The sequence below is a fragment of the Podarcis cretensis genome (genome assembly GCF_951804945.1).
Source record: "Podarcis cretensis genome assembly, chromosome: 14".
NCBI classification, from domain to species: domain Eukaryota; kingdom Metazoa; phylum Chordata; class Lepidosauria; order Squamata; family Lacertidae; genus Podarcis; species Podarcis cretensis.
The window spans coordinates 26,075,418-26,619,247 of NC_137183.1; the positions used below are offsets into that span (position 1 = coordinate 26,075,418).

At 45.3% G+C, this 543,830-nt stretch overlaps 14 protein-coding genes and 2 long non-coding RNA genes across 31 annotated transcripts; 8 read left to right on the plus strand and 8 right to left on the minus strand.

Moving 5' to 3' along the window:
• Positions 1-58,285: 58,285 nt before the first annotated feature.
• Positions 58,286-130,015, minus strand: SV2B (synaptic vesicle glycoprotein 2B). Its single transcript, XM_079954263.1, has 13 exons — positions 129,703-130,015; positions 94,415-95,296; positions 74,606-74,786; positions 73,166-73,317; positions 71,432-71,565; positions 70,040-70,129; positions 68,826-68,936; positions 67,705-67,793; positions 65,843-66,007; positions 63,484-63,617; positions 62,171-62,371; positions 60,396-60,555; positions 58,286-59,311 (listed from the first exon to the last, which is right to left on the minus strand). Exons 2-13 carry the CDS (start codon positions 94,905-94,907, stop codon positions 59,128-59,130), a joined length of 2,094 nt encoding a protein of 697 aa, XP_079810389.1. The 5' UTR covers positions 94,908-95,296; positions 129,703-130,015; the 3' UTR covers positions 58,286-59,127.
• An 18,825-nt stretch (positions 130,016-148,840) lies between these two features.
• On the plus strand, positions 148,841-172,521 carry ANKDD1A (ankyrin repeat and death domain containing 1A). Of its 5 annotated transcripts, XM_079954289.1 has the most exons (16): positions 148,841-149,165; positions 151,894-152,060; positions 153,939-154,042; positions 156,230-156,328; positions 157,927-158,025; positions 159,741-159,845; positions 160,068-160,166; positions 160,346-160,444; positions 161,797-161,895; positions 162,064-162,162; positions 164,061-164,159; positions 164,316-164,414; positions 166,144-166,239; positions 167,539-167,740; positions 171,107-171,238; positions 171,694-172,521. In XM_079954289.1, the coding sequence occupies exons 2-16, from the start codon at positions 151,982-151,984 to the stop codon at positions 171,753-171,755; spliced, it is 1,572 nt and encodes a 523-aa protein (XP_079810415.1). In that variant the 5' UTR covers positions 148,841-149,165; positions 151,894-151,981; the 3' UTR covers positions 171,756-172,521. The 5 variants fall into 5 exon arrangements, with proteins under 5 accessions (XP_079810415.1, XP_079810416.1, XP_079810418.1 ...); XM_079954290.1 differs by lacking the exon at positions 151,894-152,060 and having other exon boundaries at positions 148,850-149,165; XM_079954292.1 differs by lacking the exons at positions 148,841-149,165; positions 151,894-152,060 and having other exon boundaries at positions 156,234-156,328; positions 157,886-158,025.
• Positions 172,522-173,688: 1,167 nt separating this feature from the next.
• Positions 173,689-194,442, minus strand: SPG21 (SPG21 abhydrolase domain containing, maspardin). 4 transcript variants are annotated; one of them, XM_079953569.1, is made up of 9 exons: positions 194,128-194,442; positions 188,598-188,690; positions 181,154-181,315; positions 179,543-179,623; positions 178,188-178,333; positions 177,666-177,774; positions 177,254-177,361; positions 176,330-176,470; positions 173,689-175,394 (listed from the first exon to the last, which is right to left on the minus strand). In XM_079953569.1, exons 1-9 carry the CDS (start codon positions 194,143-194,145, stop codon positions 175,260-175,262), a joined length of 993 nt encoding a protein of 330 aa, XP_079809695.1. In that variant the 5' UTR covers positions 194,146-194,442; the 3' UTR covers positions 173,689-175,259. The 4 variants fall into 4 exon arrangements, with proteins under 4 accessions (XP_079809695.1, XP_079809697.1, XP_079809696.1 ...); XM_079953571.1 differs by having other exon boundaries at positions 194,191-194,440; XM_079953570.1 differs by having other exon boundaries at positions 194,085-194,200.
• On the plus strand, positions 181,323-186,911 carry LOC307203079. Its single transcript, XR_013833127.1, has 2 exons — positions 181,323-186,239; positions 186,773-186,911. It is a non-coding gene; the product is annotated as an uncharacterized lncRNA (long non-coding RNA).
• Positions 194,443-197,436: 2,994 nt separating the features above from the next.
• On the plus strand, positions 197,437-227,423 carry CLPX (caseinolytic mitochondrial matrix peptidase chaperone subunit X). Of its 3 annotated transcripts, none has more exons than XM_079954272.1 (14): positions 197,437-197,650; positions 200,698-200,822; positions 202,039-202,156; positions 209,564-209,718; positions 210,482-210,641; positions 212,357-212,398; positions 213,746-213,922; positions 214,825-214,989; positions 215,219-215,307; positions 216,076-216,240; positions 217,955-218,254; positions 218,531-218,623; positions 221,948-222,054; positions 227,303-227,423. In XM_079954272.1, the coding sequence occupies exons 1-14, from the start codon at positions 197,581-197,583 to the stop codon at positions 227,391-227,393; spliced, it is 1,857 nt and encodes a 618-aa protein (XP_079810398.1). In that variant the 5' UTR covers positions 197,437-197,580; the 3' UTR covers positions 227,394-227,423. The 3 variants fall into 3 exon arrangements, with proteins under 3 accessions (XP_079810398.1, XP_079810399.1, XP_079810397.1); XM_079954271.1 differs by having other exon boundaries at positions 197,438-197,650; positions 200,662-200,822; XM_079954273.1 differs by lacking the exon at positions 212,357-212,398 and having other exon boundaries at positions 200,662-200,822.
• A 1,321-nt stretch (positions 227,424-228,744) lies between these two features.
• On the minus strand, positions 228,745-230,192 carry LOC307203540. The gene is made up of 2 exons (XR_013833272.1): positions 230,056-230,192; positions 228,745-229,702 (listed from the first exon to the last, which is right to left on the minus strand). It is a non-coding gene; the product is annotated as an uncharacterized lncRNA (long non-coding RNA).
• A 75-nt stretch (positions 230,193-230,267) lies between these two features.
• On the plus strand, positions 230,268-239,230 carry PDCD7 (programmed cell death 7). Of its 2 annotated transcripts, none has more exons than XM_079954321.1 (5): positions 230,268-231,183; positions 232,874-233,012; positions 234,138-234,374; positions 235,213-235,300; positions 238,011-239,230. In XM_079954321.1, the coding sequence occupies exons 1-5, from the start codon at positions 230,269-230,271 to the stop codon at positions 238,126-238,128; spliced, it is 1,497 nt and encodes a 498-aa protein (XP_079810447.1). In that variant the 5' UTR covers position 230,268; the 3' UTR covers positions 238,129-239,230. The 2 variants fall into 2 exon arrangements, with proteins under 2 accessions (XP_079810447.1, XP_079810448.1); XM_079954322.1 differs by lacking the exon at positions 238,011-239,230 and adding an exon at positions 237,537-238,000 and having other exon boundaries at positions 235,213-235,321.
• Positions 239,231-240,443: 1,213 nt separating this feature from the next.
• Positions 240,444-258,797, plus strand: UBAP1L (ubiquitin associated protein 1 like). Its single transcript, XM_079954331.1, has 6 exons — positions 240,444-240,508; positions 244,383-244,537; positions 247,386-248,177; positions 251,623-251,832; positions 256,435-256,533; positions 257,292-258,797. Exons 2-6 carry the CDS (start codon positions 244,406-244,408, stop codon positions 257,424-257,426), a joined length of 1,368 nt encoding a protein of 455 aa, XP_079810457.1. The 5' UTR covers positions 240,444-240,508; positions 244,383-244,405; the 3' UTR covers positions 257,427-258,797.
• KBTBD13 (kelch repeat and BTB domain containing 13) lies at positions 248,103-264,541 on the minus strand. Of its 3 annotated transcripts, none has more exons than XM_079954334.1 (2): positions 261,113-264,541; positions 248,103-248,148 (listed from the first exon to the last, which is right to left on the minus strand). In XM_079954334.1, exon 1 carries the CDS (start codon positions 264,095-264,097, stop codon positions 262,736-262,738), a length of 1,362 nt encoding a protein of 453 aa, XP_079810460.1. In that variant the 5' UTR covers positions 264,098-264,541; the 3' UTR covers positions 248,103-248,148; positions 261,113-262,735. The 3 variants fall into 3 exon arrangements, with proteins under 3 accessions (XP_079810460.1, XP_079810459.1, XP_079810458.1); XM_079954333.1 differs by lacking the exon at positions 248,103-248,148 and adding an exon at positions 256,563-256,667; XM_079954332.1 differs by lacking the exon at positions 248,103-248,148 and adding an exon at positions 259,194-259,498 and having other exon boundaries at positions 261,113-264,227.
• A 6,743-nt stretch (positions 264,542-271,284) lies between these two features.
• Positions 271,285-287,692, plus strand: RASL12 (RAS like family 12). Its single transcript, XM_079954397.1, has 6 exons — positions 271,285-271,762; positions 276,138-276,262; positions 276,974-277,030; positions 284,507-284,580; positions 286,131-286,321; positions 287,096-287,692. Exons 2-6 carry the CDS (start codon positions 276,145-276,147, stop codon positions 287,478-287,480), a joined length of 825 nt encoding a protein of 274 aa, XP_079810523.1. The 5' UTR covers positions 271,285-271,762; positions 276,138-276,144; the 3' UTR covers positions 287,481-287,692.
• A 3,878-nt stretch (positions 287,693-291,570) lies between these two features.
• Positions 291,571-300,956, minus strand: SLC51B (SLC51 subunit beta). Of its 2 annotated transcripts, none has more exons than XM_079954423.1 (5): positions 300,739-300,956; positions 298,644-298,734; positions 293,997-294,143; positions 293,186-293,276; positions 291,571-292,117 (listed from the first exon to the last, which is right to left on the minus strand). In XM_079954423.1, exons 2-5 carry the CDS (start codon positions 298,681-298,683, stop codon positions 291,895-291,897), a joined length of 501 nt encoding a protein of 166 aa, XP_079810549.1. In that variant the 5' UTR covers positions 298,684-298,734; positions 300,739-300,956; the 3' UTR covers positions 291,571-291,894. The 2 variants fall into 2 exon arrangements, with proteins under 2 accessions (XP_079810549.1, XP_079810548.1); XM_079954422.1 differs by having other exon boundaries at positions 293,997-294,146; positions 300,739-300,951.
• Positions 300,957-304,311: 3,355 nt separating this feature from the next.
• Positions 304,312-312,744, plus strand: MTFMT (mitochondrial methionyl-tRNA formyltransferase). The gene is made up of 9 exons (XM_079954357.1): positions 304,312-304,497; positions 305,491-305,703; positions 306,873-306,995; positions 307,828-307,930; positions 308,178-308,253; positions 309,010-309,101; positions 309,752-309,833; positions 310,953-311,035; positions 312,116-312,744. Exons 1-9 carry the CDS (start codon positions 304,331-304,333, stop codon positions 312,308-312,310), a joined length of 1,134 nt encoding a protein of 377 aa, XP_079810483.1. The 5' UTR covers positions 304,312-304,330; the 3' UTR covers positions 312,311-312,744.
• An 897-nt stretch (positions 312,745-313,641) lies between these two features.
• CILP (cartilage intermediate layer protein) lies at positions 313,642-336,729 on the minus strand. Its single transcript, XM_079954198.1, has 9 exons — positions 336,682-336,729; positions 332,041-332,217; positions 326,644-326,727; positions 324,194-324,463; positions 323,163-323,348; positions 321,251-321,565; positions 320,886-320,994; positions 318,987-319,144; positions 313,642-316,880 (listed from the first exon to the last, which is right to left on the minus strand). Exons 2-9 carry the CDS (start codon positions 332,102-332,104, stop codon positions 314,533-314,535), a joined length of 3,534 nt encoding a protein of 1,177 aa, XP_079810324.1. The 5' UTR covers positions 332,105-332,217; positions 336,682-336,729; the 3' UTR covers positions 313,642-314,532.
• Positions 336,730-360,617: 23,888 nt separating this feature from the next.
• LOC307203484 (gonadotropin-releasing hormone II receptor-like) lies at positions 360,618-371,550 on the plus strand. The gene is made up of 4 exons (XM_079954369.1): positions 360,618-361,030; positions 364,480-364,998; positions 366,554-366,755; positions 368,801-371,550. Exons 2-4 carry the CDS (start codon positions 364,483-364,485, stop codon positions 369,205-369,207), a joined length of 1,125 nt encoding a protein of 374 aa, XP_079810495.1. The 5' UTR covers positions 360,618-361,030; positions 364,480-364,482; the 3' UTR covers positions 369,208-371,550.
• PARP16 (poly(ADP-ribose) polymerase family member 16) lies at positions 370,228-385,136 on the minus strand. 3 transcript variants are annotated; one of them, XM_079954374.1, is made up of 8 exons: positions 384,987-385,136; positions 384,398-384,492; positions 383,835-384,041; positions 382,317-382,454; positions 381,071-381,277; positions 380,447-380,618; positions 372,855-372,996; positions 370,228-372,115 (listed from the first exon to the last, which is right to left on the minus strand). In XM_079954374.1, the coding sequence occupies exons 2-8, from the start codon at positions 384,398-384,400 to the stop codon at positions 371,974-371,976; spliced, it is 1,011 nt and encodes a 336-aa protein (XP_079810500.1). In that variant the 5' UTR covers positions 384,401-384,492; positions 384,987-385,136; the 3' UTR covers positions 370,228-371,973. The 3 variants fall into 3 exon arrangements, with proteins under 3 accessions (XP_079810500.1, XP_079810501.1, XP_079810502.1); XM_079954375.1 differs by lacking the exon at positions 384,987-385,136 and adding an exon at positions 384,854-384,985; XM_079954376.1 differs by lacking the exon at positions 384,398-384,492 and having other exon boundaries at positions 384,987-385,086.
• A 29,321-nt stretch (positions 385,137-414,457) lies between these two features.
• IGDCC3 (immunoglobulin superfamily DCC subclass member 3) lies at positions 414,458-535,238 on the minus strand. The gene is made up of 14 exons (XM_079954249.1): positions 534,967-535,238; positions 508,942-509,247; positions 453,605-453,749; positions 450,261-450,391; positions 447,359-447,496; positions 445,119-445,277; positions 438,510-438,675; positions 427,417-427,664; positions 424,580-424,744; positions 421,113-421,301; positions 419,473-419,577; positions 417,535-417,673; positions 416,322-416,532; positions 414,458-415,089 (listed from the first exon to the last, which is right to left on the minus strand). The coding sequence occupies exons 1-14, from the start codon at positions 535,040-535,042 to the stop codon at positions 414,898-414,900; spliced, it is 2,370 nt and encodes a 789-aa protein (XP_079810375.1). The 5' UTR covers positions 535,043-535,238; the 3' UTR covers positions 414,458-414,897.
• Positions 535,239-543,830: the final 8,592 nt, after the last annotated feature.

Consider the following 543,830-nt stretch of genomic DNA (forward strand, 5'->3'; position numbering starts at 1 on the left):
GTTGCCTAACTTGGTAGGATTTAGCCCTGGTTGCCCTTATAGACTCTAATCCACTGACTTTAATCAAGGAGTAGGGAAAATGAAAAGCAGAAACAACACAACCAACTAAAATACCAGAATTCAATAATGCCACATTTCAAAGGTATTTTCTCAGTTAACAATGCATACTGATATCTTGGGGGGCCCTCAGCTACACAGGGCCCTAATTCTGTACATCTTGCACATGACTATAAATTCACCACTGATGCAGTAATGACTTCTGCCTATGATTGAGTGTTCTGGATGTTGACCCGGAGGGAATTTCCAGGGGTAATTTATGTAGATGGATGGTTGCTATGAGCTGCGAGGTGTTTTGTATGGGGAATTTCGGAGTGGAAATCCAAACCTATAGCAGCCCTGGCTCTGAAGCACGCTGCATGCTGCTGTAAGGCACTTTTTCTCAGCCACCGGAGGGTCCCCAGCTTCAGTCTGTGGACATAAGCTTGTGTTGACATTAGCATTTGCAGGGGGAATATTAAATGTTTAGGATTCCACACAATTGTGAGCATGTCTCTGGATGATGGGAGGGATGGTAGTGAAGAGGGGAGAAAGAAGAGAGGAAATTAGCTTGCTGTAGCCCCTAAGTACCTGGGTTAGGATTTTTTTGTGGGGGGGGGGATGCATCATGAGGTTAAAACAAGAACTGTGTGGGGAAACCAGATTGGGTCCAGTTTATTTGTGGGAACACCTTGCTCCATAAATGCCTGCTCAACCATATTGATCTGTGGAATTGGCACTGTTTCAGTTGCCACATAATAATACTCCTTCTGCACTTATAATAAATCAATCTTGTAGTGTGGCAGCAGTTCTCTTTCAACACCAGCTTAAAACATTTTTGTTACATGCAGAAGTTAGATGACTTTTATTTCTTTTTGTTTACAGTTGATTTTAACCATCTTTTGAATATTTTAAAATGCTCATTTTTAACTGTTTTTAGTCAATCATTTCAATGTTTTCATTTATAGTTTTGTAAACCAGTTAGAGGGTTTTTTTTACAATCAAGCTGTATATGCATTTTGGGTCAATGAGATTAACAAACAAATAAAACATTCTACTCTTCTTGCTCTGGCCTGCACTGAAAATTCAGAATGTTGAACTTTTGGCCAACTTAAAAGAGGTGTTGGGGGTCAAAACTACCTGCCTTCTCTTAGATTTTTGAGGTTGGGGACAAGGCAAACGGTAAGCACCCATCAGAGGTGAGTGAGGAGTCAAGCCAGGAAGTATTTTGATGTGCAGCCCAAACAGGAAGCCTTTTATGTCTCTTCCCATCCGAGAGGACCCAAATGGCAACTTGGATGCACAGAGCCAATGCAGAGCCTAAGTACTGGGGGCTAGGAAATGCTCCAAGTTGCAATGTCAGTATTTTGCCACAAGGGGCAGCTGCACATTGAGGCAAAGGTTCATATTTCTAAAGTCAGCACCTCCTGGTTCTGGAGATGAGGTGGCAGAAATTGCGGGGGTTCTTGGCCTTAAGCTGCCATTTTATTTACTCTAGAAGGCTGCAGAATGAAACTAGGTCAATATGAGATTAGCCGTCTATGAGAACTGCCTGTCCTCTATAACTGGCTTTCCTTGATTCAGGCAATTGTCCCCACCTTATATATCAAACAGCAGTGTGAATCCTCTGGCCTGGTTGGGGGCCAAATGTGGCCCTCAGGTTCTCCCAGTCTGGCCCCCGTGATGCACTTCAGCCTGCATTGCTCAAATTCTTCTTGAGTGAATGAAATATGTCATTGAATTCTGATCATGTTTCTTTCTTGTCTAGAAGGAGGGTGGGGAGTATTTGTAAAACTACCATATTACACAAGGGTAAAATTGGCATTTCTCAGCTGGAAGAGCATGAGACTCTTAATCTCAGGGTCGTGGGTTAAGATTCCTGCATTGCAAGGAATTGGATTAGATGATCCTAGTGGTCCGTTCCAACTCTGCAATTCTATGATTCTATGATTTGTTGCTCTGTCCACGTTTGCCTCTGGCCCTGCACACCACTGGCATGTGGCTCCTGGAAGGTTACACAGACAGGAATGTGGCCCTTGGTCTGAAAAAGTTGGTTCCCATCTCCACCATCTAGAGTTTGGGATGGAGAAAGATGCTGTTACGGGAAAGATGCAATTGTCAGAGCAAAATGCCTGCAGTAGGTCTTTCAGGGCTGGCAATGCAACACACCGTCTCCTCCATGCAGCTCTGAGAAGAACCAGCTTGCGCAGTAATAAGCAAGACATCTCCTTTCTTGTCAAGCGGTTACATTTCCCACCGCTCGTTTTAAAAACCACCGTGCCATGAGCCAGCCCTCTCTTTCCTTTGTTGTTGTTATTAAATATATGAGAAGTGTCACTTGCTCAAACATTCATTGCCTGGGGGAATGGAAGGAATATCCAGATTTAATTTTCTTACCTGCTCCTTGTCAGGTGTGGGTGATTAATGTGTTTTTCATTACAAACAATAGCCAAGAATCAGGCTTCCATTTCAGTAAGGAAGATTTGTCTACTCAGAGAAACTAGTGTGGAAGGAAATAACCAGGTAGAGCTACTGAAATAAATAGATGTGGTGAACTTAGGTCCATTAATTTCAATGGTTCTACTTCGAGTAGGACATAGTTGGCCAGAACCCATTTGTCTCTGTTACAAGTACACTGGTAAAGACACTGTTTAGGTTATGCTTATGCTTTTTAAAACATGTTATTGTCCATTTTAATTGTTGATTTTTAAAATGTTTTGATGAATACATTACCATGTGTTTTAATGACATGCTTTTATATTTCTTGCAATTGAACTACAACTCCCATAAGCCCTCAGCCACCCTGTGTTGACTTAGGGGATCACTAAAACATGGACTAATGAACTAATCCAGCCATTGAAGGAGCAATCTCAGTGCTCATTGCCTTTCACTGCAGGGGAGGGATGCCTCTGTGTTGTTGTCGTTTCATTTGCTAGTGCTGGAGATATTATTGAAAAGGATGGTAGAGGCACTTAAAATGATACACCATAAAGAGGTTTGGCTGTCATCTGTGCCTCTGAACCCTGCCAGTTTATGAATATAGATAGACTGATTTCCATAATTTTAGATGCATTTCCCCCCCCTTCAGCAGCTGCTTCTGTGCCAGGAAGTCTTTTTATATATATAGAGGAAATGATGTACAAATTGCTTTGCTAGCTATCTGGTCCAGGATTCTGGCACCAGTCAGGTGCTTCTGGGAGCTCAATGGGGCATGAAGGTGAAGGCTGTCTTTCATTCTTTATCTCCAACATCCTGCAAACACAGAGATCCTGAATTTGCTAATGAAGGTATCATGGTCAGGTGGGAATTTGAAATGTGGTCTCCAAGGTCCTTGTCTGACACTCTAGCCCAGTAACAGGCAATCTCGGTCCTCTAGTTGTTTTGAGACTACAGTTCCCATGATCCCTAGCTAACAGGACCAGTGGTGAGGGATGATGGAAATAGTAGTCCCAAAACATCTGGAGGGCCAAGGTTGCCTATGCCTGCTCTAGCCACTATACCACCCTGGCTCTCGCCAACCAGATGCTTCTGGGAAGCTTTCAAACAAGACCTGAGTGAATCAGAACTCTTCCTATTTGTCATTCCCAACAACTCCAACCGTGGCATCAGACACAGTAGAAGTTAGTTCCTACAGAACCAGCTCCCCATACACTTTCACTCCATTCCAAAACCAGTTTTGCAGCCTTGCAATGTCCAAAAAAGGAGCCCTCAAGCCTAGAAACAGTTCATAAGACTGAAGAGGTGTTTCCCACTCTGGATAATGGATTCCATTGCCGAGAGATGCACAGAGGATTTATTCTTTGTGTCAGCTATCCAGACAGCCATTGTTGGGAAGAGGTAGTTTATCTCTCCCTGTTTTAGTACATTTTCAAGACATGAATGTCAATGTAATTAAGTTCCAGGGAGGACACAGAGAGGGATCATGGTGGGTGGTGGTAAGGAGGGTCATTCTTAACAATGGAAATGTGAGTAGATGAATAGAGCCATTGCTTCAGAACCTATGAGCATTTGTCCTGCAGAGAGAATCTCCCTTTGTCAATTCCACTTGTTACATCCTTTGATTTGCAGGAGGCAGAGTGTGTGGCACAGGTGAGGAAAGATGTGAGGTTTTCATTCAAAGCTTCCAAAAAGAAATAAGCATTAAGGAACTGGGTCTTTGCAATAATTCACCAGCAGTCAATGTTCATTAAACCATGTGGCAGATGCTAGATTGGGCTGGGTTCCAGACCATGGGGGTGTGGGGAGACAGACCACATGTATTAAGTAGTCCCCCCCCCCCAGCCAGTTCCCACCCACAGACAGCATGGGGTCACTGCAGGATGCAATGGTTGGGGCACAGCCAGCCTGCATGATCCCACTGTGTCTCCCCATACAAACTGAATCATGTGGAAACTAGATCCAATGTGTGAAATTTAGAGACTTTTTAAATGTTACTGCAGTTCTACTGATTGTATAAACCAGGGCCAATTGTCTCTTCTATCTCATCTGCTAGAGCAGCCTTTCTCAACCTTGGGTCCCCAGATGTTTTGGGACTACAACTCCCATCATCCCTGACGACTGGTCCTGTGAGCTAGGGATCATGGGAGTTGTAGGCCAAAAACATCTGGGGACCCAAGGTTAAGAACCACTGTGCTAGAGCTTACTGTTTGCCAGGGAAGTGGTGGCAGTTGCTGGAGTCTTTTCAAGGAAAGGCACATTAGCACCCTGGACAGCTCCCTGTGGGCCCTGATGGCTGAGCTATGGAATATGGTGTCTCAGCAAAGGAGCAGAATCATCTGGAGGCTTACGAAAGCTAGCCCAGCTTACCTGTCCATTGACTCTGCTCCCCTACCTGCTCTCCTGGCCTGAGAGCTGCCTGCAGTCTTTAAAAGGAGGAGAAATGGGCACTAAAATAAATATGTTTTTCAAGTGGATTTTCTCCCCCTACCTGGGGTGGCTGCCTCACGCTGCCTAATGATAGAGGTGGCCCTGCATCACCTGAGATCCAGTATGTGCTACACTCCATCAGCCTGGGTGGCTCTTTGCTGGAGAAAGCTGCTGTGCTGTCCCCCTTTGCCTGTCTTTGAGGAGAGTCCTGAATCTTTTGTGTTGAGGCTCTGGCTCTCCTGTTCTTCTCTCTCTCTCTCTCTCTCTCTCTCTCTCTTTTAATTCTCTTATTTATTTTAATTAATTTTTAAATTATTTTTAATTTTTTTTAAAAAAAATTAATTTAATTTTAAACTGTGAAGTGCTGTGTTGATGGGACTCCCCTCCACTTCCCTGAGGCAAATGGATGGCCATCTGTCATGGATGCTTTTGTTTAGATTCCTGCCTTGCAGGGGGATGGACTAGATGACTCCTTGAGATCCCTTCCAACTCTACAATTCTCTTGTTCTATGAAATCTTCATGGCCGAGTTAGCCTGGGCAGCAGGATAACTATCATGGTGCCTCCAGGTGCTGTTAGACTACAACTCCCACATCATCTACCATTGGCTAGCACTGGTGGGGAAAGTAGACCAGCATCATCCAGAGGGGGAACCACATTGGCTACATCTCAGTTACAGTTTAGTGGGGATTTTCCTCCCTCTCTGGAAATTTGCCTAAAATGTCTGCCTGTCTATAAATGTGTGTGCACATTTTGTGCAAATTTGTGTCATGAGTCTGTGCCCCACCTGATCCTTCCTGACCTTCCAGGACTGAGAATGGCCACTGAAATATATTCGTTCCATCCGAATGGTCCTAGGAATGCCTTGCATTTCTGAATGACCATTAGGAATGCATTAAAGCCCAGAAGATTGGTTGTTTACATCACTGGTATACAACTCCCCACTTTCTTTGATAGAGGAACTCTGAAACGTCCTGTGCAAGCCCCTCTCCACCCCTCACCACAAAGTAAAGGAAAATAGTAAAAGCAGGAAATGAGTAATTTACAAAGGAGTATGCTCGGCGCTACCAGCAACATGCAACCGCCTTGTTACCTAATGGTGATTACTGCAAAGCAAATGTAAACTTGAAAGAACCTTAGCAGCTAATCATTTATTGCTCCCAAAATTTATTGCCCTCTTGGTGCTGTGAAATGTAAAATGCAGTAAAACGCTGTCCAGCCAGAGAGAGGCTCTGCTAGCAGAAAGTGCTGACTTAAATCTTGGAAGGGCTGCCAGGATGCTATTAAGCCGGACCATCACAAATCTCACGCTTGGTCATGATTAATGGCCTGCTGGGGTTTGTTCCCTGGGCTGCCCAGCACAGCCCTGCAAAAATGGTGAGCTCCGAAGGTCATCCCAAAATGCTCCATCAGCTGCCTTGGGCACAGGGCAGGAGTATGTGCTAAGACAACTACAGGTGGCTGCTTCTACTTCGAGCTTTGAAGAAGGCGTTTTGATGAGCCTCAACTATGGATGGGGGAGAAATTCGATTCAGTTCACATTTGAAGGTGAATCTCCCCTAATTTGCACTTTCCACAATGATAGATGAACCAACCAATCCTCCTAAATTTACACTTTCCCATATTTTTCAATGCACTTCTCCAGCCAAATGTTGTGTATTTGAACACATATACTAGGATAAAGCATGTATAAAAATCACACAGATTCATCCACACACACAAAAAGATACAAAAAGGAATCATGGCTTTGTAAAAATGTGTACCTTAGGCAAAATTGCATAGAAAATGTGGGAGAAATTGTCACAAAAATGATGGTGAATTTTTGTGAGGCCTTTAAAAAGTGAAAACATATGTGGAAATTCAGAGAACTGAAGACTGGAAAAACAAGAAACAAAGAGAAACAGAAATGGACAGATTCATCCATCTCTGCACTGGCATCACTGCAGCTTACCGTATTTTTTCACACCATAAGACGCACCTGACTATAAGATGCACCTAGTTTTTAGAGGTACCTAACATAAGGATATAAGTAGAGCCCTTCTGGATCAGGCCAATGGCCCATCTAGTCCAGCATCCTGGTCTCAGAGTGGCCAAGCAGCTGCCCTTATGGGAAACCCACATGAAGGATCTAAGGACAAGAGCAATCTCTCTGCTATGGTTCCCAAGCAACTGGTGTTCAGAAGCATTACAGACTGAAACCGTGGAGACAGAGCTTAGCCATCAATAGCCTCTTCCTGCCCAGATGGTGCTCGGATGGGGCATAGTGGCAGCAAAGTTGGGGCTGGGTGGTTAATCTGTCACCTTCCAACTAGTCCAGCTGGAAACTAGAAATACTCCCAAGGTTTTTGCAATGGTGTGACCCACGTGGGTGAGTAATGCCATTGTTCCTGCTGCCTCTCAGGGAAATGAGTGCTGCCTACCTATTCCCCTGATTCAACGTGATATGACGCTTCCACCACTTTTGTGTCTGAGCTTCTGCTCACAACAGTTATTATCCTTGCTGAAGCGAGGACAGAGAAAAAGACAGAGCAGCGCTGTCAAGCAGTTAGCAAAAAATCTTTCAAGGAACCAGAGATAAGCTTTTGCCTGCCTTTCTGAAGAGAATATCAAAGGCAGCAGTCCCCCCCAAAAGAGCTCTTCCCTCCACACCTCTTTTTAAAAGGTGACTGATTCCATCTCTTAGCAGTAAAGGCAGGTTTTCAAGTAACCCAGTGTAGTCACCTACATTCACAATTACAAAAATGATGGGTCAAATCTAAAGGTTCTGACAGCTGAGTAGTATACTGGAATCCACAGTGTCTTCACTCTCCCTGCTATGCAAGTCAATCACAGTTGCTTCAAGGAGTTTTTTTGATCTCAGCTTCACTTCACATCTGAAAATCCTACAAACCTCATATCAAGATGCAGCTGTGAGAAAAAGACAAATGGGCAGCACTTTCAAAACAGATGAGAAAACTTGATGGGTTCTGGCCAATTTTATAGTTTCCCTCTTCTCCTTTGGCATTCCGTGTACCCAGATTTGCTTCACAATGTTCTTCATGCCAAGGTACCTGGCACCTTGCTTCAAATACTGTGTCACCAGCACTTTTTCTCTGCCAGAGCACAGTTCTGGCACCTCTCAGGTGGGTGCCATTGCAAGCCGATGCTCCCCCCGCCCTGTTCTTGCCTTTATGTACTTCTGAGAAGCCCAAAATGAGCCATTGTCATGTCAAAATGGAAACTGGCCAGTGTGTGCAAGTCTACACATTTTTTTAGATCTATAACTCCACCTAGCTCCTAGGTAACCTGAGTGCCCTGTCACCTGGCTGATTCCTCCTTTCCCCCTTCCCCATGAGTACTTTCCAGGTGACAAAGGGGAGCTTGCAGTTTCCTGCCCCCAGAGGGAAGGGCTAATCATTGTCCTTTGCTGAATCCACTCCCATATGCAAGTTCTTTGTGATCTTGATGGTTTTCTGTCTAGGACCATCAGGGTTGGCATAGCAACTGGGCAGGGCTCCTGTGTATGTGCTGGTATGCTCAGGGGATTATGGCTGCCCTGTATCAAACCTTCCCCATTTTGTAGACCTTCCTTCATGGAGTAAAATAAAAGTGGAACCCAGTGCAGTTCTGATGTGTGGTTGATTTTCTATGAATTTATAACAGAAGCATAGCATATGTAGTGTGTGAGTATGAGTGTGTGTGTGTGTGTGTGTGTGTGTGTGTGTGTGTGTGTATGAAGTTTGTACAAACTGAATGATTTGTACAAGTTTGTACAAACTGAATGATTGGGGGGGGGGGGGTTCCTGCGACAACATTTATTTGACCTGCACCAGAACCAAGACCTGCACCAAACCAACTATGGAGACAGCTTGCAGTAGTTTTCAGCACCTTCATGGGCAGTGAACACGACTGTTGCCAAACCAGCATCTGTTCAGGGCTGCCCAGTGATTTACTGTAACGACTTCATGGTGAGTTCCAGCACCTATTTTTGGGGGGGAGGGGGGCAGAAGCACTGTGCATCACAGACTGATTTTGAGAAATGTGTAGTCAGCAGTTCCGTTTAGGCAACAAACAATCTGAAGCCCATGCTGCAGTATGAAATTGATCAAAACATATTACAGTGGTACCTCGGGTTACAGATGCTTCAGGTTACAGACTCCACTAACCCAGAAATAGTACCTCGGGTTAAGAACTTTGCTTCAGGATGAGAACAGAAATTGCGCAGCGATGTCGCGGCGGCAGCGGGAGGCCCCATTAGCTAAAGTGGTACCTCAGGTTAAGAACAGTTTCAGGTTAAGAACGGACCTCCAGAACAAATCAAGTTCTTAACCCGAGGTACCACTGTAGTGGAAGCTATGAGTTGGAGGGTTTAGCATCAGAGCCTGTTCCTTACCAAACAGGAGATGTCTCCATCATCTTTTCTACGAGCCTTTTGGGTGGAGGTTTTTATTTCTTTTTATGCGTGAAATTGTTTTAGTTGCTTTAATGCATGGAATTGTTTTTAATTCTGTACATATGGAATTGGTCTTAGGTATGGAAACCATTTTTAATTGTTGTTTTTACTGCAGAATTGCTTTGAGATGTTTTATGTGAAGTGATTCCTAAATGGAATTTTCATTTAAATCATTTAAATTAAGCAGGGGTGGTCATCTACCAGCCTGAAGGCCAAATTTGGCCTGTCATCCCCTTGACCTAAAATTTACTAGCAGTGGTCTTGGCAGTAGCACTAAACAGCCAACCACTTTCTTCCAGATAAAATTAAGAACAGGATATATCACTGCACCCTCAGTTCAGTCCTCCTTCCATTGCGATATGAAGGTGGAACCTGGACCAAGAGTCATGAAAACTCACATCTATTTGGGTCCTTACTGCTTACCTTTTCGAGAGGCTCCATCTAAAGGTGGGAAGTGCCATCATGGAGAATCTTGGAGTCTGATTGGCTGAGACACAGTGCTTTTTTCTGGGGGTACGCAGGGGTACTAAACATTTTGTGAATCTAAGTTTGGCCTCATTGAGGGGCAGTATTTCAATATGAGTAGGAGAATGATAGTACCCTTAAACATTTTTTTAGGAAAAAAAGCACTGCTGAGACCCATCAACACCTGGAGGTCTACAGATTAGTCACCTCTAGCGACAGGGGAGAAATTCCATTTTGTTTACCTTTCAGTGAGACGCTACCTGATCCACTTTTTGAACCAATACACAAACCAAAACACTGTTGAAATTGCAGTGTCCCAAGCACAGCGGAATGATGAGGAGTACGTGCCACATACTCTATATTACTTTATTTACACTTCAAAGCTGGTAGATTACAGAGAAACATCTTGCCTCTGCCGGAGCAGAGAAAGCATCCTCTCTCCTCTGAAGCACGGAGAGAACTGTGAGAACAGTGAAAAACAGGAAACCAGTGTACGTCACATCCAGTCTCCTTTCCCGTGAGAAACTCCAACAGCACAGACTGTGGAATGTAAACACCTGTCTTGTGACAAGCACTTCGCTGCACAGTGAAGAGAGCAGAAACCAACAAACACAGCCCCCCCAATTTTTTTTGTTCTTCTCTGAATTTTGCAGTGCAGTCCTCCAACCAAGGACTGCCAACAAAAATGTATATACACTAAGGTAAAGTGTGTGTTAAAATGCATATGTTAGTGAAAATAACATTAAAATACATCATATCTGGTAAAAGTGCTTTTCAAAAATGTGTATATTAAGAGAAATTCTGCTGATGAGCTTTCATGAGGACTTTAGAAAGAAAATCACACATGGATGTGTATAACTGAACATAAGATTGGAAAAATGAGAAAATGAAAGAAATGGGTAGATATAGCCATCTGTATCTGGTGCACAGTTTTGCATCCACCATATTAGGCAACCCACCACACCTGAGGCCCTCCCTAAACAAATGGCAGGATGTTTGCTGAGAGCTTTCAGTGATGCTGGCCCTGCAGCTGGTGGCAAACAAGCAAAAGCTCCTCGATAAACACGGTTTGTTTGTAGACCAAACACTGTGTAATTACTCCCCAGCCATTAACATCATACTGTTTATCTGAGGCATTATTCTGGATCAGCAAGAAAGCCATACTACAGAGAGCAGGAAGCTGTTACATACACCTGGTCCACGAGGGATGCTCATCTGGCTTGGATGAAGAATCTAGGCCTGAATGCCTTAATAAAAAGAGCCGTTTCCAGGTGGAGGGGTTGCCAAATGGCTCAGCCAGGCTTCTCCAACCTGCTGCCCTTCAGATGTCCCCTCCCTCCTGCTTAAATATTTTTGTTGATTTGCTGCACACACAAAGACGAGTGAGAGGTGACATGAGAGAAGTTTATAAAATTATGCATGGCATGAAGAAAGTGGAGAGAGTAAAGTGTTTCTCCCTCTCTTATAACACCAGAACTCAGGGACATCCAAGGAATGTAAACAAAAATGGCCCTTTTCCCTTATGGGGTATCCAAGAGACCGTATAGAGTCCTTACATAGGTTCCCTATTGGTAGGAGAAGATAACAGAGGCCAACCAGAGAATATTGAGAGGCAAAGCAGCTAGTAAGCTTGATCTTTATTGATCTGTTGCAGGAGAGGAGGAGGAACCCAGAACAATGGCTCACAAGGCCTTATAAAGACTTTTGAAATTATCACCCTGTAGATCAAGACCACCCCCAGAAACATCATACATCCATCACAGAAGGGGTGTAACCTAAGACCACCCCCCAGATACATCATACCTACATCACAAAAAAGGCGGTCTAAAACAGGAATTTGAATGTTGTTTTTCTCCTGTCGTTGTTTATCTCCTGTCTGGCAGGTTACTTGATTGGATTTCCTGGGGAGTCTGGCCAATCTTTTGTAATGATAAATACTTAGTTCCTGGGCCAGGTCACAGGCTCACACCCTATTCATATCTTAAATGTGCCCTTAAGACAGGATTTGTGAGGAAAGAGACAATGGGAGGTTTCCCACTTTGACCTTGCAGAGAAAACATTGGCTCAGTTTAGGAATCAAAATAGTTCCAGGTCGGTCTTCCTGTGTTGATCTATGTACGTGCTTGGTTGGTATGCTTATGAACATTACCATATATCTAAGCCCTCAAAATTCCTATCACAAAGCTGAATGTTGGAAGATTCAGGATAAAAGAAAGGACGTCTTCATGCAACTCCTTCCCATAGGAGTGATGGCCACTAACTTGGATGGCTTTTTAAAAGGCTAGACGACGTCATGGAACATATGGCTGTTAGTGGCCACCAGCCACAATGCTATGCTCTGCCTCCACCACCAAAGGCAGCAGATATTATTTTCTGGAAGCCACTAGAGGGGAGAGTGCTGTTGTGCTCCTGTCTTGCACGGGGGCTTCCCATAGACATCTGCTTGGCCACTGTGAGAACAAGTTGCTGAACTAGATGGGCCATTGGCCTGATCCAGCAGGCTCTTCTCGCTTTCTTATGTTGTACTACAACTCCCATCATCCCTGACTGTTAACCATGCTTTCTGGGTGAATGAGAGCTGGAGCCCGAAATCAACAGGAGGGCCAAAGGTTTCCCACTCATAGGCTATTATAGCGCTAACAATATCCTAAATGGAAATGCTGAATCTTGCCGAAATGTCAATGGTGGTTTTATTAATAGCTAGTGGCCATTAAATACACCTGAGATTCATGGCTGAGGGAAGAAAATCAGCCCTGAGTGCTCACTGGAAGGACAGATCCTGAAGTTGAGGCTCCAATACTTTGGCCACCTCATGAGAAGAGAAGACCCCCTGGAAAAGACCCTGATGTTGGGAAAGATTGAGGGCACAAGGAGAAAGGGATGACAGAGGACGAGATGGTTGGACAGTGTCCTCAAAGCTACAAACATGAGTTTGACCAAATTGTGGGAGGCAGTGGAAGACAGGAGTGCCTGGCATGCTCTGGTCCATGGGATCACGAAGAGTCGGACACAACTAAATGACTAAACAACAACAGGAATTTGAACCTGAGTGTCTCAGGTCTCAACTTAACACTCTAACCACTACACCCTACTGGTTCCCTCTTTAATAAAAGTTCAGATTTTTCCTTCTCATTATGTGCAAACCTGGGAACACTCCCATGCCAGATGAAGTAAGTGCATCCGTCAGAGTTTTGTCATTTCCTGGCTAATGCTGCTGTCTAAACTATGTCTGCTCAGAAGCAAGGCCTGTTGAATTCAGTGGAACTTACTCTCAGGTTAGGGGGAGCTTATGAAACTGAACTATAAATGCAGAAACCACACTGGTTCTCTGAGAGACCACCTGCTTCAAATCTGGCCTTTAACCCAGAGCTCTGTAGGCAATCTCAGCCCAATATGGAGATGGTCATATAATATTTCCGGGTAGGAATTGATGAGATCATTCACCTTCTAAAACACTACAGCTTGTCAACAACAAGAGCTGCATATACGCCATACATTTAAAGTGCATGACTTAGCTCCAAAAGTCTTGGGGACTGTAGTTTACCTTTCACAGAGCTGCAATCCCCAAAACTCTTAACAAGTAAAATGACCAGGATTCTTTTGGGACAAATCTTGTGCATTAATTATGCTTTAAATGTATGGTGTGTGTATGACATCCAAAAACATAATCCGCATAGATGCACTGAAATCATTGGGGCTAATTTAAGCTCATTGATTTCAATGAGTGAATATGACTCAGTCAAATGTAAAGGTAAACGTAAAGGGACCCCTGACCATTAGGTCCAGTCGCAGACTACTCTGGGGTTGAGGCACTCATCTCGCTTTATTGGCCGAGGGAGCCGGCATACATGTGGCCAGCATGGCAAACCAGAGCAGTGCATGGAAACGCTGTTTACCTTCCCGCCGGAGCGGTACCTATTTATCTATTTGCACTTTGACGTGCTTTCAAACTGCTAGGTTGGCAGGAGCAGGGACCAAGCAACGGGTGCTCACCCTGTCACGGGGATTTGAACCGCCGACCTTCTGATTGGCAAGTCCTAGGCTCTGTGGTTTAACCCACAGTGTCACCCACGTCCTTCAGTCAAATGTAATTCTGGGTAAATGCTGACTATTATCATTGCCTTACTTATAGCATAGTAGTTGTATGTAAATGCACTATCAGAACCAAACAATGTCAGGCAGGTGACCAGCTTTTAATTATTTCAGCTAGACTTTGTGATCTCTTGTCTAGGACCCTGCCCCACCCGCACATAAACACACACAAAAAATCCTTCTCTTGACCGCAATGTGAGAATCTTGAGAATAATTTCTGGGCTTCTCCATCAAATGTTCACACTAAGACTCCCTACCCTGCACAGTCTTCCAAAACAACTCTGCCAATATAATTTTGCAAGCCGAAGGAGGAATTGCTGGGGATTTGGAGAAGTTAAAATGAGGTGTCAGCTAGATTGTATCCATTGTCCCTTCTTTTTTTTGCCCAAAAGATGCAAATAAAGATATATTCAGCTACATTACAAGCACAATTCCCTGCCTGCCCTCTCATTCTCTCTCCAAGCTTCATCTGCCTGCAGTGAGCGAAATGAGCTTTTGCAGCTTCTTGGCTCTCGGGGATGGAAGGAAGCCACGCAGCCCATTCAATTTGATCCACCAGCTTGCACAAGCTATGAATGAAGCAGAAGCCAAGTCAACATTATTGGCTCAGATGCTGTTTTATTTCATTAGCTAGTTATTTAAAACCCTCTCCAAAGAGCTCAGAATCAGTCACAAGTGAGTGTCAGGTTCAGCCACCAGAGGATTTTCTTTTTTTAAAAAAAATCTTTAAAAACAAATTTGGTTTACTGAAAACTTCATTTTTTATTTATTTGATTTAAAATGGTAAATCTACCTTAAAGAGGTAAAGGTAAAGATACCCCTGCCCGTACGGGCCAGTCTTGACAGACTCTGGGGTTGTGCGCCCATCTCACTTAAGAGGCCAGGGGCCAGCGCTGTCCGGAGACACTTCCGGGTCACGTGGCCAGCGTGACATCGCTGCTCTGGCCAGAGCCAGAGCCAGAGCCAGAGCCGCACACGGAAACGCCGTTTACCTTCCCGCTGGTAAGCGGTCCCTATTTATCTACTTGCACCCGGAGGTGCTTTCGAACTGCTAGGTTGGCAGGCGCTGGGACCGAGCAGCAGGAGCGCACCCCGCCGCAGGGATTCGAACCGCCGACCTTTCGATCGGCAAGCCCTAGGCGCTGAGGCTTTAACCCACAGCGCCACCTGCGTCCCATAAAAATCTACCTTACCACTGGTTAAAAATGGTTAAAAATAAAATAAGGGCATTAAAAGAAGTAATAAAAATGCAATAAAACTTTTTTTAAAAAACAAAAACCAACATCTTAAATCCATTAAATATAGTAAGCTGGGACAAACAAAAAGGTTTTAGTTTGCTACCAGGAACTCAGAAAACTCAGGGAAGAGCCCAGGGCAACAAAACAAAACAAAACAAAACAAAACAAAACAAAACAAAACAAAACAAAACAAAACAAAACAAAACAAAACAAAACACAAAACTTGTACACAAAAGCACAACAGCTGTAAGCAAACTGCAGTTGTGTGAATGGCTTTCTTGCATTACACAAGACATCTGATCGCCAACTTTCCTTTTCCCACCCAAGAGAACACAGACAAGCCAGTCAAGCTGCACGACTGTTTTATCCCCCTGTCTGTGCTTTCTTCAGTATTTTGTCTCAGTGTGAGATGAGTACAGCATTTATTTGCCTGAATCTCTCCTGGCTTTGCCCTTGGGAACATAGCGAGTCCATTTTACAGAAGGAACGCTCTGGGCCCCCAAATAGCTCAGCCAGACTCTTCATCTCAGGGTTGTGGGTTCGACTGATCTATATGACCAAATCCTGCAGAGAGTTTTGGCCACTGTTAGTTGTAGCTTGGGACCCCACCCACAGTTATCCTTGATGTGACGGTGTGCTTCCTAATGGATTGATTTTAATCATCACCCTGCTTTTCAGTCCCAATAAGTACCCCCAGGAGATCTGGGGCAGTAAAATCCCAAAGAACATAAAAGCAGAGAGTATTCGGCCCTGGCCCCGGCCTGGTGGAACGCTCTGTCACAAGAGACCAGGGCCCTGCAGGATTTGACAGAGCCTGCAAGACGGAGCTGTTCCGCCAGGTCTTTGGTTGGGGCCCAGTCTGACCCCCCTTTTTTTCTTTGTTCTTTTTAATAAGACCCTGTATGTAAGTGGCCTCCCTCACCCTTTCCACCAGATCATATAAGACTAGCACAAACAGTTGGGCCTGCTGAGCACTCAATGTTCCCAACCCCTATAGTTATTATCCGTGGGTTGCCATCTGATTTTATTCTGCTCCAAATTTGATTTTTAAGCTGTATTTTAATTGATTGTTTGATTTATGTTTTTAATGTATCATATACTTTGATGTTAGCCGACCTGAACCCAGTCCTGGTTGGGGAGTGCGGGGTATAAATAAAATTTATTATTATTATTATTATTATTATTATTATTATTATTGATTTGCTCTGCTGACAGAACTTTATCTCCCAGAAGGAAAATGATGTCTCTGCTCTTCCAGGTCAACAAACTCTGAGATTATTTCCTTGGAAGAGAGAGATCTACCCCATTCCTGCCTTCTACCGTCTCTGTTTCCTTCCTGCTTTCCTCCCAGCCAGAGCAATATTTTCAGTTTTATTTCCCTCCTGGGAGGGGAGGGCTTCAGACTATGCCTGTGTTGAATTGCACCAGACAGCCATGGAGTTTTGACTGCTCCCACCCTCCCTGAACAGCAACTATATTTAGAGCCTAACTAGACAAGATGACAAAGACTCTTGGCTTTAAAATGTCTATATGTGCGAGCTTTAACAGGGCATGGATGAACTTCACGGGGCAATTTGCTTTAGGCAAATCATGCTGGGCAAAAGGATTGTGTTTATTGGGCTCCTCTCCTAGGGCTCAGAGGCCAAATCCAAACTGAGTGCTTGCTTAACACAGTCTTCCCCAACCTGGTGCTATCCAGGTGGACTCAAACTCCCACCAGTCCCAGCTAGCCCAAAACATCTTGAGGGTATCAGGTTGGAGGCAGCAGGTTAAATTAAATGAGACAGGGCCTTTCGCCATGGAGCTCTCTTGTAGTTTGGCTCTTAATTCAGGGGAAGGTAGAAGTCAAAAACTGGGTACAAAAGCACCAGTCAATTAATTACCTTGTTAGCGTACAATTAACTTCTGTGCTATAAGTGCTGCTAATCCTTGCTATTACCTAATCAAATACAGCTACATATGCAAACTCAATCTTCGCAAATAGGCTTAATACTCCCTTGATTCCCCAAGGCCTAAAGAACTCCCCCTGTGTGAACACACAAGGGTTTGCATGCACACTCAAACAGCTGTAGCCTCCCCACAAGGACAAGGTTCAGGGTGCTTCCTCCAGAACAGAACCACCAGTATCTTACTCTGGACTCTTCTGACCAGAGGACTCAGGCCTGCCACAATCCTCTGACTCAGGGGATGTATCCGCTGCAGTACTTTTGTCTCCCCAGCCTTTCAGAAACCAAGGGCTACAAAATAAGGGAAGGGCAGCTTGTAACTACCCAGGCAGCTCCTCCAGGTAGGCAGAGCCTTCCACACTTCAGGTTTGGTCAGACTTATGTAAGGGTTGGCTTGGCACTAGCTTCCTGAGCAAGATAATGCTTAGCCAAGAGCAAGGAGCTGGCCACGGTCCTGATCTTGCCTGCCATCTGCTTGGACCAGATACTGCCTGCTTCGGTTGATTCAAGGTCCCTGTTGAAACCACATCTTTTGTGTCAGCATGGATAATACTGAGCTAGATGGATTGGTCTGACCCAATCCAAGGCAGCTTGCAATATTTCTAGGAGGAAGGGTCACAGCTCAGGGTCAGAGCTTTGCTCGCAGAAGCTCCAAGTTTTTGATCCCTGACGTGACATAAGAATAAACTGCTAGATCAGGCCAGAGGCCTATCAAGGCCAGCTTCCTGTTCTCAAAGTGGCTGACCTGTGGGAAGCTTGCAAGATGGACATGAGCGCAACAGCACTCTGCCTGCCAGCAGTTCCCTGCAAGTGGAATTTAGAAATGTAATACCTCCGACCATGAAGGTAGAACTGTGGAAGTATCTCCACATAAAACTGGGGAAGAATAGGAGACCATCCATGTTGCCAATGCTGAGTTAGTGTGAATATAAGCAGCCTCCTACATGGGAAGCAGAAAACATTTCCTCTTACTCTCACTGCTAATACTAGCCTGTCTCCCTGGCCCCCAACTGCTGCTTAATGAGGCAAGGCAAACAGGTTGTTATCAGAAAGCCAACGCCTTAAGGTAAAGGTAAAGGTACCCCTGCCCGTACGGGCCAGTCTTGCCAGACTCTGGGGTTGTGCGCCCATCTCACTTAAGAGGCCAGGGGCCAGCGCTGTCCGGAGACACTTCCGGGTCACGTGGCCAGCGTGACATCGCTGCTCTGGCGAGCCAGAGCCGCACACGGAAACGCCGTTTACCTTCCCGCTGGTAAGCGGTCCCTATTTATCTACTTGCACCCGGAGGTGCTTTCGAACTGCTAGGTTGGCAGGCGCTGGGACCGAGCAGCGGGAGCGCACCCCGCCGCAGGGATTCGAACCGCCGACCTTTCGATCGGCAAGTCCTAGGCGCTGAGGCTTTAACCCACAGCGCCACCTGCGTCCCAACGCCTTAGGGACCCCTTAACCCCCTTCTATCCCAGCTCCATCACTGAGATCATTTCCAGGAGCATCGTTGGTCATGCCCCAAGTTGGTGAGGCTCCTTTGACAGACACATGAAACCAAGCTGGTGGAAGGGGCGCAGATGTTTGGCAAGACGCCTTCAGAAACTTCAACCAGCCTCAGACTCCTCATGCTGTTCTTGAACTCCCAAGCCATACCTTGTTCAATCTGTACCCATAGCCTGACGGTTGAAAGCCTCAAATCAAGCTTTCTTTCTAACTCAGTGCAGGAACCTCTGTCACAGCATTTGGGATGGGAGCCAAGACAGCAACAGTTAGCTACCGATCTCTGGTTTTAACATTTTTATTGCTTTAAGTTGTGTGTGTGTGTGTGTGTGTGTGTGTGTGTGCATTCACATGCCCTTTTGTTGTAAACCCCTTTGATATTTTTCTATAAAATTGTGGCACATATTTCTATAAATAAATAAGATGCGCTTCCTTCAAGAAATGGGTGAGTGAGGGGCTCTGGTTGGGAGGTAAGAACACTTAAACTTGCCAGTATATGCAGTTTTCCATGTGAGCTGTGAGCTATTAGTTCATCCCTGTTAGAACCAAGGATGTTACATAACAAAGGAGGCAAGTGAGGGAGGAGTGAGAGTCATTTCTGTTGCAGCACACAGGTACAGCAGGAGCTCTGTGCTGAGAGTTGCTAGCCCTCTTCCGAATCCCATGTTTGGATGGCGATTTTTTAAAATTTTGGTATCCCGCTTTATCACTACCCGAAGGAGTCTCAAAGCGGCTAACAATCTCATTTCCCTTCCTCCCCCACAACAAACACTCTGTGAGGTGAGTGGGGCTGAGAGACTTCAGAGAAGTGTGACTAGCCCAAGGTCACCCAGGAGCTTCATGTGGAGGAGTGGGGAAGTGAACCCAGTTCCCCAGATTATGAGTCCACTGTTCTTAACCACTACACCACACTGGGTCTTGCCAGAATGCATTTAATTAAGCCCTTGCTCTGCTAACCCAGCAGCCATTTACAAGACCCCACGCTAAGCAATCACTCTTGAAAGTAGAATTCTGTACAGGAGACTGGGGAGGAGCTCATCCTGCCTCTCAGCATCATGCTGAAAGACCATGGAACAAGTTCTTGGAGGTTCCCCATGAATTATGCTCCTCCTGAATGCAGCTACGAATCTTCAGCCCTGATCAGTAGTTGGCTTCACTGGTGAGCCACTTTTAGAAGGGTGTGTGTGTGGCAGTGACACCCACCAACTTGGAAGGATTTAAAAGGGGCTTGGGACCCAGCTACACTGGTAAAGAAAAAACGATTTGTATGTGTTAAAACACTGTGACACCAGATGGCGCTGTGGAATCCCGTCTTTCGCCAATGTGATTTCCCTTTATGAAGTTTACAGTGCATTTAACTGATACGCTTCTTTATGTGTCTAGATCCAGGCTTGGACCAATTCATGGAGGACAAGATTATCCACGTCTACTAGTCACAGTGGATATGCTCTGCTTCCACAGTCAGAAGCAGCAATGCTTCTGAATACCAATTGCTGGAAACGGCAGGAGCGTGCTGTTGTGTTTGGGTCCTGCATTTAGGTTTCTCATAATGCGCATCTGCTTGGCCACTGTGAGAACAGGATACTGGATTAGATGAGCCTGGAGAAGAGGCAGAAACAAAGATATTGGAGATATTCTTCAGAGGTCCAGACTATGGGGAGCCCGGAAAAATTAATAATTAACAATTTGGACTGTCATTTGGTCGTTTTTCAATTTTAGTTTATTGTTTTTAATTGGATTATGATGTGGATATGTTGATTGGCTGTTTTTATTGGAAAACCAATAAAAATGATTAAATAAAAAATGAGCCACTGGCCTGATCCATAAGGTTCTTCTTATGTTCTTATCTCTTCCTGTTCCTGGGAAGGAAAACCCTCATGGAAAATAACCAAGGTTTCCACTGGTAAAATATATCTTTGGAAATATTTCCCTGCATTTATTTCCCAACAAGGTTTTTGAAAACAAAATGCCCTTGAGACGCCACAGGTTACGAGAAATGTTGTCTTTGGTGCTCAGCAAGCGACTAGAGGGATACTAATGCTGGCCTGTCACCCCAAATACAGTTTCTTCTCCCTGATATCTCTAGCTCTTGCCTTTTAAAACATAAAGCTTTAGAACACTCTAACGAGGCAAGCAAAACAGCTTAAGCATATCAGACAGCACAACAACATCAAAGAAAGCAACAGCAGGAATAGTTTCTCCCCCTTTCAACGGAGCTTAAGAGAGTGAAACTAAGGAACAAATGTTCAGTGTGCTAAAATAGCAAGTGTTGTTCTTGCTATTATTACCACCATCTATGCTGTGATCCGTCACCACAGAGGGTTGGACTAGATGATCCCTTGTGTCCCTTCCAACTCTACAATTCTATGCTCATCAGTTACAGGAGTCTTAATTGTGACTGCCTAAACACAGCAGTGTCCTCTGACTGAAATCCTGGAGAGCCGCTGCCCGTCTGTGTAGACAATACTGAGCTAGATGGAGCACGTTCTGACTCAGGCGCCATTCACACGACAGTTTCTTCCATTTCCCTGACATTTCTCTACTGTAACTGTTAATTTCTGCATCATATTTACATGATGTAAAAAAACACTTCTGGAAAATTATTAGAATACAGTGTATGTTTAGCATTTGTTTCCATGATGTCTGATTCCAGACATCCAAATAATTTTTTTGTTAACTTTGCTCTACTAAATGTGCATTCTGCAGTTGACCTCCTCTGTAGTGGTTTTTTTAAAAAAGAAAAGAAAAGGAGAAGTTTAGGATAATATTTTAGTTTCCTGTTAATTGTGTTTGAATGGATGTTAATTGTATTTAAATGTATACTTTATATTTGACTTTCTTCAGTAAGGTTTTATTCTGGATTATTTGTTGTTTTAATGTAGGTTCTAAACTGTTTTGAGATCCCCCCCCCAAAATATAGAAATGAAATGAATAATAATAATAATTCTTCCCCAAAGAGCCCAGGGCAGCAAGCACTTTTTTTAAAAAAAAAAAAATTATTAGAAACATTCTAATAACAATTAAAAACATTGTATTAACAGTGTAATGGTTCTTTCAGCCAGTGATCTCAGAGTTGCCAGGAATAGTGTCTTTCAACCATCAAATGCTTTGGTAAACTGGAAAGTTTTTACATTCATCCTTAATTATGCAAGAGACAGGCTCACCTCACTACAAATGTTTGCTTTCCAAAAATGGGACATTGTCACTGAAAAGAACCCAGTTCTGTGCCAACCAGGCAGCCCCCAGTGGTGGCACCATCAACCAGGCCTCTCCTGCAAATTGTAGATAGTTGATGCTGGTTGTTATGTACTGAGTTGAATAGGATCCAAAATGCAGCAGTCTGATTGGTCCTAGAACAATAGGATTCACAATGCAGCAGTATGATTGGTCCTAGAACAATGCAGCAGTATGATTGGTCTGCAGGAGCCACCCAATCCAGCTCCAGAGGGAAGTGAATCCACAACCTGATTGGCCTACAGGAGAATCCCGGAATTAGCCAATCACATGCAGCCCACTGTGTAAATAATGTATATAAAGCAGATACTTTGGGGGAACTTTCATTCCTCCTCACCACTATGAGCTGAATAAAGAACATGAAATCCACTCTTGACTCCGAGTTTATTTCACTGGTCAAAGCACTCTTTTAGGTATCTAGGCCACAAGTCATTTAGGGCTTTATATGCCAGTACTAACTCCTTGAATTGGGACCAGTGCAGCACTTTCCGCTTGCTCACCTTACCAGCCTAGCAGCTGCATTCTACACAAACTACAGCCTCTGGGCCATCTTCAAGGGCAGCCCCACATAGAGTGCATTACAGTAGCCCAGACAGTAGGTCACAAGGACATGGACAACTGCAGACCATGCTGAGTTGGATGGACCAATGGTCTGGCTCAATATAAGGCAGCTTTCTAGGTTCCTGTAAGATAGCCATGGTTTCCCGAGGCAAATGAAAAAAGATGGGGCACAGCCTGCACTCTGGAATGTTCCAGTACATCATACTAATTAGCTCTTAATGTGTTAAATGGTGTTTTACATATAAACTTACAGATATAACTTGTCTACCTCTCACGGGGGGGGGGGGGATACATAAGTTGGTCAGAGGACTGGTAAGCATATTTATCCTTCCTTGCTATTTTGGGAGCCAAACTTTAAGCAAGCGGAAGGTGATAAACGGCTCCCTTCAGAGTCATTACCTTTCGCCTTGGTAGGGCTGGAGGAAACACCTGAGGTTGAATTCTTGCTGCGATTAAGAAAAGGAGAGGCATATAAATCATCGTGAGATGCAGAGCATAGAACGATGGATGAACCTTGCACAGGTCTCTTGCCGCTCGACAGACCTGGGAGGCAATCTTTTCTCACCCATTGCCTTCCAAATGTTTAGGATTACAACTCCCATCAACCCCAGCTGTCCCGGCTGAGGCTGATGGGAGTTGTAGTCTAAAACATCTGGAGTGTACTAGGTTGGCAAAGGTTGCTGTCAGATCACTTAGATCATCCATTTAAATTCTGCTCGTGGAACCACGCCCTAGAGAGTATCCTAGGGCAGTGATCCCAAAATTTGTGCCTTCTACTATCATGCCTCTCCTTCTGCCACACATGAAGCATCAACTCTCTATGGTTTCAGATGTCTTGTAAAGATCTATCACTTTCTCAGGTTTCAGTGACTCATTAGATCAGACTTTTTATTTGAATCCCCTTGATTCCCATTTTTCTTTGTTCTACTGGTATACTGCCGTTCTACTGGTTTTTTATATTCTGTCTTTTTAAAATAATAATAATATTTTGTTTATTGTTTTTATGTTGTACATCACTTTGAGATGAATAAAATAAATGGGATGATTCAGTGGCACTGAGACTCTAGCACAGACGTAAAAAGGAGAGAGGGTAACTATGACTAACAATCATTAAAATATGCAGTCAGATGATGCTGTCAATTCCCATCCCCCATCCCCCCCCCCCCACTTACCAGGAGTTGTGTTCACAGCCTGGGGGTGGGCTCCACTCCTGGCAGTTCTTATGGCTGTGGTGGAGCCAGGGAAAATCCACAAGGACCCAGGTGCCAATTGGCATCCAAGCCAGGCTTCTGAAGGGTGGGACTTCAGGGCGGACTTGGGTGAAGACTTCACCTCTCCAGGTCTGCTCTGAGGGAATATAAGGAGGTGAAAGGTGCTTTCAGGCACCCCAGTCTTTTTCAGACTTTCCCTCCCACCCACCTATCTTGTACCTGAGGTACAGTGGTACCTCAGGTTAAGAACTTAATTCTTTCGGGAGGTCTGTTCTTAACCTGAAACTGTTCTTAACCTGAGGTACCACTTTAGCTAATGGGGCCTCCCGCTGCCGCCACGCAGCCGCTGCACAATTTCTGTTCTCATCCTGAAGCAAAGTTCTTAACCCGAGGTACTATTCCTGGGTTAGCGGAGTCTGTAACCTGAAGCGTCTGTAACCCGAGGTACCACTGTATTCAAGGGAAATGAGTCGATTCTCCTCACATACCTTGCTATGGAAATCTGTTGGTCACTGTTTTCAGGACCAGGGAGGAAGTTTCCTGCAAACTGGTTTCCTACAGAGTTGGCACATTTTGTCCACTTCAGAGGAACTGTCACAGCTTTAGGGCGGAAGAGGTCTTGGGCTGCATCTTTAGTGAGAGTGGGTGGGGTAAGGTGCCCCCATCACATGTCATAGGAGTATCCTCCTAAGTGTTTTTTGGGGGGTGGGAGGTTGGTGACATAGGAGACAAGAGGCCAAGGTCCCTTCAGCTTCCCCAGTAAAATACTGAAGGGGGCTGCCCCATCAAGTTGCTGTGCATTGCTATTCAAATGGTGTGTGTGTGTTGTGCCTCGTAATTGATTATGGAGCTTACCTGCCCCCCCATATTTTATTCAAATTGGCACCCCTGAAGGTGGTACTTCCTGTTCACACACCTAGCTTCAGGGCTCAGGGCCACAATGCCCCCCACCAGTGACAAGTCAGGGTTCACCAGATGCAGTTCACACCATCAGCAGACCCTAATATTGGTCATCCCCAGATGGGCTGGTTGATCACTGCATCCGCACCCAATGCCTATATCAAACCTGTTTTCAGCTGCAATCAATAAAGTTGTGTCCTGTTTTGAAACTAATACATACCTCCTTGAATTTGCCAGCTGCACACCCCATCACTGCATCTGGGCCTGCAAATACATTACACTGGGGACATTTAAACCATCAGTTGTCCTCCAGATGTTTTGGATACCAACTCCCATCACCCATCCAAGGCGCTGAGTCACCATCCAGCTCAGTGTTGTCTACACTGACCGGCAGCAGTTCTCCAAGATTTCAGGTGGGAGACATGCCCAGCTGAACCCAGAACTTTTTGCATGTAACACAGGTGCTCTACCCCCAAATATGATCCCTGCAAGTTTCAAAGAAATAGAACACTCCCCTCAAAACAAGCTCAGAGCTGGCTAAGTCATTTCAGCTCAGCTGAAGTGTTTCCTCCTCACACAAGGATTATCTCTATGTGGGAAAATTGCAATGTGTGAAACAACCCACCCTCCCCAATTAAATCCGTATCTGCCCTGCAAATGGAGGTTAATTTAGGTGGCTAAAAGTGCGCCTCAGCTGGAATACTGTCAGCTGTTTTTAGATCCCTGTCTTGAAATAAATTTAGTCCCTGAATTCCCAGAGCGAGGAAGAGGGTTGCCATGGTAACCGCAGCCTACCATATTGCTGCCATATAATCTCCCCCCGTGAAGCTCTGTAAGGGAGGGATCAGTCAGTTTTAGCATAATGGGAACCATAATGGGAACGTGTCACTTTCAAGGGATAAAGAAAAATGAAACGAAACATTTTTGCACTGGCAGAACATTTTATTAAACGTATTAGCCCACTCGTCTCTAAAGGTCCCAAGCAGACCCCTTCTCTCCCTCTGATCATTTTGACTCTGGAGCATCAGAAAGAAGAGAGATGACTTAACAGGGGATCCGCACACTTGCAAGAGACAAAAAAAGTGAAAGGATCAGTGCCTTAGATATTGAGAATTATAAAAATCGGAGACCGCAGCTAATAAGTTACAAGATCTGTAGGTTTATTAAAGTGGATTAGGGGAATGTTCCAGTGTAAGATCCTGCACTGGTCTAGAACAGGGCCTCTTCCAGGTGAGAGATGGAAGAGAGGGGTGTTAGTGCTTCACAGATGGGTATAGTATCTTAAATGTGTGGACTTGGCAGTTACTCTTTGCATGTGGGGTGTATTGTTGGAACTGAGTGGTTGGTTGAAAAAGATAATGTATGGTTAATGATTGACCTGGTTGGGTGGAAAGGATGGAGAGAGTGAGAATTGGTGACCCTGAATAGCTGCCATTAGGTGCCATTTTATTTACAGTGGTGCCTTGGGTTACATACGCATCAGGTTACAGACTCCGCTAAGCCAGAAATATTACCTCGGGTTAAGAACTTTGCTTCAGGATGAGAACAGAAATCATGCTCTGGTGGTGCAGCGGCAACAGGAGGCCCCATTAGCTAAAGTGGTGCTTCGGGTTAAGGAGAGTTTCAGGTTAAGAACAGAACAAATTAATTCCAGAATGAATTAACTACTTAACCCGAGGTACCACTGTATTTCCATAACTTTCATCCAAGGAACTCAAAGAAGTGTGCATGATTCTTACTCTCCCCTGTTTTATCCCCACAGCAACCCTATGAGGATGATTAGGCTCAAAGTGAGCTCTCATAGTGAGTGGGAATTTGAACCTGGGTCCTCCAACCCTCTAACCACTAGACCACACTGACTCCATTCTGCTTATATCCAAAGAAACCCGCCCCCCACTTCTATCTAACTTGCTTGCATTTTGGATTAAAAGCTTAAAGTGAGTAACTGACGGGAGGTTTGCCGCAGCTCCCTGAAGCAGTTCATAAAGCCAAAATATCATAAAGCCAAGTAAATAACTCAACAAAAGGGCAAAATGGAAAAGTAAGCATGTTTCTCTCCCCCCCCCCACTCCAATAGTCCTGAACAAAACATAATTATTTTGCACAGATACTCAGATTTCAAAGAAAAGCTGTATGCCTCTCTTGCAAGCTCTTCATAAGAGGGACAGAAGCTGCAGTCACTCAGCTGGAGATTAGGAGCAGATTTACTCTGTGGAAATTTGAGCATTCTTCCCTCCTGCTTGGATTTAGCAGTGTGCAGATAATCACTGAGAAATTTGGAAGCTTATGCAAAACTTGTCTAAACAAACTGCTTTAAAAAAAACACACACACACAAATAGCATACTGCTTTGGTCTTCATATTCTGAGCTAGATATAACCTGGTTTGCTCATTTTTGCTACCATCTTTACAGAGGACAGTTCTATAGCTGAAGAACTGCCCATTCATCTTGCCTGAAACCCTGGTAAGCTGCTGCCAGCCGCAGTAGTCAGTACTGACCTAGATGGACCAATGGTCTGACTTAGCATAAGGCAGTTTCCCATGCTCTGCTAAAGGACTGGGTGGGACACGGGTGGCGCTGTGGGTTAAACCACAGAGCCTAGGATTTGCTGATCAGAAGTCGGCTGTTCGAATCCCTGTGACGGGGTGAGCTCCTGTTGCACAGTCCCTGCTCCTGCCAACCTAGCAGTTTGAAAGCACCCCAAAAAGTGCAAGTAGATAAATAGGTACCGCTCCGGCAGGAAGGTAAACGGCGTTTCCGTGTGCTGCTCTGGTTCGCCAGAAGTGGCTTAGTCATGCTGGCCACATGACCCGGAAGCTGTACGCTGGCTCCCTTGGCCAATAAAGTGAGATGAACGCTGCAACCCCAAAGTCGGTCATGACTGGACCTAATGGTCAGGGATCCCTTTACCTTTACTTACTAAAGGACTGACTGGTCCAAGTTGGGTTTGGACATACGGTGGTACCTCAGGTTATATACGCTTCAGGTTGCAGACTCCGCTAACCCAGAAATAGCACCTCGGGTTAAGAACTTTGCTTCAGGATGAGAACAGAAATCGTGCGGTGGTGGCACAACAGCAGCGGGAGGCCCCATTAGCTAAAGTGGTGCTTCAGGTTAAGAAAAGTTTCAGTTTAAGAACGGACCTCTGGAATGAGTTAAGTACGTAACCAGAGGTACCACTGTACAGCACCATAACAAGGAAGAACAGGAGGGACATGTGAAAACCTATTCTGCAGACCGAGTCATTTTTTTCCTTTCCCTTCTATCTGGTGTTACAAAATTTTGGGGTGCACACACACACATAGCAGACACACACAACACTGAAAACCAATCCTTCACCCTTCAGAATTTAGGAAGTATTCCCAGAGAAAATACCGAGGTTAAAAATTTGCATTTGGGATGCCACATGAAAGCAAGGTGGGCGAGGTCATGCAATGATTCGTAAATATTTGCTTGGAACTGTCAAGTTCTTATGCGTGAACTGTAAGGCAATGAATGATTCATTTGTTAAATTCAATCATTTATACCTTGTTCTCTCTACACACACCCTTAAACCACGTCTGCCACCATCCATAATTGGAAATATTATTTTAAAAAATGTACCTCATGTACATACATTCAAAATTTCAGCAAGCAGCTTCATAGTTTTAATATTTTAATGTTTCAATATTTTAATGTTGTATTTTAATTTTGTTTTTAAGTTGTAATCATTCAACTTGTTTTTATTATTGCTTGTAAGCCATTCTGAGCCCGGCCTTGGCTGGGGAGGGCGGGGTATAAATAAAAATTATTATTATTGTTGTTGTTGTTGTTGTTTTGTTTCATCTTTATTTCCCCTCAGCATTCTCTCTCTCTCTCTCTCTGTGTGTGTGTGTGTCTGTCTCTTTTTTATACTTCTGGCTACTACTCCACATGGCTACACATAGAAAAAATAAATATGAGATGAGGATTAATGAAAAGTCAAATGAGGATTAATGAAAAGTCAAATGGCAAAAGCAATTGCAGCTCTTGCTAATCCTTTTTCTTTTCCTCCTCCAGGCCCACATCCCTCCTGCCCCCCACCCCAGAATTCCACCTGCCTCTGTGGGGTTCAGGGCTGAGCACTGCTTTCCGTCACAGCAAGGCATTTTTATCTTCTCAGTTTCAGAATAGTACTTGCTGATTCTTAATAATCTGCTTCCTCGAGATAAAACCGCAAGTCCTCCGCCTCTTGGAAATAACAGAATGCATAACTCTTAACCTACTGCCATTATTCTACTCTCACTTGGCAGAGACCCCTAGAGAGGAGATGGCATTGGAACAGGTAGAAACACTTAACTTCCAAGGAAGATTGCCCTGAATTTCTTTATCATAAAGAATTTCTCTCTCTCTCTCTCTGTTTCAATTCTGCTTTATCCACCTAGCATGGGAACTAAATGGGCACAGTATTAGTTAAGAATTTAACAGTGGAGGAGGAGGAGAGACAATATGCTGGAGAAGACCTATCTCCTGCCATGTCAACAAATAAATGGGTGATCGATTTAGTCATTGCGCAGATAAATAAGTGGCAACAGGCAATACTGCAGGCACTTTTACTGCTAACCTGGGACGCACCACTAGTTGATTCTCAAGAAGATGCCTGGGGCTCTTTGAATGGTGAATCCGTAAAGAACCTTCCTTTCTGAAGAGAACACTGCCGCCATCAAACCAGAAGCAGACTTTGGTCTGTCAATGTTCAGCGGCGCCCTGTGTGCAGCCAAAATTCAGTGCCCCCTGCCTCTCACCTTCTGTTCTGTTCAATATGACTACATCATAGTTGTGATGCCTTGTGGCACCCCCTAGGCTCAGCGCCTAGTACAGTGGAACCAGTTGCACTTTCCATACTTAATTTCAGTCCTCTTCATTTGCAATTTTTAAAGAACTGTTCTCTTTTTAAAAAATATGATTTTTATTAAGTTTTCCATATTTGATTACATTTCCATATCAAAAATAAAAAATCCATAACTTAAAACATTGCTTAAATAAAGCATCGACCTCCTTCCCTCCCTCTATCTGACTTCCACACAATTTTACCAATTTCTTCACATTCCTATAATCACTTTTTTACCTTGTGTCAATCTTTCAGCATTCACCTTCTTGTGAATCATCTCCTTATTTTCCCATTACCAAACATTTCAACTCAAACCTACAAACATTTTCAACTGTTTACAATTTTCTTTTATATAGAGTATAAATTTGCTCCAGTCCTTTTGAAACAATTCATTACGCCGATTCCGGATCTTCCCCGTCAGCTTTGCCAGCTCCACGTATTCAACCATTTTTATCTGCCAGTCTTCCAATGTGGGGAGTTCTTTAAAGAACAGTTCTCATGAAAATTTGCCAGCCTTTCAGTGTGCCTTTTCTCCTAATAGATACATTTTTAATGCAAGCTTTACCACAGTCGATGCATTTCTGTACACGTTAATTGGCTGGAGAACTTCACTGCAAAATTGGGGAAAGTGTGGGTTTTCAAGAAGGGCTGTGTTTTGGTTCTCGTGCTGTTTAAGGAAGCACAGATTAGATAGGTTTGCCTTTAGATGCAAACCAAATAGCATTTCTCCCCAACCACTACCTCTGAGTACCAGTTATTAGACACAAGCCATAGGGAAAGACCATCACTCTTGTGTGCTGCTTGCAAGCTTCCCAGGCACAACAGGACATTCACAGTTTGAAACTGGACTCTCTCCCTGTCCTCAGGCTGACTCAGCACCAGCAGGGTTTTTCACCCATCCTTATTCTCACACCTGTCAAACTTCACCTCACCTGACAGCCGCTGAGCTGACAGCAGCAACACTGCCACCAGCCTTTCCCCGAATCCGGCAGCTGTGCTGGCCCTGCTTATGAATGTTTCAGGATAACTAACCTCTTTCTCATTGGAAATTTCTCTGGGCCTCTTAGCCTGCTCATGTGGAATTGGGTTATTCCATTGCGCTGGCTTTCAAAAGCGCTAGCAGCGCACAGCGATGTGTCCACATGAACACAGGAGGCCTGTTGTGGGTAATCAAGCGGAAGGACATACAGTGACCCTCTTTCGGTGGCTTCCGCTCGGAACCTGAAGAAATGGAATATTCACAGTCTTTGTGGTTGCTTGGCAGGCTTCTCACAGAGTTATGGTTTCGGCCTGCAACCAGAATCCTGTGTGGGCAAGAAGGAGGGACAAGGTCACTCCCTCAAATTCTGAATGTCACAGTCACACCATGCATTTAAACAGAGCAACAATTTCCAGAGGGACGCGGGTGGCACTGTGGGTTAAACCACAGAGCCTAGGACTTGCCAATCAGAGGTTGACGGTTCGAATCCCCGCGACGGGGTGAGCTCCCGTTGCTCAGTCCCTGCTCTTGCCAACCTAGCAGTTTGAAAGCACATCAAAAAGCAAGTAGATAAATAGGTACCGCTCTAGCAGGAAGGTAAACGGCATTTCTGTGCGCTGCTCTGGTTCGCCAGAAGCGGCTTAGTCATGCTGGCCACATGACCCGGAAACTGTACGCTGGCTCCCTCAGCCAATAAAGTGAGATGAGCGCCGCAACCCCAGAGTCGGCCACGACCGGAGCTAATGGTCAGGGGTCCCTTTACCTTTACCTTACAATTTCCAGAAGAGGTCAAACCCCTCTGAGAATTGTAGCTCTGTGAGGGGAATGGGGGTCTCCTAACAATTCTCAGCACCCTTAACAAATTACAGCTCCCAGAATTCTTTGGGAGTCTGGGGGAGTCTCAGGGGCCAGATAGGGGCTCCTGGGGGTTGCAATTGACTTCTGGGGAAGAGGTTTCCTATACCACACATGAGGTAACTTTTTTGTGTTCTGTCTTTGCATTTGAAAAAAGCAGAGGAGGGGCCTCAGTTTAGCAGAGGAAGTATTGATCACATCTTAAGAAGCCACCAGGGACAGTGAAACAAAATGGGCTTGTCTTTCAACAGATCAATACAGTGCAGTGTTGCTGATAAGTAGCAGTCATTTTGGAATTAGTTACCTGCATGTTAAAATACCATCTGCTAGGTGTCTTTGTTTTTGAATCTAATATTTTGGGAATGTAGAATAGGATTTGACTCTTTCTTCACAACCAAGAAAAGAAAGTGAATTGCCTTCTTCTTTTTAAAGTAGGGCTTTTCCCCAAAGAGTTATTCCACACTATCCATGGGCATAAAAGCACTGCCTTTATATGCATTAAATTAATGATTGCACATATTGATCTGTCACAAAGCAAAGTTAATAGACACATTAAAAAAATAAGATCATGTGGCATCAGCATATAGATATACATACCTACATACATACTAGCCTATGAACAGCCTGGGCAGTAGACTCTGATAGGGACCTAGGAAGCTGCCCCACTCTGAGTAAGACCAATGGGTCATCTAGCTCAATACTGCCCACACTGGATGGCAGTATCTCACCGGGCTTTCAGACAGGGCACACTCCCAGGTCTACCTAAAGATGCCACGGATTGAACCACTACAGAACCACTACAGAAAGAGCAACAACATCCGCAGGATGATCCACCATTGATTCCCCTGTGCGATGGTTCCTGGTGCCTTTTAATATGACAGTATTATTTGTTGTGCTTTTAAAATATGTCATTGAACATCACGTGTAAGCTGCCGAAGTGGGATATATACATCATCACAAAGTGTAATAATAATAAATAATTGCAGCAACAGCAGCAGCAGCAATAATAATAAAATAACAGTTTTATTTATGATATATGTTTTTGCTGTGTTTTCATCTAGTTTATAGGAAATGCTGCTGAATGTTATTGAGATAATTTAACTGCAAACTGCTTAGAGCTGATTATTACATTAAGTGGTATTAAAACTTTATAAGGGAAAGCATGGAAAGCATGCAGAGCCAAGCTGCATGAACTGTCCCTTTCCCTACTACCTGCCGCTCTTTTGAGAACAAAAGTCATACATTAGGTCATTTCAGCACAACAGCTTCTGAATGCTAGATAGATAGATGATAGATAGATAGATGATAGATAGATAGATAGATGATAGATAGATAGATGATAGATAGATAGATAGATAGATAGATAGATAGATAGATGATAGATAGATAGATAGATAGATAGATAGATAGATAGATAGATAGATGATAGATGATAGATGATATAGATAGATAGATATTTGTTTGTTTGTTTGCATGCACTTGCATTAAACTGTCAACTGAACAAGAGCCAAACTGGTTTGTTCTGTAAAGGAACAAACGTGGACTGGAATTCATTCCTTTGGGGACATGTTGAACCTGAGCCCATTCCTTTTTCAAAAAATGAACTTTTCAAGATCTGATTCCACCTGCATGAATTGTCTCTAGTTGTTTGTTTTCATCTTGGAAGCTGCCCTGAGATGACTTTTGCCCTCAAAGCATATCTAAATACATAAACAGCAGCACTGCCTTCCCCAAACTAACTGTTTTCACCCCCTTCCCCTTCATCTGAAAATGTCTTCAAGAAACTCTCTTGACTCTGTTGACTCCAACTCCCATCATCCTTGACCAAGGACCTTGCTGGTTAGGGCTGGTGGGAGTTGGAGTCCATTCCAGTTGGAGTACCACAGGTTGAGTGCCCCTGCTCTAAAGGAACAAACAGCCAGCCAATCTTTGTGGCTGGGCTTCAGCTAACTACAGAAAACCTCCTTCCCACATATGGAGATATCTCCAGCCTTTGCCAGAATAATGAACTGCGCTTGAGCCAGCACTGGGCAGGCTGGGGGTAATTGTTATGATTCGTTTTTCCTGGTACAGTACAAATGCCTTGGTTAATCTTTTCTGAATTTTAATCAGCAGGGAGAGGAAGACTTAATTAAAGGGTTCTTTGTCCTGTTTTATAGCAATTGCCATCTGCGAGCGTTTCAACTCGCTGTCTTATCTCCACCTCACAGCTTTGCCTTTGTAGGATTCGGGGAGGCAAAAAGATCTCTCCACTTCTCCCTCAACCTTCACACACACACACACACACCTCACAAATTGATAGTTTTGGAGAATGGAGAAACCAACATTCTAGGGGTTACACACTACAGGAGGGATTGCAGCTTGGTGGGAGAGCGTTCACTCTAATAACAACAACAATAATTTTATTATTTATATTCCGCCCATCTGGATGGGTTGCCCCAGCCACTCTGGGAAGCTTCCAACACATATAAAAACATATTGAAATGTCAAACATTAAAAATTTCCTGATACAGAAGTTTGTCAGGCCCTGAACAACCTGGGTCCAGGAGACCTTAGGAACTCTACCTGTAGAAGGTCTGAAATCAGTGGGGGCTGGTCCATTTCAACCAATGGGGAACTGCCCCCACTGGTCTCAGTTTACTTGCAGCCAGCCCTCACTTGCCTGCCTTCTTACCTACACCAGAGATTGGTACTGGCTGTCAACTTCCTCCTCCTTGGCCTTAGAGCGCATTCAGACATACAGAATATTGAGTTGGTTTCCCTAATTATCGCACTGGAGCGTCCATCTTGTTTTATAATGTTCCTTCACCCGTTGCACCGTTGTGTTCTGGGACTGTGACCTTTGGACTGATACACCAGCCTGTTGTGCCAAATTTTATTCATATCACTGAGCATGATGAGGCACAGCAATGAACATCATTGAATGATGTTGCTACTCTCCCATCTTCTCCACCTTTGTGTGCGTTTCTTCCCCCAGGATTTCCCCATGAAAACACCCCTCCTCGTTCTCTGGGTTAAGAGGGCTACAAAACATCTCTTTCCCTGGAATCAAATTAGATGGAAATGAGAGTTTTACATGCACTATATTCCATTAGTTTTCTTAAAGTGGCTTCTACATTGTGTGGAAGCTCAAACATAATGAGGAAATTAACAGCTAGGGAAATGTCAGGGAAACAAAATAAATTACTGTGTGCATGCAGCCTTTGTGTTGTCCAGGTGGATCTCAGCAGGAAGGAGGATGGGGACAAATCTAAAACTGGTTGGTTCTGTCACTAGCTCTGGTGCCACCTACTGTTAGCCTCCCTGCATCTCTGTCCTGTCAGTCCCAATTGGCATCAACCACAATTCCAGGTTCAATCCCTGACCTCTCTACTTACAGTAGGAAATTTACATTCAACCTTTCCTTGTGGTCCTGCAGGTCCTTGTTCAATGCTCTAGCCACCACACTGGCTGAAAAGATCACAAAAAGCAGATTCGTGTTTCCTGCTTCTGCCATGGCTCCATTTTGTTAGGAAGTTCATTGGTTCCACCTGAACCTGCTTGTCTGTAAATGCTTTGGGGTTGGTCCAAACAAGTTGCAGCCAATGTGATGCCTTTCCACAGTTGTTGGACTACAGATCCCATCAGCCCCAGCCAACATAGCCAATGACCAAGGATGGTGGGAGTTGTATCTAACAACATCCAAGAGGCCCACAGATTTCACATCCCTGCTTTCTAGGCCCTAGACTGAGTCCCTTGTGTCACCTGATCCTTGCTGATTTGGCAGCTGGAATTCATATGCAATGGTGGTGCATCAGCACAGCAGAGTTCAGGCTAGCAGCAATTCCACACACAAACTGCAGCAAGCTGCCACAGGGACTTAGAGAGTAAGGTATTTGACTCCATCGACTAGCACCTCCACTTCAAAACCTCTGGCAATTTGCACCAGCCCTGCATTGCACAGATTCTTGTGTGCAATCAAGTTGTACCTTCCAGACTCTTAAAAAGTGATTTGTTTTGTGCAGGCCTCTTTCAAGCCATCAGGCATGAGCAAAGGTCAGAAGATGCAACTCCCTTCTCTCTAACCAAGAATAAAATGGCACTGCAATGCAACCTCACTGCATGAAAATTCTACCTATCGCTGGTCATGGACTTTCCTTGGAGCAAGAGCTAACCCATTCATTTTTTCTTTGTGAATCCAGGCCTTGCATCCTGGTGTCAGCATCTGTTCAGGGCAGCAGTACCAAAGTCAGCTCATTATAGAAGTATGTGCCCAGGGCCAGAGAGAGTCTCTGAAAAGCCAGGTAAGGAGATTGATTAATTCACAAATGTGACCTGAAAACATGGCCTGAATAACAGAACACATTGCAACACACACCAGCCCTTATCCATCAAAGGAACCTGGACATGGGACTGATTCCCCCAACCTCCCATCTTTCCCCCCTTTTGTTTGCTTGGTTGAAATCATCAGGAAAACAACTCACTGAACTATTTCAGGGACTCCATTTGACTGCTGCTAGAATTTCAGTCTTATTATCACATTGTCATACAGATTCATGTCATTGGCCCATCTGCCTTGATGTGGTCTACATCAAATGACAGCAGCAGCTCTCCAAGATTTCCTGCAGGCAACATTTTCAGTCCTACCTGGAAAGGCCAGGGAACAAACCTGAGACCTTTTGCATGCAAAACCTCTAGCTCAGTTTAGCTTTGAGAAACAGCCGTTCTTCAGGATTTCAGACAGGATTTCTCTCTCCATGCCATACCTGGAGATGGTAGAAAGTGAACCTGGAACCTTCTACATGCAGAGCAAGTGATCTATGACTGAGCTACAGCCCTTGCCCAAAAGCACTTCTGCTCTCAGAAAATTAGAAAATTAGAAATTGCTGTGACTCAGGTTTATCAGATGGGCAGCTAATTCAATAAACCAGCATTATCTGTAGACTTACGTCTTTATTAGGGCAGGGATGTCTCCATGGAACTACATCTAAACATTCACAACCAGCTCTATGAACAGTGTTGTGCTGTGTGTCTGTTTTTGTAGGGTGGTGGCATATTTTTTCCCCACAGACAGAAGCTCGGGATCATTTTTGTTCCCTTTAAAAATAAATTTGAGGAGACAGACAGGTCTTGCTCTGTTTGTCATCCTTTGAGGAAAGCCAGAGAAATCTCTTGAGAAACATGGAGAGTGACATACAACGAAACGGCGCCCAATAAGACCCAAGTCTAGGGGGTGAGACAGACAGAGATAACAACAACAACTCTGTACACCACTGATGATGTGTTTACTCTTTCCTTTCATAACTTTGAATGCTGTTTCTTTTCACTTTAATTGATGGAGAATGGTGTTTTGTTTTTTTCAAGCAGAGGTAACTTTCAGTATAGCACTAATTAATCACTATCTATTAATCACTCTAAGGTCCCAGGGCAGGTTACAACACTTAAGGATCACCTGCTCCAAGTCAAAGCAAAGGACTTCTTAATGCAGCACAGAATTCCAACCTTTGAAATTTGCTCCCACACGACAGAGTAATGGCCGCCAACTTGGATTAGACAATCTGATGGAGGATAAGGCTAATGACAGCCACCAGCTACAGTTGCTAGCTTCTACATCCTCTGTTGGAGGCAGTATGCCTCTGAAGATCACTTGCTGGGAAGAGTGCTATGGTGCTGGGGTCCTGCTTATGGGTTTCCCATTGGGGGATCTGACTGGCCACAGAATGCTGGACTAGATGAGCCATGGGCCTGAGTTAGTGTTACACTCCAGCGGATACCCTCAGAGGCTAGGGTCCAAGGATTGGTACAAGCCTCTCATCAAATACCCACCAACCCAGGCTGGGTTGCTGGTGCAGCACAGTCCAAACGGACCAAGGTCAAGCATAAGGAATCAGTCCAGATTCCAAATGTGGTCCTGAAGTAAGGACAGGAAGCAGTCCAAGGACTCAGCTACATCAGTCAAAAAAAGCGTTTTAAATGTGTTATAACACTGCGACGCTAAATGGCCCTGTAGAGCTCGATCCTTTGGCAATGTGATTTCTCATTATGAGCTTTACAATGCATTTTTAAAATATGCCTTGATCCAGCCCTAGGTCAATATCATAGGGTGTTTAGCAAGGTACAGGACATGAAGCCAGGGGACCGAGATGCGAGCACATGCCAACAAGGAATCAAATACCTATGTTGTTTCCAGTGACTAGAAGGTTCAAGAGGGAGACCTTATGTACTTTTGCTTCTTGAACAGGGCCAGCCCACGCATGAGGCAAACTGAGGCAGCTGCCTTGGGTGGCAGAATCCCAAGGGGTGGCGCACTCAGAAGCACCCCACCTACCTCTGCTGCTGCTGCTGCTGCTGCTGGAGAAGCAAGGAGGAGTGATGGTGGATTCTGGCAAGATCCTGTGATATCTCATGAAGCTCTCATGAGATCTTACTGCTGCTGCCACCATTTCTCCTCAATTCTCCAGAGCTGATCCTGTAAGGCAAGGCTTTGGTGAGGAGCGGGCAGCAGCTTTCCATCTCACCTCAAATGGTGAAACAGGACTGGCCTGGTTCTTGCACCATGCCCTGATCACAATTGCTGGTCATAAAGGAGTTTCATGGTGTGTCTACTCACAAGTAGATCCGTACTCGCAAATAGCACAGCAACTCTGAGCCTTTTGACATATGCTATAGTGTCACTCTTTGGCAGGGATCCAGCCCTTTTGGTGATGGCATTTTTGAGGACCGAGGAGTAGTTTCACCCCCTCCTCTGACAGCTCCAGAGGTTCTCTATGCCCTAATCCTGTCTGGTTGACTTCTTATGTTGCTATGTTCTCATTGAAGCCAGCCTGGATGGTGACTATATTTTGGGAGGCCCACCACTGAATGTCTTTGCGGGATGGTTCCTGGCAAGAAAGAAAAATTTCAGTGATGGCACCTTCTTTCCCTGTGATAGAAACCTTTCATTTTTCTTTACCAGGTGAAGGCTCTTTAAATCTGTTGATCCCTGCTAGAAAAAAATGACTTAAAAAAAAAGCCAGCCACATTTTTATACCTGAAAACAATGAAGTTCACGCTACTCCAACAATAAGTCTCTTTTATTTTAAAAAATAGCAACTCTTGAGCTGGAGACTTTTGCCTTTACCTTTTCACCATTGTAAATCTGTCAGCCAGGCTGTTTCTTCCCATTTATAATTCACCAGCAGTTTTCATCAAGCCAAATTGTGGCTCCTGCTCTGCTCAAATAAAAGATGCCTGAGTCCCTGCAGATGCTTCCTTTTAGCCTGCGTGTCAAATCCATTTTTGAAACAGCTGTAAATCCCAGACTCCCTTTGAGTCTCCAAAAGATAGAATATTGTTAATTAATTCTAATGAACATCAGGAAGCGGACTACTCTTTTGCACAGCTTTAGGAACAAGGCCTGTGCATATATCAAAACAGATCAGTAAATTAACAATTCCCAACTCCATCCATGACCATACACAGGGCATACCCTTAGTTGCATGTAAGGACCAGGTGATTAAACTAAGAATGGCAAGGTTTGGAATTTTGAGAAAGTGCCACAGGCGCCAGTTACAAAATGGCTGGTGTGGGGACATGGCATAACACAAAATGGCTGCCACATTCAAATGAGCACAAAAAAGAGAGATGTCATGGACTGGGTGGACACAGAGGAATGGTGGGAGGGATCAGCGGGGGAACTGCCAAGGGAAGAAGACTCAGAGCCCTGGGATTGGATGACAATGAGTGGTCAGAGGGAGATGAGGAAGAAGATTGGGAGGAGGAGGTGTCAGAAGCTGAAGAGGTAACAGGGTTTAGTGAGAAGGGAGAGTCGGTGGCAGAGAGAAGTCCAGTATCAGAGGCAGGAGAGGAGGGAGAGGAAGGAGGCCCAGAGGCAGGGATGAGTCAGGCAGGTGAAGAAGCCAGGGTGACAAACTCACCTCCTGCTGTGACAAACTCACCTCCTGGTCTCTCAGGACCAGGAGACCCATGAAGTGGGAGGAGCAAAGGCCAGCAGGCCAGCATAGTCTCAGATTGCTTGAAAAAGACTGGAGAGAGGAGGAAGCTTATACAGCTGCCTCATAGGGGGAAGACATATCAAAGAAGTTGTTATGTACTGAAGTTCTGACCCTGGGCCAGCAGGGGGATACTGTAGATAGTTATGCAAATGAAGGATCGAAAAGTGATGTTCAGTGATTGGATAGTTTTGTATGCAAAATACAAAAGCAGCTTACAAAATAAAGAGCTGCTTTGGAGAAATCGCTGTGTCGTCTGCTATGTCAACCCACAACTTAACAGAAGTGTTGCTGTGTTCAATAGGCTTGGCACTCCTGAGCAGATCCTGTTTCTTCTAATCAAGTGTTAACTTCACTTACTCCATGTGATTTATTGCTGGCTCTCTCCTGACAGCAGACCACAAAATGCCCTACCAACACCCCATGAAAGGGGGAAAAGGCTGTTTACACCTTTCTTTCTTCACAGTGGAAGGGGGGCTAGGTGTCCAGTAATGGCATCCAATGAAATGTAGTCATGTTTCAATGCTCGATGTAAGAGTAAGTGCAGACAGTAAAAACAGGAACTGGGCAAGAAGATCAAGCAGGCTCTTGTGCGATGTGGATTATTGTGTGAATATATAATAAAGACTTTTGTGGGTGCCCATTTCGTTTTCCATTCAGACCACATTCCCCCCACGTGCAGACAACTGACCCCAAAGCAAAATGAGATCAGTTTACAAGATGCAGAGTTTAAAAGGTGGGCATGTCTGTTTTAATTAGCTGTTGAGATGAAGCAGCACAAATGCACTTGGCATTTCTGCCTAGGAAATAAGGCTTAGTAACAAATTGTTCTTTGGCTGCTGAAATGGAACAGATTACTGGCTGATCACAGAAAGAAAAATAACCCAACACAAGAATATAAGAAGAAGAGCCTGATAGATCAGGCCAATGGTCCATATACTCCAGCATCATGTTCTCACAGTGGCCAACCAGAAGCCCGTGGGTTCACTGCAAGTGGGACATGAGGGCAACAGCCATCTCCCCTCCTGTGTAACTGGTATTCAGAAGCGTCACTGCCTGGAGAAAAAAGCCAACCTGGCTAGTAGCCCCCAAAAGCCTTATTTTCCACGAATTGGTCCAATTTTCCAAGTTGGTAGCCATCACCACCTCCCATGGGAGCAAATTTTTCACTGACATCCAATCAGGGGCGAACGAAGGCGGGGCGTCGCTATGTAGAGCTCATCTGTGGCGTCGCTACGTACAACGCATGTGCCGTAGGTTGTGATGCCACACATGCGCTGTACATAGCGGTTTGCTGGCGCTGCTGCTCCAGCGCCGTACGGACGGTACCAGGATCCTCTGCTCGCGGCTGCAGCCACAAATGGAGGATCCTCTACATGTGGCTGTAGTGGCGAAAGAGGGATCCCACTGCCATCTGTATGGTGCTGGAGTGCCGCCGGCGGCAAACCGCTATGTACAGAGCATGTGCAGCATTCCTATGTACAGCACATGCATGTGACACCGCACATGAACTGTACATAGTGGTTTGCCGCCAGCTCTGGGATCCTCTGCTTGCTCTGGGATCCTCCACAAGTGGCTGCGGCGGTGTGAGCCCCTGCGGGGTGCCTTCTTGTCACCCCCCAGACATGGCACCCAGGGTGCACCGCCCCCCCCCCTTGCCCCCTGTTGCGACACCACTACATCCAATGACCCTTTAAAATGTGGGGGGTTTTTTTGGGGGGGTGTTATTGGGTTCCTTTTATCTTTCTTTATTATGTATTTTATGTTGTAACCACCTTGAGATCTGTGAGAATAATAATAATAATAATAATAATAATAATAATAATAATACAGTGAAACCTCGGGTTAAGTACTTAATTCATTCCGGAGGTCCGTTCTTAACCTGAAACTGTTCTTAACCTGAAGCACCACTTTAGCTAATGGGGCCTCCTGCTGCCGGAGCCCAATTTCTGTTCTTATCGTGAAGCAAAGTTCTTAACCTGAAGCACTATTTCTAGGTTAGCGGAGTGTGTAACCTGAAGCGTATGTAACCTGAAGCGTATGGAACCTCAGGTACCATTGTAATAACAACAATAATTCCATAGTTTGGAGGGAGCTGAACATCACACCCTGTCGGCGACTGGAAGGGGTCTGCCTGGGACCCTTTACAAGCGAGCTCTTAGTTTTAAGCAAGCTTTTAAAGTCTCTCCCTGGAGTCGGGAGCAGAAGAGCTACTTAGCCTTCCACATTTTTCATTCAAAGCTCTGCTGAGCACTTCCAGCAGGTGTCCTTAAAACGCACCAGAAGGCGACCGCAAGGTGCAAGCCAGATAGGTTAATCGCACACTGGTGAGGTCCCCCCCCCCAACCGCATTTCTTATCGCACTAAATTCAATCTTCAAGCTCACAGAAGTGGCACTGAACTGAAAAATTGAGACTGAACTCTGGAAATGGAGCCCCAGGAAGGCAAGAAATCAGCCAGCCATGGAGGAAAAGAAAATAACATTTTAAATATTGTTCTCTTTGGCATTTTCTCTTTAAAGACAGTTATCCCATGACAGTGCCATTGAAATGAAGTGGAGCTGTCCAAAACAGGCTTTCAAAAGGTGGCAATAAGAAAATACAATATTGTGCAAAATGTGTCGGGTTGTTTTTTAAAAAATGTAGCAATATTAAACTATGAAATACAAATTACAGATTCTGGGCAAATTTGTTTTGTGAGATTCTCGGAGACCTTATATGATGGGACTAGGAGCGAGGGGAGTTTTTTTTTTTTTTAATAAACTTTATTGGAAAAAATTAAAACAATTACCAAACACAAAGTGCTGTCTTCCAAGACAGATACACATGTGCACTTGTCAAGTCTAACATTCGGTCATCCACATGGCATCAAAACAAACCTGGAAAATTCAGTTTGCATGTAAAAGTGAATCTACCTAGCAGTGCTTTCCAAAGCCATATGCAAACAGAAACACAGCTCTCCTTCAAAATCTGAATGCTCTGAATGTTGCAGCACACTTCTCCAGCCAAGGGATGTGAATAAAAATGCGTACCGTACAGTAAAGTATGCATAATATCACTATTTTAATTTTTTTTACTTTTCTTTGTATGATCTTGTTTATTGAGTTTTACACTGCATATTTTAATTCAAACATTAAACATCACCATCAGCATTTAGGATTATCTGAATTCTTAGACTCCCCTCCACCCTTCCATGGTTATCATCTTCAATCTTTTTCAACTGCCTCACATATTTTCTCTATTTTTAAAAAATTTCAATCTTTATTAGTTTATAAACAATACATACAGAAAACATAAAAAATAACTCATAAAAAAAGAAAATAAGTACAACACCAAAACACAAAAATATTACAAACTGACTACTGTCTCTCTATTTTTCTTAAATAGTCCAATTTTTACCTTATTTTTTTAGTATATTACAAGCGTTACTCAAATCCTTCCAAAGTTTTCAGTTGTTTACAGTGTTCTCTTAAGTACATTTCCCCCATTCCTTATTAAAGTTCCTCTCTTCTTGGTTTCTGATTTTCTTGGCCATTTTTGCCCTTTTGGCATAGTCCATCATCTTCATCAGCCATTCGTCTCTGGTTGGGAATTTATTTTCTTTCCATCTCTAGGCCAGTAGTAACCATGCTTCTGTCATCCAGTGCTGGATTTACATAAAAGCTAAACAAGCTGGCCCCCCAAAAAAATGAAAGGGAAAAAACTGGATGCACATTTCCAAAACATAAGATAAAAAACAAATAAAACACAACCTACATACAGCAACAGTGTTTTGTGTTGTTTAGGCTCCTATGATGTAAGTAATGGGCCCTGCCTGCTAGCCTGCTCCCTAAAATATCACCGGTTTCCTCATTTCTATATATAGGGTGCCTACATTCTGCATGGACTGGGTGCAGTTGAATACAGGTCAAGCTGTTGTACCTGTTATCTAATATTAAAGAGCACTTGTAGACTGATGATCAGTCAGCACAGACTAAGGGTATGAGCATATATTCAACACAAAAAAACAGCGACAATCTGTTGTTGACAAAGCCTCTCCTCTTCCCAGAGGGTTGTGAGGGGAGGTGTTGTGAGCAGGAAACATTCCCGTGTCAGCAGGAGGGCATGTTCGGCCCCCTGCGTCATCTCCCGGCTGCTGCGCTGCCCCCAGCAGGCCAGCCGATAGGGTTGGCCTGGGGGCGGGCTTTAGCTGCATTCAAGCAGCCGCGGCAGCCCCTGCACCTCATTCTGCCCTCGGAAGACGTCGGATCACCCTAGGCTAGGTTTATGCTCTTGACCTTGCTATGGACTTTGGTTGGTCGCCCTGGTTGTCCAGGGGGCCTGACAGGAGTTTTTATCCATTTGACTACTGTATTTTTCGCTTTATAAGACGCAATTTTCCTCTCCTAAAAAGTAAGGAGAAATGTGTGTGCGTCTTATGGAGCGAATGCAAGCTGCACAGCGCTCCCTCTTGCTGTTCTAGCTTCTGGAGAAGCCTCCACAGGGGAGCGGGGAGCCTTCATTCCGCTACCCTGTGGAGACTTCGCGCAGCTATCCCTGGCTTTTGCGGGAGGCGGGGAAAGGGACAGAGCGCATGGCTCTGTCTCTTCCCCCACCTCCCAGAAAAGCCCCCAAGAGCCACGCTCCCTTTAAAGAACTTCAAATGACCCCCCGCTGTGTGGGTGGGGTCATATATAGGTTGTTTGATCCAATGCCTAAGCCAATACCACTCACATGCTGTAATCAATAAAAGTTGTGGCTTTTTTCAGCCCATTAACCTAAAATACTTGTGTCCTTGTCTCTTATTCACCACCACGCAGGTTCGGGTCCTCGACTCACGAAGGACAGCTGGACATATAAAGGGCCCCATTACCTTTAGTAGCTTAGGGCCTCATATAACCTAAATCCGGCCCTGCTGTTGTCACATACATAATTGTTTCTGCTTTGGTATCTATATTTTAGTGTGGCGGCACCGTTCCTCTGGCAGTCCCTGCTTTTGACATAGGATCATAGAATTGTAGAGTTGGAAGGGACCCACAAGGGTCATCTAATCCAGCCCCCTGTAAGCCAGGAATCACAGCTAAAGAATCACTGACAGTTGGGCAACAGGCACTGCAATCTTTTTGATGCCTGCCAAAAACATGTTTCTTTAGGCAAGCCTTACCAGATATGTAGAATGTTGGCATGTACTATAATCTGGTTTAAAGCTCATCCTTGGTTTTAATTACATTTTGAACGTTTGAAACAGTTGTTGTTCGGGGGTTTTTTAAACGGGTAATTTCATTGTTTGATTCTTCTTGTAAATCACATTTGGGGTTTTTTTTTGGGGGGGGATTGTTTCATTTTTAACAACCAAGCAGTATATAAATAGCATGAAATAAACAGATTAATGAAGATAACAAGACACACGTGCATTACATTAGGGAACGTCGTTCCGCAAAAATGTGTAGATAAGGAGCAATTGCAGACAAATTGCTCATATGTGTATGAGGAGAAATTTGCACTCACATACTGACAAACTTTTATGAGGACATTTTTTTTACAAAAAATAATATTGCAAACTGATGTGGAAATGTGGAGAAACGAACTGAAGACTGGAATAATGAGAAACCGAGAGAGACTAAAATTGATAGGTTCACTATATGGGACAGTGTGCTGGTCCCGTGGGTTAACCGTGAGGCGAGGTCCGTGTCCAGTCTGAAGTCGAGGGTGCAGTATGGAGGCAGTCCGTCAAAGCTGAAGCTGGCTCCAAGGCAGGGAGTTGGGTGAGGTCAGGAGCTCAGGCAGGAACTGGCTACCAACAATGTTGCTCCTGCAACTTGGGACTGGGGCTGGCCGGCTTTTATCTGCCCTGAGGCATAGGGCGGCCCCAGTCCACAGGTGACTCACCTCTCCTGGCCTGGAGGTGAGCACTCCTCCTGCGGGAACTTAGTTGCCTCCGCCTCTCTGCCCTGAGCCTCTGCAGCTCAGGATCTCCTGGCTGGAGGGTTACCGGACCCAGAGGCAACCTCAGCTTCCCCTGACGGGGCTGAGAGTGGAGCACCTGCAGGCAATGGGTCCTCCATCACCTCAGGAGCCAGAGCAGACTCAGTTGGTGCCTGCACCTGAGGATCCAGCACAGGTGAGGACCCTTCAGGCTCAAGTCCCAGCCCCGGCTCAGCTGGTTCTGGAGGCGGGGAATCCTGTGCAGGCTGGGATTCCTCAGGTTCAGCCTCCGAGTCCGAATCCCAGGCCATCACAGACCGTCATAAAATTGGTTTCATATGTTTTTTGTTACTAGTCCATATTTGTTGATTGGTTCTTCAGTGGACTAGAATATGGTTTCCTGAGAAAATGCTGCATTTGTCCAGTTTAGGAGAAGGAGGCAGATATAAGGGTTGTGTGTGAAAAACAGCTTTCATATATTTGTGTGCACTTATAATTGTGCAATATATGGCAGAGCCTTTGTCAGGTCCATACATTCCTGCTAATCAAAGAACGAAAAGCCTTATTATCCAGGATGAGGGGGTGTTCTTTTTTTTCTTGGGATCTACTGATTTTCACTGGTGTTCTCAGGTAGGAAAGGGGGATAAATAGCAGCACGGCAGCAGCAATCATCCCTTCCTCCCATCCTAAACCGGGTCTGACAACTTGAGAAAGCACCTTCTTCCTCCCTCACTTGCCCAGCTTCTGCTTCAAGGCTCAGTCAGCATTTCCAATTTTATGTGCAATATCTTTTAACCATAAAGATGCAGTTGGTCATAAATCCAGATATTAAAAGAGAGAGAGAGGGAGCCCTTTTTCTGGGAGACACATTTTAATTAATTAACCAAATGGTTGTGCTGTGTTTTTAAGAGCTACTTGGTATGGTAAGGTCTAAGTAATGATCATGGCATTGATAATAATAGAGTGGTTTTTGTTTTTTTATTTAAAGAAAAATTCTTCCCAGGAAAGAGTCCAGAAAATGCATGCCCAGAATGTCAAGGGATGACTAAGAGAGCCCTAAGCATTCCAGCATCTTTAACAAAGGTAATGAGAATGTTTAAAGGTAAAGGTAAAGGGACCCCTGACAGTTAAGTCCAGTCGCAAATGACTCTGGGGTTGCGGTGCTCATCTTGCTTTACAGGCCGTTGGTCTGCTCTGCAGACAGTTTTTCCGGGTCATGTGGCCAGCATGACTAAGCCGATTCTGGCGCAATGGAACACTGACACCAGAGCAGCGCACAGAAACACCTTTTACCTTCCCGCCGGAGTGGTACCTATTAATCTACTTGAACTTTTGGTGTGCTTTCAAACTGCTAGGTTGGCAGGAGCTGGGACTGAGCAACGGGAGCTCACCTCATTGCAGGGATTCAAACCACCGACCTTTTGATCGGCAAGCCCAAGGCTCAGTGGTTTAGACCACAGCGCCACCCGCTTCCCATTAATGAGAGAGTTTAAATACCTTAAAGCAGCGATGTCCAATGTGGTACATACAAATGTCAGAGTTCAGCTCCCATCAGCCCCAGCTGGCATAGCCAGTGGTCAAGATTGATGGGAGTTGTAGTCAGACAACATCTAGAAGACACCATGTAGGCTATCCCTGCCTTGGAGGAGTTTTCACACCTGTGGAGATCTGGGTTTGAAATGAAATCAGTGGCTTGGTTCGGAGGGACAGTTTTTTTTAAAAAATGTAATTGACAGCAGCCAGGAAGGATGGAATCCCCCTGCAAATCGTCCCCACACCCACAAATATAAGTTTCCCTCTTACCCAGGAATCTGAAATCCCTGAGATCCATGGGTTGTAGAGTGAGCTACCATAGTCTGGACCAGCAGTGGGCAGACATGAGGCTTGTTGGCTCTCTCTTGATTTTTACTAGAACCCAAAAAACTATGAACCTGAGCCTGATGCAAAAGCCATACACTTAGAACGAACAAATCATGAGTGCACAAATTTATGCACGGTGCCAGAACGTAATAGAACTAGCTGTCCTTTCAGAGAAAAGTTGCTGCTGATTACTCCAAGCTTGTTTCATCTCAGTAGCAGAATGCAGGAATGGGGTGTGTATATAGGTTCTGCCACTGCTAAGCACTTGGGAGTCAGAAATCCTTGCCAATCACCTAGATCTTCCTTCTGCCCACCCTGGTCTGGAACTACAAACAAGAACTATAGATTCACCAAGGGATTGCAAGGGAATTGTTTGTGGTGAAACACCCCAGGAGCCCTTTCTGTTTCGTAACCACAGCATTGTAACTCATGTTGGGAAATGGATAGTTCTGTGTGACTGTGGGTGTTGGGGTGCTGAGATCACGAGTGCATTTGTTCTCCCAAGAATGCTTTTAATTATAATGATTTCAAGACCAGATTATACAATCAGCACACTTGTGTAATAAAGCTTTCCCTAGGCTAGACCTCCCTTCAGTAAATCACTACTGGATGTACTGTACGGAAGTGAGAGCTGGACCATAAAGAAGGCTGGTCGCTGAAGAATTGATGCTTTTGAATTATGGTGCTGGAGGAGACTCTTGAGAGTCCCATGGACTGCAAGAAGATCAAACATGTCCATTCTTAAGGAAATCAGCCCTGAGTGCTCACTGGAAGGACAGATCCTGAAGCTGAGACTCCAATACTTTGGCCACCTCATGAGAAGAGAAGACTCCCTGGAAAAGACCCTGATGTTGGGAAAGATGGAGGGCACATGGAGAAGGGGATGACAGAGGACGAGATGGCTGGATAGTGTTCTCGAAGCTACCAACATGAGTTTGACTAAACTGAGGGAGGCGGTGGAAGACAGGAGTGCCTGGCGTGCTCTGGTCCATGGGGTCACGAAGAGTCAGACACGACTCAACGACTAAACAATAACAACAAAACAGGCTAGACCACTTAAGGCTGCACATTCCATGTTTCCTGCCATTAAAAAAATAAAAATAAATGCTGGTCATGTAAAAAACTAACTTCTCAAGAAAAGGCCAGGCTGGGCCATTCTCCTTGATTAGCTAGTTTTCTATGTTGTGACAGTTGGTTCAAGGAAAAATAGGTATATATAGAAAGGAGAATTCCTGGATGCCAAGATCCAAGCACTCTTTGGTGGGATAACCACAGCAGAGATTTAAAATAAAAAAACATAGAGCAAAGTAAAGCATGGAAATACAGGCTGTTAGACCTTTTAAAATATGCCCTTCCAAGTTTCTTCTAAAGTCTCCCTCTTCTCCTGGTATAGAAAAAGGCGCACATTTGGTAAGTTACAAACTGGTTTACTTACAAACTCTCCAAAGGTCAGATTCATGTGCTTCAGAAAGTTACACAGGCAGTAAAACTAGGCTTAGTTTCAAAGTGGTGAAAGTTCCTAAATTACTGGTATAGGGACTCAAAAGTGATTTGCGAAAGTCATGCGGTCTAAGCTCAGAGCAGCCAGATCAGACCTCCTGACACACTGAGGTTCTCAGATAGACTGGGGTTTGAACAATAGGCTTGATTACTAATTTCCTCCCAAGGCAAAGGGGAGTGACCTCGCTAAGCCTGGCAGGGCAGCTTACTCTATAGCACTATGGTATTCTATGGTACCTTTGTGTACTAATTAGATGAAAGTATCTTGATTATATGAAGCTGATTGTCCCACAGTGGCTGGGCATTTTATTCCCTGGGATCAGCATGCAAGTCCCACTCAGCCTCCAGGCTGAAGTGATTCAGTCCAATAAACACTTGGCAGTTTGATTCTGCAGCATCAGCTCCAGAGGTGCAAAGCTTGAATTTCCTTCTGTTCATTATGCTGAGTGCATACAGTGGTACCTCAGGTTACAGACACTTCAGGTTCCAGATGCTTCAGGTTACAGACTCCACTAACCCAGAAATTGTACCTCGGGTTAAGAACTTTGCTTCAGGATGAGAACAGAAATCGTGCAGCAGCGGCACCACGGCAATGGGAGGCCCCATTAGCTAAAGTAGTACCTCAGGTTAAGAACAGTTTCAGGTTAAGAATGGACCTCCAGAATGAATTAAGTTCTTAATCCTGGGTATCACTGTACATGGAATAAGATGGGGAGGAAATTAAGGCTGGAGGCTCATACTCTGCTACATATACATTTCAGCTAGAGATGGGAGAATTGGTCAATTTACGTTACTCAGTTCTCCACATTTGTATATCAGTTTGAATTTGTTGTTGTTTTTAAGTCCTCATGAAATTCATCAACAATTGACTGTGGCTTTCTCCTAATAAGCACACTTTTGTATATAATCTTGTCCAATATGCACTTTTTTGTAAAGCGATTTCCCAGAATATAGTGTATTTTTGAGAGTTATTTTCATCATTATATGTATTCCTATGCACACTTTACCCCGGTATATGCAAAACTCAGAGGAATGCAAATTTAAAAGGTTCCTGCGTTCATGTATTCTTTCAGAAAAAAAGCAAATTAGGCAGCTTCACCTTTAAATGTTAAGTGAATCATACTGCTTTCCCATTCCTAGTCGAAACTCTAGGGACTGGCGTTGGGGGCATCTGTCAAGCAGCAAGGGGGAGCCGATGGAATAACTGAGGAGCAGCAGAAGGAGTAATGTAAGCGAGCGTTTAACACATTCTGCATCAATTGAAAGGTCAACCACTGGCCCCGAGCAAAACTCTTTGCAGCCTGGAAATTGCAAGCAATGCGTGAGAAGCGAGTAAAGTTCGTGACAAGGGGTGGGGTGGGGGGAAAGGAAATGGTTTTCCTTATGCATCTTTACGGGGAAGAATGTCTATCTCCTGCTTAGTATCAACCTGAACAGATTAGGAGAATAACAGAGGGCCAGTCCCTTTGGCGTGCGCCTATTGGAGTCATTTAAATATGTGGCAATTATTCTTCTCTCATCACTTGCACAATCTAGCCCTTGAGGGAAAACATTTATTTGCAAAGCTTCATGGGGCCTTTTGTGATCAAGTCACAGAACAGAGAGAAGAAAGATCAAAGACCCATTGATGAGCTTGATGTCCAAAGAGTCAAAGCTTAGGGGGGTGCTCTTCTGCCTCCCTGAAAGATTCCCCAAGACTAATTTCCAGCTCATTTGCTCAGATGCAGATTGAGAGAAGCAGCTTCCATATTTTTTCCACTCAGCTGCTCCAAGCTGGCTGGGAGCTCTTATGATGCTCGTTTCAGAATGTCATGGTTTCTAGAACTGTAAGGCTGGAAATAAGTCCAGAGTTTCCTTACAACAACAACAACAACAACAACAACAACAACAACAACAACAACAACAACAACTTTATTATTTATACCCTGCCCATGTGGCTGGGGTGGCCCAGCCACTCTAGGCAGCTTCCAACACATATACACTCACCTGATTTCCAAAACACTAGGCCCAGCTGCAAGACTAGGGAAAGTGGTGACTTGATGGATTTGCTTTTACAAGCCTAAAGTCTTCAAATGTTGCTACGACTGGACATTTATTTATTTTTTTGTTTATTTCTCATGTTTAAAAAAATGGTGCTCTTAAGCCTCGGAAGATGGTGAACTCTCCTTCTTTGGAGGTTTTCAAGCAGATGGTGGATGGTCAGCCATCTGTCATGGATACTTTTAGTTGAGATTCTTGTATTTCAGAGGCTGGACTACATAACTCTCAGGTTCCCTTCCAACTCTACAGTTCTATTATTCTAAGTACTTAGCATAGTGACCAGGGTCTGTTTTCTGACATGATGTTAATAAAGCTATATTGGACAGAGAGCCAAGCCAGGATATTATGGTCCTCTCTGTGTGCTTGCAATTTAAATTAAAGTCTGCTGTGATTTAAGAGAGCCTCTGTTATTTGAAGGTCCTTGCTGTTTCTACAGAGAGGAAGAATTATTCCCATCTGTAACTCAGGTAAGAATGCTCAATGGCAGGTAATTAGTGGTGTATCATAGTATGGCCATTTTACTTCCTCTTGTTTGAAAGATACCCACTGTATTTTCACTGGGATGACCTTGGGCTGCAGCCTGCAGTGACAAGCGCCTTCTCTGCCAGAACTGTTTTTCTGAGTCTCTGGCCCATTTCCTTCAATGCTGGCTACAGTGGTGTCAAAGAATTCAAAAAATCTTGTTCGTTGAATATGTAGGTGGGGGCAGAATAAAACCGTGTCTCTCTCTTCAGAATGCTCCAAAGTTGCCTTAGCTCAGTGGCAGAGCATCTGTCCTGCATGCAAAAAGCCCCACATTTTCTCCCCAACACCTCCTGGTAAGTCTGGGAATGAAATCCCAGGAGTGTGGCTGCCAGTCAGTGTAAGCAATACTAGGCTAGATGGACCAATGTTCTGAATCAGTATAAGGCAGCTTTCTATGACTTTGGGGAAAGGCTATAGCTCATGTCTTGCAGGCACAAGGTCTGAGATTCAATCCTCAGTATCTTGAGGTACGGCTGGGAGAGTTTCCCTGCCTGAAAACCCGGAGAGCTGCACAATAGGAAAAGAAATGTTTCTGAACTTTTCGAGACAGGTTCCTCCCTACTTTACTTAACCTTGCTGCAGGAGGCAGGCAGCAATAGCCAGGATTTTGGCAGAGTGGTTAAAACGTTTGCCACCACCATCTTGCTCTGCTCCCTGCTGAAGAGAGAGAAGAGGTGCTAGACCATCCCTGGGGGGACCCTGGACCCACACCCACCCCGATTTTCAGCAACTGGCCTTATGCTGGACATCTGGGTGAGTGGGGACATAAAGGGATTGTTGTGTTAATGGGAATGGTTTGGGGGTTAGGGTTAGGGATGGGGCCTGAGTTTTTGTTTCTCTGCTAGCTGATGGTTGGGAATATTGCTTTGTTCATTGTTTGCAGTGTGTTGTTTTTGCTGTTCTGTGTGATGTATGGAACATTGATGTGATATATGACTTCCCCCTTTCCCCTAGGGTATAATGCATTTGCATTCTTTTTATTTAATGTAAGTCCCTTGGAGCCCTTTGGGTGACAAGCAGCTGATAAGGTCAAATAAATAAATAAGGGTGCCAAGGATTTTCTGCTCTCCTCCTACCCTTTTAGAACAAACTCTTACAGGCCTTTCTTGCCAGCTGCCCTTTGTGGGTTGCTCTGGGAGCAATGCTGCATTGTCTCTGCATCATCATGTCACTCTCGAGGTGCTCTGGGAAGAGGCGCTGGCGGGAAGTGGAGCAGAGTTCTCACTCGCCACCCCGGCTGTGCTTCCTGGGACAGCCCAGTAAAGTCAGTAGCAATCCCACTCCAGAAACTTCGAAGGAATGTTTTCCCCTTGTCAAGAAAGCATCGCAAAATCACACACCCCTAGTTCCATTGGGGAATAATGCTTTTAGGAAAGAAGTTGCCATGGTGGTGATTTCAGCCACAGCTGAACTGCTCTTACTGTCAGGAAGTCCCCCCCCCCCCAAAAAAAAATGTTTAGTCGGAATCTCCTTTCTTGTAACTTGAAGCCATTGGTTTGAGTCCTACCCTCCAGTCTTGTTTGTTTCTCGTTGCATTCCAAATGACACCAGAGAAAACCATGCGTGTAACCAGAGTTTCTCGGATGGATTTAAAAGAGGATTCTACAAATTTACAGAGGTGAAGGTTACAACTTCTAGCCATGATGATGACTATGTTCTACCTCCACTTTTGGAGACAGTATGCATGCCAGTCACTGGGAATTGCAAGTGAAGAGAGCTGTGGTCCTGCGTTTAGGCTTCCCATGAGGACACCTTACTTTTTTGTGTGGCAACCAGAACTGCACACAGCAACCCATAGATTTGTTTGGCTGCATTGTGATGCATCTCTTCCTCTGCTGCAAGCTTTGCAGAGGCACCTGCCTGGCTTCCATCAGAAAGGGAACTCTAGAGTCACCCTCCGTTGGGTCCAGCAGCCCCACACTTCCATTCTGAAAGCCTTCAATCAAACACCCTTCCTCGTTCTCATAGAGAAGAGAATATCCATCCCTTGTCGCTTCTTCTCTGAGCAGTGCTTGCATCAAACCCGGGACTTGCAGCATTGTTTTGTGTGAAACTGATGCCCCCTTGTGGCTGTCGAGGCCAATGGGGCCAAGTGAAATCCCATGCAGCACACAAATACTTGAAAGCACCTTACTGCTTTCAAGTTAGGCATGTAAGGAGCTGCCTTGTGTTGAGTCACATTACTCAGTCCCATCAAGCTCAGGAATGCCTGCACTGACTGGCAGCAGATACCTTGAGATGCTGGAGACTGAGCCTGGGACCTTCTGTATACAAGGCATGTACTCATTGAACTTGACCTCCACCTAAGGGAATCAAAAACGGGGCCAACCCTACCATTAGGCAGAGGAAGGCAGTTGCCTCAGGCAGCAGATGCAGGGACTTTAAGGTCTCCAGGAGAGGTTGTGGTCATGGTCCCACCAAGGGAAATAGCCCATTTGGCCAGGTCTTCTTTGTGGCGCCCCCTCAAAACTCCCAGAGAGCTGTGTTAGGCCCCACACTAGCATTATTTTGCTGCCAGCTAAAAGACACACAGGATGGGGAAGCTCAGGTCTGGGAGCTTGATGCATCCTACAGGAGCTCTCTCCAGACTATGCACATCCTCCCAACAACACACCCTCTTCCCAGGGTACCTCCTTGACCAGCCCTGATTTGCCTCCTCTTTGAGTGTTTTTGCCTGGCTAGACTGTGACCTTGAATTCTGATCACACCTGGATGAGCAGCAGAGAGAAGTGTGTATATAAAAACAGTAGCCTACTATATAAAGACAAAAGTCACATTCTTTGCCCATTTTTGCTTCTGGACCCATCCAGCTCTTGCATGTTGTCCCCCACCGTTCTACCCAGACACTGAGGTCCAGCGCCGAGAGCCTTCTGGTAGTTCCCTCACTGCGAGAAGCCAAGTTACAGGGAACCAGGCAGAGGGCCTTCTCAGTAGTGGCACCCGCCCTGTGGAACACCCTCCCACTAGATGTCAAAAAGAACAACAACCAGACTTTTAGAAGACATCTGAAGGCAGCCCTGCTTAGGGAAGCTTTTAATGTTTGATGCATTACTGTATTTTAATATTTTGTTGAAAGCCGCCCAGAGTGGCTGGGGAAGCCCAGCCAGATGGGAGGGGTATAAATAATAAATAAATCATCATCATCATCATCATCCCTGGTCCAAAACTTCAGGGAAGGGTGATCAGATCTGATGTTTTATTATCTCTGCTTCCTGAGAAGCTGTTGCTCTACCATAGCAGTTACATAAAGGTTTTTAATGTTTAATTTTGCTATTAGATTGGATTGCATGCATGCCTCCTTGACTTTAGCAAGGCTGCTTTCCCTGTGCTTTCCCTGTAAATCTGGCTTCTTGCAGTTTCTTATTAACCAGGTTGTGACACTTTGTTATCCCAACAAGAAGCTGTTAGCTCTGTATGTAAGCAGACACCCCACTGATCAGTTCAGAAGAGATTCTGGCTGCTGGGGTCTTCTCCAAAGCAATTGCTTTGTTTTAATAAACAGAGTCTTGGACAGATCTTTGCCCTAATCACAGCGTGAAGGCTCGTTTTTCTTCCACGCTGGGCTCCTTTGAAGGAAGGGCTAGACAAAAAAATTATAGCAAACCAATAAATAAAATTGAAACCCTCCAGTGGATTTCACAGCCATATATTTGTACATACAGAAGGTGCCCTCCCTTGCCCCACAACATTTAATCTTACAGATTGAAGAATGGTTCCATTTTCCAGGGACAATTAGACAAGGCTGAAGAAGAAAGCAAAGCAAAACCTTAAGAAAACAAAGTAAAGGAAATAAAATGAAACCATTTCATTCATACCAAACCCCTTCTAAAGAGTGCCTAAATGAAAAATTCTCTCAAAGACACTATGCTGGTTATTATTGAGGATGGTAAGAAGGCACCATCTTACATTCCATTCTGTAGCTGTTACATGCAGCAGTGTCTCTTTTCTGCTGCAGTTTGCTTTCTACCAAAAGCAATGTTATTCGTCTCACCATCCACTGTGGTGAAGTTACATCATTTGCACAGTTTATGTAATTAATTATATAAGTTAGGTAAATTCCATTGTCGGTATGTTGCCATTTTAATGCCTTCTGGTCCTTTGCCTCGGGAAGCAAAATGTCTTGGGCTAGTGACCTACTCTATTCTGACTGGTGATATCTCTCTAAGACCTCACCCAACACTTCTTCCCAAGATCCTTTGACTGGAGATAGGCAGAGATTACACTTGAGGTGTTCTGTATGCAAGCTACAACCTTCTGCCCAGCGAGTTCTCGGCAGAAGATCCATTCCTGTAAACGCTACCATGGACAGCAGCCTTCCTCAACCGGGGACTCAGCTATACAGCTGCAAATAGGTTTTAAGTGTGTTTTAAGTGCATTATACAAATGTAACACTAGATGGCAATGGTTAGCTAATGGCAAATTCAATAAATACTTTAAAACGTGTGGGGTTTTTTTTAAAAAAAAAATTTACAGCGCTTTTTACATAAGTCTATATTCAGCCCTGGTTTCCTCCAGATGTTTTGGACTATACAGTGGAACCTCGGGTTACATACGCTTCAGGTTACAGACTCTGCTAACCCAGAAATAGTACCTCGGGTTAAGAACTTTGCTTCAAAGTTCTTGAGAACAGAAATCGTGCTGTGGCAGCATGGCAGCAGTGGGAGGTCCCATTAGCTAAAGTGGTGCTTCAGGTTAAGAACAGTTTCAGGTTAAGAACGGACCTCCAGAACAAATTAAGTACCAGAGGTACCACTGTAACTCCCACCAGCCATAACAGAACTAAAGTTTCCAGAGTGGTTTGACAATCAATCCCTCTTCCCAGGGAACTTTGGGAATTGTAGTTTCTCGGCACATTTGACATGCTGCAGTTCCCAGGGTGTTCTGGGGTGAAAGTCATGGCTGTTTAGCTTGCGAAGATTTATCATTTGCCCAATAACAAATGTTGGAAATGTAAAGAGACTGAAGGTACCTTTTTCCACCTTTGGTGGACCTGCCCAAAGATTAAGGCCTTCTGGGAAATGATTTATAATGAAATTAAGAAAGTGCTTAAGTGCACCTTTAACAAGAAACCAGAGGCATTTCTCTTGGGTATGGTCGGCCAGCTGGTGCCGAAGAAGGATAAGAATTTCTTCTTGCACGCTACTACGGCAGCAAGGATTCTCCTAGCAAAGTATTGGAAGACACAAGAGCTACCCACGCTGGAGGAATGGCAGGCGAAAGTGATTGATTTTATGGGACTGGCAGAAATGACCGGCAGAATCCGCGACCAAGAGAAAGAGACTGTGGAAGAAGATTGGAAGAAGTTTAAAATATATCTCAAGAGTTACTATAAAATTGAGGAGTGCTAAAATGCTGAGGGAGAGGAAGACGTAGAATTGCAGCGGTAAATGGTGTTAAGTTTAGGGTGAAATTGAAAAGGAGAATGAATTTATATTTAATTGGCTAAGAAGGGTTGCTGAACAATTGTTTAAAATAAAGGATGCAAAAAGGGGAAGGTATGGGGAAGTCCGGGAAAAGAGGCTTATGGAAATGAGGTAAAGAAAGTATGACTTTTTATGTTTGTTTTTATGTTGTTTTTTGTGTTTGTTAAAAATTTGGAAACTAATAAAAATTTTATTAAAAAAAAAAAAAGAAAGTCATGGCTGTTTAAAGTGGTATGATACTGCTTTAAATGTGCAGTGCAGATGGGGTCTTGATTTGGGGCTCTCCCCCTCCCCCTTATTCCCCCCCCCTTATTATTTTGGTGGGGGAGAGGAGGACACAAACCTGTTTCAGCACAGCCAGAATTACTTGTGAATATGGCTTAAGAAAACTACAGATAAATTTAACCTTCAAATACACCACGTTTGGTTTACATTTATTGCAATTTCATTGCATGACATGAATTTCTTCAAAGTAGTGGACACATTCAGTGGAGGTTGACAAAGGATTACAAAACAGCGTTTTCATGACAATTGATCCTTCCCCCCACCCCCACCCCCCAAAAAAAGAATTTTATAATGCAGGTTCCTGGATGGTGACAACATCTATTGAATACATGTCTTCTGTACATATTATGCTATAGCCCCAGATCCCACAGCTATCAGGAGGAAGTGTCAACACAGATATGAAGGCGTCCATATAGATGCAGAGTCAGAAGAGGAAAACAAAAGAAATGCAGGTCTGCATTTGGAATCAGCCCTGTCCTTTTTTTCTCTAAGGTTGGAAAAGACAATATGGCTTTTTCTTTTTCTTTTTAACGCCAGGAAGGAAGCAACCAGGGCTTTAAAGCTCATTGAGTAGAACGAAGAAGAAAATGTGGTCCATGCAATCTGAGAATGTGCATAAATCAGCTGATTTTCAACTCTGTCTATGCCCAGAGAAGAGTTATTATGTAATGAGAGGCTAGTTTGCACTGCAGCTCTCTGAGGATGGCTCATTTTTCCTGATTATTATTATTTATTTTTAAAACACTATCATCTCCAACGAAGGAAATCCTTCGTAGCAAAGCCTCCATCCATATTAGATGAATTAGTATAGAAGCAAAGCCTTTGTTGGGGAGAGTCTTTGGCTCCCTGTTGGGAACGGACATTTCATAAAAGCATCAAGGTGCATCGTATCTTCCATCATTTCTTCCTCAGAGTCCTCATGGCCTCATCAACAACAGCTCAAAGCAGTGCTCAGCATCCTTTGGTCTACCATCCAGCCATTCTTGATGCCAGATGCCAGTGATGTTGCTCTCTGCTTTTGCCACAAAACACGGTCCGTTCCATTCTGCAGCCAAGCTCGGATCTCTTGAGTATAAGACAGTCCTGAAACCTGAAGGTTTTTTTGATTCTTTTTTTTTCTTTCAACCTTGACTGAAGGGGCAGATCCAGCCATGCCATATGACAACTTTCTGTCAAGTGCAAATCTCCAAAAAACAATTTAAATGGCTACTCCCCAAACTGTGCTTTAGAGTGTTCCAGTAAGATGGCAGTCTACATATAAGTAACTCAGACATTTATCATTTGTTAATATGGCTATAATACTGGTAAATTCCTGCAGATACCGTACTCTATACTTGATCAAATATCCCCCTCCCCTCAGAAAGCGCTCTATTTACACTGCAGGATATGTACATATTTGGTTTCAGGAATCATAAGATGCTCAAGGAACAGAACATGAATGAAACTAAATCAAAACCAACAACAATTTATACTCTTTTAATATAGTGATGCCCCCAAACTCAACGCATTTGAAATACTGACTGGTGGCTTAAACTTGTGTTAGCCTTCCTCTCTCACAAGATCCAGTTAAAATTATTGTGGACAGTTGGAATATCTCTGTGGTTGTTGTTTGTTTTGTTTTTTTGTTCTTTTGAAAACTACTTGATGAGAATGAAATGGAAAGTGTGTGTGCAGAATCTCCTACAGATTCACTTGCATACCTATGAGAGAGAGGTGGTGATGGTTGCTTTAGACAACTTGGAGGTCCAATGTGTGAAAGGATCAGCAGCTTTCCTTGAGGAAACACAACAAGCTATGTTGGGCGTCTCAGTTTTGGTTCTCGAAATATGAGGCCGCCCTCCGCAAAATGTAAGTCAATGGCTGTTGACTCCCCAAAAGGGTAGTCTTGCCCCTGAATAAACCATCTGGTTTGTGATCTCTCTTGAGGACCAGCTACCATTGGTGAATGGGCTTCAGTTTTAAAACTATATTCATCCCCCCCCCTTTTCTTTTTGCTAATTGCCTGGAAAGCTATAGAAATGTAGACATCAAGCCATTCAGCTGAGCTCTGAGAGGGTCACTTGTGTGAGGAATGGCTCACTTCCCAGTGCCACCCGTCACAATGCACACATCTAGACAAACATGCACGATCACGAGGCAGCTTCTTCTTCTGTTACTGGTTTAGTGCCTGAGATGTTCACACACATTCAGAGGGGAAATGGGGCTTCACCCCCTAACAAGTGATAGCTTTGAAGCAATGAGCAAAGCTCAGGGTGTGCGCGTGCGCGTGCAGCCCTAGACAGGCGGGCTCCATCACCACTTCACAACAGTCCTAGAACTAAGGGGTTAACGTTATCTCAGTGGGGTGCCTCTTCCTCCCCCTCCCTCCTCAGATCTGAGGTATCGGCAGAGAAATATTGACAGGCTTTTCCCCGATTTTCTTCTAAATGCATCTTGTCTGTTAACGTTTCCTTTGTCCCTTGTGGGCCGCTCACATCAGGACTTGGTCGCGAGTCTCTGGCAGCCTCAGGGCAAGGAGGCCTCCTGCCACCAGAGCGGAGGATGCCAGGAGGATGGGGACCACTTTGGTTATCCCAACAAAGGAGGCAAAGATAGCATTCCCGAAGATGGCCCCAATTTTGCAGAGCCCGTTGAGGATGCCAAAGGCTGTGGCTCTGTGGAGAAGGGAGAGAAAGCAAAGGGAGTTTAAAATGGGAACGGTCTAAGAGGCAGTGGTCCAGTGGTACATTTGTGAAGGGAAGGACCTCTTCATATTAACCTCCAAAGCAACACAGCCACCTAAGAAGGTTAGAAGAGTCCTGGTGGATTGGGCCAAAGGTCCATCTAGCCCAGCGTCCCATTCTCACTGTGGTCAGCCATATGCCCCAACAGGAAGCCTGCAGGGAGGACCTGAGAGCATCTCTCCCCACTGGTGACTCCCAGCAACATGCATTCAGAGGCATCCTGCCTCCATTAGTGGAGGTAGAACATAGCCATCATGGCTAGTAGCTATTGATAGCCTTCTCCTCCAAGAATTGGCCTCTTTTATAGTCAGCCAAGTCAGCTGTAGGGATGGGCAGATGTGTCAATTTTGGCTTCTGATCAGGCTCTTATTTTCCCAATCTTAACTTCAGTTCACCACATTGGTGCATCCTTGGTTTAAATATATATACAGTGGTACCTTGGGTTACATACGCTTCAGGTTACAGACTCCGCTAACCTAGAAATAGTACCTCGGGTTAAGAACTTTGCTTCAGGACAGAAATTGCGCAGCGGCGGTGCAATAGCAGCGGGAGGCCCCATTAGCTAAAGTGGTGCTTCAGGTTAAGAACAGTTTCAGGTTAAGAACGGACCTCCAGAACGAATTAAGCTCTTAATCTGAGGTACCACTGTATTTGCTTTCAAGTGGTTTTTATGATTTTTTTTTGCCTGGTTTTATATTGATATGGTTTGCAGACCAGCACAGTGAATTCTTTTTGCTGAGAAAGGGCTTTTTAAAAACAATTTGGCATGCAGGAGATTAGCAAACAGAGCGCCAGATAATAACGTCCTCTCCTGGGCTGTGAAATAAGCAGTAGTGCTTCACCCCAAACCTACTTCCGTCCCCCCAACAATGCCACTGCCAACAGCTCCAGATTTACACTGGTTTGTTCTCAAATTGTGAAGGGCCATGCTGAAAAGCTTCAGCCCCTGGAAATCTCCCTGTGTTTGTCTCCACCCTCCTTCCTCACCCCAAAGGAGGTTGCTGGGAAGAGTCACCTTTTATGTGTGGGGTACAGCTCCACAGTGATCACATCCAGCGCATTCCAAGCAGCAATGCTGGTACCACAAAATAGGCACTGCCAGCCAATCATGGCCGACTCACTGTTGCCAAAAAACAGGAAGAAGCAGCACACGGCAGAGATCAGCATGGAACCCCCTGCAAGAAAGAACAAAAGAGGAGGCAGGGAGAGATAAGACAAGGTTAATTAATTAATTAATTTTTCAGTAAAAAAACCAGAGGCATTCCTTTTAGGTATAATCACAAACAATATTCCTGACAATCAAAGGAAAGTATTCCTTTATGCAACAACAGCTATCAGGATGCTTATAGCAAAAAATTGGAAAGGGAGAAAAATTCCATCAATGAAGGAATGGCAAATTAAATTTTGTGAATATATAAATCTCACAGCACTCATAAGGGGACAATCGGACCAGAAATTATTAAAAGAATGGGGGTGTGCTAAAGAGTATATAAAAAAACATTGTTCTGGAGTAAGCATATCGGTATGTAATGAATGATGCTTTACAGGGTAAAAAAAAAAGAAAAATGGAGTAAAAAAAGTATAAAGATAGAAGTAATCTACATTAGACACAACAATTTAGAAAGAGTAATTTTTTTGAGGTCTTAGAACAAAGGAAGGAAGTCAATATGTGTATATGTATGCAATGACTAGATTAGAATGAAGATATGGTTTTATTTGTAGATGTGTGCTTTTTCTTTTGTTTTTTGTTTTCTTTTTTGTGTGTTCTGTTTTTCTTTCTTGTTTGTATAGTATTATTTTGGATTCAATGTTTGTAATTTTTGTTGTAACTCTGCATTGAAAATAATAATAATAATAATAATAATAATAATAATAATAATAATAATAAATAAAAAAGACAAGGTTAATTATGTATGCCACTACTGCAGCCCATGTTTTGTTAGCCCCAAAATGGAAAACGAGTGAGGTTCCAACCAAAGAAAAATGGCAACTTAAACTGATGCAATATGCGCAGCTTGTGGACCTAACACACCGAATAAGAGAACAAGAAGAACATACGTTTAAAGAAGATTGGAAAATGTTTATTGAATATATGGGGGTGGGATTTTGTACACTTGAAAACATTGGCAGCATTAAGATAAATTCAACAGTGTAAATAAGTTTAGATGGATGTCATAATGGAATACTGAATGGTTTAGTTTATATAAAATATGCAGGGATTTATGTTATGCAAAATGAACCATGGAAAGAGAAGAAGGGGAATTTTTGATACTTTAAGGTTGTTTAAATGAATCTTCTAAATTGTAAAACAGAAAATTTAATAAAAAAATTATAAAAAAGAGAAATAAGACAAGCTCAAATGTGAAGGAATAACACTTGATATAGGGGATGACCCTGGCTGTCAGCTTCCTCCTCCTCAGTCTCAGTGTTGACCCTTGCAGCACTCAGCAGGGAGGAGGAGGGGTGAGCTTCTTGGCTCTGCCTGCCATTGGCTATGGCGCCACCTACTGTTGGGCTCCCTGCCTTCTGCCCTATCAGTGCCAATGGGCACCAGCCTCCACCACCCTTGGCAAACCTTGCAATGGGATGGTAAGCTCAAGTTCCTGTGCTGACACAGATTCTAAAGTGCCCTGAGGGCAAGGCACAATAAGTGAAAACCTCCTTCACAATGAAGGAAGAGTTTTGAGAAATTGGAAAGAAGATTTTTGGCATGAGACCAACTAAACCACATTGGGGGGGGGACCTTGCTGACCACTCCCACATTGACATATGCCATCCCTCCCCACTCACCAATCATCTTGATCCGACCTATTTTGTCCATCAGCAGAGCTGAGATAATGTTGCCTGGCAAGACCGAGAGGCTGCCTAAGAAGCCGACGAGGTAAACCAGGAAGTCGTTGTCCCTCTCAAAATCCATGTGGCAGCCCTTCTTCTGCTCCAAGAAGGTGGCATTCACAAACTTGCATTCAACAAATTTATGCTTGTAGAGGTCTAAGGGGGGGGGGGGAGAGAGAAAGATGGATGGATGGAACTCATACTGAATTCAAACATGGGGGTTACTGTGTTACTTTTCCTCGTTATAATGCTAGCGGCTCTGTCTTGGTTCCTTTTACTTTTTAAAAAAATATTTTTTATTGAATTTTACAAGAAAAGAAAAAGAAAGAGAAGGAGAAACAAAGAACAATACATAACGCTGTAAGCACATTTATATTCATGTTTTCCAAAATGCAAACTAAAGAAAGAGAGAGAGAGAGAAGACAAAAGGGGGAAAAATACTTTTCATAACCAATAATATTACCAAATTCATGCTTCAAACATTAAAATATATAAATCCTAGTTAAAATATTATAAAAGACTTCCACCACATTCACCGCACGTCTCTTAGTTATCTTGCTCGCCTTTATATCGGTTCCTTTTACAATACATTATGGAAGCGTGACTTTTTGATGGATAGACTGCCACATCATGGCAAATTTCATTTGCGAACGTCATTGGACAACGTTGCTACACCCCTACCCTTTCCACATAAGCAGGCTTCTGTTCTCCCATGATTCACCCATAAAAAGGCAGGAAAGTATGCCGGAATAAAGTACATAATTTTGTCACATGGTGTGACGCACACTGACATGGCTGTGTCCCCTATTAGACTTTGGAGCAGATGTCTAGTGCACCATTCAGAACAATGCACAGCAGGGCCCCCAAACAGCATGTGGGATTTTTTTTTAAAGTAAAGTGACTTGCATTATCATTTACAGAGGGAGGCCCTTAAGATATAACACATGCCCATCTAACTTCGCAAGACCAAAGGAAGTATCTGAAATCTGAAGAATGGAAAGCCTAGTCACGCTTACTAACTTGTTCAGAAAATATTCCTCAAAGGCAGCAGCAGGACCAGATACCAAAAATCTGTTACCATTCCTGATAAACAGGGAACAATGGTGCTTAAGTTATTGTGTACTGCAAAAACAGACCAGATCAAAGTTATTATGATTTCTTCCCAGTCTTATCTCTTCACTTCATTCCACTTTTCTATAAATGAAAACACAGACAGAAGCCAGCAGATGAACTTTGCCAACACAGAAACACACACTCTCCCGCGTTACCTGTGTTAAAGAAGACAGTTTTTATAATGGTGCAGTTCTTGAAAAAGGTCTCGCTCGATGTCACATCTTCGAAGTAGCATTCCTCAAACACAGAGTCCTCAAAAGTCACATCTCGGAACTTCATTTTGATGAACCTGAAACATAGAAAATAACTCACCATCATCTTCATTTGAAGTGGGAAAATAAAATAAAAAATAAACACACACAATTTAAGATACCAGCAGAAGCCAAGACAGTGAGTTTGATGCAATCTAATTCAGCTTTGTTTCATATGCAAACACTTTAACTTCACTCCAAAACCATTAACAACCCATGGCTCATTAGGGGGAGGATATTTTCAGTGACCAAACTGCGTATGTTGAAAGAAAGACTCCATTTAGTATCTCTCTATACCTCTGTGTGATTTCCCTCTTATTGATTATTGATTTGAGTTCCAACAGATGCCAGGATAGCTGAAACTCAAAGTCTGCCAAGAATGTAAGGCCTAACAAACTCCTCAATTGCCTTGCTGACAATTTCATTTCCCACAAGGTTGTAAGAAGCGACAAGGGGATTGACTATCTTGCACCTGATTCTTACCAACAGGGAAGAACTTGTCAATGAGGTGGAAGTTTACTTGCTTGTACTATGAAAAATAAGAATAAAAAACATTATTTTAAAAAAGATGGACAACTGATGCAACCAAATATAGCCAAGATAGAGAATGTGATATTCTTTTGTTACTGCAATTAGTGAACATGGACAGAGCCTTCTTATGTGGACAGTTGCAATTTTTTATAAGAAGAAGAATGTGCGAATTTTTTTTTGTCCAAGCAATTCCTCCACAATAGAATACATTTTCCTATGCTCTCTTCACTAAATATGCACATCTTTGCATGCACTTTTCATTAATATATGCATTTTGTCTGCATCCTTTGGTTGGCAAACTAGATTGCAAAGTTCAGAGTAGTGCAACTTTCAAAAGAGTGCTGTGTTTTGGTTTGCATATGGGTTTGGGAATTTCCACTCTGATTGATTCTCATAAAAAAATGAGAATCAAGCAAATTTCTGCACCCCTGGTTTCAGCTGCAATATATGCCTTAATATGATATTTCAGAAAAAAAGTAATGTGGGAACTGGCCCTCGATGTGCCTTTCCTTACATGACCACTGGATGTCAGTATGTCCAAAGGTGATTTAAAAATAATTATGGCTCCTTGAAGCCCAAAGCACAAAAGTTTATCAGCATGTGTAACTTAATTCATTTAGATCATAACAGATATCCAAGTTGATTTCCCAGTATAGATGTTGAATTAGCAAAAATAGTATTTTCATCAGTTGCTGCTGTTATTATGCTTATGGGTCACTCTTTATCTCATACAAGGACAAAAGCTTAAGGGCCATATTCTCTCCTACAGAACCCTTCCAGGGGCCACAGATTATCGACTGGCAGAGCCAAAGGCAAACATGGATAGCCAAGAGGCAAAAGGAGGCACAGCAATGGATATGACTCTTTCAGCAAGTGCCACTGGAGGCTAAGCCACTTGGCCAAAAAGAAGCACTATCCCCCCAACCTGTGCCTACTCCCACCTGCCAGCCTTCTTATGTACAACCAGCCCAGGGTAGCACTGACTATCAGCTTCCTCCTGCGAAGTCTCAGTGTTACCCCTGTAGAATTCAGCAGGGAGGAGGGGGAAACTAGACTTAGTGGGCTCTGCACACCATTTGCTCTGGCTCCATCTATTGCTGGGCTCACTGCCTTCCACCCTACCCGTCCCAATCAGCACCAGCCACCATTACCTGGCAGCAAACCTTCTGGTCACTCCTCTCACCTGTCCCCTGGAGAGATCTCTCTCTCTCTCTCTCTCTTACAAACTCTCTCTCTCTCTCTCTCTCTCTCTCTCTCTCTCTCTCACACACACACACACACACACACAAACAAACAAACACAGAGAGAGGGGGGGTAGACAAAAAGTATGAATATACAAACCCCTTTCCCAAAGGATCTGGGCCTTGAAAAGCACATACAGCTGAAAGAGGAAGTGGGAAAGTATGTCCTCTTCCTCACTTCCTCCTTCAGCTCTCTACATTTTTCCAGGGAGATAAAGTAGCCCCACACTCTGCCTCGTGACTAAAGGGGCAATAAGAGGCTCAGAGTCTCTGTGGGCACCAGAGAAAAACCTCAAGGGTGCTCAAGGGAGCTCAAGGGCACCACACTGGTAATCTCTCACTGATCTCCATCATGAAGCGACTTCCATCATCTCTGGTTGTTCCAAGGTGCTGCCACAGCCAGGATCGGTGGGATAGCAGCTCCGACAGGACACGGCACATATAAGCAAACATTTGAATCTGTTTTGGTGAGGTGGGGTGTGATGGCTCACTTGTCATTGAAATATGTCCCATTCCGGTGGATTTGATTTTCCAAGGTGAAGTTGAAGGTGATATCCTTCACTGATTCCCCATTAAAGACTTTCTCGCGGGACTTATATGCTTCTTCTTGGTAGTACCGTATCATGTCAGGGAACCAGACGATAAGGCCATAGTAACTGCAAGAGGAAGAAGAGAACTGTGACACAGAGAACTGCCAACTGTTACCCATGCTTTGATAACCTCAAGGCTAGATTGCTTCAATGCGCTGTTTGTGGGGCTGCGCTTGGACCTGGCTCTGAAGCTCCAGCTGGTGCAGATTGTGGTGGCCAGATTGCTGATGGAGGCATCTGGCCAAGAATAGGTGACACCATTGTTAAAGCATCTGCACTGGGAAACCTTCTGTTTCAACTTTTAAATGCCTGCTGATTTTTTTTCCATTCTAGGGCTGGGTTTCTGCCTGAACCCCTGGAGAACCACTGCCAGTCTGTGTAGACAGTACTGGACAAGACAGACCAAGGGTCTGACATGATATAAGGCAGATTTCTATGTTCCTAGGTCTTTGGGTCTAAGCCTAGGTCTTCACTGAAGAATTGATGCTTTTGAATTATGGTGCTGGAGGAGACTCTTGAGAGTCCCATGGAGTGCAAGAAGATCAAACCTATCCATTCTTAAGGATATCAGCCCTGAGTGCTCACTGGAAGGACAGGTCCTGAAGCTGAGGCTCCAGTACTTTGGCCACCCCATGAGAAGAGAAGACTCCCTGGAAAAGACCCTGATGTTGGGAAAGATTGAGGGCAGAAGGAGAAGGGGACGACAGAGGACGAGATGGTTGGACAGTGTTCTCAAAGCTACCAACATGAGTTTGGCCAAACTGCGGAAGGCAGTGGAAGACAGGAGTGCCTGGCGTGCTCTGGTCCATGGGGTCACGAAGAGTCGGACATGACTCAACGACTAAACAACAACAACAAGGTCTTTGGGGGAAAGGCTGCAGTTCAGTAGTGTGGAATATGCCCTGAATACAGAAGGTCCCAGGTTCAGTCCAGGTTCATCTTCTGGTAGGGCTCTCCTGAAACCCAGGAGAGGCACTGCCAATCAATACTCAGTATATGGCAGCTTCCTAAGTTCCTAACCTTCCCAAAAGATAATGGTGGGAAAATATAGTTTATCTCTGAAATGTTCAGGACAGGTTCCTGCTGCTTTTATTTAGCCTTGCAAAGGTTACAAGGCAGCTTCCTGTATTTCTAATTTGAATGTTTGTTACCCTGAGGAAACAGGCAAAGTCTATCAAAAGGAACAAATATTTGTTTTGCTAAGACTGGCTAAATGTCTCAGGCAGACTTTACCCACAGGAAACTAGGCAGTTGCCTTATACCAAGTCAAACCATTGGTACTTCAAGCTCAGTATTGCCTAGACTGGCTGCTAGTGGCTTTCTAGGGTTTCAGACAGGAGTCTTTTTCAGCCTTACTAGGAGATGCTGGAGAACCTGGGAGCCTCTGCTTGTGGGATAAGCTGCAGCTTAGTGGTAGAACACCTGGTCGGTTTGCAGACGGCCCAAGTTCAATCATATCCATCTCCAGGGAGGGGTGGAAAAGAGTCATCTCTAAAAATCGGAAGAACCACTGCCAGCCAGTGTAGACAATATTGAGCTAGAGGGACCCATGGTACGATTCGCCATCAGGTAGCTTCCTTTGTATCAATAGTAGAACAGACTGCCTTGGAAAGTGGTGGGTCCTCGTTGATTTCAGGTTTTTAGCACATGCTGGATAGCCAGCTATGAGGGATGCTGTACTAAGAGATTTCTTGCCAGGGTTGGACTGGATGATCTTCCAACTCTCTGGTTAATAACAGGTTTGTGAATTCCAAGGCACATACCTTAAGGCCATTGAGAACCACACAATTGCCAGGAACAGTGTATTCATTCTGTACTGGGCTGTCAAACAGTATAATACATTGTCCATAACCTAAAAGAAAAGGATTGTCCAAAGAATCAGTTACAGAAAAAGTCCTAAGAAAGCTAACTTCTAACTTCTTATATCCCCTCCAAAAATGAAAAACAAATACCTGTTTGTTTGTGGAAATGGCGAATAATTTATTATGAGTATTTTCATTCAGTGTTTTTACATTGTAGCTAGCTGGCTAGAATCAGTGAAGCAAGATTTATTTATCTCAGATCCTACATTTGCTATGACATAAATCAACTGAAGCTTGGTTGATTAATCTATGGGGCAATTTAAATAATTTAAAATTGAGGTCACTGTCAGAGGCAATTAAATTCTGGTGTATCACTGGAATAGGGAACCAAAAAATAAAATATGAAAGGTACTTTGCCTTAAATATGGTATTAAAGATCTTCCAACAAATATAGTCCCATCCCCCCACTTAACAACAAGTGACAGTGTTAATTCTTAATTCCAATGTACACTTACACTGCCAACCTAGCAGTTCGAAAGCACGTCAAAGTGCAAGTAGATAAATATGTACCTCTCTGGCAGGAAGGTAAACGGCGTTTTCATGTGCTGCTCTGGTTCGCCAGAAGCGGCTTAGTCATGCTGGCCACATGACCCGGAAGCTGTACGCCGGCTCCCTCAGCCAATAAAGTGAGATGAGTGCCACAACCCCAGAGTCGGCCACGACTGGACCTAATGTTCAGGGGTCCTTTTACCTTTACACTTACACTTATTTCAGTAGGTCAGGGAGACACCTTTACTGAAGCTGATAATATAACATAATCTATATACAATTAATCGCTTGGTAAAAACGCAGGTGGTTGAGCCACTTAAAAATCTCTGTTTAGTTGAGAGCCCTACATGAAACCAAATATTTGTTGATTAATAGGTTGGGTGGTCAAAGTACTGCACCCAGATGTAATCAGGAAAGGTTGCAATCCCATGACCTGTTCATTGTGTGGGCAAGTAGCACAATGACAGATCTAGGCAATCAATCATTACTGGTTGTTGTGTGCATTCAGGTGCCACCACCATCCCCCCCCATACCTGTTTGAGGGTTGTTGTCACTCTAACAAAAGAACGCTGGTACCACGTCCCTGTAGAACACTGTATTTCAATGAATTCGTCTATCTGCTTCGGAGTTTTTATGTTGGCTACCTGAATAAACAAGAAAAAACAAGCCGAAATATTTAGCCCTTGACTTCACAGCGACCACACTAAACTTGGTTCTTGTAAGCAATTGCGCGGAAGCAACACAACAAGAGGGTTGTGTCAACCGCCACCTGAATAAACACCTCTGCATTCCATTCCTGAATACGTTTAGTGGAAGGAAGTCCCACAGTGTACAAGGAGGCTTATTCCCAAATAATTGTACATGGGGAAGGGGCATAGCTCAGGGGTGGAGTGATTGCTTTGCATGCAGAAGGTTCAAGGTTCAGTTTCTGGCATCTCTAAGTAGGCAAGGAAGGCCTTCTCTCAGAGACCCTGGAGAGGCACTGTCATTCAGTGCAGATTATGCTGAGCTAGATGAACCAATGTTCTGACTTGGGATGAAACATCTCCAGGTGTTTTGAACCCAGCAGTGACTGGGTTTAGGGATGAGGGAGAAATCTGATTCAGTTTACATTTAAAGGCAGATCTCTCTAATTCTCATTTTCTGAAAGAAACACACAAACTGAAAGAGCCATCTTTTGAAATTTGCACATATCTGAATTTTGCAATGCAGTTTGCTAGCCAAGTAACATGTACAAAAATGCACATCTTTGTGAAAGCAACATACACAAATGCATTATATTGGGGGAAATTGCTTTACAGAAATGTGTATATTGGGCAGAAATGCATGGGGGAAAATGTATGCATTAGGAGAAATTTGCACTAAAATGCTGGTGAATTTTCACATCATCTTTTTAAAAAAATATATGCAAGGATGATGTGGAAATGTGGCAAAATGTGGAACATAGGACTGGAGAAATGAGAAGCCAAAATTGGCAGATTTGCCCATCCCTAGCTGGAGCTGATAGGAGTTGGAGCCCCAAACATCTGGGTAGGGGAGAACAGGATCTTCTTGCCTGGATGGCAACCATGTTTGCCAATTGGAAAATAACCTTGAATTAGAATCTGCATACTGAATCTTTGGGAGAAGAAAGAGGTGGATTGTGGGCTTTATGCAATGTATATAAAAAACCCAATTAGGTTTAGAATCTTTGACCAAAGTCTCCTATTGAGGGGGAAGTGCATTCCTAGGAAGAAAGCATGCTTACCGTAAACACCCTTTCTGGCTCGCCTTTGGCCCTCATGTTGGTGTCATGGACTTGCTTGAGGATCATCCAGGCTTCGTCGTGCTTGCCTATCTGGAAAGGCCAAAGCAAAGGATGTCAGAAAGAGCACTTCCTTCAGAAAATGTTTTTAAGATCCCAGGCTCTTTCTCTCCAGTTATGCTATGGCTCCATCGGAAGTCACATGGGTTTAACCACGGTGGGATGATGTCCTAGCCAAGGGCAGACGTTCTGGATTCTGCCGGAGAATACCTGTACAATGTGAGTGGGGACCCTCTGGCTCAGGGGTTGAATGTGGCCCCACAGACCTCTCCATGTGGCCCCTTAAACTCTCCCTAAGCCACACACCCTCTTCCCACACCCTGAGCATTTTTGCCAGCTGGAACCGGTCCTTGAAATCCAATAATGCCTCTTGCTTACCTGAGTGGAGAGGGGTTTGTGAGTGTGTACAGAAACCATCTGACTGTAGAAAGGTAAAAATAACATTCGCTTGTACCTCTGGCCCTGCCCACCAGTGTCATGTGGCCCTCAGAAGGTTAACCAGAATGGAATGTTGCCCTTGGGCTGTAGAGGAGCTCCCCAGCGCTGCTGTTCAACATTGAGCATGTTGTTTTATAACGTAAAGGACAGCAGAGTTGCTGCCTTCTGGATGGTTTCACACCTGGACCTTTAGCATCAACACAAAATGCATAGCAGGCAAAACTTGGCAGGGAGATAAAGTGATGATGCAGAAAGTTTCCCCTGATTTATGCCACATAATGTGAGAAGGGGTCCCTGTTCTCATCTTAGCCACAGAGTGCAGCATCCTGAGAAACTCTATGCAAGTTTCTAGGCCTTATTTTTTTTATTTAAAAAATGCAATTACACAATTAACAGTGCGATCTAAAGGATATGTACTCAAAAACAAGTCCTATTGAGTTCCGTGGGGCCTACTGCTGGCTGCCTTGCAATGATATAGTTACAGGTAGCTGTGTCTGTCTGCCGTAGTCGAAACAAAATAAAAAAACTCCTTCCAGTAGCACCTTAGAGACCAACTAAGTTTGTTATTGATATGAGCTTTCGTGTGCAAGCATGTATCTGAAGAAGTGTGCATATGCACAAAAGCTCATACCAATAACAAACTTAGTTGGTCTCTAAGGTGCTACTGGAAGGAATTTTTTTATTTTGCAATGATATGGTAAGCTCAAAATCCTGTACTGACCAATATTCCAAAGGGCCCTGAGAATGAGCCACTGCTCCCAGACCCGAGCAAATGCATTAGGTGTTGCAGCCTATGTCAAACAAATCCCAGTCCTTTTGGTTTCTATTGCTTATGGCATATCCTCTAGAAGAATCTACACAATACAAAGGTCTGTTTTCTCAGACATGTGTTCTTACCTCCAGCAAAAACCGTGGGCTTTCTGGCATGAACTTCAGGGCAACCAGAGATGCGATGCAGGGCAGAGAGCAGACAACCACGAAAACTCTCCAGCTGTGGAAGTGGTAGTTGGTCCCCATACTGAAGCCCCATCCTATAAGCAAGGGAAAGGGGCTACAGCAATGGATGGAAGACGGCATTGTTTCCCTTTCCACCCTGAATTTGTCCCATGCAGTCATGTTTCCGTTCTACTGCGGTTTGTCTTCCCCCATCAACTGCATTATTTGTCTTGCTGCCCACTGTGGCAGATTTATGCGACTTAAGTGATTTGTGTAATTAATTACGTAAATTACCTGGCCATGCCACAATTCCACCACATTCATTTAAATGCAAGGGAAACACAATGCAAATTTGGGGGGGCAGTATAATCAGTTGCAGATCATTTGCAGATCAGTTGCAGATCATTTGCAACCAATTGACAGTAAATACCAATGGGTCAATTTGCATTCTGGAATCCTGGACACGGGGTCAAATATGCAAACACCAACAATGTCCTCTTTTTTTCCTGTTTTCATCAGAATTCTCCAATATTCCCAGATGGCAGAGCACATCTGATGTTCCAGGTAGTGAAGGTGCCTCAACAGGGATGCTGGAGGGATGCAAATTCCTGTGAGAAGTCAAGTTACAGGGAACCAGGCAGAGGGCCTTCTTGGTAGTGGCGCCCCCCCTGTGGAACACCCTCCCACCAGATGTCAAAGAGAACAACTACCGGACTTTTAGAAGACATCTGAAGGCAGCCCTGTTTAGGGAAGCCTTTAATGTTTGACCCATTACTGTATTTTAATATTTTGTTGGAAGCCACCCAGAGTGGCTGGGGAAGCCCAGCCAGATGGGTGGGGTATAAATCATCATCATCATCATTACTATACAAAATGTCATGATCTGCAACTCCTGGACTAATGTTCAAAACGGAACTTAGGTATCCAGGGATTTGAATTTGAGGGATTTGACCTTTTGAATTCCTGTACCAAATGACTTCACCTCATGGACTAATGTGTGAAGTTAGCTATCTAGAAATTCAGCCTTTGCAAATGCAAAGGATTCCTCCTTGATAAGATACCAAATGGCCTAATCTGCCCTTCTCAGGGAAATAGTTGCCTTCCAAATTCTGCACTTCCCCAAACATAGTGACCCCATTCTTAATAGTCTTTGTGTGCCAAAACAGGTGCTTCGATGCAACTGTTTTGGAGAACATGCCCATGTAAAAATATATGAAAGCACATCGTTAAATATGTACATTGAGGGAAATCTGGTTTTAAGAATGCAGATTAACACAGAAAAGGAATGGAATTGTGGGTTTTAAAAAAATAACAATGCAAAAGTAAGGTTGACTGGAAATAGATAGACCTGGTCATTCCTTATCCTTGGTATCTTCAGTGAAGAGCACCTCAGGGAGTAGGGCTAGGGATGACCCCTGATTGAGACCCTGGACAGCAGCTGCCAGTCAGAGCAGGCAGTATTGGGCTAGATCAGGCCTTGTGGTGTTCATGAGGTGTCATTGGCTTAACTCCCATCAGCCAATGATCTGACTCAGTATAAGCATTCCTAGACCTAGGCCTTGCTAAGTCTGGCCCCACCTCCCAGTCCTACCAGGAGTAAGGGAGCATCGCTGTATAGACAGCCAGCAAATCCACAGCCTGAATGCCACACATGGATAAAGGCCAGGGGTGCCGTCTGAATCCAGAGGTGATTACCGTAATGCGGGATGATGCTCCAGGCCATGATGGAGGCGTAGAGGGCTCCAATCATCCAGAACATGCAGAGCCAGCTCAGATGCTCCCCTCTCTTCTCACGAGACAGGAATTCGGAGAAATAGGCAAAGACAATGGGGAGAGTCCCTCCAATTCTGAGGAAGCAGGTGAGGTGGGAGAACAGGCAGGAAGAATGAAAACCAGGCCAAAGTGTTGCTCTTAATACATTCAGCCCTGAATAGCTTCAGATCAGTTTACCTAGGGCTTCCATATGCCCGGAATTTCCTGGACACAGCCAGGCTGAAACCTTGGAGTCCAGATTTTCACTTTTTGAAATATGGCAACTCTAGTTCACCTGTGTGGTTATATTACCTTATATATGCCCACTTGACAGCTGGGACTGGCCTTGTTAGAAGTTCCATGTAATACTCACTCTACATTTGCAAGAAATTGTGGCAGCACCTACCCTTCGGAACCCCCCACCTAGAATGATTAATATATAACACAGTCAGTATAGCACGAGACTCTGAATCTCAGGGTTGTGGGTTTGAGTCCCACGCTTGGCAAAAGATTCCTGAATTACAGGGGGTTGTACTAGATGACCCTCAGGGTCCCTTCCGACTCTACAGTTCTGTGATTCTATTGATGTCAGACAGGTGCCTTCATTGTACTCTTTATGTGGCCAGCTAAAAACATTTTTGGTTAGGCAAGCCTATCCTGGTGGGTATAATGTTCTTGGTCTACAAAAATTGGGAAGGAGGGGACCACTTGCAAGAAAGCTGGAACATAAAGGTATTAATAGATACATACATTGTGCAAGTGTGTGTGTGTATGTGTGTGTGTGTGTGTAATGTAGTAATAAATTCATACAAACATAAATGCAGGACTAGCATTGGAGCCTAGACCCCAGATGCTGTTTTGTTGGGGCTGGGAATTCAATCCCATACCAGCAAATTCAAGTTGCACAATTAAAGATGGTTTGTGCCACTTCCATGAATAAAAAAATCAGGAAGTGATATGGAAATGTCCTGGAAAGTGTGAGACGACAATGGCTTAATGCCGCCTAGCCTTCTCACAAGCAAATCAGAATGAGTGATCAATAAATGGCTTGTCTGGACCAGCAGGTGAGGGAGGATTCAATTCTGCTGGCTGCAGTGATCTGCTTCTCTCCTTCTTGAGTCTGTCTGCCCAGTGCATTCCCTGTGGGAAATGCTCCACCATTGCCTGCCTCTTTCCAGCCCAATGGCCCACCCATTGACAGCCCCAGATTGCTCCAGGAAGCCTGACCCAGGGCGATCAAAGGCTATTGCCTCCCAACCCAGCCAATATCCAAAGGCCACCAAATGGGCCTGATTCAGTTTTGAGATTCAGGCCTATCTGATACAGAGACCAATTTGTTAATGCAAGCTGGCCCTTTCCCAAGCTGAGCACTGCGTAACTTACCCGAAACCAGAGATAAGGCGACAGAAGAGGAAGAATCCATATCCCTGTACAAACGAGGACAGGAACGCAAAAGATGCATTGATGGAGAGAGACAGGATGAGGCATTTCTTCCGGCCCAGTTTGTCTGCTAGGCCACCCCACATAATAGCCCCCAGCATCATGCCCAGGTAGACAATCAGTCCTGTGGGAGAAACAAAGACAAAGGGGAGGTTTAAAAAAAGAGAAGAAATGAACCTACTTCATTCCAGACAAAGCAAAGCAAAACAAGACAAAAATCAGATATATGTAGCCATGTTGGTCCAGAAAATGGATAAAGGAGACATTTATTTGTTGGCACGTTATTGGAAAATGACTTAATATGCATATAGAATAAGAGAACAAGAAGGAGATACCTTTAAAGAAGATTGGAAAATGCTTATTGAATATATGGGGGGGGGGTTGTGTACACTTGAAAACGTTGACAGCATTAAGATAAATTCAACAGTGTAAACAAGTTTTGATGGATATAATAATGGAATACTGAATGGTTTAGTTTATGTAAAATATGCAGAGATTTATGATATGAAAAATGAACCATGGAAGGAGAAGAAAGGAAGTCACTGATACTTTAAGGTTGTTTAAATGAATATTTTAAATTGTAAAACAGAAAATTTAATAAAAATTATACACACAAAAGATGAAAATGACTTAATTTGTATCTAACCAAAGCAATATAGGTATCTCTTGAAATTCTGGAGTTTGCAAGGTAGTCCTCCAATTCCCCAAACTGCATGCAAAATAGTTCATGTTAGGGGGAGATGCACAGCAGTGTATTAGTGATAAGGGTGTTGCATAAATATTAGGGGAAATTGCTTGCAAAAATGCAAATATATTGTGCAAATGAAAAATTTGCATGAAAATGCACACTTAAAAAAAATAATAAGTAAAGCAATGCAGAAAAGGTGCAAACTGAATTTAAGACTGGGGAAAAAGAGAAACTGAAAGAAGCCAAAATAGTCAGAGCAGGGAAGGGAGAAAATGGACTGGGTGGTGGTGGTGCCAGCTAGGGCAGAGTGTTTGTGTGTGTTGTGGGCAAGCATGAATCTGCCCCTTGAGGGGAAATTTTGATGGTTGGAGGGTATGCATCACTGCTCCACCCCCTTTTGCCTCTGCCCCCACCTATCACTGACATGTTGCCTACCTGGGAAGTTGCCTACCAGGGGAAGTGGCCCTCATGCTGAAAACATCTTCCTGTCCCTGCTTTGCATGCAGAAGTCCCCAGAATATGGGAATCCTGGGTAAAAAGGACGTTAGATTGCAAGACTCTGCACCCAAGACTGCCATGAGGTGTTGTGAACTGCAAAAAATAGAAGTGCCACATTTATTGGGCAAATGGACTTGAACAATATAAGGAGGCTTCACGTGTTTATAAGGGACTGGACTTCCAGACTGATGAAGCATTCAGGGTAACCTGAGAATTCCTGCAAAAAGCCCAGTGAGATGTGTGTATGACTAGGAGTGGGCCTGTGTATGTCCTAGTGACTGTAGTGGGGCCCAAGGCTCACATAGGGATGGATGGATCAGTCAGTTTCAATTATCTCCATTTCTGCAGCCATTTGCGTTTTCCCTTCTGAATTCTTACAAAAATTCATCACGCTTCAATTTCTCCTCATATGCCTCTTCATATGCATTTTAGCTAATGTGCCCTGATATGCCCATTTTTACAAGCAATTTCCCCTAAAATGATGCATTTGGGTATGTTATTTTTCACAGATATCCCACGCTATGTGCATTTTTGTACACACTGGCTGGAGAACAGCATTCCCAAACACAGAGAGGTGCTAATTTCAAAGGACGGCTGTGTTTCAGTCTGTGTACTGGTTTGAGAAGTGTGAATGCAAACAAAATCACATTTCTCCTTCAGCCCAAGTGTTAACTGCATAGAATTTCAGCCTGAGTTCATCTCAGCTCTGAGTGAGATTATGTGCCCACAAGAGGGCGCTGCGAGCTGAGTCATCAGCGACGCCAGTGCCTGACTAGTTGTTGCTACACTCAGAGAGATCAGAAATGTCGTGAGCCTCAGGCGGCCTAAGCAGCTTAAGGGCGCACGTGTCCTCTGTATGTGCCACCAGTGACGGGGGCAGGTGTTTGGCATCTTAGCCCTGCTAACTCATCCCAGTGCAACTGCTGCTGCAGGAAGAACAGCAGGGGAAGAGAGTTCAGTTGTGTTGAAAAACAGGAAGTGGGAGTTTAAAAATGGATGTTAATATGTCTCTTTGATTCTGTGATTGGATGGCAAGCAATAATTTTGGGTGTTTCTGATGGATCCTGGAGAGGGGAGAAAATGTTAATGTTGAATGAGTTGCTTGGAAAGATTACCAAGTTCCTTCTTTCAACACTTCCCTATTAAATCCTGGATTTTGGAAAGAGTGCTAAGGGGGGGGGGGGAGAGAGAGACTGTAGGAATGGGTGCAAAATTCAACTTCCCAGCAATCACATCTTCTTTCCTTCTTTCTTTTACTGCAAGCAGCTAGTCCTCAGGTCTATAAAGATACCCATGAATGTGAAATGGGTGAGCAATTCCCGGTGGGCCAAATCCTGATCTCCTCCAGCCTGGTGGTCCAGCATTGACAGGTGGGCAAGAACACTCGTCTGCCAATCATTTGACATTATAATGATGTCAGGTGATTGATCGGTAGCTTGATCCCACCCTTTCAACATTGGTCCTGGGTGATGAGGTTCAGGCAACCCTCCCCCCCTCCATTTACACTCGTTTAAGATGTGTGTGACTGCACACATGCACATCGTACAAAAAATGGAAGTGACCCGAATATGTCACAAAAAGGGTAGAAACAGGTGGCGGCGAAACTGGGTGTTTGCAGGTGGTTTCAGACCCCTCGGCTCTCACTTGTGGGGTGCCTCAGGGTTCTGTCCTCTCCCCCATGCTTTTTAACATGTAGATGAAGTGGCTGGGACAGATCATCAGGGGGTTTGGGCTGGGTGTTCATCAGTATGCGGATGATACCCAACTCTACCTCTATTTCAAATCAGAACCAGTGAAGGTGGTGAAGGTTCTGTGTGAGTGTCTGGAGGCGGTTGGAGGATGGATGGCAGCTAACAGATTAAGGTTGAATCCTGACAAGACAGAAGTACTGTTTTGGGGTGACAGGAGGTGGGCAGATGTGGAGGACTCCCTGGTCCTGAATGGGGTAACTGTGCCCCTGAAGGGGTGCACAGCCTGGGAGTCATTTTGGACTCGCAGCTATCCATGGAGGCGCAGGTCAATACTGTGTCCAGGGCAGCTGTTTACCAGCTCCATCTGGTATGCAGGCTAAGACCCTACCTGCCCATGGACTGCCTCGCCAGAGTGGTGCATGCTCTAGTTATCTCCTGCTTGGACTACTGCAATGTACTCTATGTGGGGCTACCTTTGAAGGTGACCTGGAAACTACAAATAATCCAGAATGCACAGCTAGACTGGTGACTGAGACCACATAACACCGGTCTTGAAAGACCTACATTGGCTCCCAGTAGGCTCTCCATATGTTTCCAAGCACAGTTCCAAGTGTTGGTGCTGACCTTTAAAGCTCTAAACAGCCTCGGTCCAGTATACCTGAAGGAGCGTCTCCACCCCCATTGTTCAGCCCAGACACTGAGGTTCAGCGCCGAGGGCCTTCTGGTGGTTCCCTCACTGCGAGAAGCCAAGTTACAGGGAACCAGGCAGGGGGCCTTCTCGGTAGTGGCACCCGCCCTGTGGAACGCCCTCCCACCAGATGTCAAAGGAAAAAACAACTACCAGACTTTTAGGAGACATTTGAAGGCAGCCCTGTTTAGAGAAGTTTTAATATCTGAAGGACAATTGTATTTTAATATTTTGTTGGAAGCCACTCAGATGGGTGGGGTATAAATAAATATATTATTATTATTATTATTATTATTATTATTATTATTATTATTATTATTCAGTGGTGTTTCAAATATACACGTGATTTCAGTTAAAGGCACCCCTGTTTGGGGAAGTTTTAATGTTTGATGTTTTATTGTGTTTTTAATATTCTATTAGGAGCTGCCCAGATGGGTGGGGTATGTATGCATGCATGCATGTATAAATAAATAAATAAGCAAACAAGCATGCAGTGCCTTGGAACGTAACCCCTGCATAAATGAGGGATTGCCTATACTGCACAAGCTGCATTGAACTCCCCATGGATCAGCTGCCATTCCAGCCTGATTTCTGCAGAGTGTGGGTATGCCTGGCAGCTCCCAGCAGGAATTGGCTGGTGTGCCCAAACCAAGCAGGATTGAACTAGGGTTACCAGATGTCCCCGTTTCCCGAGGACAGTCTCTGGATTTGCAAATAATTCCCCGGACAAACTCCATCCCCTGAATGTCCCCGGATTTCATCTAATGTCCCCGGGAAACGTAGCAGTGGCAGTCTCAGCAGCCCGGAGCAGTTAGCTCTGGCTGGTTTCAGGAGCTGCTCAGAAGTCCCCATATGATGGCGGTGCAGGGGCTCTAAGATGCAGCTTCCAGGCTGCCTCCACCTTCCCTGACCCCAGCAACTAAGCTGTGAAGGGAGGCTTCATGCTGCCTATCAGAGCAGCCTCCCAATTCCTACTTGTGTGCAAGCAGGAGCCGGGCAGGGATCTCTCAACTGTGAAGGGAAGCTTCACAGGAGGGGGCAGGGATCTCTCAGTTAGGCAACAGGAAGCCTCCCTTCCCAGCTGAGGGATCCCTGCCCCCTTCTGCTTGCATGAAAGTAGGAATGGGATTGGGGCTGCTCCAATGGGAAGGGAGGTATCGTGCTGCCCAAGCCTCACCACCGCCACTGCCGCTCTCAGCCCTCCTTCTCCATCTTCCATGCCTGACCCACCGCGCACCACCTCCCCGCCACCACTGAAGAATCAACAACTCAGGGGCTGCCCAGGCTCATGGAGAAAGGCCGCCCCTCTGCCACCGCCATTGCTGCAGCATCAACACCCCGAACATGTTTTGTTTTGTTTTGTTTTGTTTATTTATTTATTTATTGTGTCCCCAGATTCATTGAAAAAAATCTGGTAACCTTAGACTGAACTCCCTGCATACCTGCTGATTTGCAGCAGGTGGGATGGGACAACGTTGTTTTCATCAGCATTCATACATGCCAGCCAGTTTCCAGCAGGAGCTTGCTGGTGCACCCAAACGGAACAGGAATGAACAGCCTGTGCATCAGGTAATGCGTGGGGTGGAGGTGAGGAGTTCAATCATGTTTTCTGCAGCCACATTGCTACCCTCTCCACATCTGATGTTTCCTGATACATCATGGGCCAATGGAGGGTCAGGTTTGGCTGGATGTGTTGCCCACCCTTACTCTGCATCAACTGCTGCTTTTGGAATGAATTCAGTTGTCCTGACTAGTCAAAAATTCAACCCCAAAACGCTTTGCTAAATTAAAAAGCAATGCAGCACAACAATAATAATATATAAGAGAAACAGTGGATGATTTCATAACAAAAGCCTTTAAAGCTCATGGTAATCAGACCTTGGAGGAATCCATAAATACTGTAATTTCTCCTAATAAGAATGTAAGCAAATCCTTTCATAGTGAATCACACAGTATTTAAGCTTTTCGGGATTTTGGCAGCAAGCCAGCTGCTGTTCCCTTTCATTTATTCATTGTTCCACTTTTTTTTCCAAGGGGATTGTTAGTCAATGGATTGATCATGCATGCAACTATAGACGACACACAAGCAAACACATCCATTACAGAGTGTACTCTGCAATGAGATCTTGAAACCCAATTCGCAGCTGGTTTGTAAGCTGTATGCATAAAAGGATCCTGATCACTGTATGGATTATTGGACCCTGAGGATTGGCAATCGGCAACCCTCAAGCTAAATTCAGCCCTTGGAGAGATGCCATCTGCCACTTGTCTCTCTCTCTATTGAAGTGGCCAGCCGTCTTTGCCGTTTGGTGCTTCTTGAATGTCTTTTTGAGACAGGGGTGGGCAGAAGTCAAGTTGGGATGTCCTAGTAGAAGTCTGCAAGATATACAACAAACTGGCTTCCAACACCAGTTGTTTAGCAACAGTAACATCAAAGGGGCTTTCTTCCTGGGACTGTTGGGATAGCTCAGCCGTTAGCGCATGAGACTCTTAACCTCAAGGTCATGGCTTTGAGACCCACATTGGGTGAAAGATTCCTGCATTGCAAGGGCTTGGGCTACATGACCCTCAGGATCCCTTCCAACTCTTCAGTTCTATGATTCTAGGATTCCCCCATAAATTAGGCTGCTAAAATGATAAAAGATAGCCAGGAGAGGCCTTTTCTGTGACCTCAGTTCTGTTCTGGTAGACAATGCAGAGCTTGTCAGTACAATGGGTCAGCATCCTGTTCTCACAGTGGCCAACCGAATGCATGTGAGAAGTCCACAAGCCACATCAATGGATCAGTGGTCTGACTTGGTGTGAGATTCATGGGGGATGAAGCTATCAAAGGCTACTAGCCATCAGAGCTGTGTTCTCTCCTCGTTTTCAGAAGCAGCGTGCCTCTCATTATCAGCTGCTTGGAACTGCATGGGGATAATTCAGGTTTGGGTCCTGGTTGCAGGCTTCCCATTCAGGCATCTGGTTGGCCACTGTGAAAACAGGATGCTAGATTAGATGGGCCTTTGCTCTGATCCAGCAGCCAGGCTCTTCTCATGTTTATTTGCTAAAGCTCCATTGCTCAACCTCTGACCCAACCCCTCTCCAATACAGGGATAGTGGCCCACTGGTCAGGGCTGTTATACTGTTTACTGGGTGGGTGGGGACACTGGTGTCCTCCAGATGTTGAACTCCAGATGGCATAGCCCCAGACAATTAACCATCCTGACTGGGGCTGATGGTAGTTGGGATCCAACAACCTCTGGAAGTCCAGAGGTTTGTCTCCCTTGGTTTGTTGCAGTTTGCTTTGTGTGATGCCTCTGGCTTAACCCCTTAGGCTTTCCGCCTACACATACAACATGAAACTAAACCAAACTTTGCAGAATTCAGCCCTTGTTACTCATCCTTTCCCCTCCTTCTTCTCCCTCCCCAACTGTTGAAAAATAAAATTTAAGTTCCTTGGGGCAGAGGCAAACACAACACCTATTGCTTGTGCTACTCTGTCAAGCGCTGTCAACAGTGAACTGCCTTGCACAAAGTATTATGTGAAGCACCTTTTTCAGTTAAGACAGCTGCTGGGAGCTGCTGCCCAAAGTATCTGGAGGGCACCAGATTGGGGAAGAGCTGTACAGAAGCATCACCTGATGCCATCAAGGAAGTTCATGCATTCTGCCTGAGTTCACGCTCTTGTTCCCAGATTAAAAACTGAACGGCCAGGCTGGATAAATTGCTTTCTGCAGAGAAAATCCAACTTCCCAGCTGTTCATCCTAAGCTCCTTAAAAATGGAAGAACACACAAACGTATCTGATCCAGTGAGCCAACCCATCCATTTTGCTTTTAACAAAAGAACACGTTCTCATTCGAACACGTGTGCTTCCCTGGCAGTCTATGCAGATACTGTCCAGGGTTGTTGTCAGGGAATAGTCTAGGGAGCCTGGGTCTTTTGTGCAATCTCCAGCCCCTTCCCCTACTTGTGGGCTTCCCACAGCCACTTGGTGATTATAGGATGCATGAATAGATGGGTCTTTGGTTTGATCCATCATGGCTCTTCTTATGTTCTTGAAGTCCCAGGTTCAAGTCCTGACACCTCCAAATAGGGCTGGCAGAGGTCGCTGTCTGAAACCCTGGAAAGCCCCTGCCACTGGGAGGGTCACCAACATCTGGTGCTCTCCAGATGTTGGGCTTCCAACTGCCATCAGCTCTAGCCAGCATGGCTAATGCTAAGGGATGCTTGGAACTGGTGTGCCACAACATTCGGCTAGCATCATGTTGACTATTCCTAGTTGGACCAGTGATCCAATTCAGTGGAAGTATGTTCCTAAAAGGAGGGTGGTTCTTCTATGATTCAGCACATGCTTTGCATGCAGAAAGGGAAGGGGTCCTCTTGTCCTGTTTATTGGTTTCCCAAATGCATCTGGATGGTTAAATGGGCCTTTGGTCTGATCTGCCAATGCTGCCAACGCTCTTCTAATGATCTCAGAGGTCAGCAACTGGAAAGTCTTCAGCTTCACATGGTCCCATGAGTGACCCTATTTGGCACTCTGATCTCCCTCTGCTCTTATTATTTTTCCTGGTAGACATGCGGGTGAATGGAGAAGAAAACCTTCCTTCCTCTCACTAACATCCCTCGGTCTCCTCTCATCCCCTCTCTCATTTACATCATGAGCATGATGGATACATTTCAAAACAAGCTTGCCTCCCTCACATTACATGCATTTTTGCATGAACACCAGGACTTCCTAGAGCACGGATTCCCAAACTTGGGTCTCCAACTGTTTTCATCATCCCTGACCACTGGTCCTGCTAGCTAGGGATGATGGGAGTTGTAGTCCAAAAACAGATGGAGACCCAAGTTTAGGAAACTCTGCTTTAGAGGTATCTATATTTGGGGGGTAGGGGCTGGGGGCCTCAAAAGCATGGAGCCAAAGAGTGGATTCGAATGCAGCATGCCTCCAGCAGCTGGCTCCTTCTCCTTCTCCTTCTGCCATGGAGGGAAAGGAGGGTCGGAACACCCTCTTGCTGGTGGTAGCACCAAGAGAAGGTGGAAGAGGAGCTGCAGGCAACTGAGCCATGTGGCTGCTGCATTTGGCTCTGCCCCCAACTCCTCCAGATGTCCTGACCTCATGCATGTGACGTCGGGACATTGGTATGTCACAAACACGAGAAGAGCAAGATAAAAATGATTCACATAAATAAATTGGAATACATGCAAACATACATAGCCCCTAGCATACTGACTATCAGCTCTACAAATAGATTTGGGTTAGTTATATGCCCTTGAGGCCAGGTTCAGGACCCATTCTGTTATTTATTCAAAATCCTGCCATATATATACTTTGTATCGACACCGAGCAGTAATGAAAAATCTCCCTAGCCAGGCATAGTCTAAAACACTTGCGTCATTTAAAATTTCAAGGTGGGTGGGAACAGAACAGGGCAGATTTCTGGAGGAATGTTATTTCTACAATCCAAGTTTTCTCCCCCACTCATGCTGTGCAGTAGTCCAGGCACATTGAAATGACTAATTATTCTAACTAAGCCTGGGTTCATTCTTCATCATTTTATTCTGTGCAAGAAGCCTGGATGGAGGGAGGGCAGCTGCCTCTTGCAAAATGCAGAGGAACTTCTTCCAAACTGGCTGAGAACAACATCTATGCTTAAACCAGCCACTTAAGCCACTTTAAATCCAATATAAATTAATAGGGATGGGCTATCCTGAATCTGCTCTTGCCTGCTCTGTTTTTTTCCAGAAATGCTATGCTGAAAATCCCTCCTCCATCCCTCCTTCCCCAACCATTCTCCATCAATTAATGGAACAGGAAATGGCAATCATACATTATCAAAGGGGAAGAGAAAAAAATGGTGAAATTCTCAATGGTGGGGTTTGATGTTTCATGGTATTTATCTTATATTTGAGGTGGCCAAATGGTGCTTGTGAATGTCCTTTCTTTATCCTGCAACTCATCTCATAAGACCTGTTGGATCAAGCCAATGGCCCCTCTAATCCAGTTCCTGTTCTCAAAGTGGCCAACTAGATGCCCTAATGGGAAACCCACAAGCAGGACCCAAGCACAAGTACACCTTCTGCGGCTTCCAGCAACTGGTATTCGGAATTATTATCGCATCCAACCATGGAGGCAAAGCATGGTGGCCTTAAAGGTAAAGGTAAAGGTACCCCTGCCCATACGGGCCAGTCTTGACAGACTCTAGGGTTGTGTGCTCAACTCACTCTAGAGGCCGGGAGCCAGCGCTGTCTGCAGACACTTCCAGGTCACGTGGCCAGCGTGACAAGCTGCATCTGGCGAGCCAGCACAGCATACGGAACGCCATTTACCTTCCTGCTGGTAAGCGGTCCCTATTTATCTACTTGCACCTGGGGGTGCTTTCGAACTGCTAGGTTGACAGGCGCTGGGACCGAACGATGGGAGCGCACCCCGCCACGGGGATTTGAACCGCCGACTGTGCGATCAGCAAGTCCTAGGCGCTGAGGTTTTACCCACAGCGCCACCCGCGTCCCTGGATGGTGGCCTTAACCTCCATCAATTTGTCCAATCCTCTTGTAAAGCCATCCAAGCCAGTGGCCATTGCTGCCTTCTGTGGGAGTGAATCCCATAGTTTAACTATGTGTTGTGTGAATAAATACATCCTTTTATCTGTCCTGAATCTCCCAACATTCAGTTTCCTTGGATGTCCATGAGATCTAGTGTTATGAGGGAGGGAGATGATAGATGATAGATAGATATAGATAGATAGATGATAGATAGATAGATAGATAGATAGATAGATAGATAGATAGATTAGATAGATAGATGATAGATAGATAGATAGATAGATAGATAGATAGATAGATGATAGATAGATAGATAGATAGATATAGAGATAGATAGATATAGAGATAGATAGATATAGAGATAGATAGATAGATGATAGATAGATAGATAGATAGATAGATGATAGATAGATAGATAGATAGATAGATAGATAGATAGATAGATAGATGATAGATAGATGATAGATAGATAGATAGATAGATGATAGATGATAGATAGATAGATAGATGATAGATAGATAGATAGATAGATAGATAGATAGATAGATAGATAGATATGATAGATGATAGATGATAGATGATAGATAGATAGATGACACTGGGCAACAATTTTTTACTTTTTGAATGTTGTCTAGATTTCTACAACTGATTTAGGGTATTTTTGCACTGCTGAATCAGGAAATGACATCCGTTTCTCTCCATCAGGTCAGGTTTTTGTGTTATGTTGATTTGAAAAAAAATCAGATCTTGTGACAAAATCGATTACATTTTTGTGGCATTATCAGCTGATTTTTGTCAACACATATCATCCTAAATATGTTTTTAAGAGAATTTTTTTTCCCAACAACATATATTAATTACCTGATAGAAACAACGATTACTGTAAACTGAATGGTGGGCATTGATAAAGGTAAGTACACGTAAATTGCATGTTGCTTCACCATTTTTCAAACTTCAGGGCTTGAACTTCCATTTCTTGGAACTCCTGGAATGCTCAGCGGCAGGGAGGTCTCTCTTCAGAGTCCAACAGTAGTCAGCCATCATGACTGCGTCCCAGCAACCCTGATACCTGGTCTCCATCTCTTTCATGTCCTGATGGAATCTCTCCCCCTGCTTGTCACTCATTGAACCCAGGTTCTCAGGAAACCGGTCCATATGTGAAAATAGGTAGGGCATGTTGACACTCATGTTGCAGCCCAGGTTTCTGAAAGAAGTCAGCATGTTGTTGACAAGTTCTGCGTAGTTTCTGGCCTTATTGTTGCCAAGAAAGTTCTTCACTACCAGAACAAATGCCTTCCACGCTTCCAGTTCCACTTCGTTCATTGAGTTTCTGAACTCTGGATCTCTGATGAGCTGACGGATCTGAGGACAGTCAAAGATGCCAGCTTTCAACTTCTCCATGGTCAATCCTGGAAAAGCCTGGCACAAGTAAGTGAAGCAGTCACCATCCTTGTCCAGAGCCTTGGTGAACTGCTTGATTAAGCCGAGCTTGATGTGCAGCGGTGGGAAGAGTATTCTGTCTCTGTCCACCAGAGGGTCGCTGATGACGTTCCTTTCTTTGCAAGGCACCAATTCCTCCCGCACAGGCCAGTCCTTCTTCATGTAATGCTGAGCACGGTCCCTACTATCCCCACATGCACAGAAAACATGGGTACTTGGTGAAGCCAGACTGTTGTCCCAACAAAAAGTTCACCATCTTCAGGTCATCACAAATAAACCACTTATGCTGATCATAACCAATTTTCTCCAGCACATACTTCACCGCTTTATAGTTCTCCTTCAGTGTAGTCGAGTGAGCCAGGGGTATAGAGGCAAACTGGTTGCTGTTGTGTAGCAGAACACATTTCAGTGATCGCTTCCTGCTGTCAATGAACAGTCTCCAATCTCTGGGTTCGTATTGTGGCACTCCAAGATTGAACAGAAGCTGCGCAATATCTGCACAGTACACCAAGTCCTTCTCTTCCGAGAAAAAACAGAGGTACTCTTGATGCCTGTTGCGGAAGAAGCTGATGCGAGCACTGTCAGAGAGGAGGTTTTTTTCCTTCAATCTGGATGCCAACAGTTCGACAGAGTCCTTTGACAAGCTGAGGTCGCGAACTAGATCATTCAACTCCTTTTGGGAAAATGGATGTGGAGCATCACCTTCAAGAAACACATCTTCTTCATGTCCTTCAACACTGGAGGCATCTTCATCACTAATGTCAGGAAGTTCTCCGAAGATAGACACTGGAATTTCATCACAATGAGCTACAGAAAGACGTGCTGATTGAAGATCAGGATACTTTAGGCTGCTCTGGTTCTTTCTGTTGATCCCAGTCACATCAACAGTGCAGAAGTAGCAGTCAATGACATGGTTTATCGGCTCCCTCCAAACCATGGGAATTCCAAAGTTCAGGCTCCTCTTGCCATTGGTCCACCCACGTAGAGTCTCGGTGCATGCCTTGCACACCATGTGTGGCGCCCAAGCTTTATCCTGGTCACCAAGTTTAATACCAAAATAAGCATGGTAAGCACGCCTTATGAGTTTCCTATACACTTCGTGGGGCGGCTGCCCCATTAACTTAGTTTTTACCCCCCAACTTTATGCTTTGCCGCACCAATTTATGGAAGATTTTGAGGTTTTATGACTTCAAACTGATCCCTTTTCGACATAATCACCCAGAACTATTGGACCTGAATACTTCTTGTCATTAAAATAATCATTTCCAATCAAAACAATTATTCGACATGGCATTTTACCCCCACCAACTTCTTCTAAAATGCCCCACACAAGCGTACATGTGAACAAAAATGTAAAAAAATGACATGTGGCCATAACTCAAAAGCTTGATCTGATTGAGCAAAACCAATGTGATTTTTGGATTCAGCGCATTAGATTCGTCCTAAATCAACTGAAAAAACGCAGACAACAAATTTGTTGTTGACCAGTGTGATAGGTAGATAGATGATAGATGATAGATGATAGATAGATAGATAGATGATAGATAGATAGATAGATGATAGATAGATACATAGATAGATAGATGATGATAGATAGATGATGATAGATAGATGATAGATAGATAGATAGATAGATAGATAGATAGATGATAGATAGATAGATAGATAGATAGATAGATAGATAGATGATAGATGATAGATAGATGATAGATAGATAGATATAGATAGATAGATAGATAGATAGATAGATAGATAGATGATAGATAGATGATAGATACTTTCTCCATGCCGTGCCTAATTTGATAAACTTCTATTATGTCACCTATCCTTTGCATTTTCTTTAAACTAAAAAGTCTGAAATTCTGCAACCTTTCCTCGTAGGGGAGTTGCTCCATCCCCTTCATCTTTTTGCTTGACTTTTTCTGAACCTTGTCCTCGTCTACAAGATCCTTTATAAAGTGAGGTGACCAGACTAGTACAGGAATTCCTTTCCTAATGATGGCTCTAGTGCTCTACACTCTGAAGTGCTCTACACACTACACACCTCCACCGCACAATTTCTATTCTCATCCTGAAGCAAAGTACTATTTCTGGGTTAGCGGAGTCTGTAACCTGAAGCGTCTGTAACCCAAGGTACCACTGTAATTTGCAGCCAGCGCAGGATCGGTGTAATATGCTCAAACCGTCTTGCCCCAGTGAGAATCCTGGCTGCCAGATTCTTCACCAGGCTGAGGTTTCTGAACCATCTTCAGAGGCAGCCTCACGTATAACACATAACATTAGGCTACCCTGTGCAGATAGAGGGCCACCAGCCAAAGTTGATGGAAGGCACTCCATACCACTGCGGCTTACCTGAACCTCAAGCGACAACAAAGGATCCAGAAGTACCCCGAAGCTACACAGCTGCTCCTTCAGAGGAGGTGTAACCCCATCAAGAGCAGGCAACCTCCCATCTATCCAGTTTAGCGAACAACCCACCAAAAGAGCCTCAAGTCTTATCCCGACTGAGCTTCAATTTGTTAACTCTCATGCAGACCATTACCAAGGGAAGACATCCATTGCCCCACCTGGAAAAGTAAAGCTATGTATCATCCTATGCCCTTTTAAAATGTGGTTTTTTTGCGGGGGGGGGGCTATTGGGATGTTGCTTTTATTTTTATTATGTATTTTGTGGTTTTTACATCTTGATTTTATTCTGTGAACTGTCCTGAGACCCCCGGGTATAGGGCGGTATATAAATTCAATAAATCATCAGCAGCAGCAGCGTACTGCTGACAACATACTCCAAAACTCTAGATCACCCCACTCAGTGGTTTCATGTAGATGTTAAACAGCATGGGGGATGAAATCAAACCTTGAGGAACATTGAAGGCTCTAATGGGCCGAAGAGCACTCCCCTCTTGTTCATTTCAAGTTGGTAAGCAAAAAATAAACCCTTTTTTAAAAATGTAAGAATAGCATTGGGTTGATTAGACTGGGACTTTGCATACATCTGAGCTTTAATGTAAGTATTACTGTCTTTACCCTGTGTGTTTCCCTCTGATTTCACTACTTTCACTCCACACACACAATGCATGAACCTGCTAGCTCAGGATAATACTTTGTGCCTCTGATTCAGATGCATCTGACCTAATCCACAAAAGCTTATGCCATAATGAAATCTGTTCGTCTTTAAGGTGCCACAACACTCTGTTTTTCAGGCAGAACATGGAAAGTGGCACCAACTTCTGGTAGAACACTTTGCTGGTTTGCAGTAGACCAGAGACGGTTTCTTATTCCTTATTATTTAACAATAGCAGCAAAACAACTTTCTACATCTAAACTAGAATACTGAAACAAAGAAAACTCCAGGAGTGGACTTGTGCAGGAAAAGGCCATAAGTTCAGTTCAGTTCTGATGTCAAAAAACCTAATACCTGGGCTCAGAATGTGTTCAGGGACACAGCGGTCTTTCATTCTAACTCTCTGTTTTTTGTACCCAAATTTGGAGTTCTGGTAAAAACTATAAAGTAGGTCTGACAGATCTGAAGTCTTTTCCCTAATCAGCTAACCTAACAATGGTTTCTAGTCTTCTCTACAAAGCTCTTCTCCACCACCACCTATCTATCTGTCTGTCTGTCTGTCTGTCTGTCTGTCTGTCTGTCTGTCTATCATCTCTCTTCATTTTCTCCACTGCCTCAGTTCAGCCTTGGATGGAGATTCTTTTTCATACTCACAGCCTGATCAGTGCAATCCTGCCAGGGCCACACATAAAACAATGCTGGGCAGACTGTTCTCTTAGCATTGGGCCGAAGGAGACAGTGACATCTGGCAGATTGGAACACAAATAATCCCAGCAGGGACAAGCAAGCTGGGCTGAATCGCCCCTGCCAGGTGCGGAAATATCCGACTGATTTATGAGACTCTGAAAGGGAGAGCATAAAAATAGAAAGGCCTTGGATTCGCTAGCATTTCTTTGTTTGAATAAACAGAGCTGGACGCAAACTTAAAGACCTGCTGCAACCTAGGTAAAAGAAGAAAATGAAGTAGTGCAACCTGAAATCATATGTTTGTGGTGCAAGGTGCAATTCGGGGGGGGGGAGGATTCAATTCACTTTGCATTTAAAGGCAAACTGACCTAATTCACACTTTCCAAAACAATACAAAAATGAAACACAGTCACCATATGGTCCACCTTTCAAAATTCACACTTCTCTGAATTTTGCACTACACTTCTCCAACCTTGCAACTTTTACAAAAATGCATATATTGGGGGAAGGCATGCATTGGGGGGAAATAGTGAAAGTAAATTTCGAAAGTGTTATATTTGGGGAAACTGCTTGCCAAAAATATATGTGTAAATGACTCAAAACTGAATACAGAAATGTGTTTACCAGGGGGGAAATGCACTAAAATGCAGACCAATTTTCATTTACAAATTGCTACAGGAACTCTTTTTGGGGGAAGCCATGGCTGTTTTAAAGTGGCATGATGCTGCTTCAGCTGTATAGTGCAGATGTGGTAAGACAGAAAGATATAGAGGGGTATCCAACAAAATTATACTCATAGTAGACCTACTGAAATTTATGGACCCAAGTCCACTTATTTCAATGGGTCTATTCTATGACTTAGTTGGATACATACAAACACGCACACACACAAACACAAACACAAACACCTCTATCTATCTATCATCTATCTATGTATATCTATTGTTACTTTTAATTGTAGCAATTACATTGTGATGGTAAATCATCTCCATCAGTAAAGGATTGATTAAGATGTAGTCTAAAAAGAAACAGATCCCTTTAATTATGCTTGCTTCTTCTTTTTTAAGAGAAGACCTTTTCTAACATTCCATTGTTCCTACTTCTAACAAAGATCCATTGCAATCTTTCCCTCTTTCCCTCTTCTCTCCCCACACTCACCGCCCATCTTAAGTTACTCACTTTGTCTTTCTTCTCATGTCCCCCTCCTTAAAGGTCTGGGCAAAGAGAGGTCCTTCTCATGCATTAACATGAGGACAAAGCCAGAAGGCTGACTCCTCTCCAGCTGGAACGGAACCAGTCCTGCCTCCTAATCAAAAATATGGCTTGAAAGGGAGCCAGGGGAGAGTATTAGCCCAAATGAACTCCCGGGTGTGAAAAAGAGGTACGGAATAAGAAGCCATGCACGTCTAGCACTGAGATGCAACAGTTATTCAAACACAGTAATGGAGAAAGGGTGCAAACTGATCTTAAGGTATGGAGATTGAGTAACGGAGAGAAACTAAAATGGACAGATCTGACTATCTCTTGCTGCAACGGGCGAGGGAATCCAAAATCCACTGTAAGGCAATACTGAAGACTCTTTGACGTTGGGGGTGGGAAATCAAAATGCAGAAGCTTTTGTTGTTGTTTAGTCATTTAGTCATGTCCGACTCTTCGTGACCCCATGGACCAGAGCACACCAGGCCCTCCGGTCTTTCACTGCCTCCCGCAGTTTGGTCAAACTCATGCTGGTAGCTTCAAGAACACTGTCCAACCATCTCGTCCTCAGTCATCCCCTTCTCCTTGTGCCCTCCATCTTTCCCAACATCAGGGTCTTTTTCAGGGAGTCTTCTCTTCTCATGAGTATTGGAGCCTCAGCTTCATGATCTGTCCTTCCAGTGAGCACTCAAGGCTGCAGAAGCTATATATATGCATTTTGCAGGGTTGGGCCTTGGCTGTGGCAGCCTCTCCTCTCCCTTGCCTGTTCTCCAGCAGCCACTGTGAGCTGCCCAAGGGAGGAAGCTGGCAGCGGCAGCCATGGAGAGGCAACAGGGGAGCACATTCACAGTCACCACTGCCACCCCTGATGCTTAGGACAAGCACTGGCTCATCCACCTCCCTGGTGGCAATGGCACTGGTGGGGAAAACAGGGACATTCTGGGATCAGATCAGAAGCCATTTTGTAATTCCGGGATTGACCCTAGAAAACAGGGACACTTTGAGGGTATGGATCATAGCCATCATGGCCGAATCCTCGTGAAGACAGAGAACTGGGCCAGATGGTTCCCCGTTTCATCTGATCAAGCAAGGCTCTTCTTTTCTTTCTTTCTTTTTTTAAAAAAATATTTTTTAAAATGTTCATTAGTTTGTGGAACAGCATCTTCAATCTACAAACATTATTTGAACTCATCAAACTTGCCATGTTTGGAAATTGGAAGAGGGAAGATGGGGCATACCTATTTTCACACATTACTAAATATGTAATATTTTGCCATGGAGAAAAAGATCTGCAGTTTGGACCTGTGTGCCATGAAAAAAATGCAAAATGTTCACTGTGAGATATGCAGTTTATCTCTCCCCACCCCCCACCCCCAGGAGAGAGTGAGAAAGAGTGGGGAAAATCTGTTTATAATATCAGGCCATCTGCTTTCTTGTTTAGTCAACTCCCTGGTGTGTTTGTGTACGTCTTGTTGGCATGATGGACAATCTAGCATATACATTGTGTGGATTGTTGGAAGCGCAGCAGCAGGGATCCTTAGATGTGTGACTTAAGGGTTAATTCTGTTACTGTTAAAGTCAGCTAGCCAAGAGGAGGATGAGTGAAAGTGTTGCTTAGCAACCAGAAAGAATGGCAAGATCTTCACACCGAGGTAGCACACACCCCATTGGCTATGTAGTTCTGAGGGAGATTTTCCTATGTGTGTTTGGCTGAATGTCTTCTTGCTATGTGCAAGGCTTGAACTAAGAAAGTTCCACACACGCTCACATACCTCTCTCTATCCTCCATCCAGACAACTAACAAACATTTTCAGACTTCAAGGATATATTTCACCCTGGCAAAAACACTCAAGGAGTGTGCAGAGCATGGCCTGAAGAGAGGGATGGTGTCCTGGGAATATTTCCCAAGGGCCAGTTAGCCTGGCCGCTCTTAGCCTGGATGTTTAGCCTGGAGAAGAGGAGGTTAAGGGGTGATATGATAGCCATGTTCAAATATATAAAAGGATGTCACATAGAGGAGGGAGAAAGGTTGTTTTCTGCTGCTCCAGAGAAGCGGACACGGAGCAATGGTTACAAACTACAAGAAAGAAGATTCCACCTAAACATTAGGAAGAACTTCCTGACAGTAAGAGCTGTTTGACAGTGGAATTTGCTTCCAAGGAGTGTGGTGGAGTCTCCTTCTATGGAGGTCTTTAAGCAGAGGCTTGACAACCATATGTCAGGAGTGCTCTGATGGTGTTTCCTGCTTGGCAGGGGGTTGGACTTGATGGCCCTTGTGGTCTCTTCCAACTCTATGATTCTATGATTCTATGATTCTTCTGTTTTACTTGGTTAGCAGCTGGGATAGAGCTGAATACCTGTTGATTCCTGTCAGATGTGTCACACCAAATTTCCCAAACAGAGTTCTGTCCCCACATTCATAATCATATGTAGAATTTGGCTTAATGAACCAGCCCAACCTGCCTGAAACTTTTCAAATACATTATCAACAATCAACCTTACAACAACTTACGTTTTTTCATAGATAATCACTTCAGGATGTTTCATGGAAAGGAAGAAAGGAAGGAAGGAAGGAAGGAAGGTTAATAAAAGCAGGGGTGGGTAACCTTTGACCCACAGGCTTAAGTTGGTCTGACCAGCATCCTCAATTGTCCTGCAAGGCCATTTCAGCCAAGCCACACCTAAACCCGATATATGTATATACATATACAAGTGCTGCACAAAGGGCTTGATGGGTTCCATTGGTGAGAAGAAACACTCCATTTTGATAAAAAGCATTTCCCCCCTTCCTAAGGAGGAGGTTTGTATTCAAAGCACTTCCTCCAGCACTTTGAATATAAATTCCTTTCTCTGCAAAAACTTCAAAGGGTCCCCTTTAATTGACCACCAGCTGATTACTGGTAACCGTGAGGTTCTTTGAGATGTGCCCCCATGCATCTTCCAAAGAGGTTGTGTTATAGCAATGTCTTCTGAACTTTGGCAGGTGTCATTATGGTACCATATGATTGGCATGTCCCACCCCCTGTCAAAGTTGGCCTGCTACAAGTAGGGAGAGAGAAAGATCTGCCCTCCCCCCAAAAAAATTGTATCTGTAAGGAGAAATTTGAGGAAACCACCAAGAGAATGTTCATTCAGCTTTGACTTCTAGTGGGTCTGCACCCTACTGGGAGCTAGAGGACATTAAGAATCAAATAGAGGATGCGATTCCAAGCAGTTTCAAATTATCCTACAGCTAGCCTCATGGCATGTGGCTGAAGAGAAGAGGGACTTACCTAGCATTCCTTTGTTGGAGCGTGACAAGCACATATCCTTCTCAGCGCTGGGTAGAACGAAGCCAACCACAAAGACCTCCACCCCATCTGCCATCAGTGCCAAGCCGAGGACAGTAAACAGCATCCATTGGAAGCGTCCATGACCGCATTCCTCAATGATGTTTTCGTACTGGTGGGCCAGCTGCTCCTCATCCTCCATCTTCTCCGCCATGAGGTCGGCGTGGTCTCTGAACTCATCAGCCACTTCTGGGGCTTTCTTCTTCTTCTGTTTCTTGAGGTCATCTGGGTGAGGGATGCCCTGGTACTCTCCTTCATAGACTTCATCATCTTCATCGTGCCCTTCGGTAGCATCGCTTTGAGCATCTTCCTCTTGAGCTGGCTCCTCCCCACTTTGATAATATCCATCATTGGGAGCATAACCTCCATAGCCGCCATCTTGGTACCGGTAATCATCGGAAACTTGGTTCACTTTGTTTCTTTGGCCATCATCCATTTTGAGTCTATATGTCTAGATATATTTAGCACAGTGTGTGGTTTTTATACTCTAGCGTATTATATGCTATTTCTTTTTTTTAGTTGTCCAATTTGTGCTGTTAGCTACACAAGCATAGCTTCTCCTTTGGAGACTGTCTTGATGTGCAATAAAAATGCCACAATTCTGAGAAAGCTCTCTGCTGGCGTTGTTGTTAATTAGGAACGGTATCCTCCCAGAGAACCATTGTATAGTACTTTTAAAAATCTCAGCGCTGCCTTATCATCTGTTTTACTTCTTTCAGCTATCAAGAGATATGGAAGGGATCAGCAATTTGGTATGACCAGGTACCGGTGGGGTTTGGGAGGTTGTTGGCTTTGCTGATTCATTCTGCCATGGAAGGTCAAGCCCTGGGGAAGAAAAAGAAAACAACAATGACTTGAAAATGCAAGGAAAGGTCTCAGCAAAAGGCAGGCTGCATCTGATGGGAAGCTTGTTTTTAATTGCAGAGGCACATAAAGGAACACAATATTATGGCACACAGACATAAAGGTGCATTTATCTTATTGGTAGAGACAGTAAAAGAATTCATCTGGTTCATTTTTTTGAACCACCTGATTTGCACTTTTCAGCTCTCAGCTCAACTAGCATATCAAATGCGTATAAAATGCATATTTTGGGGCTAAGATGCATACAAAAAAATGTGCATTTTAGGAAAGTGTGCATATGTTGCAGAGGGAAATGCATGTGAGCACAACACAATTTTTCATGCAGGGTTAAAAAAAAATAAAAATTTTCCAGATTGATGATGAAACACAACAGAATACAACTACAAAAGTGAAATGAACTGTAAGTGGACCAATATATTCGTTCCTAGTTATCTCGGTAAACTAGCCATGTGACTTATTGATTTATTTATAGCATAAAAACACACACACAAAATATGTCAGGCTTACAGTTTACAGTATAAAAACATAAAATGCATAACATAATAACAAATGAAACAATACCCACCCACCCACAGTTTGAAAGACCATAGATTGTTTAATTAGCCAAAGGCCTAGGAGAAGAGATTTTTGATTTTGTTTGCCATATGTCTAAAGATAAAATAAAGGCACCAGGTGAGCTTCCTTGTGGAGAGCATTCCATAAATGGGGAGGCACTGCAGAAAAGGCCTGTGTTCCCACTCTCCAGACCTCTGGTGGAGGGGGCACACAAAGAAGGACTTCTATGATTCTGTAATAATTCAACAGATTAGGTATCACTGCTTCTGTTTTAAAAGAAACCCCCAACTATCTACTCCTCATAAGACCAGGAAAATAGACATTCAATAGACATTCAAGTGTTTCCACAATGAAGGATGAACTATCTGAAGGGAAAGAAAGGACCAAAGGTGATTTTCAGAGGTTTCTTGGTGGCAGGGTGGGGTGGTCAAGTTCCATTGCCCTTCATAACTCCTTAGCATCCTTCCATGAGCAAAAGGAACAGAAATCATGTGCAAAATAAGTCCAATTCTGCCAACAAGGAAATTCAAAGGCAGTAGCTTTGAAGAAACAGTCAAGGAAGGAAGGAAGGAAGGAGAGTTTCAGCTAGACTTTGTGGAGCAGCTCACAGACAAGAGAATCAGGGCAGATGAAATGTTTTCCACGGACTCTGCAGCATCTTCAAGAAGACAAAAATAAATGATTGAGACAGCTTACCAATTGCTTACATGTTTCCCTCACTACCACAAGCACAGCATTTCAGTACAGCACAGTTGTCCCCAGAACACTGGGAGAAGTCCAAGTCCTACCACCAGGAGGACGTTCTGCAGTCTTTGAAAACAAGTTGTGAGCAAGGTTGGGGGATAGAATATAGAAGAAGGAACAATGGGGTGTTTTAGGTGATCCATGCCTAATCCATGGGGTCCCTACAACATGAAGTCAGCACCCCATCCCCATCGCTGCTCTGCTGGCATGCACAAATTATGCTCTAGGTGTCTAAAATCCTACACATACATGCAGAATCTGTGCAGTCATTCCCAAGATTAAATCTTTGAGTCAAGAACACAATTGCACATAAAGAAGTTTGGGTCTACTTTTTCATCTCCCTGCTGCCAACATGTATAGAATTTCATTTGCTTATCCCAAGCTGCTAGCATGTGAAGCAGATCAGGGAAAGCCAAGTCTGCCCAGTAGTAAGACCACCACCTTCTAGTCCTCCAGTCCTGAGCCAAGGGAAGCTCAGGTTGTTTCTGGATGTTCTTGGGATTCACAAAGACAAGAGCCAAGCAGTCCAGTCACTGTCTTCTGAACCCCAAGAGCACAAATTACTCAATAGTGTATGACCAGGCGGGTAGGTGCCAGATTCAGAGCTGAGCTTACTCCAAGAAGGCACATGAGGAATGAATGCAATGCTTTATTGTGGAGGTTATAAACAAAATAATAATAATAATAATAATAATAATAATAATAATAATAATAATAGACGCTTAAGAATGGCTAACAGTATAAAGACAACTTTGGGGTTTCGAGTACAGAACAAAATAACTGTCAAAGCTCCATGAAAGCTTTTCCTCCCCTGGTTGCAGCAAGAGCAGAGAAACAAGGTGAAGTCCTTTTTTAATGAGTTTTGTTCAATCCTAATAGTGAGACAAAAGAACGCAACAAGCCTTAACATGGTGTTGCTCCAAACTGGGCTCCTCCTCCCAGCTTCCTAGCAACAGCATCTCCCTTTACGGTGGCTGCTTGTAGCCAAAACTCTGATTCCATTGTTCCTGCACCCTTAATGAATGTCGAGTTCTGGGAGGAGGAGGATCAGAAATACTCTCCAGTGACAATGTGTCAGGTGGCTGCTCTGCTGCAATTCCTGCCCCCTTCTTCTAACACTTCCCAACTATTTTGTTCGTCTCTCTCTGACCTGTGTCCTTCTTCGTCCCCCTCAATCCCCTGTTGTAAATCAATGCTGCATTCTTCTTCTCCTGCAGCATCAGGAGAAGGGGGGGTGATCTCCACCACTCCTCCTCCGTCTCTCTCTCTTGAGTCCATTCCCTGACAATAACAAAAGCTAGCCTGCCACAGAAGCCACCAGCAGGCTGCATCCAGGCACATGTGGCTCTTGCAATTCAGGCAACTGCATCCTAAACACACATGGGACTCTATGAGTGTTGTCCATCAGGGGTGTCATCTAGGGGAGCAGGGGGCCAAAAGCCCCCAAAAATGTTCAAGGAGAGGGCTAGGGCCCCTCAAAATTCTGTGGTGACCATATGCACACACTGCGTGATGCGCTCACCTGACTTGCACATGCCATGGGACATTCTTGCATCACTCACACATGTCGTGGGGCACGCCCAACAGCATGCATGAGTGACATCAGCACGGCCCGCAGTGTGGGCACATGGCATGCACACATCACACAACCCTAGCTCCCTAAATTGCGGGGGCAAGCCAGAGCACTTGCAGTTCATAATTTGGGCATCTCCACGTAGATGTGTGAAAGAAGAGGAGAACAGCAGTACAGCCAAATATGACTTTTCAGGTATAGTCTGAACTCACCCTAGGCTAACCATGTTACTGTAATGCCCCATTCACAGCATGGATGTGCACATCACTTCAGTGAATGTATATGGGTTGGGAAGGGCAGGATTCCAAAAATGAAAATGAAGCAAGAACAACTGGCACGAATTGTGCGCTCTCTCTCTCTCTCTCTCTCTCACACACACACACACACACACACACACACACACACATGCCCCACTCCCCATTTGCACAGAGAAATGTTTTACCTTAACAGGAACACTGTATTCTTGTGCCCCCAAAGGTTGGGAAAGACTCATTGCCCAAAACCTGGGAGGACTGCTGCCTGTCAGTGTAGACAATACCAAGCTGGATGGACCAAGGTTCCAACTCAATATAAGGCAGCTTTAGTTTTATTTATTAAATTTCTATGCCACCCTTCAGCCGATCACAGGTCGGTTTACAATATGGAAACACAACAATGCATAACATAGAAAGAAACAAAAGCAATAACTCCTTATAGACCTTCAGACCAAGAATCGTAGGTCACTGGTAGAGCATTTGCTTGGCATGTAGAAGGTCCCAGGTTCAGTCCCGCATGGCACCTCCAGGTAGGGCTGGGAAAGACTCCCTGCCTGAAATCCTGGGGAGCCAACAGCAGTCCGTGTGGACAGAACTAAGTCTGATGGACTAAAGTTCTGACTCAGCAGGAAGCAGCTTCCTGTGCTCCTATGGCTCTGGAGCTGAGGGACACACCTCCTAAATCTAGATTCTGGTGCAGCCACCCACAGTTCCAGACCAGACCAGACATGAAGGTCTTTGCATGGGAGGCTTTCTCAGTTTGAGGGCTGCATTTCCTTGTGGGTAATGTCCCCTGGGCTGCATGCCAGTGGTGGGCAGGGAGGAGATGCAAAAGGTGGGTGAGAAGTAAAATTGGTGTGGCAATGGATGGAACTCCCTTGGTATAGTAGGTTATAGTCCATCCATGCAAAAACCAGATTTAGACCTAGAGAGTGGGGCAGAGGCTCCAACTTGAGCTCAAGATTGAGGGGGCCCGGTGTGCGTTGCTCATGTGTGATGTCATATGTGTAACATGTGACATGCACCTCACATCATCAGGAGGAGGCTGAGCCCAGAGCCCAGCATGTGCCATGCTCAGCTCTGTGCTTGGCCTCTTCCACTCCCTCAACATTGAGAAGACCTATTGGCCCCATAGATCTGGCATCGCTGGAGTGGCAGAAGGAGGAAGGAAGGAAGGAAGGAAGGAAGGAAGGAAGGAAGGAAGGAAGGAAGACGAAGCAGGCCCAGTTAGGGCTTAAGGGGGCAACATATGATTTTATTTATTGTTTATCTCTTGCATTTATATTCCACATTTTCTTCCAAGGAGCTCAACGCTATGAACATGGTTCTCCCCTCCCCATTTTATCCTCAACAACTCTGTGAAGTAGCTTAGGCTGAGAGGCAGTGACTGGTCCAAAGTCACTACTTGAGCTGCACAACCAAGGGGGGATTTGAACCCTTTTCTCCCAGGGCCTGGTCTGACATTCTAACTACTACAACACACTGCCTCTCAGACATAGCCTAAGGGTAGTCCAGGGGACCTGACAGAGAGGCCTGTCTCTCTGTTCTTCAGCCCCAGTACAAACTACACACTAGATAGCATACCATCACAACATTACGGAGACGTAGCTTAGCTATGGTTCCTGCGTTGCAGGGGGTTGGACTAGATGACCCTTGGAACCCATCCAGCTCTACACACAGAGAGAAACTTTGCATAGAATATGTGCAAACAGAGGGAAAAGACGACAGTGTTGGCACTCAGCAGATCCAGGCCCTGACTCAACCATGCCAGTGGCTTGGAGCAGAAGCATGTTCATTGTAATTAAATTGCTTTCTAAGACAGAATCATTTGTTGTTGTTGTTTATGGTGTTTTGTTTTTTGATCTTCTGTACACACACAGCAGATAAGTACAACTCCCATTTCATTACCAGTGCCCCACCGGCCCTGGAAATAATGAATTTCAACCAGGCCCATGAATAGTGGAAAGCAAATTGTATCAAAACTGCTTAACACCCTGCAACTCCTGCTTTGCATAGGATAGCTGGAAGAAAGACGACGAGAGAGGAGAAAATGTGCAAACAATTTATAACTGGGGCGTGTGAGGAACCTAGCTCTTCCCTTCTCTTGAGCTTTCGGCTCTTAACGTGCAAAAAACAACATTAGCTGATGGGCTGTGATTGCTTCCTTCAATTCCTTGAAAAACCAATAATTTTGGGAATACTTCTGCAGTGCCCTGGGGTAGTTTATTTCATTTGGATGAAATGAAAGAAAAACAAACGGCGGCATATTTTGACTTGGGCTTTACAGAGTTTCCTGCCCTGTTCAAACCCCTCGTGACTTGTTTTCTGCCCCCTAACTTCAACTCCTGGAACTTGACATGGGCTGTGGGGGGATTTGATGGCAGAAAATAAAATAGCTTCAAGCAATAACATTTTTTAAAATAAGAAAAAGACAGCTTGGCTTAAAAGCAGTGAGCAAAGCGACATTCCTTCAAGCCTTTAAATTTAACCTTTGTCGTTTCAGTGGCTTTTCTGATTTTTTTAAAAAATGGATTGTTTGGGTTTTTAAAGGTGAAGCAGTAGGTTTCTTCAAAACATCAATTAAAAAAAGAAAAATAAAGAACCATGGAAAAGGTTGTGTTTTTCAGAGCATGAGCAGCTGATTCCTGCTTCCTGCCACTTTGGATTCATATCACTGCTCCCAAAAATGCTAGGTTGTTTTTCTGTTAAATACATGCTTCTCTTCCTAAAAAGGAGGCACTGTAGTCCTTGTTAACATTCAGAGTAGAGAGAATGCTACCTGCTACTAGCAGAGTTCTGAGATCTTTAAATTAAGCCTAGGAAACCTTGGTCATGCAACAGGAATCATCTAAAAGTAGAGTTCTATTTTGGTAGCAACTTGGGACAGAACAATCCTAACTTCACAAAGACACTGAAGAGTCTGAAATGGTAAAGACTGGCCAGGAAAGAAATCTTGGGGTGATAGTGGACAGCTGAGTGAAATGTTGAGCCTGCTGTGACCTAAAAAGGGGCATTTTCTGCTACTCTTCCTGTGCTAGTATGGAATGCCATCCCTTCTTTTGTAATGCCCTGAATTCCCCAGGAAGAGTGATTGGTTGTTAAACCACTCTGTGTGTTAAGTTGCGGGTGAACATATCAGACGACACAGCGATTCTTCAAACAGCTCTTGTTTATTCACAGGCCAGAACAGAACTGAACTGAAGGGTTCAGCCAGCCTGCTTATATACAGCTCCACTAGAATGCAACAGTAACCATTTTCTGTAACTATCCAATCACTGAATGTCACTTTCGATCTCTTATTTGCATATGTGGACCTGAACTATCTACAGTATCCCCCTGCTGGCCCAGGGTGAGAACATCTGTACATAACACTGTGGATTGTAGCTCTATGTGGGGAATGAGGATCTCCTAACAACTCTCAGCACCTTTACCAAACTACACTTCCCAGGATTCTTTGGGAGAAGCCATGACTGTTAAAGTGGCAGCGTACTGCTATAAATGTATATTGCAGATGTGGCCTTAGTTTGCACGGTTTAATTTGGGAACATAATTTTTTGCATCTGACTCCCCTGTTAAGATTTTCTTCCCCTTTCTTTGACCCCTCATGCATTTTGTTTGTCCATTTTAAAATATGTATATGCTTCCCTTTACCAAACCAATTCCAGGGAGGTAGGCTTGCCATAGGTCAGGAAAATTCCTGAGACCTCCGGGTATAGGGCGGTATATAAATTCAAAGAATGAATGAATGAATGAATGAATGAATGAATGACATGTCCTGATTTGGCGGTATAAAAGTAGCATCAGGGGGGAATTTTGCCGAATTGGCAAAATGTCAGGGGAAAACCCAGATGTATGGAAAAAGCAGTAGAAACAGCTCAAAAAGCTTAAAATCACTATATTTGGTGGTTTTACTTTTTAAAATATGGCAACCCTAGGGAAGGTGAATTATAAATCATGAATTATATAAGTCACGAATTACTAAAATATACAATAAAACCATAACATGAGCAAGAATATGAGGCTAAGGCAAATAAAAATACCCGAGAAAACAGAAATGCTATAATTTGACGCCAAAAAGTTGTGTGTGAGAGAGATGCACAAATAGGAGATGACCCTGCATGTGTCTCTACTCAGCCTTCCCCATTCCAGTGACCTTCAAATGCTTTTGGACTACAACTCCCATCATCCCTCACCATTGGCCATGCTGGTTGTGGCTGATGGAAGTTGGAGTCCAAAAAACCTCTTGGCTAGCATCAGGATGGGGAAGACTGCTCTAGTCCATGAAAGTTTCATGTTCAGAAGTCACTCAGTACGCAAGCTCATGACCGGCACTTTATTATTATTCCAGTTCTGTCTTTCCGTTTCCCCCCCAGCATTGCGAGAGAAAGGCAAGCTGCAAAGAGATGACTTTCCTCCAATATTCATGTGTATCTTTTTTTAAAAAGGGAGATTGATCTCATGTGACCAATCCATTTAAACATTGCATGGCCTCTATACTACCCTGCATAATGCATTACCAACAGGAATTACTTTAGATGCTCACATTACTCCCATGTCTCATGAAGACCTACAAATCACTCCCTATTGAAAGTTGTAGCAAAAATAGTGTCAGCAAGTTGGGTGACTAATGTTTCTCTCCTCTTCTGACCTTCCTCCCCTCCCTCAAATTAAAACTCCCTTTATAATTATTTTGTTTGTTTCTTGTTCTCTTTTCTATCTTGGATTTATCTTATCTTATCTTATCATCTTATCTTATCTTTTCTTCTTTCATTTATTTATTTATTTATTTATTTAAATGGTGACTAAATTGCATCTATTGATCATCATTCCCAGAAATAGAGCTTGACTGCTGGGTGCTATCAGACAGTGACTCTTGGATTATTGACCCAATAGTAGAGAACCCTTCACAGCCTGTATTGGAGACAGATATGTTATATGGGGTAATATTCAGGGGCAGCAACTTCCTGAGTAGGTTGCTAAAACCCAGTCATAGGGGATAGATTTTGCACTTGCAAGATGATGCTTTGAATATTGGCTAAGAGAGTTTTCTGTGGCTGCTGTCAGGCTGAAGAGCGAAAATGAAAATAAACCTCAGATTACTCCAGCAGTACTTAAATAACAGTAGAAGAAGGCAAGTAATGTGTCTGATGGATGTGATATTGCCAGTTATAAGAACTCTCCATAGGGTTTATTAAGTGAGCTATCTGTGCTATAAGATCCTATGTTAGTAGCTGCGTGATACAGTTTGGAGGCGCCGAAAGGCATTTGAAGGTCATTGTGATAACACGGGCTGATTCCAAGAGGCAAATTTCAGCACCATGGACAGTGGACTGGTACTTGCATGCCTAGAGAAATGGGAAAACAAGGTAGGCCATCGCTCCATTTATCACTATAGTATCACCAAGTTGCTTTTTAAGACTCTGTGTTAGCTCTCCCACAGCTAGAGTCACATACTCCCTTGGTTCAAATTACAGGTTGGCAGAAGGTCAAAGAAGATGCATCTTTGGCAAGGTAGGCAAGCAAGGGAGTGAAAAGAGAGGCAGAGCTCAAATCCTGCTGGAATATATTAGCAAACCGAGTCCATGAATTATTTAAAGGAGCCATTTTGCTACCAAAAATATCACTGCAGAGATTATTTTGCCTGAAATGCCAGTCTGTAGCTAGAAGAACCCATGTTTGTTGATCATTTTTCTTGTATGTGTGTGGGGGGGACGGGAGAGTATGACAAGTATAATGAGGTATTTTATGCTATTGTTGCAGTACGGTAATCTGTTTTCTTGAAGGACAAGTGATCACAGCTGAGGAGGAGTAATTTGTCTTGACAAAAACTTTTAAAGCTACAAGCAAGCTACTTGCCTATCAGATACAGTCCTAGGTGCTGAAATTTTCCTCTCGGTCTCCTACCTCCATCGCTACCATCGTACAAGGGGTGGGGTTACAGAGAAAGAAAGCACTTTCTGGGGGAGGCGGAGCCTTCATAATTATTGCACATCCATACTAAATGGTACTGAAAACATGTAATGCAAATTTGGGTTTTAAAACATATTTAAAGAGCAACCCTTCCCCCAAGTTTATGGAACTGCACCCACAATTCAAATATTCTTGTAGATTCCAGGAGTTATTTACTGAGCATGCACTCTGATACACTCACACAAAACATGTGTGGAGGTTATGCAACATCGCCTATTTATTGAACATTTATCATGATACGTTAGTGCTGACATTATAGGTCATTGCCAGCTACTGGTTGTTCCCCATGAAATTTTCTGTCGTTTTACTTATCAGACTTTGTGGGGTTGGGGCGGTGGGGGGGGGGAGAGAATATTAGTACTATATAGTGCAAGTTAACAGCAACATTTTTGTACATACAAACAGCCTATCTAGAAACAGCTTTCTACTGACTGAAGGTGATCCCTCACTTTCATGAATGCAGTGGGAGTATCCATGGGGGGGGGGGGATGGTCTAAAATATTTGTCTCTACCCTCAAAAAATAAAAGTTCTCCAAGGCCAGAGGCTTTCAATGTGGTGCCTACAGATGCCTTCCCTTGAGACCACAGGGATCTCTCTTCCACAGCAACCCGCCCCCCCCCCCAAAAAAGAAGACCTGAAAGAATCAATCTATTATAGCCAATAGCATAGCTATGTTTGTGGGCTATGATTGGTTTCAGAGTGTGATGCCCTTGACAGTTTCTCTGGTTCAAATATGCACCTACAGGCCCTAAAAGGTTGACAACAAATAAAAAGAATACCAAGTTCATTTAGTGAAGGGTATGGCATTTTAGGAAATCAACATATATTAGCATGACCCATCAATCACAAGTAAGCAAAAACTGATGATGATCATCCATGTTCTCCATTAAGCTGCATACCTGCAGCCGTTAATTATGTTGTTATACTGCTGATCGCATGGTCAGTGCTGTTGTGCAGGATGAGGCTCACCTATATTTGTTCAATGAATGTGCTATAATAGCCAGTTCCCTTTTAATAGCTCTTAATGTGTTTCAGGCATCAAAGTATTGTAGAACAATAATGAAGCGGCGGGAAAGAGAGATCACAAACCTGGATATCTACATTTTATTCAAAGAAAATAGAAAAAGATTTGAAGAGGTGGGAGGTGGGAACAGAAGCATGCCCCTTCTCATAGATTTCAAGTAAAAATAAAACCCTAATACTCCAGGGATGCTGCCCCATAATGTTCAGTTTGAACCTCAGCTGAGCATTGCATCTCCCATAGAACCCAGGGCTTTCAAATGAAGCTGAACGCTGAGATGGCTTTAGAAGACAATTAGGCAAACTCATGGAGGATGAGGCTATGCTCCACCTCCACTGTCAAAAGCAGGATGCCTCTGAATGTCAATTTCTGGGACTCACAGTGAGAGAGACTACTGCTGCACTCAAGTGCTGCTGATGAGCTTCCCAAAGGCATCTAGATGTCCACTGTATGACACTGGGCCTTTGAGCTGAGCCAGCACAGGCCTTCTTATAGGGCGGCGGGTGGCACTGTGGTCTAAACCACTGAACCTCTTGGGCTTGCCGATCAGAAGGTCAGCAGTTCAAATCCCTGCCATGGGGTGGGCTCCCATTGCTCTGTCCCAGCTCCTGCCAACCTAGCAGTTCGAAAGCACGCCAGTGCAAGTAGATAAATAGGTACTACTGTGACGGGAAAGTAAACTGTGTTTCCATGTGTTCTGGCTTCCATCACACCATTCCGTTGTGCCAGAAGCAATTTAGTCATGCCGGCCACATGACCCAGAAAGCTGTCTGTCCCGGCCTGAAAGCGAGATGAGTGTCACAACCCCATAGTTGCCTTTGACTGGACTTAACCATCCAGGGGTCCTTTACCTATTTTTATTATTATTTTGAATTCATATTCCCAAATAGGTGATTAGAACCGTTCAACCCACTGTTAGATTTGAGTCTCTTAAACCAATCTGTACTAAAAGCACCTCCATAGATACCTTACATTTCCTCTCTGAAACAGTGTAATCCAATGAACGATGTCATAATTCAATTTAATATAGTGACAGGTGTCCTTCAATTGCATGTATATCTAATACTTCAGGAATCCTGAGCCATAGGAGTAAGGGGGTTCTTTGCATATAAAGGGGATTCTTAGAATGTAATTACTTTCCTATCCCTGCCCCAATGATTATTTCAAGAAGTTCATATTCCACATCACTTTAATTTTTATTTTATTTTTAAGAACAGCTTTTTGCAGAAAAGTAAGAGCTGGTTGGGTGGTGGTGGAGGAGGTTGTTTGTTTGTGATTAGAAAAGCGTAGCAGAAGTTTTTGTCTGATTTTTAAGGAATTGTGGTATTTTTAAGTCTGACATTTTAGAAGTGTGAATACTTGAAAAGATTGACTAACAGCATTATGGCCAACAATAAGTTAGCAGAATGTTCCTGCAACAGGCGATGCAAACAGATCCCATTGGTCTTACTGGAAGAAAAATCTGTAGCCTTATTTCAAAGCCAGAATGCTGGGGAAATTGTGCAGTTGTTATTTGAAAGCTCTGGCTTGCAGGAGAAAAAATGTCAGGGGCAAAGTCACAACCCCATTCAGCAAATAGTTCACACAAACATATCACATATCTCTCCCTTTCCCATGTACACACCCACACACCCACACACACCCACACCCCAATGGTCCCCATTTCATCCATTTCCCAAAATTTCTGAGGGTTGAGTCCAATTCATAGAATTATGTGTAGAACATATTAAGCTCATGGCTTATGCAGGGGTTACATTCCAGGGATTGTGCCTAAAGCCAAATTGTGTATAGTCAAAACACATTGGATTAAATTGCGGGTGGGATTGCCAAAGTCATTTTCCCCAGTATCCCATCCCCTTTTAATTTTTTCTGTCAAAATTGTCATGTGTATGATGCTGAATTTGCACAAGTTAAATGTGTGTAAGTTGCAGGCTTACTGTACTGCAAAACACAGTAAGACATAAATCTGCCCGCAGCTTACTACCAGATAAAGTACATATACGATTGCAGCCTTAAGTCACAAAATAATGGATAGATCTATCTTCGGCCTTCATGCATTGTATGGTTTCTTCCCCCCACCCCCTACAGCAGACTTGCTCTTTGGTTTTATTGAATTTTTCTTTTTCCATTGTGCTGTTTAATTTTTCATTATGTCCAATGGGTAGGATCCAGCTGATATTCTTGCACTCACAGCAGGGCTTTTAGTGAAGGTTGGTGGTTTTTTGTTATTTCCACCTGCAGCTGCCCACACCACCTCCAACCTTGTTCTCCAGAGACCTCAACTTTCTGGAGCTCATTTCAGGTGGTGCTAGTAGGGGCTGGAGTGGGGAAGGAGAACTACCAAAAACCATCTCGCCTCCTCCAGAATCATTTGCTTTTCAGCATATGCTACCAGGTGGAGAGGGCTATTTGCAATTTTTGTGACAGACAGACTTCTGGACCTGTTTGCAAGGCTGATTCTGAGGAATGTAGCCTTGGAACTGAATTATAGTCCGACCACATATTCCCACTACTCTGACAATCTAAAAACAGAGAAAGAGTATCAGCAATTTTGTCAAAAGCAAGATCCCAGCCATAGATGCTGATGAGCCACGAATCTAAACATTATAGCTAAAACATATTAGGTAAAATTTAGTCACAGAATTTAGCACAGCCATACTGGCTGGGGCTGATGGGAGTTCTAGTCCAAAACATCTGGAGGGCACCAGGTTGAGAGAGACTGTCCATCATCGACAGGCTTAAACAAGTGCCCAGCGAATGCAACACAACCATTTTGCAGGAGAGTGAAAAATCTGTCTTCCCACTCTGACAGTCTCTCAGCAACATGAGGATCTGAGCCCCTTAATTCCCTGCTTTTCTGCCTGCTTCATTCCATCTCTACTCTTATGGACTGTCAGATGAGAGTCCGTGCCTGAGAATCCGCAGTGAGGGGGTTCCCTGCAGTATGAAGTCATGGAGAGAGAAAAAGTTGGCTCAGCTCGCCAATCAGGTGGTTTATTCTTCCGCTGGAGTAAACCCATGCATTTGCCTGACTCCTGCTGTCTTTTTTCCCTGGGCTTATCCACACTTCCTCTTGTCCCACTGCTTTCCCCCAGAGAAAACCACTCCTTCGTATTCTCTGGATTGACATTTGCTCTGATTTAGAGCTAAAGAGCAGGTTTTCCCTCAGAAAGGAGCAGGGCAAGGGGGAAATGCTTAGACCCATGCCTAGAAAGCATAAGTCAAGTGGCAAACTGCTTGGACCCCATTCTTTCTAAGCATGGCACAGCTTATCCTTCTAGCCCACCAGCCCACCCAACCCCTGCCTGTCCAGTTACAGCCAGCCAGTTGTCCGTCTCACCCTCATCTCAATGCTGACATGATGTCTTGGCAGGGCTGCCTTAAGCATATGCGGCACCAGGTGCAAAGATCTGCCTGGTGCCCCCCCCCCCAGTTGCCCAGTCCTAGGCACGCAGGAGGGCGGAGCCAGATGGCTGCCTCAGCATCTGCTGGCTCAGTTTCCCACAAACTCGTGACACAGAGCCCACTGTGGTGCTCCAACCGACGGATGGGCTCTTCCCCGGACTCAACTCTTGGGCCCTGGACTCTCAGCCTGGTCTCCTGAGAGCCCGCGCCCGGGTGCCCCGCACCCCTAGCACCTATGGGTAAGACGGCCCTGTGTCTTAGGCATTTGGCAAAGAGAAGAAGCTGAGGGTTACCATGACAAAGCACTTCCCTCCTCACGCCCTCTCTTCCTCACCTCTTTCCCATCTTGTCTCCCTGAATTTCTATTTCTCTCCATAGAGTGTGTCTAGTCGTCTGCTGCATTTTCCACAGCTACCTTTGCACTCAAAGCAGTTTAAAAAGACTAAATAGACTAGCCTGGGAACTATATTACATGGTAATGATTAAAATATCGTGGCAGTACTAACAGTTCAGCAATTAACAATTTGTTTCAAATGCATCAGGGAAAATTAAGCATGCATAAGGTTTACCAACAACAGGCCAATATACATCCCAAAGTACAGTGGTACCTCGGGTTACAGACACTTCAGGTTACAGTCGCTTCAGGTTACATACGCTTCAGGTTACAGACTCCACTAACCCAGAAATAGTACCTCGGGTTAAGAACTTTGCTTCAGGATGAGAACAGAAATCGTGCAGCGGCGTGGCAGCAGCGGGAGGCCCCATTAGCTAAAGTGGTTAAGAACAGTTTCAGGTTAAGAATGGACCTCCAGAATGAATTAAGTTCTTAACCTGAGGTACCACTGTATACCTAAAGCTGATGGTGTCAGTAGCTAGCCACCCCCACCCCAAAACAACCAACAACACCTCCCTGGCTAAGGAGTTCCTGATGGTCAAAGACAACCCGCCCATCAGGTGGAGTCAAACACCGGTCTCAGATGGTAGTAGAGCAAGAGGCAGCACTCTGCACTTCCCATCACTTCCACCACCACGAGGGAGGTGTTCCAGTGTGTGGCATTGCTGTTCATCTTCCCCACCCCACCCCCCAACACAGAAGCCGAGCAGCAATACTTTGAGGAGCACACCGGCTCCTGCCAAGTTTGGCAAGAGCTGGGTTGTTCCCGTACGCTGTTTTGCCGCTTGGCTCCCCACTCCCTCCCAGGGAAGTAGCTGAGTGGCCATGCTTTGAGGAACACCCCAGCTCCTGCCCAGTTCAGTGAGAGCTGGAGTGCTGCGGCAGTGGCAGTCGTGGTGGTGGATGGGGGGCAATTCCCATTTTGCCTCAGGCGGCAAAAGAGAATGGGCTGCCCCTGCTTATGGTTGTTTCCAAGCGGGTATATTTAGTGTGTCTGTGAATTCTCTCTTTTAACATGTAGTGAACTGTTGTGCACGTGTTATGGTCATTATTATTATTGCTATTTATTTAATTTATATACCGCCCTATACCTGGGGGGGGGGGTCTCAGGATAGTTCACAGAACAAAAACCAAGATATAAAACCACAAAATACATAATAAAAACAAAAACAACCCAATAGCCCCCCTACCAAAAAACACATTTTAAAAGGGCATAGGATGGAAATCAGATCAACCAAAGGCCTGGTTAAAAAGGAATGTTTTTGCCTGGTGCCTAAAGGTGTAGAATGAGGGCACCAGGCGAACTTCCCTGCGGAGATCATTCCACAGATGGGGAGCCACTGTAGAGAAGGCCCAGTCTCGTGTTGCCACCCTCCGGACCCCTCAAGGAGGAGGCATATGAAGAAGGGCCTCATGTTAAAGTGCTTTTGTATTACTATGTATTGAATCATATTGTGATGTCATGGATTTATAAATAAAATTAGAATTATTTTTACAAGAACAATATTGGGAGAGAGGCACCTTCCCATCCCTTCCACCCAACACACGGAGTACCTTTTGGTTTATTCAGAAGGGTCACCTCTTTCAAAGAAGCTGAAGGTATCTAGAAATGTACCTGCCCTGTAACAGTCTACATGAAACACAGTTGAAAGCAAAGGAGGCCAGTTCTCTCCTTGAAGTGTGAGATCAGATGGTTCCTATTTTAGACTCTAAGCACAAATGGTATTAAGAGGCAGAAACCGAATCCCCGAGTGACCTCCTCGATGACTCCTTGGAGAATAGGTTGTGTCGAGATTGCGCTTCCTTTCTCTTGATCCAGTATTTAAAGGCCATAATGCAATGCCATATGGAGAGGAGTGAGTTAATCCACAGTGGGCAATGGGAAGACAAAAAATGCTTTCCCCTTGAAATACGGCCTTCCAGAAGGGGAAGCATTTCTTTTCCTGTGCAAACATACAAAAATAACATGCCAGAGAGAGGCGGCTAGCCTGAAAACCTTCTTCCTGGCGTGCTAGATTTATATGCGCAGGAAGTCACTTTGTCTTTTTCACTCTGGGGAAATCTCCAGTACAGCTTTATCCACACCCAACAATCTGAACTGGTACAGTCCAGAAACAATTACATCACACAACTTTATGAATTTATTTAAAACACAGTATAAGCTGCCTTTCATCAATGCAGAGTCCAGGGTAGGGTACAGAACATAATTTGTGTTTTTTTATATAAAAAAAACCCAGCATGGGGTCAGTGGTTTGGGAGCACTGGGAAAGAGGTCTTAACCTTCCCAAGGGTCCCAATCCAGCCCAAATCACAATAGGGATGAATGAGTCTGTCATTTTCAGTTTCTTTTGGTCTCTTATTTTCCCTGTTATATGTTCAGTTCTCCACATTTCCATATCAATTTGCAGGGGTGGGGTGGGGGTGTTATTTGAAAGGCTGCAGGAACATTCATCAGCATCTTCATGTGAATTTTCCCTAATATGTACGTCTTCTTTTGAATAATATCTGCATTTTAATAATAATAATAATAATTTATTATTTATACCCCGCCCATCTGGCTGGATTTCCCCAGCCACTCTGAGCAGCTTTTTGACATTTTTTGACAAATTCCCATAGGTGTGTGCACAGGATGTGTTAGGTATGCCCAGGCACACTCTAATGTGAAGGAGCAACCTGGCTCCTTCAGCAGCCACAACCCATGTGGAAGGGAGGAGAACGAAGCAGACAGAGACAGAGAGACAGAGGCAGAATAAAAAGGCTGGAATGGATCTGAAACTTCTGCCTACATCTATTTATGGTGGTGAATGGGTGGAAGCAAAGAGACTAAAAATCAACACTTATTTTATTTAAAAGAGCCATTTTGGCTCATGTGAATTTCTCCTATATTGAGGATAGACTTTCTTTCTACTAATTAGGAGTTGCTGTATTATTTTTTTAATTCTAAATTCTCCATAACCAGGTGGTGGCATTTTGGTTTGTAAGGTATTGAAGCCTGTTGGAGACCCATGAGAAGCAGCTACTTAAAAGAGCAGTTTTATGTGTGTCGACTCAGAAGAAAGTCTCACTGAGTTCAATATTAATTGCACTCACTTAAGTCTATGTAGAAAGGACTGCAGCCACCAAGTGCTTCATTCTGTCCTCCTGGGTGGCATTTGTAGGCATACTTCCAGAGGGACAAAGCACTTCACCCACTGTCCACAGTGGGTGGAATCGAAAGGTTGGTGCTTGCATGAGGCAAAGTGAAGCAATTTGACTCAGGCAGCAGCCCCTGTCCCCACAGACAGATGACCATCCAAGGAAGGAGATTCCACCACCAGTCCTTACACTCCTCAGCTCAGATATGGTGGCCTTTGCCACCCAGTGGGCTTGTGACTGTAGTGGAATTCAAACCAGGAACTTCCCAGCTCACTCACTCTCAGCCACTGTGCTACACCAGGCTCTTGGGAAAGCCATGCAGAACTAATCATGTTCGTTCCTGCAATGATCCAGTCAAATGGTTTGTTGTTGTTGTTTAGTCGTTTAGTCGTGTTCGACTCTTCGTGACCCCATGGACCAGAGCACACCAGGCACTCCTGTCTTCCACTGCCTCCTGCAGTTTGGTCAAACTCATGCTGGTAGCTTCAAGAACACTGTCCAACCATCTCGTCCTCTGTTGTCCCCTTCTCCTTGCACCCTCCATCTTTCCCAACATCAGGGTCTTTTCCAGGAAGTCTTCTCTTCTCATGAGGTGGCCAAAGTATTGGAGCCTCAGCTTCAGGATCTGTCCTTCCAGTGAGCACTCAAGGCTGATTTCCTTCAGAATGGAGAGGTTTGATCTTCTTGCAGTCCATGGGACTCTCAAGAGTCTCCTCCAGCACCATAATTCAAAAGCATCAGTTCTTCAGCGATCAATCTTCTTTATGGTCCAGCTCTCACTTCCATACATCACTACTGGGAAAACCATAGCTTTAACTATACTTCTGCTTAAATCCGCTCCTTGTTCTAGTACTGAAGGAATCCCCCACTCAAGGGGGAAGCTGGGCCCAGGCCTGGGACATAGGCAATCATCCATCACTAGCAAGTCTTCTGTGTTCTTCCCAGTCTCTGTTTCATGAGAACATAGAATTTGCAGAGGGTTGGCTGAGCTGTGGCTCAGTCACCTGTGCTGCTGAAGGCCTTCCAAAGAGTGGGAGGGTGCTAAATGTCAGGGACTGGACAGAGGAAGAATGGTGGAAACTGCCTCCCCCTCCTGAACCTTCCAGAGAAAAGGAAGACAGTATAGATTTAAAACAGTGATTCGAGGAAGGTCACAGCTCAGAGGTAGATGAAGAGCAGAGTTGAGAAATAATGGGAGAGGAAGGGGGGGAGCAGAGCCAGAGTAGCTGGCTGACACGTTATCACTAGAAAGCATTGCAGACCCACCCCACCCCTTCTCCCAGAACCCAGCGAGAATTGAAAGTAGGAGAGCAAAGGGCTTGGAAACAAATGGCCCTAATCGGGCACCGTAAGCTGGGTGGTGCTGTTGACAATTGAGGAGAGAAGGGGTGGTGGAGATTACTCAGACCAACACCATTACTCCAAGAGGCTGTGTTTTTAAGCCTCTCTCTGTGAATATTGAATAAAATAACTTGGTAAGAGCTTCCTTGTTTAGCTGTTCCTGGCAGCCTACTGGGGGGGGGTCAGATTCCCTGACACTAAGTGGTTTTAGGTCAGCTAGTAGGGAAAAGGCTTTAGCAAGGAGGGGAAGTCAGCTCCCTTCCTTTGCTCCAAGAGGATAGCCCCCCCCATCTACAATAAGGGGCATTACTATCACCAAACAACCCACCACTATTACCCTGGTGTTAGATGCCATGAGAATTTACCATATATATACACACACACTATATACATACAGGAAGCGGGTGGTGCTGTGGTCTAAACCACAGAGCCTAGGGCTTGCCGATCAGAAGGTCAGTGGTTCGAATCCCCGTGAGGGGGTGAGCTCCTGTTGTTCGGTCCCAGCTCCTGCCAACCTAGCAGTTCAAAAGCACATCAAAGTGCAAGTAGATAAATAGGTACCGCTCCGGAGGGAAGGTAAACAGAGTTTCCGTGCGCTGCTCCGGTTCGCCAGAAACATTTTCACAATAACCTTTAAACCAGATAATTACATCGTTTCATAAATTGACTTCCCACCGTCGCCTCCAGAGTGTTTTTACTCTTCCCTGCTGCATTAAATCTTTTATCTATTACAAAAAAGTTAATCTGTTACAATTATTTTATAATTTTCCTTCCACTGCCTCCATCTCAAATCCCACCTGCGATTTCATTTGACGAGACTTTACCTTGAAAGCCTGTTTAACCTTCGTTCCTCCAGATGCTGCCAAACTACAACTCCCTGGCCATTGGCTATGCTGGCTGGGAGTTGTAGTCTGGTAACATCCGGAGGGGGGAAATGTTGCATTTTTCTGTTGTATTTTAAAAGGTGGTTAAAAACTACAGAGGCTGTTGTGAGGTAACTCCCCATATGGGTCCATTTTCAAATCAGGAACTGTGGGCAGGCAGGGAGGCTGCAGCATGCGGAAGAAATAACTGCACGCCACCCTCATAAGAACAAAGAGCCTGCCTTCTGGATGAGGACAAAGCAGGGTCAACTAGTCTAGCATCTTGTTCTCACAATGGCTCACCAGATGCCCCAATGGGAAACAGGCCAGCACAAGAGCACTCTCCCGCTCTGATAGATATTTGCTTGCTACTAGCTTAGGGGTCATCAACCAGCAGAATCTAACAATGTCTCTACACAGCCATTCCTTCCCCTTCCCCCAAACTGGTGGGCCTTCCTTCTGCAAGGCTGTCAAGATACTGAATGCTCAATCTTTTTAAAAAAACAAACACACACCATTGCAGAAGGAAGAGGAACCCCTTCCAGGCATTGCCTGAAATTTACGCCAAAATTATCTTGATTAAAAAGAAGAAGCCAGTGCAATTTAGACACATCCGCTTCAACTCAGAGCTGCCCCCCGCCACATTAGTAACATCTTTTTCTTTTGGACAGACTGCAGTTAATTAACACAAAAGCAAGCACAGGAATTAATTACAAAAGCTGCTAATTAATTCCCCCCCCCAACCTCAGTATCACTCCTAACAACAAACTCGAGTAGTGAGTACTGACAGGGTTATAGACCAAACAGAGTCGCTGAGAAACAAGGAGTGGGTATTAGCAGGCTCAGAGAGCCACAGGGGCTTGCAGAAATACCCAAAAAAGAGAAGTTTTTTTTGGGGGGGTGGAACTATAATGGCACAACTCCCCGTCCCCACCCTAAAAAAAGCACAGTACATTCTGTGTATGCTCCATGGCCACAGAGTACTAAATGCCTTTTGGGGGGTGGAAAATGGGAAGGGGAATGGAATGAAGCATCATGGGTGGCTGGAACAGTGAAAAAGAATGTAATGTTCACTGTATGCCATCACTCACTTCCTCACTACCAAACAGCACAAGTAGTTCATGCATTGGTTACCTTGAGACTGGATGACTGCAATGTGCTCTGAGTGTGGCGTCCAGAACAGTTGGAGAGAGAATACAGCCATTGCGGCTAGTAGCCAAGGAAGGAAGGATGGAGGAAGAGGGGGTGGGAAGGTGCTGTTTGCTCAATTTCTTTCTGTCATCATTTCTGTAGAAACCCCTGTCGGTTTAGCGCATCAGTTCCTTTCTAACAGGCTCTTAGCCTGCCCCCATCCACACACAATGCTAAAGCAGAACATTATGTTCCGCTGCATTCAGAGATGAAAGGGAGGCCACCCAAGAATCAGCCTCAAAGCTAGCTAGGGGTGCAAAAAAAATGAAAAGCAGAAAGTGTGGCTACACATACACACACAAGTAAAACCTCAAAAAAAACGATTTAATGCAAAATAATGCTTTATGTTCCAAGATATGAAAATGTTCTCTGAAGGTACTTATAAGTCTGCATACAGGAAGCAAACATATCACGGGGGGGGGGGAGATTTATGTAGCCTTCCCCCTGATGGACTACATTTCTACATGCAGGCTTCCAAGGTTGTTTTTCGGGCAGGCAGCTCTGCAGTGCGCTGCAACCAAGGATCTTCCCATGTCCTTTTGGGTCATGTTTAGGGTGTTTTGGGTGTTTTTTTTAAGAAAAGAAAAACTACCACCAAAGCCGAGGTAGGCTGGTAGGGAAGAGATGCCTTGCATCCATCTTGATTTATCAGGCCTGCAGCTTAGCATAGCAATATCCCAGAAGTCTGAAGTGCTGAAAGTTAGATTTACACCTGGAAGGCTGCTCTGAAAACAGGCCAGCAGCTCTAATGAGGTTTCTGAGACCCTCCTGAGTGAAGGGAGTGGCTGACAAGCCAGGATCGCCCTCACGTCCTCCAAGAAGATTGCATGGATGAAAGCACGCCAGCCTGGCTACCTCAGGGAAGAGCCTCATTAGTGAAATGCATAAGAAAAGCCTCCCCCCTCTTCCTCTCCCCCACCCTCGTTTTTCTCTGCCTACACAGTCAAAGCCAGCTGGTGCTTTTTGTTCCGTGGTACTGTTTAAATATTGAAAGGATTTTTCATCCTGGACTTGGCAGGTGGGGGTGGGGCGGGGGGGCGAACTGCAGGAGGATGAATCAGGCCTGGCTGGGGTTGGCCGGCTGCAAGCTGGACCACAGTCCTGCCTCTCAAACAGTCTCACATCTGCAAAACAGGACCCAGCCGTAACTGCCTTCCCCATGCATCCCTTTCTCCAACTCCCTCCTGGCTGGCTCTCGCTGGGCAGAGTAAGGAGAACAGAGCCTCCCAGTGTCCCTGTTTTCCAAGGACAGACCCGGATTTACAGAAGCCATCCTGGTTTCTGATTTGATCCTGGAATGTCCTGCTTTTTCTTAGGACGTCCCTATTTTCATCGGAGGAATGTTGGAGGGTGTGGAGTTATGAGACCCCCCAAGCCAAGGAGATAAGTAACTATACAACCTTTAGAAGACATCTGAAGGCAGCCCTGTACAGTGGTACCTCTGGTTACATACTCAATTCATTCCGGAGGTCCGTTCTTAACCTGAAACTGTTCTTAACCTGAAGCACCACTTTAGCTAATGGGGCCTCCTGCTGCCGCCGCACGATTTCTGCTCTCATCCTGAAGCAAAGTTCTTAACCCGAGGTACTATTTCTGGGTTAGCGGAGTCTGTAACCTAAAGCGTCTGTAACCTGAAGTGTATGTAACCCGAGGTACCACTGTATAGAGGTTTATTAATGTTTGATGTTTTGTTATCTTTTTATATATGTTGTTATCTTTTTATATATGTTTTGTTATCTTTTTTTATATCTGACTGGCTAGGGCAACCCAGTCAGATGGGCGGGGTATAAATAAGAAAATTATTATTATTATTATTATTATTATTATTATTATTATTATGGAATAAAGGTAAAGGTAAAGGTACCCCTGCCCGTACGGGCCAGTCTTGACAGACTCTGGGGTTGTGCGCCCATCTCACTTAAGAGGCCAGGGGCCAGCGCTGTCCGGAGACACTTCCGGGTCACGTGGCCAGCGTGACATCGCTGCTCTGGCGAGCCAGAGCCGCACACGGAAACGCCGTTTACCTTCCCGCTGGTAAGCGGTCCCTATTTATCTACTTGCACCCGGAGGTGCTTTCGAACTGCTAGGTTGGCAGGCGCTGGGACCGAGCAGCGGGAGCGCACCCCGCCGCAGGGATTCGAACCGCCGACCTTTCGATCGGCAAGTCCTAGGCGCTGAGGCTTTAACCCACAGCGCCACCTGCGTCCCTTATTATGGAATAAGACATCCCTATTTTCATTTTTGGAGAAATGTTGGAGGGTAAGGAAGAAATGGATGCAGCTTGAAAGGAGCTGGGTACTGGGGCCTAGATGTAGCCCGCATTCAGGACTCTCCATAGGCCATGCCTGCCCCCCAGTCCTGCCCTCTCTCATGGGCCCTGCCACACACACTCCTCAGTTGCTCTTCCCTAGCTTGAATACAACATTGAACTGTGAGAATGCCTCTCGCTTGCCTTGATAGAAGATGGAGGGAAGTATGCGTGTAGAAACCTCTGACAACAGTCTTATCTGCTGCCCCACTCACTTTTGGCACAGAGTCCACCTGCTTTTGTTTCAGGCCATGTCATCCCTGGAAGGTGCCCTTGAGGAAAGCTGTCCCTTGGGCTGAAGAAGATTCCCTACTCCCACTTTAAAGAACCATTCCCCCACCCTAAATTTACTTGAAAGTATATTCAAGTATAGCATGACCCTTGAATGTGTTGTCTGGTGTGGGTTGGTGGGTACCAAAGCCCACCTACTAAGCCCTGATTCCCCTGAATCCTCAAAGGCAGAGTCCTTCAATAACAGTCTCAGAGAAGAGATAGATATACTCCCTGGTCTGTCTCATGGGGAGCCATAGACGTTGGAGCCTGCATCTCCTCACCTAAACTCCAGGGAGATGCTGGTCCACAGACTCCTCAGGAGATCAAGAAAGCCCTGGGGAGAGAATTGCACAGCTGGGAATCCCACTGAACCATCAGTGGCAAAAGAAAGCACCAGCCCTTTAACTTGAGGTTGAGGGCCTCCAGTTAATGACTACCTTGCAGTGCTATAAAACTCATCCTGTTACTCCAGAATCTTGTTGAGATTGCATGTCTGTTTGAATTCAGCTGCAAAAGCACTGTCCATGGTCCTGAATTCACATCTAAGTTGCTCTCCAAGGTACCACCTTTTGACTTGTCCTACCTCACCCTTCTGTCTGACTGGAGAACCAGGAACTTCTGACCAGGAACTTTATGAACCACCAGTCTTTCTCAGTTCTGGACATCCCTGTGGATCATGACTGCTGAACTCCAACTCCTGTCATCACTAACTGTTGACCGTGCTGGCTAGGGCTGATGAAAGTTAGAGTTCAACAACACCTAGAGCCAACAAGGTGCACAGATTCTGTTGGACTACTATCCCCATCATCCCTGATCATTTGCCATGCTGGCTGGGGCTGATGGGGAGATGGAATCCAACAGCATATGGAGGGCACCACATTGACTCCACTCCATTCCCTGCTTCATATGCACCATTCTTGCTCCTGAACATGCGGTCTAAATGGGCAGGTCTATCAAGATAGGGGAAAGGGTGTTTGAAGCTCCACTGAATTTCTCCATTTATAAAAAGAAAGGACAAAAGAAGGGGTCTTTCTTAATCCATCCACTTTCATAAGCTCTTTCTAATTTAAAAAAGAAACATTAAGCCACAACCATGGTGTTAGAAATCTGTTCATGGAACATGTTCCCACATTACATTCAATGACTGCACAATCTCTGCACCTGTGTACACAAATAGTTTATACTTGTGCAATTATTCATGTATAATGTTTAACGGGTGTATAGTCTCTGTACACAATAGCTGTACAAATCACATAGTGAACACTCTTTCACACAAGCACTTGTACATGTCTAGAGGCAGTTGACAGCTCTTTACCCCTGGTTTTTGACACTTAAGATGTATATTTTTAGGACCCATCTTATTCCTGTGACTGCAAATTGTTTTCAGCTGCTTTTAATAACATAAAAACTGCCAAGAAAAATGAATTTTGACATACAGGCACTCCAATTTCTTGTTGTTGTTGCTGCTGCTGTTGCTATTAACTAGTCACTTTACTCACATAAATGACTCAAAGCAACTTACAGAAACAATGGGAGTGCAGAAAACATTTACAATAAACATAATTAGTAAAAACTGGGAGGGGTGGGATCTATGCAAATAACTACTCCTGGCAATAGCTAGATGAAACAGTTGGTGCTTTTCAGTTTCAAGGTGGGAAACACAGCTGCGTGGGGAGTGTCTGGAGGTGAGGAGGGATAATGCTCAGCTCATAGCAGCTTAGACGGCTTCAATGTGCTCTCTGCCAGGCTGCTTTTGAAGGGCATTTTGGAAATGACAGCTTGCCCTTCAGATATTTTGGACTACAACCGGGGCTGCAGGAGTCACTCAGCAGGAGGTATACCATATGTGGCCATAATATTGTACAGAGTGGATGTCATTTGCATGAAGTTCAGTCCCCAGCATTTCCAGGTAGGGCTGGGGAAAGACTTCCATGAGAAACCCTGGAAAGCAAGTTCCTTGCTAGCTTCTTGGGCTGGCTGGAGATGATGGGAGTTGTAGTCCAGAACCTCGGGAACACACCAGGTTCAGAAAGGCTTCCTGTGATGGCCTGGGATTTGGACTCGGAGGCCTAACCTGAGGAATCCCAGCATGCACAGAACCAGCTGAGCCGGGGCTGGGGCTTGAGCCTGAAGGGTCCCCACCTGTGCTGGATCCTCAGGTGCAGGCACCAGCTGAGTCTGCTCTGGCTCCTGAGGTGATGGAGGATCCATTGCCTGCAGGTGCTCCACTCTCAGCCCCATCAGGGGAAGCTGAGGTTGCCTCTGGGTCTGGTAACCCTCCAGCCAGGAGAGCCTGAGCTGCAGAGGCTCAGGGCAGAGAGGTGGAGGGAACTAAGTTCCAGCAGGAGGAGTGCTCACCTCCAGGCCAGGAGGGGCGAGTCACCTGTGGACTGGGGCCGCCCTATGCCTCAGGGCAGATAAAAGCCAGCCAGCCCCAGTCCCAAGTTGCGGGAGCAACGTTGTTGGTAGCCAGTTCCTGCCTGCAACCTGCCTTGCCTCTCTTCCGGAGCTCCTGACCTCACCCGACTCCCTGCCTTGGACCCAGCTTCAGCTTTGACAAACTGTCTCCCTACTGCACCCTCAACCTCGGACTGGATCGGACCTTGCCTCACGGTTAACCCTCGGGACCAGCACACTTCCTTAGTGGAAGATCCTTCCCCACAAACCCCCAGATTAAGTTTCTTGTGAAGGGGGATTGGCTGTTAGACTGCTTTGAGAATTGTAGCTCTAGGGGGTCCTCCTGACAATTCTCAGCACCCTTAGCTAACTAGAGCCCCCAGAATTCTTTGCGGGTAGCCATGGCTATTTAAAGTGATATCATAGAGCTTCAAATGAATGTGGCTAGAATGTCAACAAACTTTTCTAGGCATGAGACTTGAGATGCCGTGAAGCCTTTGTCCCTTTTCGCTACTGTTCTGTGCCACCACTTCGGCAACTTTTCTTTGGCAGAAATATCCCTTCCACCAGTTGGGAACTGAGGCCATCTGTTGCTGACAGGAGTTCCTGTGTTACAGAGTAACACTCTCTCTCTCTCTCTCTCTCTCACACACACACACACACACACACACACAGAGAGAGAGAGAGAGAGAGAGAGAGAGAGAGAGAGAGAGAGAGACCTTCTCATTCTCAATGTTTCACCACCCCAGCCTTAAACTACCCCAGCACACACACACGCACACACACACACACGTAGACAAGTCTAGCTTAATAAACCAGCAAGTGGGCCTCAGCACCACAGCCACAATCTGAAAGAGCCTCACTAAGACATCACTCAAGTGATAGGAAGGGCTGTAGGCCAGTGGTAGGGCACCTGTCTTTCATGCAGAAGGTCCCAGGTTCAATCCCTGGCATCTCCAGGTACATTTGGGAGAGCCTCCTTGTCTGACACTTTGGAGAGCCTCTGTCAGTCAGTGCAGATGATGCAGAGCTAAATGAACCAATGGTCTCCCTTGGCATAAGGCAGCTTCCTATATATATAAAAGACTTTATATTTTATAATGCAAGCTGCTGGTAGGAGGGGTTTGGTTTCAAACCAAAGCACTCTGTATATATAATTCATTAATACATGGCAAAAACAGGCTGCTAGGTTTGCTTAGTGGGGCAAGTGCTGCTCAGGCATGCAAATATTTTCCAGTGTCCTATGGTGGTTCCAAGCTATCTCTACACACGTGCAAGTGTTTGTGCAAAAGAGTCTATGTTTATACAGCTCAACTATGGTACACTTGGGTACACAGACTGTACACTCATTGAGCATTACATATGAATAACTGTATGTATGTACAGCGCAGCTATTTCTGTACACAGGTGTACATACACATGCTACACTAATTGAAGCTAGCATGTGAACACTCCTTAACCTTCCCAGGGTCAGAATCTCTGCATGCTCAGTTTGAATCTAAGTTTGTTTGGCTGAATGCATTTAGGAGCCCTATTCAGACATTCCTGCTTTATGTCGAAAGGTTGGGTGTGGAGCGTGTGGGACTGGGGCCTATAAGGATGTTTGGGAAAGGGGCAACACGCACAGCTCTGCCCCCCCTACTCTTAATTATGACATTTTGCTTCCACTTTTCCTCCAAAGAACTCAAAATGCTATACACAATCTCCACCATTTCATGGCCCAGGATCACCCAGTGAGTTTTCTGGCTGAGTGGGGATTCAAATCCTGGTCTCCCAGGTCCTAGTCCGACACTCTAACCACTGCACTACATTGGCATCCTTGCACATATTCCTGGGGAAATGCTGACAGATGGGGGCACTAAAGACATTGGGATCTAGGGTTGCCAAATGGGACCAGCCACTCAACTTTTATAGCCGTAACAACAGCTTGATCTGCAGAGATCAGAGGGTGGAGCTTTCTGCAACCCTCCTCTGCAGTGTACTTAGCATATTGGTTCATCTCGATATGGATTCTAGCACTTACTGTTGCTGGGGGTGGAGAAAAATAGTCTTAGTGGCTGAAATCCAGAAGTACAATAAGAATGAAAAACAAGGATTTGAAAGAGTGCTTTAATATTTCTCTTTTTTAAATCTCATTAGTGTGATTTGCTTGTCTCTTTTAAAGTAATTGTTTCTCTGCAAAGCCAAGACCAGCTCATGCCACATTAAAAACTGGCTTGTCATTTCTCCCCGAGGGAGGACTGAGGCTGGATCCTGGGCTCACACATTTCATCCAAATAGCACGGTCTATTCTTCTCATAAAAAGAGAACTGGCTGCAGAGGTGACTCGTGGGCAGGAAGGAGAATGAGCTGAAACCCAAATAGATGTATGAGGGCAAAGCCAGCGTTTTTTCTACTGGTGTATGGTTGCTATCAATGAACCAAAACTTGATAATTCTGCATTTATACATTTGGTTCTGCTACAGGGTGATCCACTAAGACCAGAGGTTCTCAACCTGTGGGTCCCCAGATGTTTGTTGGACTACAACTCCCATCATCCCTGAGCTCTGGCCTTGCTAGCTAGGGGTGATGGGAGTTGTAGTCCAACAACATCTGGGGACCCACAGGTTGAGAAAGGCTGCACTAAGACAAAAGTGGGGCATTGCCCCACTAAACTCAGTCTGCCCTCAATCAACCTGATTGACTTCTTCCTTAAAACCAGTCCAGGAGGTGGAACTGCCTGCCGACTTCTTCCTCCTCCTTAGCCTCAGTGTCGCCTCTGTAGAACACAGCAGGGAGAAGGAGGAGGATCTAGACAAAACTAGAATTAGTTGGCTCTGTCTCTCATTGCCTCTGGCTCCACCTACCGGTGGGCTCCCTGCTTTCTCCCCTAGCAAGTCCAGCAGGCACTAACTAGATGCCACTGTTCAGTTCAAAACATTCATAGAATTGTAAAGTTGGAAGGGACCCCAAAAGGCATCTAGTCCAATCCCCTGCAATGCAGGAATCTTTTTGCCCAAGGTGGGGCACAAACCCCAGACCCTGAGATTAAGAGTCTCATGGGGTGGATTTTTCCTGCTAGCAACAAAGTTGCCAAAGGCTTTACATGAGCTGCCAGTGGGGGATAGGGGAGCTTTTAGGGATAGGGGAGAAATTTGCTTGGTTCACCTTTTAATGCAAACCTAGCAAAATCTGCACATCTCAAACCAATACCAAAACATAACTCTCCTTTGAAATCCACACTTTTCTGAATTTGCAGTGCAATTCTCCAACCAAATAATATGTATGAAATGTGCATATACAAGGGGGAAGTGTGCTTTAAAATGCATCTGTTAATGAAAATAGCATACAGCATGTGTTATGTTAGGGAAAATTGCTTGTAGAAATGTGTATTTTGGGGGAAATTCCATATAATATGGAGAAATGTGCACTAAATTACTGGCAAATTTTCTGGAGGATATTATTATTACCATCATCATCATCATCATCATTTTTAAAAAGCACCAACTGATGCAGAAATTTGATGAAAAAATGAGACAACCTGCCCCTCTCCCAAAGGCAACTCTCCAGCAAGATCATTGTCAACAGGGGCATCGCGAAGAAGTTCTGAGGGTCAGATGATGCTCTGCTTTCACAACACACACACACACACACACAGAGAGAGAGAGAGAGAGAGAGAGAGAGAGAGAGAGACTGGGAGGCAGTTTTCTGCTATTAAGCAGGACCAGCTGAGGCATCCAGTCCCAGGAGAAGGGGTGGGAGAGAAGCATGTGTTGATAGGCACAGTGGAACGGGGGGGGGGGGCGCCTTCATTTCACAGGGAGGAGGGATAAGGCATGGGGCAGGGATATAAAACAGACTGGGATAAAGCGAAGAAGCTGCAAGCTGACAGGTTTTTCCTCTTGACAACGTCACAGCAGAGAAGCCAGTCAATGTTTCCACCAGCCAGCTCAATTTTTAACAAGGCAGCTACAAATGCAGAGAAGGGTTTTTTTGCTCAGCTAGGCCCTGCCATGCTTAAAGCACTTAACATGGGGGGGTGTCTTTTTACTTTCAGGAAAGGGTAGAGCTTATAAGCTTTAAAAACATTTTGGTATGGCCATCAGGGGACGCGGGTGGCGCTGTGGATTAAACCACAGAGCCTAGGATTTGCCGATCAGAAGGTCAGCAGTTCGAATCTCCGTGATGGGGTGAGTTCCCGTTGCTCAGTCCCTGCTCCTGCCAACCTAGCAGTTCAAAAGCACACCAAGGTGCAAGTAGATAAATAGGTACCGCTCTGGTTCACCAGAAGTGGCTTAGTCATGCTGGCCACATGACCCGGAAGTGGTATGCCAGCCCCCTCGGCCAGTAAAGTGAGATGAGTGCTGCAACCTGAGAGTCGTCCACGACTGGACCTAATGGTCAGGGGTCCCCTTTACCTTTACCTATGGCCATCAGAGCTTCTGTGTTTCTGAAATTCACCTTGCCACAGCCCAACTCCACCTTTGGGGGCAGAGTTTAACCTGGGAGCCCCTTTGCCCTCACCCCAGATATTTTGGGGGGCAGTGTGTGAAATGAATGCATAGTGTGTGTGCCAAGTGGTGAAGAATTTTAGTTTGAGTTACATTTTATCGTGAATCTACTGAATTTGCATTCCCCAAATCAATGCACAAATGGAAAAGGAGCTAACTCCTGAAATGTGGACATAGTTCTGGATTTTGCAATGCAGTCCTCCAACCAAAATAATATGCACTGAAATGTGTATATATTAGAGCGTGCATAAAAACGCCTGCATTCGTGAAAATAGCACACACAAATGCATTATATCCAGGAAAACTGCTTCCAAAAATGTGTACGGCAGACAAAATTGTTTGCAAAATATATGTATCTTAGGAGAAGCGCACACTAAAGTGCTGGCGAATTGTCATGAGGACTTTTTATTTTTAAAAATTGCAAAGGGATGCAGGAAGGTGGAGAACATTCATTGAGAGAATGAAAAATTTAAGAGAAACCAAAACTGACAGATTGACACATCCCTAGCTGAGAGGCAGACAGGAACTGGCTTAATCTTTCACCTTCCCTCTTAAAACCCTTGCGTGTTGAGATGCACTGCACCATGGAACCATATCCCATGATGCAGCAATACTGTATCACCCATTTTTAAACAGGGCCAGTTTAAAATGTACCACAGAGACAAAGAAATGCAATGTTTTAAGCAGCACTTAGATCCAACTGTATCAGGAGTAAGTCCCACTGAACTCAATGAGACCTCGCATCGTACTAACCATGCTGTTGTACATTTGCAAATACTTCCTTCATCTCATCTTAAGACAGAAACTATCTGAAGACAAATGTTTATAATTTACAACTGTTACACACACTTCTAGCATGGAGGAGTTTTGTGTAACACAAAGGCTTCTACATCACACTGTGAGCATTGATTAGAATTTCATCAGCACATCCTTTTCCAGATTGTTCAGCAAGGGATGAGAGAGGAAATTGGGTTGGTTTGTAATTAAATATGAACCTGCTTAATTTGCACTTCTCAAAGCACTATGAAAACTGAACACGGTCATCTTTTAAAACTTAACACTTCTCTGAATTTTTCAATACAGTTCTGCAACCAAATCAATGTGTACAAAAAGGTGTGATTCAGGAGAAGTTGTGAAAAAAAATGCATATGTGAATGAAAGTAAGGCACTTAACTGCATTATAGTATGGGAAATAGCATGCAAAAATTTTGCATACATTTCTCTTGGTATACACATAACAAGAAAAAAGCTTACTAAACTCCTGATTAATATTGAAAAGCCTTTAAAAAAAAATCAAAATCATGCAGAAATGTGACATGGTGGTTGGAAACATTAGAAAATGAAGCAGACAGATTCATTCATCCTAATCAGCAAATTTCACCTACAGAATTTCGAGTATTTCTCAGACTGTATTCAGACTGACAGCATCAAATACCCCAGACTTAACACCAACACAGAAGAAGATTCTGCCAGTGATATCCAGTACATGTTTACTCAAAACTAAGTTCTGCTGGGTTCCATGGGGCTTACTCTCTGGTAAGTGGATATAGGCTTGCAGCCTTAACTGCTTCTAACTATTGTTAGATGCACACCCAAACCCCTCTATCCCATACATTTGAGTGGAATATGTCCAACGGTATTAAATATTATGCCTTTTGTGCAAGTAAATCTCCTGTGATTTTATACACTTCTAATTTAGATCACAGTGCCTTGTTTACTTTCTTGCAAGAAAATCTCACTTTCCTGACTTTTAGCAACCTTGATATGTTATACCTGCAGGTGAATCAGCCATTAGTAATAAGCCAGAATGAATAATTTAGAATTGCACGTACTGTATCTGGAGTTACTTGTATCTGATGTTATTCATGGCTTCACAGGTGATAAGATAATAAAATCAAAACACTGAATCAGCAGCACTTTCAGAATGTTGGTATGTTTATGAAACAGGTAGCTAATATTTGTAGTTTGGGCAAATGAATCAACTAATTAACCAAATCCACCATATCAGCAGATCTTAACAAGCCTGAAAATTAGGCACTAACCTGGTCATATGTGACAAGCAAAAATCTGTTCTAGCGCCCTTTTTTATAAATTGTGTTTTCCCAATTTCCCCTTCAAAGGCCACATAGTCTTATGTGTGATCAGGAGCACTAGTAAGGTTTTGGGGGCTAGTAATTTTATGGACCTATCCACAGGGCTGGTGTACAGTAAAACAGGCAGAAATGAAACAAGAATTACTGGGGGAAATAAAATTATCCAGACTTTGCTCATGATCAACTTTGGACTAACCAATCCAAGAAGTAGAAAAAACACTACCCTCATTCAACTTTACCAGTTTAGATGCAGGCATCATGCTTTTTCCTAGATGCCTTTGTTTCTTGGGAACACGAGTCCTTAGGATTCTTAATGATCCATTGAGCAAAGCATTTTAAGATGCACATATGTCATTGCCTCTGAACCAAAATAATGCAACGGCTTACCTCATCTCAAGTTCTTCCCTTGCCCTCCTTCCTGCATCTTATATTGGACTCAAAGGGCACCGTCTGGCCCCTTTAAATTCTTGCCAGCACAAATGCAAAGGCTATTAGCCAGAGAACCCCATTCGCAGCAACCACTCAAAGGATTAGCAAACCCCAGCTGCTTGGTAGAAGTGAAGCCTCACATTAAGGTTTAATGTAACCATAGTACAAGCCTGTAGGGATGCGAGAAAAGGGGCACACGGAACGAGCGTTGCAAACTGAAAGCTACATTCGAGGTGTGCTTTACGACAATAAGCATATGGTGGACTTTGATCTCAGAATAGCAATGGGTGACTCTGTCTGTTTCAGTTTCTCTCAGTTTCTCATTTTTTCCAATCTTAGGCTCAATTCTCCACAGCAGTTAGTGGATATTTATATGTATTTTTAAATCCTTATGAAAATTCACCATCCTTTTACTGCGAATTTCTCCTAATAGACACATTTTATTGCGATTTTACCTGGCACACACATTTCTCCAAAGCCATTTCCTTCTAATAAAATGCCTTTTTATATGTTGTTTTCGCTAATATGTGCATTTATATGCACACTCTACCCTGGCATATGCATTTTTGTACACATTTCTTGGCTAGAGAACGGCAGAGCAAAATTCGGAGAGGTGCAAATTTCGGAAGATGGCTGTGTGTCGGTTTGTATCTGGATTTTGAAAGTGAGAATTATGTATGTTTGCCTTAAATGAGAACTAGTTCACATTTCTCCCACATCTCTATCTCAGAACAGTTACTGAGATGGGGAATTCCTATTCCTTACCCATCCCACTTATGGATAGTATGCAAAACTAGCACAAGAAGAAGCGAAGCCCCAAATGCAAGGTGGGCAAGGTCCATGTGTTATGACCAAAGGTCATCATTGCAGATGGATTGTACCCCACACCAGTAAATCCATGTCATCGGGTAACAGGAGAGTGTCAGGAACTGCCGGCTGAGGTTCTTGGAACCAAGCCAAGGAGCTACAGCTTTACGTTTGCCAAAAACCTAGCAGTGCTCTCATTAGGAACATACCCTTGCCAACTCAACATGAGCAGGCTTTGCAGATTTAAAATAAATAAATAAAAATAAATCAAGTTCATTTCTGATGCAACTGCATTTTATTTTTATGGGGATGGCAAAATATTTGTTGCTTTCAGTATCCCTGCTCTCGTCTCCGGGGTGTAGGTTGGGAAATTATCATTATTCAAAATGTCCATTCAAGCACTTCTGGTGTGTATAATTTAGGGCTGGGGGGGGGGGTTCATTTTGTTAAAAGTTCCAATCAATTTACGTTCCCACATGGTCATTTTCACCCCTCACTCCCCTGGTACTTTTTTGACTGTCTCTTAAATTTGATCCAGAGAGATCAACTATACGCAAAATATAAATTCGCTAGCGTAATAAAAAGTTTATTGCATTCAATTTTTTTATGGATTTCCCCACCTCTGTTTCTGAACTGATATTCACTTCTGACCTGCCCCCAAGGCCAATCTGGAACAGGACATTTGCTAGAAACCACCAGTTCGTGGCTAGCAAAACGCACCAGATTGCAATGTAACATCTTTTGAAGCCTAGTGCTGGTCTCCAAATGATACCGAGACGTCCTGAGCGTTGGGGGAGGGGGAATAACCAAGCAACACACCCATCCGCAACCCTTCTGGTAGTCCAGGTACACTCAAGAGCTCTTTTAAGACATAACCCACACATCCTCAAATATGAGCTGGGTGCACCGATGAACCTTCACAACCCGAACGAACCCTTGACGAGCTCTGGGGACTTTGCAATCTCCCTTCTCCCCTCCTCCCCTTTCCGCCATCCCTTCCTGTTCCCTGCCTTTGCTCTTCGGATGAATCCTTTACTGCTGCACTGTAGCTGGACTTCCAAAGAAAAGTAGGGCCAAAGCACCCAGGAATTAAAAGGAAAAGAAAAGAAGGAGTATTTCTTACCAGAATTAGTCAATGTTTCGTTCCAGAGCTGCTACTCATTTGTTTATTTGCTCCCCGGTCATTTTTTCCCCCTCCCTTCTTCTCCTTTTGCCTCTTGGCCCCTCAAATGTGGGTGTCAGAGGGGGATTAAGCAAACCAAATGTTCTGGCAAGCCGAGCGGATCAACCCACTGAGGACAGGCATCCAGGTAAGGAGAGATCAGCAACGAGAGAGTCCATCAGCTAGGAAGAGAGAGAGAGGGAGTCTCTCTCTCTCTCTCGTCCACAGACATACACACACACACACATACACACACACACACCCCCCAACAACAAAGCTATACGGGGAAGCTGCAGGCAGAACAGATGGGAGGGGTGGGGAGGGAGGGAAGGAGGGAAGGAGGGCGTCAGGGAAGACTAACGTAACAGATGTGTTGACTTTAACTTATACAGAAAATTGATTATGCTTGGCGCAGAGGGAATGGGGGGGAAACAGAGAGAGACAATAGTCGTTATAAGAAGGAGGGAGGCAGTTTGGAACACCAGGCTTCAGTATTGCTTTGTTTCTCCTATTTTATTCTGGTATCCGAAGGAGCAGGACATGTGTTTTGGAAGGGTGGACTCTTTGCTAAGGGTGAAACACTGAGCCAGATGGATCTCTTCCATTAAACGACAGCCTCCATCCACTTGAGAACTGCGAGGACAGTGTGGTACAATATTTAGATGTAGGACAGGTGTGGAAAGTCAAGAGAGAGGTCCACCTATAGGTTCCTAGCTGCTGTTCATCTGCGCCAAGCACCACCCATATATGGGACTCAACACAAGCATAGGAGAGTCATAGAATCATAGAGCTGGAAGGGACCCTGAGGATCATCTAGTCCAACCCCCTGTAATGCAGGAATCTCATCTAAAGCATCCATTATAGGTGGCCATCCAACCTCTGCTTAATAACCTCCAATGAAGGAGAGTCCACCACCTTCAGAGGGAGTCCATTCCACTAAGAACAAGACATTTTGAGGGGCTGCAAAACCATCTGACTTCCCTTGATACCGTCTAATTTGTGTGGCAATCAAAAATGTACTGTTAGTGGACTTCCTTGTCTTTCCGAGTTTCTTTTCCCGCTCATTATATGGATTCCAATATTTGCTTTAGGAAGTTAGATTCCTGTAGTTTATAGTATACTTGAACAGGGGTAACCTTCCTCTGTCCTGGGCGTGTAAGAAGGGCCCCAATTTCCATTTCACTCTGTATTTGTGTCGTGCACCCCCATTTCCATTCCACTGCAGTTCATCTTCTGTCCACAACTAAATTATTTGCCTAGCTTCCCACCGAGTTGAAATTGCATAGCTTGCATAATTTACTTAAGTAATTACGTACATTACATTGTTATTACGCCCTTAAAAAAAATCATGCTGATTGGGGAGCTCTAGAATGTTGTAGATAGGGAGAAACAGTAATGGGTCTTTGACACCCAACCTCAGACCACAACACCTCTGAGCCATGGTGATGGGACAATATCTTCCACCACACCTGAGGGCAGGAGACTAGTGGGTACAGGATTTGCTGTGTAAGAAGCTCTGCTCTCTTCTCCAACTGCTGCCTGCTCCTCAAACCTCCCACCTGAAGTAGCTGTCTCATTTTGCCTAATGGTAGGGCCAGCCCTGGTCCCAAAGCTTTCTCCTCCCAGGGAAGAAAAAAGAAGGAAAGGAGCCCCATCCTGTTAGAGCAGTGGTTCTCAAAGGATGTGGCGTGCCACACTGATATGGCAGGAGATGATGGCAAGTGTGGCAGGAAGATTCAAGGACAAACAATATTTTATTTTGGGAATGATTCATGTTCCTATGTAGCTGCATTGTTTTATACTTTCTGGTTGTACCACGATCATATAATAAAGTAATTGGGTTCTATGTTATAAATCAAGCACTGCTAGACACTGTTTCTTTTTGTTTTCCATTGTATTTCTTTTCAATTTAAAATTTGATACGGTGTGAGCAGATTTTTATTCTGAAAGTGTGGCCCAGGGGAAAATTTTTTGAGAAGCACTGTGTTAGAGAGAGACCCACCAGGGTGGGTCTGGAGTGAAGGGTAGCCTTGATCTGTTTGTAGTCTGGCTTGATTCTGGACTTTCCAAATCTGACCATGGAGAACAAGGAAGGATTTATTTCCTGACCCTGGGGCTGAGGTTTAGAGCCTGAATTTGGTTGGAGAGTGTCAGAGGGAGGGTTGATCAGCAGCAGCCTCCAAATGGAACCAATTCAAAACCTACTCTGGTTTTGAATTGGCTGGGGAAGAATTTTCTCTTTTCAGAGTAAGTGAGGGACAAATGACTTTCCTTTCACTCCCCCTCCATCAGGAGCTCTGCAAAGTCTATGTCCCTGTTTCATTTTTTATTACTTTCAGGAACCATGTTCACATCAAACGATGTGCTGAGAAACCCTTGCACATTACAAGGGGTTCTGGAGCATGTTCTAGGGCTTAATCAGTTCATGCAGGGATGCCAGCTACGCCTCCTGAACTTCACTGATGTCAGCTGGTGAAAACCAGAGAACCTACTGCCCAGAATCCACCCAACACTTCCTCAGAGTTGCACATTGCAAGGAGGGGCGGGAGTGATGGGCAAGGGATCTTTCCGGGAAGGTTGGGGATCCATCCCATTGAGCAATCCAGATAAGATGTTGACGAACTCTGGGACTGTGTGCCCGGCTTTACAGAGGACAGTCCTCTTTTATTCTGAAGGGTCATCAGAGGACAGTCCCCTGCTGGAAGATATCCTCTGTTAGATTTGAAAGGCTGTCTGGTTCAAAGCTAAAGAACCATAAGAAGGAAGAACAGGAAGTTGATTATCAAGAGGTGCAACACCTGGATAACAACTGGCAGGCACAAAATTCACCTGGACACAGTCTTTTCCCCCCACGATGGTGAGATGTGTTATATTTCTGTGTAAATTCCAGCCATTATTTCCAAATGTGAGTCTGGATATATTAGTTACCATATGTAAATTTTGTGCAAACCACTGCCCTCTTTGACCATCTGATCTGGGCAGGGGATAAATATGCTTTGGTTCAGCCTTAGTACCTTCCACCAAGTCAAGTGCAGAGACCCACTCTGTGGGCACCCTATATTTTTGTATCCATGGCGTCCCCTCTGCAAAATGTGAGCTTTCAAATGCCCATCTCTTCCACAGTGTCCTTATGGAGCGGGGGAGGTTTGGCGAAGAGTTTAAAGGGCCTAATCCCCCAAGCTAGATAATTCAGGAAAAGAGGATTACCCACCCTGAGCACTGCCCTCACCTAAATATAGATGGGTTCGGCCTTTTCATTTCAGCTCAGCTAGGCACGGAGAGGTCTCATGCAAAGAGAAAGAGGGGGGGAGAAAGAAAGAAAGAAAGAAAGAAAGAAAGAAAGAAAGAAAGAAAGAAAGAAAGAAAGAAAGACATTCTCTTTCTAATTCCTGGCCTGGCAGATGATTTCTTCCTATATACATAAAAATCTAAGGCTGTCGTCACACAGTGCTGTTCATACAGCTGTCGATGGGGCAAAGGGCAGGACAGGTTGGTGAGCAGAGCAAGCAGCAGCAGAGCCCATACTATTTCTATAACCCAGGTATTGTGCTGGATCTGGTCCCCTGAAGCAATTTCCTCTCGCCTTTGGTTGCCCAAAAGCTTGAAAATCAAGTCAGAGGTGGTGCATCCAGTTTTGCCACTTAAGGTAAAATGGGAAGTGCTACCCTGCCACTGCCACCAGCAGTGAAGGAGCACCAGCCTCAGTACCTATGTCAAGTGAGATCTCTCATGCTTTGCAAGATCTTGTGCAATTTTGACGAGCTCTCACCTGAAACAGGTGCTGGTGCCCACTTCAGTGGAAGCAACAAAAGCAGTGGGGCAGGTGTGGTGTCCACAAGAGTGCCATCTTGGGGCACACCGCCTAACGGCTACACCAGCCCTGCTGGCAACATCCTCCATGTTCTCATCCAGGATCACTTTCTGAGCTCCCGTCTCATTTCCGAATCATGAAAGGCTCTCCTCATGCCCTGGCTGCATGCTGCCTTCATTTATATGTGTAGAAACTAGATACAGTGGTACCTCGGGTTACATATGCTTCAGGTTACAGACACCTTAGGTTACAGACTCCGCTAACGCAGAAATAGTACCTCGGGTTAAGAACTTCGCTTCAGGATGAGAACAGAAATCGTGCTCCGGTGACACGGCAGCAGCAGGAGGCCCCATTAACTAAAGTGGTGCTTCAGGTTAAGAACAGTTTCAGGTTAAGAACAGACCTCCGGAACGAATTAAGTAGGTAACCAGAGGTACCACTGTAGGAACATAGGAAAGCTGCCTTACACTGAGTCAGACCATTGGTCACTATAACTCCCTATTGTCTGAACACTGACCACCGGCGGTGGCTGTACAATTTTTCAGAGTTGGGTCTCTCCCACCTCTACCTGTAGATGCCAGGGACTGGCCCTAAGTGCTGTCGATGAGCCTGAAACCTGCCTCCCACAGAGTAAGACCAGTCTATATTGACTCACCCTAGTTCATTGGTCCGTCTAGCTCAGTTTTGTCTACATTGACTAGCAGACACTTTCCAGGGTTTCAGACAAGTGTATTTCCTGCATGGAGAAGCTGGGAATCAAATCTGGCTCCTTCTGCATGAAAGCAGGTGCTCCCCCACTGAACTATGGCCCTTAAGCTACAGGCTCTCCCACACTGATTTAAAAACCAAGTGAGTTTTTGGGGGAGAAACATATGGTCCTTGAAAAGGAAAGAAAGACATAATCAGCCTTTTTCATCTTTTTTTTTCTTTTGTTTATTCAAATGTGTTTTACGGTGCTCTCTTCTGTAAAATTATCAGGGCTGGCATTCAACTGGATTAAAAAAAAATCAATATAAAATAACAGTTAAACAAAAGCACAAAACAGAACAATAACAAAAATTCGGCATTAAATTGCAACCTACCTTTTCCAACAAGTCTCTTAAACAGAGTTGGGGATTTAAAAAAAAATCCTAGCTGGTATCTGTTTGAAATGGTTTTCATATATGAAATTGGTTTCGGTATGTTTTTTATTGTAGATGGGGTTTCCTGTTGAATTGTTCCAAGAAGATATTTCATAGGAAGCAATTTGTAAATGAAATGAAGTAGATGCACAATAAACAAAGGAGCAGTTTTACTTAAGATAATACCTTTTGTATGTTATTTTCACATATATGTGCATTTTTATGGATATTTTACCCTCTTACAGATGCGTTTTCAGAGAGTACTTCGCTGGAGAACTGCAAAATTTGAAATGTCGTGCAAATTTCGGTTTGCATCTTGATTCAGACAGTGCGAGTGAGGCAAGTTTGCTTTTCAATGCAAACTTAATCAAATTCTTTCCCCATCCCAATATGTCACCAACTTCATTCCCAGGCCAGGCCAGCTGCATGGGAGTCCATGAACACTGGGGGAAAACAACACTTCCTGCAAAACAGCATGGCCCTTGAGAAGAATGTCCTAGGCCAGGCCTCCGAATTCCTTTCTCAACAATTGCCACAGCACCAAAATCCAGCCACACCTCTATCTCTCTCTTGCGCGCCTTGTTCTTTACAAGATGTTAAGCCATCGTAACGTTAAACTGCTCATTAGCAATGGGGTCATTCTATCATCTTTTTTCTTCCAGAGGGAAAATGCTATCGGAGCATTCAGTTGGTGATCTGGAAAATTAATTTAGGAAGCTGACAACATTCAAAAGATGGTCTCCTGGACCGTCTCTTGGTTGGATTTGCTGGCATTATTAGGATATTATCCCAAACAAAGAAAGGATGAGAGAGACAGAGAAGGAAGGTGGTTTGAATGACGACCAGATTAACACATCACTTATTTTTTATGCTTAATCCAGATCTAGGAGCGCACTCCTCCCTACCTTTCCAAATTGCTACTGCCTGAAAAAAACATAAGAACATAAGAATAGCCTCCTGGATGAGGCCAATGGCCCATCTAGTCCAGCATCTTCTTCTCACAGTGGCCAGCCAGAGGCCTCTTGGGAAACTTGGGTGGGAACCTGTCAATCTGGGTTTTTCTCAGTCTCATGTTTTCTCAGTCTTACCCTCAGATCTCTACATTTCCACATTGGTTTGTCAACCCCAAATGAAAGTTCACCAGCATTTAGTCAAAATTATCCCCATAAACACATTTTTGCAAAGCAATTCCCCCTTATCTAACGCATTTTGTCTTATATTGTTTTCAGAAATATATGCATTTCTATGCACACTCCACTTCAGCATATACATTTTTGTGCATATTACTTGACTGAAAAACTGCATCGCAAAGTTCAGCCAAGTGCCAATTTTGAAGGATGGCTGTGTTTCGTTTCGTGTATTATTATGGAAAGCGCAGCTTAGGTAGGTTTGCCTTTAAATAGGAACTGAATCAGATCTCTTCCCCATCCCTTGTGGGAATTTGGCCTGGATGGAGCAGTGAATTTCTTCCTTGCTGATGGGTGACTGGATGGAATAAAGAACACAGGCTGGAGCAGGCTGAGGTTAGACTGAGGTTGGTGAGCAGTGACACATTCACCCTGATAGACCAACCTCCGCTGGCACACAACCGAGCAGAATGCACCTGAACACATGTGCAGAAGCCTCATATCACCACCATCATCAACATTTACTTGCATTCTGCCCTTCCATATTAAGCCATGCTCCAGGCAGTTTGCAACATCAAAAAGCTTGCATGATCCACAAACAGTTGCAAGATATGACAACATTTATATAATAGGCTAATGAAGACATCTTCTACTAATAGACATACCGTTCAATTAGAGAATCCATTTATAATTGATAATATTAATATAATGGCATAATGGAGCAGAAATAATGCACCTCCACAATAAATCTTAACTCCAGCAACAACCCCTAAACAATATCCCATCCTGACACATTTTCACACCAATTGCACAGTCTGCCAGAACAGTTTCCCCTATCAACTCTTTCAAGAGTCACCCTAATACTTCAAACATTAAATTGCACAAACCCATTGTATGCATAGACCTGCAGAAGACAAATCCACTTCAGTTTAAATTATTGGGTTTTTGGCAACCCTGATCAGAACAAAATGGTTGTTTAAAGTCCCTTGAGGTTGTGAAAAGCATTGATCCAGCTGGACTGCAAAAGCCACAGATGATCACCCCCTCGTTTTGATGAGTTCCATTTCTACAATGCGTTGCGGTAAATCATGAGCATAGCTGGGGACCAACAGACAGAGCACCCTGAAATGTCTCCTGCCAAGGCAGGGAAAGGGATGGAGTTTGTGTTGCGGGTGCAAAGGTTGAGGATTCATGTTTTAGGGAGGCTTAAGGTGGTCTCCCCCAAAATAAATGGGCATTTTGGAGACTGAACATTTTGCTGTAAGACCTTGAGAAATACGACCGGTCCATCTGGACCATAGCAAAGAAGAATTATAGGGGGGACAGATTTAAAAACTTCTTACCTGGCAAGAGAAGTTAAATGTTGCTGCTGAAGCAATCCCTGCTGCTCATCTTCTGAATTTTAAGGAACAGGAGGCACCACGGGATCGGAATCTCCACTCCATACCGTGATGCAGTCCTGCCTGGCGCTGCATGTTAATGATGAGTCTTGGGGGGGTGTCCCAGCAGGGGAAGAGGAAGGCGGAGGATCTGACCTGCTGTTTTGGCCCCACAGCAAGAAAGAAAGAAGGGAAAGGTGCAGGGGGGGGGAGGCTGCAGAGCTGACACAGAGGAATTGGCTTGAGACAGGAGGGAGGGAAGTGTGCAGAATTTCATCAGGATAATCAAATAACCAGCCCTTGGCTTCAGTTTTAAAGCTTTTAGAGGATTGCTCATGACAGCAGCAGCGGTGGTATAATAACTCAGACAGAGCACATCAAAGACACCTCGTTGCTAATTGGACAGCTGCTCCTTTAAGGTCTTCGTTCTCTGCCCCTGTGTTGCTGGTTTCAATGTGATTAAGAAGTTTGTTAATTAATGTTAATGTTATTTTCTTACACATGGTAAGGCACAGAGGCACGGGGGGGTAGGGAGAGGGAGAGGCTGGAGCCCACCCAGACCAATTTGATGACTTAACACATCCTTCCCCAGCCTGGGGCCTTCCAAATGTTTTGGCCTGCAACTGTCTGGGGCTGATGGGTATTGTAGTCCAGAACATCTGGAGGCCCCCCCCTGTTGGAAAAGGCTGCTTTTAAAGGAGGGGGAAGCTCCCCACACTTTATAAAGCTACCCACCTAACACAGGCAGGAAGCAGGGCCGGATTTAGATGAAGACAGGTCCTAGGCTGCTCCACTTGTGAGGCCCCTCCCCATCCCCCACCCTCACAGCTAGAAGAAAATGGAAGAGTGTTATAAACAAAATTAAGTGAAGCCAAAGATGATGACGGGTATTTAAAATTCTGCAATTCACAATTTCTCATTTAAAGAACATATGATATTATTGTTAAATACCATGGTGATTTTAAAAAAATTCATAAAATTAACACTGAAAAACTTTTGCAATAACTGAACTTTGTAAACCTTTTGTGGCTGGGCAAGCCGGGTCGTCCTTTTATCTACCTGCTGGGATTGACAAGGCATCTGACTCTCACCTGAAACTCATAGCTCTCCTGACGAGTGCTTTGGTCTGCCTGCCAGATAACAGTTATCATTTAACTTTTGGGGAAAATAATTAGCAACACACCATGTGCATGGAAGTTGCCGAACCAGTTAACCAACTAGAAGGATTACTGTTAACAGCACCAGTTTTCCTATAACTTGATATTGCTGGATAGTTTTGATGAATTGCAAAAGCATTTTTAGCTTGCTTTCTGTTGCCACCCTGGAACTTTTCTTTATTAGTGCCACTTTTTTGTACAATTCCTTGCAAATGAAGGAAAACAACTTTTCTGCTTGCATAAGTTGATAATATTATTTTGGTTACTGAGGACAAACAAGATGGTACAAAACCAAGATTGGGTGCAGACCTGGCCAGGACATAGGGGTCCTGACTGTGACAAAGGTGGCCTGTGTGCTTGCCACTGCCCATCACAATGTGCGTTAGTTTCATAGGAACACAGGAAGCTGCCTTATACAGAGCCAGACCATTGGTCCATAAAGGTCAGTATTGTCTACACCAGCAGTGGGGAACTGATAGCCTTTAAAAAGGCCATAGGGTACTTATGAAAATCAGCTGAAGGGTGCAAGAGAACACCCACTTTCCATATTTAGGGAATACTGTTGCCTTGCATTCCACGATTTCACATAACCATCAAAGGGAACAGATAATGCATTTCACAGATGCATTTATCATTTCATAAAATCTAGCCCATATCCAACGATGGCCATTCCCATCAGCAATAGATCTGTCTTTTGCTGGCTGGTATCCAGAGCCTCGCTCCTTCCTTGCTGAAATCTGCTCCAGGACATACTGCTGTGTTAGCACAGATACAGATAATATATAAAGGAAGCCAAGGTTAAGCAGCAATACAGGAGGCTTAAAGGAGATCAAGGAAGCAGGGAATGAAGAAGTAAAATGCTGACTATATACTACCTCCTTCATTCATGTCTAGTTGGAAATCTTGGGACTCTCCCAAAGCGCAGAGATGGGGAAGAAACTTAAATCAGTTCAAATTTAAAGGTGAACCTACCAAATTTGTGTTAGCAGACCTTGCAACTTAGGTGAATTGGATTGGAATACAGTGGTATCTCGGTTTTCAAACGTAATCCGTTCCGGAAGACCGTTCAAGTTCCAAAACGTTCGAAAACTGAAAACTCAGTTTGGAAGCCTCAAAACGAAAAACTCAATATGGAAGCTGCATTTCTGGTTCAACTTCCAAGACGCATTCGAAAACTGAGGCATTTCCTTCCAGGTTTATGGCATTTGAAAACCAAAATGTTCACCATGGAGACGTTCAAAAACCGATGTACTACTGTAATCACTTACAGTTTCTGGAGTTCAAAGGCTTTATTCATGGATGAGCAGATTTATCATATCAGGAACAATTTACAGTATGAGCAGATATAGATGAGAGAAATAGCAGACATCTTGTCTCAGCATGTTGGGCGAGAATAACACAAAATAGCTCGGCTTTTAGGGGTTGAGTTAAGGCTACAAACGGGGTGGCTAGCTCACTAGACAAACAGTGCCCACTTGTGGTTTAAAGTAACACATGCATTAACTAGAAGCTCAAGGGAAGAAAATGTATTTACTTTTCACCAGTGCCAGTTTTCTAGAAAAAGAGGTGCCAGAACTCACCATGAACACCTCCCTCGTTCTCTTAGAATGGCAATGGCATCCAACTGAGAGGTGCTGGAGAGTTCTTGCTTAAAAAAAGCCGTGCTTTTCACAAAGATTCACACTTCCAATTTTTTATTTTTTTTTTATTTTTGGCTATTTCCCAGTCAAGTAATTCACAAAAAAATTCATGTACTGGGGTAAAGTATGCATAAAAAAATCATATGGTTGTGAAAAGAACATGCAAAAATGCATTATATTTGGGGAAATTATTTTGCAAATATGTTTCTATTATGTGCTTTTTTTTAAGGGGTAGAAGGTAGCAGTACTTATAACTTCATAAAAGTTGCCCGTACAAAATGCCACAGGGACCAAAAATTAAGGGTGTGTGTGGTGCTATTTCTTACTAGTGGATACCATCACAAAAAGCACTATTTAAATGAGTCTTTTACTCAGAACAATGAAAACTGGAATCTTGTTTATTTTTAGGGGGAGCATCGTGGCTCCAGAGCCAGCGCATCTTCTTTGCATGCAGGAGGTCCCAAGTCCAATCCCCAATGACATCTCCAGGTAGGCTGGAAGAGAACCCTGCCTGAAATCCCAATGAGCCACTGCTAGTCAGAGTCCATACATACATACTGTACATACATACATTTGTATGTCACCTTTCCACAGTTCAAACCATGCACAAAGCAGATTACAACAAGAAAAAATACCCATAAGTGCAACATGACAAAAGTACTCCTAAACAATAAAAAAAATCAAAAAATGTACAACCAAACCGAACAATTTCCACATAAAGATCACAAGATCTAAAACTAAAGATACAAAAAACCAACAGCAACAGCCCAAGGGTCTGTTCAACAGCCTCAGCTTTTGTAGCTGGAGTCAGTCAGGGTAGGGAAAGGCCTGCAAGGCAGGGAGCAGGTCTTCCAGGGCTCACAGCCAAGAGTAGTGTAAATACTAAGCTAGATGGAGAAATGGGTCTGACTCAGTATAGAACAGCATCCTATGATCCTCTCATCCTAAGTGCTGGCTGGCCCACCAAAGACTGTTCAGTTCACCTTTCCCCAAGTCTCCAAATTTCCTCAAGCTATGATGCTTTGGATCATAGCTGTTGGGGCGAGTGAGATTTGCTGCATGCAGAGTGAATCACAGAGCAGCGAGGTGACGGCGCCCACAATTAGTATTTCCCTGACACTAGCTAAATGGCTCTGAGCTTGTCCCCATAGCGGTCTCTGTGCCCCATTACAATGCCACTCAACTGACAGTCGCCTTAGGATAAGAAGAGAATAGATTGGGGTTGGTTTTCTATTCCCCTTTCTCTGCCTGCAATTCCAAATGAGCCCTAATGCTTCCTTACTTACGCATTCTCTCCAGATGATGCTGCAAAGCTGTGCATCCAAGTCCTTCCCCTCCACCTGCATTTCAGCACAAAAGGCTGGGAGGGGAGAGCAATAGCAGTGAGGCCACACCTGGTGCCTGATGAGGGAAACAAGAGAAAAAACACATCACCAAAAAAAAAAGAAGGGAAATAGATCTGCATAATATTGTGTATGCTGATTTGATAATCAGTCCAGATTTATTAAGGCACAATCCAAGGTCCTGATCCACCATGCTGTGTGTGTGCTGGGAGGTTGGATAAGTCAGAGGATGATCAGTCTAGAACAGCACCACTGGGCTGTTCCAAATGCTGTTGGAGTCCAATTCCCGTCAACCTCAGCCAGCCCAGCCAAAAGTCAGGGATGGGAGTTGGAGTCCAACAGCATCTGGGGAGCACTGGATGCTCTGCCTCCACAGTTGGAAGCAGTAATGCTTCTGAATACCAGTTGCTGGAACCCACAGGACGTGAGAGTGGTCCCGTGCTCAGTTCCTGCTTGAGGATTTCCCATAGCATGGATCAGTGGTGTAGCGTGGGTTGCCAGTGCCAAGGGCCACATGGAGGGAGTGGGCAGGAGGGAAATGGACGGAGTATACATGCACATTCAATTGCCTAACAGTGTCCACATCAGCCAGGAGATCACAGTGGCCAAGTTAAGAAGAGTCATTCCATTGTCTGGAGAGGTCACTTCCTGGTTCGCATGGAGAAGCTGTATTCAACAGAGCCTAGCAACGTAAGTGTACTGCTGTATTGGGGCAGCACTGGGTGTTGAAATTTTGCACTGACCCTGTACCCCCTTCCACATTTCGCCACTGGCATGGATTTCTTTTCCAACTCTCTCAGTGCTGGATAGGAGCAGATTCTCTTACAAGAAACTATCCTTTGAGCAGTTGCTGCTCAGCACAAAATTGGACAGTGCTTGGGGGACAGAAGAGGGGTGGAATCTGCATCCTGGTATGCATGAACATTGGAAGAGCCTTGCTGGATCAGGCCAAAGGCCCCTCTAGTCCAGCATCCTGTTGTCACAGTGGCCAACCAGAGACCTGTAGGAAACCAGCAAGTGGAACCTCTCTTCACTTGAGATCCCTCAGCAACTGATATTTCAAAGGCAATACTGCCTCTGACAGAGGAGGTAGAACAGAGAGACCACAGCTAGTAGGTATTCATAGCCTTATACTCCGTGAATCTATTTATTTCTCTGTTAAAGCCATCCAAACTGGTGGCCATCACCATGGCCACATTCCCACCATACATCTAAGGCACAATGGCCTCACCTTAAACAGCCATGGCTTCTCCTAAGGAATTTCAAGAACTGCCATTTGTTAAGGGTGCTGATAATTGATAGGAGACTTCTTGTCTTTCCAGAGCTACAATTTTCAGAGTAGGTTAAGATCCCTCTATCCGGGGAGCTCTGGAAATCGTAGGTCTTCGAGGGAGGAATAAGGGCCTCCCAGCAACTCTCAGCTCCCAGAATTCTTTGGGGGCAGCCATGACTGTTTAAAGTGGCACCATAGCTCTCTATGTGACCTACCTCTTGTGAACATTAAATCCATAGTTGAACTTTGCATATGTAAAGAAGTCCTTCCTTTTCATCTGCCATGAACCTTCCGACACTGGATGCCCCTGAGTTCTAGCAGTAGTACTTTCTAGTATTACGATTGTCGTGTTCAATCTTGTTCAGGAGAGGACAAATAATCTGAGGTGGGGGGAATTCCTGTCGGTTATTTTAGCATGACTTTGAAAGTGTGACTAGAGAAAAGAAAGGCAAAAAAGATCAGTGTTCAGCATTCAGCTGCAGCCGAGTGAGACATACCAGCATTTGCCGTACGTCAGCTGGAAAGGGAGTCAATTAGAGTGAAAGCACGAATCAGAAAACACACAAACAATGCATATTTCATGACCCTGCTGGAGTCCTCATTTACATCGCAGTGTGCTGCTGCCGTGTGATGCATTAAATATGGTGCAATTCCTGCCTCTCAGCCTGGAAGCTGTAAGGAGCCGGTACCTTCGCATGAGAGGCTGTTGACATCAGGCAGCTTTTGGCATCAGCCGGACATTTCTACAAGAAGAAAGGAAGCTGTGTCAAACCATTGGTTCACCTAGCTCAGTTAATACTGTCTGCACTACTGGCAGCAGCTCTCCAGGGTTTCAGCTCTCCCAGACCTACATGGTGATGTCGGGGATTTGAACCTGGGACCTTTTGCATGTAGAGCAAAAACTACTAGTCAGTGTAGAGGGCAGTAACTGAGCTAGGTGAGCCAATGGTCTGACTCTGTATAAAGCAGCCTCCTAGGTTCCTACTGATGAAATTTAAACTGGGACCTTATGCTTGCAGTGTGAAGAGTCATGTGCCACATTCACCCCAAAGAATTCTGGAATTAGTAAAGGGTGCTGGGAGTTGTTAGGAGACCCCTTATTCCCTACACAGAGCTACAATTCCCAGAGTGCTTTAACAACCGATCTCTCTTCACACGGAACTCTGGGAATTGGAGCTTCAGCACCCTGAAGATACTACAGCTCCCAGAATTCTTTGAGAGAAGCCATTTGGTATCATAGTGCTTTAGATGTAAGGCACAAATGTGGCCATGGAGTGCGATGTCGTTGCATGAATTAGGTAAGACAATAATCATAGCATAAATTTAAAACTCATGACTTCTGCTGGGGGAGGATGCGGCGGAGTAAAGGAGAGGAAAAGAGGGGGGAAAGCTGTGAAAAGACTTGGCGTCATAGCTGTGTAGTCCAGATGGTCACATTGCCAATGATCAGCATGTGTTAATTTGGATCTTAAAGGTGTGCAGATTTGAATCAACCAATTACACTGACTTCTTCCTTCTTTCCCCCAATACTCAGGGGCGGCCCAAGACATTTTGCCACTGTAAGCAAAATGGCCCAATGCCACCCTTCACCCCCACAACGATGCCCTGTTCCCAGCTCAGGATCCCCACCCCTTTCCTCCTCCACCATCATGGTGCCCATGCTGCTGCCAGCCCCATCACCACAACTGTAACCTCACCTGCGGCTGCATCCATGCCGCTGCTGTGATGCAAAGGCAAGGGCATCAGGGATGTTTTGGCTTCAGGTGGGACTGGCAGCAGTGCACTGGGGGTGGGGAGAGGGTCAGATCTGCTGCCCGAAGCAAATGGCTTCACCTCACCTAATGCGCAGTCTGCCAACACTGGCCTAGAATTAATTTAATAAGTCGTAGTTTGGGGAGCAATTAGTCTGATTGCCTTCGTCCCATTTCCTTTGCTTGTCCAGAGACCAGTCCAGAAAGTCTGTCATCATCAGCAGAATAGCTGCAGTGCAGATGTCTGCCATAGACTTTCTCCAAAGAAATGTACTTGCAGCAGCAGGAAAGGCACAGGAGAGAAGGGCGTCCAGGGGTGGGGAGGAGAACTCAGTGACACTGCATCCTGAGCAGCAGCAGCAGCAGCACCCCCCCCCCTCCCTCACCCTCCCCAAGAAGGAGAAATAACAAAACAAAGAAAGACAGGAAGAAACAGGTTTGTGTTTAGGCTTTTGCCAATGATGGTGTTTGAAATACCTGGTGCATAGGTGGTAGATTTAAGAAGGCTCTGCTCTGTGCCCATGCCTGACACAGGGTCATAGTGCAGCTTTATGGTTTTTTGCAGATACAGGTGAGGAAGGACATAAGGGCAAATGGGGCTCTGTCCCCCCACCACCACCTCGGTCTGCCCTGAGCCAGCCCCCACTTGCCTGCCTTCTTCCTTGCATACAGTCCAAGTGCTGGGACCACATTTAAAGCACTGTGATACCACTTTAGACAGCCATGACTTCTCCCAAAGAATTCTGGGAGCTGTAGTTTGCTAATGGTGCTGAGAGTTGTCTATCTGTTCCCCTCACTAAGCTGCAGTTCCCAGCATGGTTTGACCGTCATTGCTTTGTCACAGGGAACTCTGGGAATTGTCGCTCTGTTAGGGGGGAACAGGAGTCTCCTAACAACTCTGAACTCCTTTACCAAACTACGCTTCCCAGGAATTTTGGGGGGAAAGCCATGGCTGTTTAACATGGTATCACTGTGCTTTTAAATGTATGCTGTGAATGTGGCCTACAACTTGCAGGAGTGAATTCCATCATTTAACTATGCACTTTCTAAAGAAGTCCTTCCTTTTCATCTATCCTGAACCTTCCAACATTCATCTTCACAAAAATGAATGCCTGTCCAAAGCAGGACTTGCTGTAATCGCAAATATCCCTTTGCATCATAGGTTAAATTGAAACTGGCAATGCAAAAGATCTTCCTCTGCAGTTCAAGCTTCACTCACAAAAGGGGCTGCTTGTGTGTGTTTTTTTAGTTTGGGTCCCCTGACATTACTTGTGACATCAGCTGACTGGCATGTAGGAGGTCCTGCCCACCTGTCAAAATGGCCTGCCAAGATGAAGGAGCCACCTTGAATGGTTTGGCAAAAAGATGGTATATAAGTGTACTAATTGTATAATAAATTGTTTTGTTGAAAGGGGGGCATCTGCCATGGGTACTTTGAAATGGTACAGTTCACACAATCACTACATCTCATCCTCATACAAATATGTAACCAGGCCATCTTAGGCACTGCTGAAATTTGGGAACCACGCAATGGCATCCCAGGGTCCTGAAATCTGCTTGCAAGAGGTAATAAAGCCTGTCAGTCTTCCTATCTCGAAGCATCTATATTGCAGGCTTTCCTGCCACCTGGTGGGAAACATGGATACAACTGCAGGCATGAACAAAGGAGAAGATAAGCAGATACATCACATGCCACAAAATATTGCAGTGTGTGGAGGACTCGATTTCAAGGTTCCAGCTGGTTTTTACTTTCCAGGACACTTTGTTGCCTCCTCCCTGACTCTATTAGTCAGTTGACATCCCATTCCTTCTGAACATGCTCGGTGATCATTAGACTATTTTAATAGTGGTCCCCCTACTTAGGTCCACCTGCAAAAGATTTCTTCTATTTATTTATTTTTGCAAACCTTTAGGTTCCCACAAGCTTGCTGACGCCTCCCTCTCTTGTGAGCTCATGGTGCCATATTTTACATACAATAAACTTGAAAGGCTGTCGTCATGCAGCAGTTGGCTTGGCCACTGACAGGGGGCACTGCAAACTGATGACAGACTGGGCTCTCACATCACAGCAGCTTTGGAGCATGAGGAGGGGGGAACCAAAGACAGAGGCAAGCAAGGGGCTGTCCAAAGTGGGAAGCTCAGGTGAGCTGCTGCGGTTTGATGAACTCTCTTTGTAACCAGCTTTTGATGTTGGGTTTTTTGTTTTTGTTTTTTTTTTGCAATCAAGTAGTGTATACATTTTGAATGAAATGAATAAAATGAATAAGGGGAGGGGGTGGGTGGCTTTGATGAGAGTGGTTGATGGGGTGTGGGGTAGGGGACTGGTGAATGAAACAAGCAGAGGTGCAGCCCCTGGTTTGTTACATAAGGATCCACAGAGAATAGCCTTGGTCAAGCATGTGTGAACATATGGAGCTTAAACTAGAAAGGATGCATGTTCACCAGGTCTGTCCCACTGTCCCTACATTCTCCAACTTCAGAACTTTGCATGTTGAGTGTCTTACCATTGTTCCCAATTGTGATGAGGCTTCAGCCAGATGGGATCAGAAGAACTTTAGACCCTTGCATGGAATATGTGAAGGTCTCCAGCAGAGCCAGTACATGTGGCAATAAAAAAGGTGAAAGGTAAGGGACCCCTGGATGGTTAAGTGCAGTCAAAGGCAACTATGGGGTTGAGGCACTCATCTCGCTTTCAGGCCGAGGGAGCCGATGTTTGTCCACAGGCAGCTTTCTGGGTCATGTGGCCAGCAGGACTAAACCGCTTCTGGTACAACAGAACACTGTGATGGAAACCAGAACACACGGAAATGCCGTTTACCTTCCTGCCACAGTGGTGCTTATTTATCTACTTGCACTGGCATGCTTTTCAACTGCTAGATTGGCAGGAGCTGGGACAGAGCAACAGGAGCTCACCCCATCGTGGGGATTCGAACTGCCAAGCTTCTGATCGGCAAGCCCAAGAGGCTTAGTGGTTTAGACCACAATATTAGGGGTATGGCAAACCTACCCAATTCATATTTTCCAAAGTGGTACATGGACTGAAACACATATCATCAGGACCACATATCTCCTACCTCAAGCTCCTATACATGTAATAAGAAATTTTAAAGATGAAATAATGCTTGTGCATGCATAGTCAGTAGTCTAGAAAAATCAGGACAGATGGAAATCATTGTCCATCTAGATAAAGCTGGACTACAAGAAGTCTAGAAGCTAGTACCTATTCCTTGATTCTGATTTAATGGTTATGTTACCTAGAAAGCTCTTAACAAGTACATCTAGAATAATATTGCTAGGTTCGTATCATTTATTTGGCTAGAAGTTTCTTCTGCAGCTACGGATTGATGCTGTTTTGATATGAATCTCTTTTTTGCATTTAATTATCTCTAATTAAAATGTCATGTTAGGCACTCTGGGAGGCAGCCCGCTGTGGAGTAAGATATAGATCCCCTAAATTAAATCACATAAACAAATAAAATTTAAGACACGTATAGCTGAAGACATCTTGATTACTATAAATTATGAAAGGGATATTTTATTTGTTTATTTGTCCACTTATGAATCACTTCCCATAAAAATATCTTGAAGTGATTTTGCAGTAAAAACATCAACAATAAATACAGTGAAAAACAAGTCCATATATTAAAAGGCCATTTTCAAATCCAGTACAGATACAGACTGATGTAAAGATCTCCACTTAGAAACCTTGATGAAAAGGGAGTTCTTCAATAGGTGCTGAGAAGACAACAGAAATGGTGTCTGTCTGATGTGTAGATAAATTGATTTTTGCATCTGTTTTGCAACATGGAGAATGCAAAGTATATTCCATAAATCATCTGTGTGACTGCATGTTAGCTATGATTTAAAAAGTGTGAAAATGTTAGTGTGTATGTACGTGAAGACATGTGAGATATAAATTTAATAAATAAATCCAAGACATGAAAAGCAAAAAATGGGGGTGCACAAACCATCTATTTAAAGCACATGGCCTCAAAGAATCTTGGGAACTGTAGTTTATTAAGGGTGCTGGGAATTGTAGTTCTGCAAGGGGGTAAATCCTCCAGATTATTTCATGTTGTTTTTTTAAGAAGTCTTTTGCAGTGTGTGTGTGTGTGTGTGTGTGTGTGTGTGTGTGCATTTTAATAATGATTGCTTTTTCCTCCTGTGTAAACCGCCCTGTGTCACCTTCCGTGTCAAGAGCGGGGCAGGTACAGAAAGGTCAATATTAACAGATGAATCAAAACCTCTCCAGACAGTTGAAGGCAGACACACCTCTTCATGCATCCCCTTTGCTCAATATTTAGACACACACGTGCCAATTCCTCTCTCTCCAGAGGCTGGGCCCACCCTGCACTCATCCAGACACCGACGTAGAGTGGGGGACAGGGCGCACGTGTGAATGCAGCTTCGCCCATGACAAGTCCAAGGGGAACTGCGCTCCCTTTCTGTGCAATGGCTCATAGGCTATTTTAAGCACATTTCCCACAAGCCCCGCTAGGAGGAGAAGAAGGGAAAAAGCAGCAGAAGGAGCAGCAGCAGCAGAAGGAGATGCCGCCGCGGATGGAGTAATTTGTCACCATCTTATCCGCAGCAGTCTGCACAGCTGGGCCGCGGGGCGGAGAGTGCGCCCCATGCCCAGGACTTAAGGGATGCACGTTCAAATCCTGGCGCCTGCTGCTGCTGCTGCTGCGTTTAGCCAAAGGAGAGGCAGGCAGGCTTCTCCTGCCTCCGAAAGCGGAGGCCGGGCTACAACTGGGATGCTCTGGCGGTGAGGAGCTTGCAGGGGCCATGGAGAACGACTTGGCTTCCGAGGATGACACCCGTAAGTGAAAGGGGTGCGGGCTGTGGAGGGGGGAGAAACGAAGCGGGGTGGAGAGGGGTCCGAGGCAAAAGTGGAGGAAGAACCGAGGGCTCCTCTTGGACTTCCCACCGACTTCCTCGCGCGTGGGGCGTCGCTCTGTATAATGTGGCCGGTGCTGGCAGAGCCACTGCGGTCGAAGGTGTAAGTTCCCGCCCCGAGGAGCGTGCAATCGGGGTTGCAATTGGAAGGGAGAGAGGCGAAGTGAAAAGGGTTAGAGGTGGGAATGGGGGGGGGGTGACACTGGATAAGTAGGGCTTCGAGGTGTGGGGGGAGGGAGGGAGGATTGTTCCGTCGGAAAGGGATAGCGGGGAGCAGCAGGCTTCGGCGGGGAAGGAGAAGAGTTCTTCCCGGGCTCTGCTGAAAGCCTCCTCGGCGCGCTCCTTGTGGATGATGTGACCCAAATGCGCAGGAATTCGCTCGGTCCTCGAGCCCGTTGAGCCGGTCGCTTGCATTCCAGCTATTTGTGCTTTCTCTCTAAGACTCCTCATCTGAGAGTTGGGGCTTTTGTGGGGTTGTTCTTTGAGTGAGGATTTAGTCGCCTGCATTAGGAGCAGCCGATGCACGAAGTGGGCTTACGCCTGCTAGTCCCCCTGGCGTACACGTGTAGCTGCACCTTTTGAGTTTTGGAGGAGGAACTCCAGGATCTGGAGCACGGTGCAGGTGGAGTGGGGAGAGTTGAAACCTTACACCCCGATACCACCCACCCTCTTCCGCCCCAAGAGCTTCTTGCCCAGCTGCAAGTGTGCAGGGGGTTAATTTTCATCAGGACCACAGAGAGTTAAAAAAGCCCTATCTATCTGCATGCTGAGGTCCCAATCCTGATTAGACACCCATGGACGTGCACACACTGAGAGAAAATAGCTATTTCAATAACAAGCTGGTGTTGGACTACATTTCCCATCATCCCTGAGCTTTGTCTTTGCTCTCAAGGAATGATGTGAGCTGATGTCCAACAACATCTGAATGTTACTACATTGGCTACTCTGGCGGCATGTTATTATTGCACAGATACCCTGGCGTTGGTTAGCTAATTAATTGGGTGTCTGTGGTTGCTTCAATTTAAAAGTACTGTGATACCACTTTAAACAGCTATAAAGGTAAAGGGACCACTGACCATTAGGTCTAGTCGTGGCCAACTCTGGGGTTGCGGCGCTCATCTCGCTTTACTGGCCAAGGGAGCTTCCGGGTCATGTGGCCAGCAGGACAAAGCCGCTTCTGGCGAACCAGAGCAGTGCACGGAAATGCCGTTTACCTTCCCACCGGAGCGGTACCTATTTATCTACTTGCACTTTGACATGGTTTCGAACTGCTAGGTTGGCAGGAGCAGGGACCGAGCAACGGGAGCTCACCCCATCGCGGGGCTTCAAACCGCTGACCTTCTGATCGGCAAGTCCTAGGCTCTGTGGTTTAACCCACAGCTATAGATTCCCCCTAGGGACGCAGGTGGCGCTGTGGGTTAAAGCCTCAGCGCCTAGGGCTTGCCGATCGAAAGGTCGGCGGTTCGAATCCCTGCGGCGGGGTGCGCTCCCGCTGCTCAGTCCCAGCGCCTGCCAACCTAGCAGTTCGAAAGCACCTCCGGGTGCAAGTAGATAAATAGGGACCGCTTACCAGCGGGAAGGTAAACGGCGTTTCCGTGTGCGGCTCTGGCTCTGGCCAGAGCAGCGATGTCACGCTGGCCACGTGACCCGGAAGTGTCTCCGGACAGCGCTGGCCCCTGGCCTCTTAAGTGAGATGGGCGCACAACCCCAGAGTCTGTCAAGACTGGCCCGTACGGGCAGGGGTACCTTTACCTTTACCTTTTATAGATTCCCCCAAATATTTATGCGAGCTGTTGCTTCTTAAGGGTGCCAAGAGATGTTAGGAAACCTACCTATTTATTTATATTTATGTACTTATATTATATATGTATATTTGTGTGTGTGTGTGTGTGTATTAATACACACACACACTATATATACATATACATATACATATACATATACATATACATATACATATACATATATATATATATATATATGATTTATGTTTATATTTATTCCATACAACATATACAAAGTATAGCATGGGTGTCAGACCTCTTTTAAAATTTGGAATATACTTTACTGGTTCCAAAAACTGGAATAAATAAATTTATGTAAGAACAATAGTTTGGATCAAGACAATGGCCCATTTGGTCTAGCCTCTTGTTCTCACCATGACTGACCAGGTGCCTCCATGTGAAGCCCAAAAGCAGGACCTGAGTGGCAGCAGCGTCCCCACTTGTGATTCTCAGCAGTTAGTATTAAGAGGTGCATCGTCTCTGACACTGGAGATAGCATATATCCGTTGAAAGACTTGTAGAGTTGGAAAGGACCCTGAGGGATCAACAAGTCTAACCCTTCCCCCACCCTTGTGATGCAGCAGTCTCAACACACGGTCTCCCATCCAATCTGAAACCACCCTGGGACCCTGCTTAGCTTTGCAAATGTGCTAGCAGTTTTATTGCTGCACCAGTATATTTAGCTTTATTGTTATATGAATTTGTCTAGCCTCCTTCTAAAGCCATCTAAGTTTATGTACAAGATCCACCCTTGATACATGACATCTGCAGCAGGTACAGTCTTTAAGAACAGGAGAGCCCTGCTGGCTCAGGTCAATGGTCCATTGAGTCATAGAACAGTATCTGGGGCAACTCCTTTCAATGCAGGAATCTCAGCTGAAGCATCTGTGACAGATGGCCAGTCCCCTATTCTGTTCTCACAGTGGCCTCACAGATGCCCCAATAGGAAGCCCACATGCAAGACCTGAGTGCAGCAGCACTGCCCTCTCTGCTTGTGATTCTCAGCAACAGGAATACAAATGCATACTGTGCAAGTAAGAATACAGTGGTACCTCAGGTTACAGACACTTCAGGTTACAGACTCTGCTAACCCAGAAATAGTACCTCGGGTTAAGAACTTCGCTTCAGGATGAGAACAGAAATCGTGCTCCGGTGGTAGCAGGAGGCCCCATTAGCTAAAGTGGTGCTTCAGGTTAAGAACAGTTTCAGGTTAAGAACGGACCTCCGGAATGAATTAAGTTCTTAACCCAAGATACCACTGTATAGCCATTGTGGTGAGTAGCCATGGACTGCCTTATTCCCCATGAATTTGTCCCCATTAACTTCTCAAACTTAATCATTTCCAGAAGTCCATTCCAAAACCAAAGTGTTCCAAAACCAAGGTTCACTTTCCCATAGAAAGTAATGCAAAATGGATTAATCCGTTCCAGACTACAACCCCTAAAACAGCACTTTAACATGAATTTTACTATCTAACGAGACCGTTGATCCATAAAATAAAAGCAATAAACAATGTACTGCAGTCAGACAAGCAACCAATCAGTAGCTGAACTGGGTTCCACACAGTCACAAAAACAAACAAAAAAAGAGCCACAAAAACACAAAATAAACAGCAAAAACAGACAGACCTCAGCGTAACACTCAAAATGGAAGTGTGGCCATCAAATAGGAAGCGTAGCACTAAAAACGGAGCACATTTGGCATCTGAAAAAAGCTTACTTCCGGGTTTGCAGTGTTTGGGTTCCAAGTTGTTTGAGTACCAAGGCGTTTGAGGACCAGGGTATCACTGTATATAATATGAAGAGTGGATTATCCAAAAGGTGTCTCGCTCATTATAATTATTAATAAAGTACCAACCTATTTGTTTATCCCATAAGAAAATCGTTATATAGTTTTATAGATATGTCTTACCAAATTCCTTTCATTAATAACTGCTTTAAATCTGCTTCTTCCTGAAGCATGACTGTGAATTTAACAATAGTTCTCCCTCTGCCACTCTTCCCCTCCCTCCATATGTTTTTTACAGTTCCTTTCAGTTGACTTTATACTTGTCTCACGGCTGTTGAAAGCACCAGAAGGCAAGGGCATAAAGTTCAAGAAACCTGTGTGCTGTGTAAATCCACCCCTGCCCTGTCAGTGTGTATGTGTGTTTTATGAAAGCTGTAGTTTATACTACCTCTAGTTTATTATAACTTATTAGCACTAGTCATGCTGTGTAAATAAATATCTCTGTTTCACCTTGCTGATGGGCATTTCCTTCTAAAGCCCTCAGATCATACTTAGTTGTATTTTTATATATTCCTGTTCAAAGCTTGGATATTTCAATATTAAATGGCTTATAGTCTTAAAAATAAATAAATGTTTTTTGAGGGGTGCCTCAGCATCTGTAGATAGAGCTGAGAGGGACTCACTGCCTCTGAAGCGGTCAATGTTGATAATTCTGAGCTAGGTGGACCAATGATCTGCTTCAACTTGAGGCAACCCTCCTATGTTTCCTACATTCTGGCACTGTCTCCATTCCAATTTGGCTTTTATTGTGCTCAACCATCATGTTAGGGTGAGAAACCTTCTGCCCTGTGTTGCTGTCTGCTGCCATAGAGGATGTCTGTTGGGTCTTTGTGCGAGTCCCTGATCTGACTTTGCTCTATCCAAGGACGCTTTGCTGGAGGCAGGCAATTTTGCTTCCAATGGCATCCTAGCATGGGTCCATAACAGAATGATCCACCCTCTGAGATTGACTGAGGTCCAAGCTAACTGTGATTGACCATCTGTTCCATCTGTTCAGCGGGCACCGCCCTGCAGTCAACAATATGTACCCAGCTGCCTCTAGGATTTAATTTCTGTGTTTTTCCATCTTACAACCTGCACTGTAACCACCATTAACACCACCGTGCCCTGTTTTTCTTCCCAAGTGCTTCTTTCGGAGAAAGAGTTTCACGATGCGGCAAAGCGGAACAACACAGCACGGATGAACGAGCTGATCAAGAGAGGGGTGGATGTCAAGGCCAAGAATAATGTAGGTGTTTACAGGGGTTGGCGTCCAGATAATGTTGCGGGCTCTTCCCCAGAAATCTGAATTGAGGTGATGAACCTGTGTCCCTCTGGATGTTGCTGAACTACATCTCCCATCATCCCTTGCCCTTGGCCATGTTCACTGACGCTATCCGGGAACATCTTGATGGCACACAGGTTTGCCACGTCTTATCTAGACCCTAGATAATAGGCCTAGCAATGAAAGTTTCAAATTTGACCATATTTCTAAATCTTTTTTCACTTCCGTCCAGCATTTTTCATAGTTATCCTTAAATCAATTCACATTCTTAGCTATCATATTAACCCCCATGTATTTCACTTTCTTGACCAACGTTAAGCCTGTCTCCTTCTGAAACCTCTCTCTCTCGATCACTGTTAGGTTTTTCTCTAAAACCTTAGTTTTTAACTTATTCAACTTAAATCCTGCAACCTGACCAAATTCTTGAATCAATTCCAATACTCTTTTAGTACTGGATTCTGGCTCCTGTAATGTCAATATTAAGTCATCTGCAAATGCTTTCAATTTGTACTGTTTGGCTCCGACTTGTATACCCTTAACCAATTGGTCCCTTCTAATCATATTTAAAAGGACCTCCAGGACCGATATAAAAAGCAATGGGGAAATTGGGCAACCTTGTCGTGTCCCTTTCTCTATCTTAAATTCCTCCGTCACCACATTATTAACAATTAATTTAGCCTTTTGTTCAGAATATATTGCACCTATACCATTTCCAAAACCTTGACCAACCCCCATCCCCTGTAAGTTCTTCTTCATAAAACTCCAGGAAATCGCACCACGGTGGTGCAGTGGCAGTGGGAGGCCCCATTAGCTAAAGTGGTGCTTCAGGTTAAGAACAGTTTCAGGTTAAGAACGGACCTCCAGAACGAATTAAGTTCTTAACCCGAGGTACCACTGTAGCTCCAAGAACTCTGTCGTGAGACTTTCCCCAATCTCCTTGAACAGCAAAGCTGAAATGGGGTCGGGAGGGAAAGGGACATCTTTTCTGTCGACAAACTCTCCCTCCAGTGTTCTATATGCACTAAAGGTAAAGATAAAAGGACCCCTGACCTTTAGGTCCAGTCATGGCCGACTCTGGGGTTGCGGCGCTCATCTCGCTTTATTGGCCGAGGGAGCCGGCGTACAGCTTCCGGGTCATGTGGCCAGCATGACTAAGCCGCTTCTAGCGAACCAGAGCAGCGCACAGAAACGCTGTTTACTTTCCCACCAGAGTGGTACCTATTTATCTACTTGCACTTTGAAGTGCTTTCGAACTGCTAGGTTGGCAGGAGCAGGGACTGAGCAATGGGAGCTCACCCCGTCATGGGGATTCGAACCACCGACCTTCTGATCGGCAAGTGCTAGGCTCTGTGGTTTATAGAGAGTCCCACCCTCTATATGCACTAAGCTAGCCCCAAAGCCAAATCAGCCCCAAATATATTTTTTAATTATTATACTGAGCATTTTTATCCCACTCTTCAGCCACAAAAGCTCCCAGAGCAGCTTACGAGACTTGCAGTGCGAAAGAGGTGCACAAAAGGAAAAGGCATTAGGAGGGAGGAGGAAAAAAGGACACCCAGAAACTATCAGTGCTTCTGAGGCTGGATTTAGGTTTGATGAGGCCCTAAGCTACTGAAGGTAATGGGGCCCTTTATATATCCAGGTGTCCTTTGTCAACAACAAATTGTCGCTGTTTTTTGTGTTGAATATATGCTATATGGTAACTTATGGACCTAATAGATCCATACACAACACAAAACAAAACAAAACACTGTTGCTGTATGTAGGTTTATTTTATTTGTTTTTTATCTTATATTTTGGAAACATATATCCAGTTGTTGTTTTTTTCCTTTAAATTTTTAGGGCCCCCCCCCAAAGAGTGGGGCCCTAAGCTATAGCTTGTTTAGCTTATACATAATTCCGGCACTGGGTGCTTCTAGGTTTACTGAGTATTCATCCTGATTTCTTTGCAGAGAAGTTAGACGATGGAGCACATCCACACCACCTTGAGTTCCTTGGAAGAAAGATTGGATAGAATGTAAAATAAATTAATATTTAGTCGCAGAGGGGAGGTGTGGCTGGGGGGGGCACTGACAGCAGTTTGCCCAGCACCCACCCACCTGTTCTGCATCCTTTTCTTTCCCCCTACTTAACCGTGTCCTTCCTTTCCAGATAGACAGGACCGCTCTCCACTGGGCTGCAGGAGCTGGTCACGAACAGGCCGTCCGTCTTCTCTTAGACCACGATGCCTCTGTGAATGACGAGGACAACGTAAGCTTGAGGAGGATCTCAACTCTTGCATCTGTGCGAAATGCGGCTGGCCTCTTAAAACCCAGCTCCTTGGTTGCTTTGAATGAGAACCTCCTCCAAGAAGCTTGCTTGGTTTATTTGTTTAAAATGTTTAGCCACCAATACAGGTGGTAAAATACAGGGAAGTGAAAAATGAATGTGTCATAAAAATAAAGGTTCTTTTCAAAAGGCGGCAGTGAATAATGGAGGCTCAGGGATAACCTTCCTGAAACCGGTGCCCTTCAAATGTTTTGGGCAACAACTCCCAGCAGCACCAGTAGGGCAACTGGCTCTTATGCATATGATGATGGTAGACGTTCACTGCCATGGACTTAACCAGCATTTTTAGAAGTGCCACATACAAAGTACAAGGCAGCAAGTCACAAATGCTAAAATGCAATGTGACATCGCTTTGGCAGCAGTTTATTATAAAGGTAAAGGTACCCCTGCCCGTACGGGCCAGTCTTGACAGACTCTGGGGTTGTGCGCCCATCTCACTTAAGAGGCCAGGGGCCAGCGCTGTCCGGAGACACTTCCGGGTCACGTGGCCAGCGTGACATCGCTGCTCTGGCAAGCCAGAGCCGCACACGGAAACGCCGTTTACCTTCCCGCTGGTAAGCGGTCCCTATTTATCTACTTGCACCCGGAGGTGCTTTCGAACTGCTAGGTTGGCAGGCGCTGGGACCGAGCAGCGGGAGCGCACCCCGCCGCAGGGATTCGAACCGCCGACCTTTCGATCGGCAAGCCCTAGGCGCTGAGGCTTTAACCCACAGCGCCACCTGCGTCCCAATCCAATCATAGCCCCTGGTCTATTAGTGGGATTTAGCTTTAGGGATGTTTTGAAAAACAAACTGAAACGAGCTCTGATTTCTCAATTTATTTATTTATTTATTTATTTCTCTGATTTCTCAATTTATTCTCAGTTTATTATAGGCATATGCTAAACCAGGATATATTTTTAGAAAAATACAACAAGGTCCCAGGGTCAGTCCCCAGCATCTCCAGGTAAAGGTAAAGGGACCCCTGACCATTAGGTCCAGTCGCGGACGACTCTGGGGTTGCTGTGCTCATCTTGCTTTATTGGCCGAGGGAGCCGGCGTTCAGCTTCCGGGTCATGTGGCCAGCATGACTAAGCCACTTCTGGCGAACCAGAGCAGCTCACGGAAACGCCGCTTACCTTCCCGCAGGAGTGGTACCTATTTATCTACTTGCACTTTGACGTGCTTTTGAACTGCTAGGTTGGCAGGAGCAGGGACCGAGCAACGGGAGCTCACCCCATTGCGATAATTTGAACCGCCGACCTTCTGATTGGCAAGCCCTAGGCTCTGCAGTTTAACCCACAGTGCCACCCGCGTCCCATCTCCAGGTAGGACCAGGAAATAATCCTGGTCTGAAACCCTGGCGAGCTACTGCCAGTCAGTGTAGACAATACTGAGTTAGATGGACCGAAAGGTCTGTCTCAGTGTAAGGCAGCTTCCTACACTCCTAGAACCTTCTCCTAGGTAAATTGAGCAAGGACTAACTGCCATTTTATTCCAGACCCAAGATGACCTTTCTTCTGTCTCTCTCTGGCTACCCAGTTTGGGATGAACGCCCTCCTCTTGTCCGCCTGGTTTGGCCACCTCCGTGTCCTTCAGATCCTTGTCACTGCTGGTGCCAAAATCAACTGCCAAAACAAGGTATGGCATCGTTCCCTGGCTCCCTGGTATTAACAGCTTTGTATGACAGAGAGAGATTCCTTCATTACCTTTTGACTGGTTTGATTGGAGAGTCTATAAATTTTAAAAAGTTTAAAATCTGAATAAGCAATTTAGGGTGTTTCCAGGCAGTCAGAGTGGTAGTCAACTCAGTCTTACTGAGGGCAGACCCACTGAAATTAATGGACCGACTCCAAGTAAAACTCAGTTGAATACTGCCCTCACTAATTTGCAGGTGGAATTCGTTTGAACACCAGCAAATTCAGGTTGCACTGTGACTGGCAAATTTAAAGGAAGATCCAACTGGTATAGTTAAAGCACATGGTGTCTCTCAAAGAATCATGGGAATGGTAGTTTCACCCTGACAGAGCCATGGTTCCCATCAACCTTAAGCAACAATTCCCATGACTCCTTGGGGGAAGTCACATGCTCTAAATGTGTGTTGAGTGTGCTTTAAATGTGTGGTGTAGATCTTCCCTTGGGATGTACATTTACAGTGGATTGGGGCTCTTGCATAGCAAACACGCTTCCCAAGAAAGCCTTGGACTGTCTACGCTAAGGAAAATAATGGCAAAATGCACTGGAAACTGTGGGATGAAAATTGCCTGGTGCATCATTTGCTCCACAAGTTCTTCTCTCCTTCCTGCCCCCACTGCCTGCCAGCCTAATGCAGATGTTTGCAATGACCAATCTTAAACCTGATGACCTTTATCGGATGCATGCAATTCCTTTGGCCTGGACTGAAACCACTCAGAGATGCATGTCTCCCAAGCATGCGGGAGTGGCTACGAAAGTAGTCTCAGAGCAGCTGGGGGCTCTTAGTCAGGATCATCCAGTCGTCCTGTGTGGGCAGGTGGTTGCTCAGCGGGGCAAGTTTGGAACTGTGTAAAGCATACATAGCAGGAAAGGGCAAGCCTGTATATTTTTATAATAAATAACTTAGGAGGAGTAAAGCATTAAATGATGGTTGTAAAAGATAAGCATGGAGGATATTTTTGGCACTCAACGAGGCTGTGGTGGTTGTAAAGTTCAGGGGAAAGTTCATGCAACCACCAGCAGGAAGAGTTGACTGCTTTGTCCTCGTCCGCCTCCGTTCCTGGAATTCCCGTCTTCAATATGTTCGTCACACTTCCTCTCTTAAAAATATATTGCTCAGGGATACTAGATCAGGAGTGAGGAGCTCTTTGGAAGCCCAAGGGCTGCTTTTCTTTGTGGGCAAGCTTTGGGTGGTGGACCCACCCAGTGGTGGCTGGGGCCAGAACAATACAAGGAAGTCGAATTTTATTATTTCGGTCACAGACCAGTTCCAGCCCACATACAATATCAAGGAAGTCATAAAACATGATAGGGATACATTTGAATTTGCAATTAGGTTTAATTGGACTGATGGGAGCTATACAGTGGTACCTCGGGTTAAGTACTTAATTCATTCTGGAGGTCCGTTCTTAACCTGAAACTGTTCTTAACCTGAAGCACCACTTTAGCTAATGGGGCCTCCTGCTGCTGCCGCACCGCCGGAGCACAATTTCTGTTCTCATCCTGAAGCAAAGTTCTTAACCCGAGGTACTATTTCTGGGTTAGCGGAGTCTGTAACCTGAAGCGTATGTAACCCGAGGTACCACTGTAGTTCAAAACAGTTTGCGTGTTAGGCCCACATCTCAGGAACTGAATCCTATTCCTTTTTTTTCCCCTCCCAGAATGGTCGCAACTTGTTGCATTGCGCAGCCCAAAGAGGTCATATCAGGGTCATTGAGTTCATCATGGAAGACCTCGAAGATGTGCAGCTGGATAAGAAAGACAAGGTGGGAATTTTTCAGAACAGTCCAAAGCACTGGCTTTTTTTGTAAATAGTTCTTGTTCTTTCAAGAAATAGCTCTTTCAAATATGTTATCAGGCGGTGACTGGCCCAAAGTCACTCTGTGAGCTTCATAGCCAAGTGTGGATTGGAACCCTGGTCTCCTAGGTCCTAGTCTAACACCATAACCACTATACCACAAAGACTCTCATCCTTTCTCTCCTTAAAGATGGACAGGACGGCATTTCATCTGGCTGCTGAGAATGGGCAACTGGAGGTGGTGGACTTCCTGATTCGCTTAGGTTGTGCCTGCAGAATCAAAGACAAGGTATGGAAAGGAACAGGAATCAGCATCCCGTTCAGTCCAGTTGCTGTTGTCTGTGGGTCTTCCTCACCCTTTGGGGCTTTGCTTATTTCCCTCTCCATCTAGTCTGGCCCTTAAATTATTGGTACTTTGAGAGGATATCACCCACACATATTTCTATTGGATGTCACCTTGATTTGCAGGAGAAGAACACAGCGCTTCATCTAGCTGCCAAGAATGGTCATGCAGAGGTGCTGCAGAAGCTTATAGATGTAGGAATGAACCTTGATGAGAAGAATATGGTGAGTAGAAGACCTTTGCTAGTTTATTATGTTTATCTCCTCCTTTTCCTTCAAGGCATTCAAGGTGATGTACATAGTTGTCCTCCCCATTTCAGCCTCACAACAAGCCTGTGAGGTAGGTTAGGCTGGGAGATAGTGGCTGGCCTAAGGCCACCCATTGGCCGTTGTCCCTGAGTGGGCTATTGAACCAGGTGTGCTCAGAGTAGACCAACTGAAATACAACACTTAAATCCCTGTGATTTCAGTGGATCCAACTAACATGGGGTACCACCCATGGCCTTGCGGGTCCTAATCTGACACTCTAACCACCCTTTGAGGAACATAGTTCACTCAGTAGGAAGAGTACACCATGAAGATGCCATACCCGTCAACTGTCCTGATTTAAGCAAGGCATCCCGGAATTACAGAAGCCACTCCAGCTTCTGATTGGATCACGAGATGTCTGGTTTTGGCTTCTGAAAGTGTGTGGCCCCAAAAGATGTGCATTGGGGGGGAGGGCGTGCTCTCGCGAGATTCACCTGGCTCCCGCGAAAGTGCAGCCCTGAAAGATGCCCAGAGCAGTTGCCCCAGGTGCTCCTCTTGCCCATGAGCACCACAGCTCAGGTATGCCACTCTAGCAAGGAGCAGCCAACTACAGGAGCAGAACCATCAGCAGCAGCATGTGGACCCCAACAGAGGAGGAAAAATATGGTATGAGCAGGTGCCAAGGCTCTTTTCCTTCCGCCTCTGCTCCTGCCATGTGTGCTGGGATGGTCATCAGGGAGGGGAGTTGGGAAGTTGCTCACTTGCTCGCTCTCGGCCCTGAAAAACTCACGTTTGGGGGAGGCCGTGCTCTCTCACAAGTCACATGACTCATTTGGGCGGGCGGCCCTGAAAGACAAATGCCAGGGTTTTCCTCTGAGGGATGTCGGAGGATATGAGATGCATGAAGGTATTTGTGGAGGTGGGAGGGACAGCGGAGAAGGAGGAGGCTGAGTTCAGTCATTGAGTGGCACCAGTTTCTGGAGGAAATATAGTACCACCTCTTGGCCCAGCTCACTAAGCTGAACAGCAAGATCGCTAAGGAGAGGGAGGGTACAGGAGTTCTTTTTGGCACCTGTTAAAACATTTTTGTTTTTAAACATGCAGAATCTTGATGTGTTTCAATCTGGTTTTTAGCTTATTGTTGGTTTTAATTATTTTTTAAAAATTTAAAATAGTTGTTTTTAACTGATCATTACATTGTTTAATTATTTTTGTAAACCACTTTGTGGTTTTGTTTTGTTTTGCGCTAGCAAATGGTATGTACATTTTATGAAATAATAAATAATTAGAAGTGCAATCAGGGTTGTCCTCTTCTTCTCCCTTCCCAGGAAGGGTTGAGCGCCCTGCACTTGGCTGCTGAAAATGGTCATCATGGCTGCATGAAGCTGCTCCTGGAAGCCGGCTGTGATGTCAACATCCAAACTCAGGTCAGTGGCTCTCACTGGAAGGTGATGCCTATCCCAGCTCCCCTGAAGGATGCTGAGGATTATCGGGGGCAGTTGATAAACAATAAAATAATTGGGATTGAGTTAAGGCAACCTTGGGCCACATGGACAATCTCTTGTATTGTCTGAATGGTGTTTTCTCTCTCTCAGAAAAAGATGACCTGCCTTCACTATGCTGCACAAAATGGCTATGAGATCATGGCCAGGATCCTTATTGATGCAGGAATTCACACAGATACACTGAATTACGTAAGTAGCTCATTTGGTCGGGTACCACCTACAGCATCTTTGAGCAAAGAAAGGAGGAATGAGAGTCCATTGGGTCTGCTGAGTCCATCCTTGGACTCTCTTTGTAGGAGTGGTGCTGTAAGTTAAGAAGGCTAAGAAGCTCAGCAGCCAAGCGATTGTTGTCTAGGATAGCTTTCGCCAACTGGCTCCCTCCAAATGTTGTTGGACTACAACTCCCAGCAACCTCAAGTCAGCAGCAGTGAAAGCTGGCTTAGAATACCCTTCCCCCAGCTTGCTGCCCCCTCCAGATGTTTTGGATCAGCCCCAGTCAACATGCTGGCTGCTGGGAGTTGTACTCCAAAGCATTCAGAGTGCACCAGATTGGGGAAGGTCGATCTGGTTCAAATTAAGTATGTGATATTCCACCCCACAAGAACTTCTTGGCCTTTGCACCACCAGAGGGCTCTTAATACATAAGAACATAATAAGAACCTGGCAGCTGGATCCTGACGCCTCTCTAGTCCAGCGTCTTGTTCTCCCCGTGGTCAACAAGATACTTCTGGGAGGCTCACAATCAGAACAAGTGCTCTTCCCACTTACGACTTACAGCTACTGGGAACAAGGCATCCTTCCTCCAACTGTGGAGGATGCACCTGTTTTAGCAGAAGCCAAGCTTGTCTCAGACACGAGTGGTGCTGTGGGTTAAACCACAGAGCCTAGGACTTGCTGATCAGAAGGTCGGCGGTTCGAATCCCCCCGACGGGGTGAGCTCCCGTTGCTCGGTCCCAGCTCCTGCCAACCTAGCAGTTCGAAAGCATGTCAAAGTGCAAGTAGGCGGGAAGGTAAACGGTGTTTCTGTGTGCTGCTCTGGTTCACCAGAAGCGGCTTAGTCATGCTGGCCACATGACTCGGAAGCTGTACACCGGCTCCCTCGGCCAATAAAGCAAGATGAGCGCCACAACCTCAGAGTCGTCTGCGACTGGACCCAATGGTTAGAGGTCCCCTTTACCCTTTTAAGCTTGTCTCAGGTCTGGTCAAGTGCCTGGATGGGAGACCCAATATTCACCACATTTTTATGGCAGAAGAAATGGGGGGATATTAATGTGCTGTGCTAAATCACCTGGCTCTTATTGAATCAGGAGGACTTGTACCTCCACATTTGGCTTTACATGCAAAAGGTCTGAGGGTCAGTTCCTGACATTTCAGTGAACCGCTGCTCAGTGGTAGAGCAGCTGCCTTGCATGCAGATAGATCCCTGGTTCAATCCCCAGCATCTCCAAGCAGCTCTGAAATTCTGGAGAGATGCTGCCTGTCAATGTTGACAATGCCGAGCTAGATGGAACAATTGTCTGACTCGGTATAAGGCAGCTTTGTTATGTTCCTAAGAGGTAGGAAGGCTAAGAAAGGCATCCCCTTGAGAACTTGGAAGGGACAAATACTGTGTCTCCATACAAGGCAGCTTCATATAATGCTGCTCTCCATTGCTACAGTTTCTGAGGGAATAGTTATGTCAGTCAGTTGCAGCAAAAACAAGATGTTAAAGCAGCTTTCCCCAAACTTGACTCTCCAGCTGTTTTTGGACTACAGTTCCCATCACCCCTGGCCACTGGTCCTGCTAGCTAGGGATGATGGGAGTTGTAGTCCAAAAAAAGCAGGCGACCCAAGTTTGGGAAACCCTGTGTTAAAGAACGGCAATATATTGATGGCCTCTCTGCCTTCAGGCTTTTAGCCCTAAAACCTGTTTCCAGTGTCAGAGCAGAATGGGTGCCTTTGCACACCTGCCGAGTTCTGTACCTGTTCCATTGAATAATGCTGTCATGTTAAGAGACAGACCTTCTAGCTCAGAGGATGTACCTTAGAAGACAGACTTCCCCCCACTTCAACTGTATACAAAACGATCAGTGTGCTTCATTTTACAGCAAAATGCATCAGCTATGCACATTGCGGTGCTACAGAATCACCCAGCCATCGTTAAACTCCTAATTGATGCTGAATGTGACCTGGATATCCCCGATAATGTAAGACTTTTATTTTATTTTTAAGAAATAAACTGTATGGTTTAATGCTATTGATACACGATCTACATGTCCCAAATGTTAAGGGACCACCAGTGGTCCGCCGTAGAGTAATAGGCCCTCATTAATGCTAGCTCCTTATTTTCTGTTTTTACCCAGAGGCAGCAGAGCCCACTGCATATTGCTGCAGAGCATGGGAGACAGGACATTGCTGAAATGATTCTTATCGCTGGGGTGAACTTAAAACTAACAGACAAGGTAAATAATTCTATCGCAGACAAGTAGCACCTTCTCAGTCATGGTTGGAATAGAATGCAGGCAATCAGACACAGATATTTGAATGGAAAAATTAATATTATTTTGAACTTCAGAAGAAATTGAAGGCAGATGACACTCAAAAGAAGTTTTAATAAAGAAAAGAAACCATGTGATTCCCAGGAACTGGAATTCAGTGGTATGCCATCCTGATTTCATAGAATCATAGAATCATAGAGTTGGAAGAGACCACAAGCGCCATCGAGTCCAACCCCCTGCCAAGCAGGAAACACCATCAGAGGACTCCTGACATATGGTTGTCAAGCCTCTGCTTAAAGACCTCCAAAGAAGGAGACTCCACCACACTCCTTGGCAGCAAATTCCACTGTCGAACAGCTCTTACTGTCAGGAAGTTCTTCCTAATGTTTAGGTGGAATCTTTTTTCTTGTAGTTTGGAACCATTGCTCCGTGTCCGCTTCTCTGGAGCAGCAGAAAACAACCTTTTCCCCTCCTCTATGTGACATCCTTTTATATATTTGAACATGGCTATCATATCACCCCTTAACCTCCTCTTCTCCAGGCTAAACATGCCCAGCTCCCTTAGCCGTTCCTCATAAGGCATCGTTTCCAGGCCTTTGACCATTTTGGCTGCCCTCCTCTGGACATGTTCCAGTTTGTCAGTGTCCTTCTTGAACTGGGGTGCCCAGAACTGGACACAGTACTCCAGGTACTGATTTGTAGGCATTGATAGCCTTATGCTTGAGGCATCCACCTCACCTCTTTTTAAAGCCATCCACGTTGGCAGCCACCACTATGTCTTTGTGGTGGGGAATTCTGTAGTTTAGCCAAGTGCTGCGTTATTTGGTTGGTTGGTATGTTTTCATTTGTTGACTCGCCTGAATCTCCCACCGTGGTTTTTGCCAGAGTCTTGCAGAGAAGCTGCAAAGCAGAGCAACATTGCTGCAAAGGTAGAAATGGCATGACCCGGTAATGGACTGAGCACATTAGGCAGCTGTCATACGATTGTGCATGGGTGAATGAGCCCCAAATGACAGAACCTTTCTCTCTCTCCTCCTTCCAATTGGATTCCTTTTTTCACTTGCTGCAGGGAGCTTATGAAATTTGCCTGGTTCCCTGTTCAAAATTTGGACAAAAACACATTTCCCTCCCTGAAGCAATTCCTTGCAGGTGGCTCTCCAGAAGCTTTAAAATTACACACACACACACACACACACACATATATATATATATATATATATATATAAAATGTATGTATTTTAAATTTCTGGAGATATATTACAAGGTCATGTTATGCATCTGTCATCAGTGGAAAATGGGATATATATATATATATATATATATATATATATATATATGGCAGAAGTCAAACCACTTGGAGCTTTCTTCCTTACAATCAAGTGGTATATAATTTTATGAGCTAAATACTGTTTGTTCATTTAAGAAAGTGATAAATGCATTAATGCTGTTTTGAGATTATTGCTGTGAGATTTGGAAAGCCTATCCAGACACATAGTGGCTGATGTGTTTTCAACTTGTTTTATTTTAATGGTCTTTTACATGTTTTTAATTACTTGTTTTAAAGCTTTTTATCGATAATCTTAATATTCATTGAAAAGCACTTAGTGGTTTTATTACCATCAAGTGGTGTATAAGTTTTGCTAAATAATAATAAAATAATGTTTCCTTCTCCTGCTCTTACTTTTGATTTCAGCAAGGTAAAACATCCCTAGATATTGCTGCCCGTGGCAACCACATCAACCTGGCTGACATGATCATCAAAGCAGATAGGTTTTACAAATGGGAAAAGGTAGGTGGGCATTATGGAATATCCAAACATTCATGTATACAGTGGTACCTCGGAAGGTGAACAAAATTTATTCTGGAAGTCCGTTCGACTTCCAAAACGTTCGGAAACCAAAGCACGGCTCCTGATTTGCTGCAGGAAGCTCCTGCAACCAATCAGAAGTCGCAGAAGCTCTGTCGGACGTTCAGGTTCCAAAGAATGTTCACAAACTGGAACACTCACATCAGGATTTGCAGTGTTCGGGAGCCAAAATGTCCAAGTACCAAGGCGTTCGGGATCCAAGGTACGAGTGTGTGTGTGTGTGTATCTCTATCTCTATCTCTATCTCTATCTCTATCTCTATCTCTATCTCTATCTCTATCTCTATCTCTATATATGGGCTTGTGGGTATGGAATGTTCACAGATACAGCTGCTGAAGGGAAAGGTGTCAGCAACAGAATGTTGATAAGTGGTGCAGGTGCTATGAATGAAAAGAGAGGTCAGTTTGGTTCGAGTAGAGATGACAATGAAGAGTGTGCTCTTGGCAAGGGCAAAGCATGTGATGAGGTGGCCATGTGTCCTTGCTTTACAGAGGATGGTCCTCTTTTTGAAGATCTGTCAGAGGCAGCCTTATGTTTAAAGGTGTCTTCCATTGGAATGGCTGTCTGGTACAAATGTGAAGATAAAGAACTCTAAGGCAGGAGAAAAGAAAAGGGGGCCTTGAAGTTGCCCATCAATGGTTAGAAGCACCAGGTAAAAGGTAAAAGTAAAGAACCCCTGGACAGTTATGTCCAGTCAAAGGCGACTACAGTATAAGGTTGCGGCGGTCATCTTGCTTTCAGGGCAAGGGAGCCAGCATTTGTTCAAGACAGCTTTCCAGGTCATGTGGCCAGCAGTACTAAACCGCTTCTGGCACAATGAAACACTGTGACGGAAACCAGAACACACGGAAACACCGTACACCTTCCCGCCACAGTAGTGCCTATTTATCTACTTGCACTGGTGTGCTTTCGAACTGCTAGGTTGGCAGGAGCAGGGACCGAGCAACGGGAGCTCACCCTGTCGCAGGGATTCAAACCACCGACTTCTGATCAGCAAGCAAACTCAGCAGGCAGGCACCTCCTTCACTCTGCACCCCCCTTGCAGCCATTATAGACAGCTTGGAGAAAACATTTGTCAGTTGTTGTTGTTTAGTTGTTTAGTCGTGTCCGACCCTTCATGACCCCATGGACCAGAGCACACCAGGCTCAGTAGTAGGGGAAATTAAATTTTGGGGGGAAATTCAAGTTAGTAGTGAATCAGCTCTTGCCACTTTTTTGTAGGATAATCTGAACAGCGACTCCGACTCCTGGGTAGCCAAGCACTTAACCTTCAAGCAGGACCACCGGATGGAGACGCAGCACATCCGCTCCGTCATGTGGAGGCTTGCGACCAAATACCTCAAACCCAACGAGTGGAAGAAGCTGGCACATTACTGGAAATTCACTGAGGCTCATATCAGAGCCATTGAGCACCAGTGGGCAGGTAGGTCACTTGCTCAGACTAAGCACCTTCCCGTGCACTTTTAGGAAGAGTGTTTCCCAGTTCCTACCTACGTGGAGATTGAACCAGGAACCTTCTGTGTGCAAAGCAGTTAACAGTCCATCCCCGATCACTCACACAGAAGGCATGTAGGAGGGTTTTCTGAGAGGCTCCCTGCTGCCTCTCTGCATGAGTCACTGCTGTGGACTTGCCAGCTGCCAATGGAGGGCTACAACTCAGGCAGAAAGCACAGAGAGTGGTGCTGTGAGGTCGGCTTAATCCCAGTGCCTGAGTGTGTAAACAGTAAAACTTTGCCCCTCACCGATCAAAATGTTTGGGGAACACTTTTAAAGACAGAATCAATAGCCTGATATTAGAAGCAAATTTGTGAAGTAAGGAAAAGGTGCTTGGAGGTTTGTGAAAGGAACCCCCCTGCCTTCTCAAACAACTGTGCTCCAGAATCAGCCTTTGCCAACCTTGGCCACATTTACACAATATACAGTGGTACCTCAGGTTAAGTACTTAATTCGTTCTGGAGGTCTGTCCTTAACCTGAAACTGTTCTTAACCTGAAGCACCACTTTAGCTAATGGGGCCTCCTGCTGCTGCTGCGCCGCCGGAGCCCGATTTCTGTTCTCATCCTGAAGCAAAGTTCTTAACCTGAAGCACTATTTCTGGGTTAGCAGAGTCTGTAACCTGAAGCACATGTAACCTGAAGCATATGTAACCTGAGGTACTACTGTATACTTAAAGCACTATGGTAACTTAAACAGTCATGGCTACCCCCAAATAATCCTGGGAGCTGCCATTTGTTAAGAGTGCTGAGCGTTGTTAGGAGACCCTTAGTTCCCTCACCAAACTATACTTCCCAGAGTTGCCTGAGGTGATTGTTAAACCACTCTGGGAATTGTGGCTCTGTGGTGGGAATAGGGGTCTCCTCACAACTCTCAGCACCCCTTGATACACTACACTTCCCAGGATCCTTTGGGGGAAGCCATGACTAAACAGTGCTACCATACTGCTTTAAATGTGTGGTGTAAATGTGGCCCTGGGGTTCTCCAGCTGTTTTGGGTGATCATCTCTCATCAGCCTCAGCCTGATAGCACTGTAATCCAAAACAGCTGGAGGACATGGAGATGGTGACAGCTGTGGTAGGTAGTATTCTCCCAAGGTGGTGGCCATGTCCCAAATTGTAAGCATTTCTGCTATAACAAAGAAAGAACTAGTTACAGATAGGTAGCCGTGTTGGTCTGCCATAGTCAAAACAAAAAAAATTCCTTCCAGTAGCACCTTAAAGACCAACTAAGTTAGTTCTTGGTATGAGCTTTCGTGTGCATGCACACTTCTTCAGATACACTGAAACAGAAGTTTCCAGACCCTTCTATATAGTGAGAAGGTGGGGAGGGGTATTACTCAGAAGGGTGGTGGGAATGGGTGATTGGCAGATAGCTGTGATGAGCCTGTTGACGACTCTTAACGACTGCAATAGGTCTTACAGGAAAAAGCAAGGGGTGAGAAGGTGAAAAATGGCTTTGTCATGTATAATGAGATAAGAATCCAAGGTCTTTGTTCAGACCAGGACTCTCCATGGTTTTAAGTTTGGTGATAAGTTGCAATTCAGCAGCTTCTCTTTCCAGTCTATTTCTGAAATTCCTTTGTAGTAAAACAGCTACTTTGAGATCTTGTATAGAATGTCCTGGGAGATTGAAGTGTTCTCCTACTGGTTTCTCTGTCTTGTGATTCCTGATGTCTGATTTATGTCCGTTTATTCTTTGGCGTAAGGTCTGGCCTGTTTGTCCAATATAGAGAGCTGAAGGACACTGTTGGCATTTGATTGCATACACAATGTTAGACGATGAGCAATTAAATAGTCCCGAGATGGTATGTGTGATGTTGTTGGGGCCAGTAATGGTGTTGTCCGGGTGTATGTGGCAGCAAAGTTGGCATCTGGGTTTATTGCAGGCTCTGGTGCCAGTGTCCGTGTTAGGTCTGGTAGTAGTATTATTGTGGGTTAGGAGTTGTTTAAGATTGGGTGGCTGCCTGTAGGCAATGAAAGGTCTTCCTCCCAGAGCTTGAGAAAGAGAACTGTCATTGTCCAGGAGAGGTTGTAGATCTCTGATGATGCGTTGTACTGTTTTAACTTGGGAGCTGTATGTGATGACTAGAGGTGTTCTGTTATTTTCTTTTTTGGGTCTGTCTTGCAGCAAGTTCTCTCTGGGTATCAGTCTGGCTCTGTTGATCTGTTGTCACCCAGCAGATGAAGTTAGACAACAGATCAACAGAGCCAGACTGATACCCAGAGAGAACTTGCTGCAAGACAGACCCAAAAAAGAAAATAACAGAACACCTCTAGTCATCACATACAGCTCCCAAGTTAAAACAGTACAACGCATCATCAGAGATCTACAACCTCTCCTGGACAATGACAGTTCTCTTTCTCAAGCTCTGGGAGGAAGACCTTTCATTGCCTACAGACAGCCACCCAATCTTAAACAACTCCTAACCCACAATAATACTACAACCAGACCTAACACGGACACTGGCACCAGAGCCTGCAATAAACCCAGATGCCAACTTTGCTGCCACATACACCCGGACAACACCATTACTGGCCCCAACAACATCACACATACCATCTCGGGACTATTTAATTGCTCATCGTCTAACATTGTGTATGCAATCAAATGCCAACAGTGTCCTTCAGCTCTCTATATTGGACAAACAGGCCAGACCTTACGCCAAAGAATAAACGGACATAAATCAGACATCAGGAATCACAAGACAGAGAAACCAGTAGGAGAACACTTCAATCTCCCAGGACATTCTATACAAGATCTCAAAGTAGCTGTTTTACTACAAAGGAATTTCAGAAATAGACTGGAAAGAGAAGCTGCTGAATTGCAACTTATCACCAAACTTAAAACCATGGAGAGTCCTGGTCTGAACAAAGACCTTGGATTCTTATCTCATTATACATGACAAAGCCATTTTTCACCTTCTCACCCCTTGCTTTTTCCTGTAAGACCTATTGCAGTCGTTAAGAGTCGTCAACAGGCTCATCACAGCTATCTGCCAATCACCCATTCCCACCACCCTTCTGAGTAATACCCCTCCCCACCTTCTCACTATATAGAAGGGTCTGGAAACTTCTGTTTCAGTGTATCTGAAGAAGTGTGCATGCACACGAAAGCTCATACCAAGAACTAACTTAGTTGGTCTTTAAGGTGCTACTGGAAGAAAGAAAGAACTGTGACTGTTCCAAGTCAAGTCCACAGCTAACCACTCTTCACACTTATGCCATAAGACACTATGAAGCATTTAAGGGTCTTTGTATATGTGTGTGCCTGCTATCCCTAATTCTTCTTTCTAGGCAGCAAAAGCTACAGAGAACACGGTCATAGGATGTTGCTCATTTGGCTCCATAGCGTGATTATGGCAGGGGAAAACCCAGTCAAAGGACTGTATGAAGGCCTGGTGGGCATTGGAAGAAGAGACTTGGCAGGTAAGGGTCACCTGGCTTTGCATGAGATTATCTGGGCTATCCAACCCATCTTTATCAGTGTCAGCTGAATTTTATCCTGTAAAAAGTAGGCATGCTTAAGCCTTGTTTCTAATTGTTCAGGAAATGTGTTGTACTGCTTAGTGTTTTGCACTAGGACGTGCGTGATCCGGGTTCAAATCCCTACTGGCAACCTTGGGCCAGTCACTGCCTCTCGGCATAACTGACCTCATAGGGTTGTTGTGAGAATAAAATGGGGGTGGGGTGGGGGTGGAGAACCATGTATGCCACCTTGAATTCCTTGGAGGAAGAGAATTGTTATGTATGCAAGAAATAAATAAAGGCTATCACTCAAAATCTCTCGGAAAGAATTCAGACTTCTTGTTCAAGCCTAGTTTAGCATAGATGGTTATAAAGAAATCTGAATGATGTAAGAACTGCATTTTGTTTTCAAACAGAAAGCATCAGGAAACAGGCGAATGCAGACTCCACCTCACCAAGGAAGTGCACCGCGATGTGATACCAGTAAGAGCACAGGAAACCTCCTGTTTTTGCTGCTTCAGAAGTTTCATGCTGGAGCCACAGCAAGCAAAATGGACAATTTTGAACTGTTGGTCAGAAGGTATCCATAAACTCTCTTTCCAAGGGCTTCTTGCCATAGCAAATGGCAACCATATCCACTATCCACTCAAGATCAGGTAACAATGCAAGTTGGTACATCAACAGGCTCTGCTCACAGCAATGCATTCTTTATAGTAAAGAGAAGGCACGATTCTCAAAACATGGGAGACCAGGAAATGAAATATACACCATATTTTCCAGATCTAAAACTAAGGTTACAATCTCAAGTTCTGGGATGGCCCAGGACGTTTTGCCGCTTCAGGAAAACTCCCCACTGCCACTGCACCCAATCCCTCTCCGCAGCTGTACCCTGCCTGTGACAGAGGAGGTGGGTTCATAGCAACCATGGAGGCAGGGACACACCCTCGTAGGAGGCAGCAATGGTGAACAGCATGCTCTTCGATCTCAGTTAGGCCATCAGAGGCAACTGTCTTCATGGCTGGGCCAGCCCTGCTCGAGTAAACCTTGTTAAATCAATATAAATTACTGATCAGCAAATGCTGTTGAGAGTGTAATGGGACATGCATAACAATGTTTCTCAGCTGGAAAATCTCACTGTGAAATAAGAAAACTCTGCAATTCTGGTTTTTCTAAACGCACCTCCATTGTGGTAGGGGTAGCTACGATTGCAGGGAAAAACCTGATTTAAGTTTCACTAAAGAATGATGGCAGGGATGCAGGTGGCGCTGTGGGTTAAAGCCTCAGCGCCTAGGACTTGCCGATCGAAAGGTCGGCGGTTCGAATCCCTGCGGCGGGGTGCGCTCCCGCTGCTCGGTCCCAGCGCCTGCCAACCTAGCAGTTCGAAAGCACCTCCGGGTGCAAGTAGATAAATAGGGACCGCTTACCAGCGGGAAGGTAAACGGCGTTTCCGTGTGCGGCTCTGGCTTGCCAGAGCAGCGATGTCACGCTGGCCACGTGACCCGGAAGTGTCTCCGGACAGCGCTGGCCCCTGGCCTCTTGAGTGAGATGGGCGCACAACCCCAGAGTCTGTCAAGACTGGCCCGTATGGGCAGGGGTACCTTTACCTTTACCTTTACCTTTAAAGAATGATGGCATCATGTTCCACCACTGGAGACTGCACGGAGAGAGACGCCTAGAATTCTGCTCTTGTGCCAGCCTGGTGCTAGCGAGCCACGTTTATTTCTCAGTGTAAGCTGTTTACATTTCTCCCATGCAGGCATAATTTTTTTAAAAAAACAAGAATTTTATGAAGAAGCCCCACCCACCCTCAGACCACTCTCTGTGCAAAAAAGCCAAGCACACCATTGGGCCAGAGTTAAGTGTTTGTTAGTTCCATGGACTCCAAGAGATACAATTAGATGCATGCTTACTTGGGGTTGGATTGTGGCCTAGGTTAGCAGATCTTTTTCCAGTCTGAGGACTATATTCCCTCCTGGACAACCTCCAGGGACCCTTTTGCCAGTGGCAGGCAGGGCCAGAAGTGAAAACCGGCTAGAGGCCCAAGTGTGACACTAGGGCTGCCCTATTTCAAAAAGTGAAAATCCAGACGCAAAAGCTGTAGAGCTTTTTTTGTGGCAAAGTTATTGAGCTATCCAGGGTTTCAACAGGGGTCTCTCCTCTCCTCCACCCTGGAAATTGAATCCGAGACCTTCTGCAGGCAAGGCAGATGCTCTAGCAAGGGTCCTTCTACTGAAGAAAACACATCTTTTCCTTTAACTGTTATGGAGTATTTGTGTGTCTGAAAGCAATGGTGCAGATAGATGCTGCCCCTGCAAACAGATGCCCCAGCTGCATGCTTCTCAAGGACAAGAATGCCCTTTGAGTGTTACAGCAGAAGACGAATCAGCCATTTATTTTATGTTCTTCATGAAGCAGATTTCATATGAACTTGGATGGAGCATGAGACTTCAGTGCCTAATAAACAGTGGGCAGCTACCTCATGCTTTTTGCACCATGTCCCCCCCCCCCCCCCGGAAGGAGTAGCTTGACTCAATCCATGTGAAATATACTAGGGTCGACTTGATTTAGAACTGTATACTAAGAACCAAAGCCAATACTTTGGTAATCCATGCTTAACCTCTTATTTTTGTACACCTTAGAGCAGAGGTGGAACTTTGTAGGCCCCCCCGCCCGAAGTTGATCGACTCCAACTCCCATCATCCTTGACCCATCGGGCCATGCTGACTGATGGGAGTTGAAGTCCAACAAAATCAGGAAGGCCACAGGTTCCCTAACTTTTGCCTTTGAGCTATGCATATGGAAAGAAAGCTGGATAGCCAAACTCTCCTCCTCAGCGTATCAACAGCTACAAGTTCACTGAAAGGAGGAGTTATCAGCTTCAGATTCTATACAGTGATTCTATACAGGCAGGGCCAACCAAGGCCCGGGGTTCATTCCAGTCAGCACAGATAGGATGGTCATCTCTTTGTATTTACCAACAGTATACTTTTCTTAAACTTGTCATGAAGTTTTGTATTTTTAAAAAAGTGCAAGCATAACATTTGGTTTTCAAATAAACTTATTTTTTCTCTTAACCATTCCCCCCCTCTTTTTTTAATTAAACAGAATCATCGTATCTCATCAGATCCTGGGGTAACCACTAAATTGAGACGTTTGGGCTATTTGAAGTGTATTTATGGTACAGATCAGACTTTGTGAAGCTGGTGCCCTCCATGTGACTCCCATCAGCTCCAGCACATAATGGCTAAGACTGATGGAAGTTGTAGTTGAAAACACCCACAGAACACTCAGTTAAATTAAGCCTGATAGTCTTATATTTAAAATTGAAACACAGTACCAAATATATGTTTATAGCTGTGTAGGCAACACAGTTACCATGCACACTCCTATTGATGGCAGAGGAGCCTTTTTTCCCAAACTGATTTTTTATTCAAAAAAAATTAGAAAGTAAGACAATAAAAAACAAATGCGTTATAATTTCAAATTAAAGCATTAACTGGCAACCATATAAAAAGAAAAATAATAATAGCAATATTGGCACTTCAACAGAGTTTTTTAAACTAAATATCCTATGAATTGTAAGTGAACTTGCAGACATACATATTTCACTCATGATACATACATCCCCCTCTCTGCATGGATATATAAGATTATCCTCTTTAAGAACACAATCGTGAAGGCTTTGGTAGCAAAAGTTCATCCCAGACTGTTGTTTCTAAAACAAGTCATCCAAAGTGATACCCTTAACTCTTTTTATTATAATCTGAATTCAGCTCATTTAAACAGTGATGTGACCGAGTGTCCGTAGTTGCATTTCATTTAATGAAATCAGTCCAACCTATTTTAAAGGACACAGTTCTAACCGGTTAAGTACTAAGGAATCAAGGCAAACTGAAAAAGATGCAATTGGATGGGAAGACTTCCAAAAGAAGAAGAAAAGGATAAGACCCTCTGGATGAAGAGATTCTGCGAGTCCCAAGGACTATGACTGCTGCTGCTGTTGCTCTTGCTCACTGCTGGCCTGGAGATTGGCTTTCTGGACTTCAAGTTCTTCTGCGCTGACCATGGAAGGGTCAATTGCGGCATATCTAGTACCGTGGAATTGAAGTAGGTGGATCTACAGAATAGGAAAAAATAGGCAAAGTGGTACAAATTCACCCTTTCCTGTAAGTCACAGCACTCTGTGATTATTTGTTTCATAGAATGTATACACCACTTGACTATAAAATGCATCAACCTCACAGCAGTTTACAAAAAGAATAAAAAGTTTTAAAACATTTTAAAAGTAGAACCAGTGATAAACTGAATGGCATTCTACATATCTGAGGTGGTTTGTCTTAACAGGAATGTTTTCAGTAGGCACTGAAAAGAGCCCAGTGAAGGTGCTTGCCTGGTGTCAATAGGCAGGGAGTTCCAAAGTGTAAGACACTGTCACACTAAAAGATCTAGTTCTTAACAAATGAAGAACAAATATTGTATGGCGCCTGTAACAGTGCTTGTTCCACTTTTTACAAAAAAAAAAGCAACAACCACAACCACTGCTGGTGCAAGCTCCACAAGTTTCACACCATCTGAAGGGTTTGCAGTCTTCTAGGAAGAGGCAGGAACCATTCCCAGAGGCAGCACAAGCCGAATGGAGTCAGCTCTATGGAGCAGCATATTTGAACAATGCCAGGCATGTCCATATAACACCCAAACTCCAAATGACTCCAGGAGAGGAACATTTGGCAGTGCCACGAATCTTCTATTACCCTGTGTTTGGCGGTGGCCGGGGGGGGTGGGGTGGGGATATTTTCTTAAAACCCACAGCAGCATTCCTGCAGCCCAATAATAGAAACCTCTTGACCTTCCTTGCTTTTCTCTCCTTCATGCAACAAGTCTGCCTCCATTGCATGGGGATTTGTAATAATGCCCCCCCCCCAGCTTTACCCATCCTCTGATAATCCGTCAGCAATGTTAACACCACAATGCTTGCATAAACCCCTTTGCCAATGCAGACAGAGCTCTGTGGTTTCCAAACAACAGCTGAGAAATTTAAAGCTACAGACTTACTTGGACATAGAGGTTTACTTCGGCACTCCTGCAAAGATATGGGAAATTGCCCCCTGTCTTGAGGTGAGCTCTCCTAGCATTGGGGTACAGCTTATACATCTCTTCTTTTGCTTCGGTGGAAAGAGCACTCTGGTCAAACACCTAAAAAAAAACAAGCATTCCATGCTAAGAACTGCCTGTAGATCCCATGCATTCTAACAGAGAGACTTTTTTCTGTTTAGAAGAGGGGTGGCCCTCTACATTGTCAGTGAACTACAGCTCCCATCATCCCTTGCCTCTAGCCATTGGAGTTCAGCAACGTTTGTGGGGGCACAGGTTAGCCACTTGTGCTTTGTAAGTTCAGCTGTGCAACTCAATCTGCTGTTGACTGTCAAAGGCTCCTTGATAGCTCAGCCAGTAGAGCATGAGACTCTTAATTTCAGGGTCATGAGTCCCAGATAAAAAAGCTGCAGCTGAAAAGGGTCAACTTCAAATCCGCACACAGCTTTTAGTGAAAGAAAAATAGGTGATGCCAACTGACCTCAAGCCCCACACTTCCTACACCTTATTTAAACTCTCCTTCTGTATTCACTTTTAATGTGTTACAACGTTTGATGCCAGAGAAGGAGTTGTGCTGAGCCATCGCTGTGTTGAAGGCACATCCACTTCCAAGATGTTTGTTTACTCTGAAAAGCTCTGCAAACAGCCCACTATAAATTGCTACAGATTATGAAATGACAGCATCTGTCATTTATAAGTAGTACTATTATCCCAACTCTGATAACTGGAGAAAGTAGTCCTATAGGGACACAGCTATGTTTTAAAAATAGGCATGCTCTTGCTGATGTTCTCTCCATTTCCAAAACTGGACCTTGCATCTTCCTAGAATGATGCTCAGTAAGTGTTCCTCTCCCAATCCCACATCCTAAATAAGAGGTAACTTACATCCATGATAGTCACAGGAATGTCTCTGATTTTATGAGGTTCCACGTAGGAATTTTGGCAGTTGAGGGTAAGTCTTGAAGCGAGCTCACTCTGACCCAGGCTTTCCAGCTTTCAGGAAAAATAAATTAATTTAAAAGAAGGTTGTGAATTTGTTTCAGTAAAGAAATAACCAAGCTTATCACAACCTCTGGGAGTTTGAAGCACATTTGCCCCACTCTTCACAGCCAAAGAGGCTCCCAGAACAGTCATAAGCAAGAATACGTTTAAAAAGGACAAACCATGCCTAAAGTTTAATGTGTAAAAGACATGGCACTGAAGGAAGAAAGGATGAAGGAAATAACCAATATTAGATGGGATTTCAGCATGCAAATCTTAAAGCAAAGTCATACAACTCATCACTGGGAATCCTCACCCTATCAACCATGAAATCAATGCCATCAGCCATTTCGGTATCTACAGGACCAGATGCAAAATTCCCAAGGACAATTTTCTTCAGCATGAAGGCAGGCATTAGCCAAAAGCTGAAAAGAGAATTGCAGAAAGGTCAAATTTTTTGTCGCTTTCTCCTTCCTCCAGGAGCACTGGATTGTAATGAGAAACATTTTGTATAAACCGTACAAACGTTAAAACACAAAACATACTGAACTCCCTCGGCATTAAAGCATGTACTTGTGACTGCTTGCATTAATACAACAACAGAAGGGATTTTATATATATATATATATATATCATAACATTTATGGGCTCCAAAAGCTAATTCTAAGAAGTGGAGCAGTTCTTCCATTTTTTTAAAAACTGCTTTGCAAAGGCTAAGCTGTATTTGCCATAACTCTACCTAACCCAAAGTTCACAAACAGTAGGCAGGAAGTGGCCCTTACACCCATCTAAAGCACAACCCATAAACCTATATGTTTTGCCTACATACATCTCTCACCTGTTTGCCGTCCATGTCTGGTTGAAAATGGAGGTGTCACTGAAAGCGTTGCACAGAATCAGAGACTGGACTCTGGGAGACTTGTGAGTGTATTCAGCAAATTTCTGAGCAAGGAAGCCCCCCAAGGAAGCACCAAAGACGTGAACCTAATTTTAAATGTAAAAGATATTGCAATAAATAACAGCAACATCCTTTGGCTAACTGGTTTTATTAAGGCATTTTGTATGACATTTTGCATTGAAAAGCACTTGAAAGCTAGGCCAGTATTATGACTGTTTCATTGGTGGAAAGTGGAGAGAGACTTGCTTGCCGAAAACTACCTGGTGAGAGTCAATGACAGAGATGCATTTTAAACCAGGTGGTTTCTCGTTCATACTTTGCTCTTAAGGACTACGCCAGGAGTAGCCAATGTGGTGCTCTCCAGATGTTGTTGGACTACAACTCCTATCAACCACAGGCCATGCTGGCTGGAGTTGGTAAGAGTTGGAGTCCCAACAACATCTGGAGGGCACCACCAGGCTGGCTGCCCTTGCACTACGCCAAACCACAGGGGTGAGGAACCTTTTTCATCCCAAGAGTTGCATTCCCTTCTGGGCAACCAGGACAGTATAGTAGCCTGGTTTCTTTACACTCACACAACCCTCTCCATTCTCCATCTAGGCAAGCAAGAGGCACTACTACAGTTCAGTGAAATATTCTTGCCAAGTAAAACACTCAAGGGGTGAAGCAAGACCAGTGAAGTGTGTGGCTTGGAGAGAGTGCCAAGGGCTGGCTAGAGAGATTTGGGGGCATCGCAACCAGCTCCTGGGCCTGCGGTTTCCCAGGCTATAATCGCTCTCATGGTATTTTGTAGAGAAAGTCGTTCCAAATAAGATTATCCTCCCCATTTGGGATTTCCCAAAGTTTATCAATTATATTCATAGACAATGGTCCTTGCAGAAATAAAGTAAGGTCTACCAGACAGAAACATATTTCTATTTTTCTATAAATCACCCTGGGGCCTTTTCGACAAAAGGTGAGCAGGGGGTATATAAATTCAAAAATAACTTATACTCTTTCACACACAGCTTATGCAAGCTTCCATTCAACAGTTACTATAAACCATTTTAGAGAAAATATATTTTGGAAGATTTATTACAATTTAAGAACAGCCAAGTCCTACCCAGAATATGCTGTCTACTTAGAAAAGGCCCTGAAAAAAGGAGCAACCAAAAAATCAATCAATGGGGTTGGAAAATAACAGGAGAGGGCTCTCCTTTGTTGGAGCAATTAAGGTTATTCTGAATAAACTCTAGGCTTTTTACCTAACATTTCTATTGTAAGCACAGGCTATTTGTCAATCTCAGGGCACTAACTTTATCCAGCTGTAGATGGTCTAAAAGTTTTCTGAATCCATCGCAGAACTCAAAAATTTCCCAGTAAACTGGATACTGCAGCTAAGATAAGAAAGGTAGGTTAACAGTGGTGACATGAACAAAGACAAAGATGTAAAAACATGCATTTTAACCCTCTTCACCAGTAAGCATAATTTAAGAACCAGCTAGCAACTTAGACAGACACCTGCATGGTATATGGGGAGAAGCCCACCTTGTACGAGGTCAAAGCATGCTATGAAGCAACCTGCAGCCCTTCAGATGTTGTTGGGTTCCCATCAGTCTCAACTAGAGCAGTCAACAGTAAAGCATTATGGCAGTTGCTGTCCAATAATATCTGGAGGGCCATAAGTTCCATACCCTTGTGATAAAGCAAGCTCGACTGAAAACCCATTATTCTCCACATTATTCTCTGCCATCCAAGTCTGGATTTTCAATATTCAATGATTAATTTTTCATTTTTAGTTTTACCCACTAGCCCCATGGTTCCCAAAGGGGCAATTTGATTTTTAAGGGGGGCAATTCAAGAATGAGTTATTAAGTTAATGGCCTTTTAGTCTTCCTCCACATGAATAGGGGTTCACTTTTTGAATAATAAGAATTATATGTCATGGGGGGGGGCACCAGGATTTTAGAGATGCTTAGGTGGGGCATGGCCAAAAAAACGTTGGGAACCACTGCACTAGCCCCTAGCCTCTTAAAGTTTTGCCCACTGGCCTCTAAAAGGCAGCACTAATAGGGGGGAAATGCACAAGTTTGCACCCCCATCTATGTTTCAAAACAATTTCATTAGATGTAGTTACAGAAAAAGTCAGCCATAGTCTACTCATGTTCTCAAGCTGGTGCCTTCCAGATGCTTTGGACTACAATTCCCATCAGCCTCAGCCAGTATAGCTGGGGCTGTTGGAAGCCACTGTCTATTTAGAGGACACTAGGTTGAGGAAGTTTATTCTGTTTTATGATCATCATTAGGGCTTGAAGCTTTTTATAACAGTCCAACGAGTGTAAGAAGCCCTGGAATCCAGAAGCTAAACCAACCTAGACTCTCCAAATGTCACCTGAGATTCACTATTCTCCAGTGGATGGGAGTTCCAAGAGCTTTGCTGACATGCATAAAATTAGCACATGGGAGAGAAGTGGGAGGGAGCCCCTGATCAATCTTCTATCACTACAGGGGAAAGATATGCACCGTCCAAGAGATGTATATCCTAAGTTTTAAGCCTCAGCTCTTAAGACGCTCTCTGTATTATAAGGCTGGAATTCTAATCTGAATTACCAAAAGGGATTATATGGTGTTGACCCAGAGATATCCTGCCTTGGAGGAATGTTCTCTCATTAAATAAAACCACCAAGGTTAAATGCGATCTGAAAACCCTTAGGACCAAATTTCAGAGCAGGCTTTAGGGACAAAATATGCACTCAAGTAATGTAGGCACATGAAAAAGCTGCATGACCAGAATTCCAAAGGACAGGCTTGGACGGCTGTAGCTGAAATCTAGTACATTTCATACTGCTTTGAGAACATACATAAAAAGACAGATTTAACATTTGCTCAAATGCTGAGAATTTCAGGGCTGTGCCGAAGATACTTACAGCAATGACTCTGTAACCCCATCCAGACAAGGCTAAAATCTGCTGGAAGAAAACATCAGCCGTTCCACTGACAGGTGGGAGAAATATAAGGGGGCACCGAATATTGCGGGGTCCTGCATCATAGAGCGACCAAACTTTACTGTCATCGTCATCTACTATAATCTGTAAAATAAATGCAGAGAAGGTAAAAGTGGCTTCTTCTAATGCACATAGTAGTTAGTATTCCTTCAGCACAGCCATCATTGAATTCTGGGTGGTGGTGTCATTGGGGCAGGATTTGGGGGGGTAGATAACCATGGCACCAAATGAGCAGAATGAGCTCCCCGAATACAGTAGGTCTGGCTTAACACAATCTAAAGCAAAATTAATGCAGAGTAGCATCTAAAAGCGGGGGGGGGGGGGAGAGAGACAGACAGACAGACGGAATAAGACAATTAACTCCAGAGTCTAAAATTTTCTGCTACTCTGATTCCAGGAATCTCTTCTCTGCTTTACATTTAAAAACGGGCTGCTTGCAAAGTAGTCTTAGCTTGTTGCGTCTTATGTTTACACAGCCTACGGAAACACATCTGGAGGCAGAAGAAGTGTAACTGTGAAATATAATCAGTTGCTTTTCAACCAGCTCCATAAAACCAGCCATTTGGCTGCTTTGCTTTGATTCTGTGTAAGCCACACAACCTGCCACTGCAAGGTATTATCCATATGTAACATGCACAATCCTTTGCAAGATCCTGTAATGCAAAGAGATGAAATAATTAATGGTTTTGCCATGCCCACTCCAAACTGGGCTTCAAAAAGAGCTTTATAAAAAAATGATTTCCCTCCCTTCTCTGACTGTTTAGACTCCTCCAGACAATACTGTTGTGGATCCAAATCTGCCCTCCCCCACCCCAAAATGGTCACAGGCCAAAGCAAAGTTAATGTCATACGCCAACGCAGAAGAGCAGGCATGGAACTCAATCATGTGAGCATCAGGACCTTCTGCTTTGGAACAGATCCAAGTTAGAAAAGACGTAAGCAAATCTAAAATATTCAGAAGTCAGACTTTCTCCGCTCTCTCAACGCATCATCACCAAATCATGAGACTGAAAAAATATTGGGGGATGGAAAGAGAGTGGTTTTGCTCTTCAAGCTTCAGAGGAAAGAAACATGCAGCTGACTTCCTTTTTTAGACACTGCAAGTTGATTGAGCAAGGAAACAAGACTCTCTCAGCAGCCATTTCAGATCCAAAACCACTCTGAGTATTAAGGAGTCACTCAGATAAGAAAATAATTGGTTAATGGATGCATGTAAAACACCTACACCATGGGTTGCCAATGTGGTGCCCTCCAGATGTTATCAAACTACATTTTCCTTAATCCCTGGCCACTGGCCATGTTGACTATGACTGATGGGATTTGAAGACCAAAAATATCTATAGGGCACCACTTTGATCAACCTGGACTTACATTCATTAAAACGGGAATGGCTGTTCTGTGGCCTTCCAGATGTTGAATTCCACCTCCCATCAACCCCAGTTAGCCTGGCCAATGGTGAAAGATGATGGGAGCCATTGGAGAGCCATCCCAAATTAAAAGATGGGCACAATTCATTGCATGTCTACTTAGAAGTAAATCCCATTAAGTTCAATAGAACTTGCCCCTGAGTGTGTAGCCCAAAGTAATTTTTTAAAAGATTTGCTTTGGCTTTAATATGAACATTGCTCTGAAGATGGGTCACAGTTATAAACTAACCATGATATTAGAAGTGCTTTAACTTTACTTGTTCAGATTTACTGAAGTACATTCTGTGTCCACTTTATCCAGGAATGTTTAGTGCAATAAGCTCCAGGTTTTTATAATAATCCCTTCACTTCCAAGAGGCTAAAAAAATATGGGTGAAATCCAATTGTGGTGTTCCTTGCAGTCCCCTCCATGCTCCAAAGATCTGTTCTGGAGGGTTCAGTGATCCTCCAAAGCAGATAAAGGGGAATGGAAGGCAAACCTTGTTGTGTCCAGACGGCATTTCATTGGCTCTTGCCCTATGTCAGGGGTCAGAAACCTTTCTCAGCTGTGGTCCGGTCCACCGTCTCTCAGACCATGTGGTGGGCCGGACTATTTTTTTGGGGGAAAAAATAATGAACAAATTCCTATGCCCCACAAATACTCCAGAGATGCATTATAAACATAAGGACACATTCTACTCATGTAAAAACACGCTGATTCCCGGACCGTCCGCGGGCCGGATTGAGGTGGTGATTGGGCTGCATCTGGCCCCTGGGCCTTAGGGTGCCTACCCCTGCCCTATGTGTTTACTCTCAATACAGTATTCCATAACATGAATAAGGGAAACCCTCACCCTATGTTTAAGTCAATTACAAAACCCACATTAATTTATCTGATTGCAGATTACACCAAAATCTTCTGTGTATAAAAATGTCCAGTTTATTCAATCACTGTCAAGTTAGTTGAACTTCTCTAGCTGGAAACAATAGCACAAATTCAGCTGTTCCTCCTCCACCACCACCACACAACGCCTCTATTAACATCTGAAAGGAAAGCAGCTGGCAAAACCTTAAGAGCTGGTTGGCTAGATGTCTCTGGTCTGCAGTAAAAGCTGTACTTGAGGAAGCATGTGAAAGATCACATGTTGCTAGAAAATCTTGCACTGTTCACCTAAAACAAAAAAGACTCAGAGATAATCCTAGACAGGGCTGCATGCCAAAAATCCAATACCAACAAAGTTCCTGTCCAGTCTCCTTTTCACTTTTTCTTTTTCTTTTTTTTTTTTTTGTTTTAGAGAGAATTTCCTGTAGAGGTGCACCCCACTGAACAGAAGTGCCTGAATGCAGGTCTACTCAGCATACAATATTAGCCCTGATTCATACTATCTTTTCTAACCACAAACCACCCATGAGATTTCAGCCTGTACATTCCAGACAGCCAAACGATTATCTGAATGCATGCTCACTGCTGAGATGATAGAGTTCACCACATCACATGATGCTAACTTTTCTGGACATGCTGTAACCCAGTGGCTGAGCATGTTTTTTGATGTAAAGGCTCTCATGTTCAATCTTTGGCATCTTCAGGTAGGGTGTGGAAAGACCCCTGACTGATGTCCTAGAGGGCCACTGCTGCCTACCTAATCTATACTTTTCAAAATAGGATGCAAAGCAAAACGGAACCATCATCCTCTGAAATCCCCATTTCTCCAAATTCTGCGATGCAGTTCTCCAGCCAAGTAACGTTTGCAAAAATGTATATCTAGGGTAAAATATGCATATAAATTCATAGGTGAAAAGGTAAAAGTAAAGGACCCCTGGACGGCTAAGTCCAAAGGTGACTATGGGGTTGCGACGCTCATCTCACTTTCAGGCCAAGGGAGCTGCCGTTTGTCCACAGACAGCTTTCTGGGTCATGTGACCAGCATGACTAAACTGCTTCTGGTGCAACAGAACACTGTGACAGAAACCAGCGCGCACAGAAACACCATTTCCCTTCCCACCACAGTGGTACCTATTTATCTACTTGCACTGGCATGCTTTCAAACTGCTAGGGAGGCAGGAACTGGGACAGAAGAACGGGAGCTCACCCCATTGTGCGGATTCGAACCACCAACCTTCTGATTGGCAAGCCCAAGAGGCTCAGTGGTTTAGACCACAGCACCACTCGCATTAGCGAAAATAGCATACAAAAAGTGCATAATATGAAGGAAAGTGGCTTTGCAAAAAAGTGTATGTTAACAGGAAATCACACTTTTTAAAAAAATCACCAGCTGATACAGAAACGTGGAGAACTTAAGAATGGAAAAATGAGAAACTGAGAAAAAGTGAAAGTGAAAGATTTGCTCATTGATGCCAGTGAGTAATATGACACAGATTCCTACAATTCACCACAATGAGCACATCACCCCGATTTGAAAAACAAACCTCTCTCTGGAATAGCACAGTTGGTAAAGCATGAGTCTCTTAATCTCAAGGTCGTGGATTTGAACCCATGCTGGGCAAAAGATTCCTGCCTGCATTGCAGGGGGTTGGACTAGATGACCCTTGAGGTCCCTTCCAACTCTACAATTCTATGATTCTAAGTATCACAATAATGTTGGTTCCATGCTTTCAAGGAGTCTTACTGTGATTATTCAGCTAAGCAATAATTATTTGCACAGCTGCGATTCAGGTTGATGAGAAGCACGTTAAGGAAGATGCCAGGTATTTCGTAACAGAACAAATACTCCATCTTGTTGTAGTTTTATTTTCTGCAGCCAGGGAGGGCAGGGCATTCAAATTAATTCCAGTTTGAGGTGATGAGCAGAAGCAGCTGTGATGTTTTTATTCTCTCTCCTCCTGTGGGCACAGGGCAGAGTTCTCCACAGCGAAGGCATGCTCACACACATCTCAACACACTACCTTCCCTCTCTGTGGCTGCTATGCTTTGTAGAAAGACAGCATTACTCAAGGGAGACATTGGCCTCAGACACCAACGGCTATTGCTTCATAGAAAATTCCCGTAGGTCTTCAATATGCACCATTTACAACCGTTGGGTTGTGGTCCAACAGAATGAGCTTGCAAGAGAGGCTTGCAAGAGAGGTTAAAAATAATATTAAAAGGTTTTTTCGGCTATGTCCGAAGTAAGAGGAAGAACAAGCAAGTGGTAGGTCCTCTGCATGGAAAGATGGAGAAATGCTATTGGGCAACAGAGAAAGGTGGAACTACTCAACACCTACTTTGCCTCTGTCTTCACCCAAAAGGAAAGTGATGCCCAACCTGGTGATAACAGAATAAATGATGTAAGGAGGGAGCTGCAACCCAAGATAGGAAAAGAGGTAGTAAGGGAACACCTAGCTACTTTAAATGAATTCAAATCTCCAGGGCCTGATGAACTGCACCCAAGGGTACTAAAGGAGTTGCGGATGTAATTTCAGAGCCTTTGTCTATTACCTTTGAGAATTCTTGGAGAGTAGATGAGGACCCTACAGACTGAAGGTGGGGAAATATTGTCCCCATCTTCAAAAAGGGGGGAAAGGAAGACCCAGGTAACTACTGACCGGTGAGCTTGACATTGATACCAGAGAAGGTCCATAACAGGTAATTCAACAGTCGGTCTGTGAGCATTTAGAAAAGGATGCTGTGATTACTAAGACCTAGCATGGGTTTCTCAAAAATAAGTCATGCCAGACCAATCTGATTTCTTTCTTAGGTGGAATAACAAATTTGGTGGATCAGGGAAATGCTGCGGATGTAGTGTATCTTGGTTTCAGTAAGGCTTTTGACAAAGTCCCCCATGATATTCTCGCAAGGAAGCTGGTAATATGTGGGTTGAACAAGGTAACAGCTGTTGGATTTGTAGCTGGTTGACTGATCAAACACAGAGTACTCATTAATGGTTCCTAGTCATCCTGGAAAAAAGTGACAAGTGGGGTGCCACAGGGTTCTGTACTGGGCCCTTTGATGTTCAACATCTTTATAAATGACTTGGATGAAGGAATTGAGGGGATGCTCATCAAATTTGCAGATGACACCAAACTGGGATGGGTAGCTAATGTTGCAGAAGACAGAATCAGAATTCAAAATGACCTTAACAGATTGAGAACTGGGTGCAAGCTTAACAAAATGAATTTCAATAGGGACAAATGTAAGATTCCGCACTTATGCAGGAAGAATTAGATGAACAAATATAGAATGGGGGACACCTGTCTTACGAGCAATGCATGTGAAAAGGATCTTTGGGTCTTGGTGGGCCAAAAGCTTAACGTGAGTCAACAGTGTGATGCAGCAGCAGCAAAAAAGAAAAAAAAGAAAAAAGAGGTAATGCTATTCTAGGCTACATCAATAGAAGTATTGTGTCCAGATCAAGGGAAGTAATAATACCACTATTCTGCCTTGGACAGACCACGTTTGGAATACTGTGTCCATTTCTGGGCACCACAATTTAAGAAGGATGTTGACAAGCTGGAATGTGTATAGGAGGGCAACCAAGATGATCAAGGGTCTGGAAACTAAGTCTTATGAGGAGCGCTTGAAGGAACTGGGTATGTTTAGCCTGGAAAAGAGGAGACTAAGAAGAGATATGATAGCCATCTTCAAATATCTGAAGGACTGTCACATGGAGGAGGGAGCAAGCATGCTTATTTTCTCCTGCTCTAAAGGGTAGTACTCGAATCAATGGCTTGAAGTTGCAAGAAAGAAGATTACAACTAAGCGTTTGGAAAAATTTTCAGACAGTAAGAGCTGTTCAGCAGTGGAACAGACTCCCATGAGAGGTTGTGAACTCTCCTTCCTTGGAGGTTTTTAAGCAGAGATTGGATGGCCATCTGTCATGGATGCTTTAGCAGAGATTCCTGCACTGCAGGGGGTTGGACTAGATGACCCTTGGGTCCCTTCCAGCTCTAAGATTTTATGATTCTAACTTGCTTCTGGTTTGTGGTGTGGAAGCCTGTACAACTGTTAGTTCTGCAGCACCACTATAAGGCCTTTGCAGGCACGCTATGGGACCATGATCTCCCGAGAGCCACATGAAGTGGGAGGGAAAGAGTTTAGACAGCTTGGTTTGGGTTGCAAGAAGGAAGGAACGTAAGTTTCTAGTAGGGCTGAACCAATCTGTAAATTTTGGTACCTCTCTGTTTCTTATTTTTTAACCTTAAATTCAGCTTGCCACATTTCCGCTTCAGTTTGCCATCTTATATATTTTTTTAATCCTCAGTCATTTTTTTCAGCAATTTAATGTACATTTGTTCTTGGCAAACACTTTTTTATATGAAGTTATACACAACAGACCTATTGCTACAAACAATATGCATTGTATGCATTTTTTTTGGTTAATATCTGTATTTTTACACACTTCCCTCTAGTCTAGTCTATGCAACTGTACATTTTTTTTGATCGGAGAACTTGTATGGTAAAATGTGGATTTCAAAGGAAGTGCAAACTGGATAGATTCACAGTAAAAAATACAAACCAAACCAAATTTCTCCACCATCTTTGGTTTCTAAAGGTGGGGGGGGGGGCTATATATATATACTTCCTAGACCTCTTTACCTCTGTATGGTATGATTCTTCCGGAATAAGGAAAAATGCAATTTTGTTGATGCTTCGATCCTGGAATTGCTGCTCTTAATCCCCAGAAGGCAACAATAATTTTCTGTATGGCAAGTCAACCCAGCAAGGTCAGGATTTATGGGCTTGCCCACATACTACAAATTATATGCAAACATTGCAGAAAATTCCACACATGTAATATGGACATACAGAACATAGGTGTCTATGGAGCTGATATACATTTCAAGTTCTAGGGTCCTGCTCATTATGCCCCTGAGTTTGCAATTAAGGATCAAGTAAACAGCACCAGAAGATCCCTCACAGACATGTCCTTGGGATCAGAGGCAAAATCAATCAATCAAATATTCCATCCTTCCTCCCAAATGAGAACAGGCCCAGGGCAGCAAGAATTAAAAACTGGACCTACCTTTTTTAGAGGAACTGTACTTCTGAACCAGTTATAGTCAGGAGAGATTTTAATCTCTCCCATGGTGGTAACGAACCCAAGGTAAAGAAAAACCTGAAAACACAACAGGGGAAATGTTTCAGACAAAGTAAATAAAATGTAGGATCACTTATATACTTGAGGGAATTTCTTCAGGGTAAACCTGCTTTCAGGTCCCATCAATTTATTATTCTTCCCTTCAGATTTACTTATTTACTTGTGCGCAACTGGAAACCACCAATAAAAATTCTGGAACTGGAAAGGGTGGAAAAGATAAGGAAGTTCAAATTGGAAGCGATTTAATACCGTATTTTTCGCCCTATAGGACACACTTTTTCCCCTCCAAAAATGAAGGGGAAATCTGTGTGCGTCCTATGGGGCGAATAGGGCTTTCGCTGAAGCTTGGAGAGCGAGAGGGGTCGGTGCACACCGACCCCTCTCGCTCTCCAGGCTTCAGGAAGCTATCAGCAAGCCTGGGGAGCCCGCGGGAGTTCCCGCAGGGCTCCCCACGCTGCGGATAGCAGCCTGCTGCCCGGCGCGCGGTGCGCCCTGAAGCAGAGCGCCCCTCGCGCCAGGCAGACATCGGCCAGCCCCACAAGCTCGGGGGACAGCGGGGAGGCGGAGCGCCGACCTTACTGCTGTTCCCCGACCTGGTTTTTTTGGGGGGGGAAATAAAGGAAATTTTTTTTCCCTTTATTTCCCCCCCAAAAAAAGTAGGTGCGTCCTATGGGACGAAAAATACGGTACATGTTTTCTAGTTAAATGGCACAAGGGAGCTGAGAGACCAACTGCCTCTTCCTAAAAATAAAATACAACTGCTGCTGAAGGACCAACTGTGCATAACAGAAGATGAACCACTGTTGTAGCTCCATGTAGGCCAAACAGTATGGGAAATGAAGCACATTTTGGTGAGGGTTATGGGTCAAAGCCTTGCAGAGTGTTAACAAGCAAAATGGCACAACAGAAACCTTAACATGAAACTAGTATTTTGGCTATACATTGTAAATAGAGTTGTGCACCTTGCACAATTCCACATTCCTAAGAATCAAACTCAAGCACTCCTCCCAGGACACAACTAGCATTTTGTATTATGAAAGTGTACTTAAAAATGCACAGGCAGTATTGCAAAACTCTCCAGGGTTTCAGAAGATGGTGCTCTCTCACAACCTCTAGGTCACTTCCCCCTCACACTCCCCTTTCCAAACTCTCCAAATTCTGCAAACATCTGACCGTCAAATCCAGAATGTGAATTCAGCAAAATATTGCAAAATACTGTTCACAGGCTGTGCTGACTTGCACAGCCTCTTTGGACGCAGAGCTTTGTCGGTCAAAGTTTCCCAGGCACAAATACGACTGACCTTGAACATATTTGTATTATAGCCATGTAATATGCCCTGGGAAAAACCTGGGGCCCAAGAAAACGCCTAAGAGGAAGCATCTGGTTACCCAATCTAAGGGCACAATAAAAATGAATCTGCACAGTGGTTAGGAGTTAGGCAGCATACACACCATACATTTAAAGCACACTGCTTCCCCGAAAGAACCTTGGGAACTGTAGTTTGTAAAGGGTGTTGGGAATCGTAGCTCTGTGGGAGGGTAAATTAACGTTCCCATTATTCTTTGGGGGAAATCATGTGCTTTAAATGTATGCTGTGAACACTGCCTTACTTTGTAGCTACAACCATCCCACAGTTTCTCTTTTTGTCACCTATGATTTAATACTACTGATGACGTCTTGGAACACAACGTAGCATATAGTTCAAGGCATATTGGTAGAGAAGAATTAAAAGTGGAGGAACTAGCTAATTCACCAACACTCAGTGCTACCCTGGGCCTGAGACTTCTACAGGTGCAGACAATGTTATGTCAGACAATTTAAAAAACCAAGCCCTCAAAACCACCTGCTCCTTACCATTTAGGAAGTTAGATAACATCTCAATTAAAACCAGCAGTAAAATTCAAAACATCACTTTCTATAAAAGCCAGATGTACCAAACCTAAACTGGAAAATACTTATGTGGAAAAACATTTCATGCATGCAGTACAATTAAAAGGCTGTGCTGTTGTTTTATTCCTCTGTTTTAGCCATAAATCTTCTGTTGATCACTTAAGTATGGAGTGAAGCACAGTCAGCTATTCTTCCTGGTTATAACTTATACTGTACAGCCCTTCATCCTTACAACTCAAGAATGGTTTCGGACCCAAGTTTTAAAGGGATTATTTCCAACTTCCATCAACAACTAGTTAAGCTCCAAGTACTGCAACCCTCTGAAAAGACTTGTAATCCAGATCATAGGATAGACCCAAAGGATTTTTATTCGTTTACTCGTGCATTCCATACTCTCGAGTCAAAGGTAGAAACCAGAAAGATTTTCGATATTAGATTTTAGATGCTTCAGAACATTCGCATGCTGTATAGTGTGCAAAGACACAGGACTTTGTACATGGCTTTGAACAGATATAGCACCAAAATATTGATTTGTTGCTGGGGGATGCATGGAACAGACTAACACAGAGATTTACAGCATTGGGTGCACCTAGGCAACTCCGTGGGTACATGGCAATAAGCTCCCACTTCCACCCCCATAATCCAGGCTCCATGGCCAAATGTAGCCCTCCAGACCTCTCCATTTGGTTCTTGGAAGTCTCCCCATGTCATACCCCTCATTGACCCTGCTTCACACTCCAGGTGTTTCTGCCTGGCTGGAAGGTATCTATTAACAAAGGTAATGCCCCTTGCTTGCCAAGACAGAAGATGAATGGGGGTAGGGGTGTATGTTTAGAAAGTGCAAATATAAAATTTACATGTATTGCTGTACCTACTTTTTATCTTTTGTTCTGCCCCACAACCTGCATGCTTCCCCCCACCCCAAAAGTTACCCAGAAGGGAATGCAGGACCTGAGAAAAGTTTCCCACCCATCATAGCCTTCTCCAGCATCATCACATCGCCCTGAACAAACTCATCAGCTACGTTGGAATCCAGGAATAAAGAACCCAAATTTCACCACCATTGCTACAGCACTCTCCCCACTTGCGAGTTTCAGGAGCTGGCATTCAGAGGCATCCTGCCCCCAACACAGAGGTGGTAATATTTCCTTCCAATTCATCCCAAGAAAGGCCCTAGAATATGTTGTGTATGTATTGGGTATATATATATATTGTATAACACTGAAGTTATGAGATGATTTCCATCAAGCACCAATTTTGAAAAGCACAGCATAAATGTAATAAACCAATCCATTTCATTTGGAAGCCCAGAGTTTGTTTTGTAAAAGTCCTTAGTATTACACCTGGCTCACTTCATCTTGGGCCCTGAACTCCCATCACTGGGCTCTGTGAGCTGAAGCTCCATCTTTTCATTCTTACTGGGCTTCAAATATTCATTTGATCACAGTACAATCCTACGCATATATACTCAGAAGTAAATCCCACTGAGTTCGGTGGAACTGTCTCTGGTGCATTTAGGTTTGCAGCCTTACACCACAGTCCTAACACTCTTGATCATTGATGCCAAAGGGGTAGGACATAGCGAAGGTGATCCTCTGTCAACCACAGCTGGTGGAGTGGGAGTGGCTGTACTGCTGCTGCAGCCCCTGCTGCACGCAGGAAAGTACCATCGGCAGCAGCCTACATACAGAAAGACCTGAAATGGGGTGTTGGCAGATTTGAATGCAAAGCCCCACAGATCCTCTGAGGGGACCAATACTTTTAGGCCAAACTTTGACCTGGGGGGGAGAGGGAGGAACACTTTTCTCCCACCTTGGCCAGCACAAGCCAGCAGGGCTTCCGATGCAGTAGCTACTTTACCTGCTGCTGCCTGGCTCAGGTTTGCTCTAAAAAGGTTGTTTTTGATGTTTGTTTCTGTAAGTTGCTCTAAGTAGCTAGCTTTTGTGGAAAAACAACTAAAAAACAATAACAAAGACACCCCTAGATTGTCCAGGCAGCAGATTTCAACTTTTAAGTTTATTTCGAGTAAGAGCACTTAAAAATATATCAAACTTCAAAAAAACAGCACAATCTTTGAAGAGGCATTCTCTCACACATAAAAGGGAAGGTCTCTTCCAGAAACCTGCCACGACGCGTGTGCTTTACTATATATACACGTAGCACTGTTGTGTGTGTGCAGGGAGCTTGGTGTGCAACTAATGTTTGGGTGAACTTTAAAGCAGAAATTTATGCAACACAGGATCAAGTCTTGCAGAGTTCAATGGCGCTTTCACTCTCCCACTGAAAACCAGTTTTTGTTTTCTTGGTTATATGATTTTGCTTTCCATAAATGTATAAGATAAAACATATTTACCTCCTACTTTTCTGCATAAACATACAATTATAGCTTCCCCACCAAGTCTTTGGCTTAATCCATTGGGTTGCAGTGTTAACCCCGCTTGTCTGAGAGTAGGCCCCACTGAATTCAAATGTATTTACATCAGAGCAGGTGTGGTTTGGATTGCACACACAGTCCTCAACCCTTGCTGGAAGTAAGCCAGAGCAGCAGTAACAGGTCTCCTCAATATTCTTCACTTTTCCTCCCCTTCTCTCTTTCCACTGCCCTCCCTTTCAAAGTCATAGAAGGTATGCTGCTCGGGGCAGAGGCCTGTGTTTTTCCTTACATTATTCTGTTAAACACTATGGATACTTGCTGGTATAAAGAGTGCACAGGCACTCCAAATGTGTGTTAAGGGTTAAGAGCTGTCACCTGATTAAAGAAAGCACAATAAATTACATCTACACACCAACAACAAAGTGCTTGTTAAAAAAAAATCAAACTTTGTGAGTATAAAGCAACCATGTTTACAAGGCATTACAAGGCACATTGCAAAGTTAAATGCATCCCCCCATTTCCCACTGCCGCCTTTTTGTGCAGGACCTCCCCCCTCCACAGCTTAGCCCTTTTCCCAACCTCCTCTTCCTGAAAAATATACAGTGGTACCTTGGGTTAAGTACTTAATTCGTTCCAGAGGTCCATTCTTAACCTGAAACAGTTCTTAACCTGAGACACCACTTTAGCTAATGGGGCCTCCTGCTGCTGCCGCACCGCCGGAGCACAATTTCTGTTCTCATCCTGAAGGAAAGTTCTTAACCCAAGGTACTATTTCTGGGTTAGCGGAGTCTGTAACCTGAAGCGTCTGTAACCTGAGGTACCACTGTAAATATTATCATTTCCACATCAGCTATCTACAACAAGCTACCCACCACAGAATAATTTAGACTCACTGTTTAGGTAAATGCGCACACCCCCTTCCCTCCAGAGAACCTCCCTCTCCCACCTCCCTTCGCCTGCACGCTCACAACAACCCTGCGAGGTAGTCCAGACTGAGAAGGCGAGTTTCGTGGCTCGGTGAGGGATTCCTGAACCCGTCGCGGTTCCTGCGCGCTCTTAACCGCTTCAACCACGCGCACTCTCAAATTAACAGCAGTTAGTTAATTAACAGCACCTTATTCGCCATAACTACCCCTTGAAAACTTACTTCCCTCATCTACAGGAGGAGGTAACAACAGCAATACACGCACCTCCTCACTGTACCCCATCGACCTCACTGAGGTCCCGAGCCTTTGATCCCCTCCATTTCTTACCGGATCTTCCACAGGGCGGAGCGGGGGGTGTTGAGGGATAGCCCAATATCGTATTCCCCCCCTCCTCTTCTCACGTCAGTGGTATCTTCCCAGCCCCCTCCACCGCCGCCGTCGCCTCTTCCTCGTCCCGCGGCGCCCTCAAGCAGCCAAGCCCGCTGCTCTCCCGCCCCCGCCTCCCAAGCGGGCGGGGCGCGGGCCAACGGCGCACGCCAATCACTCGACGTCACACCCCCCCTAAAAGGGGCAAGGACCCGATGGAAGGAGCCTGAGCTCGACAGGCTCCATAGCTACCGAGGCGGAAGGGCTCCTGTCACGTGATTTGAAGAAATGAGTGGGACGGGGGAAAGCACTTTACGCGCAAGCGCACACGGGGCCGGGGAGGGAGCAAACGTCTGGCGTTGTGGTTGGAGGAACTACAACTCCCATGAGCCCCAGCCACTAAGGCCAATAGGTAGAGATGATGGGAACTGGAGTCCAGCAACAGGCCCACAGGGTATTGTCTCACCTCCCCCTCCCCCAACAATTTAAAATGTCGACTACATGTTATTTATTTGTTTTATTGCGTTTATATCCTGACTTTTCTCCAGGGTGTTCGCACACGATTCTATCAACCACCCCTTTATTTTAAAATCCGCACAATAGTCCTGTGAGGTAGTATATAGTTATAGTATATGGCCCAGGGGCTCCCAGTAGGCGCTCTGGCTCAGTTATGCTTGAATCAGTTTTTCCTCGCAGAAACCCTGTGAGGCCGGTTAGGCTGGGGGAGATAGTGACGGGTTAGGGGGCACCCGGCAAGCTTTGAAGCTGAGTGGGAGTTTGAACATGGCTCTTGCTAGCCCTAGTCCAAAACTGTAAGAGAGTTCAGTACATAAATGCAGCATAGTTAATATATTCCACAATCCAGGGCTTTATGTGAGTTTTAGACTGCGGTCATAATGTGTGATTATCTAACCATTAACATCTATACTGCACTTGTATTTGCTTTCCATGTGTATACATGCTTGCCAATTTAGGATTATGCTTCCTACATTTGATGAAGCGCCTTGTGGTCAATGAAAGTTTATGTCACAATAAAATGGTTAAGTCTTTCAGGCAACCTTCCCCAACCTGGTGCCTTCCAGATCTTTTAAATGATAATCCCTAACCACTGGTCATGGTGGCTAGGGTTTTTGGAAGTTATAATCCAAAACATCTGTGCAGAAAACTGCTTTAAAGTGCCACAATACTTTCTATTGTTTTTGCTATAACAGATTAATATGACTAACCGTCTGGAATACTTGAAGCTGAGTTATTTATATACTCTGTTATGGGCCCTAGTTTTACTATGACTGCAAACCTTAAAATTACTTATTCCAGGGTCACTTTTACAAAACTGGCCTGTTGATTTTTGTGGGGATATTGTTACAAAATGGACTGTGTGGAGTTCACTGTAGACAAGGGAAGTTGTTACTGAAATATTCCAGCGTCACCTAACCTAAAAACTGGATAATGCCTGCCACCCAGAGGTGAAGATTAACATATGCTCTCTGAGAAATTTAATTTCTACTCTTCCTATGAATCATTTTTTTCCAATTGACACAAATAAATAAAATTCATCCTCATGTTAATCATTACTCTGTTAGGGGTCAGCAAACTTTTTCAGCAAGGGGCCAGTCCACTGTGCCTCAGACCTTGTGGGGGGTTGGACTATATTTTTTTGGGGGGGGGGAATGAACAAATTCCTATGCCCCACAAATAACCCAGAGATGCATTTTAAATAAAAGGACACATTCTACTCATGTAAAAACACGCTGAATCCCCGACCGTCTGTGGGCCGGATTTAGAAGGCGATTGGGCCGAATCCGGACCCTGGGCCTTAGTTGGCCCACCCATGCTCTATGTATTTGGTCCCTCTGTTATAACTCTGTTATAATGTCAATCCTGCAGCTTCATCGCAGGGTAGGGAAAATTGGTGAGATACAAGCTCCAGTCTGGAAAAGAGATGCTTACACAAGCCTCCTTATCCTTGTCAGGATCCATAAGATCCCGGTGCTGCAGCAACTGCTGTGCCTAAATTGGTATGCCTATAATTATGTATTTATTTATTTACTGCATTTATAGCCCACCTTTTTTCTTTAAGGAGCTCGAGGTGCCATAACATGGTTTTCCCACTCCTCAATTAATCTCGACAACAACTCCGTGAAGTAAGTTGGGCTGAGAGGCAGTAACTGGCCCAAGGTCACCCCGTGGGTTCCATGGCCAAGTGAGGATTTGAAATCTGTTCTCCCAGGTCCTACTCGGACACTACCATTAGTATCATCATCATTATTAATTAAATCTATTAGTTGTTCTTTTTTACAAAAGGAACTGAATGCTACTTACAACAATAATCCCACACTACGTTAAACTGTTAGAAGGGCAGTGGTTGGTGTTAAAAGGAGCTGCAACCCAAAACTGGATACGCCCAGTTTAAACCGGGCTGTTTTTCTCATTACAGATGGTGACCATTTCGTGGCCCCCATTCTGCTCCACCCCACTCTGTTCTGCCCTTTTTGTCTTATTTCAGGTCCAGAAGGACCCATGTGTAGGCAATCACATATCAGTTGGAATTGGTGCCTGCATTAAGAGCAGGAAAGTACATTGCAAAACCAACAGAGGGCCTATCAACTGACCCCTCCTTCTCTTCTCTCCCCACATTAGTGGAGCGTTGCCTTGCAAGATATCTTCAGGAGAGGAAAAAACTAAGGAGCGATCCCTACAGAAATGTTTAGTTTATAAATTATTTGTTGCTTGTGTTTTATTCATTGGATGGGCTAATGCAGCCATGGATGGGAGGTCCACTGTCCAGATCAGACTGAACCTGACTACTGTTGGTAAATATTTTATATGCAGTGCTTTTTTCTGGAGGTACGCAGGGGTACGCATGCCCCTAAACATTTTGTGAACCTTTGTGCTTTTGTCCATTTGCTGTATTTATTTTTCCCGAGTGAAAGTAAGAGTACCCCTAAACATTTTTTAGGGGGGGAAGCACTCTTTATATGAGATTGGGGAAAACTCCGCTCTATTCTGCCATTGAGACACTACCCAATCGAAGGCTACGGCGCCCCGCGCACTTCAACTCCCATCATGCACTATGTCTCTCCCTCCGCCCCCCCGCCCCACTTCCAGCCTATGTATCCGCCTCCCCGCTCTCTGGACTACTAGTCCCAGGAGGCATCGCGCGCTCCCTTCCGCCCCCAGCGCCCCGGGTTCGGGCGCCGCGAATGCCGGGAGCCGCAGTTCCTCAGGGGCCTGTGACGCCACACAGGTCGTCGAGAAGGAGGCTGTCGGTGGGGTCGTGGAGAAAGCCGAGCTGTTTACGCCAGGCGCTCTCTCCCGGCTGGAAGGAGGAGGAGGAGCGGGGCCACGGATATGGCCGCCTGTAACACCTGCGCAGCGGCCGCGCGGCTCCTCAGCTCCTCGCTGCCGTCCGCGCGCAGAGGTAACGGGGGTGGGGCAGCCCTTTCCCCTTTCCCCCCGCCAACCCAGCTCACCCTGGTCGCGGCCTAGAGCCGGCCCCCTCCCGTCCCCTCAGGTAGGCCTTGGCCCCGCCCTTTACAAGCTAGGCCTGCCCACCCCCCAAAATATCCCCCACACCATTTATTTACGGTTACTTTTCTTATCAGCTTCTGCGTCGGGTTTAATTTGTTAATATCCAGCAGTTTCCAGAGGGGTAGGATTTGTTTATTATAGCCCATCAGGCTTCCAGATGGATGCAATTTAATTATTATCTGTCAGCTTTCAGAGGGGTTACCTGTCCTAAGAATGTCTTGCAGCAAAACAACAAGGTTTGTATCCAAATCCCACTCATAAGTAGGCCCGTTGACGTTAATGGACACGATTAATTCCGCTCCGCTGACCTCAGGGGGTCTCCTCTGGGTATAACTTAATGTTGGGTACAATCCAAGGATTGTATTGTGTGACACCTTCAGTGCTATCCTAACCATGTATCTTTGCTCAACAAGTATGTCCTTCTGAGTTTAGTGGGGCTTTATCCTAGGAAAAGTGATGTTCGGATTTGCAGTTTTAACACATTTGTTATGGCATAAGCTTTCATGGAACTGAAGCCCAGTGTGCCAAAATGTTGATTAAATCTATATAAATTGTGTATTAGCTGTTTTTAAAAAACATAATTCATTAATTATACGTTGAGTCAGTGTACAAAATAAGACCAAAACTGGTCGTGAGAAAATAAATATAACCATAAAATAGATTCAAAGCAACTTTATAAAAAACAATAGGAGAGCCTTTCCTTGCAAGGGTTGGGGTGTATCATTAGTTCTCTAGAATTCTATTGCATTAGAAGCGAAGCAAGCTCCAACATTTTGTTTTTGGTGTTTGTTGAAAACATTTCTCCCAGGCCTTCCCAAATCTGTTTATTTTCATCCTGTCATTTTTATTTCTTGTTTACATTTTTATTCTGTTTTATGCTCCATATACCCTGCTCAGGTATTCCCTGAATGTAGTTTATAAATTTTGGAATAAATTAAAAGCTCAAATTTTGGTTGAAATTTGCCACAAATTCTCTAGGAGGCTTTTAGGCTGGGTCCATAGTTTATTTATTACCTAATTGCTGGCCTTCGGTATATGTTGTAACCCTGTAAAGTGTCTATGTATCTTTTCAAGCAGGGAAAATAAACACCATCCAAAGGTGGGGTCCAACAACATATTTCCTTTAAAAAAGTAGCAACAAATGCTTCATCCACCTATCCCCCTTTGTAAATTGAAATAAGAGGGGTGATAATACTGATCTGCGTAGCAGAGGAGTTGTTAAGAGTACTGAAGGCAACCTCTGTGAAGTGCTTTCAACTCCTTAAATGAATTAAAGGAGAATTCTAGCTGTATTTATACAGACATCATTCCCATTGGTTTCAAAGTATATTTAGTATTTGCAGCCTTACCCCTACAATTCCATGCAGAGTTACCCGTGTTTAAGTGCCACTTAATACAGTGGCACTTGCTTCTGAGTAGATTTACGGTACTTTGGATTGCACTGTTAGCCTTTGTTGCTTATACACCTTTTGTGAGGCTGCTTTCCCCCTGCAGTTTATTTTGTGTTAAGCATTTATCTGTGCTGTTGAAGGCCAACCAGCTGAAATCACACAAATTAAACTTACGGAAGGCAGAGAGCTTACAAGCTCTTTCTGCACTGTGTTTTCCTGGTTTGGAAAAAGCTTTTAAGGCTCTCCACCTTGCTTACTGGGCTCTGGGAGGTTCTCACAACAGAGCCCAGTAAGCAAGGTGGAGAGCTTAAAAGTGCTCTGCCTTGTTTGGGGTGAAATACCTGTTTGGTACACAGGCTCTAGAAGGTAAGATTGCTTGCTTGGGGCGGTTCCAAGGGGGTGGCTTGATTATACGTGTTTTTACAGACTATCCCTGAAACATAACCCACATGCAATTGACTGTACTAAGAGTTTGTTTAATTTTGTTGTGGTTTTTTATTTTTTGTAAGATTCCTTGGTTTGATTTTTAACATTTAAAAAGGTAGAACATATAAATGTCTGAGCAACATGTTATGTTTATACAAGAGGGCTTTCTAACACATGGGAAGACTGTTTTAAGTTGCTATGAATCAACTCATTCCGTGCAGTACATATGTTGATGATTTCTTTCAGATTTGGAAAAATGGGTAAACTTAGAATCTCTCAAAGAAAGGTTACCATACATTGTTAATAGAAAAGGTTTTATTTTTCATTAATCACCTCTTAACTTTCAGCCTACTGACTAAACTTTACTGTCACTGATTAATCAGTGGCCCTCCAGATGTTGGACTCTAGCTCCCATCCAAGGGTGTCCAAACTTCTTTCAAAGAGGTCCAGTTTTGATAAAGTGAGCATGCATGAGGGCTGACCGAAATTGTCAACCTTTTTTTAGAACTGCCATAGGGGCAGGATTAAACCAACTGACGGGCCAGATTAGGCCCCCGAAACGGACTTTGGACATGCCTGCCTAGGCCATTTGTCATACTGGCTGGGGCTGCTAGCTTTCTGTTCATAGTCAAACGCAGTGAATCTCTATTCTTTGTGAATCTTCTGCATAATGACCCAACTGCATACATATCCATATTGGAGTGTCTCACTGATGTCCTTACATCTGATTTAGGAGCACCATGACAATGTTATTCTCCAACCAATAGGTGAGCCTGCAGCAGGTCTTATCAATATAGCAACACATCTGCTCCAGTCCCACTACCTCAGCAATTACTCTGATCCTAAAACAATTTGCACATTGAATGAGGAAACACTCCATATGGTGAACACTTGCTCTTTGATAGCTGTGGAAGGTGAAAGAGTCCTTTGTGGGACTTTGGTCACAACCTTTGGTGGAAATGAGATGCAGTGACTTCATTGGAGCAAAGTTCCTAATAAGTGACTTTAGCTGGATTGATGGTAGATTGTCTACAATGTGGGCTGAGTTTGTTTTGCAAAACAAAAGAATTTGTTTCTTTTGCAGGTATTACATGTGGCCGTTCTTGCCTTCCTGTTTTAGGAATAATTGGGACTTTTGAAGCACGGTCACTAAGAAGTATTCCCTTGAGAACTTTCTCTGAAACACCGGCATATTTTGCTTCAAAGGATGGTGCAAGCAAAGATGGTTCAGGAGATGGGAGTAAGGTATGCAAGCATTTTCTGTAGACCTTGTTCTTCCAAAAAAAGTGTTCACAATACTTAGGTTTTTCTATTTTTTTAAAAAACCAAAATTTAGAAGCTTCCTAAAAACTTGAAAAGAAATTATTCAGCATGATTTCTGGCCACAATTTGAATCCATGCTTTTGCTATTTAAGTGAATATATTGTCTAGCAACTGGATAACACTAAATTGGGAATGACTGTGTAGCGATGCCATAAAACTCCAAACCATGGATAAAGACCCTGCTGCACTACAGATAGCCTTATGAATGAATCCAAGTTGCTTGTGCATGTGAACGCTCAAATCCTGATTTGGATTCTAGACTATGATATATAGTTTGACATGATGTCTGAATTGAGCCAAGGAAGCTTAGTTATAAAATCATAAAAATTGGTTCCTCTTTAAATTCAATACTTTGGGGTATGTGTTTTGTTTCTTTCCTGACAAAACATGTTTACATTGTGGAGGGCCTTTTTGAGAGAGAGAGAGAGATATTTCTTTAGCTTTGAAACACAAACCTTACATCAGGGATCATTATTGTCAGGCACCTGCCAAAGCCTGCACCCTTCTGAGGCCCCACTGCCTACCCCCAGAGCCTCCTGGCCCTGTTCCTGCTCCTCCTTGCTGTCGCTTCAAGTTGACCTGCATTCTCTGTTCATGTAAGTAGTGACAGGAATGAGGAGACGGAGCAGTGACTTGCGCTTCCCCTCTGGGAAGTTTCAGGATTGGGCCTAGGGGGAGGGGGCAAGCAGAAGGGTAGCCATGAGACTGGCATGGAGCCCCTCCTACTCTACTAAATCAAGAATTGGCACTGTTTATAGTTGCACAAATTGCTGTTCCAGAGTCCTTTAGTTTTTTTATCTGTATATTTTTTTCATCGATATTAATGAGAAACCTCTTCACATGAATGATTAATATTTTAGTGAGCTAAGAAGCCTCTCAGAAATATATGAGAATACACAACACCTTCACAGGGTGAACATGGATGCCATGTTTGTGTAGAAAACAGCAGGGAAATTTTGGAGTGAAACGGGCAGGCAGGGATGGGTGGGTGGATAAGGTAAAACCAGAGACCTTCTTTCTAGTGGGTGAACATGCTGATGGAGGCAGGGGCGAGGAGGAATAATGTGAAGTGCAACAAATTTGTAAATCTGTTGCCTGGCTCTAACTGTCCAAACCCTGTTTTATTTACGTCCATTAGAAAACTGTTAGTGAAGGCAACAGCAAGAAGTCAAGTTCTGGAGGCTCCGGCAAAGGCGGAAACCAGCTGCGTTGCCCAAAGTGTGGTGACTTATGCACACATGTGGAGACCTTTGTGTGTAAGTTGTAGCAGGGCTTTTTGGGGCTCTGTAGATTGACTTTCGCATTTTTTGTGAAAATTATAATTTAGGATTTTTAAATTATTCCTTCTGAATGATAAGTTGCACGTGTGTGTGTTTAACTGTGTGTAAGAGCTGATTCTGGAACACGTTGAAGGTGACATCCCAGGAGTTGGAATAAATATCTTATAGCCATGTATAGTATGGCCAATATAAACTTTGCCCCTTGGTATTGTGTTTCTTCTGTTCTGCTGGTTCACCTCAGTTCTGAATACTGGTGAGCAAACAGCAAAGTATGCATCTTAAAATAATAATGATGATAATAATTGCTGCTCATATTCTCCAGCAACCTGATTCTACATTTTCTGGTTCCCAGTGTGTTAAAAAATGGAATCCAGGCAGTGCTTTTTTCTGGGGGGGATGCAGGGGGATGCATACCCCTAAACATTTTGTGAATCTTTGTGCTTATGTCCATTTACTGTATATATTTTTTCCAATTTGAATTATAAGATGGTGATTTTCTTGAGTCAAAATGAGAGTACCCCTAAACATCTTTTAAAGAAAAAAAGCACTGGATCCAAAAAACCTCTTAAGTTGGGCACCTGACCTGTTCCTACTTTCCTACTAACTTCACAGGAATCCTGTTGGACCTGCTGCTTGCTGCCTGTGCCTCTCCTCATGTGTCAGGTCCATGTTTGTGAGGTGGAGTTGTAAGAAGTAGGATTTTGTTAGGCGTAATTGCAAGAAGATTAATGGCTTCCCAGGGTTTTCCTCCTTGGCATCATCTTGGGTCTGCAGCAGTTGATAGATAGACAGGTTTTCCTCCACCGAAGGGGTGCGGCGTGATAAAAGGCATTCCAGGGTTTTCAGAGAGGAGAGTTGCACCTTATCACCGCAAACACTGACTCAGTCCTTTTTCTTGCAACTAACAGCTTTCAACATGCCCAGAAAGCAGAGTCAGAATGAATTTTCTTTTTTTCTAGCTAATGTTGCATCAGAAATATAAATGGGCTTCCCCCTAGTAGTCAAGATGGTTGGAAGTAGGCAAGACTATTTTTGTGTTGACACCCTTAAGCTCACTTGAGGAGCTAGTCTCTTTTAGGAGGATTTAAGGGATAAGTTTCCATGTGACAGTTGAATTTCTCACATGTCTTTTTTGTCTTTCCTGACTGAAGTTCAGAATGGTAAATGGGGTGGAGCGCGGGCTATCCCATTTTACTTCACAACAGTCTAGTGAATTTGACTGGTGTGTAAGTGACTGTGTGTGACCCAAAATTATTCAGTTTGTTTAGAATATTAGTAGCCTGTTTGTTTAATTTTTTTTACTAAAAGGCTTCCAGGTGACTAGGAAAGTATATGAAAACCTATATAAAAACATAACAAATATTTAATTTGCTAATTAATTAGTGTTAGTTAGCAGCAGCAATGAACACAGCAGAAGAAACAAGAAAAGGCACTAGTCAGAGCCTCCTAGTGGCCCCCAGGAAGCTGCCTTTATACAGAGTCAGACTTTTGGTCCATCTAGTGTTGTCTGCACTGATTGGAAACATCTCTCCAGTGAGTCTCTCCCAGCACTGCCTGGAGATGCCAAGGTTTTAACCTGGATGCTGCAACCCTTTCCCTCAGGACAAGGGGTAATTTGGCCTGCTGTTTCGAAGCCATTCTAAGGAATATTGAAGTTTATGACTGAATGGTGAGACAGTATCCACTACTTTATGCTGGCTTATAGCATCCAAAAGCAATGTTGTTGTTGTTGTTAGATAGGCCTGTCTGCCTATCATTTCCTTGGAATAGGGATCTGGAACTGAAATGTGAACTTTGCAAGAGTGATCTGTCAGCAGATTTCTTGTTTTCTGCTGCCTCCTCCCTGTGTGATATTGCCTGAAAACTCAAGTGGGTAGAGATGTTGAAATAACATTTAATATTCAGGGCTAGAAAAGTATGCACCGAGGCCCATGGTTTGGAGTTGGGGAATAGAAACAGGAAATTAAGAAGTTTAATATTTTTACAAGCCAGTACAGGATGTGGAAGTATCTATTCAGCTGTGCATGCCTCCGTAGAAGTCATTCCAGCGCTGTGTCAGTTGAGACAAATGTTGCAGCAGAACAAGCCTGAGCTTTCATGGTCTTTTGACTCTGCACAAGTTCTAGTAGTAAGAACAGTTAGCGGTTGTAGTACAAAAAGCCATCTAATTGGAAGATTCCCTCCACTCTAGATTTTATCTGAGATCTTTCAGTGTGATTCAGTAGTCTACCTTTTACCTTCCCTTGAATGTGGAGTTGTGGAAAGTCTTGTTTTCCTTCCAGCTGGATTACAATTTTTTCTGGCAATTCAGTCACTTGTGGCTTGAACTGAAATTATGGTTTTGTTACCACACATTACATATGTTAATTAGTATACCAAAGTCAAGAAGTATTTTCACCCAACAGAACTATTCTTTATTTTGTTTGTTTATAATGTGAAAGCATGTCGAATCACAAGTGTTTCCACTATGAAACAATATATTTCAGAGCATCTCTCCTAATACAAATCTCCCTTCACTCTTCACTTGAGACCTTCTTCCAGGAGCCCCATCTGAGGCAGGCTCAGAGGGTTGCAACAAAGGAAAGGGCCTTTTCAGTTGTGACTTTCTGCTTGTTGAATGCTGTTCCGCAGTGAAGTCCATCTGGTACTATCAGTAACATCCTTTTGGTGCCAGGTAACAACTTACATCTTCTCCCAGGCATTTGACACATTAGGGTGATTTTGCTCTCTGTTGATAGCATGTTTCAGCTGCTAGAGTCTTTTACACCATCCTCTCCACCTCGCTTCCCTCCTGCTACTCAAGGCAAGGAAACCTCCCAGGAGTGCAAGATAAGTAGTGCAAAAAGCTAGCTGGCTGAACCTCTCACTGCTCAGCAAAGGGGCCTTGAGGTTGGGGGCGGAGAGAGAATCAATTTAAACTTCTACCCTAAATTATTACTGTTACCATCCTGCCATTGCAGACAAAAATGAACATGGTTGTTATTGTTGTGTCTAATTCCTTTTTGACTTCTAGATTTTATAAACCTGCAGATAGCCCTGATTCTGGGGATCAGGTATACTTCACCACCGACCCCTACAGTTCATATATGCAAAATAGTGGAGCCACACAGCTAACAGAAACACAGGTGCCAGGTTCCACCCAACGTGGGGGGGGGGGGCGGGGGGGCGGTGGCACGCGTGTGTGACATCATACAGCAGGAGATGGACCAGCAGGGCTGTCACTGCTGTGGGAAGGCCTGATTGGGCCTGCTGTTGCTGCTTTCAGTTCTGCTTCACTCAAAATTCTTTTTGCATTTCATTTTCCTTTGACTTCTACCTTCTCTAAATTTTCTCCTCCCCCCTTGTTTATGCAAATATAAATATATAGCGTCATCTCATTGACTTAGACTCCAGCAAGCATAAATACATTGTCAACAAATATTGTGTGGGTTTCAATAGGTCAAAAACAAGTTTGCTGTGGTACTGGACTATGTGATCTCAGTTATCAAAAGGCCTTTAAAGGTACAAAGGTCTGAAACTGCATTTTTCATGTGACTGGTCTTAGAGGCAGAGGCGGTCATGCTGCTCTTCCTGGGCTTGAGGGCATTTGAGGACCACAGATGGAATCTGGGTGGAGCTTAGGTTGTGCATTGCTAGAGCTCTGTAGAATATACAGAGGAGAGAGGCATTGGCTTTAGTAGACAGTTTTGTTTGTTTCGTCATTTATGGCTTTATCCCTGCTGGGACTTTTGGAACACAAATCTTCTCAGCAGGGCCCGACTAATTGCAATCTAATTAACACAGTGTCCGCTGCATCCTCATGCTGCTTTGTTCTGTGCTGTGGAGAAATCTTCCTCATCAGTGGAACATGGACATGCTTATTTTCTGGATCAGAGTGATAGCATACATAAATAGGGAATACAACCCTGGTGACAAAACTCTTGTTGTTTGCATGGCTGTGCACTTGTGCTCTTGGACACACAAATAAGATTATCCTACACAGAAAGAAAAGGATCATGAAGAGGTGCCCCCTCCGTTTCTAGCGCTCTGGCAGCATGTTAGGCTCATAATGGGTCTTCAAGAAAGAAGCAGAGGAAAGTTATGTAGTTGAAAATATAGGGACAGGAGGTTTGGGCAGTGACCCAAGGTCCCTGTCTATCTAGTATCTGGGAAAATAGAAACTCCCATCAATTCTGTGCTCTGTGACTCTATCACAGATATTTATTGATTGATTGATTGATTGATTGATTGATTGATTGGACTAATATAATTCAGGAAACAATCTGGGCATGCCTGGGGCACCTATATCCCTTCTTGCATTCTTCTCATTTGTGTATAAAGTGTGGGTGTGTCTGTGTTCTACATCAAAAGGCACAGAGATGACTGAAGCTGAACCCTGCACCACCTCCTGCCTTACCTCACTGTACCTCATTGCTTCAGGTGCTCCCCCCCCCAAAAGTCCAAGTCGCTTTGGAATTGGAACCAGGCACATTAAAGCTGGAAGCAAGCAGGCAGGGAAAGATTCAGCTCTGTGCAAACTTGGTTGTCAAAATTAGACCCCTTTGCCCCGCTTCTATTTATTTTTTTACCTGACTTGTTAGTTTTTTCTTACCTGAACGTCTCCAAATGACTTACAGAGCATTAAAAATATACATATAAGCAATATATTAGAATATTAAAACAATGCACATAGCAGCCACAGAAAGCTTGGCAGCACACCAGTGATTAATTTGCTTGTGAATGGGGCAGACACATGAGCAGCCAATAATGTTGCCCACATCTTGTGTAGCTTGGCCCGAACTGGCTTCCCCTGATCATATTACAACCCTGTGGAATTCCAGTACCTATCTTTGTGATATAGAGAGAGCTAGTTAAATGTGGCATTTGTACATATGAGATCACATATTTGCAGATGCAATCAAATATATCGCTTCACTTGCTCTACATTTCTTATTCTGTAGGTCAGACCCCAGTATTAAGGTACTCCTTTTTTCCTGCTCTGAATCAATTATCTCATCTTTCAGCTAAGCTGTTGCTACTTAGAACCAGATCTTAACACATTGGTTCCCAAATTTTTCCCACAGACCTCCTGAAAATTGCTTAGGGTCTTGGGAGACAGACCACTTTATGATTTTTCTGCCTTCTGTAGCAATTTAATGCACTGTGCTAAATATTGTATGATTTTAAATTGATTTAAATTGATTGCTTCTTTTATTTCCTATATATTGTAAAATATAAGAAATAAAAGAAGAAATAGCAATACATTTAGATCGGTTCAAATGTTTAATGTGGTGGATGTGCTATATCCTATGTTCAGTTACAAATCCAGACATGTTGACTAAAGCTTGCAGCCCACAGTCCAGGAACCTCTCCTATAAGATATCCATGTTTACCCCTCCCATAACATTAAACAAAGTGTCATTTTTGAGGAAGTAACTATTGCTTCTTGAAAGAAAAATCCAGTAACTCTTTGCAGTTGTTGCTCTTCCCCATTTACTTTGGAACACAAAAATGCTTATCAAATATAAGCCGCTTTGCATCCCAACAAAACTGGAAGCTTCAGGTCCTGCTTGAGTGTTGTCTGTTTTGGGAAACATAGTTAAAACAATCCTAGTAATTAAGTCACTAAAAATGTCAAGAAAAGGCCAGTTGGGAAAACAACACAACTTGAAACTGTGTTGCTGAATAATAAGCCTCTTGTCCTCAGAGAATGTCCCTAGTGCTTCACAAAGTTAGTTTTACATCAGGAAAGACTGGTGTAAGATTTCTTCCTGGAAAGTAGAAAGGATTTGCTGACCTCCTGTTTCAGGCCTTGGCCTCTTAGCTCTAGTTACATTTCACCTGTCCAAAACGTCCTCCAGCATATAAGTGCCTTGGGAGTCTGTTTGGGGCTCCATTCTACATGCTGGACACAGGATCGCGGTGTTTACTGCACAGTCAGTATGACTGAGCAGTTGCGAGTGGGGAGATTTTCCTTCTTGGGTTGAGAGTGCAGCACCCACTAATGAAGCGACCAAGTTTAGAGCTTAGTTTATTGTATTTGCTTAACAGTTTCCCATCCAGACAGTGCTTTACAAAAGCCCCCTCAGACACATAGAATAAAAACCTGATGTCTTGTATTGTGTTTTCCAAGCTAAAGGTTCCTTGGATGCAGAAAACTGAGGTGATGTTCCTTGATTCTTTTGAGACAGTGAACTGTGTAATTTTTTCAATGTACTATAGTGGCTTGCTGGCCTCGGCGGCACTTCCTCTTACCAGGGTGAGGCAGGGTAAAAGTGGAGCAACACAGGCCCACTGGCGGAGCCAGTTGTTTGGAAATCACTTGTAAGATTTGAGTTTAAAACAGAACCTTGGTTAAATCCTATAATATTGAAGGTTTTTTTGTTGTGCATGAAATGGCTCATTGGTGCTATGCTTTGGAAGATAAACTGAAAAACACGAAGGAACTTATAAACCAGGGTGAGGAATCTTTTCAAGCTTGGAGCCACATTCCTTTATGAACAACCTTCCATGGGCCACATGCCAATGATGGCTGTGGACCAAAGCAAAAGCAGGTAGGATCAGATCCGGCAAGGACTAGTCCTCCTTCCCACATTCTTGCACACACCGCACACTCACATATGCCAGCACACCATGCACATTTTCATATTTGCGCACTCTCACACATCTCTGTGTGTGTGCGCACGCACACACACGTAGACTGTCACTGGTATCTCCCTTCCCCAGTAATGAGACTTGAAAAGTCTACCGCACCTAGTTTTTGGAGGAGGAAAACAAGAAAAAAAATATTCTGAATCTCAGAAGCCAGAACAGCAAGAGGGATTACTGCGCAGTGAAAGCAGCAATCCCTCTTGCTGTTCTGGCTTCTGGTATAGCTGCGCAGCCTGCATTCGCTCCATAAGATGCACACACATTTCCCCTTACGTTTTAGGAGGGGGAAAGTGAGTCTTATAGAGCAAAAAATACGGTAATTTCCAGTGGGAGGCAGGTGATTTTCATGAAGATTGCAGCTGGGTGTGGGGCTTCTTGGAAGGTAATCTTCAGGCACAATTGCCATGAGGTGGGCTAGAGATTTTTAGAAGGGGAGGTGCAGCACATAGAGGGGGAGAGGGGTATCCAGTGATCCCCTCAAGTGCCTCCCTGCACAGCGGTTTTGCTTAAAAACAGCCTCCCATTTGCTCCATCGGTAGGTTGTTTTCAAGCTCCTAATTGCTGCAAATGGAGTGGGGAGGGGAGGCTTTAAGCCAGAAGGAGCAGCCAAACTATGGGCCAGTCTTCCACCCACACTCTAAAGCATTCCAATTGTCCCATAAGTTTTTACTTGCATTAATCCACTCTTAACTGCTGGATAAATCAGTTGTCACTAAATAACTACTGTATTGTTCGTGTTTATGCCCTTTTCAGCTTCTACCCGCTTTGTGAAATGTGAAAAATGCCACCACTTCTTCGTCGTGTTGTCAGAAACGGATTCCAAGAAGAGCATCATTAAAGAACCGGAATCTGCAGCCGAAGCTGTGAAGTTGGCCTTCCAACAGAAGCCGCCACCTCCACCAAAAAAAGTAGAGCCTTCTTTCTTTGACTGGACTTTGATTATCTTGCCTTGAAGTTTCGTGACTTGTTTTTTCACAAAGCCAAAAAAAATCTGCTTTATTCTGCTTTCATAGTGTGATATCCAAGGTTAGTCATACTCTGTATTAGACCCAATGAAGTCACCGGACTTCAGGGAGACTACTCTTAAGTATGGCTTACATTGGGTATCACCCATAAGCTTCATTTGTCCCTTCAAATGTGCTTAAAGGGTTTGGGAAGAAAAACAGGGCTCTTGATGCAGTTCAACAATATAAGCCCAGCACCACTATTTTAAAAAATAAAATAAAAAATCCCTAGTTTGTGTGCTCCCAGGATTTGGGGAGGAAACCAAAGACCTTGGTTACCTTCAAAGGAGAAATTTTCCTGCAAAATATATACAGTGGTACCTCGGGTTACATACGCTTCAGGTTACAGACTCTGCTAACCCAGAAATAGTATCTCAGGTTAAGAACTTTGCTTCAGGAAGAGAACAGAAATTGTGCTCCAGTGGTGCAGCAGCAGGAGGCCCCATTAGCTAAAGTGGTGCTTCAGGTTAAGAACAGTTTCAGGTTAAGAACGGACCTCCGGAACGAATTAAGTACTTAGCCCGAGGTACCACTGTATTGGGAATTTAAGTGTGGGATTTTCCATCACCCCACTGGAAGTGAGTTTAAAGTGATCAGTATTATTAACTAAACATCTTCTGGCCTTGAGGGGATCTGTTGACTGTTTCTTTTCTCTTTTTTCGGCCAGATTTATAACTACCTCGACAAGTATGTTGTTGGCCAGTGTTTTGCCAAGAAGGTGCTTTCGGTCGCAGTGTACAATCATTATAAGAGAATCTACAACAATATCCCTGCCAACCTGAGGCAGCAAGCTGAAGTTGAAAAGCAAACTTCCTTAACACCAAGAGGTTTGTTTTTCATATTACATTGTATGTGCAGATATGTCTGGCACCATCAGTCATGCTGTCTCCTCCCTGTGTGATCTTGATGCCAAGTGGCAGTTAAACAGTACACATTCTGTTATCATTTTAGTGTTGGTGATTTGTCCACAGGACAGACAGATTATTGGCAACCCAAATTATTTCATTGTTTCTGCCTCAATTTTTGCAGTGTTGCAGTTTAACAGGGAGTTTTTCTTTCTTAGAACCTTTTTGAAAGCTGACTTTTACTTACGTACTTATCATACACTATATTCATCCCTCAATTTTTTCAACACATGAGAATCAAAAGGTAGAATCCTTTTAAGTAATAGGTTTGCATAAGTTGCCTTCGTTAAAGGAATATTGGGGCAAGAATATTCTTAATAGACAACTAGATTTATTTGCGTATAGACTATCACCCCTGATATAGAATAAAAATAATTTTATTTCAGATACATGGAAAGACAGTCCAGAATACAATGGTGGGTAGTATGCATGGAACAAAAAAACTAATTTAACTCTCCTGTGCTTAGGGGGGAAAGTCACTTTAATCCAGCATCACAGAGTGGACCCTAGTTCACTTTTAAAATTACATATGACAGCAGGTGATGGTCATATGGTAAACTCATTGAAATGAATGAACTTAAGCAAATTAAGTCTGTCGGTTTCAGTGAGTCTACTCTGATAAGGGCCAGCACTGCTTGCTATCCAGAAATAGTAATTGAATGCTAAAAATATATTAAGGGTTCTTATCATGCTGGAGAGGGACGCGGGTGGCACTGTGGGTTAAACCACAGAGCCTAGGACTTGCCGATCAGAAGGTTGGTGGTTTGAATCTCCGCAACAGGGTGAGCTCCCTTTGCTCGGTCCCTGCTCCTGCCAACCTAGCAGTTCCAAAGCACGTCAAAGTGCAAGTAGATAAATAGGTACCGCTCCAGCGGGAAGGTAAACGGCGTTTCCGTGCGCTGCTCTGGTTCGCCAGAAGCGGCTTAGTCATGCTGGCCACATGACACGGAAGCTGTACGCCGGCTCCCTCGGCCAATAAAGCGAGATGAGCGCCGCAACCCCAGAATCGGTCACGACGGCCTAATGGTCAGGGGTCCCTTTACCTTTACCTTTATCATGCTGGAGCAGACAAATTTACACATGGAGATAGATGGCAGCTGAAGAGTGTGATCTCTTATGGATGCTCCTTTTTCTGAAATTGAGCGAGGTTTCAAAATGACAAATATGTCTTCTGTTCCCGGAAAAAGTCCAACGTCCAACTGGCTCATAAGAGAAGTGTCTGACCCATTTAATGCTGTTAAATTTTAGCAACGTTTCTTTTTCTTTTTCTATAGTACACCTGATTACATATGTATAAGATTTGCACTGCAAGTGTAGAGTTTTTGTGTGTGTTCATTTTTTGTATCTTTTGCTTTTCTTAATCCCAGCTCCATTTTAAAATTACAAATACTAATATCAACTCTTTAGCATAACTATTTTAATACTGACTTCCGTTCCTTTTTTTTTTTTAAGATTAAAAAATTAGGGAGGCTATTAAAATTCTGAATGTTTGTTTTCTTGCAATATAAATTAAATCAATTGTTCCATAAACCTGTATTCAGAAGAGGGCAAGAGGTGAAGAAAGTGTTATGCTTTTCTTTTCATTTATACATATATAAATATATGTATCGTATTACTGTTTTCATCCTCTCTCTTAGAATTAGAAATCAGAAGACGGGAGGATGAGTACAGATTTACAAGTAAGTGGGCTCTCCTCATGTCCTCCTCTGCAATATCTCCTTGCCTGAATTGAACCATGAGCAGTATTTTAATTGTGACTCTGTAAAAATAATACAGCAAATCCAGACTGCATTCATTTTCTAAATAGCCACTCAGGCCTAGTTCTCGCTGAGGTAGAAAACCTGTGTCTACAGCTGCAGTTTTACCCAGGACTAAGCCTGATTGAATTCTGCAGGACTTACTGCTTAGTAGAAATGGTCAGCATTGTGCTATAGCTGTATTACTTCAGGTTGGGTTGTGGGATAGAAGCCCATGTGATAGAAAGCTCCAACATTATGGGGGCAGGATACCTACATACAGAAAACTACCATGTCAGGGAGAAGGGTACTGGTGGATTGCTTTCTAGGGGTGCAGAATTTATTTTTTTGATGTAGTATGATCCAGACATGTGAGCCTTCACCTGCAATCTGCAGTAGTACAGTCCAGACACAGGTTGGCTGTGAGAACAATACCTCTGTGTTTCCACCAGGAGTGAGTTACCTGTTAACCTACAGATGAAGTGGGATTACTACAAATCCCATCATCTCTAACGATTGGCCGTATTGGCTGTGGCTGATGGAAGTTGGAGTCCCAACAGAATCTGGAGATCAATGGGTTCCTCTTCTGTGATTTAGGGAGTGTCTTAAAATGAGGATGATTTGGCTTTACTTCAACAGTGTGTTGAAGGCAGGTAAAACCTCCTCAGAACTTCTAGAAATAATTTTAATACTTGATATGTGAGTGAAAGCTTAAACTTCCTGTGGATCTAACAATGGCTGTGATGTGAAGTTTAGAGCTTAGATTATTGTGCAGTTCCAGCATACTTAATTTAAATTACAAAACTAAAGAAGTATCCAGTGAGGTATGCCTAAATGTCAAATTCTTTCCTTTCTTGATGGGCCTGAATTAAAAGAAATTCTTCCCTGCTATATTTTTATTGGGTTACTTTTTGCAGAGTCACTATCATGGATCTCTATTATCCATTTAACATTTTTCCCATTACTGTGGCACCTGAAGGACTTCTGATTACCTTCAGAAGAAAATTTGCCTAAAAAGCAATTTGTATGGAAATGGGAAATGAGAAACTTCCACTTCAACTAGAATATTTCTGATCTCTTTATTCCAAAATATTTGTTAGAATCTAAATCCTCCCAAGATGATGTATGTTGCAATCTGGTTTTCAGATGCTATGGTCTCTCTTGATTTTCAGGTAGATGGAACAATACTTGGAGTTGTCTGGAAAAATATGTGCATGTTCTGCAGGCTGTCTCAAACAAATCTAGATTGAGTCAATTTGATTCTCAGTTAATTGGACTTGTACATTTCAGAACTTCTCCAGATTGCTGGTATTAGCCCCCATGGCAATGCTTTGGGAGCGTCAATGCAGCAGCAGGTGAACCAACAGATGCCCCAGGAAAAGCGAGGAGGCGAAGTGTTAGATTCAACTCATGATGACATCAAGCTTGAAAAAAGTAATATTTTGCTGCTTGGACCCACTGGATCAGGTTTGTAAGGGCATGTTGTATCTTGCTATAACGTTCAGGTTATTAGGTAGATTGTTATGTAAATTACATCAGTTTTGAGCAAAATTCTAGGAAGGAGCTAGAGATGCCAAGATACATCCTTCTAATGGGGACCATGTAAAGACTAGCTACCCTTTAAGTTGACTGAGTTCCTTTTTAGGGAAGAACAGAGAGAGCGAAGGCAGTTTCTTCCTGAAGAAGTGTACTTCACATCTTACAGAAGTAGCTATCCTTACGCTGACAGTTTTTCTGAGTCTAACATTTCATTAACATTTAGATTCCATCTGTCCAATATGGCAGTCAAGAGAAGCTGCAGAGATTGCTCCAAATAGCAATATGCCTGTAATAGCTTAAAGGCAAAGTTTTTAATTCAATAATACATATACCACTGCATCTAGTGTTATAAACATATTGTAAACTAGGTGCTGATAGTATCATAAGCTGCTTTTATTTATTTTTATTTATTTCAAGGAAAATGTAAATAAAGCAATGGACTTGGTATTGTACCCTGCATATTAGCAAGAAAATTGTAATGGTCTCTTTACTTAATCTTGTAACACTTCCTTTGGGCTATAAATGTGTGTGTGTTTTTTAAATAAAAAGTTGACCATAGCATTGTAGTCATTTTTGCAAAAAATGAAATAAATATGCACAACTTTATTGGATTAGAATAATGGTATTCTTTAAGTGCCTGCTAGTTGTATAATAAACCTTGTAGACATAAAATGGTTGGCATGCCAGGTTACCTGAATTTCTAGATCTGCTAGTACAAAAGCAAATATCACTGGTAGTTGACTCCTAGTGGAAAATAATTAAATTTTATAAAAATAAGCCATCAAGTGAATGTTAATAACATATATATATATATATATATATTAACCTAGGTAAAACCCTGCTGGCTCAGACTCTGGCGAAATGCCTGGACGTCCCTTTTGCAATCTGTGATTGTACCACTTTGACTCAAGCAGGCTACGTGGGAGAAGATATTGAGTCTGTTATTGCAAAACTACTGCAGGATGCAAACTACAATGTAGAAAAAGCTCAGCAAGGTAAAATTGGGCCCTTCTTCCTGCTGGAGGTGCCAGTAAAGCCTCACATACATTTTTAATTTGTTCTTTTAATGTTTGGGTTGTTCTTCTTATGTAATAGGCTGTTCTTCTTATGTAACACTGCCACAGCATATTGTTCTATTTTTAAAAAAGATGGCCTTCACTGTGTACAGTTTGTCCTTCTTGCACAACCCAAATGCTCTTCACATTACTTGCCTCTAATTTACAGGAATTGTTTTCTTGGATGAAGTGGATAAGATTGGCAGCGTGCCAGGCATTCATCAGTTGCGTGATGTGGGAGGAGAAGGCGTTCAGCAAGTGAGTATCGAGAGCTTTGCTGCTGCTCTTTCAGGAACTATCAAGCTCTAGATAGACTGTCCTAGTTTGCATGTAACATTAAGCCATGCTTTATTTCAAGAGTAGAAAGCCTCCAATCTGCAGACGAAATGTGGCCCTCCAGACCTTCCATTTTGGCCCAGCTATCAGGAAACCATGCCCACTCCAAGGAGTTTGAAGGGGAAGCTCCAAGGGTAGTGTTAGAAGGCATACTCCCACCCCATTGCTTGAGGCATTCAAACACCTGCCGGTTTGGGGGCACTTCAACATCCAGGTTGAGGCAATTGGCTCTGGGGTGGCTTAGGACTTCATGGCTGCCATGACAAGCATGGAGCTGTCTCAACATATATTATTGGCAGACCACACTCTGGACATTGTTTTCTCAACTGGGCAGGAAGAGGGTGGGAGGTATTGACATCAGTCCCTTGCCATGGTCAGATCACTTCCTGTTGAGATTTAGTTCCTCACCGCCCTCTTCCTCACAGCTGTTTTCCCTATAAGGATGGCCTTCTCCCCTCTGCAGAAGCAGGGGACTTATTAGGATGGTCAGCCCTCAGAGGCTGATAGATCCAATGGGTTTCCAGACAGCTTTGGGGATTTTCCAGCTGATAATACTGGCGCTTCTTTGAAAGCCCTGGCTGACTTGTGGAAACATCCAAATGGCTCAGGTTGTTGACTCGATCACCCCTGAGCACCAGGTTGCCATGTCATTGTGAATACATTGCTCAACCCTCTCCTGCTTTTACTTAGGGCTTGTTAAAGTTACTGGAAGGTACAATTGTGAATGTTCCAGAGAAGAACTCCCGTAAATTACGTGGCGAGACTGTGCAGGTTGACACAACCAACATCCTCTTTGTGGCTTCTGGTGCTTTTAATGGTCTTGACAGAATCATCAGCCGGAGGAAAAATGAAAAGGTAAGGAGACGTGGAATTAAAATTGTACAATTTAGTCATGCAAGGTAAAAGGGACGCGGGTGGCGCTGTGGGTTAAACCACAGAGCCTAGGACTTGCCGATCAGAAGGTCGGCGGTTCGAATCCCCGTGACGGGGTGAGCTCCCGTTCCTCGGTCCCTGCTCCTGCCAACCTAGCAGTTCGAAAGCACGTCAAAGTGCAAGTAGATAAATAGGTACCGCTCTGTCAGGAAGGCAAACAGCGTTTCTGTGCGCTGCTCTGGTTCGCCAGAAGCGGCTTAGTCATGCTGGCCACATGACCCAAAAGCTGTACGCTGGCTTCCTCGGCCAATAAAGCAAGATGAGCGCCGCAACCCCAGGGTTGGCCACGACTGGACCTAATGGTCAGGGGTCCCTTTACCTTTACCTTTAGTCATGCAAGGTACACTTGGTTTTAGCTGCTGGTAGCTATTCTGGAAAGGATCAGAGCCATTGTGCTATGAAATACATTGCCCAAGGCCTTGCATGGCTGGCATGTTGTTGCAACCCCAAAGTGGCTGCCTTTCAGTGTTTTTTCACTTATTTATTAAATTTGTATACCACCCGTCATTCGTAGATCTCAGGGTGGTTCATAACATATAAATACATGATGAAAACAAGAACAAAAAACCAAATCTGTCCCGATTGCCCAATGTCAGGAACACACACTTCAGATTCCCACCCCCATCCCCGCAACTGAAAATAGAGCCTGGAGAGAGAGAGAATCTCTATAGATCACAGCAACTCCCTCTCCCTGACCCTCAAGTCTTCCCTTATGGCTGCACCAAGTACCCTGGTGGGCACAACTGGGTGAGACCAACTCCACTCTGCTCACCCACCCAGGTCTCAGTGACGCAGACCAGAACTGCTTCCTCATCTACAATCAGATCATTGTTGAGGGAGATCTTAACTCCAAGCTGACCTGGCATTCAACAACTGCAACTGTTATCCCTATAAGGATGGCACAAGGGTGAGCTGTCACCAATTTGGCTTATCTAGCACACTGGATTATACTTTTTTATCACCGCTGTAGGACATATAAATGCCTATATTTTGGCTTTGCTAAGTGTTGAAGGTTGTGTTTTTATTTTTAGCCTGGCGATCCCATGTGCTTATCTTCCAAAGGGCACTTTCCAGCATCAACATGTGGTCAGGTTGACAGAACTACATATGGGCATTTTAGATGATGAAAAATGTTACTGTTCTATAAAACTCTTTAGTCCTTGACAATTATAATACTTTTATATTGAAAGGTAAACATTATAGGAGACCAGCTGTGCTATCGTTGCCTGAAAAACTAGAGCCGCAAAAACTCATGCATATATTGACTGCTTCATTGGGCTATGGGTTCAAATCCCACAAGTTGTGTGTTCAAATCTTGCAAATCCCATTCATAAGCCACAATCAACCTAACCAACCTCACAGGGTTGTTGGGAGGTTGAAATCCCACTCTAAGCTCATTGTGGAAAGAGTGGTAAAGATTTCACATTTTCCAAATGCTGTTCAGGTAACAAGGTGGTCAAGTCGAAATAAACTAAAAAAATAAAAAACTGTCCAGTAGCACCTTAGAGACCAACTAAGGTAGTCAAGTGTTCCACCACATATTGATGTGTCTAGTCAAATACTAGATATACATAATGTAATTGGGACTTTCTTCTTAAAAGCAATCTGTATCTCTCTCTTTTTTTGGTCTTTGCAGTATCTTGGCTTTGGAACTCCATCAAATCTGGGGAAGGGCCGAAGGGCTGCAGCAGCTGCAGACTTGGCTAATGTAGGTGGAGATTCCAGCACTCAGCAGGATATGGAAGAAAAAGACCGCTTGCTTCGGCACGTGGAGGCACGAGATCTTATTGAATTTGGCATGATCCCTGAGTTTGTGGGGCGTTTGCCAGTGGTGGTTCCCCTGCACAGCCTTGATGAGAAAACCCTCGTACGGATTCTTACCGAGCCTCGGAATGCAGTGATTCCCCAATACCAGGCATTATTCAGCATGGATAAGGTTTGGATTTTCTCTTGCTACTTGAGACTTGTTCAGGGGTCTTTCTTGTTACCAGAATTTTGTTTCCAAAAGAGCTGGACACAATGAAACATTAGATTGTTTTTTTTTGGGGGGGGGGTGATTAATATGCAGATCTATTAAATGATGACTGCATTACCTGCTGAAAAACAAAAGGAAAAATGTCTCCAAATTTAATTTATGCTTGTCCGAATGCAATTAGAGTTTCCATGGGGAGGTGGGAACTACAGAGTGTAATTTTTGTCTTGCATTTTCCAGTGTGAATTGAATGTTACTGAGGATGCCCTAAAGGCTATAGCCAGGTTGGCCTTAGACCGCAAGACTGGTGCAAGAGGTCTTCGATCTATAATGGTAAGGCTGATTTCTCTTCACTGGTATCAATGATCTAGGACATAACCATTACTTGTCTTTCTTGAAATCCCACTGTCTGCCCTGGGAGGTGAATCACAGAGAGATTTTTAGAAATCAGATCATTAGTGGCTCAGTTACCCTTGTTAAAAACAAAAACAACCTTCCCTACAGCTTGAAATTTTGTCTTGGGGAGAACATTTCCAGCCTAGCCCATGCTACCTAAAGACTTTCCAACTTGCAAAGCCTTCCTAGCAATCTAAAGTGATTCAGTCCCAAAGAGACCGTGCCATGTGATAGTTCTACATGTTCTAGAAGAAAGACTGAGTTTAGACACTAAAATATTTGTTAACAGTACTAAAAGGAATGGTGTCTGAAGCTATAGAGCAGCTGCTTTATTATTATGACAGCAGTATGTATTCACCTAACGCTGGGGTTCTTAAATACCAAAATTACAAGACTAGTATTAGACAAAGATGTTATTGGAAAATGAATATGGGCATTATATTGTTTTTTTTAAAAAAAATAATATTTATTAAAGTTTCCAGAATAAAAAAGGAAAGAAAGAAAAGGATACATTTTACACTTAATTTCATTGACATCTTTCCAGGACTTCCCCCCCCTCCCCCTCTTGTATTCCATTTTCATTAAATTAATTCCACAAATTCTTACCCCAAATTTTAAAGCCTTGTTATAATTATAATTAGCCCATTTATTCAAAATTAATTTATCTTATTTAACCATTTCTCTTTATATTTTTTTATACTTCCCTAAGATCGACCCCAGTTCCCTTCCACGAATTCCCCTATTTTTATAAAACAAGAAAAAATGGAAAAAAAAGAAAAGAAAAAATATATAGTTTTACAGCCTTTGGGTTCCAAATCTCCCTCCCCCCTTTCCCGGTTTCGATCCCCAAAGTTCATCCATCTGTCTACTGCCAGCCTGGAGAACCCACGTCCATGTCTAAATCTCTCTCAGTTCCACTTTGCCGTCTTTTTGGTAGCTTTTAATTTCAGAAAGTCCAATCTCGGAGAAACTCTCAGAAAAGATCATTCTTCTTCCATCCAGACCTCTGTGTTTAAGAGTATAACTCAAATTCTGTTTCTTGATCCTTTTAAAGTCTGGATGTCCCAAATGTTCTAACTTCGAATTTACTCCAGCTCTTATTCCTCAGGTTTCTTTTCCTGTTCTGCTGCAAAAACCTTCTAATTCAAAAACTTCTGGTTCCTCTACAGAGGCTTTATTTATTCAGGAACATAAACTTACGTCAAGTCCCTTCCTTTCTTCAATAGATAAATCCATTGTCTCCTTTAGTGTAGAAACCTCTGTAGACAAAATAATGCTTCGTTTTTGCAGCTTTCCCAAGAGATAACAAATCCTGCTCAGTTTCCTAGTATTTTTCCACTTGCTGCCACTGTTGCAATGTCCCGAACTCCCTTTAGAGGGAATATGGTAACTTAGTTTCTTTCCAGATCAGACCCAAAAGTCAAATAACTTGTTGCCTTTATTTCCAATAATTTATGTCCAAATTGTAACAAATCTAACAAGCAAAGCCATCGTAACAAAGTTCTCTTTAATTTTCCTGCTTTGACAGCTACTATGACAGCTGTCAAAGTTTCTGTGTCTCTTCACCAGTCTCTCATGACGGATCGCTCCCGGTTCCCGGGGGGTTGCATTTTAGTTCTCACAAACCAATCTTCTCCTCCAGCACAATTACTTGTAATTTCCCTTCGTGAAATTAACTTTTTTCAAATAAACAAGTTCATCTCTCGATCTTAGTTGTCAAATCCTTGCGTTAAAACATCTACAACGGGGGGGGGGCGGACTTCCTTTTTGCACCTCCCCCGCTCGCTCCGAATTCGTAAATCAAATTTTTCCTTTTAAGTCCGATAAATTTACTCACGGGTTGTTCTTTTTAATCCAAAATTTTCAAAAGAAGAAGTCGTTGCTCTCCGTCGAATGGCATGCAGCTTCGCTAGGTAGGGGAAGCAGTGGACTCATAGCACCACCCCCCCCCATCACCCGCTCCGCAGCCTTTAAAAAGGCTCCTTCGCGGGTCGGGGGGGCGCAAACGGTGCCCGCCGAGTCACCAAGTCCATGGGCATCACCGCCCATGGTTTTTGAGGGTCCCCGCGTCGCCGGCGCGGCAGGACCCAACCCCTACCCAGCAGGCTCCCTCCGGAGCTCGGAGGGAGTCCGCCATTCGGCGATGGCGCCGACCCGGAAGTCCGAATATGGACATTATGAGGAAGTTCATATCATATGCAATCTTTTTGAAAACAAATGGAGTCTTCCTATGCAGTAGTGAAATCAAAAGCATATTAATGGTGGTGCTGATTCTATTCCCATCGTGGTGGAAGTTGCTTTTCTCATTGACTGTATTCTGGATCTTTATTTTGTTGACTAAGTACTTCTTATTTTAAAGAAAAGGGGGAAAGTTATAAATGTGTAATCAAGTCAAAAAGGCGGAAAAAGCAAAAACAAAGATTGATTTGGAGGAAGAGCAAGACTGGCAGGGAATTAATGTTTGGCCCAAAGCAGAGAACTGAAGGTTGCATAAGAAGCGGCTTTGAAGCAGGGCTGGCGTGGAATGGCTAGAGTGGAATCTGGAAGCGTAATTGCATCTTAGACAACTTCCCACACATGCATCATTTAAATGAGTTGCACAACAGCTCTACGGTCCTGTGCAGCTCGAGTGGGTTTTGCACAGAACATTACCAGCAGATCCCGCCCATAGGTCATTTATGTCTGTCTTCTATTCCGTCACCCATGCTGATTTCAAAATCTACCACTTTGAAGCACTTGTTTTACCTTGCCATTTCTTAAGAAGCTGTTCAACACCAAGTCAGACCATTGGTCCATCCAGCTCAGCATTGCTAATACAGACTGGCATCAGGTGTCTTTTTTCATGCCTACTTGAAGATGCTAGGGAACCTGCATGAGACCTGCATACAAACCATGTGCTCTGCCACTGAGCTACAGCCCTTCCACCTTCCACCTTGTTTTTAAGGTGGAGTTAGAAGAAAGTAGCTATGCTGATGGCAGCCTTGGCAAGTAGCATTGTGATAGGATTCCTGACAAATGTCTGTCAAATGTCTGTCAACTAAGTTCCCAACTTATTCAGCTACTAAGTAGAGATGTGGACATGAATGAACATTATACTAAAGTCCATTAATTTCAATAGGTTTATTATAGTAGCTTGGTTGGCTACTGCCCTATGCCTCTTTCAGGCAGAGAAGTGGTTGTAGCAAAGTGTCTATTGCTAGGTGTTCATTGGAAGAGGGATTGTGTGAGCAAAATCTTGATGCTTATCCTTCTACCCTTTAGGAAAAGTTACTGCTGGAACCCATGTTTGAAGTACCCAATTCTGACATTGTATGTGTGGAGGTTGACAAAGATGTTGTGGAAGGAAAGAAGGATCCAGGATACGTCAGGTAATGTCAGGTTTCCAACACTAGATTGGGTTTGATGCAAAAATACACAAAAACACTTTTTCGCAATTACTTTTTTTCAGAGTTATTTTAGATACTTTTAAAAATTCCAGTTATATTTTTAAGCAACCTTTTACAGCAGAAGGCTGCTTAGCTCTCCTGTGTGGGTGTCTGAGGGCCCTGCTCCTCACCATCTGGCCTGGGGCGGGGCCTGAAGCCTCATAAGGACTGCTGGACTCTGCTGCCCAGGAGGACTCTCCTGTGTGGGTGTCTGAGGGCCCTGCTCCTTCTTGCCACTCACCATCTGGCCTGGGGTGGGGCCTGAAGCCTCACAGGGACTGCTGCGCTCTGCTGCCCAGGAGGACTCTCCTGTATGTGAGTGTCTGAGGGCCCTGCTCCTTCCTGCCACTCACCATCTGGCCTGGGGTGGGGCCTGAAGCCTCACAGGGACTGCTGCACTCCGCTGCCCAGGAGGACTCTCCTGTATGTGAGTGTCTGAGGGCCCTGCTCCTTCCTGCCACTCACCATCTGGCCTGGGGTGGGGCCTGAAGCCTCACAGGGACTGCTGCACTCCGCTGCCCAGGAGGACTCTCCTGTATGTGAGTGTCTGAGGGCCCTGCTCCTTCCTGCCACTCACCATCTGGCCTGGGGCGGGGCCTGAAGCCTCATAAGGACTGCTGGACTCTGCTGCCCAGGAGGACTCTCCTGTATGTGAGTGTCTGAGGGCCCTGCTCCTTCCTGCCACTTACCACCTGGCCCAGAGCAGGGCCTGACGGGCCTCACTAGGACAGTTGCTGTTACTGCTGGAGGGGTGCAGAGTGCTTTTAAAATGTTTTTAAAATTTTATTTTGAATTTTTTGTATGTGGGGTGGGGTGGGGTGGGGTGGATGTTTATTGGGCCTGGGAATTTGTTTGATTTTATGTTTTTGTAATTTTTATAATTTTTATTGTTTTTTGTTTGTATTGTTTTATTTGTGTTGTTGCTTTTTTGCTGTTGTTTTTTAAAGGGGTTATTTTGTTCTTAAGGGGAGGGGTCAGGGCTGCCGGGGAGTGGGCCCCAGCCCACAAAATGGCTGGGGCATGTTCCACAGGGGGGGATGCACTGGGACAACCGATCTCAGTGATCACGGGTAGGAGGAGGAGTTACGCTAAGACCAGACCATGTCATTACAGAGGAGGCAGGTTTAGTCGTTGTCTGAGGACTATCCCTGCCTCCGGGTCTGGTCCTGACCGGATGAATACTAGAATCAGCAAGGGATACCCACATGACCTGAAAGTGTTGCTGTGCAATGCCAGGTCAATGATTCATAAGACCACTGCCATCCATGACTTGATCATGGATGGAGGACTTGACCTGGCATGTGTGACAGAGACTTGGTTGGATGAAGCAGATGGGCCTGTCCTTGCCGCTGCTTGTCCACCAGGTTTCTCTTACGCACAGCAACCCAGGTCATGTGGGCGGGGAGGGGGGGTTGCAGTGATTTTTAGGAAGTCATTAGTTTGCACCAGGCGTCCTATTGGGAAGACCCAGTTTTCTGAGTGCATGTTCTGGAAGTTGGGCAATAGGGGCAGTACAGGATTCCTTTTGGTGTACCGACCTCCCCGCTGCACCAAGGATTCCCTGCCCGAGCTGCTTCAGGTCGTGGCGGATGTTCTCCTGGAGACACCTAGCTTGGTCGTCCTAGGGGATTTTAACATCCATGCCGACACGACCTTACAAGGGGCCGCTCGGGACTTCGTGGAAAGCATGGCCTCCATGGGGCTGTCCCTGAATAAGTCTGGCCCAACCCATAGCCGCGGACATGCCTTGGACCTGGTGTTTACCTCTACGGATGTTGGTGATCTGACACTAAGTAAAAGTGAAACGAAAGAAGTGCCATGGTCAGATCACTTCCTGGTGCAACTGGACTTCTCTGCGACCCATCCCCTCTGCAGGGAGGTGGGACCGATTCGGATGGTCCGCCCCCGCCACTTAATGGATCCAAATGGTTTCCAGAGAGTGGTAGGGGATGCTTTATCCCATGTTGATGGCCTTTCAGCCGATTCCCTGGTGGCTCGCTGGAATGCGGAGTTAACCAGGGCTATTGACTGTTTGGCTCCGAAGCGCCCTCTCCGATTGCATGGAGCCCGGAGAGCCCCGTGGTTTTCCACGGATCTGAGGGCAATGAAACAATCGTTGAGACGGCTAGAGCGCCGGTGGCGGATAACCCATTCTGAATCTGACCGGACACAGGTTAGAGCTCAACGTCGAGCCTACCAAGTGGCGATAGCGACGGCGAAGAAGACTTTCTTCACCGCCTCTATTGCATCTGCAGAAAACAGCAGCAGGAGACTCTTTCAGGTGGTTCACAATTTAGCGGAACCACCTGTAACATCGGGGCCCAGTACGGGCCACATGTTCTCCTGCAATGATTTTGCAAATTTTTTTGCAGATAAAATCGCTCAGATTCGGGAAGAAGTAGACTCCACCGTGGGAGCAGGGCTGGGGCGGGAGAGTGCTAGAGTCCTGTCTGGTCAAGTTGTGTGGGATCAATTCCAAGCTGTTACCTCCGAGGATGTGGACAGGCTGCTCGGACGAGTGAAGTCAACCACCTGTCTCCTGGATCCTTGCCCATCCTGGCTTATAAAAGCTAGCCGGGAAGGACTGGGCGATGGGCTTCGTGGGGTGGTGAATGCTTCCCTCCGTGAGGGAGCCTTCCCAGACCCGCTGAAAGAGGCGGTTATTAAACCGCTTCTTAAAAAACCATCTCTAGATGCGGCCACGATGGCCAATTATCGCCCAGTCTCAAACCTTCCATTCTTGGGCAAGGTGATTGAGCGAGTGGTTGCTGAACAACTCCAGGCACGCCTGGAAGAAGCGGACCATTTGGATCCCTTCCAGTCGGGATTCAGGCCTCATCATGGGACTGAAACTGCCTTGGTCGCACTGGTTGATGACCTCCGGCGGGCTAGGGACAAAGGTGAGAGCTGTTTCCTAGTTCTGCTGGATCTCTCAGCGGCGTTTGATACTATCGACCATGACATCCTTCTGGACCGTCTTGAGAGGCTGGGAGCTGGGGGCACTGTCATACAGTGGTTCCGCTCCTTCCTCCTGGGCCGTGTTCAGAAAGTGGTGGTGGGGGATGAGTGTTCAGACCCCTGGGCTCTCACTTGTGGGGTGCCTCAGGGTTCTGTCCTCTCCCCCATGCTTTTCAACATCTACATGCAGCCGCTGGGAGGGATCATCAGGAGGTTTGGGCTGGGTGTTCATCAGTATGCAGATGATACCCAGCTCTACCTCTCTTTCAAATCAGAACCAGTGAAGGCGGTGAAGGTCCTGTGTGAGTGCCTGGAGGCGGTTGGAGGATGGATGGCGGCTAACAGATTGAGGTTGAATCCTGACAAGACAGAAGTACTGTTTTTGGGGGACAGGAGGCGGGCAGGTGTGGAGGATTCCCTGGTCCTGAATGGGGTAACTGTGCCCCTGAAGGACCAGGTGCGCAGCCTGGGGGTCATTTTGGACTCACAGCTGTCCATGGAGGCACAGGTCAAATCTGTATCCAGGGCAGCTGTTTACCAGCTCCATCTGGTACGTAGGCTGAGACCCTATCTGCCTGCAGACTGTCTCGCCAGAGTGGTACATGCTCTGGTTATCTCCCGCTTGGACTACTGCAATGCGCTCTACGTGGGGCTACCTTTGAAGGTGACCCGGAAACTACAACTAATCCAGAATGCGGCAGCTAGACTGGTGACTGGGAGCGGCCGCCGAGACCATATAACACCGGTCTTGAAAGACCTACATTGGCTCCCAGTACGTTTCCGAGCACAATTCAAAGTGTTGGTGCTGACCTTTAAAGCCCTAAATGGCCTCGGTCCAGTATATCTGAAGGAGCGTCTCCTCCCCCATCGGTCTGCCCGGACACTGAGGTCCAGCTCCGAGGGCCTTCTGGCGGTTCCCTCCCTGCGAGAAGCAAAGCTACAGGGAACCAGGCAGAGGGCCTTCTCGGTGGTGGCGCCCGCCCTGTGGAATGCCCTCCCATCGGATGTCAAGGCGATGGACAACTACCTGACATTCAGAAAACATCTGAAGGCAGCCCTGTTCAGGGAAGTTTTTAATATGTGATATTTTAGTGTATTTTTCATCTCTGTTGGAAGCCGCCCAGAGTGGCTGGGGAAACCCAGCCAGATGGGCGGGGTACAAATAATAAATTATTATTATTATTATTATAGCATTTAACACAAACTGGCTGAACAAAATGGCTAATAAACATTCACATTTTTGTATTTTCAAGTCAAAGGCCAGATTTATGCATTTGAAAGAGGCTTCATTAGGCCAATTGGAAGCAGGAATCTTACTGAAAGCTGTCTTTTTGAAAGAACACTAATTTTAATAATAATGTGGGGGGGGGGGTTAAAAAGCAATAAGCCTTCAAATAGCAGCATACTTTACTTCCAGTGGTGGACATACTTTAAATTTAGAGTAGGAAGTAACCATAGGTGACCATCCAGTCAGGCCTCCTGCTTCAGTTTGAGTCCATTATTTCTGGTGTGTGTTGCTAGGATAAAAAGATTACAAGAAGTGCAGACTTAAGTTGCCATTTCATTTTTTATTTTCTAATGGACTTTCAAGGCAACGGTCCACAGAACTCGTGATTCTTTCCTTAGTCCAAGGGACCAGTAGATTGATTCTTCTTGAACAGCAATTCCACCTACTTTGTAGCAATTTTCTTTTAATAGTTATTTATTTGCTGCTGTTCTGCTAAAAGTACTCGGAAAAAGAGCCATTGTTTCTGCATGCAGACTCCCTTTTTCCTTTGCTGCCAGTCAGTGAACCAACAATCTGATTCAGTACATGACAGTTTACAACATCCCTACTATAGAATATAATTTGGGAGGTAAAGATGCATTGTGGTCCTGGGGATCAGTATCAGAAGTTCAGCTGGGCTGAAATGGCTCCCTGTTCTAGACATTACATGGAAGTAGAGTCATACCTCATGTTACATTTGCTTCATGTTACGTTTTTTCAGGTTGCTCCCCGCGGCGACCTGGAAGTACCGGAAAGGGTTACTTCTTGGTTTTCGCTGCTTGCGCATGCGCAGTAGCACTAGATCACGCTTTGCGCATGCGCACAAGCGCCAAATCACGCCACGCACCTGCGCAGATACTGCGCTTCAGGTTGCGGGCTTTTCATGTTGCAAACGGGCCTCCGGAACGGATCCCATTCGCAACCAGAGGTACCACTGTATTTGATCCTACTTGTGTTTAATTGCAGGGCTCCAGCTAAAGATGCTTCTGAAGAAGAATACGATTCAGGAGTAGAAGAAGAAAACTGGGCTCGCCAAGCAGATGCTGCAAACAATTAAATGCTGTCAGAATACTCTGCAGAAAATGCACTTAATGGGGATTTTGTTTTTAAGACCACATCCGGCTTTTTAGCCTATTTGATAACATTGGATCTCTCCTGAATATGATACATGTTCAGAAAATGTTGGCAGCGCTAATGGAAATCAGATCAAGTATTTTGCGTAACATCACACTGATTTATTTTTTTTGGTGGACACTTGGACTTCAACGACATAATGTTCAGAAATGAATTGTATATTATATTTTGTTCAGTTAAAAAAATGCTCTCTTTTTTAGTGCTGAGCTGAAAAGGTGGACTCCCCTTGTAAAATTCACCCCTTTCTCCTTTGGGGCACTTTTTTGGCCATTTATTACCACTGGGAGCACTGATGCGTTAATGCACCCCCTCCAAAACATACACACATACAAAACCTGCACTGTATCCTACAGTTTGATGAAGGCAGCAGTGCACCATTGCAACCCTCTTTTCTCAACTTCAGTCAGCTGCAGCTGGTGCCATTTTTTGTTCCAATTTAGATTTCATCCTAGTAGCAATGACATAGCCAAATCTGATCAGCTACATGCCTGTGTGACAACAGTCACTGCGGTCAAACAATGCTAATACATTGAAATAGCTTTTTCCCATCATACGACAAAAATCTGGCTGCATGGCAACATCATTGTTACTAGGATCAATGGGAAGGTTATTTTTCAAACTGTGAACCAGTACAAAAAAAGAAAAGATTTTGAGGAAACATCAGGCCCCCTCAAAAGCTCCTTTTCTCTACTGAATGCATTTCCTGAATAACTTTCAGCTCAGCCCTAGCTTTTTCAGTTCTAGAGTGCAATTCAGGTATTGCCAATAGTTGAGGAATTTTACAATAATTATACTACACAATTTGAGCAGGGAAACATAACACACAAATATTTTGAATCTACTTTTGTTTGAAAGACCATTCAGTATGCACTAAATATCTTTTCTGCTTTAAATGCAGTGGGTGCTAGAGGTACTTGTTTCACTTTCAATGAATACTGCCCTTAAAAACTGGATATGAAAGATTTAGGACAGTACTTTCTGGTCCCCAAACTCCATATTGGTCAAACCAGCGGGATTGCTCTAGAATAAACAGGTTGTGGATTGACCTTATTTTAGAGCAAACTGCCCCACTTTACTAAAAACTTAATGTAATGTATTAAAAATAATTGGATATAATACCAAAGGGTTCATTCATTTTTACTTACCTTGATTAAATATCACATGTAGGTTTTGGAGAGAAAAATGGATATTACGAGAACAGATGAACCAGGAACTTGCTATACCTTTTTTTGACAGAACAAAGGTTTACAGGAAGAAATAGACCATAGAATATAGAAAATTCTATGCCAATATTTTAATATAGTACTTTTTATTGAATGTACTGGAACCATCATGCATCAGTTTTTTGGTGCCAGGTATTTTTCCCAGCCTACCTTCTTATAACATTAAGAGGCACAAGAAAGTAGCATATAATTGTATAATATTTTTCATGTAATCAGTAGTCACTGTTTGCACAAAATTCTTATTTAAGTTATAAGCTTAAAACGCCAGTCTGCATCTTGTTATTTTAAATCTTTTAGCAAAGCAAAGATTGCTTTGTTTTAAAAGTTAACTTGATCCTTTAGTAAAGTATTTGTAAAAACACAAAAAGACGTGTATGTTTTTGATTCATTTCTGAAATTAAAATCTGTACCTAAAAGCTTGATGTCCTTCCTTCATGTTGAGGTGTGCTTATAAAAGTTTTGCTGAACTAGGTTCCATTTACACACTGATAGAATATTTTTTAAACTTGACACTGGCCACCAAGTGCGTTGGGTGGGTGTAGCAACTTGCTGCTTGATTCTTAATCCTTCCCAAGCTTGTTATGAATGATTCTTCTTAATTCTGAAGTTGCAGGCTGCTAGGCAATGAGACTAGAAACTGGTGTAACGCCTCTAAGAGCACACAGACATTAATGGTTTCTTAAAACCCATGTGGTTTGGAGCAGGAGAAGCAAACTAGGTGTCCCGTGGTTTAAAAATAATAATTGCAGCGTTCCATATCTACTACCTGTTCCTCCCAGATTTCTAGTAGTGCTTCTCCTGTGCGTTTCACAGAATGTTAAATCTCACAGAAATTAGGGGCTTTAGGTTGTCCATTACTGAAGTAATTGCAACTGAGCATACCATTCTAGGCTAGGAATACAGGATAGGTAAAATGCTTTAAGGTTTGGGGGGTGGGGGGTAAGGAGTGCACTAAGGTGACGGGGTGTGTGTGGTGCTTAGGGGCAAAGCAGCATAACTTGCCATGCACCTAAAGGGACGCAGGTGGCGCTGTGGGTTAAAGCCTCAGCGCCTAGGGCTTGCTGATCGAAAGGTCGGCGGTTCGAATCCCTGCAGCGGGGTGCGCTCCCGCTGCTCGGTCCCAGCGCCTGCCAACCTAGCAGTTCGAAAGCACCTCCAGGTGCAAGTAGATAAATAGGGACCGCTTACCAGCGGGAAGGTAAACGGCGTTTCCGTGTGCGGCTCTGGCTCGCCAGAGCAGCGATGTCACGCTGGCCACGTGACCCGGAAGTGTCTCCGGACAGCGCTGGCCCCTGGCCTCTTAAGTGAGATGGGCGCACAACCCCAGAGTCTGTCAAGACTGGCCCGTACGGGCAGGGGTACCTTTACCTTTTACCTTACATTCCGGCCCCGGTGCGGCTGATGGGAGCTGCAGTCTAAAATCAGTAGCCGACAGATGTCGGATTCCTCCCAACCTACAGGGGGCGCCGCTCTTCTCGCCGTCACTTCCGCTTCAAACCGGAAGCGATATGCGAAGGCGAGAGAGACAGCGTACCATTCTGCTAACTAGGCCTCTTGAGGCGTGAAGGGGGCGAGATGTCGCAACAGCCGCCGCCGTTTGCCTCATCCTTCGCGAGGCCCCCTCAGCCCCACTACTTCCCGCCGACGGGGGCTCCTCCGCAGGGTGTTTATGGCGGGCCGCCGCCGCCGCCTCACCACCCTCAGTTTCCTCTTTCCCCGTTCCCGCCTTTTTCGGCGGATGGCCGAGGCCTTCCTACCCCCGCTTACCCGCCGCCATTCCGGCCGCCGCTGCCCCCTCCTCCGTGGCAGCAGCAGCAGCAGAAACCTCCGGAGCTGCCCTCGCCTCAATGGAGGCCCGAGGCGCCGCCTTACATAGCCGGGGAGAAGCCAAGGTTCCCGCCTCCGGAGCGGCCCTCGCCTCAATGGAGGCCCGAGGCGCTGCCCTTCGTGGCCGGGGAGAAGCCAAGGCTCCCGCTCGGGCCTGACGCTGCTGCCTCAGCCGGCGGCCTGAGGCGAGGCGACGGCGGCGACGAGAGCGAGCAATGGCTAAGCCGCTTCTTGGCTTGCCGCCGCACCGAAGGCGCCGCCGCCGCCGCCTCTCCCCCGAAGCCGTGCGGCTTGAAGCCCAGCCAGGCGGGCCCGTTGGCGGCGGAGGCGCTGCGGCTGGTGGCGCAGGTGACAGCGTTGTGCGGGGCCTGGCGGCGGCGGGACGACCACGCCAAGGCCGAGGAAGTGGCCGAGGCCGAGGCCCGGCTGGCGGAGCTGCGGGAGGTGGTGCGGCCCCTGCGGGTCGAGGCGGCGGCGGAGGCTCCCCTGGCCCTGCTGCGCCGCCACGCGGAGAAGAGCCGCAAGAAGAGGCTGCGGCGCCAAGCGCGGAGGCAGGAGGCGCGGGCCGCTCGCGAGGAGGAGGCGGGCCGCGAGGCCCAGAGGGAGGCGCGGATCGAGAGCTGGCGGGCCAGGCGCGCCCTGGAAGTCGAGGAGAGGCACCGGGTGGGTTGCGCTTTGAGGGATGCCAACGAATTCCCCCCAGGGTAGTCGGTGCTTTGGGATTTATTGGCTGTATTTGCCGTGCTGGCAGGGGCTGATGGGAGTTGTAGTCCAGCGGAGGGCACCAGGATCTCTGCTTTAGGCAAACCCCTGTTGTTCACATCCACCTGCAGTGTTGAGATAGTACCCTACGTTACTGGATTGTTGCAGGGAATAGTAAACTGAATTGTTTTGAACACTAAACACGTTTTATTAGCTGCATTAATAGTGCTAAATAATTATTTTATTTATAAAATATATACTGCTAATTAAAAATAGCAGCATGGTTAACAGCAATTATACATAAAACCATTCAAAAAAAGTCATCCCCCAAAAAAGTTTCAAATCAGCTATTTTGGAAAGGTATATTCTTCACTGACTGATGTTGGTGTTGAAATAAGCTGCCTGCTGAATCTGTACTCTCTAGAGAGAATATTGTTATTCTCTACAGTGATGTTCGTGTGTCACAATTCAAACCCTTCCAGGGTCTTCTTTGTACACTGGGCAGTGAGCTGGAATCGTCAGTCCTAGTTGGCAAACAGCATAAACACAAAGCACAGTTTCAGCACCATCTCTTCACTGCTGGTTCACTCCATGTTTGTGCTTAGCATGGAGCAAGTGATTCAGGGAAGCCTGAGGTTGGCAAGTGCCTGGGATTACTATCAACCCTGTATGGGATGCACAAAATGGTGGGCTACATGCTATAGACCCTTGATCTGCATGTTTGCTCCAAATGTATTTTTAACAAAGACTGCTCTCCAGTGACAAGTGGATTATAGTTCATTTTGAGGAGCAGTTGTGCTTTGTAGTTGAGACACTCAGAGTAAGGATTGTCAGTTCTCCTAAGACAGGGGTGGAGCTTGGGAGTTGAGGGTTAGTGCTGGTTATATCAGGGGATGGAGGTTTGTAGGACAGGAGCAAAGAGCAGCCCCTAGTGAATCACAGGGTAGAGTAGTAGGTAAGAAGTGAAGCTTGCTGAACAATAAAATGGATCCAAGGGGAAAACTGGAGCCAGTCAGTTCCATTTACATATTATTGTATAGCATTCTTGGTGCACAAATGTGTACTTGTTTTTGCATTCATTCAAACTGTTACAGTGATGGGTGCTGAAGACAATAGGCTACTCCCCTTTTTTGGCCTTTCACAATGAGATTCTTATCCTTTCCCTACAAATCCCAAGAAAACGTGGGACCCTGAAACTTGGGGACAAAACCTGAGGCATAGCAAGCAGGTGTCTCATGAAGATTGCCTAATCATCATTGGTAACTGTTTTTGAGTCTAGTAGATATAAGTAGTTTCATGACAGTCTCGGTCTATAGGCAGTATCCTGTTCTAGAAAAGAAACCTATGAGTGCTGCCACAGCTTGCAGCAAATTGAGCCCTAGCACCTGTTTTTTAATGCCAGGTGTTAACTAATATGTATGTCACTGCAAGTGAGAAGGCAAACTCAAGGAGGGTGGATCTGTTGACAGCTGTCTGCCATGAGCTGTGTTTACCCCTAGGAGTTACTGAGACAAACAGTGATGAGGGGCTCTTTCCTTATTGTCCTATTTGTGGGCTTTGAAGGATCTGGCTGGCCAGTGAACACAGGATGTTCAACTAGATGAGCCTACACGTGTTCTTAATTCCTTTATTCATATTTTTGCTCATATAGGAACAAGAACTTAAAGCTGCTGCAGACAGTGTGTTATCTGAAGTAAGGAAAAAACAAGCAGACACAAAGCGTATGGCAGAAATCCTGCGTGGCTTAGAAAAGCTTAGGAAACTAAGAAAAGAAGCAGCAGCGAGGAAAGGTAAACATGACTCAGAATTGCATGTACTTTTTATACTCCTTACTTAGATATATGCTGAAACATAGCTGGAAAGCTGTTTGTGTAATGGCTCCAACATTTCAGTCAGGCTTGTATTGCTTATGTATTGTTTATAAAATATGGTTCAATATATAAATTAGGTCTTGGAAGACTTGTATTGTTAAAACAAATATTTGGTTGAAAGCATAGCATCCTGCCCTGGACGAAGTGCACTCAAAGCATCTGTAAGGCACTGAAACCATTAGAACTTCTGAAGCATTTATATTTTTTGCAAATATTTGTTATAAATACCCAGCATAAGGGATGCCTCTTCCAGTGACCTATTATGCTGTATGCAAGTGTCAACACACCTTGTTATTACCCAGCATTGAAAAGATGCAGCTGGACTAATTCTTCAATTCTGGTATGAAGAGCTGTAGAATATGGCAATAATGGAAAAATTAACAAGCTATTTGAGAGCGTCAAGAGACCCAAGGCTATAGACTCATTTAAGACAACTTTGCAAGACTATTTCCTTCATTGACCACGAAGAAGCTGACACCTAAGAAGCTGACACACCAATATGTCCACTTGTGGAATTCACAGATGGTCTTCTTAGGTGGCAGTGAAGAAATCAGTTAATAAACACAAGTTTCCAGTTTTTATTCAACGTAATTTGTATTTTACTGTGCAATATACACATTTGCTTATCTGGTTTTTGTTTTTGTTTTAATCAAACACAGGTGCTTCTACAGGTTTGTTTTTTATGTTCCATGTTGTTATGTTAAGTGTTCATTTTTCTTCGGGGCTATATAATAAAATGTAAAATTCATAAATACCATATTTCAGTGAAGTAAGCTACTGCACCTGGTTCCTCCTCTGTCCTTGAACAGTGAAAAAACATGCAATTAGGGAGAGGGAAATAATACGCACCCAAGCAACTGACCACCCTGTTAAAAGCAAGTGAGATAGGGTGTGTGAGGATGCCACCTCAGAGCAAGATTACTCACCAGTGGGGATGCTTCTGTTGTCTTGTTTACATGCATTTCACTGTTCTGGATCAGTATGTGGAGGAAAAGTCAAGTAATCTGGTGTGGGTTGTGGTTTCTGTTCTGTTTTTTGCTGCAGGTGTTTGTCCGCCCCCAGCTGCAGATGACGCCTTCGAGAATGAAGTCCAGAGCTTAAGAGCATTGATAAAAACACGCACTGAACTCTATGAAGCTGAAGAACGAGCTCTGCGGGTTATGCTGGAAGGAGAACAGGAAGAGGAAAGGAAAAGAGAAATGGAAAAGAAGCTGAAGCGGGAAAAGGAGAAACTTCTGCAGCAGAAGCGGGAAATGGATTCAAAACTGTTTGGGGAACCAGGTAACCTTCAGCGTATTGTTTCTCAGGGGTTGTATTCAGTGTAGTGCTAAGTTATACTTGTCCCACTGGTGAAATGTTTTGCACCAACAGATCATTGTTGTGCAAGAGAATACATAAGCAGTTTGCTAGCAAATGGTGCACAGCAAATTGTGCAGTCTGTTGCACAGTGTGTTTCTGCTAGTGAAACACTTGTGTTGGATTCCTCTGTTGCGTAACATTAAAACTCACCCATCCGCTCACAGTAGCTGACAGAAAATGTTGGATACAGTCCCAAGTGCTTGTTTTACAATGCAGGCGTATTCTCCAGCTATCAACCCACACCAGAGATAGTTTATGTTTAAATCTTAATTATTTATTTTATTTCATAAAGTTTATACACTTCTTGATTGTAGAAATTCTCAAAAGTGGTTTACAAAAAGGCACAATGATAAAATTGAGAAAAATTCAGAACCATATTTTAAAACATACAAAAGTTAAAATACTAAAACAGATTAAAATTACTTCAAGCAGCTGGGTAGATTTGTCTAAACAATAATGTTTTTATCAGGCACCAAAAATAGTACATTGAAGGCACCTTCTTAATCTCAATAGGCAATATTTGATTGCAGAGAGTCATAGAATAAAATGATGGGAGCTACTTCCTGATTTTTAATATATTTATGCAATCCCTATGTTTCTATCAACATGTCCAGTTAGGATTTTATGTAACAGTATTATAACAGTCAGTTTTAGTATTCTCTGTAGCAAATAATGTATGGCTTACATTCTTGGGATATGCTTCTGTGTCTGGTAGTTTTTCATGGCACTTGTTTTTCTTAATTATTATCCTGTTTTTCAGAGGAATTTCCCCTTGCCCGCCTTTTGGAGCCCTTCACACAGTATTATTTGCAGGCTGAGTATTCTGTGCCATCTCTTATCCAGATCAGGTAAGTTTAATCAGTGTTGTAGTAAAATATATATTTTTTTTTTTTAATAATAATTTTTATTAAATTTTCCACAGCTTTTTATCATAACACACAAAACATAACAATAGAAAAACATACAACATGTATAATTTCACACTCTTAATTTCATATTCCTTACTCTCCCGACTTCCTCATACCTCCCCTTTCTGCATTCTCGTGTCGAATTAATTAATTAACAAATCCCTCCCTTACTTTCAACTTAATTATAATAACACTCATTTTCTTTAACTTAACCATTATTGCTGTTAACCCCTATTTTTCTCATTCAGCATCAATCTAGCATTCACTAATTTTTGAGTATTTCTTTAAATAATCTTTAAATTTTGTCCAATCTTCTTCCGCCGTTGCTCTTCCCTGGTCTCGGATTCTGCTCGTCATCTCTGCCAATCCCATATAGTCAATCACTTTCGTCTGCCACTCTTCCACGGTGGGTAGGTCTTGTGTCTTCCAGTACTTTGCAATGAGTATTCTTGCTGCTGTTGTAGCATACATAAAAAAGGTTCTATCCTTCTTTAACACCAATTAGCCGACCATGCCCAGGAGAAAGGCCTCTGGTTTCTTAGGGAAAGTGTACTTAAGTACCTTTTTCAGTTCATAATAGATCAGTTCCCAGAAAGCCTTAATCCTTGGGCACGTCCACCAAAGGTGAAAGAATGTTCCTTCTGTTTCTTTACACTTCCAACATTTATTCTCGGGCAAATGATAGATTTTTGCAAGTTTGACTGGGGTCATGTACCACCTATAAATCATTTTCATAATATTTTCTCTCAAGGCATTACATGCCGTAAATTTCATCCCGGTGGTCCATAACTTTTCCCAGTCAGCAAACATAATGTCATGACCAATGTCCTGCGCCCATTTAATCATTGCAGATTTAACCATTTCATCTTGTGTGTTCCATTTCAACAGCAAATTATACATTCTTGACAAATTCTTAGTACTGGGCTTTAACAATTCAGTTTCTATTTTTGATTTTTCCACCTGGAAGCCAACTTTCCTGTCTAATTTAAAGACTTCCATTATCTGATAGTAATGAAGCCAGTCTCTCACTTTCCCTTTTAACTTGTCAAAACTTTGCAATTTCAATCTGTCTCCCTCTTGCTCCAAAATTTCCCAATATCTCGGCCAATTGACCTCCATATTTAGTTTTTTAACAGCTTTTGCCTCCATTGGCGACAACCACCTTGGAGTTTAGGGACGCAGGTGGCGCTGTGGGTTAAAGCCTCAGCGCCTAGGGCTTGCCGATCGAAAGGTCGGCGGTTCGAATCCCTGCGGCGGGGTGCGCTCCCGCAGCTCGGTCCCAGCGCCTGCCAACCTAGCAGTTCGAAAGCACCTCCGGGTGCAAGTAGATAAATAGGGACCGCTTACCGGCGGGAAGGTAAACGGCGTTTCCGTGTGCGGCTCTGGCTCGCCAGAGCAGCGATGTCACGCTGGCCACGTGACCCGGTAGTGTCTCCGGACAGCGCTGGCCCCTGGCCTCTTAAGTGAGATGGGCGCACAACCCCAGTGTCTGTCAAGACTGGCCCGTACGGGCAGGGGTACCTTTACCTTTACCTTTTACCTTGGAGTTTTACTTTCCAGCAAATCTTTATATCTAATCCAGACATTATATAATGCTTTCCTGACAATATGATTTTTAAAACCCTTGTGAACTTTTACCTTGTCGTACCACAGATATGCATGCCATCCAAAAAAATTGTCAAAACCTTCTAAATCCAAAATGTCAGTATTCTCCAGAAGTAGCCATTCTTTCAACCAGCAGAAAGCTGCTGATTCATAGTACAGTTTAAGGTCTGGCAGGGCAAATCCGCCCCTTTCTTTCGCATCAGTTAATATCTTAAATTTTATTCTAGGCTTCTTGCCCTGCCAGACAAATTTAGAAATATCTTCCTGCCATTTCTTGAAACAATCCATCTTATCCACTATTTGCAATGTTTGGAACAAAAACAACATTCTAGGCAATACATTCATTTTTATAACTGAAATTCGACCCAACAAGGAAAACTTCATATTTGACCAAATTTCTAAGTCTTTTTTTACTTCCATCCAGGTTTTCTCGTAATTATCTTTAAATAAATTCAAATTTTTAGATGTCATATTTATCCCCAAATATTTCACTTTCTTAACCACAGTTAACCCTGTCTCATTCTGAAACTTTTCTTTCTCCAATACTGTTAGATTTTTCTCAGTGTTGTAGTAAAAAATAAAGCTGTAACAATTTTGTCAAATCTTGAAACTTACCTGCTTTTTTACGTTGTGGTGTAGTATTAATTCCTGTCAGATATTTGTTGTAGCAGTTACTGTTCAAGTTGCAGTCAGCAAAACTGTTGTTGCTGCTAAAACTTCCCTCTGGACCCAGATAGTGGCATTACCAAGAATAAGAGACTGCTTTACTGGGTCTCCCAAGAGCCATGTCTTTACTTCCCTACAAGTTATGGGATGCCATGTACCCCTATGAGGTACTTGGAGATACTGTAGTAGTGGACAGTGCAAAACATGTCTCTAATGCTGTCCACTGACAAGGATCCGTTGGGTGGCCACAGTGCTTTGCACTCATCTCCCCAACTCACATCAACACTTAAGTTGTAAAATTAATGGTGGGAAATTAAGATTTCAGGAGGATTGAACACAGTACTCAATATGCTGCATAACTAACTTTATTATGTTTAAGGCATGAATGGGATCGATACCTGGTGCCTACAGATCATCCTGAAGGAAACTTTATCCCACCAGGATGGGTCATTCCCTGTCAACCTTCTAGTGACATCTGGGCTACAGCTGTTGGATGATGTGTTCAAAGTCTAAAAGAATAGCAACACAAGTGATAAAGCGTACTTCATTAATTCCCTTGGACTTGAAAAACTCTCAATCTTTTTCTTATAAAGCAGGGGCACAGAATACATAAGATGAATATGCAACAGCTGATTCAGAAGACATATACTGCCCCCCAAAAATGTTGTATTCCGGAAATGTGAATGTCTGGTTAGTAGCACTGGCAGAGATTTGCTTCAGATCTTGTTTTTTAAAACACTGTTTGGAGGAATTTAATTACAACATCATTGCACGTTATCTGCTCCTGCGAACTTTAAAAGCAGGACATTTTTCCTTAGACTTTTTAAATGTATTATTTCTGGACAACAGCATCTATAGCAGGGAAATTAATTTGTCATGGGCATGTGTAGCAACAAAACCTAACTTGAGAACCTGTGTCATTAACTACATCCTGCTGAGGCGAAATACAATCCCAGGGCCATATAACTTAATGCAGCTGCTAAATATTGTTGCATGTGTTTTTAATGTTCTGATATTTCATGGGAAATCAGGTAATAATCTTGAAGCAACATCAAAGACTGTCATTGAACTCTTTAGAGCCATATCCGGGTTCTCAAGTTTCAGCTCTTTTTTGAACTCTCATTTTAAAAATTGCCTCCGTGTTTATCTTAGTCTTATGTGCTGTTACTTAAGTGAATTGACAGATGTGGTCAATTATCGCCTCCTTGCAAGTTTGGTGTAGTGGTTTTAAAAGCTAAAACACTAAGATGAAACAACGTGGAGAGAATTAATAGCACCATTGCTGTTTTTTTGTGCAACTTGCGCCTTAATTTTTTTTTTTTAATGTGCTTACAAGATGTACATACTCAGGAAAGCATTTTTTCTATCATCTCTTAAAGTAAGAACACTACAGAAGCGATACAGGTTAGGGTATTTTTGTTAATTTAATAGAATGTCAAATATTGGTTTGGTGTTGCATAAACAATTCCTGTGCATGTGAACCAAAAAACCTGAACATCTAATGTTTACAAACCTTGTAAAATAAACTTCATTAGCATGGTAACATTCTCCATGGCCCCTGTTATTTGAAGGTTGCAGAACATTGTGGGACTGTCATTGTATGTTGATAGGCTATCATATTCTGTATCAATTGAATCTTTAGTTCAGGGGAAAGAAAACAGCCTTTTCCAAACATTTCATTGTAACTTGACCTCCGATACTAAAATTAGCAGCTTGTTACAAAAATATCTACCAAAATGTTACATAAAATTTGAGGGACATTTTTCTTTATTCTTTTGTGCTTTAAAACAAAGTTGCATAAGTGCCTGTGATTAGGGGAGGGAAGACCCTAATGCAATGTGAAACATTGTCAATAATTATTTGTAGTAGAAAGTAATAAAAACTCAGTTGAATTTTATTTGTACTTTAAAAAAATAAAGAACATTTCAAACTCTTTGTAGCTGTCATTTTTAAATAAATGGTTTTCTTCCCAACTTAAAAGGTCAATGCAAGCTTTTGGAGTTTGATACTGTCCTTTGGTAATAGACAGTGTCAGGCAACAGTGGCTGGTGTAGGAAGACTGATTACTATTGCTATTTTCATTTAGGAATTGCTTCGCAAAGCAACTTGCAGTATAATGTCATTCTCATACACACACACACTTACAACAATTGCATATATAGGGAATTTAAAAAGAAAAGTTTGAAACAAGAACATGCCCAAAATCAGTTCAGATCCAGAACAGATACCAACCAGGATAAAGAATTTAGAAGGCTTGTTGAAAGAGAACTTCTTTAGCAAGTGCCAAAAAGCCAAGAGACAAGGTGCCTGTCTTGATACGCAGTAGTAGGGAATTCCGAAGGATAGGTGCCACCATCACGCAGAATGGACTGGACAGTCTTGCAGAACACTGACTAGTTGGCTATGTAGGGACTGAGGTGGTCTTTCATGTATCCTGGTCCCAAGCAATAGTGGTTTTTTACACCAGTTCCAGCACCTTGAACACAGTACAATAATTACTAGGAAATACCATTTTGCTAAATATAAAAACTCGCCCTTTTATTAACATTATCTCTGCCTTATTTTTTATTTTATTTACCAGACAGAGTAACATTCCAAAGTAACTCCATTTAATTAGTAGCTTGAGACTAGTAAGACCTCAAACCGATTCATAAAAATTGGCGCTGCTTTCACACGAGTGGCTAGGCTTCTTACTCTTTTGGAAGACTTGATGATGCAAGCTAACCCCTTAAGCTGCTCTAATCAGTAGCTTTAGAAAAGGGAGCCAGGCATTCACCTGACCTCCTTTGTAGGCACTTAAGTTTCCAAGTATGGGACAAAGAGCTGACAAGGTGCCTCTATTCTGCATCACAAGCAGCTAGTTGGTTTCTTCTTAAGGTAAGCTTAAATTTGCAAAGGAAAGGCAGGCACTGAATGGTATGAAATGGAAAGATATCCCTCAAGATGTAGAAAAATGAATTTGAGTTAGTTATTGCTTTCATTATAAAATGTCAAAGTCCTGCGCAATGAAGTAAATACTCAAGCCTCTATATGTAAAGCTATGGCCTTACTTTCTTGTAGGTGTGATTTGTTTCTCCACAATGCTCGCTCATACCACACTATGAGATACAACATGTTTTGCTTGGTGAAAAGCTTTTTGATACACCTGCTTGATAACTTTCAGTGGCCTAGTATTCTACCTATAAATTCTTTGCTATTTTTCTACCCTTTTGTTATCTGTTATAGTCTTGCTAGATAGTGCTGGAGCGCATGTTAACTTCTCTTGCCTGGTGGATTTTGACGAAAACTAGTGATCCCTAGTTGCAAGTTTCTCAGTCCTCTCCCCCTACCCCCAGATCATGGTGGTGTTTTTATAATGCTGTCATAATGTTTACTTCTTAATTTAAATTAGCACAGAAAAGAGGATGCCTTGTTGAGTCCCTATCTAATAGTTTCCACTTGTTTGATACCAACTTGCTCTATCCTAGTATCCTCTAGACAGTGCCTTTTTTCCTAAAAAAAAATATTTAGGGGTACTTTCATTTTGACACAAAAAAATCACTATTTTATAGTTCAAATCTAGAAAAATAAATACAGTAAATGGACAAAAGTACAGAAATTCACAAAATGTTTAGGGTATGTGCCCCCCCCCCAAAAAAAGCACTGCCTCTCTAGATATCTTATAGGGTGGTTGCTAGTTTCCGGATTAAGCGAAATGCCACTTGTTTGTTTCTAAAAGGGGCACCGTGCCTAAGAGTTTTATCCAGCGCTATCATTCTGCTTGCATAACAAACTTCCACTTGCACAATGGAACTCCTCCCTCTTCTCCCTTATGACCCTCTAATCAGGAGAGAAGGATAAGGGGAAATCCTGTTGTGTGAGCAGAACTCCATATGCACAACATTGGACACAACCCCAAGTATATTCTCTCCCTCGATCACTTGCATTCATATGATTTGACGTGCCTCTAGGCATCTGGGAACCTGGTTTGGACTATATGCCTTTGTTCCTTGAATTGCTACAGGTACAGTTGTAAAGTGTCTTTCGCCTTAAGATCAACAATTATGTGGCAGTGGAAATAATTGGAAACAGAATAGTATTGTTGTGCACTACAGTCTCCGAGCAGTGGGAGACTCCAAGGTTCCTCTGCTTATTCAGGGACTGGTGTCTTTAGGATATCTGGCTTTATTTACAGATATATACAGCCTGAGCACAGGATAGAGTGGCTCGCAATATGAATGCCCCAACAGATTTGCTTCCCCATTAGGTTTCCAGGGGAACCCCAAGTCCAGCACAGAGTCAGACATATCTTTGTGTCTCCAGCATCAGCCAAGAAACACACAGCTCTCTCATACGCAGCCTCCCCTTGGCCTTTAGTTCACCTTGAATGAGGTTGCATCCAGCCAGGTGGGCTAAGGATAGACCCCCCACCGGGTTGCCTTTATAGCAACTTCTTTAGACATGTAACTAGTGGAACTTAACTGGCTAGCCAAAGCCAGAAGAACTGGCTTGACAGGTTTCATCTTGTAGTATCCACCCCACATACACAAAATTCGAAGTTTGGAAGGAATTCAGGGTCTCATCCAGACTGACCCCCCTCAAACCATAACAGTAAGTTATTCTGGGGCCCTGTGATTAGACCAGGACCACCTGATCCTTTATCCAGGATGAAGACAGATGAGGTCAGGTGAAATTGAAGCTACAAAACTTCCCCCTTCACAATGGCTGTTCTTAATGCACAGGAGCAGTGATGCACTGCTAGCCTGTTTGTGTATCTTATGAAAGCATAGAAAATGGGTGGCCTAAGTCTCTAATTTGCCATTATTTCTTCTAATTACCATCCCAATTGTCTGATCCAGAGCCATAATCTCCAGTGCCAGTTTATGTGAAATAATATAATTAAGCTACCTAACTGATATAAAACATGTAGCTAAAACTAGGAATAAGTCACAGAGCCAGCAGAGGAAATCGGAACGATAAATCATTCTCATCATTGATCGCGTTTACTCCTTGCTTCTTCCCCCCGCCCACCTCCCTCTGACATTTGTGTACGTTGTGGCTTATGTGAAAAGCGTCATTCGCATTATCTCAGCAGATGGTCTGAGCCCTGGGTTGGCTTCCAGATATGCTGCATGTGGAATGTATTAGCAAAAAGACATGTGCAGCATGGCAGAGCTAGGAAGTGCCCATCTGGCTTCTCCACTCCAGCACCAGGAGACACAGGCTTTGCATTAGCCACCCAGCAATAAATCCTGTTGAGATTAGAAACACCAATTTATAGCTGAGTGGCATTTAAAAAAAAAAAAAAAAAAAGTCCATAGAGGAGCTTCACTCTTTTGAAGGAGCACATAGAAATTAGGAGGAGGCAAAGGGGATTGCTAACAAATCTTCACCAGGATCAGTTAAGAAATGGAGGGTGCAAAGTGGGTAAAATAACATTGTTTATTGGGTGTACTCAGGCATCTAAATTTCATAGGTTGTTGATCAGAAGTTGCCCACACTGGCTGATGAGAAGTTCTGCAAAATCCAAGCTTCCTGCTGCCTACGCAAAGCCAATCCTATCAAGCAGGAGAAGAGTTTGTGTATTTTATGCTGCCATTCAATCTTGAGCTGTTCTTCGTGAGAGGTGGACATAGTGCAGTTTTCAAAATGTGTCCCAGAGAGCAAGAAGGAGCTTTTGAAGCTGCAGATCTGGCTTTCAAAAGGCATCAGTCCTTTTAAAGTGAGATGGTGAGGATCTTGAGAATAGGAGGCTAGCTGCTCTTGCGTCACCTGCTTCCAGCTTGTGTCTCCCTGCCCCGCCCCGCAGAGTACCGGTATATCTTATCTGATATAACACAGCACTCAATGGGAAAAAGTTCCGAACTTCTGCCATAAAGGCTTTTGATATAAAAAACCAATAATATTGCCCACTCTACTTCCTTTTACCTTGGGACTACTCGCACAAACCACCATTTATTAAAGTAAGAAGTTGTTGTTGCAAAGGGAAGGACATAACATTTTAGATAAATAAGAAAGTGAGTTAAATAGGAACAAACTGACCTCACCTGCAGTGGGGCTACGCCGCTTCAAACTGCAGGTGAACACTCATAATGAAATGCTCTGTACCGAAATGTGTTCCTTCCATGTTGAAAAGTAGCCTGTTAGGTAAAAGGGTAGTCTTGCACTTTCCCCCCAACATCCTAGTTTTCTTATTGCAGGGATCTCTATTTTATTTGCTGTGGAGGAGCCTTCCGTCATGTAAACCGTGACCTGCAATCTGAAATGCGACAGCTCAGACACCCGCCAACCCCCCCAATGTCACAATGACCTATTTTCCTTTGCCCCCATGGTTTGAAATCAAAAGCACAGGGCTTTGTAAGCACCTGTGATCAGCTGGCCATTGGTGCTTGCATAGCCAACCTTGCAAAGCACTGTTTCTCATTGGCTGCAGGAGGACGTTCCTGATGCAGGACTCCCCAGTGCAGCCGATTCCATTGGGGCTCGCTGTCAGTGCCAATCAGCATCCGCAAGCCTCACTTGCAAAGGACCAATTGGGAGCTTATTTTAAGCTTCTGATTCTTTGGAGCCATGTCTTTGCCTGCCTCCCACCTGACCTGGCATCCTATATGTGTGGCTTGGAAGCAATGGTCTCACTAGCCAAATGGACACATGTTGGGCTTAGGCCTGTGAGCTGGAGGTTCCCCACTTCTGAGATCAGCCCCAGACCCTGAGGAGGAGCTGAAGCAGAAGGAGTAACTAAGTCCAATCAATCTTCTTATTTTTTTACTAGAGTGTAATGTAACAAGGGGAGCCATGAATTGCCTGCAAGATATACCTTTCAGAGTGACCGTAAGCGTTGCAGACGACTCCACGGAAGAGGCAAACTTTGTGTCAGCGCCTGAGTTTGAGATGCCCGATTGCACGGAGGTCCTGATGTGTGCAATGGTAAATAAATAAATCTCTTCCAAATCTGGATATTAAAGGGGATTTTTTATGTTTTGTTTTTTGGGAAAAAGTTGATTCTTTCATGTTACTGACTCTTTAGCCATTTCCATTTTCTAGTTTAGTATTCTTAAGGTCTAGAAATTTATTAATTAGAATAACACCTAGGCTCCACAGGCTTTTTATATGTACATTCCTACCCCTGGGAAGAACATTTTGCTGATGTTGAAAGCCTTTAACCTGACACCATAGTTCAGGGAAGTCCAGTTCAATCCCCAGCATTTCCAGGTATGTCTGGGAGGGATTCCTGTTTGAGGACTCCTGGAGAGTTGCTGCCAGAAAATGTTCATAATACGCAGCTCAATGGATTGATAGTCCAAGCTGGTAAAAGGCAGCTTTCTAGGCTCTTATAATGCCAGAATCACACCACAGTAATAAGCATTCAAGGAGCTTCTGAGCAGCATGTTCCTCCTTCTCTTATTCCTCACTTTTTGCTGCTCTGAAGCAAAGTGTGATTCACCTTTTTGCCCAAACCTGGCGAACACAGGGCTTAACCCTGCCCTAATCCAACCAGGATTGGGACTCACAGTTTGGGGCTGGTTTCCAATTTGTCATTCGCAGGGCAAACACAAGCCATAGTTTGGACTAAGCCACAAATGATGGGCTGCCTCAAATCTAGGCGGGGGAGGAGGTGGAGGAAGGAGTGTCCAGGGGCTCCCTTTAACATTATAAGAAGAGGCTGGCTGGTGGATCAGGCCCAGGGAGACTCATCGAGTCCAGCATTCTGTTCTCACAGCAATGCCTCTCCACTTATGATTTCCAGCAGTTGGTATGCAGGGCACCCTAACTCCAGCAGTGGAGGAACAGCACTGCCCAGTGCCGGATTTACGTATAAGCTAAACAAGCTATAGCTTAGGGCCCCACTCTCTTGGGGGCCCCCCAAAAAAATAAAGAAAAAAACCTGGATGTAGATTTCCAAAATATAGATAAAAAACAAATAAAATAAAACAGTGTTTTGTGTTGTGTAGGCTCCTACGATGTAAGTAATGGGCCCTGCCTGCTAGCCTGCTCCCTAAAATATCACTGGTTTGCTCATTTCTATATATAGGGTACCTACATTCTGCAAGGACTGGTTGCATGGCAACATGGGCAAATGGCTTTAGATATCTAATAGGTCCATCAATTACCATATAGCATATATTCAACACAAAAACAGCGACAATTTGTTCTTGACAAAGGACAGCTGGACATAAAAAGGGCCCCAGTACCTTCAGTAACTTAGGGCCTCATCAAACCTAAATCCAGCCCTGGCAATGCCATTAAAGGTTCGTTCTTATAACACCAAGTCATGGTTCAGTGTTACATCTGAATTAGTCCTTGAAGTACATTAGCTAGCTGGAAAAAAAGAAATTGCCTAATGAGTGTCAGTGAAGCACATCTCTCCTGCTCCCTTGCAATATATGCAAATCAAATCCATGACAAATTAACTTTCCACAGGCTTTTTTGAAGTGTATTTTCATAACAGTCTTTGTAGCATAGACCCAGAGTGCAATGTTTACAATATCTCCTAGGTTACAAAAATTGCCAGGGGGTTTTAAACATTGTATGGAGATGACCTTTTAGTCGCCTGGAAACTTGGGTTTGAAAAGCTAAAGCAACCTTCCTCCATCGCCTGTCAAGCCCTGTGTCCAGTTTATTCCTGCCAGTAGGGAGCATCATTGTGCTCTGGAAGATTTGTGCTTTTGGGAGTCTTCTTAGTAGATCTTCTGCTATTATATTCAAGTTTTTGAGGAGAGGATGAAACAGTTCTAAGAAACCACCTTGACACACGTCTGCTTTCACTCCACATAAGTCGTATTTTGAAACACACAAATATGTTGAGAAACAACTTTCATCCTAAGGCTGCACGCATTCTTGTTTTATTTATTTATTTCACAAAATTTATGTGCCACTTGACTGTAAAAAACAAAACACCTCAAAGCAGTTTACAAAAAGAATAAAACAATGAACTAATCAGTAAGAAACAGCTAAAAACAATTCTCTAAAACATTGAAAAAAAAATTAAAATCAAGGAGGAACTTTAAAAACAGATTAAAATACATGTCAACATTCTACATATCTGGACAGTTGCCCAAACAAAAATGTTTTCCTTAGAAGGTGCTGAAAAAAGTGCAGATGTTGCTTCCTTGGCCTTCCTTTTTTAATATATATGAATTTTTATTAGTTTTTTACACAAAAATTGACATTATTCAATTCACTTTCAGTATAACAATTTATTACACTTTGACTTTGCACCCTTACGTTTGTGATGTTCCTATTGTATTCCTTTACAGTATCTACATTTATTTTCTATTGTATTATAACTTAGATTACAATCATTTATTTTTTTCTCCTTCCCTTGCTTGTTATTTAGACCCTGCTCACGATTTCATTTGACAATAGTTCCTCCATGGCCTTCCTGTAAGGCTCTTAAACCTCCAGCTAGCCATTGTTGAAAATAAAATGTTGGACTGGGTCAGGGATGGGGAGCCTGTGGCCTTTCAAATATTGCTGGACCACAGCTCCCATCATCCTTGACCATTGGGCCATGATGACGGGTGACGTGAGGTGGAATCCAGGAACATTTGCTGGGCCACAAGTTCTGCATCCCTGGACTAAAAGGGCTTTGATTTGACCCAGCAGAGTTCTTTTTGAAGTTCTTAGCAAAGTCAGATCTTGGGAGTGGGTGGTCCTGTGGGTGGTGACCTCATCTGGTTTGTGATTTAGCTCTCAAGTCCAGCCTTCGCTCATTTGGTTACTCCAGCTACAACCCAAGGCCAAGAAAATGCTGTCTCTCCTTCTGTTTCCACAGCACGATTTCTCGCTGGAGAAGAAGGTGCTGTATTGGGTAGACTCTGCCTCTCGGCAAGACACCCCCTGGTACGAAGTGACCACTGACGTCGTCCCAACGGCTCCGCCTTGCTGGCTGCTGCTGCTGGACTCGAAAGAAACCTTCCCAGAGGCAGCAGGCCGCAAACTGACTGCTGCAGTACCCATTCGACGGTGTGCCAACCTGTGTGCTGCAGCGGAGAAGTTCAGCTGCACTGTGAACAAGAGCAGGCTGGCTAAGAAGGTGAGCAAGGATGGGTGCTTGGAAGAGCAAGGGTGCTCCGAAGGTGAGGAGTCTCCCTTGTCTTCCTCTGTCGAAAGCGACGGTGAAGAAAAGCCCTTCTCTGACTCCAAGCGTGTTCCCGGCACTTTGCCTCGTTTCCTGAGTCTTCCCCAATGTAGACCAAAGACCTCCCCGGTGCTGTTGGCCACCCCTTCAGAGAGCATCGGCCAAAAGCCTCCTCTAGTCAAGCAGAGGCAATCTATGTTTTTATTTAACAACGTGAAGCATGAGTTTGAAGGAGCCAGGAAGAAGCTCACAGCTTTCATGCTCCCGGGGAACCAGACGGCAACGGAACCCACCTTGGCGTCCAGAGCTTTCTCCCTCCATCAGCGCTCCCGGAGCAGCCGGAACCTGAGATATGGACCTACCTCTGATGTGTCTCTGCTGGGAACTCTCGCCCCAACGCCACCGACGACTCCTTGCTGTAGCCCAAGGCCACTGACTGCAGCGGGGGTTGTCCCTCCTATCCAAAAGCACAAGCCCACAATTGCAGTAAGAAATCACTTTTCTCTGCTTCTTTCCCCACTCCATTTCACAATCTAAAATTGCAGGCAGGGCTAGAAGGATCAGACAATTTCAGTTCTGTCAGTTTCTCACTTTTCCAGTCCTGAATTCTGCTATCCACATCCATACAGCAATATCCTAATCTTAAAGAAAAATCATCCTGAAAATTCTTCATAATTTTAGTGTGTTTTAGTGTGTTTCTCTTAACAAACACATTTTTGCTTGCAGTTTTGAGTGATATATACATTTTTTCAAGCACTTTTCGGTAATATTTCTGTCCTTCCTTTTCACTAGCATGTTCATTTTTATCCCCCTCCCCACAAAATATGTGGTGATTGGATAACTATTTTGCAAAATTCAGATAAATGCAAATTTTCATAGATGACTGTGTTTTGGTTCTCAGATTTTGACAGGAAGTATGAATTTGATACATTCATGTTTAAATATCAGCCAAAACATCTTTCTCTACAATCCCTAATTCCAGGATTTTAGACTTTTTGAGTTTTAAAAAATTGAACATGGAAACGTGTTGAAAATCAGCTGGCTTGCTTACCCAGCTGAGCTAAAAAGGTCTTGCTGCAGGTGGCAAATTCTGGGCACAAGTAAGTGATGGCAAAGTGGGAAGCTCTTGTACAGGACACCAGCAGCTCCCCTTTTCTGTGACAATTAAATTATGCACACAAAAAAGAAAAAATTTGCAAATTGGCCAGAGTGAAGCCTAAAATGCACAAATATTGATTTTCCTGGCAGCAGAGTAACCCCACTGCAAAGCTTTGCTTCTGAGGTGGTGCAAGAACCTAAGGAAAGCCTCTCTGGAATTGTGATCTGTTGTGGTTTACTTGACACCCAGTTGCCACTCAGGTTTGCAATCATTAAGTGATGGTCATGCATAAAGGATCTGGCCCCCAAATATGGCTTCCCTGAGTAAGGACTCACTGCTGAGTTGCAGCTTGACTGAAGGTAGGACCCAAAATGCATGCTTGGGCTAGAGGCAGATTCCATATTTGAAAAAGTTTAGAGCAGGAGTCGGGAACCTCAAGAGCGTGTGTAGCAGCCAACCTACTGTACAAAAAGTAAAGTTTAATTTGTTGCTCTGCTAATTTTTGCCTCTAGCCCCGGCCACCACATGCATGTGGCCCTCAAAAGGTTGCCTAGAATGGAACAAGGCCCCTGGGATGAAAAAAGATTCTCCAGACCTTGTCTGCCCAAAGCACAAAGCAAGCATGGACTCAGCATCATCTTCTGGTGAGACCTTGCCAGATCTTTTGCACTCCACGAGATCTTGCAAGAGCTCCATGAGATCTAGAAAGATATCACTGGGACCCGCCATCGGTGCTGATTTGTGGTTGCCGCTGAAAGCCCCTGAAAGATAAGGGAGGCTTCAGCGAGGCGAGGGGATGGCACCTTCCTCAATTGGCCTCAAGGTGGTCCTAAAAATATACATCTCAAGTGTCAGAAGCCAGGATAAAAAGAAGTGTCTTCAGCATTCATTGGAAGCTGTATAATGAAGGTTCCAGTTGCACTTCTGGGGGGGGGGGGAGATCCCCAAGTGAGGACCTGCCATAGACAATGCCCTCTTCTAGGTCACCCCCCCAAGCTTCTGGGGGCAGTGAAACTACAAAGAGGGCCCCCTCTGCCAATCTGAGCACTGTAGAGAAGGCAGTGGTCTTTCATGCAGCTGCCTGGTTCTTAATGTCACTAGCAAGGGGCCGGTTGACACCCTATGTGAGGACATGCATTTCTTCACCAGAACACCTGTTGAGTCTCTCTTGCTGAGCTGTTGTCCTTCTTTCTCAGCGTGTCACCTAGCTGTCCCTAAATCCATCAAAGGAGATAAGCCCCGAGGCTGCAAGGAGGCTCCAGCCTTGCTGACGTCTTTCAGCGACTGCCTCTTGGAAAGAAGATCAGGCTGTGAGCAGCCACCCGCCTCCTTTCCCCATTGACCTTGCTGTCCTTGCGTGCCTGGCCCAATTCAACCTACGTGTAAGGGATTGTTTCTAAGAAAATACTTCTTAGAAGGAAGCAGCAGTGGTGACAGGAAGCTCTGGGGTCCAACCCTTGAGAGTGGCTCCCTGCTTAGTGACCAGCTGCTGTAAAAGATGGGGCTGCCATACATCCGGTTTTCCCAGACACATCCGGGATTGTGCTGTCTAGGCAGGTTTTTGCTGAATCGGCAAAATGTCCAGGGAAACCCAGACATATGGCAAGTAAGGCCTCTGAATGCCTGTTGCTGTGAGTCATGAGTGGGGAGAATTGCTGTGGCACCTGGATCCTGTTTCTGGTTTCCCAGAGGCAACTGGGTGGCCACTGTGAGAACAGAATGCTGGACTAGGTGGGTCCTTGGTCTGATCCAGCACTGCTTTTCTTAGGTTTTTATGCCGGGTTTTAATTTGGACTCCCATCTGCATTAACCATCAGTAGAACTGCCATGGCTTTGGGACCCTGAGAACTACACTCTATTGTCTATAGGATGAGCTCTCTCTCTCTCTCTCTCTTTTGGTGTTCCCAATTTTAATTGGCATTGGCATGACTTTTCACGTTCCTTCGGGAGATAGCTTTGAGAGTTAAACTGGTCTGAATCAGTCGTTTCAGATGTAGAGGAACTTCACAGAACTGTACCGTTGCATTGAACTGCGATGCACTTTCCAACTTACTTGGTTGGAAGATGGAGAGATGGTGTAGAAACCTCTGGCTTTTGTGTGGCTGGAATACAGCCTACTGTAGGGAGGTAAGAATCTCACCCATTGCTCTGCCCACTTTTGCCTCTGCCTCCACCCACCTTTCATATGTGGCCCTCAGAAGGCTGCTCCCTCAGGCCCAAAATGGTTTCTCAGCCCTGGTGGTGGAGCTGCTCAACTTCAGCACCACTCAGGCTACCATGTCCGGAGAAGTGTTGGAAAGAAACACCAGTCTTTGAACTGGTCCTAGCATGAAACAACCCCGCCAGTGTTTTGACTCCAGTTTAAAAACTGGACAGAAGTGTCTCAACAAAGCACTTTGAGCACATCCATTTCAGATGCAGGTTTAATTTTTTGCTTTCGAATGTAAACGCATTTCCAGTCTCCATTGTTGTCAAATCAACCTTTGTCATCTCCCTGGAAACATAATAATAGTTCCCATCCAAGGAAGGGTCACTCACATTTTGAAATAAACTTCAGATGATTAAAACAGGATGTCTAAAATCAGAAAACCAAAAGGGGGGTTGTTCCAAGTAGGGGAATTTTCCAGGCATCTTCTGTGGTCTGACTAAATTTAATTTAATGACTCCAGGCCATGCTTTTGAGCACCCACAAACCCTGTACATCTTCCCGGGGGGGGGGGAGAGAGAACCCTTTTTAAAGCCTTGACGAGTACAGAATTTCTCATAATGATGTCTGTAAATTAACCAGCATTATGATCTATGTTTATTTTTATTCTCTCTCCCCCCTCCCAGTCCCTGAGCCCTTATTCCTGCCTTCCACCCCCTCCTGGAGTGCAGCAGCTTTGTGGTTCCCACAGAACTCATCCTGACTCAACAGCTGACCTGCTCTCAGCGCTCAGCCAAGAGGAGCGCGACCTCATTGAGCCCGTTTTAGCTTTGGGTTATCCGATCCGCCGGGCGATCCTTGCTCTGCAGAAGACTGGGAGACAAAGCTTGGGTCAGGTCAGTGGAGGCTGGTTCCTTTCTTTTGAACACCAGGAAACACCTTGTTTGTGAATGCAGTGAGCGCGAATCATGAGGCAACAGCTCAGGAGCACAGCTCATAGACATGACTTAGGCCCCAAATACCACCTTCTTCCCTACAGACTCACTTGAGTGTTAAGGTCAGCAGAAATACAATGCACTAGGTTGGATAGACAATAGAAGGTGAGGGACACAGGGCAATGCAGACGGGTTGGAAGGGAATCATCTTATAAAATAGACATACAAAATGGCTAGCTTAAAAGCCATTGCACTAAATGTGAGGGGACTGGGAAAGCCTATAAAAAGAAAATGCATCACCTCGTACATAAACGCCAGGAAACCACACATTGCCTTCCTACAGGAAATGCATAATCCACGGCATATATAAAAACATAGTAAAACATAAAGCATTAAAAACTTCCTGATACAGGGCTGCCTTCATATGTCTTCTAAAAGTTGTGTAGTTCTTAATTTCCTTGGCATGTGATGGGAGGACGTTCCACAGGGAGGGCGCCACTATAATGAGAAGGCCTTCTGCCTGGTTCCCTGCAACTTTGCTTCTTGCAGTGAGGGGGCCAGCAGAAGACCCTCGACGGAGGACCTCAGATGTTTTCAGAGCCCACCTTTTCCTGTGACTGAAATATTTTTTTATCTGTTTTTAATTATGAACCCTAACCCTAGCCCCCCCCCCCGTGTTCTGCTGTTAAGGGCCAACAGCAGCAGCAGCAGCAGCAGCAACTAAAAATCCCAGTTCAATCTCAAGCAACTCCAGAAAGGAGTGAGAAAGACCCCTGTCTGAGGGTGCTGCTGTCAGTCATTGTAGACCAGAGTGGGTGGATCTTTTGCAGGCAGGGGCACATTTACTTCCAGGAAGCCTTCCAGAAGCTGCATGTCAGAGGTGCACACCCTCCACCATCCCTGAGATGAAAATAGGGGCCTTCTATTCCCTGTTCAGGGAAGTTTTAAATGACTGGTGTTTTAATATTTTGTTGGGAGCCACCCAGAGTGGCTGGGGCAACCCAGTCAAATGGGCGGCATATAAATAAAAAAAATGTTGTTGTTGTTGTTACATCAGTATCATTGCTATCATTAGGAAGAACTTCCTGACAGTAAGAGCTGTTCGACAGTGGAATTTGCTGCCAAGGAGTGTGGTGGAGTCTCCTTCTTTGGAGGTCTTTAAGCAGAGGCTTGACAACCACATGTCAGGAGTGCTCTGATGGTGTTTCCTGCTTGGCAGGGGGTTGGACTCGATGGCCCTTGTGGTCTCTTCCAACTCTATGATTCTATGATTCTATATATTGATTTGGGGTATTCTTTCCCCCCAGGTTTCTCTAAATGCAATACATAAATTCAAAGATTTCTGGGCTTAAAATGCTGCAGCTTTGTGTGTTTTCTTCTAATAACTTTTGTACTTGACCAGGAAGAAATGCTCAAGCAGTGATACTGATGCGGAATAGAATGTCCCTATTTCCAGGCCAGGAATGTTGGCGGGCATAAGGGGGGGAGGGGCAGGGAAGAGAGAAAAGTGAGTGGAGCAATGACTGTAAACTTTACATTTGTACAATTGGCTAGTTTCTACACACAAAGGTTGTACAGTGGTACCTTGGGTTACAGACGCTTCAGGTTACAGACTCCGCTAATCCAGAAATAATGCCTCGGGTTAAGAACTTTGCTTCAGGATGACAACAGAAATCACGCCACTGCAGCTAATTAGCCATTAGCTAAAGTGGTACCTCAGGTTAAGAACAGTTTCAGGTTAAGAATGGACCTCCGGAACGAATTAAGTTCTTAACCTGAGGTACCACTGTATAGTTACTTAGCTCCTTGGCTGGGGGGGGGGGTGTCACAGAACTCCATACCCTCCAACATTTCTCCAATGATAATAGGGACATCCTAAGGAAAAACATCCTAAGGGACGCGGGTGGCACTGTGGGTAAAACCTCAGTGCCTAGGACTTGCTGATTGTAAGGTTGGCGGTTCGAATCCCCGCGGCGGGGTGAGCTCCCATCATTCGGTCCCAGCTCCTGCCCACCTAGCAGTTCAAAAGCACCTCTAAGTGCAAGTAGATAAATAGCTTTATAGCGGGAAAGTAAACAGCATTTTCGTGTGCGGCACTGGTGCTGGCTCACCAGTGCAGCTTCGTCATGCTGGCCACGTGACCCGGAAGTGTCTTCGGACGGCGCCGGCTCCCGGCCTCTTAAGTGAGATGAGCGCACAACCCTAGAGTCAGTCACGACTGGCCCATACGGGCAGGGGTACCTTTACCTTTTTAAGGAAAAACAAGACATTCTGGGATCAAATCAGAAACTGGGGATGGCTTCTGTAAATCTGGGACTCTCCCTGGAAATTAGGGACACTTGGAGAGTCTGAGAGAGACTTGGAGGGCTATATTAGCCCCTGCCTGAAGTTCATTGAAGTCTGCAATAAATTATTAACACATCAGTCATTTTAATTTGCACAAGGCCCTCCAATCCATATTAGTCCTTGCCTAATCTCCTGAGAAAGAGGTGGTGGTTCTTTCCATTTTGCCACAGTGAAGCTCTGTGGTGTTGCCAAGGCCCTCTCAGTGAGTCTGTGGCTAAGGGCAGATTTTGAATCCCAGCCTTTCATGCCCATCACTCAGTCCTCTAGCCATCTGTGCCATCTTCAGGCTTACAGAAGGATGCTGTTTGCCTGCAGATGAAATCGGGGTGTGTTTGTTGTGGTTGTTGTTGCAAGCTAATGCTCAGTATTAGCCTTTTTTCCAGGGATTGCTGATTCCCCCGTGTGTGTTTGTGCACTGGGAATGAATAGCATGTGAGGCATTTAGGAGGGGTGCCACTGGGAATTGTCCTGTCAGCACTCCAAAAACAATGGGGGAAGCCAAAAATAGATTGTCCCTTTGGAGTGTCGGAGTGCCCTTCTCAGAGTGTCCCAGGCAGATCTCTGGCCCCATCCTTGCATAACCTCCTAGCATGCAGGATGTTTGAGGCTGCCCCAGATCTGAATGGGTCAGGAATGGCATCACCTGATGTCCATCAGTGGCTCTAGATCACCTTGACAGGATCCTTGAAATGAAAAGATCAGAGGGTCTGATTCAATGTGGTCTTCGTGCATTTCAGGATAGGATGAGAGAATTCTTGCAAGGTTGATGATGTAGATTTCTCCAGGTTTCTTCTACCTTGGAAAGGTTCTTTTCAAAAAAAGTTTCTTTTGTACGTTTTGTACATTTTGTATGTTTTGTACATACAAAAGTTTCTTTTGTACGTTTGTTGTTTTTGTTTTTATTATGTGTTTTGTGGTTTTATATCTTGATTTTATTCTGTGAACCACCCTGAGACCCCCTGAGCAGTGTTTTTTTTTCTGGGGGGATGCATACCCCTAAACATTTTGTGAATCTAACAGGAGAAGAAACTAACATATATATATATATATATATATATATATATATATATATATATATATATAATTGTTAGTTTCTTCTCCTGTTTCTTCTCATATATATATATATATATATATATATATATATATAGCTTCTTCTCTAGCACGGTGAATCGTCAGATCTGTTGCTACCCCCGATGGTGGCCTCATTTCCTCATTTCCTGTCATGGTGTTTCCTGAGTCTCAGACGAAATGAGAGTACCCCTAAACATTTTTTAAGAAAAAAGCACTGCCCCCGGGTATAAGGCGGTATATAAATTCTAATAATAATAATAATAATAATAATAATAATAATAATAATACTTTCATCTTCCATCTTTAGTTAATCGTAAAGTTATGAACTTAACACATGGGCAGCTGCATTATTTTTCTTGCCAGTTATTTCTGAATCAGACTAATAACCCATTTTAGAAGATAGGGAGCGGGGGACACACAGGGTTGCATGCAGCTTATTTCTACTCATTGCTGACCCAATGAAATTGATAGGCCTAAGCTGGTCTTGTTTATTAATTTCAGTGGGTCTACCTCGAGTAGTGCTAGCATTGGATGCAACCGATTGTGACCAGGGTTGTAGTGGGTGGGAGAGAAGAGCAGAACACAGAGGCTTGTTTTCAAAAAAGCGAGAGAATAGGATGTGGTGGTACTCTCCTTCCTTGGAAAGAACGGAACTTAAGACTGGGAAAATGAGAAACAGAGAGAAAACAAAACTGACAGGTTCACCCATCCCTATCTACAAAGAAGGGTGAGTGGGTAGATAGAGAGACTGTGTGGTGTAGTGCTTAGAGCAGGCTTCCTCAAACTTCGCCCTCAAGATGTTTTTGGCCTACAACTCCCATGATCCCTAGCTAGCAGGACCAGTAGTCAGGGATGATGGGAATTGTAGTCTCAAAAACATCTGGAGGGCCGAGTTTGAGGAAGCCTGGGTTAGAGTGTCAGACAAGGACCTGGGAGGTCAGAGTTCAAATCCTCCACTCGGCCATGCAAATCGGCCAGTCACTGCCTTTCAGCCTAACCTACCTCACAGGGTGGATTAAATGAGGAGGGGGAGAACTATGTATGCCCCCTCGAGCAACTTAGGTGGGATACAAATACAATAAGTAATAGCCCTGATTCCGGATGGTGTGCTAGCTAGCTAACTTCCCCTTTGCCTTCCCCCAACAGTTCCTCAGTTACCTCAGTGCCTGCGACAAACTTCTGAAGCAGGGGTACGAGGAGGCTCAGGTCGAAGAAGCCATGGAGATGTTCCAGAATTCAGAAAAGGTCAGAGCACCCAGCCTTTTTTTGTGATTCAGCCGCAGGGCCTCCTGCTGGGTGCAGGGACTGAGTAGGGGGTATAAATGGCTTGGCAGTTTCCTCTCATAACCCTGGCATTGAGCTGCTTGGGGCTGTATAAGCTAAAAATAAGCAAAAATCTATTTTATTTCTTTATACACCGCTTGATAGCAAAAAACAAGAACCCTCAAAGCTGTTTAAGAAAGGTAAAACAGTGAAATCAAGAAGAAGAAGAAAAAACCCATTGTTCCAAATGTAGATCTTTATCCCCTCAACATTTTTCCTGATGTAGATCTCTACTCACCCCTTCTTCCCCAGCAGGGGGTGTGCCGTTTTTTGGTTTTCCTCAGGTTCCAAAATGTATGGGGCTGGACCTCTGCAGGCATATACTCCATGTTTCAGGGGCACCACCTGGGGGAGGTGTCTGGAGGGGCAGGGGCTCCCCAAATTTTCAGGGAGGGGGCTGAGCCCCCTCAAAATTCCACAGTGGGTGTGCAAGGATGTTCCACGGCATGCTGACGTCATACGCCGCAGGGGGTGCTGACGTTGCATGGTCCCAGCCCTCTCAATCGCAGGGGCAAAGGGGAGTTGCTTGCCTTGTTCAAGCATCCATCTGAACATTGAAGCCCCTTCACCAGGCCTGTTTGTCTTCAGTTGCTTTTGTCCTGAGTGAAGCAGTTGTGGGACGTGCACTGTTTGCCCCCCCCCCCCCGATCCCTGACTTTTCACTCTGCTTCTCTTTGCAGGCAGCAGAATTCCTTCACCTCCTGGTCCAGTTCAACGACATGGGCTTCCAGCAAGCAGACATCAAAGAAGTCCTCTTGCTGTGCGAGAACCACAGAGACAAGGCGCTTGAGGAGCTCATGACAAGGACCCAGTGAGCGGCAAGCGGGCCTTTTTCCATACTGAGAAAGGGCAGAACATGCCATAAGCCCCACGACATGTGATTCAGAGAAAGCTTTGAATGTCAGAACCCAGCTGGGACAGCCAAAATCCCATTGGATCAAGTGCACAAGCAGGGCTCACCCATTGCTTTTTACTGGCAGCTGGTACTGTGAAGTATACTGGCTCCGGATGGTGAGGCTCTATATGCCGTCATCTTTAATAGCCACCTCTGAATTCTTCTAACCCTCTCTTTTCAAAAGGCATTTAAGTTAGTGACCATGTTGTGGTAGCAAATGCTAGTCAGGAGGCAGAGCGTCTAAAAGTCACTGCAAGGAAATCGCTTCTAGTTGCATCGCACGCTCTGCTCGGGCTTGTGAAAGACCAACATTTTAACACAAACTTCTTCTGCATAACCTGCACCTGTCTGCAAACAGATCCACAGCGCGACTTAAGATGTTCCTGTAGCCTACGGGTGCCTCCAGGTTGCCAGCATTTTGCAGTGCACTTTGGGAGGTCTAGATTTGTGCAATAAAAATGGATTTGCATGTGTTAACCTGTAACAACAAACCCACTTAAAAAGAAAGAAAAGTTAGGAAAAAGGGGCTGGGGGGAGAGAGATGCATTGAAAAGTGCAAGATGGGTGAATGATAAATGGGAAGGTGCATAAATACCCTGCAAGCAATTCATCATGGATTCAGGATGAATGTTCATTGCCACAAAACCACCCTGGAAACAAGTAAGAACAAATGCATAATAAAGGCTGGATGTAGCCTGTGTAAGCTTTGTGCCAGCAAATCAGGTGAATGCTCAATAAACAGGTCATTTGGGCATACCCATGCTCCCATTTCCTGGCCAATGCCCTGACTTATTTCAATGATGAACTGGATTTTTAATGGACTCCATCAAAGACTGTACAGACCTAAGAGTTCTCTGAAAAGTGGGCTGAGTGAAGCTGAGAGCCTCCCACTGTACAATCCTCCAACACATACACGCATCCCAAACCACAATACCTGCATTTCCAAGGTAGGGAATGCAACTTCATAATTTACTGCGGGGCTCAGAGTCTTCAGCTTATTACGGCTGAGCGTCAACTCCTTCTTTGAAATAAGAAACCAAGACTGTTTCCAATCAAGTAATTCTTTATTTTTTCCTGCCACCGTGAATGCCCAATTGTCTTTCCTTGAGATACAGCGAAGTGATACCTGTTTGTCTTCCAGCCAAATAATAAAAAAAGTATTTGTGTCTCTTATTAAAGGAGAAAGGGGAAACAAATATGATAGTCAGCTGAATGTAACAGAAGAAAACAAACATCCTTTGAGGTTCATAGGTACAGCATATTTCTCTCAAATAAAATGGCACGTTCCCAATAGCTGGTGTGTTTGTGCTCTTATTTCAGGGAGAGATGGATGAAAGCCCAGGGCAATACTTAATATTTACCAACCTCCTTCCTGACACGTTGCCGTCCCATTGCTTACAAGCTGTATTACAAGGCTGACAATGTTCAGAGCAGCGGAGATTGCTCCTCTGTGGCAAATGGGGGCCCTGCCCCACAATGCACAGTCTGTCCTCAGCCAACCCCACCTGCCTGTCAGCTTCCTCCGTTGCCCCAGTTTTGCCCTTGTAGAACTCAGCAGGAAGAGAGGATGGGAATAAGTTGGCCTTGCCTCTCATTGGTCCTGGCTCTGCCTCTCATTGACTCTGGCTCCACCTACTCTGGCCTTCCGACCTACCAATCTCTGGTTCAGAGCTAGAGTTTTTGCCAGGTTTTCATACTGCAGCACCGAAGAAGAAGAAGAAATAATTTTATTATTTGTACTCCCACCCATCTGGGTTGTCCCAACACATATAAAAACGTAATCAAACATAAAAAAACTTCCCTGTACAAGGCTGCCTTGAGATGTCTTCAGAAAGTCAAGTAGTTGTTTATCTCCTTGACACCCTGATGGGAGGGCCTTCCACAGGGCAGGTGCCACTACCGAGAAGGCTCTGTGCCTGGTTCCCTGTAACTTTACTTCTGTCAGTGAGGGAACTGCCATAAGGCACTTGGAGCTGGACCTCAGTGTCCGGGCTGAACGAAGGGGGTAGAGACGCACCTTCAATATTTAGTAGTTAAACCAAGGGCAGTCTAAAGCAGCTTCCCATGAGAATGTAGAGAATGCTCTGTTCATCTCTGTCTCCGTGCTGCAGAACTACGAATTCCCAGGGTGGCCAGGCAGACACGGAATCATTATTTGTTTGCTACATTACCATCCCACCTTTCCTTCCAAGGAGCTTAAGGCAGTGTACATGGTTCTTCCTCTTGGCATCTTTTCCTCACAAACAACCCTGTGAGGTAGGTAAGGGTGAGAGATGTTGTGGCTGAGCGGGGATTTGAACCCAGGTATACCCCAGGCCTTTGCCCAACACTCTAATCACTACAGTACAGTGATGATCAGAAGCAGCTCATTGGGTGGGGTGGAGCTGCTCCACTAGCCTCCCTGCTGGTGGGTCACTGTTGCTATGGCGAGAGAGTAGGGGAGATGGTGGGAAGGTCGGTGGGGTGGAAACACACCAGCAGAGTTATACAGCCACTGAGTTTGCACCTCCCTGACCTCCCTGCTGCCTTCTGCTTTCCCTAACCGTCAGCAAGAGCAATCCACCTGCCGCCAGGCTAGCATAGCGGCTCCGCCCCACCTGGTGAGCCACTTCTGCTGTCAATCAAGCCTGTTCATTTTTGTGGCATAAATAATATGACCTTAAAGTTAGCCTAGTCAAGGGCCTGAAGGCTTCTATAAACATACAGAACATAACATGAACAACACTGGCAAGCTGGAGTCAGATCAGCAGTCGTTACCAAAAACAGTCATGAATTGCATGTGGGGCTTTTTTTCTTTTCTTTTTTACAGCAAGTCTGGCTTCAATCACAGTCCATCAAGGAAAATGCCTGGTGCTCCATAGCTGTGGCTCAGCTCAAACTGTTCTTCCTCCTCTTATTTGAAGAGATGCATATCAGCAGGGAGATGTTTGCAAAGGCTTGATGGTCTGGGCTTAACTGCGTCTTTGGGGGCTGGGCATAATTAATGATGCTTGTTAAAACGGCACTCTCTGGATTGAGTCCAAAACTTTTGGATGCAAACGAAAAAGGTTTTCTCCGTATGCTCAACCTTGAATCTGAGTTAGTCTGTGCTTTATTATGAAGCTATTAATTTCCTAACCACTTAAAGCCTGCCACAGACTGAATTGTGGGGCATATAAAACTTAGAAACACAACTTCATCGCAGGGTATAGATATTACTGGCATAACCCTGGAGAAACCCACAACACTCTGCACAGGGCAATACTTCATTTGGGGTTGAACTATTTTTGTATTTCTTTATAAAAAGAGGTTTGTCAGGGCCTTTGGGCCCTGACAAAGTGCCTTCAAAGTGGTATGCAAAATAAAAACACCAAGCAAAACTGAACAATTAACAAATTAAAAACCAGAGCTCGTTCAAAGAAAAAGAAAGAAAGACAATTGGGATCAATGGCTTCCATCTCAGGTTAAAAGTCAAACCAAATCAATGCTCTGTATTCTTGAAAGTTATCAGAGATGGGTCTTGTCTTAAGTACCAATGAGTTCAATGGGACTTAAGCATGTTTAACTGTCTCTGATTGTGGTCAATTAAAAAAAAAGACATTCTCAAAATGTAGTTCAGTTACTGACCTTTAACGTCTACATTTCCAGTGCTCCAGTTTGGGATGCCTGAAACACCCTTCTTCTAAAAGCTGTGCGTGTTAATGTCAGCAGCTTTTCACTCTGAGAATTAGAGAGCACCACCTAATCCTTTTTCACCTTCAGCAGAAGAGAAGGGGAAGGCCTGTGGCTCCGTGACAGAGCACCTGCTTTGCATGCAGGAAGTCCCAGGTTTATTCTCCAGCAGTATCTCCAGGCAGGGCTGGGAAAGACTGAAGAGCATTCTGGAACCCTGGAGAGGTGCCAGCAATACTGAGGTAGATGGTCCAGTGGTCTGTATAAGGCAGCTTCCTATGTCCGGGGGGGGGGGGGGACGGTGAGGCTACAGCTCAGTGGTCAACCACCTGCTTTGCATGCAGGAGGTCCTCGGTTCAATCCCTGGTATCTTCAGGTAGGGCTTGGAAAAACCTCCATTCTAGAACCCTGGAGAGCGGCTCCCAAGCAGTGTAGACAATGGTGAATCACATAGGTAATGGCCTGACTTCCTATGAGACTCATCAAGATGGGCAAAAACAATGGTAGTGTCATGGACTGGTTGGCGCAGACGAATGGAGAAACCAACTGGGGAAATACACACACACACACACACACACACACACACCAAGGCAAGAAGGCTCAGAGACTGGGGAGTGTTGGTGGGACAATGATGAGTGGTCAGAGGGAGAAGAGGGAAAAGCCTGGGAGGAGGAGGTGTCAGAAGCTGAAGAGGTAACAGGGTTTAGTGAACTGGGAGAGTCCAGAATCAGAGGCAGAAGATGAAGCAGGAGGGTGGGAGGAGGGAGGCCAGGAGGCAGAGATAAGTCAAGCTAGTGAAGTGTCATGGGTGTCTCCCCTTCCTGCTGCTCCCAGAACCAGGAGAGGCATGAAAAGGGCAAATGAGAGATTGGCTGCATGCAGGTGCGGTCTCTGATTGCTTGGGGAAAGCCCTGGATAGAAAGCGACTTAGATGGCTCTGGGGAGGCGGGAAACTTTCAGTCTCAGGAACTGATTCATGGGGTAAAGACCTACCGGAGATAAGCTGCTCTGATTATTAGGCCCGGCACTCAGTCGTGTTTGTGCTAAGAAAGCTAATTCCAACTTTGAATGGTGTGATGTACTGCCAGCTTGCTTGGTTAGAGGTAGATTCCGCCACTCAGCTGGGTGTAGGCCAAAATGAACATGACCAATGGGAAGCTCTGTACCCCACAGTAGGCTCCTCCCCCTCAGTGCATAAATCTCCTCCTAGCGTCGCTGGCTTCCTGCCAGTGACTGGCTCCTCCTGCTTGCTGGTTGCCACTTGCTGCCCCCCCCTACTTGGCCCAGTTTGGTATGACAAATAAGTCTGCGGAAACCATATTGCTCGAGGCCCATGGAACCACAAGCCCAGCTGCAATTGGAAGAGCAGACAGCTGCATTACAGTGGGTTCTGGTGCAAGCTAGCCCTGAGGTTCCTGCCTTGAAATGTTGCTGGCCCAGAAGCTGCAGAGAGTGTCGACTGAAAGCTGGGGTGATGTCACAACCTTTGGGTTTAAATTTGGCGGTGTTGCGGGACGTCTGGCATAGAAGGAAGGCAATGTGGGTCCCTGAGAAATTCATCTAGCAGAGACTAGCTCTCTAAGTTGCGATGCTGTGGTCTTTCTTTGGAAGCCTGAGGAGGAAGGTTTGCAAAGAACCAGCCCTTGGAAAACCAGCTTTCTGCTTTTTGGATTTCCATGTGTTCCCCTCTATGGTATACATCAGAGTGAGCATCTTGTTGACTGTGTAGACTGTGTCCCCTTTGATGACAGCCGTGAAGAGGGCCCCTTTGCTGTTCACGTACTGCCCCGGTAGAGATGTCCACTGCATTGTGGTCAGGTTGAAGCAATCCATCATGCAGCGCAGGAAGTCGTCGAAAGGCCCGTTCCGCACAATGTAGAGGTTGTCCCGGTGAGCCACCATGCAGTGGCCGTAGCTCTGAGGCCTGTTGAGGGTGGAGATGGGATGCCACTCGTCCTTCTGAGGCTTGTACTCGTAGATCATGGTGGTGTCGAGAGGCTTCCACAAGCAGACGAAGATGCGCCCCATTGCTTGGGCGCAGGGCACCGCTGTGGTTGGCTGGGGGAGGTCAGAAACAAATCTCCAGGTGTTGGTGGAGATGTCAAACTTCTCCACTGACTTCAGGGCGGCCTTCCCAAACTCCCCACCTATGGCGTAGAGGCTGTTCTCTTGGGCTGTCAGAGTGAAGTCGTAGCGCAGCTGCTGGGGCCCGGGGAACTCGCTCCAGACGTTGGCCATTGGGTCGTAGCAAAAACTCCGGTTCACAATGTCTTTGTTGTAACCGTAGACCCCGCCCACAATGTAAATCTTGTTATCCAAGGTGGCTATGCCGGCTAGGAACGTGCTGGCTGTCAGTGGTAAGCAGGAAAGTGTCCTCCAGGTGTTACCTTCCTCGTCTAGGTAGCAAACAGTTCTTGAGAGGTCCTCCAAGAACTCAAAGGTGGGCGTGTGAGCCCCTACCGCCACAAACGTGCTGGGGATGATGGACTCCACATAATCCAGAAGGTCTGGAGAGAGGCAGTCAAGGTACTCCTCCAGGTCCGAGTAACTGTCTCGTATGTACAGTGCGGCACAATGGAAGAGATCCAAGAGGCCAAAGATGGCGGCTGCCTGGTAGAGCAGAATGCAATTGTCTGTATTGATGGAGGACATCAAGTACTTGGCCAGGGTCTTGACCTGCAGGAACGAGGCACACTCTACTGCCCTGAGGTTCTCCTCACAGCTCAGGATTGGGTGCTCCCCTTCCAGGACTTTCAGCATGACAGCGAAGCCTGTGGCGCTCAGATCTCTGATCTGGATCTCCTTCTGGGTGCTCTCTCTCATGCCGGATTGGAAGAGCGCCCGGAAGTATTCACTGTTCTCCACCAGGAGAGCCTTGTCCACCGAGAAAAACTCCTCTTCCACCTGGATCCGTACCCTTTCGTCCAGCGGGGGCTGCATGGCCCAGCCAAGGCTTACCCCCTTGTCACCACGGGAGCTCTTGCACTGCCTAGTCCATTGTCGGCAAGTGCTCTGCAGAGATCAGAGGGCTCTTCATATATGTCACGGTGGGTGTGTGATTTCTATCTTCCTGTATCTGTCTGAGTAGCTAAGAAGCTGCAAACTCTGTCATATAAATACCCTCTTCTAAAGATAGCTGTGGTTCATGTGACCGAGGCTGCCAGCAACATGAGGACCCCCCAGGTCTTTCCAAAGTAAGGGCTACAGCATTTGCTCCACTCCAATGCAAAGGAGTGGCTTTGGGGGGGGGGGGAGGGAGAGGTGTTGAAACTACACAGATCACTGGAGGTCACTTCCAATTCAAGGTGAATGCAGTCTGAAGGGAGGTGGCATTCACAGGGTCTAGAGAAGGCAGGCAACAGGCTTGTAGAATCTACCTGGAGTAGTTTTCTTTTTTGAGGGGGTTAACGAGAACTCTAAGTAGGGTTGTGGGGAGAAGTTCAGTTACATTCACATTAAGAGGCAAACCAGCCTAATTCACATTTTCTGAAACAATGCATTGGCTGTTTCAAAGCCATCCTTCAAACATCTTGTTTCTCCGAATTTTGCAATGCTGCTCTCCAGCGAAGCAATGTGTGCAAAAAAAACCTAAGGGAAAGTATGCATAAAATGCACATATCAGTGAAAGATAGCATACAAAAAACTACATTGATCTAGGCAGAATTGCATGCAAAAATGTGCTTAATTATTAAAAATTCAAGGCCAATGAATTTTCATGAGCATTTTTAAAAAATGCAAATCATTGCAGGAATGAACAGAACTAAATTTTATACTGGAAAAAAATGAAACCAATTCATTCATCCCTCACTTCAGAGTTCAACATCGAGGGCCGAGTGCAAAATATTGGCTCAGTGAGGAAGGATGGACATGCAGCTCTTTGGAAATGGCCATAGCTCCATGGCAGCTTTGCATGCAGAAGATCGCAACCGCTTTGCATGCAGAAGATCGCTGTTTCAGTCCCTAGCTTCTCCAGCTAGGACTGGGTATGCAGATACCCATTGCATCATGGGCAGGTAGAAGCAATCCATCACTCTGTGCAAGAAGCCCCAAAGGTTCCAGGGCACAGTGGGAGAAAACCTCCAAGTTGACCTGGACTGGGAAGCGTTTTGCCTGAAACTCTGGAGAGCCACTAACTGTCATTGAAATTCCAAGACCAGTGTTTCCCAACCTTTTTCTGACCGTGGGCCCCTTCCGACCTTGATTCCTTCCTGTGGTGCCACCATGGGGGCAGGGGGGCAGTTGCCCCCCATAAGTAAAAATCGATACAAATTGGACGTTCTACCCCCCCTAATGAAAGCCTGCCCCCTAACTTGGCTTTCTTGGCTATGTCCATGCCCCCACAGCCTACTGGCAGAAAGGTAGCCACAGTGGCACCTCAGGTTACAGATGCTTCAGGTTACAGATGCTTCAGTTTACAGACTCCGCTAACCCAGAAATAGTACCTCGGGTTAAGAACTTTGCTTCAGGATGAGAACAGAAATCGCACGGCGGCGCCACAGCGGCAGCGGGAGGCCCCATTAGCTAAAGTGGTACCTCAGGTTAAGAACAGTTTCAGGTTAAGAACGGACCTCCAGAACGAATTAAGTTCTTAGCCCAAGGTACCACTGTATTTAAATCTTTTGCATGTAAATAGGACGTGTTTTGTTTATAATTTTTAAAATCTATACAGAATACAGTTATGGCAACATAATGAAATATTGTTGAAGCTGGGGGGAAAAAACATAGAATCGTGGAGCGGGAGGGGACCCCAAAGGTCATCTTTCGAGTGCAACCCCCTGCGATGTAGGAAGCTCAGCTAAAGCATCCATGGCAGACGTCCATCCAACCTCTGCTTAGAGGAGAGAACCTCCTGAGGGAGATCCATCTTCCATGTATTATGAAAAGTAAACAACACATATTAGACCGCAGTTATTTGACACAGAGGGGGAAACCTACAGATACAGTCCACAAAGGCACACAGGGAGTTCTGTATATATAGGAGAATTTTCAAAAAGCAAGTGGTTCTCACTGACCTGGTGCAAAAAGATATTGTCATCCGGAGGAGCCCTGGCTGCCTAGATAAACCACTATAGCCCCACACACCCTTACCTGGGAGTAAGGCCCACTGAAATCAGTGTGGCTTTCTTCTGAGTAGTAGGCACTTAGTGATTTGCTAGATGCAAGTAAACAGCACCAAATGACCTTGCTCGGCTAGGTACTGGGGTGGATTTCACCCCATACCTTGCAGAACCGGGCCAACGCTGCCGACAAGCCCTGCGCCTCTTGGCAACATCCGAAGGCCCTGATCCTCTAGGCGCTGGGGTGGATCACACCCTGCACCTTGCAGAGTCAGGCCCAGGCTGCCACCGGGCCCAGCCCTACCCATTGCCATCCGACCACCGCATTTACCTGACCTGGGGGTTCTGGATCACGGACTCTGCAGGTCAAAATGGGAGCCTCAGCGATTGCCCTCTCCCACTGGAAAGAAACCAGGACTGCTCTAAAAAAACACACATAGCAAAAAGGAGCATAGGCCCTGGTGGGTTTTCCCCTTACCCACTTGTGACTGGCCAATTGGATAGCCAGCCAATCAGGATTTTAAACAACTATTTTTTTTTCTTCACTTCTCACTTTTCTCTGTGGCCCCCTAGCCTCATCCTGTGGCCCCCAGTTTATGCATTTGTGGAATGTCTCTCCAGGGAGACTCAGCTGGTCCCATCGGTACATATCTTTAGCCACCAAGCAAAAACATTCCTCTTCAACAAGGACTTTGGCTTTTAAAAATTCTACAGCCTTTTAAACTGTGGTGGGCATTGGTATTATTATTATTATTATATGCATTTTGTGTTTCTGTGTTGTAAACTGTCATCTACGACTGAAGGGTGTGATATAAATTCAGTAAATAATAATGTTGAAGGTGGGAGGAAGCAATTCTCAGGAAAAACATCTTTTGAGAAATTTTGGCTCAGCTCTGCTACCGGCCGCTGGGTTTTCTTCTTTCCGCTGCTGCCTTCCCTGAGAGTGAATCTCCCCAACCCTTCTCCTTGCAGGGAAGAAGATTAAGTGTCCCAGTTTCCTCTTTTTCATTCCAGGAGGTTTTATGGCTGCAATTAGATCGCACACGCACTCAAGTAAATCTTCCAGTGTTTAGCCTGCCGTCTCAGAAGGAGGAAGGTGTCTGCCAGAATCCGTGAGCAGCAAAGTGTGATAGAGCGCCCCTTTCCCTCCTCTCCTCTTCTTTGTCTGATTCCACGCTGGTCGTTTAGGACATCATTTGCTTGGTCATTCCTTATGGAGAATCCATGTGATGTCACTGCAAAGCACTCCACTCTTATCTGTGTTGCCCTTGTTTGTGGTGTTTCCCCCCCATAATTGCATCCTGTCAAAGCACGACTGAGACCTCTGATAGGAGTGCATACCCTACAACATTTCTCTGATGAAAATAGGGGCATCCTATACTACTACTACCACAATACTTTTCTACTACTTTACTAGTACTACTTTAATACCATTTTACTTACTACTCTAATACAACTTTAACTTTACTATAACTTTACTACTGCTTTACTGCTATTATTTCTCCACTGATTTAATACTACTACTTTAGTATTCCTACTACTAATTTACTATTATTATTATTATTACTACTACTACTACTACTACTACTGTTTTACTGCTGCTGCTGCTGCTTCACTACAGCTTTACTATATATATCCTGCCCATCTGACTGGGTAGCCCCAGCCACTTGGGTTGGCTTTCCAATGTCACTACAACTTTACTATCACTTTACCATAACTTTAGTACTGTACTATAATGTTACTACACCTTTACTACTGCTTTACTACAACTACTATTTTACTACTGTTTTACTATTTATACCCCGCCCATCTGATTGGTGCCTTTGTTGGGGGAAGTGGGAGGTGCCCCAGTTTCCCTTCTTGGACATCACCCACCATAGCCAGATATTAAAGCCACCTTCCCCAGCCTGGTGCCCTCCGGCTGCTTTGCACTGCAACTCCCATCAGCCCCAACCAGCATGGCCATCTTGCCCGGGGCTGATGGGAAGTGTAGTCCAAAACAGCCAGAGGGCACCAGGTTGGGGAAGGCTGTGTTAAAGCTAGGCAACAGAGTGAGGAAATCTGCAGGATCCTTTCACTTTTGGGAAATGACATCCAAAAGCAACAGCAGCATTATACAAACAGCAAGCACAATACAAGGACTCAGCCAAGTTGTTGTGACTTCTTAGTTGGTCCCAATGAAAATATTATGCTGTTGGATTCACTGCTCTGCCCACAGCAAGGACTAATATGCCTACCACAATTTTGAATAGTTGTGTAGAAGGACTGTAGCTCCATGGTAGAAAATCTGCTTTGCTTGCAGAAGGTTCGAAGTTCAATCCGTGACACCTCCACGTGTGAATGGTGAGCTGCTGCCAGCCAGTGTACGCAATATTGACCTAGATTGGTCCTTGGTGGGGCTATTTGGTTGGGGGTGCCTGCTTGGGGGGTTGCCTGCTTCCACTTTATGTTCTGCGTTTTATTTGTTTGGGGGCGTATGCCTGTTTGGAGGAGGGGAGTCTGAGCCTCACCACTTTTCCTTCTGCGAAATGGGCATTTTGTAGTACCCAAAACATACTGTTAGATTTCTAAATGCATCCAAAAAAGTTGGGGAGCCCTGCTCTAACAGGTGCATGGCCCTAACCTAAAGCTCACGTACAAGGCAAGGGCATTGCCATCTGTGTCGAGCAATCTACTGAGCACGCTCCCTGCGATGTGGTGTTGCTGCACACTGAACATCCACAGTTTCCACTTGCAAGCAAGGCTTGACCTCTCCCATGACTTGCAACTGTCCTCAGGGGACACTCTTGTTAGCAGAGCTGCCAGCAAAACAGACCATTTGTCCAGGCATAGCCAGCGTACGTAGCTCCTTCCAGATATTGCTGGAATAGGAAGGATAGCTGGGATAGCTCAGTCTGTAGAGCATGAGACTCTTAATCGCAGGGTTATGGGTTTGAGCCCCACGTTGGGCAAAAGATTCCTGCATTTCAGGGGGTTGGACTAGATGACCCTCAGGGTCCCTTCCAACTCTACAATTCTCTGATTCTGCAATTCCCATCTTCCCTGGCTCCTATGCTGGTTGGGGCTGATGGGAGTCCAGCAATGGGAGTCCCCATCCTCTGTTAGTTCGCCACGCCTTGATCTGCTTCTGCCTACGCAGACAAGAACCATCTCTCTGAAAGACTGAGCTCTCTGCTAGCCTGACAAGTTCTGGTCCTTCTAACTGGAGCTCTTGGGGTCTGAACCTGGGACCTTCTGCATGCAAAACACATGCCCCGATCCAAGCCAAGAGGAGCCCTGCTCTGAGTCCAGGAATAGAAAACAAAACAGAGACGCCAACCCAAAGGCGCATGTTGGCATGACGAAAGGGATGGCAATGCTTTTACCTTCCTAAATATTTATGCTCCGTTGCTTTGCAAAGTCCTCCCTGCCCTGGCGACAGATGCCGTCGGGGTCACTTCCCTGAGCCAAGCCGTCTCTTGACGCTGCTGCCTTCGCTTTGCTAACCGTGATTGAGCTGTCCAAATAAAGAGCTGGCAAGTGCTCACTCCTAACTTTGAAAAAATAAGGATGTAAGTAGAGCCTGCTGGTTCAGACCAAAGGCCCATCCAGCCCAGCATCCTGGTCTCACAATCAGAGGCCTGTAGGAAACCCACAAGCAGGACCTCTGCGCAAGAGCACAGTCCCCACCTGCGATTCACAGCCACTGGCATTCAGAAGCATTCCTGCCTCTGACTATGGAGGCAGAGCACAGCCTTCCTGGCCATTGATACACTTCTCCTCCCTCAATTTCACCAGTCCTCCTTTAAAGCCATCCAAGTTGGTGGTCGTCGCTGCCTCCTGTGGCGGTGAGTTCCACAGTTTAACTGTGCAACTGCATGAAGAAGTCCTTTCTTTTCTCTGTCCTGAATCATCCAACTTATGGATGCCCATAAATTCTAGCGTCATGAGAAAGGAAGGAAGGAAACAACAACAACAACAACCCTTGTCTGGTGGCGGAGGAACCCTCTCTGGCACCCAGGGCAGCGCAGTCCATATGGGATGCTGCACATGCACAGTCCGTATGCAAGGACTTGCGCAGTCCACCACAAGGACTAATATGCCTACCATAATTTTGAATAGTTGTGCAGAAGGACTGTGGCTCTATGGTAGAAAATCTGCTTTGCATGCAGAAGCTTCGAAGTTCAATCCGTGACACCTCCAAGTGTGAATGGTGAGCTGCTGCTGGCCAGTGTAGGCAATACTGAGCTAGAATGGTCCTTGGTGGGGCTATTTGGTTGGGAGTGCCTGCTTGGGGGGGTTGCCTGCTTCCACTTTATGTTCTGCGTTTTATTTGTTTGGGGGCGTATGCCTGTTTGGAGGAGAGGAGTCTGAGCCTCACCACTTTTCCTTCTGCGAAATGGGCATTTTGTAGTGCCCAAAACATACTGTTAGATTTCCAAATTCATCCAAAAAATTTGGGGAGCCCTTCTAACAGGTGCATGGCCCTAACCAAAGCTCACATACAAGGCAAGGGTGGCACCCATGCAGACTGTGGGCACCCTCGGCCACTCTAAAGCTGGGGGGAGGCAGGGGCCATCTTGTCACCCCTCCCAGAGTGGCACCCGGGGCAGCCCCCCCTCTCCGCCCCCCCTTCCTACTCCACTGCCCTTGTCTCTACCCACTTTCTCCTTGCCACACATAAGGATATAAATGTATTACCAATTCATCTCTTAATAGCCTAAATTAATCAACCTGTATGTGGGTAAGAATTGCATGCAGATGGAGTTGGTGGACTGTTTGAAGGACCCTGTGTGAGAGAGGGAAGGGGAGATCTCCCAGGATGAGAATTTGTCAGAAGAAAAAGATGTTCCTAGGTGATAGCTGGCGGGGGGGGGGGCATATTTTTCTGAATGGGACAAAGGATGGGATGGACTTGTGAGAGAAAATCTTGTCTGTTTCTATCTTCTTTTCTTTATTATTCTTTGTGTGGGTTGTGGGTGGGTGGGTGCCTTTTATTGTATGGTGAAAATCTCAGGAAAGCTTTATTATCAACCTGCGACACAGGGTAGGCTCAAAAAGATGGCTCTGCTGCGGTGGGGGCATGTAGGTGGTTCTACTTTAAGAATGAAGCCAGAAAGATTCCCTTCCCCCATTCTGGGCATCTTTTATATGATGTTGATTATTCGCCCAGAAGAAAAGGCCTCCTCCTCTTAAGCCTGCCCTTTGCTGATGGGAAACTCTGTCCATCAGAGGCCAGGAGAGGCAGCAGCTTTCCTTACAAGGAGTTTGGCAAGGGCTCAGCTGGCGAAAGTCTCAGGGAATGGGAGTTCCTCTTCCTCTGCCTCATTCATTCAAGTCAAATCGGAGTGACCTGCAGCTGTGGGGAGCAAGCAGACGCCTCTTTGTTCCCAGCGGTGAGAGAGAAGGGGGGGACCTCCTCGTTGCTCACTCCCTGCTTTGATTCGGGGAGGGAGGCCTTGGAGAGGGACTCTCGGCAGCCCAAAGGTGGAAACAGTTGTGGATGTGTGGCTGTCAAGTGATTGTGTCTTGCCGAGAGGTCCCATGGCGATCCAGCTCTAATCTGAAGGTGAGCTGCTGCTGCTGCTGCTGCTGCTGCTGCTGCTGCTGGTGGTGGTGGTCCATTTTTGCTACTTCTTGGTAGCTCCGTGGTAGAGCATCTGCCTTGCATGCAGGAGATCCCAGGTTCAATCCCCAACAGCATCTCTCCAGGTAGGTCTGGGAACATCCTCCCTCTGAAATCCTTGAGAGAGGCTGCCAGCCAGAGTAGGCAATGCTGATCTAGATGGACCTGGTGGTTTGACTCAGAATAAGGCAGCTTCCCAAATCCCTATGACCCTGAGGCCAAAAGGAAGGAGGGAATGCATGGCACCTGTGTCATGTGGGATTGAATGGGGCAGGGGTAGAAGAGTCAGCAAGTGGATTTAAGACATAGGAGCATAGGAATCTGCCTTACACAGAGTTAAACCATTGATCTAGCTCAGTATTGTCTACACTGGCTGGCAGCAGCTCTCTAGGATTTCGGGCAGAGGACATTCTGGCCTTACCTGGAGATGCCGTTCTGCATGCGACTCAGATGCCCTTACCTCTGAGACATGCCCCATCTTCCAAAAACAGGAGGAAAAGAGAGTTGAAGGCAAGATTGAGGCATAGATGTCCTTGCAGAGCTTTTATTTTTTTGCCCCACTGTCTTCTCTGCTTGAACAGGTTGTGTAGGCCTCTACAGCATTCTGCTTGTTCTAGTTACTTTTTAAAGTTATCTATCAAAATAAATTAAATCTCCCACTTCAGCCAAAAAGAAGAAGAAGAAAGTTCTCAGAGCAGCTTACGGCTGACTTTTTCTTTGGAAAGAAAAAAGAAAAAGACAAGGCTTGCAATCTAAAAAGACACAACACTAAAGGAAAACAGATCAGGAGGGAGGAGGAAGAGTAGAGCACAGGAAACAAGGGTGCATACTCTGGGCCTTGGGGCATCTCTCCTATCAGCCTCAATACTCTATGGAAGAAAATATTGCCGGTCACCACCAGAATTTTAGAGAATTATGGGCTGGATGAGGAGATGAATTGTTGGTCTACCTATTTGCAGCTCCCAGACTTTCATATTCAGGGCTAACTCTGGATGTCAGATATCGGAGACAGACATCTCAGAAGAGCTATAGCCTTGGCTTGTGAGCTTTCTAGAGGCATCTGATTGGAAACAGAATGCTTGACCAGGTCAGTGTCAGTCTCACCCAGGAGGGTTTTGACAGATGTCCCTTACTGTGTTGGTGTGAAACCTGTTTACAGAATGCCACTCACCCTTTGCCCACGTAGCCTCTACATTTTTTTCCCCTCCCCTCGTAACTGTTGCTTGCTGTTTAGATTGTAAGGTTCTTGGGGCAGTGACCTCCTCCCTCCATGAAGCACCATTTAAGTGCATCACTAATGATTTAAAATCAGGGACCTTGTCAGCTCGAAAGTTGTAAGGCTGCAACCTGGGAGCTGAGATGCAAACAGGAGCTTCACTTCAGCCAGTCATCATCGCCTGGACTTAGCCTTGGACCCTGTTTCCAGATCCAGGGTTCTACGTCAGCTTATGGAAAGGAATGACAAACCAGGCAATGCCTCTGGGCATGTGCAGAAAGTTCTGCTCCCTGTCCACAAAGCAAGCCCTGAAGAGTTCCCTTCCCACCTAGGAAAGGGTGTGTGAAACCCAGTTCAGAGAAGTGATGATGGGGATGGGAAATGTCCAGGTTTGAGAACATTTGCGCTTCTGGCTAACAGTTTTAAGAGCAGGAAAGGCTGTTGGTTTCACGTCTTGCTCAAGTGGTTTCCTGGAGACCATCGTGGGAAGCAGAGATGCCTTCATGATCCCCAGTTTGCCAGGGATGAGTGTAATTTTATGCCAAGGACAGAAAATTAACTCATCTCATGAGAACTGGAGGAAGTCCTGAATGAGTCAGATGTTCCTTTTTTTTTCATGATGACCAGACTTGATCCTCAAAGCCTCTTATTTTGTAAGACAGGAGATAGTCAAGAGTTCCTAAAAGGAGTTAAGAGTGCATGAAAGAGGCATCATTTCCTATGATGAACACACATCTTCATTTTGACTTGTACCCAAAACTGTGCTAAGCTGCTCGTTCTATTAGTGCAAGAATTTCTGCTTTTGCAACAGAATTTTCTCTACTTTGCCCCATAGAATCACAGATTTGGAAGCAACCCTGAATGTCATCTAGTCCAACCCCCTGCAAAACATGAATCCTGCCCACAGCTGTTCCTGAGTGGGCTTAAACCAACAACCACCAGCCAGATTCATTGCAGTCCCCATGCACCCCCTAAACCTGTTCTGGGGTTTCCCCCCAATTCTACAGAACAGATATGGGGTGGGTGGATGGCACCTGAGATGAGAGGAGAGGGGCAAGTTCTTTTGCACAAGCTGAAATCCTTTTGCTAACAAGGGCTTCAGATAATGTTCTTTGTCCTGCCATCATCTTCGTCGGTCATTCTCAAGATCTGTAGCACAATGGCAGTGTACATGCTTAGTTTGCAGAAGGTTCAGTCCTCAGCATCTCCAGGTAGGGCTGGGAGACAGCCGTTTTTGAAATCATGGAGAGCCAGTTATGGTAGACCACTGACAAATAACATGGTGCCCTTTGAATATTGTTGGACTACAACTCCCATCAGCCTCAGTGTCCAACAGGAATGATGGGAGCCCAGTGAAACCTGGAGGGTACCAGGTTCACTTCCCCTGATACAGACTATCCTGAGCTAGATGGACAAAATGATAAAAGTCAGCTTCATACTGGGGAGTGACCATAACTCAACGCTAGAACATTTCTCTGCATGTAGGAGGTCGCCAGTTCAATCCATGACATCTTCAAGTAGGGCTGGGAAGGACTCCTGCCCCAAACCCTGAAGCCAATCAACACTGAGCAAGATGGGCCCATGGTCTGGTGTGGTAGAAAGCAGTTCCTACATTTCTAAGCAGGCTTTGGAAGCTATCAAGAAACCTATCATGCCTGCTGAGGAGAAGCACAAATAGGATTTTGTGAACACACCACAGCAGGGGTAGCCAATGTGGTGGTCTCCATATGTTGTTGGACTACAGGTCCCATCAGCCCTGGTCAGCATGGCCAAGGGTACAGGGCTGATGGGAATTGTAGCTCAACAAGATTTACAGGTTTGCCACATTGGCTACCCTGACATCACAGACTTTGAAAATGTCATGTCAGCTCTGTGGACAAACTCTAGTCTTATTGACAGTGCACAGCAGGGCCTTGTGGGGATGTTGTTAACAGCTTGGTTTTCACAATTTCAGAAGAAAGAAATTGTCCTAGAAAACAGTAAATCACACCATTTATTTATTTTATTTAAAAATATCACTTAATAAAAAAAAATTATCTCCGAGGCAATCAAACAAAACATTGGTATCAATTCGTAGAAAAGTACAAGCTTTCCTAAAAGCTAAGGAAAAACAGACCCCAACTACAAATCACAGATTAAACTGAGCAGCTTACAAAACAGATAATTAAAAAACTAAAAGTCCAAGTCCAGGAAATCTGGAGTAAACAACATATAAGTTTTCATGAGGTGTTCAAAGGTCATTACCATATCTGCCTCCTTAATCACCTGAGGGAGAACATTCCAGAGGGTGCATGATGTCATTGAGAAGGCCGGCTTCTGTGACCACTGGCTGGTTGTGGAATGATCTGCAGGGACTTCTCAGGATATATTAAAAACCAGCTTGGTGTGTACTATGGTGGGTGGGGGTGGGCAGTCCACTAGGTATCTTGCCCCCAGTTTACTTCTACCTTGACCTTCATATCCACCAAGGAATTAGTGAACATGTTTGTGCTTCTGGCAGCGTGCCTGCTTATTGTGCAATTAAGAAAAACCAAATTATTAAAATTATTAGAATTGTGTCCTAGGGTTGCCATATTCCCCAAAGTGAAAATCTGGTCAAAGTTGTTGGCCTTTATTGGGAACATCTCCCTTTTGAAATCGCCCTACTTGCCCATACGTCCAGGTTTTCCTAGACATTTTGCCGATTCAGCAAAAATCCGCACGGACGCCATTTTTGGAGCCTGGTTCCCGGACATATGGCAGCCCTATATCTTGGGGGCTGTAATTTGTTAAGGATGCTGAGAGTTGGAGGCCTTAGTCTCCTTATTCCCCTCCCAGAGCTACAACTCCAAGAGTAGTTTAATAATCAGTCCCTCTCCCCAGGAAATTCTGGGAATTGAAGCTCTAGCAGGGGACCAGGGGTCTCCTACCAACTCTCAGCACCCTTAACACATGACAGCTCCCAGAATCCTTTGGGGGAAACCATGACTGTTTAAAATGGTATGGTGCTTTAATATGTAGTGTGACTGTTACTTGAAGCGTCTCAACGGGACAGGGTGGAAAGAGAAAAAACGAACTGATTACTACTGGAGGATGTCCCCAAAATTGTTTCTGTTCCCACAGCCAGAGGATGTCTTCCATGTTCAGCAAGACTCGGACGGCCCACTGTGCGAATGAGCGCCATCTCCACACCTTTCCCCAGGAATGCAACGTGGCTATATTGGGGTGTCAAGGATCTGGAAAATCAGGTTAGGAGATGTTGAGGGACCTGGGAGTAGGGAGGGCGAAGAAATTTAATTCAGCTCCCTTGTAAAGTTGAACCTGTTTAATTGGCACATGGAGCAGCACATTCCCATTTCTCCTCAGGTGGTGAAATGGGACAAACCCCCCCCCCCCCAATTATATTACACCTTTCTTCCATCCTGGAGCCCAAAGTGAGGTTCATATGGTTCCCAGGTGCTCACCTATCCAGGCACTGATAAGACTATGCTTGTCTAACTTGTGGCCCTCCAGATATTGTTGGATTCCATCAACTCCCACCAGCCCCAGCTGGTGCACCCAGCTGTCAAGGATGATGGGAATTGTAGTTCAACAACACCTGGAAGGCCACAGGCTTGCCACTCCACAAATACACCCCGATCTGCTTTAGTTTTGGCAAAGTGATGGTCCCATGGGCTCTCACATCACGCTCTGGAACCATCTGCCGCAGTAGTCCCAGCTGTGGTACTGCCCATGCACCTGCTCAAAAGTGTAACTGCTCTCTCTCCATGTCTACTGCTTGCAGGCTAGAAGGTAGGTCTTCGCAGGATAGGGTCCCAAGCAGAAGGGCCCGTTCCTTGTGTGCAAAACTGAGGTCTTTCTCATCCATTTCAGCAATAAAATAAAATAATAATCTTGCTCTTCTGGTGAGGACTCACTGCTGGAACTAAGTATCTCTCTCTTTCTCTGGCTTCTTTCAGCGTTGACAGTGAAGTTTCTAACCAAGAGGTTTATAAGCGAATATGATCCTAACCTAGGTAAGAAGACCTTGCTCTGATCTCATGGATTCCCCTTGCACCCCTTCTTTCTCCTTCCTCCTCTTCCCCTTCTTCCAATGTTCATTTTTAAATCAGTCCTTTATTCAGAACCATGAGGACTAGAATCTTGCTTTATCATTAGGGGAAAGATCATAGATGAGTGATATAGTACATGCTTTGCATGCAGAAGGCCTAAGGTTCAATCCCCAGCATCTCTAGGTAGGACTGGGAGAGGTCCCTGGCTGAAACCTTAAAACTCCTAGACACAATAGAAGCTGCCTTATCTGGAGTCAGGCATGGGGCCCATCTACCTCCAAATGCTCAAAATCCAAAGATCTGCTTGTGCAAATTTATTTATTTATTGCAATTATATCCCACCTTCTCATCTGAGGAGCTCAGGGTGGTTCTCCCCTTCTTCACCGAATCCCAACAACATCCCTGTGAGGTAGATTTGGCTGAGAGGCAATGACTGGCCCAAGGTCACCCAGTGGTGATTTGAACCCTGTTCTCCCAGATGCTAGACTGACACTCTAATCACTACACCACACTGGCTCTCTCTATTCTTTGAAAAGTTTGCTTTTCAATTGGGTAACAGAGGGCAGTGGTGGAAGTGCCTCCATTCCCTCAGAGGAGCTTATCTTCCACCCCACTGTATTTCTAAATGTGCCTCTGAGAATAAGTATCGCTGCATGCCACCCCAATCTCTGATCGGTGTGAGATTCCAGGTGCTTACCACCCAGAGTTCGTATTTCCTTTTGGAAATGAGGCACAGCGGAGACTATGGTGTCTTTATGATAAATGGTTTATTTACACACACACACACATATATATAACCTGAGCCTACAATGGAGGGGTTCACAGCATTAACTATTGGATCAACTATTGCTCTGCTTCTCTGGCTTTGCAGCTTGCTGCTTTGCTTCTTAGTCAACCCTAAATCCAGGCTTTGTCCCTCTAACAATCCCTAAATTGGGGGGGGGGCACCCTTTTGGCATCTGGCACAGAGTCCCCTTTCCTTTGTTCTCTTAATGGCTCATCTCTCAGGTGACTACCTCATCAGGAAATTGGCCTGACTTCTATTTTAACACTTGCCAGGAATTGGAAAGGGTAGGGCACCCCTGAACCCGTAACAGTATTTATGCAAAGACAATTTATCTGCCTCCCAGATGAACAGAGCAATAGTACTTTGAGATCACTTGGGTCACCCACAAGGACTCATCAGAGACACAAAAAAGGGGGTGGGTTGTTTGTCCTAGAAGTGTCCAGTAATAATAGAGCATAAATGAGACCCGATTGTTAGGTCTCTGGGGGACATCAGCCACCGTTCCATCTGCCTTCTCGGAGAAATGGCAGGATGGGCGGGGGGGGGGGGGGGAGAGCTTGTCCGGAAATATTTCAAGGTATTTTAAGTTGTGATGTTTTTTTCCGCCATTGTTTCAAAACAAACTGCCAAATTTAGAGCACATACCAAGGGAAGAAGCAGAGATGGAAAACACTGATTGTGTAGCAAGCAAAGGCAAGGCAGCCAGGATATAAAACGAAACCCTCCAAATATCTCTGTGTTGCTCTCTTTTACTGTTTGTGAGCTGGGAGGCTTGTGGATGGCATGCACATTTCATTGAGGCAGCGGTAGTCAGCTTTCCCCAACTTGGTAACCTGAAGAGGTTGACGGACTACAGTTCCCATTACCCCTGACCATCCCTGTCTGGGGATGATGGGAATTGCGGTGCAGCAACATCTGGGAGGCCACATCTCAGTCACTCCTGTGCTACAGGGTTGTCCAGATAGTGGCTACACTGACTGATATGGGCTCTCCGAGGTTTCGATTTCCCAGCAATTTCTGGAAATGGCAGGGAATTGAAATTGCCATCTTCTGCTGCTCAACCACAGACACAGACCCTCTCATGTTTTGCCAAGAACCAGTAAATCAGGGGTGTACGTAGAAGCAGTGGCGGAGCTTCATGCTCCAGCACCGGGGGGGGGGGGGGGAGAGCAGGCGGGGGCAGGGCTGGCGTGTGTCCCAGGGGTGGGGCGCGCCACCTGCAGGGGCGTGGCGCCCAGCGCTCCCCCCACACTCCTCTTCCTCCGCCAGTGCATAGAAGACAGGGGAAGAAGAAGGGTACCAGAAGATGGGACTCAGGCCATATCTGCACTACACATTTAAAACAGTATCATCCCACTTTAAACAGCCATGTCTTCCCCTAAAGAATCCTGGGAGCCATAATTCATTAAGTGTGCTGAGAGTTGTTTGGAGACCCCTGTTCCCCCTTATAAAGCTACAATTCCCAAAATAGTTTAACAATCAATTCCCTCTTCCTAGCACCCTTTACAAACCACAGGTCCCAGAATTCCTGGGGGTAGGGAAGCCAAGACTGCTTAAAGTGGGATTCTACTGCTTTAAATCTATAGTCCAGATGGGGTCTCAGATTGAATGACCAATCTATGGTTTGGTTGCTACTTCCAAGCCATTGCATTGAAAATGTGTTTTTAAGCGTTGAGGGTACAGCATTTCTGACATTCTGCAGTGTGTTAAGTTATACGGAGTCCCTTTTCTATGCAATTGCCATGCATTTCCATGGGTTTGCTTCTGAAAGCAGCCCAAACACTAATATAGATACCTGATTCCCTATCTTCCTTTTTTTATTTTTAAACATAGTCTAAATGGTGCAGAAACAGCTCTATCTGAATGCACAAACCTGCAATGTGTTAACTTTGGCAGGGGTCTTCTTTCTAAAAACAAATGGGTCTGGCTGGGCCAGAATTCAGCGCTCACAATTACCTTGCACTGCCAATGTTAAACATTTCCAGCATACTTTCCCACTGATTGCATTCAAGCAAACGGGGCTGCTTTTTTTAATAGGCCAACCTCAAAGGGGACGGCAATGAGCCGCAAATGATTTATGGCGAGTTATGCATGCAGGCAAAACCCAGGAACTCATCTGAAGGCCTCCTCACTTTAATGGGTTCTGTGTTCCCAAATATTCATTCTTCAAATGTCGGCAATTATAACCATGTTTTCAACAAAAGGAAAAGGAGTGGAGGATGCCGCTGCACCAGTTTTGAAGTCTATGTGAAAATATTACTCTGCGGAAATATCTTGCTAGATGAATCACTGGGCATTCATTTAGCAGAGCAATGAAAAGGGCATGGAAATGTTTTTTAATTGGACCGAGAGAGTTTTCCCTTTGCTTTGAAGGTCATTATTGTCCAGCTTCTGGGGCAATCCAGAAAAGAGGTGGGGTGGAATTTCCAATGTGGAGTTTCTTGTCCTCTGGGATGCCCATCCTCTGAGATGAAAATGGTCCCTGGTGACTGCGGGGGAAACTCTTCAGAAGATGGAGCAAGGGGCTCTTTTGTCCTTGCAGAATAAACTTTGCAACCCCATGCACTGCTTAGTTAAGCAGGGAAACTGTAGAGGGGCAAAGGATAGCCCTTAGCTTGGTCATGGGGCATCTGCTTTGCATGAAGGAGGTCCAGTGGTTGGGAAGGACTCTGAGCTGGAACTTAGGAGAGCTGCTGCTAGTCAGTGTGAACAATACTGAGCTAGATAGACCAAGGGTCTGGCTGTATGTATGTATGTATGTACCGTATTTTTCCCTCTATAACACGCAGATTTTTTCTCCTAAAAAGGAAGGGGAAATGTCTGTGCGTGTTATAGAGTAAATGTGTGGTCCCTGGAGCCGAAAAATCAGGCAAAAATCAAATCGCGGCACTTCACGGAGAAGGGAAAACTGAAAAGAGGAAGCGGCTGCTTTCCTGCATTCTGCCTCAGGGTCTTACTGCTCACCCTCCTCTGTTTCGTTGCTGTGTTTGCTGAAACGGAACAAAGAGCAGGGAAAGCCCCTCCCCTCCAGGCAAGCAGAGGGGAATTCCTCTCTGTGCTCGGTGCTGCTGGGGGAGAGGGAGAGAGAGGGGGGAAGTGAGAGAGGGGGGGAGGGGGAGGGAGAGAGAGGGGGGAGGGAGAGAGAGGGGGGAGAGAGAGAGAGGGGGGGAGGGAGGGAGGGAGAGAGAGAGAGAGAGAGAGAGAGATGGCTGGCTTTGGTGGGGGGAAACTTTTGCCTTTCTTTCCTCCCTCCGTTAAATCCCTCTCCTGCATTCTTAGCCAGCTGCTTCTCTGCACACCCCTCTCATGTCCCTTCTTTGTTTTTCCTTCGCTCCCCACTTAAAATGTGGTTACAAAGCATAGATCCACATGGATCCTCAGGATCTTTGCATTGGGTCACCCCAAATTCACCATCAGATCACATAGCATGTCCATGGCTACAGCCTGCCCCCCAAAATCACGCACCCACTGTTGCCTGGGGCTGCAATGGTGCAAAAACGTGGTTAAAAAGCATGGATCCACATGGATCCTCAGGATCTTTGCATTGGGTCACCCCAAATTCACCATCAGATCACATAGCATGACCATGGCTACAGCCTGCACCAAAAAAATCACGCACCCACTGTTGCCTGGGGCTGCAATGGTGCAAAAATGTGGTTACAAAGCATGGATCCACAGGGATTCTCAGGATCTTTGCACTGGGTCACCCCAAATTCACCATCAGATCACATAGCATGTCCATGGCTACAGCCTGCACCAAAAAAATCACGCACCCACTGTTGCCTGGGGCTGCAATGGTGCAAAAATGTGGTTACAAAGCATGGATCCACAGGGATCCTCAGGATCTTTGCATTGGGTCACCCCAAATTCACCATCAGATCACATAGCATGACCATGGCTACAGCCTGCACCAAAAAAATCACGCACCCACTGTTGCCTGGGGCTGCAATGGTGCAAAAATGTGGTTACAAAGCATGGATCCACAGGGATTCTCAGGATCTTTGCATTGGGTCACCCCAAATTCACCATCAAATCACATAGCATGTCCATGGCTACAGCCTGCACCAAAAAAATCACACACCCACTGTTGCCTGGGGCTGCAATGGTGCAAAAACGTGGATATAAAGCATGGATCCACAGGAATTCTCAGGATTTTTGCATTGGTTCACCCCAAATTCACCATCAGATCACATGTCTGTGGCCACAGCATGAAGCACAAAAATGATACATCCACTGTTTCATTCAGAATGTTTTTTCCCTTGTTTTCCTCCTCTAAAAACGATGTGCGTGTTATGGTCAGGTGCGTGTTATAGAGCGAAAAATACGGTATGCATGTATGTATACAAGCAGGGAGATCTCGCTTGATTCTGGAGAGAAGGCTTAGTGGAAGAGCACACACTTTGCATGCAGAAGCTTCCAGATTCATTCCCTGGCGTCTCCAGGTAGGGCAGGGAAAGGCTCTCTGTCTGAAACTCTTCTGCCAGTCAGAGCAGACAATACTGAACGAGATGGACCAAGAATCAGACCTGGGATAAAGCATCTTTCCCATTCCCCCCCCCCCCTGCTAATTGATGCATCTGCAGAGAACAAGAGCTCAGGCTGCCAACAGCTTCATCTGTGTGTCAGTGACAAGACAGTTGAGATGTAATCTTACAGAAATTCTTGGCAGGTGACTATTCTGAGTCAAGCCCAGAGGCCTGGGATGGGGAGAGGAAAATTTAGGAGAAAGCCAGAGAGCCCAGGTGTGTGTGAGAGAGAAGTGACAAAGGTCTGGACCTATCAAATCTCTTTCCTGAATGTAGAGATTCCAGGAAAGGGGTCTAGAGATTATGTTTGTCTGTTTGCCTGCCTGCCTGCCTGCCTGCCTGCCTGCCTGCCTGCCCATCCATCATCTATCTATCTATCTATCTATCTATCTATCTATCATCTATCTATCTATCATCTATCTATCATCTATCTATCTATCATCTATCTATCTATCTATCTATCTATCTATCTATCTATCTAATCTATCTATCTATCATCTATCGCTGTCTATCTAGCCATCTCTTTTCTTGACTCAAGAGGAAACATTCAGGCAATATTTCTACCTCCTTTCTCAGGAAGAAACAGATTCCAGATCCCAGTGTTTTGGCCAATCAGTCCAAAGGGGACCAAGATGACTGTCAAGCACTTGACACTTTCTAGTTTTGCATTTTTAACGTGACAGAGCCAGTTTAGGTTTGAAGCACAGAAGACACAGCAGAAGGCAGCCACTCCAGCCTGTAAGCTGGAGCCTTCCAGGTGGCAGGAGACAAAAGACATATTGAGGGCTTCTCCTTGCAACCAATTGCTCATCTAGCTTTGATTATGGTGGGATGGAAGCAGGGCTAGCCCTACTGTGAGAAGCAGAAGGAGGGGTCCACTCAGGAGGCAGAGGCTGGGGGAAGCAGGCAGTAGCAACATTTTGGAAAACAGAGCTGTGTGGAACCCACAGAATGTTCTGTCCCATCACCAGTGTTGACATAAGAGTCAACTGCTTGCCCAATTGGCTTCAGTCCGTGGAATGGGATGGAATGAGGTATATGCAACTGGCCAAGATGACTGGCAGAATTCGAGACCTGGGAGAAGAGAGGGTTGAAGAAGACTGGAAGAAATTCAAGATTTATCTACAAAAGTATTGTAATTTGGTTGAAGGCTAAGAAGGATACTAGATCATAAATAATTGCCTACCACTGAATTAGATTTGAAATTGACGATAAGTGAGATTGAGGGAAATATAAAATTTGTGGAGAAATAGATTAAATTAACTGAACAAATTTAAGAATATAAACAAGATGATAAATTGCTGGGAAAAATTTATAACGATGTAAGTGGGAGCGGGAGACGTGAGGGAGTCCAAAGAAGTTCTGAAAAATGTGTTATGATTTATGTTATATTGTTTATTATTTTTGCATTTTGTATTCTAAAAAATCTCAATAAATATTTATATATATATATAAAAAGGAATGAGGGTAGCAGGGTGGGAAAGTGGATGGGACTCCTGAACCTTTAATAGCGTGTAGAAGAGAAGATTTCAGCTGGTCATGTAACTATCAAAGGTGCAGAGCCCAGTCGATATCGTCATCCTCGTTGTCGTCGTCGTCCTCCTCCTCCTTATTATTATTATTATTATTATTTTATTATTATTAATGCATTTATATACTGCCCTATACTCGCGGGTCTCAGGGCGGTTCACAAGATAAAATCATAAGATAAAAACGCAAAATGCATAATAAAAATAAGAACAAGAACAACCCCCCCCCCCAATACACTTTTAAAAGGCATTGGATGTCAATCAGCCAAAGGCCTGGTTAAAGAGGAATGTTTTGCCTTGCGCCTAAAGGTGTATAATGAAGGCACCAGTCGAACCTCCCTAGGGAGAACATTCCACAAATGAGGGACCACTACAGAAAAGGCCCATTCTTGCGATGTCACCCTCCGGACCTCTAATAGTGGAGGCACATGAAGAAAGGCCTCAGATGATGATCTCAGAGTCTGGGTAGGTTTATAGGGAGAGAGGAAGTCATTGAGGCACTGCAGTCCTGTTGACCACCCTAGTAATGGCTTGGGTTTGGGTTTAGAAGCTGGTCTGCTTCTAGATTAATGCCATTTTAAAAACCATTGTCTTGCAGAGGACACATATGCTTCAGAAGAGGTGGTGGACCAACAACCAGTTCTACTGAAGGTCATGGATACGGCTGACCAGGTAATGGAGAACGGAGTCCTGGCACAAAGACCCCTTTGCAACTGCACCATTCATGCACTGTCTTACTGTGAACTTGAGCATTTCTGTTCACCAGAGGCACACTCTGCTTTGGACACTGGAGTCAAGTTGCCTCTTTCTCCTCTTCATTGCCCTGGAATATTTTTAAAGTTTATTAGGGACAGTCAGGTAAATAGAATAAGGTTTATTTTAAAAACCAAGCTTCTTTTAATTGCCTTCTTTTGAAAGGCAGAATGACAGATTAAATGGATGAATGCCAAAGCCAGCCTGCAAGCCTATCTTAGCACAGGAACAAAATGCCCCATTCTTATAAGGCTCTGAGGATTAGTTGGCCCCAGGCACATCAGGAGTCAAATTGCATAATGGCTCTTGTTTCTAATGCTGCAAACAATGGACAAAAGTGGGAGGAAGAGGAGGGGAGCTGCTAGCAGCTGGCCTGCAGCACCTTTCATGTGAGCAACAGCCAAAGCATTTTGAAAGTTTTTCAGTTTAGAAATAACAAGGCACGATGCAGATTTTTGACATTATACACGGTGTCTGGGGATGGAGAGAATTCTTTCTCCCTCATAGCACTAGAATGCAGGGTCACCCAGTGGCATTCATTGGTTAGCTGTAGAGGCGGAACAGAGAAAGGGAAGCCCTTCTAACAACTCCTGTGACCAACTTGCAGAACTCACTGCTATTGTAAGTTGTGTTGCTGTCCTTAGTTGCTTTTAAAGGGGCGGGGATAGACAAATTCCTGGAGGAAACAGCTATGAAGTTTAATTTATTTGTTGCATTTATACCCCCCACCTTCTTCTGCAAAGAGCAATAGGTGGCCTGCATGGATTACCCTCCTCCTTGAATCCCAGCAAAAATTGTGTCAGGTTGATTGGGCTAAGAGGCTTCATAGTCAAGTGGGGATTTGAACCCTGGTCTCTCAGGCTCTGGCCTAAAACTCTAACCACTACGCCAAGAGCCATTCAGCGTACTTGCTGCAGTGTGGGACTAGGCTTGGGGAGACCCGGGTTCAAATCTCACACAGCAGTTAAGTTCACAGGATGGCCTCGGACAAGTCACCATTTTCCAGCCTACCCAACCTTGCAGGTTTGTTGTGAGGTTAAAATGAAGATGGGAGTTACCAGGTCCTTACATGCATCCTTTTTATTGTACTGAGGCAGTTATACTGCAGCCTCCCCAGGTGCCTGTATTTCCTGTTCTGAAACAGCCTGATGAGAGGAGTTGCTTCATGTTGCCTTCTCATCATGGATACCCAAGAAGGCTGCAGAGTGTGGACCACTGGAAAGATGATTTGTAGAATGAAATCACAAACAACTTTCAGCCGCCCATGAGAATTTCATTTAAATTTTCTCTCCTTTTTGAGGAGGAAGAGCAGGATATGCATGGGATTGGTAAATAAATTTTCAAATGCAATTTAAGAACATAAGACGAGCCTCCTAGATCATGCCGATGGCCCATCTAGTCCAACATGCTGTCCTCAGTGACCACCCAGATAGTCACTAATAATCCCCATGTGGTTGGTTCCCTGCTAGGATGTGCCAGTGAGCTGCGAGCGATACTTGAATTGGGCCAGCGCATTCATGGTGGTCTACAGCATTGACAACCGGAAGAGCTTTGAGGGAAGCCAGCAATACTTGGACATCATAGCACTGCACCTGAAAAATGCCCAGCATGAATCTCCGGTTTTCCTGGTGGGGAACAAGCTGGACATGGAACAATACAGGTAATGCTTGAAGCAGGCACCTACTGAGACCATTGGTTCATCCAGCTCATTACTGTCTACACTGATTGACAGCAGCTCTCCAGGGTTTCAGGCAGTAGTCACTCCCAGCCCTACCTGGAGATGCCAGGGATTGAACTTGGGACCTTCTGCATACAAGGCAAGACACTGTACCATGGACTTATGGCCCTTCCCCATAAATGAGAATGATGAAGAAGCCTGATGCTCCCCAAACAGGCTGCTTAGTTCAAATGATGATGTAAAATTGAGCACCCTATATCGGGGCTGGGGAACTTCAGGTTTTCTGAACCAAGTTTAAGAAAACCAGAACCCCATGATCTACCAGCCAGACCTATGAAGGGGCATCTACTTAATTTGCATTTTCTGAAATATGCAAACTGAAACTCAATCTTTCAAAATTCTCACTTCTCTGAATTTTGCCATGCAGTTCCCCAGCCAAGAAACGTGTGCAAAATTCCATACGCTAGCATGAAGTGTGCATAAAAATGCATGTGAAATAACATACAAAAATTCATTAAAGAAGGGAATATATTAGCGAAAGCATGCTTTGCAAAAAAATGTTATTAGGAGTAGTTCACACAAAAATCTTATGAATTTTCTTGAGGACGTTAAAACAAACAAACAAAAAACAAATTCAGAAACTGGCCAGATTCACCCACCATCAATGCCTAGATCCCCAGAGCACCATTTGAGCAGGGGTTGTTTATAGGTCAAATGGTCTGTTGGAGAGTGACCATTTCTGATTTCTTTTCTCAGGCAGGTGACCAAAGCTGAGGGGATTTCTCTGGCCTCCAAGTACGGCTCCTCCTTCTACGAAGTCTCGGCCTGCCTGGATTTTGAATCCGTGCAGCACATGTTCCATGAGGCGGTGCGTGAGGTGAGGCGGGAGATGGAGAGGCACATGGCGGTCCGCCCCTTGTTCATCATCGAGGAGAAGCCGTCCCTTCACCTCGTCCCTCCAGCCGCCATGGCCTCCAAGCACGGCCTGGCCAGCTGCACCTACAACACTCTCTCCACCGTGAACTTCAAGGAAATCCCTTCAGTGGCCCAGGCCAAGCTGGTCACGGTAAAATCCTCCAGGGCCCAGAGCAAGAGGAAGGCTCCAACGTTGACATTACTGAAGGGATTTAAGATCTTTTGAAGGGAGCCTGCAAAGGGCTGCTTCAGGATGGGAGAGCAAGTTGGGGCCCTTTGACTGGATTAACCCTCAGCAGCCATCTTAAAGGCTGGTGTACTGGCCTTCCTTGCTTTCCGTGTGGTCTCTCGTACTAGAGCAAAGCATGCTGGGAACATAAAAAGAGCCTTGCTAAAGGTTCATCTAGTCCAGTGACCAGTTCTCACAGTGACCAACAGATGCTTATGGGGAAAACACAAGTAGCACATGAGCGGAACAGCAACTCTCCCTATTTGTGATTCCCAGCGGTTGCTGTTTTGGGACCTAACACCTCCAACAATAGTGGTTTTCAGCGACAAGGCTGCACCCTCCTGTTCAGGCTCCAGTTCAGTCACTGCTGTGCTGCTTTCTGCTCTCCCTCAACCCGGCTGATCAAAATCCTCCCCAGCTTCCACTGGGGCTCTCTACTCCTCGGGAAGATCAAACGGGAAGAGCTGACATCCCTGCTCCCCCTTCCAAAGTGACTGAAGTCCAACCCTGGTCAGCAACCCCAAACCCATTTCTCCCTGCTCCATCAGAGCCTGCTATGCCAATGCCAAAACTGCAGGGCTAATGGCATTAAGCGACTGTGCCGCATGCAGTTTGACCAGGATTAGTATCGACGCTGCTCCAAGACCTTTTTTCAAATTCTGCACCCAAAGCATGGATACCTTACAACCGGCAGAAATTGCATCGCATACTTGCATACTTTTAACAAAAAAAATTCCTTCCAGTAGCACCTTAAAGACCAACTAAGTTAGTTCTTGGTATGAGCTTTCGTGTGCATGCACACTTCTTCAGATACACTGAAACAGAAGTTTCCAGACCCTTCTATATAGTGAGAAGGTGGGGAGGGGTATTACTCAGAAGGGTGGTGGGAATGGGTGATTGGCAGATAGCTGTGATGAGCCTGTTGACGACTCTTAACGACTGCAATAGGTCTTACAGGAAAAAGCAAGGGGTGAGAAGGTGAAAAATGGCTTTGTCATGTATAATGAGATAAGAATCCAAGGTCTTTGTTCAGACCAGGACTCTCCATGGTTTTAAGTTTGGTGATAAGTTGCAATTCAGCAGCTTCTCTTTCCAGTCTATTTCTGAAATTCCTTTGTAGTAAAACAGCTACTTTGAGATCTTGTATAGAATGTCCTGGGAGATTGAAGTGTTCTCCTACTGGTTTCTCTGTCTTGTGATTCCTGATGTCTGATTTATGTCCGTTTATTCTTTGGCGTAAGGTCTGGCCTGTTTGTCCAATATAGAGAGCTGAAGGACACTGTTGGCATTTGCATACTTTTGTCACTCTTGCAAAGTTTGTCTGCATTATGAATGGCATTTTGTAACCACCAATCTCTGTGTGTGTGATAGGCTAGGAAACGGAGGTAGCAGATGGAGATAGCAGGAGGACAGGCAAATGTGCTGGGGTGTGTGGGCAGGAGCACATGACGCATGTGCCGTTGAAACAAAAAGTGCCTGTTGTTTGGGTATTGAGGATGCGTCCAGCTTTCCAACGCACTGCCAAAGAACAGGCTAAAGGGACACAGAGCCCCCTGGTGAAGGAATGGCATATCGTTCCTTGTGTATATTTTCCGTCAGCGCTCCTGGAGCAGGGGTCACCAGCTTTTTTTCGGCCTGTGGGCACATTTGCAAACCGGTGAATCTGTCCTTGGTACTACGCACACACAGCACATTCAAGTACGCACTGCAAACCTAGGGTGCATTCAGAAGCAGAGAGTATTGTGTTCATTTTCCTGCTAGCACTTCTGAACTGATTTCTAATGTTCCTTTCACACTGCAGTGTCACAGAACTCTGGCTTTATGGCTAAGATACAGGCCTGCCACCATAGGTGCCAATTCCCCAATAAAATATTTGCAGGGCTAAGTTAATGGGCATTGCCATTCAAATGGTGTTTGTGTGTGCCACATCTTGTGATTGATTATGCAGGGCAGGGCTTACTTGGGCTCCCCTGAAATATTTTATTCAAATTGGCACCCCTAAATTTCACTCACAACAGTGGGTGAGGTGTGACACGACAATAAACATCATTGGACCACATTGCTACTCCCCACCCCAAAAAAGGTTTTTTTTTTGTCATGTAAACAAAACAGTAAACCTGAATAGCCTCAAAACTACAATGGTGGGGCAGGTAAGTTCCACTCTTTTCCTGCTGTGCAAGGCAAAGAGAGCTTCCCTTGAAATGCAAATAGCAGCTTCTAAGGGGCAGTTGTTGTAGTTGTGGACTGTGGCAGGAGGAAAGAGAACCAAACTTCGCAATCTTCGCATGCCCCCAGCCCACCCTGTAACAGACCCAAGCTGGTCAGGCTCCACTGTGGCTGCTGTTTACACCTCACAAGAACAAAGATGCCAACTGCATCCATGCCATTGAGGTCCCATCTATAGTGGTACCTCAGGTTACAAACTCCTGAATTTTGCTTCAGGATGAGAACAGAAATTGTGTGGTGGTGGCGCAGCAGCAGTGGGAGGCCCCATTAGGTAAAGTGGTGTCTCAGGTTAAGAACAGTTTCAGGTTAAGAACGGACCTCTGGAATGAATTAAGTATGTAACCAGAGGTACCACTGTATTTCTGTCCTTAAACTAGTTTCGGGGCCCAGAGAAGCATCTGTGAGGGAGGCTGGGAGGTTTCTAATAGGGGAATATAAGGTAAAAGCCCATCTAGCCCATCATCTGGTTCTCACACTGGCTAACCAGCTGCCCCTAAGAAGGACCTGAGTGCAACAGCACTCTCAAAATAAGGACGTAAGAATTTCCCTACTGGATCTTGCCAAAGCCCCTCTAGTCCAACACCCTGTTCTCACAGTGGCCAACCTAGAAGATATCCACAAGTCAGACCTTAGAGGAACAGCAGCACTCTTCACGCCTATGATTCCAAGCCACTGGCTCAGACTTTGAAGGAACAGCACAGCCATTGATAGTCCTATCCTCCATTATAGCCTTATGTACAGAAGTCTGGTGGAGGCTCTGAAACTACAGTTCTCAGTATCAGGCAGTGGAAGGGTGTGTGGATAAAGAGGTGGCAATTAAACTAGTACAAAACCAGCATCAGTTAGATCTGACCTCAGTAAACACCCAGTATCATTTTGCCTGCTCAACTGAAGTACGTAATGAGTTAAATGGTGCCTTAACTTAGAATGCCTTCCTTTTCTTCTTTTTCCCTTCTAAGTCTGATCTGTTTCCCACTTGCCCCAAATTATTTTGCAATTGAATGACAACATGCAGCAATGGTGCTCTAAAGGTAACCAAGAAACTAAGAGTGAAGAAAACCAGCGTGGCACTTTCATAATAAAGACCATTGATTTATTTCCCCATCTGTTCTCTTTTTCCGCAAGGGGAGTAGGAAGGAAGTGGGCTGTGTGTGCAGAACCAACTTTAACTTCTATCTTGATGCTTCTTGGGAAGCGGTGACCTTTAAATCCAGCATTGCTATTTCACCCAACTGGTGCGGAAAATATTTTGATGAAGGAAACTTTGGGAACGCCAAGTGCAGAATCTTTTGTTTCATTCTGCTTGTTAGCACAATAACAATCCCCCCCTTCTCTGTTTAGGGTTTGATTTATTCAGCCCTAGGGTCCTGTAATACCACATTCTTGTGCGTTCATTCATAGGGAATACCGGTAATTACCACTCCTGGTTCCATTTGTGTATATAAAAGCTATATATGTAACTTTGTAATGTAAATGTGTTCATTTATCCATTCATTCCATGTTCTTGGACATTCTGGTCACTCTCTCCAGTTCAGTTTCACAATTCACAGTTTTAAACTGCACTTTCAAATTGTTATTTCTCCCTCTTTTTTCCCTTTACTAAGCTTTTTTGAAAATGCAAATTAAAGATAAAGAAAAACAAAACAGATGCAAGGGGTACTGACATAACGGGCTTAAGATAGCTCAGTCTTTATACATGCTGATAATCTTAACGCTTCCTTCCTCCCGCACAAGCAGATGTAGCTCAGAACTGGAAGACCCTTTGGAATGTAAACAATATTGACCTGTGGTACCAAAAAGTTTGGCAATGTCCCTTTTTAGAGAAATGAACACACACAAAATGTAACCAGGGGACAAATGGTAAATTAAGAAAATATGGAAAGCATTTATTGATCATACAGATGTACAGGATAATACCTGCCCTCCACTCCTTGATGTACACCAGACCATGGAACTTTTGAGTTACTTTCTCTTTTCATCTCAAACCCCCTGTAAAGAAAATCTAAAGGAGCACTTTTAAATTATAATTACACCCACTGTATGAATAGAAACGGTCAATTCGGTACCCTGCACCACATGTAACATTAATACCTCCCCCCTTTGCAGCTACTTTGGGTCCAGTTGATGAATTTTGCTTGGCTTAGAAACCCAATTTCCAAAAAACTAATGGCAATCTTGTGTAACCCTATGCATCCTCTTCCGGCGCATCTGCAAACATGGTTGTAACATTCCCATCCTTCCAATGGATCGTCACCTGCCCTGCATTTTCTACTTTTGGAAGGAAGTTCTCTGGGGGGGGACCAGAGTTGTTATCTTCCTTCAAAGGCACAAAAGCTTGCTTCATTTCCGTCTCATCAGGCTGGCCAGCTACATACCCTTCTTGATGCATGAGGGCAATCTTCTGGGCTCTATTGGATGGGAGGAGAAGAAATAAATAAAATAAATTCATCAGGCTCAGATTAATTTTGAGGCAGGAAGAGACTGAAAACTATCTTTCTCAAGGTTTCCTGGGAATAGAAAATGGCTCAAACCCTAATATTATTATTAATAATAATAATAATAATAATAATAATAATAATTTATTTATATCCCGCCCTCCACAGCCAAAGCTGGGCTCAGAGCGGCTAACAACAGTGAAAATAGCACAGTTTACATAAAATCACAGTCAATTAATTGAAATACATTCTAAAATCAGTTCAGAATCAAATTAATGGCAACCACTGGGCTAGAGTTCTGTGAAGATTACAGAAGGAGAGAGGGGGTCAGACTGTGCCTTGACCAAAGGCCTGGTGGAACAGCTCCGTCTTGCAGGCCCTGCGGAAAGTCCCGCAAGGCCCTAGTCTCTTGTGACAGAGCATTCCACCAGATCGGGGCCACGGCCGAAAAAGCCCTGGCTCTGGTTGAGGCCAGCCTAACCTCCCTGTGGCCCAGGACCTCCAAGATGTTTTTGTTAGACGACCGTAAGGTCCTCTGTGGGACATACCAGGAGAGGCGGTCCCGTAGGTACGAGGGTCCTGGAGCGTATAGGGCTTTAAAGGTTAAAACCAGCACCTTAAACCTGATCCTGTACTCCACCGGGAGCCAGTGCAGGTGGTATAGCACCAGGTGAATGTGATCCCGTGGTGAGGACCCCATAAGGAGTCTAGCCGCGGCATTCTGCAGACTGTATTTGGGCTACATGGCTGGTGCTTCTGCACAGCTCCAACTCGCAGCCCCTCTCACACCACATTGAAAAGTTATGGCTTCTCCCAAAGAATCCTGAGAACCATGTGAAAAAGTTCAGAGACATGCCAGTTTTGAAGGCTAGCTGCATTTCCTTTCAAGTATTGCTTTCAGCAAGTGCAAATGAGGTAAGTTTGCATTGAAAGGTAAGCTGAACCAAATTTCTTCCTCATCTCCAGCTCCGACTCTGCAAGCCGACGTACCCAGCTGAGGAGACATTACATAAGAACCCTCCGTTCTGGCATTATCCTTACCTGTTTGCTGCAATATTTTTCCACAAGAGGACTATGCCTACAAGCAGAACCAGCACTGAAAGGCCGAGAATGCAGTAATTCCATGTAGTTGCTGCAAGAGAAAACAGGGAGCTGTAATAATGTGGGTCAATAGCTCCTGGGAGTTGCTGTCCTGCTGTCTCTCTCACAGCCTGTCCCATCCTTTCTGACTTTGCAACATGGGCCCCATCTGCATTATACATTTAAACCACTATCGTACCACTTTAAATAGTCACGGCTTCCACCAAGGAATTCTGGGAACTGTGTTTTCTTAAGGGTGTTGAGAGTTGCTAGGAGCACCTGTTCCCCTCAAGAATTACCATTCCCAGAGTTCCCTGGGAATTCACTCTCTAAGCTTCACCGTGGCTCTGAGTCTTAGAAAGACTCTCCACACATTGTACTGAAAACAAGTACACATCTCTTACACATCGACGAGTGCATGTGTGGAGAAGTGTACATTTGGTAACTTGTACAGCTCAACTGTTGCATGCACAGACTGTGCACTCATCGAAGGTTACATGTGAAAAGCTCTAGAAGAAGAAGAAGAAGAAGAAGAAGAAGAAGAAGAGGAGGAGGAGGAGGAGAAGGAGGAGTTTGAGACACCTTTCACTCCCTTTAAGGTGTCTCAAAGCAGCTAACATTCTCCTTTCCCTTCCTCCCCCACAACAAACACTCTGTGAGGTGAGTGGGGCTGAGAGACTTCAAAGATGTGTGACTGGCCCAAGGTCACCCAGCAGCTGCAACACTCATCAGTGACAATTCTGCAAACAAGCCTATCCTTGTGAGAACTCACATTCTTCTCTCCGAAAAAACCACAGCAGCTCCTGCAGCATCGCTGAAGGCATCTCTTCTGTTTCAGGCTTACCGCTGATCTCTCGGGGATCTTGAGCGTGTGGGCTAGACATGGCCAGGGCAGAGTGTCCACTCAGGTCTGTGTTCACTGCTGGGTGAGAGAACAGCACAAAATGAGTTTCCAGTCATAGCTTTAACCCTGGGCTGTAATGACTATCAAGCACTGTCCCTCAGTTCTGTATTTAACCTTTAAAACAACAATGTAACTCAGCCACCTCCCAACCAAGTGTCCTCCACATTATCTGGACTGCGACTCCTGTTACCTCTGACCATTGGCCCTGGTGGTTGGGGCTGATGGGAGCTGGAATCCAAAGCCTCTGGAAGGCACCAGGTTATGGGAATGTAACCAGAACCAGCCCATCATGACATGGAGTTGTGCCCAACATTCTCTGTCTGCTAGTGCCAGGGCTTTCGTGCTGGTGGACGGATGAGTCACGCAGCAGAGGACTCCAACACAGCAGCTGTGCTAATGGAAACTTGCTGCACAACAAATTGTGTGTTCTACTGTGCAACAAGGTGACCAGCAATTGGCTGGTGCAATGTCTCGTGCAACAGTGTTCCACTGGTGCAAAACAGTACAGTGGTACCTCGGGTTAAGTACTTAATTTGTTCCAGAGGTCTGTTCTTAACCTGACACTGTTTTTAACCTGAAGCACCACTTTAGCTAATGGAGCCTCCTGCTGCTGCCGCGCCGCTGGAGCACAATTTCTGTTCTCATCATGAAGCAAAGTTCTTAACCCGAGGTACTATTTCTGGGTTAGTGGAATCTGTAACCTGAAGCGTATGTAACCTGAAGCTTATGTAACCCAAGGTACCACTGTACATCAACGAAGCAACTACAGTAAGCCCAGAACTTACGCAAATTTAACTTGTGCTCATTCAGCTTTACATGTGTGGCACAAAAGTTTAAAAACAGAAAGAGAGCGGAGTTCCGGGGGGGGGGGGAGAATTTGACAATCCCACCCGCCACTGAACCAGATGTGTTTTGACTATACACAATTTTAGCTTCAGGCACAATCTCTAGAACGTAACCCCTGCGTAAGTTGCAGGTTTACTGTATACCACTAAGTGACATAAATTTGGTGCTACATTGGACACACAACCCATGACTGGGTTTTAAATCTGGTTAATGCATTGGACAGTTCATAATTTCCCAGGTTGTGAGTGCCTGCACGTCTATGGAGCTCTCTGACAATTGTTTCATTCACTGGCCTGGACTGTTTGTTTCAGCTTGGGAGCGGCTCTCCAGATCCTGAAATGGAAGTGCCTTTCCTAGCTGTCTCACTTGACATTCTTTAATCCCAGTACAAGATATTGGACCAGGCTGCGATGCGACAGAGACAGATAATGCTAGTATTTGTCCTCTATTGCATTGTACACATATAATGAATGGTGTTAAAGAAAGGAGGAGGCAGTTGGCAGTTGGCAGTTGGTTGATTATTCCGTTAGTTGATTTTTTGACTGAGAATGTTGAGTGGGGTGACTTCAAGCAGACACTGGAGGAGTTTCTGAGAACAGGCAAGGTTTGGATTAATAATTTATGCACTGCTGTGCAGGAGTTTTGAAAGCAAAATGACTAAACCCTCTCTTGGACTAAAGGGAGAAAAACATTGCACACACACACATATGAGCAAAGATTTATCTTCAAGTGCTGTGTAAGGCATCTATTTTATCACAAATAGATAACAGATCATTTGCTCTAAGACCAGTGGCGGATTTAAGTATAAGCTAAACAAGCTATAGCTTAGGTCCCCACTCTCTTGCCCCCCCCCAAAAAAAATTTCACTATTAATATACTTCTTCTTAGTTGTATTTCAGTTCAACAATTACTTTGATAAAATACATATTTTGTTATGTGCAAATGGCTTTAGATACCTATTAGGTTTATAAATTACCATATAGCATATATTCAACACACACAAAAAAGTGACAATTTGTTGTTGAGAAAGCACAACTGAACATATAAAGGGCCCCATTACCTTCAGTAGCTTAAGGCCTCATCAAACCTAAATCCAACCCTGTCTAAGACTGAGCTATTGTCTATCCCCTAACCATGCAGGCCAAACAGAAAAGAGCCAAAGAAAGGCAATTTTAGACTAAAGATCCCCCCATTTAAGGGAACTAGAACAGCCAACGCCCACCTGGTCCTCTCCAGATATTTTGGACCCAGTGTGTGGCAGCTGTGAAAAATGCAGATTCCATGTGAGGGTTCATTAGGAAAGGAATTGAAAATAAAACTGTTGGTATCATAATGCCTTTACACAAATCAATGTTGCGACCACTTTTTGAATGCTGTGTACAGTTCTGGTTGCCTCATCTCAAAAGGATACAGTGGTACCTCGGGTTACAGGCGCTTCAGGTTACAGGCACTTCAGGTTACAGACTCCGCTAACCCGGAAGTAGTACCTCGCATTAAGAACTTTGCTTCAGGATAAGAACAGAAATCGCGCAGTGGCGGCACAGTGGCAGCGGGAGACCCCATTAGCTAAAATGGTACCTCAGGTTAAGAACAGTTTCAGGTTAAGAACGGACCTCTGGAATGAATTAAGTTCTTAACCAGAGGTACCACTGTATTGTAGAGTTGGGAAAGGTTCAGAAGAAGAAGAGGAGTTTGGATTTGAGTCTCAAAGCAGCTAACCATCTCCTTTCCTTTCCTCCCCCACAACAAACACTCTATGAGGTGAGTGGGGCTGAGAGACTTCAGAGAAGTGTGACTAGCCCAAGGTCACCCAGCAGCTGCATGTGGAGGAGCAACCAAACTGATCAAGGGGATGCAGCTACTCCTTTACAATGAAAGATTGCAGCATTTGGGGCTTTTTAGTTTAGAAAAGGCAAGTAAGAGGCAACATGGTAGAAGTTTACGAAATCCTGCATGGCAGGGAGAAAATGAATAGAGAAAAGTTTTTGTCCCTCAAACTCATCCAATGAGGCTGAATATCGGATGATTCAGGTGGAGAAAAGAAAGGACTTCTTCATGCAGTGCACAGTTAGACTGTGGAACTCGCTTCCACAGGGGGCAGTGATGGCCCCCAATTTGGATGGCTTTCAAAGAGGATTGAACAAATTCACAGAGCATAAGGCTATCAATGGCTGGTAGCCACAGTGGCTACTCTCTGCTCCAAGGTAGGAGACAGCAATGCTTCTGAATACCACTTGCTGGAAACCTCTTGGGAGGAGAGTATTTGGGTCCTGCTTGTGGGTTTCTCACAGGCATCTGGTTGACTGCCGTGAGCACAGTATGATGGACCTTTGGCCAAATCTAGCAAGCTCTTCTTATGTTCCTATACTCCCTTTGTCATGATTATTTTTCCATTAAGAGCAATTATAAACCAGAAGTTACCAAGGAGGTGTTAAATGCCATTATGGTATACAGTGGTACCTCGGGTTACATACTCTTCAGGTTACAGACTCCGCTAACCTGGAAATAGTACCCCGGGTTAAGAACTTTGCTTCAGGATGAGAACAGAAATCGTGCTCCAGCAGTGCGGCGGCAGCAAGAGGCCCCATTAGCTAAAGTGATGCTTCAGGTTAAGAACAGTTTCAGGTTAAGAACAGACCTCCGGAACGAATTAAGTACTTAACCCGAGATACCACTGTAAACGGGACGCAGGTGGCACTGTGGGTTAAAGCCTCAGCGCCTAGGACTTGCCGATCGAAAGGTCAGCGGTTCGAATCCCTGCGGCGGGGTGCGCTCCCGCTGCTCGGTCCCAGCGCCTGCCAACCTAGCAGTTCGAAAGCACCTCCGGGTGCAAGTAGATAAATAGGGACCGCTTACCAGCGGGAAGGTAAACGGCGTTTCCGTGTGCGGCTCTGGCTCTGGCTCTGGCTCTGGCCAGAGCAGCGATGTCACGCTGGCCACGTGACCCGGAAGTGTCTCCGGACAGCGCTGGCCCCCGGCCTCTTGAGTGAGATGGGCGCACAACCCCAGAGTCTGTCAAGACTGGCCCGTACGGGCAGGGGTACCTTTACCTTTACCTTTACCACTGTAAACCTTTTGCAGAGCAATGAGCTTACTTTGGGATATCTAAAACAAGGCAGTCGAAACCAACGACTTCTGATTGCTAGAAAGGCACACACACACACAGAGGATCTCACTGGGTCCCTGTGACAGCCACTCCCACTTTGTCCAGCCAGGTAATGGGGCGCAACCTGCTATCTGATCTCTGCCATCCCTGCTATCTGCTCTCTTCTCTTTGATGCTTCTTCAGTTGCTAGGGATGTAGGGCACATGCTGAATCTGAGCCGCAGCTCAGACTCCAATCCTAATTAAACTATAATATAGGTCTGTAACTACATTTTAAGCCTGCCTCGAGACTGCTACTGTGAAACTGAGTGAGTAAACCTTTCTTTACTTATAAGGAGACTGATTTGCATGTTTATTGTTTTAAAGGGGAAATACCAGGAAACCCAGTCTGCAGTAAAGCATCTTGGATTACTTAAATAAAAAAGCGAAACCTAGCTTATAAACAGCTTCCTTATTTTTGCTGGCAAAGGGGTGTACTCTGCTGAACTCACAAACGTGAGTAAGGAAGGATGATACCTAAGAAATATATCCTCTCCTAGTTTCTATACACATCCCTACACTTACCATACACCACAAAACAGAGGATTGCCCAGAAAGTGTTCATGATGGCACAGGAACTCTTCCAAGTCTTCTTTAAAGGATCTTCAAATAGAACCTAGATGGGGGAGGGGAACCAAGATGCTTATATGCATACAGATTATTGATATTCTGAAAATGGGCCGCATCACAAGAGACAGGGTCCAATTGCAGCAAAGCCCATGAGATTTGAAGAGGAAAACATGTTTCCATTCCATTCCACTACACACAGGTACACACAGTAGCCAGGGGGGAGGGGGCGGTCTACACCGGGGGGCCATAGGGCACTATGGGGGTCTTTTGGGTGGCATGGGGGTCTGTAGTATTCAACAACTTGGGTCTACCCAAGACGATGGCGGAGGCTGCTACACTAAGGTTAGCAGACGTCCCCGTTTCCCGGAGACAGTCCCCGGATTTACAAATCAGTTCCCTGACAAAATCCATCTGTTTAGTAGGAAGTTGAAAAGTGTCTCCGGATTCATTGAAAAAAAATCTGGTAACCTTATGCTACACCTCTGGGTACACAATCACATTTTCACAAAGCACTCCAGCCACTAAGTTTTTAAATCTGCATTCCTCCCATCCACAGCAACATTTCTGACATATGTTCATTTTAAAGATGTTTAGTATAAGAATAGCCTGCTGGATCAGGCCAATGGCCCATTCAGTTCAGCATCTTGTTCTCACAGTGGCCAACCAGATGCCTGTGAGAAACCGGCAATCAGGACCTGAGCACGAGAGCCCTCTCCCATTCTGTGGTTTCCAGCAACTGATATTCAGAAGCATCACAGCCTCTCAAGCTGAGCCACAAACACAGAAAGCTGCAATTGGCTGCTCTGAGTCATCACTATCAAGAAGTTTCTACCCAGGGCAAAGAACACACATCCTTGCGGTTAGTGACCTCCTTTATCACTTTCCCTCTTGCTACATTCCCCCGGATTTAATCTTATAGCAGGTGAAAGTTCACATTTCATGGCCAAAAGAGGCTATTGCAGTTAAAGAGACAGAAAAGAGTGTTATAAGCTGCGCAGGGCTCTATATGTCTGTGTAGTGACAACCACAGCATACATACACTTTAACAGTCAGGGCTTACCCCGCCCCCCACAAGAATCCTGGGAACTGTAGTTTAGTCCTCACAGAGCCACTGTTCTCAGCACCCTTAAGGAACTGCAGCTACCAGTCCCAGGATTCATAGGGGGAAACAATGTACTCAAAAGATATGGTGTGGGTTTTCAGAATGCCTTTCTCAATCAGGGAGACTTAAGTGCAAAAGAAGAGGAGCACACCAAAAAGTTAGATCAGGAAAGGGAGGCGTCCTCAGCCCAAGGGCCACATTCCCTTCTGGCCAGCCTTTTGGGGTCCACATGCCTATGGTGGGTGGGGGCAGAAGCAAAGGTGGGTGGGGCAACAAATGTAAATTTTACATTTTGGGGGGCTAGTTTTTATAGTCACTCACCACACCCCTCTCTGTCCTCCATTCAGGCAAGCAAGAGGGATTCTCCAGTACAAAGACACAGTCCAACTGGGCAAAGACACTCACGGAGGATGCAAAGCAGGGCCAAAGAGGGATGTGCCCTCCAGATGTTGCTGGACTACAACTCCCATCAACCCCAGCCAGCACAACCAGTGGTCAGGGATGATGGGAGTTGGAGTCCACCAACATCTGGAGGGCACTACCTTGCCCCCCCATCCCTGTTATAAAGCTTAAGAACATTTCAAGGAACTCTGGACAGAAACGTCTCTAAGCTTTGGCAAAATGTGTTACCTCCCCACTGAGGAATCAGAGTGATCTCTTTGACATCTGGGAATTGGGGGCCCAAACTGCAAATCTGAGCTCTAGTTGTCATCATCACCATCTGTTCATTTGTATGCCACTTTCCCAGAAAATTATTCCCCTAAGTGGCTCACAACATATCAAATGAATAACAATTCAAAAGTATATTAAGCAATTAGAAATAACCATAACATACAGAAATAATAGTGTTCTCCTCTTAGAAACCAACTACAGTACCATTCTCCCGCCCTAACACACCATCTTGGTTTCATCCCATTCCCCTTTGCAAACATTTAAGAATGATCTTACCAGAAAGTATGCCCTTTGTGCTCAGGAATCAATGGGAAGATAGTGTTATGTTGAATCAGCTTTCTGAAGATGCTGCCCCTCTCGGCTGTTCAGTGCCTGGGGTCGGTTGTGAGAATCTCAGCACTGACTCTTTGGTTTCAAAGGCTGTTGTTACTCACACACACTCATTCATTCTCCTGTGCTATAGCCAAGGACCGCTGGAGCTAAGCACAGAAGAGAGGAATTTGTAAAGTCCATGAGCTGTCCACACCCACAGTTCCAAACCAAAGGTGAATAAACTCATCCCCAAGCCAAAAGCTGGGGCTTCCTCATTTATTTACTTGTTACCCTGTACCCTGCTCACTTAAAAGAGTCCACAGTGGATTTTTTTTTCCCTCTGGGAAAAAGAAATTACTTTTCTGCCATCATGAAATGAAACCATGGCACAAATTTGGAGGGAAGCAGACTCTCACTGTGGATAATAGTGGAACTTATCTACATAGCACAAAGTCCTTCAGCTAGCAGTAATGAACAATGCATACCTTTTAGTCAATGGACTAAATCAGGGGTCAGCAAACTTTTTCAGCAGGGGGCCGGTCCACTGTCCCTCAGAGCTTGTGGGGGGCCGGACTATATTTTGGAAAAAAATAATGAACGAATTCCTATGCCCCACAAATAACCCAGAGATGCTTTTTAAATAAAAGGGCACATTCTAGTCATGTAAAAACACACTGATTCCCGGACCGTCCGTGGACCAGATTTAGAAGGCGATTGGGCCGGATCCGGCCCCAGGCCTTAGTTTGCCTACCTGTGGACTAAATGGACACTGGAGTCAATGGACGCCGGCCTGGCCAGGACAGCTTTCCTTTTGTATATTCTGGGCTTGATGAGGCATGTGACCCTCACCTGTCCTGAGCCTATTCCAGCTGAGGAATCACACAGTTCCTTCCCAAGCTAGTGAGCCCCACCTGGGCTGTGGGTCCTTGCCTGCCTTCCCTTAGAACTGACAGCTGTAAGTTCTGGAATCCTGAGGTGGTAAGTCCCATTTTGCCACTTGAGGCAAAACAGGAAATGCTACCCTGCTCTGCCCCCCCCCACCAGTGAGACACTTACCATCACGGCACCAAACTGCTGGTGGCACTGCAGCTGTACCACCAGCTGTGCCACCTCTGCCACTTGTGGAGAAGCGGTGCTGGCATTGGCACCGATTCCCTGAAGGAGCTTGCAAGATCTCACCCAAATCTCATGAGAACGTGTTATACTGTTCCAAATCAGGGGTGGGAAACCTCAGGTCTGGGCCTCTATGTGGTCCCTAGGACCCTCACTCAGCCCACATGCCCTCTTCCTACACCCTTCACTGGCCTTGCTTGGCACACTCCCTAGTGCCTTTTCTAAATATCAGCCTAGGCAAAGTTTACTGCAAGCAAAAGGCCTGCGTATTCTTGCCTGAAAGATTACTCACCAGGAACATAGTTGCAAAGGTGAGTTTCGCCCTTGATATATATAGGAAGAAACTGCAATCTGGGATGTAGTATATTTCAGGTTGTTTATCAGTTCTTGCAGATATTATCTTGTGTCTTCAGTGTCTTTGACCTCAGATCCCTGCCTGGTTAGAGAATAACTAGTGCTGCCTGCAAGCCAAAATGGATGGCCAGCCCAACCATTAAGACAGGATGATATGTGTGTAGCCAGGATTTATGGGGCGGGGGGCAGACATTATTTGGGGGGGGCACAATTGGTCAGTTAGTTAAGTATTTTTATTTATTTACTTTATTTGTAAAGTATGCCCATGCAGGGTGAGGCCTTAAGTGACAGAATCCCCTGAAGTGGGACCCCTGCAGTTGCCCCACTTGCCCTGTAGCCTCTGACAGTGGTGGAAAAGTTGTCCCTAAAGATTTATTTATTTATTTATTTTTGAAGCATTTTATTTATTTTGTTTTCAAAAGTTTACATAACCATCAACAATACGTTTAATTAATCCGTTGACTTCCCATCCCTCCCTCCATGGTGTTCTATGTTTATCCTTTAATGCTGCATATTTTAACTTATTAACACTCCTAAATCGTTAGCTTGAATGTCTTTCTGACATTAGAAAGATATGTATTAAATTTGAATACCACCCTTTATCTGAGGATGACTAAGTGGTTCACATTGTAAAAGCATAAAAATACGTAGCATAGTAACAAACAAAACAATAACACCCACAAAGAGAGAGAGTTTAAATGGCCATAGACACTTATTCTGCAAACTGCTTTTGAGCACAATGGTGTTGGTGGGAAAATGTGGTATTCATATTCCTATTTCAATAGTAAGGGAAGGCAGGGATGCAGCAGGTGACACCTGCCTACCACCACTGACATCTCCACACCGGGGTGGGGGGTGGGGGGGTGGGGGAGGGGGACACACCTGTTCCTGCTGTTTTTTAAAAATATATATATATATTTTTATTTGCTTTTCTATTTCTCCAAGAACACACACTTTGTTACAGCCATGCATAAAATGGTAAGAGAAATGATTGCAAACAATATCAAACATGAACAGGTAATAATAAAATAAATAAAATCTTTATTGCGGTCCAAAGACCCATCAAACAATTTCAGAACAAAATACAGTGAAGACAGCCGACCACAAGAGACAAAAACCGAAGCAGTCATTTTGTTTTGTCTCAAGCATGCTGATCCTTGTTGCTTTCAACCTCCGAGAGAAACTTTGCCACGGCCAGTGTAATATCATTAGACCTGTCATCCAAGAGATTATTTAATATGGGAGGCTTCGGATTTTCCCGGCCAATTTGCCAGTAGGGGTTTGATCAGTTGGTCCCTTGCTTGCTCATACTGCCCACAATGCAGTAAGATATGCTTCATGCAACCGACGAATAATATCTATATTCCTTCAAGCTATTTAGATCCTGTGTCTTTTACTTTTACTTTCCTTCTACTCTTTCTATAGTTTCCTATCTACTGTCCTTTCAACTGCGTTTTCTTCCATGTTATTTTCACGGTCTTACGTAATGTCATGTTGCGACATAGGGACTGCTGAGTGTTTTTTTTCCCAGCTGTTATGATTATTTTCTTGTTTAGGTTATAGTTTCTGCCTGAACTCCTGCTTGCAGCGCAGCTCTACCTCTTTCCTCCTTTTCTTCCTAATATCTCAACAAATGAAAATGATTTGTAGAAATGTTACATGGGGGGGGGAAACATGAGAGAGAGACATTGCACACTTTTGTAAATCAACAAAATCTTTAATCAAAAAGGAAGGAAGGAAGGGAAGGAAGGAAGGAAGGAAGGACAGGAGAGAACAAGGCGGCCCCCCTCCTCCTCCTGCGAGTAGCAGGGACTGCGGCAACAAGTGGACGGGCTTGAGCTAGGCCCCGAACAGTTGCCATGGATACGGCTTGCCCCTGGTTGCTGCGGTTACTACATTAACACCGCCCGGCAATCCCACAAGCCCCCGCGACGAGCCAAGCTTGGACCCGAGCAGTTGTTGCCCCGCCCACAGACGCGCAAGTGGAGTGTCGCGCGGGGTTATACGTCATTCGCGCCGCGACGCTGGAGCGCGCAGGCGGGGTGGGCGGTGGTGGCGGCGGCCTGTGGGGGCTGCCGGCGGAGGGGCCATGAGGGGCCGGATTTTGCGGGCCTGGCGGGGCCGGTGGAGCCTGGGGCGGGGCTACGCTTCGGGAGCCGCGGAGGCTCCGAGGCGGGAAAAGCCGCCCTGGCGGGTCCTGTTTTTTGGGACTGACGGCTTCGCGGCGGAGACCCTCCTAGCGCTCCAGGCTGCCCGGTGGGTCTCTAGGGCGGAGGAGGGAAGGGGGGAAAGGCCTTCGGGAGCCGGGTCAAAGGTTATGGTTTGTGGGACAAGGAGAGGGTGAAAGGGCATCGAGTGAAAGGGATAAGAGAAGCTCCAAGAACAGGAGCTGCCCATTTCCAGCTCACTATGGCTGTTTATCCATCTAACCCAGTAGTGGCTGCTCTGACTGACAGTAGCAGCGGCAGCTGCATTTTGAGAATGGTATTCCTCATTAACTAGCTACCTCGCTGTTATTACCGGTATCATTATCGTTATTTTTCGTTAACTGCCCTTCAGCACAATTTCCCACCGTGGGTTGCAGCATTTTAAAGGTACATACAATATTAACACCAATTTAAAACTGATGCAATCAAAAGAATAGGGAGTGTCCATATAGGCCTTCCAAGCATTCCATCCTCAAAGATCCCCAAGTGCCACCTTGGAAACAGCATCATTTCATTTTTATCAAAGCAAGCTGATTAAGGCGAGACACAAAATGTTTTGCAGCATAAAATTTAAAACACTGTTCTGTTGGTTAATCACAGTACTGTGTGTGTGGGTATGTATATATCAGGTGTCAAAAAGCCAGTGTAAAGAGGAGTGACTTGAGGATGGAGATGGAGTGGGGTTCCCTCACTGCCCCAAGGTGTTTGCATTGTGCAGAAGGCATTGGAGAGATAAGAATGATAGAGAGCACATGTGGGAAAAGAGGGACTAGCTCAATTGGCAGAGTGAATGCTTTGTATGGAGAAGGGCCTAGGTTCAGCTCTGGCAATTCCTGTTAAGTAGATTTGGCAGATGGTGATGAGAAAGACCAAAGATCTTGGAGAACTGCAGTCAGTCAAAGGAGACAATACCGGGCTAGATAGACAAAGCACCTGACCTGGTATAAAGGAGCTTCTTGTGGGAGGGCATTTACTGGGGTGGTAGCAGCTTGGCACTGTTTTCAAACAGTCCTCCATGATTCTCTTTTATGTTCTGTGGCAGAGAGGCCAAGTCAGGTCATCTTGTGGACCGTCTGGAGGTGGTAACGCTTCATTCCCAGCTGCCCAAGGGTCTCCCTGTCAAGAGCTGTGCAGAGCAACTTAAGCTCCCCATCCACCTCTGGCCAGATGTAGGTCTGTGTGACCACTTCGATGTCGGTGTGGTGGCATCATTTGGGCGCCTGCTCAGTGAGGACCTCATCCTGAAGTTTCCATAGTAAGGCTGTGAACACAAAATGTTTTGAGTAGTTTGTTTATATTGCAATCTGGGATGTGTGTTAAAGGAAAGTGGTTGGAGCAGGATAATATGGGAAAGGCTGTACTTCTTAATCACACTAGTATTTTCATGTAACTATGTGCAGGATTTTAGTGCCTGAAGACATTAATAACAAATGCCCTCTCAAATGCATTATTTTCCAAGGGGGTTCAATAAGGGTTGCTTTACAGGCACTGTCAGTCTAAAATTGAATTGATTTAGTACTCTAACTTCCAATGCAAAATATGCAGAGTGTACAATTATTTGTACATGCAGTGGGAACTGTGTTGATTTCCTATTGAAACCCTTAAGTGTGCAGAGTCAGCTGCATTTGGCTAGTGAATCTTGGTTAGAGTAGACTTTACTTGTTGCAAGCACACAGGTATTCTTGTATGTAAGAAAATAATAAAGTTGTTTATTGTAGGAAATGCATAACTTGGATAGAAAAGGTTTCTCATTCTAGTTCAACTAACTAGTCCAAAGAAGAAAAAGGTAGCCATGCTTACTCCTTTGTTCTCTGAGGCTAGTTAAAGATGGCCTCTCATCTTGAGGAGGAGGAATTTGTAAACAGATTGCAATCTAAGATGTACCAGTCTAATAATAATAATAATAATAATAATAATAATAATATTTACTAGGTTTATATACCACCCTTCATCAAAAGATCTCAGGGCAGTTCACAAGACAAGTTCTAAACAACAAGGAGAGAGAGAGAAGTAAGCTGATAGGTCTGAGTGTGCGGATGTTCCTTACTCTGTCAATCTATCAGAAGTGTTTACATCTCAACCTGCTAATTCCAGTTAGCCAGTTTTGATGTTCCTTAAAGGCATGTTGTCATGTGCTCCCTCATTTTCTTTTTCTTACCCTTCGCTTTCCTTGATCATGTTTTCCACTGTTTATCAGTGGGACAGTTTACTGGTTATAGCAAAATACAAAAATGGGAGAATACCTTTTTACTGTATGCATAGTTATGTAATACTAAGTTTTCACATTATATTTTCATATCTTTGGGCAGTTACAGTGAATTCTAAGTTGCATTTTTTAAAGTGAGTTCTCAAAATGGTTACTATTCGCTTATATATGTTACAGAATTACTGGTCCTATTTTAACTTCCAAATGTTCTGATTCAGTGGTGTGCTGAATGTCCATCCCAGCTGTCTTCCAAGGTGGCGAGGCCCAGCACCGATAATCCACACAGTGCTCCATGGAGATACAGTTACTGGGGTGACAATTATGCAGATCAGGCCTAAGAGGTACAATAGCTATTTAATTCAACAGAACGTTGGTGCAAACGTGTCCTTTTTAGGAACTCATAATTTCATGGGTGCCAAATAGAGATGGGGGAAGAATCTGTTTGGTGAGCATCTCTAAGCAGGCTGAAGTGATCAAGTGCTCCCAGTTTTGCTTGTGGACCCAAACACAGTTCCCAGTCACTTCTCCAGATTTTGCAATGCATTTTCAGTGCACTAAAAATGCACCCAAGAATGTATTTTCTATGCAAAAGATGTGTATACAATGTGCAGTTAACTGGTAAATTAATTTTATGTAAGAAGTGTGTAGAAAATGCATAAAATGGGATGGAATTAGTTGTTCAGTCCATCCATAGTGCTGGGTAATCTTCTCAGTGTCTTAAATTGCTTTGTGTTACTATTAAGGCAGTGGTTCCCAAATCTTCATCCCCACAGATCACTTGAAAATTGCTGAGGGTGTTGGCAAAACACTTAAATGGGGAAGCTTAGAGGGAAGGGCTTTAGTTCAGTGATAGAGCATCTGCTTTGCATGCAGAAGGTCCCAGGTTTGATCTCTGACTTCCCCAGGTTGGGTTGAGAGAGACTCTTGCCTGAAATCCTGGAGAGCCTCTGATGATCAGTGCAGACTAGTGTTTCTCAAACTTGGGTCTCCAGCTGGCGTTGGACTACAACTCCCATAATCCCATAATCACTGGTCCTGTTAGCTATGAGCAGGAGTTTTAGTCCAACAATAGCTGGAGGCTCAAGTTTGAGAAACACTGGTATAGACAGCATTCAGCTAGGTGGACCAGTGACAGCTTCCTGTGTTCCTTAAAGTTGTGTGTTGTGTTCCTAGGTTTGATGTAGGGCCGATTATCAAGCAGGAAACATTCGCAGTGCCACCCTGTTGTTCAGCAAAAGAGTTGGAATCCATGTTATCCAAACTTGGTGCAAGTATGGTAAGTTAACACTGCTCCCCCCCACCCCATCCCCCGTTGCATCTCTAAAACAGTTGAAAACTTACAAGATGCTTAGAAATTCCAAGTTATGGGAACCAGGTCAGTTGAAGCATCCAGTTTCTAAGAGACAACGAACATTGAGAAACTCACTTTCCTAAGTTCATAATATAAATAACACTATTATTGTAGTCAAAATATTGTTTTCTTGCTGTGTGATGTATGTTCCGTTGTTTTTTTCTCCTTTCAGCTCATTGCTGTTCTGCAAAACCTACCTGACAGTTTAAGGAACAAGACAGAGCAACCAAAGGAAGGAGCAACTTTTGGTATGTACCTGATGTTTCATGTTTGTTCTTGTGAGCACATTGCAATCAAGCCTACAGTTTTTCACAGTTCAGGAATGGCAGCTGGTCTTTCTGATAGCCCAGAAGAAATGGATCATGACCTCCCCCGCAGGCCACTTTGACATCAGTTGACAACCTTAAAGAGGCATGCAGTCAGTGCCGACCAGCTGACTGGCACTGACAACACACCTTCAAAAGGGGCAGCTGTCAGCAAGAGCAATTTGGTGTGCAGCTGCATTTTTACCTGCCACACATGTCAGATGTGGGACAGGTGAGCATGGCATAGGTGAAATGGCCTGGCCACAGTAGAATCCCTGCCAGGTCTCATTAACCCACAGGCCAGAGTTTTTCCCATTGCCATTCCACCTTGGGGCAACAGCATTGAGAGAGGGAGGGTGTTGAGAGGCCAGTATGTGGTAAAAGCCCCTCAGTTTGCAAGGAAAGAAGTGAAGCAGGGGAAACCACAATGCACTGCAGTGAAAGAATACTGGTGGTTCAGTCATTTGAATTGTAGGGTTAAGAATGTAAGACAAGCCAGTTGGATCAGGCCACTGTTCTCTCTTGAGCACAAGAGCCTTCTCCCTTTTTGCAGTTTCCAGCAACTGGCATTCAGAAGCTTCCTGCCTCCAACTGTGGAGGAAGAGCATAGCCATCACAGCTAGAAGCTGTTGGTAGCCTTTTAGCTCTATGAACTTGACTCAGAGTTCACTCATTAACTTTCGTTTTGTTATCTTAAAGCTCCTAAAGCCAGCATTGCAATGAGCTGCATCCAGTGGGAAGAACAAACTCCTGAGCAGATACTGAGGATGCACCGTGCCTTGGGAGCAATGGTAATGCCAGTGTTGCAAAGAGGTTCACTAAAATCCTAGGCTACAAAAGAATTTCAATAGCCCATCTATCAATTATATATAATTAAATGCTGATTGGGGAGAGAATTTCTCCCACCTCTTAGTCTTCAGCTTTGGAGGAAATGGGTTAACACCACCACTTACCAGCTGTTCTGGGATTGCAAAATTAAAATTTAAAAAAGCCGGGGGGCGGGATGCTAGTCAGTTTTTTACTTTTTACTTCGCTGTAGCTTCAAATGAGCAACTCGTTCACCCACAGTTACATACTAGCTTTTTGTTGCTCAGATTCCTTTGAAGTCCTGCTTACCAAAGATTTAAACTGCATGCCTTATTTCCAACAAAGCTACAGGGCTGGCAGGTGAAGGCTGACCTTGATTTTTAAAAGTTGTTTTAAATCTAAAATGCACTCAAATCTCATACACCTTGGGGAAACTACTGTAGTTTGCATCTGACCTAGTCTTCTTGTATTTGAAATGCTTTTGCTAATACACATCTGAAAAAAGTGGAAACTAGCCCCAAATTTGTGTTTCTATTGCTGACTGAACATGAAAACAGTTTGACAATTCTGGATTCGTTTAGCTGAAATGAGTGTGAACATCTGTGGCTGAGATACCTTACTGTACCTTTTTCAGATGCCCCTGCAAACACTCTGGATGGGTACTACTGTAAAACTCTTGGATTTTGTGGAAGTGGAGACATTACATGACCACAATGGTATGTACATACATCTCAGCAATTTTGGTTGTTAGCTATGGCACAAAAAGTAGTTAAACATAACACTGGAGGCACTTCTGTGAAACTGAAGTTATATATCATTCCTTGCCTTTGCTGCGAGTGTTTCAAATTGCTGTGTGGCCTTTTAGCTTGGTGTCATCTTACCTTCTGGCCATAAATGTAGACCCTGCCTTTGATCTCTAAAGCCTTTTATAACCAACAAAAACCAACCTGCAGAGGCAGGGTTCAGTAGAGGCAGTGATTTCTTACCGTGACAACTAAGATCAGCCAAGCTGCACTGGCTCCCAGTGGAGTACAGGGTCAGATTTAAGGTGCTGCTTTTGACCTTTAAAGCCCTTCACGGCCTAGGACCCTCATACCTACGGGACCGCCTCTCCCGGTATGCCCCACGGAGAGCCTCAAGGTCCATAAATAGCAACACCTTAGTGGTCCCGGGCCCTAAGGAAGTTAGATTGGCTTCAACCAGAGCCAGGGCCTTTTCAACTCTGGCTCCGGCCTGGTGGAACGCTCTGCCTCATGAGACCAGGGCCCTGCAGGATCTGATTTCTTTCCGCAGGGCCTGTAAGACAGAGTTGTTCCGCCTGGCCTTTGGCTTGGAGCCAATTTGATTCCCTCCCTCCCTCTCTCTCTCTCTCTCTTTTTCTTTCTTTTCCTTCTCCTCCTGCAATGAGGCTACATTTTAGTATTTTAATGTTCCATTATTTTAATGTTGTATTTTATTTTTGTTTTTAAGTTGTAATCATTCTTCTTGTTTTTATTATTGTTTGTAAGCCGCTCTGAGCCCGGCCTTGGCTGGGGAGGGCGGGGTATAAATAAAAAATATTATTATTATTATTATTATTAAGAGAACTCTGTTTGGGTTGGCCTCCATAACAAATACGGATGACCTGAGTATAAATCCTTTTGAGTGGCTTCCTGCGAGTTATGCAACCTTCCCTTGGATGTTTACTAAAACCTGAGCTTGAGCAACACTTGGAAGCTTTGCAAGATATTTTCATTTGGGCTGGTTCTATGTGGCTGATGATACATCGGGCATGCACAACTCCACAACAACCTGTTGTGGGAAAACTAAGTCTAGAACATGTGTTTTGTGTTCAGATAGGTTAGCAGCTGAAAACGGAACCGTCCCAGGATCAGTGTTCTATCATAAGCAGTTGCAGACACTGGTGATCCGTTGCAAGGTATGTTTGTATGTGCAGTAGTACCTCGGGTTAAGTACTTAATTCGTTCCAGAGGTCCGTTCTTAACCTGAAACTGTTCTTAACCTGAAGCACTTTAGCTAATGGGGCCTCCTGCTGCCACCGTGCTGCCGCTGCACGATTTCTGTTCTCATCCTGAAGCAGAGTTACTATTCCCGGGTTAGCAGAGTCTGTAACCTGAAGCGTATGTAACCCGAGGTACCACTGTATGTGGTTTTTCCCAGTATATTTCCGAGCACAATTCAAAGTGCTGGTGTTGACCTTTAAAGCCCTAAATGGGCTCGGCCCAGTATACCTGAAGGAGCGTCTCCACCCCCACCGTTCTGCCCGGATGCTGAGGTCCAGCGCCGAGGGCCTTCTGGCGGTTCCCTCATTGCGAGAAGCAAAGCTACAGGGAACCAGGCAGAGGGCCTTCTCGGTAGTGGCGCCTGCCCTGTGGAACGCCTTCCCATCAGATGTCAAAGCGATAAATAACTACCTGACATTCAGAAGACATCTTAAGGCAGCCCTGTTCAGGGAAGTTTTTAATGTGTGATATTTTAGTGTATTTTTGGTTTCTATGGAAGCCGCCCAGAGTGGCTGGGGAACAAATAATAAATTACTATTATTATTATTTTCACTTTTTTCCCTCAGATTGCTATAACTAGACTGTTCACAGGCAGCTGCAGTAAGGGGAACAGTTTGCAAATCAAATTTATGTTGAAGTTGCTTGCTTTTACCACTCAATGGCTTGGAGAATCAAACTATGCAGAGTTCGCAAGCATTTCCTAAATCCATCCCTCCTTCCCATTGCATTACAGTAACTTGGGTTTTTAAACATGATTGAGAACTGACAGGATACTGAATTTCATGGATTGTATCCAGTGTATGTCCTTCTCAGAGTAAACATCTTGTAGTTAATGGGCATAACTTTACTTAGTTCCACTGATTTCAGTGTGTCTTTTCTTGAGTGTGTAAGTCAGTGGGATACAACCCCATGTTTTTGCTGTGTGAATTCAGGACTTGCAGGATGTGCTGAGACCTCTCCAAGACTCAGCTTCACCTTGTTCTTTTCCCCTCCAGGAAGGCTGGGTTGGAGTTAAAGCTGTGGTGCTTAAGAAGAAGCTGACAGCTGCTGACTTCTACAATGGCTACTTACATCCTTGGTTCCAGCAGAATTCCAAAATGTCTCCCGGGACGTGCAGGTTCCAAACACTCAAGCTAGCCCCAGCGAAAAGGAGTCGGCAAGGAACACTGTTGCATGTTCGCAACACATAGCAATGAAGGCCTGGTACGCTGTCTGAATCAACCAGGTGTTCGTTTATGCTGGCAGAGTTGGAGACATCTCCATGCCATAACATCTCTGCATCAGAAATCTTGGTGTCTCCCTGCGTAGCCATCAATTGAAACAGGGATGGAAGGAACAGGAAGATGTCAAGAGGCGGTGGAGTTTGACTATTGCTCCTCTATGGGTCTCCCAAACGGTTTTCATTCCGGCTACCCTGAACAGTGTTTTCATCCCCAGTATCTGTAGCCTTGAAATAATCTTTTCAGCTCTGCGAGAGGGATTTATATGGGCATCCTTTCTCTGGCTTTCTAGGTTAACAGTACATTAATCCTTGTACTCAAAAGTGCAGGTTTGTAAAGTTACCTTAGATAACAATGCTACACTTAATGCAATATTGAATGATAAATTATTTTTTATATAAGTTTATCTGAATGATGTGGTCTTCTGTGACTCTTACAGTGTCTGTGACCTACACTCTGATTAGCATAAGAACGTCTGTGTAAAAACAAGTCCCTTGCATTTTTCACATGCTAGGATAATCAAGAAGAAACAAAGCAGCTTTGTGTATTGTTTTGTTTTTCTTCAAACACTGGCTTCCTCACCAATAGCAGGGAACAAGCTTTGTGTTGACAAGGGTGGTATTTGAAAGTATATCCATTTACTTTTCCCTGTAAGAGTGAGGAGTAAAGTGTTGCTTTGGGGACAGTTGCTCCTCAGGGTCTTGGGCTAAGAGAAATCTTTCTCTTACCTGCAACCCTCAAAACCTGTTGCAAAAGGCGGGGGACTGTTGGCAGCACATGTGGGGGCATCTTGAAGGGGTGGGCGGATGCAGAGCTAGAGGGAGCCCAACTGCATGAGTGGAAGTTGACTCAGTTTTGGACACATTCTATGCACTGTGCAGTGCTATAACCCCTTGCAGTACGTAAGTTCTCTCTCCACACACAGTCCACTTGTCATGATGGTGGTTTTTTTTTACTGTTGTTTCTAACGTTCTTGGCGGTGCTGTAGCACCAGTAAGCCAACAGGTGGCACTCTGTGCTTCTTAGCCTAACATACATGGGTGACCTTGAGCCATTTGCTGTCTCTTGGTCTCCCTCATAGTATAGTTATAAGTATTGACGGGGAGGGGGGTCACGGAAGAGCCCATAGATGCTGCCTTGATTTCCTTGGGGGATATGTGGGGTGAAAATGGAGTGAATACATTTAATTGGCATTTCTGTGTTCTGCAAACAAGGGAAGAAGTTCGCAAGAGCAGTATGGCAGGAATGAAAACACACACACAGTTGCAGAGCAAATACAGAAATAAATATCATTGTTCACATTTACAGAGTCTTACAGTTACTGTAAATTCAATATGAAGGAATAGCTTCCTTTTTATTTATCATTTGTTAATGGGGCTGCCAAAGCCACTTATCAGAAAAAGAATTTATGTACATTTTTAAAAAATATTCGATATAGCTTCTTCCACCCTTGCAGAGAACATTTTTTTACAGTTTTAAACATTCTTCTGAAAAACAAGATCATAATTACATAGATTAGGTGTTAACTTTTCAGCTGCATTTGGTCAGAGACTCTTAAAATGCAACCTTCCTCAAAGAGGGAATCTTCAGTACTGGTATTGATTAAATACAGTAAGTTCTAAAATTTCAAATAAAGGATTTGCCGGTGATGCAGAATTTGGGCTGAAGCATATGGGCTGAGGCTAGCTTACCTGCAAATATTCATTCCCTTTTTAAGAGGTATGCAAAATTTAATCCAGGTGGAAGGAAGTGGTGGGGGGATTGGAGCACATCAGTGAGAAAAGGGCCTTCTTGTTGGTGCATCCTCGTCTGTCCTGCATACACTCTCTTCTTTTATTATTATTTATTTATTGAATTTATATACCGTCCTATACCCGGAGGTCTCCTCAGACAGTTCTTCACTGAGAGGTGGGCAGCCAATGTCGTTTCATCAGATGTTCTAACCAAGTGCTTGCTATTTATCTTGTTAAGTATTTCACTGCATTCCTAGGATGAGATCTGAAGGTTAGTAAAAGGTGTTGAAGGACTCAAGGAACTTCATATGGGTAGAGGCTTCCCCACATAAATCAGTGTTTTAAAAAAATACTGTACTATCGTCCATGTGATGCTGTCCCCAGAATTGATGTGTGTGCGCACTGGCAAGGACCCTCTGAGCCCCATGGAGCTGTTGGATCGCGTTGGATTATAAGATCTTACTGGGTTCTTTGAGGAACTCTGACAAAGGGGGTGCCTTTCCCCCTAATCTGACCAACACGGCTTTCGCTTGACCTTCTTACCCCTACCCTCCCTCTAAGAGGGCTCACCGGGTACCTGTTTGGCACATTGCGCAGGAATTGGAACAAGCTTTGCTGTTGCGCGTCTCTCTCTTGACAGTTGAAAGTGAGCGCTATGCCTACGTTGGTCTTCATAATTCTCGAGGAACCGTCAGATGTTCCGTCGAAGCACCTTCCCAGAGCTATCTCCTTGGCTGTCCTGGGATCCTGGTCTGTAACTGTGTAGATCCCATAGTTGTGACCAAGAGGGTCAAGAGGCGCCAACATGGTGTACTGACTGGAGTCGTTGTTGACCGCAACGGGAAGGTGGTTCACCAGATACTCATGAAGTGTGCTGCTGACACTCTCCCGGTAGCAGTTCCCTTGTGGGATGATTTTCACCAGTGTCCGATCAACACGTTCCTGGTCATACAACATGCCGCTGCACTTGAATTCCAGGCACGCTGCTGAAATATTGGGTCGCTCTTGGTCACGGATACTACGGACATCTCTGATGCCGTACAGCTGGCCAACTGTCCGTGGGTGCGTGCCCCCCATGTTGCGAGACCTCACATTCACCTCCAGGGGCCCATTGATCCTCACCTTGACGTAGCAAGCCCTAAATTCCATTGGCTTAGGCCACCAGGCCAAGTAGTCTTCTGTCCAGTTCATAGGGTCATCCTCGTTGAAAGGAACTGTGTTGTAGTCATACCTGTCTCCTTCTACCCTGTAAAACCTGAAGTGAGCGGCACTATGTGGAGCCACTTCGCATTCTCGAAGTTTCTCGTAAGGGTATATGGGGCCGTTGCTCTCTTCGGCGGCGTTCGGAGTGGGCTTCGCCACGCTGATGCTGAAAGCGGTCTTCTTCACGTTACGATCCACGTGGTCCGTCCGCCGGTACTTCAGCTTATTGAGATACGGCTGCGGGACTCCAACAGCAGTAGGACTAAGCCTTGGAGATGAGGGGACAGCTTCAAGCTCCTCCTCTCCGAGGCTCGCCATGATGTAAGCGCTGTAGGCATCTGGGTTTTGGTCATCACAGAAAGCAGGCACACAAACACCATTGGAGCCAGTGACAGCGCTGTCAAAGCGGCCCCATGCTCTAGGATTGGTTGAGTAGCCTGGTGTGGGCTCCATGTTGATAACGGAAACCACCACCCCCGTAACTTGTTCACTGGGCATGTACCTTTCGCTTCTGTAAGTGCGCACCTTGATATAGCACCGCCTGCTCTCTGGGACGTCAAGGTTGAAAAGCCTCCTTTCCCTTATCTCCATGTTGCCTACCAGAAATGTCCGTTCTTCTCGCTTGCTGCGCCTTCTCTGGTCAAGCTGGAAGTCTCCTTCTTCTTCCCATAAGCCTGTCTGGGGGTTCAGAGACCAGAGCTTCATTCCCTTCAGATGTTCTGGCATCCTCACCTGAGCGGAGTCTAGGCGGACTTTCACTTTCCCTGCGTTGAGGGTTTCGGCAGAGGTTTCATCCGTGAAATCCATGGAAAACATGCCATACGTCCGCAGAGGGAGCATGTCGCCTTCGTCGTCTACAAAGTTCAAGTCGCTTTGTGCTATGGCTGCACTAGAGACATTCCTTGGGTCCAGGAAGGTCACACTGGCTTTCACCTTCCCAGCATAGAGTTCTCCGTTCTGTCTATAGAACGTATTGGGGGGAATTTCCAGTTCGGCTATCGGGTTATCTCCCTCCATAACTCCCAGAGGTATCACGCTGGTCTCTGTCGACTCCAGTGTGACAGGCGGATTCTTCCTTAACATCTTGATCTCGTGGAAGACAGTTCCACCATTTTTGTTGAAAGGCAGCACCTTGGTTGTGTTCACAAACTTCTGAAGGCGATCGACGAACGTGAGGACCAGCCTCTCTGTGTTGGGGGGCACTTGAATGGAGAAGGTTCCCTTATAGCCGGTCATGCTCACCCTGTTATTCCCCATGTATATATGGCCAAACCTCATGGGCTCTTGCGTGTCGGAAGCCACGGCTCTTCCGTGCACCGTCACCTTGGCTTCAACGCACTTCTGACAGCCGCACCTCACATTCACTTTGATGGGAAGTGTGTACCCAGAACAGGTTAATTCTCGTGTCTCCATTCTGGAGACCCCACAGCAGTAAGCGGCAACGTCTTTGCAGCGGAGGCCGTTATCCAACATCCCAAAGCAGGCACTGGATGGGCATCTGCCAACGTCATAGTAGAAGGAGCCTGTTGAGTTTTGGAAGCAGTCGTGTGGCAGCCGGATGAGATAGCTCTCAGGCCTTGGGTTGCAAGGAGCTTCATTCTTTGCTGTTGAAATAGATTTCATATGTTAGTTTCTTGTGCAGCCATTTCTGTGAGAGTTCAGGGACTTTCCTTATGCAGGAATGTTGTTCAAGCCAAAAAGTGAGAGTTCTGAACACATGTAACTAAGGGCCGAATACTAATGACATGGGTTTCCATTGAGTGAAGAACTTTTCTCTGGAAAGTAGCTAGCAATGGGGGAGAGTCATCGAATTGTAACGCTGGAAGGGACCCCAAAGGTCATTTAAACCAACCCCCTTGCAATGCAGGAATGTGCAGCTGCAATCCATATGGGGATGGAATCTTGGCGTTATAAACACCACCTTCTTACCAACAGAGCTAAGCTGGTGAAATTCAATTCAGTTTGCATTTAAAGGCAAATCTGCGTAATTCACACTCTCCAAATGATAAGCAAACCCAAACAGCACTTCTTCAAAATTCACGCTTTTCTGAAATTTGCAGTTCTCTAGCCACGTAATGTGTACAAAAAAGTGCACCAGTTAGGAGAAAATGCACACATTTGTCAAAACAGCACATTGTAATACACTATATATTCGGCAATTTGCATACAAAAATGTGTGCATTAAGAAAAAGCTGCATAAAAATGACGGATTTTCATGAGCTTGCTGTCGTTGTTTTCAAGCAAACTACAGTGGTACCTCAGGTTAAGTACTTAATTCGTTCCGGAGGTCTGTTCTTAACCTGAAACTGTTCTTAACCTGAAGACCACTTTAGCTAATGGGGCCTCTGGGTGCTGCTGCGCCGCCAGAGCATGATTTCTGTTCTCATCCTGAAGCAAAGTTCTTAACCCGAGGTAATATTTCTGGGTTAGTGGAGTCTGTAAACTGAAGCGTATGTAACCTGAAGCGTATGTAACCCGAGGTACCACTGTAATGTGGAAATGTTGGAGAATTGAACTTAAGGTTGGGAAAATGAGAAACTGAAATTTGACAGCTTCACCAATCCTTGCAAGAAGCCAAATGGCACGAGAGGTAGAGGGGGATTTTTTTACATTTTCCTATGTAATTAGCAGCCATGGGGGGCCCCCAGCCTAGCTCAAAAGATTAAGAGCCCCTATGCCTCCCAAACCAGGGTCCCAATCCAAGCTGAGTCTCCTATGCTGGCAATTTGTAAGAAGAAGAGGCATCCTGCACTCAAACTGTGTGATTAACATCATGTATATAGTTAAATCACCATACGTTGTCTAGACTGATTCCTGGACATTATAGATGGAGACAACAGCTGGCCCATCATGAGTGCAGCTTCGCAGCCAGATTACAAAGGGGGCACCTGCTTCAGGTCTGTTTGCCATGGGGCCTAGCTGCTGTGGTGCCATAGAACTCCAACTTCCCTCCTTCCCTCCTGTTTCTAAATGTTTCATTTGTTCCACGTTCAGCTAAGCAACAGTTTTTACCATATGGATGCCAGGTATAAAATGCAGGCAGAATATTTGCAGCTGCATACCTTTAAAACACACACACAAAAACTGGTGCATTTTGAGATGGCACTTCTTTTGTATTTTGCAAAAAATAAATTTTGCTAAAAGATAAATAGATGCCAAAATACATTTTTAAAAAAATCTTGTTTAGGATATGCATTTGGAAATGCATACACTAAGATAAAATAATGTTGTATAGATACTTTTAAAAACGGCAACAACGTGTGAAAGGGGGAATTGAACAGACTTCTGCATGAACATATGTGAAATCAACACAAACTATAGAAATCCACCCATCCTTGCTTGCCTCATGAAGGCAATTTCCGTTGCTTGAATTAATTTATTTATCTCATAAAATGTATGTATAGTGGTACCATGGTAGTCAAACATCCGAAGTTCCTGCAGGCAATCGGAAGCTGCACCTTGGTTTTCGAACTATTTCGAGAGTCGAACGGACTCCCGAAGCAGATTAAATTTGAGAACCAAGGTACAATTGTACTGCTTAATTAGGGGGGGGGAGACACTCCAAGCAGTCCAGACCCACTTCCACTCTGTGGTGTGGGTGTGCACTGGAACTGCCCCACTTGCTTCCATACACTATAAGTAAGGAATAGCGAAGACTTGAAGACAACCCCCACTTCTGCCTCCCTGCCCCTCCAAAAATGGTTTCTCACCTGTTAGGGAAAGTATGGCCGCTCGGGACTTCACAGATCCTGCATCATTGCTGGTCTTGCAAAAATACTCTCCAGCTTGGTCCATTTTCAAGTTCTTTATCACCAGGTTGCTTTTGTACTTATAGAGTGAAGGGTCTAGCAAGGTTTCGTTATGGTACCTGTAGTATTTTCAGAAAGGGAAGACTCAAGGCTTAGAATCAAAGAGATTTTGTGGATTTTGCTTTTGTGGATTTTCCAGGTCTGCTGTCTTGATGATTTATCCCCTTTCCCCACACTGGAAATGAAAAGCTAATGGGAGATCTGTGATAAAAGTTTATCGAATCAATAGCAGCCTCGTACTCGGCGTTGCTCAGGAATGCCAAAAAGATCAGTGCAGTTTTGAAAGTTTCAGGCTGCCATTGTGATTCAAAATGGCGTCCAATTGCATCCAAACATAAAAAGCTTCTTCCTGATCTGAGGAACCATTGTGCAAAATTTGGTTAGGGTGTCTTAAGCAGTAGCCCTATGAATAGCGAACAAACAAAACAACGTTCCAAAATATATAGTAGATAAATAATGTGAAGAAATTAGCAGTATATCTCTAAGAACCAAGTGTTTGGGACAAACAAACAGGTGATGGGTTTATCACCCAGACTCCTCCCTCCATCAGTTGTCACTTGGCATTAGTCATTCCACCAGGCAGCAGCAGATGCAGGAAGAGAAGGGAAGCAGGACTGCTCCATCAGCACAGCAACTTCTGTTGCCTCCTTTCCCTGAACTTTTTCATCCCGGCTGGTCAGCACAAAAGTTTGTAACCTTTCAGCTTGTAGATGAGTTTGCCTATCTCTTCCTCCCTCCCAATCCATTTTCCTTTTGCGCTTTTTTTTTGTTTTTTCATAAGCCTTTTAACTGAATTGCAAGCCACTCTGCAAGTCTCTCTTTTTTGCTGAAGAGCAGGATTAAAAATTGGGACGCGGGTGGCGCTGTGGGTAAAAGCCTCAGCGCCTAGGGCTTGCCGATCGAAAGGTCGGCAGTTCGAATCCCCGCGGTGGGGTGCGCTCCTGTTGCTCGGTCCCAGCGCCTGCCAACCTAGCAGCTCGAAAGCATCCCCGGGTGCAAGTAGATAAATAGGGACCGCTTACTGGCGGAAAGGTAAACGGTGTTTCCGTGTGCTGCGCTGGTTTGCCAGATGCAGCTTTGTCACACTGGCCATGTGACCCGGAAGTGTCTCCGGACAGCGCTGGCCCCCGGCCTCTTAAGTGAGATGGGCGCACAACCCTAGAGTCTGTCAAGAATGGCCCGTACGGGCAGGGGTACCTTTACCTTTACCTTTAGGATTAAAAATTGTCATTGTCAATAAATATTGTGGTTGGTATTCAGCTAGGCTTTACTCAGACTAAACCCATTGAAATGAACGGAACTGAGTTAGATACCTTAATTTTAGCGGTCTACTCTGATTAGATCTTGGTTGAACGCCACCCTATTTAAAGAATTGTTTATTCCAGTGCTATTAGGAGGCTTCATATGTTCTGGGCTCACAATTTCCCCCCTCCAAAAGCTTTCCCATCTGCAGTTTTCCACACGGGCAATTACTCTTATGACTACACACGTCAGAAGCACTAGGGTGGGTAGCAGCTAATGTTGATTTTGGGACAGAAAACATCCCTCCTTTTCCACGCTGCTTTGTGTTCCTTTAACAGCCCCAAAACCATGTTGGGGCTTCACAACATTCAATTCCATGTAATATAAAAGGTGCCGCTTCACGTGGTTACATTTGCTGCTTTAGAACAAAACTAATGTCAGTGGGAGCTTAATGAAATAAAGACTGTGGCATTAGTGTAATGACTTAATTATAGCTTTATGCAGTTTTTATAAACTATTAAGGAACACACTTTGCCTGTGTGAACTTTAAGGACTTACCAAAAGTATCGGCCAGGTACCGGGTCTCCAACAGCCTGACAACAGAAAGAAACACTTTGTCCCTCTCTCCTGGCTTTGCTCTCGGGATGCGTCACCATGTACGGTTTTTCTGGGGGCAGAAAATATTCCTCACTGAGTTGGCTTACATAGCTGGATTTACCATTTCCTGTGTTTGATCCAGACCTGGAGAACCTCAGGCCTGCCAGCCTAATTAAACCCACAAGGCCATTTCCTCCCAAATTACAGCCACCTGCTCCACCCTTGATGTCATATGTGAGCTCAGGTGTGTGGCAGGTAACAAGAGTGTGGCTCCCATCCCTTTGAACAGTTTGCACTGAAGTTGCTTGTTAACAGACTTTGTTTACCTGCTCTTTCCAAGTGGATGTGGACTGATGAGGAACGTCCGGAACTCTCGGGGACGATGACCAAAGCTGTTTTGTAATTTGGCTTTTTGATCTGCAAGGCGGTTTTGCCATCAAGGCACACGCCAGGAACCTGAAACTCTCCATTGCTGTCAGTCATTGTCAATAGTTTTGTCGGCTTGGTTTGCAAGGAGACGGCTGCACCAACTGCAGGGCCACCACCTTGCAAGGAGACTTTGCCACGAAGCAGGTGTTCCTCGCACATGCAGGTGTCACATTCAGCATTCACATGGCCCATGGAGCAGGTCATGTTGCAAACTGCGGGATGGAGAAAACAGCCGGTTATGACACATCACATCATTTTTTATTTGACTACGTACACAGCTTGCGCACAGAACACAGTACTCCCCAAAGAATGCTGGGAAGTGTAGTTTGTTAAGGCTGCTTGGCATTGCAGCTCTGTGAGGGGTGAACTACAGCTCCCAAGATTCTTTGGGGGACCTCATGTGCTTTAAATGTATGGTGTGTACACGGTCTTCTCTGAAACCAGCACAATTAAGGGTTGTATCCAATGAAGTTACAGACCTACTTAAATTATGGATCTAAGTTAGGTGTGTCCATTAATTTCAGTAAGTCTACTCTAAGTATGACTGGTGTTGGAGACAACCCCAAAAGAAGGAAGAAAAGAATTATCTTAATAAACACATTTTTACTTGCAGTTTTCTGACTAATGTACACATTTTTGCAAGGATTGCAAAAATGTGTTTTACTAATGTGTTCATTTTTACACACACTTTCCGCTAATATTTGCATTTGATGCCATGAGTGCTGGAAAGAAGACTGCTCTCTGCTACAGGACTCATTTCCACCTGGCCCATTATTATTATTATTAACAGTCACTGGAGAACCACACTGTAAAATTCAGACAAGTGTGAATTTTGGGTGGCTATATTTCGGTTCTCATATTATTTGAGAAAGTGAGAATTTGATAGATTCCCCTTTAAAAGTGAACTGAATTGAATTTCCCTCCCATCCCTAGACAGAGCTGAAAGGACCACAGTCACCACCAACCTTTCCTCCAAAATCCACATTTAGGCAATGCCTTTGTTAGCAGTAGTATAGTGGAAAATTCAGATGTGCAGGGTCCTTCCATGACAAACACTGCCACACCTCCTCACAGCCATGCCCCCTTCTAATACTATACAAAATTCTGAGAATATGGCTATAATTCTACAACCACAATAATTGTTGTTGTTGTTGTTACAACAATCAATGCAGATCTCCATTGGTTGCATTTCAGCAAGATCTATTTTCTGTGGACATAACGTGGGCAAATGATTTGAAGTCCTCCAATATATTCTTTCTGTGTGACTTATTTATGTTTCCTTGAAGTTCCATTGTATATAACAGAATTTGCATACCATTCCCTTGAAACGGAAGCACCTTGCATTTTCAGTGTTCATAAATGCTTAGCTTTGGAACATACAGAGCAATGGCTCCTCAGTGATCTTACCACTCTCTTTTTCCAAAGTGACCCTTGGAGCCAATCCTCAGTGGCTGACTCACCTCCTTTCACTCTGATTGGCTCCAATCAGCAGAAAGGGTGGGAAGACTTCATCTAAGTGGCCAAGAAGCTCCCCTTTCATGCCGATTGGTTGACCCCAGTATGCTGGAGGGAGGGACCCTTCTGGACCCAGTTGCAGAAATAGCAATGGGTCTTCAGCCCCAGACCACAACACCTCTTGTTGGTTAGGGACCAACCAAACTCTCACAAAATTGTGACAAGCTTTTGAGTTCTCTTCATCAAGCAAGATGCTACACAAGGCATTGCGGGGGCAAGAGTTTGAGGTATTGGGGTGGGAATATGCAAGTACAGTTCACCTATAACACAGTCTTAGAATTTTATTGGGGGCACCTGAGCAAGGAGGTCCAGGACAGCGTCGTCCTTCCTCGCTCACTTCTTTGCAGTGTGGCTCCTGAAGGCTTTCCGCGAGACAGGTCCTGGTCCGAGTCTGGACACCATCCTGTTCACATTTTCCAGAACATTCGCTCCACGTTGACCACGAAGACCATAACATTTTGGAATCTTGAGGTAAGGAGTCTGGCAACAAGCATTCTGAGTGAGTAAATGTTTTTACAAGACTGTTTGTGCAATTATTGTTTTAAGGGGAAATGCTAGGAGAATCCAGTCTGCCTTAAAGCATCCTGGATTGCTAAACTAAAAGCCTAAAACTAGCCTATCTTTGCTTCCCTTTTAAGTTGCAAAGGGATGACACTCTGCTGAACTCACAAATGTGAGGAAGGAAGGATAATATCTAATAAATATAGCCTCTCCTAACATCTATTCAGGGACACAGGTGGCGCTGTGGGTTAAACCACAGAGCCTAGGATTTGCCAATAAGAAGGTTGGCAGTTCGAATCCCTGTGACGGGGTGAGCTCCCGTTACTTGGTCCCTGCTCTTGCCCACCTAGCAGTTCGAAAGCACGTCAAAGTGGAAGTAGATAAATAGGTACTGCTCCAGCAGGAAGGTAAACGGCGTTTCCGTGTGCTGCTCTGGTTCGCCAGAAGCGGCTTAGTCATGCTGGCCACATGACCCGGAAGCTGTATGCCGGCTCCCTCGGCCAATAAAGTGAGATGAGTGCTGCAACCCCAGAGTCGGCCATGACTGGACCTAATGGTCAGGGGTCCCTTTACCTTTTAGCATCTATTCACACCCCAACCTAAAAGAGGATTAGGCAAATTCCTGGAGGGTAAGGCTAATGGTGGCTATGTTCTGCCTCTACTGTTGAATACCAGTTGTTGGGAATCACAAGCGGGGAGAATGATGTTGCAGCCAGTTCCTGCTTGTGGGCCTCTGGTTGGTCACTGTGAGAACAGGATGTTGGACTACATGGATGTCTAGCCTGATCCAGTGACCAGGCCCTTCTTATCTGGTGAGCACTTACCTATGGGGCACAGGAAACGCACAGCATAATTCAAGCATGTTTGCCCTGCAGGCTGCTCCTTGTTCAGGCACCAGAATCCTTCCTGGGCATTGGAGTGAACCACCTGGCCTGTGCTGGCGGCAGGGATCCAGTCTGTCGTTCGGGCTTCAACACGGATGGGCCTGGGACACAACCTGTCCCGATAGTAGAAGCGGATGGCATCTGTGCGCTCGTAATCCCCATTGCCTCCAGGGTGGTCAATGTTAAACCAAGTGGTCCATCTCACATTGCCTGGATAACAGAGAAGGATACAGGGTGCCTCTCACTTACCTGGAAACTTTCTTATCTTCCATCAGTTTTATTGTTTAGAATTAAGAAACCCCCGAGCTTAGCATGAGTATTAAGATAGAAAACATGATTTGGAAAAGACACCGATGGGAGGACCATAGCTAAGTGCTGAGACATCTGTTTTGCGGGCAGAAGCTCCTCATCTTTGGCTGAGTTCCTTGCATCTCCAGGTATGTCGCCTGGGAATGTCTTCTGCCTAAGGCCCTGGTCACTGCCAGTCAGTGTAGATAGTCTCTTAAATGAGGTTTCATAGGACACAGCCTTGCAGGATCTCATCTAACTCCAAAAAGCTGTTTTTAGCTAGTATGTATATAATTCAGCTCTACTTTAATTTGTCCCCTCCTTCTCTTCACCCCTTTGATTGGTTAACTGTCTACTGAGCTTTCATTTTCTATTTTCTTAATCCAATGTAAACTGGAAAGTTTGCAGGGAAGGGCTCAGTGTTAGAGCATCTGCTTTGAATGCAGAAGGTCCCAGGTTCCATTTCTGACCTTTCCAGATAGGGCTGGAAATGTCCTCTGCCTGAAATCCTGGAGAACCACTGCTAGTCAGTGCAGCCAATGGTCAGGCTTCATAAGCCAGCTTGCTTGGTTCCTCCACTTGCTCTTAGACATATTCAGAATCACTTTACACAGTGAAAGTGGTGTTGTATACTGACGAAGAGACTGATCTATGGATCAGAAAGTCCCTGGTTTGAACCTCGCTTGCACCATAGACCCTGTTGGTAAGCCACTCTCTTTCACTCTCTGCCCCACAATCCTCAATTTTTATTTTATTTCCGTATTTTTCGCTCTATAAGACGTACCAGACCACAAGATGCACCTAGTTTTTGGAGGAGGAAAACAAGAAAAAAAATATTCTGAATCTCAGAAGCCAGAACAGCAAGAGGGATTGCTACACAGTGAAAGCAGCAATCCTTCTTGCTATTCTGGCTTCTGGGATAGCTGCGCAGCCTGCATTTGCTCCATAAGACGCACACACATTTCCCCTTACTTTTTAGGAGGGGAAAAGTGAGTCTTATAGAGCAAAAAATACGCTATATAGCATTTGATTACTTTAAAAAAACAACCCACAACCTCACAGCAGTTTACAAAAAAGAATAAAACAACTAAACTACCCATAAAACACAGTTAAAAACAACAATTTAAAACCTCTGAAAACAGTGTTTCCCAGACTTGGGTCTCCAGCTGCTTTTGGACTACAATCCCCATTATCCCTTGCTAGCAAGACCAGTGGTCAGGAATGATGGGAACCGTAGTCCAAAGGCAGCTGCTACTCTAAAAATAAGTAACATCAACGATAAGCTAAAAAACAGGTTAAAGCATATCAACATTACAGTGGTACCTCCGGTTACGAACTTAATTCATTCCGGAGGTCCGTTCTGAAGCCGAAACCGTTCTTAACATGAGGCGCGCTTTCGCTAATGGGGCCTCCCGCTGCTGCCGCACCACCGGCGTGCGACTTCCGCTCGCATCCTGGGGCAAAGTTCGCAACTAGAGGCATCTACTTCCAGGTTAGCGGAGCTCGTTACCCAAAGCATTCGTAAGGAGGATGTTACGTAACACGAGGAGACCACAGTGAAGGTACCCGCCAGATGTCAATAAGCAGGGAGTTCCAACTTTCTGGGTGCGGGGAAATGAGAGTAATTACCATGGCTAACCTTTGACCTATGCTCACCCCCCACAAACCTTTTTGTAGCTACTGAATGCTCGACTAAGGTGGGCTTTTGGCATGGTCTAGAAAGGCTCCCTTTCTGTTCTCATGAGGAATAAATGGACCAGGTGCTGCCACCGCTCCTTACACCAGTCCAACATATTCTGCCTGAGGAGGCTGCCTTCTCTGCCTGTTGGCAGGACCGGCCTTGAAATGGGCTGCGGTTCTATGTTTGACTTTCGCTGTCCAGCAAACGCAGCCAGGCCGATTCTCTTTTGCCGCTCGCCAAAAGTTGTTCAGCAGTGGCAGGACTTACTTAGTATGTTTTCCATTACTGAAGAAAGTCGTGGAGACAAACTGGTTGGATCTGTTGTAAATTAAATCATTCTCTTTTTTTAAAGGAATGGCAAAGTCCGAGACATCCTCCCTCTTTCCTAAAACAAAACTACTAGAGATGGGAAATGACTTACTGTCTGGACCGCGTTTGATCAGAGGGTTGTACAGTTTCTGTCCTGGCTTGATCCTGCTGACTGATTGCTTTAGAACTCGCTCGCCTCAGGGAGAGAAAAGTCAGGAGAAAAACATAATCAAACCAGCTGGAGAAAATAACATATTGAAATGATAACAGTAGCATAAATTCTATTATACCCAGCTATTAGTTTCTAGAGAATACATACTGGGAGTCCTCAATGCTCCTTGTGATGCTGGAATTTTGTAAATGCATGTCCGCTTCAATTCCTGATGTGTAGAGACACTGTGGTTACTCAGTGTAGGAATGGGTGAACCTTTCAAATTTTGGTTTCCCAAAGTTTCTCATTTTTCCCAGCCTTAAGTTCAGGTCTCTACATTTCCACATTAGTTTGCAATGTTTTGTTTCATGTCCTGATGAAAATTCACCAGCATTTTAATACCAGTCTCTCGTAATGTACATATTTGTAGCTGCAATCTCTCCTTATATACACATTTTTGCAAAGCAATGTTCCCTAGTATAATACCTAAGGCTCAGCCTGGATAGCTCAGTTGGTTAGAAGGTGGTGCTGATAACGCCAAGGTTGCAGGTTTGATTCCCGCTTTATATTCCTGCATTGTAGGGGGTGGACTAGATGATCCACGGGGTCCCTTCCAACTCTACAATGCTTCGATTTTAGTATGGTTTTTCTGCTCACTATAATATATACATTATGTGCACACCCTGCCCTAGCATGTGCACATTTGTACACATTCTGTGGCTGAAGAATTACACTGCAAAACTGGGAGAAGCACAAATTTTGGTTCACGGATTGTTTCAGAAAGTTCATGCAGGTTTCCCTTGAAATGCAACCTGAATAAAATTTCTTTCCAGCCCTACTAAGCATCCCCTGTACATGTCCATAGGTTCACATATTCCAAAGCATCCTAAATATGTTCTGGGACTCAGCCCTGCCTCAAACAGAGCCTTATTTAGAGCCAAAAAGAGCCAGAAAATGACTCCCTTAATATAATGGCATCAGTGCACAGGCTTCTTTATAGAGAACATGGAAAGGTTGGTTGTTGTTGTTTTTTTTGGGGGGGGATCCCTGCCTGAAAGTGCTCACTGTCTTGGGTCTCAATTTTTGTTGCTCATGTTACTCTCTAAACAGAAGGGGAAACAACAGGATATGGGGGAAATGGAGAGAAATATTTGACCCTCTAGACGAGGGGACAGCAAGGTTTATCTTGCCTGGGCCAGATCAGTCCCACGGAGATCCCGGATTGTGCGTGTGTGTGAGTGATTTTCGGCATCTGCGTGTGAACAGACACAATTTTCGGTGATGTGGAAGTGAGTCCCTGTGCTGCACTGCATAGGTTTAGCGCAGAGCGCAAGTGGGCATCTCAGTTCAGGGATGGTTTGTGGGCCGGTCAAACAACCTCTGCGGGCCACTTCCGGCCCATGGGCCTTAGGTTGCTGACCCCTGCTCTAGATTCAACTAGCCATTTAGATTCAATTTAATATTTAAACGTTTTCCTATTCTGTTCTAACCAAAAGTGGCTTATGACACAAAATAGCGGAAGTACAGTGGTGTCTTGGTAGTTGAACAGCTTGGCTCCTGGGCAAATTGGCTCCTGAACACCACAAACCTGGAAGTGAGTGTTCCTGTTTGCGAACGTTTTTCGGAAGCCGAACATCTGATGTGGCTTCCAATTGACTGCAGGGAGCTCCTGCAGTCAATTGGAAGCCGCGCCTTGGTTTTCGAACAGTTTCAAGGGTCGAATGGACTTCCGGAACGGATTACGTTTGAGAACCAAGGTACCACTGCACGATCTAAGATATTAAAATGACTCCACACAGCAGAGTCTCTGAGATGCCAACCCAGATCCTTCAAAGGACCACCGCAAAGTGCTGTCCTCCCATGACCTCCACCCAGAGGCTACCATCTCTGTTGGTAGAAGCCTTATCGGCCACAGTTCTGGGCAGCCTCACAGCTGTAACAACAGCTGCCAAGTGGAGCTCTCTGCATACACCCCCCCACACACACACCCAATAGATGTGCGTGCAAAGGAGAGGCGAGGGGGTGCTTGTAAGCATTTGGCAACGTGGTGCAAGAGCAAAATTGTATAGTCTGCTGCAGACCTTTTCCCAATTTTTTTTGTGCTATACAAGACATTAGGCATTAAGGGGAGGAAGGGAAACAACTCCCAGACTCTAAAAGGAAGCCAGATGACGATTCGAATGAAAATGAAAAATCCAGAAAGTTAAGAGAGGAAATGACTGGCTGATACAACCTCCCTTTGTGGTTCTGTAGGCTCAGCTTGCTTGTCGCTGCACAGACTTGGCTGAAGCTAAACTCCTCTTCTAATTCCTTCCTGTGGAGGTAGACAATGGCTTGTTGGCCAAGTCCCTGGCACTGCTTGCCCTTAACTGCAAGGAAGGATGTGATCCCGTTGCCAGCACTGAAGAAAGGATTTTGGAGCAGTGTGGTGTAGTGGTTAGGGTCATGGGACTTGTGAGAGCAGAGGCCAAACCCTCCATCAGCCACAAAGCTTGCTGAGTGACCTTAGGCCAGCCGCTATCTCTTCTCTTCGCCCAGCCTACCTCACAGGGTTCTTGGGAGGATAAAATGGAGAAGGAGGAGAACCACCTTGAGCTCCTTAGAGGAAAGGTGAGGTAAAAATGTGATTTGAAAATAATATCATAGATGACCTATTTACTGAGTGTTCACCCTGATTTGATTACACAATAGGTTTTCTTGATTACTCAGAGGGTTACACAATAGTGTGAAATGCATCTCACACAATTATTATTATTATCATCATTTATTAGATTTAGATACCGTCCTTCATCACAAGATCTTAGGGCAGTTCACAAGATTAAAAGTACAAGGTAAAAGCTCAATTAATAGTTAAAACAAAGACAACATAATAATACTCCCCTCCTACGAACACATTTAAAAGGCTGGTTGAACAGGACCTTTTTTGCCTTTCGCCTACACATATACAATGAAGGCACCAGATGAATACACTGTCCTTGCATAACAATGAACCTGAAGTCCCATCTGCATTGTATGTTGAAAGCAATTTAACATGTCTTATCCCAAAATGTTCTGGTAGCTGTAGTTTGTTAAGGTTGCTGCGAGTTGTTAAGAGACACCCCCTATTCCCCTCACAGAGCCACAATTCCCAGAGTTCGCTGGGAAGGGGGATTGCTAAAAACCACTCTGGGAATTGTAGCAGCCAGCACCCTGTACACCCAGGATTCTTTTGGGAAAGCCACGGCGGTTTAAAGTGCTGTCAACATACAATGTAGCTGGGACCTCTGGTTCATTGCCATGCGGTGGGCAGCGCCTCTGTGCAAGATGCCTTTTCAAAAGAACAAATGTTCGCGGTGCCTGCCGTTGGTGTAGTGGTTCATTTTATGGCAGCCGACCCAGCCTGTGGGGCAAGAGAGCAGCTGGTTTGAGGATTGGAAACAAAAGGTTTTGTGTCTGTTCCCTGTCAAATTCGGTTTCCACTCGAGTGTGCCAAGCGGCAGCTGTCTGCGCAGGCTGTTGAGCAGAACCACTTACAGAGCTGAAACCACGACAAACCCGCCTTCCGCCCCCTCAAATGCATCCTTCGCTGAGGAAGGCAAGCAAGGTTGTTGGGGCAGGCAGGGGAGGCCAGAAATTCAGCACACGGAGAAGCAATCACCCCTTCCTATTCCCAGCACAACTCCATCCAGGCCGGTCCTACTGTTAGGCAAAGTGAGGCAACTGCCTTAGGCCGTAGATCTGAGGGTGGAGGCAGCTTTCCTAACCCACCCACCACAGCCATTCCCAAGGGGAAGGCAGGTGTGTGTAAGCAAAAGACAAGCTGTCTGTTTGGGTTTCTCACATTCTCATTCCCCCCCCCCCCCCAGTCTTGAGTTCCGTTCTCTCCACATCAGTTTTTTGGTTGAGGAATTTAAGTTCTCATGGGTAAATCACAGATAGGTCAACTTGAATAACATTTTGAGGGGGGGGGCAGGTTAGCCCCGCTCTGAATAATCAATCGCAAGACACGGCACACAAATATTATATGGGGTGGGTGAAGGGACCTTGGCTCCTATGATCTCTCAGCCTAACCTACCTCACAGGGTTGCTGTGAGATAAAAATGGAGACGACGAGAACCATGTATGCTTGAGCTCCTTAGGTGGCATATAAATGTGACAAGTAATTAAGTATGTAAATTAATAAAGTATAAAGAAATTGAATGTGAAAATAATTTAACAGTGGACACCCCCCCCCCCTTACATTTAGGCTGTGCATACACAATACATTTAAATCCGCCCCCTCAAAGAACCCCAGGAACTGTAATTTGTTAAGGGTACTGGGAAATATAGATCAATGAGGGGCAAACTACACTTCCCAGGATTCATTGGGGGGGGGGGCTTTAAAGATATGTTGAGGTGGCCAAGGAGTACCTTTTATTGGTCTGCACTCCACAGCCTTCCCAGGTGTTTCCTGAAAATCCCATGGCGTCCTGGGCTGGGAATGCCTACTCCCTGCTGGGCACCTTTTTTTGTTCTCAAGTAACACATTTACTTTTTCACTTTTGAAGAAATCCCTGCAGAATTTTATTTTAAGGTACAAGGAAGGACTTTCCTTAAAAGCAAGGTCTGCAAGCACACCAATCTCTGGCCTTGGCAAACAAGTCTCCCTGGCCTCCTGTGCAACAGTTTGCCCCCTGAGGCAACTCCTCCCTTGGGGCTTTTTCAGATCAAGAAGCAGAGGCAGCCAGGGAGGCTGCGATGTATGAGAGAAATGTTTACTGGGAAGAAAAACACATGCCATCCTTGGCCACCTACAGGGCCAGGCCACTTTGCCACTTGAGGCAAAACAGAAAATGGCACCTCTGCCGCTGCTTCCTCCCTCCACCCCCTGCCGCACTTCCATTGCTGCCTTAGGCAAGTGGAGACAGCCAGGGGAAGCCCTGGCATGTTGAAGGAGGTGGGGCAGATACAGGAAGGAGCAAGTGGGGTAGCAGCAAAGGAGGCAGAGAGTGGCATGCTCCTTGGGGGCTGGATCTGCCACAACTCCCAGCCATCCCCAGCCAGCTGCCTGAGGTGACTGCCTCATGAGCCTCATGGGCAGGTCAGCCTGGTCACCTGGCAACATTAAGGTAAGCTCTATACTTCACAGCCACCAAAGTTATAAAGGAATTCTCAAATGCCCTGCGAATGAGATGCAAAAAAACAGAAGCATCGTTCCTTCCAGAAATTAGAGAGCAAGTTTTGGCCCAGCGCAATTCTCGGTGGACCTTTAGTCTGACCCAACAGAGCTTTTTCTGATGGTCTTTCCAGGGCATGCAAAAGCTGCATGAAGAAGACCTTTCTTAGACCTGGATAGCTAAAACAAAACAAAATAATACTAATTTCATCTTTGATGCTCACCAAAAATGCTTGCCACTCCGAGAAGGATGAAGGAAGCCAGGAGGCATCGCTGTGTTGCAGCCATCCTCCAGGGGCAGAACTGGTTCCTCGTGGGGAGCTGAGTCCCAGTCAGATTGGATGCATCCAGGTGGTGCCCCTCTGGTTTCAGTGGACGTTTAATCTTTCTGCATGGAACAACTGGGGAAGAAGGAGGACATGTCTATCAATAGGAGCCTGACCAAGGGTGCCTTGAGGCTCTTGAGACTTTGCAGGGTTCTACTTGGCTACTTCAAAAACAGGAATCTGGACTAGATGGGCCACTGGCCCAATCCAACAGGCCCTTCTTACATTCTGACAAAGTTAATAGATGTGATTAATATGGGTAAATTCATGTCAGTGGGTCTACTTTGATTAGAATTTAGTTGGATACAGCTGTGACGGGTAAACGCCCCGGAAAGCGTGGGATGAATGGAAGGATTAACGGGAAGACGTATAAACACTCCACCCACAAATAAGGATGAACGGAGGGTGATTGCTGCATGTTGTATAACCACCCCCCCAAAAAAAACAAATTAAAGTGAAAGCTCAATAAAGACCAAAGTCTAACCTCCCTGTAAGCAAATCTGGATGAATGCTCAATAAACAGGGCTTCTAATGGAGCACCCGAATAAAAACACCCATGCCCTCTTAGGCTGTTCTCTCGGGACAGTGACGTCATCACCAGAGAGGGTCTGTTCCCTGAGCATCCTGGCCAGGGAGGACGCAGCAGACTGAACTTTTAGGAAGTTGGCTCTCCTTGCTCTAACTTATTGGAAAATCGAGTGGATGTTTCCCCTCTCCGCCCCCCGCCCTGAAACTCCTGGCATAACTTCTCAAGTATAACAAGAGGGAAGCATGTAGCAGAGACAGTATTCATATCTGTCTATCCACTTAAGCTTCCACACTAAATCTATTCTGCAGATGATGGCTTCTTGCAATCTCATTGGAGGCCCCCTTTTAAAAGGATTAAACGCCCCCAGAACCGAAATGATTCAAGAATGCTGAAATAACTGAGCTTGGCCACGGCATATCCATCCTGTAACACAATCCTCCCTCCTGAGATTGGAACATCCTCCGAGACATATGCTAAGGAAAATAAAGATCCTTGTTATAGCCAGTTTCGCTCGCAAATCAGATAGGAATGTAGCCAGAAATGATGTGGATGTGAAATCTTCCGAAGTGTAAACCCTTTCACCAGGGCCCTCAGACACAGATGTGTACACGCACATGCTACATGTTTTGATTTGCACTGAGAGAATGTACAAATTATTTTACAAGTTTCTAGTCCTGTTGGTGTTGGGATTTTTTTTTTTTAAGTAAAATGTCTGCTACTAAGTACTGAATCCTCTTCTACCCAAACAAAATAGAATATGAGATTGTCCAAGCAGCTAGGCAAGGAAGGAGTCTAGCAGGAACTGAATTCCTAACCCCCAGCCATTGAGATTCCTACTGAAACTCCACTGTGGAGAGTTTCACTAGGCACTGCTCTCATGTCTTCAAGCCTATCATGATGCCCACAAGGTCTAGAAACTTTGATATTTTAAAACTGACATTATAAGGAGTTTTAATACCATGTCTAATGCCATGTCAGGAGTTGTGTGCATCTGCAGGGAATCCCTATGCAGAATGCAAACCTTCCTGGTAGAATCCTTGCAGCAGGCAACACATTAAGATTAGGGTTGTAATAAAACCTTGCTCAAATGCAACCTTTGGTCAGGTTTTCAAAAATTCAAATCCAAAGTTAGAAATACGTTTTAGGGGCACTTTGGAAAATGCTTCTTGCCATTTGTTTATTTATCTGTTTAAAAGATCTCTATCTCACTCTTCATTAAAATAATCCCAGAGCAGTGTGCAATATAATCAAAAGTATATAAAGCGGCGAAATGTTTAAAAATCGTTTGCTGACCTGGTGCCCCAACCAACATTATAAGGCAAAACATTTGGAGGAGTCCGGGTTGGAGACAGCTGAGTTAAAGCATCCTCACCAACAACGCAAGTCACAAAAGACCTGAGCCATTAAACTGTCCCAAAGATTAAGGCTTTCTGGGAGATGATCTATAATGAAATGAAAAAGGTATTTAAATATACCTTCCTGAAGAAACCAGAGGCCTTTCTCCTGGGCATGGTCGGCCAATTGGTGCCAAAGAAGGATAGAAATTATTTTATGTATGCTACAACAGCAGCAAGGATACTTATTGCAAAGTATTGGAAGACGCAAGATCTACCCACCCGGGAAGAATGGCAGATGAAGGTGATGGATTACATGGAACTGGCGGAAATGACTGGCAGAATCCAAGACCAGGGAGAAGAGTCGGTAGAAGAAGACTGGAAGAAATTTAAAGTCTATCTACAGAAACATTGTAAAATTAAGGAATGTTAGAAGGATGCTGGAATGAAGCTATGTGGTTTTAGCAGTAATGTTATAAAGGATTAAGTAAAAATGGATTGTTAACAGGTCAGAATGTAAAGTTACAATATATTAAGATAAATTAGTAAGATAAAAACAAAAAAAGAAAGGATTTGCTGAGACAACTAATGAACTAGAATACAAAAAAGGGAGGTGTGAGGAGGTCAAGGAACAAGCAAATGATAGATAAGATATGGAAAGATGGATTTGTTTTTAATTGTTTTTATTTTTTTCTGTATTTTGTCTTTTCTGTTTTTCTTTTTCTTTCTTTTTTATTCTTGTAACTTTTTGAAATACCAATAAATATTATATATATATATATATATATATATATATATATATATATATATAAATAAACTGTCCCAAAGGAAATGGAACATTGCAAACTTCTTGATGTTCTTAACTCTTGTAAATAAGCTTAACTTTCCAGCATCGCCATGTGATTAGGGCTGGGAGAATTTATCAATTTCACCTTTTTCTCAGTTTCTCATTTTCTTGATTTTAAATACAGTTCTGCACATTTCCACATTAGTTTGTGATTAATGAAAAAAAAAAAGGTTCTCATGAAATTCATCAGTGTTTTTGCAAAGCAATTTTCTCTGACATACTGCATTGTTGTATGTTATTTTCACTAGCGCAGTTATATGCACACTTTATCTCAGTCTACGTATTTTTGTACACATTACTTGGCTAGAGGACAACATTGCAAATTTCAGAGAAGTGCAAATTTTGAAGGATGCCCGTGTTTCCATTCTCGTATTGTTTCGGAAAGAGTGCATCAGGTAGGTTTGACTTTAAACAAGCATAAATTTGAATTTCTCCCCCAAATCCCTACATGCGTCACCCTGTGTTTTTTTAGAAATCTTGAACTAGAACATCATATATAATTGGGAACACTTCCAGACAACCTAAACATTCATTGTTATTTGTTTGCACTAAATTTGTAGGTTATACGACTTTGTGTCAAGCAATTGCCATCCCATACATTCCAATGCATTTCACCATCACTTTGGGGGCAGAGCAGGTTTCGTTACGCAAGAGCTCTGGATCAGCTTTAACTACAACCACCCAAATTTGCTGGTATGTGATTAAATCTCACCCGAAAATAGTGACAGCCTGGAAGGGGCCATGGTTTTGTTTTGTTGCAAACAGATGAAATGGAGGAGAATATGCTATTGCAATTGCCTCCCACACATCTCCTTCAGATCCCTCTGAGGTAAATATGTTTGTGGGGGAATCCATCTGAAGTCTAAAGAAGGTCTGCCCAAGATGTAAACAAAACAGAGTTTAGACGGTTGAATGAAAAAGTGGTTTCTTTCTTTCTTTCTTTCTTTCTTTCTTTCTTTCTTTCTTTCTTTCTTTCTTTCTTTCAAAACTCTTGTTCACATTTGCCAATACATTTCATTGCAATGCAATTAAATAAAGCCTGAGCTTTGTGTGTGTGTGTGTGTGTGTGTGTGTGTGTGTGTGGGAATCATCCATTCCAAGCAAAGCAAAAGGACTTCATATCAGAGACTTAGGCACATCCATCCATTTCTCCACCAGATGAGAAGCTCTTCATGCTGGTGGTGGCTCTTTATTGAACATCTTTGAAAATTAACGCTCCCCTCCTTTTTCAAATTCTGAATGTTGAGTGATAGCTGGAGAAGAATCGGGAGGAATTTATCCAAGTCCTGAATTCTCTGACCTAATGGTGTGAATAAATTAGGGGCAACCTGTCCCAAATCAGAGGTTCTGTCCTGGCTGGCGTGGTCCCTTCAACTTTCCTAGTCATTGCAACATGATGAACCTGCCTTGCAAATCCACTGTTTTCACACTGCAGAACAATTTGTCCTCTGCTCTCTGACACAACTGCCTCTTACAAGCTTCTGACTTACTACTCAAGCATTAGACAATGGTTCCATAGTTAAAAACAACAACAACACATTTTATCTGTTTAGGATATGTATAACTCATTCTTAAAGAAACTTCCCACTTATCAAGATAAATTAAAGCACAGTCTAAATCACGCGAGCAGCAATTAAATTTCGGGTTCCTACCCCTGCCTCTATTTCTTCATGTTGTATGTAAGTGGCTTTTGCGTATAACAGCAGCCCAAAGTCAACCTCACACCATTTTTTAAAATGGACTTAATGATGAAGAAGCTCAGATTTTGTTCTGCCTAGTCAAGCTCTAAGAAGTTTGAGATGCTAAGAGAAATAAGTGTTGCAGCTTACCCCAGGCTCCCAGTTCTTTGCGTCTTCTGGACTCCTGTCTAAATACATCCGCTCTGAGTGTTTTCCAACTGCTGGGGTCTCTTATATAGCCTTGTGTAGAGCTTAGGGGGTGGCATTGAGCCACACAGATGGAAAACCTGCTCTGACAGCAAGGAAACCAGAGACTTTTAAAATCCCTTTAAAGGAGGAGATGCAAATGCAAACTTTTTCTGGATGATCAGAAAAAATGTAACGGCCAGCAGGCTAAGTGGCAGTGCCCTGGAACACACACATGTGTTGAATAACTTGTAAAATCACCTTATTCTGAGGTCCTAGTTCTGAACCACTGGGATCAGTGGGGCCAGCTCCAAAAGGTGGTATGTTTGGGTATTTGCTGGGGGCCCCAAGCCCATCGCCCCAATGGTGCTGTCCTCATGTCTTATGGAGCACCCCCAAAATGTCAGCATCAACATGAGACAGTTGGGTTTACACACCCTGCTTCTTTCAGGTTATTTTCCCCCACCCACAGATGGAAAATGCACCCCAAAAGTCTGCACCACATTTTGCATTTGTGGCAGAGATTTAGCACTTAGGCTGCAGTCAAATGTTTTATAAAAATTAGAAATCTCTCTGTTCAACTGCAAAGCTTTTCTGTTTGTTTGTTTCTGTTCTATTCTATTATTGTCCACAGCTCAGAGTTAAGCATCCAGGACTTCTGTTTCTCTTTCCCTGCATATTCTATCACCTGTACATGTTTGCAAAAATTATTTTGATCAGGATCGCTCCTAGGAATGGGGAAGGAATTTATTCAGGCAACTTTTCACAGCAATCCAGTGCTCCCAAAGCTGCCTGCAGATCAGAACACAACTCACAGTCAGATACTACAAGATCTGCAATAAAGTTTGGGTTGTAATCCAACTCTATTTTACTAAGAGTAAATCCATTGAAATTAGTGGATCTAAGTTAGTTGTGTTCATTCATTTTAATGGGTCTATTTTGAGTAGGATTAGCATTGGGTACAACCTTTTCTGTGCACAGAAAATGCATATTTTATGAATGAATGCACTGGAAAGCATCAAAACATTTCTCTTCTACATTTTGAGCATGTATTTTGTGCAAAAGTACCTACGGGACCGCCTCTCCTGGTATGCTCCACAGAGGAACTTACGGTCTTCAAATAAAAACATCTTGAAGGTCCCAGGCCACAGAGAGGTTAGGCTGGCCTCAACTAGAGCCAGGGCTTTTTCAGCTGTGGCTCCAACCTGGTGGAATGCTCTGTCACAAGAGACTAGGGCCCTGCAGGATTTGACATCTTTCCGCAGGGCCTGCAAGACAGAGCTGTTCCGCCAGGCCTTTGGTCAGGGCGCAGCCTGACTCCCTCCTTTTACAGATAGGTAGCCGTGTTGGTCTGCCATAGTCAAAACAAAAAAAATTCCTTCCAGTAGCACCTTAAAGACCAACTAAGTTAGTTCTTGGTATGAGCTTTCGTGTGCATGCACACTTCTTCAGATACCTCCTTTGGCAATCTTTACAAAACTTTCGTTTATGGTTGCCATCAATTTTGATTTTAATTAATTTTTATAATGTTTTTATAATGTTGCACTATTTCAGTGTTGTTAGCCGCCATGAGCCCGGTTTCGGCTGGGGAGGGCGGGATATAAATAAAATTTATTATTATTATTATTACTATTCAAATGTGGGCTTTCCACTAGCCATTGTTTTTTCCCAGGTTGCTAGCATCTGTCTGTCTTGAGAGACAATGGAGTGTGCTTCTGGGGGTGAAGCCAAACCACTGTACAGTGGTACCTCGGGTTAAGAACTTAATTCGTTCCGGAGGTCTGTTCTTAACCTGAAACTGTTCTTAACCTGAAGCACCACTTTAGCTAATGGGGCCTCCTGCTGCTGCCGTGCCGCCGGAGCACGATGTCTGTTCTCATCCTGAAGCAAAGTTCTTAACCTGAGGTACTGTTTCTGGGTTAGCGGAGTCTGTAACCTGAAGCATCTGTAACCTGAAGGGTCTGTAACCTGAGGTACCACTGTATTAGCAGCGCCAAAGCCCGAGCAGTGTGTATGGAGGCCCTGGGCTGCCCAGATGACATGACCCCTCTCTGGGCCTTGCTGGTGTGATCCAAAGAAAAGCAGAGCAATATGTTCGGCACCAGCTTGGCTGCAGGAGTTGCTGGAAGGAAGCATACAAGGCGCCAGCCAAACGTCTTGGGGACTCTACTCTAGATTTGTGTAGGGTTTACTCCTTAGACTCTTCTTCTCCTGAAGATATCCTACAAGGCAGTGGAGATTTAGAACCAGAGTTCTCCTTCTCCTAGATGGGCTACCTTCCCAGGTTGACAAGCCCCATCTGCCCCTCACTTCCATCTACAGCAGGGGTAGTCAACCTTTTTATACCTACCACCCACTAATGCATCTTTTTTTTCTTTTTTTCTTCGTTTTTATTGTTTTAAAATAGATACATTTATGCCAGGAAAGCAAACAAACCAACAAACATACAATCAAATAAACAAACTATAAATTGACAAACAGACAGCAGCAATATATGAAATAGCTCAATTCTTATAACTTTGTACTCCCAATGGTGTGAACTATTGTAAAATTTGTAAAACAAGAAATTAAAAATGACTTCCAATTAGTCTCGCGGTACTTTATCTGTTGATTATCTTATACCGCACAGTTCCATATTTCTTTCTTTTTTTTAAGAATATTTATTAAGATTTTAGGTAAAGGTAAAGGTACCCCTGCCCATACGGGCCAGTCTTGACAGACTCTGGGGTTGTGCGCCCATCTCACTTAAGAGGCCAGGGGCCAGCGCTGTCCGGAGACACTTCCGGGTCACGTGGCTAGCGTGACATCACTGCTCTGGCGAGCCAGAGCCGCACACGGAAACGCCGTTTACCTTCCCGCTGGTAAGCGGTCCCTATTTATCTACTTGCACCTGGAGGTGCTTTCGAACTGCTAGGTTGGCAGGCGCTGGGACCGAGCAGCGGGAGCGCACCCCGCCGCAGGGATTCAAACCGCCGACCTTTCGATCGGCAAGTCCTAGGCGCTGAGGCTTTAACCCACAGCGCCACCTGTGTCCCTTATTAAGATTTTACAAAGTCATAAATACAAAAATACATAATAAAGCAAAAACAAAAAAACAAAAACAAAAATACAAAGTACAGAAAACGAGAAAAATAGAAAAAAGTTAAAAACAAGTCCGATTTTTTATAACTTTAAACTCATTAGCTTGTTTCTTTGACCTCCTCCCACCTCCCCTTTTTGTATCCCCATTTACATAATCAAATCAGCAAATCCTTACCCTCTTTATCTTAACTCTATATCTTAACATATTACAACTCTATATTTTCATCCATTATCAATTCATTTTTGCATACTCTTTTTAACTTTGTTGCTAATGCCACTTATTTTCAATCCAACATCATTTTAATATTCATTAATTTTACAGTATTTCTGCAGATAGTCTTTAAATTTCTTCCAATCTTCTTCCACCAACTCTTCTCCCAGGTCTCAGATTCTGCCAGTCATTTCCGCTAATTCCATATAGTCCATCAGCTTCATCTGCCACTCTTCCAGGGTGGGTAGATCTTGTGTCTTCCAATACTTTGCAATAAGTATTCTTGCTGCTGTTGTTGCATACATGAAAAAAGTTCTATCCTTCTTTGGCACCAATTGGCCGACTCACAGTTCCATATTTCTTATATAGTTTCTGTTAACTTCCCTACAAACTTATATTTATACAATGCAAGGTTCAGTCTAATTCTGCCAAGAAGTTTCCTTTGTATTCTTTAAAAATTCTCCAATCCTTATAGACTATTTGTTTTGTTTGGCCTCTTATCCTTCCTGTCGTCTATGCTAGCTGCAGAAATGGAATGATGGCTAATGCATCTTTCTTGATGGTAAATTTCCTTACCGCCCACCGGTGTTCGATGGAAGGAGGATTCAGCTTGTGCCATTGTATCCCCTACCGCCCACCTAGAATTCTGAAACGCCCACTAGTGGGTGGTAGAGACCATGTTAACAACCCCTGATCTACACCAAGTGCAGAAACTGCCTTCTTGACCGTTGGACCCACTATTGATCTCGTCTGCTCCATCTGCCAGAGCCTGTCTTCACATGCATGGGAAGTCCCTAACTCACTTAGGATTTGAGACCCATTGGCTACCCTCACCTAATTTAGCTGGCCAGTTGAAGCCATTCCCAGGGCGTGGTTGCTGCCAGCTTCTAGGATAAATACATGAGCCCTAACCGGCTGTGTTCTTAGATAAATAAGGTATACTATTCATAGTATCAAATTTCAACAGAAGTAGCTCATAAAGTTCAACAAATGAACAAAGCAGAAGACCCAGTGGATCAGATCATTCTCTAGTCAGTTCATGCATAAGGTCCATCCATGTAATGGTGTCCATTCCATTTGATACAATGATAGTATACCTTATTTATCTAAGAACACAGCTGGTTACGTCTCATGTGTTTATTGAGGATGCTTTATGTGACCACAGGTTTGTTTGTTGTTGTTTTGCCAGCTTCTAGGAGCCACAGGTGAGAGCTGAGTGCTGGGTGAAGACCAAAGGTAGACAAACTACCTCAGAAAAAGCATGACGTGTCCCCCACCCGAGGTACTACCCCTCCCCTGACACCCCCAGATTTTCCAGGGTACGCATCTGAATTTGAGCAGAAGGTTGAAAACAGGAGTTTGGAAGGCTTGTAGGATTCAGGGCTACCCCTGTCTAGGGCCTTCCCAGCTCTGCTGTGCGATGGGGCCAAGGGAAAGAGAGAGCAATGTTTGCAAAGTTGTCACTGAAATAAATAACCGGCCTCTGATTGCACCGGGTTCGATTTATGTTTGCACAGTAAAAGAACAAAAACAGATGAGATCACTAAAGGTTACTGCAATAACATAAAAGGTGGCGGGGGGAGATTGTTTTCGCCTCCTTTGCATTACAGTGGACTCTTGTTGCCGTAGAGCAGTTTGTTTACTGGCCCATGCACAGGAAATTACAAGAAGACAAATGTATTTTATACAACTGTCTAACTAAAAAGTGCCTCTAAGCAATAGCAAAGGCAGATGTGTTCTGCTCAGGCTCTGAATTCCACTAAAGAATGGACGGGGAAGAAATGGAGGCAGTGAGAGATTTTACTTTCTTGGGCTCCATGATCACTGCAGATGGTTACAGCAGTCACGAAATAAAAAGATGCCTGCTCCTTGGGAGAAAGGCGATGGCAAACCTGGACAGCATCTTAAAAAGCAGAGACATCACCTTGCCGACAAAGGTCCGTATAGTTAAAGCCATGGTTTTCCCAGTAGTGATGTATGGAAGTGAGAGCTGGACCATAAAGAAGGCTGATCGCCAAAGAATTGATGCTTTTGAATTATGGAGCTGGAGGAGACTCTTGAGAGTCCCATGGACTGCAAGAAGATCAAACATATCCATTCTTAAGGAAATCAACCCTGAGTGCTCACTGGAAGGACAGAGCCCGAAGCTGAGGCTCCAATACTTTGGCCACCTCATGAGAAGAGAAGACTCCCTGGAAAAGACCCTGATGTTGGGAAAGATTGAGGGCACAAGGAGAAGGGATGACAGAGGACGAGATGGTTGGACAGTGTTCTCAAAGCTACAAACATGAGTCTGACGAAACTGCGGGAGGCAGTGGAAGACAGAAGTGCCTGGCGTGTTCTGGTCCATGGGGTCACGAGGAGTCAGACACGACTAAATGACTAACAACAACAAAGAATGGACGAATCTGTCAATTTCAGTTTCTGTCTCAGGTCACACCCACACCAGACATTTAAAGCACATTTAAGGCACATGGGGAACACCATCAGAGAGCACTTACAAACTATAGCTTCCAGGATTCTTTGGGGAAGAGTGTGCATTCACTGTTTGGTGTGAATGTGGCCCACAATTCTCTTCTTAAGTTCAGTTATTCACATTTCCAGATAAGTTTGCAGTTGTTTTCTTTTTAAGTCTTTGTGAAAGTTTATCAGAATTGTGATTTTTTTCCTTAAATACCCATATATTGGTATGCAATTTTTACTGATAAACACATTTTTGCAAAGCACTTTCTCCTAATATGTTTGTATGCTTATTTCATTATTATTATTATTATTTTCATTTGTTTGTTACACTGCCCATCTTTTGCCTCTGGTCCCACCCATCACCATTGGGTGGCCCTCAGAAGGCTGTCAAGAAAGGAATGTGGCCCTCAAACTGGAAAAGGTTCTGCAACTGTCCTGGATGCTTTTCATCTCCAGATCCCGAAATGCTCCACCTGCGGCTTCCTGTGTTTTAAATCCACGTTAAGGCCAGATCCACAGAAGCCAGCTGTGGCAGGCTTGTTTCCTACCCATTTGGCTGGTATATTGCTTCTTCTCTCTCTCTCTCTCTCTCTTTTTGCTCCACATGAAATAATAGGTTGCGCCAATGGGGCTTCAACCTGAACATAAACAGTTCTGTCATGCGGAAGTGCGCATGACGAGCTCTTGGCCCTGCAAAGAGAACATTTCTTCCCGAGCAAAATTGAATTAAGGCTGCTTTGCTCAGCTATGGAAGGCGCCCAGGCTGTTTTTGCATGTGAGGGGCGCAGAGATTATTAGCGAAATGAAATCTGATTACTTGAGGAGTGCTGTGTGCCAGAAGGTCCCAGGTTTTGACACACCCGATCCAAAACCAGCCTGTGGCTGATTTTCTGCTTTGGAAGAGGTGGCGGCATGAGTCACACCATGGTCAGACAGGATGGCTCCTCCTTCTCTGGCCGGGATACAAAGATGGGGCTGTGGGCGCCTAAGCATCATGGAGAGCCAGGTCCTACTGTGTTCGGGGAAGGGTTGTAGCTCAGTGGCAGAGCATCTGCTGTGTGTGCAGAAGGTCTCAGGTTCAATCCCCAATGGCATCTACAAGTAGGGCTGGGAAGGCCCCCTGCCCGAAATCATGGAGAGCCACTGTCAGTCACTACAGGAAAACAGGAAGCTGCCCTAAACTGAATCAGACAATTGGCCCGTCTATCTCTCTCTCTTTTTTTTAATATAATTTTTATTAGGTTTTTTTTAACATATCATTTTCAACATTAATTAAACATACTTTTACATCTTATTCAAATTTTTGACTTCCATCAATCCTGTCTGAAAATTTTCCAAACTAGTCTCTCAGTATGCATTTCTTATCTTCCCTATTACATTTCAAACTCATGACCAATATCTCTATCTTTTTCTACTTTGTAACACTTTGTATATTTCTCCTTACAAAACCTCTTGTAGTCCTACTAGCGTAATTTGTTGATTACAGTTGCTCTTCAAATAATTCATATACTTCTTCCAATCTTCTGTAAATCTCTGGTCCTGCAGGTTTTGAATCCTTCCTGTCATTTTGTCCAATTCTGCATAGTCCATTAATTTTGTCTGCCATTCTTCTTTCATTGGAATAATAGGCCTGTCTATCTCAATATTGTCTATACTGGCTCAGTCTCTTTCCCAGCTGTTTCTGGAGATGCCATTGGGAATCGAACCTGTGACCTTTAGCATACGAAACAGGCGCTCTGCCACTGAGCTACAGCCACATCCTAGAACCACATCCACTGCCACTGACAGGAGCAAGCCAGCAGCAACCACACCTTTCAAGCTGGACTTAACTGTTAGCAAAAACACGATTTGCACAGGCTTGATGGAGTGTTTAGCCTAATGAGCACAGCAGCTCATCCTCAGTAAGTCTTGCCCCATGGATCAGTTGCTGAATCTGAAAGTCCCCACCTCCCCACAGTTCCTGCCGCTCCAGGGTTTTCCCCAAGCAATCGGAGACTGCACCTGCATGAAGCCAACCTCCCCTCCACTCTTTTCATGCCTCTTCTGGTTCTGGGACACAATCGGGAAGGGGAACTTTTCACAGCAGGAGGGAGAGACACCTGTGACTCTTCATCAGCCTGATTCATCTCTGCCTCTTGGCCTCTCTCCTCCCATGCAGTGAATGACAGGAAAACTAGCCCCAGAGTTAATTGTGGAGCTGTTGTCCTGCAGGTGTATAAAGTCCTGCACAGCACTTACAGGTACCTGTATGAAGAATGGTTTGATGTTCATGAGAACACAGGATCTAGTCAAAGAAAGATGCAAATAGACCTATAGCTGGGTCTATTTTCTCCAACCTAAAACTTCAGAGTTTAAAATCTGATTGGCACGATACTTGCAGAGATTGCACTACTCCCTCAGGGCATCATATCTGCCAAACGTCAGAGAGATTGGACAAAGGGTATCCATTTTGAGAGGCATTTATATAAGGGGTAACCTCTAATGAACTTTCCATTAGATTTAATGGAAGGCACACTTCAGCATTTTCAGTCTGAATGGCATGAAATTTGCATGCATTTTTCTCACAGCACTTCAAACCTGTCAAGTTCCCCAAAGCTCAGACAAATGGGGCCCATTTTACAGACATAGAAAAAATAATGCCTTTTAAATTGTTCTGAACTTGGGGGAAGATGGGAGAGGGAAATTAATTGTGCTCAGTGTCAGATCAAAGCCCTTTTTGCTTTTGCTTTTTTTTTGCAGAGACCTCTTTGCATTCCTGATTTCAGTTTTTTCAAAATGTTTCATATCTAAATCCCCTTTGGCTCATAGCCACGGAGGTATAGCTAAAGAGATCTGGAATCAGACTGCCGTTTGGTATTGTCACCCAGATGATACCCACAGATAGAATCTGTAGAGTTGGAAGGGACCCATAGGGTCATCTAGTCCAACCCTCTGAAATGCAAAAATGCATTCATGGTAGATGACTATCCAACCTCTGCTTAAAAACCTCCAAGGAAGGAGAGTCCACCATCTTCCAAGGGAGTCTGTTCCACTGTCTCTTACCATCAGAAAGTTATTCCTAAGGTGTAGTCAGAATCTCGTTTCTTGACATTTAAATCCATTGGTTAAGGTCCTGTCCTCTGGAGCAGGAGAAAACAAGTTTGTTGCATCTTACATGGAACAGCCCATTAGATATTTGAAGATGACTATCATATCTTCTCTGATCCAGCCTAAACATACCCAACTTGCTCAACTGCTCCTCATAACACTTGGCTTCCAGACACTTTATCATCTTGAAATCCCGGAGGCACGGGGGTGGGAACTGTGTTTTCAGATTGTTGTGTGTCTGGGAGCTGACATCTGCCCGATGCATATAGCCCAGCTGGGAAACGTATCAATGGATGTGAGGCTTGGTGGAGGCAGGGGATGGAAACCAGAATGTTGTATCCTCTTTTCGCTCTTCAAAGGGAGGCATGGGATTCTATTTTATCTTAAACTTTTTCTTCCGAATGCAAAACCAACAACATACCACCATGTCCGCTAATGACAGCTTATTTGCAAGAGAAACCAACCAGATGTTCTACAGATGTTTTGGATTCTAACTCCCACCAGCCCTAGCCAACATAGCCAGTCATTAGGAATTAGGGATGTCTGTTTGGACAGCTAACCGCCCATAATTTAGTGACCCCCTTAAACGGGTTGTTAACTTTGGCTGTTGGGAAAGCCCTCTTTGACAGCCACTGAGACTTCCTAGTAAGATGTTCCATTTGCTCAGCACTGACCCTGCTGAAAAATAATAACGTCAACAAATATTAATGCTGGTTTCACTTGCTTACTTGGTCCTTCTTGTTTTGAAACATCTTTTACATACAAAAGACGCTGCCTGTGTTAAGCTCCCAGGAGAATCCTTCTCTTTTGGTCTGACTCTATTTACATTCATCCAGTTCCTTCTGCTTCTGTTGTTGTCAAGTGCACCGAGTTCTTTCTTGGGAAACTGGGGTCCCTTCCAGATGAAGTTTATCTTGAGCAAACGTCCTGATTGGCAGACCACCTCCCCAGTACAGAAACCAAGCCAGATTTAAAGATCTCCTGCAGAGATGGCCGTTCTAAAACCATCAGATTGTCACTTGGGGACAATGCAGAAGGGAACCATCTCAGTGATGGAGTAATGACCTTGAAACACCTCTTTAAAATTGTTGCTGTTGTTTATCTGGAAATGTGGATAACTGAACTTAAGAAGAGAATTGTGGGCCACATTCACACCAAACAGTGAATGTGAACACTGACCTGAGACAGAAACTGAAATTGACAGATTCGTCCATTCTTTGTTGTTGTTAGTCATTTAGTCGTGTCTGACTCTTCGTGACCCCATGGACCAGAGCACGCCAGGCACTTCTGTCTTCCACTGCCTCCCGCAGTTTTGTCAGACTCATGTTTGTAGCTTTGAGAACACTGTCCAACCATCTCGTCCTCTGTCATCCCCTTCTCCTTGTGCCCTCAATCTTTCCCAACATCAGGGTCTTTTCCAGGGAGTCTTCTCTTCTCATGAGGTGGCCAAAGTATTGGAGCCTCAGCTTCACAATCTGTCCTTCCAGTGAGTACTCAGGGCTGACTTCCTTAAGAATGGATACCTTTGATCTTCTTGCAGTCCATGGGACTCTCAAGCGTCTCACCTCTTTAAAATGTATGGAGCTTATTCAGAATTCTCTGACTGCTAGTGCCAGGGCTTTTGTGCTAGAAGCCGGGTTAGTTTTCATGTTGCACAACACAGGAATCCAAAACAGCTTCCGCTGTGTTGCACAACCCATTGTGAAACAAACACAACCTGCTTGTGCATCCTCTTGCACAACAATATTCCACTGGAGTAGGTTGGTCACACTAAGTGACTTTAACTTACTACTGCCTTGGAAAGGACCCTATGTGTTTGTTCATCTTTCCTGGATGTTGACTCTTAATAGTTAACACTTCCTTTTGGACACCTCAGTTTTATCTGTGCTATACTGTTTTGCTGTATTTTTATCTAGCTTTTAGGAAGCTGCATCAAATGATATCATTGTGCTTTTATTGCACTTACGCAAACCACTTAAGAGAAATTTATTATAGTAAACGGTGGTGTGGTCATTTTTTTAAAACGTAAATAAATTTGTCTTTGCGAAATGTGCACAGAGGTTACATGATATCACCATCAAATAGTTGTTTTCCTGTATTTCTCCCCATAGTTTTCCATTCGCTGTTCTTTCTGCAGAAGTGTGACAGCCTGGACGTGCCCTAAGGTTGTGTAAAATACCCCAGGGTTGTTTTCATTCAAGGTGAATGTCTGAAAGACAGGCTTCATGACCACAGCCATCAAGTGGATTTCTGGAACACAGGGTATTTTATTTAATTTTAAAGACTCTATCATTTCTCCAGGGAGACTCAAGGCAGCAAATAAACACTAATAAAAACAGAATAAAACAGAAATTATTCTTTTTTTAAAAAAAATCAAATTTTATGATATTAAGTGGTATATAAATTATACAAAATAAATAATGACTTTAATAACTTTCTAACAGTCCAATGAAACGGGGGCAGCAAATTGACACACTAGCAGACTGGGTCAAGGCTACCTTACAAAGTACTTGATTCAATCTTCTTAGTAACTCAGCTTCATTCATTTGTTATCTGAATTGTTTTTCTGGCAAGGAGCTCAGGGTGGTGTAGCTTCCTTTTCAGAGCCTGCTGTGATTTCTCTTCTTTCCTTCCTTGCATCAGTCTTTTTGTAGAATCTCATGCCTGCTCAATCCCAGGTTTTTTTTAATGTTGGGTGAATCACTCAGACGTCAAGTGCAGATTCCCAGCTCTCTGCAGTTAAAGCCAGGCTTGAAACAGGTGGCTTAGCAAGGAAGGGGGGTGGAGCTGAGTTGTGCCAGCCAGGAAATCATAAATCCGAGCAAACTATTTTGTGCTATTGGAAATCTGTTTTTTCGACAGCGAAAGCCTGCCCTCCTCATAAAGACACATTTCACTGCTGGGAATCCAGTGAGAAAATGTGGGCAACTTGTCTCAAGGCAAGAAACCTGAGTACAAATGAGAAAGCTCCAAACCCATGTTTTACAAATGGATAAGCTCTCACACCTTCAAAATGGGGGGTTGAGTTTACAGTGCACCTTGTTCACCACAACTCAGGTTAGTAAGGACTAGCGCTTAGTAGTGTGCTGGAAAATTTAGATATGCATGATCCCTTCTAGACCCTCTCACAGCCATGCCCCCTTCTAAGATTTAATAAGAATAAGAATAACAATAACAATAACAATGTATGTAACAATCAGTGCAAATCTCCATGTGTTGCCTTTTTGCTTCATTTATTTGGAGATTTGCACTGATTTGCACTGATTGTTGCAATGCATTTTTACACGGGCAAATGATTTTCAGTGCTGCAGGATCTTCTTCCAGAATGATTTCTGTTGTGTTTTCCTTCAGGTTCCATTGTACATGATAAAACTTGTGCACCATTCCCTTGAAACTGAAGCACCTTGTGTTTTCAGTGTTCCTGAATGCTTAGCTTTTGGAATATATGGAGCAATGCCTCCTCAAATATCTTCCCATGCCCTTTCTCCAGAGTGACCCTTGGAGCCAGTCCTCAGTTGCTGACTCACCTCCTTTTGCGGTGAGTGGCTCCCATCAACACGGAGGGTGAGAAGATGTCTTCTCAGTGGCTAAAAGGTTCCCCTCTCATGCTGCGGTCAGGCAGCTCTAAGATGCTGGAGACAAGGACCCTCCTACAAAAAAAGTAATGGGCCTTTGACTCCCTGCACCCCAGACCATTATACCTCTGCTGGTGCTCTATAAAACAGAACTGAATATAACGACGTATGGTGAGATCTGCTGGATCAGGCCAAAGGCCCACCTAGTCCAGCATCCTGTTAGGTAAAGGACCCCTGAACGGTTAAGTCCAGTCAAAGGCAACTATGGGTTTGCGGCACTCATCTCGCTTTCAGGCTGAGGGAGCCAGTGTTCGTCCACAGACAGCTTTCCGAGTCATGTGGCCAGCATGACTAAACTGCTTCTGGTGCAACGGAACACCATGACGGAAGCCAAAGCACACGGAAATGCCATTTACCTTCCTGTCGCAGTGGTACCTATTTATCTACTTGCACTGGCATGCTTTCGAATTGCTAGGCTGGCAGGAGCTGGGACAGAGCAACAGGAACTCACCCCGTGGCGGGGATTCAAACCACCTTCCGATCGGCAAGCCCAAGAAGCTCAGTGGTTTAAACCACAGTGCCACCTGCATCCCTAGTTACAGCATCCTATTAGCACAACGGCCAGCCAGATACCCATGGGAAGTCTGCAAGTAGAACTTGGGTGCAGCAGCAGCTCTCTCCAAACAACTGGTATTCAGAGACATATTGTTCTGTATGCAACTCACTGAAAGTCAGGTGTCTCCAAAGCGTTAGCACAGCTGAGTGCAAGGACTCCTCTAACCCAGAATAAGCTTGCAATGCTCTCCTTTCAGTGCTTAGGATCAGAGCGAAAAGAAGCACACCTGATGCTGCGGGCTACTGCTTTGGAGTGCAGGTGTAGCTCTGTTCAGAAATGTTCTCCATGCCTGGGCAAATCCATGGGGCAGCTGGAGCAAGGCTGCACCTCCACCTCCTGCCCCAGTGTCAGGTTCTGTGCCAGCCCCACCCAGTGGACACCTGTGGTCCCAACTGCACAGAGCACCTATGTGGAAACAATTGTTCATGTGTAGGTGACCCTTGCAAGCATCTGTATTCAATGCATGAAGATGTGCCTCCAGGCAGTTACTCATGTTGGGCTGGCATTTCTGGTACATATGGGGGCTGCTTGTTAATACTTTTATTTTTATTTTTTTTAAACAGAGAATTCTGCTGAGCCAATGCAGCTGCAAGCAGATTGATTTACTTTAAAGCATTATTTTTCCAGCTCTTTTCACTGGAAAACAATGAACGATTTCCCCAAAGCCTCTTTCTCTTGCAAATTCACACTCAACAGACAAAACTGAACACTCCGAAAGAGCTTATCTATTGATATCTTTCCCTCTCTTGTTGGAAATCTTGGAAGTAATTCAGGAAAAGTATTACAATCATCTTTTGGCACTGGTTTTGCTAGCCTTCGGATGTATTGACGGACAGACTCTGTTACGTTTTTGGGCCATGAACCAGGATCTTTTTTTTTTTTTTAAGAAACAACCACTATAAACCAGAGAGCATAGGAGTTACCAACACGGTGCCCATGGGCACAATGAAGCCCTTGAGTTCTTCTCCTGGTGCCCACAAAGCCCCTGAGCTCCTTCCCTGTGAGTGCTGAGGGTTGTTAGGTAAAAGGTAAAGGTACCCCTGCCCGTAGGGGCCAGTCTTGACAGACTCTGGGGTTGTGCGCCCATCTCACTTAAGAGGCCAGGGGCCAGCGCTGTCCGGAGACACTTCCGGGTCACGTGGCCAGCGTGACAAAGCTGCATCTGGCGAGCCAGAGCCGCACACGGAAACGCCGTTTACCTTCCCGCTGGTAAGCGGTCCCTATTTATCTACTTGCACCCGGAGTTGCTTTCGAACTGCTAGGTTGGCAGGCGCTGGGACCGAGCAGCGGGAGCGCACCCCGCCGCAGGGATTCGAACCGCTGACCTTTCGATCGGCAAGCCCTAGGCGCTGAGGCTTTAACCCACAGCGCCACCTGCAGCCCCCTAATTCCCCTCACAGAGCTACAAATCTCATAGTGGCTTAACAATCAATCCCTCTTCACAGGGAACTCTGGGAATTGCTGTTCTGTGAGGGAAACAGGGGTCCTCTAACAGCTCACAGCACCCTTAACAAAGTACAGTTCTCTGCATTCTTTGGGGGAAGCCATGACTACTTAAAGTGGCATGATGTTGTTTTAAATGTACGTTACAGACGCTTTGCTGTGTCAAAGCAATTGTTATTCCACACTTTCTGCTGCATTTTCTTGTCACTTTCCTTCCTGCAAGAAATCCAGTTTTGGGGGGAAGTGGACTTGTTCCCTAAGAGTCCCCCATCAACTGCACATCCTGAATTTGCTGGCATGTGATTGACTCCTATCCCCCCAAAATGGCAACAGTCTAGAACAGCCTTTCTCAACCTGTGGGTCCCCAGATGTTGCTGAACTGCAACTCCCATCACCCCTAGCTAGCAAGGCCAGAGCTCAGGGATGATGGGAGTTGTAGTCCAACAACATCTGTGGACCTACAGGTTGAGAACCACTGGTCTAGAAGCATTCAGAGTTGAACTCCCTATCACCCACCACCTTCATTTTTTAAAATAAGTGCTTCATGTTTCTCTACATCAGGAATGGTGGCAATTAAGGACAAGAAAACGGAATTTTTTGAAACCCAACTGGGTTGAAAAGAGCTTCCTTGATTTGTTTAAGGCAATATTTGCCAACTTGGTGTGCTCCGGATGTCTGGGAGTTATAATCCAAAACATCTGGAGGGCACCAGGTTGAGAAAGGGCTGGTGTCAGAGCAGCTCAAGTTCTTGCGTTTCTTGGGCATTTCAGATATTAACAGGCCTCCAGGGAGAGAAATGGGCAACTCTGAGATTTTCCAAAGCGCTGCCTGTTGACCTAGCTTTCTTTCCACTAAAATTTACAACCAGTTTAACACCCTGACTTCAAAAAAATATATACAGTTAGGTCAGCGTTCAGAGCACTGGAAACACATTTTCGTTTAATGACTTGCATTTAAATCCAAAAATCAGAAAAAAATATTTAAAAACACAATGTAGCTTGGAGTCGGGTTATCTGGGGGGACACTTTCTCCCATAGAGGCCAGCCTGCTTAGTCAGTAAGATCTTCTATGCTGCAGCCTACAAAAGCCCATCTTGTGATGACCAGGAGCAGAGACTTCCCAGTGGTGGCACCCAATCTATGGGATGGGCTCCCCTTTGGAATAAGTCATCTGGGCACCAGAGAAAAAGTTATTTGTTATCTGTGGCTTTTGCTGGCTGTTAGTGTCAGCTTGTGGTGATATCCGTGTAGTTGAACTTACTCAGGGATGGAGAGCCTGTGGTCCTCCACATGTGGTCGGCCAGTTGCAGGAGTTACTGACCAGCAATATCTGGGGGGCACCAAGTTCCCAATGACGTCATTTCTAACTGGTACAGAATTCATGTGATTCTGGCTGCATCAAAATAAAGGACATCATTAACGTGCATTGCAGAAGATTTGCAGTGTTCATCTGCTGCGGCAAAAACAACAGAGTCTTGTGCCATCTTAAGGACCAGCAAATTGATTATGGCATCAGCTTTTGTGGGTGCTTGTTTGCTTTATTGGCATTAATCTACACTGGCTAGTTTGATCTTGCCTGCAAAACTCAGTTTTATTGAAGTTGCCTGGTGGCTTTCAAGCCTTAGACCACACGCTAATGGTGCTTTTAACGATTAAGAAAATACAAAATAAGCCCTTGGCAAGTATGTTTTTAAAACCCCTGACCTTTCTGGCTGCTTCTGAGAACCTGGTGTACCTCTTGCACTCATTTCCTTCCAGTCCCAAGGAAATGACTTAATGGTTATTGATATTTACTCGCATAGCACAACGTCCCCTGGACTAGACATTCTGCGTAGGATCCAGCATGAGACAGATTTTTCCCTGGGCATGTGGTGTTGGAGAGCGACTTTTCAACAAAATACTGAAAATAGTGGGGGTGGAGGAGAGAGAGAGAGAGAGAGAGAGAGAGAGGGAGGGAGGGAGGGAGCGAGCTTTTCTCCCACATAGCTACATTGGATAGGCAAGGAAGGGGACAATACACCAGGAATGGTGGGGGAGAGAAATTACATTCTCTTTGCATTTAAAGGTGAACCTACTCAATTCACACTTTCCAAAGCAGTATGTGAGCCAAAACCCAGCCCCCTTTGAAATTCACACTTCTCTGAATTTTGCAATGCATTTCTTCAGCCACACAGTGTATACAGAAATGCAAATGTTCTCGGGTATGTGTGTAAAAATGCATTTACAGATAGGTAGCCGTGTTGGTCTGCCATAGTCAAAACAAAATAAAAAAATTTCCTTCCAGTAGCACCTTAAAGACCAACTAAGTTAGTTCTTGGTATGAGCTTTCGTGTGCATGCACACTTCTTCAGATACACTGAAACAGAAGTCACCAGACCCTTCTATATAGTGAGAAGGTGGGGAGGGGTATTACTCAGAAGGGTGGGGGGAATGGGTGATTGGCAGATAGCTGTGATGAGCCTGTTGATGACTCTTAATGACTGCAATAGGTCTTACAGGAAAAAGCAAGGGGTGAGAAGGTGAAAAATGTCATGTATAATGAGATAAGAATCCAATGTCTTTGTTCAGACCAGGTCTCTCCATGGTTTTAAGTTTGGTAATGAGTTGCAATTCAGCAGCTTCTCTTTCCAGTCTATTTCTGAAATTCCTTTGTAATAGAACAGCTACTTTGAGATCTTGTATAGAATGTCCTGGGAGATTGAAGTGTTCTCCTACTGGTTTCTCTGTCTTGTGATTCCTGATGTCAGATTTATGTCCGTTTATTCTTTGGCGTAAAGTTTGGCCTGTTTGTCCAATATAGAGAGCTGAAGGACACTGTTGGCATTTGATGGCATACACAATGTTAGACGATGAGCAATTAAATAGTCCCGAGATGGTATGTGTGATGTTGTTGGGGCCAGTAATGGTGTTGCCCGGGTGTATGTGGCAGCAAAGTTTGTCCTTACCCACAACAATTTGTCCTTACCCACAACAACTTCAAATTCGGTGATGACCTGTTCCTTCAGATCAGCGGCACAGCAATGGGCACCCGCATGGCCCCACAGTATGCCAACATCTTCATGGCGGATTTAGAACAACGTTTCCTAAACTCCTACCCACTCAAACCTCTCTTGTACCTACGATACATTGACGATATTTTTATCATCTGGACACATGGTCAACAGACCCTGGACACCTTCCACCAGAAATTCAATGATTTTCACCCCACAATCAACCTAACAATGAATCAATCTATGCAAGAAATACATTTTTTGGACACTACTATAAAAATACAGGATGGGCGCATAGACACCACCTTATACCGTAAACCAACTGATCGACAAACATATCTACATGCCTCTAGCTACCATCCCAAACATACCAAACAGTCCATTGTATATAGCCAGGCACTACGTTACAGCCGCATCTGTTCCAATTCTACAGACAGAGACTCTCACCTAAGAGATCTACAGCAAACCTTTTTAGAACTAAAATACCCAGCAGATGAAGTTAGACAACAGATCAACAGAGCCAGACTGATACCCAGAGAGAACTTGCTGCAAGGCAGACCCAAAAAAGAAAATAACAGAACACCTCTAGTCATCACATACAGCTCCCAAGTTAAAACAGTACAACGCATCATCAGAGATCTACAACCTCTCCTGGACAATGACAGTTCTCTTTCTCAAGCTCTGGGAGGAAGACCTTTCATTGCCTACAGACAGCCACCCAATCTTAAACAACTCCTAACCCACAATAATACTACAACCAGACTTAACACGGACACTGGCACCAGAGCCTGCAATAAACCCAGATGTCAACTTTGCTGCCACATACACCCGGGCAACACCATTACTGGCCCCAACAACATCACACATACCATCTCGGGACTATTTAATTGCTCATCGTCTAACATTGTGTATGCCATCAAATGCCAACAGTGTCCTTCAGCTCTCTATATTGGACAAACAGGCCAAACTTTACGCCAAAGAATAAACGGACATAAATCTGACATCAGGAATCACAAGACAGAGAAACCAGTAGGAGAACACTTCAATCTCCCAGGACATTCTATACAAGATCTCAAAGTAGCTGTTCTATTACAAAGGAATTTCAGAAATAGACTGGAAAGAGAAGCTGCTGAATTGCAACTCATTACCAAACTTAAAACCATGGAGAGACCTGGTCTGAACAAAGACATTGGATTCTTATCTCATTATACATGACAAAGCCATTTTTCACCTTCTCACCCCTTGCTTTTTCCTGTAAGACCTATTGCAGTCATTAAGAGTCATCAACAGGCTCATCACAGCTATCTGCCAATCACCCATTCCCCCCACCCTTCTGAGTAATACCCCTCCCCACCTTCTCACTATATAGAAGGGTCTGGTGACTTCTGTTTCAGTGTATCTGAAGAAGTGTGCATGCACACGAAAGCTCATACCAAGAACTAACTTAGTTGGTCTTTAAGGTGCTACTGGAAGGAAAAAAAAATTATTTTGTAAAAATGCATGTTAGTGAAATTAACCTACAGAAATGCAACATGGAAAAGGAAATTGCTTTGCAAAAATAATATGTGCAAATATGTGTGCATCCTGAGCAAGGTTAGGAGTCAAGGCATAAGAGGGCACGTCCCCTTATGGATCAGAATCTGGTTAAAGAATGGAAACAGAGAACAGAAATAAATGCACAGCCCTCCCAGTTTAAGAAGCGAGGTCCCCCAACGATCATTTGCCTAGTCCATAAGGCCATGGTGGGGCAAAATTTGAATGAGGGGCTCAATGAGTCTTGGCCTTCATATCTTAGCCACCATGGTCTATCAGGTTGGAAATTCAGGGCACTTCCAGGCTTTTGCTATTATCAGATGGGATCACCTACCAGCAGATTTGGATTATGTGGTTATAATTGATTGGGAGGTCTTGCGCAACAATCCCACTTCCCCCAAAAGTTAGGACTTTTGTAGCAAGGAAAGTGACTGGAAAATCCACTGGAAAGTAGGGTTAATACTGTATTTTTCGCTCTATAGGACGCACTTTCCCCCCCTCCAAAAATTAAGGGGAAATGTGTGTGTGTCCTATGGAGCGAATGCAGGCTCCTTGGCTTCAGCGATAGCAATGCGAAGCCTCCGAAGCACAGAGGGAGAGCTCCCCCCATGCTCCGAAGGCTTGCGGATAGCCGCCTGAAGCCCAAAGCCCCCGGAGCACAGCAGGACCTCCCGCTGTGCTCCAGGGGCTTCAGGCAGCTATCCGCAAGTCTTCGGAGTGCAGCAGGAGTTCGCGCTGCACTCCGAAGGCTTGCGGATAGCCGTCTGAAGCCTGGAGAGCGAGAGGGGTCGGTGCACACCAATCCCTCTTGCTCTCCAGGCTTTGCTTCGCTGGAGAGGCGCTGCACAGTTTTCCCTCTCTGCGCAGAGCCCCTTCAGCGAAGTGGGAAGAGAAAAGGAAGGGGCTCCGTTTCTCCTACCGCTTCGCTGAAGGGGCGCTGAGCAGAGAGGGGGAGAAATTTTTTTCCCCTGTTCTCCCTCTCCTATGGTCTGGTGCGTCCTTTAGAGCGAAAAATACAGTATTCACTTTTATCTGATGTCATCCACAAACAAATCAGGGTGTTCAGCAGACATTCTGTTCTGGAAGCTTGCTTAGTGACCCCACAGCTGGCACAAGAAAGCCTGCCCCCTCTCCTAGGCATTTCACCCCAGCAACATCTGCCCCCTTTTAAAGGCTTCTGGCGAAGTTTGCCCCTCCGTGGCCCACACAGCCTGAGTGTCGTCCAGCTGGCTCTGATCTGCCACTCCAGCCTTAAGTCTGATCTCCTTGGGAAATTATTGTGAAATTGTTGAAACAACGTTTAAAATGTGTTGGCCGCAGAAGAGGCTGGGTGTGTTTGTGTTTCCCCTCTGCCCCTCTCAGCATAAGTCGCCCACCTTGCATCCTCTGGGACAAAAGGCGTATTATAACAAGGCCTAATCTAGAAAACAGGACCATGGTAACCCAACAGGGGGGAAAGAACCTTTGGAATGTCAACTGTTTTCTTTCCAAACGGCAAAGTGCGGAGAAGGGGAGTGTGTTGTGGTTTTCCCACCCACCCCAAAATCCCACACCTCCAGTTGTCATACTGGACTCACAGCTAGCACATGTTATATCTGGCATATGGTCAGGTCTGAGGGAAGGACACGGACAGCCACAATGAGTTTGGGGTCCTGTTGCGCTGAGGTCTTGATTTCCTTTTGCAGTTTTCTACACCAGCCGCTCAAAATCACTTTGACCCAGGCTGATTTCTACTGGGTTGTGCTTCCTTGATGATGGCAGCTACTGTTTGATGTACAGTGGTACCAGTGGCGTAGCGTGGGTTGTCAGCACCCGGGGCAAGGCAAGTAATTTGTGCCCCCTAACCCGCACGCCTGGCACCTCCCCTCCACAGTGGGCGGCGACCCGGCGGCTCGGATCGGATTCGCACAGCAGTGAGAGAGAGTGAGTGAGCCAGGTAGGGGCAGAGAGCTGCGAGTGCGAACGCCCCCCTGCACCCCCCACGCTACGCCACTGAGTGGTACCTCGGGTTAAGAACTTAATTCGTTCTGGAGGTGTGCTCTTAACCTGAAACTGTTCTTAACCTGAGATACCACTTTAGCTAATGGGGCCTCCCACTGCCACCACACCACCATCGCACGATTTCTGTTCTCATCCTGAAGCAAAGTTCTTAACCCGAGGTACTATTTCTGGGTTAGTGGAGTCTGTAACCTGAAGCGTCTGTAACCTGAAGTGACTGTAACCTGAGGTACCACTGTTATTTATAAAGGATGTTTGTATGCCTCCCCATCACTTTTTATCACATTAAGTTCTCTGGGTGGGTTACGATACCCAGGGTGGTACTGAACATGAACGTGGTATGATCCCTAATGAATCCAGTACCACAGCTCTGCTGATGCAATGGACATCAGAGAGCTTTCTCTTCATCTCCTGTCCTCCCAACCCCAGCCCCTGAACCCTCAAAATCAGCTCCAGAGAGTTGGGGGACCCCCCCCCCAGCAGATCTGAGGAGCACATGAGTAAAAAAGGAGATGGAAATCTTGTTGTGCCAGCAGAACTGCACAGGTGGGGCATTGGATACAACCTCCCTCCCCCCAACATGAGGCCAGTCCTGCCAACAGACACACTGAGGCAGCTGCCTCAGACAATAAATACTAGCGGGCAGGCAGTGTCAATGAAGTGATGGAGAGGACATCGTTAGTGGGTCCTGCACCCCTTAAGCTGCCCTCAGGTGTGGTGGAGGATGATTAATAATAATAATAATAATAATAATAATAATAATAATAATAATTTATTTATATCCCGCCCTCCCCAGCCGAAGCCAGGCTCAGAGCGGCTAACAACAATAAAATAATACAGCATTCTATAATCAATTCATTATAAAATCAGTTCACTGGCAAAAGGCAGATCTCAAAGCAGACTCATCTGCTTTTATCTGAGGAGATCATGACCCAGATCGGATCACGAGTCTGTTTCGGCACCGGCAGATTCCTTTATGAGGTGTCTTGCAGCGCTCTCTCCTCTTTGTAAGCTGGTAACTCCCCCCCCCCCCTTTCCTTCTAAAATACTCAGCCATCCAGCCACCCACAGCCTGGAGCAGCTAGCACAAGGAGATTGTGGCTGCCACAAGTTTCAAATGGAGTAAAGCAAATCCCTCTGGGAGTGACAGGCCGTTCCATCACTCTCAGTTGGAACTGTACATAAAAAACTTGGCTGCCCTCAGTGTGTGCTTCTAAAACATCTATTTTTTAACATCTATGTCTCTGCACAGATTTTTAAGGACCGTCCCTTGAAAATCCACACAGAAACAGCACGTATGTACTTAGTCCCCTGCCAGTGCAGAACTTTGATGGAGAAAACTTTTATTGGGTCTGTCCAGCCCTACTTGTTGTCCTCGTGCTGAGGTAAGATTCAGCTCTCAGTCCAGTCAGTTTCTATATGTGGAACAGGGAGGACTCCTCTTCACCTCAGGCGGCAAAACAGGCCAGGCCTGACTCTCCATATGTCTGTCAAAACCAGCAGCCTGTATGATCAAGCTGATAGAAGAAGATATCTCAGACCAAACAGATGGCATTATCCTTCTCACAGGGAACTCTTACCACAAGGTGAAATATCAGAACAATTCTTCTTCAGTTCCCATGGCCAGCTTAAAACATTTTGCTACCTGAGGCAAAGGACAAGATGGCGGCCAGACAGGCAGCTGAAAGCGAAACAGCTGAAAGTTAAGAACATGACAGTCAAATCAATCAGATCCTTCTTCCTGATCTCCACTTGAGACAAGACCAAACTCAGCCCCATGCTGCCAGTAGAAGCTGCCTTGGCATTCCCATGGAGCACCTAAATAGCAAAGCATTTCAGCAAATGGACCCAAGTGAAGACTGCTCAACATCTTGCCAGCCACGTCCTGTGTGGAAGAACCGTTGCTCTGTGGTAGAGGATATGCGCCCCAGGTGCAATAAAACAGCATCTCCAGATAGGGCTGGAAAATCCCTGCCTGAAACAGCAGCAAAACACCTGACAAGGAGGCAGCATGTGGAAAAGGTGGTCTCAGGGGGTCACTAGGAGCAGTGGCAAGTCGAGGAACTGAATAAGGAGAGGGCTCAGATGTGAAATGGCACAGAGCAGGCAGGTGACCTGAAGGCAGGCTGGGTGGAAACCTTTCCATTAAAAATTAAAGCTTATTTCCCTCAAACTTTGGCTCCATCTGCACTAGACACAGAAAGCAGTATCATACCACTTTAAGCAGTCATGGCTTCCCGCAAAGAAACCTGGGAATTGTAGTTTGCTCAGGGTGGTGAATTCCCAGAAGAGGGACTGATTGTTAAACCATTCTGGGAATTGTAGCTCTGTGAGGGGAATTGTGTGTGTGTGGGGGGGTGTCTTCTAACAGTAAAAAAAAAACAACACAGAGAAGTTTGCGAATTTTTCTTTAATGTCCTCATGAAAATTCACCAGCATTTCAATGCAAATTTCTCCAAAGATATACATATTTGCATGCACACTTACGCAAGCAATTCCCCCTAGGCTAATGCATTTCTGTACATTATCTTGACAGACAGACACCCTTTTCCTACACCCTTCCCCCTAAGATCCACATTTTTCTACATATCGATCAGTCAGATACCTGCATTGCAACATTCGGGTCGGTGCAGATTTCAAAGGATAGCTAGCTGTGTGAATTAGGAAGTGCGAATTCGCCAGCTTTGCATTAAAATTCAAAGCAAAGCCAGTATCTTCCCCATCCTCAACTCAAGGGGCAGCGGGGGGTGGGGGCAGCGAATGGAGGAGGGCAGTAGTCCCTGTGCATGTCCCTAGCTTTGATTTCTTCCTACATCTGCCAACCTGAACGGCAGCACTAAGCATACGTACCTAAAGTGTTGCCAGTTACTGCAAAGAGCATCTCGCCTGCCTGCCTGCCTGCCTGCCTGCCTGCCTGCCTGCCTGAAGCGCTCTCTGCAAACCCTCTCTGTTGTGGCATCGCGTCCTCTGCACGGTTTCACAGCCTCTGTGCTTTGACAAAGCCTCTTTGCGCTTCCCGCAAAGCTGGGGGGAGGCTTAAGGGGGGGCCTGGAGGTGGCTGACTCCAAAGCCGGTGGCAGGAGTCGAAGCAGGCTGGCAGAGACTCTTGGGATGGCATCTCCCTTGCCTGCAGAGAAAGTCCTAGGGCAGAACTGCCAGCTTCCCAGCTCACCTTTCCCGTCTCAGATGCCACCCAGGAGCAGAAATGCGGTGCTGAGGGCATTGCGGAGAGCCGGTTGGTAAGATTTGGCATCAGCCGGGGAAGGAAACGAAACCGGGCAGCCTTTTCTTCTCTCTCCTTTCAAGGACATGTGCAGGTACAATAGTGGGACTCGGACCAGGACTGGGTTCCTGATTGCCTTTGAAATGCCCTGCTGACTTTTGTTTTAGAGGCTGGCCAGTTATGGGAGAAAGAGTCTGCAAATGCTGGGGCTGTTAACTTGGGGGTAAAACCCCATAGAACTCAGCCAAATTGTCTTCTTACGCAGAGAGAGGGTCGGGCTGTTGATCAGCTTGGTCCTTTTCCTACTTGTCTTTTTTTTTAAAAAAAAGCTGATTTCTTTAAAAGTCACTTATTTCCAATTTCACTTCCATGATAGCAAGAGCATGTTAGCCTCTTATTTATATATGTGAAGTAGATAGCTAAGCGTCCTTTGTTTTGCTAATATTTCTGTACTGTATAGAAACGGTAGAATTCCTACTCTCAATGTATTTAAAACTATCAACAGAAAACAGTCGTTTTATTTTACTTTATCATCGACTGCTTTTCTCATTTCTTACCCCTTTCTCCCCTAGTACAGCTATTGCAGCTCCCATTCTCTAAATAAGTATGATGGCTCATATTTTTATTAGGCTTGGGTGATATAAAACTGTCCACTCTGATTATTGATATCATCCATTTTATATAGGTGATTTAGTGTGACATGTGATGCTGTAGATTCTTATTTTTTCTAATTCGAAAGGGAGGGGGAGTGTCGTTGGTGGGGAGCCATACATATAACCACATTTAAAGCATGTTCCCCTCCTCCAAGAATCCAGGGAACTGTAGTTTGTTAAGGACGATGGTAACTGTAGCTGTCTGTGTGTGTTTTGTGTGTGTGTGCTTTAAATGCTTGGTGTCTATGCAGCCTTAGTTGACCATTAGGAAGAACTTCCTGGCAATAAGAGCTGTTGGACAATGGCGCAAACTCCCTCAGATGGCCTGTCACTGGAAGTTCTGATTGATAGAGCCATGAGTATGCACTCAGATTTAAATTGGCATTTACTGGGATTTTTACATCTGCTTACTGGAATTTTAGAACTGAGCTCAGTACGTCATTTTATTGATTGAGACGCAGTAAGCGCCGAGTTCTCAAAACTGGCTCTGCTTCAAAGATTGCCTGCTTGGTTCCTAAGGCTGCAGTCCTATGCCTGCTCAGCTGGGGAATCAGACCCATTGAACTTCATGGTACTTGCACTTGAGTAGACCTGTGCAGAATCACATTAGAGGCTGTCATGTGTCTACCGTGAGGGCAGAACCAGGGAAAGGAAGGGGAGGCAGGAATCGGGGCCTGAATGGGGCCATAGGACATTTTAAATTAAAGCGGGGGGTGGCGGACTTATTTCAGCCCAAGTGGTTGGGTCTCATGCCAGAGTCAGTAGGCTGGTTTCTACACACACAAACACACACACACACACACACACAAACAAACAAAATCTCTTTCCTCTGTTCAGACCAGCAGAAGACATATAATACTGGGTGACCTTGAGCCAGCCATAGTCCCTCAGCCTAACCTACCTCACAGGGCTGTTGTGAGTATAAAATGAGGACGAAGAGAAGAAGGGGCCTTGAGCTCCTTGGAAGAAAAGTGGGATTTAAATGTGATAAAAATTAAATAAACAAATTACCAGAGTTCAGGGACAGTTAAGGAGGGTGCGAAGCAGGGTGGGTGGAGTGGGTGGCAAGGAAGGTGGTGTGGCCCGGTATGCTGTCGTGTGATTGACTGCCACCCACCTGTCAAAGTTGGCCCCGCAAGGCAGATCCTCATAAGGATTTGGCCTGTGGAGCCAAAAAGGTCCCCCACCCCACTGTTGAACTTATAGCAGTACTCCATAAAAAGTAAAGGTAAAGGGACCCCTGACCATTAGGTCCAGTCATGACCGACTCTGGGGTTGCGGCGCTCATCTCATGGCTATGAAAGACACAGGCCCCAATCCCCCTCTGCTTGCACTTCCTTGTGCCTGGCTCCTAGCCCCATGACGGACTGAGCATCTGAAATACCTCAGGTGCATCCAGCAAATTCACTAGGGGGCTGAAGACTGTACTGCTGGCTAGACAAGTAGCTCTCCCTTGCCAGATCAGGACATCTTAATTAAGAGACATCTTAATTAAGAACCTATTTTTTCCTGGATTTGCAAAGGGTGTGTGTGTGTGTGCGTTTGTGCGCGCGTGTGTGTACGTCAGCCAACACCCACAAATAACCTGTTCTTCCCATCTGTGAACAACGATGGAGCTTGTGAATAATTATGGATGCCATCATGTTGAGCAGAAGGGAAGATGGAATTGGCAGGATGGCGCACATTCAAAAGATGCCCTCATCTTCATTACCTTGCTGATTTTAGATATACATATGTTGGTGGGTCGTCCATTTGCCTCCCTAACTTCCAGATTCAGCCTTCCCTGCCAAACCTATCATCCAAATAAACAATGTCATTGGTTGGGAATTGTCTATCAGCCCTATTCCATAATAATCCAGCAAACTCTCTCTCTCTCTCTCTCTCTCTCTCTCTCTCTCTCTCTCTCTCTAACACACACACACACACACACACACACACACTACTATGTTTCTCTCTGCTAGAATAAGAACCTGCTGGACGAAGTCAGTGACCTGTCTAGTCCAGCATCCCATTCTCACAGTGTTGGCTGTGAGCCCTGGAAAACCTGTTCCCTGCCTTGCTGGCCTTTCCCTTCTCCACCTGGCCTGGGGAGGTGGGGTGCTGACTGACTCCAACTACAAAAGCTGTTCAAGAGTGGAATGGACTACCTGGGAAGTGGGTGGACTCTTGGCAGTTTTACGCAGAGGTTGGATTCTTTAGCTGTGATTCTCACATTGCAGGGGCTTGAGTTACATGACCCTGGGGGTCCTTTCCAACTACAGAACTATGATTCTAGGAATTTTGTACTGTCCCTGGAACATTATATCCTGGACATTTGGATAACCCATATGGACCGATGAGATTCATTCATGTTAATATACAACCCAATACCTGTTACGGGGGTGGTGGGATGCCATGTTATGTTATTTGTGTATAACATATAGATAGATAGATGACAGATAGATAGATAAAGGTAAAAGGACCCCTGACCATTAGGTCCAGTCATGGCCAACTCTGGGGTTGCGGCGCTCATCTTGCTTTACTGGCCGAGGCAGCCGGCATGCAGCTTCCGGGTCATGTGGCCAGCATGACTAAGCTGCTTCTGGCGAACCAGAGCAGCGCATGGAAACGCCGTTTACCTTCCTGCTGGAGTGGTACCTATTTATCTACTTGCACTTTGACGCGCTTTCGAACTGCTAGGTTGGCAGGAGCAGGGACCAAGCAACCGGAGCTCAGCCCGTCATGGGGATTCAAACCACCGACCTTCTGATTGGCAAGTCCTAGGCGCTGTGGTTTAACCCACAGCGCTACCCGCGTCCCCAGATAGATAGATCCAATAAATTAAATAATAATAATAATAATAATAATAATAATAATAATAATAATAATAGATGATTAATATTTTCTCCAGGTAATGACAGACAGAGAACACCTGATGAATCACCCACAAAGATGCCACGTTGTGGATGAGAACATCTCTGCATCTGTGGTTTGCCCAAAGGGCTGGGTGGAGCCAACCTTCACACTCGCTGCCAAAGCTCGAGTTGTCATCACGGGCTGCTTCTTCGTCATTGCAGCATGCAGCAACCTTGCCGTTTTGTACAGCGTCACGAGAAAGAGACGGAAGTCCCACGTCCAGCTGCTCATCCTGAGCCTGACCGTGGCCGACTTGCTGGTCACTATGACCGTCATGCCCCTGGACGCTGTGTGGAATATCACGGTCCAGTGGTACGCTGGCGATGCCCTGTGCAGGTTCCTGAACTTCCTCAAGCTCTTTGCCATGTACTCAGCCGCCCTGGTGCTGGTGGTGATCAGCTTGGACCGGCACTCTGCCATCCTGCACCCCTTTTCGTTTGCTAACTCCAGCCGCCGCAACCGGATCATGCTCTCTGTCGCGTGGATTCTCAGTGTCCTGCTGGCCGCTCCCCAGGTAGGAATCCATGAGGACAGAAGGCTTGTTCAGGGAGGTGCACATATTGTAAGGTAAAGGTAAAGGCACCCCTGACCGTTAGGTCCAGTCATGGACGACTCTGGGGTTGTGGCGCTCATCTCACTTTACCGGCCAAGGGAGCCGCCGTACAGCTTCCGGGTGATGTGGCCAGCATGACTAAGCCGCTTCTGGTGAACCAGAGCAGCACATGGAAACGCCATTTACCTTCCCACCGGAGTGGTACCTATTTATCTACTTGCACTTTGACCTGCTTTTGAACTGATAGGTGGGCAGAAGCTGGGACCAAGCAACGGGAGCTCACCCCATCGCAGGGATTCAAACCGCCAACCTTCTGATTGGCAAGCCCTAGGCTCTGCGGTTTAGACCACAGTGCCACCCGCGTCTCGTACATATTGTACCAAGCCACAAAACAGTAATGGAATACAGTGAGAAATACAAAACCAAACAATAACAAGCACCTCCCCCCCTCCCTCCCCACAATGCCAGAACCCAAGTAAGAGATTGTATACATTCTGGTGCATCGCCACAGTTGCCTGTTTAATTCGCTTCCTGTGTCGTTCTTGCAGGGATCTTACAGAGTATTTTGCTAGGGTAATGTCACTATCTTCATCAGCCAGAACAAAAAAAATTCCTTCCAGTAGCACCTTAAAGACCAACTAAGTTAGTTCTTGGTATGAGCTTTCGTGTGCATGCACACTTCTTCAGATACCAGATACAAGTGTGCATGCACACGAAAGCTCATACCAAGAACTAACTTAGTTGGTCTTTAAGGTGCTACTGGAAGGAATTTTTTTTGTTTTGACTATGGCAGACCAACACGGCTACCTATCTGTAACTTCATCAGCCAGGATACTGAAGGACAACGTTCAGAGCAGAAATATAAGTGCGATACCCGAAGTATATCAGGCTTGTTCGCGCACTGCACAGAACACAAGTACAAGCTCTCTGTACACGTGTTTGTGAGACAGAGCGTACACTTACTGATTTTTCGATTTTTCATCATGGTTAGTGTGTACGCAGGTGCACAGATTGCACACTGAGTGCACAGCTCAAGGATTTGTGTAGAGAGGTACACACAGAGATTGTGCACTTGTAGAACATAATGTGTGAACACTCCATAAAAGCAGCCTCATGGGGAACAGCTTCCTTATATACATGATTTCTGAATCATGCAGTGTTTGAGCATGAAGGCTGAAACGGAGAATGCTGGCATTTAGAATGTCATTATTACTAATTTCATCCTTCTGACGTTTTCCCATCCTGCATTTATTTGGGGGCGGGGAGGGAGAAGCAGGGAAATTGATGCCTTGTTTTACAGTGGGTTATTTTAGCTGCCTGAATGTATTTGTATGTGTGTGTGTCATTATACATTATTTAAAAGCCTTTATGTACTGCGCAGTATTTCAAATCTCAGAGTGCTGCATATTTGTACATAAATAATAATGCATTGATAATTAATATAATAACAAACCAATATATGTATGTAAATTAATAAGTGTGTATATTATTAGACTGTTTTACTTTTCCATTTCAGCTTTTCCTTTTCCACCTGTACACCATCCCGGGCGTCAATTTCACCCAGTGTGTGACACATGGGAGTTTCAGAGAGCACTGGCAGGAGACCACCTACAACATGTTCACTTTCACCACCCTCTATGTCACCCCGCTGACCGTGATGGTCGTCTGCTATGTCCGCATCTTATTTGAGATCAGCAAGCAGCTGAAAATTAACAAAGGTGAGTTGGCCTCCCCTCAACTGCATTGGGTGGGAACAATGAGATGCCCTTCAGCTTGTGTTTTTCCAGTTTCTCAAAAGGTTTCTCTTACCCTGAAAAACAGCCTTCCATTTTTCTGCCTTGTTCTCAGGGTTTGGCACTGACCTTATAGCTACAAAATGGCTGAGGATTGTGCCTGTATTATTATTATTATTACTACTACGACTACTACTACTACTACTCTTTCTCCTGCCCCCTATTATTACTATTACTATTACCACCTGTGATTTATTACTGGTAATTGCCTTCTGAACAATTGTCTCAAGGTGATTTGCACATATTTAAAAGCAGTTAAACAGCAAATACATTTATAACAACAGTAAACCCTAACAAGGTAGACACTTGAAGACCCATTTCTCCAATGGGAAAAGCTCTATGGGCCCCTCCAGATAGTCTTTTTTTATTGCAAATTCATGATGATTCGTGCTCATGTTGGTGTTGGGGCAGTTATATACAATCGTACTTTTGATACTGTCTGCACCTGAAAAAGTTTCAGCTTTGTTTCCAATCAGTGCATGTCTCATAACTTCCTGCAGAAAACCTGAAACTTTTCATGCCACTTATGTTCTGGTTTAATTATTATTTTTTGTCCCACTTTTGGTGAGCTATAGCGCAGGATGGCAATAATATGGTAATGTTGGGGAAGAGTCACACAACGACTAATAAAGCAGATTGGTGCGTGGATTGTCCAGTATAAATCCACCAAAAATGCACTAGTATTGCCTTGATGACATGTTACAGGAATAGGGTTGCCAGACCTCTGGGGCTAACCTGAACTCTCCAGGTTTGCCTGGCCCCCTCCAGGGGAGGGCTTGAATATCTAGGTGACTGAGAGTGCCTTTACTTTCATTCTTAAGACTATGTGTGCATCTTGTAAGCTTCAGTCCAGCAGGAGCAGCCCGCAAAGTACTGCACAACTACCTGGAGGGATCTGCCCTCCTCCTCTCCCTCCGTCCCTCTCCCAATTAACCTCCATTTCCAGGGCTCAGTGGTGGAAGGGAGCACAGAGGAAGAATCACCAGGGGCTGCCCCTGAAGCTCAGGTTTGGCCCCTGCAGTTTCAGGGTCTGGGATGCTCCCTGCCTGGCAACCCTATACAGTAGTGGTTTTCAACCAGTGGGCTGTGGCACCCTGGGGTGCCTTGAATGATGGTCAGGGCTGCCCCCGGCAACACTGGCCTCTGTCCTTCTTTCCCTCCCTCCCTCCTCTGATTCTGTCTCCCAAAGGCTTGCGTAGCTGTTTGTTACAACAGCCCTAGCTACAAGCTCCCCAGGTTAATGGTGCCTGTGGGGCTGGACCAGGGGGTTCACCTTTGGTTAGTCTACGTCAGGCTGCTAAAGCTAGGGGTATCCTCTTCCTGGTCCCCTGTGGGGTGGCTTGAGGCGGCACCTCTCTTTGGGGCGGCGGCTCAGAGACCAGGGACAGTGGCAGCAGCTGCTTGGAGGACTCCCAAGGAGAGAGGAGAGAGAGGAGGCTGAGGGAACACTCCACAAGGGAGGGTATTCGAAAAGGGGTGAGGGACTGCTGGCTCTGCAGGCAAAGAGTAGGGTTGCTGTATTTCAAAAAGTAAAATTCCTGACACAGACAAAGTTGTTTTTTTTACATCGCATTGCAATACATCTGGGTTTTCCCTGACATTTTGCCTATTCAGCAAAATTCCCCCCTGATGCCATTTTTACACCCAAAAACCAGGACATGTCTGGAATTTTCCTTACGTGTGGCAAGCCTAGCAAGGGGTGACATAACTGGGCTTCTGAGGCTTAGAGCGTGTTTCCTCACAGGGGAGCCGCAGAAAGAATGTAGTTGGTCAAGGGAGCCATGGGCTCAAAAAGGTTGAAAACCTCTGCTATACAGAATACAACTGCAAAGCAACAACGCCATCACCCGTCCAGAGGGGCCCTGCCCCACCTGCTCTTGGATCACTCCAGCCCAGAGTGGGGCCTACATTTCATTCGGAAGAGGGCAACCTTTTGTCCCACAACTGACTCCTTTGAGCCTCTCCCACAGGTCTCGCCAGAGGGAAGGACGACCACATCTCCAAGGCCAGAATGAAGACACTCCGAATGACGGTTGTGATTGTGGCTTCTTTCATCGTTTGCTGGACCCCTTATTACCTCCTGGGCTTGTGGTACTGGTTCCAGCCTGACATGATCCGCAGAATGCCGGAGTACATCAACCACTTCCTCTTCCTCTTCGGCCTGCTGCACACTTGTACGGATCCCATCGTCTACGGCCTTTACACCCCGTCCTTTCGAGAGGACATGAAACTGTGCATCAGGAACCTGAAAGTGACGGTGGCCCACCAGGAGAAAAAACTTGCATCTGTTTCAGAGATGAACCATAAAGACTCTCATGACCAGGGTCAGGTGCCGTCAAGTGTTTCCAACGGAGGGACTATGCACACTGTGTTCTAGAGGGGAAAACCCTCTGGGAGGGATGAAACTCAGGGCAAGCTCACTTATGCAGGCAGAACACCTGAATTGCTACACCTGTCTTAACTGTGCACTCGAGGACTAAATGTCTGGACCAACTCTCTTAAGCTGCACTAGGTTTAAGGTGATCTAGGGATATAGGAGGGTGCCTGATCCCAAGTCACACACTTGGTGAATCCAGCACAGTATCGTCCGCATTTACCAGCAGCAGCTCTCCAATATTTCAGGCAGGGATTGCCGCCAACTGTGCCTGGAGATGACTGGGACTGGAACCCGGGGCTGTCTGGATGCAAAGATGCTCTGCCACTGAGATAATGAGTCAAACAGTTCCTGCACACACAAGTCACCAGTTTATGCCACAGGCATCAAGCGATGAACAGGCATGTATGAAGCAGGCCCCGGCAAACACTGAGTGGGCCCATTTGTACCGAGATCTCAGCATAAATGGAAGTTAAGATGTCAAGCTGTTGTTAAACATTTGGGAGTGGGGAGGGTCGAATTCTGTCCCACAATCATCCTGAACAAAATGCAGCCACTTGAGACTCAACACATTGTGCAATGTCAATTTTTAAAGCTGTATTAGGCCAATTGGATACCTTTTCAGAAATTATATTATGCTTTATTGGGGTAGCATGATTTTTGTTCTAGTAGCAGTTTTATTATTACTATTAACTGTTATTGGGTCTGTGACCATATAATAAAATCTGTATTATTATTATTATTATTATTATTGCTGCCTGGATGAAGGATGAAGGATGGGCAAGTGGGTGCATCCAGAAATCTCTGCCTTTGGCATGGCTGGAATGTACCCAACTGTACCAGGGTTAAGAGGCAAATGTGTTGGCCTGCCCACTCTTCCCTCTGCCCCCACCCACCACTAGCATATACCCAGCCCACTCCCTGGGAGTTAGATGAACAGTTCCTTGGAGCTTAGTGTCTCAGGGCAGCCCTCTCCCCACCCTCAAAATAGGAGCGTCATGACTTACCATGCATATGTTGCAGTTCTAATGTTCAAAGTGCATGAGAGTCTTTATTGCAATTGCCTTTACAACAAGCTTGCGAGGTAGGCCGCCACAATTCCCATTTTATCAATGGAGGGCTGGTGTTGACAAGTGATTTGCCCTAAGGCCTGTGGAGAAGAGGGGACTCGAACCAACTGCCCTCGGTGTGTGATTTGTAAAGCGGCTGCTACGCAGAATAAAACCAGGAAGGCAAATGCAAAAATCACCCAGAAGGTCTGTTTTGCAAAGTCCAAACCGAAAGAAGTCCATTTACTTATTTTTCCACCTTCGCAACTTGAGCCACCCTCTGCCTCTTACAGGTGTTACCATCCTGAGCTGCAGTGGAGATGATCTTGCCATTTGCAATATCTCTTCCAGTGCTCAGCCGGCGTGTGGTTTTTCCTACAGTCAGATCACAGGTGGAAACCCTGAGTTCCTGCATGGGCTCTTAAGACTCTCAGCAGCTCCCCAGCAGGGCAAATAGTCAGGGATGATAGGAGCTGGAGCCCCATAACATCTGGAGGGCCCCAGGGTCCCGTCCCCCTGAGCCAAGTGATTGTTGCTCCGAGAGCCACCTGTGCTTCTCTGCTGGAGGACAGACGCTGCTCCACACTGTTGCCTTGCTTTGGGGAAAAGGGGACTGTCTGGAGAGAGATGGTTCTCCCCCTTTGAGGAAGGTGTTCCCGCAAGATAAGCCCCAACCAGCTGAAAGGAGGGCGGCGGCAGGCTGGTCACAGGGAGAAGCAAGAGAAAGAGGAATAGGGAGAAGCACAAAGGAAGGGGCAGCCCAGCAGCTGAGGAGAAGCAACAGGATGCAGACGGCATGCCTTTGCTCTCAGACTGGGAACGTGTTTCTGACTTGGGCATTTGGCAGGTGAATGCTGGAGTGGAAATCATGTTTCAAGGGACACAGGGTCTCTTGTCTTCTTTCTCACACCCAGAGTTGCGCTCATTCCTACTTGCATGCTTCTCAGGGGTATCTGGTTGAACACTGCAAGAACAGGCAGCTGGGCTAGTTGGGCCTCCTCTGACAGGGCTCTTATGTTGTCTTGGGCCAAATCAGGACACAGGAAGGTGCCTTAGGTGTGTCAGACTATGAGTCCGTCTAGCTAGGGATTGCCTCTGAGCATCAATTTCTGGCAATCACAAGCCAGGCAGGAAAGTGCACATGGTCCTGCTTCTAAACTTTTCATTGCGGCATACAGGTGGCCACTGTAAGAAGGGCTGCTGGGCAAAAGGGCATCTGGTCTGACTCTGACCCAGCTCTTCCGTCATTCATATGATATTATGGGGGGGGGGGGGAGGAGAGAGAGAATTCAGGAAATTTATTTCTAATGCCCAAATCAGAAAAGAGTGCAAGGGGGAGATTTGAGATGAAGAACATCACACTTCCTTGCACAGGGCACTGAAGCTCTTGCTAGTGATTGCAGACATGGGACTCCACCCCCACCCTTAAGTCTTGCCAGTCCCTGTTCTGCAGGATTTCTGCACTTCCTGTCACCTGCATCGTCCTGCTCCATCTTTAAGCTAAGGAGGGTCCACCTACCTGACTCGTGTTCAGAGAAGCAAGGCAAAACCAGAGAGATATGAAATAGCTGTGCCAGGAAAGTTAAGGCAGCTGAAACATCCTACCCCAGCCCCCAGAGGGGCCCCCCAGCTTCAGAGTGGAAAGTTTCATGAAGGCTTTAGATTGCTCAATATTAAGGCATATGGTGAGGGTCGGCAGCCCTGTCCCATCCCCACAAGTTCATTGTTTTAAGTCAAAAATCCTGTTCCAATAGTAGAGGAAAGCTGGGGAGTTGCTAGCCCCGATGGCAACCAGCAGCAGCAGATACAGGCTCATCATGACAGCGAAGCGATGCTTAGAGACCCACGACTGGCTAGCAGGCCTAGAGAGAAAAAAGAGACAGCAATAACTACATCCAGTCACAAGGAGGCGCAACTTTTCAAAGCCCCTACCCCCCGCAATGTGATTGTATGCCCAGGCCAAAGCTTTGCTGCTGGTTTAGATATGGCCGCAATGGCTCTTTTTAAACATAGAATTGTAGAGTTGGAAGCGACCCTGAGGATCATCCAGTTCAACCCCCTGCAATGCAGGAATTCTGCTCACAGCTGTCCCTGGATGGGCTTGAACCACCAACCTTCTGGTTAACAGCCAGACACACTGGTCCATTGGGCACATACTGTGTGTTTTCAATGTGTGCATTTTTAATGTATTTTCATATGGCTGGTTTTGAAAGCTGTTTTATTGTCTTTTGAATACTTTTCTCATTTTGGTTGCCCGTGCTGAAGACCACTGGCAAAATATATATGGGTCAAAATACTACTATGTGTACAATGTGTGTGTGTTCAGGATTCTGCATATGCATTTTTGCAAAAGTTAACAAAAAGATAAATTGAACTTCTGCAACCACAGCAGCGAACTGTGTTTTTTTTGCGTTTGTGCAGAAGTCTTCTGAGTGATGCCAACACTGCAAAACAACTTGTTTTGCACACTCATCCCTTACAGTCCTGTCCGTTATGTTAGAGGTTTTCCTGCATTTTTGAAGCACAAGGTTTCAGATGAACTTACAAAGCACTTGCTTTCAGGGTATTTGGGGGCGAGGAGGGTGGCAGAAGGGCACTTACCTCCGGTGCTGCTTCTGCGAATAGACGAGCAAGTACTTCACCCGTATCAGCTGATTGTTCGTGACGACAAAGTATTTCTGGGGAACATCACCCCCTTCACTGTTCCTCACTCTGGCTCTTTTCTTGTCTATTTCTTTAGAATCTGGTCAAAATGAGCAGAAGAGGGCCTCTTAGACTTAGACAAGGAGGTGAAAGACACAAGCGCACTGGAGGTCTCGGGGTAAAGGGATCAGTTCCTGACACCAGCACAGGTCTTGCCATGTGCCCCATGAATTGCTGTGTCTGTTTTCTGAGTAAAGTGCAGGCATCTCAAAGGAACACAGGAAGATCCCTGATACCGAGTTGAACCACTGGCCCATCTAGCTCACTACTGTCTACTCTGACTGGCAGCAGCTCTCCAGGGGTTTGAAGCAGGGCATCTCTCACAGCCCTACCTGGAGATGCTGTCAGGAATTGAACCTAGACCATTTGCATGCAGAGGCCTCAAGCAACAGATTTTGGAGTGACCATTTTCTCTCTCTTGGAGAGTCACTGCCTCACAGGAGACTATAAAGGGCTAGATCAGGGTGGACCTCACTCTAACGTCACATGGCCTTCCGTGCAATTTCAAAAGCCAGCAGTTCAGAGTTTATCTGATCCTCTTGCCTACTGGACAGGGAAGGAGAGAAGGGTGTGTCAGAAAAAGCTAGAGAAAAAGGGGACGGTGGCCTGCTTCCTTTTGACTCTGGCCCCTCCCACTGCTGGCTTTTGACTCTGGCTCCTCCCACCTCCAGCAGGTGTTCCTGCAAGGCTCTCGAGAGACAAAATGTTGCCCAGCCAAGCTAGATGGACCAATGATCTGATCACACGTGAGGCTGCTTCAGCCCTGTCTTCCCCAACTGGGTGCCCTCCAGACTGTAGAGTTGGAAGGGACCCTGAGGATCGTCTAGCTCAGCAGTTCTCAACCTGTGGGTCCCCAGATGTTGTTGAACTACAACTCCCATCATCCCTGAGCTCTGGCCTTGCTAGCTAGGGGTGATGGGACTTGTAGTTCAACAACATCTGGGGACCCACAGGTTGAGAAAGGTTGGTCTAGCTTCCGGAGGCGGCGCGAAACGGCAATGGCGGTCCTCTTCGCGCTGTGAAGAGGGGCCCCGCAGAAAAGGGTCGTCCGCTACGGCAAATCGGAGACCCACTAAGAAAAACCAGAGGCAGAGTGAGCCTGTGGCCGTGGGACTCGGCGGGCACCAGAAGCCCCCCCAGAAACGAGGAAGGAACCCCGTAAGGGGCTCCGGAGCGTGGAAGGGGGAGCGATGCTGTGAGTTCATCGCTCTTTCTGCGGGAGTGAAGCCGTGCGGCTGCTGCCGATGAGCGCTGACCTTTTTTCCTGGAACATCAGACTTCAAACTACAAACCCGTGAGTAGGGGATTCTAAAAATTTGGGACTAAAGTGATTGAAATTCGGCTAAAAGCGGGAGACGTAACCAGGAAGTCCGTCTCCTGACTGTGCTTAAAGGATCAAAGCAAAGACTTTGACAAGCTGGAAGCATTCAAAAAGGGCTGTAAAAAGCGTGTATTTTCGCGCAATAATTGAACTTTGTTTTTAATAATAATTGAAAAGAGACAATTTTGCTTTAATTTTGCTGGCTTTTGATTGGACCTTTCCTCTCCTTTGTGGATTTATAAACTGAGAAGCCCAAAGTCACGGACTGCCGGGGCAACAAAGAGCTGTCAAATTGCTGAAATGTTTTTAATTCTGAAAGTGCTACATTTGAGCGCTACAGTTTAGTTACAAACTGGGGAACTGTATCTTGCACATCTTCAAAGACTTTGTTTTAACATTGAGGAAGCTCTACAAACCAAAAGGAATTTGAAGGTTCTCTTTAAATCTGTCTTTAACTGCTGGGATTTTAATGGCGGTACAGTCCTTTCTTTCTGCTGAAGTACAAATGTACTCCCCCTAGAGGACTTTGGATTTATAATTTTCTGGGAACTGTATTTTGTTTTGACTCTTTGCTGCCTTGTTGTTTACTCTTTGGAACTGTCTTTCCCACGGGACTGTATACAATTTAACCTTGGCACGTAGTCAGGATTGGAATGAGTGGCACAGGGAAAGCAAGATTGGCTAAAACGAAAGCTAAACAACTAGTACAAACAACTTTGACTTCTCAGCCACGCAGATCTTCTGTCCCAGCTGTTCTAGTACAAGAAGAGGTAGTTGCGCAAACTGCACCAAAGGATATGGCATCTGGAGAATCTGAAACAGTTTTAAATCAAATTTTGGAACAACTGGCAATTTTAAATAAAAAGGCGGATGAGCATTTGTCCAAAATTGACCAAGCAACAGCCACTATTAGCAAACTGACTGATCAAGTTGCTCAACATACACAAGCAATTGGGAATATTCAGGAAGCAACTGTGGAAAACCGTAAATTGGCTGAGGAAGCCAATCAGAAAGCAGAGGCAGCCAATCAGAAAGTTGACGCATTAAAAGTGGAGGTAAAGCCCTTGCACAAACAGATCAAGGAACAGCAGGCCTACCTGGCTATGACGGAACTGAAGAATAGGGAAAATAATCTTAGGTTGAGAGCTATCCCAGAACTTGAACAGGAAGATCTGATTGGTTATTTGACACCAGAAATTACAAAGTTCTGGGGCATAGAAGAAGATAAGGACTTTAAAATTGTAACTGCTTTTAGATTGGGAAGAGTGGTGAGGAAGGACAGATCCAGAGACTGTCTGATCATCTTGAGATCTAAGCAAGAGAGAGATAAAATACTAGGCCTTCATTTTGGAAAATCACTTGTTATCCAAGGCATCAAGGCAGAAATCTACAAAGACATCCCGAAACAACTTTTGGACCTTAGAGATACTTATATAGAATTAACAAGACTACTGAGAAGCAACTCAATTCTCTTTAGGTGGGAGTTTCCTCAAGGACTATCCTTCAACTTCAAAGGAAAGAAAGTTAAAATCAAAACAGCTGAAGATCAACAAAAGTTTTTGAACGACCACGAAGAGGACCTACAGAAAGGAACAACAGGATCTTGGCCACCACCTCCACCTATACCTCCACCTGCACCTACACCCTCGGGACCAGAGGACCAAAAGAAAGAGACGCCACCACAGGACTAACAGACTGATCCAGGATGTCTCTGCAGCTTCTTAGTTGGAATATAAATGGCAGAAATTCCCCAGAAAAAAGAAGAAGAATTTTTCATATATTGAAAAAAGAACAATTGGACATTATTTGCTTGCAGGAAACACATGTGACTAGGCTTCACAGAAAAGTGTTAATTAATAAAAGACTAGGCCAAGAATTTATTTCATCGGACAAAGTTAAGAAAAGAGGAGTGGTGATTTATGCAAAGGAGAGCCTGTCACCAAAGCTCTTATTTAAAGACGTGCAAGGAAGAATTTTGGCAATTGAAATACAGGTCCAAGGAGAAAAGTTTTTAATATTAGGAATTTATGCGCCGAATGAGGGGAAATCAGAATTTTACAGGAAACTGCATGAGACAATTCTGGACTATCTGGACTATACCAACATCATTATGATGGGAGATATGAATGGAGTGGTCTCTACAAATATGGATAAGTCACAAAATCAAAATTTAACAAATGACGGCAGACTACCTAAAACTTTCTTTGAACTAACTGACAATATGGATTTGATTGATATATGGAGGACAAAGAACCCCTTAGGCAGAGAAGGAACTTTCTTTTCTGAAGCCCACCTGTCATGGACAAGAATCGACCAAATATGGATAACTAAAGGACTGGCACCTAAGACTAGAAAAGTGGAAATCTGCCCAAAAACCTGCTCCGACCATAATGCTATGAAAGTGGAAATGAGACTTATTCCAACCGGTTTCTTCAGATGGAAAATGAATGACACCCTATTAAGAGATCAGGAGATTGTCAAGAAGGCCCAAAAAACCTTAAAAGACTATTTTGAAATAAATTTGAATACTACGGTGGAAAAAAGAATAATCTGGGACGCAAGTAAAGCAGTTATGAGAGGGTTTTTGATACAACAGAACACAATAAAGAAAAGACTTTGGAATGAAAAAAAGGATAAGATTTTAGACAAGATAAGAGATGGTGAGAAAAAATTGAGATCAAAACCTAAATCACAGGAGGTTCTGAGAGAAATTAAATTTTACCAAGCACAATACGCTAAATTGATAAATCAAGAAGTTGAGTGGAAAATTAAACAGATGAAACAAAGATCATTTGAATCAGCGAATAAGTGTGGGAAACTGCTTGCATGGCAGTTGAAAAAGAGACAAAAATTGAACACGGTTATCAATTTAGAGATTGAAGGGAGGAATATCCAGAAACCAGAGGAAATTAGAAAGTGCTTCCAGAGATATTTCAAACAACTTTATATGCAAGGGCCGCAGGAAGAGACTGAGATAGACCATTTCCTAAAAAATAATGGACTACCAAAATTATCCCAGGAAAAGAGAACAATCCTAAATGATAAAATAACGCAACAAGAAATTGAGGGTGCCATTCAGAATATGCAACTAGGCAAATCTCCAGGACCTGATGGTCTTACCTCCAAGTATTACAAGACATTGAAAGATTTTTTGACACAACCACTAATGGAGGTCTGTAACCAGATCATGGAGGGAAAGAAGGCACCAGAATCGTGGAAAGAAGCTTTCATCACATTGATACCTAAAGTGGAATCTGAAAAGACTCAACTTAAGAACTACCGTCCCATCTTACTCCTAAATGTGGATTATAAAATCTTTGCGGATATTTTGGCAAGTAGATTTAAAAAAGTGCTAAATGAAGTAATTCATAAAGATCAGGCAGGCTTTCTTCCAGGTAGACATTTGTTTGATAATACTAGGAACATTTTGGAACTTTTGCAAACTAATATTAACACAAAAGCAGTGTTAATTTTTATTGATGCGGAGAAGGCCTTTGACAACATTTCTTGGAGGTTTATGAAGAAAAACTTGGAAGGGATGGGAGTGGGACGGGGGTTTGAAAATGGAATAGAGGCAATTTACTCAGAGCAAAAAGCTAAATTGATAGTTAACAATGTGGTGACAGAAGAGTTTAAAATTGAAAAAGGAACTCGACAAGGTTGCCCCTTATCCCCTCTGTTATTTATTTCAGTCCTAGAGGTGCTTTTGAACATGATTAGGGAGGACCGGTTGGTGCAAGGAATACAGGTCGGAGTGAAACAGTATAAATTGAAAGCTTTTGCAGATGACTTGGTAATAACATTACAGGAGCCAGAATCTAGTACGAAAAGAGTTTTGGAACTGATATATGAGTTTGGTCGGGTGGCGGGATTCAAATTGAATAAGCAAAAAACTAAGGTTTTGGTAAAAAATCTGACATCTTTGGAAGCAGAAAGGTTTCAGAATGAGACAGAGTTAAATGTGGTTAAAAAAGTGAAGTACCTAGGGGTTAATTTGACTGCTAAAAATTTGAATTTATTTAAAGATAACTATGAAAAATGTTGGTCAGAAATTAAAAAGGATTTAGAAATTTGGTCAAGATTGAAACTTTCCTTGCTGGGTCGAATTGCAGCTATAAAGATGAATGTATTGCCAAAGATGTTGTTTTTGTTTCAAACTCTACAGATTGTGGACAGAGTGGAATGTTTTGGAAAATGGCAGAAAGATATTTCTAAGTTTATCTGGCAGGGCAAAAAGCCCCGAATAAAATTTAAAATATTAACTGATGCAAAAGAAAGAGGGGGGTTTGCCCTGCCAGATTTAAAGTTATATTATGAAGCTGCAGCTTTCTGCTGGATGAAAGATTGGTTACTTCTTGAGAACACTGATGTCCTAGATCTGGAAGGGTTTAACAATGCTTTTGGTTGGCATGCATACTTGTGGTACGACAAGGTAAAGATTCATAAAATGTTCAAAAACCATATTGTCAGAAAAGCAATATTTATTGTCTGGACAAAATATAAAGACTTACTAGAAAGTAAGACCCCGAGATGGCTATCACCAATGGAGGCTAAGGCCCGGAAAAGACTCAATATGGAGGCCTGTTGGCCGAAATATTGGGAAATAATAGAAAAAATTGGAGACAAATGGAGGTTGCAGAGCTTGGAGAAATTAAAGAATAAGGTGCAAGACTGGTTACACTACGCTCAAATTCAAGAGGTTTTTATATTGGATAAAAAGATAGGATTCCAGGTAGAGAAGTCGAAATTAGAGACAGAACTGTTGGAACCAAAGACTAAGGTACTTTCGAGAATGTATAACTTGCTGCTTAAATGGAACACACAGGATGAGACTGTTAAATCAGCCATGATAAAATGGGCTCAGGATATTGGGTATAACATTATGTTTGAGGACTGGGAAAGGTTATGGACCACCGGAATAAAATTCATGGCATGTAATGCCTTGAAGGAGAATATTATGAAAATGATATATAGGTGGTACATGACCCCAGTCAAGCTTGCAAAAATATATCACCTGTCTGATAATAAATGTTGGAAATGTAGAGAGGCTGAGGGGACATTCTTTCATCTTTGGTGGACATGCCCAAAAGTGAGGGTCTTCTGGGAAATGATCTATAATGAACTAAAAAAGGTATTTAAATATACCTTTGTTAAGAAACCGGAGGCCTTCCTCTTGGGCATTGTCGGCCAGAAAGTGTCAAAGAAGGACAGAAGTTTCTTTATGTATGCGACAACAGCAGCAAGAATACTTATTGCAAAGTATTGGAAGACACAAGACTTGCCCACACTGGAAGAGTGGCAGACGCAATTGATGGATTATATGGAATTGGCTGAAATGACTGGCAGAATCCGAGACTTGGGAGAAGAAACAACGGAAGAGGACTGGAAGAAGTTTAAGGACTATTTACAAAAACAATATAAGTTGTATGAATGTTAAGTATCTGCACGATTTAGAAAATCTCAGTTCCAGCAAATAGATTTTGTAAAATAGAAAATTAAGTTATAAGTAAGAAAAGGTCGAAATTTAAGGCAACAATATGTTTAAATTTAAGGTATGAGTAAATGATAAAAATTATCTTAAATCTAGAAGTATAATATTTGGAAAGTACAAAATAAGGTATGAAACAAGGTAATAATTTGCTGATATTTTTAATATAAATAATGCAGGGTAAAGGAGATGTGAGGAAGTCCAGTTAGTTATATATAAAAAAATTGTATTGAATGGTTGGTTTTCTTCTTTTCCTTTTTTATTTTTTATTTCCTTTTTTCTATATGGTTTTTTGGTGTATTTGTTCTGGCTTTTTTGTGTACTATTTTTTGGTGAAGGGATCTTGTATGTATATTGTGTACTATGAAAACTTAATAAAATATTTTTTTTAAAAAAAGAGAGAGAAAGGTTGGTCTAGTCCAACCCCTGCAATGCAGGAATATGCAGCTGTCTGTCCCATATGGGGATCGAAGCTGCAGTCTTGGTGTTATCAGCCCCACACTCTTAACCAATTAAGCTATCCATCTAGTACCAGATGTTGTAGCCTACAACTCCCATCAGCACCTGCCAGTACAGCTGAACCGAGGATGGAGTTGATGAAAGCACAGCTGTGCTGGCTGGGGGCTGATGGGAGCTGGGGGCCTAAGCAGCTGCACTGAGTCAAGTCTTTTTTAGATTCACCTTTCTTTTTCACCTGGCATTTTACATCTGGGTGATCGATGATCTCACACACGGCAACACAGCTGAGGATCGGTCCCATCAGGCTCTGCTGCCAGCCGAGGCCATGGGGGCTATAGAGGAGAGCGAGGCTCAGGTCACTGGTGAGGTAGGTGCCTTCCCCAAATAAGGAGGTCTAGAAAAAGCAGGACAGGGTTGCACATGAACTGGGCTGCACGCTGGCAGCCAGCCATTTCAAACATATCCAATCACAGCAAATCTGTCTCATTCCTAGAAGTGTTTTAGGAAGCTGATTTAGACCTAGTTCAGTCTGAACTGATTGGCGGTGGCTTTCTGACCAAGCTAAGCAGTCTACAGCAAAATACACATCAGGAGGCTTAGTATGGCCAGAATCAAGTATACACTTCCAGAGCTAACACTAAATACATTACAGTGGAACCTCGGTTGTCGAATGCTTCAGAAGCCGAACAATACAGAACCCGAATGCCGACAACCTGGAAGTGAATGCTGAGGTTTTCAAACGGGCCTCGGAAGTCCTCGCCTACCCATGTGCTATCTGAAACCAGCACTGGTTGCCAGATGTGAAATATATTCAATTCTGAAATACAACCCAGACTCAAACCTTACCCGGTTTAAATGGCACTGTAACCCATTGTGCACGATGGAGTGGAAGTTCTCCAGCCGGCTCCCATGGAATGCATAGATGAGGTCTCGTCCCGCCTTGGTCTCTTCAAATTTGGCGTTCATTTGACTGGAATAAGTGATTTCAAACAGGAAGTCTGGTGCAGGGACGGGGACGCAGGGCACTCCTGTCAGTTCCTGGATCTTCTTATACTTCAACACCAATAAAATATATTGAAGTTACTGGGTTGCTCTGAGAATCCAGTGCCCTCTAGATGTTTTGGACTACAACTCCCACCAGCCCCTGGGCTAATGCAAGTTGTGGTCTGAAACACCCGGCAGGCCCCAGGCTGGCAAAAGCTGATTTAAAGGCAGAAATCATCCCCATGGGAAGTAAAATAGTATCTTTAATAAACACAGGAAGCTGTTTTCCCCTGGCCAATCTAGGTCAGTAATGTCTGCACGGACTAGCAGCAGCTGCCCAGGATTTCAGGCACAGGTCTTTCCTGGAGAAGGCAGGGATTGAACCTGCAAAGCAGGTACGCCACCACTGAGTTAAGGCTCTTCCCCCAAGTCTTGGGACTCCGCTTAACAAGACACCCCAGTAATACTGAAAGCAGGGGTTGTCCCAGCTCTTCCCTGGCCCATGCTGAAGCCAGTGGGAGGCTGTGCATTTTTAAAAGGCATTCAGTAACCTCCGAGATTTCAGAGTCTCCTCTGCTGGGCTTTTGGCTCACTGATGCTCAGTTAACTTTTTGTAATCGATGAGGATATATTGTAGTGGAAAAGGTTTGAGCAAAGACACTGTTGAGGTGAGGGGGAAAGGAGTTGACTTACTAAGCAATGGAATTAGTTGATTTGAAGGTTAATGTGAAAAGGTTTGAAACATTCAAGAAAAAAATTGTGTGCGTGTATGCATATATATGCACATAGATAGATAGATAGATAGATAGATAGATAGATAGATAGATAGATAGGTTTGACTCGCTCCTGCATTGCATTTTTGCCATCTGTTAACCACCTCACAGGTCCTCTCTTTTGTCCAAAAAATAATTTAAAAATATTATTTTTTAAAAAAATACCATAAAACAAAACATGTTATCCATTTGTCTAGATTCTGCTTTAACATGCTTACTCTCCCCCGCAGCCTTGTGCCCAGATGCAGATTGCTGACACCCCTGACACCTCCAATATTCCTTGGATCCATTTGCACACGTTCAATAAGTGGGTTGTCGCCAGCATCGCCTCTCACCTCCTTTTTGCTTGTGCTGTGGATGCACAGGGCCTTGGAAGACAAAACCCAGCCCAGCAACTCCCAACCTCTTGTGCCTGTGTCTTGGGCCAACTCAAGCAGCTCTTTCAAGCTCACCAAGGCATTTGTATCTGCAAGCTGACAGAGAGAGAGAGACAGAGAGAAACAAGGGTTGCTGGCTTTCCTTGAGCATCTCACACAGTTAGAGAGACCCCCTAGTGGTGAAAGAAAGGCAACGTCTCCAACACATGTCTTCAGGGCATTAGCTGGCAAGCAAATCCCTGTGGACAAATCCTATAGGCCTTCTTATTCGCCCTCTTGGAACACAAACTCCACATGGACGGAGACACCCACACCCACACGGCTTCCTGTTCTCTCCTCAATCCATCAAAGTTGAACCATTTCATCTAACAGATCCTCATAACTGGTGGCATTTATTTCCATATGCATGGTGGCACTGTGAACAACCCCACAAATGGCAAGGGTGGAATTCTTTTAGAACACAACAGAGCTCAACTATCTTTCATTACGAAACATCACTCCTCTAACGACTCCTGGGCACCCTTGTCTGCTTAGAATGGGAAGATATTTGCAGAAAGGGGTACTGTTTCTGGTTGTATATCCAATACAGTGGTACCTCGGGTTACAAACGCTTCAGGTTACAAACTCCGCTAACCCAGAAGTAGTACCTCGGGTTACAAACTTTGCCCCAGGATGAGAATGGAAATCATGCGGCAGCGGGAGGCCTCATTAGTGAAAGCACGCCTCAGGTTAAGAACGGTTTCGGGTTAAGAACAGACCTCCGGAACAAATTAAGTTCGTAACCAGAGGTACCACTGTAATAATAATTTTTTTAAAATTGATACGATATGATACTATACTACGCTACGCTACACTACACTACAATGAGATGTTTAAATGTTTATTTGATTTTCCCGAAACACTTGCCATCCTCTCCTGCCACACCAGTGTGGCTTGCTACACCCTTTGAGAACCACTGCCCTAAACCATGAGGGATGTTGGGATTACTTTGGGTGGGAATTTACCAAGTACTCAATAGAATCAGAGAATTGTAGGGTTGGCAGGGACCCCCTGGGTCATCCGGTCCAACTAGATGCAGGAATCTCAAAGCCCCTTACAAGCAGAAAACCAGGCAAAACAACCTTCCATCCCCTACGTCAATTCCAAGCTCGGGTAGGGAAGAAGCTTGTTTTTGAAATTCCTGCTCCCACCCCTGCAAGTTGGGGAGGAGAACAGCTTGTTTCTGGCCTTGAGCTGCATTTCAGAGGCAAAGTCAGGGACAAGACCCTCTCAGGAGTTCCCTAGTAGAACTATGCGCCACTATGTGAATAATAATAATTACTGATAGAATCATAGAATTGTAGGCATATAAAGGGCCATGTAGTCCAACCCCTGGCAATGCAGGAATTGCAGCAATCATCATCATCATTCCTGGTAGATGGCCATTCAGTCTCTGTTTAAAAACTTCCAGTGATGTAGAGCCCACCACCTACTCACCAAAGCCTCGAAATCCTTGGTCTCGTCCGTGGTATAGAGTCCTGGGAAGGGCCGAAGGACAGAATCCCGCTTGTAGCTCTGCAGGGCAGAGACGAAGAAGCTGCACTTCAGGTCTGCAGCCAAGAGGTCTGCCTTGAGGGCCTCTCGCACCCGCTCTCGGAGGCCCGCGACCCCGGCAGCCGGCACCTGCATTGCCAAGGGGCCCTCCTGCCATTAAAACACAGGCGAAAGTTAGAAAAATCAAGAGTTGGGAGCGGCCTGGTTCACACAACACCATTAGCCAGGCTATAGCTTACTGGGACCAAGCTAATGTGCTGCCTCCTGGAGAGGCGTTCCCGGGCACTCTGCTCCCTCCTTCCCTCGTCTTTTTTTTTACTCCTGTGCTGCACCAAGCTAAGCCAGCGTTTGGCACGTCATTCAAACCTGGACTCAAGGGCCTTGGTTCAGATAACAAGCTCAGCATGGGGGGGGGGGGGAATACCAAGGAGAAGCCAAGCAGCTAAGCGCTTCTCTCTGGGTACCCACACATTTGCATAGTCCTCAAAAGTCCCCATTTGGCTTACCATGTCATGCGAACCAGGCCATAAGGTCTCCAGCAAACATCCCCACAAGCAAACAGACGTTTCCCGGGGAACAGCGATCCTACTCTTCCCAGACGCTGAGTTGAAAGAACAACAAAACAGAGATGATAAAATAACATTCTGCAGCATTCAGAATTAAAGTTACCCTCACTGGTGCCGCCCGAGGCTACGCATCTACTCTTTAAACCGTCACATGGCAGCCAGGCATTCAACAGGTGAGACTTTGCGCAGCTGCATCACTGCACCTTCCAGCTTGGAAAACCCACCCCCACCCCCACCCCCACCCCACCGACCCAAATATGGCAGACTGCAAGTATTTTGGGGGGTGGGGAGACATAAATCAGAAGATACAACTGCCTAGCAAGCAAGTGTTTTAGCAGCTCTGTAACGGGCTGAAGCCCAACAGGTCTGTTTTTATCGTTTGTATCCAAGCTTCACCTGTTGAACTTCGGCCTGTAAGGCAGCTGTTAAACGGGCAGGATCTCACGCTGCCCAAAAAGCGTCTTCCCCTCTCTCCTTGACATTTTTTTGTGTGTGTGGTCTTTATTCTTCCCCTCGCCCTCCGGCCTACCTCAGGGGCTACTCAGCAAAAGGCGACTCTCACTGAGGTGGAAGGGGAGAAGAGGCCCTCCCAATGCCTACTGAACATGCTCAGCTCAGCTCAGCCATGCGCAGTAGCAGGAGCTGAAGCCAGAAGTCTGCCAGCAGTTGATTCTGAGCGTGCGCAGTAGCAGGAGCTGAGCCGCCTCCCTTACCCTTACCATGCCTTTGCTTACTACGTCATCCTGAGCATGCTCACTAGAAGAACCTGCCGGCCTTTGTTCTTAGACAGGCTCAGTAGCAGCAAATGAAGCCACACTTTGCCCTTACCTGATTTTACGCATGCTCAGTATAAACAATGAAGTTCAACCCCTTGCCCTGTTCCTGCCCTCAGCCAATCCTGAGCATGCTCAGTAGCAGTAAGTGAAGCTTCAGCCTTGACCTTTCTTTCACGTGGAGAGTGTTCAGTGGCATTTAACTGGCGCGTACACAATCCTGCACAGGTCAATTCAGAAGTAAGCCTTCAGCATCAATTTATGTTCCTAGGCTGTCTAAAAATCAGTAAAAAGCAGGGGCAGCAGCAGCCACTGACAGTCTTATCCTTCATCCGTTTCTCTCTAACCGCCTTTTAAAGCCATCCAACTTAATGGTCATTATTGCATCTTGTGGCGCAAAGTCCATAGATTAACTGGGGTCTTCCCTTTGTCTGTTCTGCATCTTCCAACATTCAGCTTCAGTGGATGGCCTCAAATTCAGGTGTTTATGAGAGACAGAGAAACGTCCTCCATCCTCTTACTTCATGCCATGCATACATGGGTGTAGCCGGGACTTTTGTTGAGGGGGGCACAACCGACGTATTTGGTCAGTTAGTTAAGTATTTCGATTGTTCTACTTGATCTGGGTGGGCAGCTCCTCCCCCCCCCCCGGCTATGCCCAAGGATGCATAATTCATACCCTCCAACATTTCTCTGATGAAAATAGGGACATCCAATTCCATAACAATAATTTTACTATTTATACCCCTCACATCTTACTGGGTTGCCCCAGCCACTCTGGGCAGCTTCCAACATATATAAAAACACAATAAAACATTGAACATTTTTTTAAAAAAACAAACAAAACCCTTCCCTATGCAGGATTGCCTTCAGACAGCTCTGGAGTCAAATAAATACATACACTCCAACATTTCTCCAATGAAAATAGGGACATCCTACCATACCCTCTGGGATGCGGGTGGACACACCTAACTTAGATCCATAAATTTAAGTAGGTCTATAACTTCATTAAGGGACGCAGGTGGTGCTGTGGGTTAAACCACAGAGCCTAGGACTTGCCGATCAGAAGGTTGGTGGTTCGAATCCCCGTGATGGGGTGAGCTCCCATTGCTTGGTCCCTGCTCCTGCCCACCTAGCAGTTCGAAAGCACGTCAAAGTGCAAGTAGATAAATAGGTACCACTCTGGCGGGAAGGTAAACGGCGTTTCCGTGCACTGCTCTGGTTCACCAGAAGCGGCTTAGTCATGCTGGCCACATGACCCAGAAGCTGTACACCGGCTCCCTTGGCCAATAAAGCGAGATGAGCGCCGCAACCCCAGAGTTGGTCAGGGGTCCCTTTACCTTTACCATACCCTCTAACATTTTTCTGATGAAAATAGGGATGTCCTAAGGAAAAGTGGGATATTCAGGGATCAAATCAGAAACCAGGACAGCTTCTCTAAATCAGGGATGTCCCTGGAAAATAGGGACACTTGGAGGGTCTGATAATTTTATACTCCTCTTATCATGTTCCCCAGTTGCTCACCTTTTTTCTAAACTAAAAAGCACCCATATGTTGTAACCTTTGATCATTACAGGAGCTGCTTCAGCCAGTTATTAAGAGTCTGACTCTATCTGACTCCTAGCGGTGAATATTTGACCAAATTTGGCAGCTGACATGCAGCAGCAGTTAACATTTGACTGGATCAGCCACGCAAGCAAGCAATACTTGATAGTATTTGACAGAAGAGTACACCGTCAGTGTTTGCCCATGGATTTGCAATACAGTAGTACCTCAGGTTACAGGCGCTTCAGGTTACAGACTCCGCTAACCCAGAAATAGTAACTCGGGTTAAGAACTTTGCTTCAGGATGAGAACAGAAATCACACGGTGGCAGTGTGGCAGCAGCGGAAGACCCCATTAGCTAAAGGGGTACCTCAGGTTAAGAACAGTTTCAGGTTAAGAATGGACCTCCGGAATGAATTAAGTTCTTAACCAGAGGTACCACTGTATAACGTCTACTCAGAAGCAGCTCATTGGGAATAACTCACACCAGGTAAATGCAGTGTAAGATTGCAGCTACATAGCCCACAAGCATAATAACATGTTCTGATATATAGAATCCCAGCAGGACAGTGTGGCAAAAGATTTGCTGGAAGATTCAGGACGGAAAAGAAAGCTACTTCTTCATGCCGTGCATGGTTCACCTTTGGAACTCACTCCCACAGGAGACAATGATGGCCACCAAAATGGATGGTTTTAAAAGATCGGTTATTGGGCCGATCCATCAGGCTCTTTCTATGTCCTTATCCTGGCAGCTAAGGTTTGTTAAGGGTGGGAGTAGCAAACTACAGTTTGCCAGATTGTACTTTACATGTATGATGCAGGTGCAATGAGGCAGCTCCTGATGTAGTAAGAACAAACTTGTGCGCTGTTTCTGCCTGTTGAGGGCAGCAGAGTCTCTTTTGAAGACAAACGGGTCCTGCCTTGTTAGAAGCAACTAATGAAATGGAAGGTGAAGGAAGAGTGTGGAGCATTCAACTCTTGCCTTCATCTTTCCATAGCAGCGAGAAGGTTCTTTTCCTAGCAGACATCTGTCCCACCCACCCACCCACCCCGATTTTCCCTCCCCCAAATAGAGCAATGCAAGAGGCAGCATCTGGGACAAGTCAGTAATTTCAGCTAGCTAGTTAATGTGGTTCAGGTAACTTGCCCTCTAGAGGGCAAGAGTGAAGGGAGGGGGGCAGTTTTCACCGTGGGTGGGAAAGGAAAAAACAAAGGTTTTTGCAATGATATCAATCACACAAGTAAGCTCTGTGGTAAGAAGAAGGATCCAATCAAAGCTCTCTCTCTCTCTCTCTACACACACACACACACACACACACACACACACTTGAGTTTTCATTTTTCTACATTTGAAATTAAACTTTTTACAAACTTTAAAATATCCAATGGCTTTCCTTCTTCTCCTTCCATGGTTCATATTACATATCATAGTTTCCTGCATATTTTACTATAACCATTCATATCAATTTTCCACTTTTACATCAATCAAATATTATTTACTCTTAATGCTGCCAGCGTTCTCAGCAGTGTACAATTATTTTCCATATATCCAATAAATATTTTCCACTCTTCTTTAATCCCCACACATTTTTCTAGGCCTTCTTGGTAAGGTTTATCAGTGTAGCAAACATGGTGAGCTCCGTTTTGCATCCAGCAGCTTTGCAGATGATATCCTCTGCATGAGGGTATCAGATCTTCCTTCCAAGAAAAGCAAGTCAAGGGTTGGAGGCTTCCTAACCAAGACAGAATACCTAGAGCACAGCTGTAGCTCAACATCTGGAGGGTCGCAGGCTGCCCAGCCCAACTCAGTACAACGAGTAAAATCTGATTGTGTGAACCGATTCCACAGAAATGCATTAAATCTGAGGTGACTCCACAATCCCGGCTTATTTTCACAGAGAATTGGCTGCACCTAACTTTCACCAGATTGTGCCCCATTAACAATTTCTGGGCAACTGATTAGCATGTAACACATAGCACATAGCCATTCATTCATGAAACCAGATTCCACTTTTCAGGGTCAAAAGAGTTTCTGTGCGAGAGATTCTGCAATGGAAATCCAACCCATCATATTCAACTCTGAATGGCCAGTTTTGGAATCCAAGGCAATTTGAGGGGTTTTGTTGTGTCGTGTTTGTTCAGCTGTTTTTCTTTTCAACACTTTCATCTTATGCCGCCTTGTGAGGGTTTGTGCAAAAGGCAAAGAAGAAAGAATAATTTTATTTAATAACATTTTTAGATCTTATTGCAGTGAACCTCAAGTATACAATAAAGCCATCAATATAAACCACATTGACCGAAAGAAATATACTACTACTATGCCACTAAAACATTTTTAAAACCTAAAATTAAAACAGTGTCATAAAATGCAGATGGGTTAAGGTCTAGTGATCCAGAAATATATTGAATAACTAAGGCAGGCATTGAAAATATAGCACTTTTCCGTGATGGATGCATGGATTATCAAACCACCATACAGATATTATTCAATATTTCAATGGTATTTAGAGTACCAAGTGCATAACTTTCTCACCCCGATCCAAGAAGGAATATTCATGACAACCAAATTCAGTGCTGATTTTTATTCTCTCTCTCCCTCACTGAATTATTTAACAGTGGTAATGAATAATGCAACTCAGTCTTAATCTTGGTAACTACCCTTGTGTATGTTGGGCATCCCTCATTTCCTTTTGACGTGTTGGGGAGAGAAGAGATCTGGGAAGGCACTGGGATAGAGCACCTTTTCTCCACACTACATAGGCAGAACTGGGGGAGTTGACTGCCCTCTCTCCTATCAAGGCTGAGGAAATATAGAAGGAATTGCTTTGCACTGCAGGCAGAAAGAGCTTCTTGCAGAGAATCCTGAAGGGCAGCAACCTGGAAGGTGAGAAGCCAAATGCAGAAAAATTCTCCTTCCTTTTAGCACATATATATGCAATTGCAGCTGGCTGCCTCCCCGACCTGAGGCAATTGTCTCAATGCGCCTCAGGATTGGGCCAGCCCAAACATCCCCCTCATTCTCAGTGGCATTTATGGCTTTTTTCCCAGCTGGAACTCGCTGGAACTCAGTTCCGGCACACACACACACACAATATTTGGTTTTACATATTTAAAATTATAATCACACCACAACATATCCACAGTTAAAATATCCCTCCAAATCTCTGGACTTCCCACCTTCTCCTCCATGAGTTCTGTTGTTAAATCTTTTCTGCTGCATCTTTTTTCAATAATCCAAGCTTTTAAAAAACTGCTTTATATCCATAGTTCTTGTTACATTACAAGTGTTATTGCAGTCCTGCTAATGTTTTCAACTGCTTACAGTGGTCTTTAAGGTAAATTATTAAAAAATTCCCATTCCTTATTAAAGTTTTGTTCTTCCTGGTTCCTGAACTTTCCAGTCAGTTTTGCTATTTCGGCATAGTCCATCAACTTGATTTGCTACTCTTCTGTGGTAGGGACTTTATCTCCCTTCCATCTCTGGGCTAACAACATCCGTGCAGCTTTCGTCGCATACATAAAAAGTCTTTCCTGCTCCCTTGGAATTTCAGCACCTACCATTCCTAATTAAAGAAAAGCCTCTGGTTGTTATTTTTTAAATAAAAGTTATTTTAAACTTTTTTAAATTCATTATATATCATTTCCCAGAATGCTTTTGTTACCTTATGATAAAAGGAGCCTTCTTTTTCTTTACATTTCCAGAAGATATTTGAGTTCTGATACCTCTGGTGCCATTGCCATTTGAAGAGAACAAGGGAGGTGTTTGGGCCGGCCCAACCAGAGGTGCATTGAGACAATTGCCTCAGGTCAGGGAGGCAGCCAGTGGCCATTGCACAGAGTCCTCTGCTCACTTGCTCCTCTGCCAGCCATCTAAAGGGACCTTCTCCTGCCTCACTCTCAAAAAGGGTCATTAGAGCAAGGCATTCTGGGTAAGGTGGCTGGGAATAGTGAAGCATTTTGTTGAACCATTCAGTGGAGGGAGGCTGGTCTGTGAGGGCAAATGGGGAAGGAGATGGGGGTTATGGATTTAATTATCGCCCCCACCTTTCCCCTATAATTTGGGCATTCTTTACCAATGCCCTGCTTGCGCTCTCTCTCTCTCTGTCAAATGATCCTGCCCTTTTGAGGGTCTTGCCTTGCTTCTGAAATAAAAGACCTTTCGTCAATGGCACCGTGAGAATGCTTATTTCAACACCATTTGAATTTTCAAAAAGAAAAACTTTGAAGAAGGCAGATGGAGCTGGCAGTGAGCAGAGACGACAAATGTTGATGCTGTGAATGTAATAGCAGAAGCTGGCCATGCCCTCTGCACCAGATCCACGTGGGTGTTCCCAGCATAAACGTTTCCAGATTGGGGATGTCACAGCAATGGAATGCAGTCAGCAATTCTCATTATAATGGTGTGGAATCTTCCCAGGGACGCCAAACTATTTGGGTAGCTGTTGCTGTCATTAGGCCTGCTATGGATTATGGGTGTGCAATAGCCTCCCTCCCTCCCTCTACCATTATACTTCTGGATGTAAAACTTTAATAGAGACTTATAGAAGAGCTCTGGAATTTGCAATGATAATTTGGGCATTGTCTTGGAGATGCAATTGAGCTAAACTGAATACGAACTGTACAAATGGGAAGTGGAGCCCATTCATATATTTCCAATTCACCAGGGACAGCCCCAGGGACACAGGATTTGGCCATGTTGTCTACTTTGACTGGCAGCGGGTCTTCAGGGTTCCATAAATGTGACTTTTTAGGTGCTTCCAGATGATCAGTTTATTGAGCATTTATCCCGATTAGTTTGCAGGCTGATTATACAAAGCTGGCTTTTTAACAAGCATTCTGATTTGCTTGCAAGGAGGCTAGATGGCGTTGCATCAAAGCAAGCATTATCCCACGTTTCCGAGCACTTTCCCCCCATCACTTTCCTTCTTGCAAAATGCCTGCTCTCTTGAGAAAATAGGTTTGTTGAATAAGACCTCCCAATCAACTATAATTGCATAACCTGGATCTGGTGATATGTGATGGGATCCCACCTGAAAATAGAGATAGTTCAGAAGGACCGCTAGTTAACTCCTAGCAGAGGACTTTAGGAAACAAAGTAAGCTGGGAAGCGGTTTGTTTTTTTTTGGGGGGGGGGATATTGAATCTCTTTGGACCCAAATGAGGGTTATTCATATTTTATTTACACTAAAGTGGGTGTTTTCATGCACAATTTACCCTAGTATCTGCATTTTTATATATGTTACTAGGCTGAAGAACTGCACTTTGAAATTCAGAGAAGTGTGAATTTAAAAGAATGACCGTGTTTCAGTTCACATATTGTTTTTGATAGTGCAAATTAGGTAGGTAGGTTCACCTTTAATTAAGAAATGAATTAGAATAAAGCCTATATCTAAGTATGCTGTACTTTCCCCCTTGGGGTTCTTTTTGACTTGGTTCAGATGAGCTGGCTTTGTTTCCCCAAGGTCATTTCAATGTCAGGGGAGCAGCCCCTCCTCCTCCTCCTCCTCCTCAGCTGAAGGGAAAGGTATTGATCACGGATGATGAATGATTCACGCTCCCTGAAGTAAGAATCCTTAGTTAATGAGTGAACCATGTGAGCATGTCTGAACCCTTCGTTGATGTGCTCTTCGGTGTTTAATTTTCCAACCGTCACTTGTTGCAAAGCTCAGCTCATTGTCTTGCAATTTCTTTTTTATTTAAAGCCTTAATGTTAGTATGACATTAATTGTTGTTGTTTTCTAGTCAAGGGATATCCTGCTTTCTCCCTCTGCAAAGGAGTTGCTCAGAGTGGCTTATAAACAGAAAAGGAAGCCCAAGAAAGCAACAGTGACTCAACAAATGACCGAAAATGAAAAACAGCAGTGAAAATTGAAAACACAAAGAGCAGGGAACAGCAATCAATACATGAAGCAGCAACAGAATTAAAAGCTTGTTTTGTTGTTGTTTTTTTAAATGTCAATTACAGGCAGAAAACATATTAAAAGGAAAATGACCTAAGGAAGTTAGATTAGCCTCAAACAGAGCCAGGGCCTTCTCAGCACTGGCTCCGGCCTGCTGGAATGCTCTGTCTCATGAGACCAGGGCCCTGAAGTATCTGATTTCTTTCCGCAGGGCCTGTAAGACAGAGTTGTTCCACCTGGCCTTTGGCTCAGAATCAGTTTGATTCCCTCCCCCTCTTTCTTTTTCCTTTCTCCTCTTGTGAAGAGGCTGCATCCTAATGTTTTAATGTTGTATTTTAATCTTGTTTTTTAAATTGTATTTTAATCAACTTGTTTTTATTATTGCTTGGCAGCCGCCCTGAGCCCGGTCTTGGCTGGGGAGGGCGGGGTATAAATAATTTTTTTTATTATTATTATTTATTATTAACCTCTCAGGGCAGGGCGTTCCACAAATCAGAAGCCACCACAGAAAAATCCTCTCACATTCTGCCACCACAGAAGGCAATGGCACCAGTACAGCAGCTGGTTTTAAAAGGAGATGGTCTTTCATGTGGCTCCTTCCGAAGATCTTTAGAGCACTATAGATAAAAACAGTACCTTGAATTGCACTTGAACATGAACTGTCAGCCAGTGCAGCTGATACAAAGAAGATCACTTGATCAAAGGAATGTAGGAAGCTGGTCCATCTAGCTCACTATTGTCAATACTATCTGGCAGCGACTCTCTAGAGTTTCAGAAATGGGATAGCCCTATCTGGAGATGCCGAGGGTTAAATCTGGTGCCTTCTGCATGCATAGCAAATGCCCTACCACTGAGCTACTGCCTGTCCCCAAGCGCTTGCCCCATCAAGATTTTAGTGACAGCTTTATGCACCAGTTGAAGTGTCTGAGTTGTTTTCAAGGGCAGGTGTGTGAAGAGTGCATTGCAGTACAGTGGTACCTCAGGTTACATACGCTTCAGGTTACACACTCCACTAAGAACTTTGTTTCAGGATAAGAATAGAAATCGGGCTCCCGCGGCGCGGCGGCAGCAGGAGGCCCCATTAGCTAAAGTGGTTCTTCAGGTTAAGAACAGTTTCAGGTTAAATACGGCCCTCCAGAACGAATTAAGTACCGTATTTTTCGCTCTATAAGATGCACCAGACCACAAGACGCACCTAGTTTTTGGAGGAGGAAAACAAGAAAAAAAATATTCTGAATCTCAGAAGCCAGAACAGCAAGAGGGATCGCTGCGCAGTGAAAGCAGCAATCCCTCTTGCTGTTCTGGCTTCTGTGATAGCTGTGCAGCCTACATTCGCTCCATAAGACGCACACACATTTCCCCTTACTTTTTAGGAAGGAAAATGTGAGTCTTATAGAGCAAAAAATGCGGTACTTAACCCGAGGTACCACTATAGTCCAATTGAGATAGAACTAATGCATTCAGGACCATGGTCAGCTCTAACACTACCAGGAAGAGATGCCACTGGTGCTCCAGGCCACAGGCAACATCTGAGCATCTAGCAACAATTCTTGGTCCAGTTGTACTCCCAAGCCACAAACCTGATCTCCCAGAGACAAGCTGATATCCTATTCCTTAACCAGTAAGCTTCACACTAGCATTTCTGCCTTGTCTGGATTTAATTTCAGTTTTGCTTACCCTCATACAGCTTATCACTGACTCCACCGACTCCATGGTTGAACCTTTCAATTTCAGTTTCTCTCATTTTCCCAGTGTTAAGTTCAATTCTCCACATCCCCACATTGGTTTTTTATTGGTTTGTTTATCTTAAAAGTCTCCATGCAAATTTATTCGCATTTAATGCCTTTTTTTTTTGTCAGACCACCCCATGGAAAAGCTGTTGTTTGATTCCGCTCTTTTGACCAATGATTGGCAGGTGTCCAACACTGCATTTGGGGGCAATTTGTGCTGACCAAACTCCCAAGAATTCCTGAATGAAACTGATAGTCTGGATCCATTTCAGTCTGGGTTCAGGTCTCATTGGGGAATGGAAATGGCCTAGGTTGCCCTGATTGGTACCGTCTCTGGGAGCTGAACAGTGGAAATGTGTCACCGTCAATAATAATAATAATAATAATAATAATAATAATAATAATTTTTTATTTATACCCCGCCCTTCCCGGTTCAAAAACCAGGCTCAAAGCAGCTAACAACAAATTTGAAACACTTAATTGATGCAACAAAAAACACATAAAATACGGTATAATGCCATTGAATTTTTCAGTGACTTTCAATACACTTCTTTCAATTACATTGCAATACATTTCATTGTAGGGACGCGGGTGGCGCTGCGGGTAAAACCTCAGCACCTAGGACTTGCCGATCGTATGTGTCAGAGCTGCCCCTAGGTCCCAGCTCACAGAGGACCAACGCCCGATCGTCGTTATGTACAAAAGTCTTTATTGAAGTTCAACTTCCATTCCAAAGCCGCAGCGCGCAGCCCTACGTCTTAAACCCTAGACCGGCGAAGTCCCGTCTGAATCTCCTCCCCTCTGACACCAGTTTAAGATCCTAGCCCTGCTCCACCTTTTCCGTTGTTCTCTCCTCCTCTGGGTCCTCCTGCCCGCCGGGGCTTTCCCCTTTCTGGACTCTTCCGACGCTGAGTCGGCTGACTCCTCCCCCTGTCTCCGGCGGGCTTTAGGACCCGGTTCCCAATCCTCATTCTCTGCTGTCCCGCGCTCCTGTACATTTGAACTTGCCTCTCGCGCCAACCCAGTGACCTTCCTCCTGACCGTCACACTGCTTCTGTCACTGCTTCCCTCTTCCGGGATACTGCCCGGATCTGACCTCCCCTCCGTTGTCTGGCTCTCCGACGGAGGCGTGGCCAGCCCTGACTTATCTTCACTCCCTGGTGTGGAATCCTCTGCCCTCGATACCTGGGAGTCTTCCCCCCCACTATGCTCTGGTGGGGAAGCTGGTCCTGATTTCCAACTGCCACTCTGGGAGTCCCTACTGGCCCCTTGCTCCTGGAGTGTCCCCCTTGGGAATCCCCTTGCCCTGGCCACTGGCGCCCCCTTCTGTGAATCTTCCGATTCGCTGGAGAAGCTCATGGAATCTCTCGGGCCACTGTCATCTTCTTCTACGCTGCCCTCAGATTCTTCTCCTTCGCTCTCCATCTCCCCTCTTCCCTGTGCTTCTGCTCCTGAGCCCCTGACAGTATGGTTGGCGCTTCAAATCCCCACGGCAGGGTGCGCTCCCGTTGCTCGGTCCCAGCGCCTGCCAACCTAGCAGTTCGAAAGCACCCCTGGGTGCAAGTAGATAAATAGGGACTGCTTACCAGCGGGAAGGTAAACAGCGTTCCGTGTGCTGCGCTGGCTCGCCAGATGCAGCTTGTCACGCTGGCCACGTGACCCGGAAGTGTCTGCAGACAGCGCTGGCTCCCGGCCTCTAGAGTGAGATGAGCGCACAACCCGAGAGTCTGGCAAGACTGGCCCGTACGGGCAGGGGTACCTTTACCTTTACCTTTTACATTTCATTGCATTTCTTCTAAGCCTCCTTGCAGTGGTGATCTTGGAAGGGGGTGGCCATTTCTCAGTGGTGCTGGTCCTTCATTACAGATGGGTCTCAGAAGGCAGTTTGGGGGAGGCTCACTTGGACTTTCCCCCTATGGGTTTCCATATATTTTAATTTGGTCCCCCTTGCTTTTCAACATCTGCGGCGAATCCCCCTAAGACAGATGACACCCAGCACCTAGGAGTGGGAAATGATTTAGGCTTGACCATTAACAGGAAAGTCATGTGCAGAAAATGGATTAATGCAAAAAAAAAAAAAAAATCCCACAAAAAAACCACCCAACCGCTTTCCATTAGAATTAGGCCAGGTCAGATGGGGTTAAAACTGGGTAAATGAAGCAGGAAACAGTGCAGCGTGTTACTGAGCAAAGGCAATCAAATGCCTTGACATCTGTAACTTTCCCCTCAGTGCCCTGACATGCTAAGAGAAAGCCTCTAAAGTAGGCAAACCCCACACCCTCAGAAATATGGTTTCGGTCTATTTTTTTTTATTAGATTTTAGGGAGGTTGTGGCACAGCCTTTCTAAGACCAGGCTGGGGGAAGGCTGGTCCATGGCAGCTACTAAACTAACCTAGCATTCCCCAGACTGGTGTTCTCCAAATGATAAGGGGGAAAGCTCCGTAGCAAACTACAGTGGTACCTTGGTTCTCAAACGTCTTGGTACTCAAACAACTTGGAACCCAAACACTGCAAACCGGGAAGTTAGTGTTCCGGTTTGCGAACTATTTTTGGAAGCCAAACATGCTCCGTTTTGAGTGTTACACTTCCGATTTGAGTGCCACACTTCTGTTTTGAGTGTTACGCTGAGGTCTGTTTGGTTTTGCTATTTATTTTTTGTTTTTGCGGCTCTGTTTTGCTTCATTTTTGTGACTGTGTGGAACTCAGTTCAGCTACTGATTGATTGATTGATTGTGTGACTGCAGTACATTGTTTATTGCTTTCATTTTATGGATCAATGGTCTCGTTAGATAGCAAAATTCATATTAAATTGCTGTTTTGGGGGTTGTTTTTAAAAGTCTGGAACGGATTAATCCATTTTGCATTACTTTCTATGGAAGAGCGCACCTTGGTTTTGGAAGGCTTTGGTTTTGGAATGGACTTCCAGAACAGATTAAGTTTGTGAACCAAGGTACCATTGTACACAGTTTGCATGGAAAAAAAATCCAGGTTCAATCCATGATATCTGCAAGCAGGACTGAAGAAGCCTGAAAACCCAGAGAACCACTGCTATTCCTTGCAGGCTACGCTAGGCTAGATGCACCAATGATCTTGACGCAGGGCAGATGCGCACCATCCCTTTAACACACATCCAGTGCACATTTAAAGTGCATGGCTTCCTCCCAACATCCTGGGAACTACTGTCCCCCCCCCCCTTATGAAGAGACAACCCCCATCACCCTTCACAAACTACAGTTCCCAGTATTCTCTGGGGGAAGTCAGGGGCATTAAATGTGTGTTGGATGTGCTTTAGAGGTATAAAGCATGGGTAGGCAAACTAAGACCCGGGGGCCAGATCTGGCCCAATCGCCTTCTAAATCCGGCCCACAGACGGTCCGGGAATCAGCATGTTTTTACATGAGTAGAATGTGTGCTTTTATTTAAAATGCACCTCTGGGTTATTTGAGGGGCATAGGAAATCATTAATTCTTCTTCTTTTTCAAAATGTAGTCCGGCCCCCCACAAGGTCTGAGGGACAGTGGACCGGCCCCCTGCTGAAAAAGTTTGCTGGCCCCTGGTATAAAGCATCTACGATGACTAAGGTAGCTTCCCCAGGGTATCGCTGTGTTTTGGACAACAACTCACAGCAGCCCCAGTTGGCTTGTGCCTAAGATTTCAGATTAAAACTGCCAGTGCTGGAAGGAAAGGAGGACCTTTTTTTGCCTCCCCACTTCCAACCACTCTCTGAAGACTGGAGAAGCGACCCCCATAAGAATATTAGGGGGGCAGGCAGGGAGAGTATGGCTTTGTCTTAAGATGAGGACTAGACCATGTGAAAAATAAACATAAGGTTTTAGCTGCAGCTCATTCATTTTCAGCTTTGTATTCTTGTATTTTAAAAAAAGTGTGTCTACTCTAGACACTCCATTGCGGCACCCATGACCTAGGTCTAAGGTGCCATTTAGCTCCTAGCTTTCATATCTCTGTTTTTAACACTGCCTGGGACTGTTGGGAGTTGTAGTCCAAAACATGTGAAGGGCACCAAGTTGGGGAAAGCTGGACTGATGCTTTTGGCCACTGATCCTTGATAGCCATTTTGCTATAAGGCATTTTGCTTTAACGCTCACCTGATGGATGAGCTCAGTCCTGAATTCTGTTCAGGCACATTTTTTTCCAGCAGCAGCAGCAGCAGCAGCAGCAGCTGGAATTAAATCTATCTGTGAACATTCAGGAACATGCAAGAGAGAGATAGAGAGTGTAATGATGACTCTGTTAAATTGCAACGCTCATAACCTGTTTTGAATAAGAACCACTGTTGGCGTAATTTGGAAATGGACCGAGTCTCCATACATCTCCATCTCCCGTGCTTAATAATAATACCCGCCAGGTTCATGGCCTCTGAATCTATAGCCCAGCTGTAATAGTATGTTGCATATTAATGGGACATGTTTGAAAGTGCTTTCAGATTATTAGAATTCATACAAGTGATTTATGGAGGGGTGGGGGGCTTAAAACAGCTGGCTGCCAATATAAATGGGCTTAGGGAAAGTCGAGTGTAATATTTGCAGGTCCGAATAATGACAGCCCTCTCCCCCACCCCCCAATACATCCAAAAGGCTGAGAAGCAGAAAATAATTTCCTGGCTCAAAAGATAAAGCAAAGGCTTTGGGGCCGGGGTGTTGAACCCAGCCTGTGAAGAATTCATGCTATTCTCAATTAAATGTCAGGAGCTGCTTCTCTCGATTTAAAAACTGGTGGATTAAGACACCATAGCTTTATATTTATAGCCCAATAAGCAGCACAGCCTTTCTTTTGCTGATCCTGGCCAGTGGCAAAGCAAGATTCAGGGGAGTGCAACTGGTTCTGTCACAGAGTCTTGAGGGAACCATAGCGGGTGTCACAACCATTATTTAGAATGGAGCACAAGAGGCAGGGGGGGATTTTGACTTCACACAGGGTGCCACTGAAATTGGAGACCCCAAGGTCCCCCATTGCCAGTGGGCCTGAACTGCCTTCACCGGTAGCCTGAGAAGCAGAATCAGCTGGCGATGGTTTGCCTAAGGTAAAAATAAATGCAAATTTGGGGGCCATCAGGAGCCAGGCTCATGAATTGCACATGGCCCAGCTCTGCCAGTGGGCGGAGGGGAGCAACTGCCTCAGGTGGAAGATACTGTTGGTGCTGACCTTTAAAGCCCTAAATGGCCCCGGTCCAGTATATCTGAAGGAGCATCTCCACCCCCATCATTCTGCCCGGACACTGAGGTCCAGCGCTGAGGGCCTTCTGGTGGTTCCCTCACTGCAAGAAGCCAAGTTACAGGGAACCAGGCAGAGGGCCTTCTCGGGAGTGGCGCCTGCCCTGTGGAACACCCTCCCACCAGATGTCAAAGAGAACAACAACTACCAGACATTTAGAAGACATCTGAAGGCAGCCCTGCTTAGGGAAGCTTTTAATGTTTGTTGTTTTATTGTGTTTTTAATATTCTGTTGGGAGCTACCCAGAGTGGCTGCGGAAACCTAGCCAGATGGGTGGGGCATAAATTATTATTATTATTATTATTATTATTATTATTATTAGGTGCAGGATGCTATCCCACTATCACTCTTGGATTGAGATTCAGCTGCCAGTTTAATCAGCTTCTGTACAGGGAAAGGAATGTCTGTGCACCCTCTCGTCTTTGGTCCCCAGAGAGGAAATGCATCACTTGCTAAAAAAAAGTGACCCAATACAAATTTGCAGTAATGCTTCTGAATACCAGCTGCCAAAAACTCTTGTGCTTGGGTGCTGCTTCCAGTTTTCCCACAGGCCTCTGGTTGGCCACTGTGTCAACAGGATGCTGGACTGGATGGACCATTGTTCTTATATTGTCTACTCTGACTGGAAGCAGCTCTTCACAATGGCTTTTCTCACCCCCCCCCCCGGTTTTTTTTTAAAAAGGGAGATCCTAGTAATTGGACTATGGGGTGTTCTGTCTGCAAGGCATGTGCTCTGCTACTGAGCTCTACGGACCAACATCCTCTGGAGGGGCACCGGGTTGGGGAAGGCAGATGTCGAGAGAAGCCTGCCAATCTGCATACGGCTGATGAAGATGTTCCAGCCCTTGATTTTTACAGATCGTTTTCCAGCATGGCAAACATCACTATAAAAACGGTTTTATAGCCTCTCGGTTGAAATTAAGCATGGATTCATAAAAGTGTCAGCAAATGAGCCCAAAGGACCCGATGCAATCTCAGAGGAACCCAAATGACCTTTCAGGTAGCTTGACTTTTATGGGGTGTTATAAAATATATATTTGCCAGCAGCGTTGGAGTGAGATTGTGGGCAGCCTGCTCCCGTCTTCAGCAGACCAGCCTTTCTCTCTCTCATCTTCTGATTGTGTGGTTGCCAATGGACTCAGCGAAAGGGGCCTGTCCTGCTCCTTGCACTTTGATGTGCTTTCGAACTGCTAGGTTGGCAGGAGTAGGGACCGAGCAACGGGCGCTCACCCCGTTGCAGGGATTCAAAACGCCAACCTTCTGATCAGCAAGCCCTAGACTCTGTGGTTTAACCCACAGCGCCACAGGACAGGTAGAAGAAAGGAATTCTTCATGCCGCACACAGGTAAGCTATGGAACTCGCTTCCACGGGAGGTAGTGATGGCTACCAACTTGGATGGCTTTAAGAGAGAATCAGACCAATTTATGGAAGGCAAAGCAGTCAATGGCTACTAGCCATGATGGCTATGTTCTGCCTCTATGGTCATAGACAGTGATGCTTCAGACTGGGATGAGCTGCTGGAAGCCACAGGAGAGAGTGCCCTTGTGCTTGGCTCTTGCTGGCTGGCTTCCCAGAGGCACCTGGTTGGCCACTGTTAGAACACGATGCTGGACTAGATGGGCCTGATCCGGCAGGCTCATCTTAGGTTCTTATGACGTGTCGCATGCAATCTCTCATAACACGTTCAGGAATGCTACATGCCGCTCGAGCCTGTGCATCTATACTTTCAAGTAAGCCCCACTGAAGGCTCTCTCCCAAGGGTGCCTGCAGCCCCATAAGCTTTCATAGCATCACTTGGAAAACCATCCATTGATTCCAGTACAGACAATGGAAGCTTCGCATTGCTGGACCAGTATCCAGGTTATAGACTAATGTGTGGGAAGCTGCCTTTGAAGCAGGAGCGAGGAACCCTTTTCAGTATGAGGTCCACATCCCCATATGGGAAACCTTCTGTGGGGGGCTGCACACCTGTGGTGGATGTGGCCAGAGATACCCCACCAATCCACTCACAAAAACTCAAGCCTCCACCCAGCCAAGTGGAGCCATCAATCAATCAATCAATCAATCAATCAATCAATCAATACTTGCTATAAATATTGGAAAACCAGATTTTGAAAACCAGGTAAGAGTTAGAAGAGAAGCACACTTCTGAATGTGGTTTCCTTTCCTTTTTTAAGCAAGTTGGTGCTAAAATAGGAGCCCTATCTAATACGACTTGTTTAGAATATACTTCAGCTGTCACCCAGCCTTCCGAGAGCCAAGCGGCAGGTCTTTGGGCTTTGGAATATGCCTTGGTTGATTTTCCTACCCAGCCAAGCAGAACGCGTAGGGAGAATCACACGCATTGAACAGTGAAGCCTGCGAGCTTAGTTGCAGATTTAAACCAAGGAGCGATGCCCTGTGGGACTGGCCTTTCTGATAGCAGTTAATCCTGAATAAACATTCACTAGGAAGCATTGCCTTCTGCCTAATACATTTGCTTAGGGCTCCAGCGAGGGAAACTCCATCCCTAGGGAAAGACACGCCTTGGCTTCTCTTTTCAATTCCGTGCAAATTTCTGAAAGCCAAAGCCACACAGCTGCATGCGTTGATTATGTGCAAAACTGCTTTTGTCAATACGCTGGCAGAGGCATGGTGTGCCATGAAACCTTTAATAAGCCAAGATTGAGGTGCCACATGTTATTAGGTTAACATCCGTGCTCTCAAACTGCTCCTTTGTTTTCATTTCCCTATTCCTGTTTTGTCCCATTTAATTTGCCTTTTGGCAGCAGAGGTTGCTGGGGGAATGTGCAGGATGTTTGTCGACAGCCTGGAGTTTCTACACTCCTTTTCTTAGGCAAGGAAAGTGTCACACAGGATTCTGCCTAAGTTGACTGCCCAATGTGAAAGTGGAGGTAGGCTAGCAAACCGTACCTGGTGTTGAGTAGGAATTCCTAGAAACCCAAAAAGTGTTCATAAATGGATAAGGTAATTTGTTAACTTTCTAGGGCAGTGCATATATACACACAGAGAGAGCACATTTTAAGCCATGGGTAAAATGTGGTTTCTGGGGCAAATGGAACCTTTTTGGCATTTGAATTTTCCACAACATTCTTACCTTATGTCATTTTATGGCACCTCCATGTTTAAAAGCCATTTATAGAGCAGTAACTGCCTCTCTTTGGAGCAGTTTTGGCTTGGGGCTGTTCATCCTTTCTCACTCACTGCCATCTTATAAATCTTCCTTCTTTATGACATGCCCCACAAGACAGCCATAAAAATATGCACTCAAGAAAATTACAGCAGTTATTTTTGACTACCAAATGAATTTATTTTCACACTTTTATTTTTTTTAAGCTGTGGGCGATTTCTGACATCTTTCAAGCTACAATTTCACAATTCCTTCCCTGCCCACCCCCAAATTTCACTCCTGAAGTTCCTCAATGCAAAAAGAAGAAGGGTATTTGGTACGAAGTTGCAAGTGGGACAAGGGGAGGGGAGGGGAGGGGGGTTAAATATGCTCTCTGTTCCTGTTTTAGAAAATGCAAATAATTTATTTTTTAAAAAAAATGCTAAAAGAAGAAGGCTATATGAGTGAAGCTGTGTGATATGCCAAGATGACGAGCCTCAGAGGCTTTCCACTAGCACACTGTAAGTTTGGCATCAGGGGAGATTTTTTTTTGGGGGGGAGGGTCTTTTAATAATATTCTGCTGGAGGACCAGCCCAAAATGCTTTGCCACCTGATGGGGAACAGCAAATGGTTCCCCGACTCCAAAGTCAAAGGGCATACCGTATTTATCCGTCTATAAGACGCTCCGGTCTATAAGATGCCCCCTATTTTGGGGGCTCAAAGTTTAGAAAATAGGGGGGATTGAGCTTTTGGTGAGGATTATTTTGGGGGAATGCCGAAAATCGCTCACCTGGTGGGACACAGCACACAACCGCTCACGTCGCAGCTGCCTGATCACTGCCATTAGCCCTCCTGCTTGCCTCTGTGGCTGCCAATCACGCTCCTGCTTGCTGCAACAAGGGCAGTTGTCTACAGTATTGGTATTGAATTGGTATTGGTATTGAATTGGCATTGAAGCATATGTAACCCGAGGTACCACTGTAATCAGTTGGGATTTGGTTGGAAATGGCCGACTATTTTTTTATTGTATATACCAAGTTGGAGTAGAAAACGGGTTTGTTACAATCTCTTCTATCTGCAAGGAGCTCAGTCAGGTGGACTGACACATTCAGAGAAACTGTGTCATCACCTGCAGCTTGAAACCATCCAGAAACACCTTTCCTCTTTGATTCTGCCAAATGTACCAACAGCCTTAATGCCTGCAATGAACATAGATTCTGAAGTATGTTGAGAGCCTTCAAGAGGTTTCGGGTCCCCTTGTGTGCGATCTAAAGGCACTTCAGCCTGGCAACATTGCCACTTCTCTGCTTAGCTCCAAGCAAGGTTCGCCAGTCAATTACCCTCTCTCAGAAAGCCTTTGTGCACCTGCTTTTTGCATCTCTGTCTCCTTGGGTCTTTCTGTCACTTCAGAACCATGTGACGGAATAAAGGGGCAGCCTTGAGTTATCTTTTCGATGCAGTTAAGCTCGCAAGAGGGAAGGCTCAATGGCAGAGCATCTTCCTTGCAGATGCAGAAGGTACCCAGGTTCAGTCCCTGACAACATTCCAGGTAGGACTGGGAGAGATTCTTGCCTGAAACCCTGGAGGAGCTGCTGCCACCTAGTGCAGACATTATTGAGCTAGATAGACCAATGGTCTGACTCACTGTAAGGCAGTGTCCTATGTTCCTAAGATTATCTGTTGCTGCTTTTGCACTGCGTGTAAGGCAAGCATAACTGAACCCCTGTAGCCTAGCTATGGAAATTTTGAGACTTCACAGTAGAGGTATTTTCTATCAAGAACAGCAAGGGGAATAAGGCAGAGCCATTTAAGAGAGTGGGGAGAGGGCTTTGGGGGCCTCAAGGTGGTAGAGTGTTACTAGATCAGCCTACTTGCACCTGCTTTGTCTACCCAATATGAAAACAGAATATGTGGACATGGGGTTTATTTTCCACTAGCAAGGATGTTATTTTGAGCGATGCAGCAAAATAATGAAGCCATACACCAAGTGAAGAACCAGATCTAGTTTATTCTACTTTGTGTTTGTCTGTCTGTATAAGTAAGCACAGGCTAAACAGAACACCCTACCCAAAAAAATTCAAAAAATCTAGATTTTATTCCTCCCCTTTCTTTTTAAATACAGAGCTAACAATCGTAAGTTCAGTGGGATTTCAAAGAGCAAGAAATGGAGATTAGAAAGGGCAGAGAAGTGCTTTGCAAGTCACAGTTATTCCTGAAGAGGGCCAAAACAGAAAGTATTTTATTTGCTCTTATGATATCAACACTAACATGCATGGTAAAACGGTCCAGGCTTTTGGGGGTTGGGAAAGGTGGCAGACAAGCTCCCTAAGAGACAGAGAATGTCAAAGTCTGATAAAGCAAACAGGACAGCTCCTACCAGACCATTGTTTCCCTGTGGCCAGGTTTCCATTTTGCAAATGCAAGCCACAGTCACGTGGATTGTCTAGACTGGGGTTTCCCAAACTCGGGTCGCCAGCTGTTTTTGGACTACAAATCCCATCATCCCTGACCACTGGTCCTGCTAGCTAGGGATGATGGTCGTTGTGATCCAAGAACAGCTGGAGACCCAAGTTTGGGAAATGCTCGTCTAGATCATTCTTCCCCAGCCTGGTATCCTCCAGATGTTTTGGACTTTCATCAGTCCCAGCTGGCACCAGATTGATGTAGATAATGTAGGCTGATGTAGATTTACAACCCATGCTTCCTGTGCTACCTTTTTACTTGGCTTGCTTGTTGATGGCCAGACCAATGTATTTTGGAATTCTAGGTGCAACCTGATGCCCTCAGGACCTAATAGAGACTAACTCAATCTGCAGTCTCCATCTTGGACTGAGCCTAAATGCTGGTTTTCTGGCTGTAACGTTATCCTTATTTTTGTTACTGCTTTGTGTAACATCTAGCTTGATGAAGGACCCTGGAGGACTGGAAAGTGCGCTCACTATTTTCTGATATTTTGGTTGGTCCTAATAAAGGGGCTGCACAATGGTGGGCAGCTTTGGTACAGCTGGGGTCTTCTTGTATGCTTATCAAAGAGTTGAGCGAAATATATAGGCAATGGGAGCGAATCTACCCCCACCCCCCTCACTCTCATACATGCACACACCTTTTGGCCTGATTTTAATCTTTCCATTGCTGCTACAGATCCCTCGGCTTTGTGCCCATTCAGAGACGTTTTGCAAAAAAGCCTAGAATCACAGAATTGAAGCATTGGAAGGGGTCATGAGGGGTCATCACATCCAATTCCCTGCAATGCAGGAATCTTTTGCCCAACGTGGGGCTCGAACCCACAGCCCTGAGATTAAGAGTTGTGTGCTCTACCAACTGAGCTATCCCAGTAGCAACATGTTTTAGCAACAACCCAGATGCCTTTATTGTCCATACCCAGTCTCAGGCTACAGTCCTATACCACTTCCCTGGGGGTAAGCCCCACTGGCCTCAGTGGGACTTCTCAGTAGGAATGTGTAGGATTCTGCAATAAATCAGGTTTCCTCTTAAGCCCTTCAAACTGTGGGGTCTCTGAGCGGAAATACTCTGATCTTAAGAGAACATTTCATAAAAAAATAAAACCAGTTTTCTTCCCTAACATTATACCTCCCCACTTATTAAAACAGTAACACTGCCCCCCCCCAAATGGGGGAAACCCCTGTGTGTTCCTCACCCACAGCAGGTGGATACATTGCCAAAGACAGACATAGGCAAACTCAGCCCTCCAGATGTTTTGGGACTGCAACTCCCATGATCCCTAGCTCACAGGACCAGTGGTCAGGGATGATGGGAACTGTAGTCCCAAAACATCTGGAGGGCCGAGTTTGCCTATGCCTGGCCAAAGAGATGCTGGTTGTGACCACCAACTAAAGTCCCGTGTGTGCAATTCTTTTCTTTAAAGCCTTTCAGATCCTTTCGCTCCAAATCTCGAAATACTTCAAGCCCCTCCTCTTCAAAGCAATGCACAGAACCAGCTGATGTGCTTCTTAACATCAGACCACATTTTCCTCCACACCTGGGAGGATGAGACAGGGCTGAAGGTTTTTCCACTGGTGATGTGGGATGGATCTCCCTCCAAGTGCATTTAAAGGAAAATCCCTGTTGCTGGTTCTATGGAAGGGCTGTAGAGTTCAGTCCCTGGCACCTCCAGGAACTCCGTTCCTGAAACCATGCAAAGCTTCTGCCAGTCAGTGTAAACAATGCTATTAAGAGGACACAGATGAGGAAGGCTATTCCAGCAGCCCCATAAACACTGGAACATTCGCACCAGGGAGAAGAAGGAAAAATCAACAATGAAATTGAAGGAGACTTGTAAACATGTTTGCTTTCTGAAATCATCCTAGACACTGAATGCAACAATAGAATGAAGGGTGCGCCAAAAGAAGGGGGGAAATACCACCAGCAAATGCAGCACATTATGGATGTTTCCCCCTTTAAAAGCCCTTAAAAATAAACCCAAAACCCCGTAAATGCCATACTGAATTGCAACTACATTAAGCTCTCAGAAACAGGGGTGGACACAATAAACGTGTCACAGAACAAACTGAAAAGCTCCAGAGACTCAAGACGTGTTTTGGGTGGCTGTCTGCATACTAGATTTATGGAAACCCATTGACCTAAAAATCAGCGGGGACACACACACACACACACACCAGGTCTACATAGAGAATGACATCTTGATCTCTTTGTTGTTGTTCCTTATCACTTATTATTGCTGTCTTAGGAGACATATTTTTACAGACTATTTCAAATCTTCCAGGGCAGTTTTCAGAATACATTCCAGCACTTTTCAGGAAAGAATGCAAAAAAGATGACTGTTTGGCAAAGAATAGACTTTCGACCTGGGTATTATGAAACAACCACATTGCAACATCCGATGACAAATTACTCCCTGTTGAACTAAGGACTGCAGGCCCCAGTCTAAGTAAAAGTCACTCGTGGTTAACTTGTTGTTGTCATGAGGCTTGGTCATGGCAGAATTTCAGATGGATTGGAGCCAGTGCCCATAATCTGCCCCTTTGAAGCAAGTGAGAGGTTTGCAAGAGCACAAATCTCCCAGTCGTTTCAAAAGGGGGTTGTGTATAATGGATTGCTGGGTTGTGGCCAAAGTGGATTCCCCTCCTGCCTTTTCTCCCCAAGGTAGCCAATGCCTTTTAAAAGTGACTGAAAAAGTGCTCCAGAGAATTATGAGTGATTATAGTAACAGGCTGGATGTGGGTGGCGCTGTGGGTTAAACCACAGAGCCTAGGACTTGTCGATCAGAAGGCTGGTGGTTCGAATCCCTGCGACGGGGTGAGCTCCCATTGCTCGGTCCCTGCTCCTGCCAACCTAGCAGTTCGAACGCACGTCAAAGTGCAAGTAGATAAATAGGTACCGCTCCAGCGGGAAGGTAAACGGTGTTTCCGTGTGCTGCTCTGGTTCGCCAGAAGTGGCTTGGTCATGCTGGCCACATGACCCGGAAGCTGTACGCCGGCTCCCTCGGCAAATAAATCGAGATGAGCACCGCAACCCCAGAGTCGGTCACGACTGGACCTAATGGTCAGGGGTCCCTTTACCTATAGTAACAGGAGCATTCATATAGGGCATTTCAAGTGTTCAAATGCACTTCACACAAACATTGTCCCTGGACTCCTTGCAATACCCCTATAAAGTGGGACAATGTTATCCATCTCATTGGCTTGCGTAAGGCCATAGAAATGTGCAGCCAAAGTGAGAGTTGAACTGGGGGCTTTGCATGGACATGTGACACACTATCTTGAGTTTCTCTCTGCAGTTTCCTCTCGCCGCAGCTGGGGAAGTATGGCCAAATGAGCAGGCTTGCCATAGATCAGGGCCACACATCTGCAAGAACAGGGACAGTGGTGCTTATTGGGTGAAAGGTGTGGAGCCAGAGGGGGAGCCAGAGCCAATAGCAGGCAGAGCCACCTCTGACTACTTGTAAGTAGAGTCAGGTGGGGAGGGGGAAGCTACCTGAAGGCAGACCAAGGTTAAAGGTAAAGGGACCCCTGACCATTAGGTCCAGTCGTGACCGACTCTGGGGTTGCGGCGCTCATCTCGCTTTATTGGTTGAGGGAGCCGGCGTACAGCTTCCGGGTCATGTGGCTAGCATGACTAAGCCGCTTCTGGCAAATCAGAGCAGTGCACAGAAATGCCGTTTACCTTCCCGCCGGAGCAGTACCTATTTATCTACTTGCACTGCTTTTAGCAGAATTCACCAGACTCCTAAACAGGCTTGCCCAACCCACTGCCCAAATATGTTTTTGGACTAAAATATCCATTAGTCCCATCCAACATAGACCTTCTGGATGGGGCTGGTTGGAGTTGTAGTCCAAAACACCCAGAAGGCACTCGGTTGGGCAAAGGTGCCCTGAAATGACAAGGAAGCCCCCATTTCCTGCCTTGCTTGCAGAATCAGCCCCTCTTCTGCCTGTCATAAATTCCTGTGGCTATTTTGCTATGGAACTTTCAAATGCTTAAAGAAATCCAAAACAAAAGGAAAATCCAACCATCTAAAAACAAAACACAGTGTAATAATAATAATAATAATAATAATAATAATAATAATGTTAAAACTATTTAGGGGTTCACATCCATGAGGAATCCGTTGTTTCATACCAATGGGAAGTCCACATTGGATTAAGTCATCACATTTTTAAAAAAGAAAGAAAGAAAGAAAGAAAGAAAGAAAGAAAGAAAGAAAGAAATTTCTACTTGATAGGCTACTGTAATAGCACTAATCAAATGGCACAACGTTTTCCCTTTTAATCAAAGGAAGCAGTGACAAATATTTGTTTACAATATCACAATAACATGATATTAAATTAATAGCAGGTTCATACAGCCCTGGCGATTTGGAGCCAAAACTAGTCTAAAAAGTACGTATTTTGCTTTGGCAATGATCCTTTATTTAAATCTGAGACTTCACATCGCTTACGAAGAGAGAGTTCGTGTTAAAACAACAACAAATAAATCATTGGATGAGGTCGCCCTGACATAGATGTCATCAAGTGATGTACAATCAAAATAAATGTTCATTTTCTTTGTGTTTCTTAGCTATACAGTGTGAACTAAGCCATGTTTGACAGTGTGCTGGTGACAAGATGGAGGAACACCAAATACAGGCTGCATTGAGTCTAGAACGTATTGGATTCACTTATCCCCTCTTCTGGCTGTAGGAACTGGGCCTTCAGAGAGCAGGAGAAGAGGGGGGAGAGCTTCTATTTTGAACAGCAGTTGCTTCCATCAAGGATGCAACACTAGAAACTGCTTCTGAAGGGTTGTGAAGGGGATCAAAGGTTTTTAAAGGGACATGGGTATATGTATGATGGTCTTAAACAGACATAATGGGTGTTCTCTTGACCTAGGGAATCTGTTCTGCAAAAGGGAACTGGGATAATTAATTTAAACTATGGTAGTCAACATGGTGCACTCCAGATGCTGTCAGACTACATTTCCCATCAGCCCCAACAAACGAGGCCAATGGCTAGGGATGATGGGAGTTGTAGTCATACAACATCTGGAGGGTACCATATTGACTACCATTTTTTAAACTTATATCCCCACTTTCCTCCAGGGAGTTCAGTCCACTTTTTAATTTTTTGCACAGAGCCATGTTAGTCTGAGAGATGTTGGGCTGGACCAGGGTCGCACAGTGAGCTTTGTGGGCGGAGAAATATTAGAACTTGGTTCTTTGCAACTTTGGTCCAAGGATGAGGAAACTGTTGTCCCCCAGATGCCATTGGACTCGAACTCCCATTGCCACTGACCATTGGTTAGGCTGGCTGGGACTCCTGGGAGTTGGAGTCCTGCACTGCCTGGAGAGCCACAAGGCTTCCTATCTGGTCACTATGCTATACCACACTGCAGGTGCTGTGCCATAATAGGGAATGCAAACTTGAGTTACGGGATATTGGGGGAGGCCGGTGTGGAGCACATGGAGGTCATTCCACACAGGCATGCTGGTGTCAGTTCTGCCATGCATGCCTCCAATCTCCCCTACTTGTGCTTACATTCCCTATTCAGGAATAATCCCTGAAGAGGGCTTCTACAATGAGGATTTCTGAGGAATTCCCAGGGCTCATTTAGACAAGGGCTTTCACAGAGCAGGAAAGCATCTGCCTTGCATTCAGAAGGCTCCAGGTTCAGTCCCCAGCGGCCTCTCCAGGCCGGGAATGTCCTCTTTCTGAAAGCCTGACAGTATAGACTATAGTGAGCAAGATGGACCAAGCGTCCGACTCGGGAGAAGGAAGTTTCCTATGGTCCTAGGATCCCTGGGAAAGAACCACAGTTGGTGCTAGATATGTATTTATTGGGTGGATCAGGGATAGCCAACAACAGTGCCCTGCAGATATTCTCCGACAACGACACCCACCATTCTCTATTTTTTGTGAGGGTGAAATGCTTGCTTGAGGCTACACGGGCCAGCCTGTTTTTGAAAAAGGAGTGACACCCTTTTCTCCACTCACTAGTCTCTCTCTCTCTTACTGCACCCTGCCACTGCTGCAGTGGTTTGCCCTCCTCTCCTGTTGCCCAGTTCTGAATAAACTGCTCACAAAAGCAACAGACCTATTCACGGACAGTTGACGCTTGTGCTGTCCTCGTAGGGTGATATTTACACTTTTTAATGTACATAAGCAAAACAGTTGATGGGTGGGAAGTAGGGGGCAGTGAGGGAGCTGCCAGCTGATCCCCTAGTGCTGGTACTCCTACTGAAGAATTTTGGGGTTTTTGTTTTGTTTTAATCAGCTTATTTTAAAAGACCTTAAATACCCATTGTTACCATTGGCTGGTTTCCTCCCCCTCATCACCACACGGCCCTCTTTGATTTCTTCTGCTTCTCTTTCAAACAAATCATTATTATTTTCAAAAGAACCTTTTTTCAATTCTTCTTTTCATCGCCATATATAAAAATAGCTATTGGAATTATTTTTAAAAAATGAAACGAAACATGAAAATGGAAGTGGCTTCTCTAGAGGATAAGGAGGCAGCCCACAGGGTTCCTGCACACATCGTTTGTTCCTTCCATGGAAGAGATGCAGGGAGCTCCCACAGCCCAAAGGAGTCCCACAGGCATTTCACAGAGTCCTTCCGCCCATCTCAATGGACTTAGGGGAGAGGGAGATCTTTCCCCTTCCTCTCTCTTCCTGACAACGGTCACATCAGAGGGGCTCCTCATCCTTTCTTCCATAACCTTACGGCTGCTTCGACTACTTGTACTGAGGTAGGTCACCAGCCTAGAGAGAAAACACGCTACATTCTAAGGCTTCAGATATGAGGTCTATAACCAGCTGTGCCACCACCGGTGACCTAAAGAGCAACCGCCAGATTTGGAGAAGACATCTCCACAAGGAGAGAAGTTGGCTGCTGAGAAGCTCAGCCAGCAGCATCAAGTGCTTTGAGGCTTGGCAGAAGATGTCCACCTTTTAGCAAACAGGTCTGGTTCACATGGACACACACTTTTGATAGCATGTGTGCTAAAACTGGAACGAAGAACAAGCCTGCTGCATCAGGCCAATGACCCATCTAGTCCAGCATCCTGTTCTTACAGTGGCCAACCAGATTGGCACCACCTCAATTCTGTCCCCCACCCTCCCCAAAAAATTGACACACACCTGTGCAGCATTCCACATTTCGGGTGAGAAATGGTCAGTGCTAAAGCTCTGCATGTATATAGTCTCCTGCTCAAATTCTAGCATCTGCAGTTAAAAATCTCTCAAATTGGAGGGCTCCTCTCTGCCTGCAATCTCCAGGAGACAGGGCAGAGTGGGCTTGGCTTGATGGCTTACAGAAGGGAGAAACTACAGCTCATCCCAAGCATGTATGGGGAGGGCCATAGCTCAGTGGCAGAGCACTTGCCTTGCATGCAGAAGGTCCCTGGTTCAATCCCCAGCACCTCCAGTTTCACTTGGGAGTCTGAAACCCTGGAGAGTCCCTGCCTGTTATTGTGGACAATGCTGGGTTGGATGAGCCAATGGGTCTGGCTCAGTATAAGGCATCTCCCTACGTTACCTGGAAGTAGATTCCACTGAAACAATACTTTCCTCTTCTGTATAATATATTTAAGGGTGGTAGTTTAGTGGAAGGGCATCAAATTTGCATGCAGAAGGTCCCAGGTTCAATCCCAAGCTTTACCAGGTAGAGTTGGAAAACACCTGTGTCAAACCCCAGAGAACTGCTGCCAGTCAGTGTTGACAAAGCTGAGCAAGACGGACCAATGGTCTGACTTGGTATAAGGTAGTTCCTTCTATTTCTATATTTTACAGGCCCTTCGTTCAGTTGCAGAGCCCTTGTTACACATGCAGGAAGCCCCACGTTCAACCTTGCAGCATCTCCCACCATGAAGGATCTCTGGTACCAGGAGAAGGCTCTTTTCACCTGAGTCCCTGAGGAGTTGCTCCAAGACAAAGGAAAAGGGTCATGGCTCAGTGGTGGAGCATCTGCTCTGCATGCAGAAGGTTCCAGGTTTAATCCCTGGCATCCCCAGGTAGGTCTGGGAGGGACCTCTGTCTGGAACATCTGAGAGCCACTGCCAGTCAGTTGAGAAATACTGGGCTAGATGGATCACTGGTCGTACGTGGCATAAGGCAAGAACTGGACGCTGGGAGTGTGGATTCCACTGACCAGCCTTATGTACAAAGTGATAGGACTGTCCTCTCTGTGATGAAATCATTTGCACATGCAATTATCACGTGATGTTTTCAATCATCACTTGATGTTTCGGTCATCAAGTATGCACAGATGTGGTGAACCAGCTCTGAGTGATAAAACTGGAAAGAGAGCAGCTCTTCAGTAGTAACCCGTGACCAGTAGTTAAGTAGTCGCTTACGGGCAAAAGTTTCATCTTTAGGTGACCGGTGGCCCTGCCTTTTTTTTTGCTACAACCCTAACAATCTTTAAAGTTCCTTTTTAAAAAAACAACAACCAAACAAACATGATATAAAAACAACTCTTGACACAGTAAACCTCTACACAAGTTAACTAGCAACTTGCCTAAAAGTCAAGTTTATAACACTAAGGGCGGGGGGGAATGTCATCGACAACCACTACTGGGGACGAATCCATGCCTGCTCATCGTCTTTCCTCTTTTGGAGTCTCAGGACCGAGCGAAGGAAGAGAGGCGAAGGAGGGCGAGGTGGTCTGACGACAGGACAACATGGTTCTTCTACAAAAAAGCTTCTTGAGGTAGAACATTGCTTTCAAGGTTTTGGAAGTGCTTTACATTGGAACGATGGTGACAATAAAGGAATACTTTAAAATAAAAGATAATAAAAAGGTAACCAACAACCAACATGGTAGACATGGAGTATGAACTTCTGAGGTAGTACCACAGCTTGTACTGACCAAGTGCTACTCTACTTTGTTTTGAAAACAAAAGGAAGACACAAGATACTTTGCTTCTTCCCAAAAGACATTCAATTCCGGTTGAGGTAGGTTCTGGATTTACTCGGGATGTTAGTCCAAGTATTTTCTTTTTCTTTCTTTTTTTCAGTAGACCTTCTTGTAGGCCTGAGTTTTTTTTTATTTTCTCCTTTTTCTTTTTGACACACTCGCTTTGCCTTTAAAATAGTTCGTCGGCAACAAAACATCCTGAGAATTAGAGACAGAGAGACTTGAAACACATCCGACAAAAAAATGTCATCAAATGCACCCAGAAGTTTGGCCAACCAACTTAGCACCTGAACGTTTTTTTTCTTCCTCTCCCAGAGCTAGGTTAGAGAGGAGGGCCCCGTTCCAATCTGTTTTCTCAACACATTTCACAATGGCAGATCTGTGGGAGGAGAGTCATCCTAAAGCTGCCAACGAGGGACTGAACGTTGGTGAACCAAGACGATAAGAGGTTCCCATCTCGGTGTCTTGTGGAGTTGGCCAAGGAAGGCGCCTTGAGAAGCTGTAGAGTGAACAGCTGTGAAGGAATGTACTAGGAGGCCTGAGACAAGTCAGGAAGAAAAAACTTCATGGAGCTTCCGCAAGGCTGCCTACCGATATAGATATATATATATTTATATATATATATGTAATAAAAAAATTAAGAAACATATCGCAGAAATCTTAAAATTGACCTGAGATTGATGAGTCGGTTTAAAGACATCGCCAGGGGTGGGGTTGGGGGGTGGGGAGTTGGTGGCTGGCGAGGTCCCGTTAAGAGTCTTCAAAGTCTTGGCAATTATCCTTCATTGGTTGGAGCTTGGTTCAAAGCTGGCTCATCTTGGCTGGCGTTGAGGAGGGGCCTGCCGGGGGCCCCCGAGGGCGGGGGCTGGAAGAGGGTGTCGCTCTCCTCTTCGATGATGCTGAAGTCATCCGGCGGAAGCATGGATGTCTGGGTTTCGTCATGTGAGGTAGGAGGAATATGGTCCAGCTGGGAAAGGAGAGTGAAAAAATGGCTATTTGAATGCCCAAGGAGACGACTGACTGTCCTCTTAAGATAATAATAATAATAATAATAATAATAATAATAATAATAATATCCCAGAACAAATGGAAATCATCAAGGGGCATGGCTTTGTGACAGAATACAGTGGTACCTCAGCTTAAGTACAGTGGTACCTCGGGTTACATACGCTTCAGGTTACATACGCTTCAGGTTACATACACTTCAGGTTACACTCCGCTAACCCAGAAAGAGTGATTCAGGTTAAGAACTTTGCTTCAGGATAAGAACAGAAATTGGGCTCCGGCGGCGCAGCAGCAGCAGGAGGCCCCATTAGCTAAGGTGGTGCTTCAGGTTAAGAACAGTTTCAGGTTAAGAACGGACCTCCGGAACGAATTAAGTACTTAACCTGAGGTACCACTGTACTTAATTCGTTCCAGAGGTCCATTCTTAACCTGAAACTGTTCTTAACCTGAAGCACCACTTTAGCTAATGGGGCCTCCCGCTGCCACCACCGCGCGATTTCTGTTCTCATTCTGAAGCAAAGTTCTTAACCCGAGGTACTATTTCTGGGTTAGCGGAGTCTGTAACCTGAAGCGTATGTAACCTGAAGCGTATGTAACCCGAGGTACCACTGTACATGCTTTACATGCGGAAGGTCTCAGGTTTAATCCCCAGCATCTCCTGGTAGGACTGGGAGAGTCACTTGGCTGGAAGTCTGGAAAGTTGCTGCCAGTCCGTGTAGGCAATACTGAGCTAGATTGTAGCTTCCTATGAAACTAATGGACATTATGAAAGGCTGTGGCTCAGTGGTGGGGCACCTGTTCTGCATGCAGAAGGCCTCACATACCATCTCTGGCCTCTACAGGAAGTGCCCCCAACTAAAATCCCAGAGAGTCACATGCCTGTGGTGGGCAGGGCCAGAGGTAAAAGTGGGCAGAGCACAGAGGGCCAATTTTACCTTGGTACAGCAGGCTCGCTTTTCTACACATGCCTCTCTCTATCCTCCAGGCAACAAAGAGGTCAAGGACACATCTCAGCCAGACCAAGACATTCAAGGAGGGTGCAAAGCAGGGATAGCGGGGTGTGGAGTCTGGAGAGGGTTCCAAGGGCCAGGCTAAAAGGTGTGCAGGGCCGCATTTGCTCCCTAGCCCCGAGGTTCACCGCTGCAGTTTGAAAGTGTGGCAAACAAACAAAAGCCCCCAGTGTCCCTTCCTTACCACAATCTCCTTGTTGTGTTGATCAGGCGGGGGAGGCGAGGCTGGGAAGAGCCTTTCCAGTTCATTCAAATCCAGCTGCTTCCCATTTGCGTCTGGGTTGTCCCTGTCCCTCTGAGCAGATCCGTTCGAGGTCAGGCCTGCAGCATTCCTCTGGCTTCTTGGGACCTGTGGGGTTGACAGCTGCTCCTGGACATCTTTGCACACCAGCAGCCTGTGGAAATAAGTGAAAGAAGAAGAACAATAAAACCCTCTCTAGCAATGTACCATCATATGAACAGGAAGTCATCACACTAGACGCCCACAAGAAAGGTAGAGAGTCTGTTTCACATGCAACAACTCCCAGCATCAATTCATTGTGCCTCCAGGTAGAGTCTTCGGGGTTTCAGGCAAAAGAATTTCTCAGCCCTGCCTGGAAAGCCCAGGAAGACCATAAGCATGTAAGAGATGTCCTCTAGCCCTGAGCTACAGACCTTCCAAATCTGAGTTTCGTTCTCTCCCTACACACAACATGGTTCTAGCAGAGTGCTATGGACATCATATGGACGGGATGCTTATAGATGTAGACTTTGTTTGGATAAATATATTGACATTTGGAAGGTGTCTATACAGAATATAGGAGGTTATTAATAACCATTTATGTATTAGGACAACAATATTAATCATAAATCTATATAATAATGTATGGAAATGTAGCAGATTGTAGTTACTGTATCATATTATATCTTTCTTACTGTATTTTTTGCACTTTTATTCTCCCTCTTTTTTTCTTTTCTATAACTGAAATTCTTTTAATAAAATATTAGTAATAACAAATAAATGATGACGGGTGTTGCAGACCTATGTTTTATCTCTCTGCCTCCACCCTGACACCAGGTTCTGAGTTTTCCTTCCAAACTCCCTCTCATTGCAAAGCTTAGTGGGGCAACCCAAACATGCAAACCTCCCCAGGTGGTTTATAATGTGTGGGGACCTTGGAATTTCATAAGAAACGTTGTGAGACTCCCAAGGCAGTATATTCTATGCCTAAGGCATCCATCTCCCATCAAGTGCCCTGCAGATGTTTTGGACCATAACTCCCATCATCCCTGACCACCAGACATGCTGGCTAGGGCTGATGGGAGTTGTAGTCCAACAATCTGGGGGAGGTTGGCCTAAAGAATGCTTGTCCTGCTGCTCTGGAATATGAAAGCAATCAGTGGAGGGAGAGCCATACCTTCCTCGGTACCCAAACATGAGGAAGAGGACACAGAAGATGATGCAGGTGACTCCAATGTGGATCCCAATAATTATCCCAGTGGCCGACGTCTTATTGGTTTGCCCATCCTTCATGCAGTTGCATGGTGGGTTCAGACCTGGGATGAAAAGGAAAGGTGTAAATGGGAAGCAGGGCTCCATTAGGCATGGAAAGTTGTCAGTACAGGACTGTCTAGGCTGGCTGGTGGTGGCCCTCTGGGTTTCAGAGAGAGAGAGAGAGAGAGAGAGTCCCTCCCAGTCGTTGGAGATTGAATCAGGGACCTTCTGCACACAAAGGAGATGCTCTACCACTGAGTTAAAGCCCTTCCCCTAAAAATAAATTAAGATGCTAGTCCTTACAATTCTATTTTTTAAAAAAACCTGAATTAAATAGGAAGCTGCATTATACTGAGTCCAAACAGAGATCCATCAAGCTCAGTAGTGTCCACATTGACCAGCAAGAGCTTTCCAGAGATTCAGGCTGGAGTCTTTCCCAGCCCTACCTTGGGGATGGAACCAGGGACCTTCTGCGTGCAATACAGGTGCTCTACCAGTGAGCTATGGCCCCCTTCATTCTATGCAAGCTGCCAAACGCTGGACCCCATCTTTTACAATAGCCACCCTGCAGAGTGAGGGCCTCTGAGCAAGAGGGGGGTGGGATCTGGAACTCCGGTGGGTTGGGCCTCTTGCAGAGAGCTGGTCAGGGAAAGGCTTTGAACCCAGGAGCAGGACAAAAACATAGGATGAAGAAATGAGTTGAGGCAGTTCACACAGGGGCAGAGAGAGAGAGAAGCAAGTAGCAGGCTTGGCAAGAAATATGCAAGGTGTGGGAAGGGAAAGGGAACAGTCAGGGACACAGAGTGGGGCAAAACTGGTGAGTAGAGAGGTGATTAACTGCCCAGGAGAAGTTTAAACATGGCCAGGAAAAGTCAGGCTCCTATCAGTGGGTAGGAGGTGAAGCACAGCAAAAGGCTAGGCCCCAGCCATTTGGGCCCTTTGTTTTTTCACAACAGAAAGTGGCTGAATGGAGAACGCTCCAGCCAAGCTCCCTGGCAACCGATGGGTCAGCTGATGGGAGCTGTAGTCCACAACATCTGGAGGGCACCAGGTTGGCAATAGCTGCAGCACTCTGGTGAAAAGGTATCACTCCATGGGGCAGGAGAGAGGAGGAAGGAAGGATAGCCTGAAGTTAGAGAGCCTTCTCCTCCACCTAGTGATTTGCAAACTCCACATTCTCTTTCCTGCTGCTGTCAGTAAGGTATAGATGAAAGGGAAACCGGCTCTCACTTTCAACTCCAGCAACGTCCCCCTCCCACTTCGTTGTAACGGCATGACTAATGGTGTCGCTAAACCAATTCCAGACCAGAAAGAAAGAAAGAAAGAAAGAAAGAAAGAAAGAAAGCTTTGTCAAAGAACCGCTGCAATTTCCAGCTGAGATTAACATTTACTGTGAAAAGAAAATAGGAACCTGATCACAAGGGGGATGTTGTCCCGAGAAGGAGAAGTAAGATGGCTCTCAAACATAAACCACTTTTAGAAGATGTGTCCCAGAACAAAAGCAGCGCTTGAACAGAGCCACAGAGTTTTACCTAAAGCAAGATTTAGAGGGGAATTTGGATGCTCCTGTTTGGGTAAAACATCTAAACATCTATTATTTATTTATTTTATTATTACTAATTAAACCCATTAGCATTTTCTTCTTCTTCAAAAGTAACTCAAAGTGGCTTGCAAACTTCAAGCTTGATAACTTGCATCAGAGCAGCAACGTGGGGAAACTTTCAACATACTGATCTCCCTCTCTGTGTGTCTCTCTGTAAAACAACTTTCTTTTCTCACCAACCCCCCTCAGCCAGAGCCTCCCCAACCGTCTTCAAAGACCATCTCCCTCAAGGCTGCTCAGGGCCGCTTACCCACTCACCTGTTCTTTCGACAGTCTCTCGAAGGGATACAAAGCGAACAGTGGCATTCCCATCACCATGCTGGTTGTAGGCGAGCAGCTTGACTTCGTAGACTACTGATGGGTCTGGGAGGAAAAGGAAAGGAGAGATGTCGACCTGTGCCTAAATGTGGTTAGACCTGCTGTGCTCGCTTGCTGTGCACCAGCTAGACTGGTGATTGGGAGCGGCCGCTGAGACATTGGCTCCCAGTACGTTTCTGAGCACAATTCAAAGTGTAGGTGCTGACCTTTAAAGCCCTAAATGGCCTCGGTCCAGTATATCTGAAGGAGCATCTCCATCCCCCTTGTTCAGCCTGGACACTGAGGTCCTGCGCCGAGGGCCTTCTGGCAGTTCCCTCACTGCAAGAAGTGAAGCTACAAGGAACCAGGCAGAGGGCCTTCTCGGTAGTGGCGCCTACCCTGTGGAACACCCTCCCATCAGATGTCAAGGAAATAAACATCTGACGTTTAGAAGACATCTGAAGGCAGCCCTGTTTAGGGAAGTTTTTAATGACTGATGTTTTAATGTATTTTTAATCTCTTGTTGGAAGCCGTCCAGAGTGGCTGGGGAAACCCAACCAGATGGGCGGGGTATAAGTAATAAATTATTATTAGATTATTATTGCATTTAAAGCAGGTTGGGGAGCCTTTTTACAGCCAGAGGGCCACCTTCCCAGTTGGGCAGCATTCCAAGGGCTACATGCCAGCAATAGGCTGGTCCAGAGGCAAAAGTGGACAGGGTATCAGATGTAAATGTTACCTTTGGTACAGGAGGCTAGTTTCTACAAACGCTTGTAAGCGCCCCCTCATGCTTCCGTCCAGTGAAGCAGGAGCTCAAAAATGCTCAAGGAGGATGTGAAGCAGGGCTGGTGCAGAATGGGGAGAGGGATGTGTTCTGGGGAGAGTCCCAAAGGCTAGATAGAGAGGCTGGGAGGGCCACCTGGGAGCATCTAAGATGCTCACAGGTGAGAGCTGGGAGGGTACAACCTTTTCTGTATGGGACAAAACTTAAGATACATCTGTGAGACAGGACTTTGCATTCTTTTATCCTTTCCCTTCTCTTTCTTTCCTTCTTTGGTTTATTATTTTTTGTTTAGATTAGTTTTTTTATTGTATTCTGAAAAGCCTTAATAATTTTTTTTTATTGCAAAAAGAAAGAGTCCTCTCTAAGGAAGGCAAGTCAGATGTTGGCAGCTCCGAATGGTGGTGAGGAACAGGGAACTGGAGAACGCAATACTGACAGGAGTGGAGAAGGAAGAGGTGGGTTTGGCAACTCCAGTGGGCCTTCGTTTAATCTATTAATTAAATTTATATTCTATCCTTCCCTCCTTCCCCAAGGAACCCTGAGGTGCAGGGTTCTAACATTTTCTCAGCAGCACTAGGGACTAGTTGCTTGACCCCTTGTGTTTTTTATGTTATCACACTCCCTCTGTATTTTATGAGAATCTGTATTCTGTTACGTATTCTTGAGTACGCATTCATCTGTTTTGACGCTTGCTTTGCACAGCTATTATGCTATGTATTGATGTTTTCGTTCTGTGTCACAAACCACCTTGTAGCCTTTTGACGAAGGGTGGTACATAAATTTAACGAATAATTGTAATAATGGAAATGATGCTCACCGAGCTGAGTAATGTTGCAGGATGTGATGTTGCTGGTCAAAACCATGGGCCCGGTAAAGTGGGGAAGGTGGACTTTACGGTAGTAGAGCTTGAACCCTTCGTGCTGGCCCAGTTTGATGGAGGGCTCCCACATGGCCTGGATGGTGGTGCTGTTGAGGACTTTGATGAAGAGAGACGGCATGGCCGGCACTGGAACAAAGTCACAGAAAAAGATAAGGTTGGTTTTGCCCTTTGATTCCTTTTTTTACTCCTTTGGTTCCCTTCCCTTGGATTCCTTATAAGCCGGACGAGCCATTGTCAAAGCCCCTCATGCTTTGGTTTAAAAAAAGATGAAGGCTGAGGCTGATGGGAGTTGTAGTTCAAAAATCTGGAGGGTACCAGTTTGAAGAAGGCTACATAAATCAACCACTGGCCATGTGATGTTTCTTACTGTAGTCAGCCATGGTTTATTCTGAACCAGTGACCCTCAAATGTTTACCCCAGTAAAGGTAAAGAGACCCCTGACCATTAGGTCCAGTCGTGACCGACTCTGGGGTTGCGGCGCTCATCTCGCTTTATTGGCCGAGGGAGCCGGCGTGTGGCCAGCATGACTAAGCCGCTTCTGGCAAACCAGAGCAGAGCACGGAAACGCCGTTTACCTTCCCGCCGGAGTGGTACCTATTTATCTACTTGCACTTTGACGTGCTTTCGAACTGCTAGGTGGGCAGGAGCAGAGACCGAGCAACGGGAGCTCACCCCATCGAGGGGATTCGAACCACCGACCTTCTGATCGGCAAGTCCTAGGCTCTGTGGTTTAACCCACACCACCCACATCCCTTCAAATGTGGGGAGCGGCCGTCAAAACTGTGTTTTGGACACACTATGGAGCTCAAAGGGGTTTTCTAAACACAGGGGCAGATCCAGCAAAGAGACTGACTTGTAAATCAAACTGGGACAGAGGGGCTGAGCTAATGATTAACAGCACCTGCTAATCCATGACGGGAGATGGAGCTTAAGGTCTAAACTTTTGTTCCGTGGAAGCAAAGTTGTTGTTTTTCAAAACACACCCACACACACTTTAGAGCTTTGTGTGGTGAGATGGTGTCGAGCATCGAAGAGGTATTTGTAATTTATTAGCGTGCGACAAGACCTGCAGCCCTTAACTCACAGGAAAGGCAATGCCCTGACTTCTCAAAGCTCCAGAAAAACATGAACTTTATGAGGCAGAAAGCTACTGCCTTGAACTGCAAGGTTTTAGGTCAAGGTTTTTAAAGGTTTTAAGCCTTGTCAATCTCTCCGCCTGAAAAAGGAGGAGGCCAGGTTAATGGGTGGTTCTACCCTAGAATGCTGAGTGAAGGGATCTGGAAAGATGTGGCCATTGCTGGGTGCCAACCATCTCAAGGGTTTTGTAGGCTCTTTGCTAAAGTCAGCCACAGCTGGCAGGGCTTCTGTGCAACCCTTGCATTACAAAGAAGGTCAAGCTCTGTTGGCTTTTATGCCATTATAGGAATTTTCAGTACTTTGGTTTTACGAGGTCTTGTTGTACGACAGGTTTATTTTTGTGTTTGTGTATGTTTGGATTATATATTGTAAGCCGAGGGCTCCTTTGGGGGTTGTGTGGCATGACTGAAATGCCAAAATAATTGAAAAAGGAAATAATAAAAATGTCACAAGCTGCTGCTACAGTGGCTTAACAATGTGGCAGCTATTTTGCATCCTACTGACATCCGTGACCTATGATGGAAGGACCCAGGCAGACTTCCTGCAGAAATCCTAGCCATTTTGGTTGCATGTATGTCTTTCTTTGTGATGGCTCATGCAACTTGGTCCACTTGCTCAAGCCATTTGGGGCACTCTGCTCTGCTCCTTGCTGCCACATGGATTGCTAACTCCTGCCCTCTGAGTTCACTAGTGAATCTGCATGCTTTGTAATTCCATGCAGCCTCGGAACCTGGCATCAGATACAGCAGTCACCAATCTGTGATCCCCTGCTGTCATTTAAAAGCAGACAACAACCAGCAAACAAATTTCTAGTTGTTTCTAGGAAGAAACTTGTGCTGGTGGTAGTAAAGGAGACAATAATTTATGATGTTCCAAATAAGAGAAGGGCTGTAGTTCAGCAGCACAGTGTCTGCTTTGCATGCAGAAAGGTCCCCAAGTTCAGCTGGGGCTGGGACTGTCCCTGGCCTGAAACCCTGGAGAGATGCTGCCAGTCAGAGCAGACAATACCAAACTAGGTGGACCAGTGTTCTGATTCAGTGTAAGGCAGTTTCCTATGTTCCTAGTCAAGTTGGTGGGGAGTTTCAGCACCCTGGAGAGCACCTCACCCTTCCACGTGTCTAGCAGATGAGTGCAGCACTTTTCACGAAGGTCCTAGGTAGCACACAGCGGGTACCAGATTGCACCTGCAGGCTCTGGCTATGCCACTGAACCTCCTGTGTGTTCAGTGCAACATCCGTAAAGACTGCACATACAGCTGCGCTTCACAGGAGCAACTTACCAGCTGTGCAGATATTGGGAGCAGGAGCCGTGAGGAGTTTGATGGGCAGGCAAGAAATGTACTGTATTTATTTATTTATTTATTTATGATTTACTGCATTGCATTTATATCACTCCTTTTTCATGTTCTCCAAGGTGGCATACATGGTTCTCCCCCTCCTCATTTGATCCCCACAACAACCCTGTGAAGTAGGTTGGACTGAGACACACAAAGTGGGGAAAGAAGTCTTGGATTCCCAGGTCTTTGTCCAGCGCACTAACCACTACATTGCACCAACTCTCTATAATATAATAGATTGTATGTTGCTATTAATAAAAAAAAACTTGGGCCACTTAAACAAAAATTAGCAGATTACTTTAGGAAAGGGATATGAATAATAAACACATCAGAAATTGACATGACTTTGGGGTGTGAAATTGATAGGCAATGGAAATAAATTGAACCATGGGACGAGCTACTCATACATGAAAATGCTTTATACCCAATCAGACCATTGACCCATCTTGTAAATGCTGTCTGCTCTGACTTGCAGGAGAAGAAAAAAAAGAAGAGTTTGGATTTGATATCCTGCTTTATCACTACCCTAAGGATTCTCAAAGCAGCTAACAATCTCCTTTCCTTTCCTCGCCCACAACAAACACTCTGTGAGGTGAGTGGGGCTGAGAGACTTCAGAGAAGTGTGACTAGCCCAAGGTCACCCAGCAGCTACTTGTGGAGGAGTGGAGACGCGAACCTGGTTCACCAGATTATGAGACTACCACTCTTAACCACTAGACCACACTGGCTGTCTGAGATCCCTGAGAGCTCAGGCAAGGGGATTTCCTGGTCTTGTTCATAAGAGGCTTTTATCGAGAGGTGTCTTGATCGGACCTGGGATCTTCCAAATGCAAATTGGGTCCTCTGCCACTGATCTGAGTTCCCTTCTACAGCCCAGCAGGATGATGAGCTTGAACTTCCATTTCTCTTCGGCCCTTTTATTCATCCTTACCTTCTCCTAGTGTGCTCACCACCACGACGTCAGAGGCCTTGCTTGCCCCCCGAGAGGTATAAGCCTTTATATAGAAGCTGTAGCTCATGGAGGGCTCCAAGTCAGTCACAAGCTGCTGGAATGTATTTTTGCTGACGGCTTCCTGGTACTCCATCTCCACAGGGTCTGAAATGCAAGGGGAAGGCGTAAGAACATAAGCGGAGCCTGCAGGATCAGGCCAAGCAGTATCTAGATTAGCATCCTGTTCTCACAGTGACCAACCAGATGCCTCTGGAAAGCCAGGAAACAAGACTTTTGTATATACTTGTATTTTATTGAAGAATTTCAGTGGACAAATAAAGTGAAAGAAATGAAAATGAAAATGTGCTTGGAACTGGAATACAATACAATATGTAAGTAATGTTATTATTACAAAGCGTATGCAATCATTAACACGCCTCTATAATTTTTATAAATGCATTCCAAATATCGTGATATTTATCCATGCACGATCAGCTTCTTCTTCTTCTTTTAATTTTTTTATTTTATTTTGACAAAGTAATAATCATAAATAAATAAGAATAAAAATGTGCACCCCACCAGCGAGACTGTTCCATTGTAACTACCCAACCCCCCAAAATTTCAACACCTCTTGCGATGGTTTGACCCCTTTCCGTTTTAACAGTACATATTCTACAAACACCTTCCATATCTCCTCAAAACCATTTCTCCTGCATATTCCCTGTCTTACCTTAATGGCACATGTTAATTTATCATTAATAGCTGTATCCCACAACTCTTTATACCATTCTTCCATTTTATATTCTGCTTGCCCCTTCCACTTCCTACCTAGCTATAATAATTCGTGCAGCTGTCAATAAAGCACGGTCAGCTTCTAAAAGCAATCTGTTCCTAGGTTGCAAGACTCCTATTCTATCCACTGATCAAAGCAAGCATGATTTCTATTTCAGATATTGGGAAAGCAAGACTTGTGATTCCTAGAGACTTTCCTTCAGGGCAGACTGCCTTTTTGACATCTCTGAAATCCAGCTGGATTTCCTCCTGCTGTCCAGCTGTCCAGATCCTGAGCATAAGAGCACTTTCCTCTCCATCTGGCACTGTTCGCAGCTCTCAAAAACCCAGCTACATACAGAGAGTGAGGCCATGTTCCAGCTGCAGGATGTGGCACGATGGCAGAGGGTGTGCCTGATGCCACTCTGTTCTCCGTCAGGAGCTTGGCTGTGCTCCCTTGCTCCCTGCGTCACCAAACAAGGCATCCTGGCGGTTCCAAGCCACAGACCTAGTCTCTTCCCAGGAGACAAGAGATCCAGGAAGGTTGCCTGGTGCCAGGGCCTGTGGTGAAAGTCAAGATCTAGGAAGCTAGTCATGGAGGGAAAGTCTCCATCTGAGCTCCCAGAATGCTGGACTGTTGTCTTCTGCTTGGAGGGAGTCACTGTGTCACAGGCTGTGGGGTGCTGGACCTGGCCACTAGATGTCAGGGCATGTCTACACTATAATCATGGATATTTATTTATTCACTTTATTTCCTTTCTCTCTCTCGCCCCACTTCCCACCCTTAGCAATGTCAGCTTACAAATGATGCCAGCGTGATAAAAATAAGATAGGCACAGGAGAGCCAGTGTTCAGTGGTTAGAGTGTCAGAGTAGGACCTGGGAGATCGGGGTTCGAATCCTCACTCAGCCATGAAGCTCACTGGGTGACCCTGGGTCAATCAGTCACTTGCAAACCCACCCTACTTCACAGGGTTATTGTGAGGAGGAGGAGGAGGAGGTGGAAGAGGAGGAGGAGGAGGAGGAGGAAGAGAACCATTTGTGCCTCCTCTTTGGGGGAAAGGCAGGATATAAATGTAATAAATAAAACAATGCACACATGCCCCTGAAATGTAAATGAGTGACCTTAAACCAGTCGCCCAACTCCCGGGCCTAACCTATTTCATAGTGTTGCTGTGGGCATTTAATGGATCTACTCTGAGGAGCACTGGCACTGGCTACAACCCAGTATGATTATATTGATTATTTGTTTATTATAATTATTGCATTTACATCCCACCTTTTTCTCCAAGGAGCTCGCGGTGGCATTCATGGTTCTCCCCCTCCTCATCCAATCCCCACAACAACCCTGTGAGGGAGGTTAGGCTGAGAGGCAGTGACTGGCCCAAGTCACGCACTGAGCTTAACGGACAAGAGGAGATTTGAACCCTGCTCTCCCAGGTCACAGTCCTACACTCTAACGATTACGTCACATTTTAACACTATTGCTATAACTGTGAGCTGCATTGAGCTCAATATTGTTGTTGGTAAAGAGACATGCAAATATTAAGCAAAACAAAACCACAGCCCTGCATCCTGCCCCGTGAGAATTTCACCGACATTTTACCTCCCCTTTGACAATTTTTGAAGGCAGCTCCCAAGGAGGAGCAATTCCAAAGAGCATCTCTTTGCCTATTGTTCCATCCTGGAGGTCCTGACAGCTGGGGGGAAGGTGTGGCCTACAAGAGAGCAGTAACTCTGGAGGCTGAGCCTCACACTTTCCACCAATCAGGATAGCCCTCATAGGCCCTCAAACTACGCAGGTGCCCAGTGCCACAGAGACCACCTTTACCCTAAAGACTGAAAGAACAAGCCTTGCGGCACTTCTGAGCTCATTGCCACCACTCCTGCCTATAATTCCTCATTGGAGGTGATCACCAGCATCCTTCTCCTTCCCACTCCCACTGAGCAACCCACCAAGGTTGGGCACTATACAGCTCCACACCCCCCTCACCATGACAGGACACTGCAGAAGAATTTTTCAGCACAGCACTCGTATCAATGCCCAATGGACTGTTGCCGCCTCACCTGCTGCTCTCCTGATGTGTAGGACGTAGCCGATGATCTCCTTGGTGTTCTGCAGAGGCTCACTCCACAGCACTTGGATGGTGGTGGCCGAGACGGTCGTGGCTCTAACCTTCTGGGGCGGGCCGGGCAGCCCGTCGGCCCATAGCACCGTCAGCCTGGCGCTGGCTTGGGTGGAGCCAGCACTGTTCTCCGCAATGCACTGGTAGATGGCCTCGTCCGCCTGGCCGATGCTGTAGATCGTCAGCGTGCTGTGGGGAAACCCAGCAAGGGCTTCGGGATTAGTGCTTTCCAGCAATGAACCTAGAAATCCCCCAGCCCTTCCTCCCTTCCTCCATCCTTTGGCCAGCCATATCTAGGTTAATCCTGATGTGTCTGAAGAGGATGTAATGAAAGGCTAAGGCTGCTTAGTGGTAATTTCACTACAGCTCCTCCCTCTTTTGGCTCTGGCAGGACAGGAGAAAATGTAGAGGATTGTTGCCTGGGATGGAAACCCGCAACCCAGTCGGGAAGTACCATATGGATTATGTTAAAGGCCAGGGGGAGGGGTGAATGAGGAGGTGATATTGGTGGCGGCATTATCCAGCTCTGATAATCACACAGCTCAGCTCTTCCTTGCATTAAAGAGACTATAGCCACAAGCATTTAAAACCTCAAGGGGAAAGGGCAGATTCCCAGAGGAAAAATAGGTAAGTGCCCATTCATACGATTGTGTTTTGCACCTGGTGGATGTGCCTACAGTGCAGCAGAGTGCACATGCAGCATACATATCCACAGAGAGACACCATGACATCTGCATCAGGCATCTCTTCCTATATACATAGAAATGCAAGGCTGTCGTCGCACAGCCCCCATTGGAGGATTTGCAGTGCTGCATTGCAATCCTGGTTTTGAATGAAGAGAAGCCCGAAAGGTCAAGAAAAGCAAGCTCAATCGTTGCATGGGGTGGGAAGGGGAAGCTGTGGGAGGAATGGGGGGGGGGGATGGCAAGCAGAGCAAACAGGGGCACAGCCCCTAGTATACACATAAAAGAACATATACAGCCAATTCAGATGTTGCATCACATGTGCATTGGTGCAGGTAGGCCCACACATCCCCCCCTCCCAAATTTAAAAATCATGATCACAGTATGACATTTGTATCCCACTTTTCCTGCAAGGTGCTCAAAGTGGCATGCATGCATGGCTTTCCTTTGTGTTCCTAAGTGTGCAAAACACCTCATGTACATTGCCTCAACAATCTTTACAGCAAGGGTGAGAACATTAGGCTCACCAATATATTGCTTCCAGCTCACAACGTTCTTCCATACTGGATCCTAGCTCACATCAGCAGCCAGCATGGCCAATGGCTTGAGACAATGGGAGATGGAGAACAGAAACATCTGGAGGCCCACAGATTCTCTCCCTCTGCTGTACAGGGGTTCCCCATTGGGGCCCATGTAACCCACCTGGGGGGGGGGCGTCTGTATTATTATTCACATAATAGAAACTACCATATAGATATCAAAACTTTCAAAAGCAGAGGGGCCCTTGGCTTGGCTTTTGAAAAAGAGGGGGTCTGAAGTACGTAGCTAATTGGGAACCATTGCATTGAAGTCTAGAGACAGCAGTGGAGAGAGTCCAGTGATCAGGGGAGCCACTGAGGTAGGTTCCTGGCTGGCCTGAGGTTGGACGTGGAGGCTTTCAGCTCATCACTCGTGCTCTCAAACACTCCATTACCTGAGCTGACTGAAGGGAACTGCCTGCTTTGCAACTGCTTCCATCCCAGTGGGAGGAATAATTAAACCAAGCTTCACAAAAATCAGCGCCACACTTGACTACTGATGAAAGCCTGAACAAGACTATGCCCTCCTTGCCAGCCATTGCATGTTTAAAAACACATTTTCCACTTTCAGGCATGGGAAGAGTGGGCCAGTCAACAACCGCTCTGCTTTTTTGCAAGCTCTGACATGCTTACTTTGAAAAAATCGGGCTCAGAACAAAGAGGTTCGAACGACTGTGATCAAACGCTTTGCAAGAAATCACAAGTGATCTTCCAATACTTGATCTCCCAAAGGTCTCTGAGCCCCTTTATCCACACCGTGTCGTTCCCTATATTCTGATTGCAAGGAGCAGGCAGCATCTGAAGCTAGAATTAAATGGTGCTGAGCTTGCTCAGACCCCCGTGTGGCAGCTCAAGGAAAGCTGCACATTTAAATTTGCTCAATCTACTCACGTCACAGCGTAATTGCTACTGGATTAAAATGGGCATACTTAGAATCACAGAATCAACAAAATTGTAGAGTTGGAAGGGACCTCGTGAGTCATCCAGCCCAGCCCCCTGCAATGCGGGAACCTTTTTGCTCAATATGAAATTAAGGGTCTCATGCTCTACGAACTGAACTATCCCACAGGGGAAGCTGCATCATACGGAGTCTGGTCCTCAGAACATCTGGCTCAGTATGGTCTACACTGTCTGGCAGCAGCTCCCCAGGGTTTCAGGCAAAGAACTCTTCCCCAGCCCTACCTGGAGATGCTAGGAATTGAACCTGGCACCTTCTGCATGCCAAGCAGATGTTCTCCCACTGATCTGGCACTGCACATGCCCCTTTGCAGCCATTTCCTGGCTACACACTGTAGGATGAAAGAGGCAGTTTGTCCCCACAATGCTTCCTTGTCACTGGGGACAAAATTTGGACCTTTCTGCCTGCTGGTCCATTCTCTCCTGCTCTGCAAACGCCCACAACCGCAATGACCGACAAACAAATGCTTATTCTACCCCCCCTCCCATGTGCCAAGAGTCCATGTTTCCTTGGAAACATAAGCAAGAGGTTTGGCTGATGGGGTGATTTCAGTGGACTGGCCATAAGCTCTCCCCATTGCCACAGACTCAACAAGAAGGAAAGACAAGTAGGAAAGAAAGGTCATCAGAGGCTGAGGGATGAGGCTGGGGACAGGAGGTCCCTAAGCCTCTTCTTCGTTCAAGGACAGATGGAGGGATGGAGGAATCTGTCAATTTCAGTTTCTCTAATCTTACATTTAGTTCTCCGCATGTTCATATCAGGTTGCGCGCATATATATATACACACACACACACACACACACACACACACACACATATATATATATAAAGTCAGCATGAAAATCCATCAGCATTTTAGTGAGAAGTTCTCCTGAAATACATATTTTGGCAACATAACTTCCTCCAAATGTAATTCATTTCTGAATATTATTTTCACTAATATACACATGTTGGTGCATTTTACCTTAGAATTCAGGTGTGCACATTACTTGGCAAGAGAACATCACTCCAAAAGTCGGAGTATGACTATGTTTCATTTTGCATATTGTTTGGAGAAGTGGGAGTTAGGTAAAGGTAAAGGGACCCCTGACCATTAGGTCCAGTCGTGGCCAACTCTGGGGTTGTGGCACTCATCTCGCTTTATTGGCCAAGGGAGCCGGCGTACAGCTTCTAGGTCATGTGGCCAGCATGACTAAGCCGCTTCTGGCAAACCAGAGCAGCGCACAGCATTCCTGCTGGAGTGGTACCTATTTATCTACTTACACTTTGACATGCTTTCGAACTGCTAGGTTGGCAGGAGCAGGGACCGAGCAACGGGAGCTCACCCCGTCGTGGGGATTCAAACCGCCGACCTTCTGATCGGCAAGCCCTAGGCTCTGTGGTTTAACCCACAGCGCCACCCGTGTCCCCCAAAGAAAAAAAGTTAGGTAGGTTCACCTTTAAATGCACAGTTGTCACCAAAAGCCCTCGAGGGGGTGGGGCAGGGCTGCCAAGGGGTGCAGCCTAAGACAGTTGTGAGTGGCAGATAGAGAGGTCTGGAGGGTTGTATATGGGGAGGCTCCCAACTTCAGCCCGCACCCTAACTCAGCTTCCATTGGGAGTGTCCTGTGAGCAGAGTTCTGCTCGTGGGATGCTACTTCAGAATAGGGGTGGGCATTTTCATTTATCTCTCTTCCTCCCTGCATTTCTTTGCTGCTCAAAAACCTGCTCTGGAGAGCTGGGAACCACAGCGGGGCCGTATCCAACAAAGCTCTAAGCTAAAGTCACTTAGGAGAATCCTTGTTCCGCTAGCAAAATGTTTTGTGCCTGTGGAACATGGTTGCACAAACCATAAGCAGGTTTCAGGGGCCTGCGTAACAGAAATGCACAACCAGCTGCACTCTTAAGTTTCCGTTCAAGAGGAAGGGAGCTCTCAAGCGCAAGTCCTGCAACACTAGGAAACCAAATCCTCACAAATTTGGAACAAACACTGTGTGGCACTTGTAAAATTGCAAGCTGAGGTAGAACAGGCACAAATAATATGAGCATTTGGAAGAAACGGGCAGGCGGCAGGGCTCCAAAAAAGAGAGAAAAGAGCGGGGTGTCACCTTTGTCCCAAGGGCGCCCCCTAAAGGGCTTCCCAGACACAAGAAGCACTGCAAGAAATTGGCCATTTCCATGTGGGGGTCACTCCCCTCCCCCACGTCAACAACAAACGTTAATTCTCTTTTGTGGGGAGGTGCAGAAGGCCTAAGGGGGAGGGGATGGAATCACAGACATTACGCCAAGCCTTTTTGCAAATCAGTCAGGTTCTAATTTATGCTCAGGCACCATCTGGCGTGTGTGTGAAACTGTCTCCATGTAAAGACGACCAGCCTTCATGTTTGGGGTGGGGGGCGTTGCTAGGTGTGACAGACATGATAGAGCAAAGAGGTGCCCTGAGGCTGTCAAGGAGGGGGGGGGCAGCCTCCTCTGTCATTGTCAGCTGTCACCCCCCCCCCCCCAACAAAGGAAATGTTGCTGCTTAAAAAGCAGCTTCACACATTATGAAGAAACAGAAGCAGGGGAGAGCACGGAATAGCTGAAACTCAACGCAATTGCACAATCTGAAACCACAAGACTCTCTGAAAGATGCTTCAAAACCGCTTTGGGTGTCCGAGTACCAAGAAACCCATAAATGAGTGGTGAGGAAATTCTGATCCAGTGTCCAAATGTGGCCCTCCATATCTTTCTATCAGGCCCTCGGGGCTCTTCACAAGCCATGCCCCCACCAGCCCTGCTGCTCTGTGGAAGACCCAGCTACTGCCTCCTCCATCTGGGCCAGGGAGGAAAGGAAGGCTTGATTCTGGTTGATGCATTTTTCACACAGAGGAGAGGGAGATTTCCCTTTGCTACAGCTATCCAAAATGAGGAATTGCTCCCCTTTGAAGCAAAGCCCATCACTCTGGGACATCTGCTCTCTCGAAGAGCCAGGCAGGTAGTGGCATTCACAGCCGGCCTATACTGAAGACACATTCAGGGAGCCGCAGGGATGTCAATCAAACCTTTGCACAATGACTCTGACAGGCAGGGACCAAAGAGGGAGAGGAGGCTTTGGGAGATTCACACTTGGCTCCACGAAGGTGGGGGCCGCAGCCCCAAGAGAGAGAACAGAGAGGGGGAGAGAACGGGTGTCTCCAGCCATTCAAAGAGAGGCCTATTCACAAGCTGTCGCTTCAGCCCGCAGGCAATCAAGATGACTGATCTCATCAAAGGTCAGCGGACCAGAGATGAACTTTCAGAGGCACCGCAAGGGAGAGGAAGCCAAGGAAAGAACGCAAGGGTGAACCAGAAGGACAAGGGTTCAGCAGCACAACCGAGGGAGCAAACAGGCCCACCTGCCAAGCTGTGAAAAACACAGGGGGCCGCGGACAGAGAGGAAGGGTGCCCCAGAAGGTGCGGTCCAACTGGCTCATGCTAGCGAGCCAAGTTTCATGCCGAAAGGGCAGCCTAGCGGGTTGAAGATGGGGCTGAGCGTACGCTGCATGAAATGAAAAAAAGAAATCCTATCCCTTCGGGGAAAGCTGGCTTCTGCAACGTGCATATATTATGCAAATCTTGCAAACTGGCACAATCCCCAGATTTTGCATAACTATGCCACCTTTGCTACTTTGCATAATTTATTCTAGTTTTGCTTGTCATGGAAAGAGGGCGGGAGCTGCAGAGGGCACTGAGGCCCCACCGCCACCCCACCCCCCAGGACATCTTATCCAGCTTGTTCTTCCTGCTCCAGCACTTGAATACTCACCATGTTTTTCCAAGTCTCTTTTTGCATGTTGTATTTAGAATGTTGTATTATTTTATTGTTTTTAGCCACCCTGAGCCCGGCTTCGGCTGGGGAGGGCGTGATATAAATAAAAAATTATTATTATTATTATTATTATTATTATTATTACAACCAGAAGAGCTAGAAACTTGCCCATTGTAAAAAGCAAAAGTCAAGATTCTGAGGAAGCTGGATCCTGTAACTTCTTCTGTCATGCAAAACCAAAGCTCTCTTTATTATTATTATTATTATTATTATTATTATTATTATTATTTGACCTTACAGGATCTGAGGGTGACTTGATGCATATAAGGAATCCTTCACTGGTTATGGCAAGCAATGGCATAAAAAGAAGAAGAAGATTTGTATGGCTGAAGTCCCCCTAGGAAATGTTCATTGCCATGCCTGGCAGAGCCACAATGCCATAGGTTGTACCCAGTGCTAGTCCTACTCTTGCTTTCCAAGGGGTTGGACTAGATGACCCTTTTCCACCTAAAGTCAGGGGAACCAGCTTGGTGTCCTCCAGGGGTTGCTAAACTCCCATCATTGCTGTCCACTGGCCAAGCTGGCTGTGACTGATGGCATTTTGGGTCCAGTAATATCTGGAAAGCTAGTGACTGCCCACCCTTTGATTACAGCATCATGGACCATGATGGCTAAAGCAGCAAGAGATAATGTGGTGCCCTTCAGGATGACGACTTCCATCAGGTGTGTTGCCTCTGGTGCTGAGTGATCTCAAAGAAAGCATTCAAGAAGCGACCAGTGAACATTACAATGACTGGGGAAGCAGAGAGTTAATAGGGGAGAGGTGGGGATGGGGAAAAATTGTTCATAAGATGCAAGTTTATGGAGGAGAGCAAGTCTTTGGCCAGGGCTCAGCGTTGCTTTTTGGCAGAATTAATAAATAATACCCACTTAATTACCATTTTGTAAATACAAGAAACACACACACACAAAAATCAATATCAGGAGCTATCTTTGCATCGAGATGGTTGGCCTCTGCTACATGCCGTTGTGGTAAATGCATCTTGGCAATATAGACCCTTTAAGATAATTTATTTCTTCCCTGCAGATGACTCACCACCACCGCTCCAAGCAGAGACACACAGAGACAGAGCAGGCCAAAGTCAAGCAATGCACCTTCATTCTGTTACATTTTCTCACCTCACACCCCATACAAGCTCACAGCCATGCTGGCTGAAGCTGGTGAGAGTTGTCATCCGCAACTCTGGCAGGTTAACACATTGCAGAAGGCTGCTCTGAACCTCGTGTACAAAAAACAAACAAACTTTCCCCATCATCCTTGGTCAATGGGCGCTGGAGAGGCCAACTACAGCTGGAAGTTCAGGCTTCCTTGTTCTTTCTCTCATTGAGAAACCCTCCCTTTCCCCAAGTCAGGAAGGCTGGAGTTTGGGAGTGAGATGGTGCTCAGAATTATAAAGAAGCTGGAAGCTTCCTGGCTCACATGAGAGCACTGTTGTGCTCAAGGTTCTGGTTGTGGGTTTCCCATTGGGCCATCTGGTTCGCCATTGTGGGAAAGGGATTCTGGACTGGGTAGGCTTACAATATGTCATTCATGTGGGCTCTCCTTATATTCTTATAGCAATTATGGGGAAAGCTCCAGTTAGAATTTTGGGAAGCGTCCATGGAAAAGGAAAGCCATTGCCTGTGACCCAACACTTTTCATTTAGCTTTATTTTCTTCTATGTGTTATCCAACAAGTGAGGAGGAGATCGTTTAGATAATACTGCCAATTAATTAGTAAACAGTTCAATCTGGGGTAGATTACTTCCCCCGAATTTTCATTGCTCTTTCCCCTGCCCTCTTCTAATCAACAAAAAAAAAAAAAAAAAGGGAAAAGGAAAATCCTTCAGGGGCATTCAGTCTTTTTATTACTATATGATGAGTTTTAATCCAATGAAATTTTCAGTAGGGGAAAGCATGTAATCTAATTAAGAGACTCAGGCTGCAGTTTAGCTGGACTCATTAACTGCAAGATAAGAGATCCCATCATTACAGAGACAAATACTGCCCCCCCTCAAGTGCACATCCGAAGGCCACTATGCAAACTGATTCTGCTTGGAACGAACGGGGCTATACCGTTTAGTCATGCACACAAGCATGAAACAAAGGGATTTGGGGGAGAGGGAGAGAGAGATTGAGAGAGGGGGAGAGAAAGGATGAGGAAAGCATCCCAGGAAATCTGGCTTCTTTCTGCAACTCCTCCTTTCCAATAACATCCAGCACCTCAAAAACAGTTAAAAAGGACTTCTCGGTATCATGGGTTTAGGAATCACCAACAACATGGACGTATTGGTTGTAAGAAACTTACCCCTAGTATATATAAAAAAAGGTAAAGGTAAAGGACCCCTGGACGGTTAAATCCAGTCAAAGGTGACTATGAGGTTGTGGCGCTCATCTTGCTTTCAGGCCGAGGGAGTCAGCTTTTGTCTGCAGAAAGTTTTCCGGGTCATGTGGCCAGCAGGACTAAACTGCTTCTGGAGCAATGGAACACCGTGGCGGAAACCAGAGCGCATGGAAATGCCGTTTACCTTCCCGCAGCAGCGGTACCTGTTTATCTACTTGCACTGGCGTGCTTTTGAACTGCTAGGTTGGCAGGAGCTGGGATAGAGCAACAGGAGCTCACTCCATCGTGGGGATTCGAACCACTGACCTTCTGATCGACAAGCCCAAGAGGCTCAGTGGTTTAGACCACAGCACCACCCGCATCCTAGAAAAAACGCTTGGTTCATCTAGGCCCTTTTTGGTATGGAGAAAGTGGGTAGAGGAAAGGTTTGCTCCCTTTCTCGTAACACTCAACCTCTCTCATAGCTCTCAGACTTGGGGACATCCAATGAAACTGAATGATGGAGGATTCTGGGCAAATCAAAAGGAAGTCCTTCTTTAGGCTGCACATAGCTAAACAATGGAGCTTGTTCCCTCAGGAGGCAATGGTGGCCACCAACATGGATGGCTTTGAAAGAGGATTGGACAAATTGTGAAAACAGGATGCTGGACTAGATGGGCCTGACCCAGCAGACTCCTCCTATTTTCTTATGCCAGTCATTTTCAAATTGCATTCTGCAAAACCAAAGTGTCTCTTGGAAATATATCTAAGGCGCTCCTCCATGAAAAGATAATGCTTATGTATTGCAACAATTCAATCCCGCAAAGGACTGCTGGGTGTTTTCCAGGGTATTTTCCCAGTTCACCACGGGGTGGGGGTGGGGGTGGGGGTGGGGGAGGAGTTACAAGAGACCTATAAGCTCTTCTTGAATAGACATGGGGCCCTACAACATGCTCCAGCACTGTCTGAAAGAAACAGAACTTTGTCATGCTGCACAGTGATTAAGGTGTCAAGAACAGGAGTGGACAGACTTGGGTTCAAATTCTAGCTCATCCATGGAAGAGAGGGCAGAAGTCCCATTGCGCTAGCAGGACTTGTTACAATGGCTCCCATGAGTACACCTGAGTCATTTACAAGGCTGATCGCCAAAGAATTGATGCTTTTGAATGATGGTGCTGGAGGAGACTCATGAGAGTCCCATGGACTGCAAGAAGATCAAACTTATCCATTCTTAAGGAAGTCAGCCCTGAGTGCTCACTGGAAGGACAGATCGTGAAGCTGAGGCTCCAATACTTTGGCCACCTCATGAGAAGAGAAGACTCCCTGGAAAAGACCCTGATGTTGGGAAAGATGGAGGGCACAAGGAGAAGGGGACGACAGAGGACGAGATGGTTGGACAGTGTTCTCGAAGCTACCAGCATGAGTTTGACCAAACTGCGGGAGGCAGTGGAAGACAGGAGTGCCTGGCGTGCTCTGGTCCATGGGGTCACAAAGAGTCAGAAATGACTAAACAACTAAACAACAACAACAAATACTAGCATGAGCACCTTGACTTGGACCCAGAAATAAACTGGCAACAAATTTTTCTGTCATCTCTTTCTCTGCAATGAGTGGCATTGGTTTTTGCAGAACTGTTTTCCAACAGGGGTTTAACGGTTTGCTTCCCAACTGCGGGTCAAATTGACCTCCCTTCCCTGCACTTTGAGGTAATAAGTGTCCTTGTGACCGACTTTCTCTGAATCCGGGCCTCTTATCTCGCCAGGGAAAGCAAAAAAAGACCAAAGAACCACATTTTCATGCCGTAGTACAGAGTGGTATTTGTGTGGTGGAAATAGCAGGCCTGGGTGAGCCTAGTGTGAAAATTACTGGTCAGTGGGTTTCGGTTTCTATGGAAATAACAGGCAACAATACAGAGAGAAATAACAGAGCTGGAGGGATAAACCCTGTAGCTTCATATAATCTCCTTAACGTGATATAACAGCGTTAAGTATATTAACAGATGTGTATGAGCTTCAAGAAAATAATAATAATAATTGTTGTTGTCATGATCCAAAGCTCCTCCGGGGTCCTGTTGGGCCTACAAGCAAGTGGAGATTCCTCTTAGGTACAGAAGACATTGACTGAAAACATAAGTTCTGCCAGCCATATGATGAAATGCTATTAAATTAAAGGGCTTCTGAGAATGTAGAGAGTGCCTACCCTGTACAGTGGTACCTCGGGTTAAGAACTTAATTCGTTCTGGAGGTCCGTTCTTAACCTGAAACTGTTCTTAATCTGAAGCACCACTTTAGCTAATGGGGCCTCCCGCTGCCGCCGCTGCATGATTTCTGTTCTCATCCTGAAGCAAAGTTCTTAACCCGAGGTACTATTTCCAGGTTAGCGGAGTCTGTAACCTGAAGCGTATGTAACCCGAGGTACCACTGTACCCGCAAGGGTTATCATAGCCAGCCGTTACACTCCTGGGTTTGCTGCTGGGGGTGAGGCAGACTGAGCTTTTAGGCCAGTAAACGGGTTTTGAGTAGGTCAGAGCTGCAAAGCTTAATAATAATAATAATAATAATAATAATAATAGGTATATTAAAAACATACAGATAATTACAATAAAAACAGCACAGCACCAGCCCTTTCTTTAAAAGAAGTCAGTTCCCAGAAGAATCTTAAGATCTACGCATAACAGCAATTTACCTGTTGTTGTTCTTTAGCTTAATGTGGTCCGTAGGTTCTAAAATCTGCCCGTTCTTCAGCCACGTTATCTGTGGAGGAGGTTCCCCCTGTGCCAAGCAGGTAAAGATGGCGGTGGTCCCCACGGGCCTGGAAATAGACTGCGGGTGCTGTACAAATTCTGCAGGAGCTGCAAAGACAAAGGAAAACATGGGCTCCATATCTATCATCTATCTATATATCATCTATATATCATCTATCTATCAACTATCTATCTATCTATCATCTATCTATCTGTCCTCTGTCTGTCATTTGTCTATCTATATAATCTATCTATCTATCTATCTATCTATCTATATCTATCTATCTATCTATCTAGGAGTGGGGGAGGCAGAAAACTAAGCTTATTGCAGAGGTGAATGTTTTCCTGTGCTAGACCCAGATAAATGAATGGGAGCTGCTGGAACTGGCATCACCATGATGCCCAGGGAGATGCCAGGGCCTAAGTGCCCTGGGAGGGGCCTGCATTGGTCTCCCTTTATGAAGAACATTGTGCCTTCAAATACACACACATAGAAAGTTGCATAAAGAGCTAGAGGGTTATATAGCTGGACTGGCACAGCATGACTTCCAGCCAGTCTTGGCTCTGCCACCAATGACCTGGAGCACTCAGTGGGGAAATAGACAGTGGCCACACACACAAAAACAGTGTGTTCTTGTGATGGCTGATTTTGAGAAGCGTTCCCCTTTTTCTTTATTGCAACCCATTTTCACCATTTGTGGGAAAGCATTGTATGAACAAAATTACCAGTGAATGAATGACATGATCTGGAAAGGAATGCCCAGACCTGTAATCCCCAGAGCAGAAGGAAGTGAATTTAGAACCAGCACCACCCCTCCTATTAACTCAGGCAGGGAGTGATCTAGGGGGTCCAGCTTGTGGTGTACAGAAAAGGGAATTTCAGCAGGTAGAGTTAGTTGTGCAAAGTACACCTCTCAAAAAGCAACAACAACAACAACCCCTTCTTCTACTCAGCTACTAAAGACTCAGGAGCCTTGCCTTCTTTTACATTTGGCCTCCCTAGAGGGCTCACGGCACTGTAGACAAAAAGGGGCAACTGGGAAACAAGAGGAAGGTATCAGCATACTTGTGGAGGACCAGCATTTCTGTCCACCCCCCTCTGCTTCAGTCAGAGGATGCTGGTGCCCATCTGGATATTCACCAGCCTGTCCGGTCTCTTATGACACCAAATGGCTAATTGGAAACAACAGAAAGGATGGGTGTTTGGGAGGGATGCCTGTTTCTTTGCAATCTGTTCTTTTTTCTCCCTGCCTCAAAAAGAAACACCCTCTTCATTTTGTCGTTGTATGTCTTAAGTTGTTAACCATTCTCCTATACGGAGCTTGTTCATTTGTGACAAGGGATGAAAATGAGATTCCCAACATCTGAGGTCAGAGAACCGAGAGGAATATAGGAAACTTGTCTGCTGCAGGGATCAAAGGAAGGAGATCAAAAGGACTCTCTGAGAGGGTCAGAGAAGGGAGACAGAAGAAGCTGGTTTAACATTTAGTACAGGGAGATGTTCCTGTCCCCTCGCCCCCAACTGAACTTGATTATAATACCACTGTGTTAAGTTGGCTTAAAAGATAATGATTGCTTGGAATAAATAAGCATTTTGAAAGTGCTTTAACAATCAAACCTTCTTCCCTGGAAACTCTGGACACTGTAGCTCTGAGCAGGCAATAGAGGATTCCAAACCACTCTCAGCACCCTTGGCAAACTACATCTCCCAGGGTTCTTTGCGGGGAGCCATGACCGCTTACAGCGGTATCACAGCACTTTAAATGTATGGTATAGATGTGGCCTTAGTTGGATGGGCAAGATTCAAATGGAATGAATGAATGAATGAACTCCTTTGCCAGGCTAGTTCTATGCTACTGTCAAAAGAACAGTTCTTTATACTTTAGGAAAGAATGCCAACTTTGCAAAGGGCTTACTGAAAGCTTACTGAAAGTGTAGGAGTCTGGTATCATTTGATGCAAGGAAGAGAATGAGTGGGTCACAATAAGTAGCTAACAACTGGAATGAGAGATTTTCTGTGGGTACAGAAAGCAGCAGCTACTGCAACAAGAACAGAGGAGGGATTCTTTGTTTGAGACCCCCAGCCCTTCTTAGGAACATGGAAGTATGTGCCACACGTAGCTCAGGACTGCCCACACTGACTGGCAGTGACTCTCTGAGGTTTTTCAGGTAGGGGACATTTCAAGCCTTAACTGGAGACGATAGGAATTGAACCTGAGACCTCCTGCATGCAAGGCCCTTCTCCCCTTTCTTTCCTCACTCTCACTTCTCTGCAATCCTGAGGCTTTTGCATTATGCCAGCAGCTTCTGAATATGTTCCAGGCACTCCCTGATTTACTGCTCCAAACCTTCAACCGGCCCACTTGCGGCATGAGTTATTAACAAGCATTTTGTTTAACACCTTTTGCTTTCAGTATGTCATTTGTGTCTACCTGAGAACGTAGTGTGTGAGCTGACGAAAACCAGCAGATGGGCATGCCACAGACCCTGTGGTGCCTTCAAATCAGCAGCCCACTCACTGCTGCAGAAATAAATTATTCTGTGTCTGGGAAAGGGTGAAGGATGAGGAGGAGGACACCCTAACATCAAGGGTTCAATGGGTCATCCTCTGTCAGCAGCAGCCGTTCCTCCTCCTCCTCACACTCTGCTTCTTTCGTTGCATAATGGCTCCTCCAGCCCAACTGCTTTGAGAGCTGTGTTGCAGAGGATGGCCGACCTTTCGCTCACCTGGTCAACCGCAACGAGCAAGACTGCAGCTACACACACACACACATCTAAAGCACATGCCTTCCCTCAAAGGCTCTTGGGAACTGTAGCTATCACAGACCCACAACTCCCAGCCCCTCAACAAACTACAGCTTCCAGGATTCTTTGCAGGAAGCCATGTGCTTTCAATGTATGGTGTGCATGCAGCTTAACTCTCCAAGGGACGTGGGGAGCTGCCTCATATTATGTCAACCCATGCAAGCTCAGGCTTGTCTACATAGGGGATGAGGAACCTCAGGCCCAGGGACTGGATGTACCCTCCAAGGCTCTCTATCTCTGTTTTGCATCCTCTCCTTGAGTGTCTTTGCCTGGCTGGAATTTTGTCCTAGAATTTTTGTGATGCCTTACCCTTCCCTAGATGGGAGGATAGAGAAGAGCTTTCAAAGAGGATTAGACAAATCCATGTGGAACAAGCCGATCAATGGCTACTAACCACAATGGCTAGGCTTACCTCTACTTCAGAGGCAACATGCAGGTGGGCAGAGTGCTGTTGCACCCATTTCCAACTCACGAGCTTCCCAAGGGCATCTGGTCTGCCGCTGCGAGGGCAGGATGCTGGCCTAGATGAGCCACCGGCCAGATCCTCCAGGGCTGTTCTTAGAGGTGTGTGCAAATATGAATGGACACCAGCCTACCATACAAAGGTGAAATTGACAGGAATTGCTCCATCCAATTTTGGCTCTAGCCTCACCCACCGCTGGCATGTGGGCCCCAGAAGGTTGCCCAGGTGGAAATGGGGCCCTTGGGTCAAATTGTTTTTGTTTACTTCTATATGGGGTTCCAGCACCTCTCAGGTGGGTGCCATGGCTATGATAAGAGAACTATGGGAGGCATTCATGGTGAGTTCCAGCACCTCTTTTTCTAGAAAAATAGAACTGCTTATATATTAAATTTGTATCCTGCTCTTCCTCCCAAGGGAATTTGGCTCAACAGTGGATCTACAGTGGCGGCATCTCTCCTGGCTTTTAGAGAAGGGTTGTTCCTAGCCCTGCCAGGCCTTCTGCACATGTCATGTGCTCTCTGTTTGTTCCTATGTTTGTTTTCTTTCTAGGCCGCAACTGACTTGGGAATGGTGGTTTGGAGGAATCATTTGCGAACGCGCACAGGATGGCACCAAGTTACTGGTGCCCAAGGAAGGGGGTCTTTCGGGCCAATGGGTCTGGCTATAACGGGGGCTATAACAATGTTATTTGGAGGCAAGGATGTTAGCAGAAAGAGATCTCCTTCCCCATTGCCCCAAAGGGGGAAAAAACCCTCTTGCCTGGCCATCCCTGTGAAAATGGCCAATTAGGCCGCTCAGGTGGGAGAGAGATAATTTGAGATTCAGAGGCTCATCAAACCGAGCAGTTAACGAGGGGAGCTGATGAGAATGCGGGCTGCTGGAAACGGGCTACTTCAAAGGCGAAGCCGAGGGCTCGTAATCAGGGAAAGGATTAACAGCATTCAACTCTGTGCTGCCAGCTGTGTTGCTCCCCTTTTCTCTCCCCAGCCCCCCTCAAACCCTGGAAAAGGCATTCTCTGTGCAAAAACTTCACCATGGAGACTGGACACACAGCAAACATTTGAGAAACTCATTTTGGGGCAGCATTGGCCAAGGTAATTAAAAATGGCTTTTCAGGTCCGCCGTTAGGAGGATTTTGCCTTTGGTGGGAGGAGAGAAAAGCCCCCACATTTCCCTGGTGCACAGACCACACAGCAGAGGGGTTTAGTTGCAGGATTGCAGCTACAGGAGAGCATGGAACTGAGCTCTCTCACTAAGTTTTCAGCTTCCTTTTTTTTTTTCCTTTCCCCAAAACAAAAGGAAAAAAGTAAGCTTCTAGCCCCTTTACATAGGGAGAAGGAAGGAGGTAAGGGCAGGCAGCATTAAGAAAGTAAGAAAAGCCCATCTAGTCCAGCCTCCTGTTCTCACAGTGGCCAGCCAGAAACCTGCAAGCAGGATTTGAGCACTGTAGCATATTCCCCCCGCTGAGGTTTCCAGAAACTGGTATTCAGAAACATTACTGGCTCTAAATGTGGAGGTAAAGAACAGTCATGATGGCCAGTAGCCGTTGGTACCTTTCTCCTCCATGAATTTGTCTAATCTGAGTTCATCTGAGATTCTGTCCTGAATCTTCCAACATTCGACTCAGCCCCTGACTGAGTTCTAGCATTATGAGAGAGGGAGAAAAACTTTTCTATCTCTGCTTTCTTCATGCCATGCAAGATTTTTTAAAACAAACAAACTGTCATGCCTCATTTGCCTTTTCTTGAACCTAAAAAGTACCAAATGCTGCAAGCTTTCTTCATAGCGATATTGTTCCCTCCCCTCAATCATTTTGGTTGTCCTTTTCTATCCAATTGCTCTGCAGAACATCAACCTCAGTGCTCTCTGGTCAAAGAGGACAGAACAATGCCAGACTGCTGAAGGTATTTGGCCAAGTCAAATCTTGTAGGTTTAAGGGATGGGGAAAGAGGCCCAGCTCTTGGTCCTGAAACTGCCGTCAGTGCCGAAGGCTGCAACATGATTGCTGACAAAAGTGAGGCCTTGTCAGCGTATTAGACTTCTGTTCAGAGAGTTATACTGGCCACTGATTTATTACTAGCTGTAATTCAAGGTGTTACTCTTAGTATATAACAGCTTGGGAACAGTTTGCTTGAAGGATTGCCTTGCCCACTTAACTGTTTTTGTCTGTGGAACTGGCATTTTTCAAGTGCCACATAATGTTTGCTCTTGCACTTGCAAGCAAGCAATCTTTCACTGTGGCACCCCATGAATGTTGGAACTCCCTGCCCATTTACATTGAAGGGAGGCACATTCGCTGCAATTTTTTTTCACCTCCTGCCACAAACATTTCTTTCAAGCAAGCCTACCCAGACATGTAAATTTGGCATGAATTTTACTGTGTAGTTTTATTTTATAATGTAGGTTTTAAAGCTGATTTTATTTCGAAAAATAAATAAATCTTAGGCTAAGGTTTTTTACTGGCTATTTTTATAAGTAATTTTAATTCTGTGCAAAACTACTTTGAGGATTAATAAGTGGTATACAGTGGTGCCCCGCAAGACGAATGGCTCGCAAGACGAAAAACGCGCTAGATGAAAGGGTTTTCCGTTTTGGAGGCGCTTCGCAAAACGAATTTCCCTATGGGCTTGCTTCGCAAGACGAAATGTCTTGCAAGTTTTTCCAACTTTTTTCCCTTCCCCCCCTTTTTCTAAGCCGCTAAGCTGCTTATCTGCTTATCCGCTAAGCTGATAAACCGCTAAAAGCCGCTAATAGCGCTAATCCGCTAAGCTGTCAATGGGCTTGCTTCGCAAGACGAAAAAACCGCTAGACGAAGAGAATCGCGGAACGGATTCTTTTCGTCTTGCGAGGCACCACTGTATAAATGATCTTTTCAACAAAACAAAAATAATAAATACATTTAGGCTCCCTCATCACTCCCTTGTTACTATCACCACATTTTCAGCTGCAACCCTGTTTAGGTGATCAGAAGAGGGAATTTCCAGGACACAGTTACACTACTTTTAAAAATGAAAAATCCATTCATGATGAGGAAGTAGACACTGGACATTTCCTCATGTGATGCCAGGAACACTCTTAACTTGAAATGCGCTACTTGTAAAATGTTGCTAATGAAGTATAGGAAGTGAAAGAGACCATTTTAAAAAAACTGAGTGTACATGCTAGTCAATGTCACTCTTCTGTTCTAGCTGAAGGAAATCCAAGGGCACCATTTACATTTTGTTTGTGAAAACAGCCATTTGGTGTCTTAGCAATTGAGGGATCGCGATCCTGACTGCCTTACCTTGCACCACCAACCTTCCTTGGGCTGTCCGCCTCACCCTTGTGCCGGGTTTATTGGCCGCGCACACGTATATCCCAGAATGCTGCACAGTGAGGTCAGAGATCATCAGGTTTCCTGTCCCAAGGACCTGAATTCCTTCAACGCCAATCGGCCGGCCATCTGGGTTGGAGAAACACAAGAGCAAATTACACTCTGGGTCTGTCTGGTATTTACAGTGCGAAGGAGCCTGGAACTAACTAACTCTCTCTCTCTCTCTCTCTCTCTCTCGCTTAATCTAGCAAGACACCATTTCCCCTAGAACAACCAGGCTCACTCTAAGGGACCAGAAATGGGACGAGGAGATTTGCTTCTCTTATGCCAAACCCAAACTCTCTTTTGAGGCAGCCCTGAACAGATTTTAGCTTTCAACATCAGTTGTGTTTTTTAAAAAAATCATTAATAAATTTGATTCTAATGCCACATGAACAACAAGAGTGCACAATAAGTTATACTGTTGAGATGTGAGAATTACTCATATGTACAAATCTCAGCAATTCTTCCTGATTTAAGATAAATAAACAAATATAATACAGGCACAAATTTAAGTTCCATCCATTGGATGCACATAAATTGGTCATTGCCTGTACAGTGGTGCCTCGCAAGACGAAAAGAATCCGTTCCGCGAGTCTCTTCGTCTTGCGGTTTTTTCGTCTTGCGAAGCAAGCCCATTGACGGCTTAGCGGATTAGCGCTATTAGCGGTTTAGCGGCTTATCAGCTTAGCGGCTTAGAAAAAGGGGGGGGGGAGGAAAAAAATCCTGCAGGAACTCGCAAGACATTTTCATCTTGCGAAGCAAGCCCATAGGAAATTCGTTTTGTGAAGCACCTCCAAAACGGAAAACCCTTTCGTCTAGCGGGTTTTTCGTCTTGCGAGGCATTCGTCTTGCAGGGCACCACTGTATTTTAAAGGTGTAGTCATATGCCCAGGTTTACCGTGACCACTGAATTTGGTCACACTGAACACTTTTAGCTATTATTAGAATGATGTGAGGATGAGCACTTCTACATTGCTTATTAATACAACATAAAAAAACCACAATTTATATAGCTGGTTTTATATACTGGCTGGTTTTATATACTCTTGGAGATTTTTCTTTCATACTAAACTTATATAAATGTGGCTCCTGGGGGGTTGCCCATGGGGGATTTCACCCCTCATGCTGGAAAAAAAAGAAGGCTTTTCGCTGAAACCGAACTACTGGTTCCATTTCTATTAAGTTCTTTTTGTAATTCAGAGCATCCTTCAAAAATGCTGTCCATTTAATAATTACAATCTGCCTCTCACAACTTTTGCAGCAGTTCCTTCTCTCAACTTCAGATATATACATCATAATATATATTTTTTTTAAATGCAGTTGTAGAGAAAGAAGGTGTTTCATATTTGTATGGTGCAGTCAAGGTGGCAAAAGGTATTTAAAGCAAGCTGCATTGCTGTGGTCAGGGCAGCAAACCACAACAAACAGAGCACATTGATGTGGCCTTGTGTGTGTGTGTGTGTGTGTGTGTGTGTGTGTGTGTGTGTGTTTAAAGCTTCTAGCTTGGCTATGGTTGACAGAGGCAGTGACCCCACTCTGCTCCAGCAGTCCTGGGATCAGCAGGGCCTCCATAGCTCACCAACCAGCCGTGAGGGATTAGAAGCTAGAATCTCATTAACTAGCAGAGAGAGCTTTAGCACTGAAAATGAAAGGGTGAATTCGCTCTCCTATGGAGAGCCAAGAAACATCTGATCCTGCTGGCTCCGAAGAACATCTTATGCTATGTTTAAGGAACGTGGCTTTCCTCAAAGAATCCTGGGAACTGTGGTTTATTAAGGGTGCTCAGAATTGTATGCCTGTGTGAGCAGTAAACTACATTTCCCAGGATTCCATGGGGGAAGCAACGTGCTTTAACTGTATTACGGGTACGCAGCCTGCCTTTCAGGGACATAGAGAAGCGGGTGTGAAGAAACCACAAGAAACAGAAGACAGAAGCATTGCAGGGGGTTGAACTAGATGACCCTCTGGGTCCCTTCCAACGCAACCAGCTTTACACGCAAAACTAGCAACTTCTTCCAGCTCACAAGGGTTTTCATACCCTCAAACCAAATTCCTACCTAGCAGCAACTACAATATGCTGTATGTAACTTTGCCCACACTGAAGTAATAGCAAAGCTCTCCTTTCTTGTGTATGGATTCTGACACGAGGATAACCTCTGGTCACTTACCAAGTCGACTCCAGGAGACGATAGGCCTGGGGTTTCCGGTTGCAATGCATTCCAGGATGGCAGTCTGGTGCACAGTTAAGGTCAGGTTTTCTGGTCCCACGAGAATCATGGGATCCTTGTACACGGGAGAATGAGAACCTGTGCATGGCAGACCAAGCATTAACATGAGACATTCTGAAATCGAGAAGATGCATCTGTATGTGTATATATACACCTCATTGCTGGGGCGGGTGCTCCGAGTGTAAGGTTTCAGAAGTGCTGTTTCACGTCAAGGCTAGAGCAGAGCATCAGCTCAGTGGTAAAGGATCTGCTTTGCGTGCAGAAGGTCCCAGGTTCAATCCCCAAGTAGGGATGGGAGAGTTCCCTGCCTGAAACCATGGCGTGTTTCTGCCGGTCATTGTAGGCACAGTACTGAATGAGCTGTGCCAATGGCCTGACTCAATGGCAGGCAGTTCCTAGTGTTCGTATGAGAAGGCAGCCATGACCCAAACCTGCCTGCCTTCCCTACTCATTGCAGAGGCTGAAATGCTGCAGGGAGAAGGTTCTCTTGACCAGGAAAGAACACAAGGGGCTGACTCCTGGAATTTATACCAGGCTTGGCCAATCAGGAGCTTTGCGCTGCCTGCCAGTCACAGGAGCAGATGCTGCATCATGCTATTCCCTTCTACAGCTGAAGGGGGCGCTTCTAGGCAACCTGTTCACTGAGCAGGGAAATTAGACAACACTGTTGGTTTACAGGGAAATTAGACAATGCTGGCTATTTAATGATTCTGATTTGTTTGTAGGGGAGGTTACACAACCTTGCATCAAAGCAAGTGTAATTCCACAATTTTCAATGCACTGCCCTGTCACTTTCCTCACTGCAAACAGCCTGACAATTTGGGGAAGCAGGTTTGTTGCACAAGACCTCCCAGTCAACTATAATTGGGCAACCTGAATTTGCTGGGATGTGATTCAATCCCACCCTAAAACAGCAATGATCTGGAAGCTGAAACACCCACAACACCCTAGTTCACTAGGCTTGGCTCCCGTGCGCAGATGTCCACAAGGGTTCCAAGGTTAAGCCACGAGGCACAATTGGTTTATTATACAATCTTTTAAAAGAGTCAGTGTGGCATAATAATGATTAGTGTTGGACTGGGATGTGGGGAGAGCTGGGTTCGAATCCCCACTCAGCCGTGAAGTTCAGTGAGTGACTCTGGGCCACTCAACGTCCCATCTCTTAGCCTAACCTACCTCATAGGGTTGTTATGGTGATGAAATGGAAAGAAGGAAGAACCATGTACACCACCTTTTAGATCCTTGGAAGACAAAGGTGGTGTTTAAATGCAATCAATCAATCAGTCAGTCAGTCAGTCAGTCAATCAATCAATCAATCAATCAATAAAACCAGCCTTCCTATGCCCTCTAAATCCTACACTGCATGCTGCCTTATACTGAGTCAGACCAACTAGCTCAACCCTGACTGATAGCAGCTCTCCAAGGATTCAGGTAAGACTTTTTCCCAACTCCTATCTGGAGACGTCAAGGATTGAACCTGGTTCCTTCTGTATGCAAAGCAGATGTTCTATCACTGAGGTAGGTCTCTCTCCCCTGACACCAATTCACTTGCCGCCCTGGGCAGCTCCCCTTGGGATCACCTTAGCTCTAAGATTAAGCTGTTGGGAGAGCTGCTTGCTCGGTCAGGTTCTGCTCATCACCAAAAAGCAAGCAGTGCCAGCTTGGGCCTCAGAGGCATGAAAAGAATGCCATTTTTGGCTGGAGGTCAGCTTTGCTGAAGACCAGAGATGGAGGTTTGACTCATTCCTCCTCCGAAGGCTGGTTTCCAGGACATGTTGGTAAGCAGGTGTGAACAGCCATTTGCTAAGTGGGTGTCAAGGCTCAAGGGAGGTGGGACTTGATGGGGAAAGCAGCTTTCAAGAGGGTGCCAGAAGAAGATAATGTGTCCCTTTGGAGAATAGGGCCAGGCCAAGGCAGGCCTTTTTAGCATCCTGCCAGACTCAGGACCAACAGCTGGTCAGGCTGGGCACTAGCCAAAGGTTCAGATGGAGAGAGCATTTGCAAGCCCAACATTCCTTCAAAGCGAGAGAGTCTCATGAGGGAGCATGTCATGCATCATCTTTAAAAGCTTGATGGGCAGAATGCAGAAAGTGGTGGGACATTTCCATTGCATTTGGTCAGTTCTGAATACCCTGAACTCTGGGAACTCTGTCTGCTGCTGAACCTGTACCTTTTACTTTCCCGAATTAAGGTAGCTTTCTTACTTATAGGTTAAGAGCCTTTGCCTGTGTTTGATGAGTAGGAGCCAGGACTCTTGGGTTCTGCAGAGAAGTGGCTTTCAGGTACCACCAGTCTGCGGTGTTTGGGCATGAGAAAAAATGGGCCACCCCAACCATTTTGCTCCCTTCTCTTCTCTATTCCATTAATTTCCATCGAAGCACTTTGCACAAATTCAGGGCTCTCGGGTAGGATTCTGGCTGCAGAATTTCACATCCCCTGCTGAGAAGCAGCCGGCTTTACGGAGCAATGTGTTCAAGGAATGTCAACCATCTACCGCTTGCCCCTGGCAAAACAGCTCTATGCACCTGCACTGCAGAATCCGGACACGGTTGTTGTTTCAAGACTTTTGACAGGTTGACAAGCACAGTGGGCACAGCGGGCAGGGAGGGTAAAAAAAGGGGGCTTTGTGAAGGTAAGCTCTATCTTCTCAGTAGTCTCCTAACCAGTGACCTCCAGGTGTTTTGCTTTCCCAACAGCCCCAGCCAGCACATGGCGTCCAACACCATTCCAAGCACCGGTCTTAACTGCAGCCAAATGAGTCACATTAATAGACTGGCCTGGTAGGAAATAAGTGGGATGGACCACCTGCTTCTGCCCCCCTCTGTCCCACAAACACACCAACCTGACACAGTGAGCCTGGCTCCCCTGCTGAACTTCACATTGGCAATGTTGGTGGCAACACAGTGGAAGATCCCAGTGTCTTCAGCTCGCAGGCCAGTAATCTGCAAAACACCCTTGGGCAACAGCGTGTACCTAAAGGAGCAGGAAAAAGCAAGGGAATGAAAGTGAGGGGGGTTTCAGCATAGTAGCGGGTACATGGGTATTTAGAGGGGTAAAGGCCTGCTCTAGAATGAGGGGGCAAAGCATGCCACTCCAAACTGCAGGTGGCTGGTGATGTTTTGAATTCCTCCTTATGTTTTTGTTAAGGCTCCTTGCAAGTAGAAATCTAGCACATCCAGCAAAGAACCCTGTTATGTTAGTTTTCTGACTGCAGGGGGGTTTATTTCTTTTGTTTTCACATGGTGGGCCATTCAGAGTTGGCATCCAACACCTGCAGAATGTAGTGCTGTGGTCCATTCTGCCACCTCAGCGTCCTGCCTGCTATTCGCCTGCATATGCAGGCCAGATCAAACTCTGCTTCCAAGCAGTTTCCTGAGGGGCATGCTGATAAATGATCAGTGAAAGAGATGGTATACCTGATCACATGGTATACCTGATCTCATAGATGGTTTTACGATTCTCTGCTTTTCTAGCATTCAGTTGATGGAAGTAAATAGTTTTTCCCCCTTCAGAACTGAACTAAAATACTATTTTTTTTGTATGTGGTAAGCATTAGCCGAATGAAAAACTGATTGTTTTGATGATACTCTATGCATCTGTGTATGTATTTTATGGGTACAGCTCTTTACGCTGGCTTTTGACACCCAATATGTATATTTTTAGGATCCACCTTATGTCTATGAACTGTTTGAATTGTTTTTAATATTGTATTTTAATTGCTATGAACTGCCCTGGAACCTTAAGAGTAAAGGGCAGGTAAACAGCAGCAGCAGCAACTTTTTAATATTTGCAAGCTACTTTGAAGGCGCTGCTATAAAGCAATCAATTTGGGGCATGGGCGTAGCCAGGATTTTTGTTAGGGTGGGGTAGAACCTCAATTAGTTATATATTTTTACTGATTTAGGGGGGCAGCTGCCCCCCTGCTCCCCCCCTTGGCTACGCCCATGATTGGGGGGTGGGTGGAAATAAATGGATTGAAAAATTAACAAATAACTAGGGAATGAATAATCCTCATTGATTTGCGATAAGTGGGGGAAAGGCAAGCAGGCAATGGTGCAACTCTGCAGCCAACAAACACAAACCTGAATTGCAAAATTTGTTCTGTGAATGTGCATCGAATGAGGACACTTGATTCTATGAGCACAAAAAGAGCCTTGCCAGATCAGGCGGAAGTCTCATCTAGTCCAGCATTTTGTTCTTGTGGCAGCAAACCAGAGGCCCATGGGAAGCCTGTAGGCAAGACCTGAGCGCCACAGCACTACCTGTCACCTGCGATTCCCAGCGATGGGCATTCAAGAGGCTTGCTGCCTCTGACAGGGGAGGCAGAACATAGCCATTGTGGACTAATTCTACTTCAGGGAATGGTCTTAACCCCCTTTTCAAGCCATCCAGTTCGGTGAACGTCGCTGCCTCTTTGGGGAGCAAATTCCACTTTGTGCTGTGCGAAGAAGTTACTTCTTTTTCTCTGCCCTGAATCAGCTTCATTTCGAATGCGCAGACACACACCCTGGGATTATCACGGGATGTTTTTCACTGACCAGTTTAATTGCCTCTGCGATTGGTTGGGGGACAGGTGAATGAAGGTGGGTTATGAATTGGAAAGTTCCCTTGCTTATTTATAATATCAAGCTTAGCGCTGCTATTATTCTGGAACACTGGTTTTCAAAGCCTGCAGCTTCGGAGAAGCTTATCAGGGGTTTGCCAGATCAGTAATAGCTGTCTATCTTCTCTGAAAGTCAGCTTGCCGACCACAGTATTTTCTTGAAAGGCTCAGCAACGGGGGGGGGGGGGTGCCAGGCATGTTCTGGAGCACAGTCTCAGTTCAGTTTTGAGGTCCAATCTGTCCAGGCAAGGCAAGCACAGGGTTCCCAAAAACATTTCCCAGAATCCTCTGCTGCATCCAGGCCTTGCCATGGGTCCAGAGAGGCTCATCTCACTTCCAGCTTTTGGGGACCCTAGCTACACTAAAAAAAAAATTTAAAAGGACAACCCATGAAAACAAAATAAGGCACAACTCCCTCCAAAAAAAAAGAACAAGGGTAACCGGTTTGTTTATATAATCAGCTGATCTGAGAGGACACATTCATCACGGTCTAATCTTGTGCCATCAAATATATTTCTATTGGTTTTCATGAACATTTTAATTTTAACTCTTTAAAATCTATTAATAGGTAACAAAAAGAAATCCCTTTTAACAAATCACATCTCTTACTTGCGTAAATTTGTAGCTCTAAGCTGAGAGTTTTGTCACATTTTGGTCCAATTCACATGAAAAAAAGTTGCGAAGCTTATCAGATTCCAAAAGATTTAATGGGTGTCTAAATCGGAGGCCCCCTTTGCCGATCAGAAGGTAGGCAGTTCAAATCCCCACAATGAGGTGAGCTCCCGTTGCTCGGTCCCTGCTCCTGCCCACCTAGCAGTTCGAAAGCATGAAGTGCAAGTAGATAAAATAGGTGGGATAAATCTGGCGGGAAGGTAAACGGCATTTCCATGTGCTGCTCTGGTTCACCAGAAGCGGCTTAGTCATGCTGGCCACATGACCCGGAAGCTGTACGCCGGCTCCCTCGGCCAATAAAGCGAGTTGAGCGCCGCAACCCCAGAGTTGTCCGTGACTGGACCTAATGGTCAGGGGTCCCTTTACGTTTACCTTTAAATCGGAGGCCCCCTCTGAGGTCAAGGATCAGGCCACTTGGATCTACCTCCCCCAGTTGGCCCCAACTACTTGGAAGGGTTTTAAGAAATCAATATTTTAGTGTGGCAGCAGCCCCACTTTGGAACTCCCTGCTGATTGACCCCAGGCAAATGCCTTCACTGTATCCTTTTGAGCCCCTGCTGAGAACATTTTTGTTCAGGCAAGCCTATCCAGACATGGAGAATGTTGGCATGTGTTTTAATCTGGATTTCAGTTTATTGTGAATTTTTTTTTATTTTTTTTTTGGATACTTTCGATAGCTGCATTTATTTTACTGATAATTCAGTTGTTTTATCCTTTTTGTAAACCACCTTGAGGTTTCATTACAATCAAGCGGTATATAAATCTTGCGATTTAAATAAATGATAGGTTCCACAGTAGATATGAAGAACTTTCCACCTGCAAGGTGTTTCTGAATAGTGCAGAGTTTGAAAAACACCCCTCCTGCAGCACTCGCAGCCCTGTTTGGAGGGAACTGGACCCACTGTCCTTACCTGTTGTTTTCTGTATTGATGGGGAGATGGTTCTTCTGCCACATGATCACAGGCTCTGGCAAGCCATGTATCTGGCACTGAAACCTGGCCACGCCACCTTCTTCCACCACTGCACTCTGGGGGTGGATGTGGAAGTCAGACATAGCTGAAAGGGAAAAGGAAGGGAAAAGTTGAAAGGAAAATGTGGGGGGAAATGTTGTGGAATTCTACTCAATATTGATCCAGAGCAGAACTCCAATGTATAGTTAGCAGAGTAAAAACTTTGCAGGATTCCCAAAAAATAGATCAGAGGCAATTGTATTTCATCCAGCAGAGCTTTGTGCTACTGAAGGCAAATGGGCAGAATGGTCACAAATCCAATACATTCAGGATTGGCACTGTCCACAAGAAATCCAGTTGCAGCAGACTTAACTTAAACTTACAATAACTTACAGTAATTCTAAACCTTAACCCTAACCATGTACAGAACACCATACCAGAAGGAAGAGAGAGTGAAACCTAGGTTCCTTCTGGCCCTACTTTTATAGTCAGCATGACCTTGGCTGAAAGACATAACAGAACCAGTTTAAGCAAACTTTACTCAGCTTCTCTGAAGGAATAACCCAAATATAATGAGCCTTCTGCTTGTATCCTTCATACAGAGAAGCTTCCAGAAGCCTCTTTTCTGGAATTAAGTAGAACAGGAAAGATCTCTACGCATCAGATTAATACTTTCTACACTAAGAAATGTGAACTGATAGTTACTTCTGTATTTCAAATTCTGGCGCAGCTACTGTCAAGAGCAACCCAAGACTCCAAAAAATGCAGCCTATGTCCATCTTTGCCAAGCTGCTGCCTTCCAGATGTTCCCAGCAGCTAAATCTCCTCAGGGATTCCTGCTATGGGCATTCTCAGGAATATTCCTGCTCTGGGGCCAGGACATGGAACTTAAAAAGAGCCTGCTGGATCAGGCCAATGGCCCATTTAGGCCCGCAACCTGTTTTCACACCGGTCCAACAGTGAGAAGCCAGCAAGCAGGAATCAATCACAAGAGCAATTTCACCTCTTGTGATTCGCAGAAGCGTTTCTGCCTCCAACCATGGAGGAAGAGCGTAGCAATCAGGGCTAGCAGCCATTGATTGGGCTAGCAGCCCTCTCCTCCTCCAGGAATTTGTCTAATCCTCATTTAAAGCTGCTCCAAGTTGGTGGCCATTACGGCCTACTGCGGGAGTGAGTTCCACAGTTTAACAACGTGATGTTGTGATAGGAATTTTGGGGTCTTAGATATATGGTAATGTTCATAACCACACGTACATAGATCAGCACAGGAAGACCGACCTGAAGCCATTTTGATTCCTAAACTGAGCAAATGTTTTCTCTGCAAGGTCAAAGTGGAAAAGCCTCCCCATTGTCTTTTCCTTCACAAATCTTGTCTTAAGAGCACATTTAAGATATGAATAGGGTGTGAGCCTGTGGCCTGGCCCAGGAACTAAGTATTTATCATTACAAAAGACTGGCCAGGCTCCCCAGGCAATCCAATCAAGTACAGTGGTGCCCCACAAGACGAACGCCTCGCAAGACGGAAAACCCGCTAGAGGAAAGGGTTTTCCGTTTTGGAGGCGCTTCGCAAAACGAATTTCCCTATGGGCTTGCTTTGCAAGACGAAAAGGTCTTGCGAGTTCCTGCGGGGTTTTTTCCCTCCCCCCCCCTTTTCCTAAGCCCTAAGCCGCTTATCAGCTGATCCGCTAAAAGCCGCTAAACCGCTAATAGCGCTAATCCGCTAAGCTGTCAATGGGCTTGCTTCGCAAGACGAAAAAACCGCTATACGAAGAGCCTCACGGAACGGATTAATTTCGTCTTGCGAGGCACCACTGTAACCTGCCAGACAGGAGATAAACAATGACAGGAGAAAAAACAACATTCAAATTTCTGTTTTAAGACCGCCTTTTTTGTGGTGTAGGTGTGATGTATCTGGAGGGTGGTCTTAGGTTACACCCCTTCTGTGATGTATGTATGATGTTTCTGGGGGTGGTCTTCATCTACAGGGTGGCAATTTCAAAAGTCTTTATAAGGCCTTGCACGCCATTTTTCTGGGTCCCTCCTCTCTCCTGCGGGTGAGGGGAGCACCCTGTTTGCAACAGATCAATAAAGATCAAGCTTACTAGCTGCTTTGCTTCTCAGTATTCTCTGGTTGGCCTCTGTTATTTTCTCCTACCAATAGGGAACCTATGTAAGGACTCTATACGGGCTTTTGAATACCCCATAAGGGAAAAGGGCAAATTTTTATTTACAACAGTGTGCAAATGAGTTCTTTCGTTTGCTCTCAGTCCTTCAACATTCAGCTTCATTGGATGTCCCCAAGTTCAAGTATGATGAGAGAAACTGGTCTCTATCCACTTTCTCTACACCACACATCAATTCATGCATCACTATGATGTCTCCTGTTGCTCAATTTTCCCCTAAGCTGAAAAGCCCCAAACGTTGCAACCTCATAGTGAAGTTGCTCCATCTCCTTGATCATTCTGGTTGCTGTTTTTCCTGAAGCTTTTCCAACTCCACAATATCCTTTTCCAGGATATTTTCATCCATGCTCGTAACTCCAAAACATAAAGCCCATCTTTAAACTGTGCCTTATCCTCGCCCCCCTGCCAGCCTCCCCTTAACACAAAATGCCTCCTGGCTGCACATTAACACACACACACACACACACCTCAATCTCCTTCCTTCAACACACATCAAAGATAATACATGTGCATCTCTTTAAGGGAAAGAACCAAAGACATGTCAGGAAGGATCCATCATTCATCTCCAGACTCCCATTGGGCTCCGACAGATGGGAGACTTCTTATTCCGCTTCATACATTAAACATGGGCCATATCACCCTCCTCTCACGCCCCTCTGTCATAAGCTTCAGCTCACTAAATAGGGAGGGTTTAGAAAATACAACATGCTGATTGTGCTTTTAAGGGATCCACCGTTGTTCTTCTCCGTCTTTTAACAACAAGAAGAAAACACCAAAAAACAACCCTGGTTTCAGCTGGATTTTAATGCCATCTGAGAGCATTTTATTAAATTATGTAAGCTTCTTGAGCACTAATTACATTTTATTGTGCTAAGAAAAGGGCTTCGAGCAGCAACCAACCAAAGTGGGGGTAGAATCGGAACATACTTATTGTATTAGCGCTCAATACTATTATACAATAGCAAGGCTCATAAGAAACATCACTCTATTTTTAGCAGTGCTCTTAGTAAATGTTTTTGTTAAATTCTACAATCTAAGTTGTAAGGGTAGCTGGAAATGCTCTGCCAGGACATAGTTTTATCCTCAAGATTTTTTCCATTGTGCTACACATTTCAGTGAAGTGTTTTCTGGGTTAGGGCCCCTAGCAATGATTTCTGAATTGTTTGGGTAACCCCAGAGTTGCATGGAAGCTGATCAGGGCTTTGCGAATGGAAGTTTAGGAATGGAACCTAGGAAACTGCCCTACTCTGAGTCCCTCTAGCTCTGTATTGTCTACACGGACTGGCAGCAGCTCTCAGGCTGGGTTCTCACCTAGCTCTGCCTGGAGATGCTGGGGACTGAACCTGGGACCTTTTGCAGGCAAAGCAGAGGTGCTGTATCTCTGAGCAAGAGCCGTTGGGGCTGAGTGTGTTCTTCATAAGGACCCCATTCATATTCAAGCAGGGTAACACTGAGGCCCCAAATTATGCCCCATGTTAATTGTGTTGGCACCCTAGAACATTGAATACCACTAGAAGATTGAACACCATTGCTATTAGTTATATTCATATGAGGAATGAATAACCATCACAGAGCTTAAAGACTTCCATGAACTAAATGGTCCAAACACAAAGCAGGCATGCCAGAAAAAGCGCCCCCCCCCCAATGATTTGCAGGGACCAAAGCAAAACAAAAACAAACCTCAACCACCCCGAAACCATTCAAGTTCAGAAGGCATATCTGCTCTCTAGGAATCCCCAGGATAGAGGTCCTCCAGTGGCAAAGGGTTAACCGGAAGGAGAGCTTTGTCAACAAAAACAGCCCCCCCCCCCCAGTGAAGAAATGGGATCTCTGTCACTTTATTTCAATAATATCATCTCTTCCAGGTAAAATTGCAGCAATAACCTCTCCTCTTAAAGACACTGGTATTAATATTTATCATGAATAAAACATTGGGAGGGCATAAATAATTCATTGATGAGGATGTTAAGTAAAATAAGGCTCTACAGTGACCCTATAATGTGGCTTTAAAGCACAGTTTTGGGTCGGATGCAGGGGGAAAGGCCACAATCCTCGCCAAAGTGATTGGGTGTTTTGTTTTTGATAATTTGTGTTTTCAAATAAATAAATCATGCCCCATGCTACAAAATGTTCTTCTCCTTGTTTTTAAAACATGGGTTTGGCAAACTTTATTTACAGCTGCAAAGGAAGCCGTTCCGAGCAACTGTCTTGCAGCTCAGCTCCAGGCTCCAGCAGCAAACCATCACTGGTAGATTCTGAATGGCGGGTGGGTGGTGGTCCCATCAATGCCGTTACCGTAAGATTTCCAGTATGGCTGTGTCAGAAATGCACTGGAAACAAGCCAAAACAATGGTGTTCGCTAATTGCTCACATCTCCATTTCAATTCTCAGGACCATAGGAAGCTGCCTTATACAGTGGTACCTCGCAAGACGAATGCCTCGTAAGACGAAAAACTCGCAAAATGAAAGAGTTTTTCGTTTTTTGAGTTGCTTCGCAAGACGGATTTCCCTATGGGCTTGCTTCGCAAGACAAAAACGTCTTGCAAGTTTGTTTCCTTTGTCTTGCAAGTTTGTTTCCTTTTTCTTAAAACCGTGCATTCACTTTGAGGAGCAACTCATAGCACGCAGTGTGGTAGCCTTTTTTGAGGTTTTTGAAGACTTTGGTGATTTTTGAAGCTTTTCCAAAGTCCGTGCTTCGCAAGATGAAAAAATCTCAAGACGAAAAAACTCGCGGAACGAATTAATTTCGTCTTGCGAGGCACCACTGTACTGAGCCCATCTAGCTCAGGGTTGTCTACACTGACTAGAAGCATAGACTCTCCAGCATTTTGGACACAGAGCCTCTCCCAGCCCTACCTAGAGATGCAATTGGAGATTGAACCTGAGACCTCCTGCTTCCAAGGCAGATGCTCTTCCACTGAGCTACAGAACTTCTCTACTGACTGATCAATGAAAGTAGCCTTCCCCAAGTTGACACTCTTCAGAGGCTTTCGACTGCAGGAGCTGATGGAAACTATAGTTCAAAACATCCCGAGGGCACCAGATTGGAGAAGGTAAAGGTACCTCTGACCATTAGGTCCAGTCGTGGCCGACTCTGGGGTTGCGGCGCTCATCTCGGCTTTATTGGCCGAGGGAGTCGGCGTACAGCTTCCGGGTCGTGTGGCCAGCATGACTAAGCCACTTCTGGCGAACCAGAGCAGCGCATGGAAACACCATTTACCTTCCCACCAGAGCGGTACCTATTTATCTACTTTGATGTGCTTTTGAACTGCTAGATTGGCAGGAGCAGGGACCGAGCAACAGGAGCTCACCCCGTGGCAGGGATTTGAACCGCCGACCTTCTGATCAGCAAGTCCTAGGCTCTGTGGTTTAGCCCACAGCGCCACCCGCTTGGATTGGAGCTGATTGGAGCTGACCCAAAGATTAAATCAATTCAAGATCATACCACAGAAATGCTACCTTGTGTGGTTCTCTTTCCACACCATAAAAGTAACGCACGCAACGCCTGTCAAACAGGGGAGAGGCAAATCAATGGCTACTAGCCATGATGGCTGTGCTCTGCTTCCACGGCTGGAGGCAGCAATGCTCCTGAATACCAGTTGCTGGAAACCACAGGAGGGAAAAGAGCTCTTGTGCTCAGGTTCTGCTTGAAGGTTTCCTACAGGCATCTGGGTGGCCATTGTGAGAACAGGATGCTGGTCTAGCATTGGTCTGATCCAGCAGGGTCTTCCTAGGATCTTAACTGGTGCTGGCATATGCTTTCTGATCACTGAGCATATCAGTGGGTTCCGGCGGACTGGTTTCCTTCACTACCGATGCAAAGGCTTACGAACAGAGCAATAAACCCTTCTATCCTCTCCCGTTTAAGGGCCAGGTCACAGCTCCATCCATATTCATGAGAGGTTTATTCAGGCAAACAGCTTGGTCGGATCCCCCTTAATCGAACCACAAGCCAGCTCATGAGCCTGATGACAGCGGCGGCAAATCTGATATAATAAAGATGAAAACAGGTATTGAATAAAATTTTCTTTACTCCACGAAAAACTAAATTGAAGCCATTAGGAGGCAATCCGTTTTCGCTCAGCGGAGCATTAGCGATAAGGAGGAGGCTGGCCTCGATTTGGTGTGGGGAAAGGGAAACATTAACTCAATATGTCACAGTAAATCCAAGGCCTGTTAGGATCATTAAAGCACAGGCCCTGGGATCAACTGCAAGCAACGGAAAGTGGGGTATGGGTGTGGGTGTGGGTGTGGGTGTAGCAGAGGAGGGATGAAGAGACAGAGCTGACACCAGGTTACAGGGGACTCTGGGCTAAATGACCCTTTAAGTCCCCCAGGGGCACTAGGCACCCTCACAACATAGGACATAAGAAACACCTGCTGGATCAGGCCAATGGCCTGTCTAGTCCAGCATCCTGTTCTCACAGTGGCCTGTAGGAAACCCGCAAGCAAGACCTGAGCACAAGTGCCCTCGCCCCTCTTGTAGTCTCCAGCAACTGGTATTCAGAGGCACTGCAGCCTCTGACCATTGATTTCATAATCACTTTTCATTATTTGAGAGGGCATCTGACAACACCCCCTTGCCAGCATGCAGCCCAGTAGAAGATGGTCTGTGAAGGGGAATATATCTGTCAGGGAAGCTTGCCCAACCATTAATTACCTTCCCTGAGGGTCCTCTGAAACACAATTTGAAAACCACGGATAGTGAATGTAAGAACCGTCATAGTTGCGGAGAACAAAGGTCTATCTTTGGGTAGCCAATATGGCGCTTTCTCATCATCCTATGGCCATCGGCCATGCTGGCTGCCGGGGCTGATGGGAGTTGGGGAGTCCATCAACATCTGGAAAGCACCAAATTGGCTACCCTTAGTCCAGCATCTCCCAATCTGATGCCCTCCAGATGTTTTGGACTACAACTCCCATGGGGCTGATGGAAGCTGTAGTCTAAAATAGTTTTGAGGGCACCAGATTGGGGAACACTGATCTGATCTTACATCCAGGTTCATTAAAATGTTCAGCCATTAACTTTGTGCTGTGGCTGCAAACACGTGCTTGTGGCTCAGACCAATTTGAACCATTTTTATTTTGGTTTATTATTTCTTACATTTCTAGGCCCCCTTTTCCTCCAAGGAGCTCGTGGTTCTCCTCCAACCCATCATATCCTCACAACAACCCTGTGAGGTAGGTTAGGATGAGAGACAGTGACTGACCCAAGGTCACCCAGTGAGCTTCATGGCTGAGTGGGAATTCAAACCCTGGTCCAACACTTTAACTGTGATGCCACGCTAGCTCTCATAATTCTAACCTCCTCAAAAAGAGGAGTATAAATGTCTTATTTATGCATTTACTTACTTACTTACTTACTTACTTACTTACTTACCTACTTACACCTTTTTCAGTAGGGTTGCCATATTTCAAAAAGTAAAAACCAGGACACCCCGAAAGTTGTTGAGCCAAAAAACCACCATTTTTCGATTGATCTGCCTAAGATCCAGGATAAAGCACCACATTTCGGAAATCTCTCTCCCCCCCCCCCCCGGCATCATTTCTGCCTTTGAAATCCCGTTACCGTCGGGGGAGCCCTATTTTCAGTAATATCCCACCTTTCTTCCACCAAGGAAGCCAAGGGGACCCTGGAAAATGCAGCAGAATTAATGTAATGTTTAATAGTTGTGTGTGAACAGCAAAGGAGAAAGGTGTGCTCTCTCTCTCTGACACCCTTGGCCATTCATGGTTCATGAGAATGCAGCCTTCCTGTAGAGGGCGGGGTAGGGCGAGTGGAGGGAAACTTTTGTCTGCAGTCGTATTAAATTAGCAGCATTATAAGATCAGAGGCTGAGCATCATTTGCTCTGGAATCCTTCCAGATGGCAGAATTGGTCAGGGGTGTTTGTGTGTGGAGAAACTCCTTTCTGCAGAAGGCGTCATTATACAACATGCCAATTAAACAGACATGGGAGCCTTGAAAGTAGAAGATGCGAAACACAACCTCCAGCTCCTTAAATTGTTGGCATTCTCACACTCAACAAGACTGACCCCTCAACTGACCTGAGTTCAAATAGCAAAATGCTACAAACACACACATTATAACAGCATGAACCAAGGCTGGCCCAGTACATTTTGCTGCCTGAGGCAACGGACAAAATGGCGTCCCCTCTCAATGTACTGATTTTGACTGAATAAACCCTGTCAGCGTTGATAACATCCCTTCAATGCACCTGAAGTCAGGAGGCTAATTTAGGCCGCTATCACAGCATATGTTCAAAGAACTCTGACACCATTCTTAACAGCCATGGCTTCCCCCAAAGAATCATGGGAGCTGCACCTTGTTATGGGTGCTGAGAGTTTTTAGTCAACCTCTAATCCCCTCACAGGGCTACAATTCCCAAAGTTCCTAATGTAGAGAGATTGAACTGTCAAACCACTTAGGGAATTGAAGGTCTGCGAGGGGAATAAGCATCTTCTCACAACTCTCAGCACCCTTAACAAACCACAGGTCCCAGAATTCTTTGGGGGGAAGCCATGACTATTTAAAGTGGCATCATAGAGCTTGAAATGCATGGTGCGAATGTGGCCCAAGAGGATCCATGACAGGCCCGCATGGCTCTGATCTCCAAAAGACAAGCATGATCAGGGGGTCAAGAGGAATAGCTGGTAGGAGAAGAGTGCTGCCCCAGCCCCAGTTTCTGTCACATGAGGTGACTGCCTCAGTCTGCCTAACGGTAGAGCCGGCCATGCCATGAATCTTGCAGCCTGAGCTACAAGGTCAACCCAAGCTATGGAGAGTCTGGACATTGACTGCCTTATACATCAAGCTCAGTATTGTTTACACTGACTGGCAGTGGCTCTCCAGGGCTTCAGGCAAAGCACACCCACTCAAGAATCCCAAGAACTTTAGTTTGCTAAGGGTGCTGGGAGCTGTAGCTCTCTTAGGGGTGAATTACAGTCCCCTGGATTATCCTGGGGGTAATGTACTTTAAATATATGGTTTGTACGCACCCCTTATCGGAGGAAGGTGGGGGAAGAAGTGATTTAATACAGTCCCCCCCCCCTTTCACACTCTGGAACCTTAGGATGTGAAAGCAGTTGGGAGATGAAAGGCAGGGGAAAAGTTTGGGGACGGAGAAGGGAGCAGAGAGGCTTTGTCCTCTTCCTTCTGCGACCCTCTGCTTTGACAATCCCAATGGTTTTTACAAAGCTTTGAGGGCATTCAGAAAGTGACATTGTATCTTCCTTTTGCATCCCCCCCTTTGATAAAAAAGACCCTCTCCTCCATCACTCAACCCCCTCCCCCCACCAAAAGGCTCCACTCCCAGAACAAGGGGCTGCTGGCTATTCAGGGACTCGCTCTCCGTGTCTAATGATGCTATTGTCCAAAGCTGCCACTGCCAGACCCCAAAGCCTGGCTCTGAATACTCCCTTCTCTATGCGTAGCCAAGTGTGAACGGCAGCGCCGCCCATTTATTCTCCCAGAGTCCGAGGAATAAGGGGAGGGGGGAGGGTGCAGGCCGGACTCCCTGGCGCTGAAAGGGAAGAGAAAAGAAGGATTTGAATATAATAAAATGGCGGGGTTTTATTTTTTTAAGCCATCTAGGCTCCTTTTGCTGTTCTTTGTCCTTCCATGCAAAGAAAACATGCCTTTGCATGTTTTCCAAGAGGGGTTGAAATGCTAACATTTCTTCTTCTTCAACATCATCAAGACGAGTCCATGACCTGAGCAAAACAAGCTTAAAAGGCTCTATTCCTGCCCACACCCCAACTGCTTTCGCCATTTTTATAATATGAGCATATTTATTGAAATATTTATATATCATCACCTATCGGCGGTTCGAATCCCCACGACGGGGTGAGCTCCTGTTGCTCGGTCCCTGCTCCTGCCAACCTAGCAGTTCGAAAGCACGTCAACGTGCAAGTAGATAAATAGGTACCGCTCTGGCGGGAAGGTAAAGGGCGTTTCTGTGCGCTGCTCTGGTTCGCCAGAAGCGGCTTAGTCATGCTGGCCACATGACGCGGAAGCTGTATGCTGGCTCCCTCGGCCAATAAAGCAAGATGAGCGCCGCAACCCCAGAGTCAGTCACGACTGGGCCTAATGGTCAGGGGTCCCTTTACCTTTATCTGTTACAAAAGCACCTGAAGGCAGTTTACAATAAATCCCATTAAAAATACCACCCCAACAAAATTAATCAAGCAGTGTTATCAGTCAGCAGACAACCTTACTAAAAACAGGACTAGGTGGGTCACTGGTCTGATGAACCAGGCTCTTATTCTGATATTAGATTAGGAACATGGGAAGATACCTTATTCCAAGTCTTACCTTTGCTCCATCTAGCTCAGTATCGGTGGCTCCCCAGGGTCTCTCCCAGCCCAACTAGAGATGCCAAGTTTTGAACCCGGGACCTTCTGCATACAAAGCATATGCTCTGCCACAGAGCTGTGGCTCTTGAATTTGTTAAACTTTAGAGAGGTGCTGCCCATCAGTGTAGACCTGATTCCCACAACTTCTTGTTGACTGGACCCAATGGGATTTGCAGCCCCAAATATCCAAAGGGCACCAGGCTGGCAAAGGTTTCCATAGCGATTACAAGGCACGGCACCTCCAGGAAAGACCCATTTAATTTCGCACATGCCCGTCAATAACACCATCAAAACCTTTCCTGGTTCCCAATCAAGCCTAATGAATTTTATATGGGAGGGGGAAATTAACTTTACATTGTCAATCCTCACAAGTCCACAAAGCAATCATTTCCAATAATAGACTGCAAGCTTTCAGAATGCGTTTGCGACGGCATCCTTGCAATTAGCTCACTAAATGTCTAACCCAGCTTTGTTATTTTCCAAGAATTGCTTCGTTCGCTGCTATCAGAGATAGCAGCCTTGCTCCGGGGTCTACAAGGATTTTGCCCTTTGTTCTTTGGTGGATATCCAAGTAAGAGGAAGATGACACACCGATGAATGACAAGCCAGTCTATCACCGCACACTCCACATTTAATGTCTTCATACTGGCTCATTAATTACCACGGAAAGCTCCTTCCCAAATGGAACCTGTGATTTATAGAAGGCTCGGGCAAGGTGCCATTTTCATCAGGCAAACAGCCAATGGCGTCGCCAGAGTTAATTGCCTTCCGTTTTTTCCCCTCGACAATCGCAGACGTCATCTTTGTTCTGCTCTACCTCCAATAAAGACTAGGGTTTGGTTCGACTGTATTTCATAGGAGGTGGGTGCTGTCATATACCGGAAGGGCCTGCCCACCCCCTGCCCACAAGGTCAAGTGGGAAAAGGGTACAGGGGACCTTGGCAGGGTTGGGAGTTTTGCTGAGAACAGGTTGGGCCAAGGCAACAGACCGATGGGGCAAGGCAAAGAATAAGGTTGGAGGGACATACAGAGAGGGCAGTTAAGCCAGTTCAGAGTCCACTTAGCTCAGTACTGTCAACACGGACCGGCAGTGACTTTTCAGGTGGGAGCCTTTGTCAGTCCTACCTTATGTCATGAACTGCCCTAAGGTCTACGGATGAAGGGTGGTGTAATAAATAAAGAAATAAAGAAATATAAAAATATAGAAATACAGAAATAAAAAAATTGAAAATACCTGGAGGCACCACAGGAATAGAACCAGGGATGCAAAGCAGGTGTTCCACCTTCCCCCTCCATGGGCATAGCCAGGATTTGTTTGGGGGAGGGCAGGCTTTATGTTAAGGGGGGCAGAACCGATGTGATTCAATTGGTCAGTTAGTTAAGTATTTTTATGTATTTACTTGTTGCGGGGGCAGCTACCCCGCCCCTGCTACACCAATGCTCCCCTCCCCTCTACATCCCTCAGAGTTCAGTGACTCGTACTAGGAAAGGGGGATGCGAAACAGGTCTACTGAGGGGCAATAGGGATGGAAGAGAAATTCAGTCCAGTTTGCATTTAAAGCCAAAAGCTGGATTTAACAGCTACATTAAACAAGAACAGGAAATCGACAGATTCTTCAAGATAGCTCACTTGATAAGAGCGTGGTGCTGATAACACAAAGGTTGCAGGTTCGATTCCCATATGGTGCAGCTGCATAGTCCTGCATTGAAGGGGGTTGAACTAGATTATCCTCAGGGTCCCTTCCAATTCTATGATTCCATTCATAGGTGTGAGAACCTTGAGGGCCTGAGGTTCTCCTCCCATGGCCTGGTCCACTGAATTATATTAAGAGGGAGAATATGTAATCCAACATCTCCCGATATTGCTAATCTTATTTTCTACAGGTTGAGTATTTCTTGCTTTCTCCCTCTACGAAGAGCTGCAAATACTTTCTCGTAGCTAAACCGTGCCTATCCACTCTCTTTGGCACCTGTAACCACTCCTGCATTTTTCCGGCAAAAATTCAAGGGAGGTTGAATCAGCTGTTCCTCAGAATATACAGCATATCCCTGGAAATAGGTCATATGACTCCATACATTGGGGGAGGGGGAGGGCATCCTGTTCTATTTATTCACTGGGAAAAGCCCTGTTGGTTGAAAATAGCTTGTCACTAGAAGTTCCCTCTTCCGCCTGTGCTGGCTGCTTTATGCTTCGGTTGGCCGATGGCCAAATCCTGGTCTGCCTGAACGAAGAGGTTTCGTAGCTCTCCAGCATGCAAGCTCAGCTGTTATGATGGTAAATGCATTTTGATGTTTTCACTGATCTCTCTCTGGTCTGTGCTTCTGTGAAATATGACTTTTGAAACCAACCCATTTCTGATCTTCGGTTGGGAGTGCTTTGGATGGAATATGTCATAGACTATTAAATCATCAGCGTCGCTGCTATAACTACTGGAACAAGCCTTTTGCCTAGATGCTAAATTAAGCCAGGCTGCATATACTTTAAGCCAGTGATCAAATCTCACAACCCCGCCAAAAACAAACAGCAGCAATTAGCTGCCCAGTGTGTTAGCGCCCCCTCTGTTAATTTGGCACCCCCTCCTCCAACTAAGGCAGATTTCAAAAGCATGTAAAGGAGACTGCTCTACATATGAACTTTGCTGTGATTTTTCCATGGGAAGGTTTATAGGGGGCAGGGAATGGGGTCCTCATATTTCTATTCTGCAGGGAAACTCTGGTGCAAATTGCTTGCCTCATACAACATCATGCTTATGGAAATGAGCTACACCTCACTAGAGCAGGGGTCAGCAAACTTTTTCAGCAGGGGGCCAGTCCACTGTCCCTCAGACCTTGTGGGGGGCTGGACTATATTTTTTTGAGGGGGGGAATGAACGAATTCCTATGCCCCACAAATAACCCAGAGATGCATTTTAAATAAAAGGACATATTCTACTCATGTAAAAGCACACTGATTCCCGGACCATCCGCGGGCCGGATTTAGAAGGTGATTGGGCCAGATCCACACACCCCCGAGCCTTAGTTTGCCTACCCATGCATTAGAGGCTCACATATCTATTTGGTAGTGAGGAACCTCCAGTTGAAAAGAAGTTCTTCCAGCAAATGTATAGTCAGCAAACGATGTGGAGGCCTTGTGTTGAGGACAGTTTTTTTAGAGAGATGTAATATAATCGGTCAACAAATCATTCAGTTCCCAGAGTTAGCTTTACTGAATATATTTCAGGGTCAGAATACAGATCACTTCACTTAAATCTCCTATTGGTTCTCCATTGTTAGCAGCTAGACTTGTTATAGCCCAATTTTGAAAAGATTTGCAAGGAGCATCCTTATCAAATTGGCTTAATAAAGCTTGACAACTGGCCCTAATAAGAGAAACTGGCCAACAAAATATGACTAACAAAAGGACCGAGACACAAAGCCTGATTTACAACTGACTGGAACGGTTTTGCATGAATAAGAAAAAAAATGCTAAACTTTCCCAGACAGCCAGACTTTTTGGGTTGCTCCAGGTTAAATCATAGTCTACACTTTCAGACCCTCCAAGTGTCCCTATTTCCCAGGGACAGTCCCAGATTTACAGAAGCCGTTCCAGATTCTGATTTGATCCCAGAATGTCCCACTTTTCCTTAGGATGTCCCTATTTTTATTGGAGAAATGTTGACGGGTATGGTAGGACATCCCTATTTTCATCAGAGAAATGTTGCAGTGTATGGAGTTATGCGACCCCCGAGCCAAGGAGATAAGTAACAACACAACCTATACAACAGGGAAGTTTTTTAAATGTTTAATGTTTTCTTATGTTTTTATATATATTGGAAGCTGCCCAGAGTGTCTGGTCAACCCAGGCCAATGAGCAGGGTAATAATAATAATAATAATAATAATAATAATAATAATAATAATAGAACGTCCCTATTTTCATTGGAGAAATGTTGGAGAGGAGGGTCAGTTTTGGGGAGTGAGAAATATCCTTATTTTCATCTGAGAAATGTTGGAGGGTATGCACTTTAGACTGCTGGGTATTCTTATGCTGTATTTTCACCACATACCTCAATATTTCTTTTGGTAAGGGTGAGGCGTTATTTTCAAAAAAAAAAAACCCAAGAACACTGGTTTTTTTTAAGTAAACAATGACAGTAACTTGCTTTGTTAATCCATGCAAGCAACAGCAACAACAAAAATTCCATTCCCACAGCCTTCACCAAGCTGGTGCCCTCCAGATGTTTTGGACAACTCCCAAAGCTGTAGCCCAAAACATCTGGCCAGCATGTGGTTCCAGAAGGCTGCATGACTCTTATGAAGGCTATCTGAACAAAAGTTTGCCTATAATAGCTCCCTGGGACACCCACAGAGACACTTTAGTTAACTTGTTTATGCCATGACACTGGCAGCAGAGGGCAGCCCATGGGCTGAAGCCCAGGCTGCGTGGTGCCTAGAGGCAGAAAGCAACCTTTGCTGCCCCATCTAAAAAGTATATGGAGAAGGAGCAAAAAAAATCACATGGCACAGTTTGCAAGGAGCTGAGGCATTCCAAAATGGCAGCCACACTCAGGCTAAAGTATATGGAGAAGGAGCAAAAAAAATCACATGGCACAGTTTGCAAGGAGCTGAGGCATTCCAAAATGGCAGCCACGCTCAGGCTAAAGAAAGGAAAGGCGAAGACTGCAGGCAGCCTCTCTCCTTTGTCAGGAGGCACAATGCTCGTGTCAACAGAACCGTGAGCCTGCTCTGACTCTACAATCCACCATCTGGCCGGCTGGCTAATGCACGCCCACAGCAATTCAGCTGGGTAAGGAAGCCACAGGGGAAATCAAGCCCAGCCAAGACCGATGCTTTGAGCTATATATATAAATTAATGCAGATGGTTCAAATGCAGATGGATCACCACTTGGATGGGGCCAGCACTGGTGACCTGCCTGTCGAGAGACGTCTGACCATGAGGCACTAAAAAGAGAGGGGAGACAGGAGGAAGGGGAGGGACCGAGAGGAGTAGGAGGCTCACAGCTTCCCACTTAATAGCATTGTCGGGGAGCGTCAGGGTAGCTATTTCCTATGAGAGGGATCTGGCAAAAACATGCAAGGCTCTACACATGCCAGAGGATATCTGAGCATTCTTCTGCAGCTGCAGGGTCAGAGCCACACACACTCCTGCTTCCAAAGTTAGACCCATCTCTCAATATGCTAAGGTCGCCTTCACTATCCTGAGGTCCCTTCCGGTGTTTTGGATGAGAACATAGCTGAGGATTGATGGGAGTTGTAGTTGAAAACACCAGGAGGACTCCAGGCTGGCAAAGGTTGTGTTAAAGAAAGGCTGGGCCAAGGAACATAGAATTTTAGCCACTGGCTACGAGAGAGAGAGAGAGAGAGAGAGAGAGAGAGAGAGAGAGAGAGAGAGAACACAGCTGAACAAACAGATCCTTGAAAGTCTTCAAACCACATGCTTTGTTTTGTTTTGTTTTGAGCTGCTCAGAAGAATGCCATCTCTCCATATGAACTGACTAGGTAAAGGGTAAAGGACCCCTGACCATTAGGTCCAGTCGTGGCCGACTCTGGGGTTGCAGCGCTCATCTCGGCTTTATTGGCCTTGGGAGCCGGCATACAGCTTCCGGGTCATGTGGCCAGCATGACTAAGCCGCTTCTAGCAAACCAGAGCAGCGCACAAAAACTGCCGTTTACCTTCCCGCCGGAGCGGTACCTATTTGCTTGCACTTTGACATGCTTTCAAACTGCTAGGTTGGCAGGAGCAGGGACCGAGTAATGGGAGCTCACCCCGTCGCGGCGATTCGAACCACCGACCTTATGATCGGCAAGTCCTATGAACTGACTAGGACCCTGCAATTGTTACCTGAGTCCCTTCTCTGTGTGTCCACTCCACAGGAAGTTCAGAGGGTGGCAGCATGAGAACCGGTCTTTTTAGTGATGGCTTTCCACCTGCGGAATACTCTCCCGAGAAAGGCTCGCCTGGAACTTTCATTACATACTTTTAAGTGCCTGGCAAAAACATTTCTTTTTCGCTAGGCCTTTGGCTTTCTGTGGCCTCCTTTAGTGGGTGGGATGTTTTAAATCAAAGGAGCTGGACTTTGGGCATGATCCCTTTCTTTCCCTGCCCCATGTGTTCATTGAACGTGCAAGGGTACATCTTTAAAGCTACACATCACTGGAATTCTGTGAGATGGAGAGTTAGTTAGATGCAACCCCTTAGACTGTACACTGATAGACCTATTGAAATTAACGGACCTTCGACCTCTCCAATTCCCTCTTCTTCTCCGGGTATGGTCAGCACTGGAGACAACCCTGACTCATCATATTTCACAGCTGAGGTTTTCCTCATATCTTACAAAAAAAACCAATACCTCTATCACACTTTAGATTGGCAGTTGGCAGGGGTGAGCTGGAAAAGATTATCATTCCAGCAGAGCCAGATAATTTGTAATCCCATTAAGAAGGGTTTCCCATTTTCTTGCTCAGTGCTACAAGAGAAACCTCGGCATGCATTTTAAAACAGCCTTCTGCATCTTGGTACCCTTCAGATGTTTTGGACTACAAATCCCAAAAGCTTTTGGCCCGTGAAGGACCCCAGGTTACAGAAGGCTGTTTTATAACAATGGTATTTAAATACAGTGGTACCTCGGGTTACAGATGCTTCAGGTTACAGATGCTTCAGGTTACAGACTCCGCTAACCCAGAAATAGTGCCTCGGGTTAAGAACTTTGCTTCAGGATGAGAACAGAAATCGTGTGGCGGCGGCATGGCAGCAGGAGGAGGCCCCATTAGCTAAAGTGGTACCTCAGGTTAAGAACAGTTTCAGATTAAGAACGGACCTCCGGAACGAATTAAGTTCTTAACCCGAGGTACCACTGTACACCCACCCACCCACAGTGCACCTAAGCTTAAAGAAAAGTTCCATGTGACTCAAAATAACCCCCCCCCCCGCACTGTCAATGTTAATTAATCCAGTAAGTGTGTGAGAAGAACCTTCTGGATCAGGCCAATGGCCCACCTAGTCGCCATTCCTGTTCTCACAGAAGCCAACCAGATGCCTGCAGGAAATTCGCAAGCAGAGCCAGAGCATAAGAGCACTCCCTGCTGTGGTTTCCAGCCAGCGGTACTCAGATGCATTACTACTCCAACTATGGAGGCAGAGCATAGCTATCGCAGCCAGAAACCCTTGACAGGCTTCTCCTCTACAAATTTGTCCAAGAAATTCAAGTCAGTGGCTCTCTCTGCCTCCTTCCAACGTTCATCTTCATAGGATGTCCAATAGTTATGAAAGGCAGAAAAACTTTCCTCTTGGCACTTTCTCAATGCCATGCATAACCCACTTTTGCCCTGTCTGAGTGGGTTATCGGAGTGTACACATGAGTGCCACATTTCTTTGGCCTTCCAGCACATGCTTCAATATTGAATAATGACCAAAGCGCTGGAGCAACATCCCTTATGGAGCCTCGGTGAAACTGAGCCCAGTGATGATGCCTTGTTCTCACAACCGCCCGCAGTTATTTCTCAATTGCTACCACCGTTCAGGTTCCAAGAAGTCAATGGTGGAAACGGACAACCTCCCCCTCCCTATCCCGCAATCCCCGCTGCTGCAGGGAGCCTGTGAGCAAAGGAAGAAAGCAATCAGAGCACAGGAAATGGTTATAGCTCCAAGAGCACAAAAAACAGCAACACCCCCAAAACTAGAGAGAGAGAGAGAGAGAGAGAGAGAGAGAGAGAGAGAGAGAGAAGACCCATAAGTCAAACCCAAGGAAAAAAGGAGGGAGGGGGAGGCCCAGCGAAGTGAGGCCTGAGTTAAGGTACACTCACATCAGGCACCGCAGGAAAAGAGGTGAGGGTTCCCCCCCCCCTTCCCTTTTTTTCAGCAGGATGCTTTAAATGTCAGGCATGGCTTTAATTAGTGGGGCTGGGATGAGAATTGTAGCCTTTTCTCCCTTTTCTTTTTCGCCAGGCTGGGAACGGAAACAAAGCCCCGGTCCTCACAGTCCTGGGATGGAAAGCCCAGATTCCAAAGTTTAGCCGTTCCACCTCCATTCAGATGAATGGTTTTGCTCCCAACATCTAACTGACATTTGGATTGGCCTGATGTCAAGTTTGCCTAGGTCTCCATGAGGCCATGTGCCACCCAAGTGGTGGCTGGCAACCACGGCACCTATTAGGGCTAGCAAGGAGATGGGGCCAAGGAAGTCACCAGAGATGGTGGTGGTGGAACCCAACTTGTTTTGGTTTTCTCCCCGTCGTCCTTCTCCCTGGTGAAAAGAGGGCACCAGCCTGGAAATACCGTGGGCACTAAAGCAATGTAGAAGCACACTTAGCATCTCGAAGGGCAGATCTATACTGCACATTTAAGGCAGCACATTTAACACACATTTTGGGAACTGTAGTATTCCCCTCACAGAGGCACAGTTCCCAGTACCCTTCACAAACTATAGTTCACAGGATTCTTTGGGGGAAGTCATGTGTTTTAAATGTAAGGTATTGTTGTTGTTGTTTAGTCGTTTAGTCGTGTCCGACTCTTCGTGACCCCATGGACCAGAGAACGCCAGGCACTCCTGTCCTCCACTGCCCCCCGCATCTTGGTCAGACTCATGCTGGTAACCTCGAAAACACTATCCAACCATCTCGTCCTCTGTCGCCTCCTTCTCCTTGTGCCCTCCATCTTTCCCAACATCAGGGTCTTCTCCAGGGAGTCTTCTCTTCTCATGAGGTGGCCAAAGTACTGGAGCCTCAGCTTCACAATCTGTCCTTCCAGTGAGCACTCAGGGCTAATTTCCTTAAGAATGGATTGGTTTGATCTTCTTGCAGTCCATGGGACTCTCAAGAGTCTCCTCCAGCTCCATAATTCAAAAGCATCAATTCTTCGGCGATCAGCCTTCTTTATGGTCCAGCTCTCACTTCCATACATCACTACTGGGAAAACCATAGCTTTAACTATACGGACCTTTGTTGGCAAGGTGATGTCTCTACTTCTCAAGATGCTGTCTAGGCCTGTCATTGCCCTTCTCCCAAGGAGCAGGCCATTAACTGGGTGAAGCCAAACTGCTGTGTTAGCAGCACGGAAGTGACCTCTCCTGGGGCGCAAGCCTGGGCAGTGTGTATGGAGGTCCTGGGCTGCCCAGACTACAAGATCTCCCTCTCAGCCTCACTGTTGTGGTCCAAAGGAAAGCAGAGCAATACATTTGGCAATGGCTTGGAGGCAGGAGTTGCCAAAAGGAGATGTACAAGGCACCATCCAACCTTCTTAAGAACACCACTCCAGATTTGTGTAGGGTTTACTCTTCAGCCTTTTCTTCTCCCAAACATATCCCGCAAGTACCAGGCAAATTTGGCAGTTTTCCCAATGCAAACTGAACATTTCCTGGGCAGACCTGAGGGAATCAGTACCTGTCCCTGTACCCGATCGCATCTTTTCTTCCCTGACAACAGAGATGGAGGTCATTTTGACCAGGGCTGTATTATCTAACAGGCTAACAAGGCTCTGACACCTGGGCTATGATTTTCATAGCACAGTGCTGCATTTGCCTATGATGGCAGTGTTGCAGAAAATATGCTTTTAAAATATGAATTACATATGTGCATTGATTTGTAGAACAACAGAAAGTTTATTAAGTGGTCTGCTGAGACCCCGAACAATTTCAAGTAGGGGGTGAAGAGTTTGATAGCAAGTACTCTATACCCATCAGTCAGAATCCCTACACATTAATAATTATTATTATTTATACCCCCGCCCACATAGCTGGCTTTCCCCAGCCACTCTTTTTACACGTTTTTTACACATTTACACCCATTTGTCAGTGCTGCAATATTTTAAAACCATCGGTTTTAGAGAAGAGTTCAGTCTCTTACAATTTCACTCATGAACAATAAAGCATGGAAATTGCAAGCAAAGACATCTGGGAAGAATATCTGTGCCATGTAAACAGCAAAGAGATTCACTTGTATCTCCATGTATCACACTTTGACTTGGTCTTCTATTTCCAGTCCTCTTCCTCGGTTGGTCAGGGGAGGGACACACAAAAGTTTAGGACACTAGGAGAAAGAGGACAGTATCTGCACCCTAAGCCTCTGCTTTCTTTATACACTTTCCTTTGTGCTAGAGATAACAGCATTCATTAACATGAGGAAAAGCCTTAGCTCAGTGTTAGAGCATCTGCTTTGCATACAAAAGGTCCCAGGTTCAATCCCTGGCATCTCCAGGTAGGGCTGGGAGACACACCTGTCTGAAATCCGGAGAGCCTCTGCAAGACAGCCAATGATCTGACTCAGATAAGGAAGCTTCTTATTTCCCCAAAGTTTGGGGATAGAGAGGGGAGGTCTGCAAGGGACAGAAAAGCCTGGGGAAAGACACACACTCCCATAGCTGCATCATCACAAGGCAGCACAGATCAGCAAGCAAAAAGGGGAGGCAAGTCTTGCATTTACGGTTAAATAGGCACATAATTAGTTTCTGCAGCCCTCCTTTAGGATGAATGAATTAAATCTTCAGCATTCACAAGCCGACAAGTTTCCTGCTCTGATAAGCTTGAACAGTTCCCTAGTTAGTTTTCCTTTTCAACCAAAGGTGCGTAAGATCTTCTTGAAAACCAAAGTACTGTACAACTGGCCAAAGCCAGGGAGTGTGGTCTGGGGAGAGTTCTGAGAACCAGGTGGAAAGGTCTTGAGGGCCACATTTGACCCCCGTTGCACAGCTTCCCAACCCCTGCTTTATGGAATAGAGTACCCTCTCGACTGCCTGTAGAGATGGCCACCCAGAACGTCAGCCAACTCCCCAAACCAACGAGGACAACATCAGACTCTAAAAATAAAAAGCATTTGAAACCAAGCCAGCTTATCAGCCTGAGCCACTTGTCTTGACTTGGTGAGATTTTGCCTGCCCTTCTGCTTTCTCTTCCTCAAGATTGTGACCCCTGCCTGCCTTTGACCTTGCACGCCCTTCTGGCCCCATCAATCTTCACCCTGCCACTTTGGAACTCGACCTTCTGCCTGCCTCTGACTCCACTCTTGTCCCTGGCACTTTGATCCTCGCCTGCTTGATCTGGGGCCTGACCTCCAGCCTATCTATGGCCACATCTATTTCCCTCCTCATCCTGCATCCAAACCAGAAACCATCTGCAGCCAATCTTGGGAGCAAGACTATGGCTGCCACTTCAAACCAACAAAACCCAGAAAATAAAGCAGGTTCCATGTTTCATTATGCATTATGGTTCCCACCCCCTGATTTCTTACCCATTTGGATCCATCTGAGTTCATTTTGTATTTTAATGGATCTACTCTGAGTAGGTCAACCCATCATTGCTAATGAATAGAAAAATAAAAGACTGGATACCCTTCTACAGAAGATTTTTAGGCATATTGCTGCCTAAAAGATGAAGAATGGAAAGCCAGCTATCTCGCAATGCTGAAAAGACCCAGACCCAAGTTAGGAGGGAGAAGGAATACTCTTTAAAAAAAACACCCACCAGAAACACACACACACTCATGGAACCCTTGAGCTCCAAAAGACGCCTAGAACAATTACTTTCCTAATTAGTTAACAAATTACTGTTTCACCAAAGCAGATCTTATGTTGTTGGGAACACTGTCAGCATTCCTAGTGCAATTTCATACTTTGTTGATGATGGATAAAATGAGGCTGAGTGGTGCCCATTCGCATCCCAACTTCAGTGCTGGACAGGTAGTCGGACTCAATATCCAAAGGAGCAAATGCTGAGATTTGGACCACAAACGTGGACCACAAGGGCAGTAAAATAATGAGGCTAAGGGCTATTCCACATATTATACACAGAGAGAACCACCCAGCCAATGAGTTACCAGGCCAAATGCAAGGTGTTAGTTCTAGCATATAAAGTCCCAAATGGCCTGGGACCCAAAAATTCAAAGGAATGCATTCCCCAATATCAACCATCTTTGGACCCTACAATTAGCAGATGATGCCTTGTTGAGGGCTGCCTGGTCGGTGCTGACCCATGGCAGGGCCTTTTCAGTGGTGGTTCCCCAGTTGCAGAATGCCCTCCCTAATGAGGTGTACTTGTCTCCATCATCATTAACCTTCAGGAGACATTTATAAACATTCCTGTTGTTCATTTTTATATTTCTTGTTACACTCAATTTCTATTTTGTAACTTTATACAATACAGTGGTACCTTGGGTTACATATACTTCAGGTTACAGACTCCGTTAACCCAGAAATAGTACCTCGGGTTAAGAACTTTGCTTCAGGATGAGAACAGAAATTGTGTGGTGTTACCAGCGGGAGGCCCCATTAGCTAAAGTGGTGCTTCAGGTTAAGAACAGTTTCAGGTTAAGAACGGACCTCCGGAACGAATTAAGTACATAACAAGAGGTACCACTGTATGCATATCATTGAAATACCATTAAAAAACAAACATTCCTGGGGGCAGAAGGATACTGATCCTGGCAACCCTGAGAACATTGGATAGAAGAATGTTTTTAATGGCTTTCTAGAATGTTTCAACTGTAGCTGCTTTTCAGCGTAATTGTTTTTAGGATATTTGTAACCATTTTTAAAAAGTTTTTGTTTGCTTGTTTTTAAATTGTGCATTTGTTTGCCAGCCTGGGCTCCTTGGGGAGGAAGTGTGGCATATAAATAAATTTAATCAATCAATAAGATATAAATTCTGGCTTCTTTACAAGCACGCATGTATGATGCACATGTTTGGAAATGCATATTCCTTCAGCTCAGAGGGGTTTAGCAGTAACTGGGCAGTGTCGACCCCAGGTTTTGGAGGCCCTTGGTACATAAGACCCCCTTCCACCCAGGTAGCCCTCAACAGATGCCTGCCCTTGCTGCCCCTCACCACCAGCCCTACAACTTGGGTGTTGGGTTTGTGGCTTTCTGAGTTTCTTTCCCCAGAAAACCTGCTTGAAGGTAACCTGGAAACTACAACTAATCCAGAATGTGGCAGCTAGACTGGTGACTGGGAGCGGCTGCTGAGACCACATAACACCGGTCTTGAAAGACCTACATTGGCTCCCAGTACATTTCCGGGCACAATTCAAAGTGTTGGTGCTGATCTTTAAAGCCCTAAACAGCCTCAGTCCAGCATAGGCGCCGACTCCATGGGGCCTGAGGGGCCCCGAGCCCCATCAAAAATTCATTTGGGGGGGGCTCTGCCCCCCCAATAATTTAAGAAAAACAAAGCCACTCCCGATCTAGAGAGGGGGTGGGGTTGCGGGCTCTCGACCCATCAACAATCTCGCGGGGCTGGCGTCAGCCCCGCGAGAAGCGGGGATTCCCCCTAGCTCATTAATATTCACCGCCCACGGCGGCAGCCAATCGGCTGCCGCAAAGGGCGGGCCCTCACAGGTTCACTTAAGGTCGGGGCAGCCCGGGGCTCGCCCCTTTCGTTCCCCCAGCAGCAGCGGTTTGGAGGTCTTGGGCCCCCCCAATATTTTTTATAAGTCGGCGCCCCTGCAGTCCAGTATACCTGAAGGAGCATCTCCACCTCCATCGTTCTGCCCAGACACTGAGGTCCAGCGCCGAGGGCCTTCTGGCAGTTCCCTTGCTGTGAGAAGCCAAGTTATAGGGAACCAGGCAGAGGACCTTCTCAGTAGTGGCACCCACCCTGTGGAATGCCCTCCCACCAGATGTCAAAGAGAAAAACAACTATCAGACTTTTAGAAGACATCTGAAGGCAGCCCTGTTTAGGGAAGCTTTTAATGTTTGATGGTATTTTAATATTTTGTTGGAAGCTGCCCAGAGTGGCTGGGAAACCCAGCCAGATGGGCGGGGTATATATTATTATTATTATTATTATTATTATTATTATTATTATTATTATTGCTGCGTTTGGGGGCAATGAAAGGTGATTGCACTCCTCTGCACCCACTCTGTATATCTCCTTGAGCAGCTTTCCTGAGCTTCTTTTTAAACTAATTCATCCTCCTCCTGATCCTCTGCTATAACTGGGTTTGCAAGGCCCATGGATAATGAACTTTTTCCAGCCCACCGGTGGCAGGAATATAAATCGCACGCCACAATTCCATGCCGTTAATGGCAAGACAGGCATCTCTCTACCCTACCTATCTGTTTTAAGAGACTTGGATAAATATGCCGCTCATATTAAGAAATCGAATCGAGCTGCTGGGGAGCACAATTTATCCCATAAAATCTCTAAAAAGCTTGTAAACTCCTGGTGTTATTAGCCCAGATTTATTATGTGTATTTGAAGCAATACTCAGAGGCATTGTTAAGCTACTGCTGGCGGGAGGCTGTGGCTTTCTCGTTTTACATATTTTTGTTGTTGTTGGGCTGTTTAAAATGTATTTCTCTTTTGGTAACAGGACGCTGCCATATGGGGAGTTGGCACTGAGAAGCCCATCAAAGGCAAAGGAAACTGATGGGTGCCTTTGCTCTCCATAGCCATCTCCCTCAAAATCCACCCCTTTTGCTGTTTCCAGCTGAGGTTCTACTCCCATTTCAACTGCAAGTTGCACATTTCCAAGAAGAGGAAAGTCAGGAACAGCTCCACAGAGCCGGCATGATAAGAATGGTTAGGGTGTCAGACTAGGAACTGAGAGAGCCTAACCTACCACACAGAGTTGTTGTGGAGATTAAATGATGGGAAGAACCATGTAGGCCACCCTGAGTTCTTGGGAGAAAAGGGTGGGAAATAAATGTAAAAAATATAATACATAAATAAAAATTCTGACCAAAGGCTATTCAGAGAAGGCACAGCAGCAGAGCACATGGAAAGCTGCTGCCAGCCTGTGCTGGCAATGCTGAATAGGTAGAACAGTGGGCTGAGTCAGCAATAAGGCAGCTTCCCATGTTTCTGTGGCTCTTCATGTAGAACAGGGGGGAGGAGCCTGCGGCCCTTGGGGCATTGTTGCAACTACAGCAAGCATAGTCCTTAACCATTGGTCATGCTGGAGAATGAGAGATGCAGTCCACCAACATCTGGGAGGCTGCAGGTTCTCCGTTCGCTGAACCATGAGGACTAGAGTCTTTAAGAAAAAGGGCTGCAGCTCCATGGCAGAGCACAGGCTGTGTGCATGCAAAAGATCCCAGGTGCAACCCCAACATCTTCAAGCAAGATTGGGAAAGCCTGAGACTCTTTGGAGAGGCGCCACCAATCAACAGAATACAGACCATGCTGAGCTAAGATGGACTTGTGGTCTGGCTCACTCGACAAGGCAGCTCTCCCAGTGGCCATATGGTAACCAATCCTCCGAGGGAGAAAGTACGCCACATCAATGGGCGACCAATAATGGCTGGGAAGGTTAGCAGGGACATGTAAACAATGCACCAAGGAAGCCAATGGATGGCCTTTTGCATGAAGCAGGGAGTGACTTCCACTCTCCTCACTATCAACTTCCACTCTCCTCACTACCACCTCCAACGCCCCATGCCTCAAACATCTTGTTTCCTGTAACACACCATTTCAAATTCCATTGTACTTGAGTTTGTTGTTGTTTAGTCATTCAGTCGTGTCCGATTCTTCATGACCCCATGGACCAGAGCACGCCAGGCACTCCTGTCTTCCACTGCCTCCCGCAGTTTGGTCAAACTCATGCTGGTAGCTTCAAGAACACTGTCCAACCATCTCGTCCTCTGTCATCCCCTTCTCCTTGTGCCCTCCATCTTTCCTAATATCAGGGTCTTTTCCAGGGAGTCTTCTCTTCTCATGAGGTGGCCAAAGTATTGGAGTCTCAGTTCAGGATCTGGCCTTCCAGTGAGCACTCAGGGCTGATTTCCTTAAGAATGGAGAAGTTTGATCTTCTTGCTGTCCATGGGACTCTCAAGAGTCTCCTCTAACACCATAATTCAAAAGCATCAATTCTTCGGTGATCAGCCTTCTTTATGGTCCAGCTCTCATTTCCATACATCACTACGGGGGAAACCACAGCTTTAACTATATGGACCTTTGTCAGCAAGGTGATGTCTCTGCTTTTTAAGATGTTGTGTAGGTTTGTCATTGCTTTTCTCCCAAGAAGCAGGAGTCTTTTAATTTTGTGACCAGCCTCCAATTGCCAGGTTGAGGTAGGGTCTGTTTCAAGCAGCAGCTTTTGGGGAGCCATTAAAGGGCAGAAAACTGTCTAATAATAATAATAATAATAATAATAATAATAATAATAATAATTGATATTCCTGTGCCTCAGGGCACCAAAACGTCTTGGGCTGCCTCTGATGCATTGCTCTTGCATCTTGAAGGAATTGGGGGTTGGAGGGTAAGTGTGGAAACCACCGGGAAAGAGTGCAAAATGTACTCTTAAGAGCGATCTTAGAACCATGCAGCAACACCCAACTCCCTCCCTTTTCTTTTTATACATGCGCTGTAGCTCAGTGGCTGAGTATCTGCTCTGCCTGCAGAATGTCCCAGGTTTGATTCCCGGCACCTCCAGGTAAGGCTGGGAGGGACTCTGTGCCGGATTCTCTAGAGACCCACTGCTGCCAGTCAGTGTGGGCATTACTGATCTAGATGGACGAGTGGCCTGGGGCTCAGTAGACGGCAACGTACTAAATTCCTGTGATACCACTGCAAGTGGTGGAATTTGAAGAAAGCAGTGAATTCTTTGGTTCAGAAGCAGGAATAAACAACAGAGCAGAAGGCGAGCCATTGCCCAAGTACGGATTCCCTCAATGGGACCCCAGTGCATACCTTCCCCCCTCCCCTCTTGCAGCTTCCTTTCACTGCCCCCCTTCAGAGGCAGCTGCGTACCAGGTGAAAAGAATCAAGGGTCGAAACTACCCTGGGCCGCTTCTAATTGGCTCCCAGCCCTCTGACACCCTCCCCTCCTTCCAGCCCACTGCCCATTTCCCTTTGAAGCTCAGCTAATGACAAAATGACATCCTGCGCCCCCTCCCCACCCCACCCCAATTCTCCCCCTTTGCCCATTAAGAGGGGCCCCTCACCCTGACCTTAAGGTGTTTCTGCTTCCCAGCTCTAAGCCGCAGCTCCCAAGAAACGGAGCATTTATACTGATCTTAACACACACAAACACAGCCTGAAAGTAAAGGGATGCTTCCCTCTCTGTTTTAAACTGGTCTGCTTTCGGTTGATTAATCAATTAAACAAATCCAGTCGTAGGACAGGACTCTCGTCTTCTCTTTTTCTGAGAAAGTAAACCCATAAGCCAGTGTGATGCAATGTGCGGCACAGTGCTGGCTTTTGCAAAGGTAGAGAAAGCATAAAAAGAAAGGATTTCTTCATGCAACACATATGGGAACTCAGTTCCATAGGAGGCTGTGATGGCTTTAGAAGAAGATTAGACAAATGATAATTCTATCAATGGCTACTAGCCATGAGGGCTATTCTCTACCTCCATAGTCAGAGGCAGAAATATTTCTGAGTGGGGTAATGCTGTTGTGCTCAGATATTGCCTGCCTGCTTCCCACAGGGATCTTGTTGGCCACCGGAAGAACAGGATGCTGGCCTGATCCAATGGGCTCTTCTTACGTTCTTAAGCAGATCTGGAGGCTGCTCTGTCCTGAAGCTCTTGGGAAGGGGTCAGCAAGGTTTACCAGTACGTTTCCGAGCACAACTCAAAGTGTTGGTGCTGACCTTTAAAGCCCTAAACGGCCTCGGTCCTGTATACCTAAAGGAGCGTCTCCACCCCCATCGTTCAGCCCAGACACTGAGATCCAGCGCCAAAGGCCTTCTGGTGGTTCCCTCATTGCAAGAAGTGAGGCTACAGAGAACCAGACAGAGGGCCTTCTCGGTAGTGGCACCCGCCCTGTGGAATGCCCTCCCATAAGATGACAAAGAGATAAACAACTACCTGACATTCAGAAGACATCTTAAGGCAGCCCTGTTCAGGGAAGTTTTTAATATTTAACGCTGTACTGTTTTTAACACTTGATTGGGAGCCACCCAGAGTGCTGGGGAAACTCTGCCAGATGGGCGGGGTATAAATAAATTATTATTATTATTATTATTATTATTATTATTATTATTATTATGTACCTCGCCTGGGCCGGTTCACTCCAGCGGAGATCCCTCCGTGGGCCGGATCTGCGCAGATGTGATTTCCAGCATCTGTGCAGACACGATTTTCGGCGCCACAGAAGCGAGTTCCCGCGCGCTGCGCTAAACTAGCACAGCATGGCATGGGGACTCGCTGAGTGGGCAGCTCAGTTAGGGGGCGGCTCATGGGTTAAACAACCCATGGGTCTTAGGTTGCCTACCCCTGCTCTTGGGTGATGAATCCTTCTCTCTGAGCTTGACCACTTTACAGGACAGTCCCCGAGGATGTTGAATATGTGTGTGTTTCTTTTAGCTTCGCTATTGGCCCACACTACACATTCCACATTCATGAAAGCAAAAGATGTTACTTGAAACAAAGAAGGGATGAGGAGAGAGGCGGGGTGGGCTGGAGGGGGGGGGGAGAGAGAAATTACTCTCCATCACTGAGAATTGCAATCATCAGAAAGGGTCGTTAAGGGAAAGAGTCGGCCCAAATGCATATAATCAGCAAATTTATGGTCTGCTTGTTCTATTATTTGGCAGGGAGAGAAGGTGGAAAGGCAGAAAGGGAAGTGCTTAATCCAGAATTATTAAAACGCAAGCTGGTAGGTCGTCTTAGCTCTTGTTCCGCTGCTCGGGATGCCAGCTTGCCTCCACGTGTCTCTACAGTTTTGCAAAACACATCCATACATGCACAGCAGGGTTTCAGTCCCTCCACCCCCACGGCCCACAATTTAAGTGATTTTCCCCAAGGGGCCTTGTATGAATTTTATAGGGCATAACTAATAGCGATAAGCAGGCTTGATAAGGAGGTGTTATTAACCAACTGATGGGCCAATTCATTCACAAATGCATCCTCTTTTAAACAGAGGGGAACGTAATTAACAGTACGGCAGCCCCGCAAGCAACCTTATTGCTTTGCAAGGGCTGTGGCAAGATGGGCCTGGCAGATTCCCTCAAGGATAAATGAGGAACACAGGTAAGAGCAGGTGAGCCAACTGTCCTTTTACTGGAGACACAGCTGGGCTGGGCTTGCCACTGTCTTGCAAATCAGCCCCTATTCTGCTCTACCTCAGGGGTAGGCAACCTAAGGCCCATGGGCCGAATGCGGCCCAATCGCCTTCTCAATCCGGCCCGCGGACGGTCCGGGAATCAGCGTGTTTTTACATGAGTAGAAGTGCTTTTATTGAAAATGCATCTCTGGGTTATTTGTGGGGCATAGGAATTCGTTCATTTCCCCCCCTAAATTTATTCTGGCCCACCACATGGTCTGATGGACAGTGGACTGGCCCACGGCTGAAAAAGGTTGCTGACCCCTCCACTGTTGAGAGACAGCATGCTCTGAATGCGAGTTGCTGGAAACCACTAGAGAGGAGAGTGATGTAGTGCTCAGCGCCTGCTTCTGGGATTCTGCTAGGTCTATGATTGGCTTCTGGACCAGATAAACCAAAGAATCGTAGAGTTGGAAAGGGGCCTAAGGATCCTCTATCCCAACCCGCCTTGCAATGCAGGAATATGCAGCTGTCCTGTATAGGAATCAAACCTGCAACCTTGGCATTATTAGCAGCATGCCTTAACCAACTGAGCTATCCACAACCCAGCAGGGAAACTCTAATGTTCTTATGGACTACAATAACTGCCATATAATAATAATAATAATAATAATAATAATTTATTATTTGTACCCCGCCCATCTGGCTGGGTTTCCCCAGCCACTCTGGGCGGCTTCCAACCGAGATGAAAAATACACTAAAATGTCACATATTAAAAACTTCCCTGAACAGGGCTGCCTTCAGATGTTTTCTGAATGTCAGGTAGTTGTCCATCGCCTTGACATCCGATGGGAGGGCATTCCACAGGGCGGGCGCCACCACCGAGAAGGCCCTCTGCCTGGTTCCCTGCAACTTGGCCTCTCGCAGTGAGGGAACCGCCAGAAGGCCCTCGGAGCTGGACCTCAGTGTCCGGGCAGACCGATGGGGGAGGAGACGCTCCTTCAGATATACTGGACCGAGGCCATTTAGGGCTTTAAAGGTCAGCACCAACACTTTGAATTGTGCTCGGAAACGTACTGGGAGCCAATGTAGGTCTTTCAAGACCGGTGTTATATGGTCTCGGCGGCCGCTCCCAGTCACCAGTCTAGCTGCCGCATTCTGGATTAGTTGTAGTTTCCGGGTCACCTTCAAAGGTAGCCCCACGTAGAGCGCATTGCAGTAGTCCAAGCGGGAGATAACCAGAGCATGTACCACTCTGGCGAGACAGTCTGCAGGCAGATAGGGTCTCAGCCTACGTACCAGATGGAGCTGGTAAACAGCTGCCCTGGATACAGATTTGACCTGTGCCTCCATGGACAGCTGTGAGTCCAAAATGACTCCCAGGCTGCGCACCTGGTCCTTCAGGGGCACAGTTACCCCATTCAGGACCAGGGAATCCTCCACACCTGCCCGCCTCCTGTCCCCCAAAAACAGTACTTCTGTCTTGTCAGGATTCAACCTCAATCTGTTAGCCGCCATCCATCCTCCAACCGCTTCCAGACACTCACACAGGACCTTTACCACCTTCACTGGTTCTGATTTAAAAGAGAGGTAGAGCTGGGTATCATCTGCATACTGATGAACACCCAGCCCAAACCTCCTGATGATCCCTCCCAGCGGCTGCATGTAGATGTTGAAAAGCATGGGGGAGAGGACAGAACCCTGAGGCACCCCACAAGTGAGAGCCCAGGGGTCTGAACACTCATCCCCCACCACCACTTTCTGAACACGGCCCAGGAGGAAGGAGCGGAACCACTGTATGACAGTGCCCCCAGCTCCCAGCCCCTCAAGACGGTCCAGAAGGATGTCATGGTCGATGGTATCAAACGCCGCTGAGAGATCCAGCAGAACTAGGAAACAGCTCTCACCTTTGTCCCTAGCCCGCCGGAGATCATCAACCAGTGCGACCAAGGCAGTTTCAGTCCCATGATGAGGCCTGAATCCCGACTGGAAGGGATCCAAATGGTCCGCTTCTTCCAGGCGTGCCTGGAGTTGTTCAGCAACCACTCGCTCAATCACCTTGCCCAAGAATGGAAGGTTTGAGACTGGGCGATAATTGGCCATCATGGCCGCATCTAGAGATGGTTTTTTAAGAAGCGGTTTAATAACCGCCTCTTTCAGCGGGTCTGGGAAGGCTCCCTCACGGAGGGAAGCATTCACCACCCCACGAAGCCCATCGCCCAGTCCTTCCCGGCTAGCTTTTATAAGCCAGGATGGGCAAGGATCCAGGAGACAGGTGGTTGGCTTCACTCGTCCAAGCAGCCTGTCCACATCCTCGGAGGTAACAGATTGGAATTGATCCCACACAACTTGACCAGACAGGACTCTAGCACTCTCCCGCCCCGGCCCTGCTCCCACGGTGGAGTCTACTTCTTCCCGAATCTGAGCGATTTTATCTGCAAAAAAATTTGCAAAATCATTGCAGGAGAACATGTGGCCCGTACTGGGCCCCGATGTTACAGGTGGTTCCGCTAAATTGTGAACCACCTGAAAGAGTCTCCTGCTGCTGTTTTCTGCAGATGCAATAGAGGCGGTGAAGAAAGTCTTCTTCGCCGTCGCTATCGCCACTTGGTAGGCTCGACGTTGAGCTCTAACCTGTGTCCGGTCAGATTCAGAATGGGTTATCCGCCACCGGCGCTCTAGCCGTCTCAACGATTGTTTCATTGCCCTCAGATCCGTGGAAAACCACGGGGCTCTCCGGGCTCCATGCAATCGGAGAGGGCGCTTCGGAGCCAAACAGTCAATAGCCCTGGTTAACTCCACATTCCAGCGGGCCACCAGGGAATCGGCTGAAAGGCCATCAACATGGGATAAAGCATCCCCTACCACTCTCTGGAAACCATTTGGATCCATTAAGTGGCGGGGGCGGACCATCCGAATCGGTCCCACCTCCCTGCAGAGGGGATGGGTCGCAGAGAAGTCCAGTTGCACCAGGAAGTGGTCTGACCATGGCACTTCTTTCGTTTCACTTTTACTTAGTGTCAGATCACCAACATCCGTAGAGGTAAACACCAGGTCCAAGGCATGTCCGCGGCTATGGGTTGGGCCAGACTTATTCAGGGACAGCCCCATGGAGGCCATGCTTTCCACGAAGTCCCGAGCGGCCCCTTGTAAGGTCGTGTCGGCATGGATGTTAAAATCCCCTAGGACGACCAAGCTAGGTGTCTCCAGGAGAACATCCGCCACGACCTGAAGCAGCTCGGGCAGGGAATCCTTGGTGCAGCGGGGAGGTCGGTACACCAAAAGGAATCCTGTACTGCCCCTATTGCCCAACTTCCAGAACATGCACTCAGAAAACTGGGTCTTCCCAATAGGACGCCTGGTGCAAACTAATGACTTCCTAAAAATCACTGCAACCCCCCCTCCCCGCCCACATGACCTGGGTTGCTGTGCGTAAGAGAAACCTGGTGGACAAGCAGCGGCAAGGACAGGCCCATCTGCTTCATCCAACCAAGTCTCTGTCACACATGCCAGGTCAAGTCCTCCATCCATGATCAAGTCATGGATGGCAGTGGTCTTATGAATCATTGACCTGGCATTGCACAGCAACACTTTCAGGTCATGTGGGTATCCCTTGCTGATTCTAGTATTCATCCGGTCAGGGCCAGACCCGGAGGCAGGGATAGTCCTCAGACAACGACTAAACCTGCCTCCTCTGTAATGACATGGCATTCATTACTCTGTAATGACAATGACATTCCCAGCCATGGGAAAGAAAGGCTGACATAGGCCTTCGGAAACGGTCTTGCGCCAAGTCAAGCCATTAAATTTCTGAGCACCATTCAAAGTGTTGGTGTTGATCTTTAAAGCCCTAAACGGCCTCAGCCCAGTATACCTGAAGGAGCGTCTCCACCCCCATCGTTCAGCCCAGACACTGAGGTCCAGCGCCGAGGGCCTTCTGGCGGTTCCCACACTGCAAGAAGCAAAGCTACAGGGAACCAGGCAGAGGGCCTTCTCGGTAGTGGCACCTGCCCTGTGGAACGCCCTCCCATCAGATGTCAAAGAGAAAAACAACTACCAGACTTTCAGAAGACATCTGAAGGCAGCCCTGCTTAGGGAAGCTTTTAATGTGTGACATTTTAATGTATTTTTAATCTTTGTTGGAAGCCGACCAGAGTGGCTGGGAAAACCCAGCCAGATGGGCAGGGTACAAATAATAAATTATTATTATTATTAGTCAATCTAGCTCAGGATTACCTCCGAATGCCAGCTGCTGGAAGCCATAGGAGGGGACAGGGGATCCTGTGCTCAGGACCTGCTTATGGGCTTCTCAGTGGTTGGCCACTGAAATAACCGGATGCTGAGCTCAATGAGTCTGACCCAGGGAGGCTGTTCTTGTGGAATCAGTCCCAAAACATGTGGGGAAGGGTGCAGGGAGCAGGCTGGCGGCCGGTCCCCCGAAGAGGCCGCCATAACGAATTTCCACCCGCTTGCCGGCATGCCTCACCTCTGCCACCACCACCAACCCCCCCCCCCGCCCCATGGAAGGGGAGGATAATGTTATGCCTGTTACTGAGCATACCAGAGTCACGTTCGAAGGTCTCTGGCATTCTGCGGAGGCAGAGGTCAGGGGCCTGTGCCCCCAGGGGCTATGAGAGAAAAGCCAGCGAAGGAAGGGGGTGTGGCCATCTGCTGGACTACTTATGCAGAGGTCATTGCTCCCTGTCACACAGCCCCTCTAGCCTTTGGCTCCCAGGGCCCCCGAAGGGAGGTGGGGAGGGGGGAGATAAGCATGATGAAAGCCAAGCCCTGATGCACGGAGACAAGCTGGCCAGAGGAGACTAAGTGGAAACAGCCAGGAGCGCCACACTCTTAAAGGTGCAGCGCTGCTTTAAAAGCTTCCCTTTCCTTAAAACTGAATTCCACCAGAACTGAAGGGATTAGATACTTTTTTTACTTTTAATCTCACCTTCTTCTCTCAAAGACCAGACATTTAAAGTACAGTGGTACCTCAGGTTACATACGCTTCAGGTTACAGACTCTGCTAACCTAGAAATAGTACCTCGGGTTAAGAACTTTGCTTCAGGATGAGAACAGAAATCATGCTCCAGCGGCGCAGTGGCAGCAGGAGGCCCCATTAGCTAAAGTGGTGCTTCAGGTTAAGAACAGTTTCAGGTTAAGAACAGACCTCCGGAACGAATTAAGTACTTAACCCAAAGTACCACTGTACTTTTATACCACTTTGAACAGCCATGGGCTCCCCCCATGGGGATTGTAGTTTGCTAAGGGTGCAAAGAGTTGACCCTCCCCCCTTTCCCCTCACAGAGCTACAGTTTTCAGAATGGTTTAGCAACCAATCCCTTTTCCCTGGAAAACTCTAAGAATTGTAGCTCTGCGAAGGGGAACAGGGGGGAATCTCATAACAACTCCCAACACCCTTTAAAAACTGCAGGGCACAGGATTCTTTATATACATGTGTTTTCAATGTATGGTGAAGCAGCTGCCCTGCTGGATTTTTTTCTTTCTTGATATATTTATGGACAGCACTTATTATAAAAGCACAATATACAAAATGACAGCTACATCAAAAGCATTGATGAAAGAAAGTCACGTTTCAAGGCTTTTGGCAGATGTCTAAAAGCAGGCAGGGAGGGCTCCTGCTGGTTCCTCTAGTGGCAGGGAGTTCCACAGGCAGCGGCTACCGCACCAAAAGCTCTATCCCTAGTAGAGGCTGACTGAACCTCAGAGGCCTGGTGGGGAACCACAGAAGTGCCCCCTCAGAGGATCTCTGTGACTGAGGTGAAGCAGAAGGGATCAGGTGATCCTTAATGCACTTTCGGGCTTAAGTTGTTTGACTCTTTGTGATTTAAGATAAGAACCTTGAACCTGGCTGATTTCAGATCAGAGGTTCACCCCACGTATCAGACTGTTTTCAGAAAGCAGGCAGCCGGCCATTCTCAAGCGGCATTTTACTTTTCATCAAAATTGATTTGTTTTTCATTTCTAGCCCATCTTTCAGTCCAGAAGGAGTCCCAAGGCAGCTTACACAGGGCAATCAAACACAATGTGTGATATCTGATATTAGGCAGACTCAAAGCAAAACCCTTGAAAGGAATGGCCTTAAGTTACTTGACTCATAAGAAGAGGCCTGCGGCATCATGAAGGGGAGTGTGACTGGGTATGAAAAACTTAACATTATTAGTTACTTGCCTTTTGCCCTAAGCCTCGCCTCCCCCTACTCCCGGGGATGGGGGGGGGGGGTTTCACAACAATTTAAACACAACAGTTTAAAACAAATTACAGTCAGAGAAATAGGGTGAGTCCTAAAAATATGCAACTCGGGTATCCAAAACCAAGATGCTCTCCCACTGAGGCTTTGAGATTTCACTCAGCATTATGCAGATTTACCAGGCTTTAAGGGGTGACTGAGATCCTCAGCACAACAAATTTTGTGACTAACTCCAAAAGCACAATTTCCAAATCCACAACACAGCCTTTGCGGCTGGCATACATACATACTATTTGCTGGAAAGAGAACATGCAAAAAATAAAATGTAGTGACTTAACAAGAATCCACCAGAAAACAGAAATGAATAAAATGATGTCAGTAAACCTGAGTGAAGGGGTGCGGGTGGCGCTGTGGTCTAAACCACAGAGCCTAGGACTTGCCGATCAGAAGGTCGGCGGTTCAAATCCCCGCCACAGGGTGAGCTCCCGTTGCTCGGTCCCTGCTCCTGCCAACCTAGCAGTTCCAAAGCACGTCAGAGTGCAAGTAGATAAATAGGTACTGCTCCAGCGGGAAGATAAATGGCATTTCCGTACACTGCTCTGGTTCGCCAGAAGTGGCTTAGTCATGCTGGCCACATGACCCGGAAGCTGTCTGCGGACAAACGCCGGCTTCCTCGGCCTATAGAGTGAGATGAGCGCCGAAACCCCAGAGTCATCTGCGACTGGACCTAACGGTCAGGGGTCCCTTTACCTTTACCTAAACCTGAGTGTTGGAGAAGAGTCTCCCCACTGTGCCTCTGTATGTTTCACTGCTTTAGCTTCACCTACCAATGGGCCTCGGCTGGAGGCAAGTCATTCTGCTGCCTCCCTGCCCTGGAGGTGACTTGATCGCTCAGTCACTCCTGAGGCAAAGACATCCATGCTTGAAAGATGTTGGCTGTTGTGTCTCTGCATGAATCATGAGGTCTGGCTTGGCTTCCTTACAATCAGAAACCACAGGGGGAAACATCAGAGCTGCTCTCAGTTTTCCCTGCCCTAGTAAGGAAACATTTGGGGGTGTCAGAGAGAAGTATCTCTCTAATTTCAATTTGGAAGCAGAAATGTGCCATATTTTGGAAAATAGTATTCAGTATCAGCACAGTTCAACAAGCCACTTTCTTATTCAAGCGGCAGAACTCCAGATCTTCTCCAAGATTGCAGAGTGTGATGTTTTCAACACTTCTTTTTTTTTAACCACTTTAATCAAGCTTCACAGGAAACCTGGAATGGGAGGAAATGCATTTAATTCATCTGCAAATATAATTAAACTATGCACTGCTAAGATTTCATCGTTAATTGGCTCACATTTGCCATCTCATCCAGGCAGCAAATCATGAGGTAGCTGTGCTCTATTCCTCTTCCGACTTTATGTATAATGCATTCGACAAATACTAGGAATGGAGAAGATTACATTCCAAACCCCGCAGTGAGTAAATTAAATGTAGTTGCTGCAAAGTAAATTGAAATACATATTGGACTTATTACACTGTCGAGTTTAATAGCCACCAGTGGGCTGGATTTCACCTGGTGAATATAATCTGCCTGTGATGTGAATGAATGTGGGTTGGATTTTTGATTTTTAAAAGGCAAAAAGATCTTTGAACGGTGGTCTCACAGTTTATTTTGAGACTGTTTAGCAACTGCTGGCGTTTCACCTTTTTCATCAGTCACAATCTTCCTCGGCTTTTTATGGCCTAACCCTTTCCAGACCAAACTTCAGAGCTGTTTTGTTTATGGTGAGTTTTGTTAAAGATAGCTGGCGAGGGTGTAGAAGGAAGAGGTCTGTTTGTGCAAATCCACAATTTGAGTCGACTTTCCATTTGGTGGTTTTGCAAGCTTTGGAGCAGTCTGGCAAGCATGTTTTGAGGGATGTTAAGATGCCAATTTGCCAGATGAGTCCACACAACTGACTTCTACTGGGCCACTGCTGAGAGAGCATTTTGTACCATGAATCCAAATCTGACTTTCTGATTTTCTCACCTCTGCTTTGCTCATCTCTAAAACCCTGATCTCATGAACCAACCGCTGACTTAAGATACGCTTTGGCTTAAGAATCTGCCCACAGGCTTGCAGGGCTCTTTCTTCAAAGAACCGTTTCTTTCTTCCCACCCCTACTCTAATGACAATGATGCTTTACAGGGGAGCTAGCCTGGGCTCTGTTATTTATTCTTCAGCCTTTAGGTGAGGTGTGTGTGTGTGTGGATGTGTGTGCATGCACTTGCAAGCACACACACAGCAGGGTATTGTTCCCAAGTTGTCCTTTCTAGAAAATAAATCCTTTATGCATGGGCTTTAAAAAGGGGAGAGAGACTTCATGCTTTCAGATTTATCCTCCTGTGCTCCTCGCTGACCTTGCGTGACCTCCATTACTCAGGAATCCTCCAGAGGATTCCTTAAAAGACAGGCTTGCAATTATGGACCTTCAAAATCATTTGTTTGCTCAGGGCAGGGTGGTCTGCGACATCCGGACCCTTCCCCCACTCTCTCTCCCACCCCCTACAAAAAAAGCAACCCCAGAATTCATTGGTGAGGAAAGGACTCTTTCTGCCCCCATTCCCAAAATTATGATGATTATCATAATTATCCCTCTCAGCTTAAAATTGCAAATCCCCCTCTTGTTCCTAAAGGCCAGAGGACTCTAATAAGCTTTGTGAATTTGCTGGCTTAGCATGTTCCCAGCCCAGGATTTCAAGGCAGTATAAGACTGGGGTGGGGTGGAAAAGGATTCATCTACATTATAAAAATGAAGTGCTCCCCTCTTGAGAAGGTTTCTAGTGGTGTGAGAACTTGGGGAGGAGGAAAAAAGAAAGAAAAAATGCGCTTTTTGGACATCTGCTTCCTGGCGCTCCCCCCCCCCCCCAAAGTGGAAGCCCTGAAAGAAGATGGCAGGAAGGAGGGAGGGTGGGAGGGAGGGAGAGGTGGCCAACAATGGATGAAAGACGTTTGAAAATCTTTAATTCTGTGAGAACTAGAAGCTGTGGGTGGTAAGGAGATTTTTAATGCAGGGAGGGGCGTATGCATGATACAATTTTAAACAAACTTCCAGTGGGTTTGCATAACCAATATTCCGCTATTCAAAATGTTTTCTGCAAGTTGTTGGGTTCATTTCCTTTTCCAAAAAAAAATCAAAATCAAAATCAATGAAACCGCATGTTGGAAGATTCAGGGCAGATAAAATAAAGGACTTCTTCATAGAGCACATAGTTAAACTAGGGAACTCACTCCCATAGAAGCAGCAATGGATTTGGATGGATTTAAAAAAAGGATTGGACCAATTCATGAAGGACAAGGCCATCAGTGGCTACTAGACACAATTGGGACACGGGTGGCGCTGTGGTCTAAACCACTTAGCCTTTTGGGCTTGCTAATCAGAAGGTCGCAGTTCGAATCCCCATGATGAAGTGAGCTCCTGTTGCTCTGTCCCAGCTCCTGCCAACCCAGCAGTTTGAAAGCATGCCAGTGCAAGTAGATAAATAGGTACCACTGCGGTGGGAAAGTAAACGGCATTTCCGTGCGCTCTGGTTTCCGTCCCGGTGTCCTGTTGCACCAGAAGCGGTTTAGTCATGCTGGCCACATGAGCCGGAAAGCTGTCTGCGGACAAACGCCAGCTCCATCGGCCTGAAAGCAAGATGAGCGCCGCAACCCCATAGTCGCCTTTGACTGGACTTAACCATCCAGGGGTCCTTTACCTTTATCTTTTTACCTTTACTAGGGACACTGACTGGCCCCTGATCCAGCTAACTCGCCGGAAAAAGGTTTGGCTTCATTTCCCCCCTAATGTGCTATGTTTCTACATGCAGAGTGATAGGTTCTGCTTAAAAAACAACAACAACATTTTAGAGGACTTGCAAGTGCTTGAGTCTAGCAGCATCTAGACTGCTAGAGTGAAGTGGATCTTATGAGGAATGATTGAAGGAGCTGGGTATGTTCAGCCTGGAAAAGAGGCAACCGAAAGGAGATATGATGGCCATCCTGAAATATCTCAAGGGCTTTTACAGGGAAGAGGGAGCAAGCTTGTTTTCTCCTGCTCTGAAGGCAGGACTCAAACCAATGGCTTCCAGTTACAAGAAGTGAGATTCCGACTAAACATTAGAAAGAAACCTCTGACAGGAAGAGCTGTTCAACAGTGGAACAGACTCTCACAAGAGGTGGTGGACTCTCCTTCCTTGGAGGTTTTTGGATGCAGAGGTTGGATGGCCATCTGTCATGTACAACATAGTTGAGATTCCTGCATTGCAGGACGTTCAGCTAGATGACCCTTGGGATCCCTTCCACCACGACAACTCTATGATTCTATGATCTACTTCCTGAACTTGCTGCTTACTATTATTAGGCAGGCACCTTCATTGTGCTGTTTTCCACATCTTTTAAAACCTTTTTTTAGGGGCGCCTACCCAGACATGTCAGGACGTGGGTGGCGCTGTGGGTTAAACCACAGAACCTAGGACTTGCCAATCAGAAGGTCGGCAGTTCGAATCCCCATGACGGGGTGGGCTCCCGTTGTTCAGTCCCTGCTCCTGCCAACCTAGCAGTTCAAAAGCACATCAAAGTGCAAGTAGATAAATAGGTACCGCTCCAGCGGGAAGGTAAACAGCGTTTCCATGCGCTGCTCTGGTTCGCCAGAAGCAGCTAAGTCATGCTGGCCACATGACCCAGAAGCTGTACGCCGGCTCCCTCAGCCAATAAAGCAAGATGAGCGCTGCAACCCCAGAGTCGGCCACGACTGGACCTAACGGTCAGGGGTTCCTTTACCTTTACCTTACCCAGACATGTAAATTTTGTGTGTGTACGTGTCCTTGAAAGGTTTTAATCTATACTTGGGAAGTGCGGGATAATCATGTCTACTTGTTTTAAAAGTTTTATGTTACATGTGTATTTTAATGTACAAATTGATTTGCATAAAAAGCTATTAGGAGTTTTGTTGTTTAAGAAGTATATACATCTTGTTAAATAAAAAAATAGGGGGGCTCTATCACATCCTATTTCTTTTCTCAGTTTGCTAAGCAGGTACCTGCTGGAACCATGGATGGGCCAAGTGGTCAGTTTTGCTCTTTCATTTTTCCAATCTTAAATTCAGGACTCCAAATCAGTTTGCATTTTGTTGTTGTTTTAATTCCTCATGTAAATTCAGGAGCATTTTAGTGCTCCTTTCTCCTAATATACGTATCTTCATATGCATCTAACATACACAAAATGCTACCAGTTAATTTCCCCCAATATAAATGCATTTTTATATGTTACCTTTAGCAATATGTAAATATGTAAAAAGTAACACACTAGACTAAAGTAACACACATCCGTCAGAGGGACAGAAATCAATTTAAGTCTTCTTGTTTTACTGACAACCTCGTCTCTCTTCTTTATGTGCAGTTCCACCCAAACTGGACTTCTATTTTTTAAAAAAGCACAAAAAACTATTTGGGGACAAAGTGTTCTCCCCCTGATCTGGGGAGGAAGCAGTGCTGTTTTTCTAGAAAAAGGTGTGCCAGAACTCACCATGAACACCTCCCTCAAAAAGCCCTGGGAGGAAGGAATGAGACATGTTTCAGAAAATTCAAAATGTGTAATAAAGGAAGTGTAATGTGTTATTTAAAAAGTCCCCAAAGCGAGCCATCACAATTGATACTATATCCCCCACACAGAGATCACCTGCACCGTGTTTACCTCTGCATTGTTGAAAGGTAATGTCTTTTTTGGAAGGTGAGTTGTGGCCCAAATAAAGGAGACATCTCAAGTGACGTCTGAACACCAGCCCAAGCTTTAGAACAACCTTCTTCAGCCTTGTGCCCCTGCAGATGTTGCTATGCTGGCTGGGGCAGCTGGGAGTTGTAGTCCAACAACATCTGCAGGGGCACCAAGATGGGGAAGGCTGCTTTAGGTGGAACAAAAATGTTTTGCAAACCGCCTGTTAGACACAGTTAGTAGTGTGAACAACGTTGGTCCTTTAATGGAGTATTCCAGCTTCATCCAAACTAATTTCCTTTTTGGGAGGTGGGAGACGACGACAATGAGCTTTCAGAAACTGGGAACCACTTAACACTTCACAATAAAAATAAAAAAGCCACCATTAAGCCATCCTCCTTCCTTTTTTTTTTCAACTGTAAGTGGTCTGGTTTGTTTAAATTAGATTTAAATGAAGTATTTTACATTTGCCAAAAGTACCTGGAGTCACGCTGTCAAAACGTCACTCTTGTTTTCCTTAAAACACCACCACCCAGCTCACTCGGCGGCTCTTGGGGGGGGGGTGGCCTTGCCAAAGGCGGCGGGGGGGGGGGTTGGAGAGAAAGAGCTGCATTAAAAGAGTGTCTCATAATTATGCAGCAGTGGTTAAGAAAGTGTTATTTGTCTGCTAAATCCAGCACCCGGGCCATTATCGTCCCTGGCAAGGAGCCAAACTTTGCAGCAATTTTGTGCCAGAGTTTTCGTTGATGTGCTGCCGCCAGATCCGTTAAATAAATAAATAAAAATTCTAAACACAAAACCTTGCAGGGAAAAAATATATGTGCGGATTTCTCCTAATTATTTGCTTTATTGAAATATTTATATCCCATCTGTTATGTGGGCGTCTCATGGCAATGTACAGCAAACACAATATAAAACCCTCAAATGCGATCAAAAATCACCAAAATACGACAAGCAAGCACCAATCAACAATCCAAAAATAATCCTTAAAAGTTCTACAGTGACAGACATCAATAGAAGAAGAAGAAGAAGAAGAAGAAGAAGAAGAAGAAGAAGAAGAAGAAGAGGAGGAGGAGGAGGAGGAGGAGGAGGAGGAGGAGGAGGAGGAGGAGGAGTTTGGATTTGATATCCCGCCTTTCACTCCCTTTAAGGAGTCTCAAAGCGGCTAACATTCTCCTTTCCCTTCCTCCCCCACAACAAACACTCTGTGAGGTGAGTGACGCTGAGAGACTTCAAAGAAGTGTGACTAGCCCAAGGTCACCCAGCAGCAGCAGGTGGAGGAGCAGGGAAGCGAACCCGGTTCACCAGATTACGAGTCTACCGCTCTTAACCACTACACCACACTGGCTCTCAATAGCTAGTAAAAGCCACAGTGAGGAGAATTCCCACCCCCCGCAAGCACAAAAACTGAGTTGGTGTTGGTACATGCCTTATTTCTATGAGGAAGACTGTTGACCACTACCAGAGAATCATAGAATCATAGAACTATAGAGCTGGAAGGGACCACAGGGGTCATCTAGTCCAACCCCCTGCCATGCAGGAATCTTTTGCTTGAACCCATGACCCTAAGAAAAAGAGTCTCGTGCTCTACTGACTGAGAGTTCAAGGCCCTCTCTTAGATGGCTTTGTTTCTTGAAGTATACTATATTTCCATCTTTCTGCTGCATCGCAGCTGCTGGCCTTGTCATGATCTCAGAACCCAGCAGCAAGCAAGACTTCAGAGTCTGAGGCCAGGTTCAAAGCTTTGGGCAAGCTGGTGGAGGACAAGAGGATCGTGGAGCCTTACCCTCCAGAGCTCCGAGGAAAAAACTCTCATACCTCCAGGGCCAGTAGGGTCAGAGCTCAGGTCGTCTTGGGACCTTCACCTCCCATAGGACCTTATTGACCGAGCAGCAAAGGGAGCTTACCAGGTGGTGGGTTATGGAATAGAGGAGGCCAGCCCATCTTCAGGTGAGAGAGTTGGCCCTTTAAGAAGCTGAAGTTATCCACATGGGGGAGCAGAGCTTAGGAGTAGTTTTAAAAGGCTCAGTCTTCCTCAGCTTTCCTCAGAACACAGATGCTCACCTGGAGTTCTCCGTGGTCCTGAAACTCCTGACCCACTTTGTCCAGTGAGATCCAGCATCAGGCCCAAGTAAGACAATGCCAAGGGCTTGCCAAGGGGCTTCCATCTTTCAAAAAGGAAAGCACCCACATAGCTGAACCCTTAGCAGATGCTCCTTATGTCTAGGGCTCCCTCCCCACTCCCCTTAAGAGATTTTTCACAGGTTATGAGGCAACAAGATGGCGCTGCTGGTTCCCTCAACGGACATGTAAACCGCACAAAGCAGGCAGTGCCTCTAATCCCTAACTGTGATTGGCTGCTCCCCAGCATGATGTCATCCTCATGTATTTAGGGGCACAGGGCGGGCACCCACCTTCCCATGTGGCAGAGCAAGGAACTGCATCACACAGCTAAGGCCCCACTCGCACTACACATTTGTAGCAGGAACATAGTATCCTGAGAAGCATGATTTGTTAAGGGTGCTGAGAGTTGTTAATACACCCCCCTTCTCCTCACACAGCTACAATACCCAGAGCTCCCTAGGAAGAGGGATTGACAGCTAAACCACTCTGGGAACTGTCCTCCTGTGAGATCTCTGTGCCTGAAGTAATACATGCAGGAGGTCCCAGGCCCAATCTCTGACATCTCTAGCTATGGCTGGGAGAGATCCCCCTCCCTGAAGCCCCAGAGAGCTGCTGCCAGTCAGTGTAGACAATACTGAACCAAATGAGCCAATTGTCTAAGTCAGTTTATTTTTATTTATTTTTTATAAAATTTTTATTGAGTTTTCACATTTTATATGTGTTGTCTTTGTCGGTGTGTGTGTGTCTGTGTCTATAAAATGTCTAAGTCAGTTTAAGGCAGCTTCCTATGCTCCTAAGAGGCAATGCTATAGCCCAGGGGTCAACAATTTTTTTTAGCAGCGGGCCGGTCCACTGTCCCTCAGACCTTGTGGCAGGCCAGAGAAACGGCACTGGGGGGGGGAGCTGGAAGAAGAGGCGAGGGGGGCAAGTAGTCCTCCTCCCCACCCCCTGGCCCCCAGCACTAGCCGCTGTGCTTACCTTCCCAGGGGCTGCCGCCACCATCACCACCACCACCACCGCTGCTGCTGCTTCTCAAGGGTAGGCAGAGCAAGCTTGTCCACTCTGCTCTCTGGGCCACAGGAGCACCAGGGTGGCAACAGTGGTGGAGGAAAAGGCCGAGCGGCAATGGAAGGAAGAGGCCAAGTGGCGGCAGCTCTGCTGGCAACGGGAGGAAGAGGCCGAGCGGCAACGGGTTTACCTCAGTGTGGCGCAGAGACATCTCTGCCCATCAAACGCCGCTGAGGTAAACCAGGCGCAGCGTTTGAGTGGCAGAGCCTCCGCCATTCGGCCTCTTCCTTTTGTTGCCATTGCCAGGAGTCTCGGCTTTGTGGTGGGCTCTGGCTTCGTGGTCTGGGCCAGATTTAGGACCCAGGTAGGCCTGATTCAGGATGCAGGTGGTGCTTTGGGTTAAACCACAGAGCCTAGGACTTACCGATCAGAAGGTAGGCGGTTCGAATCCCCGCGACGGGGTGAGCTCCTGTTGCTCAGTCCCAGCTCCTGCCAACCTAGCAGTTCGAAAGCACATCAAAGTGCAAGTAGATAAATAGGTACCGCTCCAGCGGGAAGGTAAACAGCGTTTCCGTGCGCTGCTCTGGTTCGCCAGAAGCGGCTAAGTCATGCTGGCCACATGACCCGGAAGCTGCACGCCAGCTCCCTTGGCCAATAAAGCGAGATGAGCGCCGCAACCCCAGAGTCGGTCACGACTGGACCTAATGGTCAGGGGTCCCTTTACCTTTACCTAGGCCTGATCCAGCCTGGGAGCTGTAGTTTGCCCACCCCTGCTATAGCCCCTTCAAATATATGAATAAGCTGGGTAGAGTTGGAGAAATGTGTTTTGGGTGGGGAAGTGGTGGAAACTCCTGACTTTCGCAAGCCTGCACAAAGTAAGAAGCACACCTGCTGCCCCATCCACCTTCACCTCTAGCCCCCACTGGCTTGCGGACCCTCGAAAGTTCCCCATGGGGGAATGCGGCCCTTGGGCTAAGCTAGATTCCCCACTCCTGCCCTTGCAGGCAAAGTTCGTGCTTTTCTGCAAAGCCGTGGCCTCTTGAGACGATGGCCCTGGGCCTCTTTGCCAATTGCAAAGCATACCACAAAGAGGAGAAGAAGACCTCAGGCTCAGTAATTGCATTTTGCCTTCCACCGGGTCTCCCGGGATGGATGGTCCTCTCACTCGCTCCAGCAGCTAAAACACACACACACACACACACACACCCTCCACCGCCTGCCTCCTCATAACACTGCTTTGCTCACACCCCTCACTGCCATCCACCGTCGCGTTGGCCTGAGGATGAACTTGTTGCCATGGCAGGAGCTCAAATGCGCACAGCCCAGCTCTGAACAGACAGGCAGCGGCAGAAGCGCTGAGCTCTGCCCACTTCTCCTGGAGATTCTTGTGGATGGCCTCATGCTCACCATGGCCAGGGATCGGGCCCAACATCCAGCTAAGTCTGCCTCGGGATGTCTGGAAGCCTTAAATCACTCTTTCTCAAATTACCGACTGTCCAGCACACACTCAAACTTCCCCTCCCCACCCCAGGCTCTCCTCGGTCTGGTGGGGGGGGAGTTTCCTTTTAAAGCAGACAGGAGAGTAAGAGAACCTCCCTTGCCCATGTGAGGTCTGAGTGAGGTCCATAGCACCCTCCAGAGCATAAAATCCAAGCACAAAAATGGGTAAAAACCCCAGCCAGTTAAAAAGAGGAGGGAGAGGGAATTCCCAAGTACAGTGGTACCTCGGGTTACAGACGCTTCAGGTTACAGACTCCGCTAACCCAGAAATAGTACCTTGGGTTAAGAACTTTGCTTCAGGATGAGAACAGAAATCACGCGGTGGTGGCAGCGGGAGGCCCCATTAGCTAAAGGGGTACCTCAGGTTAAGAACGGACCCTCCGGAACGAATTAAGTTCTTAACCTGAGGTACAACTGTACTACAAAACTCTTTTTACTGTAAGCCCAGCCTGTTCCCAAAGGCCACCTTTTAGCAACATTTTTCTAATGCACCAGAAGATATTGTGGGACTTGCTGCAGTATCCCTGATGCGAAGGGGGTTGGTACCTTTGCAAAAAGATTTCTTCCCTTCCGTTCACCCCACTGCTGCTGCCGGTGCCCTGAAATGCATTGGACTCAGATAAATAAACACTATTTCTTAGCACCTGGAGTTTTCTGGACAGAGAAATTCCAAAGAAAGCTTCAACTGTATTTATGTTTATTTAACCACAGCGGCAAGGAATCACTATGCACAGAAACAGAAGGAAGAACGAATACCCTCAAAGGAAAAATACCTGATGAAAATCATGGAATACGCAGAGATGGCAAAACTGACGGCGCTGATAAGAGGCATGAGTTTAGTATCTTTCAAGGACTGGAAACCTTTTCTCGTCTATTTAAAAATACCTTTTCATATGCAAAGTCCACAGTGGGGTTTGAAGTTTTTTAAAAAAGAAATAGCAGAACATCGTTAAGAAACCTGTTAAAGAAAATGAAACTGGATGAGATGGAATTTAAAAATGCAATTGTGTGTAATCATGATTATAAATATCGAGGATGGGTGAGCAGGAAGTCATTAGTATTCCAGAACAGGATTATTACCGTTGAGTGGCAAAGTGTAACTTTGAATCTTGATATAAAATAAAAGTGAGTTTCCTTCCAGAAAACTCATTCAGAGGCTCCAAAGGCAGCCAAGACTCTGTACTGGGGGTGAGAGAATGAACCAACCCCACCCACTGCCAAGACATGGAAGAACTGCTGGCCGCAGCAGCAGACGCTGAGTGGAAGGAGAAACTGACAACACAGAGACTCAGGCACTTTGAGCTCCTACAAACAAAGGATGCTGTCACTGATCCAACTAGCTCAGCATTCTGTGCACCAGGGGAGGCAATCACATGCTCTCCAGGTGTCATTGGACCCCCCCACCACCACCATACCTGACCACAAGGACCATAGGAATTGGGAGTCCAGCCATATCTGGAAGACTAAATATTCCCCAACCCACCTCCAGCCTTTGGTGAGGAGCATTAAAAGAACCCGCTGGATCAGGTCAAAGGGGGCCACCTAGACCTGTTCTCACAGTGGCCAACCAGATGCCTCAATGTGAAGCCCCAAAGAAGGGCCTGAAAACAACAGCCGTCTCCTTGCAATTCTCGGCAACGGGTTCGGAGGCCATCCTGAGCTAGAAGGGCCTGTGGCTTGATTTGTCCTAAATCAGCCGCAGGAGTTGTTCTAGTCCATAAGAACATTAGAAGAAACCCTGCTTATAGACTTCTTATACGCGACGTCTGCAGCAAGAATCCTGGTGGCCAAGTATTGGAAAGGGAATCAGTTACCCACTAGGGGAGAATGGTTTCTTTCAGAATATTTAGAATTAGCCAAATTGACAGATATAATAAGACAAAAATCTAAAAGTGAAGTGAAAAAGGAATGGGAGTGCTTAAATGAATACCTTAAAAGCCAAGGTTCGAGGACAGAAATCTGGCTGAGTCTGGAATCACCTTGTGAAGTGAAAGGATGAGAAAGAGGGATTTATATCTAGATGCTAGGATAGAGATGATAAGGAAAACAAGAAAACAGGAAGATACAATGAGAGGTAAAGGAGGTGCTGTGGGATTGGTGGAAGTCAATGTTGTTTTTTTAGTGTTTATATTACTAAATTGAAAGATATGGATTTTTTTACTATGCTGGTTTTTGTGTTTTGTGTATTGTTATTTTTTGATATTTTTTGTGTTGTTTGTTGTGTGGAAAACACTAATAAAATTTATTATGTTATAAAGAAGAAGAAGAAGAAGAAGAAGAAGAAGAAGAAGAAGAAGAAGAAGAGTAGTAGTAGTAGTAGTAGTAGTAGTAGTAGTTTGGATTTGATATCCCGCTGTATCACTACCCTAAGGAGTCTCAAAGCAGCTAACATTCTCCTTTCCCTTCCTCCCCCACAGCAAACACTCTGTGAGGTGAGTGAGGCTGAGAGACTTCAAAGAAGTGTAACTAGCCCAAGGTCACCCAGCAGCTGCATGTGGAGGAGCAGGGAATCGAACCTGGTTCCCCAGATTACGAGTCCACTGCTCTTAACCACTACACCAGGCCAAAGGCCCATCTAGTCCAGCATCCTGTTCTCACAGTGGCCAACCAGACGCCTGTGGGAAGCCCGCATGTGGGACCCAAACACAAGAGCCCTCTCCCCTCCTGCCATTTCCAGCAAAGGGCAATCAGAAGCATTGTTGCCTCCGACAGTGGAGGCAGGACTGAGACCACCACTCCTCTGCATGCCACCTGGATGCTGCCACCAGCCCTTTGCCCCCTCTGTGCATCAGAAGGCGGTCCTTGCTTCCTTTCTGGAGCCTCGCCTTGCAGCAAAATCCCGCTTGCTGCTCCTCCTGCCTTCATTCCAGCAAGGCCTCTTGCCTCCATTGTTCCCTTCCTGTGACCTGTGAAAGCCGAGCCACTGAGCTCAGCGAGGGTGGTGGGCGCAAAAGACGGCATCAAAGGGACGCTAGCAGAGGAGGGGGCTGGGGCCTGATCTTGGCCTTGACAAAGCGCTGCTGTTAATCAAGCGAGAGCTCAAGGAGTTGCCAGCTTATTTAGCTGTGGCTCCTCTTCAGAAAGGATTGGGGGAGCGGGGGAAGAGAGTCGAGAGGCCAAGCGGCTGCTCCCAAACCGAGAAGGGGAGATGCCATAAGATGATCAGCAGAAACCTTTTAGGCTCCAGACTAATGGTCAATTCAGACACACATTCCAAGCATAAGCAACCCTAATTTTATCGAGCCAGGAACAAGCACCCAGACAACCTTTGCTTTTGCTGGATTTGATGCTACAATCCTGATTGTGTTAAACTCTGGTGCCTGGCTGCATTCGTTGTTTAGGAAGCTGGGAAAGAGAGTTAGGGTTCTTCCTGTGAGTTTCACTTCTCCCCCTCCTGCACTGCCCTTGCTCCTGCAGTGCTAGCTATGTTAAACCAAAGTTATGTCAAACCGTTAATCCATGGGTAGGCAAACTAAGGCCCGGGGGCCGGATCTGGCCCAATTGCCTTCTCAATCTGGCCTGTGGATGGTCTAGGAATCAGCGTGTTTTTACATGAGTAGAATGTGTCCTTTTATTTAAAATGCATCTCTGGGTTATTTGTGGGCTATAGGAATTCGTTCTTTTTTTCCCAAAATATATTCCAGCCCCCCACAAGGTCTGAGGGACAATGGATTGGCCCTCTGCTTAAAAAGTTTGCTGACCCCTGCGTTAGTCCCCCTAGTTCAGTACTGTCTACACCAGAGCTTTCCAAACTTTTCCTGTTGGTGACACTTGTTGGAAATGCGATGTTTCGCGACACATTAATTCAGTTTTGCTAGGAAACTGGAGGTTAAATGAACCTCTTTCCGGCCCCTGGAGGAGTGCGGGGACAGCTACACACTGCAGCCAACACACTAATGTGTTGCAACACACAGTTTGGAAAGCTCTGGTCTACACCTTCTGGAAGAGACTCGCCAGGGTTTCAAAGTCTGACCTGGAGCTGTTGAGAATCGAACCCGGGACCTTCTGCATGCCAAGCAGATGCTCTGCCACTGAACTACAGCAAAATAGAATAGAGCCCTCCCTACCACAACAGTCTCCAACCTGATCCCCCTCCCTCCCCAAAAATGGGCTATAACTCCCACCATCCCTAATCATTGGAAGAGACTGATGGCCAGTGGGGATCACATAGCACCCAATGGGGAGAAGGCAACCTTAGCTTTTCTAAACTAACCCCCCCACACACACAACTTTGTAGCTGTCCCTCCCTAGGAAGGGGCTCCAGCACTTTTCCCCAACGGGTTTCTCTTTGCCCCCCTCCCAGCCATATGGCATTTGAAAGTCGGTCCGCTCTGCAAGGAACTCAAGTGCAGAGCTCAGTCTCTTTCCCACCGCAACTTAGCTAAGAATGCATTATGCAGATAAAAGGCCGCCAGCCTTTTGGGCTACACCTGTTCATCTTTCTTGCAGGGACCATTCCTGTCTCTGGAGCTGTTTACCAGGGATGGGGCTTTGTCCGTTCTGCCGCCTTCTCCCAAGGCAGGAGGGGAAGGAGCTGCCTGCACTTGAGCTTGCACAGGGCCCTCCTCCTGCCTACATCTAGCAGTGTGCAAGTATTCAACGCCCTGGGAAAGAGCAAAGAATGAAAATGGCCAATTGTCTCTGGCTGAGCACCCTCTCCAAGCAGGGAAATTGCGAGGAGGTGTCAGAAGAAAAGAGAGGAAGGGGGGAAAGAGTACTCTTCCACTCACACCCCCTCCCCCAAAAATCTGAGAGGTAGATGTGAAAGAAGGTGGCAGTTGTGTGTGCTCTGAGAACAGTTCCCAGTCCTCTTAAGGATGCAAGCCCAGCCAGGAAGGAGGCCTCTTTTTCAATCCCTCTCGAGAATCCACATCGCTTGGGCCGCATCTCCCAGGCTCCGCAAAGCAAACAGACTTTCGCTTTTAGCAGCGCCCCATTCAGCTCCGAACAATGAGGGACAATAGGCGGAGGGGAAAGGGTGGCCGTCTTTGAGCTGCATTCAAGAGGCCATCTGCTCCAGACGTCACGGCCAAGGCTGGGAACCAGGGAAGCTCCCAGGTTCGGCCTTCATCCCAGCCACTTTGCAAGCGGTCCTTAGGCAAAGCCGGCTGACCCCGCCTTTGCCGCCGCCAAGCCAGCTGCTGAAAATCAAGTTTAAAGAAGGAGCCTCCCTTTAAAAAGCCAAGATGCTACATCTGGGGATGAGCAGCCAGGAAGACAGAAATGCCTACTGCAGTGGCAGGGTTACCCTTTCCAATCCAAGGGCCACATGCCACTCTGGGCAACCTTCCGAGGGCTGCATGTCACTGGTAGGTGGAGCCAGAGGTGAAAGCGGGCGGAGCGACAGCTGACCCCCTTTTCTATCCTGCATACAGGGAAGCAAGAGGACATGTCCCAGCAAGGCAAAAACACTCCTGATATTAGGCAGGGCCAGTGGGAAGGCTTGGGGAGAATTCAAAGGGCCAGTTAGGTTCCCCACCTTCTGGGTTACCTTGCCTGATGGCTAAATAATATACAGAAGCCCTTTTCCAAATTAGTAGAGAGGGCCTTTTTCCTAGATAACTCTCTGGGTTTGAAGCATCCTCTGGAGAGATGCCTGTCTGGCATCCACCTTGCTGAGTTTTAGTTTCTGGCTAAAACTTGTTTAATGCGCCAGGTTTCCCCATAATGTTGTTTGCTGCTGCTGTTGCTGCTACTTTACTGCTATGCAAAAGTGGCTTGGGAAAACGTGTCCATTCAGCAAAATTGCATTAACCTGCTGGTGAATGTCATGAGGGCTTCTTGAAAATCGCAAACTGGTGCAGAAATGTGGCAAGCTGAGCTTAAAGAATGGAAGATTGAGAAACTGGAATTGGCAGGTTCAGCCACCCTGAGCCTGGGGACAGCAAAGGATTGGCCGACAACCTGAAGCTTGCCATGAAGAAAACACCCAGAGAGATAAACTATACATGGAGCACGTCCAATCCAGAGAACCATGCAAGATGATAGAAGGTGACATGAAAGAAATTTATAAAATTACACATGGCACAGAGGAAGTGGATAGGAAAAAGTTTTTCTCCATCTCTTACAATGCTAAAACTCGTAGACATCCCATGAAGCTGAATGCTGGAGATTTGGGACACATACATGAATGGCTACTAGCCACAAGAAGCAGCAATGCTGCTGAAGACCAGTTGCTGAAAACCTCTGGAGGGTCCTGCTTGTGGGGTTCCCACAGGCATCTGGTTGGCCACTGTGAGAATAGGACGTTGGGCTCTCTGAGCCACTGGCTCTTCCTACATCCTTACAATGCAACCATACAATTATTCCGAAGATGTCCTTGGGCAATTGCTAGGGACCCCCTTACGATTTCTATGTGCTGAGATTTGATGCCTGTAACAATGCCGAAACCTTCTCGGTTTTGCAAGACAAGTTAAAGATGATAAATTGCTCAACAGGATTCGCCATTAGTGCAACGCCTTGGATAAATTTCCCCTGAGCCTCCTGCAAACCACTGGGTGATGCTCCTACCTGCAGCAGGCGGATAGGAAAAGCCAGCAGGCAACTTATCCCCATCGTGTAAGAGAGGGAGGTCAATTTTTAACATACCTTGCATGATTACAGTCTCAGAGCCCATGCAGTGCAGCTGGCTGTGTTTGAGTATGGAATCCCTCTAAGATAATACAACCTTCCAAGATTATACAGTAATCTTATAATTATACAATAACAATCAGGGATGCATTGCAATGATCAGTGCAGATTTCCATGTCTTGCCTTTCAGCGAGATCTACTATTTTCTATCCATGTACTTGAGAAATCATTTGGAGTGCTCTCTAGTATGTATCTTCTTTTGGAATGACCAAAGGTGTGTTTTCCATTAAGTAGTAGTAGTAGTAGTAGTAATTTTATTATTATTTATACCCCACCCATCTGGTTGGGTTTCCCCAGCCATTCTGGGCAGCTCCCAACAGAACACTAAAAACAGAATAAAACATCAGAAATGAAAAACTTCTCTAAACAGGGTTGCCTTCAGATGTCTTCTAAAAGTCAGATAGTTGTTTATTTCCTTGACATCTGGTGGGAGGCGTTCCACAGGGCAGGTGCCACTACCGAGAAGGCCCTCTGCCTGGTTCCCTGGAGCCCCGCTTCTCGCAGTGTGGGAACTGCCAGAAGGCCCTCGGAGCTGGACCTCAGTGTCCGGGCAGTACGATGGGGGTGGAGACACTCCTTTAGGTATACTAGACCGAGGCCATTTAGGGCTTTAATGGTGAGCACCAACACTTTGAATTGTGCTCAGAAACGTACTGGGAGCCAATGTAGGTCTTTCAGGACTGGTGTTATGTGGTCTTGGCGGCCACTCCCAGTCACCAGTCTAGCTGCCGCATTCTGGATTAGTTGTAGTTCCAATGCACATAACAGAACGTGCACCCCATTCTCTTGAAATTGAAGCACCTCTTGTTTTTGGTCTTCCTAAATACTCTGGAGTGCAGTGACTAAAAAAACCCTCCCCTTTCAGTGTGATGTGGTGGCTCTAGGACACTGGGGATAGGGGCCTTGCATGGACCCAGCTGCAAAAACAGTAATGGGTCTTCTGCCCCCTGCAACCCTGGGCCAGTACCCCTTTGATCCTGACCCAACCTGGCCTTCTTCAAGCAGCCTGATTCAAATCAAGATCAAGATCAGGTCATTCACACTGATCTCACCCAATGGCATACTTCTCCAGAGTCTTCTTCCAGGGCAAAATTCCGGCCTAGTAAGCATCCCAGCTTCTCACACCCTCCCTCCTCCTCTCTTTTACCATGAAGATTAAAAAAAATAGAAAATCACTGTGGCTGGACAATGTTTATTACAGCATGTGGCTTTCCTGCAATCCACTGTGATCTGTTTCTCTCACCACCACTATCAACCCATTCAGTCCAGAGATACAACACATATTAAAGGGGGTGGGAGGGGAATGAGAAAGAGGGAATCCCTTCATTTGGGAACAGTCAAGGAATCCAGTCATTGAGAAATGCAATAGAAAACTGACCAGATCCCTGCATTTAATGTGCAAATCTGAACACAGCGGGGCATATTTAAGGCATATTTAAACACAACACAGACAAAACAGTATCCATCGCTTTAAAAAGTCATTGCTTACCCCAAAGAATTCTGGGAGCTGTAGTTTGTCAAGGACGCTGAGAGTTCTAGGAGATATCTTACCCCACCCCCTGCACAGAGCTATAATTTTCAAAGGGATTTAAATGTATCTGTGAATGTGGCATCTGCGGACCTTTGGACTTCCCCAATGTTCCAACACAGTTCTCACCAATAAAAACATTATCTAAAAATGTGTACAGTGGTACCTCGGTTTACAAACTTAATCCATTCCGGAAGTCAGTTCTTAAATCGAAACTGTGCTTTCTCTAATGAGGCCTCCCACCGCAAGTGCCCTTCCACCGTTCGGATTCCATTCTTAGACCGAGGTAAAGTTCTCAAACCAAGACACTACTTCTGGTTTTGGGGAGTTTGTAAACCGAATCGTTCTTAAACAGGACTGTTCTTAAACCAAGGTACCACTGTATTGACATAAAATACTTTCTTTTAAAACACACATTTAAATGTAGATTTTCTTCCATCTAATATATATATATATCCTGCAAAATAAAATGAATAAGAAAAAGCAACTTTCCTTCTGCACTGCAGCCCTAACTGCAGACTATGGGATTCCCCACTCCAATCTTTGAGAAAGAAAAAGGAGCTTCAGGTGTAGAGCCCCTCATCATGCTTAAAGGTAAAGGGACCCCTGACCATTAGGTCCAGTCGTGGCTGACTCTGGGGTTGCGGCGCTCATCTTGCTTTATTGGCCGAGGGAGCCGGCGTACAGCTTCCGGGTCATGTGGCCAGCATGACTAAGCCACTTCTGGTGAACCAGAGCAGCGCAGGGAAACGCCGATTATCTTCCCCCCTGGAGCAGTACCTATTTATCTATTTGCTCTGGCGTGCTTTCGAACTGCTAGGTTGGCAGGAGCAGGGACCGAGCAACGGGAGCTCACCCCATCGCAGGGATTCAAACCATCGACCTTCTGATCAGCAAGTCCTAGGCTCTGTGGTTTAACCCACAGCGCCACCTGCATCATCCTGCTTACTGTCACCCAAATACTTAGAAATATTCTGATCTCCATTTAAAAACCTGCCCATTCTAGCAATTATAACCTGTGCTCCATCAACACCATCCAGCCAACTTAGCTACTGCACATCCATTAAATGTCAAACAGTCAAAAAAGGCAAAATAAAGGATTTGCAAGATGGAGGAACCTCCTCAACTTACTTGCTGCTTGAATCCTGGCTTTGCGGCTCACCACCATCCCAAAGCGATTCCGAGCCATGCAGTCATACTCGCCTTCATCCGAGGACCCATCGCCCTTCAGTTTCTGGAAGTGGGAGAAGTACAGCGAGCCGTTGGCGAGTGTGAAGGAGTCCTCTTTGTCCACCACCAGCACCCCGTTCTTGCGCCACGTGATGCTGATGGGCTGGATCCCTTCCACCTGGCAGTACAGCACCAGCGGCTGCTCCTGCACAGCTATGTGGTCACTGGGCTCTATGGCAAAGGAGAGTTCCGTGGAGCGGCTCAAGTCTGAAACACAGAGAGGAGGGAAGGGGAAGGAGAGGTCATCTCCAGGGCCACAGAGACACAGTCTTCCCGCCATGGCAGGGATCACCAACCAGGAAGCTGCCTTGTCAAGTGGGTCAGACCACTGGTCCGTCTTGCTTAGCATCGACTACAGTGATTGGCTGTGCGGTACTCCAAAGATCTCAGGCAGTGTCTTCCCCAAACCTAGTTGGAAACACCAAAGGATTGAAGATGGAGCCATCAAGCTGTGGCCCTTCTATTAGTGATAAAGATTCCTCATGGTTCATAATGGAGAGCTAATTTAAATGTCAGCATAGGAAGCTAGAACAGTGTTAGCAACTCAGATATATAAGCTAATCGCCAAATGGCACCTTAAGCCTTGGTTACAGTCACCACAACGAAGTCTCTAGGCACCTTTTTTCCAAGGAGATTTCTTATTTTTTATTATTTCTTATTATTTTCATTTCTATACTCCTTTCTATTTTAAAGAAAATATCTCAAAGTGGTTTCCAACACATTAAAACATTAAAAATAGAACAATCCAGAATAATACAAATTCAAACTTCAAGGACAATATTTCACACTCTTCTCTAAGTGACTCTAAGCTTTCCCCATATTTTGTTACCTGCTTAATATATATACGTAGCTCCCCCACAGCAGAAGTGCTCTAGGAAGCCAGTGTGGTGTAGCGGTGAGAGTGTTTGGGCTAGGACTTGGGAGATCAGGATTCAAATCCCCACTCAAGTCAGGAAGCTCACTGGGAGACCTTGGAGGCAATCACAGCTCCTTAACCTACCTCACAGGGTTGTTGTAGGGATTAACTGAGGAGGGGGGGTGAACCATGTACTCCTTGGAGAAAAAGGTGGGATATCAATGCAATAAGTAAGCTGTTCTATTTACCTGCTTAAGAAAGCTGGAGGAGCCAGCCAGATGGAGATGTCAGTCGCCAACCTGGCATCCAAAGATCTCCACATGGTCACAACTGGACCCATGTTAGTCACAAAATGTGCCTGGCTCCTGGCTAATTTCAAATACTGGAAGCTACGTGATTATTGATTCACCCATTGGTCCACCTAGCTCACTGCTGTCTATAAATGGAATAAGATGCACAGGTAACTCAGGTCTGTCGTGGGACTAACTTCAAGGAAGCCGGAAAGCCAACTTTCAAGGTTTGCACCTGGGAATGCTAAAAATGTGTATGTGACCTGCAGATCACAGGACACAGAATCCTGCAGCTGGGAGGGGGGGGGTTCATCTAGTTCAATCACCTGCTTGAGGCAGGAAATCCAGAGTTAGAGATTTCCTCCTAATGTTCAATTGAAACCTGCCCTCTTGTAGCTTAAATCCAGTCGGTCTAGCCCAGTCCTTCACAAGAGCAGAGAACACATTTTTATGCTCTCCTGTGGGGAACCCCTCAAGTTTGGAAAGAGTGCTATTGCAACCACCCCCAGGTTCCCCTCCTCTAGGTTAGAGATGGGTCAGTTTCTGTTTCCCACATCTTCCCCATCTTTAAATTCAGTTTTCCACATTTCCAAATCAATTTTTGTTTCCAAGAGTCCTCGTTAAAACCTAGCCACATGAATTCAGTGCAAATTCATTTGAGTATACAATTTGGCTATTTGCATATGTAACTTTGACTGATATAAAGCATTTCGGACTGTCGGTTTCAACAATATGTGCAAACTTTAGATGCATTTTTGTACACACAGAGAACTGTATTGCAGGATTCTGAGTAAGGCAAATTTGAAAGGATGGCTGTATTGGGGTTCGCATTAAGTTTCAGAAAGTGCAAATTTGATGGATTCCTCTTTAAATGGAATCCAAGCTTAATTCCCAATAGCCCAGCAAGAAATAACAGTTCCCTTGGATCAATTCAGCCCTGCTCCACAGCACCTATCTGCCTCGATGTTTAGAAGTACTAACCTTCCTGTTTACAAGGCAGCTCTTTAAAGAGGGAGAGCAGAAGGAGGGAGGGAAATCTTAGATGAGTCTTTCCATGACAGGATGAAGCCTGATGTTTTAAGATGCTTAATGGGTTAATAAAAGGAGGCGGACAAAGGCCATGTTTATTCTCAGCCTCCACTGCTCAAATGGAGTCGCCATTTGGAAAAGTTCCTGCAGCCTCACCTCTGACATGCAGCTCGGTAACCCAAACCCGCCTCTTTGTCTGCCCAAGTCCATCTGCCTCATCTCAGGTTTCACTCCATGCTGATCCCCTCATAATCCAATTTAAGTTGCCATATATAAGGCGAGAGGGGGAATTCTGAAAGTGCCCAAGTCTCCCAAAGTAGACGGGTTCTCCTTTTTGCAAAAGAGAAGCGATTGTTGTTGTTTAGTCGTTTAGTCGTGTCCGACTCTTCGTGACCCCATGGACCAGAGCACGCCAGGCACTCCTGTCTTCCACTGCCTCCCGCAGTTTGGTCAGACTCATGTTTGTAGCTTCGAGAACACTGTCCAACCATCTTGTCCTCTGTCGTCCCCTTCTCCTTGTGCCCTCCATCTTTCCCAACATCAGGGTCTTTTCCAGGGAGTCTTCTCTTCTCATGAGGTGGCCAAAGTATTGAAGCCTCAGCTTCACGATCTGTCCTTCCAGTGAGCACTCAGGGCTGATTTCCTTAAGAATGGATACGTTTGATCTTCTTGCGATCCATGGGACTCTCAAGAGTCTCCTCCAGCACCATAATTCAAAAGCATCAATTCTTCGGCGATCAGCCTTCTTGATGGTCCAGCTCTCACTTCCATACATCACTACTGGGAAAACCATGGCTTTAACTATACGGACCTTTGTTGGCAAGGTGATGTCTCTGCTTTTTAAGACGCTGTCTAGGTTTGCCATCGCCTTTCTCCCAAGGAGCAGGCGTCTTTTAATTTCGTGACTGCTGTCACCATCTGCAGTGATCATGGAGCCCAAGAAAGTAAAATCTCTCACTGCCTCCATTTCTTCCCCTTCTATTTGCCAGGAGGTGATGGGACCAGTGGCCATGATCTTCGTTTTTTTGATGTTGAGCTTCAGACCATATTTTGCGCTCTCCTCTTTCACCCTCATTAAAAGGTTCTTTAATTCCTCCTCACTTTCTGCCATCAAGGTTGTGTCATCTGCATATCTGAGGTTGTTGATATTTCTTCCCACAATCTTAATTCCGGCTTGGGATTCATCCAGCCCTGCCTTTCGCATGATGAATTCTGCATATAAGTTAAATAAGCAGGGAGACAATATGCAGCCTTGCCGTACTCCTTTCCCAATTTTGAACCAATCAGTTGTTCCATATCCAGTTCTAACTGTAGCTTCTTGTCCCACATAGAGATTTCTCAGGAGACAGATGAGGTGATCAGGCACTCCCATTTCTTTAAGAACTTGCCATAGTTTGCTGTGGTCGACACAGTCAAAGGCTTTTGCATAGTCAATGAAGCAGAAGTAGATGTGTTTCTGGAACTCTCTAGCTTTCTCCATAATCCAGCGCATGTTTGCAATTTGGTCTCTGGTTCCTCTGCCCCTTCGAAATCCAGCTTGCACTTCTGGGAGTTCTCGGTCCACATACTGCTTAAGCCTGCCTTGTAGAATTTTAAGCATAACCTTGCTAGCGTGTGAAATGAGTGCAATTGTGCGGTAGTTGGAGCATTCTTTGGCACTGCCCTTCTTTGGATTGGGATGTAGACTGATCTTCTCCAATCCTCTGGCCACTGCTGAGTTTTCCAAATTTGCTGGCATATTGAGTGTAGCACCTTAACAGCATCATCTTTTAAAATTTTAAATAGTTCAGCTGGAATATCATCACTTCCACTGGCCTTGTTATTTGCAGTGCTTTCTAAGGCCCATTTGACTTCACTCTCCAGGATGTCTGGCTCAAGGTCAGCAACCACACTACCTGGGGTGTATGAGCCATCCATATCTTTCTGGTATAATTCCTCTGTGTATTCTTGCCACCTCTTCTTGATGTCTTCTGCTTCTGTTAGGTCCTTACCACTTTTGTCCTTTATTATGGTAATCTTTGTACGAAATGTTCCTTTCATATCTCCAATTTTCTTGAACAGATCTCTGGTTCTTCCCATTCTGTTGTTTTCCTCTATTTCTTTGCATTGCTCGTTTAAGAAGGCCTTCTTGTCTCTCCTTGCTATTTTTTGGAAATCTGCATTCAATTTCCTGTATCTTTCACTATCTCCCTCGCATTTTGCTTGCCTTCTCTCCCCTGCTATTTGTAAGGCCTCGTTGGACAGCCACTTTGCTTTCTTGCATTTCCTTTTCATTGGGATGGTTTTTGTTGCTGCCTCCTGTATAATGTTGCGAGCCTCCACCCATAGTTCTTCAGGCACTCTGTCCACCAAATCTAAATCCTTAAACCTGTTCCTCACTTCCACTGTGTATTCATAAGGGATTTGATTCAGATTGTATCTTACCGGCCCAGTGGTTTTTCCTACTTTCTTCAGTTTAAGCTTGAATTTTGCTATAAGAAGCTGATGATCTGAGCCACAGTCAGCTCCAGGTCTTGTTTTTGCTGACTGTATAGAGCTTCTCCATCTTTGGCTGCAGAGAATATAATCAATCTGATTACGATGCTGCCCATCTGGTGATGTCCACGTGTAGAGTCGTCTCTTGTGTTGTTGGAAAAGCGTGTTTGTGATGACCAGTTTGTTCTCTTGACAGAACTCTATTAGCCTTTGCCCTGCTTCGTTTTGATCTCCAAGGCCAAACTTACCAGTTGTTCCTTTTATCTCTTGATTCCCTACTTTAGCATTCCAATCCCCTATAATGAGAAGAACATCCTTCTTTGGTGTCACTTCTATAAGGTCTTGTAAGTCTTCATAGAATTTGTCAATTTCAGTTTCTTCAGCAGCAGTAGTTGGTGCATAAACTTGGATTACTGTGATGTTAAAAGGTCTGCCTTGGATTCGTATCGAGATCATTCTATCATTTTTGGGATTGCATCCCAGTACAGCTTTCGCCACTCTTTTGTTGACTATGAGGGCCACTCCATTTCTTTTACGGGTTTCTTGCCCACAGTAGTAGATATGATGGTCATCCGAACTGAATTCGCCCATTCCCGTCCATTTTAGTTCACTGATGCCCAGGATGTCAATATTTATTCTTGCCATCTCATTTTTGACCACATCCAACTTACCCAGGTTCATGGTTCTTACATTCCAGGTTCCTATGCAATATTTTTCTTTACAGCATTGGACTTTCCTTTCGCTTCCATGCATATCCGCAACTGAGCGTCCTTTCGGCTTTGGCCCAGCCGCTTCATCAGCTCTGGATCTACTTGTACTTGTCCTCAGCTCTTCCCCAGTAGCATGTTGGACACCTTCCGACCTGAGGGGCTCATCTTCCAGTGTCATAACTTTTATATGCCTGTTGTCTTTGTCCATGGAGTTTTCTTGGCAGGGATACTGGAGTGGCTTGCCGGTTCCTCCTCCAGGTGGATCACGTTTGGTCAAAACTCTCCACTATGACCTGTTCATCTTGGGTGCCCTGCTCGGCATAGTTCATAGCTTCTCTGAGTTATTCAAGCCCCTTCGCCACGGCAAGGCAGTGATCCATGAAGGGGCGATTAGTTCCTTTCAAAGCAGAATAGTGTTTGTGGGGAAAGGTGCGAGCAATTCCATCCTTTGCCAAGCAGGCTAAGTTGAGGGCTCTGGAGCAGCCAGGCCTTAGTCAGCAAGGACCAACAGCAGAGATGGATTTGGGCAGCGCGACCAGTTCCGCCACACTGGGCGCCAAAACTATGACACAGCAAATTGAGCAGAATGGAAGGTGGGGGCGAATAACTGGAATAACTGGAAATAGGCGAACTGAATTTAAGATAACGAAAGCTATTATCTAAAACGGGGAAAAACGAAAGAGGATAAAAAGACAGGAAGATAGGAGAACAATTTACATAGCCTAGAGTGTCTCTGGGGTGGAGAATATATATACATATAAGGGGAAAAAATAAAAAGAATAAAGAAAAAATAAAATAATGATAAGTAAGATTGTGAGCCCCTTTGGGGAGAGAGAGACAACTTACAAGATGTCGTGGAAAGATGGTAAAAAAGTCGGAGGGACTCCAGGAGATAGAAAGGCATCCCGGCAAGAAGAGATTAAAGATCTAGACATTCTATGGCTAAAAATCAAAGAGGAATTCAAACAAAGAGAAATGCATATGGAAAGTAAGTTAGGAGAATTGCAGGAACAAATAGATAGTAAAATAGAAAGTGCTGTAGGCGAACTCACAAAAAAGATAGAAGATCTGACAGTCAAATCAAAAATACTTGAAGAATCAAATAAAAGAATGCAGAAAGATTTGAGGGATCAAAAGAAAGAAACAGAAAAGCTAAAGGATGAAGTGAAAAACTTAAATAAAACACAAGATCAACTATGGGACAATTTGGCCATGGCAGAGATGCGTCGAAAATATCTTAATTTAAAATTCAGAGGGATTGCCGAAGAAGCAAATGAAAACATAAGGGAAAGAATAGTTAAGGAACTAGCAAAATGGCTGCAGATGAAAGAGGAACAAGTAGCATACACCATAGAGAACGCATTTAGAATAAGAGGGAAACCACAACAAATCAAATAAAAAAAAACCCCGGGAGACTGCTTAGTAATTTTTAACACCATAGAAATGAAAAACACAATTGTAAGAACGAGCTTTAAAAAAAGCTGATGATTGGAGATCGTCCAATCATCATTTTTAAAGAAATTCCAATCAGGATTCTACGTAAAAGGGAAGGATATACACAGTTGACAAGTGTGCTGAAGAGAAGCACAATTCAGTATAAATGGGAATTCCCAGAAGGGGTTTCCTTCTATTACAAGAACAAAAAATTCAAGTTGACAGATACACATGAAGCAGAAAAGTTCCTGAGAAGGTATGAAAAAGATCTGGGTAGAGAGGAAACAAGACAGCGAGGAGGTGACCTGGATGCGGGGGGGGGAGGCGGGGGGGAGTGGAGTTGGGGGCGGGGGGGAACGGAGGAGGAGACGGAAGACACAAAATCGGAGGAAGAAGAGGAAGGAGAAGACAGAGAATCTAACAGAAAGAATAACACCAGATTCTAAACTAGAAACAAGGATAAAGCGCACGCAAAAATTAACCCAAAATGTCTCTCAAGTTTCTTTCGTGGAATGTGAATGGTTTTAATGATAAGCCCAAGAGAAAAAAATTTGAAAAGATTATAAAGAAAAAATATATTGATGTCATTTGTTGCCAAGAAACTCATGTTGCCAAAAAACATAAGCATATTCTAATAAATAAGAAGTTGGGAATAGAATTCATCAATTCAAACTCAAAGAAAAAAAGAGGGGTAGTAATCTATGCGAAGGAGAAACTAGAGCCCAAACAAATTTGCAAGGATGAGGATGGAAGAGTTTTAGGAATTCAAATTAACTACCAGGGAGAGAAAATAAACGTGGTAACAGTCTATGCCCCAAACTCAAATAGAATGGAGTTCTTTAAAAAACTGGAACAATCTTTATTAGAGCTAGACAACAATAAACTGGTCTTACTCGGAGATTTAAATGCGGTTCCGACGCCAGAACTAGATAGAAGTACAAGAAAAAAGAACATAAATCAAGGGAAATTACCGAAATCGTTTAATGATCTGGAAGAAAATCTGGACCTAATAGATATATGGAGATACAAAAACCCTACAACGAAACAATTTACCCATTTCTCTGAACCACATCAGAGCTGGAGCAGGCTGGATCAGATATGGATCTCAAGAGAATTAATAATAAGAACGGAGAAATGTGAAATACTACCCAGAACCTTATCGGATCATAGCCCAATAACATTAAAATTAAAGTGGAAGATCCAAGGGTTGTACAGATGGAGAATGAATGACTACCTACTTGAAAAAGAAGAAGTGATCGAAAAAGCTAAAACTACCATAAAAGACTATTTTGACTTAAACATCAACAAAGGAACAGGTATAGACACAGTATGGGATGCTAGCAAGGCTGTGTTAAGAGGTCTCCTGATACAACAAAATACCCAAAGAAAAAAGGCTAAAGAAAAAAAAAAAAGAATTAATCCATCAATTGAAAGAATGCGAAAAAAATATGATAAAAAATCCAAACGACAATGGCCATAAGCAACAATATAAAATGCTCCAAACAGAATATTCGATATTAATAAGCCAAGATGTGGAATGGGGAATAAAGTTAATGAAACAAAGGTCCTTCGAATCGGCAAATAAAATTGGAAAGTTTCTGGTGTGGCAACTGAGAAAAAAAAGAAAACTTAGTACCATCAATAAAATAAAAGTTGAAGAACAAGTCCTGGAAGACCCCAATGAAATAAAAAAGAACTTCCTTAAATTCTATGAGAACCTATACAAAAGAGAAGAAGAAGATTTAACGGGCATCGCAAAATACCTAGAAGAAAATAGTCCCAAAAATATATCAGAAGAGGAAAGAACCGCCTTAAATAAACCCATAAAAATAGAGGAGATCCGAGAGGCAATCAAAAGGATGAAACTGGGGAAAGCCCCAGGCCCAGATGGGTTATCTGCCAAGTATTACAAGGTCCTAGAGGAATACATAACACCAGTACTATGTGACGTAATCAACGAGATACTAAGAGGAGGAAAAATGCCAGCATCCTGGAAAGAAGCCTATATCACGTTGATTCCGAAACCAGATTCAGACAAACTTAACATCAAGAATTACAGACCGATTTCATTACTGAATAACGACTACAAGATCTTCACAGATATAATGGCACACAGACTTAAAAAGTGTTTAACTAATCTCATTCATATTGACCAGGCCGGTTTCCTTCCCAACAGACAAATAAAAGATAACATTAGACATACAATAGACATTATTGAATATTTAGAATGTCATAATGAAATTCCCGCTGCTTTAATGTTCGTCGATGCCGAGAAGGCTTTCGACAATGTCTCTTGGGGTTTTCTGATAAAGTGCCTGGAAAGATCAGGGATAGATGGCACATTCCTGGAAGGAGTTAGAGCAATCTACACACAACAAAGAGCTAGATTAATTATTAACAATACCCTGACAGAACAGTTTGAAATAGCAAAAGGCACTCGACAGGGGTGCCCTCTGTCACCGCTGTTGTTTATCATGGTCTTAGAGATAATCACAAACAAGATAAGAAAAACCCCAGAGATCCGTGGCATAAAAATAGGAGTGAAAGAATATAAACTGAAAACATATGCAGACGATCTTATGCTGTCATTGGAAGAACCAAAAGAGAGCGTCGGCAAAGTGTTAAAGCTACTAGAGGAATTTGGAAAATTATCCAGATTTAAATTGAACAGAGCAAAAACCAAAATAATGACCAAAAATATGGAAGAAGAAACCAAAAATGATCTTGAAAGTCAAACTGGAATTAAAATAACTAAAAAAGTTAAATACCTTGGAATCTGGTTAACTATGAAAAATATAAATCTGATTGAAAATAACTACAAGAAAACATGGAAAGAAATAATGAAGGACTTGGATACATGGAATAGAATACATCTCTCGTGGATGGGGAGAATGGCGGCGATTAAAATGAGCTTACTACCTAAATTACTCTTCCTATTCCAGAATATACCGATAATTAGAGGAACCTCAATATTCAAAGAATGGCAGAGATTACTTTCTAAATTCATTTGGCAGGGAAAGAGACCAAGAATTAGATTTAAATTGCTCACAGACCAAAGAGATAGGGGTGGTCTTGCGGTTCCAAATTTGAGGTTATATTACGAAGCTGCATGTCTTTGTTGGGTAAAAGACTGGATTGTCATCAAAAACAAAAATTTGTTAGATCTAGAGGGGTTTAATCTAAGATTCGGTTGGCATGCCTATTTATGGCGAGACAAAGGAAGGGTTCATAAAGGTTTTTCTAATCACATTCTCAGAGGGCCACTGCTGGAAGTGTGGGAAAGGAATAAAAAATTGTTGGAGCAGAAAACGCCCTGGTGGTTATCACCAATAGACATTTTAACAATTAAAAAATTAAATATTGAGGGGAAAAGATGGACATATGAAGATTTACTAACCAAAACAGAATCCGGGTGGAGGATTAGACCTTACGAAGAAATAAAAAGCAAGCTGACTGGCTGGATTCAATACCATCAGATTAATTCAATGTGGAGGGAAGATAATAAGATCGGAATAAATGACAAGAAATCTAGATTTCAGATTGAAATAATAGAAAGTAAAACAAAATTATTATCAAAAATGTACAACCAGTTGCTTGAGTGGGACACCAAGGACGAGGAAGTAAAGGATGTGATGGTGAAGTGGGCGGTAGACCTAGGGTACAACATAGAGTTTGACAAATGGAAGGCATTGTGGTGTAAAGATATGAATTTCTCAGCATGCACGACACTAAAGGAAAACATGTATAAGATGATGTACAGATGGTACATAACGCCGGTAAAACTACATAAAATGTATAGAACGGGCGATAAACTGTGTTGGAAATGTAAGAGCAAGGAGGGCGATTTCATCCATACGTGGTGGACGTGCGAGATTCTCAAAAAAATTTGGGAATCCATCTATAATGAATTAAAAAAAAATTCTTAAATATACGTTTGTTAAAAAACCCGAAGCCTTCCTGCTGGGGATAATTGGTAAGGATATCAAAGAAGAAGATAGAACCTTTTTTCAATATGCAACGGTGGCCACCAGAACCCTCATAGCACAGTACTGGAAAACACCAAAAATCCCAACACTAAAGGAGTGGCAACTTAAATTATCCGATTATTTGGAGTTGGCTAAATTGACACAGAAAATAAGAAATCAAAGAAGTGCAAAATTTAAGAATGAATGGGATAAATTTAGGATATATATGGAAATAGAGACAAGGGGAAAATCAAAATGTTGATCAGAAACACATATGTACTTACAGAAATCACAGTAGGCATGAGATAATGCTTACTACGTAAAAAGTTTTATTAAGGAATAGACACAGCAGATAGACAAACAAGGCAATATTTTCCGAAATCGAGATAAAGGGAAGTCGATCAATGTCATTTAAAGTTGTATGTATTTCGTGTATTTCTTTTTTTTCTCTTTTTCTTTTTCTTTTCTTTTTTTTCTTCTCTTTTTCTGTTTTTTCTTTTTCACTTTGTCTTTTGTACGTTTGTGAAATATATTTATGTCAAAATTTAATAAATAAATAAATAAATAAAAAGGAAGGTGGGGACGCTGAATTTGGGGCTGGCACAGGGCGCCACTGAAATTTGAAAGACCAAAGTCTGCCTCTGCCAACAGAGGTGCTCAGGCTCAGTTGAGTGCCAAGGGCGGGGCATTACTGCTGACACAGGTAGTACTGTCAAAACCAGAAAGGAGCCAGGTCCTGCTACCTTAAAGGTAAAGGAACCCCTGACCATTAGGTCCAGTCGTGGCCGACTCTGGGGTTGCGGCGCTCATCTTGCTTTATTGGCCGAGGGAGCCGGCGTACAACTTCCGGGTCATGTGGCCAGCATGACTAAGCTGCTTCTGGAGAATCAGAGCAGTGCACGGAAACACCATTTACCTTCCTGCCAGAGTGGTACCTATTTATCTACTTGCACTTTGACGTGCTTTCGAACTGCTAGGTTGGCAGGAGCAGGGACTGAGCAACGGGAGCTCACCCCATCGCGGGGATTCGAACCACCGACCTTCTGATTAGCAAGTCCTAGGCTCTGTGGCTTAGACCACAGCACCACCCATGTCCTGCCCCTGCTACCTTAGTCACCACTTAAAAGTGTTTGAAATTAGCCAGGCACCAGGCACAATTTGGTGGGACGCAGGTGGCGCTGTGGGTTAAAGCCTCAGCGCCTAGGGCTTGCCGATCGAAAGGTCCGCGGTTCGAATCCCTGCGGCGGGGTGCGCTCCCGCTGCTCGGTCCCAGCGCCTGCCAACCTAGCAATTCGAAAGCACCTCCGGGTGCAAGTAGATAAATAGGGACCGCTTACCAGCGGGAAGGTAAACGGCGTTTCCGTGTGCGGCTCTGGCTCTGGCCAGAGCAGTGATGTCATGCTGGCCACGTGACCCGGAAGTGTCTCCGGACAGCGCTGGCCCCTGGCCTCTTAAGTGAGATGGGCGCACAACCCCAGAGTCTGTCAAGACTGGCCCGTACGGGCAGGGGTACCTTTACCTTTACCTTTAGGCACAATTTGCACCAGGATTTCAACCACCTGCGACCAAGTGAAGATGCCTGGGCACTACGATGGCACCTGGCATCTCCACCATCTGGATGCATGCCAGAGAATCCACGGATCTTACCTGTTTCCCCCATACTAATACCACATCCCGTAGAATTCTATCACTTATTTTTTATCTACACAATCAAAATGAATTTCAGGAACCAAAATGCTTTTCCTGGGCAGCCTGAGCAGGAACAGTGAACAATGTTAATATAGTTAATTGTTGTAGCTTGTCTTCACTTACCCCACCCCACTGCCCCACTCACAGTTGTGACAGGAACACAGGAAGCTTCCTTACACCAAGTCAGGCCTATTGGTTCATGTAGCTCAGTACTGCCTACCCTGGCTGGCAGCAGCTCTCCAGGGTTTCAGGCATGGGAAATCTGCAACCCTTCCTGGAGGTGCAGAAGTTTGAACCTCAGGCCTTCTGAGCGCAAGGCAGTTGCTCTGTCTCTGAGCGACACTTCGCTAAGCCCTGGAGGTAGCCACAGAGGGGGAAGAGTGAAAACTCTTTAAAATAAAATAAGGAATGTTTGGTTTAGAGATCAGCTTGGATTCGCTGGCAAAAGAGTGGCCTCAATTGAAATGAAGGCAATTTCAGATATGGATGAGATGTTTCATCTTTTGCCCTTGAATAACTGAAATACCACCCCAGGCCAGAGGCAAAAGGTTAAAAGTGGTTTTGGAGGTGGATTTCAACTCCATTTTCTTCTTTTTCTTTGTTTAAGGCAATTGTAAATAAGATTACACAATTAATGGAGAGGGAGGAAAAGGCCTCTATTCACTTCGCTGGAGGGGGAAAGATAATAATTGCAGCTAATTTCCTAATATAGCCCTATTCACATCTTGGATGCCTATCAAATCTAATATCATGGTGCCAGAGCCCTGAGGCGGGAGGGTGGGAAGACAGATTTGAGGAAAGCCTTTTCACATCAAGATGTGCAACACTGCAATAATATAATACAGTTGTGTTATATATATACAGTTGTGCTATACACTTCTGAGCCCAACACAGCTGGGCTTGAAAGTAAGTCCAAGCAAGTTTAAATGGGAATCCCTGAGGCGGGGTGCGCTCCCGCTGCTCGGTCCCAGCGCCTGCCAACCTAGCAGTTCGAAAGACCTCCGGGTGCAAGTAGATAAATAGGGACCGCTTACCAGTGGGAAGGTAAACGGCGTTTCTGTGTGCGGCTCTGGCTCTGGCTCTGGCTCTGGCCAGAGCAGCGATGTCACGCTGGCCACGTGACCCGGAAGTGTCTCCGGACAGCGCTGGCCCCTGGCCTCTTAAGTGAGATGGGCGCACAACCCCAGAGTCTGTCAAGACTGGCCCGTACGGGCAGGGGTACCTTTACCTTTTTAACTCTGACCCAAGGCTGTAGCCTCCTATGCCAAGTTAGCATCTTAAATAACTGGGATATTCTTCACCAGTCAATTAAGTGCTTGCTCATCTCCACTCCAGCTGGGGCTTTGTCAGGGGAATTTTCTCTCCCTCCTTTTAAATCGCTTTTACCTTTTATTATGGCAAAGGAAAGGAGGGTGGGAGCGAGGAAAATGTAATTGACAATGTCACAATGGAGGAGGGAAAACTTCAAGACAGAAAACTCCCCCTCTCTGCCAGTTCTCCTACGAGAAACATTTCATATCTTCCCCAACAATATGATGTGTGGCGACACAAACAGTTATTTAACCAGAAAATATCACCCAATATTTGATCAGAGAGAAAACAATTAGCAGGGGAAAGGCTGAACTCCCAGATTTATCTTGCAGAGAGAGGGAAAGGGGGGGGGAGGCAGCTTGGGGGTGAATGAGAGCTTTTCAATGCACTCTGAAGTTGATTTAATTATTGTTTTCCCCATCTTCCAACCCTCGCTTTTAACTGGGCATCTGCCGTTCCTTTCCACATCCTGAACAGCACCAACTACCACTGCACAATATCAAGGTTGCAGTCATCTGTGTACCCACATCTGGGAGTAAGCCCCATTGAATGAGGTGGAGGCTTACTTCTGAGTAAACTTGCAAAGGGTTATGTTGTGAATGGGTTCCCAGACTCCCGGAATCTTATCTCCTCCCCCACAATGACAATGGGGGTTTTGCTTCAGGAGGGAAGCCACCGTAAATGCAGAACCTACCATTGCATTTTTTAAAAAACAACCCCTCCTAATATTTTTCAGATGCTCCAAAACTAAACTGAAGCCTTCCCAGGTGTTAGCACTCCAAATACAATTGCTATGGGGAAACAGGAAGGAATTGGGGGGGGGGGCTCTAAGGAGACAGCCAGAAAGAGGTCAAACTAGCTATGACTCTTTTTCTTTTTTTCTGCAAAGCTACAGGAGGCTCAATCAGGGATTCCACAGAGGGGCACCGTGAGAGGTTTGGTCATATGAAATCTATTTACAGCTACCGTAAGGGATCAGTCCTTGCACTGTCTAACATGGGGAGGTGGGGAATGAGCAGGGAGCATATTGGGATCTACTGGGAGATCGCCGAATGATTCACAGTAGATCGGCATGTGGTTCTGACTCCTAATCTTCTAGCGATTGCAACTAGAAAGCTTCTTTATTTCTTTTCAAAAAGCACAGGGTGGTGAGGAGAGGGAGAAGAGCATGAGTTTAGGTTCAAAAGGACCTGTGTGCTTGGTTCTGGTCATAATAACTGTTATTATATCATTATCCCATCCTATGGAACGCCCTCCCATCAGATGTCAAAGAAATACACAGCTGTATGACTTTTAGAAGACATCTGAATACAGCCCTGTACGGGGAAGTTTTTAACATTTGTGGTTTTATAGTGTTTTTAATATTTTGTTGGGAGCTGCCCAGAATGGCTGGGGCAACCCATTCAGGTGGATGGCATATAAATAATAAAATTATCATCATCACCATCACAAACTCCTTAGTTCTTAACTAAACCTCTTTCTTTCTTTCTTTCTTTCTTTCTTTCTTTCTTTCTTTCTTTCCGTATTACTACATTTACTTTCCACCTAGGAGCTCAAGATAGTGTTCATGGCTCTCCCCATCCCCTCTTTTACTCTCACAACCACCCTATGAGGGAGCTCAGACTAAGAGGCATGCCCGGCCAAAGGTCACCCAGCAAGCTTGATGGCCAAGTGGGAATTTGAATTCTGGTCTCCCAGGTCATAGTCACAAAACACTCTTAACCACTACACCACATTGGCCTTTTTGCACCTGGCTGTGATCGGTGGCCTCCGGATTCTAGAGAGAAACAAGCAAACCAAGGAGATCCTGCATGCCTGAAGTCTGCCATCCTTGGTCTAATATCTAATCCATGTTCTGAAGACTCGCTTGAAGGCCTTTGGGGTTGGGTTTGCTGTGAGCAACCCTCTTCGAGGGCTTTGCTTTACAGTACAAGTAGGAAACTTTTTCATCTGCAAGGGCCACATCTTCATCAGGATCAGCCTTGTGGGGCCAAATCGGACAGGTGGGTGAGGCTGCCCACCTATCGGTTCCATAACATCACGGTGACATTACATGTAAGGTACTTTGAAGTCCTGAAGCTGGGGCTTCTAAAGGAAAGAGTTTCTCTCCTTGATTTGGCAGTGGGTTGCAAGGATTCTCTGCTAAAATTATAATGGGGGAGGGAAATCCTCCCCTTTAGCAGGGGATTCCAATGCACAGCCCTTCCTGATCCAGGAAGGGGTGTGCATCAGGATAAAAGGGAGAAGGTTTGTTAGCAGGGAATCCATAGCAGGTTTTGATGGAAACCTCTATGGAAACAATGGAAGAGAAACTCCATTTTAGCAGATGGCCGCAACCTAAACCCCTTCCTGAATCTCCAAGGTTTGGGGAAGGGGTCTTTCCTACTTGGAGAGACTAAGGATTCAACCAGAGAATTTTTGCACTCAAAGGGCTGCATCAAAGACCCTTCCACACTCCAAACAAAGGACACACTAGCACTAAGCTGCATAGCATTAATACTTCCCAAGATATTCTGTTGGAAACCTGCACTGAAGCTACCACGGAGCTCTCTTAGGCTGAGGCTGCCCTGGGGAGCATGGCTGAGCCTCCTCAATGAGGGGCCATTGGCCAGTCCCTCTCTGCCTCTCTTTCTTTGAAAGTGCAATTATGGGCCCGCTCACTTCCTGCCCTGTTGCTTTTACGGGCTCGCGAAACACATGAAAACAATTATTTTTATCCTCCTGCAAAACCCAAACTTTCTAGACTCTTTTGGGTTGACTGGCCAAGGACAGGATTTTTCATGAGCCACGCTACATAATTTATTGGTTTTTTTAAAACTCTGTAAAGTTTTTTAAGGAAGAAAAAAAGAACTCCAGTAAAGTTCAGACCAGTTCGTGAGACTGAAGTAATTCCGAACTGACTCTTTCATGCACAAACCCTCTAATCATTTGGACTTAACAGATGTTTATAGTCCATAGAGAACTTGACTTGCTACAGGATACGAACAATGGGATTGTTCAGAAAATGGAAATAATAGTGTGAAGAGGAAATAGCAGTTAGGGCTTGAATAGTTCTGTCCCCTTCCAAACTAAAGCTTATACAGTGGTACCTCAGGTTACATACATTTCAGGTTACAGACGCTTCAGGTTACAGACTCCGCTAACCCATAAATATTACCTCAGGTTAAGAACTTTGCTTCAGGATGAGAAATCGTGCTCTGGCGGCGCGGCGGCAGCAGGAGGCCCCATTAGCTCAAGTGGTGCTTCAGGTTAAAAACAGACCTCCAGAACAAATTAAGTTCTTAACCCGAGGTACCACCGTATATTGATTGCATTTATATACCACCTTTTCCTCCAAGTTGCTCAGGGCAACATACATGGTTCTCCCCCTCCTCATTTAATCCCCACAACAACCCTGTGAGGTAGGTGAGGCTGAGACACAGTGACAGGCCCAAGGTCACCCAGCGAACTTTGTGACCAAGCAGTCATTTGATCCCTGGTCTCCCGGGTCCTAGTCAGACACTCTAACCACTACACTATGTATTTAAAAGGCACCGTCACACACACACCCCAACAACCAGTCCAATAATTAACTTCAAGTTGCAGTGGAAACACCAAACACACTAGGAAAGTCCTACTAGAGACTGCAAAGATGGGAAGAACATAAGGTGAGCTGGCTGCGAAATCAGGCCAACGGCCCAGAGTCCTGTTCTCACAATGACCATCCCAATGTATCTGCAGAGATATGCAGGCCACTCTCCTGGGCCAGCGTTAGAAGCTCAGATATATAAACTAGGCACCAAATGGCTCCTTAAACCAGGGTTACAGTCACCAAGAGGGAATTCTTCATTGCCATGTTGAGTCCAGACGGTTCGAAAGTCATATTTTTCAATAAGACTTTTGGGGTTCCTGACATTCATTCTGATTGTGCAGATAAAATGTAATGGCTAGGATTCTACAAGATGTGTTGCACGTGTGCGAAAACAGTCAAGGTCCAAGGATCCCCAGCCATGCACCTCCAGACAGTGGAGACGTCCCACGTCATCCTGCCACCCAGGCATCTTCCCTTGGTTGCAAGTGGTCCATCGCCAGGTGCAAAATGTGCCTGGTGAACTTCAAATGCTGCTCTCCCCACCTGAGATTCCCAGCAACTGATATTCAGAGGCCTAGTATCTCCGAGAGTAGAGGTAACAGAGAATAATGATTGTGGCTAGTAGCCACTGATAGCCATGTCCTTCAAGAATTAATCTAATCCTCTGTTAAAGCTGCCAGACTTAGCAGTCAGCCTCGCATCCTGCTGACTGATTTTATATCTACTGCTAGTTTTACTGTTGCTACAATAATTGCTTTCGTTTCTGATGTTTCTGGTCTGTTTTATATTTGTTTTATGGTTCTCTTTCGCAGGCTTTCTTGAACATCTGACCCGAAGCTTCCAACCTTCAACTTCGCTGGACGCCGGGGGCTTCACTCAAGGAAAATCCGGCACATGGATCTGCTTGGACAAGCTGTTCCTCAGAGCTGGTGGAATGGGGAAGGCCCAACCCAGCAGTGGCTACCATGGGAACAAGAGCCAGACCATCCCAACAGCAGCCACTGCGCCATGGCAATAAAGCCAGCTTCCCTTGATCTCTCCATGCTACACAAAGGAGCTGGTGTGGATGAGAAAGCCTGGTGGGGATGGCATAAAAGAAGAGAGTCTTGATGGACAGCCACTTCCAAAGGCAGCACGGAGGACAGCTGAGTTGACTTTGGGTTCCAAGGGGAAAGGACAAAAGGGGCTCATGAGAACAAAAGAAGGAGTAAAGAAAGACTAGAAAGAGAGAGACGCGGAATGGGAATTTTGTTCCTCCAAGATGCACCAGAAAAGCAACCCCAAAAGCAGCACTTTGGCTCACTCATTCACTGCATGCCCACATTTGTTGTTGTTTAGTCGTTTAGTCGTGTGTGACTCTTCGTGACCCCCTGGACCAGAGCACGCCAGGCACTTCTGTCTTCCACTGCCTCCCGCAGTTTGGTCAAACTCATGCTGGTAGCTTCGAGAACACTGTCCAACCATCCTGTCCTCTCTCGTCCCCTTCTCCTTGTGCCCTCCATCTTTCCCAACATCAGGGTCTTTTCCAGGGAGTCTTCTCTTCTCATGAGGTGGCCAAAGTATTGGAGCCTCAGCTTCAGGATCTGTCCTTCCAGTGAGCACTCAGGGCTGATTTCCTTAAGAATGGATAGGTTTGATCTTCTTGCAACCCATGGGACTCTCAAGAGTCTCCTCCAGCACCATAATTCAAAAGCATGCCCACATACTCAGACCCAAAGGAGGACTAGACCTGTTTCCAGGAAGTCAGCAGAGCAGCTGCACCTAACAGAGAGCTGCACTTGAACCCAGGAATGTTAACGTGTAAATCAGTCTTCCCTCAACCAGGTACCCTCAGGAGGTTTTGAAGTACAACTCCCATGGCCCCAGCCAATGGAAGCTGTAGCCTAAAACATCCAGAGGGCACCAGGTTGGGGGAAAGCTGCTGTAAATAATCAGCTGACCCCCCTGACCCCATTCCCATCCACCTTTCTTTCACTTCCAGCACAGCTCGGTTCACACGCCAGAGAACCAATCTGCTCCTTCCTTTTGTTAAGCTGGCTGTTTTGATTAGAAATGAGAGCGGATCCAATCTCGGCACTTTCAAATGCATTTCTATGCCCAACGCCAGCTTTAATTTCATATATCATGTCAACGTTGTTTATTCGTTAAATGATACCCGGCGTGCGGTTTAAGCAGGGAGAAGGGGAGATATATATGGGGGTATTACACCAATTTAGGTGAAAGCAATCCCATTCCACATCAAAAACTAAACTAAACCCATGTAGGCAGAGGAATTAATGAAAGCTTAGACCCTTGAATAATTTAAAAAGTGAAGCCCTGGTTAAATATAAATGACAAGATTTAATTCTAGGGCTCTGACCGAGCAGGGTCTGCAGCTCATATCCTGTTCTGGTCCCTGAAAACTGGGCTCTGTGGCAGCAGACAAAAGCTGTCCATCACTCCAGACAAAGACAATTTTTTGGATTTATTTTTTAGATATATAGCGTCAAGGCTTGCAAGCTGTTGTAAACCTAGTGTTTCAAGTTACCCGTTCCTGATCCTTTATCCTTCAACTCAATTACTGAGATCCTCCGATGGGGTACTTCTGGTGGCTCCTCACAAGGCCCCTGAGATTTGATCAACCTTTACTAGGGACTGAGTCTTTTGCATGGCAGGCCCTGTCCTGTGGAACTCACTGCCAGTGGAGACTCAGCAGCAGGGCCAACCCAAAACATGTTGACACCTGAGGCGAACCACAAAATGGCTCCCAGTTCCCTTCCAAATTTGAATACCAGCTGCTAGGATCCACAGGGATCTGGTTTGCCGCTGTGACAGCAGGATGCCAGACTCTGATCCAGCCTTTGGAAGCCTTGTAAATCATTGCAGGAGAAGGGCTGTGAGCAACAGCAGACCGGAAACATTTCTAGGACCAAGCTGAAACTGTCACACTTCCCTGTTAATGTTTCCTTTTCACCAAGGGGGTGAAATGCTGTTAATGCAATATTGTTATATTTCCAGTACTGAAATGCTGGGAGGTTTTGTATATTGTTATATTTGCCGTGACGTTGTTGTTTTATTACGTTATCATGAATTTTTTCTCGCAATGGTTGATTTTGAGATGCATTCCTGTTTTCTTTGTTGGAAGCCGCTTTGAGCAGGATTCTTTTTTTCAGGGAAAAATGGCATGCAAATAAAATCATGAATGAAACAACTTGGTTCACCGGTGGAACAACTTGGAATACCTTAGAGCAGCCACCAGTGGAGTTCTGAGACCCTGCATGAATCACAAATCAAATGTGGGAGGAGAATAATGCAATCCAACCACACAGATTTCCCTCCTTCAGGCACAGATACCAGTTCAGTGCCACAACAACCAGCGAAGGCAAGTGTTAAAGCTTGATCAGGACACAGGACATTTTAAATGCTGCATTCACAAGAATATGCAATGGACAAGTGTTCAGTCTCTTCTGCGAAATGGGGTCATTAAAGATCTACTTTCACAAGCTGTTGGAAAGAGGAGTGCTAAAAGTGCACCTTTTAGTTGGCTAGACCACATTTTACTCAAGATTAGACCCGTTAAAACTAGTAGAAGCAGGTTAGTAACACCCATTTAACTTCCACAGTAACTGCTTTGAGTATAACTGGCATTGGTGTTTTAAGTTTCACACAACAAATTAATAATATTTCATACAAAGAGGACTGGGAGGTGAGCTCCAGGGATACCTCGATTCCTTTAAGCCACAAGAGATACAATCTTCAGGAAGATCAGAAAGCAAAACCATGCCCTGCAAAAATCAGGATTGTTTGTCTGTTGTTTTTCTACTCTTCCTAATACCCATCTAGCTGTCTGGTGGTTTGCATTTATGAAGGGTTCAGCTTTCAAGAGATTGTCAGATGGGGGGGGGGGGGGGAGAAAAGAATCAGCATTATTTCAATCATCTTAATTGCATACTATTATCTGCCCTGACATCATGACAGGCACGGGCTAATAAGCAGAGCTTCCTAATTGCATTTAGTTAATCAGCGCTTTGTACTTCACAAGGGCCACAATACACACTCTGCTCACCTTTGACTGCTGGAGGGGCAAGTGTTAGGGACCTTTGTTTGCTGAAACCCACAGCTTCATCCCTCTCATTATTCGATTCCTAAGAGGCATCTCACCTCCAGTGAACAAAATACCCTCCTTTCCCTCTTGGTCTCTTTGAGACCAGCAGTGGGAGCTCAGAGGTCAAAGGCAGCTCTCCTCTGGGCCTCTCTATCTAGGCCTTTGAACTCCCCCCAGGCCAAACCCCTCACTGGCCCTGCCCCACACCCCCAGAGTCTTTGCCTGGCTGGAATTTGTCCTTTGATCATGCTCCTTGTGTGTAGGATCTAGCTTGCTCTACAGTAGTAATATTCACATTCAATGATCTGCACACTTTGGCCTCCCCATCAATGGCATGTGGCCCTTGGAAGGCTACTCAGGGGGGAATTCAGTCCTTAGGCTGGAAAAGGCTCTCCACTCCTGTTCCATCCCTTGCCTCTTCCTTTCCTTCTGCTCTTCCCCATTCCCCCCCCCCCAAACTACTACTGTTTGAATTTAGATTGTCAGCTGCTTGCAGGCAGAGACCATGGAAAGCATTACAGGAGACCATAGGAAACTGCTCAGTTGATTTGCCCACCTAGGCTAGTATTGCAGACTCCGGCAGGCAGCAGCTGTGACCCTTTTAACTACAGATCCCAGAGGGTGAATTCAGAGCTTGTGCATGCTGAGCATCTGCTCTGCCCCTGATCTGCAGTGTGCACAACTGTCCACCATGTACACAGATCATGCTCTCGGAAAGTTAAGAGCCTGTTGGATCAGGCCAGTTGCCCATCTAGTCTATCACCTTGTTCTCACAGTGGCTGACCAGAGGCCTTTGGTAAGCCTACAAGCAAGACCTGAGAACAAGGGCACTCTGCCCACTTGTGATCTCCTGCATAATGCCTCTGACAGTGGAGGAAGAACATTGTCATTGTGGCTAGTGGCCAAAGTGACATGTAGCCACTGGTAGCCTTGTCCTCCTGTATGAACAGCCACCAGCAACAATGGATCATGTGATGATTGTGCTGTAAAAGGTAAAGGGACCCCTGACCATTAGGTCCAGTCGTGACCAACTCTGGGATTACGGCGTTCATCTCGCTTTACTGGCCAAGGGAGCCAGCGTATAGCTTCCAGGTCATGTGGCCAGCATGACTAAGCTGCTTCTGGCAAACCAGAGCAGCGCACAGAAACGCCGTTTACCTTCCTGCCGGAGTGGTGCCTATTTATCTACTCGCATTTCATGCTTTCAAACTGCTAGGTTGGCAGGAGCAGGGACTGAGTAACGGGAGCTCACCCTGTCGCGGGGATTCGAACCGCTGACCTTCTGAGAGGCAAGTCCTAGGCTCTGTGGTTTAACCCACGTCCCGATTGTGCTGTAGGAGTTCCCAAAAGAAGTTGTGGGGTGGGGTGGGGTTTGGAGAAGGGACACAGCAACCTCCTACTTTCCCCGTTTCTGACCTAAATGCCCCCTTCCTCCTGGCTATTCAATTCACATAAATTTGGAGGCCGGGCAGCAAAAAAAAGTGGGGGGCAGTGGAGAATGATGGCAGACAGGAGGAGCAAATGCTTGCAATCATTGGCAAAGGTTTCAGCTCAGCAGTTCCAAGGGGGAAATCCCTGTAATGTTTATGCTGTTCTGCTTCAGTCCGGTGGGTGGTGTTAACTAACAAGTTCCTGCATTTCTTGAAAGGTAAAAACCACACATTGCAATAAAGCCTCCTGCTTTCGAGGATCAGGAAAAGAACACTAATCTCATGCCCAACTTTCCATCCTGCTATCCTTGTGGCTGTTTTAAGAAGGCTGTTTCTCCCAATCACGTTTGTGCAACGGCTTGTGATTTTGCTGCCTTCTCTATCAGTGGCTCCGTGCCATGCCTGCTTGGCTCAGAAGAAAGCCCCTCCAAGTCCAATGGATTGAATCGCAGGTAAGCATGCACAAAATTGCAGCCTTCATCTTCCCTCCCATCCCTGGTGCATGCAAAGGAACAAGGCAGAAAGAGAGTGCCTCTGAGCAGGCGAGGCATTTTTATCCCCCATGGCCCACTTGGGAGAACATTTTGCAACTGTGTTTCTTTTAAATATGAATTTAAAGGTGGCTTTTCTGCAGACACGTTAGTGAACATCCTTCTGGAAACTGGTAGGGAAAAAACATTTTAAAGTCCTATTATGTGTAGTAGAGGCTTTTCTCCAAGATGCCTAGTCTTCTCATCAGCATCTTTTCAAGCACATCAACTTCGACTGAGAAAAGGTCTTCCTGACTCCAGAAAAAGGCCAGCACAGCCTAACATCTTTCCAAGAGTAACCAACCAGAGACCTAGAGCAGCACACAAAGACAACAGCCCCTCTCTCCATGCAGGCCAATGTGGCACAGTGGTAAGACTGCAGGTCTAGGGCCTGAGAAACCAGGGTTCAAATCCCGCATTTGGCCATGAAGCTTGCTGCATGACCTTGGGCCAGTTACTGCCTCTCAGCCAAATCCAACTCACAGGATTGTTGTAAGGATAAAACAGGAGAGGGGGGAGAACCATGTGCACCATCTTACAAGCCTTGGAGGAGAGATGTGGGATACAACAAACGCAAGGAAAAATAGTTCAGCTCAGCATATGAACATGGGAGTTCTCATGACCAATACTGTTTACATAAACAAAAGCATGCCCTATTATTCCAGCTCGCTCCGTTTGCTATTACCCATATACATTAGCTGGAATGAGAGAAGTACCCTGTTTAGATGGCAAGCTTGAAAGTCCAGCTAAGAGGCTTTATGAAGGTCCACGCTGGGGTAATCTCAAGAGTTCACCTTGCTTCCCCTTCCAGTTCTGCTGTCTCAAGCCACTTTCCTTTCCCAGGAAACGCTCTTGGTGCATTTGCCCCTTGTACATTTGAAGTTTCCTCTATGCCTTTAACGTTAACCATCCATTGCACTCCTATGGATACCTCCCAATTTGTACCGGGATATATAAGAACAGTAAGAAGGAGAAAAAGCCAGCACATCCCCATTGACGCCTGCTTTGTCCCTGAAACCCAAGAGTCAGTCCCACAACCATTTCAGCAATTCTGTGTTTTGAAAGGAGCAGGGAGAGTGGGACTCGCAATACCCACTGACTCCTCCATACCCATCGGGTTCTCTGGACTTTCCCTCCAGCAAACTGAAGACACGCACCCCCTGCTTGCATCCCACTTCATACTAATAGGGTATCTCAACCTCCATACTCCACAAACCCCTTCTAGCCCACAATCGTAAGGACTAACCAAAATCGGACCATACCAAATGTCCATTTAATCTGTCCCCAACAGTGCCGATCACATGCTGGGAACGCCCACAGGGACAAGACCGAGAGAGCCACCCCCCTCCCCAGGACCTGGTGGCAATCAGAGGCACCCTGTCTCTGGGAATCAGAGGCGTCCTGCCTCACCACACCACTGGTACGGGGAGAAATCTCACTCTCCACATGGCCTATTCTCGTGGCTCAACCCTGCATTAACAATGTACACTGCTCCTTACCATAAGACCCAACAGGACCTAGGAACAGAGAAAGGGAACTTACAGCGAGTCAGACCATTGCTCCACCTGGGTCTGTACTGCCTACACTGGCTGGCAGCGTCCCAGCTGAAACCCTAGAGAAAGGTTCTCCCTGCCCTACCTGGAGAGGTAACCAGGATTTGAATCTGGGATCCTTCTGCACGCAAAACAGATGATCACTGAACTGTACTGTACTGTACTGAGCTGTACTGTACTGAGCTACTACAACCACTATCTTTTTTTGGTAAAGGAGATTAATTAAATACACCCAAGACGGGTCAGGCAATAGCTACCAGTCATTGTGAAGAGGCATTAGACCCCTGGAGCCCAGAGGCTGGGGAAAGATTCCTTTCTGAGCTTTGCAGAGGCATCTCTCGCTCGTTAGGCAGCGCTGGAATCAGAGCACCAGGGCGCGATTTCGGTCTGGTCCGAAGCACAGCGCTCCTGATGCTCTTAAACAAAGAGGGTGCGGAGGAAGGCGAGAATGATTTTATCATGTGCAGAAGCCTTTATCCGAGGCAGAAGGGCGAGCGCAGCTCCTTCCCTGCAAGAGCTGGTGCTTCGCCCAGAAGCGCCTCTCTCTCAGCCTCTCCGTTGTGCCTCTGAAGGAGGCGAGGGAGGCGGAGAGAACAGGCGGATCGCGGTCGTCGGTTTATTTACTGCGACTTGGCACATTTCCCTCCTTGGAAGAGGACTTGTTGACAGACCCATGTGCTTTCCAGAGAAGGGGAGGAAAGAAGGGGAGAACCACGCGCGCACCCAAACGCAGCCGGAGAGAAGCCGGGGAGGGGATGGCGCGGCAACAGCCCCGTCCGGAGCTTCGGGGTGCGATTGCCATTTACACACACACACCCCATAATACACACCCCGAGAAAAGGGCTCCCCTGTCCCGTCGAAGAAAAACAAAGTCTGAAAAGGGCGCACGCCCCAAAGTTGAAATCTCAGCTAGTCAGAGGAGGGGGCTCCCTACCCCTCCTGGAGAATCGGTGCCCCCCTCGTCCCCCTGCCCCTCCGAAGGGAACCCCGCGTGCCTACCTGCTGCCAGGGCGGCGGCGACCAGGAGGCAGGCGAGCGAGCAAAGCGGCGGCAAGGGCCAGCCGCGGGGAGCCATTGGCTCCGGGAAGATTGGAGAGGTCCTCTTTCTGTTCCCCGCGGGCGGGTTCCCCCGAACCCTTCTCTCGACGACGAAGCCCCGTCGGGCACGGCTGCCTCGCTTCTCTCCTGGGCGAAGCAGGCGTGGCGAGGAGCCCACGGAGCCGCACAAAGCAGCGGCCGCGCACGTGCGCCCGCCGCCGCCGGGCCCAAATACGAGCGCCCTCGGAGCCAGGCCGGGCCGACGATGGGTGCGGGGGATCCGACAGTCCGTCCGTGGGGCAGGCCGAGCCTAACGCCTCAACCTTCGCCTCGAGGAGAAGCAGTAGCGGCGGCAGCGAGGACAGGAGGAGCCTGCGCGGCGGCGAGGGCCGCCTTGCGCCATCTTGCCGGACGGGCAGCCGGCCTGCCTGCCTGCCTGCCTGCCTGCCTGCCTGCCTCTTCGCCGGCGTGCGCTCTGGCGCGGCGGCTCTCCCGGCGCCCGGCTCGCCTCTCCTGCCTGCCTGCCAGGCGGCGCCCAAGCAGTAGCAGCAACAGCAGCGCCGCCGCCTTCGAGCCCCCCAACCCTCCTCCTCCTCCTCCTCCCGCCCCGCCCCTCCCCTCCCCTGGGAGTCCCCAGCAATGGGGGCAGAACAAAAGGCGAGCCAACGGCCGGCCGGCCGGCGCGCTCCGGCTTCCCTCGCTCCTGCGACGGGACGGACCCCGCCGGCCAGCGCGCACGGCCAAATAAAGCTCCCCCAATGACTTCCCTTTTTTTTTTGGCCGAGGGAGGGGGTTTCCTTTAAATTCTGCTAGGAATCAAAGCAGGGGTTTGGGGGGGGGGGCTGAGGGTCTCTGCCCTTCCCAGCGCAGCTTTGCAAAGGCTTGAAAAGCCTTTCTCTCCCCCCCCCCCCCGCTCCCGTTGCAAATAAAAAGCTACGACCGGTAATGGGGTTGCCCCTCTTTGTGGGTCTGCAATGTCTGCGCCCCCTCCCCTCAAAAAAGAGCCCACCCCTAAATAAATGCACAGATTCCACCCCCGGCACCGTGAAAACACACGCAGGGATTTCGTGGCCCGCGGTGCAAATGTGAGGCAGTGGGGGTTTTGTTTGAGGTGGGGAGAGGAGAGAGATGATTATTTTGGGGTGGAAAAGTTAGTTGGGGCGGTCGAGGAGATTTTGCACCAGGGGGTGGCGGCGGCGATGAGTTGCGCTGGGTTGGAGATTCCCTTAAGGGGGGAAATTTCTCCTCCGGATCAGCAGCGCTGTCGAAAGTAGCAACTGCGGTGGTTTTGGGAACTGGACGGTGTCAAAAAATCCACACCGCTGAAGAGGTGTGGCCGGGCAGGGGGGTTGCAAAGACAGAGGGCTTGATAAAGGATGAAAACCCTTCTACAATTTCCCAGGGATTCCCACGGGCAGGGGCATACGAGGACCTCTACGCCCCGAAACTGAGCCCTGGCGTCCCACAAGACCTGGTACTAGAGACGGGCGAGAGTAGAGTAGCGGTCAGCGGAGAGCAGGTGCTGAGCTAGGATTCAGGGGGTTGAGAGAGCGCGAGAGAAACAAAAGATGCTCGCTTGACATTCAGACGTTGCGCTGCAGCCCGGCTTGAAAAAGAAGATGGTTGTCGCGGGGGTGTAAAGTAGGGGTACTTTTGCGTGTTGGTTGCCCCCCCCCCCGCCCCGTACACTGTTCAGTACTGAACAGAACGAAGGCCGCTTCCAGTGTTTAAATCAGCTCCTCTTTTACATTCATGAGGTCTGGAGCCTTTTATCTTTAAGAAGGACCACAGCTCAGTAGGAGAGCATCTCCTGTACCTTCAGAAAAGGCCCCACGTTCAATCTTCAAGTAAGGCTGTGGAAAAGCTCTAGGCTGAGCCCCTGGAGAGCTGCTGCCAATCAGTGCAGGCAGTGCTAAGCCATATGGACCGAAGGCCCGCCTTTGCCGAAGACTCTGTTTGGAGCGGGGACAAACTGTGGTTCATTGACAGAGCACATGTTTGGCGTGCAGAAGGTCCCAGGTTCTGCCCTAGAGAACTGCTGTACTCCTGTCCTGTTTATGGTCTCCCTCGCTCCCGTTCGGAAACCTGAAGAGTCACTTCAGGTCAGTGCAGAAGGACCAATGGTCTGACAGTGTAAAGGCAACAGAGGCGTTACTTAGAGCCTAAAAAGTCAGGTTCTGTGGCAGCCTACAGGGGGCGCTCTCGGGGGGCTAAAATGTCCCAGTACTAGGAGTATTGTGTCCAGTTCTGGGCAGCATAATTTAAGAAGGATATTGACAAGGTGGAACGTGTGCAGAGGAGGGTGACCAAGATGATCAAGGCTCTGGAAACCAAGCCTTGTGAAGAACAGTTGAGGGAGTTGGGTATGCTTAGCCTGGAACAGAGGAGTTACAGATAGGTAGCCGTGTTGGTCTGCCATAGTCAAAACAAAAAAAATTCCTTCCAGTAGCACCTTAAAGACCAACTAAGTTAGTTCTTGGTATGAGCTTTCGTGTGCATGCACACTGAAGAAGTGTGCATGCACACGAAAGCTCATACCAAGAACTAACTTAGTTGGTCTTTAAGGTGCTACTGGAAGGAATTTTTTTTGTCTGGAACAGAGGAGACTGTGAGGAGATCTGATAGCCTTCTTCAAATATTTCAAGGGCTGTCACATGGAAGAGGGAGCAAGCTTCTTCTCTCTTGCTCCGGAAGATAGGACCCAGAACCAATGGATTCTAATGACAATAAGGGATATTCCAACTAAGCATCAGGAAGAATTTTCTGACAGTTAAGAGCTGTTCGACGGTGGAACAGACTACCTTGGAAGGTTGTGGATTCTCTTCCACTGAAGGTTTTTAAGCAGAGGTTGAATGGCCATCTGTCATGGATGCTTTAGCTGAGATTCCTGCAGTGCAGGGGGCTGGACTAGGTGACCCTTGGGGTCTCTTCCAACTCTACAACGCTATGATTCTGTGAGGACTCGGTGACAGTTGCCAGGTCAGGGCTAGGAGTCATGTCAGCTACAAAAATGTTGCATGTGCTCATGTGCCAATATTGTATGTCGTTTTCAAAGGGAAAGCTGCCATCGAAGCAAAGTCAACAAATATATAAAACTAAGTTTTAAAGCGGGGTGGGGAGACAGATGCCGGAGTTCCTGGGCAAAAGACCTGGGGCTGCTTGTAATGCCTGCTAACAACATCCCTGCAGGGCAGGCCGCTCCCCTTATTCCTAATGAAGTCTGGGGTCGTCTGACACTTAAATCGGCTGATCCCGACTCCTTGCTTGATGAGAGAGGCAGGCATGCTTCTTTCTAGACACCCCTAAGTTTCAGAAACCTCCAGCGCTATTTTCATAGGATTGTATTGCTGGGAGGAACCCCAAGGGTCATCTAGTCCAACCCCCTGTGATACATGGTATCCCATCCAATTTGAAACCGTGCCGGACTCTGCTTAGCTTCGCAAGCGTGCGAGCAGTTTTACTGCTGCGCTATAAGAAAGATCTCCTTTCTCCTCCGGAGCCAGAAGCGCCAGAGCTGCGGAGCCTGGGGAACGTACCCAAGCTGGGCTCCGGCTCCCTATATGCCACCCTGTCCCGCCCCCCCTCTCTCTCCAGTTCCTCTGAATCACCTCTAGCCGGACTAGATTGTATTACCAAACAGTGAGCGGGCGCCCCTTGCAAGGGAAGAGCAGACGAGGGCGGCTCTCACTTCGCCGGAGCAGCTACTGAATTCCACAGCCGTCGCGAGCAGATTAGACCGGCGCTTGCAAAAACAATCCCAGCTGCATCGGGAGCAATCGCACTTTCGTGGATAATTAAGAGGAGAAAAGAGGGAGGGAGAGGCGGGCGAAACGAGGCTTTCGCTGTTCTGGGGAAAAGACCAGTGTTTGGGGGTCTGCGTCTTTGGCAAGGCCAAAACTGCATCGCGCAGAGACATATTGCAAACCTTTTGCTGCTGTTGTTCAATGCGAGGGCCACTTTCCTTGGTGGGGAATCTTCGGGGGGGGGGCACATGCCGGTGGCTGCCAACCTGTCCCATCAAATCATCCCCACTGATCCCCAGTGTAGTTGCAAATTCAGAGGTGCAGGGTTGCTCCATGATAGTCACCGCCAATTCCCCTCTAAAATTATGCAACCATCCACGATTATACAAAGATCTTATAATTATACAGTAATAATAACTAGGGATGCATTGCAAGGATCAGTGCAGATCTCCATGTGTTGCCTTTCAACTAGCTCTGCTCTTTTCTGTGCGCATACGTGGGTATACGAGAGCTCCCATTTTTTGGGGGGGGGGGTGACTTAAGTTGTGTTTTCCATCAAGTTCCATTGCATGTAGCAGAAGTTGCACATCATTCTCTTGAAAAGGAAGCATGTTGTGTTTTCAGTGTTCCTTCGCTTTGGAACATCTGGACGCAATTCAAAGTGCTGGTTTTGACTGATAAAGTCTTGTGCAGCTCAGTGCCCTAATGTCTCAAGGGCCGCCTCTCCCCATATGAACCATCTTGGACCCTGTGATTGTCATCTATAGATGGGCCCCCTTCATGGAGGTCTGGAGGGTGGCAACACAAGAACACACCTTTTCAGTGATGCCTCCCCCCCATTTGTGGAATGCTCTCCCCAAAGAGGCTCACCTGGCACCATCATTATACATCTTTAGGTGCCAGGCAAAAACTTCTTTTTCATCGGTTCTTTGGTCTTTTTGTGTGGGTGGAATGTTTTCATCTAGCTTTTTAAAAATAGGATTGTCTTTTAGATATATAAATATTTAATGCCGTTTTTAATGACTAGGACACTGAAGACTGGGACTCTGCAAAGAACCTTGCTGCAGAAACACCAGCCTCTCTCCGCCACCCACTTTCACCCAGAACACTGCACAACTGCCACTGATGCTTCTCCCAAGACTTCCAATTTGGGAGCCCATCTGGAAAAGAAGAAATATTAAAAGTAGATTGAGATGTGAGATTTCCGGAGGGGGGGTCAGGAGAAGGATGTAGCACCCTACCCCCTACTCTCTCCCCCCCCCCCGGAATTTATACCTCCCTGACCATGTCTAATGCTGGCAGGAAATCGGACCTGGCCATTTCGAAGAGGAGTACATCCTGTGAACACCCCCTCACCACCCCAGTAACTCTCAGTAGAATGCCCCCCCTTCTCACTCTGCTTTTTGTAATTAAGTCCAACATCTGGTTTACTTTCTTCCCTAACTGTTGCTGCACACAGAGCAGATGTTTTCATCCTGATGGCCACACCAGCATGTAAATCTATTTCCTGAGTGGTTCCAGTTCATTTAAAACCTATCAACATGTATGTAAATAACCAATGGGCATGATGGAGTTCATTAATCTGTGATTGGCAGGTCCGGCGACAGTGTGGAGGGGTGGCTTCTAAAGCCAGACCTGATTTAATATCCCCCGATCTAATGAAACCCACAAAATCTCTGCTTTTGCTTATTTCCCCTTCAACCAAATGACAGGGAAAAGCAAAGAAGAAGGCAGAGAAAGTGATACCAGATTGAGTCTCCTCCTTGCCATGTTCTTTCTGGGAGGCAGAGGGTGGAACCCCCCAGGGGCCATGGTCCCTTGGTCAATGGCAGGGGCCTGAGGGCACTGTAGGTTTGTCCGAACCCTTTTTAAAGCCTCCAAGCGGGTAGCTGCCGGCACACTTTGTAAAAGTGAATTGGATGATGATGATTATTATTTATACCCCGCCCACCTGGCTGGGTTTCCCCAGCCACTCTGGGTGGCTCCCAACATCATAATCATAATCATAATCATAATCAAGCATTCAAACATCAAACATTAAAAACTTCCCTAAACAGAGCTGCCTTCAGATGTCTTCTAAAAGTCAGATAGTTGTTTATTTTCTTGACATCTGATGGGAGGGCATTCCACAGGGAGGGTGCCGCTACCGAGAAGGCCCTCTGTCTGTTTCCCTGTAACCTCACTTCTCGCAGTGAGGGAACCACCAGAAGGCCCTTAGAGCTGGACCCCAGTATCCAGTGCTAATCCTACCCACCCATTGAAATGAAAAGTAGCCGTGTTCAATGCACCTGTTCTGAGTGGGTTAAGCCTTGGATATGACTCATAGATACTTAGTTTGCTTATATTTTTTACAAAAGAATAAGAACAAACACCACAAAGGAGCAACAATCTACTGCTTTTATTCTTCCTTTTTTTTAATAAAAAAAAAAACCAAGCATGAGGTAGTTGTTGTGTTAAGGAGGGGGGGAAACACCATAGAGAAATTGCAGTACAAATGCTACACTAGAGACACATACTACTAGATTTTTTTTTTTCCTTTTTCATATAAAAATTAAATAATATAAAGATGCTCTGAGGAAATAAAAAATACATTGTCATACATTAAAAAGGAGAAAAAAGAGAAAGACCAATACCTAAAATATTAGGTACAAGAACCTAGAGGGCCCCATCACAGCAGGAATCCCTCACCGAGCCCGCAGTGAAATTAACAAGAGCCCTAAATGGACCTCCGTTCCTTTCAGTGGGGCTGAGGCAGGAGGGCTTCCTGCCTGGAAAGCGGCCTGTGTTAACACAAACATCCAGGCTAGTGAGGTGACCCAGTTGCTGGAGATGGTTCTCTATTTTCGGAACAAGTTGTTAGAAGCACTCGCAGAGTGTGTAATAAGTGGCGGCAACACCTGCCTGCAAGGAAAGGGCCAGCATCCACCAGAAACATGGGGGCAGGGGAAGGCTGCTTTCCTGCTGATGATGAACACAGAAAACATAGGGAAAGGACGGGAGGGGGGAGCTTTCTCAGCCCCAGGGCCACATTCACCCGTGGGTAACCTCCCGGGGGCCGCATGCCAGTGCTGCATGGGGGCCAGAGGCAGAATGAATGGAGGTACAGTAGGCTAGATTTAGAGGTGTGCCAACTTAAGAGGTTCCTACAGCCCCACCTGCCCCTCCGCATTCTCCATGAGACAAACAGGAGGCAGTATTGCAGTTCAGGGACACAGCCCAGCTGGGCAAAAGCACCTAGGAGGGCTGCATTGCCAGATCAAGAGGACCATGGAGGTGTGTGCATCTTTGACCCCCCCCCCCCAGGACTGAGGCTCTCCACCCCCGTGGAAAGGCTTTCATTGCAGGGGAGGAAAAGCTGACCTGTGGTCATGAGCATGTCAGCGTGAAGGCTAAAGTGAAACTGTTGTTCGGGCCAATAAAACCTTCATACCGCTTGATTCGGCTGAACCTATAAACCGGCCCTAAATACTGCAATTCTCACATAAGGTGAGGGAGCAGGGATGTTCCAGCAGCATTGCAAGGGGCACAGGGGTGACCCTCTATTCAATCAGAAAAGTCAGCATCGGTAGAGGATGCAACCCAATAGGATGCCTGCCTGGGAGGTGGAGGGAAATTTCAAGGAATAGGTTGAGCGTTTCGGAACAGTTCCACAGCCCCACTGTGCCCTCACCCCAACGCTTTCCTGCTGCTGGATGCTGAGGGCCAGGTTGGTTGGGGCTCCTTTCAAGCACCAGAAGAACACCAGATGAGCTGCGGTGCAGTGCACTCGCAATACCTGCAGGCTGAATTCTACCTGCTGGTAGTAGAAATACATTACTGGAGCCCTTGGACCAAAGGCAAGTGAGAAAGGATCATATTGTTCCCTGGGCCCTTTTACTGGCCCTTTTTACATAGGTGGTTAAACTTTTATTCTGCTTTTGGGGCAGGGGGTTGATAAAGGGGTGTGTGTGTGTGTATGTGTGTGTGTGTGCGTGTGTGTGTGTAGTGCCCAGTTTCAGTTCAGAGCATCTAATGCACACTTGATGCACAACACAACACAGTTTCCTCTTCTACTTCAGAGAGGGAGATCCAACAACCTCCCAGAAACTGCAGGACTGCAGCTTTAACTATCCTGATTGCTGTGTATCACACACTTGGAAAATGTCACCAGGAGACAAAAGTTTTAAGCTGAAAGTAGGTTGAGAGAGGCGACCATTCAAATGGCCTTCCATACTGAATCAGCTCTCATGCCTCTGTCTGCCGCGGTGACTTCTCTCTACCTGTGTTTTTAAGTAGAGTTCAAAACAAGACATGCGCACGGAGGGAGGCGGTCGGATTTCTCTAACTGTGTTATTTCAACTGAGATCTGTTTGAACAAAATGTGCATTTATGTTAAAGGTAAAGGTAAAGGTACCCCTGCCCGTACGGGCCAGTCTTGACAGACTCTGGGGTTGTGCGCCCATCTCACTTAAGAGGCCAGGGGCCAGCGCTGTCCGGAGACACTTCCGGGTCACGTGGCCAGCGTGACATCGCTGCTCTGGCCAGAGCCAGAGCCGCACACGGAAACGCCGTTTACCTTCCCGCTGGTAAGCGGTCCCTATTTATCTACTTGCACCCGGAGGTGCTTTCGAACTGCTAGGTTGGCAGGCGCTGGGACCAAGCAGCGGGAGCGCACCCCGCCGCAGGGATTCGAACCGCCGACCTTTTGATCGGCAAGCCCCAGGCGCTGAGGCTTTAACCCACAGCGCCACCTGCGTCCCAATAAGCATTTATGTTATGCTAATGCAAATTCATTTTTGGCATTTCCAGTTACGGATGCCATTAGGCATGGGGGTTCTATTTCCTGTTTTTAAAAGTAGGGGTAAAAGCATTAATTCTGGATAGTTGATATTTAATATAATTAAAATATTCCTATTGGGGTAAAAAACAACAACCCCTCATCACATAGTCTTTAAGACTTGTAAAAAGCATCCCCCTCGAGGCTGAATGTGGAAAGTGCCCCTTTCCTCCTAATCTTGCATATGAAATAAGCTGAATTGGTGCCAGGGGTTGACAAAGGTATCCCTGCCCCCCAGTTAAAGGGCTCAGCAGCTACAATCCAAT

What these genes read in the sequence shown, in the direction of transcription:
- SV2B (XM_079954263.1), bottom strand. Translation starts at nt 94,907, where the DNA reads ATGGATGATGGCCAAAGAAACAAAGTGAACCAAGTTTCCGATGATTAC. An exon ending in CTCCAACAAAGGAATGCTAG is followed by an intron (nt 74,787 to 94,414) that starts GTAAGTCCCTCT and finishes TTTCTCCCACAG; the next exon opens with GACTGATTGTCTACCTGGGC. An exon ending in TGACAACAACCCTCAAACAG is followed by an intron (nt 67,794 to 68,825) that starts GTATGGGGGGGG and finishes CTTTTCTTTTAG; the next exon opens with GTTATGGACAATGTATTATA.
- ANKDD1A (XM_079954289.1), top strand. Translation starts at nt 151,982, where the DNA reads ATGCAAGACCTGAGTGCAGCAGCACTGCCCTCTCTGCTTGTGATTCTC. An exon ending in ACCTGGATATCCCCGATAAT is followed by an intron (nt 164,160 to 164,315) that starts GTAAGACTTTTA and finishes GTTTTTACCCAG; the next exon opens with AGGCAGCAGAGCCCACTGCA. An exon ending in GGTTTTACAAATGGGAAAAG is followed by an intron (nt 166,240 to 167,538) that starts GTAGGTGGGCAT and finishes ACTTTTTTGTAG; the next exon opens with GATAATCTGAACAGCGACTC.
- SPG21 (XM_079953569.1), bottom strand. An exon ending in ACCATCTACAGCTGGATAAA is followed by an intron (nt 178,334 to 179,542) that starts GTTAGTGCCCTG and finishes ATTTAAAATTAG; the next exon opens with GTTCACGTCTTTGGTGCTTC. An exon ending in TTCCTGTGACTATCATGGAT is followed by an intron (nt 176,471 to 177,253) that starts GTAAGTTACCTC and finishes GTTTTTTTTTAG; the next exon opens with GTGTTTGACCAGAGTGCTCT.
- CLPX (XM_079954271.1), top strand. Translation starts at nt 197,581, where the DNA reads ATGGCCGCCTGTAACACCTGCGCAGCGGCCGCGCGGCTCCTCAGCTCC. An exon ending in CGCCACCTCCACCAAAAAAA is followed by an intron (nt 209,719 to 210,481) that starts GTAGAGCCTTCT and finishes TTTTTCGGCCAG; the next exon opens with ATTTATAACTACCTCGACAA. An exon ending in GGATGAGTACAGATTTACAA is followed by an intron (nt 212,399 to 213,745) that starts GTAAGTGGGCTC and finishes TGTACATTTCAG; the next exon opens with AACTTCTCCAGATTGCTGGT.
- PDCD7 (XM_079954321.1), top strand. Translation starts at nt 230,269, where the DNA reads ATGTCGCAACAGCCGCCGCCGTTTGCCTCATCCTTCGCGAGGCCCCCT. An exon ending in AAAACTGTTTGGGGAACCAG is followed by an intron (nt 234,375 to 235,212) that starts GTAACCTTCAGC and finishes CCTGTTTTTCAG; the next exon opens with AGGAATTTCCCCTTGCCCGC. An exon ending in CCATCTCTTATCCAGATCAG is followed by an intron (nt 235,301 to 238,010) that starts GTAAGTTTAATC and finishes ATTATGTTTAAG; the next exon opens with GCATGAATGGGATCGATACC.
- UBAP1L (XM_079954331.1), top strand. Translation starts at nt 244,406, where the DNA reads ATGAATTGCCTGCAAGATATACCTTTCAGAGTGACCGTAAGCGTTGCA. An exon ending in AGGTCCTGATGTGTGCAATG is followed by an intron (nt 244,538 to 247,385) that starts GTAAATAAATAA and finishes CTGTTTCCACAG; the next exon opens with CACGATTTCTCGCTGGAGAA. An exon ending in GGAGACAAAGCTTGGGTCAG is followed by an intron (nt 251,833 to 256,434) that starts GTCAGTGGAGGC and finishes TTCCCCCAACAG; the next exon opens with TTCCTCAGTTACCTCAGTGC.
- KBTBD13 (XM_079954334.1), bottom strand. Translation starts at nt 264,097, where the DNA reads ATGCAGCCCCCGCTGGACGAAAGGGTACGGATCCAGGTGGAAGAGGAG.
- RASL12 (XM_079954397.1), top strand. Translation starts at nt 276,145, where the DNA reads ATGTCTTCCATGTTCAGCAAGACTCGGACGGCCCACTGTGCGAATGAG. An exon ending in TCAAGGATCTGGAAAATCAG is followed by an intron (nt 276,263 to 276,973) that starts GTTAGGAGATGT and finishes GGCTTCTTTCAG; the next exon opens with CGTTGACAGTGAAGTTTCTA. An exon ending in CTGGACATGGAACAATACAG is followed by an intron (nt 286,322 to 287,095) that starts GTAATGCTTGAA and finishes TTCTTTTCTCAG; the next exon opens with GCAGGTGACCAAAGCTGAGG.
- SLC51B (XM_079954422.1), bottom strand. Translation starts at nt 298,683, where the DNA reads ATGAACACTTTCTGGGCAATCCTCTGTTTTGTGGTGTATG. An exon ending in GTTTTTTCGGAGAGAAGAAT is followed by an intron (nt 293,277 to 293,996) that starts GTGAGTTCTCAC and finishes TTTCTCTTGCAG; the next exon opens with CAACTACATGGAATTACTGC. An exon ending in AAAAATATTGCAGCAAACAG is followed by an intron (nt 292,118 to 293,185) that starts GTAAGGATAATG and finishes CCCATCCAATAG; the next exon opens with AGCCCAGAAGATTGCCCTCA.
- MTFMT (XM_079954357.1), top strand. Translation starts at nt 304,331, where the DNA reads ATGAGGGGCCGGATTTTGCGGGCCTGGCGGGGCCGGTGGAGCCTGGGG. An exon ending in CCAAACTTGGTGCAAGTATG is followed by an intron (nt 307,931 to 308,177) that starts GTAAGTTAACAC and finishes TTCTCCTTTCAG; the next exon opens with CTCATTGCTGTTCTGCAAAA. An exon ending in ACCGTGCCTTGGGAGCAATG is followed by an intron (nt 309,102 to 309,751) that starts GTAATGCCAGTG and finishes TACCTTTTTCAG; the next exon opens with ATGCCCCTGCAAACACTCTG.
- CILP (XM_079954198.1), bottom strand. Translation starts at nt 332,104, where the DNA reads ATGGCTGCAACACAGCGATGCCTCCTGGCTTCCTTCATCCTTCTCGGA. An exon ending in CGGAGTGGCAAGCATTTTTG is followed by an intron (nt 326,728 to 332,040) that starts GTGAGCATCAAA and finishes TCTCTCCCTGAG; the next exon opens with GCGAGCGAGTTCTAAAGCAA. An exon ending in GCGTTTCCTGTGCCCCATAG is followed by an intron (nt 323,349 to 324,193) that starts GTAAGTGCTCAC and finishes GCTTGTTGCCAG; the next exon opens with ACTCCTTACCTCAAGATTCC.
- LOC307203484 (XM_079954369.1), top strand. Translation starts at nt 364,483, where the DNA reads ATGACAGACAGAGAACACCTGATGAATCACCCACAAAGATGCCACGTT. An exon ending in TCCTGCTGGCCGCTCCCCAG is followed by an intron (nt 364,999 to 366,553) that starts GTAGGAATCCAT and finishes TTTCCATTTCAG; the next exon opens with CTTTTCCTTTTCCACCTGTA. An exon ending in GCAGCTGAAAATTAACAAAG is followed by an intron (nt 366,756 to 368,800) that starts GTGAGTTGGCCT and finishes CCTCTCCCACAG; the next exon opens with GTCTCGCCAGAGGGAAGGAC.
- PARP16 (XM_079954374.1), bottom strand. An exon ending in ACAGCACAAGCAAAAAGGAG is followed by an intron (nt 381,278 to 382,316) that starts GTGAGAGGCGAT and finishes TTGGTGTTGAAG; the next exon opens with TATAAGAAGATCCAGGAACT. An exon ending in TACAGTGCCATTTAAACCGG is followed by an intron (nt 380,619 to 381,070) that starts GTAAGGTTTGAG and finishes TGCTTTTTCTAG; the next exon opens with ACCTCCTTATTTGGGGAAGG.
- IGDCC3 (XM_079954249.1), bottom strand. Translation starts at nt 535,042, where the DNA reads ATGGCTCCCCGCGGCTGGCCCTTGCCGCCGCTTTGCTCGCTCGCCTGC. An exon ending in ACACATCAGGAGAGCAGCAG is followed by an intron (nt 424,745 to 427,416) that starts GTGAGGCGGCAA and finishes CTTGCATTTCAG; the next exon opens with ACCCTGTGGAGATGGAGTAC. An exon ending in AGAGACTGTCGAAAGAACAG is followed by an intron (nt 417,674 to 419,472) that starts GTGAGTGGGTAA and finishes TTTTCATCCCAG; the next exon opens with GTCTGAACCCACCATGCAAC.